Source organism: Saccopteryx leptura, chromosome 4 (genome assembly GCF_036850995.1).
Source record: "Saccopteryx leptura isolate mSacLep1 chromosome 4, mSacLep1_pri_phased_curated, whole genome shotgun sequence".
In the NCBI taxonomy this organism is placed as follows: Eukaryota; Metazoa; Chordata; class Mammalia; order Chiroptera; family Emballonuridae; genus Saccopteryx; species Saccopteryx leptura.
Window position 1 is genome coordinate 112,341,307 of NC_089506.1, and position 576,716 is coordinate 112,918,022.

Genomic DNA, 576,716 nt, shown 5'->3' on the forward strand with positions numbered 1-576,716 from the left:
ATATCCTCCATTTGAGATGCAGAACTCATTAACTTACAGAGCTCAGAGATACAGGAATGAGAAACAAAACTCTCCTATGTGGTGATAAAAGGGGCTGATCCTGCTCCCACCCCTTGGTTCCTGGACTTCTGTATTTTTCCTACTGTGGTCAAAGCACTTTACACTGGTCACTGGTTCCAGATGTAATTGTTTCTTGTGCGGTGCTCTCTGCCCATGTGGGGCATTCCAGCTCCTTAGCTGTAACTTCTGCAGATAATTCTGTCCTTCTGTTAGGCCAGCAGCTTCTGGGTGATATGTCTGTGAGACCAGAGGGTGTTGGAGACTGCAAGCTAGCAAAGCCCTTGCAGTTTAAGGCTTAGCCAAAGGTTAAGCTCTTTCCCCACACCTCCATATTGGCTATGAAGCTGAGTGTTTGTACTGGTCCCATCCCCCTACCTCACTTGCTTGATTAAGTTGCTAGAGGCAATTTACATGCCCTTCCTCTCACCCTTTGTTTGTTCTGATGTTGGTTGATTTCAGTTATGCAAGGTGGAGAGTTTTCTGCACTTGGGAGAATTCTTAGGTTGCTTTGGAAATGTGACTTTGTATAGGAGACTTCCTTATTTGCATACAGCTCTGCACTATATAATAAAGCAAACCAAGGGCTTTGCTTTCGCTCTTGAAAGCTATCTTGATGTTGCAAAGAGACCTCCTGATCCCACCCTTTTCCTCTCTGAGTTTATTTCTTCATTCTGTAGCATTCTCACTCAGGACCTGGATAATTACTAGCTGTGCTGGTCCGTGGCAGGTGGTGCCCAAACGGGGACCTGAGAAAGAGAAACTAAACTAAAGGCAAATGACGGAACTCCCCAAGTGTGCACAGTGAGTACAGATTTTGGAGAAAGTATAGTTAGAAGTAATAAATTATGAGACAATTAGGCTCAAAAGTAAGGGATCTTTTTCTTTTGTACAAATGTTTTTATTTGAGGAGGAGCCATTGTCTGAGGAGTATCAGGGTGAGCTAGACATGGAGGGATGTAAATATGAGAAGACCTTGGAGTCTGAGGATGACTCGGGAGATAACGAGGCTGTCGCGGCTATGGTCACCTTAACCTTCGCGTCTCCACTGCCCTCTGCTCTTTCTTATGCTCAACCTTCTGCTTCTTCTTACTCTTATTGGGTTGCTCCCAGAGTCTCTAGCTCAGACCTTTGGAGATCCCCTCTCCAACAAGCTTTAGATCAGGCTCAAGATATAGGGGATTACATCAGAATATATGCTGATATTGGGCCTTCAAACATGCAACATCTGTCTATTGCTGCAGTGTTTCAGGTCTCCAGGAAAATACTTTGATAAATGGCAGAACAAGTGAACAAATCAAGAAAGGGAGGTCAGGGAAGTACTTCTACCAGTGGATATTGTTTTCAATACAGGGTCCAGAATATTTTGCTAGAAATTGCACTATTCTCTCTGGATATCAGTCTCAGCCTCCCCCAAGGAGCAGCCAGCTCCTAAAGCTCCTGACCTCTGCCCACACTGCAAGAGAGGAAAACATTGGGCGAACGAATGTAAATTTAAGTATACTGCCAAAGGGCAGGTGATTCAGGAAAACAGACAACGGGGGCCCTCCCTGGCCCCGCCCCATCAAACAATAGGGGAAATGTCAGTGTTTTCTCAGCAAATTCTAATTCCAGCAGGCCAAACATCACCCAGTTATCCTGAGCAATGGCAGAGCAGCTACTCCTGGTTTTCTCTGGCTACTTAGTCTCTCATTCAGCTAAAATCGAGTAGGGGAGAAATCTCAGCATAGTCAATCTGAACAGCCAGTTACAGCAACTATAGAATTTGAGAATGGATAGGAGACTTAGGTAAAGTTATACCTTTTCCTGTTACTGTCTGATTTTCTTGAATGTTTTAGCTACAATCTTCTGAACTATCATTTTATTTCTTTCCTATTCTTTGCCTGGAAATTTAGGCAGGGGACCCCTGGTGGATCTGACTACAAAATTTCCCATGCAGCTGCTGAGAGAAGACATTTTCTCAGGGAGGTTTTGTTTAGTTCCATCCTTCAGTCCCTCTGTCAGAAAATGCCCTGACTGGGATCAGGCAGGCATCTTTCGGTCTGGTTGTGCTCTGAAATCCCAGGTTTTTCTCTGGTTTGTCTAATTCTAGTTTCCGTTTAGTTTTGTTCTGATGTTGTCTAAAATGTGATTTCTTAAGGCCTGAATTAAGTTCTTGCATGCAAAAATTGAAAATGCCAGCTCTACTACTGAATAAAAAAATAAAATTGTTTCATCCCTACTTTTTTTTTAATTGGAAAAAAATTCCAGTTTTAAAATTGGAATTTTTAAGGAGCACTCATTTAAATTTAAATAGAATAGAATTTAGGTCCTAAAGACTTGCTAATTTAGTTTGTGTTTTATGTTTGTCTTCAGAGTTGGAAGCCAAATAGCAGCTCAGGTATTAGGATTAATCAGATTTATATGTTATACTTGTGTTTCTGTACTGTAAGTTATCTTGTTTGTGTGTAAAACTGTACTCAGGTCTGTGAAACAAAGGAATCAAGTGAAATTAAGCAGGGCCCTGATAAGTCATTTCAAGAGTTTGTCTCAAACTGCTTTAGGCAATTAGAAGAATAGTATAATAATGCTAATTCTGCTTGTCAGGCCACATCCTGAAAAAGGGGCCCTGAGGAAATTGAGGATTTGGCTCCTCTGATTTTGCCTGTTGAAATCAAAAGATGTGTGACTTTGTATCTGAGACTTCCTTATTTGCATACAGCATTGCACTATATAATAAAGCAGACCGAGGGCTTTGCTTTCGCTCTTGCAAGCTATCTTGGCATTGCAAAGAGACCTCCCAATCCCATCCTTTTTCTCCCTGAGTTTATTTCTTCATTCTGCAGCATTCTAACTCAGGACCTGGATAATTACTAGCCGTGCTGGTCTGTGGCAAGGGGGTCCCATGATGACGTGCCTGCTGCTGCATTTCCTGTGCTGTAAAGTGGGACTTTCGATGTTATGTGAAATGGTGTTATGTGGGCTTTGAGAGCGTGGATCAGATACTCTGGAGCCTTCAGATAGAAGTGCTGGCTGAGGCCTATGAGCAGGAAAGGCAAGCTCACTTCAAGATATTGTCAATTTTTTCAAGAGGAGTTACACCCCGTCCAGGTGGAAGGGGTCCCATATAATCATTTTCCCAACTAGTGGCTGGCTGGTCTCCTTGAGGGAAGATGCTTAGTGTTGGTTTGTTTTGTTGACAAGGTTTTTGTCAACAATGGCAGAAGCCAGACCAGCCTTGGGTTCAAGAACACCATGCTGTTGGGCTCATGCACAGCCTCCATCCCTGCTCTGTAGTGACCTCCATTCATGTGAGGGTCAGCACAATCAGTATATAAATATTTTAAAAGTTTCTCATTTTAAATTTCAAATATAACGAATCTTTATGAATATAACACAATCAAAATCTCATGGGGTCTTCCATAATATTTAAAAATCTAAAGGGGTCTTGAGACCAAAATGTTTGAGAAGCACTGTTTTAAACCAATCACTGTGTTCCTGGGTCATGTGCCTGCCTCTACCCATGGGCTGGGGGTGGGCATTGAAACTCTGTGGATTGTGAATGGGGACAGGTGGCTCACCAAAAGGAAATATAGGAGCAATAGTTAGCAAAAGGGAGATGCACTCGGTGCCCCAAAACAAACAAACAAACAAACAAACAAACAAACCACAAACCCAAGCAGTGGGTGGCTACTACATGGAGGATCTTGGTTTTATTTTTTTCGAACCCTTAAGGCATAGTACCATGTAGAGGAAATACAGTTTGTTCCGTGACTAAATACATGAGTGGGTGAAAGAATAAATGAATGAGTGAATGAATAAATAAATAAATGCTAAAAGTCTGGGAAATGATCCAGATAACTGTTGAGATTCATCTAACTCCCTGATGTTATACATGTCCCATGGAGTTACATTCTGAAGTCTGTATTTGTCTGTCTGTGTTTTTGAGTCTGTGTGTGTGTGTGTGTGTGAACATTAAGCAGATAGGGGGATTGTGATGATGACTTGGGAAGTGGCACTCTAGAAGATCCCAGAGTCAAAGGGGGGGTGTCACTGAGAAGGTCAGACCTGGGGCTAACATTAACAAGGAATCTAAACTGGGCTGGGAGTGGGGCAGTGGCAGCAGTGGCTCATTCACTGCCCAGCTCCCACCCCCATCCCCCATCCAGGTGCGGATGTAACCAATCAGAAAGCCAAAATACTGATGGGGAAAGCTGAGTAACTTGAAGCAGCTCTGAAAAAGAGGCCCATGTAAAAGTCAGTGTTGTATGTGATACTTAAGTTGACATCGCACCCTACCCTGTGAACCACTGGCTATTGGGCTTGGATTGACACCCATTCTAAGCTAGACTTATTTCCTCAGGAATAAAATGATCAATTATAAACGCTGCTAGTCAGTGTCTTCTGAAAACAATAAAAGGTTGAAATGAACAAGTGCTGTGGTCTGAATATGTTTCCCCCTAAATGTATATGTTGATGGTATTAAGAAGGGTGATTAGGTCATAAGGGTGGATCTCTGATAAGTGGAGTCGATGCCCTTATAAAAGAGACCCCACCGAGCTCTGTGCCCCTTCCGTTCTGTAAGTGCACCATGAGAAAGACTGGCTATGAACCAGGAAGGAAGCCCTCAGCAGAACATGACCGTGGTGGTGTCCTGATCTCAGACTTCCCAGCCTCTGGAACTGTGGGAAATAACTTTCTGTTGTTTATAAGCTAGAAAGAATGAAAGAAAGAACAAAAGAAAGAGAGAGAGAGAGAGAGAGAGAAAGAAAAAGGGAAGGAAAAAAAAAGAAAAAGAGAAAGAAAAAAGAGAAAAAGAAATGGCACGACCAGTCCATGGGACAGTGAGCTATGGTTATGCATTAGGAGCAATTGCCTCTGGTAGTGATTAGGGATGCTGTCTGTGTGTCTGCATATGAAAAAAACAGATTTAGGGACAAATTTACAGTGACTCAGAAGGGGGTTCAAGTAATAGAGCCCTTCTGGACTCGGGTGCATGATAGACAGCTATGGGGTGGGGGTGGGGGTGGATCAGTGACAGAAACACTTTTACCAAATAATTGCACTGTGCGTGCCCAGAGCTGGGAGACTGCTGAGCTGTCACAGCCGAGGCAAGATGGTTTAGATGAGTCTGCCGATCGCATCCCTGCCTCCACGCCACACCTCCCTGAGCAAGTAAGCACCGCACATGTGGATTCCCTCCCCCTGTGTAACAAGAAGGGCCAATGACTTACTGCTTTCCAAAGGCCTAAGACAGGAATGTGTGAAATTGGGGATTGCTGACAAATTGAGAGAAACCCAGCAATGTGTTCTGAAATCCTAGTAGGGATTTTGTCATCTACTAGAGCTAGGTGGCTCTGACAGGGATGGCTCACGGAGCCCAGGAGGAGGAGGCGTGGAGGGCCCGTGGCCTGGCTCCGAGGATGTCTGCAGTGCGAGTGGCCTCAGAGGACGAGAGCTCGATATCGGACTGTGCAGTGCAGCAAAGATGAGATTTCTAACCTTGATCTGCCCTCCAACAGGAAGTGTATACCACTTGAGACGATGAGAAAATATGTACAAATATACAGGTTCATAAAGTGAATGTCGCCTGGGAGACCAGCACCTTCATTAGAAGGATAACTGTCTAGAGGACAAGGTCCTTTAACTAGGATTGAGGCTGGAAATATAGGAATACCCTATATTCTCAAGTTACCTCTCATACCCTACCCCGAATAATACCTTTTCTTCAATATGATGGCTGGACACCTTTCTGTATGTGGGTATATATATTCTCTATTGAAAAAATAAAATTCAATTTATCTAAACTAAGTCAAATCAAGCAAAACAGTTCACTTATTTATCTCATCCCCTCCCCCTCCCTGTATCTGGCTACCACCAATCTACTTTCTGTAACTATGAACTGGAGTTTCTTTCTTCTCTTTCTTTCTTTATTTTAATTTTTATTTATTTATTTTTTGTGGCATCCTTGTCTGGTTTTTGTTTCAGGATAACGCTGGCTTCATATAATGTGTCTGGATGATTTCCCCTCTCTTTTGTTTTATGAAAGAGGTTGAGAAGGAATGCTATTCATTTTTTATTGAATGCTTGGTAAATTTCACCAGCAAAACCATCTGATCCTGCACTTTGGTTAATTGGGAGGTTCAGATAACTGTTTTAATCTTACTAGTACTTAGTCTGTTGAAATGTTCTATTTCATCATTATTCAGTCTTGGTAGTTTGTATGTTCCTAGGAATGTATCCATTTCCTAGGTGGTCCAATTTGTTAGTGTATAATTGTCTACAGTGTTCTTTTATGATCCTTTTATTTCTGTGTTATCAGTTGTAATATCTCCTTTTTCATTTCTGAGCTTTTTTATTTGAGTCCTCTCTCTCTTTTTCTTTTTCAATCTAACTAAAGGTTTGTCAATTTTTAAAAATCTTTTCAAAGAACCAGCCCTTATTTTCATTGGTTGTTTCCATTGTTTCACTGGGAAACAAAAAGTTATTTACAGTTACTGTCAGGGACCCTGACAATGTTGTGGGTTGGTATGTTACTGTATTTGTGGGCATTTTCCAGATAATACACAAATGTATATTCTGTCATTAAAATCTAGCTAAGGGAGTGCAGATCTAGGTAAGAAGATAACTAGAAATATAAGGCCGGATGTGGTAGATGCCAGATAGAAGGTCTAAAGGGTTCAGTGGTGGGAAGAAGTCTTTGTGGGCAATGTACCTCATTGCATGAATCCAAGAATATAGACTTCCTGACCCAGAGGGACTCTATACCAAAAGATATTTTTAAAGAAGACAGATTTGGTTACAGATTAAAGCAGGTGTCGCAAACCTATGGTTCATGAGCCAGATGTGGCTCTTTTGATGGCTGTATCTGGCTCGCAGACAAATCTTTAATAAAAAAAATAATAACATTAAAAATATAAAACATTCTCATGTATTACAATCCATTCATTTCCTACTGCTCATGTTCATGGTTGCGGGTGGCTGGAGCCAATCACAGCTGTCCTCTGGGACAACACCAAATTTTTATTGGATAATGTGGAACGTACACGGGTCATTGTATGGCTCTCACGGAATTACATTTTAAAATATGTGGCGTTCATGGCTCTCTCAGCCAAAAAAGTTTCCCGGCCCCTGGATTAAGGGATGAATGAAGAGGGGAAAGACTTGAGTTACGAAAATAAATTGGAAGATGACTGCAAAATACCAGATGGAAGGTAACGAGGGCCTGTCTTCGCTAGAGGTGACAGTGGAGTTGGAAATAAAGAATCAAAGGGAAGAATTGACAGAATCTGGTGGCTAATTGAATGTGAAGATCAAGAGAGAAGGAGTCATCAAAGATGGCTCCAAGCCTGTGAGAGAGAATAATGTTCTTGGCAAGAATAGATGCTAGTTTTGAAAATAATAAGCTTGAGCTGAGTTTAAGGTGATATTCCTAGAAGAACTTCTGGCAGTATTTGGTGGTAGAGTCTGGTGATAGTTCAGAGCTGGGTGGTGACTTGGGAGTCATCTGCATACAAGTTATATTGTAACCAAAACGTTATAGTGAAGGAGTTCCCCTAAGGAGAAGCTTTGAAGGGAACAATGACTAAGGAGAATATTTAAGGGGTATGCTTACAGCAAGTCTACAAAAGAAAGAAAGAACATCAGTGAATGAAGACAAAGAAGGTGCACTAAGAAACTGGGGAAGAGAATCAGGGCAGTATGTTATAGAAAGCCAAGGCAAGAGAGAGTTTCCAGGAAGATGGGTATTGTGAATTGCTACAAAAGAAAAGAGGTCTAAGAACACCCATGACTTTCTGGTTATAGATAGAAGATTTGCTATATTTCTTCACAGCTTTCTAAACTAGATTTTATTTTTTAGAATAGTGTTAGGTGCTCAGCAAAACTGAGCATGGAGTTCCCATACAACCCCTGCCCCACACCGGCACAGCCTGCCCACTATCAATAGCCCCTATCAGAGTGTTAGAATTGGTGAAGTTGCATGGACACATGATTATCATCCAAAATTTACAGTTTAATTAGGGTCCACTCCTGTTGCACATTTTATAGGTCTGATAAATGTCTAATGACATGTATCCACTATCAGAGTAGCATACAAAATGGTTATATTGCCCTAAAAATTCCTCTGTTCTCCCCTTACTCATCCCTCCCTTTCTCTTCACTCTAGCAGCCACTGATTTTTCACTGCCTCCAGTTTGGCCTTCTCCAGAGTGGTGTTGTTGGAATCACAGAGTATAAAGCCTTTTCAGATCGGCTTTTTTTTTTACTTAGTAATATGCATTTAAGTTCCCTTCATATCTTTTCATGACTTGAAAGCTTATTCCTTTTTTAACACTGAGTAATATTTTGTTGTCTGCTGTACCACGGTTTACTTATTCATTTACTGACAGACATCTGGGTGTCTTCTAAGTTAAGGTAATTATGAATAAAGGGGCTTTATAGGTATGTGTACAGATTTTATCTATCTATCTATCTATCTATCTATCTATCATCTATCTATCTATCATATCATCATCATCATCATCTATCATCTATATATCATGTGGCAAAATACACATAACATGAAATTTACTTTTTTAACCATTTTGAAATGTATAATTCAGTGGCATTAAGTACATTCATATCAATGTGCAAACATTACCACCATCCATTTTCAGAACTCTTTTCATCTAGAAAAACTGAAACTGTCTACCCATTAAACAAATTCCAGTGCCCTTTCTCCCAAGCTCTGACAACCACCAGTGTAATTTCTTTTATGATTTTGACTATTCTGAGTACCTCTTTATAAGTGGAATCATACAGTATTTTTGTGTGTGTGCCTGACTCGTAGCCCTTAGTATAACACTTTCAAAGGTAATCTAAGATGTGCTTGTCAGCCTTTTACACCTGAGGATTGGTGAAAATAGAAGAATTGTTTCAGGAGTCACTAAGGCAGAAATCACCCTGAGCATAAGCAAATTCTACTAAGATCATTGGGTCTATAATCTTCATACAACATCAGGGTGGTTACCTCTTTCAAAACTGGCACGGAATTTCTGGAGGACCAGTCCATGGACCAGAGATTGAAAACACTGAATATTGCAGGATTCCCCTCCTTCTTAAAAGGCTGAATAACATTCCATTGTTTGTATACACCAGACTTTGTTTATCCATTCATCCATCAATGCACACTTGGGTTGCACCCATATATATAAACTGTTGTCAATAATGCTTCTGTGGACATGTGTGTACATATATCTCTTTAATTCTTTTGGGTACGTACAAAGAAGAGGAATCATTGGGTCATATGGTGATTCCATGTGGACACATGTTTTCAGCTCATTTGGCTAAAGAATTGTGATTGTTTAGTTTTGTAAGAAACTGCCAAACTGTCTTCCAAAGTGGCATTTGGCATTTCTACCAGCAGTGAGTGAGAGTTCCTGTTGTTATACATCCTAATCAGCATTTGTATTGTCAGTGTTTTAAATTTTTGCCATTATAATAGGTGTGTAATAGTATTTTATTATTGCTTTAATTTGCAGTTCCCCAGTGGTATATGATATTGAGTGTCCTTTAACATTCTTACATGCCATCTGTATATTTTTTTGGTCAAGTGTCATTTCAGATCTTCTGTCCATTTTTAAATCAGGGTTTGTTTTTTTATTGTTGAGAGTTTTACATTTTGGATAAGTGTTTTATCAGATGTATCCTTTGCTAATATTTTCTCATAGTTGATAGCTTGTCTTCTTCAAGTATTTTAGGATTTTCCTATTTTAGCTATCTTTCTGTTTATAATTTCTACTTTAATTCTACTGTGGTCTGAAAACTGTCATTGTGTGATTTCTGTTGTTTTAAATGTCTTAAGCTTAAGGTACGTTTTATGGTCCAGAATGTGGTCTATCTGAGTGAGTGTTTCATGTGAACTTGAGAATAATGTGTGTTCTGTGGTTGTTGGATAAAACAGTTTATAAATGTCAATTATATCCAATTGATTGATGGTGTTGTTGAGTTCAACTATGTCCTTACTGATTTTCTGCCTGCTAGAGCTGTGTATTTCTGAGAAAGAGTTGTTGACATGCCCAACTATCATAGTGGATTAACCTGTTTTCCTTGCCACTCTCCTAGTCTTTTGCCTCACCTAGTTTGGCATTCTGTTGTTAGGAGCAGACACATTAAGGATTGTTATGTATTAGTGGAGTATTCATCTCTTTATTATTAGGTAATGCCCTTCTTCAACTCTGATAACCGTTTCAGCTGTGAATTCTGCACTGTCTGAAATTAATATAGTTACTCTAGCTTTGTTTTGATTAGTGCTAGCATGCTATGTTTTCCCCTTATTATTTACTTTTAATTTATATGAGTTTTTATATTTAAAGTGGATTTCTTGCAGACAATGTACAGTAGAGTCTTGTCTTTTAATCCATTCTGACAATCTCTGTTTTAACTGGGGCTTTTAGACCAGTGATACTTAAATATGAATTGTTGAATTAATAGTTACATATTTGCTACTGTTTTTTACTTGCTACATTTATTTTTTGTTCCTGTTTTTGTTTTTCACTCCTTGTATGCCTTTTGTGGTTTTAACTATTATGTATAATTCCATTTTCTCTCCTTTCTTAGCATTATCAAATATACTTTTTTTGTACTTCTTAAGGGGTTCCCTAAAGTTTGCAATACACATTTACTATTAATCCAAGTCTTCTTTTAAATAACATTCTGCTGCATCACATGTAGTGCAAGTTCCTCATAGCAAAATATCTGCATTTCCTATCTTCAGTCTTTTGTGGCACTGCTGATACTCATTTCATTTATATATAAGTTGTTATAATCATCAAATACCTTGCTGCTATTATTATTTTAAACAAACTTATTTTTTATATTGATTAAAAGTCAGAAAAAGAAAAGTTTTTATTTTCACTTATTTCTTCTCTAATTTTCTTTTTTTCTTTATGGAGATTCAAGCTTCTGGCCTATATAATTTTTATTCTCTCTGAAGTACTTTTTTCAAATATCTTGTAAGGGAGTTCTACTGGTAACAAATTCCCTTATTTTTTGTTTTTCTGAGAAAGTCTTCATTTTTTTCTTTTTTTTTTTTTTTTTTGTATTTTTCTTAAGTTGGAAACAGGGAGGCAGTCAGACAGACTCCCACATGCACCCGACTGGGATCCACCCGGCACGCCCATCTGGGGTGTCGCTCTGTTGCAACCAGAGCCATTCTAGCGCCTGAGGCAGAGGCCATGGAGCCATCCTCATGCCCGGGCCAACTTTGCTCCAATGGAGCCTTGGCTGCAGAAGGGGAAGAGAGAGACAGAGAGGAAGGAGAGAGGGAAGGGTGGAGAAGCAGATGGGTGCTTCTCCTGTGTGCCCTGGCCAGGAATCGAACCCAGGACTGCCGCACGCCAGGCCGACGCTCTACCACTGAGCCAACCGGCCAGGGCCAAGTCTTCATTTTGAAGAAGAATTTTGTATTTATGTTGATGGGTTCTTTCCTTGTCACTATTTAAAATAGTTTTTCATTCCCTTTTTTTCTGGCATGGTTTCTGAGGACACGACATATGCAATTCTTCTCTTTGCCCTTTGTACATAAGGTGTTTCTATTTCTTGGCTTCTATACCAATTATCTTTATTTTATTTTACTTTTTTTACAATACAAATATAGTATGTCTAGGTGTAGTTTGGAGAAATATATCCTGCTTAACATTGTTCCCTGAGATTTCTGGATCTGTGGTTTCATGCCTGACATTAATTTGGAGAAACTCTCAATCATCATTGCTTCAAATATCCTGTTCCTTTCTCTCTTTCTTTTCCTTCTAGTATTAACATTATGAGACCATTACAGCTTTTGTAGTTGTCCCTCAGTTCCTGAATATTCTGTTCCTTTATTCTTAGTCTTTGTTTTCTTTGCTCCTCAGTTTGAAAGTTTTTGTGAATGTATCTTCAAGCTCACAGAATCTTTCTTCACTGATGTCTAATCTACTAATGAGCTCATCAAAGACTTTCTTCATTTGTTACAGTTTTTGATCTCTAGCATTTCTCTTTGATTCTTACCTAGAATTTCCATCTCTGTGCTTACATTACCCATCTATTCTTGCATGTTGTATACCTTTTCTATTAGAGTCTTTAGCATATTAATCATATTTGTTTTAAATGCTTAGTCTGATAATTCCAACATTTATGTCATATCTGAGTCTGATTCTGATGCTTGCCCTGTTCTTTCATACTGTCATCTGGCTTTTAAGATGCCTTATATTGTTCAAAGCAGGACATGATATACTGGGTAAAAAGAACTTCTGTAAATAGGCCTTTAGTAATATGGTGGTGAAGTGTGGGAGAGGGGAAGCATTCTACAGTTTTGTAATTAGATCTCAGTCTTTAGAAATGCTTTTCAATTACTCCACCCTTACCCCCTACCCACACACATGCCTTTATGTGAGATAGAATAGTTAGAGGTCCTGGAGTTGGGTGTTTCTTTTCCTCAAAGTCAGTTAGGTTCCAATAAAACCCCAATAGGTTATGCTCTAGTACAGCGGTTCTCAACCTGTGGGTCGTGACCCTGGTGGGGGTCGAATGACCAAAACACAGGGGTCGCCTAAAGCCATTGGAAAATACATATTTATTATACAATACATTTTTAAATAAAATATGTATTTCCGATGGCTTTAGGCGACCCCTGTGTTTTGGTCATTCGACCCCCACTGGGGTTGTGAGCTATAGGTTGAGAACCGCTGCTCTAGTAAAATAGCTTTTTTTGATTGCAGTTCTTGTAAAGAACAAAATGCTTTAGGGTATTTATTTATTCTTTCTTTCTTTATTTCTTTTAAGTGAGAGGAGGGGAGATAGTGAGAGAGAGTACTGTATGTACCTGGACCAGGATCCACCAAGCAATCCTTGTCTGGGGCTGATGATTGAATCACCTAAGCTATTTTTAGCACCTGAGGTTAATTTACTCAGACCAAATGAGCTATCCTCAGTGCCCGGAGCCAATGCTGGTACTGGCTGTGGGAGAGGAAGAGAGAGAGAGGGGGAAGGGAAGGGGAAACAGATGGTTGCTTCTCTTTTGTGCGCTGACCAGGAATTGAACTCAGGACATCCATAGACTGTGCCAATGCTCAATCCACTGAGCCAACCAGCCAAGTCTAGTGTATTTCAAAATGGTTATTTTCTCCCTCCCCTCAAGGAGGCTTCAGGGGATTTTCCTCCAATATTTACTGTTAGAATCTTCAAGTTAATATAAATGTGAACCCAACCCCCTAAAACTGACTCCCTTTCCCTGGAGTTTATATCCCCTAGACTTGTCTCCTCTGAGCCTCCAGCCATGTGTCAATGACAGTTCAGGTTTTCCTACCCTAGTACTGGTTCCCATGGAGATTTCTCCTAGTAGGTTGCTGCTTCCAGTAAGTTATGGTTTTCTTTCTCTACCTCTCTCTTTCCAATTTGGGGACAATCATTTGTCTTGTAACTTCAGTTTTCTGACAGATCTATTAAAAATTGTTAATTTTCCATTTATTCAGCTTTTTCCCTGCTAAGATGGAGTGATGACTTGCATGCTCCTTGCATGCTGGACTGTGTTGATGAAAAGGGTTCTATGGAAAGCAACCTCACAGGGTGATCTGATCAAAAATTCCTAACTGGGGCAGCTCATAGTGGGTGGTCACACCCCAGGCTTGTAATTTAAGTAAAAGGTTTATCTGCCTTTAGAAAACCCTGTCCATTTTTCTTGTTCATATAGGTTAACACACCTTTGAAATGCCAGAGTAATCCATTTTCAGAACCCTCGGAGGCATAACCACCTTCAAGAGGGCACATAATCATGTTAACTGTCCTGCAATCCAATCCTCACCTTGCTTCCTCCCACCTTTATTTAATCTTTCTTAAATTTCTTCCCTAATTCCAAATGCATAACAGGAGCTGCAGACTGTCCTTGTCTGGGAAGCACTTTTCTCAGCCTATTGAGATCTTGCTTCCCCTGAAGCATATCTTCAGTTTGGCTCAAATGAATTTTATAAACATTCTTTAGCAGTTTGGACAATCTTACATTGACAGCTGGACATTAAAAGTCCTTAGTTCTCTTTATTACTTTTTAATACTTGGAGAATATTAACTAATAGTATCAGTTTTCAACCAACATAAGTTGCAACAAAAAAGTATGTAAAGTAACAACTTTGTGATAGTGAAGCACATAGAAACCAATGTGTTCCTGGAGGGGACTATGGATTTCCTGTCATTTGTCTGGTGGTGTTCTCTGCCAGGAGCCCTAGGACGAAGGCACAATGGAAAGAAAGGAACAGTGGAAGGAGGGTAAAACAAAGGTCTTAAGAAATACTGACAATAGGCCTGACCTGTGGTGGCGCAGTGGATAAAGCGTTGACCTGGAAATGCTGAGGTCACCGGTTCAAAACCCTGGGCCTGCCTGGTCAAGGCACATATGGGAGTTGATGCTTCCAGCTCCTCCCCCCTTCTCTTTCTCTATCTCTCTCTCTCTTCTCTAAAAATGAATAAATAAAAAAAAAATTAAAAAAACAAACAAACAACAAAAAATAGTGGTTTACCAGATGACCTGTTCAAAGTGAACTAGAAATAATAAAAGGAATTTCTTCAACAGCATTTTTTTTTTCATGGAAGCAGAATGGGTTATATAGGAACATTAAGAAGTTATTTTTCTGATACAGTTAACCTTGGGCAATATTTACGGTGCTCAAAGTGGGGCACTATTCTTTTAAAATTTAAGTATTTCGTATTTATCCATATGTTGCAAATATAAGGTCTACCGGAAAGTTCTGTCCGTTTTTGGAATAAAACAAAATACAAATTTTTCTTACCATCAATAAACTTTATTAAATAATATAATTGCCATTATTATTAATGATTTCTTGCCAGCATGAGGGCAATTTGTATATCACATTGTTGAAAAATGTTTTATCTTTTGATGCAAAAAATTGAACCAGTGCTTGTTTGATATCTTCTTAATTTTGAATTTTTTGCCCTTCAAAAAATTTTGTAAGGACAAAAACAAGTGATAGTCAGAGGGTGCTAAGTCTGGGGAATATGGTGGATGCAACAGACATGCTTCTGTAGCATTTCTTCCTTGTTGAAATTCTTAAAAATTACAGTGGCGTAAATGAACTTTATCAGTAGTCATGGGTACACTATGGCTTCACACGTAAGACTAACGTGAATCAACTTTGTTTTAGTTCATTTGCTACGTCAGTATGTATACCTTAAGTGATAAAAATAGAGAGGCACACATGTGCCAAATAAACATGTGCTTACGTGTCGAAACTTGTTGTGATAGAAACAGACAGAACTTCCGGTAGACCTTATATATATAATATGAAGTTCCTAGCATATTTTGATACATGGCCAATACTTAGTACCACCTTTGCTACAGGCAGATATGGGTTAAAGTAATTTCTCTAAGCCCCAATTCCCATATGTGTAAAATGGAATAATAATAATTATAATACCCTAACAGAGTATTGTGAGAATTACTGAGATAGTTGGTGTTAAGTATTTAACTTAGACCTAGCATAGAGTAAGCACTCAATAAAATGTTATATTAATAAAATGTTATATTAATAAAAAAGACCTGAAGTCTCAGGCCTTTCGTTCATCCTGCAGGACAGCGATACCTGCTTTATGTTTTGTGTGTGGCAGTATCTAGCCTCAAATCTAGTTTATTGTTGGTGTTCAGAAATGTTGGTTCCCTTTATTTTAGATATAGTCCATTAAACTATCTTATCCAACCATGTGTATCTAGTGCCAGAGAAGAGACCAAAATCTCTAGAATGTGCTAGACCTTGACAGAAATCAACTAACAAATTAAGGAGCATCGAATTGTAAAGAATGAAAGGAGTCTGTGAAACACATTAGACATATTTGAAAAGTATAGGCCAGTAATAGAATGGATTCCCAGCCCCTCCTTACAAATTAGCCACATATGGAAATCAAAAATTCCACTCTGATGAGCACATTTCCCTGCTTGCAAATGCCAGGACCCAAGTGAACAATGGGAAGACCTGCAGCATTACCATTGGCAGCAGGCAGCTTCATAATGAGTTTTGGAAGTTTGACCCCTTGCCAGCCTTTGATTCATTAATGTAATATTAAAAAAAAATTTACAGGTTATGTTGACTGTAGAGGAGGCCACATTTATGCAGAACTGAGTCAGCTACAAAGAAAATGAAACGTCAGTTTTCTCACAAGCACTGGAGCTTTTGAGGTTCTTGTTTGCGCTGATGCATCCCATAGTCCCCGCTGATGACTGTGCCTGCTGTTGCTATGGAACCGGAACTTTGAAGCTGCAGTGTCTGTAATAAGCTAGATGAGCTCACTTGTTAATGTGTTTTCTTCCTGTTTCACTTTTCAGCCTGGTAAGCTGAATTATTACAATCTGTGGCATTATTCCACAGTATAATTTCTATGTTGTATAACTGGTAAATAACTTGGTGATACTTTTGATTGAAGAGGGGTAAAAACTATAAAGAAAACATAAGGCTGTGCTTATATAAATGCAGACAAATAAACAAACAACCCCCCCCCATTCCATCTATTTCATAGACTCACCCAAAAACAAGTGGTTAAAAACCATTATGTTCCCTTAGCAATTTTTTCCTTTCATGCAAAGAACATACTTTATACTGAACTTTTCCTTTTTTTCATCTACTGCTTGTGGACCCAGGATATGTAACAGCAGGGAGATGAGGAAAACCTACTGAAAGCTGGTTCTGTTTAACAGAGAAATTCAAATTTGTTTTTAAAAAGAAAGAGCTATAATGTTTTATTCAGGTTCAGCAATGGCAACTTCATCGAAGTGAGAGCCTGCATTAAGGAAAGAAATTCGTGATTATAAACTCTTATATAAAGTTTGAAACAGCATCGAATTTGTCTATGGGGAGCTGTTTTTGTTTTTAACTTATATATACATCTGTCACTTACTCACCAAACAATGGCTGCTGCCATCTCTGTGAGCCAGTGAGAAAGGGAGGGGCGACCTGGTGCCCTCAAGGAGCACACTGTGCTCTCCTAAACCAGCTTTCCTGGAGTCCATCGCAGCGTGTTCAATATCTTATTGAAATTATTAATTCAACAAACACTTGTTAAATGTTTCTTCCATGTGGAGAGCCAGTCTGTATGGTCCCTGCCTACCCGGATGCTGTGAAGATTAAGTGGCTTCATGTAGATAGAATATTTAGCATCACACTTGCAGTGTATACTAGATGTTTAAGGAATGATTGACTTCATTCCCATTGAGAAATTGTCACTGGGGAAAGACAGATGGTGACCTCGTGGGAATGACCTTCAATAGGATAAACTGATGGAGAAGGATGTGGCTTTTACTATCTGCTGAAAGCCATATTCTGCCTCTCCTGCAGTCACCCCTGTTGACCTTCTGGTCTCCTTACTTTTGCTTACGTGTCTCTCTTTAGCTTCAGCTACTTTGTCCTCATCCCTCCCTCCCTCCCTCCCTCCCTCCCTCCCTCCCTCCCTTCCTTCTTTCTCCCTTCCTTCCTTCTTTCCTTCCTTCCTTCCTTCCTTCCTTCCTTCCTTCCTTCCTTCCTTCCTTCCTTCCTTCCTTCCTTCCTTCCTACCTCCCTTCCTTCCTTCCTCTCTTTTCCTTCCTCTCTTCCTCTCTCCTTCCTCCCTCCCTTCCTCCCTCCCTCCCTCCCTTCCTTCCTTCTTTCTCCCTTCCTTCCTTCTTTCCTTCCTTCCTTCCTTCCTTCCTTCCTTCCTTCCTTCCTTCCTTCCTTCCTTCCTTCCTCCCTCCCTCCCTCCCTCTCTCCTTCCCTCCCTCCCTCCCTTCCTTCCTTCCTTCCTTCCTTCCTTCCTTCCTTCCTTCCTTCCTTCCTTCCTTCCTTCCTTCCTTCCTTCCTTCCTCTCTCCCTCTCTCCTTCCTTTTTTCCTTTCTTCTTTGCTCCTTACTTCCCTCCCTTTCTTTCTTCCTTCCTTTCTTTCCTTCCTCCTTCCCTCCCTCCTTGCCTCCTCCCTCTCTCCCTCCCTCCCTCCCTCCCTCCCTTCATCCTTCTCTCCCTCCCTGTCTTCCTTCCTTCCTGGCTATTACTGTGATGATCCAGACACTCATCATGTAAGTGGGTTCAGTCTGCACACTGAGGGAGAAAGAATTTATAAAAGAAACATAAGAAAAACAAAGTCTGGCTTCAGCTTACTGAAAATAATTTTCTTGTTTTAATATCAGCAAATTAAATGACCATGGGCAAGCGTTTTGTTTGTTTGTTTTTTTAAATAATTCTGGGCTATATGGAACCCAATAAGTGAACTTAGCAGGGTTAGTTTGACTGACTTGAATCACTATCTAGTCTGTGTAATTAGGTGGTTCTTGGTTTGAAATCAGCATAAAATATGCATAAAACAAAGAAGTTGATTCAGTAGTTCATCTAAGATACAGTCATGTAATAGGGATGAGAAAGAAGTTTCATTAAGCCTAAAAGACACCAGGATATGAAAAAGTAAAAAAACAAAAAACAAATAAAAATAAAATCTCAGAATTGTATCTGTCAGTGAATTATTGAATTACATTGATAAACTGTTCATAAGAGCTGACAAGCATTTTTTTCTATTTCATGAATTTTCTTCCCCATCTATTAGAAAATATTTTTTATAATAGTATGTTACTAATAGAGGGTTCTAAATCATTACTAACCAGTAGTTACTTCCTGTGTTAAGAATAATGCCTTCACCCAGCAAGTAAGTTTGTTTTAGGGAAAGACAGAATATGTCTGTAAACAGGCAGCTGAATTAGATACAACTGAAAGATTTGTTTCTCAGATTTGCTCATTAAAATAGCATTTAGGGCAGAGGGACAATTTTTTCTTGGATCCTAATACTTGTTTAGGCCCACAGAGAGATGGAACAATGAAATACTCTCCTTCATCTATTTAACATATGCATGTATGTGTATGGCTGTCTCTGGTGTCAGTGAACCTAACCTGGAGTAGTCTTTCTAGTACAGTAATCTATTGAATGAATTTATTCAATATATTTTACCGGTTGCCTTTTGAACAACCTTGTCTCCAAGTTCTTGCACACATGCATGATTTAAATATCAGGAACATTTGCAAGACATTTGTGATAGACACTGCCTGGTTGTCTTGAGAAGAGATCACATCATTTTATTTTCCACCAAAACTAGAAGCACCAATTTTTGTACAGAAAAGCCAAAACTATTTGTTATTAAATCTTTTGGCTTTTGTCAGTCATATTCCTGGGAATTTACCTTTTCTTTTCTTTTTTTTCTTTTATTCCTGGGAATTTAATTTCATAATTTTGTAATTATAATCTAGGTTTAAATCTTTCTGTATATATGCAAATCATTTGTATTTCTTTTCCAGTGAACTATTGTTGTCATACCCCTTAAAAAAATATTTTTTCTTTCTAAATCTTGCCAATATCCTTAATGGAGCTACTTTAAAAATTGAACTATATGGGCCCTGGCCGGTTGGCTCAGCGGTAGAGCATCAGCCTGGCATGCGGGGGACCCAGGTTCGATTCCTGGCCAGGGCACATAGGAGAAGCGCCCATTTGCTTCTCCACCCCCCCCCCTTCCTCTCTGTCTCTCTCTTCCTCTCCCGCAGCCAAGGCTCCATTGGAGCAAAGATGGCCTGGGCGCTGGGGATGGCTCCTTGGCCTCTGCCCCAGGCGCTGGAGTGGCTCTGGTCGCAGCAGAGCAACGCCCCGAAGGGGCAGAGCGTCGCCCCCTGGTGGGCGTGCCGGGTGGATCCCGGTTGGGCGCATGCGGGAGTCTGTCTGTCTCTCCCCGTTTCCAGCTTCAGAAAAAAAAGAAAAGAAAAAAAGAAGGAAAAAAAAATTGAACTATATGAGGTCATTTTGCTATCACATTGTTTAAAGTCAGTTTTGAGGACCCTCCATACTGTTTTCTGTAGTGGTCACACCATTTTACATTAGGAGCATACCATTTTTATTTTTATTTTATTTTATTTTATTTTTTTCTGAAGTTGGAAACAGGGAGGCAGTCAGACAGACTCCCACATGCACCTGACCGGGATCCACCCAGTATGCCCACCAGGGGGCGATGTTCTGCCCATCTGGGGCATGGCTCTTTTGCAACCAGAGCCATTCTAGTGCCTGAGGTAGAGGCCATGGAGCCATCCTCAGTGCCCGGGCCAACTTTGCTCCAATGGAGCCTTGGCTGCAGGAGGGGAAGAGAGAGACAGAGAGGAAGGAGAGGGGGAGGGGTGTAGAAGCAGATGGGTGCTTCTCCTGGAACCTGGGACTTCTGCACACCAGGCCAATGCTCTACCACTGAGCCAACCGGCCAGGGCCTGGAGCATACCATTTTTAGAGGCAATCTGTTTTTGATATGAAAATGTAAGGCAAGCAGCATTTCTGCCCTGGAGAGAAGCCGTCACTGAACAGATTTTTTTTTTTTTTTTTTTTTTTGTGAGAGAGACAGAGAGAGAGATACAGAGAGAAGGACAGATAGGGACAGACAGATAGCAAGGGAGAGAGATGAGAAGCATCAATTCTTCCTCGTGGCACCTTAGTTGTTCATTGATCACTTTCTCATATGTGCCTTGACTGGGGGGCTCTAGCAGAGCAAGTGACCCTGGCTCAAGCCAGCAACCTTGGGCTTCAAGCCGGGGATCTTGGACTCAAGCCAGCAACCACGAGGTCATGTCTATGATCCCATGCTCGAGCCAACCACCCCACGCTCAAGCTGGTGAGCTGGTGCTCAAGCAGGGTGAGCCCATCCATGCTCAAGCTGGTGACCTGGGGGTTTCAAACCTGGGCCCTCTGCGTCTCAGGCCGACGTTCTATCTACTATACCACCACCTGGTCAGGCTGGACAGCTATTTTTGAACATAACAGTGACTTTTTCCTTGGTGGGCAGCACAGGGAAAAAGGAAGGGAACTTATAAACAACCCAGGGCTTCACTGATACAACAAGGCCTGTGTCTTAGTCCCTTTACTGTTTGCATTAGCCACTGTTTCCACCAACAGATTCTGCACTGGAGAGAAAGGGAGCTCCCTGGCACTTCCTGTGCTACACCACTAGACATTCTCTCTGGCAGTACAATCTCGTGGAGTAACTATTACATTTTCCTGCCTACCGTTCTGGGCTCTGTGTAAAAACAAGTTCACAGGCCCCAGAGTTAACATATTTTTCTTGATAAAAAGTGTCACGGCAATATTACATTCCATAGCAGTGAACGGAGTACTTTGCCACTTGTTGGAACAAGGCTCTGGGCATGGAAATGACGTGAAAAACTGAGCTGCATTATAACTTCTACTTTAAACACATTGTCCCCATTTTTGTCCACATGGGATGTAACACCATGGAAACAAGCTTTAGAGAAGAGATTTCTATTCAAATGTAACTCCTTCTCTTAAAATGGAACCATTTTTATCTCTTCTAAATGAAAATTCTCATCCCCCTCCCCATACACACACACACCTCAGAGTCTCATAAAAGAGTTATTGTACATGAGTAATTAGTTTCTTTATCTAAATTGATTTTGTAAAAATTGTGGGGTTTTTTTGCCTATGAAACAAAAGAAAATTTGATTCAGAAGATTAAAATAATAGTTTTTCCCACTTTAATTATAAAGAGTAAAAGTATGGAGCCTCACCTCAACAACGAACGTCTAGATTAGAATATAGGTTTGTACAGATGTTTACAGCAAGCTTGAGAGAGCATGTTTCACCTGCTCTAAACCACACAGAATGGAGTCGTCCAAGTACTGGGTGTGGCTGCCAACATGCTGCACTCCTGGGAGTCAGTGTGTGTAGAAGGTCAATGTCATTTAACTTCAGAACCAGGACCTTGTGAATGTCAAGAAGCATAGACTTGCCTGACCAGGCGGTGGCGCAGTGGATGGAGCTTCGGACTGGGATGCGGAGGACCCAGGTTCAAGACCCGGAGGTTGCCAGCTTGAGTGTGGGCTCATCTGGTTTGAGCAGAGCTCACCAGCTTGAGCCCAAGGTCGCTGGCTTGAGCAAGGGGTTACTCAGTCTGCTGAAGGTCCACAGTCAAGGCACACATGAGAAAGCAATCAATGAACAGCTAGGGTGTCGCAATGAAAAACTGATGATTGATGCTTCTCATCTCTCTCCATTTCTGTCTGTCCATTCCTGTCTGTCTGTCCCTATCTATCCCTCTCTCTGACTCTGTCTCTGTAAAAAAAAAAAAAAAAAAAAAGAAGCATAGACTTGAGCTATTTAAGTGACGCAAACGATAAACATTAAATGTTTGTGTGTGTGTATATTTGTGTGTGTTTATATTTGTGTTTAATTGCACTCAGAAGAATAAGAAAACACTTCTTCTCCATATGTTTGAATAAGTGGAATGATCAAGAAAAGTACGATCCACGTGTGTTCAAAGGCAAAGGAAACTGTTAGCTACTATGCATAGTAATAAGCACTAAAAATAGTTTTTTCATTGGTCCAATTACTTCTTGATCAGAGGATCTCTTCATAGTTTTTAATTATCTTGTTTCCTGTGATAGTTAATTTTATATGTTTACTTGGAGAGTGTTTTCAGATGAGAGTAACATTTAATTCAGTGAATTCTGAGTAGAGCTGATCGTCATCCATATTGTGGGTGGGCCTCACTCGATCAGTTGAAGGCCTGAGTAGACTGAAAGGACTGACCTCCCCAAGCAAGAGGAAATTCCCCCACCGACTGCCTTTGGATTTTATTTGCACCATCAGCTTTCTTGGGTCTCTAGACTGCCAGCACACACTACAGATTTTGGACTTGTCAGCCTCCATAATCAGATGAGCTGATTATTTTTTTTTAATAGTACATAATATTTTTATTTACTTAAAAATATGGTTAACGTGTATTTTTATTTTTCCTGTCTCTCTCTTTCTTTTTATTTTTATTGATTTTAATTTACTGTGTTTAAATAAATTCAAGTGTCCCACTGAATATATCTCCCTTCCATCCCCATGTTCCCCTTGACCTCCCCTTTGTCCCCTCCCCCAACACTTTCCCCCATTCCCTCCAAGATTTACTGTTCTGTTCTCTATAACACTGGGTTATGTGTATATAATTTCACCAATCTCTTTCCCTTCTCTGATCCCATCCTCTCATCCCCTTTCCCTTTGACCGCTTTCCTTCTGGTCCCTTTGATCCGCCTCTGTCTCTATTCTGTTCCTCAGTTCACATTGTTTATTGGATTCCTCAAATGAGTGAGGTCATATGACATTTTTCTTTCTCTGCCTATGCTACTATTAGCATAATAGTTTCTAGGTCCATCCATGTTGTCGCAAAAGGTAAGATTTCCATTTTTTTCTCAAGGCCGCGTTAGTATTCCATTATATATGTACCACTGCTTTTTAATCCACTCATCCACTGATGGACACTTGGGCTGTTACCCGATCTTGGCTATTGTAAAGACTGCTGCCATAAAACATGGGGGTGCATTTCTTCTTTTGAATCAGTGATTTGGTATTCTTAGGATATATTCCTAAAAGTGGGATGGCTGGGTCAAAAGGCACTTTCATTTTTTATTTTTTGAGGAATCTCCATACTGTTTTCCACAGTGGCAGCACCAGTCTGCATTCCCACCAGCAGTGCAGGAGGGTCCCTTTTTCTCCACACCCTCGCCAGTGTGTTCTTTTGTTAATGAGAGTCATTCTGACAGGTGTGAGGTGGTATCTCAATGTGGTTTTAATTTGCATTTCTCTAATGATTAATGATGTTTTTTCATATGCCTATTGGCCATCTGTATGTCCTCTTTGGAGAAGTGTCTATTCATTTCTTTTCCCCATTTTTTGATTGGATTGTTTACCTTCCTGGTGTTGAGTATTACAAGTTCCTTATAAATAATGGTTATTAACTCCTTATCAGATGTACTGTTGAATATGTTCTCCTATTGTGTGGTTTGACTTTTTATTTTGTTCATATTGTCTTTAGCTGTACAAAAGCTTTTTAGTTTGATATAGTCCCATTTGTTTATCCTGTCTTTTATTTCACTTGCCCATGGAGATAAATCCGCAAATATATTGCTACAAGAGATGTCGGAGAGCTTACTGCCTATGTTTGCTTGCAAGTTGATCATGGTTTCACGGCTTACATTTAAGTCTTTTATCCATTTTGAGTTTATTTTTGTGAATGGTGTAAGTTGGTAGTCCAGTTTCATTTTTTTGCAAGTACCTGTCCAATTTTTCCAACACCATTTGTTAAAGAAACTCTTTACTTCATTGTATGCTCTTACCTCATTTGTCAAATATCAATTGTTTATATAGGTGAGGGTTTATTTCTGGGTTCTCTGTTCTGTTCCATTGATCTAGATGCCTGTTCTTATGCCAGTACCAAGGTGTTTTGAGTACAATGGCCTTGTAGTATAACTTGATATCAGGAAGTGTGATATCACCCACTTTATTCTTCTTTTTCAAGATTGCTGAGGCTATTTGTGTTCTTTTTGGTTCCATATAAATTTTTGGAATATTTGTTCTATATCTTTGAAGTATGCCATTAGTATTTTAATAGGAATTGCATTGAACTTACAAATTGCTTTGGGCGATATAGACATTTTAATGATGTTTATTGTTCCTATCGATAAACACGGTATATGGTTCCACTTGTTTGTACCTTCCTTGATTTCTTTTATCAATGTTTCTTTAACATCCTTGGTTAAATTTACTCCTAGGTACTGCATTCTTTTTGTTGCAATAGTGAAGGGTATTGTTTTCTTAACTTCTCTTTCAGACAGCTCATTGTTGATGTATAAAAATGCCTCTGATTTCTAAATATTAATTTTATATCCTGCCACCTTGCCCAATTTATTTATGGTGTCTAGTAGTTCTTTGACTGAGACTTTAGGGTTTTCTATGTACAGCATCATATCATCAGCATATAATGATAGTTTTATTTCTTCTTTTGCAATTTGGATGCCTTTTATTTCTTCTTCTTTTTATTTATTTATTTTTTTTGTATTTTTCTGAAGCTGGAAACGGGGAGAGACAGTCAGACAGACTCCCGCATGCGCCCGACCGGGATCCACCCAGCACGCCCACCAGGGGTGACGCTCTGCCCACCAGGGGGCGATGCTCTGCCCTTCCGGGGGGTCGCTCTGCCGCGACCAGAGCCACTCTAGTGCCTGGGGCAGAGGCCAAGGAGCCATCCCCAGCACCTGGGCCATCTTTGCTCCAATGGAGCCTTGGCTGCGGGAGGGGAAGAGAGAGACAGAGAGGAAGGGGGGCGTGGAGAAGCAAATGGGCGCTTCTCCTATGTGCCCTGGCCGGGAATCGAACCCGAGTCCCCCGCATGCCAGGCCGACGCTCTACCGCTGAGCCAACCAGCCAGGGCCTTATTTTTTCTTTTTCTGTGATTGCTGTGGCTAGGACTTCCAGAACTATGTTGAATAATAGTGGTGAATGGGGTCACACCTGCCTTGTTCCTGATCTTAAGAGGATTGCTTTTAATTATTGCCCATTGATTATGATGTTGGCTGTGGATTTGTCATTGATGGCTTTTGTCATTTTGAGGTATGTTCTCTGTATTCCCACTTTGTTGACAGTTTTGATCATAAATGGGTGCTGGATTATATCAAATGCTTTTTCTGCATCTATTGATATTATCATGTGATTTTTCTCTTTCCTTTTGTTTATGTGATGAATCACATGATTGATTTGCAAATATTGTACCAGCCTTGCGTCCCCAGAATAAATCTCACTTGATCATGATGTATGATTTTTTCCATGCATTGTTGGATCTGGCTTGCTAATATTTTGTTGAGAATTTTAGCATCTAAATCCATCAGGGATATTGGCCTATAGTTTTCTTTCTTTGTAGTGTCTTTGCCTGGCTTTGGAATGAAGATTATACTCACCTCATAAAAGGAGCTTGGAAATCTTCTCTCCTGTTGAATTTTTGAAATAGCTTGAGAAGGGCAGGAGTTAGTTCTTCTTTGAATCTTTGGTAGAACTCGCCTGTGAAGCCATCTGGCCCAAGGCTTTTGTTTTTGGGGAGTGTTTTTATAATTGGTTCAATCTCTTTTGTTGTAATTGGTCTGTTTTGGTGTTCTGATTCTTCCAGATCAATTTTTGAAAGATTATATGTTCCAAGGAATTTGTCCTTTTCATTTAGATTGTCTAATTTTTTGGCATGCATTTCTTCATAGTATTTTCTTACAATATTTTGTATTACTGTTGTGTCAGTTGTTATTTCTCCACTCTCATTTCTAATTTTATTTATTTGAGTCCTCTCTCTCTCTCTCTCTCTCTCTCTCTCTTTGTGAGTCTGGTTAAAGGTTCATCAATCTTGTTTAACTTTTCAAAGAACCAGCTCTTGGTTTCATTGATCTTCTGTATTGCTTTTTTAGCCTCTATGTCATTTATTTCTGCTCTGATCTTTATTATTTCTTTCCTTCTACATCCTCTGGGCTTTACTTGCTGTTCTTTTTTAGTTCTTTTAGATCCATAATTAAGTCTTTTATTTGAGCTTTTTCTTGCTTTGTAAGGTATGTCTGTAATGCTATGAACTTCCATCTCAGGATGCTTTTGCTGTGTCCCATAAATTTTGAGTTGTTGTATGCTCATTTTTATTTGTTTCAAGGAAGTTTTTAATTTCTTCCTTGATCTCATTGTTAATACATTCATTATTTAATAACATGCTATTTAGTCTCCAAGTGGTTGAATGTTTTTTCGGTTTTTCTATTGTAGTTGATTTCTAGTTTCACGCCATTGTGATCAGAGAAGATGCTTGATATGATTTCAATCTTCTTAAATTTATTGAGACTTGTTTTGTGTCTTAACATGTGGTCTTTCCTAGAAAATGTACCATGAACACTTGCAAAGAATGTATATTCTGCTGCTTTAGGGTGAAAGGTTCTGAAGATATCTATTAAATCCAGTTGATCTAGTGCAGTGGTCGGCAAACTGCAGCTTGCAAACCACATGCTGCTCTTTGGACCCTTGAGTGTGGGTGCAAAGGCCAGCTTAGGAGTACCATATTTAAGTTAATAACAATGTACCTACCTATATAGTTTAAGTTTAAAAATTTTGGCTCTCAGAAGAAATTTCAATTGTTGTACTGTTGATATTTGGCTCTGTTAACTAATGAGTTTGTGAACCACTGATCTAGTGTATCCTTTAAGGCTGCTGTTTCTTTGTTAATTTTCTTTCTTGAGGATCTATCTATTGATGTTAGTGGGGTATTGAAATCCCCTACTATTATAGTATTGCTGTTGATCTCACCCTTTATGTCCATCAAAATGTGCTTTATATATTTAGATGCTCCTATATTAGGCACATAGATATTTATAATGGTTATCTCCTCCTGTTGGATTGCTCCTTTATCATTATGTAGTGACCTTATTTATCTCTTAGTATCGCCTTTGTTTTAAACTCTATTTTGTCATATATATGAATTGCTACCCCAGCTCTTCTTTTCATTTCCTTTTGCATGAAATATTATTTTCCATCCCTTCACTTTCAGTCTATGTGTATCTTTTGTTTTGAGATGGTTCTCGTGTAGACAGCATAAGTATGTGTCCTGTTTTCTTATCCACACTGCTACCCTATGTCTTTTGATTGGAACATTTAAGCCATTTATATTTAAGGTTATTATTGATATGTAGTTGTTTATTGCCATTTTATTCTTTAAATCTACATTCCTGTTTTTCTAGATTTTTTCTCCCTTTGTTCCATCTACAGCAGGCCCCTTAACATTTCTTGCAGCATTGGTTTGGTTGTAATAAATTCCTTGGTTTTCTTTTTTGGTCTGGGAAGCTTTTTATTTCTCCATCAATTTTAAGCAATAACTTTGCTGGATAAAGAAGTCTTTGTTGTAAGCTCTTGTTTTGCATTACTTTGAATATTTCTTGCCATTCCCTTCTGGCCTCAAGTTTTTATGTTGAAAAGTCAGATGTCATCCTTATGGGGGCTCCTTTGGAGGTGATTGACTACTTTTCTCTTACAGCTTTTAGTATTCTTTCTTTAGCTCTTAACTTTGGTATTTTAATTATGATGTGTCTTGGTGTAGGTCTCTTTGGGTTTCTCTTTAATGGGATTCTCTGTGCTTCTTTAACTTGGTGACTTTTTTCCTTCATCAATTTATGGAAGTTTTGAGCTATGATTTCTTCAATCAGGTTTTCTATCCCTTGTTCTTTCTTTTTTTTCCCAGGAACTTTTATGATGCAGTTGTTGTTTCTCTTCATGTTGTCACAGAGGTCTGTTAGAGTTTCCTCAGACTTTTTGATCCTCTTTTCTTTTTGCTGTTCTGCTTTCGTGCTTTCATTTACCTTGTCCTCTAAATTTCCTATTCGATCCTCTGCTTCATCCAGACTGCTTTTAATTTCTTCTAGTGTAGTCTTCATTTCTGATATTGTATTTGTCCTTTTTGGTCTGATTCTTTTTTATGATTTCTATGTCCTTTTTGATGCTTGCTATCTCTTTATTTAGATGCTCATTATGTCCATCCATTGTTGCTCTAAAATCCTTGAGCATCCCAACAATCATTATTTTAAACTCTGCATCTGGTATCTTGGTTATTTTCATTTCATTCAGTTCATTTTCTGGGGATTTCTCTTTTTAATTCATTTGGATTGCATTTCTATGTCTTCCCATTTTGTCTGTGTATAGACTGCTCCTTTGGGTGTGCTGTTTGTGTAGCTAGCTGAGTATAGGGTTGCTGTTGTCTGCAGTTGGGTTTTTTCTATATCTTTTTGGGTTGACCTCAGCTGTTATTTGTAAGCTGCTGTGGACTACTTGTCAGCTGCTACTGCTCTTTTTGCTATTTGTGTCTGTATTTTCTATTTCTTAGCTGGGTCAAGTGTGAGGAGCCCTTCTTTAAGATGCCACTCTAACTAGGGTTGTTAGGTCCTGAGCTGATGCTCTCTGTATCTGGCCGTTGAATGTACCAGCCTTGGATCTCCCTGACTGGAACCTGGTGCAGACCAGTGGGGGACAGTGCTTATAACTGGCCCTTAGCCATGTTCTTGGAGCTACAGTGATCCAGAATTTGTGGCTGCCTCTGCTGGGCCCAGATGCTGTTGTAAATATCAGTTGACTTTTATCTGCTCTTGGCTAGTGTGCGGCCTCTCTATTCCTGAGGTGTGGTCTGTCCGCCGGCCCACTGCCATGGCTGCTGCCTCCTCGGGCGCTCGGGTACTGGCACTGCTGGGTGCGCGGTCTCACAGGTTGCAGTGTGGGCTGCCCTGCGGGCCACAGTGCAGGCCACCTCACCAGGCACTGCCCCTGCCACCATGAGTGCCGCAGCTCCTGCCGCCACCACTGCTGGGCCTGCCCACTCTTCGGAAGGTACTCAGCAGCATGAGAGGGCTGTGTAGCCCAGATCTCAGCACTCAAAACCTGTGTCCCTGATGTACCCCTGCTTCTAAGGGACTCTTTGCTCTGACTAGAGTAGGAGAGCTTCTGGTGGGTAGGATAATTGCTTTCCTTTGCTGGTGTTGCTTCTCCCAGGAATACGGTCACTTTTGGTTTGGGTAGTGATCCGGTACATGGGTTAGGGTGGCTGTCCCCCACAGTCTCTCCCTGTGCCTCTGAGACTACACTCTCTTCTCACAACTCCAGTCCTCTTGGCACTATCAGCTTCCAGAGCTCCAGGTAAGTGGCTGTGAATGAGGTTTTTTGTGTGGTCCCTTTAAGACGGAGTCTGAGTCTGAGAGTTCTGTCTGAGTCTGAGAGTTCTGTCTTCCTCTCACAAACAGTAGCCCGGCTCTTCTTTCAGCTAAATACTGTCTGTGTGCCTCTTCTAGTCTCTGGGGCTATAGGCGGAACTCCGGTCCTGGGGCTGAGGACCCACAACTCTCTGGGCAACCCCACCATGAGAGACCCTCCAGGCCCCTGCTCGCTCCTGGGAGTGGGACAGCCCTTTCCACGTCTCTGGCCTTTCTACCAGTCTCAGTGTGGCTTCTTCGGTCAGACTTGGTTATAGATTCTTCTTAGTTTAGTCCAAAGTTGGTTTTTCAAGATGATTGTTCCCAAGTTAAGTTGTAATCCACTTTTGTTCTGGGAGATGGGAGTTGTAATGTTAGTCTACTTCATTGCCATCTTCTGAATCTCATGACCTGATTCTTTATAATCTCCCTTTCTGGCTCTCCCTCTCCCCTCTCTGGCTCTCCTATTGGTTCTGTGTCTGTAGAGAAGCCCAAATAATTCATATTATTTCTGATAATACATTACCTCTCTGTCACTGAGTGTCTACCCTGTATAAGGTGAACTCAGATCAGTATTTTATGCTTCTCTTTCTTTTCATGGGCAATTAAGATAAATTGTTCTATATAACTATAAAAACTGGTTGTAGAAATAAATAAGATTATATTAGTCAGGATCCTAGCAAGAAATACAATTTCACTCAAAAGAATGTAACAAAAAAAAGACTATTTAAAAAAGTGTAGACTGAGCGAAGGGAACTAATTGGTGTTAGTGAGGCCCTCAAAACAAAAAACAAAAAACAAAAAACATTGCCAGGAAGCAGTTACCACCCAACAGCGTGAAGGGACAGGAAAAGAAACCATGTTCCCAGAGACTGGTGCTGGAGTCCCAGAGACGGTACCTGTCAAAGGCTGTCATAAGAAAAAGATGGAGCTACAGTCAAACTAGGATGGAAGCAAGGAGCAGGAGAACGAGTACCCTGAACTTTCTCTCATTCTCCCTTCGATGTCCTGTCAGTGCTTCCAGCGTCTGAACCCAAGAAATGCCAGTGGCCAGGCCCTGCGAGATGCAGCCCAGGGAGGCCAGCCTCTGGGCACCCCAGCAGGGAACAGGACTGGGTCTGGGAGGCAAACAGAGCAGCTAGCACATTCTTCCTCTCTGATGGACCACCCAGCTTTGATGACTGTGAACCCACCGACTGGAACACTTGCTGCCCTGCCCACTTAGATTGGGCCAGATTCCACTCACCCCCCCACCCCCTCTGACCGTCTCTAAGCCCACACAAAGCAGATGAGTGGCCACATCGCTTGCTCAGGCTGCTCTTGGCCTGCCCCTGTTCTTGCAGGATGCTCTGCACACCCCAGGGCAGACTTCATCCTCCTCTGGCTCCTGGCCGGCCGCCAGCCACTTCCCACAGGCCTTAAAAACAAGGGGTGCCTCTTGTGACCACAGAGATGATGTGACCCATTGAAACTACTTTATCTGTCATTTTACTTCAAGTTGGTGACATACATAGCCACGTGGGAATAAAAGCCTATCCGAGATGATTTTTTGAAGGACACAAAAACTGACAAAAATAAATCAATTTTTTTTTCTAAAGTGTTTGGAGACAATGTATGAATGTAAGGTTCTATATCTTTCCATCCAGACAATATACTTCATTTTATTTGGCAGAATAACCTCCCAGCGTCGTTATAAAGTGTTTTAAAATGATTGATATCAGAATTACTTGGTAAGTCTGCAAGTTGGATTGCCTGAAAGCCTCCTTTAAGAGGGCAGGGCTGATCAAGGGGCAGGGAGAAGGCCCAGTATCAGCCTAGCCTGTGAGAGCTGGGCATCCTGGTGAGGCCAGTGTAGGTGCCAGCAGCCATGCCCAGGACCTGCAGTGCGAGCGCCTCTTACTTTTGCACCTTGGTGCCTCCCTGCCTCACCTTAGTCTGGCCCTGCTGGGACGTCCATTTCCTCCGGGGATGTCTCACCTGTCAGTGTGCACTTCCCTTATTCTTTCTGGAAAATCACTCTTTTATAGAGGTTTTTATAGGATTGCACTCACTGAGGTAAGAGGAAAGTTTATGAACCTAGAAAAGAATTTTCCGGAACAGCCATGGCTGGTAAGACTGGAAGGCACAGGCACAGGGTCTGTTGGCAGAGCATGGGAGAGGAGGTGCCAGAGGAGTTCCAAAGCTGAGACTGATCAAGAGAAAGAAGCATTTAACTGCAAACAAAGCCCTCAGCCAGCTAGCGTGAGTGTGTGCACAGTGAGGGGACATTGATTACTTAAAAAGATGCTCCACCCTTGAACTCTATCACTCAGCTATTCCTTTGGGCAGAAGCCTCTCCTTTTAAAAAGCAGGCACTTCTCTTTAAGTTGAAGGAGGGTGGGTGGTATATAGTTAAGGTGTCCACGCTGTCTTATAAATTAATTGTTGAGATCATTTCCATAAGGAAGGAGGTTGGAAATAATAAAGATACATCTTATAGTCTTCATAATATATATATATATTCCCCATCCCCTGAGGTGAGCACAAGATTCCAGAAGCTCCAGTCATCTGAAAAGAATATTTTTGGCCTTGTTTGCTGCTCTGCGGAGGACTTCATATGCAGAGCAAAAAGTAAGCAGCTGAAGAATCTTGAACAAAATTTTACTTAAATGCTGACTGCACCATTCAGTCCCCATGGTTATTCCCAGGCACATATGCCTCAGCTTGGGCTGCTACAATGACATACCATAGATTAGGTGCCTGAAACAACAGACATTATACAGTGTGTCCGTAAAGTCATGGTGCACTTTTGACCGGTCACAGGAAAGCAACAAAAGACGATAGAAATGTGAAATCTACACCAAATGAAAGGAAAACTCTCCCAGTTTCATACCTATTCAGTGCAGTTCGATGTGGGCTCATGCACAGATTTTTTTAGGGCTCCTTAGGTAGCTATCCCGTATAGCCTCTACAGACTCGTCACTGACTGATGGCCTACCAGAACGGGGTTTCTCCACCAAACTGCCGGTTTCCTTCAACTGCTTATCCCACCGAGTAATGTTATTCCTATGTGGTGGCACTTCGTTATAAACACACCGATATTCACGTTGCACTTTGGTCACGGATTCAAATTTAGCGAGCCACAGAACACACTGAACTTTCCTCTGTACTGTCCACATCTCGACTGGCATGGCCGTGGGCTGCTCTGCTGTATACACGGTATTATGTCATCATCTGCGCATGCGCACATGCTGCCACATCATCCTACAGAAACTGGGAGGGTTTTCCTTTTATTTGGTCCAGATTTCACATTTCTATCATCTTTTGTTGCTTTCTTGTGACCGGTCAAAATGCACCATGACTTTACGGACACACTGTATTTCTCACAGTTCTGGAGGCTAGAATGCCCAAGATCAAGATGCCTGTGAACTTGGTACCAGGTGAGGGGCCAACTTCATGGCTTGCAGATGGCATCCTTCCTGCTGTGCAGGCACATAGTGGAGAAAAACAGCTCTGTTTTCTTTCTCTTCCTATAAGGACACATCCCATCCTGGAAGCCCCAACTCCGTGAACTCATCTATTCCTAATTACCTCCCAAAGGCCTCGCCTCCAAATATCATCACATTGGGAGAAGGGCTTCAACATATGTATTTGGGGGAGCACAAACATTCAGTCCATAGTAACATGGTACAAGTAACATGCCATGAAGGTGCTTGAAAAAATCACTGTTAAAAGACTTGCTAAAACTTCAGCTTTTTAACTTCAGTTCAACTTTGGTCTATTACTCTAGTTCTGTAGATACAGGGGATCCTCGGATTATGACACAGTTCTGTTCCCACGGCAGTGACGTAACCCAAATTTTGGAGGAAGTTGAAACACACCCTAGCCTAAGTCACTTACCTATCCTAACACAGTTGTAAAATCATAATCTAGAACATAAAACACAGCTCTCTCACTCGTATGCTGCATTACTGCATATTCTTCTGCCACATGCAACCAAACCAGTTTGCCCACATAGTCCGTAAGTATGATGCTACTGGCATGAGCTGAAACACTCACGTCTCAATTATTTTTAAGTTTTAATGAGAGTGAGCATTATAAAGTCGAAATGTATGTCAAGACTGTTGTAACCCAATGACCCCTGAGTTGGCTGCACACTCATGGTGGTTGAATACAGAGTGGAGCAAATGAGTTTGCAGCCCTGACCCTTGGTAGTGCCGTGGATAAAGCCTCGGCCTGGAACTCTGAGGCCCCCAGTGTGAGACCCCGAGCTTGCCGGGTCAAAGCACCTACGTGAAGCAACTAGCTTCCTGCTCCTCTCCCACCCCCTTTCTCTCATTTTTAAAAAAGTAAGTTTACAGTTGTTCATATGGAAAACAATACACTAATTCAGAAAATAAGAGTAAACTCTGGGTTTCGTGTACTCATAACTGTAAACCTACTTTTGCCCGACCCTGTACACGATGTCTTATTTCACTTTTAAGAAAGAAGATATGTAGTCCTCATAGATGGTCCAGCAACAGATGGCCAAAGTTTACAAACCACTAAGAAAACATACTCAGCGTATTAAAACAAAGTTCACTGTTAATGTTGAACCATTTCATGTTTTGATTCATAGGGTAACAGTACTGTGATCTGGAAATAGAAAACATTTAACATCATTTAAAAAGCACAAGCACCTCATTTAGCTGTTTAGAGCAGTTTTTTTTCCTCTCTCTCTTTTTCTCATTTTGGGCATAAAAGCTTTAAGTAAAATACCTTTAAGGGAATGGTTGCATACAGAAATCTTGAAGAAGAATTTCAGATGTGAATGGCACCACACTCCGCGTTCACTGTGATGAGAATAAAATTATCTTTCTAATAATATCTTGTGGATAAAAATTTGTTAGGCAATATGGTATTAGTGAGAAATCTGGAAAAGAATTAAAATATAATTATTGCTTACTTGAAATCTGTTCAACCACTTATAAAAGAAAGTCTCTCAACTTCAATATGACCTCATTCTCCAAATATATAGGGAAAATTTACACTTGAGTGTCTACTAAATATACCTCAGTAGTGAGGTATACCTCACAGATGTTACTCACGATTAATCAGAATATCTCGGGAATTGTAGAAATAGGAAATCCTGGTAGAAAATAACTTATTGGCATGCAATCAGTTTGTTTATTTACATTTAATTGATTAAAGTAAATCTTTGAAAAACAATATTTTAAAAAATATCCCCTTTATTCTGAGCTTAAACCCATGCGAGCCTGCAACATCATGATCAGAAGTTCTGGGTGAGATTACTCTGCTGTGTCGCACAGGGGCCTGTGCACATGCCTAGAATCCTCTCTGCACACCGTCTCCCCCACTGCCACAATCGCAGAGCAGGGCTGCTGAGTCAAGTCAGGAGTCATGATTTGAAGGCAAGTGTTTGCTCGACAGAAAGGCCAGAAGGTCTTTACGAAAGAGGTGAAAGAGGCAGCCTTTCTGTGGACACTTTAGTCCTTCACGGAAGGCGGTTTCCAGAAATTAAATTATGATGATATCTACCTCAGTTGTTAAAGGGAGAAAGGAAGCACATTACATGTGTACTTTCTTAAACATGAAAGTCACTGTCAATATCTAGAAAAAGAAAATAAGGGGTCACCATAAGGTGACAGAAGAATGAAACAATGAAACAGGTAGGCTGAAATTATGCCATAAGGTACACATTCTTTCTTGAAATTTTAAAGATACTATAATTCCTGTGACATATATAACTTTCAGATCCCAAAACACTACACAAGACTTAAAATAGTGGACTGTGTCTCTCTTATTTTTTCTTCTCTTCTGATAATATCACTAAATATGTGCATCATCTTTGCTGATAAAAAAAACTTACAGTGATCTCAATTTTTGATTATTTGAACATATCCTAAGGGAATTATGCTAGTTAGGCCAGATGAAACGTTTCTCATATGAGAAACGTATGTTTGAATGACACGCAGCAATGACAATAATGATGTGCACCGAATGCTCAACATGTCGCAGACTTCCGTGCATCACTTACATTAACTAATTTAATTATAGAGAGGGAACAACAGCACAGAAAACTTCATTTTTATTTTTATCAAAGTAATGCATTTTTTAAAATTGAAGATACTAAATAGAATACGGTGAGAATAAAACGTTTATGGTTCAAAGCCTCACAGGTCACAAGAAGAGATAAGAGATCTATAACATCTAAATGTCACAAGGGATTAATATCTAGATTATACAGGAACTTCAGCAAATCAACAACAAAGCACTAGGAAAATGGGCAAAATATGGAAAAGGCAACTCAACAGAAGAGGAAAATCTTCAAACTAATCGACATATGAAGAGACATTCAAACATTAATAATAAGAGGAATGCAAATACAGTAAGGAAATAATCACATTTTACCCATTATCTAGATACTAATTAGAGAGCTGAATGGTTGGCTTAGGTGTGCTCTGCTGGTGGGAGGATAGACTGAGAAGTCATTTGGGAGGCAGTGACTCAGTCCAGCCAAGTGTATTTCCAAGGGTGTCAATTGCAGGTTTAGTGACAATAGGTTGTAGAGGCAATCTGATGTCTTCCATCGGGAGGAGATGGTTAAAAGGTATGGGTAAACACTCATGGAGGACTGTGCTTAAGTTAGAAGCAAAATATTCAGTTTCATATAGGAGCATGAATAACTCTTAAAGCTATAACACTGAGTGAGAAAAGTAAATTCTTTAATTAAAAAAATTTAAATTCTTTAAATTTTAAGGAAAAGCTTCATGATTCAACTTTGGTGATAATTTCTTGGGTATGACCTCTAAAACGCAGGCAATGAAAGAACATGGTAGATAAATTGGACCTTATCAAAATTAAAATCTTGTGTGTATCAAAAGACACCATCAAGGGAGTAAAGAGGCAATTTATGAAATGAGAGAAACCATTTATAAATCATATATCCTATGGGCTTAGTGCCCAGAATATATAAAGAATTCCCACAATTCAACGACAGAAACCAAATCCAATTTAAAAAGGCAAAGGGGCCCTGGCCGGTTGGCTCAGCGATAGAGCGTCGGCCTGGCGTGCAGGGGACCCGGGTTCGATTCCCGGCCAGGGCACATAGGAGAAGCGCCCATTTGCTTCTCCACCCCCCCCCCCTCCTTCTCTGTCTCTCTCTTCCCCTCCCGCAGCCAAGGCTCCATGGGAGCAAAGATGGTCCGGGCGCTGGGGATGTATCCTTGGCCTCTGCCCCAGGCGCTAGAGTGGCTCTGGTCGCGGCAGAACGACGCCCTGGAGGGGCAGAGCATCGCCCCCTGTTGGGCAGAGCGTCATCCCTGGTGGGCGTGCCGGGTGGATCCCGGTCGGGCGCATGCGGGAGTCTGTCTGACTGTCTCTCCCCGTTTCCAGCTTCAGAAAAAAAAAAAAAAAAAAAAAAGGCAAAGGACTTGAATGGACATTTTTCCAAAGAAGATATACAAATGCCTAATAAGCACATAAAAACACTCAGTGTCACTAATCATTAGGGAAATTCATATGAAATCACAGCAAGTTACCACATCATACCCATTAAGATGGTTATTATGAAAAGAAAACAAAAACTAAAAAAAAAAGCAAGTATTGGCAAAGATATGAAGAAGTGGAATATTGTGTATTGTTGGAGGGATGTAAAATGTTGGAACCATTGTGGAAAACAGTGGTAGTTCCTCAAAAACTTAAACATCGAATTACCATAGGATCCAGCAATCCCACCTCTAGGAATACACTCCAAAGGGGTGGAAGCAGGACCCTGAACAGATATTTGTATACCCATGTTCATAACAGCAATATTCATAACAGCCAAACAGTGGAAACAACCCAACATTCATCATCAGAGAAATGAGTAAACAGAATGAGGATGTGGTCTATACATACAAAGAATACTATTGATCCTTAAAAAGGAAGGAAATCCCGACACATGCTATAACCTGGGTGAACCTCAGAGATGTGATAAATAAAATAAGCCAATCACAAAATAACAAATATTGTATGATTTTACTTATAATTAGGCACCTAGAGTAGTCAAATTCATAAAGACAGAGAGTAGAATGGTAGATTCCACGGTTTGCGGGGGTGGGGGATGTTGTTGTTTAATGTGTACACAGTTTCAGCTTTGGATGATGAAAAGCACTGGAAATGGATGGTGGTGATAGTTGCAGAATGTGAATGTTCTAATGCAACTAAATTTTACACTTAAATGTGGTTAAAATGGCAAATCTCTATGTGTGCTATCCATTATTTAAAAAATAAAATTTAAAAGACACACACAAAAAGAAAAACTATGTGGTTCTGATAGGTTTAGAGTAGGGATGTGAGGCAGAACTTTTTTTGAAGGAGAAGGGAGATTATGTTATGTCTTTACTTACATGAAACAATCAAAACAGCATGTCAATATTATGCAAAGATTTGAATTAATTCATAAAAATTTTTGAGAGAAAATATATTTCTTCACAAACCAGTGAGTAGACATTTCAGGATGTCTGTACGACACACTAGAATGCTTGATGCGTGGGGATGGAGGGTGGATTGGCTACAAAGGGAATAAGCACATAGATGGAACAGGATGAGGGAAAATACTGGTGACCTCACAACTTCGTTTAGTTTAATGAAAATTTATTAAGGCCCTACTTTTTCCAGGCATTTTATTTGTATTTTCCCTATCTGATGGTATTATAATTTATGAACATGAGATAATAAGACAGGTTATTAGTTTTAGTTAAAGAACTGCATATGCCACAAGAACAGAGAGAAAAATAAAAAAATATATTGTGGGAAAAAGTATCTTCTAAGCTACTTTATCTTGCTTTTATAGTAAGATAAACAGACATGTAAGAAATGAGATTCTATCATCTTCAGTACTGCTTTTATCTCAAAAATGCCATCAAACCATTAGAAGCCAAGTAATAGAATTAAAAATAAACTGTAACATAAAATAATATGATAGATTTGAAGATTATATGTTATTTAAGTTACTTGTACATTAGTCTTTTACAAAAGAAGATACCTTCAGAGGTATGTTTAGCTATTTCTAAATCCTTAGTGACCACAGACTCAACATGTTATGATAAAAACTAATACTCAGCAACATCCAATAATTCATTAATACAACAAATATTTATTAAATTTCTACCATGTCCAGACACTGGTGTTCAGATACTATTTACACATCACTCTTAAATTTGTATTTCCAGACTTCTCTGAATTCCAAACCCATGATACAGCTGCCTTGACCTGACTGCTTGACCGTCTCCAAGGCACTGCAAAGCCAATGTGTCCAAAAATACCTTGTGATCCATCCCCAAGACCTGTCATTCTTCTTTCAGTTGTTTCTTTTTCCTTCAGAAAATGGCTACACCTTCTACCTGAGTGGCACATGCCAGACACTAAGTGATCATCCTTGATATCACTGTCACTTGTCTTATTCAGTCACTTCATCAAGTCCCGTTAACTTTATCTTTTAAATATTTCTCAAATCCATTGTCTTCCCTTCATCATCAGCCACCATCCTAGTCCAAGTTATTATTATCTCATATACCTTTTATTTTTTATTCTTTTTTTAAGTAAGAGGAGAAGAGATAGTAAGGCAGACTCCCACATGTACCCCAACCAGGATGCACCCCAACCAGGATGCATCCCAACCATGTACCCTGTAACCCCATCTGGATCCAGTGCTTGAGTACTGAGCTATTTTTAGCACCTGAGGCTGACACAATCAACCCAGCTATCCTCAGCACCTGGGGCCACACTGGAACCATTTGAGTCACTGGTTGCAGGAGGGAAAGAGAGAGAGAAGGGGGAGAAGGAGTGGTGAGAAGCAGATGGTCGCTTCTCATATGTGCCGTGACTGGGAATCTAACCCGGGACGTCCAGGCACTGGGTCGACACTCTATCATTCACTGAGCCACTGGCCAGGGCCTTGTCTCTTATTTCCTGACAGGACTCCTGACCTTAAATGTGCCCGGAGCCTTCTACCTCACTCTCTACATTGAAGTCAAATCTAGTCATGTCCTGCCCGACCAGGCAGTGGTGCAGTGCTTAAAGCATTGGACTGGGATGTGGAGGACCGAGGTTCAAAACCCCAAGGTCACCAGCCTGAGCACAGGCTTATCTGGTTTGAGCACACCTCACTAGCTTGAGCCCAAGGTCACTGGCTTGAGCAAGGGGTCACTTGGTCTGCTGTAGCCCCCTGGTCAAAGCATGTATGAGAAAGCAATCAATGATCAACTAAGGGGCCTCAACAAAGAGTTGAGGCTTCTCATCTCTCTCCTTTCCTATCTGTCCATCCCTATCTGTCCTTCTCTGTCTCTGTCACACAAAAAAATCTATTCATGTCTTTTTCTATTCCTCCCCCTTCCCTTAAGAATCTAAGTCTCTTTAATCAAAGAACGACATCATTAAGGTGGCCAGTGATGAACTCCTGGTATGCTCCTACCTATCTATCCTCATTCCAATCCTACCATCACCCCCACTCTCTTTGCTCTTTCATACTGGCCTTTGAGTCCCTCGTATTCACTGGCTTCCTCCTGCCACAGGTCCTTGTACATGCTGTTTTTGTAGAGTTTAAATCCTCTCTCTCTTTCTTTTTTTCTATTTTCTGCATAGCTCATCCATTCAGTCACAAATATTTATTGAGGACCTACTATATGCTAGGCACTGATTTAGGTGCTGGAGATTCAAAATGAAATAAACTCCCTGCCCTCTTGAAGATTTTATTTTGAGGAATTGAACTTAGGCTCTGGTGGGTTAACATTGACTTATTTCAACATTTCTTCTTCAAAGAAGTCTGAGCATCCCAAGTCAGTCAGGTCTTGTGACATGTTTTCCAGGCCCCATGCTCTGCTTCCTAGGACTCATTTCAGCTGGTGCCCATTATTTGTGGGTTGGTTCATCTGAATAATATCCACCTCACCCATTCGTCTGTAAGGTTTCTTTAGGACAAAGACATGCCAGTTGTTACCATCACAGTGCCCTCAAGCCTTGTCACACTGCCAAGTGCATAAAATATCTTTGATCTAGTACAGCGGTTCTCAACCTGTGAGTCACGACCCTGGCGGGGGTTGCAACTCACAGGTTGAGAACCGCTGATCTAGTAACTATGTATTGATTGAATAAAAGGTGAATAGAAAATAGTCGCTGTTCTAAGGCTAATCCAATGCAAAGGCAGATGAAAGCTCAAATAATACATCAGAGGAATAAGGCTAACCTGAAGTATGTACAAAAGCTGAAGGGACACAGAAGGTCCCTCTTTTCATTCTTTTATTTTAAGTGAGAAGACAAACACATTTACGCGTTCAAGATTAATGACCAGAAGAGAGGAGGGAAAAGGCACAGATGGAGGGGCAGTGTCCTAGAGAGGAGAGGGTGGGGTCCAGGGATCTGTGGCGGTGAAGGCGCGTGTGGTCCTGAGGGTTGGTGAATTCTGCTTGAGGGTCTTGATTTCTTTGTGGAATCATAAGCTGGGTCTGCTCTGTCCCAGTACCAGTAGCCACTTGTCACATATAACCACTAAGTTCTTTAAATATGGCCAGTCTGAAGAGTACAGAGTGTAAATACAAAATATACATACATTTTGAAGACTTGGTACAAAAAAAAGTAATAATTTTTATATTAATTACTTCTCTGCTAATTTCCTGTTAAAATGATGATGTAGTCAGTTCTCACTGTTTGTGGTAGTTATGTTGTATGAAGTTGCTGCTCTTGACACTGAATTGATGAACACTGCCCCATCGCTCCTAGAAATAGAGGCTTGGTTCCTGAACAAAGTATCAGTTCACAACATTTTTACCAACCGATCAATACATCATCTTATTTTGTGTGTGTTTCTATTTACAGACACCTTAGTTAATATACATTGTCCCATCAACATTGAACTCAGGGCCCACAGCACTATCACTCAGTCCTGAATGAAGATTGTCTAACACACGTATTTTCTCCATAAGGCACATCCTTGCTTTCTTGCTGTTAGGAACATTCAACAGCATTTCAGCGCTCTGCTTGGGAGTCATTTTAAACAGCAAAATTGCCAACAAAAAAGCGCTAAAGTACAAAAACTGTGGCAGTAAATAGACCACCCAAAGCCCACTCTTTCTGTCCCATATGAGATGAAACAGGAAGGTGGAGTGTGGCTCTGTTCACCTCAGCTGGGATGTATGTCAGGTGTCTCAAGTTTTCCACCCCTCTTCGCATGTCCACAAATGGCCATGAGAATGCTCCAGTATTGATTTTGGGGATACAAATACATTTTGGTGAGTAGGCAAATTTGCAAATGCAGAACCAGTAGATAATAAGTGCCCATGCTACCTTGGACATAAGGGGTTAAATAAAAGATATTATTAAAAGGAATATCACCTGGTTCTCTTTACTTTCTTAGTATGGCTGCGAGGAAGCTTGAAGTTACACACGTGGCTCACATTACATTCTGTTGGACAGCGTTGGGAACAACTATCTGTCAGGAGAAGGCATCAGAAATGGGTCAGAAAGTCATAAGAGAAAATGATGAGGGCCACACTGCCCTTGGCCCAAAATGCATGGGTCCCTGCAACACCTCATCTGCTTTGTAGCACCTTCCTTGACATTTGGTAAGGTCCTTCTGGCGCCTGGGCCCTGATGCTGTCTGGGTAGTGTCCCTGAGTCCTGGCCAGGATCCCATGATCCCGATCCCTGGGTCTCACTCTTAGGGCGATTCTAAAACCTAAATCTCATCCCCCACTGGTGGGATTGACCAGATGACCTAGCAGCTACAGTTCTGGCACCCATGGAGTTGTCCTGGACATTAGGAGAACAGCAGTCCTGGGTGAATCCCTGCTGCTGAGTGGCATGGCAATTCTGTCACAGATCATATGGGGTTGGGCCTCTAGGGTGGTGCTAACACACTGATATGAGGTGACTGTCACTCATGTCTGACCCAGGACTAAGAATTATCACATTCACTGATTACACAATAAGACAAGCATAACAAATAAGCATATCTTCTCTGCCTGTTGTTCTAAGTCTCCATCAATAAATCACTACGCCTCATGGGAGCCTGTGAATTTGATAATGCATTTGAAAATCAGACTGTTTATGGAGACAACACCCCCTCCCCATTTGTTGCCATTAGGGCTGTTTTGGGTGAGGGTTTGAAATGGCCAGATACACACTGAAGGGTTGCAGTCAGGTGAAGTTTAGGGACACAAAGCTGATGGTTCAAGCTGAATTCATGGAGCTTCAGAACACAGAGAAGAAAGTCAGAGGAAAAGTGTTTTCTTATCCTGCAAACTATCTTCTAAGCTTCAAACCCATCAGGAAAGATTAATAACTGAGTCGGAGTCTGGCTCCTCACCCTGGGCCAGCTCTCTCAGCTTGGCCCCGACTACCAGGGCACCTCCGGCTGTGAGGAGGAGGCTGGGGCTGAGGGACTGTACTCCTTGTCCAACTCTCGGGTGTGTTCCTAGCATTCAGGAGCTGTTCAATACCTAAAGCCCCTTTCCTGAAAAGGAATTCTGCAGCTGAAATCAAGTTCACAGGCTGTTGCCCTAGGTCATGTAAGGGAACCGCAGGCATCAGGTGGTAGGGACTTCCAGGGGTACTGGGCAGGAGGTGGTGGCGGAGTTGAGCTGAGGACACCAAGGCCTCTTCTGATGCAAGATGGCCTTGACTAAAAATGAACTTTGGATTAGGTGACTGACTCAAGTGTTTCTTGCATAGGTAAGCACTGTTGTCTAAAGTGTCCTGAAAACTTTCATTTCAACCATTAGATATTCTAGAGCAGATTATTTAGAGTTCCAAATTAGATCTTCACTGACATTCAGTCCTTGATCCCCCTCAATATTGCTAAAGGTATATCCTACAAACATGAGATGACCACATACAGAAGAGGCGTTAATCTTGGATTTGCTGAACAAAAAACAAAAATTAAAAGATGAGATTATCTGTTTTCTTGCATGGCTACTTTAAGACATAAGTCAATACCCTCTTCCAGTCTCCCCAAGTTTTCCCTCCTTTGGGACTTCACTTGGATCTAAGTTTCTGAAAATGTTGGGGACACAGAGTAATAGTCATCATGATTTTCATTTTTCCTTCTGTACTGGCAGAACACTGCTCTTATTAAAATGAGTTTGCAATGTATCTTTATCTCTGCAAGTGGCTTTCCAGAACAATAGATAGCCCGACTAGTGAGTTTAAGAAGTGCTAGACATTTTTTAAAAAGGTTTTTAAAATAACATTTATTTTTTAAATGTCAAGATGTACATATAATAGGAAACTGAAAGACACAGGGAAGCAAAGAACAAAGCCATCCATAACCACAGGCAGTTTACAGTCTGACGTGTCCTTCTCTGTGCTTTCCTTCTGTGTAATTAAGATTGACTTTAAAAAGTAAATTAATTCTCATCAGATTTAAAGAAATATTTCTCTTGTCTCATTAGATGCTATTATGTAACTTTTTGTACTACAGGAAAATTCTTTCTCTACTGCATGTAATTTTATATATATATATATATATATATATATATATATATCTTTACAAATGTCATTCTATACTTTTTATTAATTTTAATTTTTTGTGTTAACATGGATTCAAGTGTCCCACTCAGTATAACACCCTCAACCCCACCACCACCATTACATACCCCTTTGTCTCCCTCCCCCTAACTCCTTCCCCCCTTTCCTCTGGCACTTACTGTCTTGTTATCTGTATCTATATGATATATATATAAATATAGTTTCACCCCTTCACCTTCTCTAATCCCATCCCCTCATCCCCCTTCCCTCTGACAGCTGTCCCTCTGCTCCCTGTGACCCCGCCTCTGCTTCTATTCTGTTCCTCAGTTCACTTTGTTCATTAGATTCCACATTTATGTGAGATCATATAACATTTTTCTTTCTCTGCCTGGCTTATTTCACTTAGCATAATGCTCTCCAGTTCCATCCATGTGATTACAAAAGGAAAGACTTCCTTCTTTTTCATGGCTGTGTAGTATTCCATGGTGTGTATGTACCACTGCTTTTTCAAAAATATTTTTTTTACTTTAAAAAATTTTTTTTTTTATTTTTTATTTTTACAGGGACAGAGAGAGACAGTCAGAGAGAGGGATAGATAAGGACAGACAGACAGGAATGGAGAGAGATGAGAAGCATCAATCATCAGTTTTTTGTTGCGACACCTTAGTTGTTCATTGATTGCTTTCTTATATGTGCCTTGACCGCAGGCCTTCAGCAGACCGAGTAACCCCTTGCTCGAGCCAGTGACCTTGGGTCCAAGCTGGTGAGCTTTTGCTCAAACCAGATGAACCTGCGCTCAAGCTGGCAACCTCAGGGTCTTGAACCTGGGTCCTCCGCATCCCAATCCGATGCTCTATCTACTGCACCACTGCATGGTCAGGCTACCACTGCTTTTTAATCCACTAGGCCACTGACAGATACTTGAGCTGTTTCCAGATTTTGGCTATTGTAAACAATGCTGCAATAAACATGGGAGTGCATGTCTTCTTTTGAATTGGTGATTTGGTATTCTTAGGATATATTCTTTTTTTTTTTTTTAATAATTTTATTTTTTTAATGGGGTGACATCAATAAATCAGGATACATATATTCAAAGATAACAAGTCCAGGTTATCTTGTCGTTCAATTATGTTGCATACCCATCACCCAAAGTCAGATTGTCCTCTGTCACCTTCTAGCTAGTTTTCTTTGTGCCCCTCCCCCTCCCCCTTCCCCTCTCCCTCTCCCCCCTCCCCCCATAACCACCACACTCTTATCAATGTCTCTTAGTTTCACTTTTATGTCCCACCTACATATGAAATAATGCAGTTCCTGGTTTTTTTCTGATTTACTTATTTCACTTCATATAATGTTATCAAGATCCCACCATTTTGCTGTAAATGATCCGATGTCATCATTTCTTATGGCTGAGTAGTATTCCATAGTGTATATGTGCCACATCTTCTTTATCCAGTCATCTATTGATGGGCTTTTTGGTTGTTTCCATGTCCTGGCCACTGTGAACAATGCTGCAATGAACATGGGGCTGCATGTGTCTTTACGTATCAATGTTTCTGAGTTTTGGGGGTATATACCCAGTGGAGGGATTGCTGGGTCATAAGGTAGTTCTATTTTCAGTTTTTTCAGGAACCATCATATTTTCTTCCATAATGGTTGTACTACTTTACATTCCCACCAACAGTGTATGAGGGTTCCTTTTTCCTTAGGATATATTCTTAAAAGAGGGATAGCTGGGTCAAAAGGCAGTTCCACTTTTAACTTTTTGAGGAAACTCCATACTGTTTTCTACAGTGGCTGCACAAGTCTACATTCCCACCAACAGTGCAGGAGGGTTCCCTTTTCTCCACATCCTCACCTCACCAGCATTTACTCTGTATTGATTTGTTAATGAGCGCCATTCTGACAAGTGTGAGGTGGTATCTCATTGTGGTTTTAATTTGCATTTCTCTGATGATTAGTTACACTGAACATCTTTTCCCATCTATATGTTTTCTTTGGAGAAGTGTCCATTCTGTTCCTTTGCCTATTTTTTAATTGGATTATTTATCTTCCTGATGTTGAGTTTTAGAAGTTCTTTATAAATTTTGGTGATTAACCCCTTATGAGAAATATTCGAATTGCCCTGGCTGGTTGGCTCAGTGGTAGAGCATCAGCCTGGTGTGTGGAAGTCCCGGGTTTGATTACCGGCCAGGGCACACAAGAAAAGTGCCCATCTGCTTCTCCACCCTTCCCCTTCTCCTTTCTCTCTGTCTCTCTCTTGCCCTCCCGCAGCCAAGGCTCCATGAGCAAAAGTTGGCACAGGTTCTGAGAATGACTCCATGGCCTCTGCCTTAGGTGCTAGAATGGCTTCGGTTGCAACGGAGCAATGCCCCAGATGGGCAGAGCATCGCCCCCTGGTGGGCTTGCTGGGTGGATCCTGGACGGGTGCATGAGGGAGTGTATCTCTCTACCTCCCTGCTTCTCACTTCAGAAAAATACAAAAAATAAAAAAAAGGTATTGGCGAATATGTTCTCCCATTGTGTGGGTTTTTTTTCATTCTGTTACTGGAGTCTTTTATGTGCAAAAGCTTTTTATTTTGATATAGTCCCATTTGTTTATTTTGTCCTTTATTTCACTTGCCCGTGGAGATAAATCGGCAAAAATATTGCTAACAGAGATATCATAAGAGTTTATAGCCAATGTTTTCTTCCAAGATATTTATGGTTTCATGACTCCAATTTTCCCAACACCATTTATTAAAGAGACTATCTGTACTCCATTGTATGCTCTTACTTTCTTTCTACAATATCAATTAGCCATAAAGGTGTGGGTTTATTTCTGGGTTCTCTGTTCTGTTCCATTGATCTGTCTGCCAGTGCCAAGCTATTTTGATTACAATGGCTTTGTAATATAACTTGATATCAGGAAGTATGATACCTCTCACTTTATTCTTCATTTTCAAGATTGCTGAGGCTATTCGTGTTCTTTTTTGATTCGATAAAAATTTTTGGAATATTTATTGTATATCTTTGAGGATTGCCGTTGGTATTTTAATAGGAATTACATTGAATTTATAGATTGCTTTGGGTAGTATAGACATTTTAATGATTTTTATTCTTTCTATCCATAAACACGGTATATGCTTCCACTTGTTTGTATCGTCTTTGATTTTTTTTCAATGTCTTATAATTTCCTGTGTACAAATCTTTTACCTCCTTGGTTAAAATACTCCTAGGTACTTTATTCTTTTTGTTGCAATAATGAAGGGGATTGTTTCCTAAATTTTTCTTTCAGATAGTTTATGGTTGGTGTATAAAAATGCCACTGATTTCTGAGTATTGATTTGATATCCTGCCACCTTGACGAATTCATTTATGAAGTCTAGTAATATTTTGACTGAGACTTTAGGGTTTTCTATGTACAGTATCATGTTATGAGTAAATAATGATAGTTTTACTTCTTCTTCTTGTCTGATTACTGCGGCTAGGACTTCCAGAACTATGTTGAAAAAGAGTGGTGAAAGGGGGCACTCCTGCCTTGTTCCTGATCTTAAGGGGATTGCTTTTAATTTTTGCTCATTGAATATGATGTTGGCTGTGGTTTGTCATAGATGGCCTTTATTATGTAGAGGTATGTTCCATGTATTCCCACTTTGCTGAGAGTTTTGATCATAAATGGGTGCTGGGTTTTATCAAATGTTTTTTTTTTTCTGCATTTATTGATATAATCATGTGGTTCTTATCCTTCCTTTTGTTTATATGATGAACCACACTTATTGATTTGTGACTGTTGTACCAGTCTTGCCTCTCCAGAATGCCACTTGATCAGGATGTAGTATATAATCTTTTTCATGTATTTCTGCATCCGATTTGCTAATACTTTGTTGAGAATTTTAGGATCTATGTTCATCAGGGATATTGGCCTATAGTGTTCTTTCTTTGTAGTGTATTTATCATGTTTTGGAATGAGGACAATGCTTGCCTCAGAGAAAGAGTTTGGAAGTCTTTCCTTCTTCTGAATATTTTGAAAGAGTTTGAGAAGGATAGGTGTTAGTTCTTCTTTGAAAGTTTGGTAAAATTCACCTGTGAAGCCACCCAGTCTAGAACTTCTGTTTGCTGGGAGTTTTTTTGTTTGTTTTTTGTTTTGTTTTTGTTTTTTACACAAACAGAGAGAGGATAGACAGACAGGAATGGAGAGAGATGAGAAACATCAATCATCAATTTTTCATTGTGACACCTTAGTTGTTCATTGATTGCTTTCTCATATGTGCCTTTACCTTGGGCCTTCAGCAGACTGAGTAACCCCTGGCTCAAGCCAGCAACCTTGGATCCCACCCGTACTCAAGCTGACAACCTCGGGGTCTCGAACCTGGGTCCTCTGCATCCCAATCAATGCTCTATCCACTGCGTCACTGCCTTGTCAGACTGCTGGGAGTATTTTAACAACTGTTTTAATTTTATTTGTTGTAATCATTCTGTTTAGGTTTTCTGATTTTTCCAGATTGAGTTTTGAAAGATTGTATGTTTCTAGAAATTTATCCATTTTGCGTAGGTTGTCCATTTTTTTGGCATATAGATCTCCATAGTATTTTATTACAATCCTTTGTATTTCTGCTGTCAGTTGTTATTTCTCCACTTTCATTTCCAGTTTTATTTATTTGAGTTCTCTCTCCTTTGTTCGTGATGAGTCTCATTAAAAGTTTGTCAATCTTGTTTACCTCTTCAAAAAAACTGGTTCTTGGTTTCATTGATCTTTTGTTTTGTTTTTTGTATTTTTTTTAGCCTTTATGTCATTTATTTTCAGTCTGATCTTTATTATTTCCTTCCTTTTACTTCCTCTGGGCTTTATTTGTTGTTCTATTTCTAGTTCTTTTAGATGCCAGGTTAAGTTGTTTATTTGAGCTTTTTCTTGCTTTTTTAAATAAATTTTTAATAATTTTAATGGGATGACATCAATAAATCAGGGTACATATATTCAAAGAAAACATGTTCAGATTATCTTGCTTCTTAAGGTATTGCTGTAATGCTATGAACTTCCCTCTCAGGACTGCTTTTGCTGTGTCCCATTAATTTTGAGTTGTTTTATGTTCATTTTCATTTGTTTCAAGGAAATTTTTTATTTCTTGATCTTGTCGTTAACCCATTCATTATTTAATAACATGCTATTTAGCTTCCAAATGTTTGAATGCTTTTCAGTTTTTCTATTGTAGTTCATTTCCAGTTTCATGCCATTGTGATCAGAGAAGATGCTTGATATGATTTCAATCTTCTTAAATTTATAGAGGCTTGTTTTGTGTTCTAACATGTGGTCTATTCAAGAGAGAATGTACTATGAGCACTTGAAAAGAATGTGTATTCTGCTGCCTTGGGGTGAAAGATTCTGAAGATATCAATTAAATCCTGTTGATCTAGTACAGTGGTCAGCAAACTCATTAGTCAACAGAGCCAAATATCAACAGTACCACGATTGAATTTCTTTTGAGAGCCAAATTTTTTAAACTTAACTATATATAGGTAGGTACATTCCTTATCAAGGTAGTGCCCACATGTGGTATTTTGTGGAAGAGCCACACTCAAGGGGCCAAAGAGCCGCATGTGGCCCGCAAGCCGCAGTTTGCAGACCAGGGATCTAGTGTGTCACTTAAGTCTGCTGTTTCTTTGTTAATTTTCTGGCTGGAGGACCTGTCCAATGATGTTGGTGAGGTTTTAAAATACCCTATTATTACAGTATTGCTGTCGATCTCGCCCTTTACATCCATCAAAATCTGCTTTATATACTTAGGTGTTCCTATATTAGGTGCATAAATATTTACAGTGGTTATATCCTCCTGTTGGATTGCTCCCTTTATCATTATGTAATGATCTTCTTTATTACTTACTTTTTATCCCTTTGTTTTAAAGTCTATTTTGTCAGATATAAGTATTGCTACTCCACTTTTTTTTCATTTCCATTTGCATGAAATATTTTTTCCATCCCTACACTTTCAGTCTATGTATATCTTTTGTTCTGAGGTGGGTCTCTTGTAGACAACATAGGTATGGGTCCTGTTGTCTTATCCAGGCAGCTACCCTGTGTCTTTTGATTGGAGCATTTAATCCATTTACATTGATATGTACTTATTTCCATTTTATTCTTTAAATTTACAATCCTCTTTTCTTGATTTCTTTAATTTTCTTCTTATTTATTTATTTATTTATTTTTCTGAAGTAAGAAATGGGGAACAGACAGACCCTGCATGTGCCCGACCAGGATCTACCTGGCAAGCACACTATGGGGTGCTGCTCTGCCCATCTGGGGTGTTGCTCTGTTGCAACCAGAGCCATTTGAGTGCTTGAGGTGGAGGCCATGAGCCATCCTCAGTTTTTGGGCCAACTTTGCTGCAGTGGAGCCTTGGCTGCAGGAGGTGAAGAGAGAAACAGAGAGAAAGAAGAGGGTAAGGGTGGAGAAACTGATGAGCCCTTCTCCTGAGTGCTCTGGCCGGGACTTCCACATGCCAGGCTGATGATCCACTACTGAGCAAGCTAGCCAGGGCCTTCTTGATTTCTTTTTTTTCCTTTACACTTTTACAGCAAGCCCCTTAATATTTTTTGCAGTATGGTTTGGTTGTAATGAATTCCTTAAATTTTTTTGGTCTGGGAAACTTTTTATTTCTCCTTCAATTTTAAATGATAGCCCTCCTGGATAATGAAGTCTTGGTTGTAGGTTCTTGCTTTACATCACTTTGAATATTTCTTGCCAGTCCCTTCTGGCCTCAAGTGTTTCTGCTGAGAAGTCAGATGTCATCCTTTTGGGGGCTCCTCTGAAAGTAATTAACTGCCTTTCTCTAGCAGCTATTAATATTATTTCTTTGTCTCTTACCTTTGCCATTTTAATTATGATGTGTCTTGGTGTAGGCCTTCTTGAATTCCTCTTTAATGGAACTCTGTGTGCTTCTTGAACTTGTGTCACTTTTTCCTTCAACAATTTAGAGAAATTTTCAGCTGTGATTTCTTCAATCAAGTTTTCTATCCCTTGTTTTTTCTCTTCTCTTTCAGGAACCCCTATGATGTGGATATTGTTTCTCTTCATGTTGTCACAGAGGTCTCTTAGAGTTTCCTTAGTCTTTTTATGCCTTTTTTTGTTTTGCTGCTCTGCTTCTGTGCATATGTTTATCTTGTCTTATAAGTCACTGATTCAATCTTCTGCTTCATCTAGCCTGCTGTTGATTTTTTCTACTGCAGTCTTTATTTCTGATATTGTATATGTCATTTCTGACTAGTTATTTTTTGTGATTTCAATATTCTTTTTGATGCTTGCTATCTCTTTATTTAGGTGCTCATTATGAGCATCCATTGTTGCTCTAAGATCCTTGAGCATCCTAAAAATAATTATTTTAAACTCTGCATCTGGTAGCTTGATTATTTTCATTTCATTTAATTTTTTTTCTGGGAATTTCTCTTGTTGATTCACTTGGGTCGCTTTTCTTTGTCTGCCCATTTTGTCTGTGAATTAGGTAGCACTGCTTGACTTTGAAATTTTTATGGTGTATTTATGAGGAAGATGAGCTCTGTGGTATTGCCTTCCAGGCCACCTGTTTTCCTTGCTCTAGGAATGCTTCTTGAGGGTACTGTTTTCTTTCCTGTTGTATGTAAGTTTTGAATAAGTTGGTCCTTTCATGGGTATGGTTATTCCTTCAGTCTGGCTGGCTCTAAGGGTCAACCTTGATCATATGCATTACACACTGTGCAATGTCTGTCCTGTTTGGCATATTTATTCTCCACAGTGTCTTGTGGCTCCTGGACTCCTCCTTTGGACATACTGCTTGTGTAGCTAGCTGAGTCTAGAGTTGGTGCTGTCTGCCACGCACTACCAGTTGTGTTGGTTCTAGATCTTCTTGGGTTTGCCTCAGCTACTATTTGTAACCTGCTGTTGGCTACCTGTTTGCAGCTACCACTCTTTTCACAGTTTTTGTCTGTTTTCTGTGCTTGGGTAGTGTGGGATATGCCAACCTGTATATAAGGTTCAGCTTCTTCTTGCTTAGAGATGACAGCAGCTCCCGAAAAGCACCAAGATCTGTAAGATTTTCCTCCACTTTTCAGCTGCTCCATCTCCTCTTGCAGCTGCTTGGTCTTCCCACAGAGTCTTCAGTCTTGGTTTGGCTTCTTCTGTGATCCTTGGTTATAGACTCCTGTTCGTTTGGTCCAAAGTTGGTTTTTCAAGTTTATTGTTCTTAAATTAAGTTGTAATCCAATTTAGTACTGAGAAGTGGTAGTTGGAACATCTACCTACTTCATTGCCATCTTGGACTCACCTCTATACTTTTTTTTATATATAATTTTATTTTTTTAATGGGGTGACATCAATAAATCAGGATATATATATTCAAAGATCAACAAGTCCAGGTTATCTTGTCTTTCAATTATGTTGCATACCCATCACCCAAAGTCAGATTGTCCTCTGTCATCTTCTATCTAGTTTTCTTTGTGCCCCTCCCCCTCCCCTTTTCCCTCTGCCTTTCCCCCCTCCCCCCCCGTAACCACCACACTCTTATCAATGTCTCTTAGTTTCACTTTTATGTCCCATCTACGTATGGAATAATGCAGTTCCTGTTTTTTTCTGATTTACCTATTTCACTTCGTATAATGTTATCAAGATCCTACCATTTTGCTGTAAATGATCCAATGTCATCATTTCTTATGGCTGAGTAGTATTCCATAGTGTATATGTGCCACATCTTCTTTATCCAGTCATCTATTGATGGGCTTTTTGGTTGTTTCCATGTCCTGGCCACTGTGAACAATGCTGCAATGAACATGGGGCTGCATGTGTCTTTACGTATCAATGTTTCTGAGTTTTGGGGGTATATACCCAGTAGAGGGATTGCTGGGTCATAAGGTAGTTCTATTTCCAGTTTTTTGAGGAACCACCATACTTTCTTCCATAATGGTTGTACTTTACATTCCCACCAACAGTGTATGAGGGTTCCTTTTTCTCAACAGCCTCTCCAACATTTGCTATTACCTGTCTTGTTAATAATAGCTAATCTAACAGGTGTGAGGTGGTATCTCATTGCAGTTTTGATTTGCATTTCTCTAATAACTAAAGAAGATGAGCATCTTGTCATATATCTGTTGGCCATTTGTACTTCCTCCTGGGAGAAATGTCTGTTCATGTCCTCTTCCCATTTTTTTATTGGATTGTTTGTTTGTTTGTTGTTGAGTTTTATGAGTTCTTTGTATATTTTGGATATTAGGCCCTTATCTGAGCTGTTGTTTGAAAATATCATTTCCCATTTAGTTGGCTTTCTGTTTATTTTGTCATCAGTTTCTCTTGCTGAGCAAAAACTTCTTAGTCTGATGTAGTCCCATTCATTAATTTTTGCCTTCACTTCCCTTGCCTTTGGAGTCAAATTCATAAAATGCTCTTTAAAACCCAGGTCCATGAGTTGAGTACCTATGTCTTCTTCTATGTACTTAATTGTTTCAGGTCTTATGTTTAGATCTTTGATCCACTTTGAGTTAATTTTAGTACAGGGGGACAAACTGTAGTCCAGTTTCATTCTTTTGCATGTGGCTTTCCAGTTTTCCCAACATCATTTATTGAAGAGGCTTTCTTTTCTCCATTGTGTGTTGTTGGCCCCTTTATCAAAAATTATTTGACTATATATATGTGGTTTTATTTCTGGACTTTCTATTCTGTTCCATTGGTCTGAGTGTCTACTTTTCTGCCCATACCATGTTGTTTTGATTGTTGTTGCCCTATAATATAGTTTGAAGTCAGGTATTGTAATGCCCCCAGCTTCATTCTTTTTCTTTAGGATTGCTTTGGCTATTTGGGGTTTTTTATAGTTCCATATAAATCTGATGATTTTTTGCTCTATTTCTTTAAAAAATGTCATTGGAATTTTGATGGCAATTGCATTAAATTTGTATATTGCTTTGGGTAATATAGCCATCTTGATTATATTTATTCTTCCTAACCAAGAACAAGAAATATTCTTCCATCTCATTATATCTTTTTTTGATTTCTCTTAACAATGGTTTATAGTTTTCATTATATAAGTCCTTTACATTCTTTGTTATGTTTATTCCTAAGTATTTTATTTTTTTTTGTTCCAATTGTGAAGGGGATTATTCTTTTCAGTTCGTTCTCATTTGTTTCATTGTTGGCATATAGAAAGGCTATTGACTTCTGTATGTTAATTTTTTTTTTTTTTTTTTTTTACAGAGGCAGAGATAGACAGGGACAGACAGACAGGAATGGAGAGAGATGAGAAGCATCAATCATCAGTTTCTCGTTGCACGCTGTGACTTTTTAGTTGTTTATCGATTGCTTTCTCACATGTGCCTTGACCGCGGGCCTTCAGCAGACCGAGTAACCCCCTGCTGGAGCCAGCGACCCTGGGTCTAAGCTGGTGAGCTCTTTGCTCAAGCCAGATGAGCCCGCGCTCAAGCTGGCAACCTCGGGGTCTCGAACCTGGGTCCTTTCGCATCCCAGTCCGACGCTCTATCCACTGCGCCACCACCTGGTCAGGCTTTAAAATATTTTATTTATTGATTTTTTAGAGAGAGAGCAGTGAGAGAGAGACAGAGAGAGAGAGAAAGAGGAGGAGCAGGAAGCTTCGACTCCCATATGTGCCTTGACCGGGCAAGCCCAAGGTTTCGAACTGGCGACCTCAGTGTTCCAGGTCGACGCTTTATCCCACTGCGCCACCACAGGTCAAGCAACTGTATGTTCATTTTGTATCCTGCGACCTTACTGTATTGGCTTATTGTTTCTAGTAGTCTTTTTGTGGATTCTTTGGGGTTTTCGATGTATAGGATCATATCATCTGCAAAAAGTGATACCTTTACTTCTTCTTTTCCGATATGGATGCCTTTTATTTCTTTGTCTTGTCTGATTGCTCTGGCTAGAACCTCTAGTACCACATTAAATAAGAGTGGAGAGAGTGGACAACCCTGTCTTGTTCCTGATTTAAGGGGGAAAGCCTTCAGTTTAGTGCCATTTAATATGATGTTAGCTGATGGTTTATCATATATGGCCTTTATCATGTTGAGATATTTTCCTTCTATACCCATTTTGTTGAGAGTCTTAAACATAAAATTGTGTTGTATTTTATTGAAAGCCTTTTCTGCGTCTATTGATAAGATCATGTGGTTTTTGTTCTTTGTTTTGTTGATATGGTGTATTACGTTAACCGTTTTACGTATGTTGAACCATCCTTGAGATTCTGGGATGAATCCCACTTGATCATGATGTATTATTTTTTTAATATGTTGTTGTATTCGATTTGCTAGTATTTTGTTTAGTATTTTAGCATCTGTATTCATTAGAGATATTGGTCTGTAGTTTTCTTTTTTTGTGCCATCCTTGCCTGGTTTTGGAATGAGGGTTATGTTGGCCTCATAAAATGTGTTTGGAAGTATTGCTTCTTCTTCAATTTTTTGGAAGACTTTGAGTAGAATAGGAACCAAGTCTTCTTTGAATGTTTGATAAAATTCGCTGGTATAGCCGTCAGGGCCTGGACTTTTATTTTTGGGGAGGTTTTTAATGGTTTTTTCTATTTCTTCTCTACTGATAGGTCTGTTTAGGCTTTCTGCTTCTTCTTGACACAGTCTAGGAAGGTTGTATTGTTCTAGGAATTTATCCATTCCTTCTAGGTTGTAGAATTTAGTGGCATAAAGTTTTTCATAGTATTCTACAATAATTCTTTGTATATCTACAGTGTCCGTGGTGATTTCTCCTCTTTCGTTTTGGATTTTGTTTATATGAGTTCTTTCTCTTTTTTCCTTGGTAAGTCTTGCCAAGGGTTTGTCAATTTTGTTGATCTTTTCAAAGAACCAGCTCCTTGTTCTATTAATTTTTTCTATAGTTTTTCTGTTCTCTAATTCATTTATTTCTGCTCTGATTTTTATTATCTCCTTTCTTCGGCTGGTTTTGGGTTGTCTTTGTTCTTCTTTTTCTAGTTCCTTAAGGTGTGAAGTTAAGTGGTTCACTTGGGCTCTCTCTTGTTTGTTCATATATGCCTGAAGTGATATGAACTTCCCTCTTATCACTGCTTTTGCTGCATCCCATAGATTCTGATATGTCGTATTGTCATTTTCATTAGTCTGTATATATCTTTTGATCTCTGCACTTATTTCTTCTTTGACCCATTCATTTTTTAAAAGTATGTTGTTTAGTTTCCACATTTTTGTGGGATTTTTTTCCCTCCTTTTTGCAGTTGAATTCTAGTTTCAAGGCTTTATGATCAGAAAATATGCTTGGTACAACTTCGATTTTTCTGAATTTTCTGATGTTGTTTTTGTGGCCCAACACATGGTCAATTCTTGAGAATGATCCATGTACACTGGAGAAAAATGTATACTCAGTCACTTTGGGATGAAATGTTCTGTAGATGTCTATCATATCCAGGTGCTCTAGTGTTTTGTTTAAGGCCACTATATCTTTGTTGATTTTCTGTTTGGATGTCCGATCTAGAGCCGTCAGCGGTGTATTTAGGTCTCCAAGTATGATTGTATTTTTGTCAGTTTTTGTTTTAAGGTCAATAAGTTAGCTGTCTTATATATTTTGGTGCTCCTTGGTTTGGTGCATATATATTAAGAATTGTTTTGTCTTCTTGATTCAGTGTCCCCTTAGCCATTATGAAATGGCCATTTTTGTCTCTGAGTACTTTTGTTGTCTTATAGTCAGCATTATCAGATATGAGTATTGCTATGCCTGCTTTTTTTTTTGGATGTTATTTGCTTGGAGTATTGTTTTCCAGCCTTTCACTTTGAATTTGTTTTTATCCTTGTTACTTAGATGAGTTTCCTGTAGGCAGCATACAGTTGGATTTTCTTTTTTAATCCATTCTGCTACTCTGTGTCTTTTTATTGGTGAGTTTAATCCGTTTACATTTAGTGTAATTATTGACACTTGTGAGTTCCCTATTGCCATTTTATATCTTCTTTCTGTTAGTTTTGTGTCTTGTTTGATCCTTCTCTTTTGTTTTTCTATCTTTTGTTTTTATTTGGTTGTATTCCATACATCTTTCCTCTGTTGCTATCTTTTTTATCTCATGTGCTTCTGTGGTGGTTTTTTCAATGGTGGTTACCTTTAAGTAATGAAAAGGGTTCCTACCCTGTTCATTGTAGCACACTATTTTGTGAGTACTTTTGCACTCCATCGTCCTTTGCTACTGTTAATCTCCATCCTCTCCCCCCTTTCTTTTTGTTGTTGTCACAGTTTAAATTTGGTTTTATTGTGTTCTTCTTGGAGCTTTTACTTCTGGCTCTGTTTTTTTTTGTTCTTTGTATCTGATTGGAGAACCCCCTTTAGTAATTCCTGGAGTGGGGGTTTTCTCATGATAAATTCCCTCATCTTTTCTGTATCTGTGAATGTTTTTATTTCTCCTTCATATTTGAAGGATAGCTTTGATGGGTATAGTATTCGTGGCTGAAAGTTCCTCTCTTTCAGGACTTTAAATATTGGGGTCCACTCTCTTCTTGCTTGTAGAGTTTCTGCTGAGAAATCTGATGATAATCTAATGGGCCTTCCCTTATATGTTGTATTCTTCTTTTCCTTGCTGCCTTGAGAATTTTTTCTTTGCCATTGGTTTGTGCCAATTTCATTATGATGTGCATTGGAGTAGGTTTGTTGGGGTTAAGAAAACTCGGTGTTCTGTTTCCTTCATGAATTTGAGGCTTTAGTTCTTTCCACAGGCTTGGGAAGTTCTCATCTATTATTTGTTTGAGTATGTTCTCCATTCCATTTTCTCTCTCTTCTCCCTCTGATATACCTATTATTCTTATGTTATTCTTTCTGATGGAGTCAGATAATTCTTGTAGGGCTATCTCATTTTTTTAAATTTTTGAGTCTCTTTCTTCTTCTCTCTGTTGTGCCTCAAGTTGCTTTTCTTCTATTTCACTAATCCTCTCTTCTATCTGGCCTGTTCTATTAGCTAAGCTTGTTACCTCATTTTTCATCTCGTGAATTGAGTTTTTCATCTCTGTTTGAGTTGTTTTTAAAGTTTCAATTTCCTTGGACATATATTCTTTGTGTTCATTGAGTTGTTTTCTGAGCTCCCTAAATTGCCTTTCTGTGTTTTCTTGTATATCTCTGATTATTTTTAGAGTTTCTATCTTGAATTCTCTGTCATTTAGCTCCAAGGTTTCCAATATATTAAATTTTTTCTCCATAGATTTTTCCTCATCTATCTGTGTTAACTCTCTTTCTTTTGTATCCATGATATTCGATTTTCTCTTTCTTAATGGCATCTGAGGGTGGTTTTGTTGATAGTATTAATGAGATTTAATAAAGAATAAAAAGTTAAAAAAATAAAAAATCGAAAAAAGTTGTGTTTTTTTTAAAATTAATAATGAAAAAAGAAAAATAAAATAAAATAAAAATTTAAAAAAAAGGAAATTATTTCCCCCCTCCATTTTCCCTCCCCTCTCCTCTCCTCTCCCGTCTTTCTTGAGAAAATTTGTGGTGAACTGTGAATTATATTGTATTTAATAGAACAAACAATGCCTGTAATGGAGGGCCTGAATTTGGGAAAAGTAATAAAGGGGCAAGAAAAAAAAATAAAATAAAAAATGAAAAAAAGGGGGGGGTATGGACCCACAAAAAGCAAATAATGAAAAAATTTGGATCAAGAATAAAATGATTTGCGTTTAGGTGTTGGTTGACTAAGAGTTATGATGAGAGGAATAAGAGGGAAACAGGAAAATGGGGGGACAAATTAAAAAATTACTATTGTATTTAGTGGAACAAGAGCTTGATAAAATGGAGAGCCAGGGATGGGAGCACTGCTAGTGAGTTAAAAAGGTGAAGTAAAAACCCCCCAAAATGCCACAAACATAAGTTTGAGTCCCAGATAAGATAATTTGTTCGTTATTGAGGTTTGAATGAGAGGAGACGTAAAGGAGAAAGGAAGAAACTAATATAGAGGGAGAAAAGAAAGAGAGAGAGAGAAAAAAAAGAGGGAACCACTAAAAGAAGAAAAAAGAAAAAAGAGGAGAGAGAGAGAGAGAGTTAAGGGTTTTGGAGTGCAACACTCATAGAGAGAAAGGAAGAAGAAAGAAAAGATAATGGGAGATGTAACACTTATGGATAGTGTAGTTCAAGGAGAGGATAGAGTAAGACCAGTAGAAAGTTAAACGACCAAATTGGAGGATGAAAAAAAAAAATCAAGGATGAAGATAAGAGAAACAAACGAACAAATATAATAAAATGGGATAGGTTATAAAGTCTGTGGATTATTCTTGATTTTGAGAGGTTATCTTCTTGCTTTTTCTTTTCTCTCCCTCTTCCTGGTCGGTGACTCTGTACCCCGGGTTCTGCCCCTTTGGCATGCTCAGGTAGAGGTTTGCAGTTGATAAGTCTCTATGGCGATGTCATGTATTGTGCTTCAGTCTCGTTGGCAGTCCAGGCTCATTAGCATTTATAGGCTCTGACAGTGAGAGAGTCCGTGTTCCTGGAGCCTCTCTCCTAGTCTTTCCTTCCTCAATTAGTAGCCTGATAATCCAGCTATGGGGTTGGTGCTGCCTCTGCCTGGATAGTAAGAGGCTCAAAGAGCTGGCAACTCCCCACTCTATTCCCACTCAGTACAGGGCTTTGTGTAAGGCTCAGTCAGTCAGAGCTGCTAGCATAATCAGGCGGGGCTTCCGCCCACTCAAAGACCTCTGGCTCTGCCACTCTGTCTGGTAACATGGGCGGGCACCCACTCCCGGGGCGCTTGGAGTAAACTCTTGCTCACTATCTGCGCGCGCACACCAGGATGTCAGGCCGGAAGTCTCGCCCTCTGAGGGAAACCCCCCGCCCGCACTGAAAAGTTCCAGCGTTGGAATTGGCTCTTGCTCCATCCCCGTGTGCGGCTTTTTCAAGGTGCTGGGGCAGCGTGAGATTCCGCTTTTGGCCCACAGAAAGGCCCCTGACTCTGCCCCTCTCTGGGATAACACAGGCTCCCACTCCTGAGGTGCCGGCAGGAGTTTCTTGCCCACTCTTCGTGCGTGCAGACCAGGATGTCAGGCCGGAAGTCTCGCCCTCTGAGTGAAACCCCCCACCCACACTGAAAAATTCCAGCGTTGGAATTAGCTCTCGCTCCCTTCCCGTGCCTGGCTCCCTCAGGGCACTGGGGCGGCCCGAGATTCCGCTTTTTGGCCCACACAAAGGCCCCTGACTCTGCCCCTCTGTGGGATAATACGGGCAGGCACTGCCGAGGCACTCAGAGGAATCTCTCGCTCAATATCTGCACGCGCAGACCAGGATATCAGACCAGTCGCCTCACCCTCTGAGTGAAACCCCCGCCCGTATGGAAAAGTTCCAGTGTTGGAATTAGTTCTCGCTCCCTCCCCATGTGTGGCTCTCCCAGGGCGCTGGGGCAGCCCGGAGGCTTTCGGCCCACACAAAGGCCTCTGACTCTGCCTCTCTGTGGGGTAACAAGGGCGCCCACTCCCGGGGCTTTGGAAGGAATCTCTTGCCCACTATCTGCGCGCGCCGACCAGGAGATCCGCTTGTCTTTCTTTGTCTGGGTTTGGTGCGAGTGTTAGCTGTATTGCCCGGGTTGTCACAGGAACAGTTTTTCCTCTGCTTGGATCTCCGTGCCACAGCCTGGTTCGCCGTTTGTGCCACGGCCTTGATCTATTCACCCCCCTTTGCCCACCTTAGTTTCTATATTCTCAGTTTCCAGTGAAAGCCACCCTGTTTAGGTTAGTGAGGAAGGCGGAGCATTTCTTACTCCGTATTTCCTTCAGGGTTTGGTTATATATTTAGCCAATTTTTCGCTCGATCATACCTTTGGGTGTATTGCGAAACATCTGGAGGCTCCAAGGATAGGTTTTTCAGTTTCTGGTTGAAGATCTTGTTGAGTTTTGGGGGAGATTTATCGGTATCACTTCCTACCCCGCCATTACTCTGATGTCATCTTACCTCTATACTTTTTAAAAAAATTTATTTTAGAAAGAGAGAAAGGGAGATGAGCAGGAAGCATCAACTTTTATATGTGCCTTGACCAGGCAAGCCCAGGTTTTCGAACAGGCAACCTCAGCATTTCAGGTCGATGCTTTATCCACTGTGCCACCACAGGTCCAGCTGTCATTCTATACTTTTTAAAGTAAATTTACCATATTCTTTCTGACTTATTATTTAATAAATACATCACAACTTTGATTTCTTGGTGCTTATTTTTTAGGCAGACAAAACAAACATGACCCACATTCAGAGCATCTTTATTTTACAGTAACTTCAAAATGTGTCTTGACATTTTTTTTTCATGAACTCTATTATTGTACTAGCTTCTAGTAGCAATTTACATCCTCATGACTACTGCTTCAGTCAGCTCCTGATTATGAATGCACACAATACTGTTAGTTTTTCCCAAGCACTTCTCTATTTTCCCTTTGTAACATGGTTTGATGTCTTATTAAGTTTCTGGCCAGCTTTCTCTGTTTGGAAGATGCTTCATTATGCTGCCTGTGACCACTCTTAAAACTGCTCCTATGAGGTTTCGCTGAATTCCAAAGCTACTGGTACACATGGATGCCTTATACTTTTATTCTTCTGAAACAAACTTTCTTGTCTTTGTGAATCTTGAGTCTCACCAACCAATCTGCCAACCAGGAGTCAGTTTTGCTGTGTGCTCTTCACTCAAATTGAAGTAACAGTGGGATGAGATCAACCCTGTTCTCTGACTTCTGCTGAGGCTGTTCACAAGAGCAGCTTCCTGGCTATCTTAAAGACTTGATGCACATGGTTTTAATTAACAATTTTATTATAAAACTAATAATCTAGAAAATTTGGAAAATACTAAAAAACACCAAAAATTTAAAATTATACACACACACAAACACACACACACACACACACACACACACACACACAAACAAATATACTCACATATCAAACAGGGTGTTTTAGTTGAACCTACACTGAGTCCTTTAGGGTTTGACCATTTGGAAATTGACTAGACTGCTGACCCCTCCAAACCTGACTGTGTGTTTGCTATGCTTTGCAGCCTAGTTCTTTGGGGCGTCATTTCTGGGAGAGGGATTTTTGAATTGTGGTTGTGTTTCTGAGGGCCCAAGAGAGATAAAGACAAGGACAGTGGCAGTGGGGAGAGAGGCATGGTATCTCTTTTCATCTAGCACTCCAGATGGAGTTGCAGCTTATAGGGAGAGAGGATTGAGAATAGTGGGAGAGTGAGTTACTGTTATGGATTTTTGAGTTTAGAGACACAGAGTGTTTCTCTGAGACCTGGGTGACAACATGTTGGAGCTGGAGCTGGAGCCGGAGAGAGGGCCACTTTCCCTATTGCTGTGTTTCCTGGTACCCCAGGACAGTTCCAGAGACACAGCCCACCCTGGGAAGATGTTAGCACTCCCTGCTGGGCATTAATACCCTTTTGTGTGACCTTTCCAGCAGTGGAAAACATCTAGGAAGCAGGAGCAGGTGAACATGCTCATTGCCAGGTACTGACTGCACTTGAGACTCAGAAATGATAACACGTAAGTGTCTCTTTTGGGGAGACTTTTAACATTCTCTCCTTTCAAACAACACTAGGGGACTTTAAGAGTGGAGTCACAAGTTCTGGCTATTTTCATGATTGTGACCTCTAATCTCAGGGTCACCCAAGTTCAAAACATCTTCAAAGTTGTTCAGTTTCAAAGAAACTTTGCCACATAAACACTAGTGTGACGACATTTGTATTTGTAGGCTAGTGACATCTGGCACTGCCAATTACGCATGCTTTGTCTCTCATGTTCTCTATTAAAGTCAGACTATATCCTGTGTATACTATCTTCCATCCTGCTATTTTTCTCTCAATAGTGTAATTTCCCCATGCCATCAAGTACTTTTTTTTAAAAAAGGCTTAAGCTTATAAAGGGAAAAATAAGGAGACTGTCCTTGCCAGCAACCTCCCAGACATAAATACTCTGTATCACCAGTATGTAGTGTGTAGGGAAGGTAACATTGGAAGTGGAAAGAGCATGGATATCTTTATTTGAAAGTGATTGATGTTTGTAATCAATGAACAAACTGAGTCCCGATTTCATAAGCACTAGTGTAAGGAAAGCAAAAAGGGGAAGAAGTTTTGTCTTTGTCTTAAGAACCTTAAGTCTAGTTTGGAATATGACATTCAAACTTGTGAAAAATTAAATAATATAGAAGTTGAGTAGTAGCATTAGATATTTCAGAGGAAAGAGCAGGCTAATAAATGATGCAGACTGTCACGGGTCATGATATAATCATTCCTGGGGAGATTCTTTGCAAGCATGCCACCAGACTTCCCCTTTCTCTAACCTGGCACACACCACATATTGATACCAGTTTGTTTCTTTTCTTCCCTGTTATGACCCCTTCACTCACCCACCCCGTCACTCAACCCCTTGAGAATCAGGGTTTGGCCTGGGCCAAGGTCAGAGTGACTTCACACATGTAACAACATGTAACAACTCATTTTAAGCACTCCATAAAGTTTGTGGAAATAGAATTGAACATTTCACGTGCATCTGTGCACCCCACAGCACTTTACAGTCACGCATGATGACTGAATGGACGGGGAGCGACAAGCGCGGTGGGAAGAGAGGAGAGCATGAGCACTCAGGTTCAAAACGGGAGTCATTGTGTGCTGCTTGTATTTTTGGGGAAAAGTTAGTGAAGGATTGTTAGTCTTTAGCAAGTGCATAAATCTGACTGGCATATACTTCTCGCTTCATTAGATAACCTTATACAAGTGTGCCAGCCCTAGTTGTCCTAGACCTACCTTGAAATACTACCTTTTCTTTTTCGGTTTAATTTTTTATTTAATCATCAGTTCAATTTGTGTCATCAGTATAGTTCTTGAATGCTTTGAAGATGCTTTGAACTTGGGTGACCCTGAAATAGAGGTCACAATAATGAAAAGGGAAGAAGGCACAGGATGAACTTGTTTTGCAGAAGATGGTGACTGTCCCGTGTTAGTTAGCTAAGGCTGCAATAATGAGGACTGGTTTCTCACAAGAAAAGTGTCACCATCCCGTGCTTTCATGACCCCTTTGCTTTTCATTCCTCTCTCCTCTCTCACGGTGCATGTTTTGTTAGCACACGCTGGCTTGTATTTTTTATGTGTTCTGTCCAGGTCGCATCTTGCTTCCTCAGTCTGTGCTTTTTCTCATTTGTGAACTTCTTTTCTAGTCTCAAAGGTGCCTGAAGCACTGTAAGGGACTGCCTCAATGGGTGAGTATGGGAAACTGCTCTTAACTTGGCCCTCCCAGCAAAAAATTAAGAGAAAGAAGAAGCTCAGTGTGACTTGCTGGTCAAGTTCATATTTTGTTTTTTTTTCTTTTAAGGTGAAAGGAGGGGAGATAGAGAGACAGACTCCTGCATGTGAACCAACCGAGATCCATCTGGCAACCCCCATCTGAGGCCGATGCTTGAGTACTGTAAGGCCAGTAGCCACAGCCACCATCATAGCCGCCTGGCCCATGCAGGTTCGAACTAGATTCGGACAGACAGTAATGAAACAATGGAGCCAAGAACTGGTGGGCCATTAGCTTTAATCCTAGCTTGCACCTGGTGGGCAAGAAATACACACAGTGGAAAAACACTTCCCTTTCCATTCAGGGCTCCCAAAGCCTCTGATTCATCCGAGTTTCCTAGAATCAAAGTTTCTTCTTTGCCAGCTTTTTTTTTTTTTTTTTTTTTTTTCATTTTTCTGAAGCTGGAAACAGGGAGAGACAGTCAGACAGACTCCCGCATGCGCCCGACCGGGATCCACCCGGCACGCCCACCAGGAGCGAAGCTCTGCCCACCAGGGGGTGATGCTCTGCCCATCCTGGGCATCGCCATGTTGCGACCAGAGCCACTCTAGCGCCTGGGGCAGAGACCACAGAGCCATCCCCAGTGCCCGGGCCATCTTTGCTCCAATGGAGCCTTGGCTGTGGGAGGGGAAGAGAGAGACAGAGAGGAAAGCGCAGCGGAGGGGTGGAGAAGCAAATGGGCGCTTCTCCTGTGTGCCCTGGCCGGGAATCGAACCCGGGTCCTCCGCACGCTAGGCCGACACTCTACCGCTGAGCCAACCGGCCAGGGCTTCTTCGCCAGCTTTATTCACCTCTGTTCTCCATCTCCTTCTCTCTACACAAACTCTGCACAAATTGGCTTCTCCTTTAGCACTTCGCCATCTTGGCTGTTTCTCCTCTCCTCCACGTGGCCTTTCTCTGCTCTCCTCCCTTTCTCTGCTCTCCTCAGCATGGGCTCCTCTGCCCCATTTTATAGTATAGAAATCAAAACCTTTAATCTAATATACAAACAAGGAAGTCTCTGATACAAAGTCACTTATCTGAGGCATAATGAGATTCCTCATGAGAGTGCATCACCCCACACCATGCAATCAGTTAAGGGTATGGGGAAAAGCTGTCTTAAAACTAAGCCTTAGGCTATAACAATACTGCCTGCTTACAGCCTGTCCCCCATACCCAATGCAAACTATAAGCAAGCAAACATATATCATATTTACAAACTTCTTTGACCCACAAGTACCAAGCTATTTTTAGTGACTGAGGCTGATGCGTTGAGACCAACTGAGCTATCCTCAGCACCTGGGGATGTTCTAACCAATCAAGCCACTGGCTGTGAGGGGAAGAGGGAAAGAAAGGGAAAGGGAATGGGGGAAGAAGCAGATGGGCACTTCTTCTGTGTGCCTTGACTGGGAATCAAACCAGGACATTCACACACTGGGCCAATGCTCTGTCCACTGAACCATCGATCAGGGCCTGGCCAAGCTTTCTGAGGGGTGCTTTTGCAACTAAAGTGAGAAGTCAGCTAATGGAAGGCATTTCACTCCTTTACCTTGGACAACATGAGGAAAGGCTGTAGCTGACAACAGGACCAAGGACGATATGATCTAGTAATTGCTAGGAGCCCAAAGAGCGGGAGAGTCTGTTCAATGTAATGCTCTGAATTACCAGGAATCCATTCAGAAGGATACTACGCTAAGATTTATGAGAAATTCCTCATTTTTAGGAGGTTCAAAACAACAAATTTAAGTAGCCTTGGACCCTGTTGGGCAGATAAAATATATTATGCTCACTTTGTTAAAGATGGCGCTGCCCACATGGAGGCCGTCACCCAGGTGATATTAATGTGTGTTGTGGGCAGGCAGAATCCTTGTAGCCTGGGGCTTGGTTTTGGGATTAAGCCTTTCCCACCCTTTTTGATGTGGGGTGGTACAATTCCATCATATCTCTGATAAGTGACTTTGTATTAGAGACTTCCCTATTTTGTATATTGGATTAAAGCTTTTGATTTCTACACTATAAAATGGGGTAGAACGGGAGCTTGCTCTCTCAGTTCCTGAGATCAGCATTAGAGGAGAGCAGAGAAAAGCCACATGGGGGAGGCCAGGAAAAGCAGCCAAGATGGCGGAGTGTTGAGTGAGAAGCCAGTTTGTGCAGAGTTTGTGCAGGGAGAAGGAAGGAGATGGGGAATAGAGGTGAATAAGTCTGGTGAGCTAGAAACCTTTGATTCTAGGAAACTCAGATAAGTCAGTAGCTTTGTGAGCACTGAATGAGTGGGTTTTGGAGCCCAGTGTGTGTTTTTACTTGTCCACTGGGTGCAAGCTAGGATTAAAGATGATGGCCCACCAGTTTTTGGCTCCTTTGTATCATTACCGACTGTCCAAATCCAATGCTAACCTGCATGAGCCAGGCAGCTGTGAGGGTGGCCCTGGCTTTTGGTTTTACAGACCCCCACCCCCTTTATTTTATACTTTTTGAACAGAATTTTAAGGAAGGAAAGGCTGAGAATGCTCTACCCTCCAAGCTTCCTCTTAGAGCTGATGGACGACTTGGGCCTGGGGCAAAGCAGCTCAGGTAGACATGGTGGGTCCCAAAGCTGCTCTAAATTTCAGGGGGCTCTTCAGGGATTCCCAGGAACCTAACAGCTGACACACCAGCCCCTGACCCCCACCATGAACATGGCTGGCTCCCCTGGTGTGAGCTAGGTCAATGCCTAATGGTCCACTCAATACCTTCAGATCCTCTCCAACCACCACCCTGACTTCTCAGGAAACAGAACTCAGGCACCCTCACGGAGGGCCATGTTCCCCACACCCAGTGCAGAAGGAAAGGCCTTGTTCTATCAGCAGCTCACAGTACTCACTTTCACTTTATGATGTGCTATCTTTTTCATTCCACTAGGACTTTCTCTTACTTAATAGTTTTACACCATTCAGTGGCAGTTATCTTCATGTTGTAGGTATCTCCTTAAAAATTGGCTTCTCTCAAACAGTGACTGTGTACTCGCAGAAATACGGTGAGACTTTTAGTGATGTGGACCAGGGCACTTTGATTATGCTGGCAGAGACCTGTTCTGGTTTCCTGCATCACTCATTCCACAAATATTTAGGTGCCTACTATATGCCAGGTACCAGCAAGGGGCAGTGCATCAGCGCTGAGCAGTTCAAAGTCCCTGCTGTCATGGAACCTGTGGTCCAGGAATATGAGACAGCCAATACGCAAAGAAACAAACAAATACGTAATGATCATGTGTGGATGTTATAAAGAAAACCAAGAGAATGACAAGATGAGGGATGCTATTTTAGGCTGTGTGGTCAGGAAAGTGCTTTTCTGAGGTGACAGTTAAGTAGAGATTTGAGTGTAGTGAACAAAATTATCTGCGAACATTTACAGATTAACATTCTGGGCAGAGGCGTCAGCAAATGCAAATGAGCTGAGCCAGGGACAAGCCTGATCAGTTTAAGGAAAAGTTTAGTGGTCCTCAGGGCATGAATGAAGAACAGCAGGAGATAAAGTAGAAGAGACTGATGGGATCTAGATTATATGAGGCCTTGTATGTTATGCCAAAAATTCAGAGTTTTTCCGAGTGTGATGAGAAGCCACTGGGGGATACTGAACAGGAAAATGATTAACTCAACATTTTAAACAGATCACTCTGGCTACTGCTTGAGGAATCTGGGAGCAAGAATAGAAGTAAAGAGAAGGTGATTGCAGGAATTTGGGACATGAATAATGCTAAGTGGGATGAGGGTGATAGCAGGGAGTATGGTAACCACCACTCAGATTTGGAATAATTTGTGAAAGTAGAATTAATGGAGTTTGCTGATGAATTGGATAAGAGTTATGAGAGGGAGGTAGTCAAGAATGATTTCAAGGGTTTTGGTTTCAAATATATTTTTTCTCTTTTCAAAAAGGAGAGGAGCGCCCTGGCCGGTTGGCTCAGCGGTAGAGCATCGGCCTGGTGTGCGGGGGACCCGGGTTCGATTCCCGGCCAGGGCACATAGGAGAAGCGCCCATCTGCTTCTCCACCCCCACCCCCCTCCTTCCTCTCTGTCTCTCTCTTCCCCTCCCGCAGCCAAGGCTCCATTGGAGCAAAGATGGCCCGGGCGCTGGGGATGGCTCCTTGGCCTCTGCCCCAGGCGCTAGAGTGGCTCTGGTTGCAACATGGCGACGCCCAGGATGGGCAGAGCATCGCCCCCTGGTGGGCAGAGCGTCGCCCCTGGTGGGCGTGCCGGGTGGATCCCGGTCGGGCGCATGCGGGAGTCTGTCTGACTGTCTCTCCCCGTTTCCAGCTTCAGAAAAATACAAAAAATAAATAAATAAATAAATAAATAAATAAATAAATAAATAAATAAGGAGAGGAGCCTGACCTGTGGTGGCGCAGTGGATAAAGTGTCGACCTGGAAATGCTGAGGTCGCCAGTTCGAAACCCTGGGCTTACCTAGTCAAGGCACGTATGGGAGTTGATGCCTCCAGCTGGCCCTGTCTCTCTTTCCTCTCTCTCTCCTCTCTAAAATGAATAAATAAAAAAAAAAAAAAAAAGGGAGAGGAGTCCACTACGCTAAATGCTGCCAAAGACTGAGTACTGATAATTGTAAGGTATTTTTCCCCGCTGAGAAAGAAGGAAGGGGCATAGCCATGAAGTGTGGAACAGCAAAGGCTTTACTGAGTACAGAGCGCTTCCCAGCGCTTCCCAGATGATGTTCCCTGGTCCGGGAGACATGCCAGAGAAGTTGCGCAGATTAAATCATGTAGGAGATACTTAAAGGGTCCTAGGGTGGTCGAGTTAATATGACACGGAGAAATCTCACTGGCTGATGGACAGTCGCTCTTTTCCCAAGGACTCCTGGGAAGTTTCTTTGGGTGCGCATGGTTGTGGGCGGTTCTAGCCAAAGTTTCCGGGTCTGGTTTCTCACGTGACCTTTCCCCATTATCCACTGATCTTACAATAATTAACAGAGATTATTTATTATTTCTACATCAGTGATTTTAGTGAGTTGACTAAAAGCAAAATTGGAATGATTTCAGAGGGAATAGGTTGTGTTTTTAAAAGTTAGACTGGCAGGATATAGGAGAAACTCATGGTGCAAATGAAAGTCATTGGTAATCTTCTAATTCTTTCACTGGGTGATAGGTTTGTGGATTCATTAGATTAGTATGTGTTACACTTTACATATATAATTCATATAGTCTTTTCTATGGTTTACATATTACATTTAAAAATACTTTAAGAGAGAAGGGTATAACATGAGCTAAGAACAGCTCCTATTCTTTTCCTATTTCTGCTTTTCAAACCTTTCTATTCTCAAATATCTTACAGCCTGTCCCACAATATTGCACTCTCAGCATTTATCATCAATCTTCTCAAATACCATTCTGTAAGGGTAACAGGCAGGCATCTCCCTTTCTCCTACCCTGGAGAGCAGGGCTGTGTGTGGGTACTGCAGGGACCTATGTTGGGGAAGGGGAAACTGGAGGAATGGGTTTTATAAGAAGGACTGATCACCAACTTAATCGTATTGTAGTCACTACAGCACCTAAGTGGAGATGTAAACTGCTATTTATTTATTTATTCATTCCACCAATGTCTCCTGGGCACTTTGCAAGGCATGGGGGCACTGACTCTGCCCTTGAGAAGTTCGTTATAGATAAAAAGCTGCAGGAACACGGATCAGAGAGAGAAATGGACGTATGCTTCCTTTAAACCACAAGGACTGACTGCTGCTGCTGTGAGTCAGAGGATCTGGATGGCTCCTGGAGACAGAACTAAGGCCTCCCTGGTAGAAGGCGCAACAAAGTGGATTCTATGGAAGGATTAACAATTGATTTGTTGTATGTGTCCAGCAATGTTGCCGATTCTTCACCTGATAGTGATGTCCCTGTCATAAGAAATGTTTAGGCAGGGGACATGAAGGAATTAAGAAGATTTCTGCATGGGGTGGGGGGGGGGTTAGATTATATGACTTTTAAGCTTTCTCCAAGTCCAAGATTCTGATTTTGAGTAGGTTGGGGCCCCAAGCTGATATAGACATGTGATTAACAGTATGTTGCTCACTGTCAGCTGCAAACACAGGACTCATGGGATGCTTTTCAAAATACAATGGAGGCTGAGCTTCCAGGAACAGGAAACCACTCCCACTCCTGTTGCCACCCAGTGCTGGATGCTGGCGTCACCAAGAAGGACCCGTGCCTACAGGAAATAATAATTACTGAGACCTGGCTTCTTCTGTCCCCCTCCCTCCCTTCTTTTCGTTTTCCCTCCTCCTTCTCTGTGACTTGCCTCCACTCCTCAACCCCTGTTTTCTTTATTGACGTTACCTTCATAAGAATATGGATTCCATGTTTGGAATTCCCCTTCATATTATACCACATCTTTTCTGTGGGAGAAAGAAAGAATTAGAAAAAAAGAGTCAGGAAGAAGAAAAAAGGGCGATCAGTGACTGTTTCCTGTCTTTGATGGCCACTGCACCGCTAGCTCTGCAGAACTGAGTTCATCCTAATGGGATTAGTTAGCCCACAATTTTCTTCTTTCTCTCTCTTTATCTCCAGAGGTAAGGGATGGAGAAAAAGTGTTAATAAAGTGAAAACAAAAGAAAAAAATTTCTTTCTCCAATTCTGTGCCTCAGGTTTTTTTTTAAATCTAAACTTGTAACATAATTTATGTAATTTTCCTCTGTTGATAGACATTAGGGATATTCTTATTGTTCACTATTGCACATAGAGCCACACTGAGCATTTTTGTACATATAGCTCCATGTATTTGTTGCTACTATTGCTGTAGGATAGAGTCCTTGTGGAATTTCTGGATTATCAGGCTTGGGCATATGTATTTTTTATAGATAATGACAAATGACCTTCCTCCAAAGTTGTAAGATTTACATTTTCATGGGTAGTATATAAATGTACATTTTTCTTGTACTTTAAACACTAAATGTTAATTTCTTCCATTTTTAGGTGAAAACTGGTGTCATATATATATATGTGTGTGTGTATGTGTGTGTGTGTGTGTGTGTGTGTATATATTTGCTCTTTGTTTTATAGTTCCTGTTTGCTTATTTATTGGGTATATATATATATATTTTTCTTTTGTGACTTCCTTTTTATATTCTTGGATGATTTTTGCACTAAGTGAATTGTCTTTCTTTATTGCTTCATGGTGAGAAAGGCTTTCTTCACAAGATTACTATTCTCTTACAGTTTTTTTTAGTATTTTTATAGATTTTGATATTTAATTATGAATATTTTGTTAGTATAGAGTGCTTTGTAATCTAATGATTATTTTCCAAATAAACGGTCATTTCCCCAGTCTTTAAAAAACTCACTTTCCCCACATTTTAGCTTAAGTTACTCTGTTATCTATTTATCTATTACCTATTTCGCTCTCTCTCTATCCATTTATTTATCATCTATTTATCTATCCATCCAGAGCTGTTTTGTGCATTCTAGTATATTCTACTGCTTTTTCACTATTCTTATCCCAATAATATATTGCTTTGATGATATTAGTATAAATTCTTTCTGTATTCTTCCTTTAATAATTTTTAAACTATTTTTGCACAATTTACATGTTTTCTATCACAAATGATGTTGAAAATTTTTCATGTTTATACTATTTCTTATTTGTTATCATGATAATTCTTTGTGTTTGTGTACTTTACCAATGTAAGCACATCACCTTTGACATTGGTGCTTGAAATTTCCCAGTGGACATGTTGGCAGGCCCTGAAGGTGTAATGTGGAAGGACAGCGAGGAGGTCATGATCATGAGATTTGAATTTACTAATCACTCCTACAGATGAAAACAGGGACTAGTTGAGCTTTCAGAAAAAGGATGTCAGGAGATAGATGACAGGTAGATAGATAGATAGATGATAGATAGATAGATGATAGATAGATGATAGATAGATGATAGATAGATAGATAGATAGATAGATAGATAGATAGATAGATAGATGATAGATAGATAGATAGATGATAGATGGATAGATAGATAGATGATAGATAGATGATAGATAGATGATAGATAGATAGATAGATAAATGATAGATAGATGATAGATAGATAGATAGATAGATGATAGATAGATGATAGATAGATAGATAGATAAATGATAGATAGATGATAGATAGATAGATAGATAGATAGATAGATAGATGATAGATAGATAGATAGATAGATAGATAGATAGATAGATAGATAGCTAGCCAAGGACTAGGAAATGGATATAGTAAGAGGAAGAGGAGCTAAGCCAGAATCATAGTATTCACTGAAGCAAGCTATAAAAATCCAAATATCAAGCTTTTGTTGAAAAACAAAACAAAACAAAATAAAAAAACCCCACCAGGCTCTCTGCTTAGAGAGAGATGACCAACATAGTGTGGGTACAAAATCAATAATGTTGGGCTGAGAATTTTTATGCAACTCTACTGTCACTTGGTCAAGAGCTCAGACTGTACACCCAAATTGTATTAGTCTTAGAGAGGGATGCATTTTCTATCATTTTTCTATGTGGGTCATATATTCCAACTAATTAATAATTCACTTTCTGCTGCAAACTATGCCCCTGATGACTCAGGAGACCAATTTCAAGCTTGTGGCCAGGAGCAAAGTAGCTGTCTGTGAGAGTGGGCCAGATGGATGCTAATTGGGCCGTCTTAGATCTGAACTGTTGACCTTGGTTCTGAACAACAAAAGAACTGACCAGATTCACAGAAACAGCTTGGTTTTGTATTACATGAAAGTATAATTATTTTGTTATCTCAGTGACAAATAGGTGACAGAATTGTGTATTTTAAACAAAGGCATATAGGCAACCTAAAATAATGCATCAAATATTTGAGATAAATATAGTTTATATAGATAGTTACTTTAAAAGTTCATGCTGTGTAGCTTCAATCTTGCTGTTGTTCCATGATGTCTCAATCATCTTTTGCTGACTATTTAGGAAATTTGTGATAGTGATTCTACTTTTTTTCATACTCAACCAGCATGTTCACTGTCAGCAGTTGACTTAGACTGCTATTCTACTGGAGGACATAAACCATCAGTTTTAAGTTTCATGTCATTCACCTGACCCCCGTCAGCCTCTCACCTCAATATACAGGGGTACCTTGAGATACTAGCAGACCAACATACAAATTTTTTTAATATATGAGCTGCAACTCTGTCTGTATTTTTGTTCGAGATCCAAGTGAAATTCTTAGATATGAGTCGTGATTCAGGAAGCTGCTGCTAGTTGGCGCATTGGCACATGGGTCCAGTATCAGCAGCACAACACCAGCATCTCGTTCTTTCTCATGTGTTACCTGCAGAATCAAGTCAAATCTCGTGCTCTGTACTCGTTCTTGCATCACTTTTGCATTTTTTTAACTAACTTTTTTTGTGTGCTATCATGGGGCCGAAGAAAGTGAGTGTAAAGGACAGTGGTGAGAAGAAGAAGAGAATGATGTCAATAGAAGTAAAGCAAGAAATATTAGAAAAACATGAGTGTGGTGTATGAGTGATTGAATTGGCAAGGCTGTACAACCGCAATACATCTACAATTTGTACTATCCTTAAACAAAAGGATGTCATCAAAAGCACAAATCCAGTGAAAGGAACTACAATTCTGTCCCAATTAAGGACAAATATCTATGAAGAAATGGAGAAGCTTCTGCTGGCGTGGGTGAAAGAGAAAGAGCTGGCAGGAGATACAGTGACGGAGACTGTAATATGCGAAAAGGCATGTATTATTTACTGCAACTTGAAGAAGAAAGAACCATCAACCTCAAAAGAGGCAGCAGAAGATACGTTTAAGGCAAGTCACGGCTGGTTTGAAAATTTCAAGAAGAGATCTAGCATCCACTTGGTAGTGAGGCATGGTGAAGCTGCGAGTGCTGACGTTAAGGCAGCTGAGGAGTACATCGCACGTTTTGCTGTGCTTATTGCAAAAGAATGCTATATCCCCCAACAAGTGTTCAACTGTGATGAAACAAGATTGTTTTGGAAATAAATGCCCTGTAGGACTTCCATCACTGCAGAGCAGAAGAAGCTGCCGGGCCATAAACCCATGAAAGACCAGCTGACCCTGCATTGTGTGCAAATGCTAACGGTGACTGTAAAGTAAAGCCACTGCTAGTGTATCATTCTGAAAATCCTCGAGCCTTTAAGACTCACAAGATTCTTAAAGAAAAACTGCAGATTATGTTGTGTGCCAATGCTAGGGCATGGGTTACACGGCAGCTTTTTATTGAATGGGTAAGTCTCGTTTTTGGTCTTGCAGTGAAGAAATATCTTCAAGAAAATAAACTCCCGATAAAAGCATTACTAATCCTTGAAAATGCTCCAGCCCACCCACCTGGTGAAGATGACATTCTCGATGAGTTCAAATTCATGAAAGTCCTCTACCTCCCACCCAACACAACTTCAATCTTTGCAACCTATGGATCAGCAGGTCATTTCCAACTTTAAAAAGCTTTACACAAAGCACTTGTTCCACTGCTGCTTTGAGGTGACTGAGAATACAATTCTAACCCTTCGAGAGTTTTGGAAAGATCACTACAACATTGTGATATGTTCACACATTATTGACTTGGCATGGCAAGAGGTTACAAGAAGAACCTTGAACTTAGCATAGAAAAAGTTATGGCCTGATGTTGTTGCAGACAGGGACTTTGAAGGATTTGGACTAGAGACCGAGACTGAGGTAGAAGCGTTGGAGGAGATTGTGTCCCTCGGAAAGTCAGTGGGTCTGGAGGTAGATGAGGGTAATGTAAACAAGCTTATCCAGGAACATGAGGAGGAACTCTCAACTGAGGAGTTGAAGGAGCTACAAATGATGCAACATACTGAGCTTCTGCAAGAGATTAGTAGTGAGGAGGAGGTAATGTCATAGGAAGTGATTTCTTCAAGTGAAATTAAAGACATGCTGGCAATGTGGGAGAAGCTTTCAAGTTTCATTGAAAAGAAATACCTAGAAAAAGTTTCAACTGGTTGTGCTTCAGCACTTTTTAATGACACTTGTTTGTCACATTTTCCTAACATTTTAAAAGGCAGGCAAAAGCAAACCTCTTTGAATGGATTTTTATTCAAAAGTCCTGCAAGTGAAAATGCTGAAAGTGCAGCCAAAAAGGCAAAAACGGGTGATGATTAAATGAAAAATATGTAATGTTAAGCTTAGGTTAAGTTTAAAGTTAAGAAAGTGCATTTTTTTACAATTAAGTTTTTGTGGTTTCATTTTAAGTAAAGAAAGTGCAGCTTTAGTTTTGTTTAAAGTAAATAAAATATAGTTTTAGTTTACATTTAGTTTTAAGAAAGTGCAGTTTTAGTTTACGTGTCTACAGTGCCTGCATCCCTTCCTCCCTCCCTCCCTCCTCCACCATTCACCTCCATTAGCCACACTCGTCTGTCTCCAAGGTAAAATACAGTACTAAATAACACTGTTTTTTTATTTCGTATATTTTGTTATGCATTGGTAAAGTATACATGTGTGTTTCTTAATTAAAACCATGTCTTTTTTCATAATTTAGGATGGTTTGGGGATTTTTCACAGGGCTGGAACAGATTAAATCTATTTCAGTTATTTTAAATGGGAGAAATTTGTTTGATATATGAGTTGACTGACTTACGAGCTCAGTTACAGAATGAATTAAACTCATATCTTAAGGTACCACTGTATATTTGTCAACACTTCCATCTTTGCCTTCGTATCTCTGTAGGACCACCCAACTCTTTTTCTCCACTCAAGAAGATATAATCCTTTCTCACTTTGGACCAGAATTTATTGACGTGTACTTTCTTTAATTTTCATACAAGTTAAAAAGTCAAATAAGTTGGCAGGTTTTATTTAAAAAGCATCAATCTCATTATTTCATCCCCTTCATCATTTTAGCAGTTTTGCTTGTTATTTCACCTCAACATTTTAAAATAAAATACATGTACTTTTTTCTCTTAAATCACTTATACACTTGCCAAGTATAGTTATAATCATAATTTGTTCTTACATTTATATTATATATAAATATGCCAAGTTCATTCACAGCTGAGCCAAGTAGCATCTATGAGAAAATTTCTTTATACGACTTTTTCCCCTAAAAAATTGATTACCCTATTTTTTTTCTTTCTGGTTCTGATGCTTGGTTTCTCTCTAAAGACTGTTTTGTTTTTTCTTTTTAGTATGCTTTGTAATTTTTGTTGAAAGCTAGACATGATGTATCTGGTCAAAGAAACTGAGCTGAATAGGCCCTTCTTATGAGATTCTATGTTTATCTGGCTAGGGATTGTATTGTGTTTACTACTTGTTGTATCTGTGCGATCAGAAGCTAAAATTTCCTCCAGTGTTCCTATGTTGTGTCTCTTCTATTACCTTTGGTTTTTCCTAAAGACCTCTTCTTAAATAGGGCCTGAGGCTTGTTAGGGCTAAGCTAAAAGTTGTCTCCAGCAGCTGTCAGTGAAGATAACAAAAATAACTGACCCTAACAAAATCACAACAGTCTACCCCTCCAGCCAGTTTCAGTCAGGTTGTAAAAATAACTAACTAGACAGGGGTCATGGTAGTTTCTGTAAGTTCTAACCTGAGGCTGAAAGGAACCTTCCATCCTCCAGGGCACGAAGAAACATTCATGAGAACAACTGCCAGGCTAGACCGATGGACAAGCCTAACTACCTAAAGGCCAGTCGTTCCCCTACATAACCTCTCCCTTGCCTTTGCTTGGGGAGGTTGTCATCCTTAAGACAACACCTCCCACATCTCATAGAAACCTCAAATAAATACTCTTTTCCATCAAGTTTGATTCCCTGCACCTTTTTTTCTGGCTGTACCTAACAAGGCTTCTAGTTCTTTTGGCTACAATCCCTTCTGATTATACAGGCACCCTCTTGATGTGGTGGGAACTACAGAACGTTCTGTAGTCCTGTGATTGAGTCTATTAATGAGATTGAGTTGGGTACTTCTCTTTCTCCATGTCAAAGGCTAGAGGAAACTGGAGTTGGGTATTTCCTGTTCTGGTTAGTTAGGCTTTGGTAAAACCCTAGTCAGTCAGGCTCTGGTGTACGATAGTTTCCCTTGAGAAAACAGAGAGTTTGTTAAAGAGAACAGAGAGCTACAGGTGTCTTTCAGAACGCTTACTTTTCCTCTTCCACCATGAGGGAACTCTTCTCTCCTAACAGCGAGAATCTGGTGGTGCTCATGAAGGTAAAATCCACAAAAGTGTGGGGGTCCCTAAGGCTGGGCCCCTTCAGAGCTTTTAACTCTCAAGCTTGTCCACACTGAATCTCCAACACCCTGTCAGCCACAACTTCCAGCTATCTTATAGGGATTGGCTCCGGTCATGGGCTTCCGCACCTGGTAAGCTGTGAGTACATGTATTGCCCTGTCTTTCCAGTTTGGGGGGACAGCAGTTTGCTCTGCAAACTCACTTCTTGGATGTATCTAAGAAAGGTTGATTTTTCAGTTTGTTCCATTTTCTTGTGAAAATGAAGGTGATGACTTCCAAGCTTTTAACATGTTGAACCAGAATCCTGAAATCCTTTTCTTTGAATCTCTAGCTAGGTTTTCTTATTTACTCTTGAAGTCCTATAAAATCTCTCAGCAGAGCTGATTAGTATCTACTAGTTCCTGTGTGTGACTGCTTCCTGGAGACTGCCCCTGGAGGCCCTGCATCTTCCTGTCCCGCCCGCAGCATTTGGCCTCCAAACTGGCTGTATTCTGAGGTTTCCTTCTTCCATAATGACTTCCCTTTATAGTTCTTCTGTCTTCTTGCCTGTTTCATGAAATCTGTTTCCTCTTTTTTGTTGTTGTTTGTTTACTTCCTTATTTTAGTGAAGCACATATTTTTACAGCTTCAGAAATAACAGTACATGGAAAGCATCTTTTAAAAGATCTTTAACATCTGAACATGCCTATACTCCTATCACACTTAATTATTAGTTTGATGGATACAGTATTCTAGGTGGAAAATCATTTTCTCTCAGAATATTAAAGACATGGTTCCACTGATCTCCAGTTTTTAATGTTACTTTTGAGAAGCCCAGTGCCACTTTGGTTCCTGTATTTTTGTTTGTTTTGTTTTGTTATTTCCTTCTGGAAGCTTTAGGAACTTATCTTTATTTTTGGGATTCTGAAATTCCACAATAATGTGCCTTTCTTTGGGTCTTTTATGATAATTGTGTTACTTAGACCCATTTAACTGGAAGCTCATGCTCTTTAATATGAATTTTCTGTTTTTTCCATTTTCTCTCTTGATTGCCTATGAGCTGGATGTTTGATCTCCATAATTTTCCTTAACCTTTTTCTCGTATTTTCTAATGGCTTATATTTTATACTACTTTTTAATAGATTTTTTCCCAATAGATACCAATTTTTAAATAAAAAAATTATTTTTGTTACCATATTCTTAATTTCCAAGTGTTCTTTTCTGACTTTCTTTTGTTGCCATTTTTTATTCTCATCCTGGTCCTGCATCATAGATGCAATACCTTCTCTTAGTTGAAAATGTTAGTGACAGTTTTGTACTTTTTCAGAAGGGCATTGCCTTCATATAGCTGGTCCTCCTTGGCTGTTCCTTCATATTTAGGAACGAGTCACTGAACAGCCGTCTGGAAGGTTTATGTGCATAGGCGGGGCTTGTGTCCATGAGGCTTTATTGCCAAGTCCTGGAACTGGCTTGGGGAAAGGCTGGGGTCCGGCTGCTTGCTTTACAGAATACGATCTACTCTATTTTTAGTTCCATGCCTCATGCATTCTACTCTCCATATATGTTGTTTCCAAAACTGTAGCCTCTTTAGATCCATTTCTTCAGAAATAACACTTTCCCATGGAGCTAGGGGGTGGGTAGCACCAGACTTCACTAAGGGCAGAAAATCAGGATTGAACTGCCCCTGTTTGCAGGATTCCAGCCGCCTCGCTCCTTCCGTGGTATCTCAGATCATGAGCCTTCCTGGTGTGACGCCAGGTAGAGCATCTTGTCTCTCATGCATCTCCCCTCAGCTCACTCACTTAGCAGTCCTTCATCTTCATTCCCTTTCCATGTGCTAACCTCTCTCAATCTCATTCTCCTTGTTGTATTGGGGACAGTTTTGAAAGAAAGGGGAGTAGAGACATCTTGACTCCGGCAACACAATGCCCTGAATCCTTGATGTTATGCTCCCTGCTTCTAGACATGAGCCTTGTAAGGATGTTTAGTTGGTGTGTAAAGTAGTTGTAGGCTATGAAGGCAGTGTTCCTTAGGAGGACGTGGTGGGGAAGGGGGGTGCAGGATCCAAGTGCTCAGCTCCCTGCTCCACTCCCAGGAGATGAGACTGCCAGGCACAGTCAGCGTTCCTGGGCTGCAGAAGCCCCCAAAGCCCCGTCTAACATCCCCACAGTCCACTTCAGTTCCAGAGCGCTCAGCAGAGCTGAAGCTTTCCAGGAACCCATTTGCCACTGTCTTGAAGCCTTCAGGGAGCCCCCTTTAGTCACCTTTGTAGGAGTGTTTTGTCCACCACTCTGATGCCCTGGCTATGGTCCCATTTTCACCATTCTGCCATTTTAGCTGTGTGCTCTTTGTCCTTCTGGTGTTGGTACTGTCTACGTCAGGGGTCCCCAAACTTTTTACACGGGGGGCCAGTTCACTGTCCCTCAGACCGTTGGAGGGCCGGACTATAAAAAAAACCATGAACAAATCCCTATGCACACTGCACATATCTTATTTTAAAGTAAAAAAACAGAACGGAAACAAATATAATATTTAAAATAAAGAACAAGTAAATTTAAATCAACAAACTGACCAGTATTTCAATGGGAACTATGCTCCTCTCACTGACCACCAATGAAAGAGGTACCCCTTCCGAAAGTGCGGTGGGGGCCGGATTAATGGCCTCAGGGGGCCGTATGCAGCCCACGGGCCGTAGTTTGGGGACCCCTGGTCTATGTGTTAATGCAGTGGCTCCTTTAGATCACAGCTGGTGCTGTCCTATCTTGCTTCATCTTTTCTCCCAAACTCCCAATTCTCCTTTTCCTTAAACTTTTCACTACTGTGTACTCATATGTACAGAGATCCTCATCTTGAAAAATTTTCTCTGAACTGTGCTAACCCCTCAAGTGACCATCCTTTCTCATTCCTTCTGGCCGACTCCTCAGAAGACTATAGAATGTGGCCTGTATTTTCTCATCTCCCACTGGCTCTCATTAATGACTTATATGGTAATCTGGCTTAAACCTCTGTTAATGGTTTTAAAAATCTGTTTCCAATGTCACCAAGTGATCTAATTTCTAGGTCAGTTTTCTCTCCTCATCAAATTTGATCATCTTTCCTTTTGAAAATCTCCTTAGCTTGGAAAACACATTATTCTGAGGCTTCTGGAACAGCCCTTGGGTTTTCTGCTGTTGTTGTTTTCTCCTTTCCACCTGACCTACCCCCTTAGATGGCTTTGTTTCTTTTTGAATATCCTCATCTTACTTTACTGATACCAAAATTTCTGGTCCAAGCCTCCAATCTGCCTTCTGAGCTTCAAATATATATCTCCAATAATTTGCTAAATATTTTCACTTTTATTCTTGATGGACACTCCAAGTTCAACATAGTTAGCAATGAATTCATCTTTTATCAAAAACTCATTCTACTTCCTACAAGTTGGGTATATCCATGCTGCTACTATTTGTATTTTCAAGTACGCCCAAAATATTTCAACTATCACTTAGTCTTTCCTCTCACTTACCTCCCATGTTTAATCAGTCTTCTTTGCTTCTTTTACCTCACACCTTTCCCTTCTTTCTCTTGGTGTTTTTCACCCTGCTGGCTGTAAACCTCCCTGAGCTCATTATCCAGGTCATTGTAGTTGCTTTCAAAGCGATCTTCCCGGTTGTAGTGTCTCCCTTTCTACTTGCCTTACTGCCAAATCAATTGGTTGGTTGATTAATATTGTCCCTTTTGTAACATAAATTGAGACATCTTGCTGTTTGCCCTTGTAACTCCACTATTCAGCAATGTTCAGTGGCTCCTGAGCTGGGCTGGACTACAGAGGCCCTTACAGATTTAAAGTGCAACTCCTGGATTGTAAATCATTTTCATTTTTGTTTTGCAGACAAATAAGCAGAACAAGGGTACCAGTGGGTGGAAATGGACCCTTATTGCCTCTTTAGTTCTTCATGAGGGAGTTGATGTTTAGTGGCTTTGACAACTCCTTCAGGATGAGGGATTTGCTAGGTCAGAGAAGCTCGAAGCCTTACCATCACCATCTTTTTAATGAGTAATTGCAGGAAGGGTCTTTGATGTGCTATAATGATAAAACCTTAGTATTAGAGACTGTGTATGGTCTGGCCCCTGTCTTTTCAGTTCTCTATTTCCTGGCACAAATAGATTTAGTTATATCACAAATATGCTGCAAACACTTCTTCTATGTTTTCTTCCCTATTACCTTCGTTTCCAGGTTTCCTTGCAAGTTTTACCCTTTAAATCCCATATGTTATCACATCTCTGGGAAGCTTTCCCAGCCCACTGAAAACGAGATCTCCCCGCCCCCCGAATTCCTCTAACAGCTATCATGCATGCCATTTGCTAATGATCAGCATAATAAATCAAACAATTTATTTATTGTCACTTTTTTTAAATTCTGCTTCTCTAATCCAATATTGCCTTTAGCGCAGTGGTTGTTGTCTACGTTTTGAAGTCTTCAGTGCCGCATCGTGGCTTCGCTCATGGATGTTGCTCAGTGTTGGTGATATCAGTAACACCCCCACCCCTAGTGAAGTGGACTGGTGGCTGAGACGCCTGAGGTTGGTGGCGTGATCTGGCCCCTGGGGGTCGGAGAGCCTCCTTCTGTTGCCTTAGCCAGGGAGGGCTTCCGGGGTTCAGCAGCACGCAGAAGAACTGGTCAGAGGGGACTGATGAAGGAATCTGTCAGCTTGATAAACACCTTTCAGTTGTTGAAAATCATTACTGTGGCAAAATGTCAGGAAGTAAATTAAGAATTTCCCCTTCCTTTAATACACCAATAACATCACCTTCATATTCAAAGCACAAGTAATAAAAATCTTATCTGTGGGAGAACAAAGTATTGAGTGAAAGTGACATTTTAGATGTTCAAAAGTGGCTGTGGAGGTACGAACCAGAATAAAACAGAACAAATGAGAAGCAGTAGTAGCAGTTAGTCACACCCCAGGAATCCAGGGCATAATAACCATGAACAGAACCTTGATAAACATCCAATCCTGGAAAGAAAGGTGAATGATCATGCAATCCTTATCACTGGGCCTGGGAACACCTTTGCAGATGATGAGATCATTGATGTCTAACTTTGGGCATACATGTGCTTTATGCCCCTCCCTGTCTCAGAGATATGAACTTTAAATGTGAAGCATTTAGTCAACTTGGTCCTTCTTTTTAATCACTGTTCTAAAATAAGTAAATAGAATAACCTTAATATTTCTTTTTACTGATGGTTAAGTAAAAGTAGCAATAGATACAATCTTCTCCGAACAAACATACCATGCATCAATAAGTGAACACTTAGTCTAAGCTATTTTCCATAAGACACATGAAGCATTTCTAATAGAATCTTAACAAAGTACATCAGCAAACACTCCAATCTTCATCTCTAGAAAGGAAATGCAGTCCTCTATGCAGACATAGAATCCTTTAATTTAACTGGAGGAGAGCATGACTGTGCAGTTGGGTGGTGTAATTTTGAAAAATTGCTTAAGTGTCATTGTTTTTTATTTTATATTCATTGAAAAATATAAATGCCACATGTAGCAATAACAGTAAGTCTCATTACAGTCTGATAGAGAAAGATCTTACTATGAAAATATATGCTAGCTGCAGTTAGGAATGTTTAATAAAACATTGGAATCAATTTCTTGTACTTATGTTTTAAGGGAATTAATAAAAGTACTTCCATCTGTAACATTAAAAACTTTATTGATTTTAAATTTGGATGGAACAGCACAGACATGACCAATCACTGGACAAGAATGATACACCTTTGTGAGGATCTTCGTCGTTCAACACAGGTGCAGGTGTGTGGGGACTCGGGCACAGGGTACCGAAACCGGAGGTAAAGGTATTATTAGCAAGGTCTTACATTTGTCTGGGCTTTTCGTGTTTGAGTTGTCTGTGTGCACAGTTTTTTCTTTGGGGCTTTTTGTTTGTTTGTTTTGAGTTTGAGCTTCACAAAGACTTGTCCTTCTGTCCAAAGGGCCCTTTGGAAACTAGAAAGACGTCATGACTTATTTTATTGCAGAGGCCGTGGATGCTTGGGCTAAATCCCTCCTCCCTTTTCCCTTCACAGCTCAGGAAACATTTGTGGGATCAAGAGACCTTTGGCTCCAACACAACTGCGTGCACCACTTCACACACAAAGTTACCTGCTAAGCCAGAGCAGAAAGCTCAAGCATGTGCTTATCCATGGAAGCGGACGGATAGGATAGTAAAGTGAATGACGCTTACTCAACGTGGAAAAAACCTTGGTGTGTGTTTTTTCTTTCCTTCCCTTTTGTTTTTAGAAAAACAATTAACTGTCATTTGAAGCTCAGCAAGTAATTCCGCAAGATCTAATTAAAGCACAAGAACTGGTTTGAAATGGTTAAAAGATAACAGTAAGAGGGAGAGTCCCAAGTCAACAGTGCCTCCCTAGAAGGTTACCTGGACTGGGGCTTGAGGAAGGCCGCCCCGCCCTACGCAAGGAGGCGGCTCTCCCCTAAAGGCTCTAAGGAAAGTCCGCCTCCGTTCCCTGCAACATTCGAAGTTTGCCCACCTCGCCATCCCGATATGACTTCAAACAATTCCTAATCGGCTCTAGTCACGTCAGTCTAAAGCTTTTCTCGGCCTTGCAGGGGTAGAAAAGTGAAAGCAGGGGCCTCCGGGCCGGCGGACCCGCCAGGCTGGCGAAGGCTCCGCGCCGGACGCGGGGCAAGTTGGATGGCCTCCGTTTCCCCTGGACCGGCACCGGCACCGGCACCGCAGCCCCTTCCAGGGGAGCGCGCGCGGATGGGAAGAGAGGGCGGCGCGCACAGAACTTCTTTGGCCCAGGTGTCTCCGCAGCTCCCGGGTGAAGCGAGGAACAGGTGCCTTTCGTCCGACGTCAGGGAGGGGCGCCTGCTGGCCCTCGCCGGCTCTCGGGCCCCCTCCCCGGCCCCGCGCTCCCCGGCACCCTCGTGCCCCGCCGCAGGGCGGGGCGGGCGCGGCTCGCAGGTAATGATTGCCAGCCGGGTCCGGGGAGCGGGGGTGTGAGCGCCGGCGGGGGGCGGGCGGCGGGCGGCGGGCGGCGCGGGCATAAAGGGCGGCGCGGGCCCAGGGCCGCATCCCGCGCAGCATGCCAGCCCGCGCCCCGCCGCCGCCGCTGCTGCCGCTGCTGCTGCTGGCGGCCCTGGGCGCCCGCCGCCTGCGCGCCGATCCTGGCGACGGAGAGCAGACCTGGGCCCGCTTCGCGCGCCCTGAGGCCCCCGAGACCGCCGGCCTCCTCCACGACACCTTCCCCGACGGCTTCTTCTGGGCGGTGGGCACCGCCGCCTACCAGACGGAGGGCGGCTGGCGGCAGCACGGCAAGGGCGCGTCCATCTGGGACACGTTCACTCACCATCGACCCGCGGTCCCCGGCGACCCCGCGTTGGCCGGCCTGCCGTCGGGCGCCCCATCGCCCTCCCCACCCGCCACCGGGGACGTGGCCAGCGATAGCTACAACAACGTCTTCCGAGACACCGAGGGGCTGCGTGAGCTCGGGGTCACCCACTACCGCTTCTCCATCTCGTGGGCGCGGGTGCTCCCCAACGGCAGCGCGGGCGCCCCCAACCGCGAGGGGCTTCGCTACTACCGACGCCTGCTGGAGCGGCTGCGGGAGCTGGGCGTGCACCCCGTGGTCACCCTGTACCACTGGGACCTGCCCCAGCGCCTGCAGGACGCCTACGGCGGCTGGGCCAACCGCGCCTTGATCGACCACTTCAGGGATTACGCCGAGCTCTGCTTCCGCCACTTCGGCGGCCAGGTCAAGTACTGGATCACCATCGACAACCCCTACGTGGTGGCCTGGCACGGCTACGCCACCGGGCGCCTGGCTCCCGGCGTCCAGGGCGGCGCGCGGCTCGGGTACTTGGTGGCACACAACCTCCTCCTGGTGAGTTCGAGGGGCCAGGCGGAGGGCCACGCTGGGAGACCCCAGGGGGCAAGAGGGGTGCTTGACCCTCCGGGTCAGATGAAGGTCCATTTGAACACCTTTGTGAGCTCACCTAGGAATCACCCAGTAGGTGGGAGGTACTGAGCAATTTAGGCTTTCCATGGAGGGAGTGGAGTTGGGAATGGTATGAAAATCCCACAGTGGACACATGAGGGAATGTCCTTTGGAGCCCATTTGTCGGAAAGAAATTGGAATCTGGCTCTCCAGTGATAACAGGGAGCACTTGTGGATGTAGAGGAATCCTTACAGGCAAGGCTGGGAGGATTTCCTAGTAGTAGCAATGGGGAGAATGAGGAGGATGGATGAAAGACACAAGTGTGTCCGGAAGCTGCGCAGACAGTATTACTCTCTGCTAGAGTTTGTGGAGATGGCAGGAGTTCAATGTTAATCCAATAAATTTTGTGTTGCTGTGGCTCCGTTTACACTGCAGCAAATGCAAAGGTGTAAAAATCGCATATTCTGGAGAGCTGGGTTTAAATGTCTTTGGAAACTCTCTCTGTCCACCCTTATTTAATTGTCAGGGGGTGTGAAAACCCCTAAAACAATCTTAAACAAAGCTAGCCATAAAAATACACAGCTTCAGAGTGACTTAGCTTGTGCCCTCCAACAAGTGTATTTCTGTGGTCTCTCTCCAATTGGAAGGAGTGCTCCGGGACGAGCTCTTAATCTGACAAAAGTGATTTTAACACCTTTGTACCAAAAGCTGAATAAAGTTTGACAGTAGAAAGGTTGATATGCCATGACAAAGTCGTCTCCCAAATAATCCTTCCCCCTTTGCTCCTTTACTTAGTGTTCAATATTAGGTCCAACTGATCTGAGTGTTCATTTATAATGATGTCGGGTTTGGGTACACTTGTACAGTTTTGTATTGCAAGAGAATAGCTTATGTTCTGTACAAACATTGTAATAAAAGTGTTTAAATGTATAACTTTTGGTACTGTATTTTGGTGATTCGTGGGCCTACTGGAAGACCTATTTTTAAATTTAGAATTAAGCCACATATTTTGAACAAATTCAAGATGGACTACTTTTGCATACTTTTAATTGAAGCTGTAGATAATTGAGGCAGAACATGATGGGTTATTGAATTGATTTAATGCTCTGAGCTTCCAGGAATGTTGTAATAGTGGCTAAATAGATTGTATATTAGTTCCACAAAACTCTGCTACCACAGATCATAACAGAATGCTGGATTTGTTTGGGGAAAAAAGATTTTTAGTGATTTCATTTACATACCTCAGACAATGCTAATAAATGTTTTCAGTCTGGCCATCCTTTTAAGGAATTAAAATACTCTGAGTACCCTGTTTATGGCTGGTGATAGAAAACCATAAGAAGAACTGGTCCTTCTTTTGAGGAAGACATAAGCAAATTTTGGTCCTACCAGAAAAAAAAAAAGAGATTAATGGACTAGCTGGAGGACCAAATAGACCGTTTCTGCAAAATCACTACTTAGGTTTAAATCATACAGTTTTTATTTTTAGAGTGTGTATGATAAACGATGTACAGAGACATCGTCAGTTGCTGTGTTGGCAACTTACATGCTTATTATAGAACAGGAAGCTGGAATGGCAGGAGTTTACTGGTACTCTGGTGTCTTACATAGTTGGCATGCTTTTGACTCCTGTGCCTGCTCTCAGCCCTTTGATGAACTTTGCAGTTATATTTTTGATTCTTACATACATAAAAATAAACTTGCCAAACACTAACCATCCTTCCCAGAAATGCAGTGGACTTTGAATTCATAAGAAATTAGTGACAGGTGGACACTTGCTTTTGCTGATGCCGCAAACAAAGTTGCTGTAAAACATTAATTTTGCTTTTAGATGTCTTGGGTTTGGAATTTAGTCACTTCTTTTTGTACCTTGTGAAGTAAGTTGTCATTATCGGAGAATATCTTAAATTAACTTTTTCATGAGACAGCTTATTCTGTTTTTAATGTTCTTTCTTGGTGTAGTATTGGGAGGAGGGGGCTAGGGAAGTTTGGACCTTGAAAAGATAAGACACATTCTGCAGGTTTTCTTAACAGAGCATTTCACCTGGGGCTAGATGTTGCTGTCAGGGGTTGTGGGAGCTCCTCCCAGATTCATTTACATTTGGGGATCTGATGCTGTGAAGGCCAGCACCCCTCCCCTGCAGTTCTGTTCTGTGCTTCCACTCTTCTGAAAGTAGGCTGCGGAGACCCCTGGGGACATTGGAGCTTTGACACCCCCAGAGATTTAAGAATCATTGTCTGATGGCCTTGACAACAAGCAGGCCAAACAAACTACAGGGTGAATAATGGGGGCTTTGCTCAAAATGGAGGTCTCTGTGTTTCTTGTGGGTTCCAGATACTGGCATAAACTGAAAGAGAGAGAAGGAAGAGAGGGAGGAGGGAGGGAGGAAAGGAAAGGAAGGGGAAGGGGAAGGGGAAGAGGAAGGGGGAAGGGAAGGGAAGGAAAGGAAAGGAAAAGAAGAAAGAAGGAAGGAAGAAGGAAGGAAGGAAGGAAGGAAAAGAAAGAACTTAAAACTGAGAGAATTTCCCTGCAGAGCTTTGGGAGGCTGGGCTGCTTTGCTCATCTGAGTATTAACACAGACATAGAACACACCTTCTCTCTTTGACTTAAAGAGAGACTATGTGCCTTCAAGCTGCTGAAAGAGTTCTTGAAAACCCCTGAAACACTAGCATTGAGGCCGGTAGTTGGGAGTTCAACCCCAGTGGTACCTAAAGGCAGATTAAAGTCGGTTTAGTCCCCAGATGCAAAAGAAGATATTAGGCCCTTTAAAAAAAGGGAGAGACAGAAAATAAAAATACATGTTAATCCTATTTTTAAACAAATAAAAAATGTTATGTACTATTGTTAAAATTGCACGTATGAAACCAAACTTGGTATGATTAGAAAAAAGTGTAAAGTTGGGGTTTTGTGGGGCCCTTCAGAAGTCAGGTCCAGGGCTGGTGTGCCCGCCATTAAATCTGCCTCTGGTGGTACCTCTGAGATTTTGTGCTGCCCATGGGTTTCTGAGAGAACCAGGGTTGAATTGAAGATGTACTTGCCAGTGTTTGCACAGGGCACCCTTTTTCACTTAGGGAGATATTGCTTTGGGCATTGATGGATAGTGCCAACATGACTAGTGTCAAGCATTAGCATACACATTCACGTCCATGCTCCTGTCTCAGCTGCCTTTCTCCCTTCCTTGACACTCCTCCTCATCTTAGCTTCCAGAACCCCACACTCCGGCTTCTCCTCGCAGCTCACTGGTGATTCCTTCTCAGTCCCCTTTGCTCCGCCTCCTCAGCTTGCCTCTGAGTGCTGGCATGTGGAGCACTTCAGCCTGCAGCCTCTTCTCTAGATTCACTCCAAGTGAATTCTGTGAATACTCTCTGTATCCTGATGACTGCAAACTGAGTTTCCAGTAAGAGCTTCTTCCTGGAGCTCCTGACGTGGGTAGATGACAGCCCTTTCCACTGAGTTGTCTAATAGGCATGTCACATTGAACACATCCAAACGCAAACTCCTGTTTCCCCCATCTCCACTGTGGCAACTTTGTTCTTTCAGTAGGTTGAGCCCCAGACCTTAATTCCTCCCTTTCTCTCACACCTTATTTTCAATCCATCAATAGATCCGACATCTCCAACTACCTTCAAAATGCATCCAGAGTCCAATCACTTCTCTCCTTATGTAAAGCTACAGTCCAAGCACCCAGCAGATTCTGCCTGGATGATTGGAATAATTTCTTACCTGATGTCCTTGCCTCTGTCCTCACCCCTGTGGTGCATATTCTCGAGGATATTGCTATATGTGAACAAGATAAAGTCCCTTATTTATGAAAATCTCACTTTTTCTTCAAGAACCAGTTAGTTTGCTCCCTTCGGTCCCTCACCTGAATTCTATTTCTTTTATGGCATCCCACAATGCTGCTTTCTGATGCCTCCTGCCACATGGTTCCTTTTATTTAATCATTGGCTTCCTTATACCCCTCCATTTGCCCAGCAAGTCCGTAGACGAGGAAACCATGTTCATTTTGTTCTGAAATGTCATCTTTCCCTTGGTAGGTGCTCAGTAAACGACTTCTAGCTTTTTATTGGCCCAACTCTGCCTTTATAGATGATACTTCTAAGATTTACTCTCTTTGCCAACCCTTCTAGCTTCTTTGCAGTAGGAAGTACCAAATCCTAACCAGTTAGGAAGATCAGTAAATATAATGGGGCAGAAGTTGACATTTTTCAGTAACAATTTAAGGTTTATCATCAAAATTATGACTCCATTGCAAAAATTTCCTAACAATTTAAAAACTATCTTTAATCACTACAGAACATTATGAGGAAGTTTTCAGAATGGGTGGTAAGGGCAGTCTTTAGGAGCATGAATGGCTTTAGAAGCATGCTGGCTTTAGGAGCATGAATTGGAAGTGGTTTAACAAAACCACTTCTGATTGAATTTTCATTCCCCAAATAGTAGGAGAGGCAATTTATCTACTACATACATGCTCAAATTAGATATGCTATGTACTTTTGGGAAGCACTGTACCCATTTTTCTCTCATTAAAATGTATTTGGTACATGGCTGAAATAATCAACCAACTGGGTTGAAACAATGTATTTTTAGAATATTACTAAATTCAATTGTGTGTTTAATCAGAAATAGTTAAAATATCTCTCAAAGAGCTTGACTCACTCCTCTTTGAATACCTTATTGAACTCAGTATTTTTGAAGGTTACATATAGTCAAGTCCAAAAACAAAATTAAGAATAAGAAAATAACTAATAAAAGTATTTTAAAAATGTAGCAATGTTTAACAATCAATTATTTTGAGTTGAATAAAAGAGGAAAAATACAGACTACAAACCATTCAAATAATGTCAATGTGCATGTCTTAAGTACATTTGCAAACAATATAATTGCTCTAAGCCAGAATTTTATTATAATTAATTTGTACAAAAGTTGCCTTTATTTCAATGAATGCTATTTTTTAAGGTATAAAGAAAATTTTAGCTTTAGGAAGAGAATAGAGTACACAGTCTATTGGGAGGATAAGAAATAAAGAGTGTGTGAATAAAAATACATACTGTTAACTGAATCCTCCAAGATCACATCTTCTCAAGAAACTACAAAGTTATATTTGTAATGTCTACTTAAACAGATAAGCATGATCTACCTTTTATATGCTCTGTCTTGATATATTCTGGGTACAAAGTTAATCTGAAGGACTACTATACCTCTTTTCCCCTCTATCTAGGGATAAATTCTTATTTATCTTCCAAAGACTTGACACAAATCCTCCTATTTTATGATATAACAACAGGCAGAGGGGATCATGTACTCATCTGTGATTCTTTGATATCATAGGCTGTATATCATATTTACTTTTGAATTTTCAGTGCTTATCTCAGCCCTTGAAACAGAGGAAATACTCAACGCAATTTTTAATGAATGAGTAAGTGTAGATGTAAAATCTCTACTTGTTCAATATGCCCTCTTTTTCCTTCTTATAAATTGTAGTTACAGTCTGCTGTCTCACAGAGATATGTGAGGTGTGCGGCACATGGGCTCACAGACTTCACGCATTTCCTTTTCTGGACACTGACTGATGTGGACACCGTCTAAGATGACATTAGGCCTGTTGGCTGTCACCTCCCTGTGGACTTGGATTATTTTGTAGTCACCTAAAACATATCAGGTTTTGTAACCTTCCCCTATGTGAATGGCTGTAAGCCAGATGTCCCCTGTCATCTCCTTTGGTTGTTTACTTCTGAACTTTAATTAAATTTCATCTTTAATGTGCAAAGATAAGAGGAAGGTTCCCACAGTTGGTAGGTTAGTTTTAAAAGCTAGAAATAACCTAAATATATGAAGATAACCAGTTAAAGAAATAGTAGTACACATGTACAGTGGAGTAGTATTGGGCTACTAAAATGTTGATTAAAAAGTCACATATGAAAGAACCAGTTCTATTATGCTTCTTTCCTATTTCTGCTGTAGAGGTCAGTGTGAGTAAGCAGAGAGCCCTTCACTGTTCTTCGGCTGTGTTGGGCTCTCTGCCCCCTGTCCTTCCCTGACATGCCCAAGCCTCGGTTTGACATTCTTGCTTTCTGCTTCAATAAAATCTCATCCTACCCCCTCCTAGTGTGTTTATTGAAATGACTTGTTTCTCTTCCCGCAACAGCCCTCAGCTTTGAGTTGCCAGGAACCACGTTTGTCTTGTTTTCCACTTTATACACAGCCTTCCAGGGCCGGGAGAGGAAACGTGCATGTATTTGTCAGGTGGATGAAAGAGTGCGCGCCCCTCCCTCCTCCATGTACACACAGAGTGGGAGAAAGAGGGAAGTGTTAACAGTACACTCTCTCTGAACTGTGGGGTTAAAGGGGATTTGTTTGTTTGTTTCTGGTTATCTGGATTTCCAAGTTTTTTTCAAGTAAAATTTATTATTTTTGTGTTGGGAAATAGTAGCATTTCTGGTAAAGGTGGCAGATTATATTTACCCATTTAATTATTTTCTCTTTTGAAATATTATTAGACTTTGGTAAGGAAACTGTTAAAAAAAAAAGAGAGAGAAAGAGAGAAAAGGGGAGGAAAAGAAGAGAAAGGGGAGGGGACAAGAGACACAGAGATGGAGAGAGCAGACAGAGTTGCAGCAGCATTTTGGAAGTTGAGAAGCAGATGGACAAGTTATTGACTTAGCAGACCTAAGAAAGCTGACTGCTAGTTGGCAGTTTGAGAAGCCAGGAACAATCCTGGATTGCAGAATTGTTAACAGGTTCAGAGTGTAGAAAGATCAGACATTCCGGAACTGGAGGGAGAGTGTAACAGGAGAACTAGTTGAAAGATGTTTAAGAAATAAGATGTTTAAGAAACAACCAGATTTCTAGATCCCTTCCCCAAATCCTCACTGCTGAGCATCTGCCCCCTTTCTGGTCAGAGAGAAAACTAGAAGTTAATTTATTTGGAGAATACTAAATGGAAGGTGTCTGGGCTGAAGGACACTGGGTACGTTTGAGGACATGAGCACCATATTGAAAATAAGGATTAGGTCGCTATATGCCCCTGCAACCTGAGGACCTCCCCCCACCCCCAAGCTCAGACCCCTGGTTCTCAGAATGATGGCAGTGTGACTTTTGCTCTCTAGATAGGGATCAGAATAGTCTTCTCCAGGGAATCTGACGTGCTCTCGAGGAAAGACCTAAGATGCTGACCCTACAGGTTCCACAACAAACAGGTGGGACAGATCACTCCGTAGTGAAGCTGACAGTTAACATCCCACTCACATGCTCAGACCTTCCAGTCAGCTCTTTTCTTTCTCATTGTTAAATATGAGTAGACAATTGAGGATTGACAGACAACTGAGAAAAGTTTCCAACATGGAAGACCGAGAAATGGAAGGCATGGATTTCCACACTGAATACAAAGTACCAGGGAATCATTCCAGAACATCCCTGTTGTGTTATTGCAGGAGCCTTCCTCCTAGGGACTCAGCCCTGTCTTTGGCCACTTGCAACCTCTTTGGTTTATATATCTGGCAGCTGGCAGTATGGGGACTGAGCAAGTGATCATGTCTTTATTCTGCCATCCCTTCCTGTCTGTGGTAGCAGCCCACTGGACCATGCTACTGTAATGGTATTTGTGGCCTCTTGACTTCTGGCTTTAAGTGCCACTTAGGTTTTAACCCAGGAATGTGATGACCAATTGCAGACCCAGAGAGTCAGCTGTGCAGTGGCCTAAAGGCAACTAGTCCAGAAGGGGGCAGAAACCAGAAGTGGGAAACATGGGAGATAGATGTGACCTTGTAGAAGTTTGTGCTGAGCGACTGTTGGAAAGCGTGGGAAGAACTAGCCACAGGCACAAAGCAAACCGAGAAAATGAAAAAGCAATATGACTATTAACTTGAAAGAAAAAGAAATAATAAAATGCAGTCTTAATTACCCATTATAGTGCTTTGCTGTAAATAAGCCATGTTGACAGAATAATGTCAGTATTGAATATTAGTTATTCGAACTGAAACCTGCTGTGTAAGTAAAAATGGCTGTGTTGGAGAGCTACAGCCTCATGTACCATACAGGAAGTCAGTGGGCACTATTAAAGTATGAAAGTATGAAAATATGAAATTAAAAAAAGTCGTAGGGTCAGAGGTGAGGGTGGGAAGTGGGGGGAGTAGAGAATGGAACTGTGATTTTTGTTATAAGTTGCATAAAAATAAAACAAAAATACTTTAACATCACTGTAAAATTAATTTTGTAGGTGATAGCATGTATTTATAGCATTTTTAGCTTGTATAACTCTTTTTGAACCAAATTTTGGAGCATTTCCAAATTTCCAGGTTAATGCCTTGTGAGTATTCATCCTTTTGATGATAAAAATGTTAAGAAATAAAGGCTATGACTAACTGTGGGATATTGTAAATGACTTTATCACAAGTGGACACCTTTCACTAATCAGTGTTTCAAACATTTATCAGTGTTTGACACTTAATATGTAACTAGTAATTTTTTGTTTAATCAATAAATACTCTTAAATGCAGTCCTTTAAGCATCAGTTACTCAAGCAGCAATAGTACCATTTTTATATACCCTATCTCTCTTCTTCAGCTAAACAGTATCAGAGGAAGATCTGGCAATTGTCAAAATGACCATATATCTGTTGTATTCCCAGATAACCTGTGAAACATTATAAAAATTATTTGAGGCTAGCTTGGCACTTATTCTATAAATCCAGATTGCCTCCTCATTATTTCCTCTTCCTCAGTGCCAGTGCACTTAAAAAAAATTTTTACTAAATTTAATGGGTCGATATTGGTTAATAAAATTATATAGGTTTCAGGTGTATTATGTTGGGTTGTGTGTCTACCACCCAAAGCAAGTTTCTTTCAGTTACATTTGTCCCCCCATTACTCTCTTCCCCTCCTCACAACCCTTTCCCCCTTGTGCTCACCATCCTGTGGTCTGTGTCTATGAGGTTTTTATATTTTTGCTTAATCTACTTCACCATTTACACCCAGCCCCCTAAGCTTGCTCCCCTCTGATGGCTCTCAGCCTGTTTTCTGTATCTATGAGTCTGTTTCTATTTTGTTTATTTGTCTTGTTCATTAGATTTCACATATAAGTGAGATCATATGGTACTTGTCTTTCTCTGCCTGGCTTATTCACTTAGCCTACTACTCTCCAGGTCCATCCATGCTGTTACAAAAGGTAAGGTTTTTCTTCTTTTATTTATTTATTTATTTATTTTAATTTATTGTATTGACATGGTTTCAAGTGTCCCACTCAATATAACACCCTCTACACCCCACACAATGCCTTCCTATGCCCCATGCAAAGTCTCTTTCCACACCCACTCTCCCCATCCGCGTCCCCCTCTCCTCCATTGCCCCTTGCCCTCTGGCTGTTGCTATCTGTGGTCATATATATGTGTTATATATATATGACTTGGCTAATCCCTTCACCATTTTTGATTCATCCCCTCTCCCCCCTTCCCTCTGACAGCTGTCCATCTGTTCCCCATGACCCTGCCTCTGTTTCTGTTTTATTCTTCAGCTAATTGTGTTCATTAGATTCCACATATAAGTGAGATCATATGGTACTTGTCTTTCTCTGCCTGGCTTATTTCACTTAGTTTACTACTCTCCAGGTCCATCCATGCTGTCATACAAGATAAGATTTCCTTTTTTTTTCTTTTTGCCACTGCACAGTATTTTATTGTGTAAATGTACCACAGCTTTTTTACCTACTTGTCCACTGATGGACACTTGGGCTGTTTCCAGATTTTGGCTATTACAAACAACACTCCAATGAACATAGGGGTGCATATCTTTTGAATTAGTGTTTCGAGATTTTTAGAATATATTCCTAGAACTGGGATAGCTGGGTCATAAGGCAGTTTCATTTTTAATTTTTTGAGGAAACTATAGTGTTTTCCACAGTGGCTGCACAAGTCTGCATTCCCACCAGCAGTGCAGGAGGATTCCCTTTTCTCCACATCCTCTGAAACACTTGTTGTTTGTTGATTTGTTAAAGAAAGCCATTCTGAGGTATGAGGTGATGTCTCATTGTGGTTTTAATTTGTATCTCTCTGACAGTGAGTGACACTGAACATCTTTTCATATGCCTATTGGCCATCTGTGTGTCCTCTTTGGAAAAGTTTCTATTCCTATTCCTTGCGAGTTTTTTAAAATTTTTATTTATTTTATTTATTTATTTATTTATTTTTACAGAGATAGAGAGTCAGAGAGAGTGACAGATAGGGACAGATAGTCAGGAACGGAGAGATGAGGAGCATCAATCATCAGTTTTTCGTTGTGACATCTTAGTTGTTCATCGATTGCTTTCTCATATGTGCCTTGACCGCGGGCCTTCAGCAGACTGAGTAACCCCTTGCTCGAGCCAGCGACCTTGGGTCCAAGCTGGTGAGCTTTTGCTCAAACCAGATGAGCCCTCGCTCAAGTTGGCAACCTCAGGGTCTCGAACCTGGGTCCTCCGCATCCCAGTCCGATGCTCTATCCACTGCGCCACTTCCTGGTCGGGCAAATTTTTATTAATTTTAATTTATTGTGTTAACATGGATTCAAGTGTCCCACTCAATATAACTCCCTCATCCTCCACCCCCGTGTCCTCCATTATATACCCTTTGTCCCCCTCTCCCTAACTCCCTCCCCCCTTCCCTCTGGAATTTGCTGTCCTGTTATCTGTATCTCTGTGTTATGTATATATAATTTCGCTAATCCCTTCACCTTCTCTGATTTTGTACCCTCATTCCCTTCCCTCTGACAGCTGCTTCTCTGCTCCCTGTGACCCCGCCTCTGCCTCTATTCTGTTCCTCAGTTCACATTGTTCATTGCATTCCACATATAAGTGAGATCATATGATATTTGTCTTTCTCTGCCTGGCTTATTTCACTTAGCTTAATCAACTCCAAGTCCACCCATGCCATTGCAAAAGATAAGATTTCCTTCTTTTTCACAGCTGTGAGGTATTCCATTGTGTATATATACCACTGCTTTTTAATCTACTTGTCCACTGATGGATACTTGAGCTGTTTCCAGACCTTGGCTATTGTAAACAATGCTGCAATAAACATAGGGGTGCATTTCTTCTTTTAAATTGATGATTTTCTATTTTTAGGATATATTCCTAAAAGTGGGATAGCTGGGTCAAAGTTCCGTTTTTAATTTTTTGAGGAAATGCCACACTGTTTTTCACAGTGGCTGCACAAGTCTGCATCCCCATCAGCAGTCCAGGAGGCTTCCCTTTTCTCCACATCCTCACCAGCACTTATTGTATGTTGATTTGTTAATGAGCACCATTCTGACAGGAGTGGGGTGGTATCTCATTTTAGTTTTAATGTGCATTTCTCTGATGATTAATGATGTTGAACATCTTTATTATATGCGGCTTAAGTGTGTTTGTCGCCGATAGCTTATTGGTTGCTTGCGTAACTGTACTAGCCAATGGGGTGAAGTTGCCACAGCTGAACGCAAATTGAGCGGGTCAGGAGGAAGGTGAACATTTGTTTGCATTGGCAATCATCTGTCGGCTTTCTCAACAAAAAGAAACCACTGAGCAGAGAAAGACAAGGCTTGCTTCAGTCGCAGAGCAAATGCGTCTTTCTTGACAAAATGAGACTGATGAGCATAGAGAAACAAGGCTTGCCTCAGATGCAAGACAAAAAAGCCCATCTCAACAAAATGAGTCCCTTGAACAAAGGCAGGAGAGAAATGCAAAAAAATGACAGAGTAATGCTGACCGAAACGCAAAAAGGATTAAAACAGTTTCAAATGGAGAAACTTTAATTTTTGAGCATTCCTCAGGTGACATGAATATTAAATGTGAACACTGTCAGTCCTTAAACTTCAAGTTAGAAACTAATCGATTTGACCATGGCAAGAAAGGATTTTCTCAATGTTGCAAGTACGGAAACATTGTAGTTCCACTAATTGAGAATTATCCACCACTCTTGAATAAATTATTGACTAATCAGCATCCAAATAGCAAACAGTACATGGATAGCATTCGATCCATTAATAATTCGTTTGCTTTTGCGTCCATGAGAAACAAGCCAATTGACTTGCCTGGACCAGGACTTTATTGCTTTCGACTTCATGGTCAAGTTTACCATCAAACTGAAACTTTGCATCCTTCTGACGGAAAAAGAAAGTTTGCTCAATTATATATACTTGATTCCTCAGAAGCCAGTTCGACACGTTTAGAATGCAATAAAAGAGTTCCTGAGACCTTACTTAGTGAAATGGGGGAATTATTTCAAGACATTAACCCATTTGCTACTGCATATAAAATGATGCACAAAGTTGAAAAAAAGTTGGCCTCTAATACTTGCCTTTGCTATGACCATCAATAAGTTTCAGGGCCAAACGCTTAAGCGTGTTGGCATTTTTTTACCTGAGCCTGCATTTGGACACGGTCAACTTTATGTTGCCTGTTCAAGAGTTCGTGAAAGAACGGATGTAAAATTAAAAATAATTGATGGTCCTCTGCAAGGCGAGCTTAAAAATGATGGAAAGATCTACACAAGAAATGTTGTGTACAAAGAGATCTTTGACATGTGAATTAACATTTTATTATTTAAATCACCTTTATTTATTGAGCTAGCGGTGGCTCTTAAGAAATGTACCACCAGTGGTTTCCTTCATTGCACTCTACTTTAAGCAATTAAGCAAGTAGAAGGGGGAAACCCCGTGGGGCACTAAGCAAAGGGGCGTCCTCGCCGCCTGCCCCGGGTAATTCAGTTTGAATTAGCAGACACCTTTGCACAAATCATTTTAATTACAATTTATAATATCTAGAACAGCGGTCATTTCGTATGACCGCCGGGCTTTCTAGTTTTTCTATATGCCAATAGGCCATCTGTATGTCCTCTTTGTAAAAGTGTCTATTCAGTTTCTTTGCCCATTTTTAAATTGGATTGTTTACATTCCTGGTGTTGAGTTATAGAACTTCTTTATAAATTTTGGTTATTAACCCCTTATCAGACGTATTGGCAAATATGTTCTCCCATTGTGTAGGTAGCCTTTTTATATTGTTACTGGTGTCTTTTGCTGTGCAAAAGCTTTTTAGCTTGATATAGTCCTTTTTATTTGTTCATCCTGTCCTTTATTTCACTTGCCTGTGGAAATAAATCAGCAAAAATTTGCTAACAGATATTGTAGAGTTTACTGCCTATGTTTTCTTCCAAGATGTTTATGGTTACACGACTTAAATTTAAGTCTTTTATCCATTTTGAGTTTATGTTTGTGAATGGTGTATGTTGGTAGTCTAGTTTCATTTTTTTGCAAGTACCTGTCTGATTTTTCCAACACCATTTATTAAAGAGACTGTCTTTATTCCATTGCATACTCTTGCCTCCTCTGTCCAATATCAATTAACCATACAGGTGTGGATTTATTTCTGGGTTCTCTGTTCTTTTCCATTGATCTGTATGTCTGTTATTCTGCCAGTACCAAGCTGTTTTGGTTACAATGGCCTTGTAGTATAACTTGATATCGGAAAGTGTGATAACTCCCACTTTTTTCTTTATTTTCAAGATTGATGAGGCCATTTGTGTTCTTTTTTGGTTCCATATAAATTTTTGGAATGTTTGATTTATATCTTTGAAGTATGGCATTGGTATTTTAATAGAAATTACACTGAGTTTATAGATTGCTTTGAGTAATATAGACATTTCAATGATGTTTAGTCTTCCTATCCATGAACATGGTATATGCTTCCACTTGTTTCTATCTTTCTTGATTTCTTTTTTTTTTTTTTTTGTATTTTTCTGAAGTTGGAAACGAGGAGGCAGTCAGGCAGACTCCTGCATGCGCCCAACCAGGATCGACTCGGCATGCCCACCAGGAGGCGATGCTCTGTCCATCTGGGGACCTTGCTCCATTGCAACCAGAGCCATTCTAGTGCCTGAGGCAGAGGCCATAGAGCCATCCTCAGCACCCAGGGCCAACTTTGCTCCAATGGAGCCTCAGCTGCAGGAGGGGAAGAGAGAAACAGAGAGGAAAGAGAGGAGGAGGGGTGGAGAAGCAGATGGGTGCTTCTCGTGTGTGCCCTGGCTGGGAATTGAACCTGGGACTCCTGCATGCCAGGCCAATGCTCTACCACTGAGCCAACCGGCCAAGGCCTCTTGATTTCTTTTTTTAAATGTCTTATAATTTTTTGCATACAAGTCTTTTACCTCCTTGGTTAAATTTACTCCTAGGTACTTTATTTATTTATTTGTTGCAACAATGAAGGAGATTGTTTTCTTAATTTCTCTTTCAGACAGTTCATTATTGGTGTATAAAAATGCCACTGATTTCTGAATATTAATTTTAAATCCTGCCATCTTGCCAAATTCATTTATCAGGTCTAGTAGTATTTTGACTGAAACTTTAGGGTTTTCTATGTACAGGATTATGTCATCAGCAAATAATGATAGTTTTACTTCTTTTCCAATTTTTATGCCTTTTATTTATTCTTCTTGTCTGATTGCTGTGGCTAGGACTTCCAGAACTATGTTGAATAAGAGTGGTGAAAGTGGGCATCCCTCCCTTGTTTCTGATCTTAAGGGGATTGCTTTTAATTTTTGCCCATTGTGTATGATGTTGACTTTGGTTTGTCCTAAATGGCCTTTGTTATGTTGAGATACGTTCCCTGTATTTCTACTTTGCTGAGAGTTTTGAACATGAAGGGGTGCTGGATTTATCAAATGCTTTTTCTGCATTCATTGATATTTTCATGTACTTTTTATTCTTTGTTTTGTTTATGTGATGAATCACATTTATTGATTTGCGAATACTGTACTAGCCTTGCTTCTCTGGAATAAATCCTACTTAATCATAATGTGTGATCTTTTTGATGTAATGCTGGATCCGGTTTCCTAGCACTTTGCTGAGAATTTTAGCATCTATGTTCATCAGGGATATTCTTTGTAGTGTTTTTATCTGGTTTTGGAATAAGGATAATGCCTCATAAAAAGCTTGGAAAATCTTTCTTCCACTTTAATTTTTTGAAATAACTTGAGAAGGATAGGTGTTAGTTCTTCTTTGAATGTTTGGTAAAATTCCCCTGTGAAGCCATCCAGTCCAGAAATTCTGTTTGCTGTGAGTTTTTTGATAACTGTTGCAATTTCATTTGTTGTAATTGGTCTGTTTAGGTTTTCTGATTCTTCCAGATTGAGTTTTTAAAGATTGTATGTTTCTAGGAATTTATCCATTTCACCTAGGTTGTCCAATTTTTTGAAATATAGATCTTCATAGTAGTTTCTTACAATCCTTTGTATTTCTGCGATGTCAGTTGTTACTTCTCCACTTTCATTTCTAATTTTATTTATTTGAGTCTTCTCTCCTTTGTTCGAGATGAGTCTGGTTAAAAGTTAGTCAATCTTGTTTACCTTTTCAAAGAACCAGCTCTTGGTTTCATTGATCTTTTGTTTTTTGTTTTTTTTTTTACCCTGTATGCCATTTATTTCTACTCTGATCTTTATTATTTCCTTCTTTCTACTTCCTCTGGGCTTCATTTGTTTTTCTTTTTCTAGTAGTTTTAGATGCAGGGTTAAGTTTATTATTTGAGCTTTTTCTTGCTTCTTAAAGTATGTCTGTAATGCTATGAACTTCCCTTTCAGGACTGCTTTTGCTTTGCTGTGTCCCATAAATTTTGAGTTGTTTTTAATGTTCATTTTCTTTTTTTTCCTTTTTTTTTTTTTTTTTTACAGGGACAGAGAGAGAGAGAGAGTCAGAGAGAAGGATAGACAGAGACAGACAGAAAGGAATGGAGAGAGATGAGAAGCATCATCAGTTTTTCATTGAGACACCTTAGTTCATTGATTGCTCTCTCATATGTGCCCTGACCGCGGGCCCTCAGCAGACCTAGTAATCCCTTGCTTGAGCCAGCGACCTTGGGTCCAAGCTGATGAGCTTTTTGCTCAAGTCAGATGAGCCCGCACTCAAGCTGGCGACCTTGGGGTCTTGAACCTGAGTCCTCCGCATCCCAGTCTGATGCTCTATCCATTGCACCACCACCTGGTCAAGCTTATGTTTATTTTCATTTGTTTCAAGGAAATTTTTTATTTCTTGTTCTCGTTGTTAACACATTTGTTATTTAATAACATACTATTTAGCCTCCAAGTGTTTGAATGTTTTTCAGTTTTTCTGTTGTAGTTGATTTCTTGTTTCATGCCATTATGATCAGAGAAGATGCTTGATATTTCAGTCTTCTTAAATTTATTGAGACTTGTTTTGTGTTCTAACATGTGGTCTGTTCTAGAGAATGTACTATGAGCACTTGAAAAGAATGTATATTCTGCTGCCTTGGGGTGAAATTTTCTGAAGATATCAATTAAATCCAGTATATCTAGTGTTTCATTTAAGGCAGCTGTTTCTTTGTTAATTTTCTGGCTGGAGAATCTGTTTAATGATAGTGAGGTATTAAAATTCCCTACTATTACAGTATTGATGTCGATCTCGCCCTTTATGTCCATCAAATTCTGCCTTATATATTTAGGTGCTCCTATATTAGGTGCATAAATATTTACAATGGTTCTATCCTCTTGTTGGAGTCCTTCCTTTATCATTATGTAGTGACCTTCTTTATCCCTTACTATATAGCCTTTGTTTTAAAGTCTATTTTGTCAGATATAAATATTGCTACCTCAGCTGTTTTTCATTTCCATTTGTATGAAATACTTTTTTTCATCCTTTTACTTTCAGTTTATGTGTGTCTTTAGTTCTGAGGTGGGTCTCTTGTAGACAGCATATGTATGGGTCCTATTTTCTTATCCATGCAGCTACCCTATGTCTTTTGATTGGAACATTTAATCCATTTACTTATAAGGTTATTATTGATATGTAGTTTGTTTATTGCCATTTTATTCTTTAAATCTACAATCTTCATTTTGTCATTTGTTGTTTTTTTTTTCCTTAGCTCTTTCAACAGCTGGCCACTTAACATTTCTAGCAGTACTGGTTTGGTTATAATTAATTTTTTGAGGTTTTTTTTTTTTTTGGTCTGGGAAACTTTTTATTTCTCCTTCAATTTTAAATGATCACCTTGCTGGATAAAGTAGTCTTTGTTGTAGGTCTGGTCTTGCATCACTTTGAATATTTCTTGCCAATCCCCTCTGGCCTCAAGTGTTTCTGTTGAGAAGCTGGATGTCATCCTTATGGGGGCTCCTCTGTAGGTAATTAACAGCTTTTCTCTTGCAGCTCTTAGTATTCTTTCTTTGTCTCTTAACTTTGGCATTTTAATTATGATGTGTCTCGGTGTAGTCCTCTTTGAATTCCTCTTTAATGGAACTCTGTGTGCTTCTTGAACTTGTGTCACTTTTTCCTTCAACAATTTAGAGAAATTTTCAGCTGTGATTTCTTCAATCAAGTTTTCTATCCCTTGTTTGTTCTCTTCTCTTTCAGGAACCCCTATGATGTGGATATTGTTTCTCTTCCTGTTGTCACAGAGGTCTCTTAAGAGTTTCCTCAAACTTTTTGTGCCTCTCTTTGTGTTGCTGTTGTACTTCTGTGCTTCTGTTTGTCTTCTCTTCTGAATCGCTGATTTGATCTTCTGCTTCATCTAGTCAGCTGTTGATTCCTTCTAGTGCAGTCTTCATTTCTTATACTGTGTTTGTCATTTCTGACTGGTATTTTTTTTTCATGATTTCAGTGGGGGTTTTTTTATACTTGCTATCTATTGAGGTGCTCATTATGACCTTCCATTGTACTTTAAGACACCTAAGCATCCTAAAAATAATTATTTTAAACTCTGAATCTGTTAGTTTGTTTACTTCCATTTCATTTAGTTTTTTTTCTGGGGATTTTTCTTGTTAATTCATTTGGGTTGCGTTTCTTTGTCTGCCCACTTTGTCTGTGTATTAGGTAGTGCTGTCAGACTTTGAACTTTTTGTAGTGTCTTTATGAGGAAGATGGGCTCTGTGGTACTGCCTTCTAGGCCACCTGTTTTCCTTGCTCTAGGAATGCTTCATGAGGATACTATTTTCTCTCCTGTTGCATGTGAGTATTGAATGCAATTGGTCTTTTCATGGGTACTGTTATTCCTTCAGGCTGGCTGACCCTAGGGTCAACCTTGATCATGTGTATTACATACTGGGTAATGTCTGTCCTGTTGAGTGTATTTATTCTCCACAGTGTCTGGTGCTGCTAGACTCCTCCTTTGGGTTTGCTGCTTGTGTAGCTAGTGGAGTCTAGGGTTGGTGCTGACTGCCACCCACTACCAGTTGTGTTGATTCTAGATCTTCTTGGGTTGGCATCAGCTGTTGTTTGTAACCTGCTGTGGGCTACCTGTCTGGAGCTATTTCTCTTATTGCTGTTTGAGTCTATGTTTTCTGTGCCTGGGTAGTGTGGGAGGGGCCAATCTGTGTATAAGGATCAGCTTCCTCCTGCTTAGAGATGACAGCAGCGTAAAAGCCCCAAACTCCATAAGATTTACCTCCACTTTTCAGCTGCTCTACCTCCTCTTGCTGCTTCCTGGTCTTCCCACAGAGACTTCTATAGAAAGACTATAGTGTGGGCTCAGACTGGACTTACCCAACCAACACTTAACAGGTTGCACACTTGGTGAGTTAGGGCTGCTGAGTTTGGGAATATAATGTTAGTGATACCCCCTACTTTAGCAGTCTCTTGGTCAGGAGCTCAGTATAGGGAGTGTGGCCCCTATTCCAGAGCCTAATCCCTCAGCTACTGCTGCATACTCAAATTTTATTTGTCCCCTACAAGGTGATCAGCAGGTTCAGATTTAGTGGGGCCAACAGTTCTTACAGTTGGTGAGACCCTGGTCTCAAGGAGGAAAACTGAGAGAATCCTCTCCTGGGGATGGCTATGGCCCCCCAGAAAGTGGCTAAGCCCCCAACCAAATTCAACTATAGTTGGCTCACAGGGACCCACACATTAAATGTCTATGCTCTAAGTGTCTCTCCCTTAACCCTGTGGAATCTAGCCCAGCAGGGCAAGATATCCAGCACCTAGGCCTGCTGACTTTGAAGCTCTACCCTACCCAATGCACATGAGCCACTATGCTAGTGCTGATCACAGAGAGCTGAACTCGCCTCTGCTGGGCTGGTGTGAGGAACCCTTCCTTAGGATGCCCACTACCAGGGTTGTTAGGTCCTGAACTGATGCTCTCCACAGCTGGCCACTGAATATGTGAGCCCTAGGCCTCCCTGGCAGGAACCCAGCACACATCAGTGGCAAACATTGCTTATGACTGGCCCTCATCAACCTTCTTGGAGCTACAAGCAATCCAGAGTTTGTGGATGCCTCTGCTGGGCCCAGGTGCTCATGGAAATACCAAACTGCACACCTAGGCTGGCTTTTACCTACACTGGGCCTGGGGGAAGTTCCTCTCAAAAGGCCAAGGTTTTCTGAGTCCCGCCTCCTGCAGCCTCTGTCTGCTATTTGTTAGGCTCGGCCTCTGAAAAAATCTCTGGTAGAGACTAGAGCCAGTGGCAATTCAGAGATCTGAGCAGTGCTAAGTGTGGCTCCGCCCCTTGGTCCCAGGTGTCAGTTTATCTAGAGTCTCCCCCCCCCCCCCAGACCACAGTAGGGTGTGGCACCAGGAGTCTGGTGGGTGTGGCCTCTGACACCCAGAGTTGTGATCTGCCCACAGGACAGTTTCTACTGAGTCTCCTATGGGGTGGAAGCACTGGTCTTAGATTCAGAATGTGTTGGGGAAAGCTCTGGCCTCAAAACCAGAAAACTGAGTCACTGACGGACCTTTGTTTCCAGCCCTCTCAAAATGACCCAGTTTCCATGATTGAGACTGGAGAGAGTCCCGAAGGTGTAGCATTTCTTTTCCCCAGGCTGATGCTGCTCAGAGGGGACTGCTTCACCCAAGAAAGATGGTGACTGCAGTATTGGAGAATGACTCAGCACCGTGGTTCCAGTAGCCACCCCCCACCATGTCTCTCTCTGGATCTCCAATTTTACACTCTCCTCATACAACTCTATACCTCTCAGCTCTCCCTCCACTGGGGGCCTGGGTAAGTGGCTGTGAATGAGATTTTTTTGTGCTGGCCCTTTAAGACAGAGCCTGTGTCTCTGAGAGCTCAGTCTCTTGCAGACAGAAACTCTGGCTCTTTTCACTGCCAAATGCTGTGTGGGTGCCTCTTCTACGCTCTGGGGCTCTAGGCTGGGGCTTAGGACTCACACCTCTCAGGGAAACCCTCCTTGCAGTGAGAGTCCCTCTGGACCCTCAGCCATTGCTCACTCCTGGGAGCAGGGCAGCCCTTTCTTTATCTCCACCCTTCCTACTAGTCTCGGTGTGGCTTCCTCTGTGATCTTAGGTTATAGACTCCTCTTTGTTTAGTCCAAAGTTGGTTTTTCAAGATGATTGTTCTTAAGTTGTAATCCAGTCGGTCCTGGGAGGTGGCAGTTGGAACGTCCGCCTACTCCTCGCCATCTTGGAATTCCTCTCCTTGTGTATTCTTTAATTGGGTTGTCTTCTTGGTGTTCAGTTGTATAAGTTTGTTCTATATTTTGGGTATTATCCTCTTATCAGATGTGTCATGGATAAATATGTTCTTTCATTCAGTGGTGTAATGCTGGTGGCCGAGGCCAGGCAGGTTCACACTGGATTCAGGCAGATGGTGGAAAAACTGTGGAGCCAGAAAGGGTTGGACCATTCATTTGATGAAATCTCACAATGGCAGACAAGCACACGGGCTGAGGAAACCGCCTCTCAGGCAAACAAACAACAAAATGACCCCTCAGTGGTGGGCAAACAATCCGCGTATCCACAGTCCCCCCAAGCGTAAGCATCCTCAGCCTAATACAGGTCACACACACGTGGCCACACATGCTACATGCTCATGCGCTAATCAGGCAAAGGGCTTTGTGGCCAGTAAGCCAGTGAGCAAGCCTAACACAGCTGCTGTAAAAGTGGTTTGTCTTTTTATTTTATTAATGGTTTCCTTTGCTGTATAAAAACTTTTTAGTTTGTAGTACCATTTGTTTATTTTGAGGTAATTATGTATTCAAGGAAAAATAGGTGTCCAACATGAGGGGTATGGTAAGAAACGTTATTGTGCCCTATTTGGCTCTGTAATGAACAATATTTATATGAGAACTGTGATGAAATACTGGTTAATGATTTAAATAAGAACAGACATTTTAGAGAATATGGGAAAAAATTGTGGGGGGATATAAAAGAGATAACTTTTTATTATCATGATGAGTTATTCAATTTTGGAATAAACATTATTTAGGAATATAATGATAATTGCTAGAAAAACAACAAAAAAGTTAAAAGTAGTTGTCTGCAGGGAGCAAAAGTGGGAGTTTGAGGGCATGGGGAAGATGCTTATTGTTTTCCATGATAAGGCTTATTTGATTTTAAACTGCACAAATAAATTTATTTAATTAAAAGTAGTTTTTAAAAACTCATACCACTGACTAATGCTTTACAGTTTCTGAAGTGCTTTTGTTTATTGGGGGTAGGGGGCTGAGAGTCTCAGAGAGCTTAGCTGACTGTCCTCTGGCTGCCAAGGGCTTGAACTGGGGTGAGGACCGGTTTTCTGAAGCCGTGTTCCTAGTGCTCATCCCATACGGCGCGCTCCTTCAACACAGCACAGGTTTCATCTGGGGATGGTAGGAAGTGTGTAGACCGAGCGTAAGCTCCCTCCTGTCTACATATTAGCACTCAGAAGTGGAGGGGAATGTGAGTGCCAGCTTGTCACCAACATTTTTAAGTTTCAGTAACACCTAGAAACTCACCATTAGCAATTCTTTAAAAACCACTAACCCATGTATGTACACACCTGTTCCACTTACTCTTGCTATGTAATACTGCCAAACTTAGTGGCTTTAAATAACCATTTTATTTTGCTTACACATTGCAGGTCAGAATTCAGGACAGGCTCAGCTGGGGCAGTTTTCCTGCACACTTTAGTCATTTAAACTTGGGCTGGATGTCCAAGATGGCACATGCAATCTGATTGGCAGTTGTGTGGCTGTTGGCCAAATGATCTACTAATACAGTGGTCTCAGGCTTGTCAGACTTCTTATGTAGAAGCCAGCACCCTTGCAGAAGGCATCCCAAGGGGACCAGGAAAGATTGGTGGAGACCTTGGACTTTCCTCCATGTCATGCAATTTCACTTCTGCCAGAGCAGTCACAACCCGACTCGTGGAGGGACAACACAGACTCTGCTATAGGGGCAGTGGCAGTGTCACGTTGCAGGGGACCACTGGGGATGTGAGGTCTTTGGAAAATACATTTTGCCATGGCATCTGAGGCTTTGAAGCTCACAGTGGTTTGCCTGAAAAGCCTTTATCCCCCTCCCCAGGAACTCTACATCTTTCAGTATAGAAACTACTCTTTACATGAAGATTTCCCTCAACAAGAAAGAATCTTTATTTTTCCTCTGAATCCCCATTATTTTAAATGAGAGGAGGGCAGATAGAGAGACAGATTCCTCTTGCATGCACCTGACCGGGATCCACTTGGCAACCCCCGTCTGGGGCCGATGCTGAAATCAACTGAGCTATCCTCAGCACCTGGGGCAGATGCTCAGACCAACTGAGCTACTGGCTGCAAGAGGAGAAGAGGTAGAGAAGGAGGAGAGGTAGGGGGAGAGAAGCAGATGGTCACTTCTCATGTGTGCCCTGACTGGAGATCAACCCTAGCATGCCAGCACACTGGGCTAGTGCTCTATCCACTGAGCAAACTGGTCAGGGCTCCCACTGTGTTTTTGAAAAATCCTTTGTATGACAAAGGATTCCAATCTCGCACCATCGTTATCTGTGCTTCTGTCCACTATGCCCTGCATGAGAATTTGCCCATTGAGTAAATATTTGCTTAGTGAAATGATTACATGATAACTCATATAATAGTCATGAAACAGTGCATTTTAATTCAGACCTTTTATTTTCATTTTTCCTCTCAATCTTCATTTCTGAACAATCAAAGACACCAAACAATCTCTTATGAGGAGTTATAGCAGACGCCATACGTGGTTGTTTCCTTCTGTTTATTGCTCCTTTGTGAGAGAAATAAAGGAGATGGAAGAGTACGTAAAAACAAAGTCATTTACAATGGAATTAAAAGCTTCCTTTCCTTTTCCTTTTCCGTTTCTTCTCCTTTCCCTTTCCCTTCCCCTTCCCCTTCCTCTTCCCCTTCCCCTTCCCCTTCCCCTTCCCCTTCCCTCTTCCCCCTTCCCCTTCCCCTTCCTCCTTCCCCTTCCCCTTTCCCTTCCCCTTTCCCTTCCCTTCCCTTCTCCTTCTCCTTCCCCTTCCTCTTCCCCTTCCTCCTTCCCCTTCCCTTTCCCCCTTCCCCTTCCCTTTCCCCCTTCCCCTTTCCCTTCCCCTTTCCCTTCCCCCTTCCCCTTCCCCTTCCCCTTCCCCCTTCCCCTTCCCCCTTCCCCTTTCCCTTCCCCTTTCCCTTCCCTTCCCTTCTCCTTCTCCTTCCCCTTCCTCCTTCCCCTTTCCCTTCCCTTCCCTTCCCCTTCCCCTTCCCCTTCCCCTTCCCCTTCCCTCTTCCCCCTTCCCCTTCCCCTTCCTCCTTCCCCTTCCCCTTTCCCTTCCCCTTCCCCTTCCCCTTCCCCCTTCCCCTTCCCCCTTCCCCTTTCCCTTCCCCTTTCCCTTCCCTTCCCTTCTCCTTCTCCTTCCCCTTCCTCCTTCCCCTTCCCCTTCCCCTTCCTCCTTCCCCTTCCCTTTCCCCCTTCCCCTTTCCCTTCCCCTTCCCCTTCCCCTTCCCCCTTCCCCTTCCTCCTTCCCCTTCCCCTTCCCCTTCCCCTTTTCTCTTTCCCTTTCCCTTTCCCTTTTCTTTCCTCACAGAGGAGGATAGGTCCAGGTCCAGCAGCTCTTACACCTGTGTTTCCCAAGCAGGTGTTTAACACATTTGGCCTCAATTCTACAGCCCCTGTGGCTTTGCTCACTACCTTCCAGCTGTGGCTTGGGTCTTGCTGCGGGGCCTTAAGGCTTTTTTTTTTACTCTTTCTTCAGCCTGGATAGTTCTCCCCAGCTTGTCCCCAAGTCCCCAGAGCCAGCTCCCTTACCTCCTGTGAGCCCATGCTGAGAAGCTGAAGCACACTGTGAGCACCGCCCCATTGCACACTGTTTTGTCTAGCGGGCCAGCCTTGCAAGGAGTAGGGAGGACAACGTCCTGCTCAAGAAATCCTTCCTGGGGCCTGGAGGACACAGCAGTCTCCCAAATTAATGTGTACTACTGATGAAGTGTGTGAAGATGCATTTCTTGGGTTTGGTGTTTAGCTGTAAGAGCAATTAAAAAACAAAACTAAATAATAAAAAGCAAAAGCCCTCTGGCAAAGTAGTAGCTGTTGAAAAACGATCTTCAATTCTTCATGCGATCTGCAGATGGAAGTCAAGTCTTTGGATTTGGTAGTTCCCTGACCAGTGGTGGCGCAGTGGATAAAGTATTGACCTAAAACGCTGAGGTTTCCAGTTTAAAGCTCTGCGCTTGCCTGGTCAAGGCACATATGGGAGTTGATGCTTCTTGCTCCTCTGCCCCTTCTCTCTCTCTCTCCCTCTTTCTCACCTCTCTAAAATGAATAAAATCTTTAAAAAATAAAGAATTTGGTAGTTGCTCATACTGTAGGGCCAAGAGGCTTATGTGTGTTAATTAACTGCACTTTTATAAAGAATCCAACCAGTGTGTGTGTGTGTGTGTGTGTGTGTGTGTGTGTGTGTGTGTGTGTGAGAGAGGGGGGGGGGGATAATCTGTGGAAGTGACTTATGATCACAAAGGGAGACTGTTAGGAAAGTTCTCCTAGACTTGGAAATAGAGCAGCAAGGTTAGCGGTGTTCTGAGCTGAGCTATAGCCCACCCGCCCACGTCTCTGATTAGACTGCTCTGGGGGTGAAGGGCCAGTGGCAAAAGCCAGTGTGCCCTTGTTGGACTTGCTCTGGCTTTGTTAGTTAGGGCATTTTAACTTCTATAAAAGTATATATGAATAGAAATAATTTTTTGCCTAATAAGAACACATATGGATTTTGTCCATACATCCCTAGTGACACATCAAATGAAGATTCAAACCCCAACATATTTAATGAAGGGAAAATACAAATTCTTGTGAGTGCCATCAAAAAAAAAATACCTCTCCTTCCCCTTGGCACCCAGGTTTCCTTTATTTTGTCCTATTTTTTTCATGCTAACATGGAAGCTAACATGGAAGCTCCGTGAGGCAGAGGTTTTTGAATGATTGGTTCACTATTGCATTCCAAACTCTTAGAACTATGCCAGGCATGTAGTAGCTGTTTAATAAATACTTGTGGAATGAGAATAGCTCTTAAATCAGTGATTTTCTAACTCTTTGACCTTGACCCACAGTGAGAAAGGCATTTTACACATTGACACACGAACAATGGAAACCCAAGTCTCATGAAGCAATACGTCCTTTCCTCGCACATGCAGTGCACTCTGGTCTAATTAGCCCTGTTCAATTTCAGTTTGCAGCATGGCTGTGGCTATGCCTATAGCTTGATTTCACAACTGGGACTTGTCTTATGAAAAACTGACTTAAGACCATGTGGAAACTATTATTACAAGAAGGCAAATGGAACAGAGAAGGGGAACAGGGTGGGAAGATGACTTTCTACCACCAGCGACCCCATAAAACAAGTTTCATAGTCCTGTCATCTTATCCTGTCTGACAACATAGGAGCCCTCACACACTCGCATGTCACTTTTTCTTTAGCTGAAGACTGTCCTCTCCTGCGTGGGGAATTGAGTTATTTCAAAAGCAATGAGCTGTAATGAGCTTGACAACTGATAAATGATCTTAAAGTCTCTGAGTCAGTAGGTTTGGCATCTGCTGCTGATAATTCAAAGCAGAAGAATTAGGTGAGCAGGTGGAAGTGAAACATTTAGAAAGTGAAGGTGACTAGCACGGGAGAAGAACACTTTTCTCAAAGTCCTTGAGATTGGAGAGTAGCTGTTTCATAAGGGTACTATAGAATTACTTTGCTGATGGTAGGAATAGATGTTTACTGAAGAGATCCCAGCTGGTTTGTGAACCACGAGGTGCTCTGCTGACCTTGTGAATCCAGCCCTGGTCTCAGTCCTGTATCTTTTTGCTTTGCTTCCTCATCTAGCCTGTTGTCTTCCTACCTGTTCCTTCATGGTTCTCATTTTGTTGCTATTAGACAAACAGAATGAAAGCCAGGAACTAAAACTCATCTATGTCTCCAATAACGTTGTAATGGACTAGACAGATTCTGGTCACAGGCCAGATATTTTGTTCACAACTTAGCATCAGTAATTTGGAAAGATTCTTGTAGCAGTTTGATTTAATATTAAATAGAATGAGTTAGCTGATGTTGTTTAGTTCTGTATAGATAAATTATTGAGTCCAGAGACTTAATCTCTGATTTATTGATGTATTTACCCAAAGTGAATTATAAAGTAATTTTTACTTCCTTTGAAAAAGTTTCCTTTGAAAACAAGTGAATAAGGTCTTTTATGTACCATATTTCTCCATGTATAAGACACACCTCTTTTTGAAAAATTTGGGGTCTAAAAACTGGGTGTGTTTAATACAGAGTGTGTGGAAATGTGGCATTTCAAATGCCATAGATGGAACTGAGGACGAGGCAATATATGAAGACAGTGATTTGTCATCAGACACAGATGAGGACAAGCTAATGGATGGGAGTTTTGACCGTGATGAGTTGTATGAATTTTATGACGAATAAAATGAGTTCAACAACTTCTTGCAATACTTTTTTTTTTCAAATTTTGGGCCCCCAAATTAAGGTGCGTCTTATACATGGGGAACTATGGTACACCTACTTTGAAAAAAATCCAGATGGAATGATCATGAGTAATAAGATGACAATGTAATTTAAAAAATCTACTCTGGCCTTTATTTTGCCCTGTTGTAAAAGCATGCCTTTAACTGAGTGAATTCTTATAGACTCTCAAATGTGGTTATATGTATATTAAGGAATTCTACATTTGCAAAGTAGTCTTAACTATAGGTTAAGGAAGAAAAGGGCCACTGGAGAATTCACAGAATTGTAGACAATCTCTAGGGATGTTAGGAACTGGATTTGCCAATTGCCATTGCTGTCAAGAAGGGCAGTCTTTATCCCTCGTTACAGAAATACATGCATGCACAGGCCAGAGTGGCTTCTTCACACCCCATTGCCAAAGGGCTCGTCCCGTTAGCAACTCCAGACTCACTTTCTTCCACTCCAGACTTAGGAGAGTTTTAGGAGAGTTTTAGGAAAGAGGTCTCCCTAGCCTGGCTTGGGACATGCAGATGAAGTAGAGGAAGAGATACCAGTGTCCTTTTATTTTTACACCTTTCCTACCAGACCAATGAATAACACTAAAAATTTATTAGGTGCGGATTCATGTCCCATGTTTCTAGAACCTAGTATATTAGCAATTACATAGTAGATACTTAATACATCAGTTATCAAATTGAACACTTAAAAGTGATTAAAAGAGTAAATTTAATGCTGTGCATATTTTACCACTATTAAAAAGTAAAATAAACCCATTATCTAACTCTTGGTCCATTTTTCAAGATTAGCAGATGCCATAATTTCTTATGATTTCTAAAAGGAGATTTAATCTCAAACTTAGTTCTACAGGACAGAGTAAAAACCGATTTTTAGCAATCATATGCAGTAATCTGTTTTGCCTTAAAGATCTTATCAAATGTTTAAAATCAAAATTTTATGATATGGAGCAAACTAATATATTGGAGCTGTCAGGATATATATGTCTTTTTTGGTGAACATTGGGCATCAGTTTTTCTCTCCATGTTATATATGCAATAAATAATGCATATATCTAAGCCTGAAAAATTTTGTTCATTTTTATATTCCCAGCTCTTACGTATCTAACATAAGTAGTAGGTGTTCCCTAATTAGATTGTTTCAACTAATCTAAGAACCATGACTGATGCATAGTAGCTACTTAAACAGTATTTGCCAAAAAAAGCTCATATTGTTGAATGATCAGATTGTTTCTTTCTTTTTTATTATTTAGAAATTAAATTTAACTGGATGACGTTGATCAGTAAAAGTACACAGGTTTCAGATGAACCTCTCTATAGCATTTGAACTGTCAATTGCATTGTGTGCCCATCACCCAAAATCGAATCATTTTCATCACCATATATTTGTCCCTCTTGACTTCCTTCCCCTTCCCACTGGTAAACACTTTGCTTTGATCTAGCTCCATGTGTCTCAGGTTGTTTCAATTCAATGTTGTTGTCAACGGAGAGTGAGAAGTCTTGGTGAAGAGCTACTCACTTAGGAAGAACTGGGAAGAAGCATGGCATCTACTCTAATGCATGTGCAACGTGCAGTGAGATTGGGGTAACTAAATGTGTCTGGAGAGCCAGACCAGGCTGCACAGGGGCAATGAGAATTGAACTGAATTTGGAAGGAGTGAGAAGTTTTCTTTGACTCACTGGTGGAAATAACACTTAAAAGTAAGCAGGGTTGATTAAGGACTGCTTCTTGGAAGACACATGTCTAAAACAGAAGGCAGAGAGGGAAGTAGAGGAGAAATGAAAAGTACGTTATGTCAAGAGGCACAGGTCCAGCCCTGGCTGAGGGCTCATGAGAAACTGACCTGGCTGTAGCAGAGAACTGGGTTGGGAGTTACGAGATTTATACTGACATGGAATCTGAACTGGTCCTCTTGATAAATTTGTGGGAGGCTGTATGGCTTGGTGTTTGAGCTAAAAAATTCTACTTATTTAATTTGCTAAGAAGACCAAAGTGAAAGCGAGTAGGCTTGGCAGCTGCCTATTTCCATTTGACAAGGTGTTGAGAAGGTAGAGGCGAGGCCCGAGCAGGCGTTTGTGCCTGGGTGAGAGGCCAGCCCTAGGCAAGCTTTAAGGGAACTGCACACAGAGGGTACTGGTTGTGTTCATGGATAAAAGTTATAAATGGTTATTTGGGGGAAATTATGTGCTCTATTAGGTAATTATCTTGCATGAGGCTATTTGAAATTCTCTCTGAAGAAACTGCAATTTATAATCCACAAAACAGTGCTAGTAGACATAAGAGGAAAATTTAGTATTCAAACATGGAACATTAGGCTAGTTGGAATACTTGTTTGACAACATAGGGTAGCAGTGACTTTTAAGAAAGTCCTTAGATATGTAATCGTGATAGTGTTCTTGAACTTGAAAGAGGATGCCAAAAAGAAAGAAAAATAAACAACTTCTGGTTCTCTGAAATTTGTCTAGTACTGTGACCTTTCTCAAAATAGTGCACCTTTAGTTTAGAACTAAAACATGTGGGGCCTCCTCGTGGGTAAGTAGACATAAATGAGCTTTCTGAATTACTTTCTGTTTATGGGCTGTATTTCAGTTCTTTAATCGTTGGTCTCAATTTAATTAAGATTATTTGTAGGATCAAATTAATCTTTTAAGAATTATTCCACTTCAGTATTTTAGAAATCTAAAGAATAATAACAAAAAGTGACCCATTTAGTATTACTTCGGAAATTTATTTGAGTAATTAATACAGTGTGTGCCTTCTCCAACTTAAGAAAATTCTATACCCAGCTACAGACAAGACATCTTCATTAACTATCAAACCTGTGACCTAAATACATAGAATTTGATCCTTTCCTTCCCTAATCCCATACTTTTTGGTGTCCCTGTTGTCCTTGATTTTTTCCACCCTTCACAGGTCTGTCACCATGCAGTAGTTTTTTTACTTTATGTAAATGCAATCACGCAACCAAATGCAAACACTCTTTGTGTGTTGGTTCTTTTGCTCTACATAATATTTTAGAGGTTAATTCATTTTGTGATGTGAAACACTCATTTATTCCTTTTACCACTGAGTAGTATTGCAAGGTAGACACAGACCACAGAGTTGATACATAACTCCTGTTGATGGGCATTTGTGTTGTTTTCAGTTTTTTTTTTCTATATTGAATAAAGCTACAATAAGCATCATTGAACAAATCATTTTTATAAGTTTTTATCTTGATATTGTACACATTTGTGGAATTGCCATTTCTGTTGCTTGTGGAATTGCTGAATCATAAAAAAGGCTTATGTTTAATTACTAAGAAACAGCCAGATAGTTTCCCAAAGTGGTGGTACTATTTATACTCCCACAAGCAACATATGAAGTTCCAGTTGCTTTTCATCTATGTCATATTTTGTCACTAGTTTTTACCTATAGATATTCCAGTGAGTGATTGCTCATTTTGGTTTTAATTTTCATTTCCTTGATAATATTGATGTTGAGCATTGGTGTAGACGCTCTTGTAAAATGTGTTCAAAGCTTTTGTTCATAGTGGAGGAAGTGTTTCTTTTTTATTATTGATTGGTAAGATTGTTATATTTATTTTGAATAGATTTTTTTTTTGCCAGATATATGTATTTTTAGTATTTCTCTTCAGTGGTTTATCTTTCTATATTGTTAACTTTTGAAGAGTTAACAATTTTAATTTTGATAAAGTCCAACTTATCATTGTTCTTTTATGATTTGTACTTTCTGTGTTGGAAGTAGTCTTTTCTTACCATGATCAAAAGGCCAGGTTTTGTTCTACAAGTTTAATAGTTTTAGCTTTTACATTTGGATCTATGATCTGTTTCAAATGAATTTTTATTCAAGGTGTAAGGTTGGGCTCATTTTTCTCCGCCATACATTTTTCAAATGCAGGACCATTTACTGAAAAGGCTTTCCTTTTCCTTATTGAAAATCACTATGTCATGGATTTAGTTTTGAACTCTCTATTCTTTTTATAAATCTATTTTTGATCTAGCCTTATGCCAGTATCATACTATGTTGATCATTATAGCTTTATAGTAAGTCTTGAAATGCTTCAACTTTGTTCTTTCTTTTTCAAGGTATTTTAACTGTTCTATGTCCTTTGAATTGTCATATTCTTTTTAGAATCAACTTGCCATTTTTTACAAAAATTTTTTTCAGATATTGGATGGGATGGCATTGAATCTGTAGATCAATTGGGGGAGAATGAAAAGCTTAATAATATTGAGTCTTCCAATTCATAAAAAAATGATGTCTTTCTCCACTTATTTAGATCTTAGTAATGTTTTGTAGGTCTAATTGAAAGTGTCTTTCACATCTTTTGTTACTTTTGTCAAACTGTTTCTAGGTATTTTGTTGTTTGGGTGTTATTGGAAGTGGTATTGTACTTAAATTTTCTAAATGTTTATTATGCATATATAACAATACAATCGATTTTTTTCTATATTGATGTATTCTGTTAACTTGCTAAATTTATTTATTCTAATAGTTTATTTTTAGATCCTTTGAATTTCTACATAGATAATCATGTTTTCTATGAACAATAGAATTATTTATTTTCCTTTCCAATTAACATGCCTTTCGTTTCTTTGATTTGCCTACTAGGACCTCCAGTACAATGGAAATAAAAGATGTGAGAGTGGTTAAATTTACTTTTAAGTATTTTATTCTTTTTGAACCTATTATAAATTAAATTTATTTATTAATTTGTTTTTGCATTGTTCATTGCTATTGTATAGAAATACAATGGATTCTTGAATGTTGATACTGTAACCCTGCAATTTTTCTGAATGTGTTTATGAGCTCTGGTTTTTATGGATTCTTTAACAGCTTTTGTTTTTTTTGAACGTAGATCATGCCATCTGTGAGTAGAGAGTTTTACTTCCTTTCCAACTTGGATATCTTTTTTATTTCTTGCCTAATTGATCTAGCTGAATTTCAATGCATTATTGAAGAGTAATGGTGAGAGCAGCCCCTGTTTTTACCCTGACCTTAGGAGGAAAGCTTTCAGTCTTTTACTTCTGATGTTATCTATGTTAGCTTTGGGTTCTTCAAAAATGGCTTTATCATATTATAAAACGTCCCTTCTACCCATAAGTTGTTTTTTTGTTTTGTTTTGATTTTGTGGGTTTTTTGTTTTTTTTTAGTATTTTTGTTATGAAAGACTTCTGGATTCTGTCAAATGCTTTTTCTGCATTATTTGTGAGGACATTGTGCATTTTCTCTTTTTTATTCTATTAATGTGAGATAATTAAAACTATATTTATTGGTCTCTGCCCCTAGTTCCTGGCACAGAGCTCCTAAAGCCCTTCCTTGTAATTCCTTAAATGATAAAAACACTAAGGGTATCTTTTGTTCTAGTATTTGTCTTTGGCCCTGTTACTCACACAATGCCCTTAGAACCATTGTAAATACATGGCTCACAAAAATTAGGGGATCAGGGAATGTGCAGATACTCCAGTACTTTTGACCTTTTGTATAGTGCATTCTGACCAATGAAAGAAAAATTGGTTTTGCATATCATTTGCAAAATTGAACAACTTTCTTTGACTTGTCGTTTGCTTTTCTGATGTTCTTGTTAAATAAAAAAAATCAAATGCTTTTTTTTATTGCTTCATATTCGTTTTGAAATATCCTCTATTTTTGTGAGCAGTACAGTGTGTCCATAAAGTCATGGTGCACTTCTGACCGGTCACAGGAAAGCAACAAAAGACGATAGAAATGTGAAATCTGCACCAAATAAAAGGAAAACTCTCCCAGTTTCATGCCTATTCAGAGCAGTTCGATGTGGGCTCACACACAGATTTTTTAAGGCTCCTTAAGTAGCTATCCCATATAACCTCTACAGACTCGTCACTGACTAATAGCCTACCAGAACAGGGTTTCTTCACCAAACTGCCGGTTTCCTTCAACTGCTTATCCCACCGAGTAATGTTATTCCTATGTGGTGGTGTTTCATTATAAACACGCCAATATTCACATTGCACTTTGGTCATGGATTCGAATTTAGCAAGCCACAGAACACACTGAACTTTCCTCTGTACCGTCCACCTCTCGACTGGCATGGCCGTGGGCTGCTCCACTGTATACACGGTGTTACGTCATCATCTGCGCATGCGCACATGCTGCCACATCATCCTACAGAAACTGGGAGGGTTTTCCTTTTATTTGGTGCAGATTTCACATTTCTGTCGTCTTTTTTTGCTTTCCTGTGACCTGTCAAAAGTGCACTATGATTTTACGGACACACTGTATTAAGCTGCAGGAAAACTACAAGCATCTTTTTTTTCTAGTTAGGCAAGTCTGGGTGGGCTCCTGGATGGTGGTTGGTCACCATGAAGATGAGGCCATAATTAGGAGCTTGGAATTTTCAGCTCCACCCTGGATCCTCCAGAGAGAGAAGGGTTGAACATGAAGGTAATGATTGATCATAACTACATGAGGAAGCCTCCTTAATATTCCTAAGTAGGGGGTTTGGGGAGTTTCTAGGCTGGTGAACAAATCCACACTGGGAGGGTGACACACTCCAACTTCATGAGGACAGAAACTCCTGTGCTCAGAATCTTGTTCTATGTATCTCTTTATCTGACTGTTCATCTGTACCTTTATCATATCTTTTAATAAACTAGTAAATATTAGCAAATGTTTCCCTTAGTTCTGTGAACCACTTTAGTAAACCTGAGGAGGGGTCATGAAAACCTTTGCTATATAACCAGTTGGTCAGAAACACAGGTGATAATTGGGTTTGTGACTTGTATCTCAAGTGTGTGTGTGTGTGTGTCTGTGAGTGTGTATGTGTGTGTATGTAGGAGGAGTAGTCTTATGGGACTAAGCCCTTAACCTGTGAGATCTTATTCTATCTCTGGGTAGATAGCATCATAATTAAGTTAAATTGTAGGACACCTAGTTGTCACAAAGAATTGCTTGGTATGGGAAAACGTCCACACATTTGGTGACCTGTAATATCAGAAGTGAAGTCTTTCATGTAAATAGTAAAAGAGACTCATGGGAAAGAAATTCACAGTAGAGAAGAACTGTGCTTTTCTTTATCCCATAGGAAAAAAGGGAAGTTTTCCTTTTATCAACATATTGTGTTGATTGATTTTCACTTGTTGAACTATCTTTGCATTCTTGGGATAAATCATACTTGATTAAGGTGTGTAATCCTTTCAATATGCTGCTAGAATTGTTTTGCTAGTATTTTTTTTTTTTTTTTGTATTTTTCTGAAGCTGGAAACGGGGAGAGACAAACAGACTCCCGCATGTACCCGACCAGGATCCACCCGGCACGCCCACCAGGGGTCGACGCTCTGCCCACCAGGGGGCGATGCTCTGCCCCTCCGGGGCGTCGTTCTGTTGCGACCAGAGCCACTCTAGTGCCTGGGGCAGAGGCCAAGGAGCCATCCCCAGTGCCCGGGCCATCTTTGCTCCATTGGAGCCTCGGCTGCAGGAGGGGAAGAAAGAGACAGAGAGGAAGGAGAGGGGGAGGGGTGGAGAAGCAGATGGGCGCTTCTCCTGTGTGTCCTGGCCGGGAATCGAACCCGGGACTTCTGCATGCCAGGCCGAAGCTCTACCACTGAGCCAACTGGCCAGGGCCTGTTTTGCTAGTATTTTGTTGAGGATGTTTGTATCTTTTTTTTTCTTTTTCTTTTTTTAGTGAGAAAGAGACACAGAGAGAGAGAGACTGATAGAGACCAACAGGCAGGAAGGGAGAGAGATAAGAAGCATCAATTCTTTGTTATGACACCTTCATTATTATTATTATTATTATTATTATTATTATTATTATTTTACAGGGACAGAGAGAGAGTCATAGAGAGGGATAGATAGGGACAGACAGGAACAGAGAGAGTTGAGAAGCATCAATTATCAGTTTTTCGCTGTGACACCTTAGTTCATTAATTGCTTTCTCATATGTGCCTTCACCGCGGGCCTTCAGCAGACCAAGTAACCCCTTGCTCAAGCCGGCAACCTTGAGTCCAAGCTGGTGAGCTTTTTTGCTCAAGCCAGATGAGCCCGCCCTCAAGCTGGTGACCTCAGGGTCTCAAACTTGGGTCCTCTGCATCCCAGTCTGACACTCTATCCACTGCACCACCACCTGGTCAGGCGACACCTTCATTATTTATTGATTGCTTTCTCATATGTGCCTTGGCTCGCTCCAGCAGAGTGAGTGACCCCTTCCTCAAGCCAGTGAACTTTTGGTTCAAGCCAGTGACCTTGGGCTTCAAGCCATGTCTATGATCCCATGCTCAAGTCAGTGACCCTGCACTCCAGCTGGTGAGCCTGTGCTCAAACTGACAACCTTGGGGTTTCAAACCTGGGTCCTCTGTGTCCCAGTCCAATGCTCTTATTTACTGTGCCAACACCTGCTCAAGCTTGTGTCTATTTTTTAAGGGATATTGATCTATAGCTTGTTGTAAGTGTTGGTGTTAATTCTTTAAATGTTTGGTATAATTTATCATTAAGGCCTTGCACCCTCACTTTTTCTTAGTTGGAAGGTTTTTGATCTGCCTTAATCTCTTGAAATTTATTTTATGCTCCAGGATGTTGTTTATATTCATAAATCTTTTATGTACAACTTGAAAGTATTGTTTAGGATAGTGTTGACCTAAATGTCAATTAGGTCAATTTGGTTTATAGCATTGTTTACACAATTTATATACTTACTAATTTTTTGCTATTTTTTCAATCATTTATTAAGGGTGGGAGTTAAAATCTTCAACATGTCATCAATTTGTCTACTTTAAAAAAATTCTGTGAATTTTTGCTTTATGTATTTTAAAGTTCTGATATCATTGCATTTAGAATTATATCTTCTTGATGAATTGACCCTCTTGTCATTAAGAAATATCCACCTTTATCCCTGCTAACACTTCTTGTCTTGTAGTTTACTTTGTTGTTAACATACCCTTGCCAGGTTTTTTATGCTTACTACATGCCTGGTATATATCTCTTTCCATCTTTTTCCTTTCAGTCTAGCTAGGACTTTCTGTTTAAAGTGTATTCTTGTACACAGAATGTAGTTGTTGCTTACTGTTTAAAAATCTAGTTTGATAGTTGTCTGTCTTTTACTTGGAGCTTTCGTACATTTTTATTTGACATATCAACATAATTATTGTTGATATGATTAGGTTTATGTTTACCGTCTTATTTTCCCTTTTTAATTTTTAAATTTTTTTATTGATTTTAGAGAGAGAGGAAGGGAGGAAGAGAAAGAGAAACATTGATTTGTTTTTCCACTTATTTATGTATTCATTGATTGGTTCTTGTAAGTGTCCAGACTGAGGATTGAGCCCACAACCTTTGTATATTGAGATGATGCTCTAACCAACGTAGCTACCTGGCCAGGGCCTTGTTATTTGTTTTCTATTTGTTTGCCTTATCAGTTTTTGGGGATTTTTTTTTATGCATACTTTTTAGTGAATGAAATATTTTTTAATATTTCATTTTTATTATTCTACTGGCTTTTTAGATATAACTTTTAATATATTTTTATTGTTCCTTTAGAGATTACATTATTTATCTTATAGTTTATATAAAATTAATATGATCAATCCCATTCAATAAAATTTTTATTTTATATATTTTACTTTTCAGTTCTATAATTTTCATACATTTTTTATTGATTTTAATTTATTGTGTTTACATAGATTCTAGTGTTTCCCTGAATGCACCCCCCCTGTATTCCCCTAAACATCTGCCTTGCCCCCTCCCCGTAACGCCTTCCCCCCTCCCTTCAGGTTTATCCCATCTCCTTTCCCTCTGTCCTCTTTTGTTTCCATTTTTTGTTGTTATTCCCCCATTTGTTCACTTTTTATATCTACCTTTTCCTAAAAATCCTTGAACATATTTCTAAAAGCTACCTTAAAATCCTCCTAGGTCATCTTGGCTTTGCTGTTTCTATAGAATGCTTTTATTTTTAAATTAAGGTTTTCACTTTCTTTTTCAATGTCTAGTAATTTTTTATTATACCCTGGACAATATAAATGACACATGATAAGGGGTCTGTTTTATATTATATTCCTTTAAAGGGTATGGTATTTTATTCTTCCAAACAGTTAAGTTGCCAGAGGATGTTTTTAAAACATGCCAGACTTGAATCTAATCTTTGTTAGAGTTGACCTGTTTCAGGTTTGACCTTACTCCTCAGGTCTGACCTTTCTGGGTTTCAGTTGAGTATCGGAAGCACTCAGCCATGTTTCTCGCTGTGGCTATCCTAAGCTGCAGCGTTTCCCAGCCCTGCGTGCCCTTTGATGTTCAATGCTCAGCCCGGTGGCAGCTGCTCCTCATTAAGCCTCACAGAGTCTCATCTTGTGCATACTTTAGCCAAGGACTCTCAGGGAGTCCCCATGCAGAGTTCTGGGCCCTTCCTTTGCACAAATTTCTTCTCTTCGAGTTGTTGACCTGCTTCAGTAGCTCCTGGCTCTGATTTCTGCCTGCCCAGCTCCGCTGTACAGCTGGGTACTGAGTGAGCTCATTTCCCCGCCCTGACCTGGAACGTGAGCTATGGCAGAAGGCTGGGATGGACACAGCACTCACCTCCCGTGTTTCCCTTCACTATTTCTAAAAACCTTATTTGTGTCAAGCTTTGTGTGGACTCTTAAGAAGGATACAAATAAGTAAACAACAAGTAACTTACTATGTAACCAGAGAGAAAATCTGCTATGAAATTCAGAATATTTTACTTGACTTCCAAAATTGGTAATACTAGTTGGTTGATAAAGAAATACGAGATCCATTTTTCTCTAGATTTTTCAGAATTTATATGAAAAAATCTACATCAAGGCTGGGAAGCAAGTGTGAGTAGGATCTCATGTACCGGAGTGTCTTATACACCAAAATGTACCATTGGTACATTTTGAGGTGACAGACTATTATTCTTAGAGGTCTGTCATGCTAGATTCCTGACGATTTATTTTTTAAAGATGTCTGCCTGAAAGTTCTCTTGTAAGGTCTCAGAAATAAAACATAACCAGGGTCTCTTATGAGCAAGTAACTGCTCTGGCTCAGAAAAATGTTTGCTTTTGTCTCAGACTTTTTGATCTGGTTCTTTGGTTCTTAATGCCAGTGTTCATTTTTCCATATCTGTTTATTGGATTCTTACTCTGCCCAGACACTTTGCTGGAATCTGAGAATAGAAGGATAAAAGACCTAGTTAATGCTTTTGAAACAGCTAGACATTTAAATAAATGCAATATAATATGGTTAAGGTTTTTGATAGAGGACGGATGTGGAGACACATAGAATGGTGTTTAGAGGTAGGGAGAAGAAAGATGTCAGGGAAGACTTCCTGGAGATGGTGACCTCTGAGCTGAGTTTCCAAGAGGGTCAGGTTGGAGAGTCTGGAATAGGCAAAACATGAGAGAGCTGAACTTATAAAAGCCTGAGACCTAGGTTATCACAGAACTTTACACAGGGTTCACTGTGCCTAGGAGTTAGGATTTGAGGCAGAGAGTGTAGGGCAGGTGAGCGGACAGTTAGCAGGGCTTAATTATACCACAGCTTTCAAACAGCCATCATGGACAGTTCAAGCAAAGCCTGCCATTCAGCTCAGAGGAGTTGTTTTCCTGTTTTGAATTTGTTTTTCTTCTTACTTCTAAAGCAATACATATGTGTGGTAGGAAATAAAAAATTATGAACAAAATGAAGCAAATCATACCACCCACAATCTTGCTACAAAACATCTTTTTAACAAGTTACAAATCCTTCTAAATCTTTATGTACCTACCATAAAAATGCTATTAAAACTCTATATATTGCTTTGTAACCTGCTTTTTTGTTCAGTTAGTATTTTAGAAACATATTTTCATGTTAATAGACATTCATCTGTATTATTTAGAATATCTGAATAGTAGTATTTCTTTAGTTATACTGCAATGTATTAAATATACATATGATGGTATAAATGTAGTTGAATATTGGACATTTCAATTGGTTTCAGGATTTCGTTATTAGAAATAGAATTTAGATAAACATTCTTGCTCATACCCTAAATTATTTTCCTGAGTCTTTGTCAATAGCTTTATTAAATTTTAGTCTTAAGACAATGAGATTTTAAGATTACCATACCCAGAATGATTAGAAAGCAATGCAAAACCATATACAACCTCCCTCTGTTAATAAGCCTTACTTGTTGCGGTATCCCAAACAGTGACCTCCCTCGCTTTACCTCATAGCAATTGATTATTCAAACCTACCATCTGAAAACGAAGTAAGCTCCCTCCCGAGGAGGTGATAAGCAGAGTTTAGTTAAGTTTAACAGACCCTGGGGCTCTTCTGTGTGCTGGGGAGGGATGAGGGGGTGCCTTAGGGAGCTCAGCTCAGGCTGGGGAGGCAGGTCATCATCTGCAACAAGTGATGTAAGAAAAGTGTGCCTAAGGACTGGGAGGGTACGCAGAAGAAGGGCATGCAGCTCATTGTGCCCAGTTGAGAAAGGAGGCTGGGGTGGGCTGAGGCAACTTCCTGGAGAAGACGCCATGTGTGGAATGACCTCCAGTTTGGGCTGCTGTGAGAGCAGTGAAAGAACTGAACCATTGGGGGTTTGGAATGGGACAAGTGTTCAAGCTAAATGATATCAAGATGCTTTCTATATTAATTAGGGTTCTTCAGAGAAATAGACCAGTAGGATAAATATAGATATATAGAAAGAGATATTTTATGAAGGACTGGCTCATGTGTATGGAGAATAAGTCCCATGATACCCTGTCTACAAGTTAGAGGTTCAGGAAAAGCTGGTGGTATAGTTTCCATCCCCACCTGGAGGCCTATGACCAAAGGCTCAATCTAATATGCAAAGACAGCAGAAGATGGATGTCTTAGTTCAATCAAAGAGCAAGTTTATTCTTCCTTCATCTTTTTGTTCTATTATGGCCTTGATTGGATGATTTTCACACACATGGGTACAGCTGACCTTCTTCACTTGGTCTACCAATTCAAAAGCTGATCTCTTCCAGAACTGCCCTCACAGACGTACCAAGAAGTGATGTTGCCATGGTTTTATTAAATTAACATTTGTGAAATGGAGCACAGAGTGCTGTATGGTGAACCTCTGTTCAACAGGAAAACACAAGAGAAACTGACAGAGAAGTTTGTTATTCACTGGTTCTGGAGGAAGCACATGGAATGCCTCAAGGGGTCACATGGAGACATGAAGGCAAAACAGAGAGAGACAGACAGGACCTGGGACACATGCCTTTATTAGGGTCTGTGGGTGGAGTGCTTTGGAATTCCCAAACTAGGGCCAAAAGATGGGTTCTGGTAAGCCCCATGAGGATCTTATCTGAGGGCTCCTCAGATAAGGACTATCTGTACGCATAAGGCACACAGGTTGTGGGAGGCAGGGGGGACTGTCAGTCACAAGGGCTGTTGGGAAAGTCCATATCAGGAACTCACAACTGCTTATGACCCTGTAGGCTGCTATCTAGGGCATGTGCTTGTATGAGGGGCTAGTGTCAGCTTAAGGTTCCTGTAAGCTGCTTGGTCAAACAGTGAATTCTGAGGCAGCAATACCATGGAGTGGCTTAGTTAAACACTCAACAAATGTTGTATCAGTTGTCTGGGGTTCTCTTAACCCAGTCAAGTTGACACATAAAATGAACCCTCATGTCTTTCTTTTTTTTTTTTTTTTTTTTTTTTCATTTTTCTGAAGTTGGAAACAGGGAGAGACAGTTAGACAGACTCACGCATGCGCCCGACCGGGATCCACCCGGCACGCCCACCAGGGGCGACGCTCTGCCCACCAGGGGGCGATGCTCTGCCCATCCTGGGCGTCGCCATGTTGCGACCAGAGCCACTCTAGCACCTGGGGCAGAGGCCAAGGAGCCATCCCCAGCGCCTGGGCCATCTTTGCTCCAGTGGAGCCTTGGCTGCGGGAGGGGAAGAGAGAGACAGAGAGGAAAGCGTGGCGGAGGGGTGGAGAAGCAAATGGGCGCTTCTCCTGTGTGCCCTGGCCGGGAATCGAACCCGGGTCCTCCGCATGCTAGGAGGACGCTCTACCGCTGAGCCAACCGGCCAGGGCAACCCTCATACCTTTCAATGTTGCAGATTTGTACTTCTCTAAATAACAAACAACTTGAAATGACCTTTCACTTCCATCATGTTGTTTAATCTTCACAATGCCCTACAGGAGAATATATGCTATTCCTGTTTGTATAGAGAAGCTGCAGCTCACCCTGGTGATGGAGAGCGGACTCGGGATCCAAACCTCTCTCTGAATCCAAACCCCAGTTTGTATCACTACATCACATCATTGTTAGAGCTATGTTCTTTAGCATGGGGTGTTTCCTTGGCTGCAACTTCTTTTTTTTTAGTCTGCCCATCCTTTTGGGACAGAAGGGATAAACATTCATGGAGTCCTTACCAAATGCAACATTGTGTTAGATGTTTTTCTTAAATTATCTCCCTTAGTCCTCACTCAGGTTAGGAAGTTCGTGGCTACCCTTACTCTTCCTGACCCTCCTCCCTACCCATTACAGTGTTTGCTCTGTAGAGGTAATATGTTAGATTTAAGCATGACTGTCATAGGCCTGTAGTTGGCCTAAATTCGTCAAGTCCCCTGCTCTGGTGTCCTGAGTACGATCCTGAATGGTTCTGTTTCTTTTCTGTTTAACTATTAAAATGTCAGGCTGGGATTTCTTGTCCATCAGGAGAGGAGAGTCAGGGTGTCAGAGGACAGGAGGACAGAGAAGGGTGGGAGAGGTGACAAAATCAGCAGGATGTCACGATTAAGCCCCAGTTGTTGAATCACATGGGCAGATGTCACTATTCTTCAGATCAACAGTTTATCCTCCATTTCCTTCTAGGCATACAGGAAAAAAATACATTCAGTGAAATTAAACAGATATTTACTAACAAACTAAAAATGAAAGTTCAGTATAAACTCTTTCCTTCCATTGAAATGTTTGGCTGAACTCATGAGAATAGTGATGAGGCCGTTCTTGGCCATTTGAACTGAAATGAACCATGAGAAGAATATTTAGATAAAATGAGAGGGTATTAGGCGTATTAAGTGAAAGTGTACCTTCAGACCCAAGGAGTGAAATGAAAGTTGGCAGGACCACTTTGAAGAATATGAGTGAAGAGGAGTTAGAATGAGGTGTTTTGTTTTTTTTTTTTTTTAAAGACAGTATATTAGGGGAGTAAATGGCTGATAAACAGTGCTTGTATTTTTAGCAAAATAGAGTAAATTGTGGAATTCAAAAGTAAAGAGAATCATGATTCAAGTAAGGTAGAAAATACTCACTACTATTTTTTTTTTAATTAATTTGAGAGAGAGAGAGAGACAGACAGACAGAAACATCGATCTGTTTCTGTATGTGCCCTGACCAGGGATTGAACTGGCAACCTGTGCATGTTGGAATGATGCTAACCAACCGAGCTATCCAACCAGGGCGTTCTCACCATTCTTTTTTTAAAATTATTTTTATTTATTTATACATTTGAGAGAGAGAAAGAGAGAGAGAGAGAGAGAGAGAGAAGGGGGGAGGAGCAGGAAGCACCAAATCCCATATGTGCCTTGTGACCAGGCAAGCCCAGGGTTTTGAACCAGCGACTTCAGCGTTCCAGGACAACACTTGATACACTGTGCCACCACTGGTCAGGCTCACCATTCTTTATATAATCCCTCAATAGAGGATTGCATGAAGAAGATATGGTACATGTATACAATGGAATACTACTCAGCCATAAGAAATGATGACATATTGCCATTTACAACAACATGAATAGAACTTGACAACATTATACTGAGTGAAATAAGTAAATCAGAAAAAGCTAAGAACTACATGATTTTACACATAGGTAGGATATAAAAATGAGACCATGGACATAGACAAAAGTGAAGTGGTTCCCAGAGGGAGGGGGTGTGGGGGGAGGGCAGTAAGGAGGGACAAATGTATGGTGACAGAAAATGATCTGACTTTGGGTGATGGGTGCACAACACAATCAATATTCAAATACTGTAGAGATGTTTACCTGAAGCCTATGTATTCTTATTGACCAATGTCACCACATTAAATTTAGTTTCTAAATTAAAAATATATATTCTTTATCAATAAAAAGCAAACAAATGGAAATAAAGTTTCAGAAGTCAGTAAAATTTTATGGGAATATAAAGTTGATTTTATTAAAGCAAAGTCCAATTCTTGGCCTTAGGAAACTCCAAGCTGCATGCTGACTATGTACAGACATTGGATCTCCTCAAAGCTGTAATTAAGTGCTTTTGTTTTGTTTGTTTGTTTGTTTTTCTCTTTGCTGCTTTGCTTGTCTCTAGAACACTGCTTCCTGCAGGAAGTCAGCACTGTTCCAGAGTTCTGCAGGGCTGGCTAAGGTTAGAAATTGGAGTTGATCCTTTAACTTATTGCACTAATTCTTAGGGAAGAACAAAGATTGGAAGAACATGGTTAGAAGTTTAGCTCTGTGAGATAAATACAAAATATTAAATTGACTCCAACAATTTGAATCAACTTGAAAACTCCCAGTCTCAGGATAAAGAAATATAATCCTATTTTGAAATTCCTGGTGCGATCACAGATTTGGGATTGGTTCTTTTCACGAAGCCCATTAATTAAAAAAGTACATAATCCAAAGTCAATTAAGCATTACAATATTATAAGATTCTTATTTCATCACTTTTCTAAAGTATGAATGACACATTCAACATCAGAAGTTCACATTTTCCACTGGCTGCTGAAACAATGGGACTAATTCCAGTTGGAGGAGCACTCACTGTGGCCTGACCTGTCTCCGAAATAATTTATTGATTCCAGGTGACTTTTACACTGTAGTCATTAGGTTAGGTTTGATGAGAAACGGATACAACTAGGGTTGGGAATTTAAATATGTATTATATTTTTCCTGACAATCAGAAATCAGTTTACCTTGTTTTTGTTGTTGTTGTGTGTTTTTTAGGCTCATGCCCAAATCTGGCATCTCTACAACACTTCTTTCCGCCCAACTCAGGGAGGCCACGTATCCATTGCCCTAAGTTCCCATTGGATCAGTCCTCGGAGAATGACGGACCACAGCATCAAAGAATGTCAAAAATCTCTAGACTTTGTCCTGGGCTGGTTTGCCAAGCCCATATTTATTGATGGTGACTATCCTGACAGCGTGAAGAACAATCTTTCGTCTCTTCTCCCTGCTTTTACCGAGCCTGAGAAAAAGTTCATCAAAGGCACAGCTGACTTTTTTGCTCTTTCCTTTGGACCAACTTTGAGTTTTCAGCTATTGGATCCTCACATGAAGTTCCGCCAGTTAGAATCTCCCAGCCTGAGGCAGCTGCTTTCCTGGATTGACCTTGAATACAACCACCCTCAGATCTTCATTGTGGAAAACGGCTGGTTTGTCTCAGGGACCACCAAAAGAGATGATGCCAAATATATGTATTACCTCAAAAAATTTATAATGGAAACCTTAAAAGGTAGGATGGGGGATAAAATTCTCAATTTCTGCCAAAACTCACTGTTAAAACGATCTTTAAGATGATTTGCCATGAACTATGAGAAATTATAGCTTTTAATCGTAATGTAGAAATTCATTTTAGCAGTAATATGAATGTATTTACCTAACATCTTTCTTATTTGGGGCTTGGAGGAACTTAAATTATTTTTAAACCCATATTGTAAATAGAAACTGGGTTATAATGTATGAAATCACTTGACTTTCAGAATTACTACTCTAGATTTTTAGATTACATTAAGGATTAAGTAAATCCCATGGTATCTAGTGCTCCTAACATGATTTTGGGTTCTTATTTCTTTTTATTTAATTTTTAATTTATTGTGTTTACATAGATTCTAGTGTCCTCCCGAATACATCCTCCCCTCCCCCTTGTCCCATTCCCTGTAGTGCCCTCCCCCTTCCCTGCAGGATTTGCTTTTCTGCTCTCATCCCATCCTAACACCCTGTCATCCCCTTTCCCTCTGACAGCTTTACCTCTGGATCCTTTGATCCCGCCTCTACCTCTATTCTATTCCTCAGTTCATATTGTTCGTCAGATTCCTCAAATGAGTAAGGTCATAAGATATTTTTCTTTCTATGCCTGGCTTATTTCACTTAAAATAATAGTTTCCAGGTACATCCATGTTGTAGCAAAAAGTAATATTTCCTTATTTTTCATGGCCCATAGTATTCCATTGTGTATATGTACCACTGCTTTTTAATCCACTCATCCACTGACGGACACTTGGGCTGTTTCCAGATCCTGGCTATTGTAAACAATGCTGCCACAAACATAAGGGTACATTTCTCCTTTTGAATCATTGATGTGGTATTCTTAGGATATATTCCTAAAAGTGGGATGGCTGGGTCAAAAGGCAGTTTGTTTTTAATTTTTGGAGGAATCTCCATACGGTTTTCCACAGTGGCTGCACCAGTGTGCGTTCCCATCAGCAATGCAGGAGGGTTCCCTTTTCTCAACATCCTTGGCAGCATTTATTATGTGGTGTTTTCTTGATGAGCACCATTCTAACTAGTGTGAGGTGATATTTCATTGTGGCTTTAATTTGCATTTCTCTGATGATTAATGATGTTGAACATTTTTTCCTATGCCAATAGGCCATCTATATGTCTTCTTTGCAGAAGTGTCTATTCATTTCTTTTGCCTATTTTTTAATTGGATTGTTTACATTCCTGGTGTTGAGTGTAGAAGTTCTTTTAAATTTTGGTTATTAACCCCGTCTCAGACGTATTGTCAAATATGTTCTCCCATTGTGTGGTTTGCCTTTTTATTTTGTTCATATTATCTTTAGCTGTGCAAAAGCTTTTTAGTTTGATATATCAATAGTTTCATTTGTTTATCCTGTCCTTTATTTCCCTTGCCTGTGGAAATAAATCAGCAAACATATTGCTGTGAGTGATGTGGGAGAGCTTACTGCCTATGTTTTCTTCTAAAATGCTTATGGTTTCATGACGTACATTTAAGTCTTTTATCAATTTTGAGTTTATTTTTGTAAATGGTGTAAGGTGGTGGTCTAGTTTCATGTTTTTGCAGGTAGCTGTCCAATTTTCCCAACACCATTTGTTAAAGAGACTGTCTTTACTCCATTGTATGCTATTATCAACCTTGTCAAATATCAATGATCCATAAAGCTGTGGGTTTATTTCTGGGTTCTCTGTTCTGTTCCATTGATCTATATACCTGTTCTTATGCCACTACCAAGCTGTTTTGAATACAATGGCCTTGTAGTATATAACTTGACATCAGGAAGTGTGATACCACCCACTTTAATCTTCTTTCTCAAGATTGCTATTTGTGTTCTTTTTTGGTTCCATATGAATATTTGAATATTTGTTCTATATCTTTGAAGTATGTCATTGGTATTTTAATAGAAATTGCATTGAATTTCTAAATTGCTTTGGGTAATACGAACATTTTAATGATGTTTATTCTTCCTATCCACGAACACGGTATATGCTTCTACTTGTTTGTATCTTCTTTGATTTTTTTTATCAATGTATTATAATTTTCTGAGAACAACCGTTTAACCTCCTTGGTTAAATTTACTTCTAGGTACTTTATTGTTTTGTTGTTGCAATAGTGAAGGGAACTGTTTTCTTAATTTCTCTTTTAGACAGTTATGTTGGTGTATAAAAGTGCCTCTGATTTCTGAATATTAATTTTATATCCTGCCACCTTACTGAATTAATTTATCAGGCCCAGTAGTTTTTTGACTGAGACTTCAGGGTTTTCTATGTACAGTATCATATCATCAGCAAATAATGATAGTTTTACTTCTTCTTTTTCAGTTTGGATGCCTTTTATTTCTTCTTCTTGTCTGATTGCTGTGGCTAGGACTTCCAGAAATATGTTGAATAAGAGTGGTGAAAGGGGGCACCCCTGCCTTGTTCCTGATCTTAAGAGGATTGCTTTGAACTTTTGCCCATTGAGTATGATGTTTGCTGTGGATGATCTGTCATAGATGGCCTTAATCATGTTGAGGTGTGTTCCCTGTATTCCCACTTTGCTGAGAGTTTTGATCATAAATGGGTGCTGGATTTATCAAATGCTTTTTCTGCATCTATTGATAGTAATGTGTTTTTTCTCCGTCCTTTTGTTTATGCGATGAATCACATTGATTGATTTGTGAATATTGTACCAGCCTTGCCTTCCCAAAATAAATCACACTTGATCATGATGTATGATTTTTTTCATGTATTGCTGGATCTGGCTTGCTAATATTTTGTTGAGAATTTTAGCATCTAAATTCATCAGGGATATTGGCCTATAGTTTTCTTTCTTTGTGTTGTCTTTGCCTGGTTTTGGAATCAGAATTATGCTCACTTCATAAAAGAAGCTTGGAAGTTTTCCATCCTCTTGAATTTTTTGAAATAACTTGAGAAGGATAGGAGTTGGTTTTTCTTTAAATGTTGGTAGAATTCACCTATGAAGCCATCTGGCCCAGGGCTTTTGTTTGTTGGCAGTTTTTTGATAACTGTTCTGATCTCATTTGTTGTAATCTGTCTATTTAGGTTTTCTGATTCTCCCAGATTGATTTTTGAAACATTATGTTTTTCAAGGAATTTGTCCATTTCGCCTAGGTTGTCTAATTTTTTGGCATACAGTTATTCATAGTATTTTCTTACAATCCTTTGTATTTCTGCTGTGTTCGTTGTTACTTCTCCACTCTCATTTCTAATTTTATTTATTTGAGTCCTCTATCTTTTTTTCTTGGTGAGTCTGGCCAAGGGTTCACTGATCTTGTTTACCTTTTCAAAGAACCAGCTCCTAGTTTCATTGATCCTCTGTATTATTTTTTTAGTCTCTATGTCACTTATTTTTGCTCTGGTCTTTATTATTTCCTTCCCTCTACTTCCTCTGGGCTTTACTTGCTGTTCTTTTTCTAGTTATTTTAGTTGCAGGGTTAAGTTGTTTATTTGAGCTGTTTCTAGCTTCTTAAGGTATGCCTGTAATGCTATGAACTTCCCTCTCAAGACTGCTTTTGCTGTGTCCCACAGATTTTGAGTTGTTGTGTGCTCATTTTCATTTATTTCTAGGAAATATTTTATTTTTTCCTTGATCTCTTTATTGACCCATTCATTATTTAATAACATGCTGTTTAGTTTCTAAGTGTTTGAGTGTTTTTCAGTTTTTCTATTGTAGTTGATTTCTAGTTTCATACCATTGTGGTCAGAGAAGATGCTTGATATGATTTCAATCTTCTTAACTTTGTTGAGATTCATTTTATGCCCTAATATGTAGTCTATCCTACATAATGTACCATGTGCACTTGAAAAGAATGTATATTCTGCTACTTTAGGGTGAAAAGTTTTGAAGATATCTGTTAAATCCAGTTGATCTAGTGTGTCCCTTAATTCTGCTGTTTGTTAATTTTCTTTGTTGAAGATCTACGCAGTGATGTTAGTGCGGTATTGAGATCCCCTACTATTATAGTATGGCTGTTGATCAGACTTTATGTCCATCAAAGTCTGCTTTATATATTTAGGTGCTCCTATATTAGGTGCGTAGATATTTATAATGGTTATTTCTTCCTGTTGGATTGCTCCGTTTATCATTATGTAGTGACTTTATTTATCCCTTACTAAAGTCTTTGTTTTAAAGCCTATTTTGTCAGATACAAGTATTGCTACCCCAGCTTTTTTTTCCATTTCCATTTACATGAAATAATTTTTTCCATCCTTTTACTTTCAGTCTATGTATATCTTTTGTTTTGAGGTGGGTCTCTTGTAGACAGCATATGAATGGGTCCTGTTTTTTTATCCATTCAGCTACCCTATGTCTATTGATTGGAGCATTTAATCCATTTACATTTAAGGTTATTATTTATATGTAGTTGTTTATTGCCCTTTTTTTTTCATTAAATCTACAATCCTCTTTTACTAGATTTTCCCCCCCGCTTTGTTCCATCTACAGCAGACCCCTTAACATTTCTTGCGGCATTGGTTTGGTTGTGATGTATTCCTTGAGTTTTTTTGTTTGTTTGTTTGTTTTTTGTCTCGGAAGCTTTTTATTTCTCCTTCAATTTTAAATGATAGCCTTGCTGGATAAAGAAGTCTTGGTTGCTTGGTTGTAGGTCCTTGTTGTGCACTACTTTGAATATTTCTTGCCATTCTCTTCTGGCCTCAACTGTTTCTGTTGAAAAGTCGGATGTCATACTTATGGGGTTCCTTTGTAGGTAATTGACTGTTTTCCTCTTACAGCTTTTAGTATTCTTTCTTTATCTCTTAGCTTTGGTATTTTGATTATGATGTGTCTTGGGTTTTGTTTTTTTTTAATGGGGTTCTCTCTGCTTCTTGAACCTGTATGAATCTTTCCTTTATCAATTTAGGGAAATTTTCAGGTATTATTTCTTCAATCAGGTGCTCCATTTCTTGTTCTTTCTTTTCTCCTTCAGGAACCCCTATTATGTAGATATTATTTCTTTCATGTTGTCACAGAGCTCTCTTAGAGTTTCCTCAGACATTTTGATCCTCTTTTCTTTTTACTGTTCTGCTTTATGCTTTCATTTATTTTTTTCTCTAAGTCGCTGATTTGATCCTCTGCTTCATCCAACCTGCTTTTCATTCCTTCTAGTGTAGTCTTCATTTCTGATATTGTGTTTGTCATTTCTGTCTTTTTTTATGATTTCCATGTCCTTTTTGATGCTTACAATTTCTCTATTTAGGTGTTCATTAAGTCCATCTATTGTAACTCTAAAATCCTTAAGCATCCTAACAATCATTATTTTATACTCTGCATACGATAATTTGATTACTTCCATTTCATCCAGATCTTTTTGAGGATTTGTCTTGTTGATTCATATGACTGTTTCTCTGTCTTCCCATTGTTTCTGTGTGTGACTTGCAGGCTTGTTCTAGTTGTGGTCTCCTTACCTAGTAGAGCTGCTTTGAAGTCTTGATTTGTTTGTCTTCAGTTTACTTAACTCAGTGGTAGGCTTGTTTACTGATCTCAGCAGGGGGCTTATTTGAAACTATCCAAGAATGCAGTGGGTATGATCTCTGGGAATCTGAAGGCAGGTCATGCCAGCTGCTCTCTGGGGACAGGATGTGGTCTTGGCTTCAGCAGGGGGAGGTGCATCTCAGAGCTCCCTGGAGACCTGAGTTACTGCCCCTTCACCCACTTTCTGCTTTTGGCTGTGTCTTTTGTGCTGATTGGAGCTAGAGAGCTTTCTGGAGGTGGGTCACCTGAAACCATTTTAGACTTGTGCTGTGTGAAGGGATCAACCCCTCCCCCAGCTATGGCCACCTCCACACTGGATGAGTCAGCTTCTCAGGTCATCCCAGGCATTCCTCTGCCCGTCATCGTCTGTCTTGCTTTCCCCACTTTCCTCATGGAAAACAAGCCAGTTCTCTCAGCCCTCCTTGCCCCTAGGGTCCCAGGCAAGTGGCTGTGAGTGATCTTTTCTGCTCTGTCCCTTTAAGGCACCCCTGCCACTTACCACACACAGAACTTTGCTCTTCTCCCCTCTCAATGCTTTCTCTCTGTCTCCTCCAGTCCCTGGATTTCTAGGCTGGGTCTTTGATTCTGAAACTGAGGGCCCCTGTCTCTCAGGGTCTTTCTCCTTGTAATGAGAGCCCTTCTGGACTCTCAGCCTCAGCCTCCCTTTTCTCCTGGAAGCAGGGGAGTCCTCAACATGCCCCTGCACTCCCTACCAGGATTGGTGTGTATTCTTCTTTGCTCCTTGGTTTTTGAGACCTGTTCTTTTAGTCCAAAGTTGGTTTTTCATGATGACTTTTCCTAAATTAATTTGTAATCCAGTTTGGTGGTATGAGCTGGGAGTCTGTGTGTCTGCCTACTCTGCTGCCATCTTGGAATCTTCAGGTTCTTATTTCTTGTACTGAATGAAACATTTAACAAAAAAGGAATATCAGCATTTTCTGGAGAAAATAGTAAGTAGTTCATGGTTTTAAAAGCTTTCTTCATTTATTGCATCTAGTACAATGTTAGGTGCCTAGGATGAAAGGAGACTATCTTCCTGAAAAGCACCCACTAGAAATCTAAATAAAAACATATTGGAGATAAGCACATTTGTGAAGACATTTATTTATAGAGTTATCTGGGTCTGATTAAAACAAGAAGCACACTACATAATTTATTTCCTTAAGTAGTAAAAACCTCAAATGTCTTCAGTCATTAGGTGAGTGTCCAGTGAAGGGTCACTTTTCTCTTGCCCTCTCTCCCCTTTGCAGCTGTCAGGTTGGATGGGGTGAACATCATCGGGTACACAGCATGGTCCCTCATGGATGGCTTTGAGTGGCACAGAGGCTACAGTATCCGGCGTGGACTCTTTTACGTTGACTTTCTGAGTCAGGATAAGAAGTTGTTGCCAAAGTCGTCAGCTTTGTTCTACCAACAGCTAATAGAGAAAAACGGCTTCCCTCCTTCACCTGAAAATCAACCCCTACAAGGGACATTTCCCTGTGACTTTGCTTGGGGAACTGTTGACAACTACATTCAAGTAAGTCATCTGACAAAACCAATCAGCAGTCGCACCAAGCCCTGTCGCTAGTAAGTAGAGCTTCCTTATTAGGTTGTTGTGACTCCTAACACAGTTCTTCGGACCAAACACGGTTCCCTAGGGGCATAAATAGGAACACTACATCCTTCTCTCCAGAAACCTTCCTAGCTTCACTTTGCACTGTAAATCATTCCCAAAGGGGAACAAATGAAAAACATACAAATGTTTAACATCTGATAAGATAGAAATATCCTGTTAACACAGGAGTTTTCAAACCTTTTAAAGCAGGTGAGTTCTTCTATTAATGAAATGTGACACAGAAGTCCACATCATTTGAGAAGTCAGAGGAGCTGCTTGGTCTGAGACAGGTGCATTAGGCAGCTCCCTACTGGGACTTGACTGAGGATTCTCCAATCTTTCAGCAGTAGAGAGAGAATGAAAATTGTCACTTGAAATCATTTCGAGCACTAGTCATTGAGGTGATGAGGAAGTTCTTCAAGATGGTCATCCAGTATCTATTGAGCACTTATTATGTAGTTAGTTCTCAGTGTTATTTTTAATTTACTTATTGAAATTTAAAAATTTAAACGTTAATTTTCTTTAATTTTAAAGGAATCTGTTTTCTAGAGTATGTTCGAAGGGTAAGCACTGATTGGATGCTTAGTATGCACACAGTCCTGTGCTAGTTACTGAAGGTGCTTGGTTGAGGGGCGTGTGCAAGGAAATGAGTAAGATATGACCCCTGCTTTGAAAGGAGTCTTGGGAGAAAATGATGGATATGCAAATAATATAACAGAACAACAGAGCATGATGGTAAGTGAACAGTGTGGTGGTGGGGTTGTTGCTGAGCAGAGTCTGAAAATAGACCAAGTTCAGTATCGATGGATAAGCAATGGGATTTAGCATGTTGAGTGCTTCTAGCCAACTCATTGGTTCTACAGGGGAGGAATAATCACTCTCCCTCTACCCTTCTGAGTTCTTCACTGAGACTCCTGGAATAAAAGACAGATTAACAAGTTTAAACAAACAGAAGTTTATTAACAAGTATATCTCATATACACATAGGAGATACTCAGAGAAAAGTGGGTAACTCCTCAGGTGACTTAGAATTCAGGCTTAAATACCATGTTAATAGGGAAAGGGTTGATGGAATATAAGTCTCTTAAGGGACAGTAAATGATTTTTAGGAAACATTAAATGGGCCCTTATAAGAATAGATGGGAACTATGCTAGTTTGTGACAAAGTCTGTCTGGGTATATTGTTGATTTCCAGCCTCTTCTTTTGTGATGAGAGTCCATCTGTCCTGGTTGATGAAGCTTTGGGGAGGGGACTTCTGACACCGAGTTCCTTTGGAAACACCTGTCTTTAGGCAGATAAGGTGCGGACTGAGGCAGTCTCTTCCTGCATTTGCTCTTTCTCAAGGTCCTGCTGCTCAAAATAATCAGTACACCAAAGGGGCACATTTTGGGGTGGCATGTTCGGTTACCCTTCAGTTCAAAAATATTTGGAAGAATGTTTCGATCTGAAGATAGTCCTTCTAGATTAAATGGGCTGCTCTTTTCTTGTAAACGTCAAATTGCAGTCTTTTATTTATAAGAAAATGAAAAATATCAACACTACTTTCTTTGCTGATTTGTATTACTCATATCTTTTCAGACCTCCAGTTTTAGGGGTGGTCTCAGAGGCAAACCCTTTGCTGACATGTAAGGTGACAGCAAGTCCTCTCAGCTTCGCCCGCTTGGCGGGGCTTTCCTGCCTCCCCCCTCCCTCCCACTGCAGCCACAGCTATCTGCAGCCTCCCTGTCCTAAATTCTTTCCTGCAAGCGAGCTACACAGTGAAGTTCAAGTGGGATGAGAAGGGGCAGGTGTGGTGCTGGAGAGGGAGAAGGGGAAAGGGAGAAGGGAGGCAGGTAGACTCCCCAATCTCTCCTCCTTCTTCCCCTTTAATGGGGTTGGGGTGAGATGGTCCCTGGTCCTTGTTCTATCTCTCGACCTCCTGCCCCTAGCTCCCTGCTGGCCCTGCACCCCCGGTCATTGAGGGCCCATGCTCCTCCCTGATCTCTGATAGTAGCCTCAGCCTGGGCAGGGCATTCCCAGTCCTTTGTGAAAAGACATCTCCACCAGTATCTCTGTGCAGACAGTATGAACTGAGTGACATCGGAGGGAGCCCTTTCACTGCTCATTCCCCACCCATGGGCGTGTTTGCCTCCAGGACTGGGAAGGAGTGGAAGAGTCTTAAGACTATGTACTGTTTTCTCAAAAGAGAAGAGAAATGCTGGTCAGATGGAACAAGTATGGCAGTGAGGAGGAGGGGAAATGAGAGCACCCCTTGTTCAGAAGTACTTGTTTCAGAATTTGATCTAATGCCAGCCACTCCTCAGCCCTGGCCCTTGCCTCTCAGGTTGCACTCCTCTTGTGTCATCAGCTCGGGGTCCCTGCTCCTCCACCGAGCCGAGACCTGCACACCCAGCGCTCTGCTACGCAGAACCAGCCAAACACAAAATTAAGTCATCCTCAACCTCACAGTGGACTTAAACTTCTCTGGAAGCTCTTTTGTGGGGAAAGGCTGTAATTGCTATTTTTCCTGCTTTTCACCATGAGCTATGTATTATTTTGGTAGTGTCCTTCCCAAACTAGCTTCCTAATTGACAAAGTGAAAACAAGTTTTTGGTTAAGGCAGTTCTAAGGAATGTGAGCATATACTTTATTAGTGGTACTCTATACTTTTAATACATTATATTAAAGTCCTGAGAGGTGACTTCTAAACTATTAAAATTTATCTTTTTCCTCCTGCCTAGTTTTTCAAAATCCTAATATTAATGAGACATGTATTTTACTTGAAAATCTTTAAAAATCACATTTCATTAAGCACACTGCTTGTCTGAAGTCTGACTTTAGGCTTATTTACCTGGATTGTCATTATGTTTGAACCTAATTTTTCAGCTGACAGTGTTTTTCCACAACTACGGACTCTCAGTGGATTAAATAGAGACACTGCTACACACCGAGGACATAGGGCTCCTTCAACATTGGTCATGTTAGGAGAGAGCTTCTTCTGTAACATACTAAATACATATACTCTCCCTGTTCCTTCTGAAAGAATCAGTTTTATTATTACATTTTTTATTAAGAAATAAGTCAACTAATTAATGGAGGTTAGATAAAGTTTTGCCTAAATTCTATCATTTCTAAATGTTCTGTATTTTTAAGAAATAGATTTTCCTGTCCTGGCGGTTGGCTCAGTGGTAGAGCATCGGCCTGGCGTGCGGAAGTCCCAGGTTCGATTCCTGGCCAGGGCACACAGGAGAAGCACCCATCTGCTTCTCCACCCCTCCCCCTCTCCTTCCTCTCTGTCTCTCTCTTCCCCTCCCGCAGCCAAGGCTCCATTGGAGCAAAGATGGCCCGGGCGCTGGGGATGGCTCCATGGCCTCTGCCTCAGGCACTAGAGTGGCTCTGGTCACAACAGAGCAACGCCCCCTGGTGGGCGTGCCGGGTGGATCCCAGTTGGGCGCATGCGGGAGTCTGTCTGACTGCCTCCCCGTTTCCAGCTTCAGAAAAATCCAAAAAAAAAAGAAAGAAATAGATTTCCCCCCCAAAAAACTTATAGGTTAGTCTGTCATACTTGTTTTCAAATAAACTGAATAAAAACTGGTGTTTTGGAACAATTATGTAAGAAAAGACATAAATTTAGTCAACTCAGAGTTCTATAAAAATAATTCAAAAGTTCCTTCAAGCTATAAACACTTCAAAAGAGCATGCAAATGTTTTCTCCTGCAAAGCTGAGGAAACATTATTGGTGAGTGCATCACGGTGGAAAAATACTGCTGATGGCATTCCCACAGTACTGGGGGAAATGCATGGTGGGTGCTCCACAAGGGACAAGCCCCCAGAAAAAGCAATTTCCCTCTGAGACACTGGTTTTTATTACTTTCCTTTATGAACACAGCACTGACCCGTCCAGAGAAACAACAGCTCATTTGCAACAGGCCCGTAAAACTGTGAAGAAACCCCTATTAGAGTTTCAAAACTGGAGCTTGTCTGACCCTGGCTTTTCTACAGAGGGTCACAGCAAAGTAACCTTCTCTATAGAGATTATTCCCCAGGAGAGAAGGGGCGAGGCAACAGTCTGGGGTGCACTTTCAGTGTGCATCCCCTCCCCGGTTTCCACGTGGAGGGAGGATGTTGTCATTCTAAATTTACAATTTGTCCGCTTCCCTGAAAATCTGTCCTATTTTCATTTTGAAGATTTTTTAAAAGTTTATTGATTGAGTTTAGAGAGAGAGGAATAGGCAGTGAGAGAGAGGGAGATTGATAGAGAATCATCGATCTGTTCTTGTATGTGCCCTGGCCAAGGATCGAACTGGCAACCTATGTACATCAGGATGACGCACTTTGATGTCAGATGTTGAGAGCCACATTGGGCTGATCGTTACAGACAAACAGAAAAAAGACTTAAACACTGTTAAAAAATAAATCTCATACAGGTGGATGACAATATTGTTCCTATGTCCACATTCTTTGTCAGTTTCTACCATTAGTCTGGTTGAATTTGATAAACTTGGTCATCAACCCCAAAGCTAATAAAAGTCAACAGTTATGCTTATTTAGTAACTCCTCATCTGAGAGCAAATCTCAGTGTAGAATGTGATTTTAAGAAGCACAGTTTAATATATATATATATATTTTAGTTTTTTTAAAATTCATTTTAGAGAAAGGAGAGAGAGATGGGGGCGGGCAGCAGGAAGCATCAACTCCCATATGTGCTCTAACCAGGCAAGCTTGGGGTTTTGAACCTGTTACCTCACCATTCTAGGTGGACTTTTTATCCACTGCGCCACCACAGGTCAAGCCACAGTTTAATTTTAAATGCCATTTCATTTTTGACTCACCTTCAAGTTGTAAGCTTTATCTTTGCTATTTTAAAAAAATAAATTTTAAAGTCTCATCTCATTAGTGATTTCTTCTGCTCACAAAAATCAGGGGATCAGGGAACGTGCAGATACTCCAGTACTTCCAGCCTTTTGTACAGTGCATTTTCACCAATAAAATAAAAGTTGGTTTTGCATCTCATTTGCATAATTGAACAACTTTCTTTGAAAGGTCGTTTGCTTTTCTGATGTTCTTGTTTAATGAAAAAAAATAAAATGCTTTTTTATTATCGCTTCATATTCATTTTGAAATACTCCCTAATTTTTGTGAGCAGTATACAAGAAAAACGTCCAAAAAATACCCTGCTTGCTTCACACAGGCTAGAGATGTATGAGAATGAATCACTACTCATTGTCATCTAAAGTGAAGGGAGAAAAAGTCAGATTTTTAAAAAAATATTCAAGTAACAAAGAGAACTATGGGTAAAACAAATGTGTATAAAAGAAATGTGAGTGGGCTGTTTTCTTCTCCAGGAACTCACTATTGATGGAAAATTGTTTCATTTTTTCAGCTAGAAAAGTTACTGTTTTCTCTCATCTTGCTTTGCTAGTTTCTTTGAAAGACTTGCATTGAGCTACTTTTGTAGGTCTGTGCAGGAGAAGTCAAGAATTATGCTCTCCTCAGTGGTAGAGCGTCGGCCTAGCGTGCGGAGGACCCGGGTTCGATTCCCGGCCAGGGCACACAGGAGAAGCGCCCATTTGCTTCTCCACCCCTCCGCCGCGCCTTCCTCTCTGTCTCTCTCTTCCCCTCCCGCAGCCAAGGCTCCATTGGAGCAAAGATGGCCCGGGCGCTGGGGATGGCTCTGTGGCTTCTGCCTCAGGCGCTAGAGTGGCTCTGGTCGCAACATGGCGACGCCCAGGATGGGCAGAGCATTGCCCCCTGGTGGGCGTGCCGGGTGGATCCCGGTGGGGCGCATGCGGGAGTCTGTCTGTCTCTCCCTGTTTCCAGCTTCAGAAAAATGCAAAAAAAAAAAAAATAATAAAATTTAAAAAAAAAAGAATTATGCTCTCTGCTCCTCCTAGGTCGACACCACTCTGTCCCAGTTCACCGACCCCAATGTGTACCTGTGGGATGTCCACCACAGCAAGGGGCTTATTAAGGTGGATGGCCTTGTGGCCAAGAAGAGGACACCCTATTGCGTTGACTTAGCCGCCATCCGGCCCCAGATTGCCCTACTCCAGGAGATGCATGTGACGCATTTCCACTTCTCACTGAACTGGGCCCTGATCCTCCCACTGGGCAACCAGTCACAGGTCAACCACACGGTCCTGCACTACTACCGCTGCTTCGCCAGCGAGCTTGTGCGCGCCAACATCACCCCAGTGGTGGCCTTATGGCGACCTGCTGCCCGGCACCAAGGCCTGCCTGAGCCCCTGGCCAAGCATGGCGCATGGGAGAACCCCCACACTGCTCTGGCTTTTGCAGATTATGCCAGGCTGTGCTTTCAGGACCTCGGCCCCCACGTCAAGTTTTGGATCACGATGAGCGAGCCGTACACGCGCAACATGACCTATGTTGCAGGGCACAACCTGCTGAAGGCCCACGCCCTGGCCTGGCGCGCCTACGATGAGGAGTTCAGGCGCTCTCAGAAGGGCAAGATATCCATAGCCTTGCAGGCTGACTGGATCGAACCGGCCTGCCCTTTCTCCCCCGAGGACAAGGACGTGGCCGAGCGAGTTCTGGAATTTGACATTGGCTGGCTGGCTGAGCCCATTTTCGGCTCTGGGGATTACCCACGTGTGATGAGGAACTGGCTGAACCAGAGAAACAATTTCCTGCTCCCTTATTTCACAGAGGATGAAAAGAAGTTAATACGGGGCTCCTTCGACTTCTTGGCTTTAAGCCATTACACCACTATCCTTGTAGACTGGGAAAAAGAAGACCCACTGAAATATAACGACTACCTGGAAGTACAAGAAATGACAGACATCACATGGCTCAACTCCCCGAGTCAGGTGGCCGTGGTGCCCTGGGGCTTGCGCAAAGTCCTGAGCTGGCTGAAGTCCAAGTATGGAGACCTGCCCATGTATGTGATCTCCAATGGCATTGATGATGACCTGCAAGCGGGCCAGGACAAGCTGAGGATGCATTATATGCAGAATTATGTAAATGAAGCTCTGAAAGGTAAGGCCCCCTCTGAAAACTGTCCCTTGAAGGCGATGTTACGTAGGGCCTGATTCTCGTTAGACACTCTCCAGTACACGAACACAGGGTCACCTTCAGAGAGAAGCACTGTGCGTTTCTTGCCACATTGGAACAGCCGGAGTTAGTATTTTCCCTGGTGATAAGGCATTTAGCTGAAAGTGGCAGACTGCAAGTCCTTACCACCTTCTTTGGGCCTAGGAAAGCATGGGCTATCCTGTCCTCCACCCTCAGATGGACTCTCAGCAGTCTGACCTGCTTTCTGTACATGAAGATTAACCCAAGTACCACAAACCTCTTATATTAAATGTAGCTCAGTATTTGTGTTCATATTTGCCGAGTTGTCTTCCCATAAAAGAAGCTTTTTGTTTTCATTAATCCAATTCAGTCTGAAGTTTTATTAAGTGGTATTGAAATGCTGGCCCAAAGGCTGTGTGTACGAGTGTCATGGACGCAGTATTGTAACCATTGTCCTGTCCTTTTGGCTTTCCAGCTTACGTATTAGATGGGATCAACCTTTGTGGCTACTTTGCATATTCATTTAATGATCGCACAGCTCCGAAGTTTGGCCTCTACCGGTATGCTGCCAATCAGTTTGAGCCTAAAGCATCCATGAGACATTACAGGAAGATTATTGACAATAATGGCTTCCCGGGTGCTGAAGCTCCGGGGAGATTTTGTCCAGAAGAGTTCACCCTGTGCAACGAGTGCGGCTTTTTTCATACCCGAAAGACTTTACTAGCTTTCATCGCTTTTCTCCTCTTTGCTTTTATTGTTTTGCTTTCTCTTATTTTTTACTACTCTAGAAAAGGCAGGAAAAGTTATATATAGTCCTGAACATTTTCCTGTTCACATATTTTGGAATAATTGTGCACACACATTAGCTGTTGACCATTTGCACTTGTCAGTGTTGTGAAACTATAGATTTCACGTATCTGATTTCTACAAAACCTTTCTGTGGCATATGACAGAGGTTTTGAAATAAGCACAGGTGATTGTAAAACCTTGGATAATGTGAATAATGCCTAGATTTGTTTTTTTGGAGGTTGATAAAAAAAGCAGACAAGGGCCATCATTTCTACAACACATTCTGTAACAAAAGCACGAGCAATGCAAACCGTTCTATAACATTTTTCAGAAATTTAAAGACAAGATTAGGCTATTTTTTTTTAATCTGTACCCATTCCTAAATATAATGTTTACTTAAAGTAATAATTGCAAGTCTTGGAATACAAAGTTAACTCCCAAGTAACCATCCTGCAACTGCCACTATATGCCTAACGGTCTCTGCTGAACCTAGTTCCCCCTGAAGAAGAAGAGATGACAACGAGCTCTAGTCTGGAATGCTCCTTTTCAAAGCAATGTTTCTGTTGCTAGTGTTAATTTACATATCTGGTTAATGATATGCTTCACAGAGCAAATTAAAGAAGTATATTTTTATGTGACTTTCAAGGCGCTCTCTAAACCCTGGGTCCTTGAAGGGTTTGTCAAAGGCCTTCTCACAGGGGACTTTCATTGAATGCGGAAACAAAAGTGAACATGACTCATGAGATGTTGGGTGTTCAGGAAGCATAAACTGATTGTGAAATGCATTATCCACTGCAGTGGCGCTTGGAGGAGGGAAGGAGTACAAAGTACATGTTATGAGCAACATTATGATTAGTTTGATTATAAACCTTCCCGTTTTAGAACAGACCTTGAAATTAATGAGGTGACCTTTAATGAGAGAATAAGAACAAAATAATAACTCATACTATGAAGAATAACTTTACTTTCTGCTCTTTAGAATGTGCCATCATTTCTCTGAGTTGCATTTTAAAACCCTTAATAGGTTCAAAGTGTTTGGTCGGGAAACACTGGAAAATTGACTTTGTGATTGCTGAGGTCCAGTTTCTAGCTTTGCTGCTACTTCTACGGAACTAGCTTTGAACTAGTTTTGCTTTGAATTTTTATGCTAAAACATGCTACAAATATCCAGAAAGAATTATGTCTTATCTTCTAATGCCCCTTAAGTAAGTCTTGCTGATTTTTAGACAGGGAAATCTATTACACTGGAGTTGTAGATAATCTTAATGTTTGTTTTATGGGTCAGCCAACATTGTATCAGGTAAGATAAACCAATGTAGTATCAGGCAGAACTAATTTTGCTGATACAGTGTTACAATGGATAAGAAATACTGTTCTGTATTATGTATCATCTTTAGAGGTGGTATGATTTTTTTTTCAAGGAAAGATAAGCTTTTGGGTTAATCTGTTAAATATTAGACTTATTAAAATTGGAAACTAGAGAATCATAGTTTATTTTATGTATATATTTTTTCTGATTATGAGAGTAATATATTCATTGTAAAAAAATTTTAAAACACAGATACTATATGTAAAAAAATATTGCTTGTACTTTCACTACCCTGATAGTCACTATTAATATAATCTATGTGTTTTATTTTACATAGATTAAGACCATATTGGATATTCTTATGTATCTTTTTTAATTGTTATATATCATTAGTAATTTTTATTATATGCATTTCCTTTGTCATTTATCTTCAAAAACATACTATTTTTAATAGTCGTAGAGTAATTCTATATAAATTTATCACAACTTATTTAACCATTCCTATTTGTTGGACTAGTTTCTTGTTGTTAATTACTGTTAAATAATGTTATTTAAAAGTGATTTTCTTGCTACAGTAATTTCTTTGAGTGTATAGAGAAGTAATAATGTTCCTTGATAAAGAATTATAATATATCTGCTGACAACTTGGCCTTCTTTTATAACTGTATGACTGGCTGTTAGATAAATTTCTTAAGTAAATTTCTTTTGAGTTGTCTAAACCATGTAGAATATGAAGAAACAGGTGTGACAGCAAGAGAGAGCAAACTGCAAGGCAGGTGGCAGAGGGTGCCCCAGGCTAGCTCTGTGGTTGAGCTGAGAGATCATTTCAGACACTAAGAGAGCAAAATAAGGGAAGAGCTAAAAGGGACAAAACAGATGCCAAAGAATGGGGGAGAAACAATGTTTCAAAATTATTCGACTGCATGACAATGAGCATAGTGCTACCATTGAGTCCCCATAGACTTTTCGGGGAGGTTGGTGGCTCACCACCCACCGAAAGGAGAGAGGTTGCCTCTTGGATCAGACCTGGGCATACGCATTTTAAGGGGTCTCTCAGGGCGCCGCACTCCTTTTGATGCTCTACTCTCTGGAGTCCTGGGCTTTCACCGTGTCACATATGGGGTGGGCAAAAGTAGGGCTACAGTTGTGAGTGACATTCTTTTAATAAAGCTATTGTTGTAATAATCATAACCTCTGTGTCTTTTTCAATTCCAACAGCTATAAACCTACTTCTGACTACTGCATATATATACAAGTATATTTATAAATATGTATGTATATATATATTTAAATATAGAGACCATTCGCCTGGAACTCCTACATCTCTTAGTAGCTGTGGCGCCAAGTCTACAGGGGCGTTGAATGGTAAGCTGTGGTTCCCTGAGGCCTCCGGGTCACTTTCTGCCACTTTTGCATTTGCCCACATTCACAGTTCCTGCCCTTAAACCCAGGCAGGCCTCTAGCCCTATTCATTTTGCCTTGGTTTTGAAGGACTGGTATTCAAATTCATTAAGGACATTTTTTGTTTCATTTTTTAAAAATATTTGTCTTCCACAGACAACAGTAGAACCCACTAATGCATAGACTCTTTCCTTTATGTTATCTATAACTGCACTCTCCAATAGAGACAGAAGGCAAGCCACGTATTTCACATTGCCTAGTCATCATGTAAAAGAAAGAAAAACGCACAGAAGAAATAAAGCTTGAATTATATTGTATTTTTCTTACATATCCAAAATATGCAGTATAATTTCAACAGGCAATCAATATCAAAAAGGATTGAAACTTTGACATGCTTATTTGACATTAGGTCTTCGAAACCTGGTGTGTATTTTACAAGTACAGTACCTCTGGAGTTCAGCTGGAATTGGCTGAACTGGGAGTGTCCGGCGGCCACATGTGCCTATTGGCTACTGTATCGTTCATTGCAGGCTTGGAAAGAAAGCTTGGCTCTGCTAAGTCACTCAATAGCATAATTAAGATACCCCAAATATTTAGCAATTTAGAAGATTAAACTTTTTTTTAAGAATCTTCTAAGCTTTATACTCCATAGAAATAATTGGCAAATAACTTTACAATTAAGCTTAGCTATTGATTAAAACAAATATTTTAAAGGTATCTATGAGGACAGAAGTATTTTGTAATTCTGAATATTAATTCAGGTGGTGAGATTAAGCTGCCTCTCTTTTTATATAAACTCTTTTTTAAATTTAAAAAAGTTATTTATTTATTTTAGTGAGAAGAAAGAGAGAGAAGGGGGGAGGAGCAGGAAGCATCATATGTGCCTTGACCAGGTAAATCCAGGGGTTTGAACCAGCAACCTCAGCTTTCCAGGTCGATGTTTTATCCACTGCGCCACCACAGGTCAGGCTTACATAGACTCTTAACTCAGTCTTTTCTCTAATTCATATAGCCCCTTTCCAAATTGATAGAACAATTGCATCATTTTATAGCATCTTGATTCAACATTTAATATGAACAATGCTGCTCAAAAGTTCTGTCCTGGAAGAAAAATGTTAATTTGGATGATATGGACCAACCTTGACAGGAGGGCTTTGGTTCTGAGAGGAAAACAGAGGCCATGTCTTTCTTGTTTTATTTATATCTTTAGCCCAGTGTCTTTTAATAAATATTGTTCAATAAATGTCAATTAGTTGAATAAATGTAGGAATGAGTAATGGAGTAAATTAATGAACAGAATTAGTTCACTGACATCACCTTTGTCCAGCAACTAATTTAATAGGACAACTGTCAAGAATCAGAAACTGCTGTGTTAGATAGCACACACTTCAATCCTATGTTTTCAGAGGAAGGGGTGATACGTTTGTACGTGATAATCTTTGATAACCTGTTTTTTTAGGTAGCAAGGCAGTAAAACTGCTGTCCTAAGTTGTAACCTCTAGCCTAATCACTAAAGAAATTGTAACTTTTTCATTATTGACACTGTTCCTCAACTAGTGAAACTTTGTGTTTGCAAGATGTGTTATCAGGTACCGTTCTTTTTTTAAGTGAGATGTGGGGAGGCAGAGCCAGACTCCCACATGTGCCCCAACCGGGATCCACCCGGCAAGCCTGCTACCCGAAGGTGCTTTGTCCATCTGGAGTCGCTGCTCTTCTGCTCGGCAACCAAGCTATTTTAGCACCTGAGGCGAGGCCATGGGAGCCATCCTCAGCACCTGGAGCCAACTTGCTAGAACCATTCTAGCCATGCCTGTGGGAAGAGAAAAGAGAGAGGGAGAGAGAAGGCGGAGGGGAAGGGGGAGGAATGGAGAGGCAGATCGGTGCTTCTCTTACCTGCCCTGACCAGGAATTGAACCTGGGATTCCTCACATTGGGACAATGCTTTACCATGGGCCAGGGCAAGCTGGCTCTCTTTTTATATGGACTCTTAATTCAGTCTTTTCTCTAATTTAAATTGCCCCTTTCCAAATTGATAGAACAATTGAATTGTTCTATAACATCTAGATTCAACATAATATGAGCAGTGCTGCTCCAGAGTTCTCCTTGGAAGACTGTTAGTGTGGATGATACGGATCAACCTTGATGGGAGGCCTTGGTTCTAGAGGGAAAAGCAGGGGCCATGTCTTTTTTGTTTTATTTATTTCTTAATTTAACCCAGTGTCTTTTAATAAATATTGTTCAATAAATATTGATTAGTTGAGTAAATGAGGTAATGAGTGATGGAATAAATTAATGAACAGAATTAGCTCACTGACATCACCTGTGTCCAGCAGTGGATTTAATAGAGACTGTAGGGCCAGTGGCCGCCACCATGGCCGTGCAGATGCAGGTTCCCACTGGGTTCAGGCAGGTGGTAAAGTAACAGTGGAGCCAGAAAATAGTGGGTCATTGTGTTTATTAAAGTCTCGTAATGGCAAACAAGCAAACAGGCAGAAAAGACTGCTTCCCTCTCACTCAGCACTCCCAAAGCCCCGACTCGGGCTCTGGTTCCACACCCCAGACTCATTCTCTGAACTCACCCTCCAGATTCCTCTCAGCTCTCTCTCTCTCTCTCTCCCTCTGTATTCTCTCTGCACTCCTCTGCCCAGCAAAACAGGCTGGGGAAAAACCCTTCTCCAGCAAACAATACAAGCAATTGCCCCTCCCAAGCAGGAAGGCAACCCACAATTTGCATCTGCTGCCCTGAGGGCAAGCACCCTCAGCCTTCCATAGACTATACACACATGGTGCTGCCCCAATACAAGTGAGCAAACCTAAAAAAAACCCAAAAAACATTTGTTTATCCAATATTCCACTCCTTTTTCTTGCTTCACAATGTACACCACAGGTATCCCTATGTGAGGAATGAGGAACAAACAAACAAACTACAGCAACAGCACAAGTTATACAATTGCAACAATTACAAAGGCGCCCTTCACAATGTCTCCCTGAGCACTCTGCCCAAGGTGCAAACTGGAGGCCCATCTCTAGCCCCTACCCCATGGTAGGTAGGATGGCCTGTATAGTCCAGGGCTGTGTCCATGAAAACCGTCAAGTGTCCTTGGTGCATCTCTCCAGTTGGATTTGTGGAGGAGGGCCTCCACCGGAGCTGTGCACCCCCATCAGGGTCTCTCATACTGTCCAAAAGCGGCATGTTCATCCAACAAGGGAGCCAGTGTCCCCCTCTGGCTGTAGTCCAAGAGTCAGTCCATGATAGACAGACCAGTTGTCTATGCAAATCACCAAGGTAAAGGTCCATTACAGGCAACTGGGTTCACATAAGGCCTCAGGCCTCCCCCTTCATGCCTGTCATCATGGTAGCTCTGAAGATGCTGCCCCAAGGAGGAGCATGTGGCAACAGTGGCCAGGCTCTCACCCCTGATCCAGAGAGCATGATGCCGTCCGCCCCTATGTCCCACAATTACAGCAAGCCTACTGGGGGCTCAGTAGGCACTCTTTGCTGCTGGGTTTTTACCTTCTGGATGACCACTGGCCAAGCTCTGAGTGTGTAGACGGCAGCTTCAGCCAGAGCCTCCTCATCCTCAGAAGAGGAGCTGGAAACACCTGCTCCTGCCTGCTCAGAGCCACTCCGCTGGCACAGCTCCATCTTTAGCTCCAATGGCTGCTGGCTCTTGGCCTGAAGCTGGGCCCGCAGTTGTTCCTCTGTATGGTCAGTAGTCGCAACCGTTGTGGCCATGCACATGCAGGTTCCCATTAAATTAAGGCAGATGGTAAAGAGACAATGGAGCCAAAAAATGGTGGGCCATTCCTTTATTAAAGTCTCACACCAGCCGACAAGCAAACACACAGGGCTTCAAAGCCACGGACACATTCTCCGGTTCCACAACCAAGAGAATCTTCTCTGGTTTCTCCTAGAATCAAAGGCCTCACCAGTCTCAGTGGAGCTTGCAAAGCCCCTCAGCTCTGGTTCCCCATCTGCACACCTTCTCCCTTCTCTCTGCCAAACATGGCTTCTCCCTTTTCTTCTCCTTCTTCTCCCCTTTTTGAAACTTTCTAGCATGGACACCTCTCCTCCAGCAAACATTAACAAAACAATGGCCCTTCCCAAGCAGGAATGCAATCCTCAACTTGCAATGAACTGCCCTGCTCTGAGGGCAAGCATACACGTAGCTACCAGTGCCATATTTTAACCATAAAAGTGAGCAAACTCAACACAAATTTTACAAACTCATTTGCCCAACATCCTCCAACAACTGCCACTGCCAATGTTCAGCTTCCAGGGCAAACTGCAACCCATGCACCTGTAGATCGCTTCAGTTCCAGGTGCCATTCGGTGCTCAGCGGCTCTTGAACCTGGTTGGCCACCTTTTCCAGTGCTCACTCCAGTTCCAGGGTCTGCAGCTCTTTCTCTCGTGACCATTCCAGCTCCTGCCGTTACTGCTGCTTGGTTTGCAGACCTCGGGCAGCCTCTTGCACAGAGCACTCAGTTTCTTCTTACAGGGCTGTAAAAAATAGCCAGCCCACAGTCCCCAAAAGGAGTGCCATGGGGAATCCTACATTGGGGAGCAATGACTGGTCCTCTACCCCACGCCTCAAGGTTGTCGGAGGCTCCATTCTGATCTGATCCGAATTCTGCCAGCTGTACCGGATGGAAGGCCAGGGCCTGCCACCATCGTGGCCATGCAGATGCAGGTTCCCACTGGATTTGGGCAGATGGTAAAGGAACAGTGGAGCCAGAAAATGCTGGGCCATTAAGTTTATTAGAGTCTCGTAATGGCAGAGGAGCAAACAGGCAGGGAAGACCACTTTCCTCTCAGCGCTCCCAAAGCCCCGACTCAGTCTCTGCTTCCACACCCCAGACTCATTCTCCAAACTCACCCTCCAGATTCCTCTCAGCACACTCTCTCTCCCTCTGTATTCTCTCTGCACTCCTTTTCCCAGCAAAACAGGCTGGGGGAAAAAATCCCTTCTCCAGCAAACAGTAGCAAATAATGGCCCCTCTCAAGTAGGAAGGCAACTCCCGATTTGCAATCTGCCGCCCTGAGGGCAAGCGCCTGCAGCCTTCCTTAGACTACACACATGGCGCTGCCCCAATACCGTGGTAAGGTGCCAAAGAACTGTAAAACTTAGTGTTGGCAATGCCATTTTAAAGAGGAAAAGTCAGGCTTTGAGAGAATAAAGGTTATCTAAAGAACTTCCTTTCCCTTTCAATAAGAGACAATATTTACATATCCTACACTAATTTTAACTCTTCCTCCCTTCCTGGAGTCCTGAGAGTAGCATACCTCTAGACAGGGATGGGAGGTAGACACTAAAAGATTTAAGAATGTCTTTGATATGTAAAACGACATCACTATTGTGTTACCTTGTAAGTTTTAATATGTAGAAATGTTTTTTCTAGATCCTACAGACCAGTGGTCCCCAACCTTTTTTGGGCCATGGACCGGTTTAATGTCAGAAAATATTTTCACAGACCAGCCTTTAGGGTGGGACGGATAAATGTATCACGTGACTGAGACAAGCATTAAGAGTGAGTCTTACATGGATGTAACAGAGGGAATCTGGTCATTTTTTTAAAATAAAATATTGTTCAGACTTAAATATAAATAAAACAGAAATAATGTAAGTTATTTATTCTTTCTCTGCGGACTGATACCAAATGGCCCACGGACCGGTACTGGTCTGCGGCCCGGGGGTTTGGGACCACTGCTATAGACCAGGGGTAGTCAACCTTTTTATACCTACTGCCCACTTTTGTATCTCTGTTAGTAGTAAAATTTTCTAACCGCCCACTGGTTCCACAGTAATGGTGATTTATAAAGTAGGGAAGTAACTTTACTTTATAAAATTTATAAAGCAGAGTTATAGCAAGTTAAAGCATATAATAATAATTACTTACCAAGTACTTTATATTGGATTTTCGCTAAGTTTGGCAGAATAAATCTTTATAAAACAACTTACTATAGTTAAATCTATCTTTTTATTTATTCTTTGGTTGCTCTGCTACCACCCACCATGAAAGCTGGAATGCCCACTAGTGGGCGGTAGGGACCAGGTTGACTACCACTGCTATAGACAAATATTATAAGCTTGTTAATGATTGATTATTGTGTCATGCTCCCCCTCCTTTCCCCCCCAACCTGTATGTGATTAAGTGTATATAACTAGCCTCAGAGCTATATTCAGGGCTACATGATTTGGGTTAGCTATATCCTGTGTAAGTCATATGCAGCCTGCTTATTAATAAATCTCCTCCTAAAAATTCTTCTGTATTCTGCCTTGGTGTCTCTACGTAAACCCACGGAATTAAGGTATGCTACTTTACAACAATACAAGCAAGCAAACCTATAAAATACATTTGTTTACCCAACAGGGACCAACTGTCAATAATCAGAAAACACTCTGTTAGATAGCACAAAAGATGGATTAAGATTGGTTGAGGCCTTGGGCACAGAAGAAAATATTGGGCCTCTTAAAAAAAAGAGAGAGACAGGGAAAATAAAAATACATGTTAACCATATTTTTAAATAAATAAAAAAATATTATGTACTATTAATATTAAAATTGCACATATGAAACTAGATTTGGTGTCATTAGAAAAAAGTATAAAATTGGGGTTTTGCAGGGCCCTTCAGAAGTCAGGGCCCAGGGCGCATGCCTAGTGTGCCCGCCGTTAAATCTGCCTCTGGATAGCACACACCTCAATCCTGTGTATTTAGAGGAAGGAATTATCACTTGTATGTGATAACCTTTGATAACCTGTCTTTTTAGGTGGCAAGGCAGTAAAACTGCTGTCCTAAGTCGTAACCTCTAGCCTAATCACTGAGGAAATAATAACTTTTTTCTTCATTATTGACACTGTTCCTCAACTAGTGAAATTTTTTGTTCATCAGATGTGTTACCAGGTTCCATTTTTTATCTGCAGATCTCATCAGGGGACTCATTGTCTAGAAGGAATCCCTTTATATCATCTCTAAATACTTACAATTTCTTAGAACAGCTTTTTGCTCAGACTCTACATTTTTTCATTTTTGTAACCATTGTTGGAGTTTGGTTTGCTGTGGTGCACTTCCTGGAATATTTTTGTATCGTACATTTGTGGTAAGTACCCATTGTTTGAAATGTAAATAAATACTCAAATCATGGTTCTCACATGAGAAGGAGGTCAAGAAAAACCACAGGAAATCGTAAATCAAGGTGGAAATGCCACTAAATGACTGTGACAGAATGCCTAAAATATGGTGAATTCCTGTTCTACAACATGATGACTACACACCAGAGAAGATGTGGTAACTGAAAATTCAGGCCCCTTTTTTGACCCAATAGGTTAGAGAAGAAAAATATTCCAACCTTCATATCAATTGAGTCAGAAAAGTACAGGGAAAGAGTCAGCAAGACCTACATTCAAAAGGTCACCTAGCCTCAATTTCCTCATCTTTGAAATAGGAGTAACGTCTATCATAGCACAGTGCTGAAGGTAGCTAGCTATTCAATAAATAAAGCACCAACTCTAGAAATCTGTTTTCTAGACTAATTTCACTTATTCTTCATGTGTATGTGATTCTTTGTTAATCAGATATTCAGGGCTTAGTAACAATAAAACCAAGGACGGTTACAGTCAATATAATTCACTCAGAGCCCTTCCGGCATTCTATTTGTGACTCTGAATATACATCTTCGTAGAATGCTTGTGGGAAAACTAAACCAAAAGAGTCAATCCCCACAATCACTTAAAACTATTCAATTATTTTCTTGGATCTGAATTTTACAAGTGTTGAATCAATTGAATCCTGAAGTAATTTGGCGGAAGATGTATCTATATCAGTATGTAGAACCATCTGCTCTTTTGAAACAATCTAATAACACAGGGAGAACACTGAAATTTGGTATATTTGTTATTCAGTTGATAAATATTTGAAGGCCCATGAACTAAATTTTTATGTGACCCCAAATCTCCGGTAGAGCTGATTTGGGTTATAACCTTTCAGTATGCTTATTTTATGGTAAAACTAATTAATTTTAAATGATCTTATTTTATATAAATTATTTGCAACTGAAACATCACCCCTTAACAATTGCTTGAATAGACTGACAATTCTTTTTTGAATCTCAATTGATTAGCTTGTAAAATTCACTTTCTTTTCGATTAGACAAGCAATTGTTGTCTAATTATGGCCTTAAGCATAAATGTTGCCTAAGGCATTAGACTGCAAGTTCTATATTGCTTCATGGCCATGCTGTTTGATGTTAGACGTGAGGTTTATAACTATTTTTTTCTCTTTAAATTATGGGTATTGTGAAACTCTAGTAAGTAGCCCAAAGGCTTCAAATATAACTTTTTTTTGAGAGAGAGAGAAGGAGAGAGACAGACAGGCAGGGACCGACAGATGGGAACAGAGAATTGAGAAGCTGTAACAAATCATAGCTGTAACACCTTAGTTGTTCACTGATTGCTTCTCATACGTGCCTTGCCAGTGACTCAAGCCAGCAACCATGGGGTCATGTCTATGATCCCACGCTCAAGCCAGCAAACCTGCATTCAAGCTGGATGAGCCTACACTCAAACCAGCGACCTTGGGGTTTTGAACCTGGGTCCTCAGCATCCCAGGCCATTGCTTTATCTACTGTGCCACAGCCTGATCAGGCCCAAAATATAACATTTTAATCGACAGGGACAGTGCTAGTAGGTCACAGAACAATGAAACTGTGATATAACCAGAGAAAGATTGACAGGTCAGGTGAAAACCTTCCATTAGTAAAAATTAAGATGAAAAATGAACAACACTTAATCTCATATTGGTACCATTCTGACATGTCCTTAATTTATCTATGTCTGTCATGGACCTACCAATTCACCAAGAAAACACAGTGGGCTTTACCATCCATTGGTCTGACGACACTAGAGCTACAGGATCCTAGCCCTTTGGCGACATGGCTATAATGGCTCCCCAGAGAAGAGACAAGGCAGAAAGCATCGAAGGGGCTGCAGGATTGGGGGAGGCTATGCACAGAGCGGGGAACCTGGATCTGGGGGTCCTGGAATTCACTTTGAAAATGCACATGACCTGGCCTGTGCCCTTCGGGAGATAGCTGCAGCACCCAGTCTGGCAAGAGGCTTTCCCGAGTGATTCTGACAGAACATTCATTGAGAAAGTCAGGGTGACATGGAAAACTATCAACAAGGACAGATTCAACGGATGCAAGAAGATAAGATCGAAGGACAAAGGGGATGGAGCCAGAAATAAGAAGGTCAGAAAGCAAGAGCTTTCGGATTGTGCCAGGAGGGCTGTGTTGAAGGAGCAGCGGTGCCATTGTAGGTGATGGTGCTTACATGCCTTAGTCCAGGGCATTTACGAGGAGGCTGGGAGGGCTGAGAATGGTCTCAGGGCTTATGAGTATAGGCCCGGGGAGGAGGTGAGGGAAGCAAAGTACTGTATATGGAAACTGTAGGAGAGGCATTAAGGTGTGTTCAGAAAGTCAGAACATCCCTAAAATGAGGGATGAGAGCAGATCAATGGAGGTGGTCTGGGGAGCAAGGATCATGGTGGCTCCCGAGCACGGGGCAGAATTCTGGAAAGAATGAGCTCTTAAAAAGTGGAAGCGGCACTGAACCAGGCTGAAACCTTCTGCTTTCTAGTTCTCTCAAATTTACTTTGTATCCCGGAGCAAAACTATTGTTCTTGTCTGTAAAGAGGAGTTCCTCTCAAATCATCCACTTGTGCCCTCTGATCTGGTCATTCTCAACTTCGCTCAATGTTAGAATCACACCTACTACCTCCTTGCCTGATTGGCTAATCTCCTCCATTAGATTATAAAGTGCTCTAATTCAGGGACCTCATTTGTCTTGTAAGCCCCCAGAATATACACTAATTGCTCAATAAACATTTCTTTATATAAACAACTGCTTAATGAAAAGGGGTAGAAACATGTTCTTTTTTTTTTTTTTTTTTTTTTTTTTTTTTTTTTTTTTTGGCAAGAGGGAGACAGGAAGGGAGAGAGATGAGAAGTATCAACCTAGTTGTGTCACCTTAGTTGTTCATTGATTATGTACCTTGACTGGGGGGCTCCAGCTGAGCTGGTGACCCCTTGCTCACAAGCCAGCGACCTTTGAGCTCAAGCCAGCCACCCTGCGCTCAAGCTGGTGAGCCCGCGCTCAAGCCAGCAGTCTCGGTATTTCAAACCTGGAAATTCAATCTTCAGCATCCCAGGTTGAGGCTCTATCCACTGCACCGCCACCTGGTCAGGCACAGTTGGTTCTTTAAAAAGAGTTAACTGCTTTTTCCAGTTATTGAGGCTCAGTTGAACTCTTACCTGGAGTTTTGCCAGTTAGACTTCAACAATATTTATGATGATAATTGTTTATAGCGATTACCCCAGGGCTATACAAAATCTTGAACTGCTTTCTGAGTGATTTAAAAGTAGATCATCTTGAGGTGTTTGTTTCTGGTTAACGGATTCATTATATGTTTCATCATGGATTACTCAATTTAATAGAATTGAAATACAATAAAAATCATAATATCACGCTGAAAATGGATATTATTTGATGATTAGTTTATTCAGCAAATAATTCGCATACACTTAATATGGGCAAGTTAATAGAGTTATTAAGCAGGATATTCTACTCTAGTCAGTCTATGTGTATTTGAAATGTGTAATGCAACAATTATGCTAGAAGGTAGTTTGCTGTAATTGGCATACAGCATGACATTTAATCAATTTTTTTCAATAAACATTGAGCTCTTAAAATAGTATACAGTATTTGATAGAGCAATTACTAAAAAATTTACCGAAGAAGCAAAGTTCTACAAATCAAATCATTTCTGAATACTCCGTCAAAGGCATTGTAGAGAAGGCTGTCTGCCTAATCTACTGGTATCTTTGGTTTGTGCTTCTGATGAAGTGATAGTATGTCAACAGCTCTTTTCCCCACGTCTGCTCAGCCCGGGATTGATGCACTACCAGAGATGTCAGTGTGGACTAGGTGCTTTATATAGTGGTTCTCAAGCCTGTTTGTACCTTGGAATCACCTGAGGAGTTTAAAAAAACCATTTGTGCCTGATTGGCATCGTTGGTCTCATCTGCAGAGATTCTGGCTTAACTGTTCTGGGATGTTGTCCTGCATCTATTTCATTGCTCCATTGCCCACTGGATGGGCCTGCCAGCCTCTACCCGGTAGCCCTGGTCTCTGGGGTCCAGAAACATTTCTTCTTTTATTCTGAAGCCCAGAGGAGGCAGTGGTGTCCTGCTGTAGCTACTATCTGAGTTTCCTCACTATCCCCTGTTGGGTTCTCAACCGTCCCATCATCCCCCAACCCACGCTCTGTGTGTAACCTTCCCTCTGCTGTGAAATCTCATAGTTCCTCTTTTCCTCGCTCAGGCTGTCATCAGACCTTGACAGAGATACCTGGCAATGAAGACCCTGAGATGTGAACTAAGGATAGTGTAGGTTGTCCTTAGACAGCCAACCCCAATCCTGACGGCAGGGCAGACGGGGCTTGCCTGAGCGGAAATGGGGAGTGAGAAGGGCACAAGGCTGGCGACCATTTCCAGAGGCCGCCTCTTTAGCAGCAGAGACACCTGCATGCACATTCTATAACACAATCTCATGGGAGAATTTAACCCAGTGTTCTAACTTAATTTTTGATGATTAAACTTCTTTGTTATAGGTGACAGTTATGTTTTACAAAGTCCATCAGGGAAGAAATAAAGTTTTTATGATTTCTATCAGTTGGTTTGATTAACCCCAATTCTCCTTTTAGTTCATACTAGCAGAGCTGCAGAAACCTAAAGGTGAATTTCTTTTTAAATTTGGAATTGCTGTTGAGTTATTCTTCAAATTCATGACCAAACTTAAGGCAGGTGTAAAAAGCCTCATCCTGTTTTTTTTCAAAATCAACTTTGAAAATGCCTGTTCTTTGTCTTGTGTGTGTAAGAGGAGGTGCTCTGTTCTATGTTACTTAATGGTGTTGTTCCCTTGGAGCTCTGCTGACAGCAGCCATGTCAACAAGAGGAAGTAAGCAAGTAAAACCATGTGCACTGTTGGTTGTATTCGTGGACACTCAGGCCTGCTTTCAAGTAAGCACAAAGCTGATCATATGCAGATCCAGAGCCCTTTCCTCACCCTCACACACACACAGTTACACACACTCCACCCCCTCAGCTGCCCCTGCAGCAGCCTTCGCCCAAGTGTGCTTTCTGAGTGGCTTTACTGAATTGAATTCTGTTTCTGCTCCTTTATAAACCCTTCAGAAATTACTAGAGATCATCCTCTACCTTTTACTCAAAAAAAATTTAGCCAAAACTAGCATTTCTGTCTGCAGAGCGTCACTGCTATGAGCTGAGAGAGCGAACCCCATTATTGGAGACTTGCATAATAATAATGAACATTTGTCAAGCCCTATCTTTAGACATATGCTACCATCCTCATTTTACAGATGAGAAAACCAAAGCTTACCCAATCTCACAGTGGAGAGCAGAGTAAAGGCGGGACTTAAACAGGCAGACTGGCTCCAGGTGTGTGATCTGAATTGTGCTATGGATTGAATTTATGTCCGTCACCTTTTAAATGGCTGGATAATCCAAAGCTTCCCCGTGCCTGAGCTAATTTGTCCCAGGGAAATTAGGTGCCCAGAAGACCTAACCACTAACTTAAGTCCTTAGTGTCTATTTAGAGTTAGGTCCATATTCTTTTCCTAGAAAGATAGCCAACTGATTTACAAGGAGAGGAGAAACCATTATGCAGCTTAAAGAGCTGCATAAAACCAGCAGAGGAAGAGACTGTAAAGGCAGATTATTAGGCACACTGCTTACTAGATTGGCAATAAAAAGTGCACTAAACACTCCAATCCAAACCACTAATGGGTGGAAAACCAGAAATTACCACGCCATGCACCTGGGCGCCCAGGCGGGGCTGGCAGGTGGACAGGGCACAGATAGAGAAGGGTCCCAGACTTGGTCTCATGCTCCTCTGTAACTGTCTTGAAATTCTTAATATAATAATATTTTTGAAGTTGTGTTTTGTGATAATGCTGGTGGGCCAATGTAGCACACACATGGGTTAGCCAGGGGTATGCCGAGCAGCTGCCCATACAAGGACGGCTGTGGCCTCACACATGCATAGCAACTGGCCAGACCTCAGGACAGTACAGGCTTCCTGAGGGCATGGCCAGGAGGAAACCTGGGTCCAGGTGGTGGCAAACAACATTTTGTAAATTTACATTTCAAGTTGACTTTAGATTTATATGAAACTTGTGCGTACAGAGAGCTAAATCCTTCAAAAAATATTTTGTTACAATCATCAGTTGTAGATGTAACAAAATTTATATTTAGATATAATTTAAATTTATCCCAATATAATATCCCAACAATGTTGTCACAGTCTATAAAACACTCTTAATAGCTCCAGTAACACTTGTAGATGCAGAAAGGTCTTCTCAAAATTAAAAATTATCAAAAATTTTTTGTGAGGAGGGCGGCAAGATGACAGCGGAGTAGGTGGATGTTCTAACTCCTACCACCTAGAACCAAAGTGGATTACAACTTAATTTTGAGAACAATCATCTTGAAAAACCAACTTTGGACTAAACTAAGAGGATTTTATAACCAAGGGCCACTGAAGAAGACATACTGAGACTGGTAAGAAAGGTGGAGATGCAGAAAGGGCTGCCCAGGTCCCAGGAGCAAGCAGCGGCCCGGAGGGACTCTCATGGCAGGTGGGTTTCCTGGAGTGTTGTGGGTCCTCAGCCCTAGGACCAGAGTCCCATCCCAGAGCCCCAGAACCTAGAAAAGGCATACAGACAGTATTTAGCTGAGAAAGAAGCTGAGATACTGTTTGCGAGAAAGAGACAGAACTCTCAGACCTAGGCTCCATCTTAGAGGGACTGCGCAGAAAATCTCGTACACAGCCACTTTACGTGGGGCTCCAGGAGCAGGGAGCGCTGAGAGGACTGGAGTTGGCAGAGAGAGTGTAATCTCAAAGGCACAGGGAGAGACACTTTGAAGAACAGCCACCCTAACCCCTGGAGTGAGTCTCTCCCCAAATCTAAAGTGCCTACTTTTCCTGGGAGCAGCAACACTAGCAAAGAGTAGAAATTACCCCACCTATCAGAGGCTCTCCTGCTCCAGTCAGAGCAAATAGATGCTTAGAAGCAGGGAGCTTGTCAGGGAAACAGGTAGTGAATGAAGAGTTCTAAGCTACGCCCCACCCCCTCCACTGCTGGGCTCTCTCCAGAGGGCAGGTGGCAGCAGACATGATGGCAGTGGCCCAGGTGCCCTGAGCATGTGCATGCAAGCCCTCCCACAGTGGCAGAGGCCAGGGCGGTCACAGTGTCAGGGGCTGGGGTGGTCTGAGCACATGCACACAAGCCCGCCCATGGCAGCAGAAGCTGAGCGGCTACAGCGGCAGGCCAGTGGACAGACCACACATCAGGAACACAGAGGCCACACCCACTGGACTCCTGTGGCCATACCTTTCTGAGGGCTGAAAAGGAAGAAAAATAAAAGTCTGGATAGAATGACACCTGAGGCTAAGGGGCAAGCCAAATCCAATACTATACCTAATCTCTGAGCCCAACAAGTAGCCAGCAATAAGAGGAGGCAGAAAGCAGATCTCAGGGGAACTTGAAATTTTAAAGGAACTTCCCCCAGGTCAAGAGTAGATAAAAGCTACCCTAGCTGAGCAGCTGATATTTACAAAGGCACCTGGGCCCAGCAGAGGCAGCCACAAGATCTGGATAACCTGTAGCTCCAAAAAAGTTGACAGGAGCCAGTCATAGGCAGTGACCCCTTCTTATCTGCACCAGGCTCTGGCCAGGAAGGTTCAGGGTGTGCACACCCAGAGGCCAAATACAGAGAGCATCAGTTCAGGACCTAACAACCCTTGTTAGAGTAGTATCTTAAGAAAGGGCTCCACATACCTGACCCAGCTAAGACATAGAAAACACTGACACAAATAACAAAAATAACAGTAGCAGTATACAAGTACCCCACAGCGGATTACAAACAACAGCTGATGCCAACCCAAGAAGATCTAGAAACAACACAACTGAAAATTGGAGGCAGACAATACCAACCTTATACTCGGCTAGCTACACAAACAACACACCCAAAGGAGAAGTCTACACACAGACAAAATGGGAAAACAGAGAAATGAAATCCAAATGAATCAACAAAAGAAATCCCCAGAAAATAAACTGAATGAGATGGAAATAACCAAATTACAGGATGCAGAGTTTAAAATAATGATTATTAGGATGCTCAAAGATCTTAGAGCAACAATAGATGGACATAATAAGCACCTAAATAAAGAGATAGCAGGCATTAAAAAGGACATTGAAATTATAAAAAAGAACTAGTCAGAAATGACAAATACAATATCAGAAATGAAGACTACACTAGAAGGAATTAACAACAGGTTGGATGAAGCAGAGGACCAAATCAGAGAATTAAAGCATAATATAAATAAAAACATAGAAACAGAGCAGGAAAAAGAAAAGAGGCTCAAAAATCTGAGGAAACTCTAAGAGACCTCAGTGACAACATGAAGAGAAACAACATCCGCATCATAGGGTTTCCTGAAGGAGAGGAGAAAGAACAAGGGATAGAGAACATGATTGAAGAAATCATAGCTGAAAACTTCCATAAATTAATGAAGGAAAAAGTCACACAAGTTCAAGAAGCACAGAGAATCCCTTTAAAGAGGAACCCAAAGAGGCCTACACCAAGACACATCATAATTAAAATGCTAAAATTAATAGATAAAGAAAGAATACTAAAAGCTGCAAGAGAAAAGCAGTCAATTACCTACAGAGGAGCCCCCATAAGGATGACATCTGACTTCTCAACAGAAACACTAGAGGCCAGAAGAGATTCTCAAGAAATATTCAAAGTAATGCAAAACAAGAGCCTACAACCAAGACTTCTTTATCCAGCAAGGTTATCATTTAAAATTGAAGGAGAAATAAAAAGCTTCCTAGACAAAAAAAACCCTCTCAAGGAATTCATTACAACCAAAACAATGCTGCAAGAAATGCTAAGGCGATTGTTGTAAATAGAACAAAGGAGAAAAAAATCTAGAAAAGAAGAATATAGATTTAAAAAATAAAATGACAATAAACAACTACATATTAATAATAACCTTAAATATAAATGGATTAAATGCTCCAATAAAAAAAACATAGGGTAGCAGTGTGAATAAGAAAACAGGATCCACACATGTGCTGTCTACAAGAGACCCATTTCAAAACAAAAGAGATATACAGACTGAAAGTGAAAGGATGGAAACAAATATTTTATGAAAATGGAAATGAAAAAAAAGCTGGGGTAGCATACTTATATCTTATAAAACAGACTTTAAAACAAAGACTATAGTAAGGGATAAAGAAGGTCACTACATAATGATAAATGGAGCAATCCAACAGGAGGATATAACCATTATAAATATCCATGTGCCTAATATAAGAGCACCTAAATTTATAAAGCAGATTTTGATAGACATCAAGGCAGAGATCAATAGCAATACTATAATAGTAGGGGATTTTAATACTCCACTAACATCAATGGACAGATCCTCCAGACAGAAAATTAACAAAGAAATAGCAGCCTTAAAGGGCACACTAGATTAAATAGATTTAATAGATATCTTCAGAACATTTCACCCCAAGCAGCAGAATATACATTCTTTTCAAGTGCTCATGGTATATTCTCTAGGATAGACCACATGCTAGGACACAAAACGAGTTCAATAAATTTAAGAATATTGAAATCATATCAAGCGGCTTCTCTGATCACAGTGGCATAAAACTAGAAATCAAGTAAAATAGAAAAACTGAAAAGCATTCAAACACTTGGAGACTAAACAGCATGTTATTAAATAATGAATAAGTTAACAATGAGGTTAAAGAAGAAATCAAACATTTCCTAGAAACAAATGAAAAAGAGCATAACTCAAAATCTGTGGAACACAGCAAAAACAATCCTGAGAGGGAAGTTCATAGCATTACAGGCATACCTTGAGAAGTAAGAAAAAGCCCTAATAAACAACCTAACCCTACATCTAAAGAACTAGAAAAACAAAACAGTAAGTAAAGCCCAGAGGAAGTAGAAGGAAGGAAATAATAAAGAATTAGAAGAGCAGAATTAAAGAAATAGAAGCTAAAAATGATACAGAAGATCAATGAAACCAAAAGCTGGTTCTTTGAAAAGGTAAACAAGATTGAGGAACCTTTAACTAGACTCACCAAGAAAAACAGAGAGAGAACTCAAGTAAATAAAATTAGAAATGAGAGTGGAGAAGTAACAATGGACACAGCAGAAATACAAAGGATTGTAAGGAAACACTATGAAGAACTATATGCTAAAAAATTAGACAACCTAGGCCAAATGGACAAATTCCTCGAAACATATAATCTTTCAAAAATCAATCTGGAAGAATCAAAAAACCTAAATAGACCAATTACATCAAATGAGTTTACCAAATATTCAAAGAAGAACTAACTCCTATTTTTCTCAAGCTATTTCAAAAAATTCAAGAGAAGGGAAGACTTCCAAGTTCTTTTATTAGGTGAGTATAATCCTCATTCCAAAACCAGGCAAAGAACTACAAAGAGAGAAAACTATAGGCCAATATCCCTGATGAACTCAGGTGCTAAAATTCTCAACAAAATATTAGCAAACTGGATCCAGCAATACATTAAAAAAATCATACATCCTGATTAAATGGGATTTATTCTGGGGAAGCAAGGCTGGTACAATATTTGCAAAACAGTCAATGTGAATCATCACATGAACAAAAGGAAGGAGAAAAATCACATGATAATATCAATAGTTGCAGATAAAGCACTTGATAAAATCCAGCATCCATTTATGATCAAACTCTCAGCAAAGTGGGAATACAAGGATCATATCTTAAAATGATAAAAACCATCTATGACAAACCCACAGCCAACATCATACTCAAAGGGCAAAAATTAACAGCAATCCTCTTAAAATCAGGAATAAGGCAGGGGTGCCCCCTTTCACCACTCTTATTCAACATAGTTCTGGAAGTCCTAGCTACAGAAATCAGACAAGAAGAAGAAATAAAAGGCATCCAAATTGGAAAAGAAGAAGTAAAACTATCATTATTTGCTGATGACATTATATTGTACATAGAAAACCCTAAAGTCTCAGGCAAAAAACTATTGGACCTAATAAATGAATTCAGCAAGGTGGCAGAATATAAAATTAATGTTCAGAAATCAGTGTCATTTTTATAAACCAACAATGAACTCTCTGAAAAAGAAATTAAGGAAACAATCTCCTTGACTATTACAACAACAACAAAATAATGAAGTACCTAGGAGTAAATTTAACCAAGGAGGTAAAGGACTATAACTTGGAAAAATATAAAATGTTGATTAGAGAAATCAGGGAAGATACAAACAAGTGGAAGCATATACCACGTTCATGGATAGGAGGAATAGACATTATTAAAATGTCTATATTATCCAAAGCAATCTATAAATTCAATGCAATTCCTATTAAAATACCAAAGGCATACTTCAAAGATATAGAACAAATATTCAAAAAATTTATATGGAACCAAAAAAGAACACAAACAGTTTCAGCAATCTTAAAAAAGAAGAATAGAGTGGGTGGTATCACACTTCCTGATATCAAGTTATACTACAAGGCCATTGTACTCAAAACAGGCATATAGATCAATGGAACAGAACAGAGAATCCAGAAATAAACCCATGCCTTTATGGTCAATTGATACTTGACAAAGGAGGTAAAAGCATACAATGGAATAAAAACAGTCTCTTCAATAAATGGTGTTGGGACAATTGGACAAGTACTTGCAAGAAAATGAAACTAGACCACCAACTTACACCATACACAAATTAACTGAAAATGAATAAAAGATTTAAATGAAGTCATGAAACCATAATCATCTTGGAAGAAAACATAGGCAGTAAGCTCTCCGACATCTTCTGCAGCAATATATTTGCTGATTTATCTCCATAGGAAAGTGAAATAAAGGACAGGATGAACAGATGAGACTATATACAGCTAAAGATAATATGAACAAAATAAAAAGACAAACCACACGATGGGAGAACGTATTCAACAATACGTCTGATAAGGGGTTAATAACCAAAATTTATAAAGAATTTCTAAAACTCAACACCAGGAAAGTAAACAACCCAATCAAAAAATGGGTTAAAGTACTGAATAGACACTTCTCCAAAGAGAACATACAGGTGGCCAGTTAGCATATGAAAAAATGCTCAACATCACTAGTCATTAGAGAAATGCAAATTAAAACCACAATGAGATACCACCTCACACCTATCAGAATGGTGCTCATTAACAAAACAACACATAATAGATGCTGGTGAGGGTGTGGAGAATGCACTGCTGGTGGGAATGCAGACTGGTGCAGCCACTGTGAAAAACAGTATGGGGATTCCTCAAAAAATTAAAAAGGGAAATGCCTTTTGACCTAGCTATCCCATTCTTAGGATTATATCCTAAGAATACCAAAACCCTGATTCAAAAGAAGAAATGCACCCCCATGTTTATGGCAGCATTGTTTACAATAGCCAAGATCTGGAAACAGCCCAGATGTCCATCAGTGGACAAGTGGATTATAAAGCAGTGGTACATATACACAGTGGAATACTATGTGGTCATGAAAAAGCAGGAAATTTTTCCTTTTGCAATGACATGGATTGGCTTGGAGACTATTATTTTAAGTGAAATAAGCCAGGCAGAGAAAGAAAAATATCATATGAACTCACTCATATAAGGAATTTAATGAACAATGTGAACTAAGGAACGGGATAAAGGTAAAGGCGGGATCAAAAGGACAAGAAGGAAAGAGGTCACAGGGAAAGAGGATGAAAAAATGAGATCAGAGAAGGAAAAGAAGTTAGTAAAATTATATATACATAACATAGCATTATAGAGAGCAGGACAGCAATCCTGAAGGGAAGGGAGGAGGGCATTGGGGAGGAGGGGTAAAAAGGGGTATCAAGGGGAACATGAGGGTGGGGGCAGTGAGATATATTTGGTGGGACACTTGAATCTATGTAAGCACAATAAATTAAAATCAATAAAAAATTAAGAAAAGAATATAATACATAGTATATTAGTATAAGGGCTGATAAATAAATGATAATATGATTGACATAGAAAAGAAATTGTAATCTTGTACTTGCAAGAGCAACCAATGTTGCTTTATATTATTAAAAATAAAGATGCTAAGAATTTAGGTTTTAAAGATTTAAGGCCCTGGCCGGTTGGCTCAGTGGTAGAGCGTCAGCCTGGCGTGCAGAAGTCCCGGGTTCGATTCCCGGCCAGGGCACACAGGAGAAGCGCCCATCTGCTTTTCCACCCCTCCCCTCTTCTTCCTCTCTGTCTCTCTCTTCCCCTCCCGCAGCTGAGGCTCCATTGGAGCAAAGATGGCCCGGGAGCTGGGGATGGCTCCTTGGCCTCTGCCCCAGGCACTAGAGTGGCTCTGGTCGCAACAGAGAGACTCCCCGGAGGGGCAGAGCATCGCCCCCTGGTGGGCAGAGCGTCGCCCCCTGGTGGGCGTGCCGGGTGGATCCCGGTTGGGTGCATGTGGGAGTCTGTCTGACTGTCTCTCCCCATTTCCAGCTTCAGAAAAATACAAAAAAAAAAGAAAAAATTTAATACATTTTTATAGAAGTAAGTAAAAAAATCATATGATTAATCAATATAGTACATTCATAAAGTATTATCATTTATCACATTATATAAAATTATGACACCAAAATATTATTTAGCAAATTTTTGTATTTCAGTACCTTTTGTAGCATGTTTTCCTGTCTTTTAAGCAAGAAGTTGTCACTATTATTGGCACTGAGTCCTTCAAATTAGGTATCCAGCCCTTCTACCAGAAGAAGGAAATATGGGAGAAACAGGGAGGATAGGTTCTGTACCAAGAGCCCAAGGTTCTTTTTATCCTGGTAGAAATATAGAACTGAAGCAGAGAAAACGATCGCTCAGGACGGGGGTTAGGAGGAGTCCTGAGGCAGAGGGGCCAGGTGCTTCCCTCTGGAGTCTGGCCAGGGCAAGCTCGGGTTTAGGAGCAGTCATGTTTTCTCTCGGTTGCCAAAGCAGCACTTACGGTGTTGGAAGGCATTAGAGATGAGCACAATCTAATGAGAACAGATTGGTTTGTTTTCCTTAGTTACAACTCTTGTAAAGAGTGCTCTATATTCCACATCTGTTTTTATTTTTATCCCTTTCCCTTTTCTCTAGAATTAGAACTGGTTTATTAGAGAGAGGGAGCTTGCAGAAGAGCCTGCAACGCGGGGCTGGAGGTCTGGAAGTGAGTCCAGCTTTGCTTTTTACTGCAATGAGCGCTATACACACCACTCAAGTCAATAATTCTTTATTTCCTTTATGTGGTGATGAAGGATACGATGACAGCTGATACATTTTGGTGACACTGCTTTGATAGGGGCTAAGGAGTAGTAGTTTTACCTGCCATTGCTTCTCTGTCATTGGAGCAAATATCAACACAGGGTAAAAGAAAATAACATGTTTGGATGATTATGAAAGTGTTTTAACTTTGAAGACCTTCTGAAAGAGTCCTGGGGACCTCCAGGGCTCTGCAGAGCATACTTTGAGAACTACCGTTTCATGATATCTTTTGAAGAACTTTAACAGAGGGGGCCCAGGAGCGCAAGAGAGGAGGAGAAAAACAAGTAGAACACACAGGACAAGTTCTTAAAGGAAAAGATTAAAACTTGAACTAAAAATGCTAGTTAATTAATTGAAGGTGCACAGTGGTCACTGTTGAGACGGGCATCAGTAACCTGGACATTCACTGTAAGCAATATCTTCAAACAGAGCAAAAAGAAGCTTGAGGAGAAAAAAAAAGATTTCTAAAGGAAATATCTGGAAGAATTAACATGTGCTCCTATCATTTTCTTCATCATTGTCTTAAAGGGTTTAACAAATGCAGTAAGAAAAGACAGTAAAATAATTTTTATAAACATTGGAAAATAAAGAGCAAAACTTTTTTTTGTTGATTTTATTACATTCCTGAAAATCACAAGAAACTTACAAAAACAGTGCTTGAATAGATAAGATGGTTAGATATCAAAGTACATGTAAAAATAACAAAAATAAATTAAAATATAAAAATAAAAAAAATGTTGTTGCAATGAAATGTGAAGAAATACTGTGTGAAGAAAACTGTAAAGTCCTGAAAACAAAACTCAAACAAATGGAAAATTATACTAAATTCTTAAATGTATATTAGTTCTTAGATGTATAGAGTGAAAATATTTAAAATGTTAAAGGTCTTCAAATTCATTACATTTTTGTATATGGAATACTTATTTTTAATATTAACAATGATATATAATGCAATTCCAATTAGAATAATAACATTTTTAAATCATGTTAAAGCTGATTTGAAAAACAGTTCAGAATAAAATGTATAAAAAATGACTAAGGAGTGTAGATATTAAAGCATACTATAAAGCCACAATATTCAAATAAAAGGACATTGGTTTTTGAAGTAAATACACATGGTAGAGAAATTGAATGAAAAATCTAGATATAGATCCCAAAGTACACGTTATTTTAATTTATTAAGTTGATATTTCAAAGCAATTTGGGACGGAAGATGTCTGGCTCAACTGACTATCCATGTAGAAGAAAATAACAATACACACCTCTCCCTCAGTCTTCATACAAATAAACTTCAGATAACTGAAGATTTCAATGTAAAGAATTAAATATAAAAATAAATCAGAGATAAATAAATGAATTACTTAAAATTTGAAAGGAAATCTAGGAGCTTGTTTATATAACTTAAGGTTTGTGGAGACTGTTCTTAAACTAAGACAAAAAAGAAAAACTATAGAAGATTTAAAAAAGATTATTAAGAAATTATATTTGAAAATATATTTGTATCACAAGTGACAGATAAAAAGGTAATATCTTTAAAATACCAAGAGTTCTTGTTAATGGGCAACAGACAATAGAAAATAGGTACGAATGAATAACACTGGGGAACAAAATTTTTGTTGCATCCACAAAAACACTTGTTCTTACCTAATTCAAGTGTGCTGATCTCAAATGTTACATTAGTTTTTCTCTGTAAGCTACAGTTTTTTTGCAATTCAAGATTTTAGGTTTTCATCTTATTGTAAAATTTTCAACATTTAGTTTAACATTATAAAGTAGAATGTCTTCTTGGGCATCATCTTTGAGAAAATATAACTTATATAATGCAGTAAATATGCTAATACTCTAAAAGATATGATTGCATCAGAATTTGTCTACAATTTTGAAATAAAACATATTAAAACACGTCTTTAATCATAAAATTTGCACAAAACTTATTTAAATTCTATTCAGGCAAAAATTTGTGTTTGTAGCTCTTGCGTTTGTGTACTTGTTGAGGACAATCTCATTTGATGCTCCAGCAGTAGTCTGCTCATCACTAACAGCTCCAAGATTTTCGGGAAACTTATCAAGGTGACTGTTCAGGAAGTGAATCTTAATGCTCATGTTACATCCAATGTCGCAGAAAGCCAACAGCATCCTTTGAACCGGAAGTTCATAGTTTTCTGCTTTTTTGTTACCAAGGAAGTTCTTTGTAACTGCCACAAAAGACTGCCATGCTGCTTTCTCCTCCTTATTCATCTTCCTGGCAAATTCTTCATCACGTATGAGGATTCAAATTTGAGGTCCATCAAATATACCTGCTTTTATCTTCTCGAAAGACAAGGCAGGAAAAGCAGAAATAATATGCTGAAAGCATTCACTTTCTCTATTCAAAGCCTGAACAAACTGCTTCATTAAGCTAAGTTTGATGTGAAGCAGGGGAAAAATGATCCTGTCTTGATTAACTACAGGTTCATTCACAATATCTTGCATCCCTACTTCCAGAGCTTCACGTTTCCGCCACTCCTTCTGTGTCCAGTGTTTCTTCCAGGCTCAGCTGTCCCACAAACACAGAAAGCAAGGATATTTCATGAAACCTCTCTGTGGTCCTAGCAGGAAATATACTATTTTAAGATGCACACAAATGATCCAGTTATGCTCCTCATACTTCAGAAAGTTGAGGACAATTTTTATGTCATTCTTACTAAGTCATTCATTTCGGGTTGACTAAACTGCTGAGAGGTTAATGACTTCCTGGCATCAGAGAAGACCCTTCAGATTCTACAACCATTTCCTCATGCATCTTATCAAAATACACTTGATCACCATGTTCACTTCATTCTTAGAAGAAATAAAACCATTGAAAACTGGAACTGGGAGTGTCTCAGAGTGTGAGATAGGTCATATTGCTGAAGGAATATTAGGATATGCAATCATATGCTGTTTTTTCTTGCCGATGCCCTTTGTATGGATCAGACAGAAATAACAGTCACTGCTGTGGTCCTTAGGTTCATGCCAAACCATGGGAATACCAAAAGGCATTCCTTTGCATTTTCCTTTTGTCCAGTCATGAAGCATTTCCTCACAATTATGACACACAATCTGAGGAGCCCAATTCTTGTCTTGATCGCCAAGGGGAACTTGAAAATAGGCAATATATGCACGTGTCGCAAATGATGAAATATTGTGCCTTTGATGTTGAAGTGTATAACAGCCACATATATAACAGAAGGTGTCAGGACTATTCTTACATTTACGCCTACTCGAAGAAGCCATGATTCAATCTTAAAACAAAATAAGAGGGTGTTTTTATCAGATAATAATTTTTTACATTTAAAAACAACTACAATTATGTAAAAGTGATGTTTGTAAAACATTAATTACCTTGTGGTTATGTTCAATCCAAGTCGTTTGCCCTTTAACTCCAATTTAAAAACCAATGCATGCCATTAACTGTAACAAAAAGAATTTAAAATTGCATAAAAACTAGAACATGCAACAATAAACGGATTTCATATTTAGAATCAATGATGCAGAAATAAATAGAAACAGTTCTAAAACCTAATGCAATAGAAAATGAAAAAAAAATTGTTCCCCAGTGATAATTTACCCCAAATGGGGTGTAATGGCCCTCACCATGAATACTGAAAACTATCAGCATTCAAGGAAATGCAAATTAAAATAACAATAGAATATCCATTTATAACCAAGTAATTAAGAACAACACAATAGAATAACACTATCATTCTTTTTAGAGGTAAGTATGCAGAGAGAAAGGTGCTATCATAATTTACAAATGAAATGTGAATTGTTACAGTCATTTTTAAATTGCAGTATGGTAGTATTTTCTAAAAATTCACATATACTTTGATCTACCAGTCTCATTCCTGGAAAGCTATTCCAAAGAAATAAAAATAAATAATAGTATAATTTCATAAGAATATATATAAAGATATATATGTATCATGGTGTTTATTATGCATTATTTATACAGTTAAAATTCTGAAATATGTGAATCTCAATAAGGTTAAGTCAAGTTTTTAAATATAATTTAAAAATTTTTAGAAAATATTATGCACCATTAAAAACAATGAATTACAGTAAAACCAGTTGACTTGATTAGGATTGCTACAAAGTATTATGGAGTGAGAAAGTCTAGCTGCAGAAAGATATAACACTGACTTTCTGCAAATAATTCTAATAAACAATGGCAAAGTGTATCACTTGTATATAGTATATGTTTATGTATGTTTGCTTACAACACTAGGCTGTTAACACAGGATTCTTAGTGTAGTTTAGGAAGGAAGGAAGGAAGGAAGGAGGAAAGAAGGGGAGGAAAGAAGGAAGAGAAGACTGGAGGAATGGATGGATAACTAAATGATTGAAGGAGGGAGAAAGGGACGGATATGGACTTTTTAAAAAGCCAGCATGAGCCCTGCATGGATAATTCAGTTGGTTACAGCATTGACCCAATAAGTCAAGGTTGTTGATTTGATCCCAGGTCAGGGCACATACAAGAGATGAGCAATAAACCTGACCAGGTGGATAGAGCATCAGACTGGGATGCAAAGGACCCAGGTTTGAGGTACCAAGGTTGCAGGATTGAGGGCGGGCTCACCAGGTTGAGCGTGGGGTTGCTGGCTTGAGCATAGGATCATATACATCAGTGGTCCTGAACCTTTTTTGGGCCACAGACTGGTTTAATGTCAGAAAATATTTTCACAGACTGGCCTTTAGGGTGGGATGGATAAATGTATCACATGACTGAGACAAGCATCAAGAGTGAGTCTTAGACGGATGTAACAGAGGGAATCTGGTCATTTTTTAAAAATAAAACATCATTCAGAGGCCCTGGCCCGTTGGTTCAGTGGTAGAGCGTTGGCCTGGCGTACAGGAGTCCAGAGTTCGATTCCGGCCAGGGCACACAGGAGAAGCACCCATCTGCTTCTCCACCACTCCCCCTCTCCTTCCTCTCTGTCTCTCTCTTTCCCTCCTGCAGCTAGGGCTCCATTGGAGCAAAGTTTCCCCGGGCGCTGAGGATGGCTCTGTGACCTCTGCCTCAGGTGCTAGAATGGCTCTGATTGCGGCAGAGCGACGCCCCAGATGGGCAGAGCATCGCCCCCTGGTGGGCATACCGAGTGGATCCCGGTCGGGCGCATGCGGGAGTCTGACTGCCTCCCCATTTCCAACCTCAGAAAAATTAAAAAACAAAAACAAACAAACAAAAAATAAAACATCGTTCAGACTTAAATATAAATAAAACAGAAATAATGTAAGTTATTTATTCTTTCTCTACGGAATGGTACCAAATGGCCCACGGACCAGTACTGGTCCACGGCCCGGGGATTGGGGACCACTGATATACATGACCCCGTGGTTGCTGGCCTGAAGCCCAGGGTCACTGGCTTCAGCAAGGGGTCATTCTTTCTTTCGTAGCTACCTGGTCAAGGCACATATGAAAAAGCAATCAATGAACAATTAAGGAGCTGCAACAAAGAATTGTTGCCTCCCTTCCTGTCTGTCTGTCCCTCTCGCTGTCTCTCTCTCTGTCACACACACACACACACACACACACAACCAATGAATGCATAAATAAGTGGAGCAACAATCAATGCTTTTCTCTCTCTTTCTCCCTTCCTCTCTTTCTAGAAAAGTCAATGAATAATTAAAAATTTAAAAAGCTAACGCGATCCCCATTATGTTCTTTTTGTGGAATAATAAAAAATAAAAGAGTGCCGGCCTACCAGTAGGCAAGCTTTTAGCCACTTTTTCATAAGATGTGACTTTTTACCTTTTTGTTCCTATAGCTACAATTCTGTCAGCAATTATCTTCCACTTGGTGCCCTACGGGGAGCTCTTTTTGTCTTCCCAGCATATTAAATAAACACAGGCACTCCGTGTTCCTTTACCGCTCCACTGGTCGTTGTGGTCAGGCCACAGCGAAAGAGAGAACGTTGCACAGCCATTTTGCCATGCTTGACAGTTTAATGTAGCTGCTGATTGTTGTAACCAATCTAAAATATAAAAATTTTGATTAAACATAGAAATCTATAGAAGGGAACTTCTGAATCGCTACATTTCTCTTAATTCCCAGTCACAGCGCATTAGGAAGAGAAGCAGGAGGCTTCACATGATAACGCTTGACACAGAGAATGTCAATAAAACTGTGGGACAAATCGTCAGTCCCATCTACTCAGCTGGAAAAGAAAGAGTCAGCTGTAGGGGTTGTTCCTGACCCCCAGCTACTTCAAACACAGTCCTGCAGAATACTTACCCTCCCTACCTGATTTTCTTCTTGGGTTATTCCATCTTCTCCAGGGCCTCTCCTGCCTGATTTCCTTCACTTTGTCGTAGGGACTCTCTGAACACTTACCATCTCTCCTTATTGATAGGTCACATGATTAGTTTAAGCTCATTGTTAACATGAACTAACTTTTAAGGCAAACCTAGCTTTTCATGACTCTTTATTTAGAGCTTTGACTGGAAATTCAGCCCCCTCAAAGCTAAATGTGTGGAACAGAGCCAGCCCATACTGACTTGGGGTCAGCTTTTTTCTCGTCCTTCTTCCCGGCCCCTCCTCCCTCCATCCAGATATATTCTTCTCCACAATGAGTGCTGCATCTTTGTCTCCACCAATGCTCTGAGTAAACCTTGTATCCCCCACCGCTCCCAGTCCTGTCTAGCATAGTGGGCTTAGTATCCTGAGATGAACTTCTTTTCTTTTTTTTGGTATTAGAAATAGTAAAAAATTCACTGAATTACTTTGGTACTCACACTAATGTGAAGGGTGGAGATTTAAGATGGAATATTTGAGAACAAATCTTTCTAGCATATCCTCAAAAAAAAAAAAGCAGCCTTTGGGGAGTTTCAGGTTTCTCAGAAACCATTCTTCACGTGCTGCGAAGGATGTCTGTTCCTGCAGAGGTGGGCAATTATGGGAAAGGAATTTCCAGAAGAATGACCACATTAAACAATGACAGAGGCTCCCAGGTGAGTTTTGCCACTTTGTATGACACTATCCTTAATCTAAATTTCAGAGATGTTTAAATACCAATAAGAAGAACGGCTACCACAACTTGCCACCAGTTTACCCAACGAGGTTCTGAGCATCAGTCCTTTGAAAATGGCTGGATTTCTAGGCTGTGTTATAAAGTTCTTCATAACCCTCAGATGTTCACTCTTGAGGACTCTACCTTAATTTATGGGTTCTTGTTTTTGAGAGGGTCCAATATAGCTAGAAAGAGTACTTTTTTTTGTTTTGTTTTGTTTTTGCAGCTGAGACAGAGAGAGGGATAGATAGAGACAGGAAGGCTGAGAGATGAGAAGCATCAGTTCTTCATTGCGGCACCTTAGTTGTTCATTGATTGAGTTTTCATATGTACCTTGACTGAGGGCTGCAGCCAAGCCAGTGACCTCTTGCTGAAGCCAGCGACCTTGGGCTTCAAGCCAGCGACCATGGGGTCATGTCTATGATCCCATACTCAAGCTGGCAACATCGGGGTTTCGAACCTCTGCATCCCACTCCAATGCTCCATCCACTGTGCCACCCACTGGTCAGGTGGAAAGAGTAATTCTTTAGAACTATTTGTGGCCTGCAGAGGCAATGCCTGATGGCTCACAGGATAGTTGCTCAGTGGCTCAGGGAGGTGCAGGGTAGACAGGAATAGGGCTATGTTGGAGACTGCAAGCTGAAAGGGTCCTTGAGGTTTAGATTTTTGGGGAACTGAGGAGTGGGGGACTGGCAGTAAGTCTGCCCAACCCCCCACCTCACTTGCTTAAGTTGCTAAAGACTAAGTTTTTCTCCTCACCTCCATGCTATGCCGGGGTCCAGCCCCGGGGGGAAGGATCCAGGGGTCCCACAGGAAGAGACGGCGTCGGCACGAATCGAGTGAGAGAGCCGAATTCTTTTCTTTCTCTTTATTCTCCAGTTAGCATTTACTGCCAGGCATCTCTGCCAAAATGCTGGTCTAGCTTTCCTTTTATGCACACACACACTAAGTTACAATCACATGATATTCAGAATACATTGATCAATCATTGTTTTTGTATCACTATTCTCACATCTACAAATCAGGTGGTAAGTCATTCAAAGTACAGTTATACAGTACAATCACTTGAACAGCAAGAACAATGTTGGAACAGACTTCTAAAAAGTCAGTACTGAATAACAACTCTACCTTACCTATGATGCTATTGTCTAATCAAATTTTATTTTTTACTATATTCGTACACTAGTTAAGTTTTAACTTTACTTTTCTCAGAATGTTCCACCACCTGCAGGTCAGGTATGCAAGAAGAATGGAAAGTTTCTTTATTCTACTACATGAAAGGGCTAAGGAGGAAAAGTAAGGAGGAAAAGTGATGAATTAAGTGAAGGCTGAAAGGTGCTCTGTGTATAGCTACTGTTTCCTACCTATTCATAAGTCACAATCTATTCTTTCTACCATGATTAATAAAAAGAAGTTCTCCTATCAACTTAACCCTTTATGAGGAATATCATAGCCAGCCTCTTATGTCTATGAGCCCAGTTCAAGGGGCTTACAGGCTTTTCTGTGGAACTCACACCCTCTGTCTCATTTCCAAAGAACTTACTATGAATCTACAGGGAAAGCACGGTACTATTATCCCTGTGCCATAAATGATAGCACACACCCAGAAAAGGGGGGATATAAGGCCAGATTAATTCAAAAAGGTCAAAAGGGGGAAGTATCGTTGTGCCTCTCCTCTGCGGTGACTTTGTCAACCCGCAGCTGTTAGTCTTCACTGCGGTGACTTTATTAACCAGCAGCCATTGGTCTTCTTCTGCTGTGACTTTGTCAACCAGCAGTTGTGGATCTTCTTCTGCTGTGACCTTGTTAGCCAGCACTAGTGGATTGGCTCCCGACAATGCTAGCTGTGATGCTGGAGTGTTTCTACTCCTCCCATCTCCACTTGTCTGATTAAGTTGCAAGAGGCAATTTACATGCCCTTCCTCTCACCCTTTGTTTGTTCTGATGTTGCTTGATTTCAGTTATGCAGGGTGGGGGGGGGGGGATTCCTGTTTATGCCTCAGATGTGTGACTGTATCGGAGATTTCTTTATTTGCTTATGGCTCTGCACTGTATAATAAAGCAGACAGGGGGCTTTGCTTTTGCTCTGGCTTGCCATCAGCTTGCAGAGGCCTTCCGATCCCGTCTTTTTTTCTCTCTGAGTTTATTTCTTCATCCTGCACCATTCTCACTCAGGACCTGGACGGTTACTAGCTGTGCTGGTCAGTAGCAGGGGTGGAATCTCTAAACTTGAAGCCCCATCTGAGGCTTTTTTTCTCGTCCTTCTTCCCAGCCCCTCCTCCCTCCATCCAGATCTACTGGTCTGCTCTGAGGACTGAAACCAGCTTTCAACCCTGCAGGCACATCACCTCCTTAGGATCCTCCCTGTGTGGTAGCAACCTCACACTCAGAAGGTTGCTCAATGAGCGCAAAACAGAGGCCCCTGCTAACAGGGGGACCAGTCTCTGGAAACCCACTCCCCAGAGTCTCTTCTTCCCAGGCAGGCTTTGGATGACTTCCCTACCATTCTCCCACCTCTGACTTTCCTTCGTGGTGGTTCCAACCCTGACAGCTGTACCTCTGGGCAGAACATTCCTTCTGGCTCTATAGAATTAGCTTCCAGCCATTTTGAACTGGGAGCAGTTTTGTTGTTTTAAAGTGACTATCTTTTCCTGCTTGACCCCTGGGTATGCTTCTCAAAGGTTCTTCTCCTTGCATGCCTAAGTCTGACAGCTTCCTCAATATAGAACCTCTTCACCCCCAGCACTGGCCCGTGTTTCCACCTGGAAAGGAATACCTTTGACTTCCTTTTCTCCTGTTCCCCCATGGATTAGGAGGTCCCAAGGAAGTTATACTAATTTAGCACATTTCTGTTACTAACTCATAGGGTGGAATCCAACAGAGGAAGAGAGAACCCAGATGAGTACAAGGCTCAGCCCAAGGGGATTTCAGACGAGGGTCTAGGGAGCAAGCACAGAAATATACTCCTCGTCCCGCCCTCCTCAAGAATGAAAGCAAGCAAGAGTCTGGAACTGTTCGGCCAGCTTGGGACATAATTCAGTTCCTGTTTCCAGTCCCTGTGATTGGAAGCTGTAGATTTGAATAAGGACAGGAGGGTAGGCCAAGAGGAAGAACTAGAACTTGAATTATCTGAATTCTATTCCTCCATGTGATCACTTGAAACTCCTATATTTGCATAAAGTCTAAAAGAGTGAACCACATTAACACTGTGATAACTTCACAACCACAAAGATGGCTACATTCCAAAAGGTGGACAATAACCGGTGTTGACGAGAAAGTAGAGAAACTAGAATACTCAAGCAAGGTTCTTGGGAAGGTAAAATGGTGCAGCCACTTTGGAAATTAGCTTGGCACTTTCTTCAGAAGCTAAACAAAAATATACCACATGGCCCAGCCCTTCCACATCTAGGTAGCTATCCAAGAGAAATGAAAACTCACCCTCAGAATCACTGTTATTTCTACCACATTCTATTTATTTGCAAGTCACCAAATACAGCTCATATTCGTATTAAATAATTTGTGGATATATATATATATATTTTTTTTTTAATTTAATTTTTCTGAAGTGAGAATCTGGAGGAGGCAGACAGACAGACTCCCACATGCGCCCAACCAGGATCCACCGGCATGCCCATCAGGGGGCAGTGCTTGGCCCTTCTGGGGCATTGCTCTGCTGTAATCAGAGCCATTCTAGCGCCTGAGGTGGAGGCCATAGAACCATTCTCAGCACCCTGGCCTTTACTCCAATGGAGCCTTGGCTGCGGGAGGGGAAGAGAGAGAGAGAAAAAGGAGAGGGGGAAGGGTGGAGAAGCAAATGGGTGCTTCTCCTGTGTGCCCTGGCCGGGAATTGAACCTGGGACTTCCACACACCAGGCCAAGTCTCTACCGCTGAGCCAACTGGCCAGGGCCTGTGGACATATTTTAAAAATACCCTCTAAATCAGATTTTGTTTTGCATTTTTCAGAAAGAAGATGTTTATGGAAAGATAAGATGCTATATAAGAAAGGAGACATTTTGTTTTCTTTTTGTCTTCTATTGACATTATATCATCCATGTCAAGTAGAGACCTATCACTTCCTTCTCCTGTTCCTTGCACTAAATATGCCTTTTAAAAGTCATTATTTTATTATTATTGGTGTTGCTGTCCTCTATACTTTTTGGAAACTTCAATACATTCTAGGCTTCAGACTTCCTGATAATACTAAAAAAAGGTTTGGCCTATATTTTTAATCTGGTTTTTGTGTTTTGCCTTATTTCCAGGGGAAAAAAGGTATCATTATTGATGCCATTAGATCTTATTATTTACATGTTGGTCATCTTGCATCGATTCCTCCTACCAGGATCTGAAGGCTCCCTGTGCACAGGAACGACGCAGAAGGGAATCAGAAGACATCTTTATTAAGAGCTGTACAAATATGTGAGGCCTGGAGAGAAGGGAAAGGGTCCCTCTTGGCCTCTGAATCTAAATCCGAGGACTAGCATGTCCAGGCATGCTCAAGGGCAGAGTGGGGGAGCCATCTGTGTTTCAGGCTGGGAACCATCTGGCAATGCTGTGACCACACATGTCCAAGCAGGGTACAGACCTCAGTGAGCCACACCAGCATCGCCCCACCCCTAGTGAGTGCCACAAACGGCTGGGTAGCAGTTACCTGGTTGAAGGAGGGGACATTGTCACTCCTTAATGTGCCCCATTGCCTTTGTAGAACCTGGCCTCACCAGAGAGCTTGGGCAGCCTCACTGTCCTCAGTGTCTTCTTCATGACAGAGACTCTTTTAAGTTATATTCACAATGTCAGTCCTTAGAAGATCCACTCAGCCACCTGCTGCCCTGAGTCTTCTCACAGCCAGCATGACCTCCTGATGTCCACACTGATCGTCGATCTCATCATCTTGAGTCAGAGGGACCCTCTGTTTCAGTAAGGGAGGGGACAGAGCAAGGATCAGTTTATCTGGATGGCAGTCCTGGTTGGGTCATTTAATGAGTCACTTGCCCTTTCTTGAATTTCAATGTATTTTTTAAAAAAATTAGAAATAATAGTATCAATTTCCTTGGGCTGCTGCGAGGGTTGATAGATAAAATATATATTCACACCAATGTATGCTAGAATGTATGAAAATTCCCTGCACAGACCTCAGTGCACACATCTGTTGCTCCTGCCTTTTCAGTTTTTCCTTAACATGGAGTTTATCACATGAATGGTTGGGGACAACTGGAGGCAGGACAGCACACAACACGTGGGGCACCAATCAGGAACTTCCCCTGGAGCTTATACTTGTAGGTCTGAAGTTTTGGTTCACTATGGTTCCTCCTCATTGGGTTTCAAAATTCCACTTGTAGAATGTTCTGGCACATGGTTTTGCCTGCTTGCTTCTGGGTGTGATTTTCTTTTCTTTTCTTTTTCTCAGCAGGGTTGAAGGACCCTCCTTCTGGTCTTGACTCCTTTGTCATGGTTTGGCGGCCTAAGCTTTGTCTTAGGAATGACATCCATTGAGAGAGTCTCTTCTTGATTTCCATGGCTCACCATGCCACCTTGAGCGATGTATTTCCAATCTCCAGTGGAATGTGAGAATATGAGGAGCTGTCCGACACACTCCCAAATCCTTGGATGAAAGTTACAAAGCATTCTTCTGTCTTCTAGGAGAAAGTCTGTTTCCTTCTCATTCTTATTCAGTCCCAGAAGCGACGTGAGACTGTTGCTGTGTGCATCATTGTTTAAAATTCCTTCATTTCATGTCAAAGGAGCATGCTTGATGCCTGCTTTGCATAATAATCTGAGCCCTGACCATAACCCAGTCATCAGGACCCTGGGGGTACGGGGCTCTGTTAAACATGAATTCTGAGGCTTGCGCGGAAGGTAGGACAGCCACCCAGCTTTCTGAAAAGTGAGCAATGCAGCCAAACACCAGCTGCATTTGACTTGAGCTGCTAATCTCTGATTCCATGTTTCCACTGAGCTGACCGCTGACTTCCATGCTTTGTGCACACGCCGCTGGGTCTATACTGGAACCACAAACGGAGAGAAAACTAAGAAGAAATGTGTTCTCCTCCGCCATTTCCACGTTCCTTCTGAGCTGAACGCTGTGTTTCATGCCGCTCTGGAGCACGTGCTCTTGCGCCTGACGTCCAGAGGGCAGGGCAGTAGTTCCCACGCGTCCCAGAGACGGGTGCTGTAACCTCTACACCCCCTAGCCCCGCGGTGCTCCTTAGACAGCATGGTTAATTTTAGATGATTGTATAGCTTTATTTCTCCAAAACAATTTGAACTGTTCATCTTCGTGGAAGACAGTCCGCTCTCTACCCATGACTCAAATAGGATTGACAGGTATGTTTTCTTTATATTTTCCCCTATCGAAGAGGGAGCAACAGATAAACTGAAGGACCGACCAAGAGAAAAACAAATAAATACCCCCAAATTCGATCATTTTCCCCTCCCAGTGCCCCCGTTCTGCTCCTACTCACGTGATGTCTTCAACTCTTGTCCACTTGGAGTATGTGGGAATCTCGCCTCCTGTGTCCCACTAGCACTGAGGAAGGCAGGGTCCATGGGGGAAATAATGCCCAGATAGGGTTTTGAGGAATAAATAGGCCATCCCATGGCCAACGGGATGGAAAAACGGTCAATGCAGTCACAGAGATGCGAAACAGTGGTTTGGTATCACTGGAACATTGTGTGTGCCGTCAGAGAAAGCATGAATGGTACAACCCAAGTGAACTACTGCACATGCTTCCAGCACTGGTCATTCTCATGAGTTTCAGACCTGCATGTCCCACTGGCCACTGAGCATCGCCACCTGGGTAGTTCACAGCCATGCGAATGCTACATGATCAGAGCCCAAGTGATCACCCTTTTCATCCCGGTTCCCTCCCTGCCCTGCCCCCATCTGAAACCTGGTTTTCCTTCTTTAATTTAATTTTCTTATTTGTTTAATTAATTAATTTTTGTGTGTGAAAGAGGCAGGGAGATAGGAACATGGAGCTGCTCCCATGTGCGCCCTGGCGGGGAATCCACTGGCAACCTCCACGCTCTGAGATGGTGCTACAACTGACAGAACTATCTGCCCAGGGATTAATTCCTTTTTTCCTTTCAGAGAGACAGAGAGGGAGGGAGAGGGCAGGGATGGGGAAAGAAAGCATTCCTTATGTTCCACTCAGTCAAGCCCTCACTGGTTGCTTCCCATGTGTGCCCTGGCTGGGGATCGACCCACAATCTTGTTTCCAGATGATGCTTCAAACCAACTGAGCTAACTGACTGAGCTAACCATCCAGAGCCTGTTTTTATTTTTGCATTCTTGTTTTTTTCTCTTCTTCTTTCTTTTTGCCTACATTCATTAAAGGGTTCACCACATATACATTTTTTTAACCTAGAAAACTTCTATTCATCATCAGCTAATTCCTTTTCTCCTCCCTTTCCCAATCAGTGAATACATAAATTTTAAAAAACCAGCTGAGAACTATCTTTAAAAACCTCTCCCTTTCTTTCCTTATGCTTTTCACCTGGACTGTTACAACAGTCTTCTCAGCGGGTGGGTCCTCCTCCCACCACTGCCCCTCATCACACCAGTCCATCCTCAACTTGGCCACTGGCTCCATGTCTCAGCCATGTTGGAGTTGTGGGAGGAGACAAAACGGCAGCTCAGCTTATGCAAATTAGGAGCATCTTCCCTCAGTGAGTAAGTGGTCCAGGTTCAGAGCTCTCTTTCATCACCAAGGCCAGTGTACCTCCTGTGACAAGCCACAGACCTCATAATGAGAGAGGGAGCCTTTCCTGATGATTTGGACTTTGTCTTTGGGGGTCACACTCGTAACCTCCTCTTACTAGCAACATGATCAAGAATTGAAAGGAAAGGCAGGTTATCATGGGTTAGTATCAGCGTGGAAGGGCCGGTGGTACTATTCTATTTAGTTCTGTCCATGGAAAAACCAAAGAGGAAATACTGGCAAAGATAGGGGTTGTCTATGACCCTCTGCTCCTGCATGCATGGGCCTTTAATACCACAGTTCTCTTTTAGTCCATTTTAAATCTCTGCCGTCAGAATCTTTGCTTCTGGGCTCCCATTTGCTCATTAGATGAAGTCCAAATTCCCTGCTATGGCTTAAAAATTCCTGGCTTGTGATCATCCAGCTTTACTTCCTGCCCCGCACAGCCCTCCCCATGGCCCTGTGACCTCTTGCCTTAGCCACACCCAGCTGCCTTCTGAGGCCCAGCCTTCCGACACTGCAGGTTTTCTGTGAGCTGGTTCCTCTATCACTCCTCTGGTGTCTCTGGGAGTTACAGTGGCCTCTGGGCTTCCTAGATTTTACAGGAATCACCACTGGGTATGTTTATACATCATCCTCATCGCGAGTTCTGTATTTGCAAATTCACTAGAATTTATTTGTAACCCCAAGTTCAATGCTCACTGTATTTTCCTGGCCATTTTTGGATATGTGCAGAGTGGCACAAAATTAGAGTCACCGATGTCCATACACATTCCCAGCAGAGATCAGAGTGACTCTCCGTTTTCCTATTTCAGCTCTCATACTGTGAAGAAGTGTCCTTTTCACAGTATATTCAGTACTATCCTTTTAACTCCATTTTTGTGCTTTTGGTTGGTGATTTTGCTGTTTAAAGTGACCTCTAGGTGTAGAGCTGGAGTGCTGTGGAGGGTTCCTGAGTGCAAGAAGGGTTGGTGTGCCTCATAGAGGAAGTACGTGTGTTAGATACGCTTTGTTCAGGCGTGAGTTTTAGTGCTGTTGGCTATGAGTTTAATGTTAATGAGTTGACAGTTTGGTGCATCCCGAAAATGTGAGAGGAAATTCACCAATCTGTGAGCCTGTTCTGGAAAGTACTAAAGTAACATTGCAGTGAATGATGAAGCCATGGAAAAAAGAGAAAGCAGCTAAATTTGTGGATTCATAAAATGACAATGGATTTTAAAAAGTATAATAGAAAACACTGCTGTGAGACTTCAAAGAAATTTAAAGTCACATTATTCAAGATCAGGAAAATATGGAGCCTTTCTTGACTGTTGTGTAATTATAAAGAAATATTGAAGATAATTATTTGTAAAAAATGTACATTAGGTAAGGCATCTTCAAACATAAACACACATGAAACAAAGCTATACATTGATTGGCTGACAAACATGTGACTAGAGGCTTGTAGATACCTAACCCTGTACTGTATTTCTGTAAGGAGCAGTGGTTTAGTATTTGCTAACCAAGTGTTCACAGTGACTTTATAGAACAGAAAGAACTGCCTTGAATAATGAGAATCTACTTATGTTCCTCTTTCTGCTCCAACTGTGTCTTCATATCAGCACCTCTGTTGGCCAAGTGTTCCGCCAGATTCAACATTCAGTGACTGTTCTGCGTGAACAAATTTCTTATGCAGGAAATCCAGGTACAGAGAAACAGATTACTTGGGATATTGAGTCTCGGCTCTGTACATTGTGGGTGTGGGTGGGAAGCACCTAGGTGGCCCATTGAGTGGGATTGTTAGAATAGAAGTAAACACTGTCTTTAAAACAATGTACAATGGACACAGTCTGCCTAAGGCACATCAAAAGTCAAACTTCATGGCTTTGCAACATTAAAATGCTGTAGCTTCTGGTATTTATTTATTAACTCCTGTGTAGTCAACACGCATGATTTTCCTTTTGTCAGTCTTTTGTCCTCCTGGCTGGGGTCAAACATATCCTTTTACATTACATCCCTGAGAAAAAGCCATGGACTTGGTTTTTCTGTGGCCAAATGTCAGAAGTAGAACAGTTTCATACTAAGAATTTCATGAACTATGCTCAGAATCAACTTTTAAATTCATATCCAGGCTCCTAGGACAACATTTGTAGTCCATGGCTACTTAAATGACCTCCATGTTCTCCTCTCCGATGTCAAAGAGGACAAGTGGCAACTGAAATTCCTCTTTTGCCCGTGAAAGCACAACTTGCGAGGAATGGGAGAAAGTGTGTGGACGATGAGCCGAGAGCAGTGTGGACAGTTTCCGAGGGGCAGATGGTCTCTGTTCCTGATGTCCTTTCACTGCCTGCAGCTGGGATGGGGGAGCTCCTACCTGCTTAGCGAGGGGCTCCCTTTGTCATCGTTCAGAAGAGAGGCCTGAATGAGTGCAACGGAAGAAAGGGCACTGCGTCCGATGTGGCTACTCTGCACGTCTAGGGGTCATCAAGTCTCAATTTCTGGTCCACTCAATGGAAGGGAAATGTAGTTACAGTTCACTCTTTGATAAAAACACTATAACTTCCATATTTAAGAATAATAAAATGTAAAACAAATCCCTACCCATTATTTTAACATCTTAGACACTGGTTAAGGGACCCAGACTGTTAGTGAATGCCTGTTGCTAAATATTGGGGAAGAAACGGGATACAGTATAGAGGAGTCAAGCTTATAGACAGCTGTCTTAGAGAGATAGTTTTCTCATGAAGTAGGTTTCTACTTACAGGATGAAGCATGAAAATCAAGGTGTATTTTGTAGAAAATAGAAAATATTTAATGTACATAAATTTTTTTTGCCTTGGCAATTAGTTATTTACAATTGATGATTGATACCAACAATCAAGGTAAAAATATACATGAGGTATAAATATAATATTTAAATGCAATATCATATTTTATTTCCACTGGCAAAATAACAATGAATAAAATACTGACCAGCAAGCTTGATGCATCTTTCCCCTCCTTCTGTTTTCTGAAATGCACCTGTGTTGTTATGCAACAGTGATATAATTAGTATGTGAGTAAAAAATTTTAAACAGTCAGATAATTGGAAAAGAAGGGAGCAAGAAATACAATCATGTTTGTTTTCATTTAATTTTAAGTGTCTTCTAGGTCTCTGCTTCTCAGAGTATGTATGGTCTTTGGGCCAGCAGCCGAGGTATCCCTGAGGCCTATTAGAAATGCAGAATCTTGGGCCTGCCCAGACTGCCTGGATCAGAGTCTGCATTTGAACAAGATCTCCAGGCGATCTGTGTGCATGCTAAGGTGGGTGATACAGTATCATTTATCTTTGTGTGCCTAGCACAGTTTCCAAACATGTAGGGTCCCATCTCTGGAGTAGGACCCATATTAAAGCTACGTTAAACTTCACTGATCATCTTGTCTGTGCCCATTAGAGCCATCCAGCGTGCATGGTTAAACTTGAGATGTACAGCAGAAGTGCGTTTGTTGTGCTCACAGAGCACTGCCCGCATGAAAATTACGGCTTTGCCACCACCTTCTAAACAGGCAAGGAAATGAAAAATTCTAGGTCATAATTCAAATAGCATGATTTTCCTTGACCATACAGAACTCATAGATAGCATTTTTATTCCTCTCAATAAAATAATTGCACAATGCTGATAACAGAAAACATTACATAAATGAATATAATACCAAAAAAGGGAAAACATTTAAGTTTTTCTTTCTTTCCTTCTAACACCAGTTGCTAAATTATGATACCAATCTCTATTCAGAGATATATCTCGCTGAAACCAAACACAATACATTATCTTTCTCTCTATAGTTGTTGAGTTAAAATAAAAAACCCAACAATTTAAATCCATTAGCAATTGGTTAAGGAGAGTCCATTTGCTTAGTCTATATAATAATAAATAGGGTTGGGTCAAACGCACAGGTAGCTTGAATGACTAATGAAGGATATGGATTTAACAAACCTGTTTATATTTTCTAAAATTAATTGAACAACATAGTTTTGGTCTTAATGTTAGTTTAAAACACTGTCTTTCGGATTGCGAGACTTGAACAAATTATATCTTAAGAGAGTCATATATAATAAGATAAGAATTCCCTGAAGCTGTAATGGTCCAGGACTCTTACTTAGATGACCATCACCTACCTCCCTTTGCTTAGTGTCCAAGTTAAATTCAGTGCAATACAGTGGTAAGAAAATTCCAATTGCCTGTGACCAAATGTAGACCACTGGTCAAACAGATGACACTTACGAGCATTATGAAAGGCATCTATGAAAAGCTGATGAAACACAGAGGCTTCCATTGGCTGTGAACATGCGAAGGCTGTTCTGGTCAGCTCTAATCAGCAGGGAGCGAAGGGTCTGTTTCAGTCCCTCTTGCTGACGCTGGGGGTTCCTGGGCGTCTGATACTTCACTGGACCTGCACCTGGCGGGCATCCAGGGCCAACTGGGAAGCTAGCCTGTAAATTTGGTAGCGAGTTCTCACCTATTTCTCTGCTTTAAAAAGGAGTAAATATTCTTTTTCCTTGCCTTATCCAACACTTTTGATGTTTGAATTACAAAGACAACCTGACAACTCAGAAGAAAACGTTGAAGATCATTTTCCTTTGGCTAGCGGATCTTTGGTGGAACTTGAGGGCAGACTCGCAGAGGACACACTTGTTCAAAGGCCGTGTCAGCAGCAGCTTCTACTCGGTTTAAAGGACAAAGGGAGCTGGCGCAGCTTGAGAGAACCACGTGAGGAAGGAACTCACCGAGTCAGATGCATTTCAAAATAAGCATCATCTATAAAATTGGTAATTTACACATATGCAGTAAAGGGAGAGATATACACACTTATGTACATAGGCTGTACATACATTTATTTACAGTTAAGAATATGCTTCTTAGAAGCCTTTAAATAGCAAATTAGGCAATGCACAAGGAAAAAAATCCATTTAATTTTAAGTAACGTAGATAAATGCTTTTGATTTTTAAAAAAATATTATATTAGTAGGGACCTAGCCATCTCCAGGAAGGCTAGAAAGTTCTCAGAAATTCCTGCATCCTCCACATGCCGGCGGGCCAGTGTTTCCATTTTAAGCATCATACACATCAATCATCATCTCGCTCTCTGGCTTTCTCACGATCACACTCTCTCCTCCTTCGAGTCCTCTTCCCTGAGTTTAATGTCACACTGGGGAAAACTCAGATTTTAGTCTCCGGACCCTCAGCAATGAGGGGCTGAAATGAGTTTCTAATTCTGGCAACTTCGGCCGCACACAGATGTCCAAAGCCTTTATTGTACCATTCTGGGGAGTGACCTCTGTGGGGACAAAATAATGAGAAAGGCGTTGAAAAAGTCTGTTTTCACATCCCAGCACTCTGTCACGGCAGACAGGGCTGTCCCTGTGTCCTGGTCCTTGGTATACCTGCACACAACCTGGGGTGGCCTCCGCCAAGGTCCGAGACCCCAGGCAGTCAGCCTACCTTCTCAGTTCTCCCTGGGTGCTTTGAAAGAACACCATCTCCTCTGAGAAGATTCAGGCTGAACTCTAGAACTGACTGAGAAAACTCAGGGAGGAGGCTCCTGTGCGCTGAGCTCTGGGGTTGGTGTTGGCTCTGTGAGAGAAGTACAGACGTGCGCATGGGAACAGAGCCGAGGACAGAGCGGAAGGGCTTCAGGAAGGTGGCAGACTCCCAGGAAAGGTGGAGAAAAGGGAAACAGAGGGGGAGGCATGAGTACTCATCTATAAAGCATGTTAATGGCTGTGAGGGGGAAGGTGCAGTGAAATAAGAAACCAGGGTGGCAGCCAGGCCCCTGGCGGATGAATGTGCCGCTTGAGCTGAGGCTCTGAGACGGCGCTGCCTTCCGGGGAGTGCATACTTACTTCAGGTCCACCCGGCAGATGTGGGTCAGCCTCGACTTGCCGGAGCCACACGGTTCTATTAAGTACTGAGAATCCATTACTATGGCTCGTACACCCCCCATGAGCTGGGCGTCCTCGTGCTCCACAGAGAGGGAGACCAGGGTGCACATTCCTTTGGGCAAATCAGTCTTCCAGGTCCTGCAGTGAAACAACCCACACATCAGAGTTATAGCTAAATGAGAAAGACCTGAACACGGTGCTGGAGTTCACACATATTTTCCTGCTCAAATTCCACTCCCAGTTCCTGGGATTAAGCAAATGTTTTCCAAAAGTGTGGCACAGTGCTGTTCAAAGCTGGGTCTCAGCACCTGGACCCAGAGGCCAGAAATGGTCTTGCAGCATGCAGATTTGCCTTTGGAACCAAACAGCAGCTGCAGACGCCTTGCAGTTTTGGAATCGGGACCTGCTCATTCCATTCATCCAGCAAACAGCTACAGAGCGCAGAGAGGTGCCAGGCTCCAGGAAGCCATCAAGGACAGAGGCACACAGTCCAGGAGGGGAAGCAGAAATACAAAGAGAACTCTAAAACACAGTGGCCAGTGCAGTGACATGGATATGTACGGAGCACTCTGGAATCATGTGGAAGGAAAGGGAGGCGTACAGGGAAGGCTTTCTGGAGGAGATGATAATCATCTCAAGCTTTAAAGGATAAATGACCTGGTGATGCTTAGCTTGAAGAAAACTAGAAACATGTGGGTGGCTAACTGTCTGCAAACACTTGAGCGGCTCTTGTGTGGGAGAGGAAATGAATTCAGTTGATTAGTGTTCAGAAAGGAGCTGTCTCACAATGTGCATGTTCCAAAATGGAATGAGCTAGATGAGAAGGTAGCGAGTTATCCGGTACTGAATCTACTCAAGCAGAGAGGGGACAACCATCTAGAGTAAGACTGTTGATGGAAGTCAGGAGCCATGAGAGCATTTCTACAATTTATACCGTAGGATACAGGTTTTATTATTGTCATTCCAGTTGTTTACGTCACAAATCCTACTCCCCTACTTGGTCATCTCACCTCTACCTTTGTCTGTCCTACAACACCACAGAGAGAAACTATTATACATTCCCAAAAAGAACTTGGGAGTAAGCAAGCCTCTCCCAAATGCTTAACAACTTCTCCATGGGCGAGACCATGCTCTTTTCATGCGTGATAATATGATCAATAATAAAGCCGGAAAGATGCACAGGTCTGCCTAAGGAAAACGAAAGAAACCTGCAGCAGCTATCCCTGGGAGCTCCTAGGGAACTAGAGCAAAGGACAGTGTGGGATTCATCGTTACAGGGGACCTGCCAGGTGTGCGTGAGCCTAACCAGGGAGAAGCTCCCAAGACAGGAAGCACTTCAGGATGTCTCTTCCTCACCATACTTGTCGCTCTCTATCTCCTGGTATCACAAGCACCAGGAATTCCTGCTGCAGGACCCATATCTGGTTCAGTTTGTCTCCCTGTACTCTGAGCTCTCCCTCAGAGCACACATACATGGTCCATTCACTTCTCCTCATCTTGAATCAAATATCAATGCAGGGAGATTCTGCCCTGACCATTCTATTTAAAATCCCACCCCTGACTCTTCCTTTACTTCCTTATCCCCCTGGCATACCTAGCCTTATCCCTTTACTTATTATTTATTGACTCCGTTTCCCTAATGAAATAGAGCCTGAGAGTGGATTGGTCTGCAGTGTCCCCTGCAGTCTCTCCAAAGCCACCAACAGTGCCTCATGTGGGTGGTGACGGGATCATACGCTAAGAAATAGCAGTCTGGTAGGTAGGGGAAGGAAGGAAAGCCCATGCTCGAGTCTGGCCCTCAGCCTCCTCTAAGGGGAGGGAAGAGCGCATGATGGTATGGCTCCATCCCCATGGCTGCCATCCCAGAGGAACTACTGGATTTGCAGCTCGCAAGAGTGAAGGTGTGAGGTTTAACGTCCGCCAGGTGACTAATGTCCCAGAAACTGTGGTGATGAGCCACCCACATAACTGCCCACATTCTTCACCAGAATCCAAAGGTTGTGAATATAAACACATACTTTTAAGGATAAATGACCCTTAAAATTCAAGGTCTCAAGGACCAATTCCAAAGGCATAAATATCCTATGTGAAGAGCAACTTTTATTTTGCCATCGAGACTAGTTCCATAAAGAAGCTATTTTAAATAGACATTCGGGAATTTCACTAGTGATTCTTCTTACACCATTAATCCAAGAAAAGAGATGATGTTTGCCCAACAGTTATCAATACAAAATGATATGTTGATTTAAATATTTATTATTATTATTATTATTATTTTTAGTATCCTGAATCCCTCTTCTTTCTGACTCAGTACTGACTCACCAGCCCACGTGCACAGCTGTACTGTGCAAACTTCTTGTTACTGGTTGAGCATCCAATGACAAACCCAGACAGCAGGGGTCTGAACTCAACCTATAAATCTCTCAGAAGCAATGTTTCAGTGGCTGACACAGTCTTGCAGCCTGGTCAAGCCCTGGAATCTTACTAGCCATCCAGTGACTCAGCCTAGTTGGACTTCAGAGCTGGCTCCGGGTTTCCATGCCTGGTAGTGAGCCATGACATCTGAAGTTACACAAATGAACTCTGAGGTTACACACACTCCAGTCTTGAGAGCTATCGGAGCTAGAGTCTCACTTTCCCAGAGGGAGAAAGGCCAAAAAGCGGGGAAAAAGTCAACCTCAATTTGCAATGTTTGGCAGAAAGAACAACTGGACAAACAGCAGCTATTCTTGGGACTCTGTTCTGAGGAAATGAATAATATTTATGGCCTAATAAACCCATATGCTCCACAATGAAAGGGGCCATAATGAAGCCAGACAGAGCTGTAAACTGGGCAAAGGAGCGGAAAGTCGGGCAGAAATAGAGTCAAGTCGGGTTTTGCTACGGGAGACGAGGGCCAGCCTCATGTCCCCTGAGCAGGCGGCATTTAGGTGGTGGAGCTCTGGGATGCTTGAATCTGCAGCTCTTAGTCTGCTTTAGGAACAGAAGATGTTTAACTCCAGGGTTGGGCTTACCTAAGAACCACAAAGTCTCTGGAAGGATGGGGGGCCATGCTGTTCAACACATACTGATAGACTTCCGTCTGCTTGTCCAGGGTTTCCACGACCTTCCACTGCACAAAGTCCTCATCCCACAGGTGACGCTCCCTCAGCACGCGGTTCAGGACCACGGAAGGGGGCGCTTCCACCTCCACGGAAGCCTTCCACAGCTTCAGCGGGTTCCCGTCTCCCACCTTGGAAAAGACACCATCAACAGCCAAAGAGCTCAGCAGGCTCCAATAAAAACCTACCATGCTTCACTGGTGTTCAAAAACAATCACTGATTATATATATACCTTGAAAGACTGGTTCTGTGTGCCTCAGGTTACCATTTTATAATGGTAATCCTTGAGATTAAGGTAATAGGAATAATGGTTATAAAATAATCTTACTGTTTGCCAGGTGCCAGTCTAACCCATTTGATTTTTAAACAGTCCTCCCCAGACAGTGGTGTTAGTGTTATGTCCATTATGCAACTAGAAAACTGAGGCAAAGAGAGGCCTGTGACTTGCCCAATGTCACACAGCTAAGGGACAGGGACTGGAATGGGATCTAGCAGTCTGACCTCACAGTCTGCACCCTGGCTGTGTCCAACACGATTGCCTGGCAGTGTCTGGGAAGGGTCTTTGGCCTGTGTGCCAGGTCCTGTGGACAGTGGCCATTTTTAAAGCAAAACAAATCCCTGGTTGTCAGATGTGGCTTTTTGGGGGTCATTTTTCACAACCCTTGAGATTACCTTTTTGAAAGCAAGGTCTGTGCTGTCCGTGCTGGAGCATGTGACCCATCCTTTGAACTTGTCCCTGGCTTCCTTCTGTAGGCCCTGGATGAGCTGGTCTAGGTAAGTGTGGAAGGTGGCCCCACTCTCCTCCAGCTGGGCCCCCAGGTCTTCCAGAGTCGGAGCATGGATCTCAGCCTCCAAGTACGAACTACGAAACTGGGCGACCGTCTCATGTGGGACCTGAACCAGAGGATGCACAAAGGGCAGCACACCGAGTTACAGATGCTGATGCTCACAGAGAAACAAAGTCATTTAGTCAAAGGCCATGTGTATTGGAATGGGCACAGTGCCCCATGGCAAAAAACTGTTTTTCTAAGGCCAGTGGCAAGGCTGCTGATGGGAGGGTGGGGGGCGCTTCCTAAAGTCAGAAAACACAGATAAGTTTCTAAGGCTAAATTTATTACTCAAAACATTACAGTGACTGCCCATTCAGCCTTTCCGTTGCCCTTTAACTTCCCCTTTAATGTATTTTTATTCATTTTGGCAAAATGTGGGCTCAGAAAGCTTTAAAGCACATAGACTTAAGGGAAGCATCAAATGCAACTTAGAAAGAGCTTTACCTTTTTAGCACACTTCTCTCACTTACAAAAGCCAAATGTACACAGAGAGTATGGCAGCAGTCTAGTTCATGTCCTTCTTTCACATATTTGTAGCTATCTTCATAAGCTATTATTGATTCTTGGTTAACAGACACTGATAAATATTACACACACACACACACACACACACACACACACACACACACACACACACAGAGATTGAACCTAATCAAAGCCCAAGGTAAAATTTAAAAAAAGCATAATGGGCTGCCTTGCCTTGAACTTGGCAACTGAAGGTTACGTAACTGTTCTCATGAAACAGTTGCCTTTAACCATCAAGTGCCTTTAACTATCAAGACACTCAATTATATAGACAACTCCTCGCATTTCTTGGAGGCAAAGACCAGAGTAATAGAGGGTACTATTTTCATGATAAACTCAGGAACAAACAGATATAAGCCACAAGTGTGGCAACTGTTTCAAGCATCATCTAGTTCCAAGAACTATAAGGAAGGCAGTTCAAGCCTTTTGCTCACCTCGAAAAGTCTGTCACATTCCATGATCATGTGGGCAAGGCCCTGAGCGGCAGCCAGGTTCTCATTGAGGTCCTTTTGATCTGGCTTCCCGGTGGCATATTTCTTCTGTATGACTCTGTAAGTGAAGGGGACAGTCCTAAGCAGATCCCAGAACAGAAAGTTTTCTGCAATACAGCTTATCCCTTTGATTTTCTGTTCCTACCCAGGTGCCCTCCAGATCCCAGACTCCCTCATTTCCAGATAAAAACAATGACCACACATGTCAGATATTCTGAGTCAGGCTAAGAGCCTGACACTTCATAACAAAAACCTTGGAAGAATATAAAGACAGGAATAGCTGTTGCGGGAGAAATGAATCTATTTTTCTCAAGGTCAAACCATCTCACCGTAAGCTGTTGTGCATAGACCTTGAATCTAGCCTCTTTTTCTTAAAGACTGTAAAGTACTACTTCGTGTACTTTCCCCCCTTCCCACCGACACACACGAAACAAAACGAAATTCCTTGAGTTTTCTGGGTAACAACACACATCCTTCAATATGCTAATCTGACAATTCTGTGAATCATTGCGCACAAACTGGGTCATCTTAAAACATTTTGATCATAAATTAAGAGCTGACATATGCTCAAGTGGAAATCCAATGCAAGGTTTGTTTTCTTTAATGAATTGTGGGTTACTGCTGGTTTAGGGCTAGGCCGAGGACAACCCACCTGGGGGAGCTTTCTTTCTTCAGTAAATTCAGATGAAAGAGGGAGGGGGCCAGACACACAGCCAGGTTCATGGGCGTCATCTGGTTCTCTTCCACCAGGCTGACCACGTCGCTGAGGAAGCACAGGAGCAGCTGCAGCACCTCCCGGTTCTCGTCGGCCAGCAGCAGGGTGGCCGCCTGCGCTGCCTGCAGCTGCTGCTCCTTGGGGACATCTGTGGGAAGGCCGGTGCCAGGGCATCAGAGGGACAGCCACCGAGAGAGCCAGCCGGGGAGGGTGAGCAAGCGCCACCTTGCCTGCAGACACACTCGGAGGTGCTACTGTCACTGAGGACAAGTGCTGAGGAAGAAGTCACTGCTCCAGCCTCACAGCTGGTGGAGGCAGAGCAGGACTGGAACCCCGCCACAGGGCACAGACCCTGGTCTGAAACAAGGGGGGAGTCCTTGAACCCCGCCCCAGGGCACAGATCCTGGTCTGAAGCAAGGGGGAGTCCTTGAACCCCGCCACAGGGCACAGATCCTGGTCTGAAACAAGGGGGAGTCCTTGAACCCCGCCACAGGGCACAGATCCTGGTCTGAAACAAGGGGGAGTCCTTGAACCCCGCCACAGGGCACAGATCCTGGTCTGAAACAAGGGGGAGTCCTTGAACCCCGCCACAGGGCACAGATCCTGGTCTGAAACAAGGGGGAGTCCTTGCACAGTCCGCTCTGTGTCGCACGTCATACTCTGAGTGGCACACATCCCTTTACAACCGTTTTCCTGCTCTGATTGAAGTTGGCAGTAGGCCAGAGCACGGTCGGACTGGCTTTCCTCTCGCCCCCGTCCCACCAGACAGCTCATGAAGCGCCTTTCAGGATGCCGAGGGCTGGGAGGACGGCATGGAAACCTGTATTAGGGGACAGCAACCCCGTCTTTCCCACCCTGAGGGGAGCAGCCAGGGCGATGCCAAGCTTGGTACCAGTAACCATGAGTGGTAGGACTGACCTGCCTGCCTCTTGATCTGATGCTTAGAGGTAGTTTCCTTGAGGGTCAGCCTTGGCACATTTATCTCTCCCACAAGTCAGAGGAGGCACGTGGCTGTGTGCGGTGACTCAAGGCCATCTGTCCCATAGTCTTGAAGGTATGGGAACCAAGGCTGTGCTTAGGGAAGAGGAGCCCAACTCCCCAGAGCTATGGGGAGTGGGTGGTCCCCTGTGGGCTGGGCACCGTGTGGGGGGGATGTAAGCATTGGTCATACAGGCTTAAAAGAAAATGGGACTCCAACAGATGAAGCGAATGAGAGGAAAACAGCAAATGGGCGCTGCTGGGTGCTGCGTTTTGCTGTCCCCTGGCTGTGTTCTTCTTTTAGGCCTGACTCAGTGCCCTCGTTCTCTCATTCCGACACAGTGAAAATTCACTTTGGCTAACGTTGTTGACATTTTTTAAATCCCATGTTCCAGAACAGGGTTCTGCAGTAGGCTGTCTGTGCTGGAAGGGATTGGAGATGTGCCTGTGACCATCTGCGAGGTGTGGGAAGAAAACATTAGGATTTTCAATGGTGTTGATGTTTTCTGTCATGCTTTAAAAATACTGATAGGATGTGTTTTATAATGTGCCCAGTATATCACAGTATATCATTATATATTTATATTACTAAAGATAAATTAGTATAGATACTCAGATATATACTACTGGTAGGGGTGCATGATAAAAAAACAACAATCGGGAGCCTGCTGCTCTAGAGGGGCTGTGGTGTGACCTCTCCACCCTCGTACGTCCCAGGGCCAGGCACACTCCTGGCCCCAGCCTTCCAGCAAATCCACATTTCTGGGAAAGCATGACCATCGCCATGCATCCAGCATTCCGCAGCCCTCCCCTCATCCACCACGTCCCCAGAGTACTGGCGGAAGGTGGACTTGGGATTAGTAGAGAAGAGCCATTTTGTTCAAATTATAACAAAATCTTTTTCTTTTTTCTTGGCTGTACCGAAGCAGAAGCAGACACTGTTAATGACTTCTAGCGTGTCACAGATATTTACACATCCAGCTTGAGCTGCTGAACTGCTTTTAAATATGCTGTTTCAGGTAAGATGTCTAGTGTGTACATTGTTTAACTTCTGGTTGCCAGCCTTCTCTTTCATGCCAACATCTGTCATGGCTACATGTTGTTGCAACTTCCTTCTTACTGACTTGCTCCTTTATCCCTCAGAAAAGATCTCTGCCCATTAGTTTCTACTAAAAATACTAGGGAAGATCGACTGCTAATCCTTAAATGCTGCATTTGTTTCGGATCCTATCCTTTTTTTGACCTCCTGTTACACATGACACTCTTGGGGCTTCTGCACCTTTTCTGACTGTCAGGAGACAATTTTAGGTCTGCACTCTGAGTGCTGGTAATCTGTGACCATATGGGTGACAGGCAGCACCTCAACATCCGGGCAATTCTCAATTCCTCTCTCCTCCGTGCCCACCAGCCAGCAGCCCTGCCTCTTCCCTTCTCTATTCTCCCAGTCATCAAGCCTTAAAACTATAGGGCCATCTCTGACCCTCCAATCTCCTCCCTCCTGTAGACTAGTGGGTTGAAAACGCTAGTTAATACTTGATGAAAATCTAAGAAGTAACACAGCTAAAATTAGAACTGTCCTAGAGAACGGTTGGAAGAACTGCCCCTCCCTTCCCCAGCAGATATTTGGAAACCTGTGCCCTATCCATGTTCACGGTCAGATTTCCAGTCTCACTGCTGGAGGTCGCTCAAGTAACCCAGAGCCTCAGGCAAGGCTCCCTAACCCTCCATTCTCACCCGGTCCAATGCCTCTCCATCACCACTTCCAGATTCATGGGTCAGGAAAACAGCTCTAATGACATGCACCCTTATGGCCGACACAAGCTTGGCTGCCTACTCTGTCTTCCTTCCTCTCTAAGAAAACATACATTCTGGGTAACTGTGGACTGTAATGTGCTCTGAGAAGCCAGGCCCTTCCCTTAGATCCAGGGAATAACCGTCCTGGCCAAAACTAGAAATGGTGATCCTGCTCCTCTTTGCAGTAATTGATTCAGGGGAGAAGGTATAAACCATTTCTGGCCTGTGGGACCTTGATGAATGTTAGAAGCTTCTGTAAATTTATCTCTGATAAAAATGAAACATATGCCCAAGGGGAAACCCTCTGTCTTCTTCTTGCCTTTGAATGTGATTTTGGGAAGACATGATAACTAAGTCGTGGCAATCATACTGTGGCCTTAGGTGGCTCACCACGAGGTTCTGACTTTCAGCCCTGGCGTCACTGATTGTAGAACTAACTAGCTATGAAATTATTTAATTCCAGATTTCTTCTTATGTGCATTATATAATGCCTTTATTGTTTAAATAACTGTCAGATTTTTGGTTCTGTCTTTGTAACTGTAAGCCTCGTATCAACACCTCCGGTTCCCCAATGCTTAATGAATGAAGTACAAATTCTTTACCCTAGCATTCATTAATGCCTTCCTTGGTGTGTCCACCATCTAATTTTTCAGTGTCATCTGTACTGCACTGTACAGTTAGCATTCGTGCCAGCCAGACTGGTGCCCTGTCATCTCCGGCCACATGCTCACGCTATGCGCTTCACTGGGCGTGTGCTCCTCACATACCTCAGCCTCCAGTTGCCAGCTCTCCACCAGGTCCTTATTCCTCACCTCAGCCTCCTGGGGTCTCTCGGTAACCTTACTATGGAATGTCTCCAGTCCCGCTGCACTGCTGTTATTTAGGTCCCCTCAGCTGCGAGTGAGAGTAGGTCTTCCCCACCCAAGTGTTCTGCAGGGCTCAGCATGGTGCTCTGCACATAAGCAACGCTCAGTTAATGTTCTCTCAGCTCAGATAAAACCTGCTTTGATCTGGTTTCTTGCTGGTGACTCTGAAGAAAGGTCAAAGGCAGTGATTTCCTCCTGGGAATAATGTGGCCTTAACCCTAGATTAGTATCAACTGATATTTCCAAACCAGAAGGGAGGCTCAATTGAAAAGTACAGCTCAACCTCCTATGGCAACAACATCATGAACTCCCTGTGTTTGGGCTCTAGTGACATGTATCATTAATTTAACCTATTCACTTTGAGAAAATAATATTTATTTAGTGGATCACCACTTTATCCTGTTTTTACAAGTGGTACTTATTATAATCCTTTCTGCATTTACGATATTGTAGACTTCTTAAGCATATAGCAGGGAACGGCTTCACATTGGCTTGGTTCCATGTTGAGGTCTACTTCAGGCATATTTTGCTGAAAACTCAAAGTCCATGGGCTAAATTATTCTTTTTTTTTTTTTTTTGTATTTTTCTGAAGCTGGAAACGGGGAGAGACAATCAGACAGACTCCCGAATGCGCCCGACTGGGATCCACCCGGCACGCCCACCAGGAGCAACGCTCTGCCCACCAGGGGGCGATGCTATGCCCCTCCGGGGCATCGCTCTGCCGTGACCAGAGCCACTCTAGCGCCTGGGGCAGAGGCCAAGGAGCCATCCCCAGCGCCCGGGTCATCTTTGCTCCAATGGAGCCTTGGCTGAGGGAGGGGAAGAGAGAGACAGAGAGGAAGGAGGGGTGGGTGGAGAAGCAAATGGGCGCTTCTCCTATGTGCCCTGGCTGGGAATCGAACCCGGGTCCCCTGCACGCCAGGCCGATGCTCTACCACTGAGCCAACCGGCCAGGGCCGGGCTAAATTATTCTTTTCCTAAGAAAATGGGACTAGACAATCAAAATAATTTATCATTATAATTATCTAGAAGAATTGTCCTATCTAGAAGAATCCATGTTCATTACTAATATCCCCTTTTGTGATTAACTTTAGCAGGATATGCCTATTAATAAGAAACTTATATTTGTGATTATTTTAATTATAAAGGCTTGGTTGAGAATTATCAATTTAACATACTTTAAATATTTCAAGTGAAAATATAAATTAGTTCAGTTAAGTGTAAAGATGGATTTGGCTTGCTTACTTTTCACCACATAAAATACACTTATTTCTAGTCATTTTAACATTTTTTGGCTTTGAATGTCATCTATCCCAAGGAAATGCTTAATTTTAGAAAATTAAATGGTTTTTTAAAAAATACTTACACACACAATAAATTCTATTGTGTTCCTCTTTCATTTTAAACTTATTAAAAATACACTGAAGTTTAATTTTAGATCTTAGGCCAAACCCTGTTGAGAGGGAAGATTTTGACGTCTGAAAGGTATTTCAAATGCATAAAATACGTTTTGGAGATTGCCATCTCAAAATGTGAAAAAGTTATTTCTGGAGAGCATATAGAATGTTAACTTTCACATGCTTCTTAGGAATTCATGTACTGTATACTTAAAGCATGATCTCTAGAACTGTTTTCGGGTGCACACAGAACACTGGTCCACACTGTCTCCACTTACACTGATAGATGTGCAGAAAGGTCTCGCTGAGCTTGTTGGTGAAGAGCGGCTCAGGGAGGTCCCGGAAGAACTGCTTCACCATGTCCGCCACGTCGTATGCGGACTGGTCCTCGTAGTTGACGTTCTCAGGGAAGTTCTCGTTCATTTGACGCAAGGCATGGATTCTAGACTTCACGCCCGATTTTCGAAAAAGACCCACCTGAAACAAGTCACAGGGTGGTGTCAGCGAGGCCACCTTTGCCCCAGACAGCTCCTTCCTAAGGCAGCCACCTCGGGGTGATGCGAAGGTGTGGGGCCTGGCCTGCACGAGCAGCAGACGCCTCCAAACTAGTAAGGTGTAAATGACTAGTTTACCTGCTTTGGATAGCAGCTGAACACTGAGTCCTGTCCTATCAAATGAAGATAAGAATAATAATATCCCACCTCACAGGGCTATTGTGGAGACTAAATGAGAATATATGTGACTGTGCTTTGTAACCTGTAAATGTTATTTTATTCATTTATTCAACAAGTAATGATTAAATACCCACTATATACCTGGTGTACTTACAGCTCCAGGAGTCATTAGTGAGCAAACGAGAGCAAACTCCCTGCCCTCCGGTGCTGACACTTGGGTGGGGTTGTGAGAAAGGTTGCTCAGGGGAAGGTTTGGTGGATCCCGGATAAGCAACCATACCCAGTGTCCTTCTGGGGGAAAGGGTTATAGGGAGCACGCTCATGGAACAAAAGAATGCCGTAAGCACATCTTCTGATTTAAGAGTCTTATTTGCTTTTCCTTTTTTGGAATTCTTTAATACTCGCTCTGCATGCTTCTCAGGTAACACCTGGCACTCGTACTCCACCTGGTTAGCCAGTGTGTGCATAAGCTCTGGATCTGCTGAGGAGTCCTGGGTGGCTTTTCTCCAGTCTTCAGGATATTGCCTTATACGCCCTTCCTCCCTAAGGCTTAGACCAGGGGTCCCCAAACTTTTTACACAGGGGGCCAGTTCACTGTCCCTCAGACCGTTGGAGGGACGGACTATAAAAAAAAAACTATGAACAAATCCCTATGCACACTGCACATATCTTATTTTAAAGTAAAAAAACAAAACGGGAACAAATACAATATTTAAAATAAAGAACAAGTAAATTTAAATCAACAAACTGACCAGTATTTCAATGGGAACTATGCTCCTCTCACTGACCACCAATGAAAGAGGTGCCCCTTCTGGAAGTGTGGTAGGGGCCGGATAAATGGCCTCAGGGGGCCACATGCGGCCCGCGGCCGTAGTTTGAGGACCCCGGCTTAGACTCATGCCCCACATGAAGGAGACAATGGTCCTGATGGGTGAGGGTGGTGGAACAGAGCCCTGTGAGGAGGCAGGCCTGCAGGCTGTGCTCCAGGCCCTGAGGATGCTGCACACTCTGGACTGACCTCACCCTGAAGCACTGAGCTTCCCTGGGACACCAGGATTACACTGAATTCCTATGTTTGTTATTTCTAAATGCCTGAGTTGTTCAAAACTCAGTCCATCAACCCTCAATCTCCACTTTTCTCATTCCCAAGGACTTACAAGTTGGCCCGCTTTTGAAAGCAAGTTGGGAACTTTCCCAAGCAGTCAGACAGGTAAGCAGCGGCCCCTCCTCCCTAGACCTGGAGAAACCCTGCCAGGTCACCTCTCCACAGCTCTCTGCATGCCTGGCAGGCTCTGCTCAAGTTCAGGTGTCTGAGAAGAGCTCTCTCAGTTGCTACTATAAATGAAATGCAGCCCTAATTCTTTTAAATTGCAGGAACAGCAAGGGAGGAATTCCGAGCAATTAGAGAATACTGAGGTTTCTGTGTATGTCAGCTGAACGGATCGCAGGGGAAAATTATGCCCTGCAACTTTTTTTTTGTGGCAATAAAAACAGAATTGTTAGGAATATGTCTTTGTATTCCAAGACTTATCATGCTAAACCTGAATACCACCTGAATAGCTCAGGTTATTCAGGTATGTCACTTAAGTAATATTCACTTTTTTTGTTCTTTTTATCCTTAAACTTTGGCATGTTTAGAAAATGCCACACTTGCCCATACTTAGGTAACTCTCCAAGAAAAATCTAAAGAACCCTCTGGCAACTACTACACATTTCGTCAAAGTGCACCAGAAGAAAGCATGGGCTGTCAGAAGAAAACTTTAAGGTGTTAATTGAGTGCTTCTGAAGTGAGATGCAGACTGAATTTCCTTACACCTGAGCTCCTTGAATTCTGGAAATAGGCTCAGGGCTGGGCCGCACAGGAGTTCTCAGAATCTAAGTGCACAGAAAGTGAATTAATTCTTCAGGGTAACTCATACTTATCTTTATGTGAGTCAGTGTTTATTTATTCAGTCTGAGAATTCCTGCTTATTATTTTTTTTTACCAGCGGAGAAGTAATGATCGGGATCTATAAAAAGAATAAAGCAGACAAGTTGTGTAAAAATCACTGCACACGGCTCCCCTTTGTCTACTTCGTCTGGCGGGCTCGGTTTCTTGCACACTAGTGTACGTGTACACACACATCCCAGGGATGCTTTCTTTGCATTGCTCTGCTTCCAACTTTCTTTCTAGTTTCAGCAAATATTGTTATTTTAAACATTTTAGATGTGTTTGGAGCGCTGCAGCTGTGGGCTCAGAGCTGCTACTCTGACTTAGATCTCACAGGATGTCCAGAGAGTTGTCAGATATTTATTTGTTCTGCCTCAAATTCTGACAATAACCTTCCCGTCACACCCTCAACTTCTAAAGGACATGGGAAATATCTGTGGGCTCTCTAGATTTTTGTTGAAAGCACAGAAGGAAATTTCTTTCCTTAACCTAATAAAGAAAACATGTTCGGAAATCAGACCAGATTCCAGATGTCATAGCTGAGGATAGCAGAAGGGAAAAGTGGAAGAACTTCAAAATGACATTTCTTCAAAAATGTCTCTGAGCTGATAGAAGAACTAACCCCGGAACCACCCCATTTCCTGAGTTCTATGTGGGCTCACGAATTTCCTACCGTTTCAGCCATTCTGGATGGACCTGGGTGGCTTTGAGGAGTCCTGGGTGGCTTTTCTCCAGTCTTCAGGATATTGCCTTATACGCCCTTCCTCCCTAAGGCTTAGACTCATGCCCCATATGAAGGAGACAATGGTCCTGATGGGTGAGGGTGGTGGAGCAGAGCTCCACTTTTGTTACTTGCAGAGGAAAGCTCCCAGCACACGGTACAGAGAAGTTTCTCTTCATGGTGGAGAGGTCCTTAGACCAGAAAGAAGAGCTTCTCCTACCTCCCGCCTGGAACAACCCTGGTTTGGGGCAGGAGTGAGTGCCAATAACCATTTCTTCTTAGAGAAGTTTTCAGAGCAGTGATAAAAGTTGCGTTTTTGGCTAACATTTTTCCAAGTAAAAAAATAGAAAACCAAAGAAACAATCTTAACATCTGTTGGCTCTAAGAATACCCTGTCATCCCCAGTGAAGGAGGCTGCCCCAGCTCCCTCAGCTTCCTAAGAGGAAGACCCAAGGAGGGCACAATGTCTTTCGTTTGCTCTATGTCTGTCACTGGTAGACAGGTGACCATTTTGTTTAATGCTCTGCTGTCACTGTTTTGAAATTCTTAATTTATAAACAAGGAATTTCACACGGTCATGCTCCCACCTACCTCTTTAAATCCTCTCTAAAGAGGGGGAAATGGTGGTCAGCAATGCAAATTTATTTTATAAGCATCCCCCTTTCACCTGAGCTCTCATTTTAAAGATAAAAGGATGAGTGAGGAGTGCTTCTTTGGTCCAGTTTTTCATTCTTCTCCCTTTTGTCTTCTACCCAACAACTCGGCTATGGAAGAGTCGATGAGGAAAGGACACTAAACTAGTGCTATGTCCACTTCTTCCCTGTGACTCTTGCCTCTTCTTTCCCACTTCTTTTCTGATTCATTTGCTTTTGTTTGCTCTTGTTCACTCTGAAGTCTCTGGGACAGCCTTCCTCTTGACCATGGTTTCCTGGTTTTATTTCATTCTTCATTGTGTTTTTCCAGTGTTCCCTGGTTACCTTCCTGCTAGCACCTAGTTTTGCACAGGGACCAGGGGAGCAGGTGTTGTCCGCACTCTGTGATGATGAAGGGGAGACAGATACGGCGTTGATCCCTGTCAGTGTGGAGTGCTCCATGAGGTGCAACCGGCGGTGGTGAAAGTCCCTTTGACATTTCATACTTTTGACTAATGAGAGAGAGAGAGTGGACTTGCACATTTGGGCCACATTTAGAATCAGTAGTTATGTCCTTGAAATGAGTCTTTTCTACAAAAGTTTGCCAGCACTCTTCCAGATTTAAAAAGTAGTTATTGGCTTGATGTGGAGACTGGGAAGAGACAGTGAACAGGGACTGAGGGGTCTCAGTGCCTACCGTCCTCTCTATTCATGTCTTTTGCTTCAAATAGGAGTCTGGACCCAATAACAGTAGTGATACTGGTGCTCCATGTTATTCAGAATCTACAGGGGGTATGACGGTTCCCAGGTTACAGTAAAGACTATGTGGTGAGGAGAGCAGCGGCATTATAATTCATTCATGTATACCCAATCTTGCTCAAGGAAGAATTCAAGCTGACTTAACAGTGATTTGTAAAATACAATAAGATACAATAAAATTAAATAAAATAGATGAGAAAATTAGAACCAAAGGAAAATAGATAGAAAAGGGTCGCTGAAACTAGGGATGAGGTGGAGACACAGCATTCATGTCCCCAAACCACATACATTTCCTGCAGGCAAAGCATACCCTGGGTTCCAATCTTTCGAGCATCCTATATAGAGAAGAAAACATATAGAGACGAGTGTGTCTGCTATATTTAATGAAAATAAAACAGACCAGTTGTCCAAAAACAACATGAAGCTTTCAGGTGCTGGGGCCAGAGAAAAAATTCTTTCATCCTCACAAAGGACACTATAGGATGTAATGACCAGCATCATTGACAAAACCCTAGAGGTGAATTCATCAATGACTTGCGGAGGACCAATTCTCAAAGTGTCCCTCAATGCTGGACACGAGATCTCCCCAAAGTCCACTAGACACAAACAATTCCAACAGGTGGTCATGGAATGAGTGGTTAAAAACTTGGACTCTGAGTCAGGCAGATTTTCAAGCAATCTTGGCTCTATAATTGTCACCTGAGAGAGAATGCCACACAGGGTGCACGTGGAGTTCAATGGGCAATGAACACAGAACTCTTACTTTGATTCTTGAAACATGATGGGCATTCAAGAAAGGTGATTATTACTAAACTAATGGCACAGGTGGCCTGAATTTCCCCTAGACGTTCCTGAACAAAAGCTGTTTTCTCTTAATAGAGCTTTTGCTGATCAACATTAGTGTCCATTCATTAGAATGTCTGGAACAAAGTATTATCTGTTCTTGGTGAGATGCAGAGCCACAGATTCTAAGAGAATCAGCCAGGAGGGAGGATCAGTCTTATAGATCCTTATATTAGGAAGCTTAGAAAAGCAAATGCTTGAATAAAAGGCTACCCTCCATGAACCATAATCTTGGCTCTGTATTAACAAACCAACAAAAGTACAATTGAGATCGCAAAGTCCTCAGCCAAAGGGCACGGCTGCAATACTTTTAGAGTTGTAAAAAGAGATTACAGTGGACACTTCCAAGTATTGACCTGAAACCACCTCTCCCAAACATTGTCCTCAGTAAAACACCCATAGATCAGCAACTTTGATTAATAATATACTTTTGGTAAAATATGTAAAATTAAAAAAAATAAAATAAAAATTTAAAGCTCAAGCAACCAGATTCACTGATTTGCTCTGTTGGCACGTTCTTCACAAGTCGATGTTGGGGCGCTTGCCAAAGATGAGTACTGCAGTTTTAGACACGTAGTCTGTTGCCCTGTTCCTGAGAAATGACAGCCTAGTTGTTAAGGTCATTTCTCAAAACAAAATAGCCATCATCACCACAGTAGCAAAAACAGTAATCGCTCCTGCTCTCCATTATGCTGTCTAAATATGGAAACATATATATCTGTATATTCTCTATATTAGGAGTGGGAAGGGAGAAGGGGATCATGCATTTAGTTATTCAAAGCTGGCTCAAATGAAGAAGTTATTCCCATTCTGTTCCACTGAAAAAACTAGTATCTGATTCATCAAGATACCATCCTGATTTTAAGTGCAATCCACTGTTAGGGTTGACATAAGCACCAGTAGCCAGGTTCTTTGAGTTCTTGTAGTTTAGCTCCTATCTACGGAGCCCAAGGCTAAGGGTAAATAAAAAAAAATTGTGAATAATCTTAGGTTTCTTCACACGGTATTAAAGAGTTCAATGAACAAAAGCCATCATGGAATAGTTGCCTGAAAATACACCCACATGGTTACAGTTTATCAAGTGGTAACACACTTTTATTTTGGAAAGAATGTCTAAGAAACCAACCGGTATAAATTTGTAGAAACAAAGGCTTTGCCTAGTCAATTACAGGATGGGTTGCACTTTGGGCCCAATCATAGTCTACCTTTGTGGTGGTCTCCAAACAATCTTGGAGACAGAAAATGATTTCCAAATATAATGTTTAGCTTGAGATTTTTAATCAACACTGTAAGATGAGGGGATATTTGATTCGTCTGATAATGTTTCATATTTTACTTGCACATTTAAAAAAGTTGTAAATAAATTTATCTTTGCTTTAAGTTTTCCTGGTCATGGCATTGTTTCAAAAAAAAAAAGGAATTAATAAAGGAAAATACAAAAACAAGTTATTTTAAAAGACAGGGGTAAAAGGAATACTGTGAAATCAATGATAGCACTGGGACAATAATTAACAAGGAAATGCAGCGTATAGTTTCCGGGGCACACAAATTAGACATCACAGCTGCAAACTATTAACATTAACTTTCTGCAGTCACTCCGGGGAGTCGTTCAAGGTGCCAATGAGGAAACATCCTCAAACAGCGTGACAAAGATACAGCCTGGTCAAATTAAATACTGACCTATAAAGATCACAATGTCTTTTCTTTTTGGTGAAGCATGTCTTGTCTGACACTGGACAGACCTGACTGTGTCTGGCATTTCACAAACCCAAGCCTGTGTTTGGGATTTCCAACCATACCTGATCCAGGCAGCTGCTGCGTAGATATCTCAATGCTTGCTGGATACTCTGGGGCAGGGGCTGTCCCGTTCTCTGGACGTGAACTATGAGAGGAACGCCAAAGACAGTCTTGTCTTTGTAATCAGGAACTTTCATCCTCTTCATGAACTTTGGAACTGACCTAGAATTCACAGAAACCAGGTCATCAAGCCTCCTGGGGCCCACTGTGGGGAGAAACTGTGAAAGCAAGCAAGAAGTGGAAACCAAGCTTTTGTTGGAATACCCAAAAGGCAGAGGGAAATTCAACGTTTCTCTCTTAATTAGTCACAGTGCATGGAGGGACTATGTGCACCCCTTGCCTCTGTTAGAACTCTTACTGTTACACAGCATGATTCACATTAGCAGATGAATTTATGGCTCTGTTTTCAAGGCAAGTGTTTGATTTTCTAATTTAACTGTGACTTACAAACCACTCAAGCAATAAACACTTAAAAGTCCCCAACAAGACAAAATGAAGCACACTTACAACAACAATGAAGAATTAGTTCAGTTGGGTTAGGGGAGAAATGAGAAGAGAAGGTTAAAAGTATTTCTTGGCTATGATTTTCTAGAACCGACTGAACTTTTTAAAGGAAATTTTAATACACAAACAGATATCAATTTGATAATGCAACTTATAACTTCCTCAATTATTCTTTTTTTTAATAAAAGCATTGCGAATTCTTCTATATATATGATATATCTATAATGTATATACCATAGGATAGTTAGTAACTCATTTTATATTTTTTTCAAATGCATCAAATCGTCTAAAATCAGTCTACACTCAAGTTCCACGACATGCTTTGTCAATTCCTTATGACAAAGGTTTCACTGTGGTTTCTTGTTTTTATTCGTGCATGAAATAAAAGCAGAGAAGTACTTGAAGAATGAAATGCTCTCTGAATGACCAGTGCTCTAAGTATTGAGCTCTGCATTGGCCCGAAGGTACAAATAACAGATGTTTCTCCCTGCAAACTGCCAGAATTACTTTAAGGCAGGTTTACTTTTAATTCCTCTGTTCACAATTAATCACCCTTTACTTGTCTTTTATCTTTCTTGGAGCCTGACTGCACTGCCTGGACATTGGTAGGGCTCCAAATAAAGCCACGCTCCCTGCAGACTCCATCCCACCCTAGGAAGCAGCCTGGGAAGCAGACCGGAAGGCAGAACTCTGTGTACTTTCAGGAAGGCAGCGAGCGAAGGCAACAATCGGTCCAAAAGCAAATACTTTAAAAGCTTTTGCAACCTCAGGCTTAGCTCTAGCACCAACAACACCCTCCCGCGTGAATGTGTTACTCACCATGTCCAGCCGTGTTTGTTGGACATGGAGTGCCTCTCCATGATGGCCGTGAGGCGCAGCAGTGAGAAGCGCTGGAGCAGGTTCAGCTGGCCAGCTGTCTGGTTGCTGATGTGGGGCAACGCCGTGGATGGCGAGGGCTGGTGCGAGAGCTGGAAGCTGGTCCACCGGAGCCGCCTAGACCAGAGAGACCGTCAGAGAAGCAGTCACAAAGTGGATGTGTTATCCAGAAACACAGGACCTTACCTATTTTTTAGTAGCTAAACAAAGTGAGTTCTGCGCCAAGAAAATCACCAAGCAAATGGAAAAGAAGACACATGTACGGAACAGACCTAAGAAACTGATTATCCAAGTCTGATAAATCTGGAAAAGGGTTCATTATCTGTTTCATAAGGAGGTTTAAATAAGTTATACAATACATTTTATTTGTCCATTCCCGAATTCGTTCATAAAGTGTTGAAAGCAATTGAGACTCTGTGTGTGTGTGTGTGTGTGTGTGTGTGTGTGTGCGCGCGCGCGCGCGCGCGCGCGCGGGGGGGGGGGGGGGAGAGAGAGAGAGAGAGAGAGAGGGAGGGAGATGTCAACAGAGACAGACAGACAGAAAGGTTTCAGTGCTTGGGAACCCCAGCATAGTTTCCTATTGCCACCTCTCTCCACACTCTACTCTCTTCTGGGGATGAGATGGAGGCGGAAGGTGACAGGCATGGAGGGGGCACTCTTGAAGTGATGCCTTCATCACACGTCAGTGAGCCCCAGGCGGCATCACTGGCTCCAGTAGAAGCACACACATTATTACTCTTCCTACTAGTTAGGCCTGCCCAGGCCTATGCTTTTTGCGGTTCTTCTGAAACGGTTTTTGTACAACAGCTTTTATGTACGTTGTAATGGGCATTGTAAAGTCAAAATAAACTTAGGAAGTACATACACACCTTAGATTACAGAATTTTCTCACACAAATGAAAAACAGTTTAACAGTTGGGGCAGAGACATTTTACTGACTACTGTTGCAAGGTCATGGGAAGCACCTGTGTGCAGGCACTGGGCCTCCGTTACCAGTGATTAACTATGGTGCCTGATAGCACAGACCTTTACACATAGCTCAAAGATCTTTTTAATAATAAAATTTTTAAAAAATAAAACCAAGATTGAATTAGAGGGTAAACACTCAGAAAAATACACGTGAGGGGACATGGATTCAATTACCATGTTAACTGTACAGAGGACATACTTCTGTTCAAACGATTTCTGACCACATATATCACCTAGAACAATGTCAAGCATTTAGTAAGTGCTCTATAAATGTTTGTTAAATAAATAAATGGACCATAACTATCACAAAATGGATTAAAAATCATGTCACAAAATCATGTAACCAACCTGTTTGGCCTGGTCAGAGAGGCCCCCACTCCAGAATCCCTCCTTTCTCTGACTCCGGTGGCCTCTGACTCGTTCAGCGATGTGCCATCCCTTTCCCCGTCACTGGGGGTTGTCCGACCTTCGGACACAGAATTACCTTCGAAATCTAGGGAGATCTGGTTAGGAGATGGAAAGGGGCATAAGCCAGGCTTCCTAACCAAAGCATCCCGCACCTGCAGTTCAGGCAGGACGTTCTTTGACCAGTCATCCACCACCTCTTGCAGCCCATTGACGTGGTGCAGAATGTCATCTAAGTGAGGGAAGAGGTCGTCCTTTTCCAGGTCCAGAAGGTCTCCTGTGCTGGCATACAAATGGGAGCCGGGGACGTTGTCATAGATACTGATTCGACTTGCTCTGTGGCAGGAAGCCATGAGCCCAGGCTCCCTGGTGCCAGGACCCTGCTGCCTACCCAGGGAGATGCTACCTGTCCTCCAGTTCACCCCATTGCTGTTGTCTGTTGGTGAGAGGCTCTCGATAGACAGTGCCTTTGGGAACGTTCCTGGTTTGTGATCCTTGGGAACGTGCACTACCAAGTTCTCCTGGGAATGAAACTCATGTGTGTGGTTCTGGTCACCTGCCTCCTGCAGTACAGTACCGACCAGCACATCCAGGTCTTCTAAGTACATGCCCCCGCGCTTGTTGGCCTCCTGGCATTTCCGTTCCTTCAGGCCAGGCGTGCTCAGCCCGCTACTGCTGGTTTCCAGTGGACTGCCCTCAGCGCTCCACGTGCTGGAGCATGGCAGCCCCTGGGTGCAGGCGGCTGGGAGTGAACTCTGGACGTCTCCATTGGGTATCTGGATGCACTGCATGGCTTTGAAGGACTCCGGCTCCTGCTGCAGCACCGGCCCACTGATCACCAAGCCCCCTGTCCGGCCTGACCCCTTATGCCTGGTGTGCACTCCTTTCGTGCGGAGTGTTTCCATGCGTTTTAAAAATGACTTGGCCCTGGCCCTGCCAGGCTTCTCATTCTTGGGGTGTAAAGGGCAATTGAGACCGTCTCTGGGGGACTGCGGGAGGCTGCTGCTGACGCCCGTGGCATCCAGCACGCCCGGGCTGTCGGCACAGCGCCGGCTGGGGCCCTCGGGCAGCTCTCTGCTTGCGCCCTGGCCGCCCGTCTGGCCGCGGCCCTCGCTGCCCCCGCGGCCGTCACTGCCCCCGCTGCTCTCGCTGTGGAGGGAGCAGACCTCGGGCTCGCTCAGGTCTGTGAGGACGCTTTCACTGCTGGTCGTGTTCCTCATCCTGACGTCTCCCGATGACCCATTTCTGTCTCCCCCAGGAAACAGGGTGTGGAGGTCATCGACCCGAGACCACCGCCTGCTGGTTCTTTGGAAAGTCCATTTGTTACTGATACAGAGATCCTCCTCATCTGAGTCATCACCCTGGAAAACATCAAGGACAGCACGCATTGGCCAGTAGCTCAGATGAAACAGGAGACCTTGGGGCCAGAGGAGGTCCTCGCTCCTCTCCCTTCCCTCCGTTTCATGGGCATTCTCTGGGCTTGGGAGGAACCTTCACTCGGTCCTCCACTGTCATGCACTGTCCCACAGACCCTCTGTCTCCCTGGTGGCTAGAGCACCTCTTCCCAACCTGCCAAGCTTTATTCCTTGTAATTTCCACCAAGTTCCAGAATCATTCCTCTCTAAGAAGTCTTTTCTTGATTGATTATAAAGAAGGTGAAGTTATCATCTGACTAGACATAGACAGTCTAAATCTAAAACACCTGTGGTCTCCCTCTCACACGGAAACCTAATCCTGCCGTAAGACACTTACTTCTTTCCTGAGACATCTTAACTGAGCCCGTGACAATATTTCCAGCTTCCCACCTCCGAACCGCGAAGCCACTCTCTATGAGCTAATGTTCCTTACCTAGGTCTCTCCAACTTGATTCTTGTTGTCTATTTCCGGTACAAACTAATGACACAATTATCTACTGAACTCCTGTAGGTGGAATTCCAGAGATCACTGGTTGGGGAGAGTCCGCCCAGCTGCTCTGCTGGCCTGCCTTCTTGTTTTTAACCAATTCTGCATCCGTACGCCTTCGGCAGAACATGCGCCCAAGACTGCCTTGGTCCTCACTGCTTTGCCGTCTTACACTGCACTCTGTACACATTTATCTTACCTGTCTGGGCTCTGCCTGAGTTTGCATCCCCTGAGAGAGGAAAGTCTGGGTGTGTAGAGGCCAGAGAGGCCCTTGCTTATCTTTGTGAGTCCCTCCAGCTCAGTATAGACCTTGACCTAGAGCATCTAAATAATAATTTCCTTCCAAGATAAACGGAATCATCTGCTCCTTCCTCCTCCTCACCACGTGTATTACCAGGGCCCAACTGAGAGAGACTATCGTACCTTCTTCACCCCTATGCCCTTTTTGAGGCCTATGACACCTCTCTCTTTGGGTCTATTAACAGCCACAACCTGACAAGAATCCTTGACTCCGGTGTCTTCCCCATCTAAGCAGCTTTCTGTAGTGTAATCTGAAGGTGATCACAGAACCCCAGCTTAGAAGCCCTCAGCTTCCCTTAGCCTCCCTGATATCTTGAGTGCAGCATTCAAAGCCCATTTGCCCTGACTGCCAGGTACCTACTTTTCTTGCCTCATTTCAGTTGTTCCTCCCAGTTCCTCTCTGCTCCCTGGCCCACAACTATCCCCCAACACCCAGTTCTGTTACAGATTTAAGAGCCTAAAAGGAGGTACATGGTCTACTGCTGAGAATGTCCTGCTCTGGTCCCTGACGACTCTTGGGTGCTCAGTGTGCCTATGAAATCCTTCCCTTTGAAGCCTTCCCTGATTGCTCCAAACAACGACTACTTTCCCCCTGCATTTGGAGTAGCCCTCTGTTGTAGTAGTTACTCTACTGATAACTCAAGCTCATGTCACACACACCCATCCTCAGTCATAATAGGTAAGTAAGCTCATCAAGAACAGGGACTGTGTTTCTCTGCTTTATTCATACAGTGTGTCCGTAAAGTCATGGTGCGCTTTTGACCGGTCACAGGAAAGCAACAAAAGACGACAGAAATGTGAAATCTGCACCAAATAAAAGGAAAACCCTCCCAATTTCTGTAGGATGATGTGGCAGCATGTGCGCATGCACAGATGATGACGTAACACCGTGTATACAGCGGAGCAGCCCACGGCCTTGCCAGTCGAGATGTGGACGGTACAGAGGAAAGTTCAGTGTGTTCTGTGGCTCGCTAAATTCGAATCCGTGACCAAAGTGCAACATGAATATTGGCGCGTTTATAACGAAGTGTCACCACATAGGAATAACATTACTCAGTGGGATAAGCAGTTGAAGGAAACCGGCAGTTTGGTGGAGAAACCCGTTCTGGTAGGCCACCAGTCAGTGACGAGTCTGTAGAGGCTATACGGGATAGCTACCTAAGGAGCCCTAAAAAATCTGTGTGTGAGCCCACATTGAACTGCACTGAATAGGTATGAAACTGGGAGAGTTTTCCTTTTATTTGGTGCAGATTTCACATTTCTATCGTCTTTTGTTGCTTTCCTGTAACCGGTCAAAAGTGCACCATGACTTTACGGACACACTGTATTTAAATCCCTCCCAATGCCAAGCTCAAAGTACCTGCTCAATATTTTTGTTGTTGCTGCTGTTGTTAACTAACTTTATTTTATTTTACTTTGGCATTTAGGTCTAAGACCCAGTTCCAAGTGTGCGTGGTACCAGTTAGGAGCTTTTGTGACTGCATGTTAAGATGCTCACTCTCTCCAAAGTTTCTATCACTTATACAATGGGATTAAACATAGGCCCTGTGTGCCGCAGCAGGTTAGCTGAGGAGACTAAATGCAATAATGCATTGAGTAGTCCCTCACTGAGGAGTATCTGTTTATTTGTTATTCTCCAGTGTTGTTCAACTGCTTACCTATTGCCTATCTTAAGATAGACTGCTTATCTTTTTACAAGTCTAATAATATTCACCTTAACTCTCCGTAGCTTGGCAATTTATTTTATTTTAAAGGAAAAGTGAACAGATGCTCAGTCAATAAATGTTGGGATGTCCCCATTCTTGTTTATTTAGTGAAAAATCTAGATTCATCTGGGTTAGATTAAATGACAAATTTGAACATTCAAATATAAGGTAGAAAAAAAAATGCAAAGCCAAGGTATTAACGAAGTTTCCCACAGGTTTGGGGCCTCAGTGGAAAGTTAGTTTTGAGTTTTAAAAATAGTTATAGAGAGCTTTGGAAAAAAGAGTTTAAAATATTGTATAAATGGAAAAAAAGGCAAGACTCTAAGATGAAGACTCAAAATTATACTTTCTTTGTAGCCTTTTCTACTTCCCTTTTCCCTGTGATTGATATAATAAAACCCAATATCTGAGGGCCATTATGTACCAGGCATCGTGATAGGCTGAAGGTTGAGTTCTGGATTTTCATATCACATTTCAAGATAGTAGTGAGGGGAAGTTGATATTAAGTCAGCATTTTGAAAAAAGTCCTTTTAAGCAAATAGTTATTTTGAAAAGGCAAAAGAAGGGTATGCTTTTAACAAAATTATAGGTATCTTAAAATAGAAACTACAATATTTAGTGTTGGCTCTAACAAGCTCTCTCAAGCTAGTGCAAACTCTGTTTCGGGTGCTAGTAAACCGTATACTATATAGTTGGATAAGGACTTCTTTATTTTGGTTATGAAGAGATGCCAAGCTGGGCACTGAGAACTGGGAATGGAAAGCCTGCCCCTGTCTGCGAAGCTCTAAGAGCTTATTATACTAGCTTTGGGAAACAGGAAGGTACGTACAACCCAAAAAGGCATGTGAACAGTGGTGGACCGTCGGGGAAAAGACCAATGGTTCAGAAACTATTTTAGTATTTAGATTGTTTGAGCCAAAACAAATAAGCAAACCAAATCAATAATAAACAAAAACAAAATGAAAAACCCATTTTCCTTTAGCACCTTCTCCTTTATTATAGTATGTCCCGAAAGGTGCTGACATAATTCTGTATCTTTGTTTTCCTCTAGTACAGGATCTTCCAAACTATTCTAGTGATATACAATAAGAAATATCTTTTCTATCAAACTCAAGGCACATACAGATATTATACTAAACAACAAACAATTCCTACTATAATTATACTTGTTTGTACTACTGTGATATATTCTATTATAGTTAATATACAATATTATATCAGTTTCAAGTGTACAACATAGAGATTCTACCTGATACACTTTACAATCTGATCACCATGCTAAGTTTAGTAACCATCTGTTACTGTACCAAGTCAGTATGATATTTATTGCTGAACATTTTCCCTGTGCTGTGCATTACTTCCCCTGTCCTATTCATTTTCAGCAGGAAGTTTGTATTTCTCATCGCCCTTCACCTTTTCATCCACCCCTTCACCCCCGCCCCTCCTTGAATGGCAAACCATCAGTTAGTTCTCTGTATCTTTGAGTCTGCTTGCTCTGCTTGTTTTCTTTTTACAATTCCACATATAAGTGAAATCACATGGTATTTGTCTTTCTCCGTCTAATTTATTTCAGTTAGCTGTCCTCTGATATTTTACATTCTAATTTAGTCAGTTTTGCTTTTTAAACAAGTTGTGACCCACCAAATTCATTTGACAGTCCATCGATGGGCCATGACCCATACTGTGCTAGAGTTTAACTTTCATACCTCAGGGCCCCACAGACTTTCAGGCAGGTGTAGACTCCCCAATAACTATGGAAGTGTACTTATTGGTTAAGAGCTGATCAGATGTCATCAATTTGATCATTATTTTAAGCTAATAACAGTTTGATTATTTAGCAGTGAAAAATGGAAATACCTAGGAGTCAGATATATTTATGAGAAAAAGAAACAACAAACTAACTTTACTCTCCTAGCTTAATTATTTGGTAAACCATGAAAAACCTATAGACATCAACCGCCTGGATTCTGGCAAGGGAGCTGACAAAGGCTCTTCTGACATGGCTGTGCCCTAGAGGGCTAACGGTGCTGAATGCTGCAGAGTTCTGTTAGTTATGGGTTGAGTAACTCTACCAAAGAGTGTGATCACAAGACTGAACACAGCTAAGAAAAATTCTCTGGATGATGCCTCAGAGTGACGCCCATTTTAAGAATAACTTGAATGAGCCAGGAGAACTCATGTTTTTAAAATGTGAAGGTGACACAGGTAATTCACTAAGTGATCTTGAGCAAAGCACCCTTTTTTTTTTTTTTTTTTTTTTGTATTTTTCTGAAGCTGGAAACGGGGAGAGACAGTCAGACAGACTCCCGCATGCGCCCGACCGGGATCCACCCGGCACGCCCACCAGGGGGCGACGCTCTGCCCCTCCGGGGCGTCGCTCTGCCACGACCAGAGCCACTCTAGCGCCTGGGGCAGAGGCTAAGGAGCCATCCCCAGCGCCCGGGCCATCTTTGCTCCAATGGAGCCTTGGCTGCGGGAGGGGAAGAGAGAGACAGAGAGGAGGGAGGGGGAGGGGTGGAGAAGCAAATGGGCGCTTCTTCTATGTGCCCTGGCCGGGAATCGAACCCGGAACCCCCACATGCCAGGCTGATGCTCTACCGGTGAGCCAACCAGCCAGGGCCGGCACCCTTTTTAAAACTCAATTTTCTCAGCTCTAAAACAGAAATGATAATACACAGGTTGCATGGCCTGTCCATAGAACCAACTGAGATCATATGTGAAAATGCCATATAAACTTTAAAGAGCAAGATAAAAGTAACTATCTTTGATGAAGACCGGAGATACGGTGTGTAAAGAACTTAACAACACAGAAGGATGACCTGCTAATGAGATGACAGTTCATGAAGTAAAATATAAAGACCCCAACTTTAAAGATCAACTATAAAACATGCAGGATAGAACAGATGTGGTTAAACAGCAGTTACTATCCATGGCTTTGAGGAAGGAGACGAACCCATAAGCAGATTTAAGCCTAGTGTGAGTTAACTATGTAATAGAGCAACCAGACCAAGTCACCAACTTTAGAATGCATGACCAGAAGCATGGATCTCCAGACAAAGGCTGGAGCCCCACTGTGCTGTGCACTGGTCACATACCCCAGGGACAACAAGCTCTCATTCTAAGTGTCATATTTTTAGGGGCACATGGGAAGGGGTGCATGTTTTGAGAAGGGTAATCAGAATAGCCAAGGGTCTAAAACCTCCTGGGAAGAATGATTGAAAGAACTAAGAGTTTAGTTCAGAAATGAGGGACTTCAGAGCAGCATTACTCAAAGTTGGCTGCCAGTCCCCAAACTTACCAGCCTTCAGTGAGATAAGTACAGACTTTGAGAGTAAGTATTAAAATGTTTGCCACCATGTGGCAAGGCCATGCTATCCTGAACAGGGTAGAGTCCATTTAGGGTGTTGTGCACAGTAGGTCCACATTACAACATGCACATTTCAAGATCAGTTTAACTACCATAACTCACAGTGTGTAATGTACAGGATCCATTGTTTCACAGAAAGATAACTTCCAGAATTGGCTAGTAATGAGGATTAAAGATGGCTTTTGAAAGTACAACAACACTTATTTCATTAATGAAAAAGGTAAAAGGGAACATCCTAAGCTTTTTTAAATTACCTTCAAAGAAGTCATCTTCCATTAATGAGCTGAAGCCGAGTGGCTGGGTCTGCGTGTTTGGAAGCAGTAATGTGTCACCTGCAATGCTGCCGGGAGGAGCCTGAAACCAGAGGCAGGGGCACTGCTGGTGGGCTTGGGTTCCCAGCAGCGCCTCTTGGGTGGGTTTTACAAGTCTTTCATTGAGATTTGTGGCCAAGACTGAGAACACACTTCGTCCTAACTCTCCCAGGGACAAAGGAGGTAATCTTGAATCTTTAAAAGACAACTTTTCTCTTCTGCAAGGATAAAATCTTGTGGTGCTATCTTGTTGGAGGGGAGGTGTGATTTCATCTTCCCCATGCTTTCCAAGTGGTATTCAATTTAATTAAGTATGAATGAGGCTTCACCATCCTGATCTAGATTTTTCTTTTTCTTCCTTGGATCAGCCCACCAAACTCTTCAGACAAAATCAAATGAGAGGAAAATGCAAAGCAGAGCCATAAGATCTGTGAGTCATTCACCGTGAGAGATCTGGAGATAAATGCCCAGAAAGACATTAAGTGAATCGTAGACTTTAGTATGGATGGCAAGAAACACCCCTTTTCTAAAAACAACAATAAATAAAACTACATAAGCTATATATTTTGCCAAGGAAACACTTCCAGGTCTCTGGCCAAGCCTCACTCACTCACTTAGACTCCAAAATGTTTCTGAATATCTTTGAAAGGCAAGGAAGTGTTCAGATCCTTCCTCTGCTAATTTTGAGCAGCTTTGGGCAAGTTATGAAATTTCTGTCCTTATAATTTATGCACCTGTGATGTGGGGTCAATAATGAGGGCAGTGTCAGGCACACAATAGGCATGTGGGAATATTTGTTCTCCACACAAACCACTGAGCAAGCACATACAGTCCTTTCATAGGCCCAACCAAGAGCCCCAAAGGGAGAAGAAGAATGGTGGCCCAGATGGGCCATTCAGGGATGACACTCTGAAGAATTGTGCGTGTCTGGGGCTCTGAAGATTAGAGATGAGGGTTACATTTTTCTACTTTGGATTGGTTAAAATGGGGACGTGGCTAGGGAAAATGCTACAGTCTCAGTTTTCTTCCACCTACACTAATTCCTAAATGGGGTGAAGCTTCACGTGGCATTCAGTTCTCAGATTTCACTTTCTATTTTTGATCATCTGGCCTATTCCTTGCTTATATTTATTTATTTGTTTGTATTATTTTTGCAATAAAACAAAGGACTAGCCTATGCTTTGTGTATGGGGCAGATCACGGGGACATGTGCTACCACACAGGGTCTCCTGCATAGTTGCTGAGACCACAGCCTCAGATGCCGGTCATTCCTGAGATTCACGAGGGGGTAAAGACCACACATTGGAATTATTTATTTGAAAATTTGGGCTATGACTCCCCAGTTAACAATGTTCTATTCAAGTGCATGCATTGGTCAGTCCTATCGCTAAGCAGGGGCTATAAGGGTGGATGCCACTCTATCCAACACAAGGAATAAATTACAACTGTCAGAATACTGAAGCGACTAATTTACAGAGGAGCTTTTGTGAAGGCAACACAGAAGTAGTCTAACAAATGTTATTCGAGCCTTCTCGAATATGGGTTTGGAAAGGCTGGTGATAGGGTAAGAATATAATCACTCCATTTGATTGAAAACAAATCATGTAATTAGTTTTGGATGTTTTCTTTTATAATACACTGTAGCTACAGGTCTGTAGAGGTAGCCGAATGGACCAGCCACACTTTAGACACTCAGGTGTGGCTGTGTTCAGTTTAATAAGAAGCATGTGTTACAATCAAAACAAGATCTGACCCTCGTGCTTCAAACAGCATATATGCTACTCAAGGGCTCCATTCAGCCAGACAGCTGTTGGGACATTTATTCCCACATTTTTCATTTGTCTTTGGCCTGGACAAATTGCTCGTATTTTTTTCACATTTCTCTGGATATTGTTTCTTACCATTTTACCTCCTTAGCTTAAATCTTTGGTTTCTAGCTCAAACATAAATTGTTTTTAAGGTGAGGTCAACCAAAATTCATTCACTCCCCCACCCCCACGCGTCCCCCGGCCCCAGCCGTCTTTGGTACTATTTTAGAGCCAAAATTCAGGTTAAAGTTATTTTTAAAGATTAGGTTACTCAGGAGTAACTTAAAATCCACTGGGTTTAATGACTTCTCTGTAAGCACCAGGATAAAGACCACTTTCTTTTTTTGACTCAAAGATGTTTTCTGTACTTCTTCAAAATATACTGAGGCATGACTTGTTATGTGTTGGAGATGTGAAATGAAAAACACACCTAGTTAACAATCTGAACTCTGAATTTCCTAAAAGGATCAATTCAGTGAGAGAGAGATGGAGAGGTATCAGCACAGTGGTTAGCAGCCTTGGTTTTGGAGTTAGGACACGCCTGAGGTTGACACCCTGCTCTTAACACTAGTTAAGGAAAGATCATGGACAAATGGCCTAACCTGTTTCAGTTTTACTTTCTTTATCTAGGAAGTGGGAATACCTAAAGCAGTGAGTTAAATGAGGGGGTGTATGGTGATGCTGGAGAATGAATGCATCTGGAAATGTACTTGAAATAAAATGCTGTTGCAAAGAACGAAGCCAAAGACATCCGTCCTGGACTTCAGACTGTTCTGCATTCTTATCTGCTACTGCCTGTGGAGCATGTAACTCTAACATGGAGTGAATTCTTTGTACCTTGACAAACTTCTGAAAGATTGACCATAAGAAATTAAGACATTGTACATCATTATGCAAACCCTCTGATCAAACTCAAGCAAAATGAGAAATGAAACAAAATACCTCAGCCTGGGTTTATAATACACTTATTTAACCTTTAATGGTTATGATGAGATGGGACAGATGGAAAACAAATGTATATGGTCAGGCATTTCATAATTATGGTTAGGTGCATCATTGTTCTTTTCCATCTATAAATGCAAGCTTCTTCTGTTGGTCTTAGTAAGGTGTAGTAGACACCTACCTTTTTCCTTTGGAAGTTCACATCAAGTTTCATTGAGGCACACTTGTTCAACGTATTTAGTCGTCTAAAAAGAAAGAAAAATGTGATGATTGCTACCACTAATGAACCTAAATTTTCTCTCCAGTTTGCTAATTCTCATTCATTGCCAATGAAATTGAAAGTGCAGAAGCAATCAGTTATGTGTCCCTGAAGTACTGCATTCACAGACACTTCATTAGAGAGTTCCTGTCGGTTCTCTAGCTGTCTCCCCCATGTAGCCTACCAGCTCTATCCTTCCTTAATCCCAACCTGGTCCTTTCCCTGCTTCTCTTTCCACTGTTCTTGGAACCCGTACTCAGTCCTTTTAGCCATACTTTCACCACCCCCTCAATTTATTTGCCACCTTGGTCTTTTATTGTACTAGTCCCCAAATTTGCATCAACTCAACCATCTGTCTTCTCTTTTGCTCTTGGGCTGTTTGGTGTAAATGAAATAATAACTCACACTAAACTGCTAAATTATATGTAGTATAGACTGAATTGTGCTCCCCTCAAACTCATATGTTGAAGCTCTAACCTCTACTGTGACTGTTTTTGGAGTAATAATAAAGGTTAAATGAGGTCATAGGGTGGTACCTATGACCTAGTCTCATAATGGTTGCCCTGATGAGAAGAGACACTAGAGACTGCTTGCTCTTTCAGTTCACCATGTGAGGACACAACAAGAAGGTGGCTATCTGTAAGCCAGGAAGAGAGTCCTGATGAGGACCACGCTCTGCTGGATTCTCCAGCCTCCAAAACTGTGAGAAAATAAATGTTTACTGTTTAAGACACCCAGTCTGAGGTGTTTTGTTATGGTAGCCTATGCTGACTAATAAGTACATTTTGATTTTCATCCTCAACTGGGTTCCCGAAATTGCTACCCAGCATTCCTTTTATTTTTTACTCTGGTTGACTCCCAATCTCAGACCATGAAAAAAGATGCCAGTTTCTCAACAGATGACTTAGCCATGACTGCCCATGAGAAAATATAGCTTCATAGAAGCTATTGGACATAAATTCTTTTAATAATACCCTCCTTCCTCATTAAAAAAAAAAGGTGTTTCTATTCATTTTCAAAGCTAATCCTTTAACATTTTGTTTTTTAATATCAACTCCTACCACTTCATATGAAACTTTGATACCTCATTTAATCCCTCTCACTTCAGCAAACTCTTCTCACTGATCTTCTTTTCTTTAAGCTCACCCTGTTTTTAGCAAATTGACTAACCAATTAATTAGCTACCTAAATAATGATAATCAAAAAAATTATCAATTTTCCTTAATCCCACCTGCTACCCCATAGTATAGCAGTTATACTAACTCCCTTCCTTATACTACTCAGTTGGCTGAGAATAGTCTTAATTTTCATTCACTTCAACCCACTGCAATCTAATTTCATGAAATTTGCTTTGAACATGCCTTTATTATTTTATTTTATTTGGTTACTTTTCAAAAAAATCTTATAGTTATTGAATGCATATATTTTAAAGAGTCAAATATAATTACTCTTCATGTCATTTTCCACGTATCACTCTTTGGAGGCAACTCTTTTAACTGTTTCTTTTGGTGATTACCTCTAGCATCTGGCCAAGCAATTCTACTCTTAGTTATTTATCCAAGATAAAAATAAATCATACATCCAAAGACTTGTACTTGAATTTCATAGCACTGTTATTTATAAAATAGACAAAAGAGAAATAACCTAAATGCCCTAAGTTTGCAAATTTATATTAAAATTGTGGTATATCCACACAATGAAATAGTCAATAATACAAAGGTACTCAAACTATGGATATGTGGAACAACAAGAGAAATCTTAAAGGTGTCATGTGAAGTGAGAGAAACCAGACACAAAGAGTAGGTACATGTGCTGTGATTACATTGATAAAGAAATTTAGAAAAGCTAGAATTGTAGTGACATTAAACAGGATAGTGGTTAGCATGATTGTAGTAATGGTTATGTAACTACATTTGATAAAACTCATCAAATTGTATACTTTACATGGATGATTTTATATGAATGAAAATTATACTTCAATAAAGCTGAGTGGGAATGATGAAATAAAGATCTCCAAAACTCTGTTCCTCCGAAAAAGCAATAAGAATACTGGCAGAAAGGTCAACAAAATTGACAAACCCTTGGCAAGACTCACCAAGGAAAAAAGGCACAGGACTCAAATAAATAAAATCCAAAATGAAAGAGGAGAGATCACCACAGACATCATAGATATACAAAGAATTATTGTAGAATACTATGAAAAATTATATGCCACCAAATACAACAATCTAGAAGAAATGGATAAATTCCTAGAACAATACAACCTTCCTAGACTGAGCCATGAAGAAGCAGAAAGCCTAAACAGACCAATCAGCAGGGAGGAAATAGAAAAAACTATTAAAAACCTCCCCAAAAATAAAAGTCCAGGCCCAGACGGTTATACTAGTGAATTCTATCAAACATTCAAAGAAGACTTGGTTCCTATTCTACTCAAAGTCTTCCAAAAAATTGAAGAAGAAGCAATACTTCCGAACACATTTTATGAGGCCAACATAACCCTCATACCAAAACCTGGCAAGGATGGCACAAAGAAAGAAAACTACAGACCAATATCTCTAATGAATACAGATGCTAAAATTCTAAACAAAATACTGGCAAACCGAATACAACAACATATTAAAAAAATAATACATCATGATCAAGTGGGATTCATCCCAGAATCTCAAGGATGGTTCAACATACGCAAAACGGTTAACGTAATACACCATATCAACAAAACAAAGAACAAAAACCACATGATCTTATCAATAGATGCAGAAAAGGCTTTTGATAAAATACAACACAATTTTATGTTTAAGACTCTCAACAAAATGGGTATAGAAGGAAAATATCTCAACATGATAAAGGCCATATATGATAAACCATCAGCTAACATCATATTAAATGGCACTAAACTGAAGGCTTTCCCCCTTAAATCAGGAACAAGACAGGGTTGTCCACTCTCTCCACTCTTATTTAACGTGGTGCTAGAAGTTCTGGCCAGAGCAATCAGACAAGACAAAGAAATAAAAGGCATCCATATTGGAAAAGAAGAAGTAAAGGTATCACTTTTTGCTGATGATATGATCCTATACATCGAAAACCCGAAGGACTCCACAAAAAGATTATTAGAAACAATAAACCAATACAGTAAGGTCGCAGGATACAAAATTAACATACAGAAGTCCATAGCCTTTCTCTATGCCAACAATGAAATATTAGAAAACGAACTCAAAAAAATAATCCCCTTCACGATTGCAACAAAAAAAATAAAATACCTAGGAATAAACATAACAAAGAATGTAAAGGACCTATATAATGAAAATTACAAAGCATTGTTAAGGGAAATCGAAAAAGATACAATGAGATGGAAAAATATTCCTTGTTCTTGGATAGGAAGAATAAATATAATCAAAATGGCCATATTACCCAAAGCAATATACAAATTTAATGCAATTCCCATCAAAATTCCTATGAGATTTTTTAAAGAAATGGAACAAAAAATCATCAGATTTATATGGAACTATAAAAAACCCCGAATAGCCAAAACAATCCTAAAGAAAAAGAATGAAGCTGGGGGCATTACAATACCTGACTTTAAACTATATTATAGGGCCACAATAATCAAAACAGCATGGTATTGGCAGAAAAATAGACACTCAGACCAATGGAACAGAATAGAAAGCCCAGAAATAAAACCACATATATATGGTCAAATAATCTTTGATAAAGGGGCCAACAACACACGATGGAGAAAAGAAAGCCTCTTCAACAAATGGTGTTGGGAAAACTGGAAAGCCACATGCAAAAGAATGAAACTCGACTACAGCCTGTCCCCGTGTACTAAAATTAATTCAAAATGGATCAAAGACCTAAATATAAGACCTGAAACAATAAAGTACATAGAAGAAGACATAGGTACTAAACTCATGGACCTGGGTTTTAAAGAACATTTTATGAACTTGACTCCAATGGCAAGAGAAGTGAAGGCAAAGATAAATGAATGGGACTACATCAGAATAAAAAGTTTTTGCTCAGCAAGAGAAACTGATATAAAAATAAACAGACAGCCAACTAAATGGGAAATGATATTTTCAAACAACAGCTCAGATAAGGGCCTAATTTCCAAAATTTACAAAGAACTCATAAAACTCAACAACAAACAAACAAACAATCCAATAAAAAAATGGGAAGAAGACATGAATAGACACTTCTCCCAGGAAGAGATACAAATGGCCAACAGATATATGAAAAAATGCTCAGCTTCATTAGTTATTAGGGAAATGCAAATCAAAACTACAATGAGATACCACCTCACCCCTGTTAGATTAGCTATGATCAACAAGACGGGTAATAGCAAATGTTGGAGAGGCTGTGGAGAAAAAGGAACCCTCATTCACTGTTGGTGGGAATGTAAAGTAGTACAACCATTATGGAGGAAAGTATGGTGGTTCCTCAAAAAACTGCAAATAGAACTACCTTATGACCCAGCAATCCCTCTACTGGGTATATACCCCAAAACCTCAGAAACATTGATACGTGAAGACACATGTAGCCCCATGTTCATTGCAGCACTGTTCACAGTGGCCAAGACATGGAAACAACCAAAAAGCCCTTCAATAGAAGACTGGATAAAGAAGATGTGGCACATATACACTATGGAATACTACTCAGCCATAAGAAACGATGACATCAGATCATTTACAGCAAAATGGTGGGATCTTGATAACATTATAAGGAGTGAAATAAGTAAATCAGAAAAAAACAAGAACTACATGATTCCATACATTGGTGGAACATAAAAATGAGACTAAGAGACATGGACAAGAGTGTGGTGGTTACCAGGGGTGGGGGGAGGGAGGACAGGGGGAGAGTTAGGGGGAGGGGGAGGGGCACAGAGAACTAGATAGAGGGTGGCGAAGGACAATCTGACTTTGGGCGAGAGGTATGCAACATAATTTAATGACAAAATAACCTAGACATGTTTTCTTTGAATATATGTACCCTGATTTATTAATGTCATACCATTACCATTAATAAAAATTTATTTAAAAAAAAAAAAAAAAAAAAAAGAATACTGGCAGAAACTGTCAAAATAAGCTTTTTCTTAAAAACAAAAACAAAAAAAACCACCTTTACATTTTACTTGTTTTTCTTTTTAATTAGGATGACATCTTATATTCATCCTTTTTTTTTTTTTTTTGTATTTTTCTGAAGTTGGAAACGGGGAGGCAGTAGACAGACTCCCGCATGCACCCAACCAGGATCCACCTGGCATGCCCACCAGGGGGCGATGCTCTGCCCATCTGGGGCATCGCTCTGTTGCAACCAGAGCCATTCTAGCGCCTGAGGCAGAGGCCACAGAGCCATCCTCAGCACCCGGGCCAACTTTGCTCCAATGGAGCCTTGGCTGCGGGAGGGGAAGAGAGAGACAGAGAGGAAGGAGAGGGGGAGGGATGAAGAAGCAGATGGGTGCTTCTCCTGTGTGCCCTGGCCATGAATCAAACCCAGGACTCCTGCAGGCCAGGCCGACACTCTACCACTGAGCCAACCAGCCAGGGCCATATGCATCCTTTTTTTAATTTTTAAAATTTTATTTATTCATTTTAGGGAGAGGAGGGAGAGATACATGGAGGGAGAGAGAGAGAGAGAGACAGGGAGAAAGAGAAGGGGGGGGGAGCAGGAAGCATCAACTCCCATATGGGCCTTGACCAGGCAAGCCCAGGGTTTTGAACTGGCAACCTCAGCATTCCAGGTTGATGCTTTATCCACTGTGCCACCACAGGTCAGGCAACATTTTACTTTTCAATTACAGTTTATATTCAATATTCTTTTGTATTAGTTTCTGATTAACAGTATAGTGGTTAGATAATGATATACTTTACAAAGTGCTCCCCACAATATTTCAAGTACCACTTGGCACACACATAGTTATCACTATATTATTGACTATTCTTCTTTACATCCCCATGACTATTCTGTAACTACCAATTTGTACTTCTTAATCCTCTCACCTCTCTCACCCAGCCCTAACCTCCATCTCCTCTGGTAACCAGCCATCAGTCTGCTTTCTGTGTCCACAAGTCTATTTCAATTCTGTTTATTTGTTTTGTTCTTTAGATTCCACACTGCTGGTGGGAATGCACATTGGTGCAGCCACTATGGAAGACAGTCTGGAGGGTTCTTGAAAAATTGAAAATGGAACTGCCTCATGACTCAGTGATTCCACTTCTGGGTATATATCTGAAGACATCTACAACACTAATTTAAAAAAATAGATGCACCCCTATGTTCACTGCAGCATTATTTACAATAGCCAAAATTTGCAAGTAACCCAAGTGCTCACCAATCGATGAGTGGATAAAAAAACTGTGGTACATATATAAAGGGAATATTACTCAACTATATAAATGAATGAAATCTTACCATTTGTAACAGCATGGATGAATCTAGAGGATATTATACTAAGTGAAATAAGTCAGTCAGAGAAAGGCAAGTACCAAAATAAGCTTTTAAAGAGCTCTGAAAATTAGTAAAGGCCTGCAACAATCTAAAACCTGTTGGAATATGGTGAGTCTATATAAGAACAGTGAGCTTTGTGGCACTTAAACTTGTCCTATCCTCATGTTCCATTTCCCAGATCTGCAGGAGCTTTGAAAAACAACAGAATCACAATCACAGTAGCTGTGCATATCTACAGCCTAGCAGCCACTGTAGAGAGCAGAATGGGTTTGATACTCCCAAAGCTCCACTGTTAAAGAATTGTCATCATTTGACTTGTCTGCCAATTTCCTGAATGCCCCTAGTCACAGGGCCTGTCTTTACTCAACCTGATTTTGAGCTCATCACTGAGAATAGCTTATTCCCAAGGGGGTTGTCAAAATCAATCAAGAGCAATTATTTAATATCACAGCTGCCTAAGGTAGTCAAACAAGATGTGAACTAAAGGAATAAAAGAAATAGCTGCAGGAATGAGACGTCCACAAGGGACTTAGGAAAGTATTCAGAAATCTAAAAGTCCCACCACATATGAAGAACTGTGTACATACCCAGAAAAGACTTGAGAAGGTCCTAATGTAGCATCTCTGTCTGACCTTGTAGATCTGCATAAGCAGGAAGAAAAGGCTAAGGCAGAGCTATCAACTTCCTGCTGGAGTATTTAAACCATAGTCCAATATGCACAGAGCCCCATTGGCAAAGGCGGGAGACATACTGCTTCAAAGCATTTGTGGAAATCTTTGTCCAATAATTTGCTGACCACTAAGCTAACCAAGTAGAGACAATACATGATTCAGACTTTAGAGGATTAGTTGAGAAACATCAGGAAACAAACAGCAACAAGAAGCCTTGGGGATGGAGGATTTGATTTGAGAGTTGCCACATTATAATGTTTAAAATATCCAGGTGTAAAGAAAATATTCTAAAACAACAAACTGACTCTAAAGTTTACATGGAGAGGCAAAAGACCCACGATAGTCAACATAATATTGAAGCAGAAGAACAAAGTTAGAGGAGTTACGTTACCCAACATCAAGACTTTACTATAAAGCTACAGTAATCATGACCGTGTAATATTGGGAGAAGAACAGATAGACAGCTCAGTGAAACAAAAGAGAGAGCCTAGAAAGAGACTCACACAAATGGAGTTGTGACAAGGGAACAAAAAAATATAATACAAAGGAGAACAGTCTTTGAACAAACAGAGTCAAAACACCTGAACATCTCAATGCAAAAAACAAACAAACAGAATCCATCTAGACACATAGACCTTATACCCATCACAAAAATTAATTCACAAGGGATCATAAACCTTGTGGTAAAGATAAAATAATGAAACTTTCAGAAGACAACAGGAGAAAATCTAGGTAACCTTAGGTTTGGTGGTAACTTTTTAGATACAACATCAAAGGCACACTCTATAAAAGAAGTAATTGATAAACTGAACTTTACTACAATTACATCTTCTGCTCTGTGAAAGACATTTGTCAAGTATATGAAGAGACAACTCAGAGACTTGAAGAAAATATTTTTTAAAAATCTAATAAAGAAGCATTATCTAAAATGTACAAAGAACTCTTAAAACTCAACAATGAGAAACAAGCAACCCAATTAAAAATAGACAAAAGATCTGAACAGATCTCACCAAAGAAGACACACAGATGGCAAATAACATATAAAAAGATGCTCAACATCCTCTGTCATTAGAGAATTCCAAATTAAAAGAACAAGATACCACTATTCATTTATTAGCATGACAAAATTCCAAAACACTGAAAACAGCATAAGCTGGTGAGGATACGAAGCAACAGGAACTCTCATTCATTGCTGGTGGGAATACAAAATGGTACAGCCACTTTGGAAGACAGTTTGGCAGTTTCTTACTGCCAAACATACTCTTACTATGGGATTGTGCAACTGCACTCCTTGGTATTTACCCAAATGAGATGAAAACTTATGTCCACATAAAAACCTGCACAGGAATGTTAATAGCAGTTTTATTCATAATTGCAGAAACTTGGAAATAACCAAGATGTTCTTCAATAGGTGACTGAATAAATAAACTGTGGTACATTCAGACAATAGAATATTATTCTTTGCTAAAAATAGTGAGCCATCAGGCCATAAAAAAATATAGGGAAAACTTAAAACGCACATTGCTAAGTGAAAGAATCCAATATAAGGTTAGATAGAGTATAATTCCAACTATATGATATTCTGGAAGAGGCAAAACTACAGAGACATTAAAAAGATCTGTGGTTTCTAGGGGTTAGGAGGGAGGAAGGGTGAATAGTCAGAACACAGAGGATTTTTAGGGCAGTGGAACTACTTTGTATGATACTATAATAGTAGATACCTCTGCCAAAACCCGTAGAATGTACAAGGCCAAGAGTGAACCCTAATGTGAACTATGGACTTGAGTGATAATGATGTGCCAGTGTGTGTTCATCAGTAGATGGTAGGGGATGCTGTGCATGTGTAAGCCCAAATTTTTTAAGAACTTTCTGTATTTTCTGCTTGAATTTGCTGTGAACCTACAATGGTTCTAAAAATAAAGTCTATTTTTTTAGATGCATTCTTTGTTTGATTCATTTAAGAATTATTTGTATCTTGGACTTTGAAATTCCTGACGCAAAGTAATCTGCGTTTCCTTTTCTTTTAATATACTTGCTCATTTGTTATCAATCCCATCTACAAAATTATTCTCATTGACAACATTTTAGAAATCCTAGGTATGGTCCTGGCCTGTAGCTCAGTGGATAAGAGCATAGCATATAGATGTCCCAGGTTTGAACCTCAGGCAGTGTACACATGAGAAGTGACCATCTGCTTTTCTCCCTTTCCTTTTCTCCCTTCTTTCCCCCTTCCCCTCCTTCAGCCAGTGGCTTGACTGGTTCAAGCATGGCCCCTGATGCTGAGGATAGCTCAGTTAGTACAAACACATCAACCTCAGGCACTAAAAATAGCTTGGTCCTTGAGCACTGGCTCAAGACAGAGTAGCCACGTGGATCCCAGTTAGGGCACATGCAGGAGTCTGTCTCACTATCTCCTCTCCTCTCACTTAAAAATAAAGAAATCCTAGGGACAACTTCAAATACACTTATAATCATTTAACTCTTCCTTTCACAATGTGTACCTATATCAAATCATGCTGTATACTTTAAATATCTCACAATTTTTTTGTTTTGTTTTGTTACAGAGACAGAGAGAGAGTCAGAGAGAGAGAGAGATAGGGACAGACAGGAACAGAGGGAGATGAGAAGCATCAATCATCAGTTTTTCGTTGTGACACCTTAGTTGTTCATTGATTGCTTTCTTATATGTGTCTTGACCGTGGGGCTACAGCAGACCAAGTAACCCGTTGCTCAAGCCAGCAACCTTGGGTTCAAGCTGGTGAGCTTTTTGCTCAAACCAGATGAGCCCGCACTCAAGCTGGTGACCTCGGGGTCTTGAACCTGGGTCCTCTGCATCCCAGTCTGATGCTCTATCCACTGTGCCACCACCTGGTCAGGCTAAATATCTCACAATTTTATTTGTCAGTTATATCTGTTAAGCTGGGAGGGGGAAAAATAGTTGATTTGTTAAGATGGAAAAAAAAGACAAAGAGAAAAAATACTCCTTATAGTGGTCTGAAGCTAGGTAGATGTTCCCAGCATCGTGTAGCCTTGGCCTGGGATTTATCCTGCATCAGGTAATATAAACAATGGGCAGACTCTATAAGAATACACAATCGATGAAACACCTATCTTAGAGAGATGAAAAAGCCTCTGAGGACCAGCTGCCTCAGGTAAAAGAACATGTCACATAACAGAAGTATTTAAGATACTTGATCAAAACCACTGAGGAATTCTGCTGTAAGGGCAGCCAATCTACATTTAGGACGAACATTCAGCATCAGTATTTGTTTACCTCTAACATAATGATAGGTAATAAAAACCCTTGAGGTAATCTGAATTGGTCTAACACTGGCTGCCTGGAAGGCTATTCTTGCACAAACAATAATTTAGATTATAAAATTCAATTTATTTGTTGCAAGAGTATGTGTTCCATTGGATTAGAGCCTATTCTGAGGCAGGAACCATAATTTATTCTGTTAATGCACATAAGCCTAACAGGAAATTTTATACAAAATAGTCTCAGTAGGTTCTTTTTTAATGAAACATACGTGGCCTACATTTGTCTACATTTGTCCAATTAGTGCCTGACTTTAAGTAGTCACAATAGAACTTGTATAGTCAGAATAACAGCATTATTCTTCCATGGAACACGACAGGCTGAGAGCTGCATCTCATTTGCATTTCTAATGCCCAGCACAGGCACTGGCTCAGAGCAATCTACTCAGTCAGTGTTTGCTTAAGGAAACAGTAGAGGTTGGCAGACTCCAGGGATCATTTGGTCTATTTTATCTTCAGATGGGGAGAATAAGGCTCCTCGAGGAACACTTGCTAGGACTTCTTCTTGGCAGTGATTTCTCTGTCCTCACCTGCCAGAGAAGAATTTTAGAGGGGCCCGGAAAATGAGAGCATGTATGTCAGAGACCTTGCACAGGATAGTCAATAAATGACAAGTTTCTTTCCCCCCTCTCTTTTTTCCATGGAAAGAGAAAATCCATGGCACATGATGAAGACTGCATTCTGTGCTTTGAGCAAACCAGTTACATGTTAACATAAGTAAAACAGTTTGATCCTTCTAGAAGAAATGTTTACAATGCTACTGCTACCAGAACCTGTTGATTTCCACTGTTATCTTCATAATCCTTGAGAATGGCTAACACATTAGCAAAGGGGAAATAGTAAGAAGTCCCATTTTTTTTTTTTTTTTCAAAACCTCTTTTATTTTGTATAAGGAGACAGATGTGAGGGACTTGCAAGCTCACACAGGCTACCATTCTGGGAAAAGAAAAGGATAGCTTGTGTTTCCCTCTCTTTCTATGGAGGTCCAGTCTTCTCCTGGCTTTTCTAGCTTTATGTTTTCATGTAGAAGTCCCATTTTAAGAGTGAAGCCTGAGGTTCTAATGGGAAAGTCAATAAAAGAGAAGAAGCTGAGATTCTTCCATCCAACCGTGTGCACTAGGTGCCAGGGACAGGCTGGGCACTGGGAATGCTGAGGGGAACAAGATGTGGCCTCTGCTACTGAGGATTTCTCAGTCCAGTGTGCAGTATAAATAGGATTAATAAAGAAGGAGGAACTCACTTCTTGAGTGCAGAAAGACAAAGCCTCCCAGAGGAGGTAATATTTGAGCAGGGCTGTGGAAGACTAAGAAAAATTTGCTGCATAGGCTAGGAAAGACATAGGCAAAGCAAACAAGCGTTAAGTAGCAGGCTTTAGCCTGGGAATTGCTAGTGTGTGAGTGGGACTGCCTGGAGAGACAGACACAGACTAGATCCAAAAGGAAGCCGTTAAGGACAATCTGTGGGCAATGGGAAGCTATTGAAGGATATTAGACAGGAGACCTAGGATGTCAACGGAAGCTGAAGGTACTGTCCTAGAAGCCATAGGATGGGCATGATGAACAGGAGGGGGTAGTGCGTTAGTTGAAGCAAATGTTTAAGAGTAAGTAATAGAAAACTTATGCTATGCCTTTTTAGTGAGGGCAGTTTTACAGAAGCCCAAGTGAAGAGCTCAGAGAAGCCCATGGACTCTGAGAAATCGAAGACACACTGTGAGCGCAGAGGAGACAGATTTAGGATATTCTGATGAGAAAATGAATAAGATATGACCACACAATAATCCCTAACATGTAGAAGCAATAAAAGAATTGATCACCTGAAAGGTTATTTTATTACAGGTTCCAGTTCAATTGAACACACATTTATTGAATTCCTGCTTGGCACAAACCATGAAGCACCCAGGACTCATGACGTAGCATTGAATATGATGCAGCCCCTTATACTGAGTACTTAGAAACTGGTGGGAAGTCTTGGCATCCCCAGCTAACCCCACCCTGAGTGAGATGGTGGTCCTGGATGCAGCAGAGAGAGAACCCGAGGGAAGGGATGGCCAGGAGGCAGCACCAGAGTGCTGAGGAAGAGCAGGGAAGGGTGCACAGCTTGTGTGCGGGGCGGGCTGGGGATTGTGGGCAGGGTGGCCTGGGCCCTGTCTGAGTGGAGTTCCCCGCTTACCCTGCCACGAAGGCCGGGAAACACAGAAGGATCTGTCCTGCAGATGTATTGGAAAGGAACAGAGCCCTTCCTGTCCATCAATTTCAGATTAACATCTTACTTGTAAGCTGCCAAACTTCAGATTGCTCAGGAGGCCTCCCATGTTGATTTAATGGCCAGTTTCCTGTGGTATTTCTAATATCACAGCCAAGGGCACAAGAGGAATAACAAGCAGGAGTCTTGAGTTCATTTCTAATGCGCAATTCTGCTTAAAGTCACAGACTTCACTTCCACTCCGCTCATGTACCAAGGGCCCTATCTGTCTAGGGGTGTCCGGGCATGGCCCTAGAGAAGTTCAGAGACAAAGCCACTGAAGACTGGAAACCATTCTGCGCAGGGATCAACATCAGGCTGCCAGGGGGCAGCGCCTCCTCAGCAGGCGGAGCTCAGGGCCTGGGAAAGGTCTCCCCACTGCCCTGAGATTACAAAACAGATTCTGCAGAGCAGGGTGGGCAGTAACAGCAAACAGACAACTCTGGTATGCACTCAGTAAGGGTGGGGCCCTTCACAAACCACTGGCCAGCCAATGGGAGGGCTTTATGTAATCTGAGGAGAAGAAAGAATGTCATCAGACATTCACAAGCCTTTGTCATTGTGTCATTGCAGACCCAAGGCAGGCCACAACTCTGCTCTGTTGGACGTTTCACCTTGGCCATCCTTTTATCAAGGGCTGCTGCAAAATGCTGACTTCTCTTCCAGACTGTAAGCCCACAAACAACTGTGCCTGGATGTCAGCTGAAGTGAGGGAGAACAGAGATAAAGCATCGAAAGACCTGGCTATGCAAAGAAAATGAAGTGTGTGTATGCTGGTGGCAGGGACACATGTGCAACTGTGTGATCTGCATAAGGAAATAAACATTTTAATTGAGGTATAATTGGTATATAACATTGTATATGTTTAAGGTTTACAACAATGATTTATATATGTATTGTAAAGCCAGGAGCCGGGGCCAGGGCCACCATCAAAGCAGCCCGGACCATGCAGGTCCGCATTGGATTCGGACAGTCGGTAAAGAAACCATGGAGCCAAAAACTGGTGGGCCATAGCCTTGAATCCTAGCTTGCACCCGGCGGGCAAGTAAAAAATACACACTGGGCTCCAAAACCCAATCACATTCAGTGCTCACAAAGCTACTGATTTATCCGAGTTTCCTAGAATCAAAGGTTTCTAGCTCACCAGCCTTATTCTCCTCAGTTCCCCATCTCCTTCCTTATCCCAGATACAAACTACACAAACTGGCATCTCACTCAGCACTCCACCATCTTGGCTGCTTCTCCTGGCCTACTCCACGTGGCCTCCTTCTGCTGCTGGCTCTACTTTCTCTGCTCTCTCATGCTAATCTCAGGAACCAAGCATCAAGTCCCGTTCTGCCCCCATTTTATAGTGTAGCTTCACAACCTTTAATCCAATATACAAAATAGGGTAGTCTCTAATACAAAGTCACTTCTCTGAGGCATGATTGGATTGTACCGCCCTACAGCAAAAAGGGTGGGAAAGGCTTAATCCCAAAACCAAGCCCCAGGTTACAACGATCTCCAACACACATTAATATCACCTGGGCGACTGCCTCCTCGTGTTATCTTTAACAAAGTGAGCATAATACATTTTATCCGCCCAACATGTATCTATTGCAAAATTATTACCATAGTAAGTTTTAGTAAATTTCCATTGCCATATAGTTATAATTTTTCTCTTGTGATGAGAATTCTTAAATCTCTTTCTTAGCAACGTTCAAATGTACAAGACAGTATTGTTAACTATAGTTACCATGCTGTGAATTACATTTCCAGAAAATAATTTTAACAAGGTGTCAAAGAGGAGTGTTAGCTCCACTGGCAAATCAATAAAGGACAATGGCCACAGTGGTTCAAAAGTAAAAACAAAATGTCCAGGCTGTCTTGGACTTTAAAGTTGTACAACTTCAGAAAAATGTTAAATTCACGTATGCCTGTTTTGGGAAAGTCAGATGCGGTGTTTTTAACTTTTTAACTTTTCACAATTGTGTCTAATCCAGATAATCTAGTGAGAACAAGTCAAAGCAGAAACAAGGGTCACAACCAGAGATTCCTGAGAGAAGTTCAAAAACTGTAAGGAAAACAAAACCAGCCCAGAGGGTACGGTGCACTCCCTGCTCCCCAGCACTAGGGGGCTCCCTCCCCTGTATGCCCCTAGGTGTAGGTCCTCAGAGGTAGCCTCAGTCCTCTGCTCTTTCACTGCCTTGCTGTCTCTGCTGGCCCTGGGTGACTACACTTACTCCCAGGATCTTTATACTCTACTATGTGGATGACTTCACATCTTTTTTCTCCAGCTGAGGTCCCTGCTCAGCCCAGACCTGCACCCCCACCTGCACACCAAGGTCTCTACTTGGCAGGGGTCCCTCAGGAGCCTCAGCTCTGCCTGCCTTCCCCTCCTCAGACCCTGCCTGGGCTCCACGTGCCTCCCCCCAGCCTGGCTGGCTCAAGGAAGAACATCATCGTTACCCAGCTGCTCACACTAGGAGGGGGCTGGTCACCCTCACTTCTGAACAACAACAAGGACAACAATAGTAGCACCTGATACTCACAGGTTCTTTTGAAAATGAAATTAAAGCAATGTAAAGACCATATAATACTACTGAGCACATAGCAGACATTCACTGAATGTTAACCCTTTGTCATCTGTTATTTATCTGGTAATGCAAAAACACTTAAAAAATCTCTAATGTTTTTAAATAATGCAATACAAACATCTAAAATACATATATAGAAGTAAATAACATTAAAAATAATAAACTTCGCCTGACCAGGCGGTGGCACAGTGGATAGAGCGTTGGACTAGGATGCGGAGGACCCAGGTTAGAGACCCCAAGGTCGCCAGCTTGAGCACAGGCTCATCTGGTTTGAGCAAAGCTCATCAGCTTGGACCCAAGGTCACTGGCTTGAGCAAGGGGTTACTCAGTCTGCTGAAGGCCCATAGTCAAGGCACATATGAGAAAGCAATCAATGAACAACTAAGGTCTCGCAAAGAAAAACTAATGATTGATGCTTCTCATCTCTCTCCGTTCCTGTCTGTCCCTATCTATCCCTCTTTCTGACTCTGTCTCTGTAAAAAAATAATTAAAAAAATATATAAACTTCTTCTCCCCCCCTCAATCTACTGTCTTATTTTGTAGTTCCTTGTGTATTCTTCCTGGAAGTTTAGGAATATAAAAGTCATTTTGAGGAGCTGGTTGGAAACGGCATAAGAGGTCAATGTAAAAACATAAAGATACGTATATGTTTTCCGTACAAATTCATGTGTGTGTGTGTGTGTGTGTGTGTGTGTGTGTGTGTGTGTGTGTGTGTGTGTGTGTGTATGAGATGCTCTATCTCTGACTCAACCACGTCTGTACCTGATTGGCTTGGAGCTCATGGTGGGAAGATGGGATAGTGATAGATACTTTTTCTGCACATTAATTTAGTTTAAAAAATGCTAAAAGCTCTTAATAGCCCCATCAAACTTTATGTCTTCTCTAGGTAATTCTTTTTTTAAATTTATTCATTTTATTTAGACAATTCATTTTAATGGGGTGACATTGGTCAACTAGAGTACACAGACTTAGAGAAAACATCTCCAGATCATTTTGACATTCGATTATGTTGTATATCCATCACCCAAAGTCAAATGTCCTCCATCACCTTCTATTTGGTTTTCTTTGTGCCACTTCCTTCCCCCCTATGCTCTCTCTCTCCTCCCTTCCCCTCTCCATGGTAACCACTACACTCTTATCCATGTCCATAAGTCTCAATTTTGTGTCCCATCTATGTATGGAATCATACAGTTTTTAGTTTTTTTCTGATTTATTTATTTCACTCAGTATAATGTTATCAAGTTCCATCCATGTTGTTGTAAATGATCCGATGTCATCATTTCTTATGGCTGAGTAGTAGTCTATGGTATATATGTACCACATCTTCTTTATTCAATCTTCTACTGGAGGGCTTTTTGGTTGTTTCCATGTCTTGGCCACCGTGAACAATGCTGCAATGAACATGAGGCTGCATGTGTCTTTTCATACCAATGATTTTGAGTTTTGGGGGTATATTTCCAGTAGAGGGATTGCTGGGTCATATGGTTGTTCTAGTGTTAATTTTTTGAGGAACTACCATACTTTCTTCCATAATGGTTGTATTACTTTATATTCCCACCAACATGTGGATGAGGGTTCCTTTTTCTCCACAGCCTCTTCAACACTTGTTATCTATCTTGTTGATAATACATAATCTAACAGGTGTGAGGTGGTATCTCATCATAGTTTTGATTTGCATTTCTCTAATAGCTAGTGAAGATGAGCATTTTTTCATATAGCTATTGGCCATTTGTATTTCTTCCTGGGAGAAGTGACCATGTCCTCTTCCCATTTTTTTATTGGATTGTTTGCTTGTTTGTTGTTGCTGAGTTCTGTGAGTTCTTTGTATATTTTGGATATTATGCCCTTCTCTGAGTTGTTGTTTGAAAATATCTCCCATTTAGTTGGTTTTCTGTTTGTATTGTTGTCAGTTTCTTTTGCTGTGGATAAGTTTCTTAGTCTGATGTAGTCCCATTCATTTATCTTTGCTTTTACTTCCCTTGCCTTTGGAGTCAAATTCATAAAATGTTCTCTATGGTCAAGGTTCATGAGTTTAGTACCCATGTTTTATTCTATGTATTTTATTGTTTCAGATTTTATATTTAGGTCATTGATCCATTTAGAATTAATTTTTGTACAAGGAGACAAACCATAGTCGAGTTTCATTCTTTTCACCAGGCTTTCCAATTTTTACAGCACCATTTATTGAAGAGTATTTCTTTTCTCCATTGTGTGTTTTTGGCTCCTTTATCAAAGATGATTTGACCATATATATGTGGTTTTATTTCTGGGCTTTCTATTCTGTTCCATTGGTTTGAGTGTCTATTTTTTCTGACAATACCATGCTGTTCTGATTATCGTGGCTCTGTAGTATAATTTGAAGTCAAGTATTGTAATGCACCCAGATTAATTTTTTTTCCTTAGGATTACTTTGGTTATTCGTGTATTTTTTTTTTTTTTTTTGCTATTTATGTATTTTTATGGTTCCATATAAACTTGATGATTTTTTGTTCCATTTCTTTCTAAATAATATTGGAATTTTGATTGGAATTGCATTAAATTTGTATATTGCTTTGTGTAATTGTAATATAGTCATTTTAACTGTATTTGTTATTCCTATCCAAAACAAGGAATATTTTTCCATTTCATTGTGTCTTTTTTGATTTCCTTTAACAATGTTTTGTAGTTTTCATTATATAGGTCCTTTACATTCTTTGTTAAGTTTATTCCTAGGTATTTTTATTTATTTTTTGTTGCAACAGTAAAAGGGATTATTTTTTTGAGTTCATTTTCTGAAGTTTCATTGTTGGCATAAACAAAAGCAATAGACTTCTGTATGTTAATTTTGTATCCTGTGACCTTACTGTATTGTTTTATTGTTTCTAATAGTTTTTCTGTGGAGTCTTTGGGGTTTTCTATGTACAGGATCATGTCATCTGCAAAAAGTGAAACCTTTACTTCTTCTTTCCCAATATGAATGCCTTTTATTTCTTTCTCTAGTCTGATTGCTCTGGCTACAACTTCCAGCACTATGTTGAATAGGAGTGTAGAGAGTGGGCAACCTTGTATTATTCCTGATTTCAGAGGAAAAGTTTTCAGTTTTTTTCCATTTAATATGATGTTAGCTGATGGTTTGTCATAAATGACCTTTATTATGTTGAGATGTTTTCCTTCTATACCCATTTTGTTGAGTGTTTTAAACATAAAATGATGTATTTTATTGAACGCTTTCTCTGCATCTATTGATAGGATCATATGGTTTTTGTTATTTGTTTTGTTGATATGGTGTATTATGTTAACTGTTTTACGTATGTTGAACCATCCTTGTGATTCCGGGATGAATATCACTTGATCATGGTAAATTATTTTTTTAATGTATTGTTGTATTTGGTATGCTAGCATTTTGTTTAAGATTTTTGCATCTGTATTCATTAAGGTATTGGTCTTGTAGTTTTCTTTTTTGTGTGTTGTCCTTACCAGGCTTTGGTATTAGGGTTATGTTGGCCTCATAAAATGTTTTTGGAAGTATTACTTCTCCAATTTTTTGGAAGACTTTGAGTAAGATAGGAACCAAATCTTTGAATGTTTGATAGAATTCACTAATATAGTCGTCTGGCCCTGGACTTTCATCAGTATATTTTTGGGGAGGTTTTTGATAGTTGTTTCTATTTCCTCCCTGTTTATGGTCTGTTTAGGCTTTTTATTTCTTCATGATTCAGTCTAGAAAGATTATATTGTTCTAGGAATTTATCCATTTCTTCTAGATTGTTAAATCTGGTGGCATATAGTTTTTCATGGTATTCTACAATAATCCTTTGTAGACCTATGATATCTGTGTAATTTCTCCTCTTTCATTTTGGATTTTGTTTATATGAGTCCATTCTCTCTTTCTGTGTAATTTCTCCTCTTTCATTTTGGATTTTGTTTATATGAGTCTTGCCAAGGGTTTGTCAATTTTGTTGATCTTTTCAAAGAAACAGCTCCTTGTTTTATTGATTCTTTCTCTAGTTTTTCTGTTATCTATTTCATTTATTTCTGTTCTAATTTTTATTATTTCCTTTCTTCTGCTGGTTTTGGGTTGCCTTTGTTCTTCTTTTTCTAGTTCCTTAAGATGTGATGTTATTTACTTGGGCTCTCTCTTGTTTGTTCATATAAGCCTGTAACGATATGAACTTCCCTCTTATTACTGCTTTTGCTGCATCCCAGAGATTCTGATTTGTCATGTTGTCATTTTTGTTTGTATATATCTTTTGATCTCTGCTTTTATTTCTTCTTTGACCCAATTGTTTTTTAGAAATATGTTGTTTAATGTCCACATTTTTGTGGGTTTGTTTACTTCTTTTTTGAAGTTGAATTTGTTTCAAAGCTTTATGGTCAGAGAATATGCTTGGTATAATTTCAATCTTTCTGAATTTGTTGATGTTAGTTTTGTGTCCCAAGACATGGTCAATTCTTGAGAACGTTCCATGTACACTGGAGAAAAATATATACTCTGACGTTTTGGGATGAAATGTTCTGTAGATGTCTATCATATTTAATTGTTCTAGTGTTTCGTTTAAGGCCAATATTTCTTTATTGATTTTCTGTTTGGATGAACGATCTAGAGATGTCAGTGGTGTATTAAGGTCTCCAAGTATGCTTGTATTTTTGTTGGTTTTTATTTTTAGGTCAGTCAGTAGATGTCTTATATACTTTGGTGCTCCTTGGTTTGGTGCATATATATTAAGAAGTGTTATGCCTTCTTGATTCAATGTCCCCTTTATCGTTATGAAATGACCATCTTTGTCTCTCATTACCTTTGTTGTCTTATAGTCTGGATTGTTAGAAATGAGTATGGCTACACCTGCTTTTCTTTGGATATTATTTGCTTGGAGAATTGTTTTCCAGCCTTTCATTTTGAGTCTGTTTTTATCCTTGTAGCTTATATGTGTTTCTTGAAGGCAGTATACAGTTGGATTTTCTTTTTTGATCCACTCTGCTACTCTGTGTCCTTTTATTGGTGAGTTCAATTCATTTACATTCAATATAATTATTGACACTTGAGGGTTTCCTATTGCCATTTTATATAATGCTTTCTGATAGCTGTTTCTTGTTTGGTTCTTCTCTTTTCTTTTTCTGTCATTTGTTTTTGTTTGGTTGTATTCCATACTTCTTTCCTGTTTCTTTTTTTAAGCCATGTGTTTCAGTAGTGGTATTTTCAGGGGTGGTTACCATTAGGTAATAAAAAGGATATATATCATATTCATTGTAGTACATTATCTCATCAGTGCTTCTGCACTCCATCCTCCTTTGTTACTGCAAATTTTTGTCTTCTCCCTTTTTTGTTTTTGTTGTCAAAGATTATTCTTGTTTTTATTGTGATCTTGTTGGAGCTTTTACTTGTGATTTTGTTTTGTTTTTGTATCTGGTTGGATAACTCCCTTTAGTATTTCCTGAAGTGGGGGTTTTCTGGTAATAAATTCCCTCATCTTCTCTATATCTGTGAATGTTTTTATTTCCCCTTCAAATTTGAAGGAAAGCTTTGATGGATATAGTATTCTTGAAGTTCCTCTCTTCCAGTCTTTAAATATTGAGGTCCACTCTCTTCTGGCTTGCCAAGTTTCTGCTGAGAATTCTGATGATAGCCTAATGGGCCTTCCTTTATATGTTGTATTCTTCTTTTCCCTGGCTACCTTGAGGATTTTTTCTTTGTCATTGGTTTGTGATAATTTCATTACGATGTGCCTTGGAGTAGGTCTGTTTGGGTTAAGGTAACTTGGTGTTCTGTTTGCTTCTTGGATTTGAGGCTCTAATTCTTTCCACAGGCTTAGGAAATTCTCATCAATTATTTGAATATGTTCTCCATTCTTTTTTAACTCTTCTCCTTCTGATATACCTAACATTCTTATATTGCTCTTATATTGCTATTTCAAACAATTCTTGTAGGGCTTTCTCACTTCTTTAAATTCGTGAGTCTCTCCTCTTCTTTCTGTAGTATCTCTAGTTGCCTGTCTTCTATGTCACTAATTCTCTCTTCTACCTGGGCTGTTCTATTAGCTAAGCCTGTCCCCTCAGTTTTCAGTTCATGTATTGAGTTTTTCATCTCTGTTTGGTTACTTTTAACAGTTTCAATTTCCTTGATAAAGTATTCTTTTTGTTCATTAAATTGTTTTTTGAGCTCACTAAATTGCCTTTAGAGCTTTCTTGTATTTCAATATTTTTAAAACTTCAATTTTGAATTTCCTGTCATTTAAGTCCAAGATTTCCAATTAATGGAAATTTTTTTCTAGAGGTTTTTCATTATCGCTCTGAGCTATGTCTCTGTCTTTTGTATCCATGATATTTTATTTATTTTTTCTTAATGGCATTTGAGAGTAATATTGTTAATAACACTAATAAGGAATAATTAAGAAAATAAAAGTTGAAAAAATACAATGAAAAAAATGAAAATTTTATAATGATTAGTGGAACAATAACTACAGAGAACAAGGAGCAGGAACTGAGGAGAGATGACAAAAGAGAGAAAGATGAAGTAAAAAACAAGCAAAATGCCACAAAGAAAAATATGAGTCCAAAATATAATAATTTAATGATAAATGACAATCAGATGAGAGCAAATATAAAACAAAAAAAAGAAGAAAAAATAAATGAGAAGAAATGAGAAGGGAGAAAAAAGAGAAAGAAAGGACAAAAAACAAAATACAAAAAAAAGAGAAAGAAAAGGAAAAAAAACAGAAGTAAAGGTTTCTGAAATGAAACCCTCACAAAAAACAAGAATGAAAAATGCAACAACTATGGATAATGTAGTTCAAAAGAAAAATAATAAAAAAAAAAAAAAAAAAGAAAAGAAGTAAAAATGACAAAACACGTTAAAAAATGTAATCTTTTTCTCGTTTTGAGCTTCTTCCTTTTTTTTTGGCAGGTGGAGCTGTACTACGAGTCTGTGGGGCTTTGGGCAGAGGTCTGCTGGTGTGTTGCTGTGGCAATGATGTAGGCTGGGTCTCAGTCCTGTTGGCAGAAGGGGCTTCTTATGGCTTTGAAATCATATGGCTCTGGCAATGGCAGTCTCAGTTTTTCAGGTGCCTCTCCGCATGTTCCTCCCACTGACCAGCCTGGAGACTTAGCAGTGGGGTCCGCCTCACCTACTGTCCTCACAGCAAGGAAATCTATGCACAGCCAGGTCCCCCTGAAAGCCCGCTCAAAGCACAGTTCTGGTCAAGGTGGTGCCAACCAGAGCAATCAGCAAGAGCAGGCCGGGCAGGGTACAGACCAAAGACCAAGTGCTTTCTGTTACCCTCAGGCAAAATTCTATTGGCCAGCAGGCATATCTAGCATGCCTCAGCCCACAGTGGTTTTAATCTCCACGGGCCTTTCCCACTTGGCTGCTTGGTAGCCTGTGACAGGCCACATGTGTGTCCAGCTCCCGTGACTCCAGCAATGCATGCAGACGATTGTAGCCGTCGTTCAGGGGCCCAGCACAGGTAGTCTCAGGCCAAGGGTCTTGGCCTGAGTGCACCCAGCACTGGAGATCGTGGAGCTCAGAATGCCCAAAGACGCTGGTGCCCACACAGGTGCCTAGCGATGATAATCTTGGGCTAAGCACTTGCCCATGTGCGTGCCCCCGCTCACTCCCAGTGCTGGTGATGCTAGGTGGAGCTGCTAGCGCAGCGCTGGTGATCTTGGAGCTGGGAATGCACAAAGATGCTGGTGCTGGCGAACACCAGCACCCTATGCTGGTAATTATAGGTGGATCCCACCGCCAGTGTGCACGCCCACTGTCTGCAATCTCAGGCAGAGCCGGTGTGTTCTTTCTCTTGTTTGGGCGCTTACCCTACCTCAGCTCCTTCCCCACTATCTCATTCTCTCCTCTTCGCCGGGCTCCAAACAAAAGTGCCCCTACCCCAGATCAGTGAGGAAAGTGAAATGCCCCGTCCTCCGTATATATGCAGCCACTTTTTCACTCAATCATACCTTTATCTGGTGTGTGTAAATTTCGGGTGCTCCTAACATTTTTTTTTCCCCCTCTGTGTTTAGTTGTTAAATTTGTTGAAATTTCAAGGGGAGATATCAGGAGTATCCCTCCACTGCCATTTTTGCTACCATTTATCTGACGTCCAGATCATTGTCTGGGTAATTCTTACTGGCCTTTTAAGGTCATTTTTCCAGAAAGCCTTCTCTGAAACCCTTTTCCCTTAGCTACTGTGCGTCTGTAATATATAGTAGTTATATTATACCATTTGTCCAAACAGCTCAGAGCTTAGTCATTCCTCACCCCTGGAACCACTGGCACTTGGGGCCAGATGATTCTTTGTTGTGGGAGGCTGCCCTGTGTGCGTGACAGGAGGTGGAGCAGCATATTCTTGGCTGCTACCCAGTAAATGACAGTAACATCACCCCAGTTGTGATAAGCAAAAATGTGCTCAGATGTTGAGAGGTGGGCAAAACACTGCTTCCCCTCTGGGTCAAGAACCACAGTATTAGCCTGAGATCCCAGGGTGAAGATTCCATCTTGTTTGTCCTCAAGAGACAGCTGAGATGAAGTTAACTGAAGGAACAAATGACAACAAGACAGTGCTATTCTCCTGATAGTAAGTCAGTTCTACTCTCTTCATAAAAGAACAAAGTATGATTTAACTTCTGATTTTAATTATTTTTTAATGGAGTTCCATGACATATCAGATGCAAATGCAACCAGAATTCCTATCCTTGGGACTTACGCGTTAAATTCAGAAAATTATGAGGCAGCATAGACATCTTTCAAAGAATTACCTTCAGAGGAAGACATGAAAAGCACTCCAAACTGTATTTCACAGCAAGACCTAAACTGAACTCTCTTTGAGAACTCCGGACGCAGCCTGGCTGGCTTTGAATCCTAGCACTGTCATTTACAGGCTATAAGTGGGCAAATTATTTTAGATCTCCACATCTCAGTTTCTTCGTCTGTAAAATGGGAATGATGCTATAGTCTACCTTAAAGGATGACTATGAAAATTAAATGAGTAAATATTTGTAAAGTGCTTGGAATACTGTTTGCCACACCTAGAAAACCTTATAAAAGTTTTAAAAAATAAAATTACTGCTTACTGGCACTTGCATTGATTTACAAGCAGAGTTTTAAAGGTAGAATTGACCATGTTTATCATGTAAGCCCAAATATCCTTCTCCTATTGGTTTTTCCAAGGTCTCAGTCCAGGTCATTGTCACTCATTATTATAAGACATACCATATTATATAATACTATATATTTTTGGTGATAAATATTCTAAAAGAGAAGATATGTAAAATATTATCAATACTCATAAAACCTAACATTATTTAATGTTATTTAACATATTCAAATTAAATATGTACCTCTGTGTAAAAAGGTAAATTATAAATACAATTTTTGTCAGCACTGTCTCCATTTCCCTCCTCCACCCCACAAACAATCATTGTCATTAATTATCCTTTTAAATTTAAAGGGCAGATGCCTGACCAGGCATGGCACAGTGGATTGAGCATAGGCCTGGGATGCTGAGGACCCAGGTTTAAAACCCTGAGGTCGCTGGCTTGAGCCCAAAGTCACTGGCTTGAGCAAGGGGTCACTGGCTCTGTTGGAACCCCCCTGTCAAGGCACTTATGAGAAAGCAATCAAGAAACAACTAAAGTGCCTCAAGTATGAGTTGTTGCTTGTGATTTCTCTCCCTTCCTGTCTTGCTCTGTCTATCCCTCTTTCTTGCTCTCTCTTTCTCTCTCTAAAAGAAATATAAATAAATTAAAGGGCAATGACAGATGCATTAATCCTAATCAATTCCATATCTCCACAAAACAAAGTGAATACCTTCATTTTACACATGCTATATTAAGTAGTGTTTAACAAAAAACTTAAGTTATGTAGATGGTTTACTCGCTAACACTATATTAGAATTCAGAGATCATCTTGAGCATCAGGCCCTATGTTAGTGATCTGAGTGAATACTGAAAATCAAAATGCTAATAGAACATATAACTTCTCTTTAAAATTCTCATTCAGGACCTTTGATTTGCTGCAATTTGCCTTAAAGTTGATAAATTGCAAGTAATTGTGACACCTTGGCTATTGCTAGATTCAGATATAGTTACAATTTTTTTATTTCATATTTTTAAGTGAAAGGAGGGCAGATAGACTCCCCCATGTACCCTGCCTGCTTTATTATCCTCAGCGCCTGGGGCCCACACTCGAACCAATTGAGCCACTGGCTATGAGAGGGGAAGAGAGAGAGAAGGGAGAGAGGGAGACAGAGAGAAGCAGATGGTCATTTCTCATGTGGGCCCTGACCGGAAATGGAACCTGGGATGCCCACATGCTGGGCCAATGCTCTACCCACTTAGCAAACCGGCCAGGGCCTAGTTACAGTTTCAATGAGCTCATCTAGGAACTTGGGTTTGCAATTAGCTTTTCATTACTGACAGGGAAAAATATTTGCAATTAGAAGTTCAATCAAAAAACATCAAAACAGAATTGTAACTGTGGTTGTTAAAATATCAGGAATGTACTACTTTGATTGGCAGTAACAGATACTTACAGAACACACACTATGTGCCAGTGCTGCCTGAGTTATTAGAGGAGTGGTGAGATGTGCTCACCATCCTGGAGGTCCACACCTTCAGCAAAGACAGCAAACCTGTCTAGTTTCTGAGACCTGAAAATGAGAGCTACACATCCACAGATTCTGGGCCAGGCATGGGTCTTCCCTACTATCAACATCCTCAGTACAATATATATTTTCAACCCAAGCAAAAAGTTAGTACTGTTCAACAATTCTCCCAGTATAAATTGGGATCTAGGACAATGTCTGTCTACACAGGTGGGAAACTCCAGAGAACCAGAGGTGAATAAACTTGTGGCTAACATTTACAGGAGAACTTCAGCTCTCCGGACCTTCATTTCTCTTGTCTTCATTTGTCTACCTGCCAGAAGCCCTATTGCTATAGCTCTCTTTATGATTCTGCGTTAGCTCAGTATTTCAAATATGTGTAAGAAATGTATAGCCCACAAAGCTTTAAAAGGAAAAGATGAGGCCAACTCTATCCTGTGTCTGTAGTGCACAAGGAAGAAAATGAGTAAGTCACAACAGTTTACCGCTCCCCAGGAGTCAATCATTACAGACCCTGGGAGTGGGTGAGTCTCTGATTAACTGCTCATCAATCTCAGTCTTAAAAATGCTGTCATTCCCCTTCATTTGGAGGCCGTTCTTCTGCTTGCTTTCCACTATTTGCAAGGAGAGAAAACTGTGTCTTGGCAGAAATCATAATGAAGGGAATAAATACCCCACACCTTCTCCTTCTAGCCCAGCTACCTCCATCTCTTTCTCTGAACTCTGCTCATTTCCTTTGACCCATCCCACGTGACTACTCCTTTGGTTTGTTTTACCCACCGCTCCTAGGCCTGGAGAATCTCAGCTTGCATGCATCCAGCCAAGTGTTTTCCTTCATAATATTTTTGAAGACATAGCTGTCATAAGAATTCTTCCAGTTATAACAACCTCCTGCCACTCCAACCATGTTTACACAAGATGGGCCCTCCCTTATCAAGATCGCTGTGGTCCCTGGCATAGCCACACTTCTACATGGTTACTCAGCAGTGTCTTTGGGGTGGGTACGTCTGTAAAAATCCTGCTATGGGTCCCAGACTCCAAAGGAGAAGGCTTCCTCGTTTATCCAGCTGCCACTAGTATTATTAATTAGAACCTTATATCTCTAAATGACTTCACATTCATTTTACTGTCTCTTCTCCATAATAAGCCTAAAAGGAATTCTTTTAAAAAGAGTAGACTTTGATGGAAAAATCCAGAACTTAGCCACAGCCTTTCAGATGACATGCTGTGGTGCCTAGATAAGGATTTATCACCCATGTGTTTGAGATTCAAAGGTTGGCCCACTCAGTCATATACATCATTCTATGAACAGATCTACACAATCAGAGACAATGTTTGCCTCTGAAATCCTGATTTGAAAATATGAAATAGAGTTTTTATTCTTGGTTTACAATGTAACCCTTTATTTACACTTTAGAAATAAAATTTTTAGAAATCTATGACTAAGCTACTTGAGTAAGTTTAGAAAGATTGTAGGATACAAGGAAAATATGCAAAACTTTTTATATAGTAGTGATGAACAACTGGAAATTATAGTGATAAAAGCAATACTATTTAAAATACAAAATATGAAATTCTTAACTACTTTCAAATATATTATCCATATGCTGAAAACAAAAAGATAGGGTTAAAAAAAATCAAAGGAGACCTAAGTAAATATATAGATATTTACTGTGTATATGAACCAGAAGGCTTAATATTATTAGAATACCAATTTTCTTCAAACTGATTTATCAATTCAATAAAATCCAAATCAATACTCCAGTAGGATTTAATATATATATATATATATATATATATATATATATATATATATATATATATTTTGACAGCTGTTTCCAAAACATATATGGAAAGGCAGAGGAACTAGAATAGCTAAAACAATCCTGGGAAAAATAAAACAAAGTTGGAGGACTCACAACTCACACTGTTGAATTCTCAGACATACAAAAAGCTAAGTAATCAAGTATCATGTTGATGAAAGCAAAGAACATAGGTAAATGGGACAGAATAGAGAGTCTAGAAATAGATTTATAGACAGATATATGGTCAACTGACTTATAATACAGGAGTAAGGACAATTCAGTAAACAAAGTATAATCTTTCCAAAATGGTGCTCAATCAATGAGATCTTGATATGCATAAAGTAAATCTTGACTTATTCCTGTACCTTAGGAAAAAATGGACCATTGACTTAAATATAAAACATAAAACTGAAATTTCTAGAAGAAAACAAAGGAGAAAATAATTATGACCTTATGTTTGGCAAAGATTTCTTAGATATTAAATTAAAAATGTGAAAAAAGTTGATAAATTGGACATAAGAAAAATTAAAAACTTCTGTGAAAGACATTGTTAAGAGATTGAAAAGGCAAACTATGGACTGGCAGAAAACAATTATAAAACATATCTGACAAGTAATTTACATCTAGAATATATAAAGAACCCTTAAAACTCAATATAAAGAAACAAACATCCAAATTTTAAAAATGAGCAGAACAGCTGAACACATTGAAAAGAACATATTAAGGTCAATTTGGCCCATAATGAGCTTTGTGGCCTTGAACAATGACTCATCTCCTATAACTAATACTTATCTCTAACCCTGACTTCTCCAGGGCTTTTAATAGGAAACTTCAAATTCCTATAGAAACATACAACTTCTCATGCAGCATTTAATTGTTGGGAGCTATGGATTACATTGGCATCTTTTACTATTACCCAAATTATAATTGTTACTTATTTGTTCATGTCATCATTTCTTCAACTAGATTTCTTCAACTAGATTATAAATTCTTTGAGGGGAGGCAATTATTCATATATGCATCTTGGTCTTCTTCTAGCACCTGTCACCTAGCAAAGGCTTAATTAAATATTGCAGGTTGCCAATATAATTACGTGAGCTCACATATTCCAGTTTTCTGATATAATCACTTGACTTTGCAAAAAATGTAAGCAAATTTGACATACTCCTGGAGATTTTCAGGGCTTTCCTTGACCATCCCTGCTGCCTCTTCCCACCAACCCACCCTCAATCCCAATCCCTAGCTCTAGACTCAGCCTGTTTTACTTTTTTCATAGCATTAAAACACTTTCCGAAATAATCTCTTCTCCCTCTCTTTCTCTTTTTACTCACTCTCTTTCCCCTTGCAATCTGTTTTCTGAAGCCTCCTACTAACCATTTAAGCTCCATGAAACCAGGACTGATCACGATCACTGTAGTATGTACTTAGAACTTGGACCCAGGGCTGACACACAGTAGGCATCCAATAAATACTGGCTGAACCATTGAATCCACCCCTCAATATAGTGATGCCTTTTGAAGACAACTGAAAGAAACAAAAATACTTCACATGATTTACCTGTAGAGAGGTTCTACAAGGTCCTTTTCAAGAAAATCATGGTCATTCTTAACAGCCAAAATGTTGATGGGAAATTGGGAGTCTGAAAGATATAAAGAGAGAGACAAAGGGACTTATGTGCCTTGCTTTATCCGAACAGACACACATCTTCAGGTCAACATGTTTTTGTACACACAAATAATCTTAATAGCAGTTACACTTATTAATAGGGAGTATGCTGGTACTATTTCATATAGCAAGAAGTTTTATTTTTATTACAAAAAAAATGCTCTCAATGTACAAAAAAGGAATGAAATGTGAGAATAACCAAGTGTTTAACGTTGGACAAGACTGAATACTAATTGCCTGCATTTCTATAGCTCATCTTTACCAAGACATTTGCCTATATGAAGAAGAGCTTTCACACTTTCCCCATTCACCTAAGGCTTCTCACTTTTTTACCCTACCAGTTCATGAAATATTTAGTTTAGCAGGTGTTCTCTGTTGTTGATGTTGTTCCTTCAGTAAAGAAATTTTCAAATATACTGAAAGCTCAATAGCCCCCAATTTTTCTTTTGTAGCAAAATCTTGAATCACTAGAGTATAAGCAACATACTCAAATGACTGATTTTATCCAAAGAGAAATAGAAATTCCACCATCACAACTTTTCTCCAGTCTGTTTATGCCAGCTTTGGAGGTCAAGGGCAAATGTCAAGACACAGTGTTAATTTGAGGTACCTCACTGAGAGGTAAAAATCTGGAGCCCATTGTAATAGAGGCCATGATCAAATCTCACAGACAATGTCAGCTCATTATTGCCACCTGTCATTCTTTCTCTTCTTATTTTGTAATCTGCACTGCTTCCACCTTACCAATTATAATATAGCTAAGGGTTTTTAAATCTTAATGCGAGTTAGGAAACAGAAACAATTCCTCTTCTGGTGAAGAAAATAATGTCAGTGAATTCTAGGAGCCAGAATGAGGAGTGCCTTGTTTCGCTAGGGAGGGAGTGTGTGTCATAGTGATGAGGGACAGACACCAGGCCAGAAGGCTGCCCTGGCTTTCTGTCCTGGCCCTGCCACTACGCTCTGGGTGTAGAACTGGGGGCAAGGCACTTCCCCGGCTCGTTTCTTCATCTGTAAAATGGGGGTGATGATAATTATAATGTGAATATAATTCACAGTGTTGTGAATATGAAAGTGCTTTGAACAGTACCTGGCATATTAGAAGTTCAGCATAGTATTAGCTATTTATCCTTATGACATTTATTCAATGAATATGGCTTAAACACAATCTGACAGACACCTTTTAAGCATGGGGTGCCTTTACTTCTTAGCCATCGATGGTCACTTCACGTTTAAATCATGTAGTATTTTTAGTTTACAAAGAGAATTTGCATGTTATAGTAGAAAATATACCGTGATTTAAATTCTGACTCTTATATCTTAAACCCTGAAAAAGTCATTTAGCCTTTTTTGGACACTTTCATAATCGGTGAATTGTGAACAGTGGGTGGGAGTGAGGGTTGCTTAGACCAAAATGACATGACCCTTCCTGACCTAAAAGGTTCACAAGTCTACGAAGACTTTCCTCAGAGGTTCTAGACTTCAGAGCACACACAGAGATATACTCTCCCTTATCTTCACAGATAGCATGAGAATTAGAGTAACTGACTTTTTTGTTTTGTTTTTTAAAACACTTAAACAGAGCTTTTAGGTGACTGAATAATAGTCACTGTGAGAACAGGTTTATTTCATCGATTCTTTCTACCCTCCATACATTTAATGCAGTCAGGGAGGGGACTCGATGTTGTTTTCTACCGTTGCCATGAGCACCTTTAGGGATCAGCGTGCTCAGATCACCTTGAGTATGATCTGCTCACTGTTGGGGTCCTAAGGACTACCTAAGAAGTGGAAGCCTTTGTTGTAATTAAGGGATAAGTCTAAGTGAGTATGTTTATTAACCGTCAATTAAAACATCAGTGAAAGGAAGTATACTGGCAATGAAAGGACCTTATTTCAAATCCCACCCTCACAAAATCACATCTGAACACAATTATACATAGAATTGTTTGTAGAGAGTAAGCAGAACTGAAGATGAGTCTCAAGACAAGTAGTTGTGTTATTTCTAGAAAATTTATCAACTAATTGACTGCACTCTCAAGAAAACGGAGTAGTGGAGAAAAAAAAGGCAAAGAATGGAGAAGAAAGTGTGGAAGACCTGCCGGCAGCAGAACATGGCGGGGGGGGGGGGGGGGGGGGGTCGGCCCGCACACAGAGCTGGGGCAGGGAGGGCACGGTGGAAGGGAGTCCGGCCTGCACACAGAGCTGGGGCAGGGAGGGTGCGGAGGAAGGGAGTCGGGCCTGCACACAGAGCTGGGGCAGAGAGGGCACAGTGGAAGGGAGTCGGGCCTGCACACAGAGCTGGGGCAGAGAGGGTGCGGAGGAAGGGAGTCCGGCCTGCACACAGAGCTGGGGCAGGGAGGGCGCGGTGGAAGGGAGTCCGGCCTGCACACAGAGCTGGGGCAGAGGGCGCGGTGGAAGGGAGTCGGGCCTGCACACAGAGCTGGGGCAGAGAGGGTGCAGAGGAAGGGAGTCGGGCCTGCACACAGAGCTGGGGCAGGGAGGGCGCGGTGGAAGGGAGTCCGGCCTGCACACAGAGCTGGGGCAGAGGGCGCGGTGGAAGGGAGTCGGGCCTGCACACAGAGCTGGGGCAGGGAGGGGGCGGTGGAAGGGAGTCGGGCCTGCACACAGAGCTGTGGCAGGGAGGGGGCGGTGGAAGGGAGTCGGGCCTGCACACAGAGCTGGGGCAGGGAGGGCCCGGTGGGAAGGGAGTCGGGCCTGCACACAGAGCTGGGGCAGGGAGGGCCCGGTGGGAAGGGAGTCGGGCCTGCACACAGAGCTGGGGCAGGGAGGGCACGATGGAAGGGAGTCGAGTGGGCCTGCACACAGAGCTGGGGCAGGGAGGGCCCGGTGGGAAGGGAGTCGGGCCTGCACACAGAGCTGGGGCAGGGAGGGCAGGTGGAAGGGAGTCGGGCCTGCACACAGAGCTGGGGCAGGGAGGGCTCAGTGGAAGGAGTCCGGCCTGCACACAGAGCTGGGGCAGGGAGGGCTCAGTGGAAGGAGTCCGGCCTGCACACAGAGCTGGGGCAGGGAGGGCTCAGTGGAAGGAGTCCGGCCTGCACACAGAGCTGGGGCAGGGAGGGCTCAGTGGAAAGGAGTCAGGCCTGCACACAGAGCTGGGGCAGGGAGGGCGCGGTGGGAAGAGCACCGGCTGGGGAGGCCATACTCATTTCTCAACCGGCATCAGTGTGAGTCCTAGTCATTGCAAAGCCAGGGGAAAGAGATAGGGGGAAAATAAAAAAGGTAAGAATGAACTTAGAGGTCAAACACGGCACAGCATAAATGCAACTTATTCTCTTTATAAGGAGTAAAGGGAAGGCCAACCTACCCTCGTATAACTGAGCATACTGCGGGAACCCAGCAGCACGGAGCCAGTCACATGCTTCCTTTGCCTCAATTTCTGAAAAATACAAGAAGAGGAAACTGTGAGTCCAAAGGCCATACACTAAGCACTCTACCTTCTTAACCACGGAGAAAACGGTGAGCACTGTTCAAGTTATCAGAAAGTGACATTGTTCTCAGGTTAAGTGTGTTGAAGTGGGCCTGCCCAGAAACAGGTGTAAAAAACAGCAGGCATCGCCGAGCGACTTGTTACGTGTCCATTAAGATTATCTTCAATGCAAACATGTAAGTATTTGGATAATAACAAAACCACAGATTGCAGAACACAAGTGCCGAGTTTCAGGCAAGGAGAAACGTCTTTATTTATACATCAGGAAGCCAGGAAGAGGAGAAAATAGTTCCTTATGATTTTTTTAAAAATAATTATTTTAACTTTCAATGATAAGGCTAAGATTATTTATGAACATTCCTTTATTCTTTTACTTTTGGGATAATGGAAGAAAGAATACAACTGGCTAGTCCAGGAAAATGTATTTTCTTATGAAGAAAGGTATTACAAAAATTCAGTATATTATCATTTCTTTTTTTTTTTTTTTAATGTTTATTTTATTGATTTTAGAGAGAGGAAGGGAGAAAACGAGAGACAGGAACAGCGGTCTGCTCCTGTGTGTGCTCTGACCAGGGATTGAATCGGCAACCTCTGTGCTTCAGGATGATGCTCTAAACAACCAAGCTATTCGGCTATTCAGTCGGGGTATTTTGTTATCATTTCTTTAATCCCAATGCCTTTAATGGCTTTAATTCCCAATGTCTTATAACAAGATGTCCATTCGCCAAGCACATTGGAATGACTTCAAGCTGCTTAGCTAGAACTCAGACATGAGTTTGATGCAGCGGCTAGAACCTCTGAGGGCCAAACCCAAGAGGCCGATGTGTCCACTGGGTGACCATTTTTGGCGTGGACGTACCCAGGGCACATGGGACCACCTGCGTGGAGAAGCTGTGAGGGGAGACTAGAGGGGTCGACAGCATGCAAGCCAGGTCACTGCTTGCCCTCTGACTCCTGGGTCGTTTCCAAACTACAACAACTCTGTGAGATATGCACAAATACAAGGAAAATGAAGTTCATCTGTCAGACACCTCGTTTCTCCAAACAAGATTAAACAGCCTATTGTATCAGGCCCCTTCCTCTGCTGTTGGGAGGGAGCCTGGCCAGGCCTTGCATTCACATTTACTCTGATGTTTGGCTTTTCCCCACAGCCAGAGTGTAAAGGGGGCTAGGGGCCACTGCACAGAAATGATCTCCACTAACGCCTGCTGTGGGGCCAAGCCTGTATGTCTATTGTGAGAGCTCCAAGTCTGTGCAGCATGGTGCTTAATGGGACAGAGCTATCTGCTGTGTGTTAGAAAAACAAACCAACGGCCAGATTTTGCATAGGCAAAATCCTGTGTTCCTGTCCCACTGATCTGGTTGGACACGGACTAAGACTGCCATTCAATTTAGGGAAACAGCGCCCGTGGGTGGCTTCTGTCCCAGACTGCCTGCCTCTTTTGGCATCCCTTCTTCTACTATTATCCCAGTAACTGACAATTTCTAAATATTGAGTGTCTTCCCTGACATAATCGTTTCCAGTACAGACCTAATATGCACTCCTGCCTGCCACGGATGCGTCATTTGGAAATCCCCAAGGCAGCAAACTGGACAGAAAAGCTTTGGGAAGCATTTCTATCAGGGGTGTCTCTGAGACCCACAAGTACAGTTCAAGATCTTCACCTGAACTGTACTGAATTGGCTCACATGGGGTTTCCCTTCAGAAGAAACAAAAGGCAATTCCTGTATGGCCCAAAAGTTCTATTTTGAACTTATTCGAGAATACTTAACATGAGGGCTTTCCCTTGGAAAATCACACAAGTATTTCAGGGGCGGTAGGACATGTACATTCTGATGATAATGTGTGGAAAATGAGGGGACTGACTACTGAAAATGTTGCCTTTACAATTTACAAGCTTCACATTTGCTTTTTAGTTCAATGTAATACAACACAGTGGTTAATAATGAAGAAATGTCAACTTTCTAGACATGTTCTCCTTAATTATGAACCAGCAGGTCTTAGAGAAGCACGAGATACTGTATTTTATATTTGAACTACATGAACAGTCTGCCTTCTCCGATTTTATTGTTCCTTTCACCGTGAAGGCAGTGCAGCGGGACGACCGTGAAGAATACACGGAGGAGGCCTGGCAGGTGGGGGCGGGGCTCTATAACATGGTGTAAAGCCAGTGGCCATGGCCAGGGCCACCAACACAGCCGCCTGGCTCATGCAGGTTCACATTGGATTCGGACAGTTGGTAAAGAAACAACGGAGCCAAAAGCTGATGGGCCATACATAGTCTTTAATCCTAGCTTGCACCTGGCGGGCAAGCAAAAAACACACACTGGGCTCCAAAACCCACTCACATTCAGTGCTCACAAAGCTACTGACTTATCCGAGTTTCCTAGAATCAAAGGTTTCTAGCTCACCAGACTTATTCACCTCTGTTCCCCATCTCCTTCCTTCTCCCTGCACAAACTGGCTTCTCACTCAACACTCCGCCATCTTGGCTGCTTCTCCTGGCCTCCTCCACGTGGCCTTTCTCTGCTCTACTCTCTGCTCTCTCCTTTAATCTCAGGAACCAAGAGAGCAGGGGTCCCCAAACTACGGCCTGCGGGCCGCATGCGGCCCCCTGAGGCCATTTATCCGGCCCCCTTCGCACTTCCGGAAGGGGCACCTCTTTCATTGGTGGTCAGTGTGCATAGGGATTTGTTTATAGTTTTTTTTATAGTCCGGCCCTCCAACGGTCTGAGGGACAGTGAACTGGCCCCCTGTGTAAAAAGTTTGGGGACCCCTGCAAGAGAGCAAGCTCCCGTTCTGCCCCTATTTTATAGTGTAGAAATCCAAACCTTTAATCCAATATACAAAATAGGGAAGTCTCTAATACAGGGGTCCCCAAACTTTCTACACAGGGGGCCAGTTCACTGTCCCTCAGACCGTTGGAGGGCCGGACTATAAAAAAACTATGAACAAATCCCTAAGCACACTGCAAATATCTTATTTTAAAGTAAAAATACAAAACAGGAACAAATACAATATTTAAAATAAAGAACAGGTAAATTTAAATCAACAAACTGACCAGTATTTCAATGGGAACTATGGGCCTGCTTTTGGCTAATGAGATGGTCAGTGTCTGGTTCCATATTTGTCAATGCTAGCTGTAACAAGTGATATGACACGCTTCCGGAGCCCTGACGCGTGTGTCCCGCATCGCTGCGCTTTGTGGCGCCACCACATACAGCACACAGGATGCATCCTGTGCTCTCTCACTGACCACCAATGAAAGAGGTGCACCTTCCGGAAGTGCGGCGGGGCCGGATAAATGGCCTCAGGGGGCCTCATGTGGCCCGTGGGCCGTAGTTTGGGGACCCCTGCTCTAATACAAAGTCACTTATCTGGGGCATGATGGGATTGTACCATTCCACATCAAAAAGGGTGGGAAAGGCTTAATCCCAAAACCAAGCCCCAGGCTACAAGTATTCTGCCTGCCCACAGCCTGCCCCCAACACACATTAATATCTCTTGGGTGACGGCCTTCAAGGGGGCAGCGCCATCTTTAACAAAGTGAGCATAATATATTTTATCTGCCCAACACATGGACAGCTCAGAGGAGAGTGGCTAGTGAGCCTATAAAAAGGTGTAGCGCCCTCCAGCCTAGGAAAGGGGTTAGGGTGGGGGTGGCTCAGGCACTAGAGAAGGAAGGATCATGAGCTGGGGCAGTGGCGAGCAGCAGGTATCCTTCTAGAAAAACCTCTTTCTGAACCAGACACTCAGGCTGGGCAGTGGGACAGGGCTCAGGCTAGTCTGCCAGACTTCACTCAGAGGCTCTCTAAATCACTTTATTTTTTTTTTCTATAAGAGGAACAAAGATAATAAACTGAAATCCTACCCATACAGAAACATGAATAATCAAATCTCAACCAGAACCAAACTAAATCAAACCCTCACACACGCTGGTATTTTTTAAGTGGTAGGCACTTTGCTTTGTGATCTCAGAGTCAGATGACAACAAAAACTGCAACTAGTAAATAACAACTGAAAATAACACCCCAGCTGTGGCTCCTTACCCTTCACCCCTACACCCAACTCACTGTTCTATTTCTGAAATGTCTCTGAAACACATCCCCCTGCTCTAGCTGTAGGCCAAACACCTTGATATCTCAATTTAAGGACAAAATGAACTCTTGTTTACCATCCAGTGACAAAGCAATCAAACAAAAATAACCTGGCATAATTAACCATTACCGATTTTGACTTCGCCTATCAAGTTGAGGTGTGTGTGGGAGAAGCCTTCCAATAACACTGATTGCGCTCAGCCAAATAAAACCTGTCAGCCAAATGCTCATGTTTTCCCCGGGGCATGTTAGCCTTGCAGTGGCAAAAGTGATCGGAAAATGAGAAAGAAATCATTACTGCCAGAGTCATCATTTCACAAATATCTACCTGATAAGCCAGATGACATCTGAAGAAGATAGGAAAATCTCTTTTTTACTGTGTGCTTTTGCCACAGTATAACGTTATGTAATAGCTTTAAGGGCCATCACAATCAACATTTTCAGTTTTATTTGTTCTCCGTTTGCCACCCATACCTGCCCCTGTAGCTCCAGGGCTGACAGGAAAGGCATCAACCTGCTGCTAGTGCCCCGCAGAAACCTAAGTCTGGGGTGGAACCAGAGCTGTCCCAGGACAGACTGCTGCAGAGGTCAGCAGGACAGACTGCTGCAGAGGTCAGCAGGACAGACTGCTACAGAGGTCAGCAGGACAGACTGCTGCAGAGGTCCCAGGACAGACTGCTACAGAGGTCAGCAGGACAGACTGCTACAGAGGTCCCAGGACAGACTGCTGCAGAGGTCCCAGGACAGACTGCTACAGAGGTCAGCAGGACAGACTGCTGCAGAGGTCCCAGGACAGACTGCTGCAGAGGTCTGCAGGACAGACTGCTGCAGAGGTCAGCAGGACAGACTGCTACAGAGGTCAGCAGGACAGACTGCTGCAGAGGTCTGCAGGACAGACTGCTACAGAGGTCAGCAGGACAGACTGCTGCAGAGGTCAGCAGGACAGACTGCTGCAGAGGTCAGCAGGACAGACTGCTGCAGAGGTCCCAGGACAGACTGCTGCAGAGGTCAGCAGGACAGACTGCTACAGAGGTCAGCAGGACAGACTGCTACAGAGGTCAGCAGGACAGACTGCTGCAGAGGTCAGCAGGACAGATTGCTACAGAGGTCAGCAGGACAGACTGCTGCAGAGGTCAGCAGGACAGACTGCTGCAGAGGTCCCAGGACAGACTGCTGCAGAGGTCCCAGGACAGACTGCTGCAGAGGTCAGCAGGAGAGACTGCTACAGAGGTCCCAGGACAGACTGCTGCAGAGGTCTGCAGGACAGACTGCTGCAGAGGTCAGCAGGACAGACTGCTACAGAGGTCAGCAGGACAGACTGCTACAGAGGTCCCAGGACAGACTGCTACAGAGGTCAGCAGGACAGACTGCTGCAGAGGTCTGCAGGACAGACTGCTGCAGAGGTCAGCAGGACAGACTGCTACAGAGGTCAGCAGGACAGACTGCTACAGAGGTCCCAGGACAGACTGCTACAGAGGTCAGCAGGACAGACTGCTACAGAGGTCAGCAGGACAGACTGCTACAGAGGTCCCAGGACAGACTGCTACAGAGGTCAGCAGGAGAGACTGCTACAGAGGTCTGCAGGACAGACTGCTGCAGAGGTCCCAGGACAGACTGCTGCAGAGGTCAGCAGGACAGACTGCTACAGAGATCAGCAGGACAGTACTGGAGAAAATGCAATCTACTTAGTTTAGTATCACGATCGAATTTCAATAAAATGTTTGTAATTACTACATGTGAGAGCCTTTCCATTTCACTCTAGTGGGTATCTATTTTGCTTGCCCAGCATCCTCCCCATTTCTCCTTCAGATAACTGAACTCTCCTATGTGGTTCAGGTGGGGCTGCACCCCTCTTTGTGCCAACCACATTCCTCAGCTGTCATCACCACCCACACAGGGACGATGTGCTCCTTAAGAGCACCCCACTCCACTTCATCTAGGGCAGGGGTCCCCAAACTTCTTACACAGGGGGCCAGTTCACTGTCCCTCAGACCGTTGGAGGGCCGGACTATAAAAAAAAACTATGAACAAATCCCTATACACACTGCACATATCTTATTTTAAAGTAAAAAACAAAATGGGAACAAATATAATATTTAAAATAAAGAACAAGTAAATTTAAATCAACAAACTGACCAGTATTTCAGTGGGAACGATGCTCCTCTCACTGACCACCAATGAAAGAGGTGCCCCTTCCAGAAGTGCGCGGGGGCCGGATAAATGGCTTCAGGGGGCCACATGCGGCCCATGGGCCGTAGTTTGGAGACCCCTGATTAGGGAGACCAAAGAACTTTGGTGTCTTAAGTTTGGGGGCTAAAAATTAGCTGGTTGAAAAGGTGGATATCAAGTTTTTAAAATTGGTTGCTTGATCTATACAAAAACAAACAAACAAAAAAAGCTCTTCACTCAAGAAACCCAGAAAATGGTTTGGTTCTGAGCATATTCTTCTGCTACGTATTTGTGAATCTCATTTCAGGGGAAATTACTTGCTCTGCTTCAGTTTTACATACTGAACTTAAACCATGATATAATCTTTGTCCAGAGACAGACGCAGTGGAGGAGAGAGGCTGTCTCACTCACTGGCTGCCCAACAAAGGGCACATCGGTGAGCATGAGACCCAGATGAACCACAGCCTGTGACACTGGTCTTAACAAGTATTACCATGTTTCTTCATTACGCACGCTCAGGAGTGAAAACATAAAAATACAGAAAGGCACAATGAGAGAAAAAAGTCAACTCTTGTTCCATTACTAACACAGAATTCTCTGTGTTATTGGTCAAAATGGTTAATATGATAACATCTTTGGTTGGCTACTCTTTTTCACATCATAATACATTGATAATATTTCCCTGTATAAATAATATTGTTGGCAAGGATAGAACATTTCTTTTGTTTTGAGACTGATGTTTGTTTTTTAAATGCTTGATACTTGAACATGGCCAATCATATTTCATCATGGGGAGGTTGTACCATCAAAGCAAGAGAAAACAGTTCCACAGGACCACTCCAAGGAAGACTGACCATGAAGAAAGCTGGGAGTCCATGCAACTGGAAAGAGATTGACAAGCTGTTTCTTCAAAGAAACATCATTTAGTGATGTTTGGATACAGTCAGGTGGACACAGCTCCAAGGGCCTCCATCAAGTAAGTTCTGAGCTCAGCAATTCTCTACCCAGGTTTGCGGGCCTCGTCTTGTGTTACAGCCTCATTGACTTTTAAACAGGTGTTTCTGGAGTGCTCGGAACAGGGTGTTCTCCCTGCTAAGCATTCTAAATATATTTGGTTTACATTAATCTTGGCAGAGCAAATACTTTTTCCATAGCTAAACCGGAGAAATACCATTCTTTCTAAAATGACCAAAATTTTCAATGCGGGCCACTTAAATTTTATCATCAGAAAACTAGCCGGCAAGAAGGAACCTGGTTTACTGTGAATAGTTTGTAAAATTATTATATATGTGTGTTGTTCTTACAGATCTCCTTGAATTCCAGTGGACAACCTGGCTCCAACTTAAATAAGTCTTCTTAAATGCTCATGAAAAGTTCCCAAGAGAAGCAGGGAAGAAAAGGTCTTGTGGAGCTCCACGTGGTTTATAAAAGCAGGCTTCAGAACAGTGTTCTGTCTTTACATTTAAACTGGCTATCATGGTGGGCAACCTGTTTTTGAAAGATTATGGTGACTCAGCCACCACAAGGTGTCTGCAGTGGATGCAATTATCACTATTAAAGTCTATCACAGGTATTAACGTTTCAACAGGCTCACAGCAGCTGACTTAGGATGATTCCTATGGCTGAGTTAACTTTGTTATTCACATACTACTTAAGACCAATGACTCCTTTGTCTTCAGATGGAATTTCTCAAGTGAAGACCCTATGTATCAAGGGTGTATTTATCTGGCCATACACAAGGCTGGTTTTGTTACAATCAATGCCAGGGTATCTCTCCTGTCTATGGATATGAAAGATGAATATTATATTATATAAACCTACATACCACCACAGTCTTTCTCCAAGGAGGGCTTTATAACCTGAATCACAGGTGCAGGACGGAACATCAAGTTGGGCAGTACTAACAGACGTTGACTTAGGTCCCATGTCATGGCATCAGGCTACATCTCTTTGCACTCTTGGAATTACATAACTGGTTTACTGCAATGTAAAAAGGTCTGAATAAGTCTTAAAAATATACCAAGTATTGTTTTTTTCTAAGGTGCATAATAACATTTTCCATCTGTGGCATTTTAAGTTACTAACAGGAGTCAAAATACAGGTTATTTAGAAAAAATTTAAGATTGTTAACCACTGAAAATTCATCAGTGGAAAACTAATAAACACTATTTCAGCTCCCCATAACTTATGGCAACTTTTTCCTTGATATGTAGCAAAATATATTGCTATCTGCTGATAAATAACTATAGAAGAAAAAAATCTGGGAGATGTATATGCAGTGTATGTATCCCCATGACACTGATATACTCCATTTACACAGAGATTCATGACTGCGTTCATGTGCATTTCTCTGAAAAACATGAATCCCAGGCATGATGAGGCATACTGTTCCGTCACTGACTCTTCACACTAGTCTTGTTTCCCAGGACTTATAATATCTTCTGCAAGCTGGATTCATAGCAAATCTAGTCACTTAAAAATCATCTCTATTACTGTAAAAGAGGATCAAGTAAATCCTATGCCTAAGTATAGGTCTATTCCTAGTCACCCAAGGGTTGTTATAAATCACTCTTTTTCAGCGTGGTTGGGAAAATCTTATATATATAAAGGTGATGATGAGTGTTTATATATTTTAAAAGTGATTTTCCCAACCACATTTAAAACGTGATTAATGTGAAATTTATTATTTATATAAATTTTATATTAAGAAGTGTTTTATATATGTTATAATATATAAAACATATAACATAATTTATTTATTATTGATTTATTTTATTATTAAATTTCTAATAGTAACATAGATACACACAAACACACACTTTATTCCTTATATGTTCCCAGTGATTCCCTGCTCTTTCCAGTTGCCATGTCATGTGCAGTTCTCCTCCAACTGGGAAGCACATATGTCCCATCCCACTGATGTTCTGCTTGGCAAAATGCCCCACTTTGGCCAATGAAATGTGAGCAGAAGTAACGTAGGCTCGTTTCAAACCACACTTTGTAAGAGCCACCACCTAGTTCTGCCAGCTTTCCTGCTCTTAGGTTTTACCAGAAAGCCAGTTGTCTCAGACTGAGGCAATTTCTTCAGCCTGGGTCCCAGAACAATGGCACAGGGGGGAAAGTCACAGCAGAATAGCTGCTGACATGGGATGTGGGCAAGAAATAAAATTCTGTTGCTTTATGACACTACAACTTGGAGAACAATTTGAAACAGTGGCATAATCTGGCATAAACTAATTTCACATAGCTTGCAGCCATTCATTCCATAGATGAAGCACAAAGAAGGGACCAGGGACCTTGACTTCAACTTGAAACTGTTGCTGAATATCCATTAATGTGTCATAGAAATGAACACAGTAATTTTAAGTGATCATTTCTGCCTGAAGTTCTGCTTCCCTGTCTAGAGTGCACAGCCTATATGAATTTGAAAACTGTAAACAATCTTTTATGTTCCTCTCTCATATGCTCTGTACATGTGGGTGCACACATTCACAAACACACAAACACTTTATCTCTCACAAGACACACACACACCACACCACAGAAATTCAGTTGCAATTGAACAAGAATACTCTCAGTGATACTCTCATGCCCATATTCCTAATAATATAATATGATATATATATATATATATATGTATATACCTCCCCAATCAATCTATTTCAAAGAAAAAGAAAGAAAATATATGCTCTACCAGCCAAATAATTTCTGGCCAGACTGTTTTGATTCAAGTGTTCCACGAGGCAGAGCAGCTCTTTCCTCTCCTCTGTCATTTGGTACAGATCATTCCCACCAGGTGCTGTGGTATTTCTCAGGGAGGCGGCGTGCATATATAAGCTCATGAACATCCCCAGATTTTGAAGCTGTGGAGTCACTGCTAATGACTAAATCCCAATAGATTCTCTTTGAAGCTGTGGAGTCACTGCTAATGACTAAATCCCAATAGATTCTCCAGGTGGAGACCATTAAGCAACAAAAACGCAAGGTAGGGGAACAGTGAGTGATTCAGACTATTAGAAAGAGGGTCATAATCTACAGGCATTGACCAAAGGACCTCCATTTTGACCCACCAAGACAATGACGTCTTGAATAACTTTTCCTAGGATATGAATATGAGACTCTGGAAATTGTCTCTAACTCAGCTTCTCTTGGAAAGGTGGAGAGTACAAGTTCACGATAGCTGACTTGAACTGGGCTTCTCAGCAGAAGCTCTATCTTCCGCAGGTCAGCCAGACTGCCAGAATCAGAAGGGTGCTTGCTCATTCACTCTCTGTCATGTCAATGACTTCTTGCCTGAGGAACAGCAACTGCTTTAGACAAGTTCCACCACCACTAGATAGTCAGCTTTCTTGGCTTTGGACAGGACTCTTTTATCCTATATTGCTTTAAGACTTTTATTTTTTTTTATGTTAAAAGTAGGCATGTCTTTAAGGAATCAAACCCCTGCTCCACAGACTTCCATCCATACCTGAACATCTGTACTTGTAAAGGCTTATCTGTTATTTGGTTGTTTAGCCCGTCTCTTCTATAGCTCTGGGTACTCCAATTACACTGGGGGCTTTTGTCATAGCCAGGGGGAGATGTACCTTGGAGGCATCAAAAGAAGCACAGACTTTGTCTGCATAAAATAACTCCAAGGATCCCCTCCTAGTCTTTCCCTCCTTGTGGAACTGGCCTGTCACAAGGCCAAAGCGTGTCACAGCCAGAGCTTCCGACTTCCAACTGAAGGCTTGGCGTATTTAACTCCTCGGTATTTGTAATCCCTGGATTAATCAGAACTAGTGTTTGCTTAATTCCATCTCAAGAAAAGATGAGCACAGCTCAAGTATCATTTTCTTATCGGCCTATATATAAAAACTTGATAGCATGTGTTATGTGTGTGTGCTTTATGTTTAAATATTTACTGGGAGCAAATATGTACTGGAAATGTTTTAATGTGTCTTTACCAGTTTTCTGGATGCTTTCTATTTGTCTGCAGTGGCACTGCTTCTGTGAATGATCTTCTAGACATACATCAATCATCCCAGAAAATAAGAACCAGATCCAAGAAAATTAATTTTTTATTAGATTTCTAGCTATTGTTGCATTTTTCTCCACATCTTCAAGGCCAAAGACTGCTGAGCTTAGAGGTTAGCTTTCTAAATGTTGAGATTTTTATTTTGCAATCCATTAACAGAGAATGTCATGATATATCCCATTTAGAAAATGACTTACAATGAGTTCAGGTAGTTGAAATAACTTCACCTGTCTTCGTGTTGAAAGAGATTCAGCTCCCAAATGAAGAAGTGAGGAACTTAACTGGAATGCTGGCACCCTCTTTTTCACCAGACACAGTGATAGATTAGTGATTTATGTCATGCTATGATCTAACCACATGGTACACCAATATTAAAGTCAATTGAGACGTCCCATCAATTTGCCCCAACTGTAATCTAGTAGGTTTCAAAAAGTTATATAAACTATAAAAAAAAGTTTTAAAAGTTTAAAACACAAAAGTTTTAAAAATCTTTGAATAGTTCAATTTATATAGCAGTAACTTCTAATTTTAAAGAATTCTTTAGCCCTGGCCAGTTGGTTCAGCGGTAGAGCGTAGGCCCAGCGTGTGGAAGTTCCAGGTTTGATTCTCGGTCAGGGCACACAGGAAATGTGCCCATCTGCTTCTCCACCCCTCCCCTTCTCCTTTCTCTTTGTCTCTCTTTTCCCCTCCCACAGCAAAGGCTCCATTGGAGCAAAGTTGGCCCGGGCACTGAGGATGGCTCCATGGCTTCTGCCTCAGGCACTAGAATGTCTCTGGCTACAAAGGAGCAATGCCCCAGATGGCAGAGCATTGCCATACAGATGCCCTCCTGTGGGCATCCTGGGTGGATCCCAGTTGGGTGCATGAGGGAGTCTTTCTGCCTCCCTGCTTCTCACTTCAGAAAAATACAAAACAAAACAAAACTAAAAACCAAAAAAAAAAAAAGAATTCCTTAGATTGTCATACTTATTGTCAAAGATCTTAGATGGAACTCTTGAAAGTTTAAGTGTATGAACACAGTAGAAAATGTAGATGTGTGTGTCATGTAAACACATAGAGGCTTCTAAATGGAGGTACAGGTCATGCACCTGATACAATATGAATGTAATTACCTGACCAGCTTTGGGCATGTACCAATTTTCATTAATGTGGACTATATGAACACTTGCCCAAATATTGAATTTAGGTATTAAAAAAAATCACTTCCCCTATGAACATACTAGAATAAGAGATAAAAGTGACAAAAATTTCCTCTTACATGAAATCTAAATCTAAGATTTAAAACACCCACACATAGGCATACAAATCAAGGCAAAAGTATACCATTAAAAGGAAAGAACACAAACCAATTTAGCAAATTTAAAGGTGTTACAAAGCCTCCTCTGACTACTAAAGCACCAGGAAACTGGCACTATGGCAGGCTTTGGGTGATACTAGTTCCCCGATGACACTGACCTCTGTGTACCCATAGGCCGGCCCCTCTAAGAACCAACTCCAGGGCTGGCTGAGCACGAACAGCACTGGGCTTTAGCTGCATTGTAGGAAGGCGGCCAGATAGATGAGAAGACTCAGCTAAAAACACTACACTTATTTATCTTTTAAAATCAAATGAAAATAATTTAAATTTTCTGATACTATGAAGGGAGGGAGGAGGGAGGGAGGAAGGAAGACTAAAAGAAAGATGAAATTTTACTATAATTCTACCACCCAGCAATTAACATTTTGTTGGCATATAGTTTCTAATTCTTTTTTTTATGAAAATGTGTATGTATATGTAGGCTAAGTATACTATTTTACATAATCCTTAAATAAAATTGTAATGTGCTTTTTCACTTGACAATGCATTTTGAACCTCTTTTCATGCCAACCGAGACTCTTCTCAAACATTCTAGATGGCTGAATAACATTCCTATTACCATTGCCTTAAAAAAGCATCTTCTTTTTATCAATTCAGGCTGCCATAATCATGGGCTAAAAATAATAAATCCAGTTCTTTGGAGACTTTCATTCTAAATAAAGAATTTTTCCAGAACGTACATCCTGCTGAATGTAATTCAGGGAGAACTTCTGAGTTGACATTTCTCATGGTATTTTACATTTTGGATTAAGACACATCTCATATGGTTTTAATTTATATTCTCAGTAGACTTCAAAAAGGAAATTCCAAGTAGAGGTTTATTCATGCACCAGCACTATGTTTAAATGATGCTAGAGGGATGTCTTAAACTAACACAAGCCAGGAAGTTCAAAGTTAAGGTTAAATCCTGGACCATGTTCCCACCTCTTCCTCCTTAGTGTTTGGAAAGTGGAGATTTTATGTAGCTGTCCTGCTTGTCTTTGACCTTCTGCCTATGCATTCAGATGATTTCAAAGATGCACTTCAAAACTTTATGTAATAAACTGGTATTTTGTAAAGAGTGTTGCTGAAGTTTCAAGGTTTCTCTTAAAAAAATAAAAAAAAATAAGCTAGACCAAATAAAGAAAAAACCCCCATCTTGTTTTAATGAGTAGATGAACATTTGGAGTCTAGGTGACTCTCCTCAAACCCTTTAAATAATCAAAAGCCAAATGTGCCCTAAATTTCTAAACCTAGCAAATTCACCAAGAATGCATCTCTTTAAGAAAACAGTTTTATTTTTGTGCAGGGTTAATGTTATTGCTTTAAAAGGGAGTTTAACATGAAGATGCATTCTAATTTAATTTTGCTCTTAACTAATGGCATACCTATTATTTAAAAAAGCAACTCAAGTTTCTTCTCTTATTAAATATTGATACTTATTTATGCATTAACTTTTAAGAAAGAGTCCATATGTTTGGAAGATGTTCCTTTATTTGAAGGCATATGCAAGCTGACAGGACATGATCGGTAACACAGCATAAAGCTGATAGAAACAAGGACTGAGCTCCCATCCTGGCTTCACCCGTCGTTACCTTCATGGCCTTGGATAACTGAACTTCAGCATGTTTCAGTTTCCTTATCTATAAAACAAGAATAGACAGCAGTGTCTAGCTCAGTGTTGTTGTGAGGCTGAGATGAGTTCTTGCCTGTAAGTGATTAGAAGTATGAGCACCTGGAGCACGGTGTTTGCTTTGTTCACCACTGTGGAGTGGAGGGGAGGGGCTTACTGTTACTTCCCATAACAGGTACTGACGGTCTCGGGTTCCCTCCACGCAGCTCTCCATCAGCTGGCCTTCAGAAGTAGAAGGCATTTGTCTTATTGGTTTATTCAGCAGACATCCCTGGAGTGCCCGACATGTGAAAAGCCTGTTGATAAGCACTGGGGGAGGATGTGCGCAGCAGCCGTGAGCGCTGGGTCCTGTCCTGAAGGTCTCTAAGTCAACCGGGGAAGACACAGACCCAGCCACGCATCCTCTGGGGCAGGACAGAGGGGTCAGAGCTGAGGGGCATTTTGGAAAAGGTGACTAGGACAAGCTTAGAAGGTGAGATGAATTTGAGCCAGAAGACGGTTAACTGACTAGTTCTTCCTGTCACAATGCCTCTTCTGCCCACCCACTGATCCTGGGGCTGGCATTCCTGTGAACTTCGTTCCTTCCTAAGTGGATGCTTATGCCCCTCCATCTGTGCCTGCAGGAGCACCCTGGGGCCAGTGCCACCCATCCCCTTCACCCTGATTCTTCCTATGACACAAATCTCACAGGCAACTCATTTTTCACATTCTAGAAGATTCTGTTATACTCTTTCTGTTAACTAACGTATCGCACAGGTCATACTTCACACATTACAACGCTCCTTAACAAGATACAGTGAGAGTCAAAAATGAAACGTGACACTGTAGAAAATGGCAACAGGGCCTCCACAGGCCGATACTTTTAGGGTATGAACACCAGGTTGGGGAAGACAGTCTTGTGATATAGTTTCCAATGTGCTGCCGGTTAATAAGTAAAATATTAGCAATTGTGTGCATGATATGTGTGGATCTCAAGGGCAAATCTGTTTAAATATAACCAAATACATTAGAGCCTTGGGAAATAAACACGTAGGCTTCAGTAAGGGAAATGCCTTCAGAAGATTATTTTTCCACATTATGAGAAAACTGAACAAATAAACAAATTGTGAGCGAGGGATATGGGCTTCCTGCAGAGTAATGACTGGGAGAAGTTGAGGACCAATGTAGAGCCCAAGTTCATTGACCTCAAGAGGTCACGAGTCTCCCAGACAGACTTCCTTTCAGGTCACTCCCACTATTAAAAACATCCTAGGTGTACATTTGGGGGTCTGCTTTGTGAGAAGGCAACTGGGAAAGTAATTCAAATACTTCACAACATTTACATTTAAAAGGAAACAGATATTTTGCTCTTATGTTTAAAATTATTATAATTAATATTTTGTGACTGTTCAAATTAGACCTAATGCTGAATAGAAAATTTAGAAAGGGGTCCTCTCTGAATCTTTTACCCCCAAATAAGGAACAATGCGTGCATATTAACACACAGACACACATAAACAAAAATTAATTATGTGTCAAAAATGGAGATGAAGCCTGACTTGTTTAGGCTAAGGCAGGAACTAGTGGCTCTTAACCTGGCTTTTAAATAGAACTCAGAAGCCTGGAAACGCTTTGTATGCAAATATTGTTAAGTAGGTGCTTTATTTGTTGAGGCTACATGGCTTTTTATCAAACGCTCTGATTCACTTATTCTTCCTGTAAGGAGTCATATTTACCCCAAGGAGAAAGCTGCAGGCACCTGTTGGCTTCAAAGGGGGCCAGTTTTCACCTTCTTTGTTCCGTGATCAATCAATTTTTGATTTGAGAACTTGGAGATACAAATGATTTCTTTCTCTGGTCTATCCCCCCACCACACACAAACACAAATGTATACAAGTGAACATACACTCTGTAAACATATCATAGGCAAATCTGCAAGCATCCTTAAATAAATACATGAGATTTTGGATCCTTTTAAACTACAACTTTGCAGGGACACATCACTGCATTAGCAAACAGATTGCATCTTTGCACACACAGTTTTTAAACCCTGAGCAAATGAATGTTGACTGAAAGGGTGAATAACTATATTAAGGGGGAAATATCTATTGCTTTCAATATTTATAGGCCAATAAACACCTAAACCATTTTTTCCGATACTCGGGTCCCTCCAAGTTCCCAGGGCTGTTGTAAACATGAGGTCATATATTGTGAAAACCGTTTGCAAACTATACAGTTCTATATGGAAATAAGGTAACATCGTTCTTCTGGCTGTGGTTTCCATCTGAGACATGTCCTCTGAGCAGCACTGTCTTTGTAGATGATACCTGTGTCTTCCAAAGGGCAGAGCCTTTGCCGCTGCCCTGGCCCTGACGGGGAGAGTAATTTCAGTGGCTCTGATCCCCCTTTTCTTCCTCTGAATGGAATCCATGGGAAATCCAAGGGCACACATTACTATAAAATTTAGTCTTGAAAGATTAAGAGTGAGAAAAGATTTTCCTGTTTCTTACAAAGGAATCACTCTTCCTGACGGAACATACTCATCCTTTGAGAATAATCAGACACACCATAAAAAAGACAAACAAAAAAACCCATAGAACTTCAAATGTTTGGGCTGAAATCCTAAGTAAAAAACACACCTCACAGAGTTGTGAACACGCACACCTGCACACATACACACACAAACTGAAACAAAGTTTCACAAACAATGAGTATACTTTTTATATATACAATGCTACCTAACATTTTCTGTTCTGCTCTCTTCTTTTAAAATGTGCCAGGTATACCCATTGATTTCTTGACCCCACTTTAAAAAAACCCTGTCTTAGATAACTCTGTTATATTAGAAGCAGCTGATTAAATAAAGGATAAATTGATCATGGTTCTAAGAGTCTGAGAGCTAAGAGTTTTCCTAGGCTCCACTCCTCTGCTCTGCTCCCCGTAATCTCATAACACAAACTTAAGGCCTGCTGACTTTCTCTCCTAAATGTAGTTCTCAACCACCTTTACCCCTCCTCAATTCTCTCTGCATTGATTTAAATCCTCATCATGTCGCCAAGATTCCTTTTGTTGTTGTTTTTTTACAGAGACAGAGAAAGAGTCAGACAGAGGGATAGATAGGTACAGACAGACAGGAACGAAGAGAGATGAGAAGCATCAATCATTAGTTTTTCATTGCGGCTCCTTAGTTGTTCATTGATTGCTTTCTCATATGTGCCTTGACCGTGGGGCTACAGCAGACCAAGTAACCCCTTGCTCGAGCCAGCGACCTTGGGTCCAAGCTGGTGAGCTCCGCTCAAACCAGATGAGCCCGTGCTCAAACTGGCAACCTCGGGGTCTCGAACCTGGGTCCTTCTGCATCCCAGTCCGACGCTCTATCCACTGCACCACCACCTGGTCAGGCATGTCCCCAAGATTCTTGCAACAGACTCCTAATAGGTCTCCTGCTTTAAGTTCTAGCCTTCCTTACTTTTCTAAGATGCAAATATGATGATTCTTCCTAAGATTCCTTCCCGCCTCCCTGTCTCCTCCAGAGTGAAGCCTGTTATTGTGGCCCAGTGCCCTCCCTCAGCCAGCACTCTGGGCCCAGCACACGGCCGCCTGGCGCTCCCCAGTCCTGCGGAGCTGCTTCACAGCCCACACTTGTGCACGGGCTGCCTCCTCTTCTTCCTTGTCTATTACCTTCCTCTGCCTTCTTTTCTTCTCCTGATTTACACTCATCCATCTTCTATCAAGATTAAGGTAAGACAAGATATCAGCTCCTGAATCCCAGGTTAGCTTGCTCCTCTCCAGACTTCCCTACATTTACTGTAGTCCTTACGAGATTAGACTGCAATGTTCTGGTTACACATGTCTCCCCTTTAGACCACCAGTGCTTCAAGGGCAGAGGCTGCCTGGTTGAATTCCTGCTCCTGAAGAGCCTGGCAGAGCGCTTGAAGCTCAGTGCGTTGTATGCACGATGAGTTTTAGAGGAACCGGAAAGTTCTGTCCCAGTGTCTCCTAGGTACCTTTCCTGCACTGACATTGCTTCGTGTGAATCTCGACCAGAGTGGACTGCTGCTCCTTAGAGCTGTTCCAGCAAAGGACCTCCAGGCAATGTGTGTGCATTTTATTCAGGAATGCAACCAATATTCTGCAAGATAAGTTCAGAGAAAGAACTACAAATTGATCACTTACTCTCCTGCTTAAAATCCTTCCTGGCTCTCAAATCCCTCCAAAATAAAATCCTAACTTCTGGGCACAGTTTACAATTGTTGAGCTCAGCATGGGTCCCAGTATGTCCTTGGGGGTCTTAACTGCCCATGTGCCCAGAATAGTGAACAGAATAGTTAACAGAACTCTCTACTCAGTGTTAATCTTTTATTCCAGTGCTTAATCTTTTATTTGAAATTTCTAAATCTTTTATTTTTTCTATTTATTTATTTATTTATTTATTTATTTATTTATTTATTTATTTTGAGAGAGAGAGAGAGAGAGGCAGGGAGAGAAAGAGAGACAGGAATATCAAGCTGTTCCTTTATGTGCTCTGACCGGGGAATCAAACCTGCGACCTCCGGAGCACGCTGGAACAACGTTCCAACCAACCAAGCTATCCAGCCAGGGCATTAAATAACTCACAGTTCCCAAGATCAGCCACCACCTCCTCCACCCCATTGCCTGTGCCCTGTAGGTACTTTTTCTATATCTAGAATGACACTCTCCCATCTTATCTGAATAGCCAACTCTTGTTCCCCTCTCCCCTCTACTTCTGTAATTCTCAGTTCTAGGTCTGCTCTCTCTGAGTCCTTCCTAACTACCCCTCCCCTGACATGCTGGGCGTAGGCTTGCCCTCTCCCCTCGCAGGCTCTGTGTGCCTCTCCCGCGCTCGCACTTACCCTGGCACTGGAATTTTTGGTTTACTCGGCTTTTGCTTTCCGGGTTCCTTCCGAAAGCATTGTCTCTGCATATCCTGCACCAGCTCGGGTCTGCAGCACCCCAAAGGGGCTTGGTTAACATTTGTGTGGCAAACTGAGGAAGCTTCCAGCACAGAGACTCAAAAGAATTCAGAGTAAGGCACCCTCTCTCGTGTTTCTGGCCACTAACAGCGGGGAAGAGCTGCTCTGCTCCCCAGTGACCTGCAAGGCAATCAGCTAGGATTCCAAGCCTCCACACTTCCTCTCTTCATTGTTTTCTTTCACATTAAAAGGGAACGCCATGGAGTTGCCTCACAGCCTCAAAGTCGCAGGGAGAAAGAATTCCTTTTGGAACAGGAAGAACCTCAGCTTTTTAGTGAATCAAACCCTGAATATAACTAAATAGTGAACAGAACTCTCTACTCGGTGTTGCTTAATCTTTTATTTGAAATTTCCAAATCTTTTATTTTTATTTTATTTACTGACGTATTTATTTATTTTGAGAGGGAGAGAGAGAGAGAGAGAGAGGCAGGGAGAGAAAGAGAGACAGGAACATCAAACTGTTCCTTTATGTGCCCTGACCAGGGAATCAAACCGGCGACCTCCGGAGCACGCTGGAACAACGCTCCAACCAACCAAGCTATCCAGCCAGGGCTCAATCTTTATTGACTTTTAGAAAGACAGAGAAAAGAAGGAAGAGAGAGGGGAGCAGGAAGGGAAGCATACATTTGCTGTCCCGCTCAGTTTTGCATTCTTCGGTTGTTTCCCCTGTGTGCCCTGACTGGGATGGAACCAGCAAACTTGTCATTTCAGGACAACGTTCTTAACTGAAGGAGCTAACTGGACAGGGCCCCAGAATTTTTCTTACATGTCTTTTAATTCATAAATATAGCTTAAAATATTCCATAGTCATCTACAAAGTATCAAAGTGATGTTTCTAAAAGACTTCCTCCTTGGTACCAAAAGTACCCTCATGGAATCATGCAGGTACTGATGAAGCCATGTTTATGAACTCTTTTTAAATGTTATGCCTCTCTTCTGTCAAATGTGGTTTCTCCTTACAGTGTAAAGAGTATATTGTTAATTACATATTGTATAACTTCAGTTATTTCATAACACAATTATGGTATCAGCAAATTTAGAGTATTTGAAGTTAATAATCCCAAAACAACAAAAACTTCATACATCTTTGATTTACCAAATTCTAGGTTTTAAAATTGTCTTTGGCATAATGGTTTCTATTAAGAAAACCCAGAGAGCACTAAACTACCGATGAGTTCTCCCAGAAACCCCTGTGCAACTGCTGCAGGGTTTCCAAGCCTTCTCCCAAGGCTGCCTCCGTCAGCTCCTTGTTTCCCGTCACACTGTGAAAACAGATGGGAAACCAGTCACAGCAGGGCTTTGAGAAGCTTTCCTGGGATGGGGTGGGGGGTGGGGGGGAGTATCACACTAATGCTGATGTCATTGTCACTTAGGAAATTCCAGCCCTGATCACTCTCCCTTCTGGGTGACTTTTCTAATCTGGAATCCACTCTTCCAGACTTTCCTCACTACTCATTCCCAGTACCCCTGGGGAAACCATGAATCACTTCCTATCCATTAAACTTGTGGCTGAACTTCCCCTTTTGTAAGAGCACTTAAGCTGAAGGGTGTGATGAGAAGGACCAGGAGTAGGGGTGGTGCCTGGAAGGCAGGCAGAGGGGAGAGGAGGACCCCACTCCATCTGTGCTGGAGAGTGGGCCTCTGAACACTGCCAACTCTTGATTTTGTAGGAGACAATTGTTGCCAACGCAGTAGTAACCTGAGTTGTGCACTATTTAACCCTTTGAGTTGTGAGTTTTTTCATGCTCGCTGACCCCCGGGAATGAATTTTTTTTTTTTTCAAAAAATGAAATTAGGCGTCTGCCCCAGGCGCTAGAGTGGCTCTGGCGCAACAGAGCGACGCCCTGGAGGGGCAGAGCATCGCCCCTGGTGGGCATGCTGGGTGGATCCCGTCGGGAACATGCGGGAGTCTGTCTGTCTCTCCCCTTTTCCAGCTTCAGAAAAATACAAAAAAAAAAATAAATAAATAAAAAATTGAAATTAGTTCCAGTTCCAGTTTTATTAACTTAAAATCATGTTTGTTTGATAACAAATTTATGAAAACAAGAACATACATATATCTTTTTTTAACGTTGCCTTACACATTATTAAGATAAATCGACCATACTCTGGATGGTCAGGAGGCATGAGGATGTACATGAACGTTCGTACTACTCAAAGGGTTAATACCTGATTTACCCCCAAGGTCTTGACACAACTCTTCATCTTTCCACAGTTTATCTACAACTTCAGAAAAAATGAAGGGTAAAAGAAATTAAAAATAAATTCTTCAGTACAAATTTATCAAAAATCTGACTGGGCAAATCTGAGACCTCTTTGAAAACAGTGATTGGATGGTGTATGGCCAGTAGCTGCGGCCACCATCACAGCCGCCTGGCCCATGCAGGTTCAAATTTCATTCGGATGTAACAACGGAACCAAGAACTGGTGGGCCATTAGCTTTAATCCTAGCTTGTACCCGGTGGGCAAGAAATACACACAGTGGGAAAACACTTCCCTTTCCATTCAGGGCTCCCAAAGCCACTGATTCATTTGAGTATTCCTAGAATCAAAGGTTTCTACCTCACCAGCCTTATTCACCTCTGTTCCCCATCTCCTTTTCTCTGCACAAACTGGCTTCTCCTTCAGCACTCTACCATCTTGGCTGCTTCTCCTTGCAATGCTAATTGCAAGAACTGCGTGAGAGAGAGAGAGAGAGAGAGAGAGAGAGAGAGAGAGGGAGAGAGCGAGAGCGCGCGCCCTTGGTCTGCCCCATTTTATAGTGTAGAAATCAAAACCTTTAAGCTCCAAAGGAGAGTCAAGAGATGCCAAGTGAAATAAGGAAATCTCTGAGACAAAGTAACTTATCTGAGGCATAAATGGGATTCCTCATAAGAGTGCACCACCTCACATCATGCAACAGTCAAGGGTGTGGGAAAAAGCTTAGTTTCGGAAAGATCTTAGTATTAAAAGGGCAGGAAAGGCTTAGTCTTAAAACTAAGCTTTAGGCTATAATGACTTTGCTGGCTTATAGCCTAGCCTGTCTCCCACACCCAATGCAAACTATAAGCGAGCAAACATATACATCATACTTACAAACTTATTTGACTGACAGATGGGCTTCCATTTTAAGAAGGCTTGCACTCTTTTTTTGCTACTAATATTTATAAATTGGATGTAATACATGAGTCTTAGCTTTCCAGGTCAGTTTTTAATACTCCCTCCCCCCCTTTTCTTAAATTTAAGTGAGAAGAGGGGATACAGAAAAACAGACTCTGCATGTGTCCCAATTGGGATCCATCCAGCAACCCCCATCTGGGGCTGATACATTGCCCATCTGAGGTCGATGCTCACAACTGAGCTATTTTTAGAGCCTGAGGCGGAGGCTCCATGGCCATCCTCAAGGCCTGGGCCAACATACTTGAACCAATCGAGCCACGGCTGCAGGAAGGGAAGAGAAAGATAGAAAGGGCAGAGGGTGGGGAGGCGAAGCAGATGGGTGCTTCTCCTGTGTGCCCTGATTGAACCTGGGACTTCCATACACTGGGTCGATGCTCTACTACTGAGCAACCAGCCAGGGCCTAAAAGCCTTTTTTTATTATTATTAAGAATTTAAAAATAATATTATAGCAGAGATGGGCTTAGTATTTTACCAAATGTGGCTGGACTGTGATCTGCAGCCTCCCCTAAAAAGATGCCATGTGCAGGGTTCTGCGCAAAAGCACGTGGGTGAGCTGTTTTGGAATCTCCCCTTCCTCTACCCACCATGGATGCCCCGCTGTCTGGGGAACCTCGAAGCTGCAGGTTGAGGTGGGGGAGCTTCAGTTGGTCTGGATCTGCAGCAGAATGTCTTGTCCCCATGTGAGTACAACACAAACTTTTAGTTGGTTGAGATTATAATGCTGAGAGGACAAATCAGGACTTCTGCCTTCTTTTATGTGGAACCCCCAATGGCCACCGTATGCCTGCAGAAGAGTAGGTGTATGGCCAGTGTTTCTGGGACAATGAAATGTCTACCACGTCATAACAGTATGCACATGACAAATAAAAATGCACACAGAGGGTTAATGCCAAGAAAAGTTACTAGGGATGCTCACACACATACACTCATCTGTCTTCTAAATAGTATTTGAAAAGTCTTGACTCTTATGTACATTTTTGTTTTCATGAAAAGCATCCAACTTACAATATGCATCACATTAAGATAGATGATGAAACCGTTTTGGTTTTTGTTTTGTTTTTTTTAAGAATTCAATTCCTTTCCCCCAACCTACCCTGAAAATCAACCTGATTTCAGTTACGTGAGCAGGTTTCTTTAACTGCTCATCAGTTTTAGAGACTCAAATGCATTTTAAAAAGACTATATTTTTTGCTCTATAATACGCACTTTTTTTCCTCCAAAAGTGGAGGGGAAAATACTCGTGTGTTTTATGGAGCAAAAAATACAGTATTTTATTAAATATTTTAACACACCATTTGGTTCAGAATATTTTTTTCTTATTTTCCTCCTTAAAACCCTAGGTGTGTCTTATGGTCAGGTATGTCTTATGGAGTGAAAAATATGGTAGTTTGAGGTAATCCCTTTGGGGGACAAAACAACCTTCTCACTGTGCCAGGTACCTTGTGATCACCCACTAAGTTCACATTAACCTATGAATAAATATTTGCCTATAGTTCACTGTGGCTAATAAATGCCTAGTTGAGCTTTATTTTACCCCACACCTAGTTTATTTTATTATTTTTTTAAAGATTTTATTTATTCATCTTATAGAGGAGAGAGAGAGAGAGAGAGAGAGAAGGGGGGAGGAGCAGGAAGCATCAACTCCAATATGTGCCTTGACCGGGCAAGCCCAGGGTTTTGAACCGGCGACCTCAGCATTCTAGGTTGATGCTTTATCCACTGCGCCACCACAGGTCAGGCAACCTAGTTTATTTTAAAAACATTTTTTTTAATTTACTGAGATAGGCATGAAAGCAAAACTCCATACATTTTTAAGCCTGTGGCTCTTAGCACCACCACCACCACCACGACAGAACAAAAAGGGGCTATAGTTGGAATATTGAACCTATTTCTCAATGTGCCCAACATAAACTACATACTCTAAAAAAAAATTCAGGCATCCAAATCAAACAAACAGAAAACAATCTTAGTCCAATGTACTAATATACTCGTTTCAAAAAAAAGACTTTGGAATTTTGTAAACAATTTACAAGGTATATTTATTTTAATAAGTTATGACAAGTAAAATACTACATATATAATTTTCAACTCTTAAAGTGTATTTCACTTTGGGAAGCTTTGATGATTGTCTCACTGTGAATTATTAGTAATTTCTGAAGGCTTTTAACTGAATTTTACAAGAAGACAAAAACTTTTACAGAAAAAGTTGTTGCTCCAAAGAAGAGTCAAGAGATGCCAAATGAAACAAGAGGACAAAGTGACCAGCTAGCTTGTGACCTTGGGCACAATGCTCGAAACTCTCCACTCTGTCTTCTCTCCAATAAAATGAGATGCCTCCAAAATCCTATGCTTTGTAAGGGGCAATGTTAATGCTGACAATATCTGAAATCACTGGGACCAGTGCCACTTTGGAACAATGTCACAGGACTCCAGAAAGGATAACCCATACCTCTGTTCAGACTGCGTAAGCCTAGACAACAGCCACACCCCTGCTCAATGAATCCAGGAAAACCCCTATCAATGCTGTAGAATAACTCACGTCTGTTTAATGCTTTGTTGCTAGGACAGCATTGCTGGTGAGTTCTACTCAGTGAGTCTACAATCTTCACTCAACGTTAGGATGGTTAACTCTTTCACGGACTGGCATGAAACTTCTGGGGGACTGGCGGTTGAGAAATGGTTTATCTGATTTCAGATTGTGATGTCTGACACAGCAAGTGAAACATCCTGAGAAACCAGTCTCAGCTGCTGTGTCTGCCCGGGACATGACCCAAACTAGTTCCTTCTTTCCATTTTATTCTTCAGCGCAACATTTCTGATCTCTCTCTGTTTTGTAACCCAATTTTGATAAAGACAAGAACAAGAGACAGGATTTGGACTGTGGGAGGATGAATAAAGTGCATCTTTTTTAGGCAGTCAGTTATTATGAGACAATTATTAAAATGTCTGGGTAAATGACCTCACACTGCACTCAGCCTGCAAACCAGCTCAGTCTGGCTCTGAGTGCACATGGCCTTGGACTGCTTTCTCTGAAATCAAGTTCCAGGAATCAGCGACCTGAAGCTCCCTGTTCTGCAGCAGTTCCCACAGCATCTGAAGCCGCGTCACGGTGGCGTGGTGCAACGTGTTGGCAATAACTGAATAGTCATTACTGAAGAGGCAAAACAAAATTCTAGAGCATGAGAATGCTTTCATAATGTTGTAGTTTGACTGGAGATAAACATTTGCTATAATTGGACTATTTACTAAACAGGGAATAAAGCTACAGAGAGGATAAAACAGCATATTGATAACTTTGCTTCCATTATTCCTTAATATGCTAATCATATCATGCACACTTGTGGAATTTGTTTTCTTTGAAATAAATATTATCATTAGAATATTGCATTTTTCAATATGCATTTTCACAGATGTTCTCCCCAATATTAATTGTGTGAGGAAGGCTTATAAGGCTTACAGGATGCATTTGATTCTTGCTTTAATTCTCCTTTATGCTATTCAAATATTCTAACAGGAGGTATCTGCACTGTAATGGTTGATACCATATGCCAGGCACGATGCTAAATGCTTCATGCTTTTATGTGCAATAGCTCATTTAGTCTTCACAACAACCTCTAACAAGGTATTATACTAATATTATGCAGAAAGAAAGTTAGAGACACTAGATAAGGTGCCAAGGTCACACACTGGGGATGTTACCAGTAAAACCAAGGGCTTTGGCTCCAATTCTAGTCTTCATTCATAATTAAATGGGAATAAGGAGGTAAAAAACAACAAAGCTTTTCCAAATCCTTTTGAAAGAAGTAAGGGTATAACAAAACAAAATTCTGAGAAGCCCTAAAATAAATTACAGTGGGAGGGAAAATGAAAGAGACAGAGCAGTGGACTGGTATAGCTGGGGCCAGCTATAAGCAAGACAGCTTACATTCCTGAGCGTATGCTGGGGCTCCAACTCAACCAGCAGGCATCGACTAGCCTGGCCACTAGATGGTCCCGTACATTTGTGTGTACAGGAGCTTTCAGGACTGCCGCCAGCAACCAATCAAAAGTAGCAAATACTTCTTCCATACAGACGCTGTACCTATCACAGAACTGCCCCGCTTCACCTTCTCCCGCCCCCTTTATCGGTGGCCCATGTAAATTCTTTCAAGACAGCTTCCATCTGTCTTCACCCATCAACTTCAGGACGGTGGGTATGGTGCCCTCTCCATCTGCCCCAGGACCTGTCCTTTTTGGTCCAATACACCGTTCTTTTAAAAAGACCTTCAGCCATGGAAGTTAAACATTTTGTATAACAGGTATAAATTATAAATAAAAAAACAACCAAAGAAAGAAAAAAAATTACTTATATAATTTTCCTGTTTATTGATCCATACCCTAATCAGTCATTAAATATATGTGTCATCATGGCACCAGTTAATGTGAGGAGTAGAAACAGAGGTCACTAAAACTGATGGAATTGAGTGTGTTAGGGATAGGGAAGAGAAAAAGTTGAGTCATCAAGCAATATTGTTTCCCAGATATTTCCATATACTCCCTGTGGATGCTTCCAGGCAGAAGCACCAGGGTTCGGTCAGAGAGAAGGCTGCGGGAGCGTCAGCAGAGGCAGCGCCGTTAACTAGGAGGGACGCACAGCAGAAGAGGGTGATAGGGACACATCCAGAGGAGCGTGCGTTGGGACCTGTCCTGTGTGATCTCACATTCTCCTGTGTGCTCACAACCAGTGACAGTGTTGGGATTCAAACCCAGACCCTGTGAGCTCAAAGCCTTCCAATTCCCAGGACACCCAAAGGCTGCAGTGCAGCTGCCTGTGCTGTGCAGAGCTTGCAGCAACTATAATAAAAAAAGAAAAGAAAAAAAAAGGACTGTAATGTGGGTTGGGGGGGTGGGGGGGGCAAGGGAGAGAAAACACAGGGTTCCATAAAATAAATGCAGAGGTTTATTCAGCTATCTGTACTATTAATTAAATGTAGCTGTCTACCAGTCAAGGACTCTGCAGCTCCATGGTGATTATCAAGCCAGTCAGAATTTCAAAAGGTGCCGATAACTAAGTAGAATAGGATTATGTTTTTCCCTCTCAGAGCCCAAGCAAAAGAGAGCCTTTAAACCAAGATTTCCATGTTGTTGTTTTCTATCAGGAAGCAGTCCAGAATTATCCCAAAGACCTCAAGGATTGTTAGAGCATACAGTCACTTACACAGGGAAAGAGAAAGCCCCCCCTCCCCCGGTGGGAGTAAGGGCACAGAAGCAGGCTCTTCCTGGCCTTGCTAGCTCAACCTGCACTTCTGTTCAATGGCTGCACCTCAGCAGAACAGCCACAGGAATGGGGCACTGGGCACAGCCCAGCCGATAACTGGACAAATAAATACACAGAAGTTCGATGTCTTTTAAACTATGAATACTCTTCACTTTTAAAACCAGGTATTGCTTTAAAATTGCATGTTAAATAAATTTTTCTAAGTAAATCTTAATTTAAATGTGGCAGGTGATTATTATTTCATTTTGGAAAGTTTCTGCTATAAAACCCAGTTTACTAAGGAGACTAGCTCTTCTACTTTAAAAAATGTTTTTATTTTTTATGTTTTATTAATTTTAATTTATTGTGTTAACATGGATTCAAGTGTCTCACTGAATATAACACCCTTTTAAAAAATGTTTTGACCTAATCTTAAAATTTAAAATTTTTTTAAAAAGCTGATTCATATCTTGCAAATGTAGATTCTTTTATGGGTAAGTGTTGGGCAGATAAAATACATTATGCTCACTTTGTTAAAGATGGCGCTGCCCATGTGGAAGCCCGTTGCCCAGGTGATGGTATTGGTTGCCCTTCTTGCTTGGGATGGGCGTGATTATATTAATGTGTGTTGGGGGCGGGCTGTGGGCAGGCAGGATCCTTGTAGCCTGGGGCTTGGTTTTAGGACTAAGCCTTTGCCACCCTTTTTGATGTAGGGTGGTGCACTCTCATGAGGAATCCCATTATGCCTCAGATAATTGACTTTGTATCAGAGACTTCCTTGTTTGTATATTGGATTAAAAGTTTTGATTTCTACACTATAAAGTGGGGCAGACCCGGAGCTTGCTCTCTCTCAGTTCCTGAGATTAGTATTAGAGGAGAGAGCAGAGAAAGGAGAGCAGAGAAAGGCCACATGGAGGAGGCCAGGAGAAGCAGCGAAGATGGTGGAGTGCTGAAGGAGAAGCCAGTTTGTGCAGAGTTTGTGCAGGAAGAAGGAAGGAGATGGGAAACAGAGGTGAATAAGGCCAGTGAGCTAGAAACCTTTGATTCTAGGAAACTCGGATAAGCTTTGGGAGCACTGAATGAGTGGATTTTGGAGCCCAGTGTGTGTTTTTACTTGCCCGCCAGTTGCAAGCTAGGATTAAAGGTGATGGCCCACCAGTTCTTGACTCCGTTGTTTCATTACCGTCTGCTAAATCTAATGAGAACCTGCATGGGCCAGGCAGCTGTGGTGGCCGTGGCTACTGGCTTTACAGTAAGAATACATTAAATAGGTTAACCAGTACTTGTTTTAGGTTTGAAAGTACATTTATATATCACATTTTTACAGTATTTAGCACAGAATGGTATTGCTATAATATAAACCTGATATAATATTTATGTTTGTTAATAGAAAACCTGTTAAGTCAATAATGCTTTGTTAGTTTGGGGCAGAATATAGGACAAATCAGTATAGAATTAAGATGGAAAGAAAGATGGTTCTCAACTCCCAGATACAGGCTTGTAGAAAGTGAAAATGGATTTTTAGAAAAATGAGTAATGAATGATAAGCTGACTTTTTAGAAGAAAATTTATGTACGCTGTTAGTCATTTTTAAAAAAATGCCCATCGCTACCATGGAGACTTGGATACACATTTTTCTAGGGACACAGCCTCATCTTGTTTAAACATACACACATACCAATATGTTATGTGAACTGCAATCTTGTAGTGACTTCAAGGGAAAACTTGTTTTCATAAAAGAACTCATTATTTTCCCATGTTCCTTCACTTCTTGTGTAAGAACTCTTTTGAGATTCTAGTAAATTGTGTTTTATTTTCCTTTGTTCTTCCCTTCTTCCTGGAAGGGTACGTTATCTGGACGTAATCATGTTCAAGGAGAATAAAGCCTGACTAAGAAGATGATTTAAATCCCTCACCAACAATTAAAAGGCCTAACCCTGCCTCCACTTTGGATGCCGGGTCAACGCCTTTGTTTATTCTAATGTGCTATGTTCCCCATGGGAAGGAAGGTTATTTCAGTCAACTCCTCATTCATCTTCGCAGATGCAGCCTCTCTCTCTGTAATCCAGCTGACTGAAGTGGAAGATCTGTGGCTGGAGAGATACAAGGTGCCAATCCTTCGTTGACTTCATGAAGTCCTGCAGAACATGCTGCCTCCTAACTCGCTAAATCTTTACTTGTATTCACAGAATTATCAGTACGCCTGACTGGTGTTCCAGCCACTTGGAACTTGAAAATATTTTCCTAGTATGAGGGATGTCATAGCAACCAGATTTGTGGCCTGGATATAAACCAGGCATGATGATGCTACAGTTTAAGGCAGGAAACAGACATGGAGCACCCACACAGTAATAATGTAAAGACAGTCGTGAGAACTCAAAATAAATTCATTTTTTTTAGGACTAAGTTCTTTAGACACAAGAGTGGAAATTACTGAAGACCCTAAGAGAAGGCAGGCAGTAATTTAGATGGAAAAGATCTCACATGTTAAATCTATTTCTTATAAGTAACGCCACCTTGGACAAGTCAACCAATTTCTTTGAGCCTCTGTTTTCTCATCTGTAAGATGGAGATAATAATCCTGCCTCAAAGGGTGACTCTGAGTATGGAATGGGATGATATCTGTAGCGTGGTGAGCAGATGAAAAGCACAAAATAACTAACAGCCTTCATCATCGGGTTAAGGAGTGAAGCAGTGGGTGTTTACAGGACACAAGGACAATGGTCTCCAAAACAGGGCGCAGGTTATTCACTAGACACTTTTATTTTTCTTTATTTAAAATATTTTATTTTATTTTATTATATTTTATATTTTTAAGAAATAAATTGCTGCCTGATCAGGCAGTGGCGCAGTGGATAGAGCATTGGAGTGGGATGCAGAGGACCCAGGCTTGAAATCCCGAGGTTGCCGGCTTGAGCGCAGGCTCACCAGCTTGAGCATGTGGTCACTAGCTTGAGCGTGGGATCATAGACATGACCCCATGGTCACTGGCTTGAGCCCACAGATCACTGGCTTGTAGCCCAAGGTCGCTCGCTTGAGCCCAAGATCACTAGCTTGAGCTAGGGGTCACTCACTTGCTATAGCACCCCACCCCCCTTTCAAGGCACATATGAGAAAGCAATCAATGAACAACTAAGGTGCCACAATGAAGACTTGATGCTTCTCATCTCTCTCCCTTCCTCTCTGTCTGTCCCTATCTGTCCCTCTCTCTGTCTCTGTCTCAAAGAAAAAGAAAAGAAAAAAAGAAATTGCTGTGCAGTATTCAATATCAGGATTTGATACAAGGTGCCCTCACGCAGGCCGCCTGCCTGCTGGTGGCTCCTGCAGAGGGTAGGGGTTGTCCATCCAGATGCTGGAGTTGGTGTCACAAGCAAAGGGTCACGTTCAGCACTGCCACGTGTCCTGATGTGCTCTAGTGTACACATACCCAACTGAGAGGACATGTGGACCACCTTGCTTACCTTTAACCAAACTAACCCTCACAAAATGGAGAAGTGACTTAAGAAGATTCCTGCAGACAAATCATGAAGAGAAGGTAAAAGTGACAAAGCTGAAGTTTCCCTACCGCTAGTACTGACACTTTAACAGTCACATCTACAGGTAAGAACAATGAAAAAATATATTTAGACCAGACAAAAAGTCAACTGAAGCAATTGAAAATGTTCTGGAAGATAATCTGAAATAGGGATCTAGGTAATTGTTGATGAACTGTAACCTTTATAACTTGAGATAGTTAATGACAGTAGAACATGTATGTAACTTATAACATAAAGATAGCTATACTGGAAGTACTACTCAGAAAAGTGTGAGACCACTGTGCTGGGGGCAACAGCATAGGGCAGGCATATTGTAGGACCGTCTCCTGTAGCATGCTTCCCAGCCTTTCTCGCAACATGGAGCATGCTGCCTTTGTTTTACATGCTGGGATACACTACCGAACTATTAGACGCCCAAGGTGATCAGATGGGGCCTTTGTCTGCCCTAGTTCCTGCTTAGCCCAAGGGCTGAGGGAATTAGTATCTTCAGCAGACCTACAGCCCATTCAGAGCACACCCACATCCCATGAAAGGCACCTCAAAGGATATATTGGTTGAAAATTCAGTCCTACCAGCAGATTTAGTCAGGGCTAACTATTGAAGAATCCAGCTATTTGGTTCTAATTGAGTCATCTCTATAGAAAAGGGGAAAGAAAGGTTTTCTAAGAAGGGGACCTCTTAATGATCAGCCCAAGAAAATCTGTTTGTATCTCAAGTGGGTTTGTTGTGAGAAATCAAGTATATATGCTATCTCACACCCTCGAATCTGAAAAATAGGAACACATTTAATATATTTACAAATACTCAATTTCTTCTCTGTCGGTGAGCATATTCTGCCCCTGCATGGTCAGCACTTAGAACACTATTACCCACACAGTAACTACTAATCTATATTTGCCCCACCAAATAAACAAGCCATAGGTAAACCAACACACCATTCATCAATCCTTATTTTCACATCAACTAAGGTCCTCTTACTATTTCTCCCAGCATCTAGTCTAAAAGTTTGCCACTGATTTCCAATTCCCAGCCCTAACCCCATGCTCCCTACTAATCTTAGTAGACTTCCCCTCTTCCTTTGATGAGATCATCAAGACCGCCCTACCAAAACTGTCTTAACACCAAATATATCGTCTTTGACTTAATTCTTCTTAACCAAACCTATCAGATGCAGACAGATGCTCTCATTGAAATAGTTCCTCTCTCTCCTTCTCCTTCTGTCCAACACTGTCTCAGCTGACCAGTCATCTCTGGAGCCCCAGGCTCATTCTGCACCAGAGCCTCTGTCGTTCCTATCCCCTCTGATGTGCTCATACCTCACATTCACCATCCACAACCTTCTTTGTCATATCCTTCCTTCAAGTCTTCACTCAAGCCAGTTCTTCAAGAGGCCCTTCCTGGCCACCTCTTCATGAAATCCAACCCCTTTCACTCACGTTCACACCACCTTTCCTCGTCTGATTTCCTCTGTTCATCAATCAACAATACAATAAATTTCGTTTATTTATTTTGTTGCTCACTGACTTCCCCACAAGAACGTAAGTGACACGAAGGCAGAAAACTTTGCTTTTTGTTTGGCACACTGATGTATCTATATCTGTAGATCTATTGCTCTACTGCCTAAAATTGGGCCAGGTGCATAGTAGGTTTTCAATTAGTATTTGCTGAATGGAAGGAGGGAATAGGTGGATGGGTGAATTATTGCAGTATATCTTACAAAATGGTATCATTGCTTCCTCTTCAACCCATCTTTCTAACTAAAACATTCATCCTAAATTACAAGTTAAAAAACCACTACTCTCTGCTCACAGATTGTCAATAGCAATACATGATTCAGGAAATAACATCTAAAAGCCTTCAGAGATCCGGGCCCAATCTCCATTCTAGCCCCATTGCCCAGGAAGCTCTCTTTTCACACATCCTTAGGTCCGCTCATGCGCAAGGACCACACATTTGTCCTGAACGGGTTCAACACCTTAAAGTTGTCATGTTTTCTGACATATGTCCTTTTGCCTATCTTCACGCTACTTTACCTACTGAATGGATTGATGTTTCCAGGTTGTGCTCTAATGGCACACTGCCCATGAAGCTTTCCCAGTCTTCCAATTCGAACTGTGCTCCTGAAAACATGGCCTTCTCCCTCTAGTTAGGATTAAAGTCATTCTTTCTTAAACTGTGTTCACATATGCCCCCAAGATAGGGCTCTAACATACTCGAGAAGGCATTCGTCTTCTTTCACAGCTCCTTGTACATAGCAGACGATCAATAAAAGTTTGTCGAAATGAAATGTACAATGCCACTAGCTGTGTGTTCTGATATAAGAGAATTGTAGTAAGAGAGGCAATTAGATTCTTTGTAAAAGTAATAACACTAACACCAAATAAGTGAATGTCAGTGAGACAAAAAGAAAAAATAAAACCACAGCACAAGCAAATATGAAGTAAGAGACTTTCACAATAAACTCTAAAGATATGGGTATCTTATTTCTCTCTGCTGGAATACCTGGCACAGAGAGGTTGCTTAATTTGAAGTTTGATTCTCAGATAAAAATAAACTTTTTTATTTAAACTGAGGCTCACTATTGTTGTTTAACCATTGTGTGGTTTTATTCAAGTACTTGCAAGGCTCAAAGAATACCAGTCAGGATATGTCTGCATTACATAAGAGTTCTTTCCATGGAGTAATTTATGGTTAATTCAAGAAATTGTATCTTACGTGTTTGCTCTTTCTCCTCCCCGGGCTTGTCCCCGTAATGTACAGGGTCAGCCATTGGCCAGGCACAGTACAAATGGTCCAGTATGCGGGGTAATAAGCACATGTGGAAAGAACAGTTGTTCTCAGGAGATTGTTCTAAATCATTGTTTTCTTGCGGGGAATAGAGAACCCATAATTCCAAGAAGTTTTTATAGTATAATCTTCGCTGAGGCAGTAGCATGAGTTTAAATTCTAGAACCGTGAGCAACAAATTCAGACAGCACCCTCTAGCCCTTGGCTGACTGCAGAATAAACAAGTCTCCCATGTGGCCCCTCTGTGGGGTTGAAGGGTAACACCCCCCTTCCCTAAACTGCTCCCCCTCTGGTTTGCTGACATTACTCATGCTTTTACTCGACATCCATCAGGGCCCGAGCTGGCGGGGTTCGAGTCCCCCTGCAGCCAGCAGTTTGCTCTCTTGTACCTCCTGGTTCAGATAACCAGTGAAGCTCACCTCTAGCTACCTAACTGACCAATGTCCCCTGGTGCCGCCCACTCCTACTGCGGAAGGCACTGGCAAGGGGCAAGCTGCCACGCAGTTTGTGAAGGTGCTTCTCCTCGGGCATCCTTCACTTCACAAACAACAATGCCATGTCCAGGGGCTTTCCTGACTTGGATTTCTGTAGCGTAGACCCCGCAGGCCTCCACTGTCCTCTGTCCCTCCACCTCACCCTGACACGCACACACCGCACGCTGGCTGGGGTGCAGCCTGTTTGGGAATTTGTCTATTACTGGGTTTCTGTGACTCCTTCGCCATGTAAACAGTGAACTCTTTGAAGCAGGAGACTAGTCATTCATCAATTCTTTTGCAACATGCAGAACAGGACCGTTCAGAAAAGTCCTAAAAGGAGACACATGCTTCTCTGCTCTTGTATGACAAAGGTGGACAGGCCTGCTGAGGAACTGTCCCCTGTCCACAGGTCCTGTGCCCTGGCCTCTTTACTGGGACCGTCAGGGAGTGGCACTTGTTAGCGGGGATGCTTTTCAAGTATTTTTCCAAGAACTGAAAAGAGAAAGACTTGTTCTTTTTTTTTAATTGATTAATTTTAGAGAGACAGAGAGATAAAGGGAGAGAGAGAGCAAGATAAAGGGAAGCAGTCATTTGTTGTTCCACTTAGTTGTACAGTCATGGTCGCTTCCCATATATGCCCCACCTGGGGAACTAACCCACAGCCTGGCATTCCAGAGCAACACTAACCGACCCAAGTAATCATCCAGGGCCTAGAAACTTCCCTCTGTGAGCAAAGAGGTAAGTGACAGGTGGTATATCTCCATCGGCAAGATCCCAACACCATTTTTCAGTGAGGTGGTGACAGAGAACGAAGCTTATAACTCAGCTCAGTGTTCAATGGACTACACAACCCCTATTTGATAGATTATTTCCAGTATGCTTGTGGTTTATCCTGATAAAACTTGTAGACGTTGTTATGATAAAACGGCTTTAACTCTGCCAGTCATTCTATGTAAAAGGAGATTAAATAAAGGGATTACAAAAAGCCTCTACAATTTACATAGTTTTCTTCAGAGTCATTAAACAAGTAGACTCAAGTTCTCCCTTCACTGTTTTTTAACCTCAGTTCAAGAGAAAGTTAAACCAGTCCGATTTCCACATCTCGGTGACAGTTTGCCTGTTAATGAGAATGGGTAGGACAGGCCTCTTTGGCACCTCCCAGTGAGAACATTACTGCTGCTTCACAGAGCTTTCAAACTTTGGCTCAAAGGTTAGTTTATATTAAACATTTTCTAAATTAAAACAGGGATAGTAGTAGTAAATTAGAAACCTAGTAAGACCTTGCTAAACTTGATCTCTCCAGATATACTCCTGGTTCTACGTAAAGTATCTAAAAAGGGGGGCAGGCCTCAGGTCAATACAATTAGGACATAATTGATCATGTAATCTTTAGATTAAGCTCTCAATTCTAATATTAAAATAATGCTAGTCACTTGTCACTTTCATATTATTTATGACTAATATTACGTTAAATATCTTTGTTCATGAAGCTCTATCTGCATATTTTTAACTACTTCTTTAGGATAATTTCCAAGAAGGGGAATTACTACATCAGAGGGTCCTGATAAATACTGCAAAACTTCTCTTCAAAAACATGGTTAGATATTATTTTTATAACATATCTAGCCACAGTTATACCAAGGCTATCTCCAAATAGAGATGGCTGATTGACAGTTTAGTTAGCTAAGTATAGTTAGTAGGGCTCTGATAAGACTAGTAGGTTAACTGTTTATCTACTGGTGACTAAATGTTGGGCGGATAAAATGTATTATGCTCACTTTGTTATAGATGGCACTGCCCACGTGGAGGCCATTGCCCAGGTGATATTAATGTGTGTCTCTGTGGGCTGTGGGCAGGTAGGATCCTTGTAGCCTAGGGCTTGGTTTTAGGATTAAGCCTTTCCCACCCTTTTTGATGTGGGGTGGTACAATCCCATCATGCCTCAGATAAGTGACTTTGTATTAGAGACTTCCCTATTTTGTATATTGGATTAAAGGTTTGGATTTCTACACTATAAGATGGGGGCAGAATGGGAGCTTGCTCTCTTAGTTCCTGAGATTAGCATTAGACAGGAGAGAGCAGAGAGAAGAGCAGAGAAAGGCCATGTGGAGGAGGCCAGGAGAAGCAGCCAAGATGGCAGATTGTTGAGTGAGAAGCCAGTTTGTGCAGAGTTTGTGCAGGGAGAAGGAAGGAGATGGGGAACAGAGGTGAATACAGTCTGGTGAGCTAGAAACCTTTGATTCTAGGAAACTCGGATAAGTCAGTAGCTTTGTGAGCACTGAATGTGAGTGGGTTTTAGAGCCCAGTGTGTGTTTTTACTTGCCCGCTGGGTGCAAGCTAGGATTAAAGATGATGGCCCACCAGTTTTTGGCTCCGTTGTTTCTTCACCGACTGTCCGAATCCAATGCGAACCTGCATGGGCCAGGCGGCTGCTATGATGGTGGCCCTGGCCACTGGCTTTACACTACATATAGCTTAAGATCATCTATATGCTATTCGGTAATAATGGTCAAATTATTCCAGACATAGAAATGGAAAAAGTGTGTGATTATAGTATATCACAAACAAGATAATATTTTCAGAGAGATAGAGAAAGAATGAGTTGTTCATTCATTCAACAATCATTAGAACACCAGCCAGTTATTAGAAACAACGGTAGGCATCAGGGACTCAAAAACCATGTTGCCTTCCCTTTCTTCGTGGGGCCAACAGAGGGAGAAAGATAGGTAAATAAAGTAGAGCGAGATAAGAACTTTATTGGAAGTTTATACGAGGGAACCATGAACGAAGACGCTCCTGAACCCATGGAGGAAGGGTGTTGGGGAAGGCTAAGGACTAGTGCTGTCTAAGGTCACCCGGAGGATAACGAGGATGATGAAAAGTAGTACAGAGTAATTTAGTAGGTCCCAGGGAATGAAATAAGCAGAGCATGAAGGTGTGAAAACCCATGGAGAATTAGGGTCCAGTGGTGGGGACAGGAGGAGGAACATGACTGGCAACCTGGTTAGTTCTTCCCATGAAAGGCTTAGGGGTTCAAAAGAAGGAGAAACATAACTTTGGGAAGATTGGAAAAGAGATAAGAGAAGCCTTTGAATGATGGGCAGGATTTGTTAAGAAAGGGAAGAAAGGCCTATTCCAGAAGCAATTAGTGACTTTGAAGTTTTTAAAGCATTTTCACATATAGTTTGATGTCATCTGACCTCCACAACGACCTTACATGGTAAGATATACATTCCTATTCCTCTATTGCAGCAGAGGAACTACAAGTCAGTGGGGTTAGGTGACTTGCCAAGGGTCACACGGTTGAGTGAGGTGGGTCACAGGGCTGCCATGCTTCAAATTCAGTGAATGGTGCCCATAGGGATGGTTTTGTTTGGCGCATGGTGGTGCTGGGCAGCTCAGATGAGCAGGTCTGACTTTTGACTTGTGATGTCCTTTGCACCATACTTAAAATGAAGTGGTTTATAATAAAACACACTAATGGTCCTTAACTTTTACTTTTAATATTTTACACATCTTTATATCTTATATAAAGATAAGTGTGTGTGTGTGTGTATATATGTATATATATATATAATATGCATATATAAACTGTAAAAAAAATTAGGTATGTTAACTTTCACTATCATCCATTTTCCTTATATTAGAAATGTTTAAAATTAAATATATTTAACCCATACTAAATCAAGGCAGTATTGCATCAATTTGAATTCAACTTCTAAAATTTCAACCTGTTCGAGGGAATGATGCGAAAATATCAAAGGACAATTTCCCATAGAGAAACACTATTGGTGTAAGCACCTCCAGGAGTGCGCTACTGCCAGCAAAAGTGCTGTGATCGACTATGGGAATTTTTCAAACAACCTAGACTTTTTCAGCTTTTTTCAGTGTAGAATGCTTCTGACCAAGGAAATGAACACTTCTGTCCAAGGAAACGGGGCAACTTTATAAATAACATATACAGTGAGAGCTAATAACACCAGACACAAATATCTTACTAATATTTGAAATGTCCCTTAGATACAAAGAGATGGCTAGAAGTAATCACTATATTTATAAGCAGTGAAACGGATTCATTAAAAAGTTATCTTCCTCACGGTCATCAAGCTAGGCAACGTCAGAGTAGTGGCTGACACCCAAGGTTTCCGTTATCTTGGTCCTTACAATCAATTCAAAACGTCTTCATGAGGTCTGACATGGGTACTGTCAGAAATTGGTAAATACTCTTTTGCACATTAGAATAACAGGAGTAGAGGCTCTGCTGTCACATGTCAGCATATGTCAGCACACGTGAGTTTAGCTCACGCAGAATTTACTGGCTAGCCTATCTGATATTTTCACATACAGATACTACTTTACACGTCAAGCAAAACATGTTCCAGATTTTCACAAAGAATACCCCACGCACATCCCTACATGACTGCACGAGTTGCACAACCTCCGCAGAGAGCTCTGTCTATTGCTATTATCTTCTTCTCCAAATCTAGATTATAGGAAACAGGGCAAGCTTCTGAAACAACAGTAAAACACAAGGTACAACTTTCAGTTTCTGATTCCCTGAATAGAAAATACACAAATGTGGCACTCATAATAAATGTGTGGAAAGGGGCCCTGCAAGAACCATATGGTTGCCAGGAACAGCACAGTCTCATTCAAAGGTGCCAGACACTAATGAGACCAGAATGTCAGGAGAAGCAGAAATTGATCAATACTTCTCCCCTACTTGTAGTTGTCCCCACCTTCAGTTGTGGTGCTCGCTCTAAGTAAATGAAATCAATCAGCAAGGATTTCTGTAACATGCACGGAACAGTTGTCTCCTAGAGACTAACAGAAGATAAATGATTCCAGACCTTGGACCGTGGCCATTTTCCCACACATGCTACAAAGTTCTGACATCCATATTGGGCCACAACACAGAGTGCTTTCTGCTTTTGGGAATTCACAGCCATGGCTTCCACTTCTGGCTTGGATAGACAAGCTGCTAATACCAACACAACATAAGCCCCTTCTTGCCTGTGTAAGTTGTAAGAGTGTTGCCTTTTTCTGATAAAAGACTTCCTTGCTATTGTTCATATAAGCTTAGCTTTCCGAATCACTGCATTAGATCTCCTTGGAATTAGACAAGTCCCAGCCTAATAAACATACAACATATGACATCAAATGCAAATGATTTAGATGTAACATACAACAACAGACAGCACAAAATCCAACTTCGTTTTAAGACTAATATGCTAGAAAATGTACCAAACATAAACAGCAGGATCGGTAATCGTAGCTAGTGTTCTGGGGAAGGGTACAAGACTTTTTGAGAAAGATTAAACTAAAAGAAGTTCCAGAAGCTGTTTCCTTTAAAAATTATGTCAACAAAATAACATTATTTGGAAGGCATGAAGAAATCGAGGTTATATTCATAGCTATTTACCTAACAGGTCCCAAGGAAGAAATGTCCAATAGATAACATTTGCTGACAGTTTCTTAAATCTGAGAAATGGGCACTTTCCACTAAACTGCTTTTGAGGAAAGAAACAAATAATTTTGCCCAGTTCAAAAAATAAATAAATAAGTTTAATACCAATATCTATAGTCTAATTGAGATAAAAACCAATTCTGAAGTTAAATAAAAGTAAAATATATAGCAAATCCTACTGTAGCTGTCAAATGTTTTTAAAGTGAATGATCAAAATGAGAGGCACTGCTTTAAATTCTGAATCCAGTTCTTGCTAAAAGAATGTCCTTCTAAATAATCAAATACACCACAAGAAAAACTTCAGATATCAATATCAAAACACACACCGCAAAGAGAAAGTAATTGTTGTCTTACCCACAACCAGGATCTCTTTTTGTATGGAATACAAACTTTCTTTGTTTTAAAAAACGTCCTTAGGCTGTGCTGTACCTTTGAAACAAAACCACCACCCTCTTCTTCATTTCATTTTCTGCTGTCTTGAAAAACACTGCTCCTCAGAAACTGACAGATGGAGTATCTGTCCCTGAGTGCTTCCTGGTCGTTATCTGTGCCAGCAATATTTCCTCTGTGCTTAGCTGTTGGCTGTGGGACTGCTCCCCTCATTCTAGCCTCATCAATGGTGTGCCTGGTTTGAGGTTGGCTCTGGCCCCTCCTCTTGCCCTAAGAAGGAAAACAAAAACTCACAGCTGGCTTTGCTATAAATCCTCTAGTTTAAATCTGGTTCTGTGGCGATGGTGTAGATGAGAGGGAAAAGCTGCCAGTCTGTTACAGACTGGGAGGGGTGATCCTCTCCTGGGGTCCCTCAAACCAGTGCCAAGCATGTCTGTTATTTAACAAATCCCATTTTTAAGTCAGTCTGCAATTACACAGAATGGGAGGAAGGGCTTGAAACCAAGCTTGGGTTTTTCCGTGCCTAACATGACTCAAAAGATGTCCGTGACACACACACACACACACACACACACACACACCATGACTGCATAGTGTTTAACAGGTTAATATTGTGAAAATCAATTTTAAAGAGAAACTGAAAGGAGTAAATCCCCAAATAACACATTATAAAACTGGTACATTTGTAATTTTCTATCCTAAAACATGTCATCATTCATATTCAGATGACCCTGCATCTCCTAAACAATAGAAGTTGCTGGTATTTGAACCACGGACAATGAACCTAATGAATCAAGAGAACGCAGAGATGCCTACAGGTTGTAAGAAAGAAGCTTGCTCTACCGAGCAGAGTCAAACAAATGACCACATGGCACCAGTCTGCTCTGTAAATCAGTGGGACAAAAGGTATCTTTTTAAACTTACATATTCTGCATGGTCAACAGTAATCAAAGTCCTTTATCAAGCAGAAGTAGTGAACATTTAGAGCAAACAGCAGACATGAGTGTCACTAAAATAAGACAAAAGATTTGTTGACTGTACTAGGACTCAGAGCCAGAAGACCTAGATTCAAGTTGCTTCTTGGACAGTGTCCTTGAACCTGAAGGGCACAATGACAAGCTCTGCTGACATCACAGGTAATGCAAGATTAGATTAAGATGCAAAGTTCTGTGTTGTTATTGCTCAGCATTTGTATTGTTCTTTTCTACAAGAAAGAGAATATTAAATGGGTATCAAAATTTAATCTGGCGAAGGATGGCACCAAACTAAACCCCACAGGCTGTGATAAGGGGAGCTAAAGATGGAAGGGTTCTGGGACTAACATGCAGGTGTAAAGTGCAGGCTGAGGCCAGCAGGATCTCAGACTGTGCATAGGAGAACTTTCTGTGAGGAAATATGCGGTAAGCACAGGTCAGAGTGGTGTGGAGAGGTAAACGTGTGAGACTTGAGCTCTCTTCTGCCACAGTCCCACAACAGAATCCTGGAGCTGTCCTCTGCCACTGGTCTGCGCACCCAGTAAGGGCAGGGACAGACACAAATGGCATTGTTGAGTAAGTGAATGAGTAAGATATCAAACGAGATGAGAGTTACCTCACTCTACAGGATGGCTCATGGGTTATTGTGAGAAGCCTGAGCCTCAAAATTTAAAATCAGATACTTTGAGAGACTACCTGTGTGTCCTTCCTGTCTCCTCAAATGTGAGCTTGCGATTTGTAGGGAAAGAGGTTTTCTGGGTCGCTGAAAAGAGAGGAGATTTTGTTCAGGAACTCCCTGAGCTGATCCAGTTTCTACATTACCACCCACTCCTCCCTTCCCTACTTCCTCCCAAGAGAATGTCATGTTGCAGATAATGCGTGTGAGTCAAGAAACAGGGTGTTTGTAAACATCCCTTAATGAAAGTACATGGATTGTTAGGGTAGATTCTGTCTGTTAGGATGCAAGTTCTTGCTTGCTGTGGCCGGCAAGAAGTAGGTTTTCAAAGTCCAGGGAGCCCCTACTCCACCCAGGTTGTGTCAGGGCACTGTGGACTCGGGATTGAGGAAGGGGAGGTGACACGGGCTCCTGCTCCCGCCCCGCTGCCAGTGCATCTCCGGGTTCTTGACCAAGTACACTGGAAAGTTAGCCCACTCTTATCACAGCTTCAGGTGTCTGAGCTCTCCCCCTCAACGTGAAGTGTGATACCGATCTGGTGTAAGAGAATTCACCAACTGTGAAGATCTAATCTGAGAAATGCCTTTGACTCCTGTAACGTGCAAGGTATTCTACTAGACCAGTGGTTCTCAAAGTGTGTGCCAGGCACACTGGTGCGCCCTAGAAGGTTTCCAGGTGTGCCCTATGGTATTCCAGAGAAATATGTGCCTGTTGGGGACCAGAAAACCAACAGGGTTTTGGGAGTTTAGATTTTGGGGGGACAGAGGTGTGGGTAATTGCCTATAAACTGACAGTCTGCCCAACCCCCACCTCACTTGCCTGATTAGGTTGCTAAAGGTTGTTAAGCTGTGGTGCTGGATTGTTTACACTACCCGGATGTTCCCCGGAAAGACTGGAGGCAAGTTTCTTCTATCCTTTGTTTGGTATAAAGTTAAGATGATATGTATGATGGGGGTTTTGGATTGATGATTAAACATAAGGAATTGTCTCTTGAAGTCTTTTGGATTTCTATAAAAGAAGAAGAGTATGTGGCAGTATCTAAAAAAGCTTTGAACATTTTACTATAATTTTCAACATCCTATTTATGTAAATTAGGATTTTCTACCTTCAACACAATTAAGAGTAAAAAGAGAGGAATTCTTCAATGTATTGATGAGAAAATGAGAGTTTGCCTTTCAAATATATGCCCAAACATTGAAGAAATCACTAGGACACATCAGGCTCATGTTTCTCATAAACACAAGAATGAAAAAACAACACATTCGCACAGGGACCTGCTGAATTTACTAAATCTTACTAAGAATGTATCTATATATATAAAAAGATAATTTTTTGTTGTTTTTTTTATTTTTTAACCCCTCCTTTTTACAGATTCTAAAAAGCATAATTCAAAAATGTAACATAAAAATGTTTTTTAATGTCAAAATAAATTTAATTTTGTTTTATTTATTTTGTTTAATTACCACAAAAGCATGCTTGGACTTTATATTTTTTTCCTTACTATTTGACTTAATTTTTATAACATATTTCTCAGAAATTTGTATATAGTGCACCTACAATTATTTGTAGGATTTTTTTAAAGATTTTATTTATTCATTGTAGAGAGGGGAGAGAGAGAGAGAGAGAGAGAGAGAGAGAGAGAGAGAGAGAGAGAGAAGGGGGGAGGAGCAGAAAGCATCAACTCCCATATGTGCCTTGACCAGGCAAGCCCAGGGTTTTGAACCGGTAACCTCAGTGTTTCCAGGTTGACACTTTATCCACTGTGCCACCACAGGTCAGGCTATTTGTAGGCTTTTAAATGTGCCCCGACTTCAAAAAGCTTGAGAACCACTGTACTAGCCCCTCAGAGGCTGCACGCCTCCAGCTCTCCAGAGCCGGTTACAGTGGCTCAGTGGTTGCACACTAAAACAGAAGGTGACTAGCAGGAGACAGAAATGTGCAGTTGGAGTCAAGAGGGAAAGAGCATATCTACTGTGAGGAGGAGGAGTGGACCATCCGGTCAACATGACTAAGTGGTGCTATTAAAATTTGGGAAGGTCTTGCACAGGCAGGATGAGGGGGAAGACACTCAAAAGAGGACATTCCCGGAGTAAGGAATGAGCTCTACGATATAAAGACTGAAGCACGGCAAGCTTGGGAAGTAGTGAGCCATCTGCTGAAGCATGGGGAACACGTGGGGACCATAAGAGATGAGACTTCAGAGACAGGAGTGGAGGGAGCCACACTGTGGTGTGCATGGCCTTGAGCACTGGGAGTGGGGTGGGGAGTTAATATGAGTTCAACCAGCAATCACGAACCCTCGGGGCAGTTTGAGCACAGCTATAACACAGTCTGAGCAGTGAGATCTGAAACCATGCTTAGGATGGATTATAAAAAAGACAGGAGGCAGGCTGATCCACTTGTACCAGGCCATTGCAATCACTTAAGCAAGAGGTCATGAAGGCGTAGCCTTGGAGGAAGGGGATTAAAAAGGGAAGGGAGCTAGAGGCCACTGAATAGACATGGGAGTCAAGGGGGAGGAGTCAGATTTATTCCTACCTTGTGGAATTTTCCTGGAGATATCAGCTGACAGATGTAAAAACATAGGCAACTTTATTACTGCATTATTATAATAGCAAAAGATTGCAAACTATGTAAATGCCACCATTAGGGAACTTATAAATTGCGGTACAACCAAATAATGAAATACTATGTATGCAGCCATTTACAACATATACTGCTCACAAAAATAAGGGATATTTTATTGCTTCATATTCATTTTTGATATATCCCCTAATTTTTGTGAGAAGTATATATAGCTACAAGAAAGCTGTTGTACAATATTGGTGACAGGCACCAGATTGCTAGTGGTTAAGGAGTATATGTGTAGAAGACAAGTTATAGGCAAGGAGTAAATTTATGAAAGGGAAACAAAGAAAAGGAAATTGTGAGGAATGGAATGAGGACTCGGCAGTAACCTCAGCATTTGGATCCTGTTCTCAGATTGGCACCCATCTTCTCCAAAACCAGGACAACCGAGAAGTGGGCAGTGTACAGCTACCCAAGCGTATGTGGCAGGTTTGCCCTCATCTACCAACTCAAAGTTGCCAGAACCCTGCCTAACTCAGCCCTCCATGTTTTCGTGTTCAAAAGCCCAATGCCCACGTGCCTGGGCGAATCAGTACTCAAAAAGGAATACCATTCCATGGGACAAAAGTCCTTTTAAGGATTATATCAGTTGGCAAAGCAAATGGCACGGCATCTGAAGCTTCCCATTTTTATTGACCCCTGGGCATAAGAAGTCAGTTGAGTGTCACATGCAATATCGCAATATCCATGCTCAGGTATAAGTGCAGTGCAAATTCATACACCCGGAACAGCAATAATAACTAGGACTGATCTGCTGGTCCTCAGTCTTACATTCTTTAAACTGGAGACTGATATTTCAATCATCAGTCCCTTTCTTTTTAATCACAGGATGTGTCTTTAATGACCACATACAAGAAGTGAGCTCAGCCTCACAGAACGGATTCGAAACTGACAACAAACTCTGGGAGCCGACACGAGCCATATGTCCTCTGGGAGCCGACACGAGCCATATGTCCTCTGGGAGCCGACACAGCCATATGTCCTCTGAAAAGGCACCAGAGGAAGGATCCTAGAGACGACAGATAGGACTCCTTGAGGATTTTTTATATTCTTACAACGAGCAAGGCCCAACTATTATTAACTGTTTCTCATCAGAGGAAACACACTGAGGAAACAGGGCTCTGCACAGGACTGCTGCATACCAAGGGGAGAGCCGTTCAGACGTTAACACACGTGAACTATTTGCCTTGTGCCCAGAATCTGTTCAAGAGCAGGTTAGCAGCCATGCTACATGGGTGATGAGAGCAGTGTGGCTTCACGGATAAAAGTGTGTTCTCTCTCCCTTTTTTTCTTTAATATTTTTTATTGATTGATTTTAGAGAGAGAGGAAGGGGGGGGGAGACAGACAGTAACATCAATTTCTTCCTGTGCATGCCATGACCAGGAATTGAACTAGCAACCTCCGTGCTTCGGGGCAACCAATGGAGCAATCGAACCCAAATGTCTGGGTTCTACTCTTGACTCTGCCCATGCAAGCTGCATGAGCTTAGGACAATGAGATCGCTCATGGTTCACTGGATACTAACAGTACCCCTCTTGGGGATGTTGTAAAAATTAAGTAGGTTAATATATGTACAATGCTGGGAACATTCAGTACATGTTATTTATTGTTCCATAGTTCAAATTTTAAAATAGTGGTGATTACAACTACACCACTTAAAGGATTGATTTGATCAACCATAATTCAATAAACAATACTCTGCATAAATAACTAATTGCACTACTTATCTGAAATTTACTTTAAAACACGAGCATATATGATACCATGTTATGTGTATGGCACTTAGGTTAAGCTATAATCCAGGTGCTGCTAGCATGGAATCAAGCCTTCATAGTCGAAGATAGTCTAGCTGTGATTCCAAAGAGGGAGCTGAGATCTGTTCCTCTCCAGTAATTTCACATCCTGGGAAGTATGGTGGAATAGATGGATAAAGAAGTGACTATGCAAACTCCCAAATGAAAAAAATACTTGAATAGAATTCAAGCCATTCTCTTGCTGCAGGTGATAGACTGTCCCTCTAGCATGCACACAGGTATCTGGAGTATACCTGCTTCTTTCTACCCCATTTTAAGCAGAAAATAAATACCACCTTCTCCTGTTAAGTTACTCTGACAATGAAAATGTCACAATTTCAGATTCGGATACTGAGCTGCTTGGTGCACATGCACCCAGAGCATGAGCAAGCAGAGACAGGTGGTCATCTGCAGGGGTCCCATAGACAGGGACATGCAGGTGCAGATGTGTACACAGAGGGCTTAGTAACTTCACTGTCTCCAGTATCAGGGAACCCATTTTCAAGTTGCAACTCGTGGTTTTCAGGTTCTCAGGATGCTATATATGCCTCCAACACGATTTCAGTAGTGAACATAATAGGTAATACTGAAAACCAAACAAACCCACATTCTCTCTCATTGCGCTCTAAAAGCAAACTCTCCACAAATCCCTTTTCTAGTATTTACCATTCCTTAAAGTGTATAACAATCAACAATAAAATTTCTACTATATTTAATCCCCCCCTTTTTTTTTCTGGAGGAAAAAACATTACCTTTCATTATAAAATTAAAAATTTTCACTTTGCTTCCAGTAAGCGTTGTTGAAAATGGAAAGTTCTGTGAAGCCGTTGCTTTTAGATTGAGGCAACCCACTCCCTTATCTCTGAGATATTCCTATTATGAAGCAAATCGAGATGACTGGCATGGCTACTTGGATTAAGGACCTGAACATTTTTTATTTAAAAAGAGTACACAAGGAATGTCTGACACATGTTTGCAGCACAAGGGCCCTGAAATGAATCAGAACAAGGACAAGTCTATGTAGAATTCAAACGGTAAGACCTGTGGTGGCACAGTGGATAAAGCATCGACCTGGAATGCTGAGGTCACTGGTTTGAAACCCTGCACTTGCCTGGTCAAAGCACATACAGAAAACTACTATGAGTTGATGCTTCCAACTACTCCTCCTCTTTTTCTCTCTCTCTTTCTCTCTCTACTATCTCTAAAAGAGATAGTACTGTTCAACAAGTACTGTTCAGTCAATTAAAAAAAGAATTCAAATGATAAGAACTTGATTACACATCAGGTACAGCTTGGAAACGTCAGCACTGCCTTATCTATGAGGATGTCCCACTGTACATATAGGATTTCAATTTCAATAGTTGTAAAATTCCAAAATTTATGAACTTCTGGATTATATTATCTTAAAAAATAAAAAGGAGAAAAATGAGGAGGAAAAAAAATCTTGTCAGTAAGTCAACCATGCACTGGGAAGTCATATTGAAAATGGGGAGGGGAGAATCACGTGATACAAGAATAATGTGTTTTAAAACCTCTTTTCTGCAAAGTTGATGCTTTGCAGAGTTAGCCCATGGTTTCTGTAGCCAAGGGGTGGAAAATACTCTGGCTCTCTCTCTCTCTCTGTAGAGAAGGTATGTACAGTTCTGGCATTTGGTAGCTCCAGGCCAGAAAAAGGCAACGACCAGGAGGAAAATATAAACTACCCGCTGGGGTGACACTGATTTCATGTGTTGTGTTCATAACCATTCTGCAGGGACCAATCTGCCTCTCGGAAACTGGCCCACCTGTTCTTCAGGACTCTCTATCCCAATTCTATGTTTGTATTTTCCTTTCCTCCCTACTATCTACTAACCATTGACCTGTAAATATCAAATCTATGCTGCTTTAAATTTTCATTGCTGTTAATCTTTATTGCTGGGCAGAGAACTACTGCTTTAATTGTGATGCTAATGAACATCAACTATGAAGCTGCAATTTAGAAGAACAAAGCCCTTGATCAAGGACAAGCCAGGCTGACTTACTTTCTAAACCGGATTTCTTCCACTGTTTTGAAGATTATGCCACCTATGGTTGCCTAATCCAGTTCATATAAAGACTAGAGTTTTGACTTTTATTCAGGTTCACCATCAAAAATTGGATTGTGCAGTGAAATTTCTTTAGAAATCTAGTATCTCTTTTAAAGCTCCCTTTAAAAATTTCAGGGGAAAAAAGCCAGACCTAAAGTAGATTTTGAAACTACAATGATCACCATCTATTTATACCTCACAAACCAAAAGCACATTCCTCATTATTCAGTTCATATCTGACTTCTTCCTTCTACATGACTTAAGACCAACTTTAATACCAAACTTGGAGGCAGACTTATCTAAGATGGTATAAAGCCAGTAGCCATGGCCACCATCACAGCCGCCTGGCCCATGCAGGTTCGCATTGGATTCAGACAGACGGTAATGAAACAACAGAGCCACGAACTGGTGGGCCATTATCTTTAATCCTAGCTTGCACTGGGTGGGCAAGTAAAAACACACACTGGGCTCCAAAACCCACTCATTCAGTGCTTACAAAGCTACTGACTTATCCGAGTTTCCTAGAATCAAAGGTTTCTAGCTCACTATCCTTATTCACCTCTGTTCCCCATCTCCTTCTCTCTGCACAAACTCTGCACAAACTGCCTTCTCCTTCAGCACTCCACCATTTTGGCTGCCTCTCCTCTCCTCCACATGGCCTTACTCTGCTCTCCTACAGCATGGGTTCCTCCTAGAACGTAATCACTTTTATCCGGAACAACATGATCTCTCTTCCTCTTAGAACCTTTTTGCACTAAAGCCCTCCCCTAACACATATTAACATAATCACGCCCACCCCAAGCAATCACCTGGGCGACAGGCTTCCACATGGGCAGCGCCATCTTTAACAAAGTGAGCAGAATATATTTTATCTGCCCAACAGATGGTCAGGAATCCCAGACTGCTAAACTTGCTTCTCATTTTACTGTGAAAACACAGGTCGCCATGAGCTTTCCGGGCACTATAAGGAATTTACTAATGTATTTGACTTTTAAAATTGTTCGTCATACTTATTGACAAAAGACAAGCGGCACTGACCACAGATTAGCGACTCGATTGTAATATTCCCAGTAAGCTGAACACAGGAACGTCAGTACAGAGTGATAACTGATGACTTAGCCAGCTCCAACCTTCAGTGACTTCAGAATGTATTAAGAATTTTAGCTTTTAATAAATCCCAGATTTTCTTTTCTATCACTTTATACACACACACACACATACCCTTTCTCCTGGAATGGTAGCTAAACTAAGGCATTCATGGTACCTTACAATGTATATGTTTTTTAAACTAGGATAAACTTTTAAATCACCACACATATTTTAAGTTTCAAGGGGGCCTCTACTGTCAAGACATTCAGGTGCAATTGATCTCATACAAAAAGTGTGTACAACAATCAAGAAGGAGGCTGGTTACCAGGGAAACTAAACCTTGTTTAAATCCTTTAAAATCATTAGAGAACTATAGTTTTTCTCCAGATACTCAAACCATTGCTCCCTGGGAAGAATATATTCAGAGAACAAGAAAATTCTCCACCCAGCTTGGAAGTGAGTGCATCAGGGAATTCAGGAATAGAGTGAGTATTTTGGAAAGAAAAGGGGGGGGGGGTACCTAAAGCTGAGCTTGCTAGTCTCTACTTGGTGGAATCTTGATTTCACTTAAAGGACTCTTCCTTTAAAAGACCTCGTCCTTTTCTGCATACATAATTCTGCTTTCTCGCAGTCATGCTTTATTCTGGAAGCACGGCCTTTGTTCTTTCTAGCCCATCTTAACCCCATGCTAATATTAACCCAAGGCTGGCATTAGCTTTACTCCTGTAAAACCAATAGAGGTCCATCTTCTATGTCAACCATCGGCCAACTCTCCACGGAATGTCCTCTAGGTCAATCTTTTTCAACCACTGGACCATGGACCAGTGCCCTTCCGCCAGAAATTTCATGCCGGTCTGTGAAAGAGGTAACCACCCTGATGATGCAATTTCGTGTAGTCTGCAAAAGAGTTAACCACCCTGATGTAGAATCTGTGCACAACATCAAGGTGGTGAACGCTTTTGCAGACATCTGGTGGAAGAACACTGTTCTAGTAAGGTGACAAATTGTCCTCCTTTAGGGAGGACAGTCCTTCTTTTATAAGTTCCATCCTCCCTCGAAAAGTATCCTCCTACATGTCCTCTTTTTTGATATTGGAAGACTAACCTGTAAATTCTGTATTCGATCAATGCAGAGTTGACCCACTGTGTGTGATATGATGTATTTGTATCTGACATGACGATTCGTCAAGGATCAGCACAGTGCGGTGATACTGCGCTCTGCACGGGAGACCCTGAGAGAGCGCATGATATAACGAGCTCACAAATGGCTTTGTGTACTTCTTACTGAAGCATGACATGGCACATATGACATTGTAGACTCACGATTATTTCTTTCTCAGTGAATATTCAATCACAGACAGGTAAGCACAATTTACATTTTATTAATTCATTATCTATTTAATAATTTCCAAATACGTATAATTTTATTTACAAGAGTATATTCCCAAAATTTGAGTTTCAAAGTGGAAATCTAACTTCAAACCACATCTATTAATAACACATTTTGATTAAATAATTGCATAAAAGACTTTTTTTAAATTAGAAAATGATAAATACACCTGAATATCACTCCAAATTAGTGGTCTTGTTTGATACTTAGTTTTGTTAATTTAGCTTCCGGAAAATTCGCCTACCATGATTTAACATTTTCAGTTCCTAATGTGCTTGCATCGTTCGTGTAACTCTATATTTTATTTTTAATTTTAAAGTTCATTTAAGGGATGGAAAAAAAATGCCATTTCAATGATAAATTCAAAAAGGAATTTCCATTCCTCATATCAAAGAAAGATGCCATTGTTTTCTGCAATATTTGCTGTGGAGAATTTTGTATTGCAGTTGGGGGCAGAGCAGCGATAATGAAAAACTTGACCTCCAACAAACATAAGCAATCATTAGATGCATCAGCTTCCAGTTGTAAAGTAACAAGTTTTTTTAAAAACTTTGAATTTTCTGAAGATGTAAAAACCAGTTGGCTGCAATGGGGGGATCATTTGCATTTCATACCATAATTCACAAAGTTTTCGTAGTATGGATTGTATAACTAAATTATTGAAAAAGTTTCACAATGCAAAATTTTCATGTGCCAGGACAAAATGCAAGGTTATCTTGAAATCAGTATTTAAAAAATCCTGTGACAAAATACTTACAGAAGACTTGGAAACTACAGCATTTGTAATGATTTTATCTGATGCATCAAATCATAAAGAAATTAAATTGTATACAATAATAGTAAGATATTTTAAAGTTACCAAGGGCATTCAAGTAAAATTTTCAAATTTAGAATCCATTGAGGGCGAAACTTCTGAAATTTTTTCAAACCATCTATACAGAGTAATAAATGAATACAATTTGAAATCCAAAGTTGTTGCACTAACAGCTGATAATACAAATACAAATTCTGGTGGGTAAAGATGCAAAGAGGTGAATAATGTGTATGTAAAATAACAAGAGTTTTTCCAGAAGAAAATATTAAGAATAGGTTGTAATGCACATATTTTGTCAGATGCAATCAACACAGCCTCATGTGCCATGCCAATGGATGTAGAAGTAATAACTACAATTTATTTGTACTTTAATCATTTTAATGTTCATGTTGCTACTTTAAAACAATTTTGTGAAGAAGCAAATGTTGACTACAAAAAATTTTAGGATATTCAAAAGTTACATGGCTATAGAGCGTGTTCTACAATTATTTGAGCCTCTCCATTCATATTTTTTAAGTTTAGACAAATGTCCTAAAATCCTGGAATTGTTTTTCAATTATAAAATTATGAGATATTAATGTATTTTGTACATAATCAAGCATCTGTTTTTCACAAAATAATTCAAAAGATTAAAGGTGAACACATTTCAGCTACAGAAGTTAGTCTTATTTTGAATGACTTTATCCTTCAATATAAATCTCGTTTTGAAGAAAAATTTCTTCTTTTAATTATAAAAAGAAAATTGTCAGACTTAGAGCAATCAAATCTGGGCATGACAGAAAAGTTTATCAAAGAAGTGCAGAATTTTTACCAGACATGTTTTCAATATATCAAAGAATAGTCTGAAACAAACATCACAGAAAAGAACAGTTTTCAATGGTGTTTTTTTACTTCATTGGAAGTATATTGGACAGATATTGAATCTTGTCTTGAGTTTTTATCTAAAGAAATGCCAGCCCTGGCCGGTTGGCTCAGTGGTAGAGCATCGGCCTGGTGTGCAGAAGTCCCGGGTTTGATTCCCGGCCAGGGCACACAGGAGAAGCCACCCCTCCCCCTCTCCTTCCTCTCTGTCTCTCTCTTCCCCTCCCACAGCCAAGGCTCCATTGGAGCAAAGATGGCCCGGGCGCTGGGGATGGCTCTGTGGCCTCTGCCTCAGGCGCTAGAGTGGCTCTGGTCGCACCATAGCGACGCCCCGATGGGCAGAGCATCGCCCCCTGGTGGGCGTACCGGGTGGATCCCGGTCCGGCGCATGCGGGAGTCTGTCTGACTGTCTCTCCCCGTTTCCAGCTTCAGAAAAAATAAAAAATAAAAATAAAAATAAAAAAAAAAGAAATGCCAGACATCAAAATAGACAACAATTGTCTCTTTAAAGAAATTAGAAGACTGAATGTATTTTGAAATTCTGAAAAATTAATACAACGGAAAAATGAACAGGTCAAAATTGATAAAAGATGGATGGAAATATTCATCCACTTCAAAAATGAACATATTCCATGTGAAAATTTATTTATTCTTGTTCAATTTACATTGTGCTGCCCTGAAAATGCAGCAGTTGAAAGTTTTTTCAATTGCTAATGATTTTTGGACAAGTGAGAAATCGAGATTGAATGTTGATCCTCTAGCTGCAGCACTTGCCGTAAAATTCAATATGAAGGATATTTCTTGTTCAGATATTTCTGATGTAACAAGATGATACACTGACAAAAAATATTCATTCAATGGAAAAGTACTCATTTAGATAATATTATCTAAAAGTACTCATTTAAATAATATTATCTAAATAAGTACTTCTTCCTTACAACTATTATTAAAAATTAATAGGCATGTAAGCATAATTACAATATAAAATATTCCAAATGTTTCTATGCATTTATCATATTATAGTGTATTATTGTTGCAATGAATAAAATGTTTCTTTTATTTATAATATTGTTTTCCTCAATTTATTTTTGTCCTCTTTTCATTGTAAAAAAGTTGGTTACCTTAGTTCTAGGTAACCCTTAAGCATTCACTTTGTAAGATGTCATGTTTTTTCCTTATAGCAAACCTGATCAGAGTCAGTTCTGCTGACCATGGCATTGTCAGTTTGGAGCCATGATGCTTGGAAAGAATCATGGTCATCAGACTTGAGGTCAGTTCCATGACTTAGAGATGTGGCTGCTTCATGGGTTTGATATGACTGAAGTGCTATGGGAATGGAAGACTAAAGAAATAGAGAAATCCCACATTCTAGGTGTTTTCAAGGGAAGGTCGAATATTATTGCCCCAAAGGATTTGAATATAGCCATCCTAAAGTCATGGATAGACCAGAGAGCTTCTTGAGATGAAGACTATAGTTGGTAATATTTGACCACATGCCATCCATCAGAGCCCATGGGACTCGAGACTGAAAAGACAACTCCCATGCCCGCAGCTCACTGTTTTCAGTGACACGTGCAAATTGAGCTGTGCCACTCATCCTGAGTGACATACCACTCAGGATGCAACGGGCAGACTGGAGACCTCCCCACCCTCCTCACTTCAGAGCTTCCTACCTCCTGTTGCCATTGCTCGGCCTCTTTAAAACTGTTCAGTCTGTTCCTGCCAAATGCACCACTGGTCAGGCCGAGCAATGGGGAGAGCAAGGACCATTTACTTTCTGGACAATAACCCAGTATGATCACTGAGAAGGCACAATGACACTCATGCGGGGCAGTAGGCCACAGAGCCATACAAATCCAGGAGAAACCCGTCTCCTGGGCCTTCTCCACTCACCACTGTGCCGGGTGACTGGGCTGTCGCCAATGGCTCCTCCACAACAGGAAGATTAAGGGAAGCCTCCTAGCCAGTAAGAGAGTGCCACCCCTGCTGGGAAGAATGCCACAGAGCCAGAGATAAGAAACACCTCTGGTAAAAAATATTTTCAAAATTCAAGTTAACACTGATTTTTTTTTTTTCTGAAGCTGGAAACGGGGAGAGACAGTCAGACAGACTCCCGCAAGCGCCCGACCGGGATCCACCCGGCATGCCCACCAGGGGCGACACTCTGCCCACCAGGGGGCGATGCTCTGCCCCTCTGGGGCGTCGCTCTGCCGGGACCAGAGCCACTCTAGCGCCTGGGGCAGAGGCCAAGGAGCCATCCCCAGCGCCTGGGCCATCTTTGCTCCAATGGAGCCTTGGCTGCGGGACGGGAAGAGAGAGACAGAGAGGAAGGAGAGGGGGGTGGAGAAGCAAATGGGTGCTTCTCCTATGTGCCCTGGCCGGGAATCGAACCCGGGTCCCCCGCACGCCAGGCCGACGCTCTACCGCTGAGCTAACCGGCCAGGGCCACTGATTTTTTTTTTTTAATGCAGCTTTACTGGAAAATTACCAGCCCAGGAAATCTGCGGGGTCATAGCTAAATAAGGCACTACTCTGTCCATCAGGAAGTTCTCAGCCCAGCACGGCAGGTAAATCAAGGAAGTGGTCCTTTCCAAAGAGAAAGACAATAGATATAAACAGCCACTGAGTAGACTATATCACACCCACACACACACCCCCACACACACATATATACCATCTCATTTTTTCCTCATTTTACAGATGAGGAAACGGAGGCTCAGATTTAAGTGGTGCTGAAGCTACATAGAAGTCGCCATGTCTGTATTCAAATCTACATCTCACCCAACACCTCTAATTCCAAAGCCTATGCCAGTTCCTCCATTGTGAGGCCTGTTTCCCCTCACTTGTCTGACTCACAGCAAATGTCTGTGTTTTCTGCTCAATAAAAAATTGTAAGAAACGTGGCAGATACCTTACCGCAGCTTGGGTACCATAGAAATTCAAGATGGTGTTCTTGCAGCCTATCCGCTCATCTTTCATTTAGTTGTCTGTGAGGAGCAGGTAGCAAATTCTATATTCTTGAAATATGGCTTTGATATTTTGATATTAAAAAGACAGGTAATAAAAACTTAGAAGGTCACATTATTCTACGCTTGGTTTTGCTGAACAAATAGCATTCAAGAAACTCAGAGTACCTGTAAGATGACTCCTTGAAAGGGAAAACCTAAAGGTAACCCTGGAACTTGAGAGACTCTAAGAAGAAGAGCATTGGAAAAAACCCAGAGTGCCTTCCTCTCCAACTTTTACAACATAACAGGTGCGTACCTACCATGTCTACTACACACACAGTGCTGTGCGAGAGGCGAGGGGCTGAATATGGAAATAATGAAAAGAAACCTCAGAATCACTTCTCATGGATGGGGGAGCTGCTTACCATGAAGCACATCACAGTTTGAGGCTGGCCCGCAGAGTAGGAAGCAGGGAGAGGTTCCGTGTGAAGAGTCACAAGGTCCCAGACCGGAGATCAGTGGGCAGAGGAACCACTTTGAAAACATATTCCTTTAGCACCTCAGCAAAAAGTCACAGCCAGACCTCTCTCCCTACTTTGATTTTTTCCCTCCACAGTTAAGTTTCACGTTCTACCACAGTTTACACATTTATTTCATTGAACGTCCCTCCACCCTCTGAATAACACCTCCATGGGGAAGAGATCGTTTTCTGTTTTGTATACTGATTCATCTTCAGTGGCTAGAACTGTGCCTCAACAGGCACCAACCTGAGAACCAAATGAATGAACAAATCACGTAATTAGGGAACACATATGAAGACCATGTGGTGCAACATATGTACTGGCTAGCAAACTTTCAAAAATAAAAAGGGAGGGGATTTTCTCGGGGTCATGAAATCTACCCATCTGAAATTCAGGGATAAGATCTGAAAATATTATTTTAGTCTCTAGACCATGAGTACAAATTGGTTCTAGATGATGATTATTAGCTGGTTGTAGACCATGAGTATTGGCTATAAGGGTTAATTAAGATCCCCTATATAAATTAATGGATTTAATATTAAATGTCTTTCAAAAACAGATGACTATCCAGGTTCTAGTTCCAATAAGTCACACTATCATTAGTCTTTTTTTTAAGTATTTAATTTTTTTAAATTTAATTTTACTTATTTAATTATTTGTTTTCAGATATTATTTATTCATTTTAGAGAGAGGGGACAGAGAGAGAGAGAGAGAGAGAGAGGCAGAGAGAGAGAAGGGGGGAGGAGCAGAAAGCATCAACTCCCATATGTGCCTTACCAGGGAAGCCTGGGGTTTTGAACCGGTGACCTCAGCATTCCAGGTCGACACTTTACTCACTGTGCCACTGCAGGTCAGGCTCATTAGTCTTTTATGCAATTAACAACACAGGTAAAATAATAGCATTTTTATATTAACAAAAAATATGAGCCATCGATAAAGTGAACACAGTGTAAGTTCACTGTGGATATCAATGAAGTTAGATGGATTTACTAGTCTTCACACCCATTAAAATAGAGAACTTCCCCACCCCCATACCCACCCCCTTCCATTTAGGCTCTGGAAGAGTCTTCATAGCATGTAGACTATTGAATAAAAATACTCACCCATCAACCTTTTTTAAAAAAATTGTGGTAAAATACATATAACATAAAATTTATCATTTTAACCATTTTAAAGTGGCATTAGGTACATTCACAATATTGGGCAACCACCACCATCATCCATCTCCAGGACATTTTCACCCTATCAAACTGACACTCTGTCCCCATTAAACTCTAACTCCCTATCTACCCTTCACCTCAGCCCCTGGCAACCGCCAATCCACTGCCTCTAGGAGCTTCAGTGTCTTAAGTACTTCATATAAGTGAAATTCAAACAGTATTTGTCTTTTTGTGACTGGCTAATTTCACTGGGATTATTGTCTCCAACTTCATCCAACAAAGGCTGAATAATATTATTATCAACTTTTGTGATTAATCAAAACTGGAAACTGATCCTGGAGCAAAGATTCATTCATTCATCTTTGGCGTGCATCCTTACTATCCTGTAGCACACAACTTCCCTCCCCTCTGGATCAAGTCCATTCTGTCCCCTCGAAATTGAGCCCTTGTCCTGCTCCTCTGCTTGGCTAACCCAACTCCTCTTTGGAGCTCTGCCTCATGCTCAGCCAATTACTTCCCTTCTCCCTCTCACAGGTCTGGCTACAGAAATTGTAGATCCCAGGGCAAATGGAAATGCAGGTCCCATGCTTAAATATTACTAACAACTTCAGTGTCCAAGAGATATGTGTACACGCACATTCAGCGTTTTCACAGTGGCTGAAACCTAAATCAGTGGAAGCAACCTAAATGTCCACTGACGGTTGAATGGATACAGTGTGGTATCTGTATACCTACAGAGAATAGTTAAGTATCCAGCCTTAAAAAGGAAAGACATTCTGATACATGTCACAATATATATATGTTTGAAGATCTTATGCTGAGTGAAACAAGACAGTCACGAAAGGACAAGTACTGTGAGATTCCACTCATACGAGGTCCCTACAGTAGTCAAATTGATATGGACAGAAGGTGGAATAGGGGTTTCCAGGAGCTCAGGGGATGGAAGAAGGAGGAATTATTTAATGGACACAGAGCTTCAGTTTTACAAGAAGAGTTCTGGAGATGGGTGATGGTGACAGTTGAACAAAGTTAATACACTTAACATTAATGAACTGTACACTTAAAAGTGGTAAGATATCAAATGTTATATGTACCCAGCACAAAAAAAATATTATTAATCTCAACACAGCAATAGTAGCACATTAAACCAAACACCAGGCCCTACGAGCTTGGGACCCTGTCACAAAACTGCAGGGTTGCACACCCATGAAGCAACCTGTCTTTGATTACACTTCTGTAGAATTCCACATTATTTAGCTACATGTGGGGATGTAGTCCACTAACCTGTGAACCCCTGGAGTGCAAAGCTTTACTCATTTTTTTCTTGCATTATCTTACATGTGTTTGATGCTAGAAGGTACTCAATATATTTTTATTTAATTCCTGCTATAAATTACATTAATGGCCAATTGTGTGATTAAAAAAAACTTACAAGTATTTATAAGCTACAGAATATTTCCATAAGTACCTTCTTCTGTCTTTCCCCACACCACATTTAATGTTGATTTTCACTGGGTTTTAATTTTTCTTTGTTTTCACATTTCTCTATATTAAGAATAAAGAAGGAAGCCTGACCAGGAGGTGGCAAAGTGGATAGAGAGTCAGACTAGGATGCGGAGGGCCCAGGTTCAAGACCCCAAGGTTGCCAGCTTAAGTGTAGGTTCATCTGGTTTGAGCAAAGCTCACCAGCTTGAGCCCAAGGTCGCTGGCTTGAGCAAGGGGTCACTTGGTCTGCTGTAGCCCCACGGTCAGGGCACATATGATAAAGCAATGAACAACTCAAGTGCTGCAATGAAGAATTGATGCTTCTCATCTCTCTTCCTTCCTGTCTGTCTGTCTCTATCTATCCCTCTCTCTGACTCTCTCTCTGTGTCTGTCAAAGAAAAAGAAAAAAAGAATAAAGAAGGAAGAAGCTACCTGTATGTGCTATCCATGTATATAACTTATAAACAGCAAAGCCCTAAAAATTCTCAGCCATGTGAAATTTCTAGCAACCAGCAAAATTCCTCTTTGGTAATGAAGAATGCCCGAGTGGATGCATCAGTAATGTGAAGACTCGCTGCCTGAGTCTAACTGTTCTAATTCTTATTTGTTCACAGGTTGACTCTTCCCTAGACTGAATTAATTTTGTGTTGATCACTGGTCTGTGAAGTACTGATAAATTAAATGATTGGCAAATACAATGACTTTCAAAGGGAAAGAGGGGTTGGGAATCAACTTTCTACTTTGAAATTATTACAGAACTTCATTTCTGTAAACAGACTGCAGATTAATTTAGTTAAGATCTGATAAGTCAACTAAATATATCTCTGATAGACGTTATCCAACTTGTCCTAAATTACCCAGCAGTTATTGGCAATTCAGAGAGCCTGAAGAAAGATGTTAAAAGTGGCATCTGAGGACAACTATTCGGACAATGCCCTGTGAGGCTCACACATAGTTGTAACCTTGATTCTTCAAGGAGAGTGTTTTTACATTACTGTCACAAAACAAAAACTAAAAACAACCTGGACACATTTTAAAAGCTCATTTGTAACACATTTCTGCTGTACAGGACAAATATACTTAAAAGAAAATCAACGCGCTCTGGCTGGACAGCTTGGCTGGTTAGAGCATAGTCCCGAAGCGCAGAGGTTGCAGGTTTGATCCCCAGTCAGGGCACACACAAGAACAGCTCAAGGTTCTTCTCTCTCTCTCTCTCTCTCTCTCTCTCTCTCCCTTCATCTCTCACTAAAATCAATAAATAAATTTTAAAAACCCATTTAAAAAGTAATGCTACACATAGCAGTTAAAATGATGGGTTCTGGAGTCACACTGCATATATTCACATCCTACCTCTACCACTCCTGGCAGTGTGCCCTAAGCAAGCTACTTAGTATCTCTGTGCTTCAGTTTACACATCTGTAAAATGAGGATGCTAACAATATCTATGTCATGTGGTTGTTGTAGGAGTGAGTTTGCACATGCAAGCACTAAGAACAGGGTTTAGTATATATAAAATAGTCACTAGAGTTAACCATTACTTTTTCTAAGTTTAGGAACCTTTTAATTTTTTGAACCACTGGCTTAGTAAGTGGTAGTGACTTAGCTGACTCAAGAGGTCATAAACATTGATTTGATTGACTCAATCAGATCCTTAACCTGGGGAAACTAAACTGGGTGACCCAAAACACAGCTTAAGTCCATGGTAGAGAAAAAAGGTAACAGTTATATTTGATAATGTGTCAGAGGAGGAAGCAGAGGTAAATTGTTTGACTAGTTGACTGAAAGTAATGCACAACTTGTGGAGAAAAACAGGTAGGAAATGTCATGCAGCCATGACATGGAAATAACAGCTCTGCTCTTTCTAAGTCTTTATTTCAGTTCCCATGAAGCCTGGTTCTATCTTATTTCCTGGTCTTAGAATCCAGGAATAGCTCTATAATTTTATAATCAACTTTGTATTAGTTAGGTTAGGCTAAATTATGCTTCAGTAACAAATAGCCCCCAAATCTCAGCAGTTTAACAGAACAAAAATGAACTTCTCACTTCTCACTCCACCATGTGTGCACTAAGGGTATTCAGTGAGTCTTGGGTCATCCTAGTCCTCAGGGCCATTGGGGACTTCATCTCAACAATCACTACAGCAGCAGGAAGGGAACATGAAAGTTACACACTGGCTTTAAAGCTCTACCAAAAAGTGAACCTGTCACTTCTGTTCACATGTCACCAGCCAAAGCAAGTCATGTGGCCATGTTTAACATCAAAGATGGAATATAATCCCACCACATACCTAGAATTAAGGTTACATTAACATATTTTTAAATAGACCACATCCTCCCTTTATTGTTGGGACAGCTTATACAGGTCTCTGTTTCTTCAGAAAAAAACAATAACAACATTGATAAGAATATATATATATAAATATATATATATAAAAGAATATATATATATATAAAAGAATATATATATATATGTAAAACGTCACTGTTCCTGGTCATTCCTCTCAAAATTATGGTCTTCTGAAGTATGGTAGTTCCTCAAAAAATAAAGAATAGAACTACCATACGACCCAGCAATTTCTCTACTGGGTATCTACCCAAAAAACTCGAAAACACTGATACATGAAGACACATGCACTCCCATGTTTACCACAGCATTATTCACAGTGGCCAAGCCATGGAAACAACCAAAGTGTCCATGTCTTGAAAGAGGATTGGACAAAGAAGATGTGGTACATATATACAATGGAATACTCTTCAGCCATAAGAAATGATGTCATAGTGCCATTTACAGCAACATGGATGGACCTTGAGAACATTACACTAAGTGAAATAAGTAAATCAGAAAAAACTAAGAACTAGATGATGATCTTACACATAGGTGGGATATAAAACTGAGACTCATGGACATAGGTAAAAGTAACGTGGTTACCCAGGGCAGGGAGGGAGGAGGAAGGGAATTAAAGAAGGACAAATATGTGGGGACAGATAATGATTTCACATTGGGTGATGGGCACACAATGCAATCAACAGTTCAAATTCCATAGAGATGTTCACCTAAAACCTGTGTACTCTTATTGATCCGTGTCACCCCATTAAATTTAATTTCTAAAAAGAAAAAATTGTGATCATCCGCATATAAGCAGATCTCCTCGTCTTCTCCACTTTGTCAATATGTGGTTTATCCAAACTTTGATTCCCCATCTGAAAAGCCATTTAAGTCATCCCACTTTTTTCAAGAACAAATGCTAATAAAAGCTAAAAACCAGATATGACATATTTCGGGATAAATGATATTTCGTGTGTATACCCAAGGATTTGGCAGTAGGGATTAATAACCTTTTCTGGGATGGCAGTATGTTTAAAGTGATTATATATTTTTCTTTCCTTTTAGACAAAATATACATATATAATTTAATGTTTTCTTAATTATGGAGATCAACATTATAAATATTAGACTCAATATTGTGATGTCCTTGGTATAAAATAAAATATTAATTCACTTAATATATATACTAAGCAAATATAAATTAACCACTATATATAAACATATATTAAATATATATGTCAGATGCTGACAATGTGAGTGGTAAGCACAGCCCTTACCTCAGAGTGCTGTGCAGTCTTTGAGCCTAATTGGCTTCTTTTTTTTTTTTTCTCTTTGCTTCTTTTCCAAGTGAGAGGAGGGAAGGTAGAGAGACAGACTCCTGCATGCACCTTGACTGGGATCCACCCAGCAACCCTGTCTGGGGCTAAGGCTCTGCCCATCTGGGGTCATGCTCACAACCAAACTATTTTTAGCACCTGAGGCAGGGTCTCTATGGAACCATCCTCAGCACTCACGGCCAATGCACTTGAACCAATCGAGCCATGGCTGTGGGATGGGGGCAGAGAGAGAAGAGGGAGAGGGAGTGGTGGAGAAGCAACTGGTTGCTTCTCCTGTGTGCCTTGACTGAGAATTGAACCCGGACATTCACACTTGATGTTCTACCACTGTGACAACCAGCCAGGGCCCGGATTAACTTTTTATAATAATTATTATTATTTTATCTCCATTGCTATCAGCAAGTCAGCCATAACTTCTAGCTGCTGTCTCTGTATATCGGTAGTACCTGTCTTTCTTCTAATTTCTAGCACTTAATCCTCTTTATAAAGGCCTGGAAACTAAACTCATTAGACTTATTTGTAAGGTGAGAGTAAACAAGCCAAGTTGGAGGAATCTCAGGTGCTATCCCATGAAGTAAACCCATAGGCTTTGGTGCATGACCATTACACTACTTGGCTTATGGGCCCTTTCCCTACAGCTGACCCTGCCATGTATATGAAATTCGGGTAAGTGAGGTGTCACTGTATCACGGGCTCAGGGGTGCTAAATATGTAGCATTTTCATTTCCTCAAGCAGGATTGCCTTTGCTACATTTTTAATGTTTTATAAAACATTACCTGTGTTTTTCTCTAAATCTTTAATTTAGAATCCCTTCATATTAATAGCATATGTCTTCCTTCTAGCCTCATTTTGCCAAGATAATTTATATTTGCAAAATCTTTACATCTATAGTTTAATCTTATCTCTCCTTTTACCTTTCCATGACTGATGATAAATTTTGAAAGCCATACAACTGAAGTTATACACTTGCGTCAAATGTCTTATTCAAGTTTCCAACAATATATTCTTAGGGATTACCGTAATTTTACTTGTGCTCTTTCATTCCTTTAAAAATAAATCATTTTTTCAACTCAACTAATCACTCTAATTTGTTTACTTTTACCTATAAAAGTACAGAAGGTTCCAGTAAAAGGCTACTTGCTGCTTGGCTATTACCAAAAATAGGATTCTAGACAGCAGTTTTCAAAGTTAATGTTATTATTCAATTAAGAAAATTCAGTAAAAAAAAAAATAAACAATATGTATAAATGTAATATTCAGCCTAGTCCAGGCAATGTTTAGACAAAGAGTCTATTAATCGGACCCATACTATAAAACATACCTCAACCATCTCTTAAAATAGCAATTCTGAACCTTCTTTAGCTTTTCAAGAATCTTACTAAAGCTTTCCCCATTAATCATATGGATTATGTGCATATATTTTTTCCTTATAACTTCTGAAGCTTTAAAGAGACAAAAGATCACTAGATGAAGAACCCTAGCCCCAAAGAAAATTAAACGTGAATGAAGCAAACTTCATTCCTCTTTAATAGCCATAAGTGGCCCCTGAGGGTGACAGGTACTCTGTTATCCTCATCACAACCTGTGAGCTTGGTTCAAACCTTGAATGTAAAGTCTCAAGGTGTCCCATAGCAAACAGCTATTCATAAAGTCGTCTTCTCTGAAGTTTCATCCCCAGTCTTCCTCTCCTCGTTCAAGGTCTGTCTGGTAGTGATGGGCTCATAATAATCTCGCTGTCCTCATCTACAGCTCAAAATATGATCCCAGGTGGTTTGACTCCATACAGGTTTCAACATGGGCCAATTTGTTCCAGAACTACTTACTTCCATGGCTACATCCAGAAGGCAGTGGAAGAGTGAAGCTAGTCTAAGTCTTAGGGAGAAGAGACAGACATTATTGTGTATTTGGAGCCAGCATTCCACCCTACGAACAACTCTCTCACCAGTATAGTGGCTTGATATTCCTGTTCTTATTTAACACCAGAGCAAAGCATTTCATTTCAAATGCAAGGCAAGGTTGACAGTTCGAATCCCCTTAAACAGTTAATTCAGGGCCTTAAAATTACTTTAAGTTGAAAATGACTGTGGAGAGGGAGAAAGAAGGTGGGATGCTGGATGCAAACCAAGACAGTAAGGAGAACACGTGGCATACTTCCCAATCTCCCAGTTTTGCCCATGATGCGCACAAGGAACAGCTGTGAACTCAACAGTCTTTCCCAAAGGCCTGGCAGGAGCGGTGCTAGGGACTGCAGATAGAGTGATGATGAGGACACTGCAAACGCAACAGGGCACTAACCAAGGTCCAGCCCCAGAACAGACCTGCAGTAAGTGAATGTGAGATTGAACGTGAGACAGTGAAGCCGAACTGTGTGAAGGTGGTGGGAGGGAGGAGTCACTCTGGGTGAAGGGAACATAAAGGCAGGGCACCAAAGCATGAAGATTACGCGACATGCTCATGGAAAATCACAGAAGACTGGAGGGGATGCTGGTAGTGATGGGCTCATAATAATCTCGCTGTCCTCATCTACAGCTCAAAATATGATCCCAGGTGGTTTGACTCCATACAGGTTTCAACATGGGCCAATTTGTTCCAGAACTACTTACTTCCATGGCTACATCCAGAAGGCAGTGGAAGAGTGAAGCTCTTTGGAGAAGACTGGGGCTGCCTCTGGACATTATTTCACACGCTTTTCCTTGTAAATAGAAGCATATTATTTCCAACTCTTTTGAGATGAACCATTTAAATGATAAAGATTTCAAATTATTGATGAAAATTATTGATAAAAAGTATATTAAAGTACAGTTGATTGAAAGTTATGATGTGAAGTTAAAATTCAGATACTGTTATAAAATAGGGACTAAAATGGATGAATATTCAGTTTAGGTGACAACTTGATAATACACTATAGTTAAAGTCACCCTAGCATTTTATTTCACGATTGTTCTTATTTCCCATGCCTTCAAACATACTATTATACTATTAAAAATTTAATGAAGAACACATTTTTGAGTTCGCCAAATTCCTTTACGTCCCACACCAGTTCCTTACATTCAAATACAAGATTTCTGCAGTTCCACTACATGTCCACTAGAGGCCTGTGAAGAGCTCCCCCCCATCACATAATAGCCTCTCATTACCAAAAAGGCTGGAATTAACATAAATAAGAAATATTGACCAAATACCAGTAAGGCGAAGATTGAATTGATATGTCACCTGACCATAAAACACCAAAATTGTTGATAAACAAAATGCAACATTGTTTTAGAACTCTAGGACATTGAACTGTGAAACTTACAAAACTACTAATAAGCAACTGAAAAAGCAGTGTTAAAAGAGGAGGGGCTTTGAAGGCTTTGGAAACAACTCCAAAAGGCCACCGGGCTCTGGCGGGCTTTGATGAGGTGAGAGTGAACATCAAGCAGTGAGGCAGCCGTTACACAATCTGCCAGCAGCCTGTAGGTGTAGGGGCTTCTGAGCCCAGCCTGTAGGGGCTTTCATGGAAGTGCATACCCACTAAATATGAAAGGACTGTGACCCACGGAGGGAAGGTCCCTGGGTGGTTAAGTAAACAAAGTAGTAATTTAAGACAGATGGGCCCAAAAGGTACTTCCTAAATAGCTACTCCCAGAAGAAAACAGGGAAGACACAGGAGCAGAGACTGAAACAAACCCTCCAGTGGGGACTGAAATAACTCTCAGCTTCAGGGGAGAGAGAGAATGTGTGTGACTTAAGGAAAAACAGAAAACATATTCAGTATGCAAATCCGCTGCAAGATTGTGCGCACACAGAAAAAATTACTAGCACAGGTGAGCTGCCTTCCGATAGTTCCCCCTCCCATCTTGTCAAACTGAAAACAGGGCTCGCACCAAAACCATAAACAAAAAAACATTAGAATGCACATCAGCCACATCATGCCACACACAATGTCGACCTACAGAAATGGCCTGTTTTTCACTAGCTTTGGTTAATTAGCAATCAGAAAAGAGTTGTATGGGGTTTGAAGAAAGAACCCTTTGTTTGGAAAACCTGTGAAAATATTCCCTCAGCAGCTTGTAACTTTCCCTAAAGATCACCCTGGCCCTGAGGACAAACCCAGGTGCCAGAGGCCTCTGCGATCCCACACAGAGCTCACATTCAAACGCAGTTCTCTTTGTTGGCCCCTAGGAGTTCAGCCTTAATGGTTAACAATTTGCTGGTTCTCTTTTGGAGAGAGAGGCTGGGCGGTCCTTGGCTGCCGCCAGACGCGGGGCAGAGACGAGGCCCGGAGAGTCCCACAGCTGCTGCGGCTGCTCCAGCGGCTGCCGTCAAGGAGCAGTTGCCCTAGGCATTTCAAAGTCAGGCAGGAACATAGGAGGCTTTATGAATCCTGCAAGTGCACTTGCAGTTATTGTGAGCAGATGGTCGGTCCACACGGTGAAGGAGAGGTTTTGGAACTACTGTCCTTCAGTGAAGACCGTGGCAAATGGTAATTCACGGAGTCTAAGTGTCCCTGAATAAATCCTTCCGGGGGAAAGGGTTTGAAAAGAATGTAACATCATCTGCTGCTAGTGAGCTTACTGTCACACTTCTGACTTCTCAACCCCAATAATCACAACTAGGACAGGAGTAAACCATATGTGTGCATATTATTACCTCAGTTAAAACGGCAGCTGTTTCAAAAACCTCCAGGGAAAAGACAGCGGTGCTCATCCTGGCCTACTGGCTCCATGGAGACGCCTGTCGGAACACTGCCTCCCACACTGTTCCATCCAGACCTTACGTCAGGAAATCTCCATCTTAAACTGAGATACATGAACGGCGGAACAATGTGGAATGATTTTGAGAGCGGAGATTTCACAATCTCTTTTTGCAAGCTGTGGAGGAAACAGCTGTGTTAGGCTCACTCGCTCGTTTACCAGCTGCAAGCCCTTTGCCTGATTAGTGCGTGAGCACGTGGCAGCACCACGTGTGTGTGGCCTATGTAAGGCTATGGGTGCTTGCACTCGGGATTGGGGATTACCGATGTACGGATTGCCTGCCCGCCACTGTGAGGGGCCATTTTGCTGTTTGTTTGCCTGAGAGGTGTTTTCTCCTGCCTGTGTGCTTGTCTGCAGTTGTGAGACTTTATTAAATGGAATGGCCCAACCCTTTCTGGCTCTGCAGTTTTTCCTCAGTCTGCCCGAATCCAATGTGAAACTGCCTGGCCATGGCCTCAGCCATCAGCATTACACTATGGCATAGAAGGAAGAGAGAAAATAATTCTTAATATCTAATAGAGAGACTGAAACATTGGTTTTGAAGGAGATAACACTGAAGTTGGCCTTGTGTAGGGTGAGTCATCATTCCAGTTTTAAAACTAGGAGTCTTGGGCCCATGAGATCTTACCATTGGACACCCGAACTATAAAAGACAATTTATCTCAACAGTGAGACATGGCCTGACCAGGTGGTGGCGCAGTGGATAGAGCATCGGACTGGGATGCGGAGGATCCAGCTTTGAGACTCCGAGGTCACCAGCTTGAGCGCAGGCTCATCTGGTTTGAGCAAAAGTTCATCAGCTTGGACCCAAGGTCACTGGCTCGAGCAAGGGGTTACTCAGTCTGCTGAAGGCCCACAGTCAAGGCACATATGAGAAAGCAATCAATGAACAACTAAGGTGTCGCAACAAAAAACTGATAATTGATGCTTCTCATTTCTCTCCATTCCTGTCTGTCTGTCCCTATCTATCCCTCTCTCTGACTCTCTCTCTCTGTCCCTGGGGAAAAAAAAAAAAAGAGTGAGACATGACAAGGGACCAGCCCAACAGCAGTGGACTGGAAGTGGTAATGAGTGGGTGGGCCAGGCCCTGGAGTTGTATGCTCAGCAGTCATCGCCATTGATGAATGAGGCCTTGTGGAAGGGGTTAAAGATATTTGGGCAGGACAGCAGGCCCCAGCACATCTCCTTTGTGCCTAGCACATTGTGCAAGACAAAGAGATGGGGCTCAGGACTGGGCACACAGTGGTGGTGGTGTGGCTCTCTCCAGACTGGACTGTGGCCTGCAGTTTGCAGGCTGAGGACTCCCTCAATGCACACATGACCCTTTCGTGTCACTGCCCTGTAGGTGTAGGCCTTTGAGAGCCCTGCATTGTGAGCTGATGATGGAGGGGCAGATTCAGGGAGTTGATAGGTTGTATTCTGGTCCCCAAGCACCATCTTGAGTTGGAGGGAGCGTGATAGAAAACTTAGAGTGTGCACTCACATGTGTCACCGCTGGTGAGACTTTGATAAGGATTACACTAAATCTTTAAATTGTTTAGGGTAGTATAAACATTTTAACAATTACAAGACATAGTCCATGAACATGGGATGTTTTTCCATTTGTTCTTATCTTCCTTAATTTTGGTCAGCAATGTTTTGTAGTTTTTAGCATACAAGTCTTTTGCCTAAGTATTTAGTTTTGATACTATTGCAAATGAAATTGTTACTTAATTTCATATTTGGATTGTTCATTGTTAGTGTTCAGAAACAATTATCTGGGATTTTTGTGTATTGACTTTGTATCCTGTTACTTTGCTGAATTCATTTATTAGTTATACAGTTGGGGTTTTTTTGTTTTGTTTTGTTTTTTTGTGCATTCTTTAGGGATTTCTACATATAAGATCATGTCATCTGTTAACAAAGAAAATTTTACTTTCCAATTTAGATGCTTTGGTAGAGTTCTATTATTAACATTGTATTCAATGATGAATTTGTGTTCTGTCATTTTCATGAAGTTGTTGTAAGGACTTCATGAGACTGTGGGTGTGAAATTGTTTTACAAACTATTTTAGGAACATTAATTTCTACAATCAACTAAATGTCAAAATATGTCTCTATTTGTAATAAATAGTCTGTTATTTCTTAGTGCCAATAGGGGCTCATAAGGACAAAAAAACAAGAGGATAAAGAAATGAACCTACTTGGTGTTTAAAATCTAGCAAAGAAATACCTTGGACCCTCAGAGTTAGGGTAGCATAGTGAAACAAAGCTGCAGCCTCAACTCTGTATTAATGTTCAATTAAAGCAAAAGCTTTGGCGTACGATAAAACAGTTTGGTTCTGTCTCAGATACATTTTCTAGGTGATTTCAGTCTGAGTCTATTTAAAAATGGAAAAAATGAAATAAAATAATAGGGAATTAATAATTTCTTTATGGCTAAAACTATTTTTAAAGACACCTCTTCTTTATTAAATATTAGGTCTGACATATTTAAAGATTTAGCTGGTGTGTCCACCTGTTTCTCTGTTCTTGCAAGACTGCTCAGTGAAGAACAAAAATAACCCCAGTCTCTTTGAAACCGCTGGTTTCCAGAAGCATGGGCTCAGGCTCACACTACACCTCTCTCCACTGCAACTCTCCCTTCTGACTGATCTCGCTACAAGAACTCTTGTTTCCTCCCTACTGCTGTTTAGCTAACAGAGACAAGATGGTGTCATGCCCCCTATCATCCCTTCTCTGGCCCCCACACCTCCAGTGCCAAATGCCTCCTCTACTTCAACACGGTCGTCTTCAGTGGACACTCAACATATTTAGCTATTCCTCACTTGAATCACACTACGCTCCACCTCTATCCTCATAAGCATTCATTCAACAATTGTTCATTGAGCATTTATTATGTTCAAAAGCTCTCAAGTACAAAACCTATTAGAAACTTTGTGTGTGTGGTTGGAGGAGAGATAGGCATCAAAGTAAAGGCTTTCTCTCAAGTGAAGTAACAGATTCATGTAAGAGTATGAGCAATTCAAGAGCAATAAGGAAAGTAGCTTGTAAGGGCAAGGGTTGCTGGGGTAGGGAAATGGCTAGACTTGGGCCATCACTGAGGGCTTTTTATGCCACCTTGAAGAGTCTGGATATTAATCCCATGGGCCGTAGAGATTTTCAAGCAGGAAATTAAAGATGATTGTTTTATTTTTCCAAAAAGATATCTCTAGCAACAGTGTGGTGGATGAACCATAAAGAGGAGAGAGCCCTGCTGCTGGGCCAGTGGTGGCTAGGCCACAGGCTGTGGCAGCCCAGACTCAGGAAAAAATAAAAAGGAGGAGAGGGGAAAATCCAATACCCTCATGTCCTTCCTTTTTCCTACAACATCTTGTTTCTTGGAGATTTTCATATTATCAATTATAACTGGATTACAAATTCATCTGGACTAGGCTATGTGAATTACTTTGACCAATACACAAAGAACTACAGTGGCCTCATTTTCCTGACAAACCAAAGATCCTAACTGGGCACTTATTTGGATGGTAATACCCTTTTCTGGGAAAAAGGATAAAATGAGAGAGGAAAATAGGGATGGAGACAGTGAGGGAGGAGAGTTGATGACTCTTTGTGAATGAGCTGATATTGAGATGTCCAAGGGGCATTTAGGTAGAGAGAGATACCTAAAGTCCATGCCTGTCTGTTTGCCTTTGTGAGGTGAGTTGTGGGAAACAGGAAATACTTATATAATCACTTCCTGACAACTACCATGTAATTGGCACTTCACCAGGTGGGTTTATAAGCATTAGCCCTAATTCTCACAACAATCATGACAGGCAGGCATTACTCTCAAGAGATGAGAAAACTTAAACTTGAATAGGTTAATAATTTCTCCAACATCATATTACTAGGAAGCAGTAAAGTTGAATTCAAATCAAGGTCCGCTCAACTTCAAAGTTAGTCACACCTTCTCACCCCATCACAACTCTTCACCCTCTCACCACTCCACCCCAACACCCTTGGAGTAGACTCTTTCAAAGGGGGCTGCCATAATTCCTCCCATCCCAACATTTCCCTTTGCAATTTGACCTTGCTGCTCCTCTTATCAAGAACAGCCCTTGAATCCGGGCTTGATCATGTGAATTGTTTTCACCAACACACAAAGCCAAAGTGATGTGCAACTTGTGTGTGTGTGTGTGTGTGTGTGTGTGCACGCGCGTGCAAGCAACTTTCGAGCCTGAGACTGAAGAAGTCTTTCAGCTTCCATGCTCACCCTGTTAGAACTCTGAGGCAAGAAGCCCACTCAGACTAGCTTACTTGAGGATAAAAGACCACATAGAAAGAAGAGTCTAGCTGACATCCAAAACCAACTACCAGGCATGAGGGAGAGGCAATATTGGCCACCAGATTCCACCAGCTGCCAGACAGCTTCTGACACATAGCTGAACCTAGGAAAGACGAGCAGAAAAACCACCAGCTGAGCTCTGCACAAGCTGCCAGCGTACAAAATTGTGAGCCAATAAATGATTGTTGTTTTCAGTCATTAAGTTTGGAGTGGTTTATTACACAGCAATAGATAATGATACATCCCTACTGTATGAGCAGTAGTCGCGACCATCATGGCCATTCACTTTGCAGGTTCCCATTAGATTCGGGCAGATGGTAAGAAACAGTGGAGCCGCCCTGGCTGGTTGGCTCAGTGGTAGAGCATCGGCCTGGCGTGCAGGAGTCCAGGGTTCAATTCCTGGTCAGGGCACACAGGAGAAGCACCCATCTGCTTCTCCACCTCTCCCCCTCTCCTTCCTCTCTGTCTCTCTCTTCCCCTCCCGCAGCCAAGGCTCCATTGGAGCAAAGTTGGCCCGGGCACTGAGGATGGCTCTATGGCCTCTGCCTCAGGTGCTAGAATGGCTCTGGTCCCAACAGAGCAACGCCCCAGATGGGCAAAGCATCGCCCCCTGGTGGGTATGCCGTGTGGATCCCAGTCGGTGCATGCGGGAGGGAGTCTGCCTGACTGCCTCCCCGTTTCCAACTTCAGAAAAATACAAAAAAAAAAAACACAAAAAAACAGTGGAGCCAAAAAATAGTGGGCCATTCCTTTACTCTAGTTTTGCAACCGGCCAGCAAGTAAACACACAGCAGGAAAACACTTCCCTTTTCATTCAGGGCTCCCAAAGCTACTGACTCATCCGGTTCTTCCTAGAATCAAAGACCCCCACCAGGGCACCCAGCTAGCTCAGTCGGTAGAGCATGAGACTCTTAAAGACCCCCACCAGTCTCAGTCACCTCTGGTTCCCCATCTGCCAACATGGCTTTTTACTCTGCAAAACTGGCTTCTCTCTCCTTCCCTTCCATCTTGGCTTTTTCTTTCCTTCTTCTCCTTCTTCCTCCTTAAAATGGCTTCTCACTCCTTCTCTCCTGCTCCTTCCTTTTAAAACTTCTTTGGCACCAAAAACCTCTCCTCCAGCAACATTAGCATAATAAGGCCCTTCCCAAGCAGGACGGTAATTAGCAGTTTCATCTGGGCAGTGCCATTTTTAACAAAAGTGAGCAAACTCAAAAATCATATTTTACAAACTCATTTGCCCAACACCTACACTCAAACACATTAAAGCAAGGTGTCTCTGATGAGAGGGAGAAAAAAAATCTCCTATCACTAGTAGAAAGGAAGAAATTGCCACATTTCAGACACAGCTTCAAATTTTTCAAGTTATCTGAAACATCAGTTCCTTTTCCAAAGAAATTTCAGAAGACTACTAATACTGTATATTAATACTATATATTAATACTGTATAGTTAAGTTTCACTGTGAACTACATAGGTTATTGCAGGTCAGCAGGAAACTCATTTCCTGTTTACTCAGGAAATAGCCTCATTTACTGTTGTTCTAGAGGGAAATGTCCCTCATTTAAATAAATTCATTTAGAAACTCTTTTCGGTAAACTGAATATGATTTATCCTAAGACCTGACACGTTGCTTCATAAAAGCGGATCATAAAAAAGAGAGAAAACAGTGAGAGATCTAACAGAATTAATTCTCATCTGCATTTACATCCTTGCAGGAGTGTTTATGAAAGAACAAATATGCTGCAAATGCAAAAGAATGCAGATGGACTTCCAGAGCCTTTGGCTGCAGGAAGAGAATGACTTTCAGCCCTAATTGAATCACTCAGGCCATAGTCAGGGAGCATCCTAAGGTGATTATGTTCAGAATGGAGGCTTTCAGAATGTCATTTAGCAAAAGAAAACATGGGTGGACACCAGTAATAAATTAATGTCCTCCAGCTGCTCATTTTTTACTGAAATCTAATTGAAATATACAAATTGTATAATGCTCTCTCCTTAGGGGAAGGGAAAGGACTGAAATTCAGACGATTGGTTCTGAAACTTAGCCACTTAGAGAAGGTTTCTTCTTCAACAGAAAATATGTCACTGACCTAATCTCCCCTTAGCCAAGATTAGTGGGACTGTCATTTTCCTCCAGGGAAAGGCCTTTTGTCTCTGGGAAAAGAAAGTGGCAGAGACACATCTGTTCCTAAAATAGATTTCCTTTCTTATACTCATTTTTTAAGGAAATTTAAAGAGTTGATTAAATTAACTGGTAAGCTCATGAGGCCAGCTTCTACTTTTTAAATGCATACTCATGGTTCCTGTATCCCGCAGGAGAGAGATGCAGCCAAAGGACAACAATGGCGTTTTATTCATTGCACAAGTGGGGACGTTTGGAAAGCACTGGAATAGGGACATCACAAAGGACAAGCTCACGTTTGGCAATTTCTTAAAAACCTTAATTCCGTTTGTGTGTCTGGAAGGAGGCAATTGTACTGTATTCACAGCCATAAATGCTTTGTCTTCCTTCTGAAATAAAAGATGATAAGTCTCCAGGTTGCAATTGAAGACATGAGTGTCAAATGAACCAAAGGGAAGTGGCTCAAGATGAATAAGTCACTGTCTACTTTCACAAAAGAGAGATGTGCGGCAATCACTCAGTTAGGGGTGGGAAAAATGACATTTACCACTTTGCATACACCTAATGCTCTCAGAGACATGCATACAAATTCCTACTCAACAAGGGCTGAAAGGTGTTAGAGATGAGGAGCTTCTCATCACCAGGTCTTTCTGTCTGTATGTCAAGGAGCAGAACGGCATCTCCTAAAATGCCAATTTGTTTTAACAAACACACCTGTCTAGATTTTAGTTTCATATTTCAATCAGTTTTATAGCTCAGTCAACACCTTTTATTTTATTAATTTCTATTGACTAAAGATTTGTTACGCACTTTCTGTGAAAAATAACAGGCTAGGTAGACAGAATAGAGCATCCAAAGATAAATAAGATATTCTCAATCTTCACTCAGCTTATTAGACAAATCAGATAAAAATATTCATGACCAGTCTGATGGGTGGTGGCACAGTGGACAGAGTGTCTACCTAGGATGCTGAGGTCCCAGGTTCGAAACCCTGGCTTGATAGTGGAGTTGCTGGCTCACCAGTTTGAGTGTGGAGTTGCTGGCTTGAGCAAGGAGTAACTGGCTCAGCTGGAGCCCCTAAGTCACGGCACATATGAGAATCAATGAACAACTCAAGTGCTGCAACTACAAGCTGATGCTTCTCATCTCTTTCCCTTCCTCTCTCTCTCTCTCTCTCTCTAAAAAGAAAAAAAAGAAAGAAAATTTATAAAACAAATACAGATAAGGAGAGAGAGAGAAAACAAAACAATACGTGGTAGGATTTCAAAGACATGAAGGATTGTGTCTGTTGGCGAGAGAATTAAATTGCTTCATGGAAAAAAGGCCTTGAAGGATAAAGCTTCAATAGACAGTCGTGGAATGACAGGGGTGTGGCTAAGGTGATTATAGACTGATCCAATTTAAGGAATGGCTGGAAAAGGGCCCAGAGGAGAAAGTGCACTATGGCTGAGTTTGACTGGAGTCAGGGAGCCCGAAGGCAGAAAATGAGAAGGAGGGAAGCTCCACGTGAGGTGTGATTCACAGGCTCTGTTGCCATTGCCCCAAAGGCACGATCCTCCACACTGGCTGCGTGGTACCTCATCCCAGGTGCTGGACATGACAGCAACTCCACTTTGAGCCAGCCCAATCAGTGGGCCCAGACAGCCTAGGTTTTAATAGCTTCCTAGGTGATAACCTGCCAACAAAGCCCTGAGCCAAGTGATTCAGTTGGTTAGAGCATCGTCTGGATAAATCAAGGTTGTGAGTTTGATCCTGGTCAGGGCACATACAAGAAATCGTCAATTAATGTATAAATAATTGGAACAATAAATTGATGTTTCCTCTCTTTCCCTCTCTCAATAAGTAAAATAAAATAAATGTTAATATACCAACAAGGTCAGGGACCAGTGATGCAAAAAACTTTTCATTCAGGCAGTTTACATTATCTTCTGAGGGGTCTTTATATCACTGCACTTCAAGACCCACATAGGCAAATAAATAAATAAATAATATATATAATAAAAAGAGGGTAACATTTTAAACTTAGATTTCTACTGTAATCTTGAGTTTTCAATGAATCAAGCTATCATCAGAAAGAAGATAAAAAAAGAAAGGGAATGTAACAAAAGATTTTTTTTTTTTTCATTTTTCTGAAGCTGCAAACAGGGAGAGACAGTCAGACAGACTCCCGCATGCACCCGACCGGGATCCACCCGGCACGCCCACCAGGGGTGACGCTCTGCCCACCAGGGGCGACGCTCTGCCCACCAGGGGCGATGCTCTGCCCATCCTGGGCGTCGCCATGTTGCGACCAGAGCCACTCTAGCGCCTGGGGCAGAGGCCACAGAGCCATCCCCAGCGCCCGGGCCATCTTTGCTCCAATGGAGCCTCGGCTGCGGGAGGGGAAGAGAGAAACAGAGAGGAAAGCGCGGCGGAGGGGTGGAGAAGCAAATGGGCGCTTCTCCTGTGTGCCCTGGCCGGGAATCGAACCCGGGTCCTCCGCACGCTAGGCCAACGCTCTACTGCTGAGCCAACCGGCCAGGGCAACAAAAGATTTTTAATGACAAAGAAAATGTTTGATGATACTTAAAACTAGACACCTACAGCCTTGGCTGGGGAGCTCAGCTGGTTGGCCCAATATACCAAGGTTGTGGGTTCGATCCCCATCAAGACACATACAAGAAACAACCAATAAATGTATAAATAAGTGGAATGGCATATCAATCTTCCTCTCAAATCAATCAATAAATTAATTTTAAAAACTGGATACTTAGGACAATTCTGAGCATGTGAGAATGTGTTAGGGATTTGTTCACTTACACTCATACAAGACCCCTGATATTGGACTCTAGATCAAGAGTTACCTCCTGTGAAGTCAAGAGTAGCGGGGGAGGTGCAGAAGAGGGCCTCCGGCAGGAAGCAGAGCAGTCCCTACCCCACACCGGTCCCCCCAGTTCTCTATTCCTTTTCTTTACATTCTTCTGCCTCTCTTTTGTTTCTTTTTTCTTCCCTCCTTTCCCTCTCCTACTTCCTTTTCTCTTTTTTGTATTCCTTCCCTGTTTCTGCCCTCTCCTCACCTCACACTTTGTTCTTTCTTCTTCATCCATCTCCCCAATCATTTCATTTCTTTCTCACCAATACCCTCTCCTTCATGAGCCCAGAACACCTGAATTACACAACATGTTAAATTAGTTGTTATTTATTAGCTGTATTTACTCCTTAGTCTTATAAGGTAGCAGATGGAACATATAATCTAGTTCTCCTTAAAATAAAATTTAAATAAGCTTCTTTTCACTAATAAATGGGACAATAGTTTTCGATAAAGGAAAAAACGCAGAACAAAATTCCTTGTCCCCTTCTACATGTTGCTGATAAAGGAGAAGACGCGAGCACGTCATTTTGTAGGAAGCTATCACTAGGGAATGTGCTTCATGCCAATTCTGATGAGAACTATCTGATATTCTACATGGCATGAAAATGTCTGCTGGTTTTATAAATTAAATGAATTAAACAAATTGATAACAATATAATGCTATTCCCGAAATGATGGGAGAATTTAGGAGCAGGAAAATCAGTACATACCCAGAGATTACCACTGGTTACACATAGCTGTCAGTGATCTCAATCTCAACAAAACTCATCATCAACTGACAGCACCGTTGACTAAAGAGAAAACACAATACCATCTATACAAATTCTTGATCTTAAATTTTCATTTTGTCATTTTTTTCTGCATTTATGAGTTTCTTCTTTTTAAGTTATTTTATTTTATTTAAAAAAATTTTATTTACTGGCCCTGGCCAGTTGGCTCAGTGGTAGAACATTAGCCTCAGCCTAGTGTGTGGATGTCCCAGGTTCAATTTCCGATCAGGGCACACAGGAGAAGTGCCCATCTGCTTCTCTACTCCCCCCCCTCCTTTCTCTCTCTCTCTCTCTTTTGCCTGAAGCATGGCTCAATTGGAATGAGTTGGCCCCAGGCACTGAGGGTGGCTGTGGCTTCTGCCTCTGGTACTAACAAGAGCTAAGTTGCTGAGCAATAGAGCAACACCTCAGATGGAGTAAGCATTGCCCCCTAGTGGGCTTGCCGGGTGGATCCTGCTCAGGGCACATGCAGGAGTCTGTCTCAGCCTTACCCAATATATATATTGATTTCAGTGAGAGAGGTAGGGAGAGAGAAAGAGACAAACACAGAGCTGTTTCCGTATGTGCCCTGGCTGGAAATTGAACCAGCAACCTCTGCTCTTCGGGACAATATTCTAATCAGCCAAGCTATCGGCCAGGACTTTAATGGGGTTTGTAAAACTAAACAATCAATCAATGCCGATAGTTTCTGAGGATAAATTTCAAAAAGCATTCCTTCCAAGAATCCTTCTCCTTGACTCCCTATTTTCTTTCAATGATTTATTTTCTCAGGGTTTCTTAGCTACCTACAACATGCCAGGCACTCTGGCAGGACATTTACAGACACAAATTCTAATAGCTATGACAATTTTGCGATGCAAATATTTGTAGCAACAATTTACAAAGAAGGAACTCGAGGCTCCAGGATGTTAAGTAAACTGTCTGTATCACACTTAACATAAGCAGAGCTGGTACTCAATCCAAATGTTTAATTCCAATGCCACACTGCCTCTCTTCTCTGTTTCTTCTCAATGCCATCATAAACTAGTTATCTGTAATTTTATTATCATAGTGTCTTCACACATGCCCATTTTGTCTCCTTAATCAAACTGAAATAGTAAATATATATATTCTGGAAAATTGTATCCTAAACATCCTGAGCAGTAGCCATGTCTAGGTATTGTTGAGGAAATCGGCTACCTTAAGATACAGGTTATCTTATCCCATTAGTTCAGGCTGTAGGACCCCTGAGTGCTATCCAGTGACCAGTGTTACCCCTAAAACTGAAGAGCCCCATAGAGAGTTAAGAATGGGACATGGCATTACCGGCACCTCCTTCTAGGATCCATGCTGGTAGAGACAAGCCTAAGACTGCACCCTTTCTAAACCATTCCTATGTGTTGCTAAGGTTTCCAACATCACCTGAAAGCCTACAAAGTCATGTCTTTCTGATTCTGTGTTTATATAGCGATAAACATAAATAAAAGGCTTTGCAGTTATTCTTGCTTAACTTCAACCAAGGGTTTTGGCCCACTATTTCATCCTGTTGAAATTTTACAATTCTTAGTCTGCCAATGAATACACTAGCCATCCTCTCCAGGAAGCAAGCACCCCTTCTCCATGCGCCCTGCCCTCCAAATGCCCTCTAGTCTCTACTGGAAGACACTTCTGTTCTTGTCTGCTAGACTATCAGCTGCATGAGGACAGGGCCCTTGTCTTGTTCACTGCCAATTCCTGGCACTTAACACCGGGTCTGGCATGGTGTAGAAGCTCAACATGTTTAGAATAAATAAATGAATAGAAGGATGGAGAAAATGGGGACAGGCCTGGAAAAGAAAGGGAAGGGCAGGGAAGGGTAGGAAGACATCATACATAGAGGAAGGAGAGATGACAGGATAAGTTCAGAAAACAGCAAGATGCAGAGCTTGGGATCTGTGACACCGAAGTTACAAGTTGTTTCATGTCTCTGAGCCTCAGAGTTTTCTTTGCAAACTATCATATCGACCTTACAGGACTGAGCTGAGAATGGCAGGAGATGACGTATGGGCAATCATCTAGTGGGCAGGAGGTGGGGCCCACTGCAGGTTGACAGGCTGATGGGGTGTCCTTGTCTTCACTGTCAGTGTGAACAAACAAGATTATGGGCCTTCTCAAACCCTGGAGTATCCGGGCCTTGTCCTCATTGCACGGCCTCTTCCCAAGTGGACCACATCATTAAAATGGAAGAACTGTTCGAACAGTGCCACACGATAGGGTGATTCATCCACCCCAGCTGGGGGCGTCATGAGCAATCCTGTGCATTCAGTACAATATAAAGCCTGGATAACCACTAATTTGCAGAGGTTTTGGTCTCTGCGTTTATTTTTGTATGTCACAAGAGGAAGTGCAGGAGACCATTATGTCAGCAACATGACATAGGCTGGCAGACACATGTTTACACTTCCAAAAGTTTCTGTTTTCATCAAAAGTTATAACTGGCTATTTGTAGGAAATAGAGCCATACCTATCTATCGGATTATTTCTTCCCTTGATGGTAAACTACAATGAAATACATTTTTAATGTCAGATGGGTATTTTGAAAGCCTATTTTCTGCAAACACCCTATTTAGCTTGCTGAGGAATGCTACCACTCAAATGGAGTAACATCTCATCCTAAACACAATTCCAAAAGTAAATCTCCTTCTTTTCCAAAATAGACAAACCAGCTAAACACCACCTCTGCAGATTTGCCTAAATCACAAAAAGCAAAAAACAAAACAAAACAATGAGTTTCATGCATCCAGAAAGCCCTCAGATACAAAAACAATCACCTATTCAATAGTTATTTATACCATCCCTATATTAAATATTTCCCATATACTAAATGCCCCTCTAGTACTAAGAAAAGGAAACATCATCATCTTCTAATTCAGTTATTCTGGTTAAATATATGACTTAGCCAAGATTCTGAGCAGCTTTTACGTCTCAGAAGCAGCCCTTTCTCTGGAATCCCTGCCTTTAATCCCCTCTCCGCCGCCACCCCCCACCCCCAACGGCCTGTTTTTGACGAGAGGGCCATGAGAGCGCGGGCAGCACTGGCTGGGCCGCCGGAGGGACGCAGGAGGCCGCCCTGGCAGCAGCAACAGTTGTGCTAGACATTCCATTGAGAGCACGAGGTGGACGCACACCAGGCCTCAGTCATCTGTTCTTAACCACACTGAGTGACTAAGAAAGTCCTCACCCTACAGGTGGCATTTAGCTCCCTCCCTTCCGCGTATTTTACAAATGTACCGAACAGCCAGTTCTAGCTTTGTGTAGTTCTCACTTTATAAATCCCAGTGTTCAAAAATCTATCCACGTGTCTGAGAAGGCAGAGGCTGCCAGAAGAAAAGCAGTTTCGTCACTCTAAATAGTATCAACCCAGCGGGCATGTGTGTGTGGCCTGAATGACAGGTGCTTCGTCTGAAACCAAACAAATGAAGAGATCTCATCCAGAAAGAGAACACTCATTTAGACGTTTTTTAATAACTTTTCCCACGTCATACAATTTAGTGAGATTTTCCTGTGAAGTACTAGTACTTTCCCGATTAAACTGGATTCTGAGAAAGTCGCAGAAGTTTAGTCCTGCAGGCCTGTGGTATATTAGGGTTGTTAAGGACAGCAATGTGTTTCCTCTGCATGAGCCATTGGAGAGCTGTCTGGTGAGAGAAGAATGTCTGCCCCCCCCCCCACCCGTGCCTGCTCCACTGGCAACAGACGATGTGGCTCATCCCCTTCACATTTTCAGATTCCTTTAGGGACACATGAAAAGGTCACCATCAAGCAATTGTTCCATGACACCTAGATCATAGTATCATATGTTACAGCGAACACCCAAACAAAACCAACTCCCTGTGTTTATACCTACAGGGCACTGCATTTGTTCTCTGCCCACACACCATCACGGTCCTGCAGACAGCATGGCTTTTGTGGTCCTAAGGACATGCCTGGACGACCCGGGCTTCGTAAGAGACTTCTGAGACCCTGGTAGAAATACAGGTGCTACATTCTGCTATCAACCATGGTTTTATGGTTTTGTACTCACTATTCTTTTTTTTTTTTTAATTTTTTTTTTTTTAGAATATAGAGTTTTTTTTAGATTTTATTTATTCATTTTGAAGAGAGGCGAGAAAGAGACAGAGAGAGAGAAGGGGGTTGGAGCAGGAAGCATCAACTCCCATATGTGCCTTGACCAGGCAAGCCCAGGGTTTTGAACCGGCGACCTCAGCGTTCCAGGTCAACGCTTTTATCCACTGCGCCACCACAGGTCAGGCTTGTACTTACTATTCTTACTTTACTTTTCAACTTCCCTGCAATTAAGGATAGATCTTACACACAAATAATTTTTTAAAATATCTTAAGTCAAGGGAATGCATAAACATGGCTGATCACTTTCCAACTGTATTAGGCTAAAGGAGGCCTGTTTCCTCCAGGAAAAACAGAATTATTCCAATGAACATAGAGCACACAGGTTGAGCACTGAAGGAGTGCTATGCCCACAGCATGGGCTAGAACATACTGATGACCTTGCATACGACGTCTGGTATACCTGCAGTGCTGGTGGGTAGGAAGATGCCATGAGGGCGGGGTGGCCTTCTCAGACATTCTACTGACACTCAGCTCTGTGTGCTTTCTGTGGCCCCAGCTAGGATCTCCCTCAACAGAGGGGGTAAATTATACTGATTTATGTCAAATCTAGCTCTGATTTGTAACCAAAACCTGGAATTAGTCTTTCAAAAGAGTAAGAATCTAAAGATGATGCTTGGATTTTTAACTAGACTGATAGACATAAAGACTTCCCTCCAATGGAAACAAGTTCACCAAGTAATTAACAAAACATCAAGGGGCACTTTTCAACACGTCTGCCCCAGTACTTGAGGGAAACACACATCCTCTCCAGGTGGACTGCCAATCGGTGATCAATCTGTCAACTATATTAGTGTACAATTAAATATTTGTGAGATGATGAATGTGGAGTGTAGTGACCAACTGGTCTGCTTTGCCTGGGACTGTCCTAGTTTAGACGTTTAGTTCAATGTCCTGGAAACCCTTGGGGTCCAGATAAAGCTGGTTGGTCCCTGGCAGGTGGAACACTAGGCTAAGAAGGTAGCCAGCCACAAAACAGACTGAGGTCAGAGGCATAATACAAAATCAAGCCAGCTGCTAAGAGGTAACTGTAGACCTGACTGACATGCTAGACAGCTGAGCGGAATGAACTGTAGATGTCTCAGGACAGTAGGTTCTGAGAATGTTGAAGAGAGAAGTGGACATGACTTTTGGGTGCCTCTATGGACATGTAAGACATCGCTATGCTGTACTGTCATGATTTGTGTGTGTCATCTTTGTTCTTTCAGTCTCTTCTTTGGTGTCACCTATATGCAAGTGTTTGAAAGTGTGGTGAACACAGCAAGGTTGAAACCTTCACACAGATGTATACACTGATTGTGTATGATGCATATCTAGAAAGATCAAAGTACTGTAACTCTGTTCTTGGCTTACAATAAGGGATAGATAAGTCCTCAAGTGTTTAAAATTATTATTATTATTCAAGCTAAGGATTAAGACTTATCAAGTGTCCTAATCTCATAAGGAGAGTTACTCACAACTGGAACAAAATTCCTCCCCCCAGGCTTTCAGGCCCTTGGGCCATCAGTCACACTCCTGCTCACCCTCCCCACGTCTAAGAAGGTGCGTGGGAGGGAAGGCGCTCATGGAATAGTGAGCACTGCTGACAGTTTATTTCACCGAGACAAACCTTATCTTCTTTTCACAAAGGCCATGACTTTTGAAGCCACTGGAGACAGAAAAAAAATCAGACTGAGCCAGAATGAGCCCAAGGTTGCCTCTTCTTCACCAGTAAGAGAGAGTTGCTCCACTTTTGTCCTCTGCCACACTTCTTCCAGGGGAGGGAGGGGCTGCTGCCGGGCGTACAAACAAATGCTCCCTTGTAACTATGAAGAGAACAGACCAGGTTCTTGGTTCCACTCACCCCGAGTTGTAGAGATAGCACTGATTAGTGGACCTTCTGCTTTGTTCCCCCAACCTGACACTCATATGATGGTCTACAGGTAACATAAGACCCTTCATAATCACCAAAGAGTATATGGATTCAGGTCAGTTTCTTTTTAAATTTTTTTATTATTTTTTTTTCCTTAAGTGAGAAGTGGGAAGGTAGAGAGAAAGATTCCCGCATGCACCTTGACTGGGATCTACCCAGCAAGCCCCCCACCGGGTGATGCTCTACCGGTCTGGGGCTGTTGCTCTGTTGCTAGGCAACCGAACTATTTTTAGCACCTGAGGCAAGGCCATATGAAGCCATCCTCAGCATTAAGGGTCAACTCATTCCAACTGAGCCATGGCTGTGGGAAGGGAAGAGAGAGAGAAAGAGAGAAGGAGAAGGAGAAGAAAACGGAGAGGGAAAGGTAGAGGGGAAAGGGTGGAGAAACAAATGGTCACTTCTCCTATGTGGCCTGACCAGGAATCAAACCCAGGACATCCACATGCCAAGCCAATGCTCTACCACTGAGCCAACCAGCCAGGGCTATCAGGTCAATTTCTATATAAATAAAACAAATATATAGACATAAGTTTGACTAACTTCATCCAATTGCTTTCAAATTGTGTAAGTTACTGAACCACTCTACTAAAGGAATAGAGCTCAGCAAGAAAAAAAAGAATTTATTTTCAAAAAAATTTTTTAAACTTGGTTTCATGGAGTGTCAAGTTCTGAACGCACTGTGGGCCTGCTGCCAGCCCTGAGTGTAACCATTCCGACAAGCACAGCTGAAGAGAAGTGGGGCCTAAGAAACTATCCAGGTGGGTGATGTGCATTTCATCACCTGCGCCGCTGCTTGCTCAACCTCCTTGGGAAGGCTCCTCCTGGCCTGAGGCCTCAGAGGCCGCTCCTCCAGCCACACATTCAACAGGGATTTCACTCTGCCAACTTCCCAGATAACTGCTGGTCACGTGGCATTCTTCACCTCTTACATGGTTTACTCACATTCCTTCTAAACCCATGAGTACTAAAACAGTTAAAAAACTATCAAGTTCTCCATTCCAAGTCCAGATACAATACATTTGCTCTCCTTTCTTAAAAAAGCACACACACAAAACTTCTGTTTCCATGGAAATCATAGGTCTTTCCTTACTAGAACTTTGAACTGCTTTTGAACTTTGAACTGTTACCCCTTTTGCATTTATCAGGCTAGAATCGGTTCAAAATGATTGCAAAAACCTTCCCCAGTCAGGCTGAAATGTGACAAGCCCACTAGTAAATGTGATGGCAGGAACAAGTATGACGACATATAGTTTCAACAGGAGGATTTCAATAACGTATAATTTGTTTTTATATTAAAAGTTTTTATCTGAAAACATAGAGAAGTTTCTGTTTCTGAATGCTCACAATGTTTGCAGTGAAAATGAAGAGTAATTTGATTCTTGTACCAGTCCTAAAAATATTTTAAAGAAAAAAAATGATAGTACTTAAGTAGAGAGACTGATTGTAAAAATGACAAAGTTTCTTATCAAGAAGATGGGAAGGACAGATGAAGCTGTAACCAAAACAGGAAAAGGTTTCAGGTAGAAAAGTGATATAGTCAGATATTATGTGTGTTGCTGCTCCTTAGGCAATCTGAAATATGGCGCTGAAAGGAAGTGTGAGGTCTGACTTGCAGGTGTAGATTTAAGAAGCTTCCCATTGCAATTGGTAGTAAAAGCCATCAATGGGAGCTAAATCTTGAGAACACAAGGCTGGAGGTTGGTGAGGAATAAGAGTTGGTAGCAAAGACCAATCAGTTGAGAGAAGCAGGGAAATAAGGTGCGGAAAAGTCAAGGCAAGAATTTCAGTAAGTAAGGCAGAGGTTAGTACATTCAAGAGCCTTTTTCTCATTCAGTCTCCCATGGACTGAATGCTAATGGCCATGCTAAATAAGCACTGAGGACAGAGTGGATGCGACTGAGACAGCCACCTCAGAGCTTTGGAGCTCAAAGAACATTGGAGACGAACAAAGCTAATGAGAGGAGAAGGGGACAGACTGATTTGGAAAAACGTGTGAGGCCCTGGCTGGTTGGCTCAGTGGTAGAGCATTGCCCTGGTGTGTGGATGTCCTAGGTTCAATTCCTGGTCAGGGCACACAGAAGTGCCCATCTGCTTCTCCACCCTTCGCCCTCTTGTTTCTCTCTCTGTGTCACACTCTCTTTCTCTTCCCCTCCTGCAGCCAAGGCTCAATTGGAGCGAGTTGGCCCCAGGCACTGAGAATGGTTCCATGGCCTCTGCCTCAGGCGCTAGGAAGAACTAGGTTGCCGAGCAACAGAGAAATGCTTCAGATGGGTAGAGCATCATCCCCTGGTGGGCTCGCCAGGTGGATCCTGGTGGGGGTACATGCGGAATTCCATCTGCCTCCCCTCCTTTCAAATAAGAACAAAAAGAAAAACATGTTAATTTGTAAGCAATTTATAACAGTATAACCCATGAGCCCCAGAAATAATTTTACCCTTATATTTCATGGGTGGGGATTATTAAACTCCTAGTGAGAGTCGTCAATTATTAACAAGAAGGAGGTTAGTAATTATCATCTAAAGACTTTGCCAGCCTTTTCAGTTCCATACAAGAGGGCAACAGAGACAAGGCAGTGAAGCCAAACTGCAGTTTTAACATCTCTGGGAATTTGCATTTAACAAAAAAAGATCATCACTGTAAATATATTTTCCAATTTGTAACAGCTGAGACTCATAAATGGAGACTGTATGGCACAGAACAGCTGACAGATTACCAGCATGTGTTGGCAAGAACCCTCTGGCTATTAAAAGATAATTAAAACTTACTATAATCTTCCAGCTGCTTCATTTAGTAATTTTGTTTTATATAAATGTGATAAGGCTCTGATTCATTTGAAATGGACAGCTCCTCTTCCTCAGCTTCTTGGATTAAGCTGTTGAGTGATAGTCCCTCATATCTGCAAATCTTCCAGCTACAAAACTTACTCAAAGCTTCTTCTTCCTTGAGCATCAGTGGTTCCAGTTGCCTAGGAAAACTGGGTTTATCCTTTATCTGGTATAATTAAAGTAAGCAATAACCCACCCATATTATGTCACTGGAGTTAATAATGCTTTCATTACCATTTTCCTAAACTCTTAAAAAATAAAAACGGTGCTAGAGCAATGGTTCTGTGTGTTTATTTGAGGAAACACCAAAGAGAGCAAGTTTTAATTGGATTTCAATTAAATTAAAGATAATTTAATGATTGTGAAGACCAATAGCACAGGAACACATTATCAGAACGAATGCAATCTTCCCCGCTTAGAGACTAGGAAGAAAGAAAAAGAGCATGGGGGGGGGGGGGGGGAGGCAGGGAAGGACAGCCTATTTGGTATGCATTGTTTATACCCTCTGGCTGGAAGGCATAGGGATGGATTATATAGCGGATCTAATGCAAAGTACAGACTGTTTCTGAGAGTCATTCCTGTTGTTCTCAAATAAAGATTTTCAATTCAATTTTATGTATAGTTTTTCCACACAAGGACCAAACAGAGACATACACACTTTTACAGTCAGGCTGATTTTGAGAGGGACTCCATCCAGCAACTGGGAATTACATGTGCACGGTCTTTATGAAGCTTTGGTGAAGTAACGATCCAGGTCTCTACTTCCATAAAGAAAACAAGGTTTCTCCTTAATTTGCTGTTCCAAGAACAGACAAGGCTCTCATACACTGCAAGGGTACAGCATACAAGGTCTTGCTCCGACAAACATCCTCCTTTCCTGGCGTTGCTTGTGCATTTACTCCAGAAGTCAGCTGAGATAAAGCATCAGCTGGAACACTGAGGTCACCAGTTCAAAGCCCTGGGCTTGCCTGGTCAAGGCACATACAGGAAGCAACACCTATGAGTTGATGCTTCCCGCTTCTCCCCCCTTTCTCTCTCTTCTTTCTCTAAAAATCACTAAAAAAGAAATACACAGAAGTCAGTTGAAGCACCCCCTTACCTTGGAAGCCTTCCTGACGTATGTAGTGCAAACTTTGTGGCTCCCATTGTGTCCCACACTTACAGCCGCCACTGCACGTGCGCCCTGTCTGGTAATTACCTCTCCTATGCCCCCCCTCCCCAGCCCAACTACAGCAGAAGCCCCTGTAGGGCAGCGCCCTTGTTCTGTCTTGCCCAGTGCTTCGTAAATGCTGTATAAAAAAATGGGGAGAATGGACAAAAAAATCATGTTCTGAGGAACAAATTGGGTAAAATTTATATTATCCTCCTTTTCATAGAGACTGACAATATCCTCTTCCTGAGACTTTGGTAGAAATTAAAAATTAAGAGAAATATACTGATAAGGAGGATATTCAGGCAAGAATATTCACAAAAAAAAAGGAGCTCTGGCCCTGGCAGGTTGATTCAGCAGTAGAGAGTCGGCCTGGTGTGTGGAAGTCCCAGGTTCGATTTCCAGTCAGGGCACACAGGAGAAGTGACCATCTGCTTCTCCACCCTTTCCCTCATCTCTCTCTCTCTCTCTCTCTCTCTCTCTCTCTCTCTTCCTCTCCTGCAGCCATGGCTCTGGTTTGAGCAAAGTTGGCTCTAGGTACTGAAGATGGCTCTATGGCCTTGCTTCAAGTGCTAAAATAGCTCAGTTGCCAAGTAACAGAGCAGCGACCCAGACAGGTAGAGTATCAGCTGTTGGGGGCTTACTAGGTAGATCCTGCTTGGGGCGCATGCAGGAGTCTGTCTCTGCCTCCCCTCCTCTCAGATAATAATAATAATAATAATAATAATAATAATAATAAAGAGCTCTGGCCAGGTAGCTCAGTTGGTTAGAGTATTGTCCCCACACACCAAGGTTGCAGAGGTTCAATCCTCGGTCAGGACACATACAAGAATCAACAAATAAATGCATAAATGAGTGGAACAACACATTGATGTTTTTTTTCTCTCTCTCCTTTCCTCTCTCTCTCTCTCAAATCAATAATTTAAATATCACAGAAAAAGAAAGGACCTCTTCAAAACAGGTCTCTCATCAACGTCTCCACTACTAAGCATCACACTTGCTTTGGTGTCTGTCCCCATGACCTAATGTCATCTCGAACTTGGTGGAGGATACTTCCGTTGTCCTCATACTACTGTCCTTGATCACATCTATATAGTTGTCAGCCAAATGGAACATTGAAAGTGGTATGGACACATTTTCATTAAGCTTCAGGAGTCAAGGGCAAAGGCCTCTCTGTGTATGGTGGGGTCAGGCCCAAGAAATCACTAGAAGGTGACACCACTTTTGTTTGAGTTTACCATTACTGATATTCCAACAGAAAGCAAACTTAAGGGGATAATTCATCTCTCCCTCTGCAGGGCTTTCCTAAGCTTCTGAACCCCTATCTCATCATCATCAGCCCTTTAACCAAGGACAGATGCCACCCCAACTTCATCAAGACTGGCTTTACTCTGCTGAAGAACCTTCAATGGCTCTTAGCCTTAGAAACCAAGTCAATGATTTTCAATCTTTGGTATTAAGTAATATAGCTGTCCTGTAGACCTATAATAGTTTCCTGGTTTCCTTCCTATCTTTAAACAACAGTTTTCCATGGTAGTGTCACCAAAACACCAACGTGAGGTTTTGGCAAGTGATGTGTTACTAACAATACCACCACCACCCCATTTGCCAAGCACTTACATGAGGCCATTTCTGAACATCTACAATTCTTATAGCAATCTTTTGAGATAGGGTTTATTACCCCCAATTTCAATAAAGACAACCTGCCTGAGGTCAAACAGCTAGTCCTGGTGGAGCTTGAATTTTATTCCAAGTCTTTCTAACTCCCCAGTCAGTGGTCTCCACGATTAAATTACACACTGCTTTGCTTCCCACATAGCCAAACATACACCTGACTTTAAATATAAACTTGCCTACATTCAAGACCATCCCTTAGAATAGCAGATTTCACACTTGTTTGCAATGAAAGAGAAAGGGAAGGTTTCCCACTAACGTGCTGCAGACTACGCTCCTCATAGCCGCTCCCAGTAGGCGACCCAGGCCAGAGCTGGCTGCTCCAGTGGTGGGGACAGCTTCACTCCAGTTTCACACTTTATGGGGAGGTTATCAAATCTCAGGTCCGGAGCAGTGTAAACATCCGTTTTTGTCTGTTGCTACTGAACAAAGGTTAAAAGCTTTCTTCAAAGCATGGCAGACACCTTCTTGAGACCAAGCATGGATGCTGTCCGAGACCCAGGGTTACAGCCCCAGAAATGCTGATGCCCAGTGGAAACATTCAGATGCTCCCATTCATATATTGTGGACATAAGTTAATGCCTTGATGCCTTGACACGAGGACATTTTTCTATATACATTTGATAATCTAAATTTACTGGATCAATACATTTATTAAAGATTTCACAGGTATAGTTTTGAGGTTCTCTATTGCAGTGGTTTTTGATCTTTTTACACTTGTGGACCAATGAAAATAGAAGAATTATTTCGGGATCACTAAGGCAGAAATCACCCTGAGCATAAGCAAATTTGACTAAGATCATTGAGTCCATTATCTTCACACAACAGCATAACTCTTTCGCGGACTGGCACGAAATTTCTGGCAGACTGGTCCAGAGACCAGTGCTTCAAAAACACTGCTCTAGAGTATAATACCTTGGTAAACAAGATTTTCCCCCTTAAAATACAGGTACTTCCTGAATAAACAGAGAATTAAGAAATTCCAAGAAGTGTAATAACCTAAAGCAGAGAGAAGACTTCCTTCTCTGCACCCACAAGCTGAATTCTTCATATTCTGATTGAATACATGCCGGATGTGATTATTTAAATGCAGTCTGTCTGCCCAACAAGTCCCTGTAGGGCAGTAAGTATGATGCCTTTTTCGCTCCATTTACAGCCTCCAAAGAAGATGCTGGCACACAGTATGCACTCAAGAGACATTTGTAAAAGAAATGAACAAAGGGATGAATTCATCTGAATCTAAATATTCTTTCATCTAGATCAGTGGTTCTCAACCACGGGGAATGTTGCTCCCCCAGGGATGCTTGGTAATGTCTGAAGTCACTTTTGGTTATCACCTTGGGGAAGGGAGGACATTTCTGGGACCTAGAGAGTAGAAATCACAGATGCTATTTAACATCTGACAATGCACAGAAGAGCCCCCACCAAAAAAAAATTATCTGGCTTCAAAATGTCAATAGTGCTGAGGCTGTGAAACCCCGATTTAGACACAAATATGCACAAAAATTCCACCAGCAGATGAGAGATCTCAGAAATAAGCCAGATCTCACATTCAGAAGAATGCTATGGCACCAGCCATATCATTGACAGAAAATATCTCACGAGAAACATAAACCATTTTGAGATCACAGGTGGTAATTGTCATCTCATAGCTCATTTTTGTTTTCCCAGCATGAGCCGCAACTAGATGATGTCTTTGGACTTCCAGAAGTCAGCATTTGTATGCTGACCCATAGCCCAGAATAACCCAGAGAACAAGAGTGTCGCTCAATAACAACGACACGATTTTTTTATTGTGGGTCACAACTCATAATATGTACTTCAGCTAAAAGGGAAGGATACAAAACATTCAAGATGACTGGCAGGAGATAACTAAAAATGCTCCAGTACAAAAGCAGGTTAAACTGTCACAGGAAGTTTCTTTTCTTGAAAATGGAATGGCTCATGAATGCTTCATTCTTTCCGGAACAGTTAGAACACTGTCTGTGTGGCCTGCCCGAGCTCAGAAGGCAGGGCAGGCCTCCTCTCTCTGCTGCTGCTCGCCCTGAAAAGGATTTCCCTGGTGAACCTGGGCCAAAGGCAGTGAGAAGACAGGAGCGGATGGATGGTGCTTCACCTGAGTAAATGACAGGGACTGTATTTATCCTCCCAATTGGAAATCAAGAGAGACTGCCTCAAACTGGGAAGCAAAAGAGACTGAGCAGAGGTGGCCAAGGGTTTCACTGGGGGATCACATTAGCCTGACATTTTCACAATCATCAGTTACCCGAAGGCTCATTTGTCCAAAGCAGAAAGAAGCCGGCTCTTACACTGACAGGCAATGTGGAGTGATGAATGGGTGGATCAGAAAGGATGCCTCCAGCCAGACATTCTGCAGTAGGTGGCATCTGTCAGGTGTGGATAGGCAGCGGGGCCCCGCCCGCCTGGGGCCGCCTGTACCAGACGCTCCTCTCTGTGTTCTCTTTGGTCACCAGTTACCGGCAAGCACGGGCTGGCAGGAGGGGAGAGCCCGGCGCAGCTGCACTGTTCGGCATGCCTGTGGGATGGGGTGGGGGCTCTAAGGGGGCAATGAGTGTTTCTTTCCTGACAATCATCTGCACATGATTCAAACTTTCTAGGGTTTAGATTAATTTCCTGTTCAGCATGTCTGCAAGATGAGAAAACAATTATCTCCAAAATTACAAGTAATTAGCTGTTTGCTTGCCATTGTAAGATAAGATCTTAATGCTCTCTGACAGCGCGTGCGCGCGCGCGCGCACGCACACACACACACACACACACACACACCCTGTGCACCTTTTTCAAGTGTTATAATTTATAAATCTCAATCTGGAAGGTCAGAGCCCAATTTCCAGCCACACCTTAACCCACAGTCTCAACTATGCTGGTGTGAGCAAGGCACCTGTCCCCTGTAGGGCAGAGAAAATGTGCAAGGCTGCGGTCATGGAGACCCATGCTCAATACGATGGATGTGATACACTTTACACTGCCCAGGACATGAGAAAAGTGACAAAAAAACCCTTTTCTCAACAAGTCTCTCTGGGCAGGTGGCAGGGCTAGCTGAAGGCCTGACAGGAAATGAGAATATGAGAGTCAGGATCTCAAAACAGGTGTCTAAATTCTGGTGTCATCGCTTACTAGTTGTAAAATCCTAAGCAAGTTGTCTTGCTCCTCTGAGCCCCTGTGTCCTCACTTTAATGAGGAGGATTATAAAAACTCCTCGTCAAGTAGGGTTGCCACAGTGGCAGGATGGACATTATGGGCCAGAACATATTTGGGGAGAGGGTGGGCTGCCCCGTCCATTGTAGAATGTTTAAGAGCATCCCTGGCCTCTATCTATGCGGAGCTGGTAGCACCCACCCTCAATTTTGATCATCAAAAATACCTCCAGATACGCCAATAGTCCCCTGGAGGGTAAAACTGCCACTGCTTGAGAACCACTGCTGTAAAGGAACCCCATCTTCTTTAAGTTCTTAATAAAACAGCACCCAGAAACTTTAATCCTAACTGTAAGATTTCAGGGTAATAATAAAAATAATTAATTTAAAAAAAGATGGATGTGAGTTCTCATATCTGCAGAACAGGGTTTGGGGCAAAATTAAGAACTATGTGGCCTCCCTTGGAGACTCTTCTATAGTCCTAAATCTTGGAGGTGTTTGATTTTGTTTTAAATTTGGGTAGGGGATTTTGTTCGTCTTGGGCAAGGAGTAGTAGTGGGAGCACAGAGTTATGGGGCTTAAACAACATAATATATGTGCAAAATGGTGCTTGTGATGTTGATACAATCATAGCTGAAGAATTAGTGCAATGCAGTGTTACCTCAGAATGTCAGCAAGGCAGTCTGTTTGCACCCAGGCAGAACCACACAGTGCACCTGCTATAACCGATTCCAGCTACAGTCAAACGAACCAGTCGAGGGCCAGCCACATGGCAGCAAGAACAGCAGAAGCCCTAAAGTATCAAATATGTCAGACATATTTTGTTTCTGTTACGAAATAGGTCTGTAAAGTCTTGGAGCCTCTTTCCATCGGGTGGTGGGTCAGTGTCCCCTTCCCTTGAACCTGGGCAGATCATTATGACTATGTTGACCAAAAAAAAAAAAAAAAAAATGACTGTGCAACTTTCAAGGCTAGTCATAAAAAGGCATGTACTTATGACTTGCCCACCCCCAGATGGCAGTCTCCATGCTGTGAGGAAGCCTAAGTAGCCACATGGAGAGGACAAGGGTACAGACATTCCAGATGACAGCCACTGCTGATGTTCACCTACCAGTCAAAATCAACTGCCAGTGCTGGGAGTGAATGACGTTTGGATGACTCTAGGGCCGACATTGAGTCACCCCAGCCTTGAAGATTTTCCAGGTAAAGTTGCAGCCATCATGGAGCAGAGACAAGCCATCTTCTCTGCGTCTTTTCCAAATTCCTGATCTACAAGACCCAGGAACATAATAATGGTAGTTTAACGCCACTAAGTCTGGGGTGATCTGTTACACAAGCAACAGCAACCAAATGCTTCTCCATGAAGTTTCAATGTTTCTGCTCAAAGAATGTGTTGTTCACAGGAACTTGGGTCTGGTAAGATTAACTCATCACAAACAGCCAATAGGTCAGCTATTGGGCATGGTGAGAAACTCAAGGTCCCACTTTTTACCAATGCTATCTAGAAGCTTTTCTTAATACACAGAAGATGCAGAGAGCAGCCTAATCAGGAGGAAAGGGAAAGTTACATTTACATATAAATACCAGGCAAAAACATTAAATGTGAGTTTCAAAAACACACTGCCTTGAGCAACCATGAACCGGAGGAGCCAGTTATTAGGTCAAGAGCAGCCTACCTTACCGAATGACCTGGCATTGACACAGAGGTTAGAGGGTGACCTCTAGTTTTTGCTTGTTGGGAGAGACCATGGGAATAAGTGTAACCATGCAAGAAGAGAGCCTCTGTCTGACTCATCAAGATCTTTGTCCATCTTGATCTGTAGTGATAGCCATCTTGATAGAGAAAGATAAAAGGGGATCAGAGTTGAGGGAAAATGGTGGAAAAGTCACTTTCTAAACAGTAATCAAGAAACCAGAGTGTTTTGAGAAATTAGCAGAATGAGTGCAGGTGTGACAAAGAGCACAGTGGGTAATTCACTGCATTATGCACTTTATCTAAGCAAGGCAATTCTCCAACAGGGCTTCTTCCCCCTGGGGGCCAGTCCCCAGAGGCTCCCTGGTCATCTCATCTCACTGGGATTTAACCTACAGCTAGATTCCAAGCATGAACCACAATTCAAGCAGAGGCAAAAAGCTTTGTATTGATAGATCTTATAAAATACTATATAAGTATTATTCATTTAATGCCAGTGGGACACCTGCCTGAGGCAAATATGTGTAATTTCATACTTCATGAAATATTTAAACATCTTTAAATTACTTCTGGAAGAATTCACATATGAAATTCTCTTTCCTGATGAAATAATGACTGATCGATTAATAATTTGGAATAAACAAAAAGCACAGATGTCCTAGCTAGACATTTTTATTTTATTTTATTTTATTTATTCATTTTTTTAGAGAGGAGAGAGAGAGAGAGAGAGAGAAGGGGGGAGGAGCTGGAAGCATCAACTCCCATATGTGCCTGGACCAGGCAAGCCCAGGGTTTCGAACCGGCGACCTCAGCATTTCCAGGTCGACGCTTTATCCACTGCGCCACCACAGGTCAGGCCTAGCTAGACATTTGTTTGTTGGGTTTCTCTACAAATTAATATTGTGGTTTTAAACTATTGAAGTCAATTGGCCCAGTTAAACTAGCATTCTGGTTTATCCACATTTCTAAAATCAGGCAGTGAATTATATGTGTATTTGGGCATATCATACTCTTAGAAAAGCCTTTTTTTTTAATATGAAAGCATTCTAGCTAATGGGTAATGCCTAACACTTGAAAATTCAAATCCCTACCACACAAATTAAATTAATTTAAGATTAGTATTTAATTTTATTTATTCCTTATCAATAAAACTGATAAGGGAGGATGCCTAAAGCAGAAGCACATGTGTACAGTTACATCAGGTAATTTAATTACAATCTAGTGAAACCCTGTTGTAAGGTGATCTAGACTTGACTGAGAGTTACTGATAACACAAATTACTGAATAGGTGGTTCCAAGCAGAATAAAAATCTACAATAAGAGGTACAGTAAAATATTCACATTAGTGAATTCTTCTCATAGTAGTAGGGAAAAAGCATAAACAGGGAAATCAGTAATTGAAAACATTAAAATTCTATAAAGCACATAAGTATTTTGCCATTCTGAAAAGTTATAGAGCTAAATCCTGTATTTATCATTTCTTTATTGCCATAGTAAAAATATTTATCTGTCATGATATTTTTTAGGAGTAGCACTGTAACAACAGTAACAACAAATATAAGGGGAGGCTTTGATTTGTGGAAGAACAGAGTCAGATAGTCATGGGATCAATTCCTAGCTCTAGCAGTTATTTGGGTTTAACTTGAACAAGTTACTTTAACATCATTGTACCTCAACTTATTTACCTTTAAAATAGCAATATCAATGGCACCAACTATTGTGAGGGTTAAGTGAGATAATTATTAATCATGTTCCGATAGAGCCTAAAAAAAATACCTGCTCAATGATTACTACTGTCTCTCTGCATGCAATCTGACCACTTCAACCCCATGTTCATCCGGCCATCTTTCCACACTGCTGTTTTCTCTACTTACAGACTCTCTGTGGCTCCCCATTACCTAGCCTCACTGAAGTCTGGCCACAACTCAACCTTGTTGTCTACACTTCCTATAACACCCACATTTCACCAGATTTAAACTACATTCTGAGCTATTCAAATCATGCTTTTCAACACATTCTGTTGTTGTGCTTAAAATAACTCTGTCTGATTACTGCACAGTGGAAACACAACCGCTTTTCCGAGCTCAGGCCCAGCAGTCTTTGCTCCCTCCCTACTGTCCTGCAGACAATGCCTTCTTCTACTGAACGCCTCTGTTTTCATAGCCTGTCAGTCACTGGGCCATATATGTCCTTGAATGGTTGGTATTTGTGACAACGTACACACCTTACCTCACTTGATTTCAATCTCTTCGAGGGCAGTGACCCTATTCTACATTTTGTATCACACACCATACCAGCAAAGATGACTTTGAACAATATGTCTTGAAATATTGACTAGGCTAGGAAAAGTGGTATTCATTTCTAAAACGTAGCCTCCCTTATATATGTGTTACTGAAGCTGAGCTCACGCAGAATTCGCCAGCATCTTGGCGCCGAGGGAAAGCACAGTGCGAGGGCAGCGGGGTGTTGACAGAGGGAAGCTCTCTGCAGACGACGGTCCCCAAGCTGACTAGGACAAGAGGAGAGAGCAGAACCTCACTTTTCACCAGAGGAAGCGAGTCCCATGTTCTTGGGAAACTGGAGCCCAGTGATTCACATTCTGAGGAAGGCACATGGCAAGCTGATGGGGCAAAAGCTATAGAGTCCTAACCTCAGATTCCCCAGAAGTAAGGATCACTGGCCAGTAATACACAATGTTCCCGCCAAGGTCCGACAGCTGGAGCCACAGAACACCATAGCAACAAAAAACGACCAGCTCACGCTACAGCTAGACTCCTCCCATGCGACCCCTCTCCCTGAGCGACGCCTGTGCCCACACCTACCGCACCCAGGGCACCTGTTCTAAGTCCTTCCGTTGAATTAAGCTGTTTTAAAATGGAATTTATTGGGGAAACACTGTTTAGAATTTCATTTTAACACGTTGTTATATCCCAAGGACTTATGAGCCCCCAGCGCAGGGCAGGTTTTCAAGCAGTGATTTAGTGAATGAATATGTTCTTTCGTGCAGGACGGGAAGCAACGGCTGCACTTCACCTTCTGTAAGGCAGTGGAGTGGGTTCCAGCAAAGTTGAGGTTCAGTGTTTTCCATCTAGTAAAACCTAGTAAAAAACAGGTGACTTATAAAGGCTGTTTTTCAAGTGAAGTCAAGAAGATTCTAGGCTTTGCAGATACCTCATCCAGCTACTTGTGCTGTCTCTTTTGCTCGGTGCTTTAGAGCCGGCTGCAGATTTGAGGGAAGGGTGCAGGTGGCGTGATAGGCTTCCTCCGCACCTATATCACCACATCTAATGAGAGTAGTTAGTAGAATGTATTATTCACTCCCAACTGACTCCCCTGCCAAGGCAAATGTTTTAATGATGCTTCATCTGGGGAAGTTGGACTTGAAAGATTAAGAGTTAGATATGTTCCCATCAAATTCATGCCAGAGTTGTTAAAGCTTATACTCTGGATTTATGGGCGATGGTCTCATTAGTTAAGGACTAAAAATATTTTCTATTATACTCAGTGTGACAGCTGTCTGCTTTCAGAGGTAAATTCCATTTGATTAGGAAAATCCTTGTTTAAAATTGCATAATTTCTAAGCAGCCCTTGTCATACTTTTTCTCCCCTGAGGAAACTTCAGATATTCTCATTTCAGATGCACTGTAACTATGGCCCTTCATTGCTTCCACTTTATAAAGTTATCCAGACTTGGCTACTTTTTTCTCTTCCCCACAAGTACTTAGTCCACAATGTGATGGGCCATGGTGCTGATCTGTAGTGTTCTTTCTTCTAGATCAGCTTATACTGAGCCCTGAGTGAATCCTCGGTTCTGTGCTAAGTGCTTTGCACGTGTGACAACACTTCACTCCACAACATTATTACTTTTATTTCCACTTTAGATGAGACAACAGGCTTGCAGAGGTCAAAGAACTTGCTCAAGTTCACTCAACTAATCAGTGCTAGAACTAGGATTTGAACCCAGGTCCAGATAACAGCAAAGCCCATGCTTTTAAGCAACGGGCATTGCATGTATAAGCCACAAGTTTCAGAAAATGCACAGCCTCCCAGAGCCAAAGAAAAAAGTCTGAAAGATTCTTTCTCTGATAAATCAAGGGACTGAAAAGAAGGCTTCATAACTCCCATGTCAAAGTATTGACATTAATCACAAAACACGGTAATTTATTTAAACGGCTAATCACTGAGCAGAGCCAGCTATAAACAAGAAATGCATACTGCCAAGCCAAAGGTTACAGGGAACTCAGAGGATCCAGTACCTGTGGGGCCAGAGAGAATTTAGTCTCACTCTCACATGCAAGAAAGAAGTCAATAAAGTCTTAAGGTTCCATTTTTGTTGGAGTTAGAGGTTTCAGCAAGCCATTCCACGTGCTTGAATAGTTCTCCACTGAGCAAGTGCCTCTCCTCTTGACTCACGTTCCACTCTCAAATGCCACTTCATGCAAGATACCCAGGCTTTCCAAATAATAACCAAATATACAGAATGCTTAGCAGTGTTCAAAGATTTCCCACAAGTCCCGGCTTAGTAACTGTCCCTTTTCCTAGAATTCACCACCATCAGCACACTCAGACATTTAAAACAAAATATAAACCTGGTATCAAAACTATCCAAAAAAACATTAAACGTTTCAAAGGGATATGTTTGTAAAGTACGTGTTCCTTTCACCTTACTTCCCAGACCAAACTGTGCCAGACATCAATGCAGAAAAGGAACGGGCACATTTCCCTTCATCAGATAACCAGGGCAATGTGACATTGGCCCTGCTGTCCTCTCCAGTCCATACACTCTGCCATGACCACAGTGAGTTCTTGCAAGCTCCCAGCAAGACGGCCACACCAGGCTATCCAGTCTGAGGGAGTAACCACCCACACTCCCTGTTAGCCTTAAGCAGAAAGCCCAATTTATAATGGAAATTAGTAACTCTAAAAGCTATGACCTATGACACCCTTGAATCTGTGTCTTTCACTTCAAAAGGATTAATTCTGCTCATCATTATGAGAAACTATTCATGAAGGGTGAAACAATATTTATTAACTGAGTAGAAATACAAAGTCAAATTCCTGACACCTCAGAATGGAAGAAAAATGGAAGGGAAACCAAGAGTTTGAAATGGCCCTAACTAAAAATAGAGGTTCGGCCCTGGCCGGTTGGCTCAGTGGTAGAGCATCGGCCTGGCGTGTAGAAGTCCCAGGTTCGATTCCCGGCCAGGGCACACAGGAGAAGCGCCCATCTGCTTCTCCACCCCTCCCCCTCTCCTTCCTCTCTGTCTCGGGCGCATGCGGGAGTCTGTCTGACTGTCTCTCCCCGTTTCCAGCTTCAGAAAAATACAAAAAACAAAAAAAGAAAGAAAGAAAAATAGAGGTTCACTCACAGCACATCAAATATACAAAAATAAAATATAAAATAAAGTTGAAAATTAGTAGACTTTGTCCATTTGGAAACCAATTAAAAACAAAAGAGCGGTTCATTATTCCCATATCCTCGAGGAGTGATATAAATTATTATCCAAGGAAGATAAGCAAATAGGGTGATGTTTTCCGTCCAGCTGAGGACTGGAGTGCCATGCAGGGCTGTGTACAGCTGTGTACAGCTCCTGCGGCTGGGCCAGCCCAGATGCCAGCCCAGATACCCCAGCATGGACACCAGCATTGCCTAGCCGTGCCAGAATTCAGCCTCCCACTTTATAGCAATTTTACTTTTATTTTATAATAGTAAAAGCTGATATTATTCACATTTGGTAACAGTGACCTCAAACCCAGACCTCCTGACTTGTAGTTCTGGAAACACCACTATTCTATTGTATTTAAGACTTATGTGTTTCTTTGTTCTCAAGGGTCATTTTCTCCATGGAGTTTTACAGCTACATGTAATTCGTGTGTCAGATACCTTATCCACAGGGCAGGCAGCACTCTGCCCTCTGGGTTGTCTCTTTGGAAACCCAACTATTTATAAAAATCTCAAATTGCATGCAAGCAGACACCAAAAAAATTAACCTTTCCCCCTTAAAACTGCCTTCAATGAGCACTCACACAAGCACAGTCAGTTCATCAGCCCCTTTATGTAAATAGCAGTCATGCAGCAAGGGAGGAGGTCTGTTTATTATTTTTGATCCTGTTTGGCTTCTGGCAGGATTTCACAAACAGCAGAAGTTGGCAGAACATCGGTATTTTCTCCTGACTGGCTACTGTTGTCTGGCTACAAGTGCGAGTACAAATGGGCCTCTTCTGGTCTGCAGGCCACAGCCGTGACTGAGGCGAACATCGCAAAATCAGGAAGGAAAACAACTACTCATCTAGGACTTCTCTCTGGAAATGGAGACCCTGGTTTAACACATGCTTGCCTTCTGCTCTCTCAAGATTCAGAGTCCAGAGAACAACACAGGTGTGAGCTACTGTCCACCTCACTTCTTGTCCCACTCCTGTCTGTAAGGACTACTGTGACAGCCCTGTGAGCCACTGAGCTCCACGGGCCCAAAGAGCGCCAGGAATTTGGCAGAGGGCAAGCATCCACCCCCAGCACTTTCTGGGAAGAAAGGCAGCACGAGAAGAAGGGAAAAGAGTTTGGGGGTAAGGAAGCCTCCCCTTTCCACAGTTACGCCTGTTCTGCTAGATTCCTTGCTGAGGGCCACAGCGCTGCAGCCTTGCCATTGACTTTGGACAGAGAGTCTTTGATAAACAGCAGCTGGTCCTCAAGAGGGCAGAGGGAGGGTGATGAGTATATGGGATGTCACATGGATGTGCTGCTTGCTTTAGACACAAAACAAGTTCTCCAACAACCTGAGGGGCTGGTGGGGAAGGGAGAAACAATCATGTTCAAACTATGCAACGAACAGCCTGCCTTGGTTCCAGGTTGAGCTGCCTACCTGTATTATCAGGGAGATGGGGTTGCAGCGTGCCAAACAACACGGGCTCCAGAATCCCACAGCCCTGAATCCAAAGCCCAGTCCCGCCATCGACGTGCTGTGATGCTTGGGGAAAGTTACTCAACTCCTCGAGCCTTTGTTTAGTCATCTGCAAAATGGGCATCATCAGTGTTGGGCTTGACTGTGTTTATTTTCTAGATGAGTAAACTTAACTCCAGGACTCTGTGAAAGTTAAATATATATTGCTGAAAACACTCCCTGGTACATAATAGGAAGCCTTCAAAAAGTGTTTACACTTTGTAAATTTTTTAAATGTCTCAAAAGCAAAAATTTATGGTACAGAATTTATAAAAAGGTCAAACTGCCCATCCCCAATCCCAAATATTCTATCTAAGTGCATATGAATGTGAATAAACTGTTGGCAACCTGCCTCCATGACAAACCCAGCTTTCACTTTTCTTTTCACTTGGGTGAGCCGTGGAAAGGTGGAAAGGTTCTCCCTGAGCCCGGAGGCATGGCTCCCCTGCACCTCTGGGCACAGCTGCACAGACCCAAGCAGCCGGAAGAAGGCATGACTGATAGTTAATGAGCTGAGGAACGTGTCTCAACTCCACGTCATTCCTGCATTATGGAACAAAGCAATAAACTTCACAGAATAGGAGCTTGCAGTGTTCAGAGCCAGCCCTGCCAGACTCACCAGAGATGGGAGGGGCAAGAGTGACAGGAGCAATCTCAGATGAAACACACAGAAACCTGACAGTTTTGTCAGAAATTCTGTTCTAAAACGAGGTGAGGAAGTAATTTTACTCTTAATGGCAGGAGAAAGCAAAAATATTGGACTCTGAAACCATCGCTGTTCTACTGATTAGTTAATGTTTTACAACTACATGGCTCACTGCTAAGTTTCCTTTTACTATCAACTGAGTGTAAACTTATCTGTTAGGGCCCACTCAGGTCAGTATACTTTTCCATAGAACAGAACCAAGGAAAATGTTTACAAAAAAATGACTCGGGAAAATGAGATAAGAAACATTTCAAAAGTAGGACAATTTGCATATGTATTTGTCAGGTCTCAGAAGGACAGATTATAAGATTGTAGGGGGATGAGGCTTCCTAAGGTGGCAACCTGACACATGTATTCAAGACCATGCACGAGGAATTGCTCCACAAATGATCATGCACACTATACCAGTGGGAGGCTTGCTATTGAAATAGCTTTTCAGGGTCCGCAGAAGGCCATTCACAGACATCAAATATTTTGTCCTATGAAACAAGGTTTGTACAAAGTTGAAGATCACGTTTCAGTGATGATGTATAAAGACTGTACTGACTGATGTTTCTGTTCTTTGTGAGGAACCTCCTACATGGACAGACACCTAAGATCATACACATTCCATGGGCAACACAGCAAAAGAATCCATGTGGACTGAATCTATTCAAATCAAAGAACAATTTTCAACAAATGTTAATGATCCTGTGGATATGCACTCTTTCCTAGTTGAGGAATTAACTAACAATTGTGAAGATTATCTCTCAATTAAAAGGAATAAAATCCTTAGAGGAAACAGGCAATGCAACTTTCTTAAATAATAATTTTGAGAAACAGAGTGTTTAGTTTTCAAATTGCCAAATGAGCGTTAAAAAGTTGACATTCTGCAACATTTCTTTTGTGTTAACTCCTCTAGACAAAGTCCACTGTACTAATGGAAAATGACTAAAAAATTAACAGAAACCACAAAGTCAACCTACCAGTTTATAAAATAATAACAATTTGAGAGGGAAATTCAGGTATTATAGAGATAAACTGATACACAGATATAGAACCGTCCATCACTGGCTGGTGAGGCTCATCTCAGGCCTTGCTCCCCGCCACCCCTCACTCACACACAGAACCTCCCTGACCTTTCACAGCAGTTTAATGGGGGCACAGACCTTGTTCTTCCAGCACCGCCACCTCCCTCAGCTTTGGAGTTCACCATCAAGTGATTCCATGGGCTAGGAACACTTACTGCCTCTTTTATTGCTACAGGGTGGGGACCTATACCCACCTTCTCAGGTCAGCTCAGGGCAACCAAAAAGTAACAGCTGTACATAGAAAACTAAAAACAAACAAATAACAAAAAATACTTCTTGTTTCAAATTTTATTTACTTTTTGAGGATCCAGAAAAATGTGCAGCATGCATGCCAGTCCTAGTAAAGGTGGTATAGAGTGCACAATTTACTCTTCATCTCATCATACAGTACAGTGCCCCCCACCCCTTGTATGTGGGAGATACCTTCTAAGACCCCCGGTGAGTCTCTGAAACGTGGTAGAGTACCAAACCTATGTGTGCAGCTGTCCCGGGTATCCAGGATTGGTTCCAGGACCCCTTGCACATACCAAAATCTGGGCATGCCTATGTCCCTATACAAAATAGCACAGTATTTGCATATAACCTAAGCACATCCTTCTATAAACTTTAACTCATCTCTTAATTAAATGCTATATAAATAGTTGGTATACTGTATTGTTTAGGGAATAATGACAAGAAAATAAAAGCCTGGCCTAACTACATAGTACACATCAGCAACAATATAACATACTTTTCCAAATATTTTTATTGTGATTGGTTGAGTCCACAGGATGTAGAACCTACAGATACAGGGGCCAACTTTACTGGGTATTTTTTTCCCTCTACATATATACCTATAATAAAGTTTAATTTATAAATCAGGCACGGTAACAGATGAACAACAATAACCAATAATAAAATAGAGCGAGGATAATAATACATTGTAATGAAGTTATATGAATATGGTATTTATTTTTCAAAATATCTTACTGTGCTATACTCATCTTTGAAAGGGAAGCAGTTGAAGGTTTCCCTTTGGCATATCCTGATTGCCAGTATTACTACTCTTGTACTTTGGGGCCATTAGTAAGTGAAATAAAGGTTACTTGAACATAAGCATTGGCAATACTGTCACAGTAGATTCAATAACCCAGAAGGCTACAAATGACTGTCGGGCAGGGAGCACCTATAGCATGGATGTGCTAGATGACAGGAGAATTCATATTCCCTCAGGCACTGAGCAGGATTACATGAGATTCCTGCAATTTGAAATTTGTGACGTTATTTCTGGAACTTTCCATTTAGTACTTTCAGACCACTGTTGACCACAGTTAACTGTAACTACAGAAAGTAAAACCACAGATAAGGGGGACTACTGTACCTTGAAAGGCCATATGCATACAAATGTTTGTTTAATATATTTTTTTCTTAAATTGAGCATATAATATGTGCAATGCACTGTGCTCTGTGATCAATTATATTCTTTCATTTAATCCTTGCATTAACTTTAAGATAATGGCTATTATTAGCTCCATTTTGCCAGTGGGGGCACTGAGGCTTAGAAATGCTAAATAATTTGGCCAAGGTGACTCTGCTAAGAAGATGTAGAGCGAAAGTTCAAATTCAATCTACACGATTCCAAAAGCTTTCAATTTTTCCAAACTGGAGGCATAGAAAGTTTGGAGTTTGGGTTAAATGGACAGAGACCCTGGGACCTTCTTGATCCCATGAGGCTATTGGTAAAAGAGAAGAAAGTATGTCTTGGAATTCAATCAACGTGTTATTTACCCCAAAGAACATGGGTTTCAACATCTTGTCAACAGAATAATCCCTGTTAGATAGTCATAGAAGGCAAGTAACAAAGTCCTATCTCTCTGTGCTAATGGTACCATTTCATGAGCTGTTCCCAGCAATCCCAATGGACTGGCCACCCTGGCCACTGATAATACTTAAAAGTTCAAATGTGGAATCACATCACACTCTGTGCTGGGACCAACAAAAGATAATGAACTCAGTCACTGAAGTTCTTCTGCAAGCAATCCTGCAAGACTGATTTCCCTTCCTTCTTGTCAAGTATTTCTCCCGCCTCCTTCTTCTAGTAAACCAGTTCTGTTCGCATAGACCTTCTCCTAAAAGCATCGAAAATTAAATGAAATTCCAATGGTAAGGATGGAAATGTTCAGGTAAGCTTTTTTTTTTCTTCTATCCAAAGAAATCAATGTAGAAGTGAAGGCGCTTTGATTACTGAGAACCTGTTATCTAAAACATATGCTTTTACATAGGCTCAAACAGTAAGAACTTAGAAACACACTGCATCCTCTCTTTTGAGAAATGTCTTGTGTCGTTCAAAGTATCTGGAGAGATTTAAATTTCTTTATTATAGACTCCAGACTTACTTGGGGGAAGGGAGAATGGTTGGAATACCATTATCATTGGAATTGTGAATATTTTTGTTTCTTATAGTCATTTGAAATATTATCAATGATTCTGGGGTAGAAAACATTCAGAGGAAAATATGGTTTTATGACTATCATACTTTTGTCCTTTATGTGATGTGGTGACTACAAATATATGTTAAAGGCTACTGTTCACTTTCAGAAACTGAACACTAATCCAAGGTTCTTGTCATCCATATGTGTGATTTTCAAAATCAGCCAGGAAGAGGAAGGAGTTAGCATGCGGGAACAGAACGCTTTCTTTAGCTCAGAATTATCTGGTGCATGCTAAATTCCTTTACAATCTCCATTCTCCCTACTCTATGACACTTCATCCTGTGTTTTATCAGTGTTGCAGGCACGACCATGCAACTCACTGGTATTTTAGTCAGCTCTGACTCTGTCAGACCTTCCAAATTGTCGGGATTCCTATGCCTTATGAGGAAAATCATTTGACAGTCTGTCCAGACATTTTGAATTCATTTCTATCAATTTCCTTTCCCAACAGTGTTAACGTGTTTTGTAACTCTGTTATTTTCTAACAACTCATTTAAATTTCTTTAGGTCCAAATTTTCTCAAAAGAAGAGAAGTCACGTCTTTTCATCAATAATGTATACGTTATTTATGGTAATGCATGTATCTACCCTGCCCTAGATGGCACCATTCTATAGTGATCGCCATGGTCCTGTGTGACTTCACAAGGATTTGCACTAGACAGTGTGCCTAATGCTTCATGCATGCTGTCATAGCTTTTTGAGATCTTGTGAATTTCTCTCAAAAAGCATCATTGATAATACATTATCTTTGCCAGAAGTAGGAAAAATACCTTACTATTGTACTTGCTACCTTCCTGGGCATTTATTAAGTTGCTTTTACAATGAAACCAAACAAAATTTGCTAATTAAAATGATGATTATCAGTTCACTTTACTTTGTCATACTGAGAGACTCTCTGTACCAAGGATATGTTTAGACCATGAAGTCAGAAATTGACTCTGAGCCACCTATAAATGCCTGTGCTCAGGGCAGGCATACCCCACATCGCTGAGAGCCAGTGGGAATTTGAGACACCTGAACCCTTTCCGGTTTCTTTCCCATGGGGCTGACACTCCATATCCTAGCAGTACTGGACTACCCTGAATGAGCTGCTATCATGGCAAATCCCTTCAGAATGCACCTAGGACTCCAGCTTCAGCACAGGTTACAGAGATGCAGGGCTAAAAAGCAGTAACTTCTTTCTGCTGGAGAGCAGTGCCATCTGAAGACTGGTTGTAATCTGTTACAATGATTAATTCTGCCCATACACCTAGCCCTGTATGACGTGTTGGGGAGAAAATGCTCCCATATACCACGTCCCAGGGAAGTCTATGCTGGTATGTTTGACCTTAGGGACACGGCAACTCTTTCCCTGACCACGCTTTTCTCTTCGCTTGGATTAGGACACTCAAGCTAAGTGTGCAGCCCACTTTTAATAATTATTCAGGCCTTATGTTTTATATATTTGTGTACTATCTCTTTCTAGTTATATATTATTAATGGACCTACATTTGTCTTTTCATCAGATTTACCTTTCTTACCTGGATTGTGTGTGTGTGAGTGTGTGTGTATATATATATATATATATATATATATATATATATATATATATATATATTCTTCTATAAACTACCTCAAATCCTTTAGGTATTGAGATAAAATGTAAATTAATATACAATGTCTCCACCCACAACAAAATCACATTCAGATCACCCCTAAGGAGACAGAATATTATTTTTTTACATGATCCTTATTTCATTCAAATATCTGCTGTACAATTTATGGTCGTGTTTTCCTATCTTCCTCTTGTACCTTCTCCCCTAGGCTCACACCATGTGCTCATAGCTAATAAAATTCAAAGACAAACAGCATCCCCATTAATGACCCACCTTCATTTAAACCCCAATTATCCCTGTCCTTTTATATGAGGCTTACCAAAACCCACAGCCATTCTCTCTCTTTCTAAATTTGCTCAGGTCATCAACTGACTGATATTATTCATATCCCCCCTGGTGATTTCTTTTTTCTAACTGTGCTTTTAAACCTGTCCATGACTAAGTTGCTAAGGAACGTGAGGAAACTTTCCTTTGAGAATTGACCAGTGTCCATAATTTACTAAGAATTAAAGCTCTGACTATAAATTGGTGGAGGTGGGGGACAGACATGAGAAAAGAAAATGAATTTCTATTCATTTAAACCAATGTGCCAAAATCCAAATCTGGCAACTGCCTGCATCTAGGGTGTGTATTTATAAAATCAGAGCTAATAAAAGCAGTGGGTTACAGCAAAATCCCCACCTTTTATGTGTATACAAGCACACTGCTCTTTGCTGATTCCCTCTTAGTACTTATTTCTTGACTGCTCACATTTTTACCATTTGATAATTTTTAAAAATGTTTCCAGCTTTTTTTTTAACTTAAGTCACTTAGTAGATTTTCCTATAACGTTGGTTAAACTTTTACGTCCAGACCCTCAGTCACCAGCACTGAACAGAAAGAGGCTGTGATTCACAAAATGTGAATTTCTGACAGTTGCCACTTCCCCCCCCCAAGATCTTGAGCAATACATGATGAACGCAGTATCCCCGTTTTCTGTGTTCCATCGTTCATCCTGCCAGCATAGTCACCTTCCATGTCTGAAAGGAGTGGGGTAAGAAAGTCCTGGGCATAGAGAAAGGTCAGTTTCCAAGGGACAAATGATTGTTTAATTTCAGCTGACACTGCCCTGTTGGTGGGGGGCTCATTCAGCAGGGATGAGCAATGCCACCACTTAGGTTGGGCAAATTCCCAAGATGCCACGTGGCCTAATGGAGTAATGAGAGAGGATACACCACTAGTGCCCAGTTCGGTTTCCTGGGAACATCAAAAGGGCAGTTTATTCCACTCTAGTCAACTTCAACACAGGAGCTATCATCTAAAAACAGCCTCAGATAAAAAGTCTATGAAAATGCAATTCTAACTTTTACTAGAATTTTACTACTGGTCTCAGTAGTGAAATTTTCTACATTCTACATTTCTATCAAAAGAGGTCTTTTTGTGAGGATGGGGTAAACATACAGACATTCTCTGATCCCCACTGCCCTCACAATAGTCCAGGCTTCACAATGACTCCATTTGACAATCCTGAGAAGCAAAGGTTCCTACGAGTTTCTTTACAGTTATAGGTTATATCAACATTTAAATAGTCCACAAGACTGGACATCCTAACACTCTTATTAAATAGATAATGAGAGTATTAAACAGGTATCAAAGAATGTCAAGGTAGATGTTGAAGGACATAGTAAACAAAACATAAATAAAAACTGTTTTTCTCTGAAAATAATACCTTAATTTTAGGTATTAAAATTAGGTATTCAGTATCACAGGATCCTATAATTTTAGTGATGACTTCACATTTATTTAATCCAAACCCTTTATTTTATGGAAGAGGGGGAGAAGATTGCCTGGAGAAGTTGTGACCTGCCCCAGATGGTACAATTAATTAGCGGCAGAGGTAGAGGTAAAATCTGATCTCCACGTCAGCATTTCCTTGACGGTTCAGAGAAATGATAAACCATTGATGTATTCCTCGTTAGAACGCTGCCCCTTTCTCCCAGCTTCTATGACTTTAGGTGAAAGTCTCCCTGCTTTGCACATAGGTGTTCAAGGAATTACAGACTCAACTACAGATGACTTGAGAACCAGAATAAAATCTAAGCAATCATAATCCAACCATTTCATTTTCTCACCAAAAAACAAAGGGCCACTGACGTTCCGAGACTTGCCACTGTGAAAGAATGAGGGAGTGTCTAAGTAGAGCCTGCATCCCTGTCTCTTTCCTTCCTGCTTCAGTGGACCTTCTGCCATCTGGTCCATACCGTGCTGTTTGATGCATTTAAATTATTTTTTTTTAAGTTTCAGTAGCCTGAATAATTCTTTTATAAAACACATAATCACATTTAAAGATCTGCTCAGATTTGGATGTAACAAATAGCATGTGGATGCATCTTTATACCACCTGGTGCTCAGATAGCCAATAAATCATAGCCATCAATGGCATCAGATCCTTATTCTCCTTTCCCGCAGCCTAACATGCTCATCCTCCACCTCCTCAGCGCCCTCCCTCTCATTCATTCCCAAGTGCCTGCCAGTGAGGGAAATAAGGACCATTATTATTTCCTTTCCCTCTCCCTACAACAATTTCCCCATTGATTCAACAAGACTGTAGGGCAGGGCTTACGGGTAGTATGATTTATGATAAACTTTCATTCTAAAAACAACACTCTTTTAAACATCTCTACTCTTTTTAACTGGACTTAAAACTCCAGAACTAAAGAGAAGTCTAGAGAAATGATGCCTGTAGATTTTTTGGAGCATATCCTAATGTGAGCAAGTTTAGATTCATCCTGGGTTTGGGCAACTAATTCTGATCCCATGCATCATCAAAGATTCCTTTATTTTTCCTCCTTGTTTTTTCCTTCCTATGAGTGTATCTGCTGTTGAATCATGTCCATGCCATTCAATGATTATCTCACTGTAATGAGGTCAGTGGGGAGCAACTTAACTCTTGTCTGCATTGCTCCCAGTAGACATGAGAGATTATAAGTAACAATGCCCCAAATTATATTAATAGACTGCTAAATCTTCCTTGAAAGATCTATAGCAAATAAATGCAAATGATTTTACTGACGTGACTGTCATTTCAAGATATCAATATGTGAACTACACCAAAAAAATGGTGTTATTAATTTAATGTGCACTTAATAAGCTTTAATTGAATGATTATAGGTTATTAGTAAAATGACTTGACATCATGCCCTACTGGGTACTAACAGTTCAAGTAAGGTGAAACATGCAGCATTTCGTTCCCACTAGAGAAATAAAATATGAATAGAAATTTCATAGTGAGTGACCAATTCTGAGTGGAAAAAAACCCCCCAAAACTGAAAAGTCTTTGGTATATCCTATCATCCAAAAACCAACCATCAATTTAATACTTTAACACCCATTATAAAAACTGAAAAAACAGTTTAGTGCATTATAGAGCACATGCTCTAGAGTTATAGTCAAATACCAGCTTCTCCTATGTAACCTTGGAGAAATTCCTTGAATTCTATATGCCTCTGCTTTCTCAGCTTTACAATGAGTATAGTAATAGTAGTCCTTAGCTACAAGGAATCTTTCCAGATAAAATAAACTGAAATATATACAAAGTTCTCAGAGCAGTGCTTGATGTATTATAAATTCTCAATCAGTGTTCTCTACTACTACAGTAAACCCAATACGATTGTTTGGCTTCTGCTTTCTCGGTGTTATATTATACAACTGTATGATATTAAAAATATCAAATAATACAAATAATGAGATTTTAATCACTGGAATTCTTTTATGCTTTCTTATGAGCTTACTTTGCACTTTTAATTTTTAAGGATTCATCAGCTTCAAATATTCCGTTGCCTGATATAAAAAGGTGAGTATGCTCAAATTTTCTAATTTGGCAACCAGGAAATACACATGTGGAGTGCACTTTTGGTGACCATGCGCATGTTCACAACTTTTTAAGTCCTCAACAAAAAAATCTTCATTCTAAAAAGAACATAGATAACTTTTAGTGGAATTAATTATTGGAAATATATTTAAAGAAACTGGCAAAACAATTTCAAACCATTTCTATGCTATGTTTCTAACACAATACACTTCATATGCATGCTGAGGAATATTTACAGAACATGGACTATCAATCGTTATTAAACATTTATCAAGCCCCTATGTCCATAATGATGATGGCATCCGGTAAAACACCATTGTCAGAAATCTCTAAAACAAAAAATGGAGCTGGTTTTTATTCTAAGCCTAAGGTATTTTTAAATCAAGCTACAGGGAAATAATAATTGTTTCTATTCAATCAAGACCTGCACACAGAGTTTATGGAATGACATAATATCCTTCCTGAAATCAGACCGGTATGTAGGACCAGTATCCTTCACACATAACCAGTTCCTGAACCTTTACAAACAAATCCGAATTTCCAAGGAAACAATCTCATCAAATGCTGCTCACTAGAATTCATATTGTTCCTTTTGGAAACATTACAATAAGATTTTCACGATTACAAACCCCTACTTCCCCTCTAAAATTCAATATACTCTTAACTAATTTTTAAGTGGAATTTCTTTGTATAATGACACTAGAAAATAATTTACTTGCTTTTCTCTCTTATTTGTTTGTTTGTTTTAGTCCAGGATGAGGGTGGTCACAAACTTACTGTGTATATATATAGGTATGTGGGTGTGTCTTTTAAATGGGCACCAGTTATGGACTTCTTAGGAATGGTCATCTGTCTAATTTCTAAGATTAGAAGCATGTTTTCAACTATCTTTGGAGGATGATGAGTTTTAGTGATGGTCAGGCTGCTGATTTTATTTTATTTTATTTTTTCCTGAGAATAAAAAGAAACATCCAGCAGCTTTGGTAATCAATATCTTCCCGCAGGAAGCTGGTGCTCCTATGCACAGGTCATAAGACTTGTTTTAAGGTTAGAGGACACATTTATTCTTTCCAAGCAAAAAACAGTATCAACAAATCAGTGGCAACTGGTGACATAAACATACTAAAAAGCAGAGAACAAGAATCTGGTTGTCAGCATTCTGCCCTTAAGACTGCAATTCTAACTTTTTCCTGTCACTCAGAGTGTTCCTAAGAATCTGAGCAGGGTAGAAGGGAGCCGTTCCCCTTCCCCTCCGCCCCTACTAATTAAACAAACATGTATCCAAGTTTCAAATGTGACAGAGTGTGAGGAACCTGCAGGAGAGTTCCTAAAACACACAAGCAAGTTAAGTTTTGGAACTGTATGCCTCACGGTCCTGCCGTGAAGTTTTTTCTGTACACTTCAATGAACTGTCACTGTTTGCTTAACACTGCAGAGAGTCAAGTAATTTCTAAAAGTTTATGTGCAACGTGGCAGAGAAATCCGCACGTTGCAAAGCGAAAACAATTAATTTACCAAACTGGGTCGGCATGAAATAGGCCCACCAGAAAATAAGAACGATTAGCAACAGCCTCCCACCGCCGGCAACTCACCTTGTTGGATTTTAGTCACTAGCTGATGGCGCGCTAGGATCCGGCTCATCCTGTAAGGAGAGCGTCTCGCCGTCTGATCAAATCTCAGGTACATCTCTTGGCCCTCAGGTGTCATGGCATTTAGATAGTAGCAGCCTGAAGCTGGGGTCCTGGGTCCCTGACCCAACATCCCGGCAGATGCTTCTTTGGCTACCTCAGTCTGCCCTGTGGTCCTTCCCGCCCGTCGCCAGCCCCAAAGAGCAAAAGGCACCAGAGCCCGGCGGAGCTCCACGGACCCAAGCGATTTTTTAAAAAAGAAAAAGGAGTGCCAAAAACCGCAGCTCAGAATTCCAACCCCCGGCGCTCACGTGACCTCGGGGAACCAATCAGAGGAAGCAAGGCGCAATGGGAACTTGACACAGTCAGCCCCCAGCCCCAACCGAGGAGCAGCGGGGCCGGTGGCTAGGATCCCCCACCCCGCGCCCGGCTGAAAGCAAAGGCGACTCCTTGCCATGCCTTTGAGCTGACTAAGCACCGAGAAAGAGCACTCGCTGAAAAAGTTGAAAGAGAAACGGTAGGAGGAGAAAAAAATCACCCTTAGGCGTAGGAAATCTTTCAGGCTGTTAAAAGTCTCAGAAAGCACATTCTTTGCTCCCAGGCAGCTGCAGCGTAAAAGATGGATGTGATAAGCCACCCCCGAGTGAAAAACTACTAAGGATAAGCCTAAGTATAAATCATCACCCTTCGTTACAAAGAAATGAAGCCAATACGGCTTTCCCAAGTGAAATTAAACTTTTTGTGCTTGAACGCCGAGTAAATAAACTGCTGACCGCGGACCCCCTGCAATAGGGAGCTGAGTGCTCTTACAGGTTAGAGTAGGATAGGCAAAGGGCATAAGCATGTCTTGTTAAATATCTATTCTTTCATCTTTCTACTTTCCCAAATTTTAATCACCAAGAAGAAAAATGCTCATGAAATATGCTACATTTAAGACTCTGCCAGAAATCATTGCAAAGATGCAGATTCATGCAAAGGTACTTGTCTGGCCCAGCTGCACAGGTACAATAACAGAAGTTAAGCTTTATGTGAAAAATGTCTCAAAAAAGACAGGAACGCAATGTTAAGAGAGTGATATTATTTTTGACTGTGGTGATGACAGCAGACCACACAGAGGGTGGGCTTTAAAAAAAATGGTGGAATTCTGACAGGCAGAGATGGAGGAGGGGTTTGCAAGAGGGCCTGTGCCCACATACAGAAGATCAGGAATCAGTTTGTGTTTAAGGAAAGTGCAAGTCATTCAATTTGGCCATATGTGAGGATACATATGGGAGTAGTTAGAATTTTTTCTCCAATTTTTCCTCTTTAATATTGTTTGATGTGAAAAGAAAAAAAAAAGTTCATAGAAAACACGTTATTGAATTCCAAGCCTGGGGCTGAATGAATCAAGTTCTTTGAAAAAGACGCATATGGCCAAATCATTCTTACATTTGGCTGACTCAAACTGAAATGTAGCTGGCCTAAGATTTATAGTCCTCATAATGAAAAAAAACTCCTCAATTAACAGTTTAGCATTAAGGACTTAAATTAGGAGCTCCATTCTTATCACTGTGGTTCTCTTTAGGTTGTCAGCTCAAACACCTTTTCCTGAGCAAGCTTTTGCTGGCCCAATTCTGAGAAGCAGTTTCTCTCTGGTAACTATCCCATGACGTGGTAGACAGGCTAGTGAAGTTCTCTAAGGTACAACAGAACCTACTCTCTCGTGGCAATCGTGAACCTCTTTCCATAACTAGGCAAGAGTAGGCAAATTTAGGTCTTCAAGTCAGCATCATAGTAGAAAAAGAAAAGAAGATCTCACTGGATCCTGCTGTTCCCTTTCCATTCTCATTTAGGATTTGATCAGAGTTTTCCTGTTCCAGGGCATCCTTTGAGGAAGGTCAAAGGGATCGAAGACACAGTGACTTGGGTGTGCCAAATGCATGGGCATTAAAGGTAGACAGGTTTAGCAATACATTGCAATATTAGGTGCCTGCAAGATGTTTGCCAAGCTCAGATTCAGTCCTGTTTACCATCTGATCGAGATGCCATCAGCCACGTTGTACACTTGCTTTTGTTTGATAGTCCAGGGTTAGGGACATTCCTGCCATATGCCAGTATTCAAGCCAGACACCTTGTAGTTACTACTTTTTCACTGGGAAAGAATGGAAGAAGAGTGCAGAGAGAAAGAAAAACAGAGCATGAAACTTGGAGACTTTGGCTGTGTTCTGGGAAGTCAAGCAAAGGGAAAGAAAAGGCAGGAAGTGAGGTGTAGTTTTATAGCTCTGAATGACAGAAAGAAAAATTGGCTATTCCCAATGCTGACCTTCTGGGTTATTATTGACGTGGTTGCACTTTATTATTTCTTTATTTATTTATTTTAGATGAGAGGAGGGGAAATAGTGAGCAGACTCCTGCATGCTCCCTAGCTGGGATCCACATGGCAACCCTATCTGGGGACGATGTGTGAGTACCGACCTATGTTTAGCAGCTGAGGCTTATGCACTTGGACCAGCGAAGCTATCCTTAGCACCTGAGCCAGCACTTGAATCAGCTGAGCCACTGGCTGTAGGAGGGGAAGAGGGAGGGAATAGAGAGAGGAAGGATAAAAAAGCAGATGGTTGCTTCTCCTGTGTGTCCTGACCAGGAATCGAACCCAGGACGTCCATATGCTGGGCTGACGCTCTATCCACTGAGCCACTGGCCAGGGCCAACTTGGTTGCATTTTAAAAATAAATACGTTTATTCTTCCTAAGAAGCACAGCAGTGCATCATTTGTTTAAAAGTCAGAATGCTTACCTTTTGCATAATAATGAATACATAAATACTATGAAAGTCCTGAGGTGTTTTGTTTGAAAACTTCAAGATCATAAATATGTAATCTTTGATAAATGTAAACAGACATTACAATGTGAAACATAGATTGCATAGAATATTGACAATGAAGAATAAGAATTGAATATAAATTTTTAGAAAGGAATTATTGTTTTCTGATTAAAAGACAATTCAGAATAAAGCCTATTTTTTCTAAAAATTAGCCTGAATTTTAACAGGGGGACCCAAGCAGGATTATATATCAACATCTTTGTCTTCCCTATGGCACATTCAGTTCAATTTTATGTTTCAAGTACTATCTATAAATCCATGCAATTGCTCATTGTGTTTTTGTCATTTTGCATGACTGAAATACAGTGCCACATATAAAGCAGATAAATAATATTACTTTCTCATTAGCATTATATTTTTATGGAACCTGAACCCTTTTAATGACTTCTTTTTTCCATCATTTGATTCTTGTGATAGAATTACCTCTGGGTGGGAAGTTCTGTTGTTTGCCATTAATGCAAGCAAACAAACTGCTGATAAGCTTCCCTGGGTTAATAATGTCCTCCATGTACCTCTCTGAGAGAATGCTTCCTCTCACTGGAGTGGAAGTCAGGTCCAAAGAAATCAGAGAGCGGGCAAGGGTACTGAGTCCCAAATGCACTTTCCAAGACTGAGGTTGGATGTCTTCCTTCCCAATTCCTTCAAACAGGAGGGAAATGGATGGCACCAGGGGTTAGTCACCACCTACTTTTCCTCTTTCCTAATTCCCTCATCAAGAGCAAACCGCACTTCAAGGACAGGATGAATGGATGACTCTTGGGAAGCAACAAGAGCAACAGAGAGAAGAAGGGGAGGGAGGGGCTAACAGTATGGAACACCTACTGTGTGCCAGGCCTTACGCTAGTCACATTTCATGTCTTTCAAAATGCCCACCCTCACCTCTGTAATGCTCCATTTTATAGAAGAGGAAACTAAGATTCCCAGAGGTGAAGCCATTTTTACCTCCATGTTAATTTGTCCCACTCTCACACATGAGGGACAGGAAAGGAGAAACTGGGAAACAGAGGGTGCTGGGGAAATTGGATAGAGGAGAAAATTTTGTCAGAATACACTAAAAATCATTTTAATTTTACATAAGTGGATATGATACTGGAATGTCTAAACAGAAATATAGGTATGACACTGTTGGTGGGAATGTAAAGTAGTACAACCATTATGGAAGAAAGTATGGTGGTTCCTCAAAAAACTGAAAATAGAACTACCTTATGACCCAGCAATCCCTCTACTGGGTATATACCCCAAAAACTCAGAAACATTGATACATAAAGACACATGCAGCCCCATGTTCATTGCAGCATTGTTCACAGTGGCCAAGACATGGAAACAACCAAAAAGCCCATCAATAGATGACTGGATAAAGAAGATGTGGCACATATACACTATGGAATACTACTCAGCCATAAGAAATGATGACATCGGATCATTTACAGCAAAATGGTGGGATCTTGATAACATTATACAAAGTGAAATAAGTAAATCAGAAAAAAACAGGAACTGCATTATTCCATACGTAGGTGGGACATAAAAGTGAGACTAAGAGACATTGATAAGAGTGTGGTGGTTATGGGGGGGGGGGAGGGGGGAGAGGGAGAGGGAAAGGGGGAGGGGGAGGGGCACAAAGAAAACTAGCTAGAAGGTGACAGAGGACAATCTGACTTTGGGTGATGGGTATGCAACATAATTGAACGACAAGGTAACCTGGACATGTTATCTTTGAATATATGTATCCTGATTTATTGATGTCGCCCCATTAAAAAAATAAAATTATTTTTTAAAAAAAGAAATATAGGTATGAGAGGGCTAAAATCTAGCCATCAAGAGACACAAAGCCAAGAGCCTTTAATTAATCAGGAAGAAGCAGTGTCCTCCTGAGGAGTAACCCCCAGCTGAGAACTGAAGGCCCGCCTAGTCCCGCCCCCAATCCCACTGTGAAGGAGCAGTTTGAGGACCTCCTAGTTTAATGACTTCTCTTTTGCAGGGTAGGCTGTCTGTTCTCTGCTTTCTGCTCACCCCACAGGCCAGCTCGACATACATCTTCTCCGGCCTTTTCCGTGGCATTTCTTCTCAATACAATCACTCCAAATACAGTCAAAACTCTGACATTTGACCTCTAAGCAAAACATTTGGTATTTAAGATTTTCAAGTCTTTTGATAGCTGATCCCAGATTAGTACTCAGTGGAGCCCTGAGTACACAAGGCAGAGTGCTAAGCATGCTTTTATGGAGCCAGGAATGGCTCACTGTGCGGTCACCTGTCTGCATCACCTTCTACTCCTTCACACACATTCCAGCCTCCTCGTCAGCCTGGTCCAAGCAATCCAAGGCAGCTCTGCCAAGTAGGAAAATGTTTGAAATACAAGTGGGAGGTGGAAAAAAGCAGAACTGATTTGGAGGGCTGCTTTTGAAATTCTTGAATGCAAAGGTTGTGGGTTAATGCCATAGCCTTCCTGTGGGCTCTGAACCTTATTTTGAGGATTTCCACCAAATTGATTTGCCACATATGTGCTCAACTCTGTGCCGATAAGCTTTTCCAATATGCATATATCACATGCCCAATGACCAATGCAGGCAAATCAAACATACTAACATTTTCAGCCAAGTTCAGGACCCTCTGTAAAAGGTTTCAGAGTGGATTCTCTTCTGATTCAACTTCCTCAGCCATGGACCGTGTCTCTCATTTTGAGTCCATTCCTGCTGCAAGGACTTCTGGGTGGTAATAGATTTTCTTTACTTTGTCTCTCACCCCTTACTTCCATCACTGTTGCAGACCACACAAGTGTGGCTGTGCCCTCATGCCATCCCCTGTGGGCCCAGCCATCAGTTCCAGTTCTCATGGCCAGCAATCTGATCTGACTTGTCCTGGGTTCACTGCCTATGCCCACCCATTCCAGGCAACCAAAGTTCTTTCACTTTCCTAAAGTGCCTCCAAGATCTAGAACTGTGTGATTCCCTATTCTTCCACTCTGTCAAAACCTATTGCCTTCAGAATATCTTAATGACTAATGCAAAACCTTTAATATTAACAGTCATATCAGTACCTGTAAATAGCTGTTAGACGGCAAAGTGTAATCAGATTAGTTTGTTACATGCCAATTTGAAACCCATTTGTTTATTGCATCTACAATGGGCACAAAATTTTTGCATCTTGAATTTGGAAAAGACATGAAATATCTTCTAATCCACTCACCTAATGTATACTCTGCCCACATATATGAAGCATATTATTTTACTGAAGACCATAGTTGTTTAAGAAAGTTCTCCTCTATAATTTTCATCCATTTGCTCTAATACTGACAACTGGAATGAGGACATATCTATTTCTTTTTCTATATGCCTGCCATTCAGATGTCTGTAGAAAACAAACATGTCCCTTGGAAGAATTTTTTTTAGGCTAAACATTCCTTTTTATCAAACTATATAACTCAGTAAGTTAACTGCTGTCTCTGGGATCTGCTCCGATATGCCAGTATCTCTTTCAAATATGGTTCCTTCCCTAAATGTAGAGCTGTAGACATGGCCAGCACAGTAGTGTGTGGTGCAGTGTGTGCATTTTTCTGTATTCAGGGCACTATGCTTTTGCTGACACAGTCTGAGATTATAGGGGGTTTAATTTTTTAAAATCTATATTTACTCAATCATTAATTCAACATTGACTAAATGCCTACACAGCACTGCAGTCACTATAGAAGCTACAAAGGAGTTGATACGGTCCTGCCCTCCAGGGCCGGTCTGCCGGGGAAGACCAGAAAGGAGCTCACCATTATACCCATAGTAAGTGCCGTGAGGGAGGTCATCTCTATTGCCTCGTACTATTTTATAGTCAGCTGCAGTGCTTAAGCCATGTGGTATTTAAATATCTTCATACATTCTACTGTTAAATGAGTGTTCTCTACCCTGTGCTTAACAAAAGATCTTCCAACTTAAAAGCAGGTCTTTCAACTTATTGGAATTATCGAGATATTTTCAATTCTTGATTTTCTCCTCCAGCTATTTAATTATGCCTTATTTTATGATATAGCTAACAAAATTAACTACATTATAAGTGTATAAAAAGACAGAGTTATGCCCTGGCCGGTTGCCTCAGCGATACAGTGTCAGCCGGTGTGTGGTAGTCCCAGGTTCGATTTCTGGCCAGGGCACACAAGAGAAGCACCCATCTGCTTCTCCACCCCTCCTCCTCTCCTTTCTCTCTACCTCTCTCTTCCCCTCCCACAGCCAAGGCTCCACTGGAGCAAAGTTGGCCCGAGTCCTGAGGATGGCTCCATGGGCTCTGCCTCAGGCACTAGAATGGCTCCGATTGCAGGAGAGCAACGCTCCAGAGGGGCCAAGCATCGACACCTGGTGGGTATGCTGGGTGGATCCTGGTCGAGCGCATGTGGGAGTCTGACTGCCTCCTGCTTCTAACTTTGAAAAAATATAAATAAAAAAACAACATACACACACACAAGGAAACCAACAACAAAAAAAGCAGACATAGTTAAGTGAGTTTGGGAAAATGTAAAGTAGGGTAGGAAAATAATAATCGCCCCACTCCCTCCACCTCCAGCTGAAATTAGGTCACAGAAATACAAACCACACAAAAAACCCTGTACATTTTTGGGAGGTGGTTGAAAATGCAGCTTTAGATTCCTAGGTGACAGAGCAAAAGGGCAATAAGATTGGTCACACAATGCCACATCTCTGTAAGATAAAAACAAAATGGTTATTCAAGATAAACACAGACTGCCAGGTACTGAGATGCCCAGGGAAAATTCCCCTGGGTCCAACTCCTTACAAGGAATCAGCATCCTCGATGACATTGGATGTGATAATAAACCTTAGTTCATGTTTTATTTTTTGCTCCTTTTTTTTTCATTGTACCCTTCAATGACAATAAGAGTATAATAATAAAGCATTGTTTAGGAAGAGTAATTTCTATGAGGACCTCTCAAAACATGGTAAATTACTCTTTAAACTATGATTTGAACCTATAAATTATGTTTATACCTTCCCTGTTTAAGATATTTCAAAAGTTTTCTACTGCTTACTTGGCACACAACATCTTCACACAATCTATTTCTTCTCACCATTCCCATGTCACCAGCCTCCTCCACTTGGCTACCTTGAAGTCTTCTTTCTACAAGGGCTACTCCTCAGCCTGACTGCTCTTCATGGAGTTTTTCCATCACAGGCTCCTTCACAGCTTTCAAGTATCCACTAAACTAATATCAGCCATCTCCACTCGCTTTGCTTAAGTGAAGCAGCGCCCCATTTGTTGTCTCTAGAGCACCTTCCGAAGTGTGTAATTACACACTTATTCTCTCACTGACTTATGTATTGCCCCTGTTCCCCAGTAGACTGTCATGTCTAGACCGTGTCTGCTTCATTCACATTCTATAGTCAGTGCTTACCACAAACTTAGCACAGAGAACAAAATCAATAGTGATTGGATGAATAAATGATTGAGTAAATAATTGAATAGATCATGATCTAAATTTTTCCAAGGATAAAATTAAGAACATCCAGCAGAATGAATGTAAATTTTTTTAGGCAGTCATCATAAATGTTATTGTTGCTGATACAACTTGCATTGGATAAGGATTGGAGGGCAGATAAATCAAGGTTTTTCTCTCTGGAAAGAGTCTTAAAATGTACCTATTTTATTCACTTCGTTGGTTAATGGCAAAAATATATGCTTTGCCCATTAAACAGAGGGCAGTTTAAGGTCCCTTGTGAAGTTAAGGAGACTTAGGGATAAGCAACACTTGCTCCAGAGAGAGGCTGAAAGGCATTAAAAAAATCAGTTATCTTCCTTAGCTTTGTGTCAGTCTCAAATTTTATCAGCATACCTGCTGTGCCTTCAATTAAAGTTGTTCTTCATGGGTCAGTTGTTTTTCATGGACCCATGCTACCTCTGAGTACTAACTGCTTCTTCGTGCTCACAAATATTTGTTATAATTTTTAAAGTAACTTTTCTGGAGGTTTTAATTATTATTTACTGTCTGATATGTTCTAGAAACTATATATTTTTTCTCTAATTGAAAATAAAGGTAATTGCTCATTTTGTGCCTGCCTTCCTTCCTTCCTTCTTTCCTCCCTTCCCTTCTCTTCCCTTCCCTCCCTTTTCTTTCTTTTCTTTTCTTGCTATTTTCCTTCCTTCCTTCCTTCCTTCCTTCCTTCCTTCCATCCCTTCTAAAAGAATGCTTAGATTACTAGAAGGCATCTTTCAGTCTCAAGTGTAATTTGTCTGCACTTAAAGATGTATCCTGGCCCTGGCCAGTTGGCTCAGTGATAGAACATCAGTCTGGGGTATGGATGTGCCAGGTTCAATTCGCGGTCAAGGCACACAGGAAAAGCTACCATCTGCTTCTCTCCCTCTTCCCCTCCTGCAGCCAGCGGCTCAATTGGCTTGAGCATTGGCCTTGAGCACTGAGGATAGCTCCATTGGTCCAAGCATATCAGCCTTAGCTGCTAAATATAGCTCAATTGATTTGAACATCAGCCCCAGATCAGGATTACCAGGTGGATCCTAGTCGGGCACATGCAGAAATCTGTCTCACTATCTTCCCTCCTCTCCCTTAAAAAAAAAAAAAAAAAAAAAAAAAAAAAAAAGATGTATTTTCACTTACATCAGGTTAGAATTATAACCTCCTTCCCCATCTTGAACAACAATGAATATATGATATTTTCTTAATGTTGACTCAAATCCTATGATGAATTCTTTGTGAAGTCCTTTATTGATTCTGCACATTATCTGTTGTGTGAATGTTTGAGATCGCCCCCAAAAGGCATGTCATTATTACGATGATAAGGATGGTAAGCCGCCCTGTTGCCCTGGAACCTTGTCTCTATTTTTCCATACAATTGCTTTCCATCTGGTGTCATGCAGCAGTTGAGCATTGAGTCAAGTTTGGAAATAACCATGGCCCACAAAGGGAAGAAGAATAAGGGTGTAGGGTTAATAATTGCTTTTCTTATACACAGGGTAGGGTAAAAGTAGGTTTAAAGGTGTCAGTACGCAAAACAGAAAGTTTATTCTTGTTTTATTATTTATTAATCATTGTATTATTTTCCATACAACTAATTAGAAACCTACTTTTGGTTCAACCTGTATTAAAAAACACATACATTTTCTTATATAATTTAGCTCAGTGCACTAAGAATATGATAGAGTGTTTTTCCTCCTTATTCCTAATGTAAGATCATCAATCTGTACTTTAAAGAGTGGGAAACAGTGCAAAGAGGAGCGATGACATTAGAACACATCCTGGAAAGAGAGAAGAACATGAAGAGAATTTGAGAAGGTAGCAAAATAACTCTCTAGTCCTTAGATCTCAGTATCAGTGGGAAGACAAATTTCAAGGCTTATGGGTGAGCAAAAAGAAGAGGTTCCCTTTGGAGCTGGGAGAAATGATTATTTAACCAAAGCTTTCGGGTGAAGTGAAACTATGATTTTTGCTGGCATCTTACTTTTCACAAAACCACCAATTTATGTTCCAGCTTCTTTCTTTCACCTTTGCTTAGTCGAATATTTCTAGTATCTACTTCATGCCAGGTGCAGGCACGGCACAAAGATGTCCCTCTTCGTAATAATGTGATTTATAACAGGGAAAGTTCAGGACAGTTATAACCAAAGCATGGCATTACAGAGATCACAACAGAGCAGTGCACAGGGTGCTTGTCAGGTAGCAGAACAGGAGTCGACTCATTCTGCACAGCAGAAGACTGGTGCTGAGCATGGAGAGATGAACACCTGATGAGAAGCAGGAGAGGACAACCTGTCCATGAAGAAAAACACACACAAATACTTTCCCATTAGTTATCCTTCTGTAACCAATATGAGGGCTTAGTATTTCAAATCACCTTGTTGTAGAGATATCTAGGGTTGTAAGACTCAACTTGAAGAAACGTCCTCCCCCAATGTTCCTCTTACGTCACTCTCTTTTTATCTGCACAAAAGCTCTAATTTGGGGAGACACCTCTGAGGGACTGCTATTTCCTGGAGGTAACCCTTCTGAAGAAGGGCTATGCTGAATGACGGAAAGGAACGAAGAGGACAAGCCGAACTCAGCAGTTACGGTCTTGAGGGGAGCTGGGTCTCTCAGGCAGGGGACACAGCAGCAGCACATGAACCAAGTCCTCATTTCACTCATGAAATGGTGCCCAGGCTTTGTGAAACAAGCCATCTTTTGTCTAATCACCTTTTCAGAATTGCCACAATTCTACTTCTAAAGACAAAGCAAGTTTCCAAACCAACACCTATAGTAGCTTCCCTGAAGTTTCCTTATCATGGTACTCCTTTGAATGAAGGGATGAAAAAGTGTATTATTTGGCTATTAGCCTCATTGCTGGGGGAGTTCTTTTCTGTTAGAGAATATATGTGTGCATATAAATATGTAGACACTGTCCTGAGATTTCTCATGTTATAATTTCTTCAGAGTTTGATTTTTATCAAAGTACGCAGTGGCCTCTGGCCAACCTCCAAGAGCACCTATCATAATCATACTGTGTCTTATGACACAGACCTGTTTCAACAGACCAAGTACAACATAGATGGCGGGGCGTGTTTACCTTCTCCTGCTGCCCCACCAAGATGACTCAATACTAATCAATCACAAAAGAATACTTACTAAGCACCAAAAATGTGTTTGCTGCATAGAGGGATAGAACATACCAAAAATTACTGTTAGTCTTTCCTAAACTTAAACTACTCTATTTCATTCTCTGACTTTGAGGTCCTCAAGGGCTGTCCTTGGCCTTGGCTTATTTTTCAGTATGGATTACTTTAGAAAATTTAGTCCTATGGTATTCTATTAATCAGTGTATTGTTGCAAATAAAAAATGTAGGGCACAAAATGATGTGTGGCAGATAGTACAATGACGATTTTTTAAAATAATTTTTTAAAAGATTAAAAGAAAACATACCCAAAAGATAATCATAACCATTTTTAGGACAGTAGAATTATGAGTGACGTCTTTTAAATTTTCATTTTTCAACTATTCTGCCATATGACTAACTGTATTGCTTAAATAATGAGGGGATCAAGCCTCGCCAATGGTTCACATGAGAAGGTATAAAGAAGGAGCCTCAGCCTCACCTTATTTCTGCCTGCCTCCGGGTCTCACAAATGGAAGACAGAGAAACAGAAATCTGTACAAAAATTATAGACACCATCCAGTACACTCCAACTTTCTTAGTGCCTAGCAGAGAAGTAGGCATAACCTCTGTGTTCAAAAGAAGAGAAAAAGAAAAGAAAAGAAAAAAAAAAACAAAGGCGTCCATTGATTCCTTTTTCAAAATGTCTCCCACGTCCATTCCTTCTGTGTTACTGCCTCCACCCCATAGGGACCAGACCTCTGCCTAGACAATTCTGACTGTCCAACTTGTGTCTCTGTGTCCAGTCATCTCACACATAGATCCCAAACACCACAGAACATCTAACTTGTCAGGCCACTTCCATGATACTACTCTCCTTTTGTAAAACACCAAAAGCACCCCAGCTCTACCATTTACTCTTTATTTAGGACAGGGAGTCTCTTCAAGTCTCCCTTTCCTCACCCACATGCTATATATAACCATATAGACATCAATTCTCTATATATAAGTAGACCAAGTATATGTGACACTCTTGTGTCAGCTGAATCAGAACTTAAACCCCAAATAAATCTAGTTGAAAAAGGATTTGGTATAACTTCTTGAATTCTGCCTTTTGGGGAAAGCTACAGAAAGTACTAAGAGCTGCAAACTGCAGAGACCCAACCTGTAGATTTAGAGAACTGTCTTTTTAGCTATTCTTAATTTTAAAACCTAGGATAGATAATATATCCTTAAAACCATTTTCTAAGAACTAATATTTACTTTAGTTTTAGACATACACATAAGCATATTAAAGTTCTAGCCTCCTAACAATGAGTAAAATTCATTTAATATAGCAGTGACACCAGGAAGTAGTGGACACTGTGGTCTATCTACTTTTTATTCAAATATTTCCTGAAAATTAACTCAGAAGTTCTATTTTCACTAGTTTGCTTCAAATTCTAATTTAAAAGGAAACAACTGAAGACATAATCCTTTTCTGAGAGTGGAGGGAAAGAAAGTGACTTTAAACTTAGAAAGCAAAATAAAACCAACAGCCCATACTTCCCCAAATCTGGACCTAAGTGGTCCATTGAGAGGTCCCCTGAGGTCAGAGCTGGGAAGTCACTCTATGGCTCTCTTGAATTTTTCCCAGAGGCAGCCCCTCCACACCATACTTTTATCATTGTGCTCTAGGTAATCATGGGAACGGGCCCAGGCATTGGGAATCACATTTATTAAATGATTAGTTTTTTTTTAACTCCTGTTGGATGCCAGGCAGTGAGTGCTTGTAGTGCAGGGCAGGCACCGATGAACAAAGCAGACACTGATCTGTCCTAATAAAGCTTATCTTCAACCCATTGGACATAATAGCCTTGGTGTACTAACTCAGCCACCAAAACTCTGGAACTGTCTGTAAAATTTGGTGCATATGTTCACTTTTCTAGAATGCAGGCTTTTAGATTTCATTCGATTTTCAAAGTTAATGTAATTATATGAAATATTTTTTAAAATATCTCTAAAGTGCAGTTCTAAAACACCTGTGGGTCTGGAGTCAAGTCAACTTGTATTCAAATTCAGACCTGCTACTTCATTAACTATGAAAGCTTGGACAAATGAAAATTAGTTCATGGTCTGCGCCTCATTTTTGTCCATAAAACTGAGATTAGGCCTCATAAAGCTCTTGTGACTATTCAGTTAGATTATGTATGTGAAGTGCCTGGCCCAATGTAAGATTAGGACCTCCTGCCCCCATCCTCATCTGACAGGTTCTGACCAAAGTTATGAGAGGTTTGAAACAAGTTTGAAGGGCAAAGACAGAACCGGTTGGCTTAGTGGCTAGGAGGTCTTTGCATCTAGAAGTGTTCCATTTTAGTGTGGTCAGCCTATCAGATATGTCACAGAGTTAGTGAGGAAGTCTCGCTCTAAACTAATAGTGTGTGATGCTGCGACATCTCTAAGCACTATATATACCAAACAGGTGGACACCTAGACTTTTCCTTGGAGAATATTTTATGATCCAGTGTACAGCTTTGTTCTTTGATTCCCTAAGTAGAGTAAGTGCTTATTTTAAGATCTATGATAATGTTTGGTATAATTCTCTTAGATAACTCCAAAAAGACAATACTCATGATGATCATGAATTCTCTTCCATTTGTTGGGCATTTTATATTTTTTAAAACAGTCCTTTAAAAGGGCCTACAAGACACTGTTTGGTTTTCCCCCAACTTTCTCTAGCAGCCTCAATAATCACCTCCTCTTTCTTGCCCTCTGTGTTCCAGAGATATTGATTTTCTTTCTGAGGCCTTTGAACATACAGTTTCCTCTTCTTGGGCTATGACGCCAACTCTCTCAGAGTGGCATAATCAACTACTGCTCCATACTTATTCCCTCAAGGATGCTGCCCTGTCTCCCTCGCTCCCTGTAGCACTGTGGGCATTTCCCTCATAGTCTGTCATACCTGAACTGTGATATTTGGGAGGGGGTGTGGATATCTGATTAATATCTGTCTAATTCCCCCTAGTTTGTACTTCCCATGAAGTCAGGGACCAGGTCTATTCCTGCTCATTATGTATGGCATGTAGCCCAGTGTCTGGCGCATGGGAGTGGATGATTAATTTTGGTAGAATGGAATGCTGGATGAAAGGTAGATAAGATGAATGATATTTTCACTCTGTGCATAAGAAAACAAAGTGCGTGGCATAAGAGGACCTGACTTCTCAGTGAAGATGAAGCGTGGGAACACAGTGCCCGGCTGTGACGTTGTCCCTGATTGCGCACACTGTGTCTTCTCTCTCTCTCTCCTTCTGCACCAGGCTCTGTTCTAATAAAGAGGTAAAGTATGCCTTTCCCTTCAGTATGTGAAAACTCAAAGCTGCTGACACATATTTAATGTCACTCCCCGTCAAGTTCTTCTGTAGGTTTCCACCTTGGGTCTCTTCTCCTTAGAAAACCTGGACGCACATATTTATCTTTAAACTGTCCTCAGAATTACCATTCTTCTTTCATACTTATGCTGACGAGAAGAAAGCATGCTCAGGAAACTCAGGGTAGAATTGAAGGAGGAAGGATTGATATGAACAACAAAGTGACAGTGAGCTGAGGGGAAGTCATTGTGCTGCCCAGATGATAATCAAGGTGAGAGAAAAGATTACACAAGTGCACCATAACCCAGACGAAGAGTGGAAGGGAAAAACAATGGCGCCAGCAACACCACTGCACAGTAACGACCTCCCATATGCTTGGCACTGTACTGAGAGGCTCTGTTAATTGAAGAACTGACTTGAATACTTAAATGGAAATAGATGCAGGATGTAAGCTTGCCCATGGTCATATCCACAGTCCTGAAGTAATGATAGCTCACATTGTTAACACTATGCATCCAGCGCCATTTTAAGTGCTTTATGTACATATCTCATTCAATTCTGTGTGTGTGGTGTGTGTGTGTGTGTGGTGTGTGTGGTGTGTGTGTGTGTGTGTGTGTGTGTGTGTGTGTGTGTGTTTGAGTGGGGGGACAAACAGACAGAAAGGGAGAGAGATGAGAAGCATAAACTCATAGCTGTGGCTCCTTAGTTGTTCATTGCCTGCTTCCTTATAAGTGCCTTGATGGGGAGGGGGGATGGGGAGCTTCACAGAGCTCCTTGCTCAAGCCAGTGACCTTAGGCTTCAAGCCAGCAACCTTTGGGCTCAAGCCAGTGATCGTGGAGTCATGTCTAGGATCCCACGCTCAAGCTGGTGAGCCTGCGCTCAAGCCAGCAACCTCAGGGTTTTGAACCTGGGTCCTCAGCATCCCAAGCCGAAGTTCTGAATATTTAATTCTTAAAACAACCCTATGAGGTAGTTATTTTTTTCCCACACTTCGAGCCTCCTCCATCCCTGTCTCCTGGCCCTTCAGCTCCAGTTTTGCACATATCTAACAGCCAGAGCAATCTTCTAAAGTACAGCTCTGTAAACATCAAGGGGTCCCCCACTGATAAAGGGATGAAACCCAAACCTTCAGTTTGCATTAAAGGCTTGTCATGGCTGACTCCCTTCTTATTGCCTAAAAAAAGCTGTGAAATTGTTCATATTTGGAAGGAAAGAGATTTCGCCCCTTACTTTTTGATCCCTGACTCAGGGGTCCCCTCCCTGGGAAGACTTTGCTGGCCTTCTTGCACACATGAGGGACCACTGTACTGGCATTTAACTACCACTATGTTCTTATACTTGTCAGGAGGAAATGAAAGGCAAAGAGTATACTGCAAGCCACAGAAATCCAGGGAAGAATAGTCTCTTTTTTTTTAGATGAGAAGAGGAGAGATAGTAAGGCAGACTCTTGCATGCACCCCGACTGGGATCTCTGTCTGGGGCCGATGCTCAAATCAACTGAACTATCCTCGGTGCCTGGGGCCAGTGCTTGAACCAATGGAGCAACTGGCTGCAAGATGAGAAGAGGGAGAGAAGGGGGAGAAGGCGGGGAAGAGAAGCAGAGATGGTCACTTCTCATGCGTGCCCTGACCAGGGATGGAGCCCCAGGACATCCACATGCTGGCTGATGCTCTATCCATTGAGCCACCAGCAGGGCCAGACCACTGGATATGTATGAGGCAGAGTGCTAAATTCTAAAAATGTATTGTTTTGTTATTATAAAAGCTCTATCAGTGCAGTTTGATAGAGAAGAGTCCAATATTTAATGAGTTCAAGCCATACCCCTCCATGACACTTTCTGGGATACACTCATTTTTCCCTTCTCTGAACTTGTAATGAGTTTGAAGTATACTAGAAGGTTGTGAGTTAAGAAGGTGTATCAGGAACGTAGAGGAAGCTTCTGAGCTGGACGAAAGGAAGTCAGAGAATTTACAATAGAGGCAACAGTGATAACGAGCACTGTGGGTCAGTTCTGCAAGAAGACATCTGACCAAATAGAAGAAGGCAGAGGCGAGAAACTGATGCCATGTCCACATTAACAAAGCACAGGCTAAGCCGAGAGGCCAACAGCAGGCCGAGAGGTGAGAGTTTCGGGAGAGAATAGTCATGTTCAGCCTTCCTTTCTTTCCAATACACTGAACAACAATCCTAAAAAGCACTGACAGGTAGTTTATGATAATCTGAAACTACTGTTCTGCATTTAGGATTTCCTATTCCTACTCAGGATATTTATCACAGTTTCTTTATAATTTGCAATGTGTTTTTTTTTTTCAGAGTATGCAAAGAATATCAGAAAAGACAACCAGCCATAAGGCAATATTAATATCCTAAACTGGGAATGGATAGAATAGAAAGAGTTCCTTTCTAGTCAAAGATTTCCTTCCAAGAGGGGGATTAAAGACAGGAACAATACATGCTTGTAAGCCCTGACCAGCCTATTCCTAATTTTAGTGTTTTTTTCTCCATAGAGCATCATATTTCTAGTAAGTGACAAGTATTATAAACGATCTACCTTGGGTTTCTTATCAGAACCTTTGGGGGGGGGATCCGCTGACATTACGCACCCCTAGGAGTGTATGAGGAGAAACCGTATGGGTTAGTACAGGTCGCTTATTTCCTAGTCTGCCGGCAGTTAGGAACCCAGCAGCACACTGAGTGGAGCCATCTCTGCTCTTTTCAAATGTAAATCTAGGTGGCAGCAGGCAGCTGTCGCTCACTTAGTTCTTGAAAGAGCCTGTTGCTGACACCCTCCTGGATGCTGTTGGTCCCACCAGGTATAAATCAGCTAACAAGAAGGTCACATGAAAGGAAATCACTATGGCATTGCAAATAAAAGATAGATTTTTAAGAATGGTTTCTTAGGATTACAACAGAATTTTTTTTTCTGTAAAGGAAAATTACACATCTCTAGGCTGTAACTCAGTACATCTGTGCAGGCTGAGAAACAGCAGACACTACGTCCCTTTCAGGCAACCTAGCTGGGCAGGTTGCTAAGACGCTGCCAAGTCTCTCATGATATTAAACTTGCATTGCTGGTTCTTCTTATTTAGCATTTATGAAGATTAATAAGCCAAATAAATGGGAGCATTCATAAAATGATATTAATATTCTGAACTTTTCAAAAACAAAATGTTTTCTTATTTCACCTTGAGTAAAATTTAATATACTAGATAATATTTTCAGCTTCTACACATTGTGTACAAAACTTCTAGAGGCCTCAGGATGTAGAAGCAAGCACATGAGATTCAGCAACGATCTGGGTTTTTAACACCAACCGAGTGACTTGATTAGCTGGACTCTTGGGCAGCCTACTGAACCTGCCTGAGTTTCTGTTTCCTCCTTTTGTAAAACAAAGATAGGAGATATCGACCATCATTTTGAGTATTAAATCATACAGTGGTTTTTTAAAATATATACATAAAAGCTATAATAATGTCTAACCAACCAAACATTTTTACTATGTATATTCTGGTTGCCTTTGCTTAGGTCTATAAAATCTGAAGTTCTATAGTTAAGTCTATGCATTTACTAAAAAAAGAAACAACTCATTTTGCCCTAAGGAGAGAATCCTGTGTTCTTTTTTCCTTTACTCCAAATGGTAACCATAGGTTCTAGATGTCACCTAGCTGGGGAAGAGAGCCTGTCCAGCTGAAATTCCCTTGTCGGGAGCATTTCCCCCAGTTCCTGTCTTGAGAAACTGCAGCATGCCCTAACTGCTCCTCTGCTGTCTTTCTGTCCCTTCCCCAATCCTCCCCATCCTTCCATTTCCCAAGATTCCATACTCAGCATTTATGCTTGACGCAGGATGCAGGTTAAGGTCAAGAGATGGCAGTGTTAAAAGAAGAAGAATGTGAGAGATCTGTCCAGTTCAATGTTTTGGGGATGTGTACTTTCTGGTATGTGTTATACTTCTGCTATGTGGACTTGTTCCTTTCAAATGAGTCGGTTTAGATGGCAATGCTCATTTGTTTGAGTAGGCATGTGGCAACATAGCTTTCCTCTGCAAATCAAAACAAACAAAAAGTCTGCTGGATAAGTACGTGAATACCTGTTATTGGACTCAGAGGCCAAATTTACTGTGGAACATCTCGTTCAGATCAAAGGAGTAACAAAATCTGTAATAATAAACAATAAAAATTCCATGAAAATTGATCTATTTGTCTGACCAGATTTATTAGAATTCTACTGGAAGTTTTTTTTCTTAGGTAATAACGTTTCTTAGTTCTTAGTAATTGCAGTAAGTTCCCAAACGTAGATCCTAGATAGCAGAATCAGAACTGTGATTCCAAACACGTAATTTCCTTACAACCTTCTAGTAAAATGTCAAACTTTGCTGTTGGATATTTTTAAAGCACTGTAAATTATTGGAGAACATGAACAAGACTGGATAAGTATCCAGTAAAATAAATATAATATAAAATGTTATTGCTAGGAAGACTTTTTAGAAAAATTTATCATAAGTGCATTGCCCTAAATATCTGCTTTTTAGAAAAACAGGGAATTTAGAATGAAGAATTTGCTAGCCCCGTGGAAAATTTCCTTATGATGTAATATGAATAAATACTTTATTAACTAAAAGTTTACATGAATTTAATAAGTAGAAGCAATCAACCACATTGGATATGTCCATTTTGATGTCCATTAAGCATCCTAATTTGGGGTCAGTAATCCAAGGCCCTTTGCTTCCAGTTTGCTATGGATGGCTTTATGTCAAATGTCTGTACTTGCTGCTGCTGCTGCTGCTTGCTAGAGTGTCCTTCCCTCCTTCCTCCCCATCGTTTTTGAGAACTTCTATTATTATTATTCTTAAAAATTCATCTGAGAGTCACCTATTCTGAAGAGCATTCTACAACCTGTTTTCCAAACTCCCACCTTCATCTAAGTTGCTGGCTTTCCATGATACTGCACAGAACGTTAAGAACATTTTCAGCAATCAGGTAGCTGAATTCTAACCCAGATCTGTCAGGGCACTTGAGATGCTGTCCTTCCCTAATACCAGCTTGCATTGCTACTTCATACCTAGTAATCAAGTTCTCGAGACCAGCAGGTGTGTCTTTTATGGTCATAGCACCTGGTAGTGTACTCGGCACAGAAGCCACACGACTGGGAGATGGTGTGGCAGACAAAGAGCTGGGGTTCTCCTACTCTAGGACCTACCCATGAGAGCCTAGTTCACATTGCTTATCTCTCTCTCCTGCCAAGTTTACCTCTTCTCAGAGGCCTTTACCGTGATCCTTACTGATAAGGACATGCTCCTTTCACTATTTTTTCAGCATTTATAAACTCAGTACAACATTAATTTGTCATTTTTGGTAAATTCTGTTATTTTTTTAAGTATCATCAAAGCTATATGTATTTTATGCATCAAGTTACAATTTTATTTAATTATAAAAAGGACACTTTGTTTTTTTTTCTCTCTCTTATTTTGTTATGACCTGTGAACAAAAGAAACTTCTGAATAAAATACGTGTTTGGCAGATACTATTAATTCACCTCTTCTTAATCACAGGGTGCAACTGCCTAACAAATGGTGTATCTCACTTTAAAATCAACTTCATTTACTAATTGTATATTACCACTCATACTTGTACCTAATACCTTCACCTGTATAACTTTTCAAGTCTGATCATAACAAACAAGAAAAATGGCATATATTTCTTCATTGTGTACACGATGTACAAATAAACAGCCCAGAGACTTAGTAACATGAGTCTGCAAAACAACGCAACTGGTAAAATCATGTCTTACAGGTGGAAGGGGCCCAACTTCTGTTGCGTATGCTGTTCTCCACATAGTTTGGCTGAGAAGTTAAACCACCAGAAGTACAATAGAAAACGTATCTTGGCCCTGGCTGGTTAACTCAGTCAGTTAAGAGCATTGTCCCAAAACAACAAGGTTGCGGGTTTGATTCCTGGTCAGGGTATACACAGAAAACAACCCAGAAATGCACGCCTGAATGGAAGAACAAATGAATGCTTCCCTTCCCCCACCCATCTCTCTCCCTTCCTCTCTCTGTCCTTCTAAAAATCAATAAAAATTAAGCCCTTGACAGATAGCTCAGTTGGCTGTAGCATGTCCCAGAGCACAAAGGTTGCTGGTTTGATTATACAGGAGCAGTTCTATGTTCCTGTCTCTCTCCCTCTCTGTACCTCTCTCTCAAAACAAACAACCAGAACAAAACCTTAAAACCATATCTCATATTTTCACTACCTAACAAACGAACCAGAAATTATATTTGCATTAGGAAAGGTATGTTTTCTTAAATAAAACTTGAACATTTGTATCTACTCACAAAAATGTTGACCATCTTAACATAGGAACAAATGCTAGAGTTTAAGAATGACCTTACAGCTGTTTCCCATACTGATGATGTAAAAGCTACAGAAACATGATTCAGCTCTTCAGAAATAGGGGCTGAAAAGCCTTCTATTTTGGTACACAAGAGTTGATCTACTTCCCTCTTTCTAAGCCAGGCGTTCTGGAAGTTAAAAAAGAAGACACAGCCGTATTATAAAACCTAAATCAATACATGCAAAGATAATGTAATATAGTTTGTATTTCTACTAATTTGAAGTCATATTCCAGTCTCTATAACATATACAAGGCCATAGTAGGTATTAAATTAGTTAAAATTGCCATGCCATTATGAACAAGCAGTAGTGTAATTTTCTTAGATACAAAAATACAAACACTTAAAAAAAAACCAGGGAAGAACTGTAACATAATAGAAAACTAAATTTGCAGTACTAATCTTTTTTCTTTCAGCCAGAAGGAAAGCCATAACCAGAGCCACCCTGGTACACAAACCGCAGGGTAGTGTGGTGTGGAGAGTGTCCCCCAGGGCGGGCAGCACTGTGTGGACGGTGCCCACCTGCTCACCTGCTCAGTCTCTGCTCCACCCATGCCAGTTGCTTTCCAATACCCAGTCTGACTTACATGTTTTCCTGATTTTGAGCTTTTCCTCACACTGTTCCCACTACCCTAAATGCTTTTTCTAACTCTCTCTTCTAAGGAATTTATACGACACTTCAGAACTTAGCTCAAATGCTATTCCTCAAGAAAGCATTCCCAATCTTCCTGATGCTGCCAGTCCCTTTGCCACACTCCTGTGGCATCGTTATTCACCTGCATAGCACTTTCCATACTGTGATTAAATAGTAAACGTGTGATGTGTGGTATAAGTCAACCCACGCCCCAGACTGCAAGTTTTACGAGATCTCTAGTTTTGTTGGCAACACTCACAATGCCTAGCAAAGTGCTTGTGGAAAAGGGCACTCAGTATATTAATACATATGCTTACAAATCAAAGCACTCCTATCTTCTGCTTTTCCATTTTCCCATACTTTAAACTTGATTCTCTGGCCTCAAATTAAATTAATGCAAGAGAAGAATGGGCTTTGGCAAAAATGTATGGCCAGAGATATACCTCACACTCATGAAGAGACCACTGGACTTCACAATGGCTCCCCTAAGAAATGCCCCCTGCTCCTTGGGCCAGGCTGACTTGTATTCTAACATTATTCCCTTTGGTCTGGCTTCACAGTCTCCACTAAAAAAATAATATAAAATAACAACAGGGTCTTCTTGCATTCTATTTGAGAATTTCATAAGTCTATTTCCATAGATGACAATTACGTTGACTTTGTAGAGTGAGTAAAATTTTTAAAAAGAAGTACAATAGAGTGACGTCACGGAAATGGCGCCGTGAGCAGCGTGTCCGACAGATCTCCCCAAAATCACAACAAATTTATCAACTAGAAACAGGAAAATTTATCTTCGGAGCAAACTGAAAGCAAAAGGACTGTTATCACTCGAATCTGAGAGACGAGGGTGTGGAGGAAGCTACCGCAGGGACGTTCATTCAAGCCGCTAGAAAGTGCGCCTGTGGTAAGTCATCCCGCACTCGGAAGCCGCCGCCGGCCGCCGCCGCCAGCCGCCGCCGGCCGCCGCCGCCAGCCGCCGTGAGCAGCGCCCGGGTCGGTTGCAGGGCGAGCGGCAAGCAGCCGCTGGCGCGCTCCCGGTCTGGTTGCAGACCGAGCATTGCAGACCGAGCACCGCTAACGTTCCCAGCGGCCCGCGCACGGGGAGCGGGAGAGGCCCCAGGGCGGTATTCCCTACTTGGGAGATTCTCTCCGTGGGCGGGGCACCTCACCCAGCCATTCAAGCTAACAATCAAGCGTTGGGGGAGGGGCGCGCGCAGGCAGCCTGAAATACCTTCGGGAGCACAGCTGCGACCCAATTACTAAAATTAACTTAACCCGTGAAATCTGCGCACCCTCGGTTCTAATTGATAAGATCTCTCTCAGTTCACCGACCCAAGACAAGAGGCGTGATATTTTTTGGTGCCTCTCGCTAAAGGGGCGGGGGCAACTTCTGATTGATAGAGCCTCCATATTCAGGGATAAACGCTAACAAGAAGGACTTGGCAGATAATAAGATCTATACCACACTAGTCGCAAGCAGAGACTAGTGCCTCTTCTTACCGGCCAAAACAGGCTACAAAGTGTGGAAAGCCTGGGTTGAGAGGTCCAACGGAATGCTAGGCGCTGAACAATCACCTTGACAACAATTGACTCCCACCCCCGCCTGATTACACTGGAGGCCCTGACTGTCAGAGCCCTTCCCAGAGCCTTGCACTGAGTGGGGATAGAGTGGGGATTTCCCAGCTCTTTGAGTCTCTTACTCCCCAGGCAGAAGCAGTGGCAGCCTTGTGGCTGGATTGCCAGGCTGCTGGTTCGGGAGGGGGGGACTGGGAGAGAGAATCCACGAAGGCGAACTCTCTCGTCGTTAGACCCTGCAGACGCCGGCAGGCCTTGACTACCAACAAGACTAAAGCCAATTGTGTGACATTGCCATAGAACCCCATCAACTGCAAGTCCCTGCCTGGGTGTGGCGCAGGGGCAGGGCCTGGGGTGCAGAGTCGCCGACCGGGAAGAGGGAGAGAGGAGAAGGAGGAAGAGGTTGACATCTCAAAATCAGGAAAAATCCACAGACTTTGCAGCTTGTTCCACTGTTGTTTTTTTTTTTTTTTTTTTTTTTGTTGTTGTTTGTTCCTTCTATCCTATTGCCTTTATTTCCTCCACCTCAGTCCTTCTATTCTCTGCCCATCTTATGCTTCCCTTTTCTTGAACTACACTACCCATAAGTGTTACATTTTATTTCTCTTCTTCATCCTCACCCTCCTTTGGGGTTATACTCCAGGACACTTAATTCTCACTCTCTCCTCTTTTGTTTTTTTTTGCCTTATTTTGTTTTTTTCTCTTCCTTTTTTATTTCTTCCTTCGTTTTTCTCTTTTTCTTATTTTTTCCTTTCTATTCGTTTTTTCTTTTCTCGTTTTACTTTCCTCCCATTTAATCCTCAATCACGAACAAATTAGTTAATTTGGGACTCAAGGTTTTTTTTTGGCTTTGTTTTTCTTTTTCGGTTTTGTTTTTGTTTTTTTCTGGTTGGTTTGTTTTTGTGGCATTTTGGGTCCTCCCAACCCAAGGTCTCCATTGTATTTGGTCTTTGCTCCACTTAATACAACGTATTTTTACTTATTATTTTTATTTTTTCTTCTTGATTATTCCTTTTTTTGTCCTTTTTTCTGGTTCCCTCTTGTCCCTCTCATTATATCTCTTGGTTGACCGTCACCCGCAGGCAGATCAACTTATGCTTGTCTAAGATTTTCTTCCTTTTTTTTTATTTTTTTTATTTTTTTATTTTTTTATTTATTTTTTTATTTTTTTGCCCCCTTGAACTCTTCACCGCAAACCAGGCCCTCCATTATAGGCACGATATTTCCCTGAGGAGGGGAGAGGAGGGAAGGAGAACAAAGAAAAAAAAAAGGGGGAAATAATAAATTATTACTGCTTTTTTTTGTGGGGTGTTTTACCCTTTGTTTTTTTTTTTTTGTTTGTTTTTTTGTTTTTGTTTTTGTTTTTGTTTTTGTTTTTTATTTTTTACTCTTTATTAATTCTAATTAGTGCTATCAACAAGACCACCCTCAGATGCCAATAAGAAAGAGGAAATCGAATATTATGGATACAAAAGAAAGAGAGGTAACACAAATAGATGTGGAAAAATCTATGGAGAAAAGACTTAACATATTGGAAGCCTTGGAGCTAAATGACAGAGAATTTAAAATAGAAATCTTAAAAATACTCAGAGATATACAAGAAAACACAGAAAGGCAATATAGGGAGATCAGAAAACAACTCAATGAACACAAAGAATATATTACCAAGGAAATTGAAACTATAAAAACAAATCAAACAGAAATGAAAAACTCAATTCACGAACTGAAAAACGAGGTAACAAGCTTAGCTAGCAGAACAACCCAGATTGAAGATAGGATTAGTGAAATAGAAGACAAACAACTTGAGGCACAACAGAGAGAAGAAGAAAGAGACTCAAAAATAATAAAAAACGAGAAAGCCCTACAGGAATTATCTGACTCCATCAGAAAGAATAACATAAGAATAATAGGTATATCAGAGGGAGAAGAGAAAGAAAATGGAATGGAGAATATACTCAAACAAATAATAGACGAGAACTTCCCAAGCCTGTGGAAAGAACTAAAGCCTCAAATTCAAGAAGCAAACAGAACACCGAGTTTTCTTAACCCCAACAAACCCACTCCAAGGCACATCATAATAAAGATGACACAAACCAATGACAAAGAAAAAATTCTCAAGGCAGCCAGGGAAAAGAAGAGTACAACATATAAAGGAAGGCCTATTAGATTATCATCAGATTTCTCAGCAGAAACTCTACAAGCAAGAAGAGAGTGGACCCCAATATTTAAAGCCCTGAAAGAGAGGAACTTTCAGCCAAGAATACTATACCCATCAAAGCTATCCTTCAAGTATGAAGGAGATATAAAAACATTCACAAATACAGAAAAGATGAGAGAATTTATCACGAGAAAGCCCCCACTCCAGGAAATACTAAAGGGGGTTTTCCAACCAGATTCAAAGAACAAAAGAAAACAACACCACAAGTAACAGCTCCACCAAGAACACAATAAAACCAAACTTAAACTGTGACAACAAAGGAAAAAAAAAAGGGGGGGAGAGAATGGAGATTAACAGTAGCAAAGGACGATGAAGTGCAGAAATACTTATAAGATAGGGTACTACAATGAATATGGTAGGTACCCTTTTCATTACTTAATGGTAACCACCCTAGAAAAAACCACCACAAAAACACATGACTTAAAAAAGGTAGCAACAGAGGAAAGAAGTATGGAACACAAACAAACAGAAACAAATGATAGAAAAACAAAAGAGAAGAATCAAACTAGATACAAAACTAACAGAAAGCAATTTATAAAATGGCAGTAGGGAACCCACAAGTGTCAATAATTACACTAAATGTAAATGGATTAAACTTACCAATAAAAAGACACAGAGTAGCAGAATGGATTAAAAAAGAAAATCCAACTATATGCTGCCTACAAGAAACACATCTAAGCAACAAGGATAAAAACAAATTCAAAGTGAAAGGCTGGAAAACAATACTCCAAGCAAACAACACCCAAAAAAAAGCAGGTGTAGCAATACTCATATCTGATAATGCTGACTACAAGACAGAAAAAGTACTCAGAGACAAAAATGGTCACTTCATAATGATTAAGGGGACACTGAATCAAGAAGACATAACAATCCTTAATATATATGCACCAAACCAAGGAGCACCAAAATATATAAGACAGCTACTTATTGACCTTAAAACAAAAACTAACAAAAATACAATCATACTTGGAGACCTCAATACTCCGCTGACGGCTCTAGATCGGTCATCCAAACAGAGAATCAATAAAGATATAGTGGCCTTGAACGAAATACTAGAACACCTGGATATGATAGACATCTACAGGACACTTCATCCCAAAGCGACAGAGTATACATTTTTCTCTAGTGTACACGGAACATTCTCAAGAATTGACCATATGTTGGGCCACAAAGACAATATCAGCAAATTTAGAAAAATTGAAGTTGTACCAAGCATATTTTCTGATCATAAAGCCTTGAAACTAGAATTCAACTGCAAAAAAGAGGGGGAAAAACCCACAAAAATGTGGAAACTAAACAACATACTTCTAAAAAATGAATGGGTCAAAGAAGAAATAAGCGCAGAGATCAAAAGATACACACAGACAAATGAAAATGAAAATACGACATATCAGAATCTCTGGGATGCAGCAAAAGCAGTAATAAGAGGAAAGTTCATATCACTTCAGGCCTATATGAACAAACAAGAGAGAGCCGAAGTAAACCACTTAACTTCACACCTTAAGGAACTAGAAAAAGAAGAACAAAGACAACCCAAAACCAGCCGAAGAAAGGAGATAATAAAAATCAGAGCAGAAATAAATGAAATAGAGAACAGAAAAACTATAGAAAAAATCAATAAAACAAGGAGCTGGTTCTTTGAAAAGGTCAACAAAATTGACAAACCCTTGGCAAGACTCACCAAGGAAAAAAGGCACAGGACTCAAATAAATAAAATCCAAAATGAAAGAGGAGAGATCACCACAGACATCATAGATATACAAAGAATTATTGTAGAATACTATGAAAAATTATATGCCACCAAATACAACAATCTAGAAGAAATGGATAAATTCCTAGAACAATACAACCTTCCTAGACTGAGTCATGAAGAAGCAGAAAGCCTAAACAGACCAATCAGCAGGGAGGAAATAGAAAAAACTATTAAAAACCTCCCCAAAAATAAAAGTCCAGGCCCAGACGGTTATACTAGTGAATTCTATCAAACATTCAAAGAAGACTTGGTTCCTATTCTACTCAAAGTCTTCCAAAAGATTGAAGAAGAAGCAATACTTCCGAACACATTTTATGAGGCCAACATAACCCTCATACCAAAACCTGGCAAGGATGGCACAAAGAAAGAAAACTACAGACCAATATCTCTAATGAATACAGATGCTAAAATTCTAAACAAAATACTGGCAAACCGAATACAACAACATATTAAAAAAATAATACATCATGATCAAGTGGGATTCATCCCAGAATCTCAAGGATGGTTCAACATACGCAAAACGGTTAACGTAATACACCATATCAACAAAACAAAGAACAAAAACCACATGATCTTATCAATAGATGCAGAAAAGGCTTTTGATAAAATACAACACAATTTTATGTTTAAGACTCTCAACAAAATGGGTATAGAAGGAAAATATCTCAACATGATAAAGGCCATATATGATAAACCAACAGCTAACATCATATTAAATGGCACTAAACTGAAGGCTTTCCCCCTTAAATCAGGAACAAGACAGGGTTGTCCACTCTCTCCACTCTTATTTAACGTGGTGCTAGAAGTTCTGGCCAGAGCAATCAGACAAGACAAAGAAATAAAAGGCATCCATATTGGAAAAGAAGAAGTAAAGGTATCACTTTTTGCTGATGATATGATCCTATACATCGAAAACCCGAAGGACTCCACAAAAAGATTATTAGAAACAATAAACCAATACAGTAAGGTCGCAGGATACAAAATTAACATACAGAAGTCCATAGCCTTTCTCTATGCCAACAATGAAATATTAGAAAACGAACTCAAAAAAATAATCCCCTTCACGATTGCAACAAAAAAAATAAAATACCTAGGAATAAACATAACAAAGAATGTAAAGGACCTATATAATGAAAATTACAAAGCATTGTTAAGGGAAATCGAAAAAGATACAATGAGATGGAAAAATATTCCTTGTTCTTGGATAGGAAGAATAAATATAATCAAAATGGCCATATTACCCAAAGCAATATACAAATTTAATGCAATTCCCATCAAAATTCCTATGAGATTTTTTAAAGAAATGGAACAAAAAATCATCAGATTTATATGGAACTATAAAAAACCCCGAATAGCCAAAACAATCCTAAGGAAAAAGAATGAAGCTGGGGGCATTACAATACCTGACTTTAAACTATATTATAGGGCCACAATAATCAAAACAGCATGGTATTGGCAGAAAAATAGACACTCAGACCAATGGAACAGAATAGAAAGCCCAGAAATAAAACCACATATATATGGTCAAATAATCTTTGATAAAGGGGCCAACAACACACAATGGAGAAAAGAAAGCCTCTTCAACAAATAGTGTTGGGAAAACTGGAAAGCCACATGCAAAAGAATGAAACTCGACTACAGCCTGTCCCCGTGTACTAAAATTAATTCAAAATGGATCAAAGACCTAAATATAAGACCTGAAACAATAAAGTACATAGAAGAAGACATAGGTACTAAACTCATGGACCTGGGTTTTAAAGAACATTTTATGAACTTGACTCCAATGGCAAGAGAAGTGAAGGCAAAGATAAATGAATGGGACTACATCAGAATAAAAAGTTTTTGCTCAGCAAGAGAAACTGATATAAAAATAAACAGACAGCCAACTAAATGGGAAATGATATTTTCAAACAACAGCTCAGATAAGGGCCTAATTTCCAAAATTTACAAAGAACTCATAAAACTCAACAACAAACAAACAAACAATCCAATAAAAAAATGGGAAGAAGACATGAATAGACACTTCTCCCAGGAAGAGATACAAATGGCCAACAGATATATGAAAAAATGCTCAGCTTCATTAGTTATTAGGGAAATGCAAATCAAAACTACAATGAGATACCACCTCACCCCTGTTAGATTAGCTATGATCAACAAGACGGGTAATAGCAAATGTTGGAAAGGCTGTGGAGAAAAAGGAACCCTCATTCACTGTTGGTGGGACTGTAAAGTAGTACAACCATTATGGAGGAAAGTATGGTGGTTCCTCAAAAAACTGCAAATAGAACTACCTTATGACCCAGCAATCCCTCTACTGGGTATATACCCCAAAACCTCAGAAACATTGATACGTGAAGACACATGTTGCCCCATGTTCATTGCAGCACTGTTCACAGTGGCCAAGACATGGAAACAACCAAAAAGCCCTTCAATAGAAGACTGGATAAAGAAGATGTGGCACATATACACTATGGAATACTACTCAGCCATAAGAAACGATGACATCAGATCATTTACAGCAAAATGGTGGGATCTTGATAACATTATAAGGAGTGAAATAAGTAAATCAGAAAAAAACAAGAACTACATGATTCCATACATTGGTGGAACATAAAAATGAGACTAAGAGACATGGACAAGAGTGTGGTGGTTACCAGGGGTGGGGGGAGGGAGGACAGGGGGAGAGTTAGGGGGAGGGGGAGGGGCACAGAGAACTAGATAGAGGGTGGCGAAGGACAATCTGACTTTGGGAGAGGGGTATGCAACATAATTTAATGACAAAATAACCTAGACATGTTTTCTTTGAATATATGTACCCTGATTTATTAATGTCATACCATTACCATTAATAAAAATTTATTTAAAAAAAAAAAAAAAAAAAAAAAGAAGTACAATATTCACAACAGCTGAAATAATTTTCTGCCAAAGCCTGTTTTAAATTCAAAGTGTACTTTCGGCCCTGGCTGGTTGGCTCAGTGGTAGAGCGTCAGCCTGGCGTGTGGAAGTCCCAGGTTCGATTCCGGCCAGGGCACACAGGAGAGGCGCCCATCTGCTTCTCCACCCCTCCCCCTCTCCTTCCTCTCTGTCTCTCTCTTCCCCTCCCGCAGCCAAGGCTCCATTGGAGCAAAGATAGCCTGGGCGCTGGGGATGGCTCCTTGGCCTCTGCCCCAGGCGCTAGAGTGGCTCTGGTCGAATAGAGCGACGCCCCAGATGGGCAGAGCATCGCCCCCTGGTGGGCGTGCCGGGTGGATCCCGGTCGGGGGCATGCAGGAGTCTGTCTGACTGCCTCCCCGTTTCCAGCTTCAGAAAAATACAAAAAAAAAAAAAAAGTGTACTTTCTTTGTATGTATAGGCAACTAAAGGTCTATAGATATGTGACATATGAATTTAGCACTCTAATATGCACAAATTTTTATATACTACTGATAATAATTACCATTGACTCTAAAGTAAGCAAATTCATATATTTTTTAAGTTAAGTCTGTTACTTTAGAATATTTTAAAACATTTGCTAAAGGAAAGGGGTTGAACGGAGCAAAGTCTCATCAAAATCCATCTGTTTGAATTCATTAGCTGCCCCCCCCCCCCACACACACACACATTCCTTGAGTCCTGCATAACAAAAACTCCTTAGGCCACGGGCAAAGGCTGGATACCTAACTTAGAAACTGGACTGGTTTTATCTAGAATTAAGAATTTCTAAATAGACTTTGTAAATGTGTATCTTTATGACTCAGGTATATCAAACACAAAGACAGAAGTTAACGTTGAATTAGAGAATTAGAGTTCGAGCTTCAAAGTCAAGGTCATCATCAAGACTGTTTTTCTATTTTTTAAAAAATCTTCTATAACTTGTTCACAAAAACATCTTGTAAATACTCATGTAGATTACTTAAAAAGAGGCGTATTTTGTGTTTCATTGCCTTCTTATCCCTCATCGACTGTATTGCTTTCTATTTTTCACTCAACGTTCATGGGCAGATACTATATTTGATTTTTGTAATTTGTATATTTTCAGGGGATTAAGATATTTGGATTATTGAAATTTTAAAAATATACTTCTACTTTTATCTTTTATAAAGGTTCTATATGTCTTTTAAGAACACTGAAGGCAGTAATAAATACTTGCAAATTGATCATACTATATTGATCTTCTATATCTATGTCAAGTTTATCCCTAAAACCTTCCCTTTGGAAAGCGTGTTCTGCTGCTCTAGTCATCGCAATACACAGGAGTCATTCCCACTGGCCCTGGTCTGTTTTGCTGCCAGTAATATTTTTCTTCCCTGTATGTCAAAGCATCTAGGGTATATCATATATATATTTTTTTCTTTTATCTCTTTTTAATAAATAAACTAAAAACATTCTGAACCTACATATCAAAACACTTTGTTGTCAGTATCATAGGCCACCTACTCTCTGTGAAAACATCATGGGCACAATTGTGCTTTTAGCACAACCTATACTGCTTCCCACTGATGCTGAGTAGTGAAAGTGCAACCGAACTCCTCTCTCAGGCTGCGTCCAGCCCTCAGATGGCTAACCCATCAGCCTTTCTTTGCTCCAGAAGAAACTAGGATGAGAGCCTTTCCCAGATCCCCTGCTTGCTGTCTTCAACCAACAGTTCTATCCACAGATACTGCCTGATCATTCCTTACATAAAAAAACAAAAAAAAAAAAAAAAAAAAAAAAAAATGGATAAAGACAAAGAAAATAAAATCTAGGTGTAACCTAGAATTTTGAATCCCTTTCTTCACAAAACCTTTTGATGTGATGTACTTTAAATTTTTTAAAAATTTAATACCTTTCTTATGCATATTCTATTATAGGTTGGATTAAACTTTCCAAATGTTACATGCCTAAAGAACAGAAAAAGAAGGGGGGGGGAAAGAGCCAAAGAAAGCATATACTGCTTCTTGAACTATTTGACACATAACATATAAACTTAGAAACTGATCATCAGTCCTCTAAAGTGTAACAGCCATGTTGGAAAAAGTGAAGTTGGAGGAGTATAATTCATGAACTCATGGAAAACCCAAAGGAGACATGTCCCCACCTTCTCCTCTTCTCAAAAACACAAGTGCTACATTTCAATGGGGTTAAATATAAAATATAAAAGTTTCCTTTCAGAACAACAGTGAAAATCACAGGATGTATAAAATCATTGTAAATAGGTAAAATTAATAAACAGGAAACCTCTGCGTCCCCACCTGGCATGACTGGCTGCTCCTTAGGCAGGGAGAATCCTGAAGAGATCTACTGGACCAGAGCTTCTGTGAGAACTCTCCTCTCCCACTCAGACACCACTTTGTACACTAAGGTTTTACAAAGAGGCCATCAGCGCGAGAGGCTAACTTTGAAATAAAATTTTATTTTGATGTATTTCACTAAAATAATGTAAAACAGACACAATTCTCTAAGAACTGAGCCCTGCTCTTACACTATTGTCTTTGGTTTTGTTCCTTTCCTCAGACATGTAGGGAAAGGAAAGGAAACCATAGTTATAGCATCAAAGCAGTGGGTCCCACCAATCAACAGCCTCACAACTGTCTGGAGACCATCTTCAAAATACAAGTTCCTCTGCTCTACTCATCCAACCTGGCTTTCTAACCAGTGGGTTCTAGGTTATGTATATCAAAAAAGCTCCCTACACAAATCTTTTGTACTGAAACTTGAGGATTAATTACGTGACTTTGTCTAAATGCTTTCACATAGGTTATCTTATTTAGTAATTTAAGAATATATCTCTCACTTCAGTTCCAGTAGTTTATTAACACTCAAGTGATGGTGTGTATAATTTAATTTGCATATTCATAGCTATGCTTCTCTCCCATCAAAGATGCTTACTGAGCACATGAGCCTTAAAAGGAGACAGCCCTGACCATGAGACATTGCTCAATTCCTAAGCTGCTATAAGCTTAGTTGTATCACACAAAAAGTGAATATAATACTGTGCATGCTAGTCCTATTTTAAGTAATAAATACAAAACTCGTGTGCCTGGTACAAGGTTAGTGGTCAGACTGTTGGAGTAGCAATTGTAATTTTTCCTTGAGAAGAGATGCCCCCTAATTGTGTATTTATCCACAAATACTGCTTCAATCTTAGAATGCTGTATTAAATATGTGATTATAAAGCAATGTTACCATTTAAAAATACCTGGAATAGTACATGTCTGTTATCCATTAAAAATTCTCTTGGAAGACTATATTTATTTAAAAAAAAATACTGGCTTGCTTGCTTGAAATATTTTCAAAATGCTCTTTTGAGTACACTTTAGTATGTAGTGATTCTCTTTGGGTGCTTTTTATAATCGACCTGTTATCTTTATCATCCACATGTTAGTTTTATAATTGTAGTAAGTAAATAAAATTTATAAATGGGAAAAACTGTCCTTTCAAGTACATATCAGTGGTGCCAGTTTTCTTTTCTTTTCTTTTGCATTTTGGGAATGGATTTGCTCTTTAAAATAGGTGTTTCATGGTCAACTATGATAAAAAGAAGGTTATTGTTTTCCTTTGGGAATTCAAAACTGACATCCAACCAAAAAAAGGAGTGTGACTCATTGTTTTACATAGTTTATACAATTCCCAAGAAGAGCTTCAAGCATTATTTGTGTAAGGGGGTGGGCCACTCATGACAATATCATTTAAATATATTTTAGTATATTTTTCAAAATTTGTCTTATTTTGGTTTAATTGTGCTTAAAATATCATACTTTGTTTGTTTGTTTATTTACTTATTTATTTATATTTTTCTGAAGTGAGAAGCAGGGAGGCAGAGACAGACTCCTGCATGCGCCTGACTGGGATTCATCCGGCAAACCGGCTAGGGGGCGATACTCTGCCCATCTGGGGCATTGCTCCTTTGCAACTGGAGCCATTTTATCATCTGAGACGGAAGCCATGGAGCCATCCTCAGAGACTGGGCCAACTTTGCTCCAGTAGAGCCATGGCTGCAGGAGGGGAATAGAGAGATAGAGAGAAAGGAGAGGGAGAAGGGTGGAGAAACAGATGGGCACCTCTCCTGTGTGCCCTAGCTGGGAATCAAACCCAGGACTTCCATACACCAGGCCAACGTTCTACCACTGAGCAGACTGGCCAGGGCACATGTTGTTTATTTTTAATATACTGTCTCTCCACAGGCTTTCTTGAATTAATATATTTAACTTAGTGAATAGAGATTATTTTCCTACTATAAAGATATCTATCTATGCCTTCTAGATGAAGCAGTAGCCAGGCATAATAATGCTAAAGAGTGTGATGTGGCATATAATTCCCTCCACAAATACACGCATATATAGAGGTTTGTGGGCTCCTGAGATCTGCTTCTAATCTTTGTTTCAGAATTCTCCCCAGCTTTGTGAACTGAAGCCAGAAATCATACACATTTTAAGGTCTAAATCTCACCTGACTGGGCGGTGGCGCAGTGGATAGAGCATTGGACTGGGATGCCGAGGACCCAGGTTCAAGACCCCGAGGTCACCAGCTTGAGCACGGGCTCATCTGGTTTGAGCAAAAAGCTCACCAGTGTGGACCTAGGGTCACTGGCTCAAGCAAGGGGTTACTCGGTCTACTGAAGGCCTGAAGTCAAGGCACATATGAGAAAGCAATCAATGAACAACTAAGGTGTTGCAACGTGCAATGAAAAGCTAATGATTGATGCTTCTCATCTCTCCATTTCTGTCTGTCTGTCCCTGTCTGTCCCTCTCTCTGTCTCTGTAAAAAATAAATAAATAAATAAATAAATAAATAAAATAAAGTTTAAATGTCATTATAAAAAGTGAATGTTAATCCTACTAACCATATAGGTCATTAGGGTGAAATAAATAATGCATGTAAAGTGCTTACTTAGCACAGTCTCTGACACACAGTATGGATTCAATCAATGTAGTTATTGTTGGTTTTGCTCGATCTTCATGGTAGGGAGCAATGGTTTCAACCAGAGTAAAATATTGTTTAATCTTATTGAAAGGTTGACTAAGAATGGGTAAGAGAAACAGGGTTAAGGGATAGATGGCAGTTTTTCTCTAACTATCTCAACAATCTCCCTAATTTAGCCCTCAATTCCCTTGAGGTCAGAAGTAACAGTATTAATATTTCTCACATTCTACATGGGGTACTTGGATCACAGTGAGATTTCTAAGGGTGCCAGTCACTTATCAGTGGAGGTAGAAATCAAATTCAGCATTGTTTCAGTTGGGTTCTCCAACAGTTCACTGCCTTTCATATGCAGATGATTTGTTATGCAATAATTTAATTTAATGCTTTTCATAAAGAATGCCACAGAGGGGCTGCTTCATGTGTGCTACTTTGTTGTTGCCCTGGTGACATTTGAAGAGCCCCCAGGCAATCACAGATATCTGAGGATTCCAAAGAGCAAGTCCATGTGAACAAAAGGGTAAGTGTTAGCATGCAGCTGTTCAGTGGAGGCTCTCAAGTTGTACACTATGAATTAGTACTTTTCTTCTGACTTTTTCCCTCCCCCTTGCCTCTAGTCAGAATAGAGATAAATATATCCAGCTTTCCATAAGGCTGAGTTTGTGCATAAACACAAAGTTCATCTATTTTTAGTAAAATATTTTAAAACCTTTTAAACCATTGACTTAAAACTATTTTGTTTGTATACTAAAATCAGAGAATTATGATATTTCTTACCAAAATTATAAGAAGCCATCAATACTTGTAAGTTGCTTGAAAGAAAGAATTTTATCATATTTATTCTTGTGTCCCCACCTGATAGGCAATCTTGTATAAATCGATAAATGCCTATGAATGAGTTAATACAACCTTGTATTTCAGATTGTTTTTCAAAGGAGTCCTGTTAAAGTAACTGTTGCCCAAAAGCTCTCTGAAAATTTAGTCAACGAATTATATTAGTTTTATTCACTTTAAATTTGTAAATTCAAGCAACCGCACCAATACTTGGAGTAAAGAATCCCCATAAAGCAAGGCTGAAAGTAGGAATTCACAGGATCTTCTGTATGTTCTGCTAATTTAATGAAAGCCATCTTGCCTGACCTGTGGTGGTGCAGTGGATAAAGCGTCAACCTGGAAATGCTGAGGTTGCCCGTTCAAAATCCTGGGCTTGCCTGGTCAAGGCACATATGGGAGTTGATGCTTCCAGCTCCTCCCCCCTTCTCTCTCTCTCTCTCTCTCTCTCTCTCCCCCTCCCCTATAATGAATAAATAAAAAATCTTAAAAAAAAAATAAAGGCAAAGATGGATGTAGCCAATACGAAAAAAAAAAACAAGCCATCTTTAAAAGTCACTCAAGCTCAAGTTTTTTGCAACATACAAGCAAGAGAAGAGGCTCTAATGGTTGTTCTTTAAAGGTGTAGACCCAGGTAACTTAGAAAACATGAATATAAAAATAAACAGGGGCTGTGATGATTATTTCACCCACACATGGAGAAAGGAAAATGGATTCATGTTATCACAGAGTCCTAGAGGAATAAAAGCATTTATGGACGGTCTGAGATAGCACCAGAGGACATGGAGAAGAACCTCAAGCTCATTGTCCAGTCTCTGCTCACCTCTCCAGCCTTTTCTTCACGTGCTCTCTCCTAATTGACTCAAGGTTTCAGCAACACCAATCATTCCCTGCACTGTTTCATGTCTCTCTGCTTCTTTGCACATGCTTGCTCTTCCCCCTTCTCAGAGTGTAAGTTCTCTCCTTTAAGGCCCAACTCAGGGGTTATATATTCTGTGAAGTTAGGCCAACTTCCTCACTCCATCCTCCACTCTCGCTCTACATCCTGTGTATTCTTCTGCCATTGCACTTTCCAAAGTCCTCGAGGATAAGACTTACTGTCTTTCTCATCTTTTTATTCTTAGTGCATGGCACAGCACAGTATCTGGAATATGATATTCATTAAATAAATGTTTTTGAATGGATGAATAAATCCACCTAATTCTTCCCACTTCTATAAAAAAGCTGAGGGCCAGAGGTTATTCTTTCCCTCTTTAAATTAAGCAATGGGCTCTTATGTGACCAGCAACTAAGTTTATTTTATTATTATTTTTTTAATAACTGAGACATGAACTAAATTTGGTACTTCACGGAGTCCTCTATAAAGTCTTTCTGCTTCCTTCCCGGCCAGGGCACATAGGAGAAGCGCCCATTTGCTTTTCCACCCTTCCCCCTCTCCTTCCTCTCTGTCTCTCTCTTCCCCTCCCGCAGCCAAGGCTCCATTGGAGCAAAGATGGCCTGGGCGCTGGGGATGGCTCCTTGGCCTCTGCCCCAGGCGCTAGAGTCGCTCTGGTCGCGGCAGAGCGACGCCCTGGAGGGGCAGAGCATCGCCCCCTGGTGGGCAGAGCGTCGCCCCTGGTGGGCGTGCCGGGTGGATCCCGGTCGGGCGCATGCGGGAGTCTGTCTGACTGTCTCTCCCCGTTTCCAGCTTCAGAAAAATACAAAAAAAAAAAAAAAAAAAAATGTCTTTCTGCTTCCTCTCTTGGCCTCTATTGTCTTTTCTTTCCAACTTTTCCATTGTACACCAGGTAACTATTCATAGGAAATCATACCCAAGATCATATTGGGGCTCCTTCCCAGACCATAAGGCTACAGAGGACCGGACTATATGCAACCCCTTTTCCTACCTCCTTTCTGCTCAACACCGTGCTCCCAGCCCCCAGCATACCTGACATGCCTCAAACATACCCACGTGCTCCTGCTCTAGAACACATCCACGCTCTGCTCCCTCCTCCTTGCCCAGATCTCTGAAGGTCTCTGCTCCAATGCCACTTCCCCAGACAGACCTCTGAACATCAAACCCAACACACCACTCCCTTTCGTTCTCCAGTCTCTTCTCACTGTTTTTTCATAACACTGAATCCCCAGTAGCTGAGACAGTGTTTGGCATAGTAAGTACTGAGTAAATATTTGTTGAATAGTTAAGTCAATGAGAACTTGAAGTCTTTGTGAGGAAAAAAAGTAATATAGTTTGGGAAAAAAATTTTAAAAACCTCTTTTTTTTTTCTCTAGCTCTGTAATTTAAAAAATAGTCAAAAGGGAATATTTTTGTCTTGCAGGCGTCCCCAAACTATGGCCCGCGGGCTGCATGCGGCCCCCTGAGACCATTTATCCGGCCCTCCCGCTGCACTTCCGCAATGGGCACCTCTTTTATCGGTGGTCAGTGAGAGGAGCACTGTATGTGGTGGCCCCCGAATGGTCTGAGGGACAGTGAACTGGCCCTCTGTGTAAAAAGTTTGGCTTAAAGGGATGAGAAATTAATATTTAAATTAAAACTGTACTTTCTCCTTTTTCTCCACCCTAACCTGTAATAACAACAGCAGTGTTAGTTTCCTTTAGCTATAAAATTGCATCTTGGAAGGAGGCAAGAGGACGAGAAAGGGTTATCTTGCTCAACTCCAAAAAGCTGACAGGTATGCCAGACACCTTAGGCTAGGATCATAATAGAGTAGGCAGGGTTTAGGGCCACCAGGCCTGAACTTGGCACCTAGGAGGGAGCAATCAAATTTCTTTAATTTTCTGAGACAGTGATTCGGGCTGTCAACAAACACTTATATCTCAAGGGATAAGCTTTGCTCTTGAAGGTAAGGTACCATTTTTCCCTCAAGATGTTTATCCCCTAAACTAATTTCAGATATGGACATTTTGCTTATGAATGATTGGCCAAGAATGAATTCACCTGTAATCCCAAAAGTCATTTAGTGTGACGTGGAGTTGGACTCTAATCTCAAATTTATCACTAATGAGATATGTGACCTGGAACAGGTTAATTGAATCTCTCTGAGGTTCAGTCAGCTCTTGTAAAATGAATGGTTTGAACAAAATAATCCATAAGGCTTCCATGCACTCTAACATTTCAACTTTGTTTGTTTTTGTTTTGTTTTATTTATTTTTTAGTTAAAAGAAAGAAGAGGATAGAATGTTGGCTGGAATTTCCTCATCATGTTAAAGAGCTTGAATAAATATCATGGCTCTATCAATGTCTTTTACCTTTTTGAAGCTTGCTAGGATATGATCCACAAATGAAGGGAAGGCATTCTTTTTTTTTTTATTATTTCTTCAAAAACTAGTGTATTTTACAATATGAATTATACAGAAGGTAAAAGGATTTTTTTAAAAAAATATAAGACAAAGTCTCTCTATTATAGTACAAAAGAAATCTTGCTGGTGAGACAGGCAGCAGCCTGGAGCATGAAACGCTCAGCAGAATGAGCAGGAAGTTGGGCACCCGAAGCCAGAGGAGGGCCCACGCTTTCCTAGCTGAGCTGGCCTTGGCCAAGTGTCTCCACATGTCTTTAAAATGGGGATGAGAACCATGACCTCAGCATCTTGCTGTGATGGTTCGCAGGATGACATATGGAAAAGCACTGATTCAGGAGCCTTGCACACAACAGACCCTCAAGGTGCTCCCTCCCCCTCCCCCACCGAAGGACACTCACATAGGGAAGAGGGAGATCCTTCCAAGGGGGGAACTCCCCCTTGCTGATGACAAATCATGAAGGATTTGAGCCAGTCCTTGCAAGTAAGTAGGATCTAGGTAGGCAGAGGGAGAGAAAGGCATGGAGTTTGAAATCACTACGAGAGTTTGGAGCCATTTCCAGCCACTGTGGAGAGGACAGTGCCAGGCAGGCTATAAGCAAATAACAATATCATTTGGGAAGCTTGTTAAAGACGCGGACTACAGACCCACCCCTTCTACACGCACAGAAACACAGTCATGTGCACTACCTCCCTAGGAATCATGTTGATTGAATGAATCTGGCGAGGAGTCCAAGGGCCTGTATTTTTAAAAGCTTTCCAGGTGGTTCAGGCCTGTGAGCCTTAGGTTTAGTTAACAGCAACTGACTGATCTTATAAAGCAGAGCTCACATTGGGCAGCAAGAAAGTGACAAGAGAGTGAGCACTGGAGTAAGAGCCTGGATTCAGACACCTCTCAGGCCTGGCCTGGGGACCTCGGGTAGTCAGGTCATTTTTCTCATCCTCCTCTATCTGGTTAATGTGGTAGAGGCCATAGCACTTCCTCTGCTAACCTTAAAGGACTTTTTTGAGAACCTATTGATTTTAAGCCACTTAATAGAAAAACACTTAATTGTAAAGTATTATACAGATATTCAGGATTATCACTAATCATCACCATTATCACCATGGCGACCCTGGAATGCTAGAATGACACCATCAGCTCCTATCTATTACACCATGTGGTAACCTTGAGGCAATATTGGTGGGTCCACATTATCACTCTGACACCATAAACCATCACCCCTTTCTAAGTGTTAGACTGAGATTACAACGGTCTTGGTCACAGTCACCAGGATCTCAAAAGTTTTACATGCCATGCAAAGTGTGCCACACTAACCAACTGACACAGCTGCAAGTAGTAGTTATGTGCCTTGAACAAGTCACTTCATCTGTCTAAGCCTTGGTTTCCTTATACATAAGGTGGGAGCCCCAGGTATAACATAGCAAGCAGCCAAGGGGGCCATGGAGGTTGAAATTCAGCCAAGGGTCTACTTACCCAGCAGCACTCCCATGGGGCTGTATTTTCTCAGGGGAGGAACCATTTTCTAATTGTCTTCTAGTTCATGAGCCTAGAGAGGAAGGTTTTTTCTAAATCAAAGCAGGCTTCTGTATGTGCTATCAGAAACTCTGGTAGTATTCTCCCTGAAGCTTGTCTATCAAATGAGAAAATGCATTAAGTCCTTACTTAGCACAATGCCTGGCATACAATTGATACCAATGCAGGAGAGCTGTTAATGTTATAATTATTATTAATTCATTCATTCAATAAGCATTCATTTTGTACCTTCTGTATTTCAACTATATGCCTGGGCCACTGGACTGTCCATAGTGAATAAGACATTATCCGTTCCTGCAGGAGATTATGACCTAAGGACAAATACAGACACATGAGGAAATCATTATATTTGAATATTGATACAGGAGATCATTTCTAGAGAGAGACCTAGAATTTGAATTTTCTGAATTTTGATAACTGTGCCATTAGGTTTAACTTACTCCTACAGATTTCCTACCTAGAAGGTAAAACTTGTTAAGTCTCTTTGATAAAGCTGTTTATATAATATATCTCATACTTCTTGTACATTCAGAGCTAAGTACACAGAACAAGCTTTCCAAGCCACTATCAGTTGTGTCCCTTTGGGGACCACCATCGGTGCCCACCTGGGTGCCAGGGCACTGCTGTCAGGCAGGTCTACTTTCTTACAATCAGCTGACAACTTATCTGTGATACCATTCAGAACTACACAAATATATACATTCTTGTTTGAAGTAGCTTAAAATCAAATAAAAGTTCATGTGCTCTTTTTATGTAATTGCCCAGAAATTATTTGCATTAAATAATGAACTTAACTTTTAAATAAAAATGCCATCTTTTACATTATTCAGTGGGGATATCTATGTATAACTTCCATTAGCGATGAGGGATTTAACCTATGTGATTTCTGGGACTAGACTGTGGACATATTTTGCATTCTTCACCGAGACAGATGGTCATGATGACAAGATAAAAATTTGGTAGATATGTGCTGGAAATCCTTGGTGATAGACGATAGGCTTTATTACTACTTCCCCTGATTTTCTTTTCTGAGTAAGTAGCCCTAGGCTAAAACTATGCAGGAAATAGTCTTAATAATTTTAATAGAAGTGGTTTAATAAATTAATTTATTATGGGTATTGCAAATACATTTTTAATTAAAAAACAGATTAAGTTCTCAAAGCAAGCCTTAGATCTGAAAATCTAGCCTACTAAGAGTTGTAATTTGTCCCAACCTTTTTTTTTTAAAGTAAAAAACTAAGAAAATATTTGCTTCAATATACCTAATAACTAAAATATCATTATATAACTCTGTAAAAATCAGTGGTAGTGTTGTTGCCATATTTCATAAAGATGCTGTCAGAATCAGTAAATAATAAAATAAAACAAACACACTTTCTGTCTTAGGAGATCACCTTCCCCAAGAGCAAGGGGTACAGAGCATGTGGATTATAGATTGTAGGTGCTTAAGAGAAAGCTTCAGTGTCTCTTTCTGTGACTTTACTCGTCACTTTTATCTTACTTACCTAACACCAAATCACCAGCGAAGGTGAACTTACAAATCAAGGCACAATTCTACAAGAAGCTAGATGCTGGGCCAGCTATATTGTTTTCCAGGCTCGGTATAAAATAAAAATGTAAGCCTTCTATTCAATAATTATTAAAAATATCAAGATAGTAAGAACAAAACATTAAACCAGGTGCAGGACCCTTTTGAGCCCTGCCTGAGTGTGGTCTAGGCTAGGGCTGTTGAGATTCAATGCGTGTTTGCAGGCCCTGGACTCCTAGCTTGTCCCCCTCCTGTTTCCTGCTCCAATTTCTGCAGACAGTTCCAACAACAGAAGGTACCAGTTATAAGTTACTGCCATTGGTAGAGGCCAGGCAACCAAAGTTGCATGGGGAATGACACTGGTAGGCATCCTAGGGTATACTTCAGGGCGTCTGCCTTCTCCCTGTCAGAATGTCCTGCAATATTCACACAAAGAGAACTAAAAGACTTAGGGCATTTAATTTCCTTTGGATACATGGTCTGATTTTATAGATGCATTGCTCTTTAAGCTAAATGGGACCAAAGGATTATCTAGTCTGAGTTCTTTCATTTTAATTAGATCTTCATCAAATTCCATTTAGGCCAAGGACATGGGAATCGATTTTTGGTTGTGTAACTCTAAAGTTGGTGATTTTGATGAACAAACCATAACTGCTGATCATTCAGAAAGACAAAATGTTAGTACTGTATAATGAACAAGTCACACTTTAACACTAATAGATTTACACAACTTGCTGCCAACCATGCTAACAACATCTGTAGCATTTGATTTTTTAATCCCAGTTAGAGCAAAGAGAGTGAGTTTAATGTCTCAGTAATTGGAGATCCCTGCATTTAATCCTCATAACAGCCCTATAAGTTAAGTACTATGCTTATCCTCCTTCTCTTAACAAGTTTCCATTGATTTGAGAGAGAGAGAGAGAGAGAGAGAGAGAGAGAGAGAGAGAGAAACAGGGAGAGAGAAAAGCATTAACTCATTTCACTTAGTTGTGTACTCATTAATTGCTCTTTCTACCTGCCCTGACCAGGGTTGAACCCGTGACCTCTGACATGCTGATTCAATGCTTTATCCACAGAGCTACCCAGCCAGGGCCTTATCCTCCTTTTTAAAAATCAGGAAACAGAAACATTGAGATGAATTCTCTTTCCCAAGAACCCACTGCTTTTGTGTGTAAGCAGGATTCAAACCCATGTAGTCTTGGCTCCAGAAGCTGCTCTTACCAACTAGATCATGACGCCATGTCTGTAATCTTCCATCACACCCAAACACCACTAACCGCACTCTCCTCTACATTGTTGTGTGAACCAAAAGTAAAATGATATGCATTTACTACACAGGGCAACCTATGCTCCTAGCACTGCAGCCATAGCTCTGGCAAATTTTATATCAACATTATGACTGAATTGATGCTAATTTCACAGATGTTAATCACCATTATAGAATTGTAACTGCATATATCTGATGTTCTCTCAAATAGCTTCAATCCCTTTTCCACCATTCTAGTGCTACTCCAAAGGATTAGAGTGTACTTTATCTTTTGTCATTATTACTTTGATTTAGACTTAAGAGCTAGAAATCAAACACAGCGAGGTTTCTCGTCTGTCTTCCCAGAAAGAATAAAATAAAACAATGGTTGAAATATGTAAAAGCTGGGGGTTTTTTTAGTTTATTTTTACTCAAACAATTGCTCCTCTTTTATATCTATTGCTTATGAAGTCTTATTTGGGAGGTCTAAAATAAATATGTAATTTATATACATATGACTGTGCTGGCAGTTCGTGGCTAAGAAAAGTGCAATCCATCATTGATTTAGGAGAGTTCTGTGATATATACAACTCAATGTCAGACAAGAGAGGAAAGCTCTGCCTGCCATCTCTGTGATGTCATTGTGACAAACCCTTGCATTGCCATACAGCAGTACATGAATATAACATATTGTTACACTTCCCAAATATACAATATCAAATATTTTTATTTTAGGATATTATTCCAATGATAAATATTAAATTTAATTAGAAAGCATTTTCAATGACCCTTCAAAGACCCTGAAATTGTTTCCACTTTGTCCAGTTGGAGAGAAGATAAGAAGTATATGATAAAGAATCCCAATTTAATGTCATTGCTAGTAGATATATTAATTTTCAGGAGGTTGCAGAAGCATTATATCTTTTGTTCATTTAATTTCCTATATAGGAAAGAAAAAGAAGTATTCAAAAAACATAGTATGCCATGATGGCATGTAGATAAAATATTCTCTGTTACACCAAACAACAGAACCATAGGATTCTGAAATTTTTACATGAGATAAAAATGTTACTAAGGAAGTATTCTGCCTTATTATGTAAGATGGCTTAACACAGCAGATTTGCAAAAACACTATTATGTAGTCATGGCACATTCTATAGTGTCCTTTTGCAATTTCTGGAAGCTTGCTCTATTTCTGATTAAATATATGAGGTAAGTGATTTGAGCAGCATAATAAAATTTGTGTGCTTTGCCAGGATAACATCACAGTACTGAATTTATGTCCTGCACTACAGTCCCAATGTGATTTGACAAGGACACTATTTCATGGCTCAATAAATACTTATTGACTAACTACAAACATGACAAAATGTTTGTCCTTTAACTTGACTGTTTTAGAGCTAAACATTCAAGGATTCTGGAGAAAAAAAAAGCCCAGGAATGTTGTAACACTTTCAAAACACTTTTGTTTTCATTTTGGAATATTACTAAACTTGCAAAGCGTCAGACTAGAAATACATTGTTGGATGAACCCTGAAAAACTACAAAATCTCAAAGCAAATTTTTCTTTACAAGTTATTTTGTTCAACATACATATAAAAACACAAAGGAGGAGTATATATCAATTTCATGGATATGTGCTCCATGTCTAAATGATCATTTCATGACTGGCAAAAATGGTATCAAATGGTCTTCTCAAGGAATTCTAGCCAACTCATGGTGCATGTGTCTCTCTTACTAAGTAACCAACCACCAGCAATGAAGAAATATCATCCTTTCTTTACTCTATTTCCAGGAGGCAATTGTGTTACTTCCAAGGGTTTGCCAACACATTGCAGATAAGTTAGGCAAAGTTTAAGTTAAACTTTTTACAAACAAAAAAATGTAAAATGTTATCTATTTTTCTCTGCATAATTTCCCTTCAATTTTATTATAGATAAACCATAACTTATAAATAGATACAATACTAAAAAATTCACAATGTAGAATTTTTCTTACAAGCTAAGCTTTTTTGGTTAGACTATTTCCAGATAGTAGGACAGCAGAGATGTTACCTTTCCAATATAAAACTCTTACCCTATTATAAGTGGGGCCAACAATTTATAGTAACCATAGAAGCATTCTTGCTAAGATCACTTTTATTTAATTAACTGTATTTTAATTTATATATATATATATATATGGCAATCTCAAGAAGTCTTTCCTTCCATCTTATTTAAATTTCTGTAAATTTTACTTAGTATTATAATTTCTAAATTAAAATATTTTATTAGTGAGACCTTTTTTTTTTATTAATCAACAGTTCTAAGACCAAATAAGTAATAAATCAGTCACAAAAAATTATTTGGGAACAAGACTACCACCGAGTTAAGAAAACTGAGAAGAAAACAAGCAAATGAAGACTTCAAAGTGCTGTACTAGAAAAGCCAAATCCAACAGTGGATTACAAACAACAGCTGATGCCAACCCAAGTAGACCTAGAAATAACACAACTGAAAGTTGGAGGTAGACAACACCAACCCAAGACTCAACCAGCTCTACAAACAACACACCCAAACACACAGGCATAATGAGAAAACAGAGAAGTGCAATCCAAATGAATCAACAAGAGAAACCTCCAGAAAATAAACTAAGTGATATGAAAATAACCAAACTACCGAATGCAGAGTTTAAAATAAGAATTATTAGAATGCTAAAAGATTTTAGAACAACAATGGATTTTCACAATGAGCACATAAATAGATTACAAGCATCAAAAAGGACATTAAAATAATAAAAAAAATTAGTCAGAAATGACAAATACAATATCAGAAATGAAGACCACAATGGAAGGAATTAAAAGCAGGTTGGATGAAGCTGAGGTTCAAATCAGTGAGTTAGAGGGCAAGATAAACAAAGGCACAGAAGCAGAGCAGCAAAAAGAAAAGAGGCTCAAAAAATCTGAGGAAACTCTAAGAGAGCTCTGTGACAACATGAAGAGAAATAACATCCTTATCATAGGGGTCCCTGAAGAAGAAGAGAAAAAACAAGGGATAGAAACTTTATTCAATCAAATCATAGCTGAAAACTTCCCTAAATTGATGCAGGAAAAAGGGATGCAAGTTCAAGAAGCACAGAGAATTCCATGAAAGAGAAACCCAAAGAAATCTACACCAAGACACATCATAATTAAAATACCAAAGCTAAGTGATAAAGAGAAAATATTAAAAGCTGCTAGAGAAAAAAAAGGCTATTACCTACAAAGGAGCCCCAATAATGATGACTTCAACTTCTCAACAGAAACACTTGAGGCCAGAAGGGAATGGCAAGAAATATTCAAAGTAATGCAGAACAAGAGCATACAACCAAGACCACTTTATCCAGTAAGGCTATTGTTTAAAGTTGAAGGAGAAATAAAAAGCTTCCCAGACAAAAAAACAAAACAAAACAAAAAAACCCAAGGAATTCATTACAACCAAACCAATGCTGCAAGAAATGTTAAGGGGCCTGTTGTAAACAGATCAAAGGGGGAAAAGAATATAGCAAAAGAAGAATACAGCTTTAAAGAATAAAATGGCAATAAACAACTACATATCAATAATAACCTTAAATGTAAATGAATTAAGAGATCCAATTAAAAGACATATGGTAGCTGCATGGATAAAAAAGCAGGACCCATACATATGCTGTCTACAAGAGACACACCTTAAAACAAAAGATGCACATAGACTAAAGGTAAAAGGATGGAAAAAAATATTTCATACAAATAGAAATGAAAAAAAGCTTGGGTAGCAATACTTATATCAGACAAAATGGACTTTAAAACAAAGACTATAGTAAGAGATAAAGAAGGCCACTACATAATGATAAAGGGAGCAATCCAACAGGAAGATATAACCATTATAAATATCTACGCACCTAATATAGAAGCACCTAAATATATAAAGCAGACTTCGATGGATTTAAAGGGCGAGATCAACAGCAATACCATAATAATAGAGGATTTCAATACCCCACTAACATCACTAGATAGATCCTCAAGAAAGAAAATTTACAAAGAAACAGCAGACTTAAAGAACACACTAGATCAACTTGATTTAATAGATATCTTCAGAACCTTTCACCTAAAGCAACAGAATATACATTCTTTTCAAGTGCTCATGGTACATTCTCTAGGATAGACCACATGTTAGGGCACAAAAGAGGTCTCAACAAATTTAAGAAGATTGGAATCATATCAAGCACTTTCTCTGATCACAATGGCATGAAACTAGAAATCAACCACAACAGAAAGACTAAAAAATTATCAGACACATGGAAACTAAATAGCATGTTATGAAATAACAAATGAATTAACAATGAGATTAAAGAAGAAATAAAAAAATACCTAGAATCGAATGATAATGAGCATACAATTCAAAATTTATGGGATACAGCAAAAGCAGTACTGAAAAGGAAGTTCATAGCATGACAGGAATACTTTAAGAAGCTAGAAAAAGCTCAAATAACTTAACCCTGCTTCTAAAAGAACTGGAAAAAAAAGAGCAAGTAAAGCCCAGAGCTAGAAAAAGGAAAGAAATAATAAAGATCAGAGTGGAAATAAATGACATAGAGGCTAAAGAAACAATACAGAGGATCAATGAAACCAAGAGCTGGTTCTTGGAAAGGGTAAACAAGATTGATTAAACCTTAATCAGACTCACCAAGAAATAAAGAGAGAGGACTCAAATAAATAAAATTAGAAATGAGAGTGGAGAAATAACTGGCATAAGAACAGGCATATAGATCAATGAAACAGAACTGAGAACCCAGAAATAAACTCACACCTTTATGGACAATTAATATTTGACAAAGGAGGTAAGAGCATACAATGGAGTAAAGACAGCCTCTTTAACAAATGGTGTTGTGTAAATTCTACAGCTACCTGCAAAAAAAAATGAAACTAGACCACCAACTTACACCACTCACAAAAATGAACTCAAAATGAATAAAAGACTTAAATATAAGTCGTAAAACTATAAGCATCTTAGAAGAAAACATAGGCAGTAATATATTTGCTGATTTATCTCCACAGGCAATTGAAATAAAAGACAGGATAAACAAATGGGACTATATCAAACTGAAAAGCTTTTGTACAGCTAAAGACAATATGAACAGAATAAAAAGACAAACTGCACAATGGGAGAACATATTCGACAATACGTCTGATAAGGGGTTAATAACCAAAATTTATAAAGAACTTGTAAAACTCAACACCAGGAAGACAAACAATCCAATCAAAAAATGGGCAAAAGAGATGAATAGACACTTCTCCAAAGAGGTCATACAGATGGCCAATAGACAGATAAAAAACTGTTCAACATCACTAATCATTAGAAAATTGCAAATTAAAACCACAATGAGATACCACCTCACACCAATCAGAATGGCGCTCATTAACAAAACAATGCACAATAGGTGCTGGTGAGGATGTAGAGAAAGGAGAACCCTCCTGCACTGCTGTTGGGAATGCAGACTGGTGCAGCCACTGTGGAAAACAGTATGGAGATTCCTCAAAAAATTAAAAATCGAACTGCCTTTTGACCCAGCCATCCCACTTTTAGGAATAAATCCCAAGAACACCATATCACTGATTCAAAAAAAGAAATGCATGTTTATGGCAGCATTGTTCACAATAGCGAAGATCTGGAAACAGGCCACGTATCTGTCAGTGGACAAGTGGATTAAAAAGCAGTGGTACATATACACCACTACGGGGCCATGAAAAAGAAGGAAATATTACCTTTTGCAACAGCATGGATGGACCTGGAAACTATTATGCTAAGTGAAATAAGCCAGGCAGAGAAAGAAAAATATCATATTACCTCACTCATTTGAGGAACCTAAGAACAATGAGAACTAAGGAATGAAATTGAGACAGAGGAGGGATCAAAGGGAACAGAGGAAAGGAGGACAGAGGGAAAGGGGATGATAGGATGGATAAACCTGAAGGGAAGGGGGGAGGGCAAAGTGAGGAGGGGGGAAAGAGAGATGTTGAGGGGAATAAGGGGGAGGGGGACACATTTGGGGCAACCCTAGATTCAATGTAAACACAATTAAATAAATAAATAAATAAATACCCAATATATGGGAGCAGGCAAAGGCAGAAAAAGCCCAAAGAGATCAGGCAAAATACCAGGCATTAGCAGCTGCCCTACAGGGCTCCAATGACACAAGTACTTCCTCAAAGGAGCCTTGTAAAACTCTACCAAGACCCTGCTTCAAGTGTGGAAAGGAAGGCATTAGGCAAAAGCCTGTCTGTTCCCTCAGCGCCTGCCAGGTCCTTGCCATCGCTATGAGAAAAAGGGACACTGGAAGGTGGACTGGCCCCTCTCTCCTCAAAGGGAGGGTTCAGTCTCTTCAACCCCTAACCCAGCTACTTCTGACTTAACTTTTCCCTGCCTGCTGGGACTTGCTACTGAAGACTGAAGGTGCCTAGGGCCTTTGGCCTATCCCACATCACCATTAAAGAGCCATGGGTAACCATCCAAGTGGTAGGTAAGCCGATCTCATATCTCATAGACACAGGGCCACTTAATCAGCTTTACCCGAATATTCAGGTCCTGCTTATCCTTCAGAGATCTCTGTCATGGGTGTTGATGGCCTTGTCTCTTCACTTGCCATGAATCCTCTGCCCTGTTTTATACATGGTGTCTCCTTTACTCACTCTTTTTTCCTCCCGCCCAGATGCCTTACACCTATTTTAAGTCAAGACCTACTTTCTAAATTTAGAACCTTGCTCTCCCTCCATCTCCCAAGCTCTAAGTCAGCCTTGTTGCTTTTCCTCAGCCAGGCAGACTCACCACGTCTAGTACAGACCTACCCTTACCTCCAGACAGAGGTGGATTAAGGTCTGTTGAAGACCTGGGCACAGACAAAAATATTGGGCCTCTTAAAAAAAGAGAAAGACAGAGACAGGGAAAATAAAAATATATGTTAACTATATTTTTAAATAAATAAAAAATATTATGTACTATTAATGTTAAAATTGCACATATGAAACCAAACAAACTTGGTTTCATTAGAAAAAAGTGTAAAGTTGGAGTTTTGCAGGTCCCTTCAGAAGTCAGGGCCCAGGGCATGTGCCCAATGTGCCTGCTGTTAAATCTGCCTCTGCCTCCAATCATAGTGAATCCCAAGGTGTGGGACACTTCCCAACCATCAATAGCTTCTCATCATACCACTGTCCAAATCAGACTCCAAACTTCATCTTGTTTCCCCAACCAGCCTCAATATTGCATATCCCTCAACTAAGGGCTTAAAACCCATAGTTGAAAAACTTTTAGGTCAAGGCCTTCTTTGACCCATTCATTCTCCTTATAATACCCTCATTTTATCCATCAGAAGCCAAACAGATTTGTCCAAGATCTCTGCATCATTAATGCAGCAGTGCTATCCATTCAACACATCATAACTAATCCTTATACTGTCCTGACTCAGGTCCCTCCAAAAAAAAAAAAAAAAAAAAAAAAGAAAAGAAAATTATTTATTAGAGCTTTCCTATTTTTCTGCCATAAGAAGGCTGAATTTCAGAACAGTGTTGCTATTTTTCTAATTCCCCAGAAATTTACCATGTGTAGAATACAGGGTGAGGCAAAAGTAGGTTTACAGTTGTTTGTATGGAAAGAATACAATAATGAACACATAATACTACAAGAATAAAGTCTGTTTCACCTACTCACAACTGTAAACCCACTTTTGCTGCACCCTGGACGGTTACCACCCAACTACTGTGCTGTAAGGAAAGGATATTCTGGGACTGGGTCCTCAGGTGCTCCTTTTTCTACTGTCTCTTCCCCATCCAGATGAATAACCCCAGATTTATAGCAGATTTTTGACTTTTCTCCCAAACCTATACTTGGAAATATAACCTTTTGCTTTAATCTTTGGATGTCCAATAGGCATCTGTGCCCTAATTTGGCCAGAGGAGAACACCTCATTCCTCAGCTGTCTTATTTAAAAAAAAAATTCATTTGCAAATACAACATGCAGATTTGCCAGGTGTCTCCTACTCAGCCTGTGGCACTACAAACCGAAGAGTCCTTGAGCCTCCCTCACCTGCAAGGATCAGTCTGGCAGCACGGTGGCCTCCACTTCAAAGACACATTCCAAATCCCTTTCTCGACATTTCCCCCACTGTCACCCTAGTCCATGCCACTGTCTCTCTCTCACCTGGACCACTCCAGTAATGCTTTACTTGGGTCCTGTCACTCCCCTACTTAAAATCTTTTGCTTCTTATTACACGTAGAGCCAAATCCAAACTTTCTACTCTGACAATAAGGCTCAATCTGATCTTAAAATTTGACCCTGCCCATACTTCTGACATCTCCTACCACCTACTCATACCACCTTTTTTTTTTATTATTCTCTAGACACATGGAACTTTTTCTTTTCTTTTTCTGTCCCTGTAAAATGACAAGCTCATTCCAACCTCACTTAAGCAAAAACTTTTCATAGGTACTTAGAATATGGCCTTGTGATAGACACACACTTCTTTCTGTGTGTTGTCATATGATAGTCAGTGGTTCACAGCCCGGACCTCCCACTGAAACATCTCCGGAACTTTCAAGAGCGCTGATCATCAGGCACCATCTGAACTGACTCAGAATCTCTGGGAAGCAGACAGGAAATCCCTATTTCTGAGAGGCTTCGGAAGGTTGTCCGTGCAGCGAAGGCTGAGAACCCTGATACATCATCTGATGTGCTCTCCTCTGATTTTAAATTTTTTTTTTTCTTTTTGTATTTTTCTGAAGCTGGAAACGGGGAGAGACAAGACAGACTTCCGCATTCGCCCCACCGGGATGCACCCGGCACGCCCACCAGGGGCGACGCTCTGCCCACCAGGGGGCGATGCTCTGCCCCTCCGGGGCATCACTCTGCCACGACCAGAGCCACTCTAGTGCCCTCTGCTCTAGGCCAAGCAGCCATCCCCAGCGCCCGGGCCATCTTTGCTCCAATGGAGCCTTGGCTGCGGGAGGGGAAGAGAGAGACAGAGAGGAAGGGGGGGAGGTGGAGAAGCAAATGGGCGCTTCTCCTATGTGCCCTGGCCGGGAATCGAACCCGGGTCCCCCACACGCCAGGCCGATGCTCTACCGCTGAGCCAACTGGCCAGGGCCTCCTTCTCTGATTTTAAATGTGTGTTTACTTGACTCAATTTTTTTTTGTTATTATTAATATACAGTCGTCCCTCCCCATATCACAGCTCACTTTTCATGGCTGCACTGAATTGCAGATTTTAAAAATGTATATATCTAATTTTGAATTGTGGATTCTTTGCTATATCATGGGACTTTGTGGTATATAGGTATTTTTATGCATTTATTATTTTAATTATTTTTGCGGTAAAATAAGCATTTTCTAGCCTAAAAAATAAAAACATATAAAAAATTAAAATATTAATTAAAACATACTAAAAGAATATTAAACCATCTTCATCATTCAAGTTGTATTATATTCACAGATGAGTACCCATATAGAATTTTATATGTTGTTAAAATTACATAGGTATAAGAATGTAGACAGTGTTTAAGAGCATAGCAAGTGTTTATAAGAGTGTGGGAAAGGTTAATAACAATGTGGGAAAAGTTTATAAGAGTGTGGGGAAGGTTTACAAAGCCTTAAAATATATATAAATAATAAAATAGATATAAGGTCGCTACTTTGCGGATTTTTGCCTATTGCAGGGGGTTCTGGAACCTAACCCCAACAATAGACGAGGGGCCGCTGTAAATCGCATTATCTCTTTTTAGGAAATGTTTATAAAACCAGCCCTGTCAGAGTAAGATGTCTATTCTTTATAGTAAAGTGATAATACGATGGAAAGGCATGGCTATAAAATACATAAAAAGGATCAGCTAGTATTATCCTATACTTTTTGATATTATGGAATACACTTAGGTTTTAATAAGAAAATTTTTATGGCCCATGTTCTATTCTTGATCTCACTCTGCATAAGGTCCAGATTTCATATTTACATCACATCACAGAATGCTACTGTGGACTTTGAGAATGAATGAACCTGTTTTAATAAGAACTCATTGAAATTTGGTGGAGTTTCCAGCAAACTCAAACTTTTCAATGTTTTACATTAGTTCAGCAATTTTCAACTGGTTACTGCAAAAAATTTTAAAACATGCAATACCCGACTAATTTAGTAACAGGCACCGACCTCTTTCCCTTAGATTACCACATTAAAAAAAAAGAGAGAGAGACAACAGTCAATGTAACAATAGCCGTCTGGTGTGAATGAATCAAAGGAGCAAAATTATACCTTTTTTTTTTTAATTTTGTCAGATCATCAAAAAATATTTTTGGTGTACCTCTGAATTTTAGTAATTAGTCTATGTGTGCCATGAGATGAAAAAGGTTGAAAATTGCTGAGTTAGTTTATTCCAGGCAGCAATATAACTTCCTGTGTCTAACAGAAATTATTTAAAATGAGACTATAAAAGAGATCAAAAGACTTAGACATCAATTAGTTCACAAGCTACCTAAATATTGTTATATGAGTATAAGGGAATCAAGCATATGGATTACATTTCCATTAAAATAGAGTCGGGTTTTAAAATAAAGGAGCAGAAAGCTTTAGAAAACTCATTTGGATTTTCTCAGACCCTAACATTTGAAAATAGTTCAGATTTCTTACAAACACCAAGAATTAAAGGGTATGCTTCTGCCTAGGGAATTTAACAATGCTATAAAAGCTAAGAATTACCTCCGGTGTGGTGGCTGATTAGGGATCTAGGGAAGCCAAAAGAAACTGTCAGTCACCTACCTTAAAGAAATCTGCATTTAGGCTTTAGGACAGGACCTCATTCTTGCAGGGCTTGGCTTCTTGTATCAATGGCAGTGGGCAGGGCATAGTGTACAGGGGCCCTGACAAGCTAGAAGTAGGGCTGTTTGTTCCAAGTCTCCATAAGCCCACACACTGCCCAGCTAAATAGGATGGCAAGGGGACAAGTTATTTTAGGTGGCAGGGTTATCTCTGTCACTCCAGGAGAAAAGAAAGGGCAGTTAACTCAGTTAACTTTGTACTTGATTTTTAAACTGCAGGTGACAGAGAACCTTAGAGAAAAAATTTGCGGTCCATAGGTCCCCATAAGGCCTACAGAGGAGGTAATGCAGTGTAGCAGCAAATGAGTACAGATGGCCTTTGATATCTGACAGTTTGGATTAGAATCTTGCTTTGAACACTAACTTTGTCATCTAGGGAATAAACAACCATTACCACCATTATTACAATGATCAATATTGAGATGATAGGTGGGAAAACTCTTGCTGACCCTTACTAGGATTAGAGTTTTGGGAAAATTAAGAAGTGTACATTGACACAATCTGCTGAAGATTTGGCAGTTACTACAGAATGGGAAAGCCCAAGAGCTCCCAGTATAGTTCTTCTTTAAACAATTAACTCCCTTTTATAATTTTGTAACAAAAACGAGCAAATTTGAGTATCACATAAATCTTATTCTTCCACTGATTTCATGCTTTGTGTCATTGTGACATGTGTTAAAAAATGCTTTTTGCAATTATGTATAATCCTCCCCTTCTTAAGCATGGTTCCCAAAGCACAGAAATCCACAGGCTACGTGTGTTTAAACAGTTCTACTTATTGTCTCTCTGTTTCTTTGACAAGATAGCCTTTCATGAAAAGAAGTAAAAATGCTGCCCTGGCCGGGTAGCTCAATTGGTTAGAGCTTCTTCCCAATATGTCAAGGTTGTGGGTTCGATCTCCCAGTCAGGGTACATACAAGACTCAACCAATGAATGCATAAATAAGTGGAACAACAAATCAATATCTCTCTCTCTCCCTCTTCCTGTCTCTCTAAAATCACTAAATAAAAAGTTTTAAGGAGAGAGAATTAAGAATTAGTTAGAATAATGATTACCTTCCTTGGGATGTAAAAAAAGCAAAAGGGCAATACCTTCCTAACCCTCAAACACGAGTTTGTTGTAAAGCACTTTGAACACAGTTCTAATGGCTAAGGATAATAAGCAGACAATTATAGGGAAATTAAAAAGCTCCAGCACAGCCTGACCGGGCGGTGGCGCAGTGGATAGAGCATTGGACTGGGATGCAGAGGACCCAGGTTCGAGACCCCGAGGTCGCCAGCTTGAGCACGGGCTCATCTGGTTTGAGCAAAAGCTCACCAGCTTGAGCCCAAGGTTGCTGGCTCGAGCAAGGGGTTACTCAGTCTGCTGAAGGCCTGTGGTCATGGCACATATGAGAAAGCAATCAATGAATAATTAAGGTGTTGCAATGCACAACGAAAAACTAATGATTGATGCTTCTCATCTCTCCGTCCCTGTCTATCCCTCTCTCTGACTCTCTGTCTCTGTAAAAAAAAAAAAAAAAAAAAAAAAAAAAAAAATTATTAAAAAAAAAAAAGCTCCAGCACAAAACTTTTATCTGCTAGAAGAAGATATTTTTAAGTCAATAGCCTCATATCATCTCTTAGCAGGGCTGAGCTTTCTGGGGGTAGAGTCATATAGTTGGTTATTTTGATATTGTGAACTGAACCACATAAAGAACACTTTTACAAATGAAGAATACTTTCACCTAGAATGGATGCCAACATTAATAACTTAAGTATTTCGATGTCTCGTGGCCAAGGTTCCATATTTTAGCTACCTTAGCAAGAAAACCCAAGAAAATCAATTTGCATCTAAAAGCTCCTTCATGGATTTGGCTTGGTTTTGTGGCAAGCATCCCAGCTCGCTTAGAGGAGCAGAAGTAAAGGCCTGCTTCACGGGGATTGTTTGGTCCCAGCTGAATGACCTGCTGGCATCTGCTGTTAGCAGAGTGGTAAGCAGATTATGGGTAAGCAGATATTAATATTCTGATTCAACATGTTAAAACCTCATACTGCTATTTCAAAAAATAATTGTACTACTCTGAGAAAACTCTTATACTTACCATTCTGAAGCCACTTTTTAACCTTAATCTCTATATATTCTAAAAATGATATATAAAAATGATCTTAAAATCTCTAACGGTTAGAGTCTAACCTATAGTTTATTTCTGGAATCAAAACATTTTCTCTCTACCATTTTCACTGAACTGCAATGTCTAAAATTCATGTGAATGAATGGCTTTCCTGAATAATCTTAGTGGTTTTAAGTCTGTACATTACACCCTCTTCCTTCCCAGATCTCCTTTTGAAAAAGACAGTGCTACAGTCATCTTTGACCTCAGCCTCTATAAAAACCGAGCAGTCTTGGCAGCCCTCCTGGAAAGACAGCTTGTTTCCTGAATATCCATCGATTTAACAAATCCAACAAACTTAAATAACAGGAGCCACGAAAGAGACATTTGCAGTCAGCATTCTGAAGTTACGAAGCACCAAAAGTTTACTAGGCCACACAAATTTCTCCAGCACCAGATGTAGATCATATAATTCCACACAATCACAGGGAAAGTTATCAATTGCCATGAACTGAGGTCTACAATGCCCAGACAGGTTTCCAAAAATCAACAGTTAAAACTACTGGGTTTTACCACAGCTTATTTCTGGGTCCAGACTGCAAATCTGTTTATTTCTTGGGTGCTTACTAAATGGGGCCACTGGGTTGGAGAGAAAATATGGAATGGATATCTTAACATTGACTACACTGAGTGTTAGAATCATCTGTAATCCTTACTTCTAACTGAACCAGTTAGGCTGATAAGGACCTAATGCTCAAGGAGATAGAGACTCTGGGCACCAACTGCCAGATGCTGTCCTGCTGATAGGAAGAGGGAGCTACACAGGTATAAGAGCAGAACATCTAGGCCCTGGCCAATTGGCTCAGTGGTAGAGCATCAGCTGGCATGTGTATGTACTGGGTTCCATATCCCATCAGGGCACACAGGAGAAGTGACCATCTGCTTCTCCACCCCTCCCTCTCTCCCTTCTCTCTCTCTCTCTCTCTCTCTCTCTCTCTCTCTCTCTTTCCCTCTCCTGCAGCCATGGCTCTACTGGAGCAAGTTGGCCCTGGGTGCTAATGATGGCTCCATGACCTACCCTGAGGTGCTAAAATAGCTCAGTTGTTCAGCAACCAAGCAACAACCCCAGGTGGGCAGAGCATCGCCCCATAGAGGGCTTGCTAGGTGGATCCCAGTCGGGGCGCATGTGGGAGTTTGTATCTCTGCCTCCCTGTTTCTCACTAAGAAAAAAAAAGAACATCTAGCAAAGTACATCTACTGTTCTACAATAAGGAAAAGGGGAGGAGCCCGGAGAAGGTAGCATCTCCCTTTTCACCCCTGGCATCTCTTCACCCTTTCCAGGGTCCATACCTTCTTCTTCTCTAAAACTATCTTCTACCCCCGCATACACCAACCAACTCAGGAGATACCTTGGAGAAACAGGAAGCAACAAGGTCCAGAGACTGCACTCTGGTCAGCTCAGGGGCCCTTCCAACCGCACTTCACCCAGCTCCTGGAACATCTCCCAGCAGCTAGCACTTGGGGAAAGTGGTCCTAAATCTCCCATTGCCAGTAACTCTTCTGTGGCCCACTTCCCCCTCTTGGGGCAGGTACCACGTGGTGACTAACAGGACTTCAAGTGCCCAGCAAGGGCTCTGAGAAGACTGAGCACTCACTGCATCTGGAGCCCTAAAAGGGGGTGGTCCCACGAAACATGAGCAGAAATGAGGCCGCAATGTGCAGGCCGGGAGGGGGGGGGGGCATTCTGACCTAATCAAGGGTTTTTAAGGTCTCCTTGGCTCCCAACAATCACCTCTTCTCTTCCTCTGATTCATGGACAATGGATTCCAAAGCAAGGCCCTCTTTTGCAACCTCACAGTGAGGAGAACCTGACCCACAGCGGGACAGGAGCTGTGGGCAGCTACTGCACCAACAAAGGTCCACCTGTCTTTCCCCAAATCTTACCCCCAAATGTCTGGGCTCCCAGAGTTTGTGATATGCTTCCTAGCCTTCCCTTGACTCTCCCCACACACACGCAGTGGACGTGTTCCACGTGGAAAAGGCAAAGTTGGGAGCCGGAGCCGGGCAGCCCTCGTGGTGGGCTTCTTGGGTTGCGTTCTCATTCATTCAACGGACTGGCCCGGACGGCGGCAGGGCAGGGCGGGATGAAGGGGCCCCTTTCGCAAGGGTCGTCGGGGCACCCTGGCCGACCCCCAGCCCGCGTGCAGCGCCCAGCCCGCTGTCCATGCGAGCGCGCAAGAGCCCACATCACCGAGTGCGCGGCGGCTGGGCGGCCAGGAGGGAGTGCGCGCAGCCCGCTCGGCCCCACCCGAGTTCTGAACCCTCGCGGGGCCCGAGCGGTGGCGGCGCGGTGGCCGGGCCAGCGTCCCGGGCCGTGCCCCCTCCCGCCCCGTGGGCCCCGCAGTGTTGGCGGCACCGACCTGCCAGCCGCCTCTCCCGGACGTTTCTCCACAGTAGGTCCCAGGCTCTGACGGTGGAGTCCCGCAGCTGCTCGCTGATGGACCGCCTGAGCTGCGTTTGGAAAGGTTTCCGTTTGCTGGTCATGTTAGATCCGTCTACATAACTCCCAGCGGGCTCGGGACCGCCACTCCCGCGTGGCGCGCGGTTCAGACTCCCGGCGACTGGAGACGCCGGACGCTGGACTCCGCCTCGGGTCCCGGACCCGCCGCCCGAGCGACATGGGTCCCCGGGGCGCGCTGGCCCGGGACGCGCGGCCACCCGAGCGCGCTGCGCTTACCCTCTGCGCCCCGTCGACTCCTCCACTCCTTCCCCACTTTCTGCCCTGGCGCGCGCCCCGCTCCCGCCCTTCCCTCCCTCTCCCCCTTCTCCGACCGCCGAGCGCCCCACTCCCTCCCCCGAGCTCGGTCTCCTTCCCTCCCTCGCCGAAACCTGACAGTTGGTCCTGCAGCCCATTTACGGGGTTAATACCCCCTTTGCAATTTCATTCAGGGATCGCAGTCAGCACCATAGTCCTCCCATTTCCTGATGGTTTCTATCTTTTGGCCTTAGAAACCTCCACCATCACAACCGTACAAAAACATTAAACCAGCCCAAGACTAGTGCCATCCTAACTCATCACGTTTAACCTGTAAAGCCACTCGAAATCTGCTCCTCAGTTTGGAGGGCTGTTCTGAAGTTTCATACTGGCGCTCTTGTATTATGTGTTAATTTTTCCTGGTCTCATTTATTAAGTAACTAACTTGGTGCAATCAACAATCAAACTCAGATGGCTTGGAGAGTCAAATACCGTGGTGTAGGCGTTCTGTGCGAGGGGAATAAATGCGTCCCACGGATGCTGGTAAAGCAGTTTGAAAAGTAGGCATATTGAGAAAGTTAAATATGAAAAAAAATAATTTTAATGTATTTTAGCCAATAACAGAAAGTGGGCCTATCATTAGAAATTAACTTACCCCTGTAAGGAAGAGAAAGGAAACATGCAGGCTCTTTAAGAAATCACTGAGGAGGTAGCTAGCCTGTCATCCCCCTGGGCATAGGTTAAGTCAGCACTAGCTCAGACCCTGCTGTTCTCAAGGTTTTGCTGCTAAAGTGTTCTGAGAACCTTAGGGAAAGTAATTATGACATTTGCCCTAACCTAACTCAACAATGTAATTACTTTACATATTAAATTTGGTGGGAGGAGCTGAGCTATTTCAAGAGAATTTCTGAATTATGTAAACAGTAAAATTGCTTAAATCTCATTTCTTTTCTAATGTACTTATACCAGTCTTCCAAGTAAGAACGAGAGTTTAGTTAGCTGTTTTGTCATGTTAGTATGTAGTTGTTTGTTACTTGGTTTTTTGAATTTGAGGTGCTCCATGTGAGGTTTGAAGATGAAAGGAAATTACCCAATCCTCCCCCTACTATATAAATTACTACTGACTTAAGGAGTAAAAACTGACAGCTGGCTACCTGAAGTATCCCCTCTACAGTTATATTTTTTTATTATCTTATTTTTTTTTATTGTTATTTGAACATTCAAAAATGCTCACTAGTGAAACACATTTCAGAATGAACTAGAAGGTAGTAACTGAGCTTTTTTGTGCCACCCTGGTAAACCTTTGAAATCGTCAGTTATGAAGCAATAAGTTGTGGATCAGAAATGGACTTGAAACTATGGCAGCCAGTTATAGACTAATCCAGATTGCTTTCTGGGCCCATGCCAAATACCCTTTTGATTACATCCTCTGTTCTGTCTGCATGTAGCTGGGGCAAACTGCTTTGCAGGGAGCAAGATTTGTGCTATCGTGAAGTGACTGTTATACAGTCTAACAACAAAATTCTTCCCATCTGCATTTCCAGGGAGGCTGTGTATTTAACTTTAAATTTACCTAAAAAAAGATCTTTAATTGTATCAAACTGATGGAATAGTTGTAACATTATATACACAGGACTAGAACAGTCTAGGAACTTTCAAGCTATTTCATTGATCAGTGAGCACTAAAGATCCTGGACCCCTACTATTTTCTATTTTAATACATATTTTATATTCAGGTGTCACAGGCTCCTTCTTTGAATGACTAACCGGAAGATAAACTGGCATTGCAAGTTGGTTTAGTTCTGGCTGTGAGAGGCTCTATGAATTTAGGGGCTGTCCAAGAGAAGTCAGATGAAAGACAGAGTGATCTGCTCAGAACAGGTGCTGCCTGAGCAGCTTATGCCAGATCTGGCTGCCAGTCTTTCTGGAGCAAATCTCACAGCTGTGCAGAGGCAGCCGCCACAGTTGTGAGTGTTTCAAGCTCAGTGGAAAACCAGAGGGTACTTGGAGTCTTTTACACAGGTCTTTAGACAGCATCCACTCCCATTTTCCACAAGCCCTGTTTCAAAGCCAAAGCCTAGGTAAGACCCCTCCCCTCGCCACTGTAGTCTTTACCTTGAGCAGATGACAACATTGCTGACTTAGGAGGAAAGAAATCAGGCAAATCCTGACTCCTGATACCTTCTTACCTTCCTTTTCATCATAGTGGAAGAAGCGTTTCTCTTCATTCTCATCCCTACAAGGACTTGGCTACATCAGTTATTTCCTTTCTCTTCTGTAGCCTCAACCCCTCTCTCTCTTATAGCTCAGCCCTCAAGTCTCACCTTTCTTTAAACAGAACCAAAACCAAAGCAAAGGCAACACTGTATCTCTTGGAAAAGAAGTCTTTCCCAATCAGCACTCCCTCACTATATCACAGAAACGTGTCTTGCCAAGGTCATCAATAATTGATCGCTAACTCTGATGGACGTTCCAGCTGTTTTCCTTTCTGGGGCATATAGATGATGCAACCATGGTGACCATTCCCTTCCTCCTGACCTGACCTAGTCCCCTGACTGTCGGGTTATGCCCTGCCCTGGCTCTCCTCCTCATACCACGCTCCACATGGCCTCAGTGCTTGTCTGCAGAGCTCCTATTCTAGCCCCTCAATGGTGGCATTCCCTGGGTTTCACTTTTCAGCACTCTGCCCCCCCCCCCCACACACACACTTTTCTCTCATAGTTCAGCAGCTCTGGGTGATTATATTTCTTCCTGTGGGTTCAACCCTCTCCTCTCAAGGCCCATCTTGGTACAAACAAGCACTTGCACTCTTTAAGAGTGTGGCTAGAGGCACAATCGAGTTTGACTGGCTATATTTCTGCCCCACAGCACTACCTACTTATAGGGTTGTGTTGTAGATTAAATGAAACAATGTACTTGGCACAAAGAAAGAATTCAGTCATTGCTCCCATCAATAATATTATTATCATTCCATCACTGTCCTATCCAAATCTCCCCTGAGTCCCTCCAAAGGGCCTTTGTTGACTCTCAGTTCTATTTCATGATTCCCCCATAGAATCCAGTTTAATTTTCTTGATAGAACTCATCACTTCTGCACATTTTTCTTACTCATTTGTTTGTTTGTTTGTGGTCTGTCTCCCAGGCCAACCTTGAGCACTGTGGGAGCTGAGGCCTTGTCTGTCTGATTCACCACTTTGGCTGCACCTAGAATAGTCCTTGACGGTCTTGCTCAATAAAAATTTGTAGAACAAATGAGTGATTGTGCCTTAATGTCATATATCATTTACCTTACTCATGGATACTCTAAAAATGTCACTCTATACCTACTCTCCCTTTTCTATTCTTACATTAGCCAGATGATGCTGCCACCCATCTAGTGTCCATGAGAGAAATCTAGAAGACATTCTAAACTTTAAAATTTTTTATATTCTTTCTATCTGTCTGTATCTCCATTCCCATAGTAACCAGCTTAGCTCAGGTTGTCTTCCTCCCTCCCTTGATTTCAGCCTACTGACTGCCCTGACCAGGCGGTGGCGCAGTGGATAGAGCGCCGGACTGGGATGCGGAAGACCCAGGTTCGAGACCCCGAGGTCGCCAGCTTGAGCACGGGCTCATCTGGTTTGAGCAAAGCTCACCAGCTTGGACCCAAGGTTGCTGGCTCGAGCATGGAGTCACTCAGTCTGCTGAAGGCCCACAGTCAAGGCACACATGAGAAAGCAATCAATGAACAACTAAGATGTCAGAACAAAAAACTGATGATTGAAGCTTCTCATCTCTCTCTGTTCCTGTTTGTCCCTATCTATCCCTCTCTCTGACTCTCTCTCTGTCTCTGTAAAAAAATAAAATAAAAAAGCTATTGGTTTCACTTCAATTCTATGTCCTTACTCATTCTCCTTACTTGAATATATGACTTTTCTTTTCCTTCACTTATCCTTTTCTAGTAAGACGTCACCTTCTCTTGAAAGCCTTGCACAAATTCCAGTGGCTGGACCGTTCCTCCTGCTGTGCTGTGGAGCACGTGGGCCTGCCTCCGAAGGAGCTCTGTCACCGGGCACTGTGGGCACTCTCTACTCCTCTCAGCCTTTCACCAGTCCTGAGTCTCTGCAGCTTGGGCTGGTGCTTTTATTTCTGAATCCCTTCTGGCTTTTCAGTGAGTAGAGCATAACAGGTCATTTACTGACTAAATACATATACTACAGTTGTGGATGGCTGGCTATCACTATAGTCTGCTCCTTAGTATAAATGTAAATTTTAATTATGCTTGTGGAATCATTAATTATCATTCTCTCCTCTTATATAAAGTTCAACTTTAAATAGAGAATACATAAAATTATAGATAGAAACATTAAATCACCTGTAATATTACCATGAAGAAGGAATTAATAACATTTGAAAACTTTCATTTTTTCTTTGCATATTTTTTAAAATGGAATAAATTTTATACCAAATTATTAAAACTTTTGACATTTAGCATTTGATTGTGAGCATTTCCCAAATTTATTAAGTTATCTTTTAAAATATAGTTTTTAATAACTATATAAAATTTTGTTGGATAAAACATGCTATAGTTTATTTTGAAACTTTCATAATTTTGGATATTTCATTCCAAATTTCTGAAATTACAGATAATACTATGATGAACATTTGGCAAATGGGAACAAATAATTCTTTTTCTTTTTCCCTCTCATAATGTTTCCCTCTCATAATGGCACCCCCAGCAATCACAGGCAGTGAGCAGGACTTAACATGCACCCACCTACACATAGAACACTAATGACTCTGTAACTCTATTAACTTTATATATATATATGTATATGTATATATACATATATATATATATACACACACTTTTTTTTTTCTTTAGTTTTTATTTTTATTGATTTCAGTGAGAGAGGAAGGGAGAGAGAGAGAAAGAGAGGGAGAGAGAGAGAGAGAGAGAAGGAGGGACAGGAACATTGAACTGTTCCTGTATATGCCCTGGTCAGGGATTGAAATGGCAACCTCTGTGCTTCGGGACGATGCTCTAATCAACCGGGCGATCTGGTCGGGGCATGCAATTCTATTAACTGCTTATATCTTCTGCTCTTCCTCTCATGTTCAGCTCAGTCTGTACCCTCACCCTATATACCAAGAATGGAGAAGAAGCACAGTCTATTGTCCATTTGTTGAGTATTTAGTTGTAGGGAGCCTTTGCTTAAGAAAGGAATCCAGTTTCTAACTGTACCAGGCCAGCAACCCTTTGCCAGGAGCCTCTGGTTGTGGTCCATCATTCTGTGTTGATTTTCATGTTTACCCTAGGAAACTGCCTCTCTTGTCGTGACCCATTTCATCTTACTGCATGACGGAAGGGTAAAGAGCTCCCTGGGACTCTTTCCAGGGGTGCTCCTTCTCCCAGACAGATGTGACCTAGCAACCATTCCTCCGGTGCCCCCTTAGGCTATGTTTCAGAGTCCTATTGTTGGAGATTCTGAAATAAAATCTCATGTTATGTATTTCTTCATAAAAAAATGTTGGCAAAAATTCTGGAGAATCTAGCTTTACCCTAGGCCACAGTCACCGATCTGTGCCTGTCACATCAGGTAGGACTTCGTGCCCCTGTACCCATGCTGTGAAGCTGGCAGTCTTGTATTGCTAAGAGTCTGGGTTGCTCTTTGGGTTTATGCTTTGTTAATTAAAATACTTTTCAGCTCCATGTCTTTTTGTGTTTAGTATTTTCCTGATATAGACTGCTAAATGCCTGGAAACTTCAGGTTTAGTGTCATATCATAATATTTCACTAACTTTACAAATACTGTAATTCTTTATTTTGTATTTTTCATGTATGTTTAGGGACCATTATTACCACATAGGAGACCCTGAGTACATCAAAAATCTCTTATCATACTCACAAGCTACAGGATTGAAGAAGTTTCTAGTTATTTCTATTTTGCTTCTTTACATCCACTTGTGGATCCTCTGTGGCATCCCTCAGACTGTTCCATAAAGGCTGAGTAAATTTAACTTACTATACAACCTTGCTGGTTACATTGATATGGGCAGGTTAACAAGTTAGGACTCCTCCACTTTTCTCTGACTGCCTGAACGTATAGAATGGATTGAGACCTAAGTACATTTTGGGAACATTGGATGTACTTCTGGTGTAGTCACTGAGCTCATTAAGGTCAATGACTACGTCATCTGAAGAGCAATAGAAGGCAACTTCTGGCTCCCCGAGACAGTAGAGTGCAGTGGTGAGGCAGAGAAAGACGGCACACAACTTAGTTTAACTTTTTTCAGGGTGAGTAGAACAAATGTTCTTTTCTGATTTGACAAGGAAACCAATGTTTAAGGAAGTTAAGTAGCTTCTCCCTATCCTGCTGCTTATCGATCCCAGAGCTGAGACCTGACTTCTGTTCTTATTCCTACCAAATTAAATTCATTGCTGTATCTTCTTTTATAATTTCTTTTTTTTAAGACTTTATTTATTCATTTTAGAGAGAAGAGAGAGAGAGAAAAAAAAAGGGGAAGGAGCAGGAAGCATCAACTCCCATATGTGCCTTGACCAGGGCAAGCCCAGAGTTTCAGATCGACAGTTTGTCCACTGCATCACCACAGGTCAGGCAATAGCTGTTTCTACCCATCTTTAGTGTCTTCTTGGCAAACCTTAGAATGTTTCTCTCCAACAGAAACAGTTCAAAAGTAGTTGAGTTTTTCAATGTCTTAAGTTTTTTTCCTGTTTGTGCTTTAGGCTAATACAAACAGGGTTATCATGTTTAAGGGTTGGGCAATGGAAATTACTTTCATCATTCAGTATGTATTTTTCTTCTATCTACTCACCTCAGTTGAATATTTTTTTCCTTCCATATGAGAAAATACTTAATTTTTTTACATCACTTCAGTTATGCCCTATTAGCTGTTCATTACTAATACTATAATTTGATATAATTTATTTTAAATAAACTATTTTGCAGGTATCATTTAAAATAAAAACTCCTAATATTAACTTAAAAAATTACAACTCCAAATCTATCTTTAAAGTCCTGGGAGATCATTTTAGTCTCAACTAATTTTATTGATATCTCTATTCCATTGAGTGACTAGGACCGGTGTTTTATATATTGTCACATTCTTTGTGCCTGGAATTATGTTTGGCACATGGTGATCTCAAAAAACGGTTGTTGACTTTGATTTTCTTAACTTTTGGCTTGTGCCTAACTACCACCTCTTACGAGGCCTCTCCTGTCCACCTGTTTCAGCCTGCCCCTCCTCCGCTCTGTTCCATCAGCAAGCCTCACTAGCTCGGACCAGAACGCATACCCACATGATATTTCATGTTGTTTATTTTTATTTATTGCCCCATTGGCCCTTCAAATTCCAGGAGATCAAGGAAGTGTCTTTCTTTCTGGCCTGATGCTCAGTCACCACGGCAGTGTCTGGTACAAAGTAAGCACTCAGTGAATGCGTGTGATGAGTGAATAGATAATGCATCACTTGCCAAGAAAGCCCATGCCGTCACAGGGAATTAAATGCCACCCAGTATTATCCTGTATCTGGAGAGTTTAGTTCCTTCAACTCACAACTGTAGGAATCTTTGTCTCCAACTCCACTTCACTCCCTCCCTCCCATGGACATACCCTGGGCAAGGTCAGCACCCATACAACTGTGTCACCAAAACCATTAGCAAAGCTGCTATGACGATCTTGTAGCCTTCCAGCATGCTTCATCTTGTCTCACAATCTTTGCTTTCATTTATCCTTTACTTAAACAGTCAATCTCCTTGGCCTCACGCCCTTCTTAGCCTTGGGTTAAGTGCTGTGAGATATTCCCAGCCGCTTTCTCATTAGACACACACACACACACACACACACATACACACACACAAGCACAGCAATTTTAGTTCCTAGTTATTACATGCTTGTCTGGCAGACCCCCCCGTCTCAATTTTTACTTGCAGACCACCACAGGCCTCACTGATACTGCAGAACTTCACAGACTGGCAGCATGGTGCTAAGGAGTAGCTGGCAACATTTTCACCATGTTTATAATGTTCTCCAAGTGGCTGTCTCCAAACTTCACTACTCTCCTCAAGGACCATGCACACATAAAAAAACCTTTTGTGGTAAATAAACATAATATAATAGTTATCATTTAAACTACTTGTAAGTATATACTTCAGTAGTATTGAATACATTCTCAACGTTGTATAAACATCATGACTATGTCTAATAGTTCTTTATCTCCACCAAAACACACTGTCGCCATAAACAAACTCCCCCTTCCCTCCTACTCCTGGTCTGGTTAGCCCTCTTCTGTTTTCTATCCCTCTGGGTTTGCTTATTCTGGGCACATCACAGAATCCGTGCATCCTCTTGTCCCTCTCACCCTCACATCAGTACTTCCGGTGCTTTACAAGGAGAGTAGAGAAACTGGCATCTCCTAGAGTGTGCTGCTGCTCTCCGCGCTTGCCCTTGTTCTTCCTGCCTGGGACACAGCACTACCTTTTTATAGAGAGAGTAATAGCGTCTGTCAGACTTCCACTGGATTGTGAGCCCCTGGAAGGTAGGAAGTGAGCTTTTCATTTCTGTGTCCCCAGGGTAGAACACAGTTCCCAGTACATGGTGAGTGCTCAATATATATTTACTGAATGAGTAAGGATTGAAAATAGGGGCTATCAACTGGGTAGAGAAGCTGGGTGTGCCTGCGTGTTATCACTCGACTATTGAAATATTTAGCATTAATCCATTAAAGAGGTTGATATTGGTACATATGCACATAATACATAAATAGTAAGTGGCAATTGATAAAAGAAACAGGAATGACATAAAATTTAATAATAATAATAATAAATTATAGGTGAATGTTATTTAATATTTTAGAATATTTAATTGGATAATAACTAGATTTGATTAAGTTAAAACATTACTTGGGGTTTTTTTCTCCCTCCGAAATCTGCATTTACCCTTGAGAAAAACTAATCTTGTCATAAATTAACTCCTTTACTCCACCCAAACCAGGGCTGGAGTCTAAAGATTTCTATTAAAACACAAAAGCAGAGTCATCAACATCTTAAATATACAATAAAAATGAAACAGTTCATCTTTACTATGTAAGAGTGTGTTATAAATTTAATATGTAAGCTAACAAAATGACTCTCTGACTAGAAATATAATATTGTAAAACAAAATTTAATAAGGTCTCATCTAGGGGAAAATACAACTTTCTTGTGGGCAAAGTGTGTATAGTTTTAAAGGATAATAGAATAATGGTCAAGGGAGACAAAAAGGAGAAAACTGTAGGGTGTGAATAAGAGCAGAAGGAAAGACATGAAAAGAAACCAGAAGGAACAGAGGACTTCAGCACAACACACCAAAGTGGTGAGGCAGGAGCAGAACCAACTAGACGTTAATCTAGAAAGAGGCAACTACAAGGGGTAAACACTCTGGAGTAAGAACCAGTTGACCACCTTCCACATTAGTGTGAGGCAATGGCAAAACAAATGGACTCAAGCTCACCTGAGCCTCAGGCAGGAAAGGACACCAGTTCCTTGGGGAGTGAGAAAGGAGGCATGAAAGGGATAGAGGGTCTGGGAGTAATAGACCAAAATCCATAGTGGACTCTGATAGAGAAATCAAGAGAGTAACAGGATTGGGAAGAGGAAGTGCTGGAAAGGGAGTCTTCATAGCTTTTGAGCGGGGCCAATAGCACTGAGCAGTATAAAACCAGTGTGGTGCACATCAACCGTATACAGCAAGTGTCCCCAAAGTTCATTTCTCTGTTACAAGGTTGACCTGTGCATTAGAATGGCCCCAGATGCCGGATGACAGTGGTCAGGGGTGAAGAGATGGGAACCCTTTCATGGAATTTAAGGTGGGGTGGCAAGGCTTGAGACTCCTCCCAATTTGACCGGAGGCTGTAGCAGTCAGAAGTCAACCAAAAGATTCTATAGCAAGTGAAAAGTCATGTATTTCATCAGAAGGGCTTAGTGGATGAATCGTGGGCTAACTAAATACAAAATACAATCCCGTAGCTTTCAATGCCTTAATAAATAAATCATGCTCTCTGTACTCCTCATGCATGAACCATAAAGTCACTGCAGGTCAGGGGTCTGATAGGGAAATGTTTTGTTCCGATTGTTTTTTCTCTACTCAGTGTACTTTTCTTCATATAATTATAAAGCATAATAATTTTCTCTTCAGACATTAATTATCCCTGTTCACAAATTCTTTGTTATATTTCTAATTTCTCTTCAATGGTTTCATTTTGTTTTATTGTTTCTACCTTCATGTTTTTAAATAACATGTTTATTAAGATATTATTAGAATACTATAAAATCCACCCATTGAATGTTTTATTGTAGGTGTTGGGCAGATAAAATATATTATGCTCACTTTGTTAAAGATGGTGCTGCCCACGTGGAAGCCTGTTGCCCAGGTGATAATATTAATTGCCCTTCTTGCTTGGGATGGGTGTGATTATATTAATGTGTGTTGGGGGCGGGCTGTGGGCAGACAAGATCCCTGTAGCCTGGGGCTTGGTTTTAGGACTAAGCCTTTCCCACCGTTTTTGATGTGGGGTGGTGTACTCTTATGAGGAATCCCATTATGCCTCAGATAATTGACTTTGTATCAGAGACTCCTTGTTTGTATATTGGATTAAAGGTTTTGACTTCTATACGATAAAGTGGAGCAGACAGGGAGCTTGCTCTCTCTCGGTTCCTGAGATTAGCATTAGAGAGCAGAGCAGAGAAAAGGCCACATGGAGGAGGACAGGAGAAGCAGCCAAGATAGTGGAGTGCTGAGTGAGAAGCCAGTTTGTACAGAGTTTGTGCAGGGAGAAGGAAGGAGATTGGGAACAGAGGTGAATAAGTCTGGTGAGCTAGAAACCTTTGATTCTAGGAAACTCGGATAAGTCAGTAGCTTTGTGAGCACTGAATGAGTGGGTTTTGGAGCCCAATGTGTATTTTTACTTGCCCACCGGGTACAAGCTAGGATTAAAGATAATGGCCCATCAGTTCTTGGCTCCATTGTTTCATTACCGTCTGTCCGAATCCAGTGCAAACCTGCATGGGCCAGGCGACTGTGATGGTGGCCGTGGCTACTGGCCTTACAGTAGGACACTGCCACAGGGGATATTAAATAAATACATATATTTCTGAGGCTGATAACAGGTATGTTTGTGCTTTGATTTATGGGACTTCCCTGAAATATAGCTGGACACAATGAATTCCTTAGAACAGATTATCTCCAAAACCTGTATTTCATTCTTTCAAAACAATATTTTTTAGAAATATACATTTTAATGTTTGTGCTCCTAACTTTAGTTCTCTTATTATTCCTAGTAAGGCTATAAATCCTAAACAGGCACCTGCTTTTGATCTTAGATTTTTATTTTCTCATTTATATTTCCTAAGCACATGCCCAACCAACTAACCAAGCTTTGCTTCCTTCTCCATCATTCATTTCTGCCACATGATGCTGAATTCTTTCACAGTTCATCCCACTTTTAAACACCTGCAATTTAACAACAAGGATAGCATTGTCTGGCTATTTTACTTAGCAATGAGTTGATTTACCTGTCAAGGTAAACTTCACTGTACATATTACTGGGTCTCTGGATTAATGCCTTATAAAATAGCACATTTGCACAGTTCTGTGTCTTTCATAAGCATTAAATACTGATTTCATTTGATAGGCCAGATATTATATCAACATTTAGTGAAAGGAGCTTATTGCTGCGGGTTCAGAGATGAACTATTATGAAAGCGAACCTTTTGGATTCAAGCTAAAAGTTTATTTTCTGTAAAGGATTTTTAGAGGTTATGACAGGAGTTATTTATGTCCTGTAAAAGAATGCTGTGTAAGTATCTAGAAGTCCAAGTTTGCTTTAAAAATACATTAAAACAACCATGTCGCTAAATGACTAAGGACAGCATGAACACTCTTTGCCCTTCTGTCACTATGTAGAAAATACATTGAGACAAAGGGAAATGCACAGTTTTCATCTGGTCAGAGATGCACTATGTCATAGTCCAAATGACTTAATTTTTGCCATTTTTCTTTTATAAAATGTATGTTAGATATAAAAAAAATAATGTCCCTGGGTCTTCTTCTAATTTATTTCTAATAAGATATATAAATGGGTAACAACTTCAAGCTCTGTTTTAAAACCTGAAGACAGGTCTCTGCCTTAAATAGTGAATCAATGCCATCTTCAAGCTGGTTTCAATTAAACTCAGTCTAAGATAATTTTGTTCTGGTCACTGGATTGCAGGGAAAAAAATTACAACTATCACTCCCCAAAGATGAGTAGCTCTTATAAGAAAAGGGAGAACAAAAAAAATTTAAACAGTAAAAACAACAATAAACTTCCTTCCAATACTAAAACCATTTTTTATGGTTTAATATACATTTGCTTAAATTTTGAGTTGTATTTTATTAAATTTACTATAACCTGTTCTATTTCTGCTTTCATCTTGGTGAGAAATGCATTCTGAGATAAGATGGCAGCTAGCCACATATCTAATTTGCCATCACCTTATTATAGAATGGAAGCCAATTAGAGATGATTTCGGGGAAATCTCAGTAGTAACTCACAGTATTTTTTTTTTTTGCCTATGTGAAATATTTTACTAGAATGTGATAAATATTTCAAATTAAACCTACATTTAAGAAAGTTTGCTATTTTATATGATTTAAGAATTTAGTTCTCTCTCACACTTTAGGTAGTCCTAACTAATGCATATCAATTTAAATCTATCACTTTTAGATATATGACTATTTGGAAAAACAGCCCACTTGCCCAGTAGCTATAAGAACTGTCCTTCCCTTTTCTGATAATAGGGTTTGCGATTTCCTTCCACTTCCTCCTTCTATCCCTGTGATTTGGTACAGTCTCTCTTCCTACTTCAAACACTTCTTATTTTAGGGGAGTAAACCCTATGAGTAACCCCTATCCCACTTCCTGAAGGCACCCCCCCCCACCACCACCAACTCCTCTCCTCAAAATGTCCTCAGCCGAGTGACATCTAGCCACACACCTCACCATCCTGGCCCAGCTCCTATAATATAGAAAAGCTCAATGAAATTGCATTTCTACAAAATGCAGATAAATGTTATGCCCACCCTTTTAATACTCAAATATTATAACTGGCATTCATACACTCAACAAATATTAGGCACACCAAATTGGGCACACAGCAACTATCTTTCCTGTGGCCTTTTGCACGTAAAGAAAAGTACTGAAGGTTTGGAGGGAACAACTTTAACCATTTCCTCTTTACTATTATTAGCAGGAAAACAACAACAAAACTTTTGAAAAATCTCAAGTTTAGTAAACATTGATTTGACCTTTACTATGTCCTAGGCTCTGTGCTTGGTGCTGGAGAGGGTTAAACAAGTACAGATGTCCTGGTGCCATGACGGGTCTTAAACAAGAGTGTGGACAAGGAAAGCTTTGGGAATGAGAATGAGCTCGTGTCCCGGACAGAAATGAGGTGAAGGCAGCCAGCCAACCCCAGTGCCCATAGAGGGGGTATGAGGAGCCAGCCCAACATTTGGTATGTTTTGCTGGGGCTCAGATGGCAGGACTTCCCAGCCTCCAACTAGAGAGCCTTCAGGGATGCCCTCCTAATATTTCCGGTCAGAGATCCCATCACAACCTGCCCCTTCCCATTTACCACACACGTCTTCTCCTGGAATCTCTGCCCAAGACCATGGGAGCCACTAGGAGCTGGGAGACCAGTGCCCTCCAGACTTGGGAAGTAAGTAAGGCTTCCAGATTTAACAACAAAATGCAAGGTGCCCAATTCAATTTGCATTTTAGATAAACAACAAATACTATTTTACTAGTAGTGTATCACAGTCAATATTTGTATTTGTATTGTTCTGTATTTTATTTGGCAAGCCTAGAAGTGTGATCATATCTTTATTTCTGTTTGGCTTCCAAGATATCAATTCAGAAGTGCTTTCCCCCACTAAAGATCCTCAGCCTCTTGAGCACTGAGACACCTAACAGGTGCCTCTCTTGTTTTCTTTTTTGTGCTGATGCGGATGGAACCCTACCTACTCCTTACCCTTCACAGCCAAACTGAATTTGATCTTTTGCAGGGAAAATGCTTATTTCTCTTACTGAGATTTTTCTCCCTTTAAATACCTTGAAAACTGCCCTTTTATTTTCATGTTAGTGCATTTGATGTTAATTACCATATATATATATATCGCACACTCCATAAAGAATTGCATGAATTAAAGAAACTTTTCTAATGCATACTTATCTGTCCAGAGCAAAGGGTCTGGAAACAGGTACAGCAGCAGTTCAAGGCAAACAAATCAACTTGAGACCATTTTTATTGGGAACATATTTTTCATCAAATCAACTGCTCCTTGTTTTAGGGTTGTAAACCAAGGAGTATCTGAAAGTTCAGTTTCTCTTTACTTAAAAATGGGCCCATGCTCATATACATAGACATGCAGTATATATATATTATGTAAAGTTTATTTTGTAGGCATTGGAAAAATAAACTCCCTTGTTTTGGGAGCCGCTTATTATTAATAGAATAGAGAGAGTCCTGGGGCTTGACACACAGTTGTCCTTCAGTAAATATTAAGTAATTCAAGAAATACTGATTGATTTATAATCTTTTAATTTCTCCAGAGATTCTGATTTTATATCCAAAAGAAATTATCATAATAACTCAGAATTCAAGAAATGCTTATAAGCTTCAGAATGAAGTGCAAAAGCATGATCTTTACCCAAGATCATGACCTCTATCTTCTCCAGTTTATTCTATCACTTGCTAGAACAAATTATAGGTTTTCTGTGTCTCTGCTTTTTCATCTGTAAAATGGGTATAATAATGTTCTCTACTTCATAAGACTGTTATGAAGATTAAATAAAGTCACACTTTTTATAAACAAATAGAACAAAGGCCGGCAAATTTAAATGCCAATTACTATGAACCTTTATATTAATTTATAATTGATTACAAATAACTATGTTTACTACTTTGAGCCTCTGAGAGAAGGAAATTACTTTTGGTTTTACGAGCCCCTTTTGCTAAATTTTTATCTTATTCTTAGCTGGGTTTGGGGAATAGGGAACAGTGTATTGCTTAGCACAATTAATTTCAGGAGGATGACAGGAAACTACTGTTCAGCAGAAAATCTGCTAATATTACTTCAGCTGAATTTTAATTTCACCAAACCTTTCTGATCTTTAGCTGGATTTGGATAGTAGGAAACAATGGGTTTCACACTACAATTAGTTTTAGAAGGACAACAAATTGATATACAGTAAAAACCTGCTAGTAGCATTTTTATCATGTCCTAAGATTTATTTCAGTGTAGTAATAACTTAACAAATTTCCTGGAGTTTCTGTGGCATTCATATACAGAACAAAATTATTCTTTTTGAATATTGCTCTGTTATAATCTGGTATATATATTTTTAACTATAATGATGACAAATTCAAAGAAATTATCCTTTCATCCTAAATCTGTCTCACAATTTAGGATCGACTCACTCCATCTCTAAATAAGTGGTCTAAAATGTTTGAAGGGAAGTCTTGAACTGGCTCCTCTTCAATAGGAGGAAGGATTTTCTTATTTGTCAGTTCTTTTCTTTTTCATTGTCATTGTTTCTACCACATTAGCAAAGAGAAATCTTGTAAAGCTAAGTAAATCTTGTCTATTTTCATTCTCCCTAGCATCTGAAAGTATACAATAAAAAAATCAGTTTTTTTTTTTCTTTCCATACTGCTTTGGTTGAACATCTGTTGAATGCTATGTCCTTTCTGAAAAACTTAGAAAAGTGTACCCTTGAGTCTGTGTATACAGATATCAACTGTTATGGATTTCAGACTGATGTTATTAAGGACTTTACACTAGATAACATTTTGTTACCCAGTCAAAAATGTTTGTGTTTAGCATGCTTCCATCATTAGGAAGATTCGAATAATGAAAATTTCAATATTTAATAAAGGAACAACTTATGGTTTCCATCATTACAAGAATTAATTAACACAGTGCTTATCAAAAGGATTAACTGAAGAAAGATGCACAGTCATGAAAAGGACACTGAACTTCCCGCTGCCCTAGTCTCACCGTGCTGTTGCCATCAGAGCTACATGTTAGTCATTCCCTTCAGCTCAAAGCTTTCATTTGTTTTCTCATTTGTGAATTTGGAAAAACAGCAGATATCCTCTGAAGTCTCTTTTCTAAAACTTTATGATTTCAGTTATCAATTTAATACCCAGCATATGAAATCCTTCTTTTCAGTTTAAGCCAGGGGTCCCCAAAATTTTTACACATGGGGCCAGTTCACTGTTCCTCAGACCGTTGGAGGGCTGGACTATAAAAAAACTATGAACAAATTCCTATGCACATTGCACATATCTTATTTTAAAGTAAAAAAACAAAAAGGGAACAAATACAATATTTAAAATAAAGAACAAGTAAATTTAAATAAACTAACTGACCAGTATTTCAATGAGAACTATGGGCCTGCTTTTGGCTAATGAGATGGTCAATGTCGGTTTCATATTTGTCACTGCTAGCCATGACAGGTGATATCCGGAGCCGTGATGCCTGTGTCCCATGTCACCAAAAGTAGTACTGTACGTGAGCGACGCTGTGCTTTGCGGTGCTGCCACATACAGTACTTCAGGAGCACAGGATGCATCCACATCCTCTGCTCCTCTCACTGACCACCAATGAAAGAGGTGCCCCTTCCGGAAGTGCGGTGGGGCCGGATAAATGGCCTCAGGGAACCTCATGTGGCCCACAGGCCATTGTTTGGGGACCCCTGGTTTAAGCTATTTATACAATACCATATTGCTTTTTTCTGAGAACTGAAAATGGGAAAAGGTAATAACAAAGCTTTTTTATTTTTAAATTTCAACTATTGATCTCAAAAGGTATATTCCTGTCAAAAGAAACCTTTGGTTAACTGGGTCCAAATTTGTAATCAGAGTCTAGCAGCCATTATTTACACAGGGTGTCTCACTCATGGTGCATTTCGGAAAAAAGCCACACATTGGGCTGCCAAGCCTCTTGCACTGTATTTCTGCCTTCTGAGCCAAAGTGATAAAGGAATACCTGGAATCATATTTTGACCAATGAGCTGAATCCTGTGCTGTCCAATCAGAACAGCATTTGAGCATTACTGACCAATCAGAGCAGCTCCATAACAACCAATTAGAACATGCAGTTTAGAACATGCTATTCTGACCAATCAGCACAGTGCTATTTGAACTTATAAAACTGCAAATTTGGATTCTTTATTTGGATAAAAATGAACCAATCAGAGACTAGGGCACTTTATATAAGTGAACCTCCCCTTAGTCTGGGGGTAGTGCACTTTTTATTTCCTCTGGAAGTTTGTTTCCCAGGTTTGCAATCTCTTCACCTGAATAACTCTCCCTTTATTGCACCTCAGATTGGGGACTCTTGTTGGCACTGGATTGGTGGCAGCAACCTTTTGTTGACACAACCAAGGTTCAAAAAGATCTTATCTTTGAAACACCTGCCACATATTGGATTTATTATACAGCCAACCAGAATCATACAGGTATACAGAGTCCCTGCTTTAACTCTCTATTGCAGCGTGTTCTGTTAGCCTTTTTTAATGTAAACAACAAGATAAAACATCTCAAAACACAGGTTAGTGGATGAGTCTACAATAGCTGGGAAAGAAAAGTTTAAAGTATTAAATGTAAGCAGTCAGGGGGAAATATGTAATCTTTATATATCTGAAAGAGCACAAAAAGTTTATTTCAAATGATCGTTCATCATAAAGTAAGGGTTAAGTAAATAAAGTAAGTACAGTTATAATGAAAGGATAAGTATGACCCTGATTAACTACTCACATATACCCTTTAAATACACACACACAGGTGCATGAATGGACCATTATTAGCTCTCATTAATGTTAATCCAATGAAGATGCTGTCATTGAACTACAGTACTCAGTAGTGATGTTTGCACCAAAAATACTAAGTGCTTTACTCATGCTTTTGAAGTTGTTCATAATTTAGAATAAAAATGATCCCAGGAAGGCAGTCTCTTATTCCTTCTAAATGACTTTCCCTTGCCTGACCTTTTATTATAAAATATCAACTAACCCTTTGTTTGAATGCTGTGCTAAGTACTCAAAGGAGTTTTATGTAATCCTTTCAAATGCAAACCAGAAAACCAGATTTCCATCAAGCTGTTTCTCAGAGGGCACAGGATCACAGCAGTACACAACCAATGTGACTATGTAGCCTAAAGATAATCTGTGGTAAAAAGTTCTTGCGCTAAAAATAAATAACAGAACAGAAAGCCCAGAATGTAGGAAAATAAAAGAATCAGAATTATTAATAGAGCTATTATTAGTAGCTATTTTGGCCTATAAAAAGTTCAAACACTAAAGAATTTACTATCCCTTTCTTTGTACCATCCTATAAACATTCATTTGTAGTGAATGAGCTTTTCATATCATCTGAATGAAGTAAGAGCAGGAGTTATGCTTCAGGGTACATTCTGAATTTTTTTAAACATCCTTACTTTCCTGGAAATTTCACTTTACAGTTACTTTCTATTTCCCATCTGTCAATGGTCATGTGATAGCCCTAGCTAAACATAGGAATTAGAACTTTCTTCTGATTGTTCCACAAATAATTTTTCTCATCTCTTATCATATCACAGCAATTAATTTTCAAAGCCTCCTTATGGTAGAATCAAAATTCTAAATCTAAGGTCAATGATGGGGAGTTTTTAGTACATGGTTTACAGAAAGAAGCTTCTTTTATATACCCTAAAGCCTGAAAATGTTCACAATGTGAAGTCATATGGTCTCACTAGATTTGTCCCAAATAATTTTAAAACAAAGTTAGTTTACACTTGGTTTTTAGCATATATTCAAACACAGTGATAAATCATTACACATCATTTAAAACTCAATTAAATTAAAATTTAATATTGATCAGACACCATTTGCAGGCACTGTAGTAGGGATATAAGTTCCTGTGTCAAAGGACACTATCAATAAGAGTAAAAAGGCTATCTGCAAATTGGGAAAAATATTTGTAAACTATGTATCTGACAAGGGGTTAATATCCAGAATACATAAAAAAAGAACTCCTACAATTCAACAACAAGAAAGCAAACAACCTGAATATAAAAATAAGCAAAGGACTTGAATAAACATTTCTCCAAAGATATGCAAATGACCAACAGCACATAAAAAGATGCTCAACATTACCAATCATTAAAGAAATGCAAATCAAAACCACTGTGAGACACCATCTCATAACCACTTTATTAAAATGCATATTATAAAAAACAAAAAAATACCAAGTGTTGGCAAGAATGTGAAGAAATTAGAATCCTTGTGCACTGCAGGTAGTATAAAATAGCACGGCTACTATGAAAAACAGTAAAGAGATTCCTCAAAAATTAAGAATAGAATTACCACATGACTCAGCAATTTTACTTCTGGGCATACACCCAAAAAAATTGAAAGCAGGGACCCATATTTATGCAGACTTATGTATAACAGCTGACAGGTGGAAGCAACTCAACTCTCCATCTATGGATAACTAGATAAAGAAAATGTAATATATACATATAATGGAATATCATTTCACCATTAAAAAGGTGGAAATTCTGGCACATGCTATAAAACACATAAACCTTGAAGACATTATGCAGAATGAAATAAGCCAGACAAGAGGACAGATACATGATTCCACTTATATGAGGTACCTGGAATAGTCCAATCCAGAGACAGAAAGTAGAATAGTGGTTGACAGGATTTGGGGAAATAATGGAATGAGAAAATGATGTGTAATGAGTACAAGTTTCAGTGTAGGACAGTAAGGAACGTTCTGAAGATAGATAGTAGTGGTTGCACAACAATGTGAATGTACTTAAATGCCACAGAACTGTACAATTAAAATGGCAAAAATTGTAAATTTTGTTATAAATACAAATTATACAATTAAAAAATAAAATAGTTCTTGCCCATATTGAGCTTACACTATAGTGAGGAAATTTTATGTGTGTGTGTATAATTTTATATATATGTATATTATAAAAAATAACATAATAACAAGTGAAATAATAATAACAGTAGAAATTAAATACTATGGTGATCAAAGATTTCAATAAAAATAGTTTTTTCAGGAAAGGTTTTATGGAGTATATAGTGGTTGAATTTTACCTTAGGACAATTAATATAATTTTAATGAGTTGAGAAGGCAGGGGCAGGTATCCTTTAAAAAGAGTACAACATAAAAAAAGCATGAAAGAAAAAACCTTGAGGTATGATTTTAGAATTGTGATTCCTCCCAGTTATGTTAATGTGTAGAGCTGTTCTTGTCAAATTGTATGCAAAACATTTGGACATCTTGCTAAACATAGATTTTAATTCCATAGTTCCAATGATAGGGTACAAAATTCTTCATTTCTACAGAAGACCTATATCTTGGCAGCTGACATGCAGGGGAACATAAGAGAAGGAGAAGTAAAAGTTTGTATATTATTAAAGTAAGCATACAGCCAGGTTTTCCCAAGACATTCCCAAGTTACGCCTGTCATCACATAGTAATGATTAATATTGACCTGTTCCACACTAAGAATGTCCCAGTTTGGGTGATACACAATGTAATCACCCAAATTTTAAGCACCGGTGACTAACAGATTATAGAGGAGAGTTAAGCTGGTTTACAGTGGGTATAAATGGGGTGATATTTATTCATTAATTTAGTCAATATTTACCAAAATTTAACCATGTGCTAGGAATTGTTCTAAATGCTAAGGACATCTAAGTTTAAGTAAAAATGATGACAACCAAAACACTTGTCCTCATGGAGTTTATGGTCTAGTAGAGACTTGCATTGCCGAAGTGTGGGAGGAGGAGATAAAAAGGGAGCAAGTGGAAGGTGCTAGCAAACTTATAGCCAGGGGCAGGCAGTGTGAAACATGTTTCAAGAATGAGATCCAAATTTGAAAAGGAAGGTAGATGTAGGTTTAGATATAGATATAGATCTTTATGAGGCATAAAACTTTGAGGTTGGGTGAAATGCCTTCCTGAAAGTAGGCCTAAAGAGAAGGAAAATATCATATGTGGAGACTACACTTCAGGGAGGATTCAAGGCACCCGCAGGGAAGCAGTTAGAGAAGTAAAAGGTAAAAGGACCAAGGTATGATAAAAGCCAGGAAAGCAGAAAGGTCCAGGACCCTGCCAGTGACAAAATCAAGTGTTGCTGAGAGGTCAAAGAGATGAGGTCTGACACAGCTGACCAAGTGGGGAAAGGAAAGGTCAGCTTTGGGAAGCCGTGCACTCTACCTTGGGCTGCATATGAGAAAGAAGCTTGAAACTCTTAAGGAGGCCAACTTATTCTTAGACAATGATTTGCTGTCATAATTTATGTACTTTTAATTGCTATTTTTAATCGTTAATTTAAAGCAATCTTTACGTAGTTTCTGTCCCTAGACTTTTGAAACCAAATAAAGCAAAAGCTCTAGCATATCATTTTTCATCCATAGCTAGTATATAATTTGTTTCCAAAAGATTATTCTAAGAATGGGTTAAAATGGCACTTATGTGCTTTAAAAAGCTCAAGTAGCAAATAAGCCAGCATTACCCTAATTCCAAAAACTAGACAAAGATATTATAAAAAAATAAAATTATAGCTAATATACCTGATGAACACAGATGTAAAAATACTCAACTAAATATTAGCAAACTGAATTCAGTTATACCTAAAAAAATCTTACACCACAATCAAGCGGGATTTATTCCTGGGATGCATGGTTGATTCAATTTCACAAATCAATTAATGTGATACACTATATCAGTGGTTCTCAAACTTTTTGAAGTCAGGACACATTTAAAATCCTACAAATAATTGTAGGTGCACTATATTCAAATTTCTGAGAAATATGTTATAATAATTAAGTCAAATATTAAAGAAAAAATATAAAATCCAAGCATATTTTTATGGTAATTAAACAAAATAAATATGACAAAATTAAATTTGTTCTGACATTAAAAAATATTTTTGTTACATTTTTTTAGTTACACTTTTTAGAATTCATAAAAAAGGGGGTTAAAAAATAAAAAAACAACAATAAAGTTATCTTTTATATATATATATATTCTTAGTAAGATTTTGTAAATTTGGCAGGTCCTGGCGTGAATGTGTTAAGTTTTTTCATTCTTGTGTTTATGAGAAACATGAGCCTGATGCGTCCTAGCAATTTCTTCAATGTTTGGGCATATATCTGAAAGGCAAACTCTCATTTCCTTGTCAATACATTGAAGAATTACTCTCTTTTTACTCTTAATTGTGTTGAGGATAGAAAGTCCTAATCCACCTAAATAGGATGTTGAAAATTGTAGTAAAATGTTCAAAGCTTTTTAAAATATTGCCACATATTCTTCTTTTATAGAAATCCAAAAGGCTTCAAGAGACAATTCCTTATGTTTAATCATCAATCCAAAACCCCCACCATACATATCATCTTAACTTTACACCAAACAAAGGATAGAAGAAACTTGCCTCCAGTCTTTCCGGGGAACATCCGGGTAGTGTAAACAATCCAGCACCACAGCTTAATAGCTTTTTGCAACCAAATCAGGCAAGTGAGATGGGAGGTTGGGCAAACTATCAGCTTATAGCCAATTGCCCATATCTCTGTCCCTGAAAAATCTAAACTCCAAAAATCCTTTTGGTTTTTTGTTCCTCAAAAGGCACATATTTCTCTGGAATACCATAGGGCACATCTGGAAATTTTCTAGGGCATACACTATGAGAGCCACAGCACTACATAAAATGAAGGAGGAAAAAAAACATTTGATCATACCAATAGATTCAAAAAAGCATTTTATAAAATCCAGCATCCATTTATGATGACAACTCTCATCTAAGTGGGAATAGAGGGAACATATCTCAACATAATAAAGGCCATATATGACAAACCCACAGCTAACACCATACTCATTAAGGAAAAGCTAAAAGTATTTCCCTTAAATTCAGGAACAGGATAAGGATGTCCACTTTAATTACTTTTATTTGACATGGTATTAGAAGTCATAGCCACAGCAATAAGACAAGAAAAAGAAATAAAAGGCATCCAAATTGAAGGGAAAAGGTAAAACTATCATTACTTACAGATGACATAATACTATATATAGAAAACTCTAAGGATCTCACTGAAGAAAAACCACTAGACTGATAAATGAATTCAGTAAAGTAGCAAGATACAAAAAAATAAAAATCCAGAAATCAGTTGCATTTTTGTACACCAATAACGAACTATCAGAAAAGGTAACTAAGAAAATAATAGTATTTTAAATTGCATTAAAAAATACCTAAGAAAATTAATTTAACCAAGGAGCTAAAAGACCAGTACTCAGAAAATTATAAAACACTGAAGAAAGAAATTGAAGAAGATACAAATAAATGGAAGCACATACCATTTCCATGGATAAGAAGAATTAACATCATTAAAATGTTCACACTACCCAAAGCAATCTACAGATTCAGAGCAATCACTGTCAAAATACCAATGGCATTTTCCACTGAACTAAAATAAATAATTCTAAATTTTATATGAAATCACCAAAGACCCTAAATAGTCAAGGCAATGTTGAGAAGGAAGAACAAGGTTGGAAATATGAAACTATACTATGAGGCTATAGTAATTGAAACACCATGATACTGGCATAAAAACAAACACATAGATAGCCCAGAACTAAACCCTCACCTCTATGGCCAAAAAATATATAACAAAGGAGACAAAAATATGCAATGAGGTAAAAACAATGTGGAAGTTTCTCAAAAAACGAAAAATAAAACTACCATAAAATCCAGCAAGCTGGGTATTTATTCAAAGAAACTCAAAACGCTAATTCAAGAAGATATATGCATCCCTGTTCATTGCAATATTATTTACAATAGCGAGAATATGGAAACTTCCTAAGAGTCCATCTATAGATGATTGGACAAAGAAGAGGTGGTACACAGAAACAATTGAATATTACTGGGCAAGAAAAAGAATGAAATCTTACCATTTGTGACAACATAGGTGTGCTAAGTGAAATAATTCAGAAGGACAAATAACATGATTTCACTTATATGTGGAAGCTAAAATAAATAAGATAAAGAACAACAACAACAAAAGAAATAGAAACAAATCCATAAATACAGAAAATAAGCTGATAGCTACCCAATGGAAGGGCTATTGTGAGGCTCGGTGTAAAAAGTGAAGGTATTAGGAAGTACAAATTGGCAATTACAAAATAGTCACAGGGTTGTAAAGTACAGCTTAGAAAATATAGTTAATAATATTATAGTAACTATGTATTATACCAGGTACGTACTCAACTTCTCAGGGGGATCACTTCATAAGTTATATCTAACCACTGTACTGCACACCTAAAACTGATATAATATTAAATGTCAACTATAATTGAAATACAAAATTTTTGAAGAATTGCAAGACAACTAGTGTTGTAATAAGATTATTAATATTTGTACTGAAAATAGAAAAATCAAGCTTCTCATTATAGAAAATTGAATCAGTAATGTAGAAGACATTTTGGGAATGCTACTCAAGGATATAGAAGAAAAATAAAAAAGTCAAATGATGGAAAAGAAGGTGGTATATAGTGAGAAGAAAGAAAGAACAAAGAGATAATTAAGGATTATAGGAATTCTCAAGCAGCAAGCTAGAACAATTGGAACATTAGAGTAATAAATTTCAGATATGACAGAAAAATGATTAGCATAATGGAAAATAATGTGTAATGGTAATAATAAAGAATTCTTGTGGAAAAAAATTAAAAATAAAGTAACAAGAGCTATGTTCTAGTAAAAACATTTATTTTACTTTATGTCCTCTTTCTGAAATGGGGGGACATTTGGAAAGAAAGATTGAAGGAAGAAGTATATGTATGAACTTAAGAGGTATATGTGTGAAAAATATAGACCTTTCTTAGATTAAAATGAATTTATCCAGAATCGTCAGTAATAAAACTGTTATTATGACAGTTAATTCATGTAGTTCTGCATGACAATAGACAAATGTTTTCTCAGCTTCCTGGGACTAAGTGAAATCTTAACAGAGCATTTAAATCATTCCCGCATGATACACTTCTGCCCTCTACACACACACACACACACACACACACACATACACACACGCACATGTGCGCAAGTGCGGCCATAAACACTACTTTCAGAGGGTGAGAACGGGTCCTATTTGTAATACTTTTAGGGGAGATAAGCTTGGATGTCCTTGGATAAGCTCTATCAGAATTGGATATCCTACACTTAGAGCGGGAGGTATGTGATTACCTGCTGTGATTATAATGTGTTTTTTTTGTTTGTTTTTCCCTTGCCCTGAAGCCAGTGTGTAGGGCTGGGGCGGGTTTTTTTTCACCTAGCAGAGGAATATATAAATTACTTGAATGGATAAGTTCAGAAATAAAATATGTAAAAACTAAATGAAGAAAGTCCTATTGTAAAACCAGTCACAATAGACAAACAATTATGGTAGGAATGTTTGGTGCCTTGTTAGAGGCTCAACGGCCCCTTCTACAGCCCTGGAACAATACTGATGTTGGTCATTGTTTGTCCAGTGAAGCGCTGAAGCAAAGCTTTATTTTACTAGGGCTATGGGTCCCTGGAAAGACCCCAGACTTTCCTTGGCTACCAGACTTAGAATTCATGGAGTATGTTGACCAGTGATGTACAAAGGGAAGTGAATGTTAAACTTAAAATTGGGCCAACAAGCATGCATGGGTTAGCATGGCATTCCAAACCCTCCGTACCCTAGAGCAGACTCCCAGGGTTAGCCCCACAACCAGCCTGAACCTCAACTGTTACCACATGGTGAGCCCCTGTCCCCAGTGCATTTCACACCTTTGCTATTCTTCAGGCCCTTTCCCCTTCTTGACACTTGCCTAAATCTTACCTTCCAAGACACACCAGAAGCTCCACCTCTTCTATTATACCTTTATTCCCTAATGGGATTCTCAGGAATACTTCTATTCTCTAAAAACCCACGGTTTATTTTTTATTTTTTTTTTGTATTTTTCTGAAGCTGGAAACAGGGAGGCAGTCAGACAGACTCTCGCATGCGCCTGACCGGGATCCACCCGGCACACCCACCAGTGGGCGATGCTTTGCCCACCAGGGGGCGATGCTCTGCCCCTCCGGGGTGTCGCTCTGTTGCAACCAGAGCTAGTGGTTGAGGCAGAGGCCACAGAGCCATCCCCAGCGCCCAGGCCATCTTTGCTCCAATGGAGCCTTGGCTGCAGGAGGGGAAGAAAGAGACAGAGAGGAAGGAGAGGGGGAGGGATGGAGAAGCAGATGGGCGCTTCCCCTGTGTGCCCTGGCCAGGATTCGAACCCAGGACTTCTGCACGCCAGGCCGACGCTCTACCACTGAGCCAACTGGTCAGGGCCTAAAAACCCATGTTTTTTATTAGAAACATGCATCTGTCACTTAGTGCATGCTCTGCCAATTGTCATTTATCTGCATCATCACCCAGCTGCACTATAAAACCAGACCTGGTTTTCCAGAGCTCTTAGGAGAATCAAATAAGATGACATATATTTTAAAGCACCTTGTAAAATAGTTCAAATTAAAAATATGCCCTATCATAGTTTTTCACTGACATGTGAAGAATTTTTTTCATATAACAATGCTTACAAGGTGGGAAGTCAGGTCACTTTGCAATCAAGTTGTGACTAAACAGATTAAAGTCATTACAGGATGCAAATGCAAATTATACTCTCATATTTGCTTAGGTAATTCCTTCATTCACATAACCCTCACCTCTGATTTCAAATTTAATAGAACTTAGAAGTCTAGAAGTTTTCACTTTGTATATTACAACATTTGATTACCTGTTCTCTGGAAAGGCATGAGAAAGACACTCTTTATAATTAAAATAAGTATTAATAGTATAGATGTAGAAATAGATATAAATATAGATAAAGATTTAACAACAGCCCAAGAGTATGGACAACATCAACATCTTGTTTTTATAGGTAACAAGGTGAAGGAAAAAGTGGTTCAGTAACCTGAGGTCACACAGTGAAGAAGAGCTAGCATAGAAACCAGGCATTTTGATCCTAGAGTTCATACATTTTGTGTGACAGTTTTTACATCAGCAGGGATAGTAGCAAGTAGTTGATCTAGATTCAATTCCACTTAGTTTAAGTGCCATTTATTGGGCAACACTAAGTTCCAGGATCTATGCTAAGAGCTAAGAATGGGAAATGCATATGTGCTGAAAGACAATGTTGTCATATAACTCATGGAAACACATAACTCTAATAAAACTTTCTGATAAGTGCCATAATAAGTATATGTAAGACAGACAAGTTGTTCTGCTCAACAGATAGAAGTTTTATACTTTGACTTACTTGTTTTACTTTATATGTGGTGAATACCCTTATCATACATACATGTGCATGCACAAATTCAAGTTCATTCAGTCAGCACAGACATTTCCTTTGTGTGCTAAATGTCCTGTTAGAAAGACTGTGTACAACCCTGAGCACTGTCTCTGCTTCAAAGCAAGCATGCAGAAAGCAGAAGGCAGGAGAGGGTCAGAGAAACAGATAAATGAGAATATAATGAAGTAAGTGCTGTAACAGAAGGAAGAACAAAGTTCCAGAGAAAATATTTAAACTATACTGCTCACAAAAATTAGGGGATATTTCAAAATAAATATGAAGTAATAAAAAAGAAGCATTTGATTTTTTTATTAAACAAGAACATTAGAAAAGCAACCAACAAGTCAAAGAAAGTTGTTTTATTATGCAAATGAGATGCAAAACCAACTTTTATTTCATTGGTGAAAATGCACTATACAAAAGGCTGAAAGTACTGGAGTATCTACACGTTCCCTGATCCCCTATTTTTTGTGAGCAGTGTAGATCTTGACATATATACATGCTATTGACAAGCAAAAGTGGAGGCAAGAGCAAAGGGAAGTAGAGAGTGAGGGCCACAAGCTTTCCAAGAAGAGCAGGACATACCAGATACAGGCTGGCTGGAGAAAGGGAGGCATGTTCAGAGTGAGGGAGAAGAAATGCAGTGTGGCCAGAGCGTAAAGTACACAAACAGGTGTGCAAAAGATGGAAGAAAGAAAAAAAAAGATGGAAGAAAGAATTGGACTGATTTCAAACAAAGAATACTTTTATAGGCTCAGCTCAGAACTGTAGACATGATTACAAAGGCAATGAAGTAGCAACAAGTTCTAGAACCAAAAATAGTAATGGCTTTTTTCTAATTTTAGATCACCTATATGAGTATATAAGACTATTAGGCTTTGAGGATATATATTTCATGGAGGAAAAAAAGTGTTATCTGAAAAAATGTTTAGGAGATGCCAAATACCATATTATAAGAGTTTTACAATATACATTAATATAAAAATATTAAATACTTTGACCAGTTGGGCAGTAAGAAAGCCTGTTTAACTTAGTTAAACTTAATCTTGAACTTTAAAATTTTTCCCCTCCCACAGAATGCCTATTAAACACATCACAGTTGATTTATGTTAATACTCAACAGTGTAACCCAAGAACGATTGTATAGATATGGCTTATACATTGTTTCTTCAAAAAAGCATTCAGGAGAGAACATTCATAGAATTTTAGAAATTATAATTCTTCAATTACATGACATTAAAGGTCTCTTTTAAATTCCAAATCTTATCTGTATTATTATTGTGGAATATAAGACACATTTCTTAAAATGGTTCTACATAATGATACCTCAAAAATCAAAATACCATCCCATAATTTCCTACAGTTTCCTTTTCTTTCAGTTTCCTCTAGAGAGAGTCTGACATGTTTATGGCCACAGAGAATGGCAGTGGTTGCATCAAACTCCATAAGTGTGTATCTCTTCCCAGCCCCAGTGCCAATGCCTAGGCCAGATTCTGTGTGGCAGAATCATAAATGTAGCCTATGGCACCAAGTCGGATGGAATAGAAAACTCTTAGTGGGATGATCTGAACTTCTGGGTTCTCTTGGGTAATTGCAGATCATTTACCCTGCATTTTATTTTTATTTCTTCTGAGAAAATTATGCCTCAAGTTAAAATAACCCAGTTACATAAATTGTGCCCATGCTCCCTGGTGCCCCGGGTTTTCACAGAGCCATCTCCTCCCCCTCACAACAGTCTTTTTCTTCATGCCCCTTCTTCCCCACAGGTAACTCCTACCCAGGACTCCGATGAAATGTCACTTCTGCCACCAAACCCTGACTGAACGTGTTACCGCTGCCAACTCCTGGGATACCATTTATGTTTCCGTACTTAGCTCTAATTTGAAGTTTTCTATGTGTTTATTTGTTTACTGTTGGTTCTTTCCATAGAACGTCAACTCCATGATGGCTGGAGCTCTGTTTCTGTTTGGTGTTGTAGTGCAGCCTCTAGCACACAGATGTTAAAGTGACATGGATTAAAGAACACTAAAAACTCAGAATTTAAGAGTTTTTAAAACTGCAAGTCTTCACAAATTGACTACAGCTTAGACTTCATTTCTAAAATTTAAGCCATTTTATATTTGAAATTATAGAAAAATGGTATTCCATTGATAAGTTTATTGATATCATAGCTTTATTTTCCTAATTATAATAAATATTGGTGATTAGTATTACTATTAGAATTGGTGAACAACTTATATTTACTTGCCTTTAATGTTACTCCATGATGTCTAGCTTTTAGGTATTACTATGTAATACAATTCTTTGTATGTGTGTGAGAGAGAGAGAGAGAGAAAGAGAAAGAGGGAGAGGGACAGAAAGGGAGAGAGGCAGGAGAAAGATGAGAAGCATCAACTCACAGTTGCTTCACTTTAGTTGTTCATTGATTGCTTCTCATACATGCCTTGACCAGAGGCGGGGGTTCCAGCTGAGCCATTGACCCCTTGCTCAAGCCAGCAACCTTGGGCCTAAGCCAATGACCATGGGATCGTGTCAATGATCCCACACTCAAGGCAGCAACCCCATGTTCAAGTCAGATGAGCCCATGCTCAAGCTGGATAAACCCATGCTCAAGCCAACCACCTCAGGATTTCAAACCTGGGACTTCAGCATCCCAGGTAAAAGCTCTATCCATTGCACCACCACTGGTCACGCAATACAATTCTTCACATTGGTATTTATTCATTTCAAATACTTTTAGCCTCATGTCTTCTATTCACTACCACTTAATCACTACAAATTATTTATTCCCTTAATCTGCTCTGTAAATCACTCTCCCCTATTCCTTTTATTATTCTTGTGGATTGTTTCAAACTTTGTGACTGTGGAATGTTAAATCAAAGAGACTGCTCTGTGTGTTTAGAACCCATGGATCTGGGTTGGTCTGATGAGTGACATCTAGTTGGATCTTCTATTATAAGTATGAAAAAAAACCCACTTTCAACCTACATTTAGATTCTGTCAGAGCACACTTAGTATTTCTCTCACATTTCCTTTGGTTGTTCCACAGTAATGCCACAAGGATAAAAGTTTCCTTTGAAACTGAGCTCTAGCAGAGCACCATACACAGAAAGGTACCAATGAGAATGGAACATGGTCAGTGTTTCATTTGTGAAACAAAACTGCATAGCCTCCTCCTACTCATCCCCTGACCTGCTCACCTGGTGCCTTTCTTTTGTGAGTTATTTTTCCTACCAGACTTCTTCCAATGGGAGGGGCATACAGTTTGCAAAGCTAAATGTATACAGTAGGCAGCACATTTAAGGGTGCAGTACACACCACTAGATGATTAATTTCAACCGACAGACCAAGACAGCACAGAGACTGGAACTTAAACTTTGCAGTTCTATTTAGTGTGTCACCCACAAGACAGATTGCCCTGGGACAGCAACCTGGCTGGCTAGCCCAGACCCAAAGCAAAGATGATAAAGGTCTTAAATACAGTATTCTGTGTGGTGCAATCCAATCACAGACCATCTTCAGATGAAAGGAAGAGTGAGATTACCTTCACAGAGAAACATTTTGACTCTGACAACCGTGTAATTACAATTAGATGGCCCTTCCTCCAGATTTAATCCTTGCTGTTTACCACTTAGTGATGATCACTTAGCCATGAATCAAGAACACGGACTTTAAATCACATCACATAAAACCATTCAGCATGGCTTGATAAACACTGACCAATCAATACCTTAATGCTTCTTAAGTATGCTGAATTTATTGGTCCAAGGAAGCAAGTGCTTTTGAATCAAATGATTTAATATTAATAAGCTGAAAAGAACTTAAAAAATCCACCACTAAACACAAGAGTAAATAAACCTGTAAGTACAGTAGTACAATAGTGATTTAGCACAAAAATAGATGTTAGAATAATTTGATTTGTAAAATAAGCTCTTAAAATACAAAATATTGAACCTGTCTAGAGGGTTTTTCAACCACACTATTGTCTACAGAAAAGTGGTTCTTAAATTCTTTAACCCTTCCCCCCCCTGTGGCACCTATGTCCTGTCTTCTCCTTAATACTCCAATCACCTCTACCGTAGCACAGAGCAGGGGGAGCCAAAATGATAGAGAGAAAAAGCCTCAAAAATATGTATACATATATCCCTCTTTCCAAGTTGTATCTGGTTTGATAATGATTCCAGGTTCTCTGGTGCCCAAGTGCCTAAATGCCTGGAAATCTTGCAGTTTACTTTGGAAAAAAAGGAATATGGAAAGCAGGAAAAGCATACAGGTCTTGGATATATCTATAGAGTAGCAAATTAGGAAAGATTTGGAGAAGGAAAAATAAAAAAGGCTAATGCTTATTTGGTACAGTTGCCCTGAGTTGGGAGTCCAAGAGTAACACTGTTCAGAAAACTAGGAGAGCAGAAGCCAGAGGCAGGGGCAGCTGTGAGGAGGAGTGGGTCCAACTGGAATGGTCAAAATGGCGAGTAGAATTTGACCCGGTGAAAAGCAGAGATAGGGGTAAACTAGAATGGGGGTGTAATGTCAGTGGCCGAGGCCTGGCAAGTTCACATTGGATTCCGGCAGATGATAGAGAAACTGTGGAGCCAGAAAGTGCTGGGCCATACCCGTTTATTGAAGGCTCACAAAGACAGGCGAGCAAATCAACAAAAGGGAAAGCTAATAAACAAAGGAAAATCTGCTATTCACAGTAAGGGCCAGGGAGCAAGGAAAACTGCACCTCACGGTGGCAGGAGAGGCATCTGGAAGAATCAGCCCAGAGGAAGCACCCATAGCCTTACATAGACTATACACATGTACCCCTGCCGCATTCTCACGCACTAATCAAGTAAAGTGCTTGCAGCTGGTAAACCCGGGAGCAAGCCTAGCACAGCTGCCCCACAGGAGGGCTGGAGATATTTTTAGCCTAATTTATGGTCAATGTGTTTTGACTCAAATTGGGTAATAAGACTGCATTTGCAATTATTTCCTGGCTTGTATTATTTATTCACTCATTCATCTATTATGCATTCAACTGTTATATTTTCATCTGCTGAGTTCAACAGCATGCAAGCAGAAAGCAGCTTCCCTTCCTTTCCTAACATTTGGCCTTTGAATCCTTTCTGTCAACCACTTCTTCCTCACTTTTTTCGGTGCCATCTAAAGTGCCGTGTGATTATTTGGTAGATCAAATCAGTAGATCACACAACTGATTAAAAGTGATCTGGCCACCTGGACATATGAACAATCTCATTTTTGTAATTGAAACATTCAGTCCATCAGTATTATAAAAAGCATCCAATTCTGTCCGTGATGAAAGCTTTTCTGTGTTCAGCCTTGCTCTCCAGCCTTCCCATCACCGTCCCAGCCCAACTCTCATTAGATCACCCTGGTTTCCTCAGGTACTGCCTTAGGTGGGGAAGGGCTTGGGGTCCAGAAAAGAATAGGTTTTCTATGCAGAGCTAGCTGGGAAGATGAGACCATTTCAGAGTCCTCTGGAAGCGCAGGTGCCCAATTCCAATTTTTTTTCCTGTGACAACATGCTGGATTTATTCTCAGGAGAAGAGGCCTCCTTCTCATCAATGGCAGGGAAGTCCCTCCCATGTCTCCCTCTTTTTGTCCTACCATTGGGGCTGGAATTAGGCACCAACTGGGCCTTCAAAAGTCAAGAGAATAGACCTGGAAATGCTGAGGTCGCCAGTTCGAAACCCTGGGCTTGCCTGGTCAAGGCACATATGGGAGTTGATGCTTCCAGCTCCTCCCCCCTTCTCTCTCTCTGTCTCTCTCTCCTCTCTAAAATGAATAACTAAAAAAAAGTCAAGAGAATATAGGTCAAATTGTGTCATCTCCTCATGCACTGGGGTGGCAGGGACCCACTATTTGACTGAAGTGAGAAGTATACACGACATATAGATCACTCTGCCAATCAGAGGGCTGCCTTCCTTACTCCTCAATTTCAACCCTCTTTAAATTTTGAGGTGGGTGATAGGCTGAGAACAGGATGGGATTTTTTCCTACTTTCTCTGTTGCAGGCCTTCTGGTATCTTGGTTTGTAAAAAGGGACAAGGAGTGGAGGGAATTTGGCCCTAATGTTTTGATCTCAACACTAGTGAATTTCAGCTGAAATGGTTCTGCTAACCGTGGGGAAGCACCTAGTTTTGTTGTGGAATGTGTTCCAGGAGCTGGAGATACAAAACGAAAAGACATGGTCAGTGGTCTCAAGGAGCTCAGAGTGGGAGATCTGCCCTCTTCTCCACACTCGATGTTCAAGTGGCCTTTGCTCTGTAAACACGAGAGCCGGCTGTGGGCTACCAGGCCGGGAGTGGGAAATGCACAAATAGGGGGAGTCTGAGAGGCTAGAGTTAAATGGTGTGGTTTCTATAAGACTGGGACTATGACGTAAAGTTTCTTATCCCCGACTAGGAGAGATGCCAAAACCAGGAGGTGAGCAGGGCCAATGGGAATTGGAAGCCCAGGGTCCAAGAAGCCTCAAAGGAACTGAGTTGCAGAACAATAGAACATGAAAACAAATATCGAGACTGGAGTTCCAAGATCTAAAGGAAAATTGAGCAAAAATACCTGGTTTTAGAGTAGATGGGCAGACATCAAGAGCAATTGGCTAAAAGACCCCTACCTGTGGCTTGCCCTAACTTCACAGCAGAGGACTATTTCCAGAGTGAGCTGGCAGAGCTTGGGAGCTGGTCTACCCACGAGGCTGAGCCTTGCCGGAGGAGCTCTGGGCAGCCTGGAGGAGCTCTTCGGCCTGTGCGCACTTGGCCTGCAGAGATGGGGCACAAACTGAGCGCCCCCAAGAGGGAAAGCTGCGGAAAATGCAGAAGCTCCAATCCTACTGGTAGGATTGCAACTATCCCCCGGGTTAGTTTATTTAGATTGTGCCTTATCTTCTGAGCTTAGATAAGTCACACTTTTCTAGAACCTCATTGTAATATTTTCTCTAAACTCTTAGAGGAGTTTGGAAATGACTAACGGCTCTGCGCTGTCAGTTCACCACTGTAGACACACCCCGTCCTTTGGCTTGCTGAAGCAGAAGGACCTAAACAGTCTATTTTGTTCTCTTCCCTGAGCCTGGCAGCTGTGCCGGTGTTACTCATGCTGGCAGGCTGAGACCTACCACAGCCCCTGAGACCAATCCTCAGATCAATAAAGCCTTACTGAAGACATTTAGCATTCTGTCAGTCTTGCTGTTAGTAACTGGTGTCCCAAGCTTCCAGTCCTTGCTAACTTTTCACCTTTTGTTTCCTGCATCAGTCCACCAGAGGGGAGAGATTCTGCTAAGATAATATGTGCTATATAAGGTACATGTAACTGGTATATAAGAAAAAATGACCCCACTGGTTAAACAGTCCTGGGATAAAAAGGGGTCCTTTTCCCTTCACCTGAGAGGGCTACAGGAAGGTCAGTGGAGGACGGCTGAGGAGCTCTCTGGTAAAGGAGACAGGAAGGTGAGCTGAGCCCAGGAGGCATGGATTGCTTTTTCTCCATCACCTACTATCCTTAGCTCTTTATTTCCTTGTTATATTTTAATATAATAGATTTGCAAATTTTTTACCCATTGTTAAACAGAGAACAAGAAGAGCAAACACTCCTTTCACCTGAGAAATTAATCATTCTTTGACATTTAAATCATATGCTTACATTTAATTTCTTATAGGTATAAAATAAATTAAAATTTTATTTCCATTAAATTTATATTATAGGGTATAATGATCAGGTCAATTGCAATTAAAATCAATTTACTATATTAATTTCTTTTTACTTATCTTTACTAAAAATTAAATCCTTATATCTTTTTATCCTTTAAAATAATCTGGCATTAATACTTAAGAAGCAAGAATGTTCTTTTGACTTTGATCTCAATAGCCTCACAAGTCGGGAAATAATTCAAAAGAAATTTTAAAGTTATACTATTAATGAACTGACTTATTTTCTTGTCTTATTAAAAAATATCAGTTGAAGAAAGAGAAACAAGAGTGATGTACTCTTTCTTTGTACAAGGATTGAATAAAGGAATGAAAGTCAATTTCAGCAGCAGATATTTCATACCATGAATGGAGCCTAGGAAATCTAGAACGGAAGGAAAGATGTTGGGGGAGCTAAAAAAGGCAAACAGAAAAATCAGTAGAAAGCATGTCTTAGTGCTTATTTTATGAAAATGTGTTATAAATGCTTATTAACAAATACAAAGGAAAAAGAGGACACAGTCCCCACGCTTGATAGTTTTGTAAAAGCTAAAAGAGTTGAGCTTAAATTCATTTACAAAATTTGAGCCAAAGAGCATCTCCAGCGTTTTCACAGGAGTGACCAACAGGAGCACGTCACTGCAGAAGTCCACATGCCGCCCGGAAGAGCTGTGCCCCCTTTCCTAGATATGTGTACATAGAGTGTTTGCAGGTGTACTTTCAAAGGCTAGCCCCTACTTCCATATTCCTTTCCCTGGTTGCACTGATTTTTGTCATCCAGCACTTGAATTCTCTTACTCACTCAGCAGGTCTCTTTTATTTCTTTCTTTTTTCTTTTTCTTCTTTTTAGTGAATTTATTGGGGTGACACCGGAAGGACAGACACCTGTGTGATGATTGCTGGGGACGGAGGGGGAGATGAAGGCGGGCAGAGCGGGGACAGATGGTGGTGGCAGCAGCCTAGACCTGGGGTGGTGATCGTGCAGTGCACACACCGAGGGCGTGCTGTGGGACTGAGCACCTGAAGCCTGTGCAATGTTGTGAGAGCTGTCTCTTTTCCAGTTTGTGTGTGTGTCACAGAAAAATAAAAGTGTACTCCTCTCAGTGACTAGAAAACAGCAGAATCTGGTTTAAAGTAAAAATATAGTAAGAAAACTTCATCAATTATTGTTAAGAAAATTCACAAAGACTGTACCATTTTTTTATTTTAAAGCAAGTCACTATATTTTAAGAAATAGAAAACAATTTAGGTAAACTTTAGCATTGCTACTGCTTTCTCTGTGTGAGGAAAATCAGAGAAAACAACAGTCACAACTGGCAAAGCAAGAACACAGCTATAAATCCCTCAAAATAAGCAGGTCGGGTGTCACCAGTTCAGTCTTTCAACATCACTGTATTTACAAAAATCTTGACTGATTGAAATGTGTGCAATTTGTAGTTGAATCGGATTCCAAGTTTTGTTTTGTTTTGTAAGCAGACATAACTCTGGGTCAGTGTTGCAAGAGCAGTGTCCCTCAGGAAGATAAGCACGCAGAGCACACGCAGGACTGACACGCAGGCCAAGCATACCATACATTTCTTCACCACAAAATTTGAAAATATTTCTTTAAAATACCTTAATGTATCTAGGAAAGCTTATTATGGACGTAACAGCATCAGTTACAGATGCCTCTAAGCTGGACTTTATAAATGATGGAGCTGGGAGTGTTTTGATAAAGATGCCCAGGATAGCTAGAAAAATCAGCAGGAAGCAGAGATCACATGTTGTCAGTTTGGGATCAGTGTTAACTCATCACATACACCATCACCAACATCTCTATTCTGAGTGGGGCTATAAGTTGCAGGAACCCCTTAGTGGGACTGCCAGCAGCCTTTCAGGGTACCATCTACCCAGGATGTGGAAGAGAATTTTTTTTGTCTGTGTGTGTGGCAGAGACAGAGAGAGTCAGAGATAGGGACAGATAGGAACAGACAGGAAGGGAGAGAGATGAGAAACATTAATTCTTCGTTGAGGCTCCTTAGTTGTTCATTGATTGATTTCTCATATGTGCCTTGACCAGGGGGCTATAGCAGACCGAGTGACCCCTTGCTCGAGCCAGCGACCTTGGGATCAAGCTGGTGAGCCTTGCTCAAAACAGATGAGCCTGTGCTCAAGCTGGCAACCTCGGGGTCTTGAACCTGGGTCCTGCGCATCCCAGTCCGACGCTCTATCTACTGCGCCATCCCCTGGTCAGGTGTGGGTTAGAATCTTTAATACTCATATGAGCCTGATCAGGCGGTGGCGCAGTGGATAGAGCGTCGGACTGGGATGTAGAAGGATCCAGGTTCGAGACCCCAAGGTTGCCAGCTTGAGCACGGGCTCATCTGGTTTGAGCAAAAGGCTCACTGGCTTGGACCCAAGGTTGCTGGCTCCAGCAAGGGGTTGCTCGGTCTGCTGAAGGCCCACAGTCAAGGCACATATGAGAAAGCAATCAATGAACAACTAAGAAGTCGCAATGCGCAATGAGAAACTAATGATTGATGCTTCTCATCTCTCTCCATTCCTGTCTGTCTGTCCCTGTCTATCTCTGCCTCTGTAAAAAAACAACAACAAAACAAAAAACAAAAGAAAAACAAAAAAAATCTCATATGATACTCTAAAAAGAACTCAGCCAACTGTACAATGATGATTTTCTGAGCAATCTTCACAGTATAATATCCTAGAATATCACTGCTTTAACGGGCCTTAGCAATACCGTTGCCCTAGACAGTTTGGCAGGGTGGGCCAGCTCTGGCATAAAGTCAACAGGTACCATATGAATTTGATACTGCTGTGGGAATTCTTGACAAAACTTCCTGTTATCCAGGTGGAGGAAACAACAGAGAAGTAGAATTGTGTAGGACTATATAGACATCGCTATTGATTACTAGTTGAATTCACATTTATTAGTCAGAATATTAAAATACATAAAAAGCCTCTAAACATCTTGTGATCTGCCTTGCATCTCCACCTTGTTGTTTTCCCTGCAACCTAGTTGCATCTGACAATGTGCATTCTTAGCTCGGAGTTCACACCCAGCAACCCCACACCAAGCAGGAGTGTGGACAGGAAACCCTTACACAAAGTGAAGAGACTCAGACCATAGTTGAATGTGAAGGGTCACAATATCATCACATTCGGTCTGATGTGGTGGAGTGAATGCAGTCATTGAGCTTTGCATTTATTAAGCCACGTCATTGTATTCTGCCTAATTAACAAGATAAATCAAGTCTTGGTATCACCTAATCTTCACTGGCAGGAACACTTTCATGAGTATGGATTGGGAGTCTAATCGTATAAGTCTCTCATGGGCCACCTTTTATCTAACTTCCATTTAAATTTTACTGGCATGAAAAATACAGGTTAGAGTCCTGAGTAAACAAAATGCAGAAATCGTGCTTTGTTTAGTTATTCCAAAGCCCTTTGTCTCTGACGTGTAAGGTACAATATGGCAAAGGCTCTTGGCAGATGCCTAAGAGCTTTTATAACTGATGTTGAGATCAGCCAGAACAAAGCCCCATTTGTTGAGCTCTGGCTTCAGATGTTGGCCTGGCTTTTCAAAGGTCAACCATAAGTGTTTGCTCTTGGATACGGATAAGAGTTTTTTGTTTGTTTGTTTATTTTTTAATTGATTTGCCAATGCTTAAACAAGACACTACTGCATATTACGAAAATTTTACTTACCAAAAACAAGACATAAATGTAAAACACAATAGCAGCATATGGCTGAAAAGAGAGGCAAGGCTAAGGAGCAGGAATATGTGCTAAAACCCAGACTTGACAAGCACTTAGAGATGAATAAATGAATTGATCAGCATTTTTAGAGAGACAGCCAGGTGTCCTCCAATAGCAGAGGCAGCAAGGTAGAGTGGGTTGTCCACAGGCGGCTCTGCCTTTTGGGTGCTTGAACAAGTTGTTCGTAGTCTCTAAACCTCAGTTTTCTTTTATAAAGTGGAACTATCTACCTGCCTTGAGTATCCATCTGCCTCTTGTTTAGAAGGTCAAGTGACTTTGTGTTCTGAAAGTGCTTTGTCAACTTTGAAGTTCTACACAAATGAGAATACTAGTAAAATAATACTATAATCATGATCAGAGTAACAGCTAGCATTTAATTCTCACTCTGTGCCAGAGAATTAACCTGAGGATTTTACACAAATTACTTCATTGGGCTGCATGCTCTTATGTCCCTCCCCATTTTATGGAATAGGAAACTGAAGATGGTGCAGGTTGAATAACTGGATGAAGGCCTATATGGCATTCGCATCTTTGCTTTAACTTCCACACTGAACTACCTTCCATACTGTAAGCCTGGTGGGTACCAGCTGAATTCATGTAGGGATGATGTCTGTGTTTTTCCATATTATTTTAAAGTGATTTTTCTTTTTTAGTGTTTTATTGATTAATCCAACCTCTGACTCAACATCACTTCATACATGTTTCCTATAGCTATCATAGTCATAAAGGTATAAGGAAATAACAAAATATAAAATTAAGATTATTATTTTAGAGTAATGGAACTTACATATAGAGGGAAGTCTATAAAACATTTTTAAAAGAAATATGAAAACTAGTGCAAAACTATAGAGGCTAAATTGTATATAATTAAATCCTCAATGAATAGAGAAAATAATTCTTACAATCATATGACCTAGTAGTGCCTAAATATTTATGATGAGCTACCCAATGTCTAAAGTTCTTTTCTTTTACTATGAAAAACCTAATCTCTGGAATAGCAGTCCTATGAGTTGGTATCCAGACCTATGAGAATTCCAGAAATGCACTGTGTAATACAGCAGTCACTAGCTACATGCAGTTGTTCATATTGAAATTAATTGAAATGAAAATTTAAAAATTCACTTTTTCCATCACATTATGTGTCAAACACTCAATTACCATATATGGCTAGTGGCTATGATGTTGGACAATGCAAATAAGTTCTTATCATTGCATTAATTTCTTTTGGGCACCACTGTTCAAGAACATAAAATCAGTAGGTGTTCTCTCTCTCTCTGTCTGGTGCGGTATAGGGGTCTTCTCAGTTTATATGTGCAATCACAGCAGTGGATTTTTAGGGATATTTGGGGTGGAAACTCTTGAAAGAGGTGGGGCTAATTATTGATCAATAAGACAGAAGATTGGGGCACCAAATTTTGAGAATTTTTTTAACCCAACTCTTTCATGATGTCTAGTATAAAGCACAGTACTTGGTAATGACATATTCACTGGTGCTTTGCATTTGCACAGAGGTGAGAAAGCGGGCAAACAGCTTTGGCCAAAGCAGCCCCCTGTTCAGAGAGGGCTTTTTAAACAGAGGAAATGTCTGAGCAAAGGCATAGAATCTGGGAAGGCCTCTGACCTGTTTGTGGCATAAAGTAATTTCAGAGTGGTAGAATCCCAAGGGAAGACAAAAGCAGAAAATGGGGTGGAAGGTTAAAACTAGGGTCAAGTTGTAATGAGCCCTGTATTCTCTAAAATGTTTTAATATGATCTGGTAGGCAGCTGGGAGCCTTCAGAAGTTTCCAAACTATGCAGTGATATGATGGGCATAGCTTCATTTTTCCAAAAAGTAATTATTGCAGAGATGAGGAGGATATCTTAGGTTACAGGCTGAGAAGCAACTCCTAGATATTCCCTTGATAGTGTTACTGTGCCCTAATCATCAATTAGAATACCTCATAGTAGCCCTAGCCAGTTGGCTCAGTGGTAGAGTGTCAGCCTGGCGTGCAGGAGTCCTGGGTTCGATTCCCAGCCTGGGCACACAGGAGAAGCGCCCATCTGCTTCTCCACCCCTCCCCCTCTCCTTCCTCTCTGTCTCTCTCTTCCCCTCCTGCAGCCAAGGCTCCATTGGAGCAAGATTGGCCCTGGCGCTGGGATGGCTCTATGGCCTCTACCTCAGGCGCTAGAATGGCTCTGGTTGCAACAGAGTAATGCCCCAGATGGGCAGAGCATCGCCCCCTGGTGGGTATGCTGGGTGGATCCCAGTCGGGTGCATGCGGGAGTCTGTCTGATTGCCTCCCTGTTTCCAACTTCAGAAAAATACAAAAAAAAAAAAAAAAAAATACCTCATAGTTCAAAATGAGAATGCCTTCAAAGATATTTATTAATTTTGCAACATTAATCAATCATGACACTAAAGGACAAATTAGTATTCTGTTAAATGTGTACTAATATAATGGATTAACATAACCTGAAATAAATAAAATTGATTGAAAAAGCAGCTTAAATCTGTTCTTGGTCAATGTATTTTTAATATTTATAATGCCATTAATTGGCTTTATAAGATTATGAATAAAAGAGTTTAAATAGTGGACTCTTATCAGCCTAGAAATAAAATGGGAAGATGGATGAAATAGGAAAGATAAGAAAAGATGAAGAATGAGCCTGGGTACCCTCACGGTGCCAGTGTATGGTTCATTTTGGAAAAAAATTTGGTAAACTGAGTGATGGATTCTCCCCTTGATTTTCCACATTCTGCTAATTTATTCTGAGGTAATTATGCTGGAAACTCTTCTCCCAGATCAAATCTTAGTCTGAACCTGTGCTTTACGGATTGTGAACCACCATGTCCAACCTCGATATGTTCCAGTCCCATCACTAGCGAGAGTAAACCATCATTTTTCAGAATAAAATATTGCAAGTTCTGGCTCAATAAGGAAGGAGATACTTATATTCAGGCTTAAAACATTTACTATGAAGTATATAAGAGCATCAAAGATGTCAGTCTACATTTTCCCAAAGGTTTGATGAACCACCTTTCCAAAGACGAGAGAAGGAGCAGCCTCTAGGGCAGTGGTCCTCAACCTTTTTTGGGCCACGAACCAGTTTAATGTCAGAAAATATTTTCAGGGACCAGCCTTTAAGGTGGGACGGATAAATGTATCACGTGACTGAGACAAGCGTCAAGAGTGAGTCTTAGACAGATATAACAGAGGGAATCTGGTCATTTTTAAAAAATAAAACATCGTTCAGACTTAAATATAAATAAAACAAATAATTTAAGTTATTTATTCTTTCTCTGCTACCAAATGGCCCTCGGACCGGTACCGGTCCGTGGCCCCGGGGGTTGGGGACCACTGCTTTAGGGAACCTCTAATGCTTCCCTTCACGACTCTTCACTCATCTCATGGGTCTCAGTGAGGACAAGCCTGATCCTGTGAGGCTCCCCTGAAAGGTATCCCCAGGCTCGATCTCTGCTTCCAAAAAGTGCACACAAAAAAGAAACATTTTATGCTTCAGCACTAGTTCTGTTATTCTCTCCAAGTTTAGGTATGCAATTAATTTTAACTTTATCTACATGCAACCTAAGGCCTAATTATTTGCAATAACTATCTTAATAACTGTAGAAAAATAAACAGAAAAAGGGGGACAGCTGTTGCCACCACGCTGACATAACTGGTACTGGATTTGTAATATCCCTTATCAGATGAATCATTGGCAAATATGTTCTCCCATTCTGGGGTTGTCTTTTCTTTCTTTTTTTTTTTTTTTTTTTTTGCTTTGCAAAATCTTTTTAGTTTGATGTAATCTCATTTGTTTATTTTTTTCTTTTGTTTCTATTGATTGAGGAAATATATCAGAAAAAAGTATTGCTACAAGAAATGTTAGTTTTTTATTGCCTATGTTTTCTTTTAGGATTTTTATGGTTTTGAGATTTACATTTGAGTCTATAATCCATTTTGAGTTTATTGTGTTTAGTGTAATAAGATGGTTTAGTTTAGTTTTGGTTGTTTTTTTTTTTTGCATATATCTGTCCAATTTTCCCACATCATTTATTGAATGAACTGTCTTTATTTACCCTATTGTATCTTCTTGCCTCCTTTGCTAAACATTAATTGACCATATAAGTGTGGGTGTATTCCTGGGCTCTCTATTCTCTGTTCTTTTCATCTATATGTCTGTTTTTATGCCAGTACCTTGCTGTTTTGATGACTATGGCCTTGATTCCTCCAACTTCGTTCTTTTTTCTCAAGATTGCTAACTATTAAGGGTCTTTTGTGGTTCCATATAAATTTTTGGAATATTTGTTCTAGTTCTGTGAAATACACCATTAGTATCTTGATAGGAATTGCATCTATGGATTGCTTTGTATAATACGGGCATTTTAGTGATGTTAATTCTTCTTATCCATGAATACAGTATATGATTCCACTTATTTTTATCTTCTTTAATTTCTTTTTTCAGTATCTTGTAATTTTCCAAGTACAGATCTTTTACATCCTTGGTTAAATTTATTCCTAAGTGTATTTTTTTTAAATGCGATTGTGAATGAGATTGTTTTCTTAGTTTCCCTTTCTGATAGTTCATTATTGGTATATAAAAATGCAACTGATTTCTGGATATTTATTTTGTATCCTGCTATTCTACTGAATTCATTTATCAATTTTAGTAGGGAGTTTTTTTGTGTAATTTTTTAGGGTTTATTTGATTATCTTTGATAGCATTTGATGCCCACTGATGGCTCTTATGTTCTTATATTATCCCTATTAAATTTCATCTTGTTGGTTTGAGGTCAATTACTTCATTAAGATATTTGTGAGCTGACCACTGCCATGGCCAATCAGTTGCAGATTATCCAGAAGCTGCTGCAGGCCCCCAAGAAGGTGTCTGAGGCCTGAAAGAAAAGGAACGGAGGTCGAGGCAGGCCACAGAAGAGGCTCAGGCTGAAAGTGAACAGTACTGCCTACAGAGGAAGAAGGAGGTCAAAGTCAAGGGAGCTATGGCTCTGGGATCTCAAGACAGTTGCAGCACTGAAGTAGAGAAGAGCACCCAGAAGAAGATGGCTATCCTCCAGACCTACTTCTGGCAGAGCAGGGGTGAAGTTCTGGATAACCTCAACTTTTCATCCTTTTATCTCATATTTCTGAGAAATTTAATGGGAAGACATTTTTTCCTATGTCCTTTAGCTCAAGCATTCTATATAACTATACATAAGTTCTACTGGAAAGTTCTGTCCATTTTTGGAATGAAAACAAAATACAAATTTTTCTTACCATCAATAAACTTTATTAAATGATATAATTGCCATTATTATTAATGATTTCTTGCCAGCATGAGGGCAATTAGTATATCCCATTTTTGAAAAATGTTTTATTTTTTGATGTGAAAAATTGAACCAGTGCTTGTTTGATATGTTCTTAATTTTTGAATTTTTTGCCCTTCAAAAAATTTTGTAAGGACAAAAACAAGTGATAGTCGGAGGGTGCTAAGTCCGGGGAATATGGTAGATGTGACAGACATGCTTCTGTAGAATTTCTTTTTTGTTGAAATTCGTAAAAATTACAGTGGTGTAAATGAACTTTATCAGTAGCCACGGGTACACTATCACTTCACACATAAGACTAACGTGAATCAACTTTGTTTTAGTTAATTTGCTATGTCAGATTAAGTGATAAAAATAGGCACACATGCGCCAAATAAACATGTGCTTACGTGTCGAAACTTGTGATAGAAATGGACAGAACTTTCCAGTAGACCTTATACATTTATATGGCCTTTTCCTTTCTTATGTGTAGTAAAAAAAAATAAATTTTTTTTAAAGAAAGAGATTAAATTTTTTTTTCCCCCTAAGCTTTCTTGAAGGTCAGAAGCTTTATCTTAAAAAAGACGGTAAATAGTTATTTGTAACCTGTGTAAAGCAGCAACCAGTCTTAAAACAGTCCTTTCTGGCTAAGGGTTAGACAATATATATTAGTATAATTGTTTGGGTTGCTTCTAGTATCCCTTAATCAAAATTACTAGATGATAGAATTCAAGAACTGGTTTCATGTTATTACTTGGTATACTGATAATCAATTAAAAGTAAAGAGCATTTGTCATGCAAAAATAATATTTTTGAATCATGATTTCATTGTCTTATATACCTATTATCTTTCCGACTGTTGTATCATCCAAAAATTGGTGAATAGTTGTGACTTACTGACACTGTAAGTTAAACTATTAAATTGTAATATCAAATGACAAAAGTTTTTGGTCAATCAAAATCTGTAATAGGACTGATAGTACAAAGAAGTTCATGTTTTCATAAATAAATATTAGAGAATTTTAATAATCATAAATTATATGTAACTAGAAGATGGATAGTATCCTTATAATTAAATTGTACATCTTCTCTTACAACATTTTGCACAGAAGGTGTTTATAATCACTACGACCAGGATAGCAATAACACCAGAAAAATGTAGAAAACAGTGTTTAAAACAAGTGATCTTTTGTAGTTTCCTTTAGAATCAAGCTATATAGGTCTTCTGCTCTGAAAATATTAGGGTAGGGTGCATAGCATAAAACTTTCAGTTCTTAGAACAGTAATTGCTACCTACTAAATAAAATAACTTTTAAAATCATTATAATTAAATTCCTTTAAATGATGATTTTGGTGGTTTGCTTCATTATGTATTGTAAATAGTTCAAGAGAAAAAAAACAGTTTGCTTAAATTCTTTTGTAATAATGAAAAATTTTGTTTGTTTAAACTTAGGAATGGTTGTGTGAGAATTATAGGTTTTTAAAACTGATGGTTTTAAGGATAATTCGGGTAAAAGCCAAGAGAATGTGTGACAATTAAGCAATTCTAAAAATTCTTTTTCATTACGGGCATCCAGGCTTATATTAAAAATAATTTTGACACTACATACTTAAGAGGATTTATCTTTCATTAACTCATAGATTTCATGGATTGTTTTGAACAGAAATTCAATAGTCCAGAAATAAATATTTTGTGATAAATTGTGTCATTAATGAGAGGTTGAACCGAGGTACAACTCCAGCTGTGTGCCTCAATAGGACACCATTACATAACACTACTGTTATATAAATAGCCATCTTGCTTAAGGTCATTGTCCCTCAATAAATCTTCAGTCTAATTGAGTATCAAGCTATAGGATACAGACTATTATTTTCTACTCTACACTTTCAGAACTCATGAATAGAATAAATATATTATAAAAGGAAGCAAGATACCCATTAACCCCCCCTCCTTTTTTTTCTATATGGATAAGGAAATCATACCAGCTCAGGGGTTCAATTTTCTATATAAATTCTGCTTATAACTTTTATCCTTTTTCTTTCTTGTTATTAATAGGAACATTTTATGACATGTTTCTCTTTATACCTCTTGAGTCATAAGCAACTTTCATCTTTTTTTTTTTTTTTTTTTTTTTTAATTTTTTTTTTTTTTTTTTAATATAATTTTATTTTTTTAATGGGGTGACATCAATAAATCAGGATACATATATTCAAAGATAACAAGTCCAGGTTATCTTGTCGTTCAATTATGTTGCATACCCACCACCCAAAGTCAGATTGTCCTCTGTCACCTTCTATCTTGTTTTCTTTGTGCCCCTCCCCACCCCCTATCCCTTTCCCATTCCCCCCTCCCCCCCCGTAACCACCACACTCTTATAAATGTCTCTTAGTTTCACTATTATGTCCCACCTACGTATGGAATAATACAGTTCCTGTTTTTTTCTGATTTACTTATTTCGCTTCGTATCATGTTATCAAGATCCCACCATTTTGCTGTAAATGTTCCGATGTCATCATTTCTTATGGCTGAGTAGTATTCCATAGTGTATATGTGCCACATCTTCTTTATCCAGTCATCTATTGATGGGCTTTTTGGTTGTTTCCATGTCCTGGCCACTGTGAACAATGCTGCAATAAACATGGGGCTGCATGTGTCTTTACGTATCAATGTTTCTGAGTTTTTGGGATATATACCCAGTAGAGGGATTGCTGGGTCATAAGGTAGTTCTATTTTCAGTTTTTTGAGGAACCACCATACTTTCTTCCATAATGGTTGTACTACTTTACATTCCCACCAACAGTGTATGAGGGTTCCTTTTTCTCCACAGCCTCTCCAACATTTGCTGTTACCTGACTTGCTAATAACAGCTAATCGAACAGGTGTGAGGTGGTATCTCATTGCCGTTTTGATTTGCATTTCTCTAATAGCTAAAGAAGATGAGCATCTTTTTATATATCTGTTGGCCATTTGTATTTCTTCCTGGGAGAAGTGTCTATTCATATCCTCTTCCCATTTTTTTATTGGATTGTTTGTTTGTTTGTTGTTGAGTTTTATGAGTTCTTTGTATATTTTGGATATTAGGCCCTTATCTGAGCTGTCGTTTGAAAAAATCATTTCCCATTTAGTTGGCTTTCTGTTTATTTTGTTATCAGTTTCTCTTGCTGAGCAAAAACTTCTTAGTCTGATGTAGTCCCATTCATTAATTTTTGCCTTCACTTCTCTTGCCATTGGAGTCAAATTCATAAAATGCTCTTTAAAACCCAGGTCCCTGAGTTGAGTACCTATGTCTTCTTCTATGTACTTAATTGTTTCAGGTCTTATGTTTAGATCTTTGATCCATTTTGAGTTAATTTTTGTACAGGGGGAGAGACTGTAGTCCAGTTTCATTCTTTTGCATGTGGCTTTCCAGTTTTCCCAGCACCATTTATTGAAGAGGCTTTCTTTTCTCCATTGTGTGTTGTTGGCCCCTTTATCAAAAATTATTTGACTATATATATGTGGTTTTATTTCTGGACTTTCTATTCTGTTCCATTGGTCTGAGTGTCTATTTTTCTGCCAATACCATGCTGTTTTGATTGTCGTGGCCCTATAATAGAGTTTGAAGTCAGGTATTGAAATGCCCCCAGCCTCATTCTTTTTCTTTAGGATTGCTTTGGCTATTCGGGGTTTTTTATAGTTCCATATAAATCTGATGATTTTTTGCTCTATTTCTTTAAAAAATGTCATTGGAAGTTTGATGGGAATTGCATTAAATTTGTATATTGCTTTGGGTAATATAGCCATCTTGATTATATTTATTCTTCCTAGCCAAGAACAAGGTATATTCTTCCATCTCATTATATCTTTTTCGATTTCCCTTAACAATGGTTTATAGTTTTCATTATATAAGTCCTTTACATTCTTTGTTATGTTTATTCCTAAGTATTTTATTTTTTTTGTTGCAATCGTGAAGGGGATTGTTCTTTTGAGTTCCTTCTCAGTTGTTTCATTGTTGGCATATAGAAAGGCTATTGACTTCTGTATGTTAATTTTGTATCCTGCGACCTTACTGTATTGGCTTATTGTTTCTAGTAGTCTTTTTGTGGATTCTTTGGGGTTTTCGATGTATAGTATCATATCATCTGCAAAAAGTGATACCTTTACTTCTTCTTTTCCGATATGGATGCCTTTTATTTCTTTGTCTTGTCTGATTGCTCTGGCTAGAACCTCTAGTACCACATTAAATAAGAGTGGAGAGAGTGGACAACCCTGTCTTGTTCCTGATTTAAGGGGGAAAGCCTTCAGCTTAGTGCCATTTAATATGATGTTAGCTGATGGTTTATCATATATGGCCTTTATCATGTTGAGATATTTTCCTTCTATACCCATTTTGTTGAGAGTCTTAAACATAAAATTGTGTTGTATTTTATCAAAAGCCTTTTCTGCGTCTATTGATAAGATCATGTGGTTTTTGTTCTTTGTTTTGTTGATATGGTGTATTACATTAACCGTTTTACGTATGTTGAACCATCCTTGAGATTCTGGGATGAATCCCACTTGATCATGATGTATTATTTTTTTAATATGTTGTTGTATTCGATTTGCTAGTATTTTGTTTAGTATTTTAGCATCTGTATTCATTAGAGATATTGGTCTGTAGTTTTCTTTTTTTGTGCCATCCTTGCCTGGTTTTGGTATGAGGGTTATGTTGGCTTCGTAAAATGTGTTTGGAAGTATTGCTTCTTCTTCAATTTTTTGGAAGACTTTGAGTAGAATAGGAACCAAGTCTTCTTTGAATGTTTGATAAAATTCGCTGGTATAGCCGTCTGGGCCTGGACTTTTATTTTTGGGGAGGTTTTTAATGGTTTTTTCTATTTCTTCTCTACTGATAGGTCTGTTTAGGCTTTCTGCTTCTTCTTGACTCAGTCTAGGAAGGTTGTATTTTTCTAGGAATATATCCATTTCTTCTAGGTTGTTGAATTTAGTGGCATAAAGTTTTTCATAGTATTCTACAATAATTCTTTGTATATCTACGGTGTCCGTGGTGATTTCTCCTCTTTCATTTTGGATTTTGTTTATATGAGTTCTTTCTCTTTTTTCCTTGGTAAGTCTTGCCAAGGGTTTGTCAATTTTGTTGATCTTTTCAAAGAACCAGCTCCTTGTTCTATTAATTTTTTCTATAGTTTTTCTGTTCTCTAATTCATTTATCTCTGCTCTGATTTTTATTATCTCCTTTCTTCGGCTGGTTTTGGGTTGTCTTTGTTCTTCTTTTTCTAGTTCCTTAAGGTGGGAAGTTAAGTGGTTCACTTGGGCTCTCTCTTGTTTGTTCATATATGCCTGAAGTGATATGAACTTCCCTCTTATCACTGCTTTTGCTGCATCCCATAGATTCTGATATGTCGTATTGTCATTTTCATTAGTCTGTATATATCTTTTGATCTCTGCACTTATTTCTTCTTTGACCCATTCATTTTTTAAAAGTATGTTGTTTAGTTTCCACATTTTTGTGGGATTTTTTTCCTCTTTTTTGCAGTTGAATTCTAGTTTCAAGGCTTTATGATCAGAAAATATGCTTGGTACAACTTCAATTTTTCTGAATTTGCTGATGTTGTTTTTGTGGCCCAACATATGGTCAATTCTTGAGAATGATCCATGTACACTGGAGAAAAATGTATACTCAGTCACTTTGGGATGAAATGTCCTGTAGATGTCTATCATATCCAGGTGCTCTAGTGTTTTGTTTAAGGCCACTATGTCTTTGTTGATTCTCTGTTTGGATGACCGATCTAGAGCCGTCAGCGGTGTATTGAGGTCTCCAAGTATGATTGTGTTTTTGTCAGTTTTTGTTTTAAGATCAATAAGTAGCTGTCTTATATATTTTGGTGCTCCTTGGTTTGGTGCATATATATTAAGAATTGTTATGTCTTCTTGATTCAGTGTCCCCTTAGCCATTATGAAATGGCCATTTTTGTCTCTGAGTACTTTTCCTGCCTTGTAGTCAGCATTATCCGATATGAGTATTGCTACACCTGCTTTTTTTTGGATGTTATTTGCTTGGAGTATTGTTTTCCAGCCTTTCACTTTGAATTTGTTTTTATCCTTGTTACTTAGATGAGTTTCCTGTAGGCAGCATACAGTTGGATTTTCTTTTTTAATCCATTCTGCTACTCTGTGCCTTTTTATTGGTGAGTTTAATCCGTTTACATTTAGTGTAATTATTGATACTTGTGGGTTCCCTATTGCCATTTTATATCTTGCTTTCTGTTAGTTTTGTGTCTTGTTTGATCCTTCTCTTTTGTTTTTCTATCTTTTGTTTTTATTTGGTTGTATTCCATACATCTTTCCACTGTTGCTATCTTTTTTATCTCATGTGCTTCTGTGGTGGTTTTTTCAATGGTGGTTACCTTTGAATAATGAAAAGGGTCCCTACCCTGTTCATTGTAGCGAACTATTTTGTGAGTACTTTTGCACTCCATCGTCCTTTGCTACTGTTAATCTCCATCTTCTCCCCCTCTTTCTTTTTGTTGTTGTCACAGTTTAAATTTGGTTTTATTGTGTTCTTCTTGGAGCTTTTACTTGTGGCTCTGTTTTTTTTTGTTCTTTGTATCTGATTGGAGAACCCCCTTTAGTGATTCCTGGAGTGGGGGTTTTCTGATGATAAATTCCCTCATCTTTTCTGTATCTGTGAATGTTTTTATTTCTCCTTCATATTTGAAGGATAGCTTTGATGGGTATAGTATTCGTGGCTGAAAGTTCCTCTCTTTCAGGACTTTAAATATTGGGGTCCATTCTCTTCTAGCTTGTAGAGTTTCTGCTGAGAAATCTGATGATAATCTAATGGGCCTTCCTTTATATGTTGTATTCTTCTTTTCCCTGGCTGCCTTGAGAATTTTTTCTTTGCTGTTGGTTTGTGTCAATTTCATTATGATATGCCTTGGAGTAGGTTTGTTGGGGTTAAGAAAACTTGGAGTTCTGTTTGCTTCTTGAACTTGAGGCTTTAGTTCTTTCCACAGGCTTGGGAAGTTCTCATCTATTATTTGTTTGAGTATGTTCTCCATTCCATTTTCTCTCTCTTCTCCCTCTGATATACCTATTATTCTTATGTTATTCTTTTTGATGGAGTCAGATAATTCTTGTAGGGCTATCTCATTTTTTTTAATTTTTGAGTCTCTTTCTTCTTCTCTCTGTTGTGCCTCAAGTTGCTTGTCTTCTATTTCACTAATCCTCTCTTCTATCTGACCTGTTCTATTAGCTAAGCTTGTTACTTCGTTTTTCAGCTCGTGAATTGAGTTTTTCATCTCTGTTTGATTTGTTTTTATAGTTTCAATTTCCTTGGACATATATTCTTTGTGTTCACTGAGTTGTTTTCTGAGCTCCCTAAATTGCCTTTCTGTGTTTTCTTGTATATCTCGGAGGATTTTTAGGATTTCTATCTTGAATTCTCTGTCATTTAGCTCCAAGGTTTCCAATATATTAAATTTTTTCTCCATAGATTTTTCCTCATCTAGCTGTGTTACCTCTCTTTCTTTTGTATCCATGATATTCAATTTTCTCTTCCTTAATGGCATCTGAGGGTGGTTTTGTTGATAGTATTAATGAGATTTAATAAAGAATAAAAAGTTTAAAAAAAAATAATAAAAAAAATCGAAAAAAGTTGTTTTTTTTTTTAAAAAATTAAGAATGAAATAAAGAAAAATAAAATAAAATAAAAATTAAAAAAAAAAAAAAGGAAATTATTCCCCCCCTCCTTTTTTCCTCTCCTCTCCTCTCCCCTCTTTCTTGTTAAAATCTTGTGGTGGACTGTGAATTATAACAAACAATGCCTGTGATGGAGGGCCTGAATTGGGGAAAAGTAATAAAGGGGAAAACAAAACAAAACAAAACAAAAAAAAAAAAAAAAAAAAGAAAAAAGAAGAAAAAAAAAAAAAAGAGCGTATGGACCCACAAAAAGCAAATAAGGAAAAAATTTGGGTCAAGAATAAAATGATTTGCTTTTAGGTGTTGGTTGTCTAAGAGTTATGATGAGAGGATTAAGAGGAAAACGGAAAAATGGGGGGACAAATTAAAAAATTACTATTGTATTTAGTGGAACAAGAACTAGATAATATGGAGAGCCAGGGATGGGAGCACTGCTAGTGAGTTAAAAAGGTGAAGTAAAAACCCCCCAGAATGCCACAAACATAAGTTTGAGTCCCAGATAATTTGTTTGTTATTGAGGTTTGAGTGAGAGGAGATGTAAAGGAGAAAGGAAGAAACTAATATAGAGGGAGAAAAGAAAGAGAGAGAGAGAGAAAAAAAAGAGGGAACCACTAAAAGAAGAAAAAAGAAAGGGGAGAGAGAGAGAGAGTTAAGGGTTTTGGAGTGCAACCCTCATAGAGAGAAAGGAAGAGAAGAGAAAAGATAATGGGAGATGTAACACTTATGGGTAGTGTAGTTCAAGGAGAGGAGAGAGTAAGACCGGTAGAGAGTTAATCGGCCAAATTGGAGGAGGAAAAAAAAAGTATCAAGAATGAAGATAAGAGAAACAAACGAACAAATATAATAAAATGGGATAGGTTATAAAGTCTGCAGATTATTCTTGATTTTGAGAGGTTATCTTCTTGCTTTTTCTTTTCTCTCCCTCTTCCTGGTCGGTGACTCTGTACCCCGGGTTTTGCCCCTTTGCCACGCTCAGGTGGAGGTTTGCAGTTGATAAGTCTCTATGGCAATGTCATGTATTGTGCTTTAGTCTCGTTGGCAGTCTAGGCTATTAGCATTTATAGGCTCCGACAGTGAGAGAGTCCGTGTTCCTAGAGCCTTTCTCCTAGTCTTTCCTTCCTCAATTAGTAGCCTGATAATCCAGCTATGGGGTTGCTGCTGCCTCTGCCTGGATAGTAAGAGGCTCAAAGAGCTGGCAACTCCCCACTCTATTTCCACTCAGCACAGGGCTCTGGGTAAGGCTCAGTCAGTCAGAGCTGCTAGCATAATCAGGCGGGCTTTCCGGCCATTCAAAGACCTCTGGCTCTGCCACTCTGTCCGGTAACACAAGCGGGCGCCCACTTCCGGGGCGCTTGGAGGAAACTCTCACTCACTGGCTGCGCGCGCAGACCAGGATATCCGGCCAGCAGTCTCACGCTCTGAGTGAAACCCCCAACCGCAGGGAAAAGTTGCAGCGTTGGAATTGAGTCTCGCTCCGTCCCCGTGCGCGGCTTTTGCAAGGCGCTGGGGCGGCCCGAGATTCCGCTTTCGGCCCACACAAAGGCCCCTGACTCTGCTCCTCTATGCGATAACACGAGCGCGCACTGCCGGGGCACTCGGAGGAATCGCTCACTCCTTATCTGCGCGCGCAAACCAGGATATGAAACACCCTCCGGCATGGAAAATCTCCACCGTTGGAATTAGTTCTCACTCCCTCCCATGCGTGGCTTTCCCAGGGCGCTGGGGCTGCCCAGAGACTCTGCCCTCGGCCCACAGAAAGGCCTCTGACCCTGTCTCTCCGTGAGGCAACACGGGCACTGACTCCCGGGGCCTAGGAAGAAATCTCTCGCCCACTAACTGTGCACCAGCCAGGAGACCGGGTAAAAATGGCCGCGCCGCTTGTCTTTCTTTGTTTGGGTTTGGCGCGAGTATTAGCTTGTATTGCCCGGGTTGCCACAGGATCAGATTTTCCTCGGCTTGGATCTCCGTGCCACAGCCTGGTTCGGCCGTTTGTTTCGCGGCCTGGATGTATTCACCCCCTTTGCCCGCCTCAGTTTCTATATTCACAGTTACCAGAGAAAGCCGCCCTGTTTAGGTTAGTGAGGAAGGCGGAGCATTTCTTACTCCCTATTTCCTTCGGGGTTTGGTTATATATTTAGCCAATTTTTCACTCAATCATACCTTTGGGTGTATTGCGAAGCATCTGGAAGCTCCAAGTATAGGTTTTTCTGTTTCTGGTTGAAGATCTTGTTGAGTTTTGGGGGAGATTTATCGGTATCGCTTCCTACCCCGCCATTACTCTGACGTCCGCTTTCTGTAGTTCAACTTTCATCTTTAATGAATTTGATAGCTAGTGTTTTGGATGAGCAAAGGAATAACACACAGAGGAGGCTGACGGTCACTGGTTCTGCATAGCTGAGACGGATACCAATGAGATATGTTTTATCATGGATACTGGTAAAGATTTCTCAATGGCTCCTGGAATACAGATGAAGGAAGTACAGTACTACAAAGAACATCTTATTTGATAAATAGCAGATTCAAAGAGAACGAAAAGGGAACTGTAGAGCAGCTGACATAAATTGTTTCTCAGCTGTGTTATTTCCTTTGAAAGTCTTTTTTTTTTTTTTTTAAATGCAGGAGTCCGAAGAGGATGAGTTTTCCCATGGACAAGGAAGATCAAAGTATAATGCTCTTCTGTTATATGGGAGAGAGAGAGGGAGATTGACTAATAGGAGAAATGAGGGCCTTAAACAGAAAGGGTACAATGCTGTTATACAGAAATGAGTATTACTGATGTTTAGAATGCATGGGTGGTGACATGAACTAGCTAGTGATCCAGAGAGAGAATCTAAGATATGTCCCTTAAGCTATCAAAAGGCATGACTAAGAACAAGTCACTAAACAATAAAGTAAGATCCAGGGCTAGAAGAACAACAAATGTGAGCACTGAGTTAGAACTGAAAACTTTGTGAAATGACAAGCTATGTGTGTTATGTTCCTCTCTCACTTGTCAGAAACGTGAGAAGAAAATGCTCACCCTGCTGAGGGGAGGAGGGTGTCAGAATCACTTCTGGGGCTTTTTCAAGCTACATCTGCTTCAGAGAAATTCTGAAAACTCCCCATCTCCCCCATCTCTAGTGCACACAATCCTACCTCTTAAGAATTAATAGTACAGATTGGTAGCTATGAAATGGTCACAGAGAGGTAGATTATTGCATGGCAAATATAGTCAATAAAACATGATAGCAATGTATGGGACCAGGTGGGTGCTTGAACCATTGGAGGGACAACTCTATAAAGTACATGATTTACTGATCACTTTTCTGTACATTTGAAACTAACACACATTTGAAACTAACTACAATAATATTGATTGTAAATTTAAAAAATAATTTAATTAATTAAAAAATAATTAATGCTCATACAAGCCACTGTTACTGATCAGTGGGTTACCATATCCCTTGGGAAAGAGTGGACTGAGAACCACTGCTCAATGAGTTTATTTCTCTCCAGCCTCCACATGCTCATCATGTTACCAAGAGGGCTCACAGCTCAGTCAGAAGGAGAGTGGGCGGTGAGTATGCAGAAGACAGCTCCTTCTTCTCATCAATCCACATGCATGGGTAAGCACATGAGTGACCTGCTTGAAAAAGCCAACAAGTGTGTGTTGTGCTTACACTGCTCAGAATAGCACCCTGAGAACTTTGGGAGAGATGCAGAGGACAAGGAAGACACAATCTTTGCTCTGAGAATTGTCAAGGTCTCTGTCATTTCCACAGTTTTGCACTTACGGTCCTCTTTGTAATTCATATATTAACAGGCTGACCTGGGCCTAACTCAGTGGATTTAGAAAATTAATATAAGTATTGTTAAGTCATGATGACAGCCTTTTAGTCCTTTAGTTCTGTGTGTATAACAAATATATGTTGATTTAATGATAGCTACAAAGATGTCAGTATAGCCTACTTCAGCTAGGTAAATAAATAATAGATAACATCTCAAAAGAACTTCTAATTATTTTTTCACCATGATTGTACTTACATTACGATCTCAGATGTCTTGATTACAAACTCAATACAGAACAGTTCAGAGACAAATTTTCTTCCAAATCTTACATTTTATCTGACTAAAAAAAAAATAATAATGGCTAACATATATTGTACACTGATATGCTCTCTATTCAGGGAAGTAGGCTTATTAATTTTTGTGCATGTTATTTAAGGCTCATAAAAGTCCTATAAATGGACACTGCTATTATCTTTGTTTATACAGATGAGAAAACTGAGCTTTAAGAAGGTTAAATAATTTGCCCATCTAACACTAGTAAAAGGGAAAACCCAAATCCATAAAACAACAAAATCCATACTACTAACTACTATTCTATATTTCTTTGTTTACCAATACATAACAAATTTAAAATACTATTTAAGGTTGCCTGACCAGACAGTGGTGCAGTAGACAGAGCCAGGTTCGAAGCCCTGAGGTTGCCAGCTTGAGCGCGGGCTCATCTGGTTTGAGCAAGGCTCACCAGATTGAGCCCAAGGTCGCTGGCTTGAGCAAGGGGTCACTCACTTTGCTGTAGCCCCCAGTCAATGTTGTTTTTTATAAATGCAGACGCAAAGAAAAAGTCAGAGACAGATGAAAAAAAGCAGAGAACTGAAACTTGTAAGGCAGAATCAGCCTTGAACATTGTCCACTCTGAGTATTTATTGGTTAACATACAGTGGGGGTGCACCAGTCTAACTATGTTATTTTTCTTTTCTAAATATCGACTGTAATCTTTAAATCATGCACTTCTCCATTTTCCCTGGAACATTAAGTGAAGGACGGGAGAAATGCTTTAGGTAGCCCCAACCATAAAGAAGACATCTATCTGTTTCTTGTGGCCTGCCTTCAAGATTCCTGTGTGTCTGCATGCAGAACAACACAGGCCAATGTCTTGATATTTTTAAGACTCCTTCAGCTTCTCACGCCCTCCAATATCTCCTGCTCCGAGTTTATGTCAGTGTACAACTAAAATTCCTTCAGGTCAAGGCACATATGAGAAAGCAATCAATGAACAACTAAGGTGCTGCAATGAAGAATTGATGCTTCTCATCTCTCTCTCTTCCTGTCTGTCTGTCCCCCTCTCTGTCTCTGTCACACACACATACACACAATAGTATTTAAGGTTAACAAAGACTTTCTGTGACTGTGATTTAATATATATAAATATGTTTGACAATTGACATAACCTATAAACATATTTTGCTTAAAAACAGTTATTTTAGATATTATGGTTGTTTTTCTAACCAAGCAACATAAGTCTTGCTCTTTGAAATCCATATAGCCAGTTCTCATTACTCACGGGAGTTATGTCTTATCAAGTTGATGTTAACACTGGATTAGTGAAAACTGATTCATTTCACCTGGGGGAAATATAGGGGGAGGTTCCTGCTAACCTCTGGTTGTCACAACATTTTTGTCAAACAAATAATGTAATCTTTATGTGTATGTTTTTCTGCTTAAAGACACCTTATTTAATCTATGTTGTCGATTCATTAATCTGAACTTGTCCCCAACAGCACTTTAACCCATACCTAAATGAGCTTATCTAATTTACATATTGTCTCCACTAGGCACATCACTAGACTGCATTCAACAGTGTGTTTGGATGCCATTTTAACCAGTAAAGCACCAAGTAAAGCACAAAAATATGAAAATGTAGCACTAAACAAACCATGAAAAGCTCATTTGTTTGCAGTATGAGGAATGAAATAAGAAAGTAGAGCATTACCTTGTTCAACCTGAGCAGGTAGCCCTGCCCTGTGCATGGCCACGAAGGCCCACAAAGTGCCCTGAATATCAATCAACTTTGGAGTTACATACAAATTGTAGTGAGTAGGTAAATTTGCAAATAATGGAACTGTAAATAATGAGGATTGACTGTGTATATAAATCACTTGACGGAAATCAAGGCAGTTAGGCTGAGTGAAGGCAATGTTGTTCTATCTTATTCTTTGAGATTCTTAAATATTTATTGATTTCTAGAGAGAAGAGTGGGGGAGAGGGATAAAAGGGGGAGAAGCAGGAAGCATCAATTCATAGTAGTTGTATGTGCCTTGACCAGGCAAACCCAGGGCTTTGAACGGGTGACCTCAGGGCTCCAGGTTGACCTTTTATCCACTGCTTTGAAACGGCACTCAGAATATGGATTCCCACTATAATTTCAGCCCATTTAAACCATTCTCTTACAACACACATAATGGAATAATTTCTCACTAATGACACGATATCTTTGAATCAGTATCTTCTAACTCACTGAGCAGTGGGGTGTTCTCCACCATGGAATGTTCCCCACCACGTAGATCTCCTTCAAGTCCACTGATAAGACCTGTTACCATGCTCCTTCTATGTCCAAGCCACGTCATGGTTCTTATTTCCCCACCATGGAAAAGCCCAAGACCTTGGTCATGCAGTCTGTGGCTAAATGTAACTCAGGTCAGGGAGAATGCTTGAAGCATCATGAGGTTAGGACAGCAACAGAAATGAATGCATGCCTGTGTTTTTTCCACTTTTGTTTTTGTTTTGTCACTTCTTCCTATTGTGAGAGTATTTTTCTGAACAGTAATGGTTAGAAAAAAGCTTAACCATAATGTGAAAAATACTATATAAAAGTGTTATTTCAAATGGAAATTACTCTTTTTGTCATGGGAGATATTTTTGAAAGCGTACAGAATACACACATCCCCCGGGGGTCTTTCACATCCTTATCTCTGGGTTTAAATGACACTTGTTATTTTCCCCATTAGTGCTCAAGTAGCAGCCAACAGCTTCTTAGGAGGGCTTGCATCTAGAGGCTGGAACATTGTCTTAATTGCCTGGTGGCAGGTGGCAATTCTTCTTGCAGAACAAAGTCACCCGAGGAAAATCTATTGTTAGAATACCATTAAAACTACAATAAAGTTAACGCTCCTTGATCTTACCCTATTCTCAAAGAATCTGCATCATTATTCTTTACGTTTATTTTTAAATGTTTAATTGTGGCAAATTATATATGTGTAATTTTTCATCTTAACCAATTACACATTATATATGTGTAATTTTTCATCTTAACCAGTTCAGTACTGTTAAATGTGTTCATATTGTTGTCTAACTAATATGGTAAGCAGAGAGATAAAGGGTTGGTATGACATAAACCAGTGTCAGATTATTAATCTCCAGGAAATAGGCTTAATTGTTAAATTTGAAGAGAGCATAATATCAACTTTGTTGCAAGGGTATTTATTATCATACCTTTATCTTGGAAGATTTTAGTTACTTGAAAATAAAACAGTAAGTAGAAGTAACATAAGTATCCATCAACAGATCAACGGATAAACAAAATGTGGTACACACATTCAGCCTTAAAAACGAGAAATACACATGCTACAACACGGATGAACCTTAAGGACATTATGTTAAGTAAAAGAATCCAGACATGAAAAGGACAAATACTATATGATTCCTCTCATTTGAAGGATTGAGAGTAGTCAAATCCATAGGTACAAAAAGTAGCTTGGTGGTCGGCAGGAGCAGGCAGGGCAGGGAAAAGGGGAGTTGTCGCTTAATGGGTACGGAGCTTAGAGCTTGAAGTGTGGTGCCAGAGTCTGTGTTCTTCACCACTAGGCTATGAGTGAAGGAATAAAGAAAACGGCCCTTAAATTACAAAATGAGAAGAAAGAGATTGCAGGTTTTCTCCTTTGCATAATGCATCATAATATTATTGCTCAGTGGCAAATTGTCCTGTGATTTATAGATTTTGCAGAGCAGAGAATGGAATAAGTAGATTTTTCTACTGCCCTTTCTCTTTTGTTGGCAGAGAAAAGCCCTGGCACATGAAGTTACAGTTTTCTCCACGGCAGGTTTTCTGTTCAGCTTTTTGTCATGGACACTGGAAGTTAGCATAATGTTAGCATAGGCAGCTAGGAGTTAAAGAAAGAGAAGGGAGCTAGACTGGCTGGGCCTGATTGAGTCTGGGAATTATATTTAACTGGGTTTAAGACTGGAAGTTACAGCTTCAGACAATGCAGGAGAGAGCCAAATTCCACCAAGGGCATTAACACCCTTCGATCTGCAGAGTAGAGAGGAAGGACCAGTTTATCAATCTTAGGCGGGGTGGCAGGGGGAGACAACCAGCATGGTAGCCAAGATAATGGGGAGGAGAAATAAACAATAAAGGTGGAATTCCTCTGCTGGGCACATGTGCAGTAGGAGCCAAAATGGCTACATAAAGGGGAAGTATCTAGCCTGGGGAGAAGACCAGCTTGGGTGGGGGAAGACCCAGCACAAGCTTGTGAAGGATCAGGAAATAGATTGGTTAGTTTGAAAGAAAACTCTCTCTCCCTAGCCCAAGGTAATACAGTCAAAACTTAAAAAAGGCGCATCAGGGTAGCATGCATCCCATTCATTAGCCTGTTAGTGCATGTTCTATCTCCATAGCAGCCACCACATGGCTACAAGCGTGGGTCCATTGCAGCCGTTGGGGCTGGCAGCTGTGTAGGCCCAAGCTTGGGCAAGCTCCATAGTGTGGGCCTGGTTGCAGCAGTGTGGGTGCCAGCTAGAGCACAGTGGGAAGAGGCTAAGCTAGCTGGATGGGGACAGAGAGTGAGCTAGAGTAAGCCTTGGCAGGACTGAACTGAACCATGACAGCCTTGGATGCCCTGCCAATGCCGGGTGATGGCACAATATCACTGAACCTGGCCCTTCTCCTGGGCTTAGTGAAGACAAGGCTGGACTTATTCCACATTGGGGTGGAGTTGAGCTGCCTGGTTGTGGATGACACTGGGCACCTGGGGACAGTCCTTTGTGTATTTTCCAGCTCCAATAAATCTTACCATTACACCTCATCTTCCCGTGGATGGGTCCCTGGAATGTTTTTCTTGTGACTCTGTGGAAAAACCCTATTTCCACTGGCAAAGTAATACCTGCCTTACTAAACAGAATCAAATTTGTTTCAGAGCATGGCAGGCCAGGACATACTAACATCTTTCTGGGAAGAAGATTTAGTCATTTATATTTACCAGTCTTCACTGGAAGTGCAAATACCTTACCAAGAAAAGAATACATTTCAGAATTTCAACTTTCCTTTATGTTATACACAGATATCAACTATTGGAGCCACAGCTTATTCCAGCAAGTTCTCCTTACAGTTTAATTTTTCCCATTTTTCTAATTTTAGTGTTCTTTTCCTTTTCTCTTCCCTGTCTGTGTCCTTCACTGTGTAGTGTATATTTGATATACCATCTCAGAGTTTCTCTAATGTGCTACCTTGGTTGAACTTGAAAAACACTGAGGTGATTACTAATTTATTGCTGTCTTCTGCTAAGTGCTTAATGCAAGCTTAATAAAAATCAATAACTGTGTTCCTCTTCAATGCAGGAATATGCTTCTGATGTATGATGAGAGTGGATACTTGTCAGGTCATTTATTGAAAATCTTCTAAGATAATCCACCATCTCTATTTAATGGTGTCATGGAAGATGTTAATGGTCATAGAAATGGGCGTAGAAGCAGGGAGCAGATGGAGAAGAGCAGGTACTATATACCCTCTTCTTCAAAAGCCTCACTGTGAGCAAAGAGGCTAGTAGGGTGGAAAGGAGGCATCTTGCCTTACACGAATAATATCTCAAGGGATTTAGATGTTAAATGCATTTCTAAGCAAAAGGCCAAGGATGTAAACTTCTGCAGCCATCAGTCTTTATCTCCCACCCCCAAAATCACTGGCAACGAAGAAGCACTTAACATTGACTTCACAATCTGTGGGACTCACTTAGAATGTTTGACTCCCTGCCCCCTCTATATTGGAAGAAAGCCTTCCCCTACAAAAGGGGACCCTTTGTGAGGCTTGGTGAAACCGTGTGCCTGCACCGAAAGAACTAGACTCTTTCAACAAAATAGTTTCAAATTTCTCTTTCCAGCTCTCCTCCTAAACAGTGTGGCATAATGGAGTCACAGACTGCCTGAGCTCATCGTTTTCTAGTTCACCCAGCACACATCAGTCATCTGGCAGGGAGCTGCTGCAGTCTGTGCTCCGCGTGAGACTGCAGGAGGTGGTATCTCCCCGCCCCAACTCAAGACATCAGCACAACATTGTGTTATCAGCAAAAGGAAGAATTTAATTTGGTTTACAACTTCTAGAAATCCGACAATCTTTCCTAGCCATGCTTCCCCAAGTCTAGCTGTTCTGAATTATCGATGCCTAGTAAACACCTGGTGCTTAACAAGGTTTTTATGGAGAGAAGCTTTTTGCCTTGCTGCTTCTACCACTCCATTACCTATGACTTCTGTATCATGGCAACATCTCTTGACTCAAAATACTGGAATTCTTCAAACTAACAGGGCATAACAAGATTGATTATGTCATTTATTTTATGAAAAATAATTTGCGTTAATAAACAATCATAGCTTTTTAAATTAAATTTAGAAAGTCCCCTAACAGAGTAAGCTCCTGTCAGTGGAAATAAGCACCCTCCCCTAGACGAGAAGGCATAAAGGTGACAGATGGCAGGAAGAGGCTCTTTGCACCCTCTGTTATCCCTTTTCCTATTTCCTTTCTTATTTAACTGCTTCACTTCAGAGTCTATGTTATGAACTGAGATTTCAGCTTACTGTCCACTCCCTAGAACACTTACTCTTCGCCCCAGTGCATTTCCACTGGTGACTTTCACTTTGACTGGCCCAAGGACCTGGTGTCCTGGCAGGTGGCTCTGCTGGCATGCATTTCAGCAGTGACAAGGCTGACTGGTATTCTGAAAAAACACAAGGGAGGTTGAAAGAGTCTCCTACTCAGAGTCAAGGTAAGAGAGTACTAATTTCAGGAAGCATAGACAGATATGGTAGGTTTTTTGGGAAAGAAAATGCTTTAAAGTAACAAAGCACTATCTTTACAAGAGTCACATGAACAATTGTCGTTTTTTATCATTCTTTTCATTCTTTAAGGCAGGAGGCAGTGGAGAGCCTCATCAGTGGTTTGGAACTCTTTGGTTCAAATTTGCATCTTGCATTGTTTTAGGTGACGTAGAAAGCCATTGGCAAATGGCTGAGGCAATTCAATGGGTCTTGTGTTACTGAGGGCAGTACCTGTGTGGTCAGCTTCACTTCAGGCTCTCTTCAGGTTTCACTAGAACTATAGGTACATGCAGCCATCCTTTGATTATTGGCAAAACTTTGTCAGCCAAGTGATAACTACCCTTCATGCTATTTATAGGTACGGAGCCTCATAAGAGGTTATCTAAGGACTCTGAAGATCTTTAGGGAAAATCGTCAATGGAAATGGGTAACAATGAGAATAGTAATAGAGGCTAAGGATCAGCAGACCTGTTTATTCTGCTGGGCTCCCAGTGGGTAAGTGAGCTTTACCACTGGGTCTTGAGGAAATGACTTCATTACAAGGCTTAATTCTGAATTTCCAAGTATGTGCTCTATTTCAAGAAGGATCGTCTCTTTTGAGGTGCACTGACTCACTTTCACTGAAAAAAGAAGTCAGCAGAAATCCGCATTAAACCCAACATGCAAGTGCTTCTCCTAAATAAATGGAGGGTAGCTGAGCCAGAGCCCGGGACCAGGATGCAGGAGGGAGGGCCGCTTCAGTCCAGCTCCGCCACTGACCACTGACGTGATGGTGACTGAGCAAGTCAGCCAGCCCAGGTTTCAGTTTCCTCGTTTATAGGGTGAAAACATTGAATGAATTAACTTTAACCTTTTTCCAGTTCTAATATTCTCTGAATCTAAATGCTAATGATTATTAACAAAACTAATTATTTTCCTGAGCCTTTCTGTCAATCACATATTTTTCTCCAAGATGGAAATAGAGAAAGGCACATTAGCAGTCCTTGTTTGCTGACATTACTGTTTGGTTTCCTACAAATGCTTTTATACCCTAATATATTTAATAGTTTTATTTACTATAGTTAGAATTTCTAATATATTATAATATTCATAGGCAAACATTACACTAAGAATGTGCTTATATGAATCCAAAACCACCAGTTTATTGAGTAAAAGAAGTGTTACGGCACTATATAAAATAAAACAAGTTTGTGATTTTTCTTGCATTTTTATCCACTTATGTTGAATCTTAGAGAAATAACACTGAGTGTTGTAATAAAATTAGATTCATATTAGGAAACAATATTCTGGCATTCTCTTTTAATAGATTAAACAGTTTACCAGGTCCCTCTTGATAATGCAGGGCTCTCTCTATATACAGATTTATGGCAACAAATTTGAAAATATTTAGGAAATGAATGATTTCTTAAGAAAATCTAAGTTGCCAAATGACTCAAAACAAAAAAAGAAAAATTAAACATACCAATTGTTATAAAAGAGAATGAAAACTTGAATAAATATTTCCCAAGTTCTGGTTAATTATATAACTAGATTACTCCAATAGTATTTAAGGTATTTATGATCATAAAATAAATTAGAAATAACCTTAATTTATTTTTTGAAATTAGAGTAACTTTGTATAAAGATAGCACTATACATAGAAAATTGCAATTAATACCAATTATAAATATAAGTGCAAAAATCTAAAACTAAATATTATCAAATATCCCAAAATATGTTAAAATAATATGTTAAAGGAAAAATGGGAATTATATAAGAAATGAAAAATGAGTTAATTATTTTATAAACTAGGTGTGAAGAACACCTTTCTAACTTTGACCAAAAGTCCACATGCAATAAGATTGGTAAATGCAACTCAAACAAAAGAACATTTGCATGGCAAAAACTCTGTAAGCAAAGACAAAAACACTAAGAGAAAATGACACACTAAGAGAAAATATTGTCAATATATATTACAGATAAAAGGCTGATATTCCTAATACATAGAAAACTTTCACAAACTTGAGAATAGAACAGACCAAAACTTGATTTAAAAATGGGGAAAGAACATGAACAACAATTCAGGCACACACAAAATACCAAAGAGCCATTGTACATTGGCAAGATGCTCATCTTCACTCATAATAAGAGAAATATATCACTTTTAACTTACTAGAATGGCAAAATTATGGGCCTGATCATCTATGCAGTTGGTGAGGTTGTGGGAAATAAGCACTTCCAAATATTGCTAGTGTGGATGCAAAATGGATACAAGCCTCTTGACCAAGTAATCCCACTCGTACACATCTACCTGTCAAATACACTTGCAGTACAAAACAACAACAACAAAACAAACAAACAAACGTGCAAGAGTGTATATTTCAGCATTATTTGTATTTGGAAAATGTTCAAAACTACCTAAGGTCCTAAAAATAGGAGATAGGTTAGTTAAAATATGGCCTATAGACACAATGGAGTGATATGTAGCTTTTAAAAAAAGCAGAGGAGAAGGAAGAAGAAGCAGAAAGAATAATAATGATAATCAAGAAGAAGGAGGAGGAGGAGGAGGAGGAGGAGGAGGAGGAGGAGGAGGAGGAGAAATCTCCTGATACTTAAAAGGAATACTCTCCAGAATATATTAAGTGGTAGGGAAAAAAATGAAAAAGGGCTTAAATAGAATGCTAACTTTGTATAAAAAAGAAGAGGAAGGAAGAAAGTATACATATATTTGCTTAGTTTAGCAGAAACAAACAGAGGATGAGTTAACCAGTGAAAGTGCAAACAATAAAACAAATGTGGCAAAGTGTTTAAAAAATAATATATGTTAAAATTGCTAAGTTCAGGTGACAATTATACAGGTAAATCTGGTCAAAGTGTATATGGAAGTTTTTTGAACTATTTTTGCAAATTTTCTATAAATAGAAAATTATTTTTTAAAAAGAACAATGTTATTAATATTAACATAATAGTAACTAGAATGGATTAAGACCAGTGAAGTTAATCCTAAGTGTGCAGGGATGGTTTAAATTAGAAAACAAAAGTTCTAAAAAATTATAAAACTAATATCTAAAGAGAAAAAGAAGTTAATACATTGATAGATATGAAAGGCCACTTGATAAAATGAGAATATATAGTTATTAAATAAAAAGTCTAAATAAAATACAAAAATATCATTAAAATTTGATGAAGGCTATTAAAAGTTAACAGGACATTTATTCTAAAAAAGTAAATGTATTTAAACTATTTCAGCTGAATCATAATGTATTCAATGATTTCTGCTATCAGACTATGCAGTAAGATGGAAAAATAAAATAATTTATATAAATATGAAGGGGAATAAAACTAGCTATTTTCCCCCAAAATGCTGTGGGCTATACTTGCATGTAATAGAGAAAGATTATAGTTTTAATAAACCAAACTGACTGAAGATTTTGGATTTAATTGAACCAAACCAGGCTCTACTCAGAGCAAGTAGTTACTGGATAATAAAGAATAGATATTCAGAGAAAACATTTTCAAAGTATACAAATAAGGCTTTTGATTACTATAATAATAGGACTGATAGAAGAAATAATAAACATTTATTTCTATATTAAAATCTGTATAGCAAAAATTACCATGAGCAAGGTCAATACTTTGGGGAAATAATTTATAAAGTAGATGGCAGGTCTATAACCTCAAAAAATTTTTACAAATTGTTGGAGGGGAAAAGACAAATGACTCAGGGTCATAACTGTTGCTTATACAGATATGGGGAAAAGGGTTTTAAAATATATTGGTGGTAGAAATGTGAACGAATAAAGTGTTATAACAATAGCTATTATAATTTAAAATACCTGTGACTTTTGGTCTCACAATCCCACTCTTTAAAATTTATGCCTTAGAAATAAATGCACTAGCATGTTAGGATATAGGTACAAATATAAATATTGCAGTATTTTTTTAGTGGTAATATTCACTAATAGGGGAACAGCTGAATAAATTGTGGCACATTCACAATAAGGAATATTGTACAGAACATAAAAAATAAATATATATAACTGCTTCCTGGAAAGTGAAGTAAGACATACATACATTTCCTAGTTCCTTCAGCCAAGTACAACTGAAAACTGGACATTACACATAAAACAAATAGAAGAAGCCTCTGAGAAGAAGCCTCTGAACAATAGAAGAGAGAAAGCAGACTAATTAGGGATCTCAGGTGGTGATTTCTCTTCCTTGCCCTTCCCTTCTGTTTTCCTTTTCCTTTCCCCTTCTTTTTTTGCTTCCCTTTTTCTTTCTCTTTTCCCTTCCCTTCCCTTCCCTTCCCTTCCCTTCCCTTTCCTTCCCATTCTTCCCCTCCCCTCCCCTTCCCTTCCTTTCCTTTCCTTTTTACTTACTTTTGGATTTTTTTCATTTTGCTTTATATATCTGACGGCTTGCTGGAGAAGCTAAATGCCCAAGGAAAGTTTTCTGTATCTAGTCAAAGGAATATGATAGAGAAAGCCTAGTAATACAGAAAAAATTTTAAAATAATCATTCTATTACAGCAAACACCACAGGAAAAAAAAACAACAACCATGCCTCCTCCTCTTCCTCATAAATCAGCGAAGACTAAGTGGACTGCCAAGATTTCTACCCTAATCAGAGACAGAGACATTCATTATATGAATATAAAATAATAAATTCACCAAAAAGACACAGTATATTTTAAAAGTACGTACCTCCAGAGCTGCAAAACATGTGAAGCAAACTCATAGAATTAACAAAGGAGAAAAAAAAATCCACAATCATAGTTGGAGATTAAACACCTTTCTCTCAACAACTGATAAAGCAATAAAACAAAAGAAACAGAACAGATATAGAATAACTCAATAATGTCATAAACTAATAGACATTTTGACATAAACTAATAGACTAATTGACATTTGTAGAACATTCCATCCAACAACAGAAAACACATTTTTTACAAGTTCTCATGAGATATATACCAAAATAGATCTTATCCTCCATCACAAACAAACCTCAACAAAATTTTTAAAAATTGAAATAATACGGAATTTGTTCTCTGACCACAATGAAATCAAACTAGAAATAATTAGCAGACAACTAACTTTTAAAAAGTCTCCAAATATTTGAAAACGAATAACTCCCTAGGAAGACTCAAGGGAAGAGAAAAAAACAATAAATTGAATGAAAAATGAAAATTTAGCATATCAAAATTTTGAGGATGCAAATAAAGCTATTAGGAAAATTTATAGCATTAAATGTATGTTAGAAAAAAAAGAAAAATCTCAAATTATTTAAGATCCCATGTCTAGAATCTAGAAAAAAGTTGAGTTTTGAGAACTTTTTATGTATTCTAATTACTAGTCTTTTGTCAGAGATGTGGTTTGGAAAATATTTTATGACAGTCAGTAGCTAGTTTTTTCATCCTACCACATAAGCATCACAGGGAAAAATGTTAATTTTTATGATGCTTATAAATTTTAATAATCCTTTCAAAGAACCAACATTTTGATTTATTGATTTTCTTTATTGTTTTTATTTTGTTTTATTGGTTGCTGCTTTTATTTTTATTCCCTTCCTTCTCCTTGCTTAGGATTTAGTTTGCTCAATTTTTTTCTAAATTCTGGACAGTATTTACAACAGCCAAGATTTGGAAGCACCCCAACTGTTCATCAGTAGATGAGTGGATAAAAAAGCTGTGGTATACTTAACCAGTGGAATACTACCCAGCAATAAAAAAAGAAGGAAATCTTAACTTTTGTGACAGCATGGACGGACCGGAAGAGCATTTTGCTAAATGAAATAAGCCAGTCAGAGAAAAACAAATATCATATGATTTCATTCATATATGGTACCTAGTGAACAAAATTAATTAACAAGCAAAATAGAGGAAGACTCATAGTAGAGAGTAGGCTAACAGCTTTTGGGGGGTGTGGGGAGGCTATGTGAGGAGGGTAGAGGGAGTGAGCAAAAAAGAACAACAAAAAAACATGGACAAAAGTGTGGTGGTTGCCAGGAGTGGGGGTTGCAGGGAGCTGGAGGAAGTTATAGGGGATAAATAGTGGTGGACAGAGACTTGACTTGGGGGGCCAAACACACAATACAGTGTACAGAAGACATGTTGTCAAATTGTGCACCTAAAACCTGTGTAATTTTGTTAGCAATGTCAGCCCAATAAATTCAATTTTTAAAAATACAGACAACAGGTGTTGGTGAAGATGTGGAGTAATTGGAATCGTTGTAGATTGTTGGTGGGAATTTAAACTGGTGCAGCCAGTTTGAGAAATAGTTTGGCAGTTCCTCCAAAAGCTTAACACAGAATTACCATCTAACCTGGAATTCCAAGTTTGTAACCAAGAGAATGAAAATATATGTTCACACAAAAATAGGTAATGAATATTTATAACAACCATAATAGCCAAGAAGTAGAAAATTCAAATGTCCATATACTAATGACTAGATTATTAAATGTAATATAGTCATACAATAGAACAGTATTCAGAAATAAATAAAAATGAAGTACTGATACATGCTACAACATGGATGAACCTTGAAAGCACTATGTTGAGAGAAAACCAGGCACAAAAAAACAACTACAATATGATCCCATTTACTGTACGTAAAATGTCCAGAACAGGCACAGCCACAGAGACAGAAAGCAGATTAGCGGTGCCAGGACCAGGGGATAGAATTGAGGAGGAAATAAGAAGTGACTGATAATGGGGGTCAGATTTCTTTTTGGAGTAAAGAGAATGTTCTCAGATTGACTGGTGATGATTGCACAATTCTGTGAATATACTAAAAACCATTGAATGGTATACATTAAATGGGTGAATTGTATGACACATAAGTTATATTCAATAAATATATATATTTTTAAATCTTTGGTATGTTAAAAAATAAATCACAAACTCTAGAGAGCCACCTACTAGGCTAGAATCTGTGCTCTACCGCTTACCAGTTATGAAGCCCTGGTTGATTTCTCTATACGTATTGTAATTTCTTCCTCTAAACAAATGACTATTTCCAACTAAGATCTCAGGAAAACTTTACACAGAGGTGGAATTTGGGCTGGTCTCAAAGTCAGTGTAGGTTAGGAGATGAAGACCTTCTTAAAAGGAGGATAAAGGAACTGACACTTCTGGAGTACCTACTGTGTGCCAGGATGTGTGCTAAGCATTCTGTGTACATCATTGCAGTTTATTCTGCCTGCTTTGTACTTATAAAAAACATTGACTTTGAAAATAAAGTGATTAAATAACTAAGTAAGAGCTTAATTGCAGGCGCAGAGTCTCCTGCACCTGGCCTGGGCGACACCTGTGAGAAGTGAAGTGTAGGTGGCCAGGGGCTGGGGGTTCGGGCCGTGAGCTGCTTTGGAACTTTGATGGTCTGACTAATTTTCTGGATTTCATCCAGTGGGTGATAGGGAACATGGAATTGCTTATCAAAAAAAAAAAGGCCGTACGCAGTGGAAATGTGGTTTTACAAGTAAAAAATAAATTCATGTTGTGTGTTATAACACAGCTCGATTGAACCTTTCAGAAATCTTGCAATGTTACCCAAAATAGCAAGTCTGACAAGCTTGCCTTTGTGGATTTCCAGAAGAGAAATCAGTTTGCTTTCACAATTGAAAGAGGACTTTTAAAGATGAATTGAAATGCTTTCTGAGTTCTGAGCATTTGTTAATTTAAACTATTGATTGTTATCAAATGACAGACTGATTTAAATACTTTTATTTTGATCAGTTATTATAATTGCTTGTAAAGAGAGAGAGGAAGGCAGAGAGAGAAATATCAATGTGTTGTTCCACTTATTTATGCACTCACTGATTGATTCTTGTATGTGCCCTGACCAGGGATCAAAGCTGTCACCTTGGTGTATTGGGATGCAACTGAGCTACCCGGCCAGGGCCAATGACAGATTGATTTTGATGTGAGTTTTTGGAGCTAAGAATAGATAATAGAAGCCTTTATATCTCATTAAAACTCTAAAAGATAAACAAAAAAATGTGGTTTCCCTTTATACAAGAGCTCAGTGAAAAGGAAAACCATATATGTAATTTAAAATGGAATAGGAGTTATGCAGTGTATATTCATTTATTGTGGGTTTTTGTTTTGTTTTGATGAGTAGTGTAGATGAAGCCCAGCCTATGGCTTCTACTTGGAAAAAGATTATTTCAAAGCCACAAACTAGAGTGTCCAGCAAGCATTTAAAGTGTCTAGGGACTGTCAGAACTGGGGCACAAAGGTTGGCACCACACCATTAAAACCAGGTAGAAAATGTGCACTCAGTCCCATTCCAAGCAGTACCCTATGGTCAAGTCATACTGCTGGATTAGTGCATGTGTATGGAAAGTCTCAAACACAGGGTGTTCTTTCTAAGACAGTGGTTTTCAATGGAGATCTGCACCTCCTAGAAGAGAGAATGGGGTGAAAACGAACGGAGTATATTTCTGTTTCCTGAAATGATTTTGAACTTCTGCTAGAATTTAGTGACTATCTGAGAATGATGGAATAAGCCTGCACAGTGAAGAATTCTCCTGAATTCTACATGATTTTTAAGTCTCCTGCCACATAAGCTATTATCTGAGTTTCTCGGAGACTAGACCTTAATTCATTTTACATACAAACAGAATCATGTGTTTTACATGATTTGAAAACACACTGAATTTTCAAGCCTTATACTACCATGTAAATTGTGGGAAGACTAGTTTAGCATATTTTTATTTAGCCATTATTTTAAAATCTTAAATATGACCATTGGAGTTTACAGCATTTATTTTTTAGTTACTTAGATTTTTCAATACTGTTCCCAAACAGTAATTGTACAATATCTCTATGGATTTTTGTAGTAGAGCTTCTTTGTATAATCTTTCCTCAAATTTTTGTTGCCCATGGAAGGAAATGATCTCTAATATATTTTTAAATATAATATGAGACCAACTGTACTCACTGACATGTGATGGAATGTCAAGAAAGGAAATTGGAAACCACAATGAGATATCACCTCACACCAGTCAGAATGGCGCTCATCAACAAAACAACACAGAATAAGTGCTGGCGAGGATGTGGAGAAAAGGGAACCCTCCTGCACTGCTGGTGGGAATGCAGACTGGTGCAGCCTCTGTGGAAAACAGTATGGAGATTCCTCAGAAAACTGAAAATCGAACTGCCTTTTGACCCAGCTATCCCACTTTTAGGAATATACCCCAAGGACACCATAGAATGGCTCCAAAAGGAGAAATGCACCCCCATGTTTGTGGCAGCATTGTTCACAATAGCGAAGATCTGGAAACAGCCCAAGTGTCCGTCAGAGGATGAGTGGATTAAAAAGCTTTGGTACATATATACTATGGAGTACTACTCAGCCATAAGAAATGATGACATCGGATCATTTACAATAACATGGATGGACCTTGATAACATTATACGGAGTGAAATAAGTAAATCAGAAAAAAAACTAAGAACTATATGAATCCATACATAGAAGGGACATAAAAATGAGACTCAGAGACACGAACAAGAATGTGATGGCAACAGGGGTGGGGGGTGGGGGCTGGGGGGAGGGGGATGGGGTGAAGAAGGAGAGAGGGGTTAGGGGAGGGGAGGGGCACAAAGAAAACCAGATAGAAGGTGACAGAAGACAATTTAACTTTGGGGGAGGGGTATACAGCACAATCAAATGTCAAAATAATCTAGAGATGTTTTCTCTCAACATATGTACCCTGATTTATCAATGTCACTGCATTAAATTTAATAAATAAATTAAAAAAAAAAAAGAAAGGAAATTGGTTTTTGGTTTCTACACTGTCCCATGGTGCAGCAGAGAAAATTAATTACTGTGATAATATACATAAATGAAGTCCAGCACATTAATGATAAATTAAACTTTCTCATTTTTTACCATATATACAGTTGACAATTTTCCCTGACATCTAATTTCTACTTTTTAAAAACTTTTAAAAAATATTTATTAATTTTTAATTTATTGTGTTTACATGGATTCAAGTTTTCCATTAAATATAACTTCCTCACCCCCCACCCTTGTATCCCTTTTTATACCCCGTTTGCCCCCTCCCCCTAACTCCCTCCTCTTTTCCCTCTAGGATTTGCTGTCCTGTTACCTATATCTCTGTGTTATGTATATATAGTTTCACAAATCCCTTTACTTTCTCTGATCCCACCTCCTCATTCTCTTTCCCTTTATCTGCTGTCCCACTGGTCCCTGTGACCTTGCCTCTCTATTACATTCCTCGGTTCACTTTCTTCATTAGATTCCACATACAGGTATATGTGAGATCATATGATACTTTTCTTTCTCTGCCTGCCTTATTTCACTTAGCATAACATTCTCCAAGTCTATCCGTGATGTCACAGATCAGATTTCCTTCTTTTTCATAGCTGCATAGTATTCCATCATGTATATGTACCACTGCGTTTTAAATCCACTCGTCCACTGACAGACACTTGGGATGTTTCCAGATCTTGGCTATTGTAAACAATGCTGCAATAAATATGGGGGTCCAATATTTTCTTTTGAATCAGTGATTTGATATTCTTAGGATATATTCCTAAAAGTGGGATAGCTGGGTCAAAAGGCAGTTCCATTTTTAATTTTTTGAGGAAACCCTATACAGTTCTCCACAGTGGCTGCACCAGTCTGCATTCCCACCAGCAATGCAGGAGGGTTCCCTTTTCTCCACACCCTTGCCAGCACTTATTGTATGTTGATTTGTTAATGTATGCCATTCTGACAGATGTGAGGTGGTATCTCATTGTGGTTTTAATTTGCATTTCTCTGGTGATTTAGTGATTTTGAACATTTTTTCATATGCCTATTGGCCATTTGTTTATCTTCTTTGGAGAAGTGTCTATTCAGATCTTTTGCCTATTTTTAAATTGGATTGTTTACCTTCCTTGTGTTAAGTTTTAGAAGTTCTTTATAAATTTTGGTAATTAATCCCTTATCAGTCGTATTAGGAAATATGTTCTCCCATTGTGTAGGTAACCTTTTTATTTTGTTACTGGTGTCCTTTTCAGTGCAAAAGCTTTTTAGTTTGATATAGTCTCATTTGTTCATCCTGTCCTTTATTTCACTAGCCCGTGGAAATAAATCAGCATAAATATTCCTATGAGAGATTTCAGAAAAATTACAGCCTATATTTTCTTTCAAGATGTTTATGGTTTCATGAATTACATTTAAGTCTTTTTTTTTAATTCATTTTGAGTTTATTTTTGTGAATGGTGTAAGTTGGTGATCTAGCTTCATTTTTTCACATGTACCTGTCCAGTTTTCCCAAAACCATTTATTGAAGAGGCTGTCTTTACTCCATTGTATGCTATTACTTCCTTTGTCAAATATCAATTGTCCATAAAGGTATGGGTTTACTTCTGGGTTCTCTGTTCTGTTCCATTGATCTATATGCCTGTTCTTCAGCCAGTACCAAGCTGTTTTGAGTACAATGGCCTTATAGTATAACTTGATATCAGAAAGTGTGACACCTCCTGTAAGGTATTTTTCCCCACCGAGAAGGAAGGAAGAGGGCCGGAACCGCAAATTGTGGAATAAGTAAACGGCTTTATTGAGTACGGAGCGCACATCCCGCCCGGCAAGGTTCCCTGGCCCCGAGGAAAGAAACATGGAGGCTAGGGAAGTTGCCAAGATTAAACTGCGTGGCAGATATTTAAAGGGTCCCTCTAGGAAAGTGGAGTTACTATGACGTGGTAAAATTTCACTGGCTGGCAGACGATCGCTTCTTTCCAAATGGTTCCTGGGAAGCTTCCTTTGGTGGGCTTGATTGTGGGCGGTCCTAGCCAAAGTGGGCGGGCCTGAGTTCCTACGTGACCATGACTCTATCCACCGACCTTACATTCTGACCTTTTGTGTTAAATAGAAAAAGGGGCGCCGTTTATTCGTTTGGCTACTTCCTGCTGAATAGGGGCATCGTGGGGAGGGGGAGATCAGAAAATGGTGGATTGGAGGAGTGTCAGGAGGAATATCTGTGTGGCTGTGACTGGAGAAACTTCACAGATGCGGTCCTGTAAGGATTTAAAAAAAGAGAGGAGTAATAGGGGAATTTGCAGGGTCCAGCCTTTTGGTGAGCTGGAGATGGATGGAGTCCAGTGGTTCCGACTGCCAGTGGTCCTATAAGGAGGCAAGTTTGAGGCAGAACTGCATGTCAGGAGTGGTGTAAAAAGGGGAAAGGAAGAGGGTCCCATCCATTCCCATAACCGAAACCTGTGAGGGAACTAGAGGTCCAGAGTGTGAAGGTAAAAACAGAGAAGGCAGCCCCCGTGTCCACATGAAATGAGGTGGACTGACTTACCCACTTGTTGCAGAACCCTGGGTTCTCCAAGTCCAGGCCATGTCCTAGGAGTTTGAGCGATGCATCCACCTGGCTGGATTGGCCTTCCATTTAGGCAGCTTGTCCTCCACGTAGAGGCGCTGAGGAAAAAACCTGTTGCCCAAAGAGGCAATCTCTCTGCCAGTGACTGGGCTGCTTGCAGTCAGGGCAGGGCTCAGTGGGCAACCGCAGGCAGGGGCCCTGCCGGGTCAGTGGTCCTGCTTGCCACACTTAAAGCAAGCTGCTGGTGGCTCTGCTGGTCTCAGGGTTGCCACAAGAGTCAGGGTTTGGAGCGTTACCTTCTGCTGCATGGGGGCCTGGCGAACAGGCCTGTTTCTACTAGTTGGGACCGTTAAAAACTTTAAATGCCATGTTCACAGGTTCTGGATAGGGGTTTGGGGGTTTGGGAATAAGGGGGGGGGGGCTTGTGCAGAGCCCGGCACCCAGATCCTGCAGGAAAAACGCTGGAGCCAAAGGCAGGACAGGGCAGGAACTTCCTGTAAGAAAGGAAGGGGTTGGACGTCCTGAAAACCAGTGTAAGAGCCAATGCCAGGCTGAGAAAGGCCTGACGGAGGCGGGACTAGAGAACACAGTGAAGGGAGGTGCCCCTGGCCAGCAGGGGAGGCGAAAAAGATGGTAGTAGATGGCAAATAAGAAACAGGTTTTTGCGAAGGGAGAGGAGGAGGCTCTCAGAGGAAAGAGAGGTCCGCAGAGGGACCAGAGAAAAGTCCCGAGAGAGGGAGAAAGAGAGAGAAAGAGTGAGGGAGAGAGGCGCCCCCGGGGGGCCAGACAGGAGGGAAAGAGAGTTTGGAGTCTGCAGAGAAGGAAAGATTAGGAATAGAGGTTTTAGGTAAGGTTTCTCTGGCCAGAAAAAGGCCTGCGCGGTGTGGAACAGGCAGCACAGATGTTAAGGACAGGTGCGTAAATAATTACAAGCCGTGAATGTAAGAGATCTCCAATCAGTTCCCAGCTTTTTTGGCGATAGTTAAATTGGTGAGGGTGTTAACACCGAAAGTCCCTTCAGGAGGCTAATTGAGTGGGTTCTGTGGCCTGGCCACAGCGGAGAAGAGGAACAGTTTCTTCTTCCTTAGGGAGGGAAATTCCTGTGCCCCAACAGCCGCACTCAGTTCTCGGAGTGGTCAGACCTGAGCATTAGCGTCCTAAAAACTCAATGTCCAGCCACGGATGAAAGTGGATGTGCTTGGGGAGGTCTCCACAAGCACACGCTCACTCTGGACTGACGGACGGAAAAGACTTCCCTGATGTAGCTATGGTTTCAGACAGGGAGTCTCAGAGGAAAGAACTGAGAGGAAAGCTGGAGGCAGGGGACTTACTGCACCGTGCGCCGAAGTGGGTTGGCGATCGGAGATCCTGGTTCTTTCTCCTGGTTCTTTCTCGGAAGGGATAAGAAAGGAGCAGTCCTTGCAAATTTCTAACTCCTTCTGGGTTTTCGGCACCAAAAATGTAAGGTATTTTTCCCTGCCGAGAAGGAAGGAAGAGGGCCGGAACCGCAAAGTGTGGAATAAGTAAACGGCTTTATTGAGTACGGAGCGCACATCCTGCCTGGCAAGGTTCCCTGGCCCCGAGGAAAGAAACATGGAGGCTAGGGAAGTTGCCAAGATTAAACCGCGTGGCAGATATTTAAAGGGTCCCTCTAGGGAAGTGGAGCTACTATGACGTGGTAAAATTTCACTGGCTGGCAGACGATCGCTTCTTTCCAAATGGTTCCTGGGAAGCTTCCTTTGGTGGGCTTGATTGTGGGTGGTCCTAGCCAAAGTGGGCAGGTCTGAGTTCCTACGTGACCATGCCTCTATCCACCGACCTTACACCTCCCACATTATTCTTCATTTTCAAGAGTTCTGAGGCTATTCGTGTTGTTGTTGTTTTTTTGTTTGTTTCATATAAATTTTTGGAATATTTATTCTATATCTTTGAAGTATACCATTGGTATTTTAATAGGAATTGCATTAAATTTATAGATTGCTTTGGGTAATATAGACATTTTAATAATGTTTATTCTTCCTATCCATGAACATAGTAAATGCTTCCACTTGTTTGTATCTTCCTTGATTTCTTTTATCAATGTTTTATAATTTTCTGAGTACAAGTTCTTTACTTCCTTGGTTAAATTTACTTCTAGGTATTTTATTTTTTTGGTGCAATAGTGAAGGAGATTTCTTCCTTAATCTCTCTTGCAGACAGTTTATTTTTGGTGTATAAAAATACCTCTGATTTATGAATATTATTTTTGTATCCTGCCACCTTGCCAAATTCATTTATCGGGTCTAGTAGTTTTTTGACTGAGACTTTAGGGTTTTCTATGTACAGTATCATGTCATCAGCAAATAATGACAGTTTTACTTCTTTTCCAATTTGGATGCCTTTTATTTCTTCTTCTTGTCTGATTGCTGTGGCTAGGACTTCCAGAACTATATTGAATAAAAGTGGTGAAAAGGGGCACCCCTGCCTTGTTCCTGATCTTAAGAGGATTGCTTTTAATTTTTGCTCACTGAGTATGATGTTGGCTGTGGGTTTGTCATAGATGGCCTTTATCATGTTGATGTTTGTTCCCTGTATTCCCACTTTGCTGACAGTTTTGATCAAAAATGGGTGCTGAATTTTATCAAATGCTTTTTCTGCATTTATTGATATTATCATGTGATTTCTTATACTTCCTTTTGTTTATATAATAAATTACATTGATTGATTTGTGAATATTGTACCAACCTTACTTTCCTGGATAACTCCCACTTGATCATGATGTATGATTTTTTCAATGTATTGTTGGATACGGTTTGCTAATATTTTGTTGAGAATTTTAGCATCTAAGTTCATCAGGGATATTAGCTATAGTTTTCTTTCTTTGTAGTGTCTTTACCTGGTTTTGGAATGAGCTTGTCTCATAAAAGGAGCTTGGAAGTCTTCACTCCTCTTGAATTTTTTGAAATAGCTTGAGAAGGATAGGTGTTAGTTCTTTTTTAATATATTTGGTAAATTCACCTGTGAAGCTATCTGGTTCAGGACTTTTGTTTGCTGGGAGTATTTTGATAACTGTTTCAATTTTGTTTGTTGTAATCGGTCTATTTAGGTTTTCTGACTTTTCCAGATTGAGTTTTGGGAAATTATATATTTCTAGGAATTTATCCATTTCACCTAGATTATTCAATTTTGGGGGCATACATATCCTCATAGTATTTTCTTACAATCCTTTGTATTTCTGTGGTGTCAGTTGTTATTTCCCCACTTTCATTTCTAATTTTATTTATTTGAGTCCTCTCTCTTTTTTTCTTGATGAGTCTGGTTAAAGGTTCATTAATCTTGTTTACCTTTTCAAAAAACAGCTCTTGGTTTCATTGATCTTCTGTTTGTTTTGTTTTTTTAGCCTCTATGTCATTTATTTCTGCTCTGATCTTTATTATTTCCTTCCTTCTATTACCTCTGGGCTTTATTTGTTGTTGTTTTTTTCTAGTTCTTTTAGATCCAGGGTTAAGATGTTTACTTGAGTTTTTTCTGGCTTCTTAAGGTATGCCTGTAATGCTGTGAGCTTCTTTCTCAGGACTGCTTTGGCTGTGTCCCATAAATTTTGAGTTTTTGTATGTTCACTTTCATTTCTTTCAAGGAAATTTTTTATTTCTTCTTTGATCTCGTTGTTAACCCATTTATTATTTAATAACATGCTGTTTAGCCTCAAATTGTTTCAATGTTTTTCAGTTTTTAAATTGAGTTGATTTTTAGTTTTATGCTATTGTGATCAGAGAAGACACTTGATATGATTTCAATCTTCTTAAATTTATTGAAACTTATTTTGTGTCCTAACATATGATCTATCCTAGAGAATGTACCATGAGCACTTGAAAAGAATGTATATTCTGCTGCTTTGGGGTAAAAGGTTCTGAAGATATTTATTAAATCCAGTTGATCTAGTGTGCCATATAAGGACTCTGTTTCTTTGTTAATTTTCCATCTGGAGGATATATCTCTTGATGTTAGTGGGGTATTAAAATCCAGAACTATATATTATAGTATTGCTGTTGATCTCACCCTCAATGTCCATCAAAATCTTCTTTATATATTTAGGTGCTCCTTTATTAGGCACATAAATATTTACAATGGTTATATCCTTCGGTTGGATTGCTCCCTTCATTATTATGTAGTAACCTTCTTTATCCCATAGTATAGCCTTTGTTTTAAAGTCTATTTTGGTGCTCGCTTTGGCAGCACATATACTAAAATTGGAACAATACAGAGAAGATTAGCATTGCCCCTGCACAAAGATGACACTAAAATTTGTGAATTGTCCCATATTTTTATACCACCTCACACCTGTTAAATTAGCTATTATCAACAAGACAGGTAATAACAAATGTTGGAGAGGCTGTGGAGAAAAAGGAACCCTCATCCACTGTTGGTGGGAATGTAAAGTAGTACAACTATTATAAGAAGAAAGTATGGTGGTTCCTCAAAAAATTAAAAATAGAGCTACCATATGACCCAACAATCCCTCTACTGGGTATATAACCCCAAAACTCAAAAACATTGCTACATAAAGACACATGTAGCCCCATGTTCATTGCAGCATTGTTCACAGTGGCCAAGACATGGAAACAACCGAAAAGCCCTTCAATAGATGACTGGATAAAGAAGATGTGGTACATATATACTATGGAATACTACTCAGCCATAAGAAATGATGGCATCGGATCATTTACAACAACATGGATGGACCTTGATAACATTATACTGAGTAAAATAAGTAAATCAGAAAAAACTAAGAACTATATGATTCCATACATAGGTGGGAAATAAAAATGAGACTCAGAGATATAGACAAGAGTGTGGGGGTTATGGGGTGAGGGGGAGGAGAGAAAGGGGGTTGGGAGAGGGGAGGGGCACACAAAAAATCAGAAGGTGATAGAAGACAATTGGACTTTGGGTGATGGGAATGCAACATAATCAAATGTCAAAATAACCTGGAGATGTTTTCTCTGAACATATGCACCCTAATTTATCAATGTCACCTTATTAATATTAATTTTAATAAATAAATAAATAAAAAATGTCTATTTTGTCAGATATAAATATTGCTACCCAGCTTTTCTTTCATTGCCATTTGCATTAAATACTTTTTTCTATCCCTTCACTTTTAGTCTATGTGTATCTTCTTTTCTGAGGTGGCTCTCTTGTAGACAGCATATGTATGGGTCCTGTTTTCTTATCCACACAGCTACCCTATGTCTTTTGTTTGGAGCATTTAATTCATTTATATTTAAGGTTATTATTGATATGTAGTTGTTTATTGCCATTTTATTCTTTAAATCTACAATTCTCTTTTTCTTGAATTTTTTTTTTTTTTGCTCTTTTTAGAGCAGGCTTCTTAACATTTCTTGCAGTACCGGTTTGGTTGTATTGAATTCCTTGAGTTCTTTTTTTTTTTTTTTTTGTCTGGGAAGTTTTTTATTTCTTTTTCCATTTTAAACGATAGCCTTGCTGGATAAAGGAGTCTTGGTTATAGATTCTTGCTTTACATCACTTTGAATATTTCTTGCCATTCCCTTCTGGCCTCAAGTGTTTCTGTTTAGAAGGTGGATGTTATCCTTATGGGGGATCCTTTGTAAGTGACTGACTGCTTTTTTCTTGCAGCTTTTAGTATTCTTTCTTTGTCTCTTAACTTTGACACTTTAATTATAATGTATCTTGCTGTAGGCCTTCTTCGGTTCTTCTTTAATGAAACTCTCGGTGCTTCTTGAAGTTGTGTGACTTTTTCCTTCATCAATTTAGAAAAATTTTTAGTTATGATTTCTTCAAACAGTTTTTCTATTCCTTGATCGTTTTCTTCTCCTTCAGGAACCCCTATGATGTAAATGTTGTTTCTCTTCGTGTTGTCACAGAGTTTCTTAGTTTCCTCAGATTTTTTTTCTTTTTGCTGCTCTGCTTCTTTTGTTTATCTTGTCTTCTAAGTTGCTCATTCGATCCTCTGCTTCATCCAGCCTGCTATTAATTCCTTCTAGTGCAGTCTTCATTTCTCATATTGTATTTGTCATTTCTGACTAGTTATTTTTTATGATTTCAATGTCATTTTTGATGCTTGATATCTCTTTATTTAGGTGCTCATTATGTCCATCCATTGTTGCTCTAAGATACTTGAGCATCCTAACAAACATTATTTTAAACTCTGCATCTGGTAGTTTGGTTACTCATATCTCGTTCAGTCCTTTTTTCTGGGGATTTCTCTTGTTGATTCATTTGGGTCACATTTCTCTGTCTGCCCATTAGTACCCTGTGTATTAGGTACTACTGTCTGACTTTGAAATTTTTGTGTAGTCTTTATAAAGAAGATGTGCTTGTTGGTATTGTCCTGCAGGCCTCTTGTTTTCCTTGTTCTAAGAATGCTTCTTGAGGGCACTATTTTCCCTCTTGTTGTATGTAAATATTAGATGCAGTTGGTCCTTTTGTGGATACAATTAACCCTTCAGGCTGGCTGGCTCTAAGGGTAAATCTTGATTATATGTATTACACACTGTGCAATGTCTGTCCCGTTGGGTGTATTTATTCTCTACAGAGTGTATTGCCTACTAGACTCCAACTTTGGGTGTGCTGCTTATGTAGGTAGTTGAGTCTAGGGTTGGTGCTGTCTGCCACCCACCACCAGTAGTTTTGACTCTACTTCTTTTTGGGTTGGTGTCAGCTGTTGTTTGTAATCCACTGTTTGCTACCAGTCTGCAGCTACTGTACTTTTTGCTGCTTTATGTATGCATTATCTCTGTCTGGGTACTGTGGGAGGGGCCCACTTTTGAATAAGGATCAGCTTCCTTTTGCTTGGAGATGACAACAGCTCCATAAAAGCCCCAAGCTCTGTAAGATTTGTCTCCCCTTTTCAGCTTCTCCCCCTCCTCTTGCAGCAAGACTCCCACAGTCTTCTGTAGTAAGACTGTAGTGAGGGCTCAGATTGGCCTCATCTAGCAAACCCTCTACAGGTTGCACACTTGGTGGGCTAGGTCAGCTGAGGTTGTGAATAAATTGTCTGTGGACTCCCCATTTCAAGAGTCTCTTGGTCAGGAGTTCAGTACAGGGAATGTGGCCCCTACTTCAGAGCTTAATCCCTCCACTGCTGGATATTCAATTTTTATTTCTACCCAACAAGGTGAGCAGCAGGTTCAAGCCAAGTGTGGCCAACAGTTCCCTCTACAGAAGTTCTTTCAGCTGTTGAGACCCTGGTCTCAGGGAGGGCTACTGAGAGAGTCCTCTCCTGGGGCTAACTATGCCCCTCCTAAAGGTGACTAAGCCCCTCAACCAGATCCAACAATAGATTCATAGGAACCCACACTTTAAATGTCCATGCTCCAAGCCTTTCTCCCTTTTCCCTGTGGAATCTAGCCAAGCAGGGCAGGAAATTCAGCACCCAGGTTGGCTGACTGTGAAGCTCCACCCTATCCAATGCACATAAGCCACTGTGCTGGTGCTGATCACAGAGAGTGGAATTTCCCTCAGCTGAACCTGGTGTGAAGAACCTTTCCTTAGGATACCACTCTAGCGAGGGTTGTTAAGTCCTGAAGTGATGCTTTATGTAGCTGGACCCTGGATGTGCCAGCCCTGGGCTTCCCAAGCAGGGACCCAGCACAGACCAGTAGGAGACACTATCTGTGACTGGCCCTCAGCAACAGAGCTACAAGCAATTCAAAGTTTGTGGCTGCCTCTGCTGGGCCCAGGTGTACATGGAAATACCAAGCTGCATTCCTAGGCTGACTTTTACCCTCTCTAGTCCTAAGGGAAAGTTCACTGAAATGGCCAAGTTTCCCTGAGTCTCACCTACTGCAGCCTGTCTTCTGGCTGCTTGTTGGGCTCAGCCACAGAAAAAACTTCTTCTAGAGCAGACGTAGTCAACCTTTTTATATCTACTGCCCACTTTTGTATCTCTGTTAGTAGAAAAATTTTCTAACCGCCCACAGGTTTTATAGTAATAGTGATTTATAAAGTAGGGAAGTAACTTTACTTAATAAAATTTATAAAGCAGAGTTACAGCAAGTTAAAGCATATAATAATAATTACTTACTAAGTACTTTATGTCATATTTTCACTAAGTTTGGCAGAATAAATCTTTATAAAACAACTACTATAGTTAATTTTATCTTTTTATTTATATGTTGGTTGCTTCACTACTGCCCACCATGAAAGCTGAAACGCCCACTAGTGGGAGGTAGGGAGGGTTGACTACCACTGTTTGAGCCTGTGGCAATTCAGCAATTAGGAAGGGTGGTGGGTGTGGCTCTGCTCATTGGCCCCAGGTGTCAGTCTGTCCAGACTTTTTTTACATACCTCAGTAAGGTGTGGCCCCAGGAGTCTGGTGGGTGTGGCCTCTGAGACCCAGAGGTGTGATCTGCCCGCCCACCCTTTCAACTGAGTCTCTTATGGAGTGGAAGCACCAGTCATGTCATAGACTTGGAAGAGTGTGTGTGTGTGGGGGGAGCACAGGTCTCAACACCAGAAAACTGAGTTACTGATGCGCCCCTGCTTCCTTGCCTCTCAGACGACTTGTCTCCATTGCTGGGGTAGGAGAGACTCCCAAGGGTGGAGAAGCTGCATTTCCCCAGGCTGATGCCACTCAGAGGGGATGCTCCACCCAAGAAAGATGGCAAATGCAGTACTGGAGAACAATTCAGCACGGGGGTTCGGATGGCCGTCCCCCTCAGTGTTTCTTCCTGGGCCTCCAACTTTAAACTCTCCTCCCACAACTTCAATCCTTTCAGCTCTCCCGTGCCAGAGCCCGGGTAAGTGGCTGTGAATGAGGTTTTCTGTGTGGGCCCTTTAAAACGGAGTCTGAATCCGATAGGTGTGTCTCTTTCTCATGGACAGAAACCTAGCTCTTCTCACAGCTAAATGCTGTCTGGGCGCCTCTTCTAGGTTCTGGGGCTCTAGGCTGGGGCTCCAGGCCAGGGACTGAGAACCCACACCTCTCTGGGAAACCCACCCTTCCCTGAGGGTCCCTCTGAACCCTCAGCCACTTCTCTCTCCTAGGAGCATCTCAGCCCTTTTCTACCAGTCTCGGTGTGACTTCTTCAGTGATCGTTGGGTATGGACTCCTCTTAGTTTAGTCCAAAGTTGGTTTTTCAAGATGATTGTTCTTAAATTAAGTTGTAATCCAATTTGGTCCTGGGAGGTAGCAGTTGGAACGTCTGTCTACTCCATCACCATCTCTCTTTCCCCAGCATTGCAATTTTTAAGCCCTAATTTTTACTTTAATTCAGGTTTTCTTCAGCCTTTTATCTCACACAAGATTATCTCTTTATACTCATCTCAAACCTAACTTTATTCTAGATAATTCCACCTTTACCTCCATTCCTTAATTTTCTTATAATTTCGGTCTAATAACTTCTCGTATTCTTATTTTCTTCAAATCCTTTAATTTTCCCACCCAGTCCTGCAACCCCTGTCCCCTCTAGTAACTATCCATCTCTTCTCCATGTCTATGACTGTTTCTGTTTAGTTTATTTTGTTCTTTTAGTTCCCATATAAGTCAAACCATGTGGCATTTTTTAAAAGGGCGGTTTTCAGATAAGGTCTATTAATTTCAAAGTAACGATATTGAACAACAAAACAAATTGACCAGTATTTTTGGCTAAAGAACTTATTGATTATATCAAAGAAAGATTCTTTAACAAGATAATGTTCTTTCCCTTTTGCTAATTAGCTACAAGTATTGTAACTGCTCTCTGCTTTTCTGATTGTTGGTCATGATCTCATCTTTTCAAGGTGTCTTATCCTCTAGAAAAGGGGTCCCCATACTTTTTACACAGGGGGCCAGTTCACTGTCCCTCAGACTGTTGGAGGTCTGGACTATAAAAAAAACTATGAACAAATCCCTATGCACACTGCACATATCTTATTTTTTTTTTTTTCTTTTTTTTTTTTTTTTTTTTCCATTTTTCTGAAGCTGGAAACAGGGAGAGACAGTCAGACAGACTCCCGCATGCGCCCGACCGGGATACACCCGGCACGCCCACCAGGGGCGACGCTCTGCCCACCAGGGGGCGATGCTCTGCCCATCCTGGGCGTTGCCATGTTGCGACCAGAGCCACTCTAGCGCCTGGGGCAAAGGCCACAGAGCCATCCCCAGCGCCCGGGCCATCTTTGCTCCAATGGAGCCTTGGCTGCGGGAGGGGAAGAGAGAGACAGTGAGGAAAGCGCGGCGGAGGGGTGGAGAAGCAAATGGGCGCTTCTCCTGTGTGCCCTGGCCGGGAATCGAACCCGGGTCCTCCGCACGCTAGGCCGACGCTCTACCGCTGAGCCAACCGGCCAGGGCCACATATCTTATTTTAAAGTAAAAAAACAAAACGGGAACAAATACAATATTTAAAATAAAGAACAGGTAAATTTAAATCAACAAACTGACCAGTATTTCAATGGGAACTATGCTCCTCTCACTGACCACCAATGAAAGAGGTGCCTCTTCTGGAAGTGCAGCAGGGGCCAGATAAATGGCCTCAGGGGGCTGCATGCGGCCCGCGGGCCATAGTTTGGGGACCCCTGCTCTAGAAGGACCAGCCTCATTTCCCAAAAAGCTACAAAAGGGAGAAACCAGGGACTATTTTGTCTTTTATCAGTTAGAGCGTGCCAGGTCTCTAGCTTCCCACAAAGGCCCTCTAAAAGCAACACCAGCATCTGTTAAGGTCAAATCTCTTGCTCTACTTTACTTTTGGTCTCCAGAATGCATTCTTTTGTTAAATATTACTATTTATAAGAGGACTATTAAATTAAGGTTCATTAATCATATTTGCAAAAATAATGTTTCTTGATTTTCAGGAGCCTGTCTGTGTCTCTCACATATTTACATACTAAAGTACAGGAAATAGAAATATATTTTTAAAAATGTCTGTGTGTTCTGAGCCCTCTCTGTATTGTTTATTCTCTTTCCCACAAACTGTGAGCTCCTAGAGGAAGCCACAGTCTTTTACCTCCTTGCGTTCCTTGTAATGAAACATATTGCCTACTCAACCCATTTGTGAAGACCTAAAACATGGCAGTTGGGGTTTATGGAAGGACAAGGTGTAGCAACTAGCAACCCTCCGACTTGTCTCCTTAGGAAGTATTTGTTTAGTGAAAAGTATATGGTCTTGAAAACCAAATAGAACCAGCTTCAAATTCAAACCCCGACACTCACTGAGCAATTTACTCTCCTTGATCCTTACCTTTTGATATTTATTGCGACACCTTAGCTGTTCACTGATTGCTTTCTCATATGTGCCTTGACCACGGGCCTTCAGCAGACCGAGTAACACCTTGCGCAAGCCAGCGACCTTGGGTCCAAGCTGGTGAGCTTTTTGCTCAAGCTGGCAACCTTGGGGGTCTCGAACCTGGGTCCTCCGCATCCCAGCCCGACATTCTATCCACTGCGCCACTGCTTGGTCAGGCATTGATATTTATTAAATGAGCACAATACCCTCAATATTATGGGGTTGTTTTCAGGGCTAAACAAATGAGTGTTTATAAAGAATGCATCATAATGCTTGCCTGGCACTTAGTAAGTACTGATCTCCTATCTTCCTCTAATATCACAAACTAACTTTCTTCAAACTGGGCACTCAGCAATTTGCCAAGAGGGTCACAAAGCCCCTGGATCAACACCATGGTCATCCTGCTGGACTTTTCTGAATGACATGAATATATTACTGTAAAGCAATTGTTCAGTTCCTGGCTGGGTAGGTCAGTTGGTTAAAGTGTCAAACCGATACACCAAGGTTGTAGGTTTTGATACTGGGTCAGGACATACAAGAATCAACCAATAAATGCATACGTAAGTAGAATAACAAATTGATGTTTCTCTCTATCTTTTTCTCTATCTCTCTCCCTTGCCCCCCTCTAAAATCAATATACAAATATTGATCGACTTACAACCTATGCAACTTATGACCATTCGACTTTACAACCACAATCGCTAGCCATGACTGCTCTGCGTCTGGCAGCACAAGCGTTGCCCAGCTGGGTGTACGACAGTGCGGACCAGCTTCTGGCAGCACTACCATCTCCGAGTGCACCATTTCAACTGCTAGACTCAGTACAGCAATTTGTGTTTTGTGTCTTGGATATTTTTCATTAAACCCCTCCCAAGATGCCTACCAAGAGGAAATTGTCTTTGCAAATATTAAACCAGTTGTATTGGTAATGCAGTGTTTTACTTAAACCTGACAGATGTAAAAATAAAAAAACAAAATGGTGTAGAGATGATACAAATGGCATAAAATGAACAAAGAAAATTATGATATATAACAATAATGAAAGAAAATTATGATAAAATATGACTTAAAGATTTTTATAACATCATTTTACAGTACTGTACATATAGCCTACTCAACTTATGACCAAATCATGTTACGACCGGTCTGTCAGAACCAATCATGGTCGTAAGTCAAGCACTAGCTGTATAAAATTTTTAAAAAAAATTATTCAGAGATTCATTTAATCCACAAATGGTTTTGAGCACCTTCATGTAGCAGTGGTTACAGAAAGCAAGGAATAAAAAAATGATCAAGATATGGACCTTCTAGTTTCATGGAAAGAAAGAAAGAAGGGAGGGAGGGAGAGAGGGAGGAATAAGGAAGGAAGGAAGGAAGGAAGGAAGGAAGGAAGGAAGGAAGGAAGGAAGGAAGGAAGGAAGGGTAAGTGACAAATTCTGACAAGTGCAGTGGAAATGAAGAGAGGACAAAGATAGAAACTAGTGGGGGAGAGGAGTCAACCTCTTTAGATTATAGTGGGCAGAGAACCCTTTTAAAAGCAGGTGGTAATTCAGCTGAATGATGAGGAGATAGCCTTGCCAAGAGTCAGGGATTAGAATTTGAAGCAGAGGGAATAGTAATGTAAAGGTCACCTAAATTCTTCAAGTAAAAGAAATTTTATATTTGCTGGTTTAGCAATTTTTCTGACTCCCTGCTATCCAGAACTCTTAGGTGGATGTTTGGGAAGCAGTGCCCTGGAGAAGACCTTGAACACTGGCTGCAAGAGGTATGAATGATGCATTAAAATCACTTTCCTTTCTCCATCTGTTTTCAAGTTAACAGCTGGCAAGGGCTATAACTAAATGTACACAATAAATCGCTATATCCCAAATATGGAGAGAAAGAATATATTTTAACTAAGTTTATATAACTCTTAAGCTTTATGTGGCACTTGCACTTCAAGATAGAGGTTCACACTAATTAAAATAAAATAAAACCAGGGTTCCTCTCAGCACACTCTGATGCTTTCCCTGTACCTCATGTGGGCATATTTCCACAGGGTGGTAATTGTCTCTCTCTTATATAGCCACAGGAAATCAGAATATAGTACATTTCACTAAATATTCTCACACTTACTGAAAAGTTCTAGATACACTGAAGAAATCTTAAGAGAAAGAATTTAAGTTAGGTGAGTTTTTTGAAGGAGAAATAAATTTATTATATTTGTCTTTGTGTCGCTAATAAATTGCACAGTGCTAAGGACATAGTAGATGTTCAACTAACACTTGATGAATTAAAATAGTTAAAATTTTCAGTTGAGATAAGCGAGGGTACCACAAATCTCTCAGGCTTGGATATTTGTTTACAATTAAACTCCAGTAAAAAGAAGAATATGCACATTCCATAGTATATGCTATTGGTCATAATCACTAGATTTGTCCATATATATAATTTCCCACTTATATTATATCTCTAACTCTTGCAAATTCTGTCTGTGGCAGATTCTTCATATTCTTGAAAGTGGGACTAATAAAATGCCATAGTGTAATGAAGTCGAGAAGACAAAAATAATTACAGCACTCAGAGGAAGGATGAATATTTGTGGCCATGAAGCCTCTTTTGAAATTATTCTTAGAGAAGCTGACCCTACTCCTTTAGAGAAATTACTGAGAGGAAAGAAAAGTGATTTCTTCATATATGATTTTATCTTACAAATTGTTCTCTAAATGGAAGAGAAATTTAGACAATCTTGAAGGAAAGGTATGTTGTGTGCAAATGACACTATATTAGTGCAGAATTCGAATATTCTTAGTAATGTGTAAAGCTGAAATTTGGCTTTCATCTCCTATTCACAGACTTGAAGAAATAAGAAACATATATAATGAGAAACTAAATTTAAAGACAGATTAGTTCAACCATAGCTATTTGGGTTAATTTTTTTCATGTATGTGTATGTTTATGAACACTTATATTAACTTTTCAAAAATGAAGTATTTTGCATTATTTTGTTTTAATTTTTTTCTTAAGTGAGAAGCAGGGAATCAGAGAGACAGATTCCCACATGCACCCTGACTGGAATCCACATGGTAAACCCCCTATGGGGGACTATGGGGGACGATCCTCTGCTCATCTGGGGCTGCTGCTCAGCAACTGAGCTATTTTAGTGCCTGAGATGAGGCCATGGAGCCATCCTCAGTACCAAGAGCCAACTTGCTCCAACCAAGCCATGGCTGTGGGAGGGGAAGAGAGAGATAGAGATAAAGAGAGAGAAGGGAGAGGGGGAGGGGTAGAAAAGCAGATGGTCGCTTTTCCTGTGTGCCTTGACCTGGAATCAAACTTGGGACATCCACACACCCAGCCAATGCTCTACCATTGAGCCAACTGGCCAGGGCCAGAAATGAAGATTTCAGTCCATCAGAGAAGCCATATTATAACATATGTCATTCAGTTCTATTTTGACTTTTTACCTAACCAAGACCACAGCATGACATGTAAAAACCCAGAGATTTATTCCATTATTAACACAGTAGTTATTTCTTCTGTAACTAGGCTGAGATCCTTTGGTCCAGGTGGACAGTTTAAACTATTAAGAAGAAAGTTTGGTTATTTAGTCACATTGCCTCTTAATTTACCAATGAAGGCAATAACAATGACTTAAACTGGACTCTATACTCAAAATGTGGACCAGGCAGTTTTATTACCATGAAAGAATCACCAGAAATCATCTTATAAGAGCAAAGAGTGAAGTTAGGTCACAGTCACATCTTTTTGTATGTCATGTTATACCTTACATCTGTCTATATTGAGTGTCCTCTTCAGTCTGACTGCCAGATTACATCTTTGGCAAGATATACAGATAGAAGTTCTTGGACACTCCAACCAAGAAGCAACAGTAGGGTGACAAATTAAAAACAAAGAGAACCAACTTTACATTTTACAAACAATAGGAAGGACTGACCATTTGACACTTAAGTTGTAAGAGTGATTCAGTTTGAAAGATGAGATTTAAAAATAAGAGGATGAGTATAATCAAAAAAAAAAAAAAAAACCCTAAAACTATGGAGTATTTTATATTTGCATGGAAATTCAAATTAGTCTTCAAAAATTCTCCTCTGATTTACATGCACAGAAAAATTGTTCTCAGTCATCCTTCACAAATATTCCAATACTTTTCACTCCCAGAATACTTTCCATAAATATTTCATGAAAACGGATTTGATTCTTTTTCTAGTTTTTTTTTAATAAATAAATTTTTATTTTAATGCGGTGACATCAATAAATCAGGGTACATATATTCAAAGAAAACATGTGCAGGTTATCTTGTCATTCCATTCTGTTGCATACCCATAACCCAAAGTCAGATTGTCCTCTGTCACCTTCTATCTAGTTTTCTTTGTGCCCTTCTCCCACCCCTCCCCCTTTCCCTCCTTCGCTCCCCCCGCCCCCCATAACCACCACACTCTTGTCCATGTCTCTTAGTCTCATTTTTATGTCCCACCAATGTATGGAATCCTGTAGTTTTTGTTTTTTTCTGATTTATTTATTTCACTCCGTATAATGTTATCAGGATCCCACCATTTTGCTGTAAGTGATCCGATGTCATCATTTCTTATGGCTGAATAGTATACCATGGTGTATATGTGCCACATCTTCTTTATCCAGTCTTCTATTTTTTTTTTACAGTGATTAAAGCTTTTAAGCAAACTCTTGGCCAATACAGCAAGAATCCATAAAAGAGTAGTGTCCTTAACATGTTCACCAAGTCCAAGTTGACCCCAACACCATGCCAAATCCCTGAAAAATGCAACCCAACCACTGTTCAGTCTGTTATGAGCTGTCACAAGGAGCAGGAGTCCAGGAAAAGTTCACATCCAAGAAAAGTCCGCATGGCACTGGAATTGTTAAAATTCTATACTTTGCAGCTCACGTCCAAGTCCTAATGACAGCTGCTTCTAGCTGGTAATGATTCAGGTAGACTGGAAAAGCCATCTGCAACATTTGTGGAGATGGAGCTTCTGTTTTCCTCTGCCTGGAGAGATGAGGCCAGGATGCTTTTCCCTGGAGCTCTGCGACTGTGGCATGGTAAAGAGAACCTTGGGATACACTAAGCTGGGTGGCAAAGGTAGATTCATAATAGAATTTGGCAAAAGGGGGAAAGAGAGCTATAAATTAGGAGTAGGTCCCAGCCTGAAATATGAGTGGGACATTGAGGTAGGAGGAATAAAGGAAACACTATATATTAAACAAAGCAACAGCAGAAAATAGGACTATCAACACCCACAACAGAGATCTTCGAGGGAAAAATAAAAAACCTGACTATTCAGGTAAGACATAGTTAAGTGGCCCTTGTGCAAATGAGATCAGTTTACCTGCTTCTTGGAAGAAATACCCTAGGCTCGTCCAAAGTGTTGTAGATGGGGCCGATGGCTGTGGGCACCTTCAGCCTTCAGTGGCAAACCCCAGCTTTCTGGACAAGGTTATGTCATAGGTGGCTGGAGCAGGGCTGGAAGAGACTGAACCCTTCCTTAGAGGAGTGAGGGAGAAGCCTACCTTCCAGTGTCCCTGTTTCCTCACAGCAGAGGCATGTAAGCCTGGCAGGCTTTAGCTCAATGACCTTCCTTTCCACTATTGGCATCCTATGAGACCCCTTTGGGGTGTTGGAGCCTTTAAGGGTGTATCCTAAAAGCTGGTAGTTCCCCTGATCTCTATTGGGCTCTTTCTGCCTCTTGTTATCTTAGGGACCATGCTCAGAAGATCTCACTGAGGGGTTTGAGGATCCCCATTTGCCTACATAAATCTATTTCATAAATCTGGAGCTATTTGGAAAAAGGCAAAACAGTGTTATTAGCTGGATCAAATAAAGAAGGTAGTAGTTTGCAGGAGAAAAAAGATTTGGCATCTCCTGTTCATCAGCATTCTTTAAAATTTTTTTAAAGTAAAAAGCATGATATGGGGCCCGGGCCGATTGGCTCAGAGGTAGAGCGTCGGCCTGGCGTGTGGGGGACCCGGGTTTGATTCCCGGCCAGGGCACATAAGAGAAGCGCCCATTTGCTTCTCCACCCCCCCTTCCTCTCTGTCTCTCTCTCTTCCCCTCCCGCAGCCAAGGCTCCATTGGAGCAAAGATGGCCCGGGTGCTGGGGATGGCTCCTTGGCCTCTGCCCCAGGCGCTAGAGTGGCTCTGGTCACCACAGAGCAATGCCCCGGAGGGGCAGAGCATCGCCCCCTGGTGGGCAGAGCGTCGCCCCTGGTGGGCGTGCCGGGTGGATCCCGGTCGGGCTCATGTGGGAGTCTGTCTGACTGTCTCTCCCCATTTCCAGCTTCAGAATTAAGAAAAATAAAAAATTAAAAAATTAAAAAATTAAAAAGCATGATATGGTAGACCCATAGAAGTTCCAGGATCTGACTCTCCCCTTTTAAATTTTTTAAATTGACCTTAAAATATTTGCTGGGTACACTTTAATAATACCTTGACTTTAAAGATTATAAGAATGACAAAATACAGTAAATGCTTTTGCTCCATATACAGGAGCATTGTCAGTTTAACCAGTTTAGGATATCCAATAACAGAACAGTGCATACAGACAATGAGCTATATCATGCTTAGCAGCCTCTTCTGTTCTGACAGAGGTTACTATAAATCCAGAATATGTATCCACTGTAACGTGGACATAGTACTGTTTGCCAAATGAAGGTATATGAGTAACATTCATTTGCCAAAGTTGTCCTGGTAGGGGTCCTTGAGGGTTAACTCCAAATGAAGGGGCAGATTGTAGTATAGGACCCCTTGGACAGGATTTCCCAATCTGCCATGCTGCTTCCTGAGAAAGTTGAAACTGTTTACACAGGGCTGCAGCGTTCTGGTGATGAATATTATGAGACTGAATTGCTCGATCTGTCATGATTGCTTGAAATAATTTTCTTTTGGGTAGCTTGGTTAACAAGGGCATTTCTAGGCCCTGGCCGGTTGGCTCAGTGGTAGAGCATTGGCCTGGTGTGCAGGACTCCTGGGTTCAATTCCTGGCCAGGGCACACAGGAGAAATGCCCATCTGCTTCTTCACCCCTCCCCCTCTCCTTCCTCTTTGTCTCTCTCTTCCCCTCCCGCAGCCAAGGCTCCATTGGAGCAAAGTTGGCCCTGGTGCTGAGGATGGCTCTGCAGCCTCTGCCTCAGGTGCTAGAATGGCTCTGGTTGCAACATAGCAACACCCCAGATGCGCAGAGCATCCCTCCCTGGTAGGCGTGCCAGGTGGATCCTGGTCGGGCGCGTGCAGGGAGTCTGCCTGACTGCCTCCCCATTTCCAACTTCAGAAAAATATTTTTTAAAAAAGGGCATTCCCTTGTGCCAAAGCTCCAGGGAGTATGGATTGAGCTCGAGTATGTCCTATAAAACATGTAGCTCTATGATGACATACAAGTCTTTGAAGAAGGAGGAAGTGCTGAAATAGTTCATCAGCATTTGACCCTAAGACAGCAGTCTTTATAGTGGAAACACCATAAGTAAATATTTGCTGTCTGTATATAGATTAAAGGGGGAATATGGCAAATGCTGGAAAGCCATGATCATGGCATATAATTCTAGACTTTGAGCTAATTTTAAGTTGACAGTTTCAGTATAAAGTTGTCCATTGATTTGCAAGAGCGATTTGCCATTTAGTGGAAGTTTCCCACAGCCATTGTTGTTGATCCTTTGAAAAAAGGAACAATAATAATTTTGAGGCTCAAAACCTATAAGCTGTAAGGGTCACCTATGCCCCTTGATCATCCAGGAGGCAACAAGATCAAAATATGGAAGTGCATTCCATGGGCTATTAGTTGGTTCAATGTGTCCAAGCTGTAGCTGCTCTTGTACCAATTGAGCAGCTGCCCTAAGTTTCTCCTGAGAAAGGGGCCATTGGTCAACCCATACAGGATTATCTGATTTCCAAGTAATTGGGTCTGCACAATGCATTATTGAGGTAGCAGGAGCTACCAAGGCCCCTATGTTAAATTTTGATATCCTAATCCACACCCTCTGGTATTGGGTGCCACTTCTATGGGGGTGAGAATTCCTTGCTGTTCTTTCCCTAGTCCTTTGGTGGCCCAAAATCCCTGATCAAGCATCTGAGTACTGACTAAACCATTAGGACTGACAAGCAACACTCCCATATTTTTCAAAACATCTCTACCCCACAAATTAACTGGCCATCCAGGGAGCACAGAAGGCTTAAAAAATCCAGAATAGCCTTCTTAATCTTACCAATGTAGAAAACTAGAACTTTGTTGAGGGGATTAACTCTGCCCTATACCTTGTAATTCTGTGGCTGCTGCATGAGTGGGCCAGGAAGGAGGCCGATGTAGCTCAGCAATAACAGATACATCAGCTCAGCTCCAGTATCTAAAAGTCCTTTAAATTTATGCTTATGTATTGTTAGTTCCATTTCAGGGCGTTCCTGACCTATTTTTTTTTTAATCCAATTGGCAAAATCAGAGGAGTCAAATCACCAATTTGCTTGGGGCCCCTTTTGCAGGAAGTGGCCTGAGAAGCAGAATTAGCATCCTGATACTATTCTTCCAACTGCCTGAATTAGCCGTGAGATATATTCTTTTTTTTTTTTTTTTTGATTAATTTTGATGGGGTTACATTGATAAAATTGTCTTCCGTCACCTTCTAACTGGCTTTCTTTATGCCCCTTCTCTCCCCCAACCCCCTCCCTCTCCTCCCCCCCACCCTGTAACCCCAACACTGTTGTCCATGTCTTTGAGTCTCATTTTTATGTCCCACCTATGTATGGAATCATATAGTTCTTAGTTTTCTCTGATTTACTTATTTCGCTCAGTATAATGTTATCAAGGTCCACCCATGTTGTTGTAAAAGATCTGATGTCATCATTTCTTATGGCTGAGTAGTATTCCATAGTACATATATACCAAAGCTTTTTAATCCACTCGTCCTCTGATGGACACTTAGGCTGTTTCCAGATCTTTGCTATTGTGAACAATGCTGCCATAAACATGGGGGTGCATTTCTTCTTTTCAAACAGTGCTATGGTGTTCTTGGGGTATATTCCTAACAGTGGTATAGCTGTGTCAAAAGGCAGTTCGATTTTTAATTTCTTGAGGAATCTCCATACTGTTTTCCACAGTGGTTGCACCAGTCTGCATTCCCACCAGCAGTGCAGGAGGGTTCCCTTTTCTCTACATCCTAGCCAAGCACTTATTCTGTGTTGTTTTGTTGATGAGCGCCATTCTGATTGGTGTAAGGTGATATCTCATTGTGGTTTTAATTTGCATTTCTCTAATGATTAATGATGTTGAGCATTTTTTCATATGCCTATTGGCCATCTGTATGTCCTCTTTGGAGAAGTTTCTATTCATTTCTTTCACCCATTTTGGATTTATTGTTTGTCTTCCTGGTGTTGAGATTTACAAGTTCTTTATAAATTTTGGTTATTAACCCCTTATCAGACGTATTGTCAAATATATTCTCCCATTGTGTAGTTTGTCTTTTTATTCTGTTCTTATTGTCTTTAGCTGTGCAGAAGCTTTTTAGTTTAATGAAGTCCTATTTGTTTATCCTGTCTTTTATTTCACTTGCCTATGGAGACAAATCAGCAAATATATTGCTGCGAGAGATGTCAGAGAGCTTACTCCCTATGTTTTCTTCTAAGGTGCTTATGGTTTGGCAACTTACATTTAAGTCTTTTATCCATTTTGAGTTTATTTTTGTGAATGGTGTAAGTTGGTGGTCTAGTTTCATTTATTTGCTGTCCAGGTAGCTGTCCAATTTTCCCCACACCATTTGTTGAAGAGGCTGTCTTTACTCCAATGTATGCTCTCACCTACTTTGTCAAATATCAGTTGTCCATAAAAGTGTGGGTTTATTTCTGGGTTCTCAGTTCTGTTCCATTGATCTATATGCCTGTTCTTATGCCAGAACCAGGCTGTTTTGTGTACAATGGCCTTGTAGTATAACCTCATATCTGGAAGTGTGATAGCTCCTGCTTTATTCTTCCTTTTCAAGATTGCTGAGGCTATTTGTGTTCCCTTTTGGTTCCATATAAATTTTTGGAATATGTGTTCAATATCTTTGAAGTAAGTCATTGGTATTTTAATTGGTATTGCATTGAATTTATAAATTGCTTTGGGTAATATAGACATTTTAATGATGTTTATTCTTCCTAACCATGAGCATGGAATATGCCTCCACTTGTTTGTATCTTCCCTGATTTCTTTTATCAATGTTTTATAATTTTCTGAGTACAAGTCTTTAATCCCCCTGATTAAATTTATTCCTAGGTAAAACTATTTTTTTGGTTGCAATGGTAAAGGGGATTGACTCCTTAATTTCTCTTTCTGGCAGTTCATTGTTAGTGTATAAAAATGCCTCTGTTTTCTAAGTATTGATTTTATATCCTGCCAACTTGCTGAATTCATTTATCAGGTCTAGTAGTTTTTTGACTGCGACTTTAGGGTTTTCTATATACAATATCATATCATCTGCAAATAATGATAGTTTTACTTCTTCTTTTCCAATTTGGATGCCTTTTATTTCTTTTTTCTTGTCTGATTGCTGTGGCTAGGACTTCCAGAACTATGTTGAATAAGAGTGGTGAAAGGGGGGCACCCCTACCTTGTTCCTGATTTAAGGGGATTGCTTTTAATTTTTGCCCATTGAGTATGATATTGGCTGTAGGTTTTTAGATGGCCTTTATCATGTTGAGGTATGTTCCCTGTATTCCCACTTTGCTGAGAGTTTTGATCATGAATGGGTGCTGGATTTTATCAAATGCTTTTTCTGCATCTATTGAAATTAGCATGTGGTTTTTTTTCTTTCCTTTTGTTTATGTGATGAATCATATTGATTTATTTGCAAATATTGTACCAGCCTTGCCTTCCAAGAATAAATCCCACTTGATCATGGTGTATGATTTTTTTCATATATTACTGGATCCGGTTTGCTAATATTTTGTTGAGGATCTTTGCATCTAAATTCATCAAGGATATTGGCCTATAATTTTCTTTTTTTGTGTCGTCTTTGCCTGGTTTTGAAATCAGAATTATGCTCGCCTCATAAAAGGAGCTTAGAAGTCTTCCTTCCTCTTGAATTTTTTGAAATAGCTTGAGAAGGGTAGGAGTTAGTTCTTCTTTGAATATTTGATAGAATTCACTTGTGAAGCCATCAGGCCCTGGACTTTTCTTTTTTGGGAGTTTATTGATAACTATTTCAATCTCATTTGTTGTACTTGGTCTGTTTAGGTTTTCTGATTCTTCCAGATTAATTTTTGGAAGATTATATGTTTCAAGGAACTTGTCCATTTCATCTAGGTTGTCTAGTTTTTTAGCATACAGTTCTTCATAATATTTTCTTACAAAATTTTGTATTTCTGTTGTGTCAGTTGTTATTTCTCCACTCTCATTTCTAATTTTATTTATTTGAGTCCTCTCTCTTTTTTTCTTGGTGAGTCTGGTTAAAGGTTCATCGATCTTGTTTACCTTTTCAAAGAACCAGCACCTGGTTTCATTGATCCTCTGTATTGTTTTTTAGCCTCTATGTCATTTATTTCTGCTCTAATCTTTATTATTTCCTTCCTTCTACTAGCTCTGGGCTTTACTTGCTGTTCTTTTTCTGGTTCTTTTAGATGTAGGGTCAAGTTGTTTATTTGAGCTTTTTCTAGCTTCTTGAGGTATGCCTGTAATGCTATAAACTTCCCTCTCAGGACTGCTTTTGCTGTGTCCCATAAATTTTGAGTTGATGTATGCTCATTATTGTTTGTTTCTAGAAATTTTTTCATTTCTTCTTTAATCTCATTTTTTACCCATTTTTTTTAATAACATGCTATTTAGTTTTCAAGTGTTTGAGTGTTTTTCAGTTTTTTTGTTGTGGTTGATTTCTAGTTTAATGCCATTGTGATCAGAGAAAGTGCTTGATATGATATCAATCTTCTTAAATTTGTTGAGACCGCTTTTGTGCCTAACATGTGGTCTATTTTAGAGAATTTACCATGAGCACTTGAAAAGAATGTATATTCTGCTGTTTTAGTGTGAAAGGTTCTGAAGATATTTATTAAATCCAGTTGATCTAATATGTCCTTTAAGTCTGCTGTTTCTTTGTTAATTTTCTTTCTTGAGTATCTATCTAATGATATTAATGGGGTATTGAAATCCCCTACTATTATAGTATCGCTGTTGATCTCACCCTTTAAGTCCATCAAAGTCTGCTTTATATATTTAGGTGCTCCTATATTTAGGTGCTCCTATCCTATGTGTAGATATTTATAAAGGTTATATCTTTCTTTTGGATTGCTCCCTTTATCATTATGTAGTGACCTTCTTGATGTCTAAGTATAGTCTTTGTTTTAAAGTCCATTTTGTCTGATATAAGTATTGCTACCTCAGCTTTTTTTTCATTTCCATTTGCATGAAATACTTTTCTTCATCCCTTTTATCTTCAGTCTATGTGCATCTTTTTTTTTTAAGGTGTGTCTCTTGTAGACAGCATATGTATGAGTCCTGTTTTCTTATCTATGCAGCTACCCTATGTCTTTTTTTTGTATTTTTCCGAAGCTGGAAACGGGGAGAGACAGTCAGACAGACTCCTGCATGCGCCCGACCGGGATCCACCCAGCACGCCCACCATGGGCGACGCTCTGCCCACCAGGGGGTGATGCTCTGCCCCTCCGGGGCGTCACTCTGCTGCGACCAGAGCTACTCTAGTGCCTGGGGCAGAGGCCAAGGAGCCATCCCCAGCACCCGGGCCATCTTTGCTCCAATGGAGCCTTGGCTGCGGGAGGGGAAGAGAGAGACAGAGAGGAAGGAGGGGAGGTGGAGAAGCAAATGGGCGCTTCTCCTATGTGCCCTGGCCGGGAATCGAACCTGGGTCCCCCGAACGCCAGGCCGACGCTCTACCGCTGAGCCAACCGGCCAGGGCCTACCCTATGTCTTTTGATTGGATCATTTAATCCATTTACATTTAAGGTTATTATTGATATGTAATTGTTTATTGCCATTTTATTCTTTAAAACTGTATTTCTCTTTTGTTATATTCTTTTTCTCCTTTGATCTGTTTACAACAGGTTCCTTAGCATTTTTTGCAGCCTTGGTTTGGTTGTAGTGAATTCCTTGAGGGTTTTTTTTGTCTGTAAAGCGTTTTATTTCTCCTTCAATTTTAAATGATAGCCTTGCTGGATAAAGTAGTCTTGGTTGTAGGCTCTTGTTCTGCATTACTTTGAATATTTCTTGCCATTCCCTTCTGGCCTCAAATGTTTCTGTTGAGAAGTCAGAAGTCATCCTTATGGGGGCTCCTTTGTAGGTGATAGTCTTTTTTTCTCTAGCAGCTTTTAATATTTTCTCTTTATCACTTAGCTTTGGTATTTTAATTACGATGTGTCTTGGTGTAGATTTCTTTGAGTTTCTCCTTAATGGAGTTCTCTGTGCTTCCTGAACATGTGAGAGTTTTTCCTGCATTAATTTAGGGAAGTTTTCAGCTATGATATGCTTGAACAAAGTCTCTATCCCTTGTTCTTTCTCTTCTTCTTCAGGAACTCCTATGATGCGGATGTTATTTCTCTTCATGTTGTCACAGAGGTCTCTAAGAGTTTCCTAAGACTTTTTGAGTCTCTTTTCTTTTTTCTGCTCTGCTTCCATGCCTTTATTTATCTTGTTCTCTAACTCACTGATTCGATTCTCCGCTTCATCCATCCTGCTTTACATCCTTCCATTGTGGTCTTCATTTCTGATATTGTATTTGTCATTTCTGACTGATTCTTTTTTATTATTTCAATGTCCTTTTTTATATTTGCTATCTCTTTATTTAGGTTTTCGTAATGACCATCTATTGTTGTTCTAATATGTTTGAGAATCCTAACAATCATTATTTTAAACTCTACATCTGGTAATTTGGTTATATCTGATTCATTTAGGTCCTTTTCTGGGGATTTCTCTTGGTTCATCTGTGTAGCATTTCTCTGCCTTCCCATTTTCTCTGTGTAAAGGAAGGTCTTGGCCTCTGGAGTCCACTGGGTATGGCCTCTGTTCCCTAGGTATGGATTGTCTGCAGGCCTGCCACCCCCTCTTTTGTTGCTCCCTAGGGCTTTTGGATTTGGGCATTGCCAATGCCTGCCCACTGGGGCTGTTGCTGTGGTTTCCACCTCTCCTTCACTGGAGTGGTTGTGCTCACATGCTCGGGTGCATAAGCCTTGGTGGCTTTGGCCTTTGCCCCGCCCCCGTGTGTGGCGTTATGCTCGACCCTGAGTTCAGTGTCAGCACCTTAGCTCAGCTGCGTGTCTCTGCCTGTTTCCGGGCTTTTGCCCCACCCTTGCAGGAGAAGCCAGCTCGTGGAAGGGCTGCTAGCCTTGGCTCCACTGCCCATGCTCAGCTCAGTAGCAGAACTTCGCCTGTTCTGGGCTTTTGGCTCCACCCTCGTGGGAGGAGCCGGTTCCCAAGTCAGGCCACAAGCCTTGGTTCCACGGGCATGGCAAGACTGTGCTCCTGCACTCTTGCTCAAGGGCTGGTCTCCACCCCTTCCAAGGTTCCCGCCCTTCTCCCGCAGGCTGGATTACAGGCTGCTGGCAGCTGGGCTTGACCGCTTTTGCACGCCTACTCCTCCCCAGCCAGGCAAGACTGAGCTCACTCGTGAACCTAGTGGTGGCCAGCAAGGTTCCACCCCTGCTGACAGAACCACCCCTCTGTGTCCCGCCACTGCCCACCCTCCGGGGTGCCCTCAGCCTTGTGCGTGTGGGTGCTGCAGCTCAGACCCTAACACTCACTACTGTAGCCTCAAAAGCTCCCTCCTTCTAAGCGACTCTGCTCTGAGTGCCGAGGGAGAGTTTGTTTGGCTGCTCTCCTGTTTCCCTTTGCTGGTATTACTGTTTCCAGGGGAAATATTCACTTCAGATTTGGGGAATGACTTGACCCAAGGGTTAGAGTGGTTGTTTCCCAAACTGTTTCTCCCTGTGCCTCCTAGATTATACTCTCTTCCTGCTACTCTGGTATTCTCCTCTCTCCCCGTCCTCTGGAGCCCCGGGTGAGTGGTTGTGAGAGAGGTGTTCTGTGCGGTCCCTTTAAGAAGAATCTTGGGTCTGGGAAATCAGACTCTTTCTCACAAACAGTATCCTGTCTTGTTTACAGCTAAATACTGTCCTTTCGCCTCTTCTGGGCTCTGGGGCTGCAGGCTGGGGCTTTGTTCCTGGGACTCAGGACCCTCCCCTCTCTGCTAAACTCACTTCTCGCCACACGAGTCTCTCCCAGCTGCCATTCGCTCTGGGGAGCTGGGCAGCCCTCTCCACATTTCTGCTTTTCCTACCAGTCTCAGTGTGGCTTCTTCAGTGTTCCTTGGTTGAAGAGTCCTCTTAGTTTAGTCCAAAGTTGGTTTTTCCAGATGACGTTCTTAAAATTCTCTTTTTCTAGTTTTTGCTAGTCTGTTTGCCCTCTCAATTTTGTCTGTTAAAATGAAACACTAGCTAGCAGAGCAGATTGGCTGCTGACAATTCAGTCTCTGGGCAGCTGAACCTCTGGTGCATAATAACTGAATATTTATAAATCAGTTCCACATCCAATTTGGTACTTTATACCACATTGGAGCCACCAAAGCTGAACTCCTCATTGGAGTTTTGTCAGAAAAGTACTTGTCATTTCTGGCCAGGAGGTACTATAGTTGTTTTTTGTTTACTCTCTTGACTATAGCTTTTATACAATGAAAAATATCCTTTAACTATAACAAGTTGGATATGCTTATGATTAAAAATAATAACATTCGAGTTTTCAAATCTCCAGAGAAACACGTTGTTTTAAAACCTTCATATGCTGTTCATTTATGTACCTCCCTCATTTGGTCATTTCTGGACTGAAGCACCTTCTTTGCTGATGCAAATGCAGTATCAACTTTTTGAATTCAGGTTGGAATATCAGCAAGAAAAGTGAAGAATAAAAGGCCAAGGTAGGAATGGCCAAAATCAGCCCTTAAACTATAAAACTATTTTACAATTAGACCTGTTTTGCAAAAGAAAAAAGAATGCTATGAAATTCAATATACATAACCATTTATGTCTTAATATTAAAATAAAAATTTACAAAAGATATGTAAAATTGTGTCTCAGAAAGAAGGCACTCAGAAAAAAGCAAAAATAAAAACAAACAAAGAAAACAAAAACCCATCTTGCCTGAGCAGAATCAAATGATGATCTAAATTTACTACCTCTGTAGAGATGTTTTATCTGAACATATGTACCCTGATTTATCAATGTCACCCCATTAAAATTAATAATAATAAAAAAATTTACTACCTCTGGCTCCTCCTTCCTCACCTCCCACTGTTCTGCCCCAGTATAAATTGGGAGCTCCCAGCAGTATGTTGAGCTTTCACCAGCAACCCTCTGAGATCATCAGAAATAAACAGTGTCCCAGCAGAAGCAGTCAGAAGAGGTGCGCATGGGCCTGCCCGCAGGCGCGGAAGCTGCAGCAGCTGCTGTGGGGGTTCGAGCTTACGAGCAATCCCTCCCGCAGTGTTAGCCCACCCTCCGGTGGTGGCTGGGGCCAGGGCAACCTTGGAGGCAGTACGGGCAGGCAGGTGAGGGCCCGCCAGGGACAGCAGAAGCTACAGCGGCCACAGACACAGGCTGGCACTGGCAGCGCCCAAACTCAAATTCCCAAGGCAGCAAAAGCAGCGGTGAGGGCTGACGGACAGACCACACTTTGGGAGCACAGAGGCCACATCCACTGGACCCCTGTTACCACACCCTTTTGAGTGCTGAAAAAGAAGAAAAAAAAATAAAATGAAATTAATAAAAAGTTTGGATAAAAAGACATCTGAAGCTAAGGGGCAATCCATACCTAATACCGTACCTAATCCATAACATACCGTGGCTTAGTGGTAGAGCATCGACCCAGCATGTGGAAGTCCCAATAAGGTAAATGTTTACTAGACATCTACATTTAGACATTTAAGAACTTCAAACTCTGTGTACATAAAGCTCAATATTATTTATCTCCTGACACTCGCACCCATTCCCAAACTGGTCTTTCTGTGTTTCCACTAAGATGCAAATCTTAGTGAATGGCATCACCATTTCTAAAGAGTGTTTGTATCCCCCCCCCAACCCCATCCCAAATTGTATGTTTAATCCTAATCCTTAATGTGATGATATTTGAAAGCAGGGCGGGGGTGTAATTAGGTTTGGTTAATGTCATGGGAATGAGACCTCCTTGTGGGATTGGTGCCCTTATAAGAGTATGAGAGCTCAGGGCCCTCGTTCTCTGCCATGTGAGGACACAGAAAGAAGATAGTCATCTGTGAACCAGGAAACAGGCTATCAATAGAGACTGAATCTGCTGATGCCTTGATCTGGGGCTCCAAAGCTCCAGGCTGTAAAAAATAAATATTTGGAAATCCAAGAGGGTTTTAGAGTAGGTAGAAGCTTCAAACACCTCCTCCCCGTGCCAAACTGGAGTTACAGCTAAATTTTAGAGCAATGAACTTGAATGACCAACTGAAAAGCAGTTCAACAAGAGTATTATGTCCAAGAATTTAAAGAAGAAGCTACACAGAGACTGGTAAGAAGGGCAGGGCAGACATACAGAGAGGGCTGATCCCCAGCACCCAGGTGTGGTGGGTGAGAAGCCAGAGGTATATGTCAGGGGTAGAAGGTCCCCCTGAGGAGTGTGCAGTCTAACCCCACTCTGGGACCCCCAAAACAGAAGAAAGACCAGGGCCAGAAATAGGAGCCTGCATAGAATCTGGCAGAGAAAATCAGTAGAGACACTGTCTGCTGGAAAGAAGAATCTGAGAATCTTAGGTACTCTCCTAAAGGCCCAACAACACACAGGAGTTCACTCTTGGGCATTGACCCAGGGCTCTGGTAGAGGCAAGGTGACTCGGGGCATGGGAAGTCCATAAAGAGAAGATCTGGGTGGTGGGGCTCTGGAGAAAGATCTGGAGGATCAGCTATTGAGGTCCCAGTCTTGAGTCACCATCCCATAACACCCTCAGGCACCAATTTCCAGGGTCAGGAACTCCTTATAGCACCAGCTGGGGAAAGCACACTAACTCTGTTCTCCAAATACTGGCAACACCACACTGCCAAGCTCAAGACAGCAGAAAGGACTGTTGGCTGCATCCAACAGGGACCTGAGGTGCACTCTTGGTGGAGAAATTATAGGCAGACTCTCAGATGGTCACTGATCTGCATAGGTTTGGAACAGGGACCAATCTTTCTTCCCACCCATAGGTTAGGCAGATGCCACCTCCCGTGGAAGACTTTCTTGTCAAGGTCTCTGGCGGTGAGACTGCAGACCTAAGGGGAGGCATGCATCTCTCCTCCTTAAGGACCTACACCACCTTATTGGAGGGCTACCTTGATCTGCATTCCAAAGTCTCACTGACCCTGTCCTGTTGAGCTCTGCAGAGGGAAGGGGGCATAGACCAGAGCTTGGACCTTTGGTGTGACCCCCCCAGAGCCTCACATGAGGATCTCTGGCAACACAGCTGCAGAGGTAGGGGAAGTTGTGCAGCTCACTTCCCCCCTGAGGGACAGCACCTCCTCCCCATGGAGGGCTGCCTTGATATCCTCCTCCATATCCTGCTGGCACCACCCTGATGGGCTCAGTTCCATGAGGAAAAGGCAGTTCTTCTAAGAGCTGAAACATAGAGTGCATCCCCCACAGAGGCCCCAGTCTGGGGTTTGAGCAGGCATGTCTGCTGAGCTAAGAGGAGGAGTAAAATTCTCCCCTCCTGTGGTCCAGTCAGTGCCACCCCCAATAGAAGGCTTCCTTGATCTGTTTGCTCAAGTCCCAGTGGCTACCTTCTGCTGAGTTGGTACCTGCTGTTGGGACAGCTGGCTGTACCCAACCTGAACGTGTGGGGCACTCCTTCTGAGAAAGTTAGTGTTGGAGACTGTAGCAGAGACTGAGTGGTATGGCTCTGGGGTAGGGGCCACATTCCCCCCATTGAGAGCATGATCATTCTGCCCCAAGTAGGGAACTCACTAGCTCTGTCTTCCTGACCCAAGCTTCAGCCTTGTGTAAGTAGAGTGTGGCCAGGTTGGGCTCACTCTACAGCCCCCTTTTTAAATAAAACTCTGGAAGAAGTCCAGGAAACCAGGTTGGGGCAGTGCAGAGTAACCATCAGTGAATGCCAATCTCAGGGAGCCTTTTATTTTATGGACCTTCTTCCCACTCAGATCTTCAGGAAGCCAATCCTGGTATAGAACCTGGCCCCTCCCACACACATCCAGGCCCAGTAGTTGCAGCCACAAACAGTGAATAGTGTAATAGCTCTAGATGGGTAGCCCAAGACTGGTTATACACAATGTCTAAATCGACCAGCAATGGAGCCCTATCCAAGGAGCACAAAACCAACACAATCAATTGTGGGCTTCAAACCACCTCAAAGCTCAACTTAACTAGCCAAACAAATGACACAGTCAAAGGGGCACTCCAGCAGATACCAGACCCTGTCAGAACAACTTTGCCTTAGGGAGCAGCCCCTGAACAACAACTGAGATATAACAAATAAGGTCTCTCCATATAGTCAACTAGCCTGAGTTAACTCTACCCACAAATGGGCCAATGTCATTTAAGACTCCACTATAACAGGAGAGAGCACTTAACCCACATAAAAATTAAATCTGGAGCACCTAGCTCAGGTGATAGCAGGAGTTTTTTAATATACTACTGACATTATTAGATAGATCTTTTAGACAAAAGAAAAAAATCAACAAAGCAAAACCAACCTTAAATGACACACTGGATCAGATAGATTTAATTAATATTTACAAAACATTTCATCCCAAACAGTAGACTATACATTCTTTCCAGGTGCACATGAAACATTCACAATAATAGACCACATGTTAGGTACAAAATAAGTCTTAACAAATTCAAAAAGATTAAAATCATTATCAAGTATTTTTTCTGATTACAATGGTATGAAACTAGAAATCAACTACAATAAAAAAACTGAAAAACATTTGAACACATGGAAGCTGAATAACATGTTATTAAACAATGAATGGACTAATCATGAGATCAAGGAAGAAATCAAAAGTTACCTAAAAACAAATAAAAATGAGCACATAACAACTCAAAATCTATGGGGCACAGAAAAAGCAGCCCCCAAGGGGAAATTCATAGCATTACAGGACTACCTAAGTCAAGAAAAATCTCAAATAAACAATTTAACCTCATACCTACAGAACTAGAAAAAGAACAATAAACAAAGCCCAGGGGAAGTAGAAGGAAAGAAATAATAAAGTGCCATAGAAACCAAAAAACAATACAAAAGATCAATGAAAACAAGAACTGGTTCTTTGAAAAGCAACCAAGTACCCATCAGTACATGAGTGGATAAAAGGTTGTGGTATGTTTACATAATGAAATACAACTTGGCTATAAAAAAGAAGAAATCTTACCTTTTGTGACAACATGGGTGGACCTGGAGATTATTAGGCTAAGTGAAATAAGCCAGCCAGAGAAAGACAAGTACCATATGATCTCACTTATATGTAAATTCTAATAAATGAATAAACTGATGATGAACAAAATAGGAACAGAGGCATGGACACATGGAACAGACTGACAGCTGTCAGAAGGGAGGCAGGTTGTGGAACTGGATGAAAGAATATAAAGGGATTGAGCAAAGAACATACATATATAGAGATATTATATATAACATATAGACAAAGACAACAGTGTGGTGATGGCTAGAGGGAAAGGAGGGTAGGTGGAGGCACAGGAAGTGGGCAGAATGGAGATGGAAAGAGACTTTGCCTCGGCTAGGGCAATGCACATACATTGCAGTGTGTAGATGATGTTTTATTAAGTTAAACACTTGAAACCTGTACCCCAATAAATTCAGTAAAGCCAAAATAAGACCACAGTAAAAGAAAAAAAGAAATACATATTTGTTGTTTAAGCCACCAATATATGATATTTTTTCTAAAACAGACCAAGCTGACTAAAACAACCATCCACCTGGTTGCTCAAATCAGAACATCCTTGACTTTCCCCTGTCATTCTAGCTAAATTTTATTAATATCTACTCCCTAATTTTGCTTGAATCCATCCACTTCTCATTTGTACTTCTACCTCCTGGGCAATAATCAGGTCACTTAGATCAGTGGTCCCCAACCTTTTTTGGGCCATGGACCGGTTTAATGTCAGAAAATATTTTCAGGGACCGGCCTTTAGGGTGGGAAGAAAAAATGTATCAAGTGACCGAGACAAGCGTCAAGAGTGAGCCTTAGACGATGTAACAGAGGGAATCTGGTCATTTTTTAAAAATAAAACATCGTTCAGACTTAAATATAAATAAAACGAAAATAATGTAAGTTATTTATTCTTTCTCTGCGGACCGGTACCAAATGGCCCACAGACCGGCATCAATCCACAACCCCGGGGGTTGGGGACCACTGACTTAGAAAGATTGCAAGAACTTCCTAGCTTCTCGCCTGATTCTAGTCTCATTCCCTTTCAATCTATTCACACCCAGTATGTCTTTGTAAGTACAATTTGATCATATCACTCTTCTCCTTGAAACTGTTCAAAGTTTTCCCATTTTCCTAAGAATAAGTACAGTTTAGAGGTTAAGATGATATGTGTAGCAATCAGAAAGATAGGTACTAGTTGCTCAACATTAAGAAAGATCCCAAATTTCTCTGAGCTTCGTTTCCTCTGTCAAATGGCATCGCTTTGAAGAGTAATAGTATTCAATCATTCATTTGATGTGCTGAGCAGCAAGTGTGACATACAAGAGACAAACAGTAAATGTTTGTTGATTACATTCCAGGAAATTCTGAAAAACAGAAGCATGCATTTTACTAATTTTGTAAAGCATCGAGTAGATAATAGTCTACCAAAGTCAGGGATGGAAGAAGCAAAACGTTAAGGCAGCTAAAGTTTTGTCCTTGATATCACAGTTCCTTCCCACGTGATTTTTTATTCTTTCTCTCTTGCTCTTTTCTATGTCTCTGTTCATACCTGGGGTAAAAGTAGATCCACAGAAGAGTTGGTGACTGACAATAAGAAGAGACGCTCTTCCCAGGGATATTCACATTTTTTTTTTTTTTACAGAGACAGAGAGTGAGTTAGAGAGAGGGATAGACAGACAGGAATGGAGAGAGATGAGAAGCATCAATCATTAGTTTTTCATTGGCGTTGCAACACCTTAGTTGTTCATTGATTGCTTTCTCATATGTGCCTTGACCACGGGCCTTCAGCAGATCCAGTAACCCCTTGCTCGAGCCAGTGACCTTTGGATTCAAGCTGGTGGGCTTTTGCTCAAACCAGATGAGCCCGCGCTCAAGCTGGCGACCTCGGGGTCTCGAACCTGGGTCCTCGGCATCCCAGTCCGATGCTCTATCCACTGTGCCACCGCCTGGTCAGGCGGGATATTCACATTTTTTAAAGAGAACCATCTGGCAACAAATACCAAGTAGTGAGCCTCTGATGGTAAAATTTCAGACATGGTGACACAGAAGAAAAAAACTCTCTCTACATTTCCCAAATACTATCAAGTGGGTGATTACTTATTGCTCTAGAGAGAACTCAACCCAGCTGAAGTAGTGTATCATATTTAAACAGTTCTGACATTGGGTGGAAGCAAATTTATTTAATGACTATTTGGTTTGGAATAGCAAACAGAACAAAATTAAGAAATAAAATGTTTTCCTACCCTGAACATAATAAAATATTAAGAATTATTTTCTCAATATCATAATAATATTTTAACAGTCATACAACATAAAAATAACCCAGTAGAATTCTTCAAATTCAGCTGTTTGAAAATTTCCCTTGACAGAAGAAATAAATAATCTGACAGAAGAAAGTCAGATTAGTTGACTCCAAAATAAATCAATGCAACCAGGAATTCCCAGATAAAACAGAGTATTTGACAAAATTATGGTTGAGTATTATTTAATTTTAAATATAGAATGCTATTTACACAGAGTGTGAATGTAATATAAGTTGACCCTTGAACAATGCAGGAATTGGGGGTGCTGACCCCCACACAGTCAAAAATCTCCATATAACTTTGACTCTTCCAAAATTTAACTACCCTGGGGATTGGTTCCAGGAACCCCACAGCTACCAACACCCACAAATACTCAAGTTTCCCACATAAAATGTCCATAGATCAATGGATACGGTTGGTTCTCCGCATCTTTGGACTCCCAACCACAAGTCAAAATCAGTGCAGGTACTTATTGAAAAGTATCCAATATAAGTGGACCCACACTGTTCAAACCTACATTGTTCAAGTGTCAATTTATAAATGCATATAAAGATATAAATGTTAATATTAAGTGTCATTGTGAAAAAATGTAAATGCCTAAAAGCAATAAGTTAGTTTTTGAAAAAATAAAAAAAAAATCTTAAAAATATTACTAAAGTTAAAAAATATTGGAGATACTTGAAAAGAAACCCTAATGATTGTAACCATTTTAAATAGTACATGAATGGTTAGAAGCAAAAGCAGAGAGAAACTAATTTTTCAGGAAAATTGATGAAGCAAAAAATAAATATGCAATATATATTTTCTAGAATATGTCAGTTCTAAAACATTCATAAATGTGTTGGTGGGTATATTTTTCCTTACAGTTATACAGAAATATTTTAACATAATAATTTTCATCGTTGGAGGCAGGAGAAATGGGGAGTTACTGTTTCATGGGTACAGAATTTCAGCTTTGTAAAATAAAAAGTTCTGGAGGTGGAGTTGATGACGATTGCACTACAATGTAAATGGGCTCACACCATTAACTGTACATGTAAATGGTTAAGATAATAAAATTTATGACATGTATTTTTCCACAACTGAAAAAAAAGGAACTCACAAAATCATCAAATGCACACATTCTATTGCAACTTTATATGTGTTAACTTTCCACTACCTCAGCTCCAACCTCCTCTGTTTGAAAATCCAAATGATAGAGCAGAAATTTTTTGACCCCAGAAATATAACATATTAATAGAATATTTCTAAGATCCAAAATGTGACACAGGCAAATAATAAAAGAACTGCTCCTAAATTGGTGATAATTATTTATACCCCACTAAAGTCACCATGAGATTATAATCCACCTCACACACATAAAGAAGAGAGGGTGCGCTTTGGAGCAGAATGTGAAATAATATCATTCATTGATGCCAGTATAGTTTGTTTAATGTCTCTAGATACCAATGGGTTAGTTCTCTAAATAGTTTATTCAATAAATACTCGTAGAGTGCTTAACCAATATATAGAAATATATATTTCTAGCACTATGTTGTGCTTGATCCTTTCTCTCTGTTGTATAGATGGCTGTGGGCAGGCAAATCATCTGAAGTGGAAATTTAGGAACTCTAGAACTGTTAGAATTATCTCATGGGTAAATTGTAATAAATACTTTTGAAGTATCTTTAAGAGTCACTTGCCTCATTTGGTGAGATCTCCCAAGAAGTGTTAAATGTTTAATACCTCTACAAGTCACAGTAATTATAAATCCATGTTCACATAAACAGTCTAAGAATAACAACATGGTGGGAATTGGTTTTATGATAGAGCTGGGTATAAATGGAATTGCTTTTTGGAATAAATGTGTCCAGATGTTTATTTTATGACACATAGACATGCACATTAGATAAACAAAACAACACTAGAAAACCATAAAGACATCCAGATAATTTTTTATTTAGAGGCCATGGCCCTTGGGGCATGTGATGATCAATTATGTCAATAAATACATTAATAACTACTGTCCCAGTGAAACCAGAAAGCTGTTTCAACACCTGCTGCTCTTGAAACACAAAGGGCCCGTTTGTTCCTAATGCCCCATAGTAAACCTTTAAAACCAAAGCAGCAGATAAAATCCCAAAGTAAATAAACTCCTAGGTAAACATATAAGCCATTTTAGTATTAGCTTTTACTTTGTTCAGAATACACCTGTTGGTTTTAAATACAATGAATGCTATTCAGTGGTGACCCTGATTTAAACATTACAGTATAATGTCTAAGAAACAATGCACAGGTAACATTAATCACCAGAGTACCAGAAAGGGGGACAAATATAAGAGATGTGATTATGACACACTGGTTTTGGCCCAAATAATTTAAGATTGAATGGTGTTTTGTTTTGTTTTAGCGACAGAGACAGAGAGAGAGGGACAGACAGACAGGAACAGGAGAAAGATGAGAAGCATCAATTCTTCATTGTAGCACCTTAGTTGTTCATTGATTGCTTTCTCATATGTGCCTTGATGGGGGGGGGGGGGGAGGCTACAGTAGAGCAAGCAACTCCTTGCTCAAGTCAGTGACCTTGGGCTCAAGCCAGTAACCTTGGGCTTCAAGCCAGTGACCTTTGGGCTCAAGCCAATGATCATGGGGTCATGTCTATGATCCCACGCTTTAGCCAGCAACCTTGGGTTTTGAACCTGGGTCCTCTGTGTCCCAGTATGATGCTCTGTCTACTGCACCACTGCCTGGTTAAGCAAGATTGACTGGCTTTTATTTAAGGGAATTTATATTTCAAAAACTGTTTTTAAATCCCTTTCATGTTAGTTAGAAAATAAACCATGTACGAACAATATGTAAAAATTAAAAAAAGAGGCCCTGGCCGGTTGGCTCAGTGGTAGAGCGTCAGCCTGGTGTGCAGAGGTCCCGGGTTCGATTCCCGGCCAGGGCACATAGGAGAGGCGCCCATCTGCCTCTCCACCCCTCCCCCTCTCCTTCCTCTCTGTCTCTCTCTTCCCCTCCCGCAGCCGAGGCTCCATTGGAGCAAAGATGGCCCGGGCGCTGGGGATGGCTCCTTGGCCTCTGCCCCAGGCGCTAGAGTGGCTCTGGTCGCGGCACAGCGATGCCCCGGAGGGGCAGAGCATTGCCCCCTGGTGGGCAGAGCGTCGCCCCTGGTGGGCATGCCAGGTGGATCCCAGTCAGGCGCATGTGGGAATCTGTCTGACTGTCTCTCCCCGTTTCCAGCTTCAGAAAAATACAAAAAAAAATTAAAAAAAGAAACACGTAAAAACATTATAATCTGCAATTCCAAGTCTCCTCCAGGAGCCTGGCTAAAAAGAGAAGTTCAACCACACTATCATTTTCTCAAGTAATAAAATCAAAATATAAAATTCCTTCTTTCTGTGCTAATTTTTACTATTGACTTTAAATTTGAATTCAAAATATTCTAAGCATGACCTTGCAAGATGTTTCCAAAAATTTTCATTTCTGAAGAATTCTATGTAATGGTTCTCACTTCTTTGTCAACATCATTTCTTTGACTCAGGTTGAGAAAAGACAGTTGGTGGGAGTGTGTAGAGAAATAGAGGATAACAGATTTCTTCACAAATAGCTATACTATGAAAGCCAAAGAAAAAGTTGCTAAAAAGGATAGAGAAATACATTAATATAATTTAAAAATTTGCTCTTTATTTTCCTCCTCCCTGATATCTATTACAGCTGAGATATAGAAAGCCATGCTTATTTTCAGTGCTATATAAAAATATCATTACATTTCAATGTAAGAGTCAAATGAAACATCTACTTTGGCAGAATTAAAAATATTTTCATTTATCCTATGTTGTGTAAATCTTTCTACTTCCAAATTTAAATGTTGGTATATGAATGTGTTAGTATTCATATATTTGAATAGAAGTAGTAATATGTAATTTCAGACCAATCTTAATGGAAAAAAAATAGTTTTTATTAGTTCAGTGAGTCTAAAATGATGTTATTTAATAAATCATAGCATTTTAATAAGCATTCTTGACATCTGGTGCTAATAAAAATGATTTCACATTTTATAGTTAATATTTAAAGAAGGAAAAGAAATGACTGTAGTTTTGTTATTTATCACAGACCACAGATGGTATAGATCACATTTGGGTGGCTTTATTTCCTTCTTGATTAGTTTATATGAGGAGGCCACTGGTTTTCTCGCTTTCTGTGTACGTTTTATATAAGATTTGGACCAAGTCCCAGAAATGAATAAATGAAGGAAGAAAGGAATGCATCAAACAAAAATAAAGTTTCTTAATAACACAACTAATTATAGAATTTTCCTGGATCTGGTATGGTTAATAAAATTCATTCTAAAACAATGATCCAAGGAATTTTGCATCTGGGTAAATATTTGAAATAAGTTTTCCAGAACTGTGAATAAACCATAGGACCTAAGGATTTCCACCTTTTGCACAACCACATTCTTTCTAGGCAAAGTTGAGCAATCCTCTGGTTCTAAGGCGGGTTTTCCATGAGCCTGTATGGAAGCGACAGCTGGTCACGATGCTGCTGAGACAGCCAGACAGGCCTGGCAGCCTCCAGACACTCTCCTGCTCTCTAAATCATGAACCCAAAATAGGAGTCTTATTGTCCTGCTTGCTCAGACTTCCTGAATTCCTCCTTTTAGCCCCAGTGCTAAGTGTTCTGCTCCAACATGGGCATTGAGTTTGGGTTGGTCCTACACTAGGATTGGATCCAACATACCAGAGACTGACCCTTTTCTCTAGAAAATGTCACTACTTATCTAGAAGCATTATGCAATTATATAAAACATATATCATAGAATTTTTCTTCACATTTTTAAAGAAAATTGACAATTTATTGACAACAGACATATTTTCTAGATAGTGATAAACAAAAGCTCTAAATGCAAAGCCAATGTATTAATATTTAAGAAATGGGAAAATTCAACTGTGAATCAGCTCAAAGATTTTTTTCCCTTAAACCTTGAGAATTTTTTAATAATCATAGTTTTGGGTTTCACAATTTAAGCATGGATTTCCTAGCCAACTAACAATATCACTGGTCCAGTAAGTAATACTTCCAATATCTTAGCCTGCTAACTAGCTTTTTACAAGAGGCTTGACCCACCCTAAAATAATCTGGTAGGTAAGTAATAGAAGACTCAAGATTTGACAATCTGGAAAGAGAGTAAGACATATATGTATATACACACATAACAACTAGAAAACAACTCAGTGCAGAATTTATTACAATACAGAATTAACTGACTTAGAAAATAAGTGCAATGAACATTTAAGAATGCCTTAAAATTAGTGGTGAAAAAAAACATTCACTACATTTGGGCATGCTCTTGAAAATCCAGCCGCATTCGAATGGAGCTGAGTTATCTACTCTGCATGAGGTCACAATTCAGAGCAGAAGACAGCCCCATAACAAAAAGCCTAAAATCCTATGGAACATGTATCAGAACAATGGTTGCATGGAGAAAGGAGTAGTGGACCTCGTGAAGAGACTTAGAGGAGCTTTCTATAAAGAGTAATAATTAAGATGAATATTAAAGGATGAACTCACTTGGGAATATGAGAAGCAAAGGAGAATTTCAGGGAGCAGGAACAGCATGTAGAAAGGAAAGGGGGCAGAGGAGAACATGAGAGTTTGGGAAAATGCAAGTGTTTTGGTATTACTGTAAACCAGTATAGGAAGAGTGTAAAGTGATGGGGTTAGAAAAACAGGAATGGGATAGATAATAAAGGGGTTTGTACATTATACTAAGGAGTTGAGAATGACTTCTGCAAATGACAAGGACTCCAAAACTGTAGGTTTTATAATGATAAATCTGGAAGCAACATGAGGTATGAACTGAAAGGACGGAGAGATTGGACACAAGTCGGGACTGTTGAAGTAGGCCATGTGAACTGTGGACAACCGGACTAGACTCTGTGTGAGGAAGAGGCATTTATGAGTCACTTAGGATGGGATTAGTTCAAAGCAGTGTTCAGAGAGACAGAGGGAGGAGAGAGAAGTGTCTTGAATGGTTTTCAGGTTTGGAATAGGACTCTAATGAGTTCTACTTTTAGAGGCATTGAGTTTGAAGCAACTGTGTAACCTCCAGTTGGGACTATAGTAATAAGAAGCTGGAGTTGAAGAAGGTGGTCTGGGCTGAATCAATATGCAATACTTAGTGGAAATTCTGGCCCTGTAAGAAGATGAGCTTGTTCAGGAAAGTGTGATTACACTGAGAATATGAAAGAGAAAGGCAAAAGTCTGGGGCACAATACTATTTTTTGAGGCTGAAGGAAATGACTGAAAAAAAGCAGCCAGAGAAGAGAAGTAATATAGTGAATGACCACTAAATAAATAAATAAACCATGAGGAGTAAGTTAATACAAAGGGCTAAAAAGTGGAAAACTTTTAAGATACTAAAAATTAATAGTTATGAAGTAACCTTGGCTAGAGCCAGGAAATAGAAATTTGAAAAGGATAAATTAAGGAATAACTGGAAAATAAAGTAAATCTAATCTCAAGAAACTTGACCTAGAGAGGTTGAAGTAGGCAAATGTGTTAGCCTTAGGAAGCAATTGATGGATTGATGGAAGGCTTTTGCAAATTAGAAGATATTTCAAAACATTTAGGGCCTTAAGGCAGAAACTTATTGACAACTGCAGTTGTAGTTACAAGGGAGCAGGGTCCCTAATTAGGGAGCAAGAATGAACCCAGGAGCTCAAGACCTGGTGGGGAGAAGACAAGAAGGGTATGGGCCCTGACAGCTTGGTTGAATTGGATAAGATAAGCTGACAGAGTTCAGGCAAGAAATGGTGAAAGAAAGAAAGTTGGGTGCGTACATGCCCTAGCCAGGTAGCTCAGTTGGTTCAAGTGTTGTTCCAATACGCCAAGGTTGTGGTTTCGATCCCAGGTCAGGGCACATACAAGAATCAATCAATGAATGCATAAATAAGTGGAACAACAAATGAATCTCTCTCTCTCAAATCAATAAATTAAAAAAGAAGAAAAAAATTGGTGGCATAAACATTTGAGGGCCTCTTGCTTCTTTGAGGGTAAAAGGTCTTTCCTTCAGGGTGAAGGAAGGCCAGAGCAGGAAAGAGGGCAAAGGAGAAATCTGTCTGCCACCTGAAAAGCAACAGTGTTTTCCTCTTCTGTGCTTTGACCATAGTCTCACACTCAAATATATTTATATTTTATATAACAATAAAACTATTCTCTAGTTATTCCCACACTTGTCTTCTCTCCTCAAACCAATGATGAGCTCTGGAAAATTAAGACCTGCCACTCTCTCATTTCTTTTTTTTTTTTTTTTTTTTTTTTTTTAACATAGTAAGTTTTTCAGAAACAGACATTCTTTTTTTTTTATTTTTTATTTTTATTTATTCATTTTAGAGAGGAGAGAGAGACGGGGGGAGGAGCTGGAAGCATCAACTCCCATATGTGCCTTGACCAGGCAAGCCCAGGGTTTTGAACCGGCGACCTCAGCATTTCTAGGTCGACGCTTTATCCACTGCGCCACCACAGGTTAGGCCTCTCTCATTTCTTATAAGTCATTAGGGTGTATTAGAAAAAATTGGGGTTGTGAGTTAGACACATTGGATTTGAGTCCAACTCTTATTAGTTAGATGGATTTAGGCAACTTTTCCGGCTTGTCTGAGACTTAGTTTTCTTATAGGTAAAAGGGAGATAGTAATATAGATCTCATAAGAATGGAAAGATTAAATTTAAAAATCTTGGACTCTCTCTTATCTGGGACCAGACTGAGCACATAATGTGCCTACTCTATGCATTCTAAATCAGTGAATAACCTGGAACACTTTTGTATATCTACATGAAAATATTTATCTCTTCAACAACTCTGTTCAGTTTCATCTCTAATTTTAAAAATATAATACATCTCCACTATTAAAGAAGGTATGGAAAAATAAGCCATTCTATCACATTCCAATTTGGTACTTTGATAATCACACTTTTAGGTATGCATAAGTAAGAAATCAAAATTGAGAGTTTGGTTTGGCTGCTAGCACATGGCTGGCCTCCTTGGGCAACATCCCCCTGAGTTTGACTGCTTCATAGGCCTATTTGCCTTGGCCTTCAGGCTTGTTTTCATAAACCAGTACTGCCAGATTTTAAGATTATACAAAATTATAGTGGCATATTTTATGTAATGCTTCTTATAAGAATAGTTTTGGTTAAAAAAAAAAAAAAGCTTCCTAAGCCTGATGACTTAGGCCCTGCCTTGTTCGGCTGAATATAAGCCAATAGGGAAGAATTGGATTACCAAATTCTGGACACACAGTCCTGGAAAATGTCAGGAGTTGAATGGTCTGCTCCTCTGTCTGGCCCCAGCTGAAGTAACTTCCTGAGTGAATCATAAGTGCTTTAAAAACTAAAAATGACACTTAAGAACATGTTTTCTTGTGAGTATAGAAGAAACACTGGTGGTGTTGGCTTTTTCCAAGAACCTTTTTTATTTTGAATTTTGAAAGCCACAGAAAAGTCAACAGTTCAACAAAATGCAAAGAAAAAATAATAACAATATAACTATCACTACTTTTATCTGTGGTAATAGAAGACTGAAACTTTAAAACTATTACCTACCAAAATATAAATTAACATCATCTTTGGATGATGTTACACTTGTATAAACAACTTTGCTGCGTTCTACCATTTAAAAAAACTAAGAAAGCATTCCCTAAAAATGAAGACTGGTAGAGGGATGGTGGCTCAGAGCAGACTGGAGTCATAGAGAGAGAGACTGGGTTGTGTGGCTCCCGGGAGAGGGCTGGAGGAACAGTCTTTATGTTGAGTCCCTCTCCCACACCACTAACAGCCACCATCTTTCCTGGATGAAGCACTCCACACATAAGGTGTCATCAGCCTGGGAGAAAGCCCCACCCCACTCTCATGACCTCCTGTGGTCCTACCCTGCCAAATTCATGACCTGTGGAAGAATGAGCTAAATGTAGCCACCCAGAACCCATGTTGCAGTCTTTCTAGGAAGGCTTTCCAAAATATCTGGGCAAACTCAGGGGTGTCAGAGATGCACAGGGAGAGACTGAGCTGAGCTGGTTTGGGCTGAGGGCCATTTTTTCCACACAAGCCTGACTATTACTACCACCCCATGGAATCAGCTTGGGGAGATACACTAACATCACCCTCCAAACATCCAGTGGACCTGCCCCCACCAAACATGAGCTCTGTAGAGGAATCAGCTAGCTGTGGCAAGCCTGGACCCATGGGGCAGGCTTTCTGGAAGGCTTTCAAGGAAGCCCAGGCAGATTCAGAAGGTATTAGAGACATATATACAGAAGATTGAGTTATGTGGCTCTAGAGCAAGACCTACTTTCTCCTGCGTGCCTAGAACAGCGTCATGGTTCCTGTGCAGAGCCTTCTCTCTTCCTGGCCAAATTTAAATCTGTTTTAACCTGATAAATTCTACTGGCCACATGCTAACAACACCCTGAGACTTCCCCCCAACAACTGCAAAGGTCCACAGGACCCAGGTAGGTGGCAGTTGGCTTTGGTGTATCCTGAGACTTTTGCTGAGTGGCTTTAGACCTAGCATTGGTTCCAAGTTATCAACTTAAACACCTCAAGTCCCTTCCTGGTGACTCACTAAGAATCTGCTTTATATAACTCACATACTACCAGGGGCTCTTTCAATGACTGAGCCTTACAAGCAGCAGCCAGTGAAGGCAGATCTTGGGGTGTCTTAAATATTTTGCTGACCTACCTCAGGCTTGGTATTCATGAATGCTGGCTTCAGCAGGCAGACTGGCTCCTCCCACTAGCACTCAGGTGCAGAATAAACAGTCACTAAACATGGATTATTTTTTTAGCTTTTAATTGGTAGCCTAGGGCTGATTACAGGCAATGTTTGACATGGACCTGCAACAGGGTCCCTCATGAGAGGCCCCAGAACAAATGTATTGGGTGGTTGCCTTCAGACACATCAGACAATAAATCAATTACTTCCACAAATGGCATACCCATAGGGCGGTCTCAACAGGCAATGTAGACTCTGCTAAGTCAAATTCTGATTCAGGGGATCAGTCCTCACACAGCAATTCATACATTGTAGTTAAGGTCAAGCCTCACAGTCAGATAGCCTGAGCGTCAGCTCCATCCACAGACAGGTCAAGAGCAGCCAAGACTCAAATACAACAAAAGGCCTCACATAAACCACACAAGGTACATCCCTGGAGCACCTCGCTCAGATCAGAAAAACTATGCCACTGCACCCTACTGAACAACTACTATATAAGGCCACCATACCAAGACTGAAAGACATAGCAGATCTACCTAACACAGAGAAACAAATATAAAGGCAGCCAAAATGAGAAGACAACAAAACATGCCCCCCATTGAAAAACAGGAGAAATTCCAAGAAAAAAGAACTAAATGAAATGGAGGCAAGCAATCTATTAAACACAAAGTTCAAAACAATGTTTTCAAGGCTACTCAAAGAACATAGTAATCGGGAGATGTTGTGGGGAACATGGGGGAGGGGTGGATGCATTTGGGGGGGACACTAGAATCTATGTAAACACATTAAAATAAAAAAACCCAAAAGATTAAAGAATTTTAAAAATAGAAACTATTTTCATTTAGAAAGAGAAAAAGAAAAAAAGAACATAGTAATCAGTGAGAAGGAAGAAAGAAGGGAAGGAAGGAAGGAAGGAAGGAAGGAAGGAAGGAAGGAAGGAAGGAAGGAAGGAAGGAAGGAAGGGGGGGAGGGAGGGAGGGAAGGAGGAAAGAAAAATGTATAATAAAATGGCAATAAGTATGTACCTATCAATAATCCTTTTAAATATAAATGGATTAAATGCTCCAATAAAAAGACACAGGGTAGTTGAATGCATAAGAAAATAAGGCCCCCTATATATACTGTCTACAAGAGACCAACCTCAGAACAAAAAACACACAGACTGAATGTAAAGGGATAAAAAATGATATTTCATGCAAATGGAAATTTAAAATAAGCTGGAGTAGCAATAATTATATCAGATAAAATAGACTTTAAAAAGGACATTGCATAAAGTGATCAATTCAACAAGAGGATATAACATTTGTAAACATTTTTGCAACCAATATAGGAGTACCTAAATAAATAAAGCAAATTTTGATGGACATAAAAACAGAGAGTGACAGTAATACAGTCATAGTAGGAGACTTAAACATTCCACTGATGTTCCATACAAAAAATCAACATGGAAACAGCAGCTTTAAATGGCACATTAGACCATTTTTTATTTAACTGAGCATTTCACCCCAAAGTAGCATAACATACATTCTTTTCAAATGCGCATGAAACATTTTCCAGACTAGACCACATGTTAACCCACAAAATAAGTCTCAATAAATTAAAGATTGAAATCATATCGAGCATCTTCTTCTACCACAATAGTATAACATTAGACATCATTTACAAGAAAAAATCTGAGTAATACAAATGAGTTGGCAATGAGATCAGGGAAGAAATCAAAAAGTACCTGAGACAAATGAAAATGATAACACAACAACCCCAAATCCATGGAACTCAGCAAAAGCAGTGCTACAAGGGAAATTCATAGCAACGCAGGCCTACCTCAAAAAAAAAAAAAAAAGGAAAATCTCAAATGAATAATCTTACCTTACACCTAAAGGAACTAAAAAGAGAACAAGAACATGGCTTGATAGCTCTCTTTATTATTACTTTTTAAGTACTGGACAATATTTCTTTGTCTGGACATATCACAGTTTATTTATCTATTAGCCTATTTGCCCTATCTACTAAAGAACATATTGGTTACTTCTAAGTTTTGGCAATTATGAATAAACATTTGTGTGATAAAATTTTAAACATTTGTGTGATAAAATTTCAACTCCTTTGAATAAATACTAAGGAGCATGATTGCTGGATTGCATGGCAAGAGTATATTTAGTATTGCAAGAAACTTCCAAACCTCCTTCGACAGTAGCTGTACTATTTTGCATTCCAACCAACAATAAATTGAGAGTTCCTGGAATGTATTTGCTGTTGTCAGTATTCCAGATTTTACTCATTATAATAGGTGTGTAGTGGTATTTCATTGTTGTTTTAATTTGCATTTCCCTGTTGACATATGATGTGGAGCATTTCTCGTTACTTGCCAACTGTTTATTTTTCTTGCTTTTTCTTTTCCCCCACTCTTTTTTTCCTTCTGTGTTTTATTGTAAATAGTTTTTATGTCTTCATTTTCACTCACTGATCATTTCTTCTGTGGTATCTCAACTGCTATTAGTCTCATGCAGTACCTTTTTTTACCTCATTCATTTCCAGAAGTTCATTTTGGAAAATTTTTTTGTATCTTTTATGTCTTATGACTTAACATGCTCAATCTTTCATCTAGCTTCTTGAACATATACAATGTGGTTATAATAGATGTTTTAATTCTATCATCTGTGACATTTCTGAGTCTGTTTTAAAATTTTTGTATTCTTATAAATATTCTTTAGCTTTGTTCTAGGACACAGTTAGATTAGTTGGAAATGATTTAATCATCCCAAAGCTTGCTTTCAAGCTTTGTTATGTGAGATCAGAGCAATTTCAATTCTAGGAGTAATTGTTTCCACACTTAACCAAAGTCCTGTAAATTACAAGGTTTCTTTCATTATGGCTGAAGAGATAACAAGTTATTGTCAGCCCTGGATAAACTCTGAGATTGTTGCCACTGATCTTTTCTGGTGATTGTTTCCCTTGCCTTGGGTAGATTTTTCACCTACATGTGCTAATTAGAACTCAGCTGAAGATTTGAGGGTAGGGAAATCTATAGCCCCCCTACCCAGAGCCCTCTCTATATATGAAGTTGTTCCTTCAGCACTCTGCCTTTCATTCTAGTTACCCTGGCCTCCTTACAGCTCCAACATTGTCTCCTCAAGTCAGGGAGACCATCAGACTCTGCCTGAGTTACCCTTATTTGTATCACAGCCTAGAAATTTTTCTCATGCGGTAAACTGGGGCAATTATAAGGCTCACCTTTTTTTTTTTTTTTTTTCATTTTTCTGAAGCTGGAAACAGGGAGAGACAGTCAGACAGACTCCCGCATGCGCCCGACCGGGATCCACCCGGCACGCCCACCATGGGGCGGCGCTCTGCCCACCAGGGGGCGATGCTCTGCCCATCCTGGGCGTCGCCATATTGCGACCAGAGCCACTCTAGCGCCTGGGGCAGAGGCCAAGGAGCCATCCCCAGCGCCCGGGCCATCTTTGCTCCAATGGAGCCTTGGCTGCGGGAGGGGAAGAGAGAGACAGAGAGGAAAGTGCGGCAGAGGGGTGGAGAAGCAAATGGGCGCTTCTCCTGTGTGCCCTGGCCGGGAATCGAACCCGGGTCCTCCGCACGCTAGGCTGACGCTCTACCGCTGAGCCAACCGGCCAGGGCTAAGGCTCACCTTTTTTATTTTTAAAAAATTATTGATAGCTATAGGTAGAATCATAATGTTGTGGTTATTTTTAAAAACTCTTTATTGTTTAAAGATATAAAGTACTAAAATATTTACTGCTACACTGATACAATGACAGGAAAGAAGTTGCTTCAAGATAATATAGGTAAGGGAAATGTGGGTGTGAGTACAGATAAAACAAGATTCTTCAAAGTTGATAACTGTGGAGGCTAAATAATGGGTACATGAAGGTTTGTTGTTACTCTTCTTCCTAATTTTTATCTGCTTAAAATTTTCATAATGAAAAAGTAAAAAACATTCATCAGTTGAAAATATTATAGTATTTCTTTTTCTCCTTGATTTTCATTCCACAGCCTATTATAATTGTATCCCAATGTAAACAGAGATTTTAAAAAATACAGTTTACTGATCACATACTCATATTCTGTAATAAAAATAAGTATACAAATGTAGATTATTAATTTTTTATTATTTAAATTTTATTTAGAAAATTAAATTTAATGGGGTGACATTGATCAAAAGTACATAGGTTTCAGGTAAACATTTCTATAGCATTTGAACTTTGACTGCTTTGTGTGCCCATCAGATCTTTAATTTTTAAAATGTTCCTGTAATATGATTCTAAATGTTAAAAGTTTTGTCTAAATATTTATATATAACTATTGATAATATGCAATTGACTAAAATTTAAAGTAAGCATAAATATTGATACATAATTATAAAAGATAAATGTAAATATTATACAAATGCACATTTTAATGTGATGACTAAAGAAAGTTTATGCAGACTTGTAAAGAAAAGATTCATATTTTTAACTTTCTTTGTTTCACACACCAGACAAATATGTAACACGAACAGAATCCAGTTTAAAGTCATGCCATAATCTAACAAATAAAAGTTTCAGACAAAAATTCTCAGACTAGTTTGCATTTTTAAAAATTATTACAAAAATAAATAAATAAAATTATTATTATTCTTTTTTTATTATTAAGCAGATGGGAAAGGAGTAGAAAATTACATGGGAAGGGAGAGAATGATAACCTTAAGCTGACCAAAGGGTAAACATTGATTTAAGGAGACCCTTGACCACCATTCTGCTTAGGGTCTGGATTTATATTAGATAAAACCATCCTAACACATTTCCGCATTTCTGTATAGAACTGCCCCTGAGAGCTCCTCCCTGGAAGGAAAGTCACAGGATTCTGAAGTCAGTCAAGGTTGTAAAGTCCATGGGAATTAATTGGAGGATGGATCACTTCTCACTAATGATTGAGAATCAACAAAAACTACCTCAGAATCTTTAATAATAATAATAATAATAATATAATTTTGGAATGAACTTTAACTGTGAATGAAACTCTGGAACAGCCGTGGATTTCTTAATTGTATGTCCAGGCAAAGTGACCTCAGAAGACAATTAAAATTAAAACATGACAGACATGTTAAGTGTCAGGGCTAAGTATATAAATAAGTGAGCAGTGGGGGATTGGAGGCAGGAACCAATCGAGGATGAGGAAGAGGAGAGGGAGGGGGAGGAGGAGAAGAGGGAAGGAAAAGAGAAGAAGAAGGAGAAGAAAATTAGGACTTGAAAGTAATTTATAATCAATTATGGCCACATCTCAGGATGTTTAAAAATTACCGTATTTCCACATGTATAAAACACACCTTAATTTTGGGGCCCGAAATTTGAAAAAAAAATGTATTACATAAAGTTACTAAACTCAAGTTTTATTCATCATAAAATTCATACAACTCCTCATCACTGTCAAAACTCTTATTCATTAGCTTGTGTCTGATGATGAATCACTGTCTTCATATATTGCCTCGTCCTCAGTTCCATCTATAGCATTTGAAATGGCACACTTCTTTTTTTATATATATTTAAGGGAAATAAACCTTTTTTATTATGGGAAATTTCAAACATATGTAAAAGTAGAGAACAATGTAATGAATTCCCATTTACCCACCACCCAGCTTCAACACTTGTCAACATTTTGCCATTAAAAAAAATTTTTTTAGAGTATTTTAGAAAATGGGAGATTTGTTTGTTAACATAAATTAGGATCATATCATATGTTGGTTTGTAACCTATTAGAACTCAAAATATATTGGGCAAATTTTCATGTTAGTAGATTCAGCTATAACTTGACCTCATTTCTTTTATTATTAATTCATTGTGTTTACATAGATTCTAATGTCACCCATGTTCCCTAGTACATCCCCCCCATCTCCCTCCCCATACCGCCTTCCTCCCTTCCCTCCAGGGTTTGCTTTCTGCTCTTGTCCCATCCTATCACCCTGTCATCCCCTTTCCCTCTGTCCACTCTCCTTCTGGATCCTTTGATCCCGCCTCTGTCTCTATTCCGCTCCTCAGTTCATATTGCTCGTCGGATTCCTCATATGAGTGAGGTCATACGGTATTTTTCTTTCTCAGCCTGACTTATTTCACTTAACATAATAGTTTCCAGTTCCATCCATGTTGGTGCAAAAAATAATATTTCTTTCTTTTTCATGGCCCCATAGTATTCCATTGTGCATATGTACCACAGCTTTTTAATCCGATCATCAACTGACAAACACTTGGGCTGTTTCCAGGTCTTGGCTATTGTAAACAATGCTGCCATAAACATGGGGGTGCATGAAATGGCACACTTGTTAAATGACTTGACAAACTATCTCAATTTTGATATTATCCCAGGATCTTTTCATCCAGGTTAAAAAAAAAAAAAAAGTTGGTTTCTTTACTCTTCATGCTTTGTCAAATTGTCCCCAGAAGGCTTTATCCATTGGTTTCATTCATCTCTCATGGCAGCTTTGAAGGGTTTGTTAATGCTGACGTCAAATGGTTGGAGCTGGGATGTCAAGGCTTCAGGTATGATGGCAAGTTTTGGGTTTTGCTCTGTAGCAATCATCCTTGTGTTTTTTATTATGTGTGCCCCGAACTGATCAAGCAGCAATAGGACAGGTTTGCATAAGAGCTCATTTGGTCTCTTTCTCCAAACTTCTCAAATCAGATCTTCATCCCATCCTGATCCATCCAACCCTTGTTATGAACATGGACAATCACTCCTCAAGGAATGTCTTCTTTTGGCATTGTTTTGCATTTGAAAATAGGCATAGGAGGCAGCTTGGTTCCATTGCCACAACAAACTAGAACTGTATAATGGCTCATTTCATGTCCACTTGTCTTCACAGTTAAAGTTTTCAACCCTTTCTTACCAACAGTTCTGTTATTTGGAACATCAAATTGAAAGGGGACTTCGTCCATACCTGCAATCTTTCCAATTCAAACCCATGTGTCTTTGGACATTGAATGACAAAACGATGAAAGTCAAAAACCTTCTGTTTGAGGGAAGACAAGATGGCGATGGAGTAGGCAGATGTACCAACTTCCACCTCCCAGAACCAAAGTGGATTACAAACTAATTTTAAGAACCATCATCTGGAAAAAACAACTTTGGACTAAACTAAGAGGACTCTTCAACCAAGGAACACTGAAGAAGCCACACTGAGACTGGTAGGAAAAGCAGAAACGCAGAGAGGGCTGCCCAGCTCCTGGGAGTGAACGGCAGCCAGGAGAGATTCACGTGGCTAGAAGTGATTTAGCAGAGAGGGGAGGGTCCTGAGTCCTAGGAAGAAAGCCCCAGCCTGCAGCCCCAGAGCCTAGAAGAGGTGTATGGACAGTATTTAGCTGGAAACAAGACACAATACTGTTTGTGAGAAAGAGACAGATTTCTCAGACCCAGGACTCTTCTTAAAGGGACCACGCAGAAAACCTCTCTCACAACCACTCAACAGGTGCTCTGGAGGATGAGGAGAGAGGAGAGGACTGGAGTAGCAGGAAGAGAGTGTAATCTAGGAGGCACAGGAAGAAATATTTTGAGAGACAGTCATCCTAACCTCTGAGACAAGTCACTCCCCAAATCTGAAGTGAATATTTCCCCTGGAAACAGCAATATCAGCAAAGGGAAGCAGGACACCAACCAAACAAGCTCTCCCGCGGCACTCAGAGCAGAGTCGCTTAGAAGGTGGGAGCTTTCGAGACTACAGTAGTGAGTGTTAGGGTCTGAGCTGCAGTACCCCCACCCACATGGCTCAGGGCTTGCCCGAGGGCGGGCAGCAGTGGGACACGGAAGCGCGGTTCTGTCAGCAAGGGTGGAAGCTGGATGGCCACCACTGAGGCCCAGGTATGAGCTCAGTGTTGCCCGGCTGGGGAGGAGGGGACATGCAAAAGTTGTCAAGCCCAGGTTCAGGCTGCCTGCAATCCAGCATGTGAGAGAAGGGCAGGAGCCCCGGAAGGGGAAGACCCCGCCCTTGAGCAAGGGTGCAGGAGTGCAGCCTTGCCCTGCAGGCAGAACTGAGGCTTGTGGCCTGGCTTGGGTGCTGGATCCTCCCATGGGGGTGGAGGCAAAAGCCCAGAACAAGCGGAGTCCCACTACAGAGCATGGGCATGCAGTCCCACCTGGCCTGTGGAGCCAAGGCTTGCAGCCGTACCACAAGTGGGCTCCTCCTGCAAGGGTAGGGCAAAAGCCCAGAATCAGGCAGAGACCTGCAGCTGAACAAAGGCCACACCCAGTGGACTCCAGTGGCAAAAACCTTTTACACAGACAAAATGAGAAGGCAGAGAAATGCAACACAAATGAATCAAGAGAAATCCCCAGAAAAGGACGTGAATGAGTCAGATATAACCAAATTACCAGATGCAGAGTTTAAAATAACGATTGTTAGGATGCTCAAAGATATTAGAACAACAATGGATGGTCATTACAAACACCTAAATAAAGAGATAGCAAATATAAAAAAGGACATTGAAATAATAAAAAAGAATCAGTCAGAAATGACAAATACAATATCAAAAATGAAGAACACAATGGAAGAAATTAAAAGCAGAATGGATGAAGTTGAGAATTGAATCAGCGAGTCAGAGGACAAGATAAATAAAGGCATTGAAGCAGAGCAGAAAAAAGAAAAGAGACTCAAAAAGTCAGAGGAAACTCTAAGAGAGCTCTGTGACAACATGAAGAGAAATAACATTCGCATCATAGGGGTTCCTGAAGAAGAGAAAGAACAATGGATAGAGACTTTGTTCAAAAATATCATAGCTGAAAACTTCCCTCAATTAAGGCAGGAAACTCACAAGTTCAAGAAGCACAGAGAACTCTATTAAGGAGAAACCCAAAGAAATTTACACCAAGACACATCATAATTAAAATACCAAAGCTAAGTGATAAAGAGAAAATATTAAAAGCTGCTAGAGAAAAAAAGACTATCACCTACAAAGGAGCCCCCATAAGGATGACTTCTGACTTCTCAACAGAAACACTTGAGGCCAGAAGGGAATGGCAAGAAGTATTCAAAGTAATGCAGAACAAGAGCCTACAACCAAGACTACTTTATTCAGCAAGGATATCGTTTAAAATTGAAGGAGAAATAAAAAGCTTTCCAGACAAAAAAAAAACTTAAGGAATTCACTACAACCAAACCAAGGCTGCAAGAAAAGCTAAGAGTCCTGTTGTAAACAGATCAAAGGAGAAAAAGAATATAACAAAAGAGGAATACAGTTTTAAAGAATAAAATGGCAATAAACAATTACATATCAATAATAACCTTAAATGTAAATGGATTAAATGATCCAAACAAAAGACATAGGGTAGCTGCATGGATAAGAAAACAGGACCCATACATATGCTGTCTACAAGAGACACACCTTAAAAAAAAAAGATGCACATAGACTGAAGATAAAAGGATGGAAAAAATATTTCACACAAATGAAAATGAAAAAAGCAATACTTATATCAGACAAAATTGACTTTAAAATAAAGACTATAGTAAGAGATAAAGAAGGCCACTACATAATGATAAAGGGAGCAATCCAACAGGAAGATATAGCCGTTATAAACATCTACGCACCTAATATATAGGAGCACCTAAATATATAAAGCAGACTTTGATGGATTTAAATGGCGAGATCAACAGCAATACTATAAAAGTAGGGGATTTCAATACCCCACTAACATCACTAGATAGATCCTCAAGAAAGAAAATTAACAAAGAAACAGCAGACTTAAAGGACACACTAGATCAACTCGATTTAATAGAAATCTTCAGAACATTTCATGCTAAAGCAGCAGAATATACATTCTTTTCATTGTTCATGGCACATTCTCTAGCATAGACCACATGTTAGGGCACAAAAGCGGTCTCAACAAATTTAAGAAGATTGAAATCATTTCGAGCACTTTCTTTGATCACAATGGCATAAAAGTAGAAATCAACCACAACAGAAAAAGTGAAAAATACTCAAACACTTGGAAACTAAATAGCATGTTATTAAATAACGAATGGGTTAACGAGATCAAAGAAGAAATTAAAAAATTCCTAGAAATGAATGATAACGAGCATACATCAACTCAAAATTTATGGGACACAGCAAAAGCAGTCCTGAGAGGGAACTTCAGAGCATTATAGGCATACCTCAAGAAGCTAGAAAAAGCTCAAATAAACAACTTGACCGTACATCTAAAAGAACTAGAAAAAGAACAGCAAGTAAAGCCCAGAGCTAGTAGAAGGAAGGAAATAATAAAGATCAGAGCAGAAATAAATGACATAGAGGCTAAAGAAACAATACAGAGGATCAATGAAATTAGGAGCTGGATCTTTGAAAAGGTAAACAAGATCGATGAACCTTTAACCAGTCTCACCAAGAAAAAAAGAGAGAGGACTCAAATAAAATTAGAAATGAGAGTGGAGAAATAACAACTGACACAACAGAAATACAAAATATTGTAAAAAAAATACTATGAAGAACTATATGCCAAAAAACTAGATGAAATGGACAAATTCCTTGAAACATATAATCATCCAAAAATTAATCTGGAAAAATCAGAAAACCTAAACAGACTGATTACAACAAATGAGATTGAAACAGTTATCAAAAAACTTCCAAAAAAGAAAAGTCCTGGACCAGATGGCTTCACAAGTGAATTCTACCAAATATTCAAAGAAGAACAAACTCCTATCCTGCTCAAGCTATTTCAAAAAATTGAAGAGGAAGGAGGACTTCCAAGCTCCTTTTATGAGGCAAGTATAATTCTGATTTCAAAACCAGGCAAAGACAACACAAAGAAAGATATTATAGGCCAATATCCCTGTTGAATTCAGATGCTAAAATCCTCAACAAAATATTAGCAAACCGAATCAAGCAATATATGAAAAAAATCATACACCATGATTAAGTGGGATTTATTCTAGGGAGGCAAGGCTGGTACAATATTCGCAAATCAATCAATCAATGTGATTCATCACATAAACAAAAGGAAGTTGAAAAACCACATGATAATTTGAACAGATGCAGAAAAAGCATTTGATAAAATTCAGCACCCATTCATTATCAAATCTCTCAGCAAAGTGGGAATACAGGGAACATACCTCAACATGATAAAGGCCATCTATGACAAACCCAGAGCCAACATCATACTCAATGGGCAGAAATTAAAAGCAATCCCTTTAAGATCAGAAACAAGGCAGGGGTGCCCCCTTTCACCACTCTTATTCAACATAGTTCTGGAAGTCCTAGACACAGCAATTAGACAAGAAAAAGAAATAAAAGGCATCCAAATTGGAAAAGAAGAAGTAAAACTATCATTATTTGCAGATGATATTATATTGTATATAGAAAACCCTAATGTCACAGTCAAAAAACTACTAGACCTGATAAATGAATTCAGCAAGGTGGCAGGATATAAAATTAATACTCAAAAATCAGAGGCAGTTTTATACACTAACAATGAACTGTCAGAAAGAGAAATTAAGGAAGGAATCCCCTTTACCATTGTAACCAAAAAAATCAAGTACCTAGAAATAAATTTAACCAGGGAGATTAAAGACTTGTAGTTGGAAAATTATAAAACATTGATAAAAAGAAATCAGGGAAGATACAAACAAGTGGAAGTATATACCGTGCTCATGGGTAGGAAGAATAAACATCATTAAAATGTCTATATTACCCAAAGCAATTATTAATTCAATGCAAAATCAATTAAAATACCAATGACTTACTTCAAAGATATAGAACACATATTCCAAAAATTTATATGGAACCAAAAGAGAACACGATGGCCTCAGCAATTTTTAAAAGGAAGAATAAAGTGGGAGGTATCACACTTCCGGATATCAAGTTATATTATAAGGCCATTGTACTCAAAATAGCTTGGTACTGTCATAAGAACAGGCATATAGATCAATGGAACAAAACTGAGAACCCAGAAATAAACTCACACTTTTATGGACAACTGATATTTGACAAAGGAGGTAAGAGCATACAATGTAGTAAAGACAGCCTCTTCAATAAATGGTGTGGGGAAAATTGGACAGCTACCTGGAAAAAAATAAAACTAGATCACCAACGTACACCATTCACAAAAATAAATTCAAAATGGATAAAAGACTTAAATGTAAGCTGTAGAACCATAAGCATCTTAGAAGAAAACATAGGCAGTAAGCTCTCTGACATCTCTCACAGCAATATATTTGCTGATTTGTCTCCACAGGCAAGTGAAATAAAAGACAGGATAAACAAATGGGACTATATCAAACTAAAAAGCTTCTGCACAGCTAAAGAGAATAAGAACAGAATAAAAAGACAAACTACACAATGGGAGAATACATTTGACAATACGTCTGATAAGGAGTTAATAACCAAAATTTATAAAGACCTTGTAAAACTCAATACCAGGAAGACAAAAAATCCAATCAAAAAATGGGTGAAAGAAATGAATAGACACTTCTCCAAAGAGGACATACAGATGGCCAATAGGCATATGAAAAAATGCTCAACATCACTAATCATTAGAGAAATGCAAATTAAAACCACAATGAGATATCACCTCACCAGTTAGAATGGCGCTCATCAACAAAACAACACAGAATAAGTGCTGGCGAGGATGTGGAGAAAAGGGAACCCTCCTGCACTGCTGGTGGGAATGCAGACTGCTGCAACCACTGTGGAAAACAGTATGGAGATTCCTCAAGAAATTAAAAATCGAACTGCCTTTTGACCCAGCTATACCACTTTTAGGAATATACCCCAAGAACACCATAGCACTGTTTGAAAAGAAGAAATGCACCCTCATGTTTATGTCAGCATTGTTCACAATAGCGAAGATATGGAAACAGCCCATTGTCCGTCAGTGGACGAGTGGATTAAAAAGCTTTGGAACATATATGCTATGGAATACTACTCAGCCATAAGAAATGATGACATCGGATCATTTACAACAACATGGATGGACCTTGATAACATTATACTGAGCGAAATAAGTAAATCAGGAAAAACTAAGAACTATATGATTCCATACATAGGTGGGACATAAAAATGAGTCTCAGAGATATGGACAAGAATGTGGGGGTTTCGAGGTGGGGGGAGGAGAGGGAGGGGGTTGGGGAAGGGAAGGGGCACAAAGAAAACCAGTTAGAAGGTGACGGAAGACAATTGGACTTTGGGTGATTAGAATGTAGCATAATCAAATGTCAAAATAACCTAGAGATGTTTTCTCTGAACATATGTACCCTGATTTATCAATGTCACCCCATTAAAATTAATTTTAAAAAAGAATAAAAAACAAACAAAAACCTTCTGCTCATAGCTTTCAGGCATCTTTTGGGCAAATCTGGTGCATGTACACATGCTTAGTCTTTTTTGTTTCATGAACCTGAAGCACCAATTGTGTCCTCCTTTGAAATAAAAAACTTCTTTTTCATCAGCAATTCTTTTTTCTTCATGCTCAACCATCTTTGTGAACACAGAAATTCCAATTGCCCTTTGTTGTTCAATCCATATCTTCAATTCCCTCTCTAAATTGGGCCATTTTGCTGACTTGCCTCTCATGGGCTTCATCTGACATGGTATTTTCAGTAGGGTTTCTTCTTACTGTAGCCAGTCTCAAATTGATTTCTCAGTTGGAGGAGGACCAAACTTACGTTCAGCAGCACAATTTCCATTCACTTTTGCAAACTTGATCACTTTTAACTTGAACTCAACACTGTATGAAGATCTTTTCTGAGCCATTTCTGGGCAGATTGTGGCAAAATGTAACCTACTGTAATATATCAGAAACAAGTGTGAAACAATAAACACAAAAAAAACAACTGCAGAAAAACGGGATTGCAAGTTAAAAAATCTACAACCACGGTATAAGACGCACCCAGTTTATAGACCAGAAATTTTTCAAAAAATAGTGTGTCTTATTCATGAGGAGATATGGTACTACAAATTGTGGTTATAGGTAAAGTATAAAGTTTTTCTTAGGAAAATAAAGTAAACGAAGACATTTACCTAAATAAAAGTCATTTTTAGTGTTATAGAGTTACATAAAGTATAAAAATTATTATTTCAAAAAGATTTCAATATAGCAAGTTCAGCAGTTCACATAAAGTTAGGATGCAGTCATGTCCAAGTGTGAGGGTGGGAGTCAGGAAAGAAAAGTCAAGAAATAAAGCTTATATAGCCTCATAGATAATACTTAAAATCTAAATTTAAGATCAATTTCAATGTCTTAGTTTATACCTCAAATCAGTTTAAGGAGACACTTTCCTACAACCGTGGCTTTCTTTTTATCACTCATAACCTTTAAGACTACTGGTTTAGGCCCTGACCAGTTGGCTCAGTGGTAGAGCATCGGCTCAGCATGTGGAAGTCTTGAGTTCTGTTCCTGGCCAGGGCACACAGGAGAAGTTCCCATCTGCTTCTCCACCCTTCACCCTCTTCTTTCTCTCTATCTCTCTCTTTCTCTCCCACAGCCAAAGCTCCCCTGGAGCAAAGTTGGCCCAGACGCTGAGGATGGCTCCATGGCCTCTGCCTCAGGTGCTAGAATGGCTCCAGTTGCAAAGGAGCAATGGCCCAGATGGGCAGAGCATCACCCCTTGGTGGGCATGCCGGGTGGATCCTGGTTGGGCACATTTGGGAGTCTGTCTCTGTGTTCCTGCTTCTCACTTCAGAAAAATACAAAATACAAAAAAAAAAAAAGACAACTGGTTTATATCTGAGACAAGTAGAAGTAAACCACTTTGAAATAGAAAGTAGAAAATGGAAGATTCACATACTGAAAAACTGATATCTATTATTTAAAATGAATTATGAGAGATTTATAAATTAAACATGAATATTTTCTCTAAAACTTTTAATTGGTAAGTTATAAATGTAATTAATGGAAATGTATTCAGATTGCCTTAAATTACATGAATGTCCAAAATAAGCAGATGACTAATAATTTTGTTGTTTAGTTCTTCTGAAAGTCAGACATTTTTAATTAGCAAAGTGAATTGGTCCATGATGTTACAAGATGCTTTCAAGGGAGACCAGTGTTGAAAACAAAGCATTTGTATTAAAAATATTTCTGACTTTCAAATAAAGCACCAGGAAATTAAAAGCTTGTATACATACCAGTAATATTTATCCCTAAAATATGAAAAATAATGCTTTGTTTGCATAAATTCATTAGAAGAGAAGTAAGAATTAATATTTTGAAAGGAGAGCAACATAGATTATAAGGTAAATTAGTCCTGGAAAATTTATTTCATCATATTAAGTGGAATGTAGAAAGGCTAAGTGTCACTACTTTTGTGCAAGAGAGTTCAATGGCCCAGAATTCCCATTATTCACTTCAAATGATATCAGTGAGGAAACGGATATGCAATCACTTTGAATTGTAAGGATTAAAATTGTTTTAATTGTCTATACAAATATAAGGGACTATTGGTATTATTAATAGTTGAATTATCATACAGCCTTTCCATTTCAAATTACTGCAAGGACAAAGAAGGTCCATGCAGATATGGGAGAAGAAAACAAAGGTTACAACAGGCTACCAGAAGATGAATTAATTATCAGCTATATTTTGGTGAATTTTGAATATACTGTCATGTAGAATGCACAAAGTGTGACTTCAGAGTGCTGCTGATGGAAATCAGTCACTCAGACCTTTGACTGCACTGCTTATAAACCAGGGGTCCCCAAACTACAGCCCGCGGGCCGCATGCAGCCCCCTGAGGCCATTTATCCGTACTCTGCTGCACTTCCGGAAGGGGCACCTCTTTCACTGGTGGCCAGTGAGAGGAGCACAGTTCCCACTGAAGTACTAGTCAGTTTGTTGATTTATATTTACTTGTTCTTTATTTTAAATATTGTATTTGTTCCCATTTTGTTTTTTTATTTTAAAATAAGATATGTGCAGTGTGCATAGGGATTTGTTCAATTTTTTTTTTTTTTTTTTTTTGTATCTTTCTGAAGCTGGAAACGGGGAGAGACAGTCAGACAGACTCCCGCATGCGCCCGACCAGGATCCACCCGGCTCGCCCACCAGGGGGTGACGCTCTGCCCACCAGGGGGCGATGCTCTGCCCCTCCAGGGCATCGCTCTGTCGTTACCAGAGCCACTCTAGCGCCTGGGGCAGAGGCCAAGGATCCATCCCCAGCGCCCGGGCCGTCTTTGCTCCAATGGAGCCTCGGCTGCAGGAGGGGAAGAGAGAGACAGAGAGGAAGGAAAGGGGGAGGGGTGGAGAAGCAGATGGGCGCTTCTCCTGTATGCCCTGGCCGGGAATCGAACCCGGGACTTCTGCATGCCAGGCCGACGCTCTACCACTGAGCCAACCAGCCAGGGCCATAGTTTTTTTTTATACTCCGGCCCTCCAACTGTCTGCGGGACAGTGAACTGGCCCCCTGTGTAAAAAATTTGGGGACCCTTGTTATAAACCATGGTCAAAGTGTTCCTAGATGACTTCATCCCCATTTTAAGATCAGTCCAGACCTACAGCAGCCATAGGGAAAGGAAAAGATCAGTGTACTTTCTTGAGATTAGGACCCAGATACTTCAAAAATGACCTCAGGGGGCCACTAATAGAAGGTAAATGGACTTTGCAGTATAAATCCAGTTGCCAGGCAACAAATGTAAAAGTGCTAAGGTGGGAACAGGGGGACCAGCAGCTGCTTGCTTCGTTGGAGGCTTAAAATCCTTTCCTTTCTATGTAATAATATTGTTTCCATCGTTCCTCATCAACCTTTGTTTCCAGGAATATAATTTGCATGGTTTATGTTTTCTTCAGTTCTGTTTCCTGCTACATTTCTTCACCTCATCACAGTTACTCCACACCCCCCACTACCTCCTCTTCCTGCAGAACATAGACTCCTACATTTTAATACTGTCTGCTTCTTGTCTGCCAGAAAGAAAAGGAATCCATTCATAACAGCACCTCCACAGCAACTAAGTTCAGTTTTGACCTTGGAAAGATTTCCTCCATTTACATAGGTAGTGTTACCTACTCTGTCACACCATTGAAAACCTGGCTTTTGCTTTGGGGAAACCAGTTATCCAAACAAAAGCATTTTATAAACTTATCACTAGCCTGAAGTAACCATTCATTATTAAAACAATAACATTTTTTTTATATATAATTTTTTTTTAATTTTTATTTTATTTATTCATTTTAGAGAGGAGAGAGAGAGAGAGAGACAGGGGGGAGGAGCTGGAAGCATCAACTCCCATATGTTCCTTGACCAGGCAAGCCCAGGGTTTCGAACTGGCAACCTCAGCATTTCCAGGTTGACGCTTTATCCACTGCACCACCACAGGTCAGGCAAAACAATGACCTTTTAACAAAGGATAGTGTCAGACTTTGTCACACTGTTTTTCCACTGACAAGCTCTGTCACTGAGCAACTTAACCTCCTTAAACATGGTTATTTCATCCATAAAACGTCCCTCCCTCCATCCAGGATGTGGTGGGCATCAAATGAAAGGATCCATGGAAGCTCTTAGCACTGTTCTAGCACAAAGTAAAGAAAATCTTAGCAGCTGCTGTTGAGGCTTTTGCCCTGAAAATAGTTTTCATTTTTATGTTATTATCATTCTATGTATAATAAATATGCTTTCTCAATATCCTTGGTCTCTATTTATTTAGTCTCATTTCTACAAATATCATTATATATAATTCAAATGTTAAACACCTATAAAGTTACTTTGGTTACATGGCTTAAAGATGAAAGGAGAAATTAACATTTTAAATAGAACATAAAAAGGAAAGAAAAGAGTCATATTTTAGAACATGGACAGGATATAAATGCTCTAAAAGAGAGAGGGAGAAATTCCCAAGACCCTGGATTAGGAGAGTAAGTTCCTTGTGAGACGTTTCATGAGATCATTAGAAAGCTTTTAATTTGGGCACCATCATAACCCTTCCTTACTCAGAATAGTTAACCTTGATCTGTTGCAGTGTTCTCACTCTCTTTTATGTAATAAAAGACCTTCTTTGCAATTAATCACACAATCATTTTCCTCAACTTTTTCTCTTTTAGTAATCATAACAAACTGCTCAAAGTTCTCACTTGCTACAGTGTTATTTATCTGAGACTCCTTAACCTTTTGTAATCTAGCTTCTGGCCCCATCATTCTACTGAAAATATTCTCTCTGTGACCTATCAACCATCTCCTCCTACTTGCCAAATTCAAAGATCTCTTCTCAGTGACTGTTTCAAGGTGTCTACCTTTTTCTTCCCTTTAGCCATACCTTTCCCTTGGATTCTATGATACTACCCTCTCCTGATTCTTTTACTGCCTTTCTGGGCACTCTTTTCTCCTCTACTTTCTGTTCCTCTGTCCTCCTCTTAAATGTAGGCATTCCTTAGGGTTCTATTCTTAGTCTTTCTCTTTCTCATTACTTCTTCCTATAACTACAGTCATCTCTGCCAAATCTCTATGTTCATCACCACAGTTCCAGTGAGGCATCTTAGATATCTACTGCTTCATTAGAGATCCACTAGGCTTCAATCTCAAGGGTTCCTCCACATATAAATGTTCTTCCTTTGTCCTTTTTTTTAAATGAATGCCACCTCTGTTGACCCTAGCCTTCCTATGTAGACATCTCAGTATTGTTTTTGATTTGTATTTATGTCCCAACCTCAAATAAATTCAGCCACCAAACCCAATTACTTCTATGTCTATAAAATTACATAATCAATATCTGGTTCTTTCCTCCTCAAAGAATTTTAAAGGATCCCCATTTCTCTAGAGAATAGAACGAAAATTCTTTAGAATAAAATTAAAAGGTTACCAGTATTTGGCAGTCATCTTTCTTTTGAACTTTAATCCTCATTATCTTTCTTCTTGATTTCTTTGCTTTTTCTACTACCAGCCATTTCCTGATAACATCAAACACTCTCAAGCTTTTAAATCTTTGTTCATAAGGTTGTCTCAACCTGAAATACCTTTTTCTTCTTTCCATCTACTAAAACCCTACCTGTCTTTTAAGTTCAAATATCATCTTCTCTCCGTAGCCTTCTTTGATACTAGCTCACAGAATTAATCACTCTTTATGCTATGATCATATAGGACTTTGTGTTAACACTGATTTAAAACATTTAGGTCATGTTTCCTTAAAATATTCTCCACCTGTATTTTAGATTCATACTCAAGTCCTTCAGATTTTAAACATCTCAAGTTGAAGGCATCCTCTCTGACTAGACACAGTCTTCATACTGTGCTCTGAGTCAGAGAGAATACTTCCATCATCTCATCTTCTCATCTTGGATTGTTCCATCTGCCAATATCTCACCTTATCTAATTGATTATGGCTTATATATATCTTTCAAATATATTTACATACCCTTTTTATGTTAGTTTTGTTCCTCTGATCAATTATTGATCAACTGATTAGAATTGCTAATAAAAAAATCAAGTCTCAATTTAGAAAACTAAACATCAATTTATATAATCCCCATGTAGTCAATGAACCTTGAAACTTCCATAAGGTAACTCACTATAATTAAATTTTTTGGAAATGTTATCAAAAGTTATCTCTTGATAAAGCAAACTAATAATTAATTTAGTGGTTTAGTATTCAGATATTCATATAATTATATGTAATGGAAGCTAAGAAGATATATTATTGTTCATTTTCTTCCTGTGACCAATTTCTAATAAATAATTTAGGGAAATTAAATGTTACTTTTATGTGTCTTGACTCCATCCAATCAATTAAGACAAAAATAGGATAAATATATGAAAACAGTTGATATCTGAAAATAGTTTACTTATTTAAAATTCCCTTTACATTCTGTTTTTAAAATAATTAAGAATTTAGCTCAGAGTTCAAAATAATGGACTTATTCTGCTTCTTCTAGGACCAAAAATGAATGTGCTAATTTTATTAATCTGAACAACAGTGTCTTTACATTTAAAAAATTCAAGAAACAGCCTTGGGTCATGGAATTAATCACTTCAACTTATTTTTCTTTTTTTCATCTCTGCCAACTTCACTAGTTTTCATTATTTGCATGAGTAATCTCAGAGAATTATCAGACTGAAAATGTGACCTATGATATTTTTCTCTTTAGGCTATGAAAATAATTTTCAAAGTCATTCTCAAAATTACAGCAATGCTAAGAAAAATAAAACAAATCTATAACTTTGAGATTAATAAGAAACTGCAGTAAACAAAAAATGAATGTGATATAACAATATTGCTCATTTAAGCATATTCTTTTAAATTTTCAAATAATGTTTAAATGAAAGATAATTGTATCTCTCATGTAAATTATAATTTGACTTTAATTGCAATCGACTTGAATGGCAATAGTTTGCAAACTTATTTTAAAAGTTTGTGTGCTATTTTTGTTTTGTTAAAGAATTCCACATGTTCATTTTGCTCTGGGGAAGTCATTTTATGTCATGCATTGAAAGATGCTAGTAGGTATTAAATATGCCACATGGCCATTGCCATGCTATGGCATACTGAAGAATTTACCAATGACAGATGGGCTGCCTGTTTAGAGTAAAATATTAAAATAAAAGTTCTAAGCTGAGCCCCACTGGTGAAAAGGGAACAGACCTTGGAAACATGCCAGATATAAAATGGAAAAACATTTCTTCATTGTATTACTGTGGGAGAAGGTTGAGTTAGCCTAGGAGATATTAGTGATTTGGTTGCCTAATTGCTGAGAAGTCTGAAACAATTTATTAGGAGAAGCCAATACTCTAACCTGGAAAAATTACAGGGTTTTTGTTTGTTTGCTTGGTTGGTTTTGTTTGCTTTGCTTTTTAAAATCCAATGAAAAGATTTTCAAAAGTTCCAAAGAGTGTTAATTAAGTATATGGTATATGTAATCAGTGATTGGTGAATTGTAGTTTGATGCTAAAGTTGTACCTTGGAAGCTTAAGGGAAAATCTGACCTGAGCAAAGAACTTAGCCCCACTCTGTTGTAGACTTCTAAGGTAAATAAAGGATCACTGTTTAAAAGCAACTTCTCATAGAAAAATGACTTTATTTGTACATTGTACAAATAAAAAACTTGTACAAATAAATTTTTACATGTACAAATAAAAATCTTGGTTTGTACATTGTAACTCCAATATATAAATTACAAAAATGGAAATTTGGAGTCCAACCCATTTTGTCTTTGCATTATGACCCACCCAATGCAATAAGGAGCCCTAGAATTCCTATGAATAAAGTTGGAGAATCATTGCACTAGAAGATTTTGGGGGGGGGGGAACCTAAAAGCAAAAACATGATAGAAGTTGAGTGAAAAAATAATAAAAGTTGAATAGTATACTATAGTTATCATGTACTGAGTGTCTATTTATCTATTATATAGAATAATATCTATCTACAGAACAGATATCTAATATCTGTTCTATCTAGGTTGTTTACAGAGTTTATCTCATTAATGCTGAGTTAAGTATCATTTGCCCCTTTTAAATGAGAAAGCTGAGGCTCACACAGTTTAATTTGCCCGAAGTCACTCAAATATTAAATGCATCCTTTGCACTTTTGACTCCACCAAACTACTTCAGAAACAGCCCTCCAAAGGAACCGGCATTTCTTCCTGAAAGAAAAACAACATGTTTACCTCATGTTCTTTTCTTCAATGGGAATTTCCCCAACCCCCTTCCTTTGGTTTCTCCAATGATTCCCTAACACGCCTTATCCAGCTTTATGAAGTTAATGCTATCCCTATCTCACCCTCCCTCCTCCTGCCCCCACCACGTGGCCATTAACTAGCCAATCAGGAAAGAGTAAGATTGTATGGTCAACATCCCAGCCAATGGGACAAGACCCAGCCTAGCGCCCACATTAGGAACAAAAACAGAATACAGCGCCCTGCCCAGGTGCTAGCTATCAGGCTTTTACTAATGACCCACACCCTTCTGTAGAAGTTATTAAAAATTGCCTTGCCAAGGTATTTTGTCTCCATGAGTCTTGTTTAATTGAAACTATAACATTACTGCATACATTTTCTGGTGTATTTTTCTATTAAACAAGGTTTTGTTATTCTGAGGGATATAGGTATTTACAGGCAGTTCCTATCTCCAAGAGATATTAATCTTGAGTGTGTGCGTTGGTGTGGGATCCCTAAAAATTTCACCATGATTATCTGACCTTTATGAACCCTAAGCTCATTATTTCAAGAAAAACCTCTTTGTGGAACGAACTCTTAAGTACTGACACAAAACCCCTTACAAAGCAGAGCCATTGTCTGGGCCTGATTCCCCACATTCAACACCATGTATCAAAACCCAGGAACCCACACAACCCAAAGAGTTTACCCAAATGCAAACTGTGACCTTTGTTAAGAATAGTATATTAATATTGGTTCATCAATTGTAATAAATGTAACACACTAAGGCAAATTGCTAGTAACAGGGGAAACTGTGGGTGGGCATGGGGGTGAAGAGTATTTTGGAACACCCTATGCTTTTGCTCAATTTTTCTATAACCTAGAGTTGTTCTAAAATTAAGGTTTACTCACTTTTTAAAAAGTAAGTCAAAACATTCCAAATCTGGGATTTACTCAGCAATTAACCCTTAGCCTCCAAAACATATAGTTTCCATCACATTCACAGAAACCAGCCAGTATCTGGCTGCATTGCAGGTCAAAGAATGGGATTTAGTGGAAGAGGCTATGAGCATTATAATTAGCAGATTGGTGCCAAACGAATGGCCTCCCCATGAGACTCTGAATGACTTGGTGTAAGTTCTTCAGCAGAGTGGTAAACCCAAAAAGATGAAACTATGTTGCGGATGCTGTGTCTTCAGGACATAAGGCTACCAGAGTTAGCAGCTCACATCAAAGATTTCTGCACAGCTGGGGAAGAAAGAAGTTCAGTTCCTTCAGGAGCACTAGTCCTTATGTTACTGGAAAGAAGCCCTGGCCCTTCAGGTCTGCCTCAGGCTAGCCAGTAGTGTGTGGGTTCTTGACTTCATGCAGGAAAGATTTCACAAAACGAGTCCAGATAATTTTGAGAGTAAGTTGATTAAAGCTGGGGACAGTGAAATAAGGAAGGGCTAGAATAGAAGAAGCAACAGGAGAGCTTAGGCTGGGCTGCTTTGGTTCTCTAAAAATGGGAAGAAATGGGCCAGGCTGGGCTGCTCTGGAAAGCACTGGGAAGTCAGAGAAAAGGGGAACTTGGAGATAGGTTCAGGGATTAGCCTGAGATGAGCTGCTGCTGGCCACTATTCCCTTGGTTGCAAGTCTCTAGGGTCCCTTAAAGTTTAGTAGAAGCACATCTGGGGAAGAAGAGGGGGAGAGGGAAGAGAAAGGTGCCAGACTGCTCCCAGAAGGGAGAGCTTGCTCTGGGTCTTTGTTTTGAGTGTGTTTAACGGCTGGGGATTTAAGAGAGGTCTTAGGGGAAATCCCAATAGAACATGCATCAGCTTTTCCAGGTGTGCCCTGTCAGGGTCGTGGTCTCTACTGATTGGTCAGCGTCAGGGCAGGAGACATTAGTCATTGCAGCTGATCCTGGCATCGCCCACCTGGTTTTGCTATTTTCTGGGCCTGGAGCTGAAATACAACTGAGGTCTAGATGTCATCTCTAGGGAGCTGACCTTCTGTATCTGACTGTAAATTGATCAGCCAGTTTGTTCAGCTATCTGTCTCAGTTTCCCCATTCTACTTGACAAGGAATTGTCTTGCTTCCTACTATCTCACTTAGTGTAGAATCACAGCAGACATTCCCTTCCCATATTGACTAAAAGGTCACTTTCTCAGGGCAGTATTCACTAACCACCCAATCTAGAATGCAAACTCTCCACTCCCACTAACTCCTATCCTCTGTCTTGCTCTTCCTTTTCTTCCCCCAATGCACTTATTGCCATTCAGCATACCATTTATTTCACTTAATTTTGTTTGTTGTTTTCTTAGCCCTTTAGAGTTCGTGGTAGAAGGGCAGGGGTTTTGTTTTTACTGTTTTATCCCCAGCTCCTCAAATGGTACCTATCATTTAGTATGCCTTCCATACATATGTGTCAAATTGATTAAATGAACTAATCTTTTGAAGAAAAGAGTCAGGTGTGCCAGGAGAGAAGGAAGGTGTGCCAGGAGCCCAGGTGCTGGGGAACTAAGCAATGACAGCTCTGATAAAGGCATGCATCAGACTATATGAAAAGGACTTATAAATAGAACCATTAGATTTTAAGGCCCTCCTGTTCTAACTCCCTTGTTCCTTTAGCTGGAAATAGGATAGTGGTCAACAGGATTGGCCAATAGGATTATAATCCTGGTAAAACTGGATGGAAGCTTGAGCAAAATAACTTTTTAATTGAAATGAAGGCCTTGGCTTTTTTTCCTTATAGTTAGCAAAATAAGGGTGATCAGTTAACCACTTAGGAAAACTACCAAACAGGGAGCTTATATGATATACTCTATATAAAACTTACCATTTCAAGGTTTTTTCTTCTGCTGTACTAAAAAAAGAAATAACTGTCTCAAACCACTTAAACACAGTAAAAAACATAAAAACAAACACCCCCCCCAAATTGTAAGGAATCTACATACGATTCCCACGACAAATCTTCCAAAATCAACAGTGTGGTGGAAATGAATGTTATCAAAGCTCACTAGCTATACATTCCCATGACATGACTCAGTGACTCTCCATTTCCTGCCTTCACTTCCTCTAACTATAGACCTCACTGTGAGCTTGGCTTTCATGTGCAGCAATGCCAGATATTTCTAGCTTAGCTCCTGCAGGCTGTTTAGAGAATATACAGCACATGGGAATAAAATCAGAAGTCAATTTGTTTCCCAATTTCATCCAATCTTGTAATTGTACCCATCAATCAAAAAAAAAAAAATCAGAACTCTATCACATCAGTTTTATTTGATATCACTTAAAACTTTGGAAAGAAGTAGTTGTGTTTTCCATTAGAGAACTGTTATGGAAATGCTAACTTAAACAATATGAGCTCCTCTGGCCCTGGCCGGTTGGCTCAGTGGTAGAGCATCAGCCTGGTGTGCAGGAGTCCCAGGTTCAATTCCCAGCCAGGGCACACATGAGAAGCGCCCATCTGCTTCTCCACCCCTCCCCCTCTCCTTCCTCTCTGTCTCTCTCTTCCCCTCACGCAGCCAAGGCTCCACTGGAGCAAAGTTGGCCCGGGCGCTGAGGATGGCTCCATGGCCTCTGCCTCAGGTGCTAGAATGGCTCTGGTCGCAACAGAGCAGTGCCCCAGATGGGCAGAGCATCGCCCCCTGGTGGGCATGCTGGGTGGATCCCAGTCAGGTGCATGTGGGAGTCTGTCTGACTGCCTCCCCGTTTCCAACTTCAGAAAAATACAAAAAAAAAACAAACAAAAAATGAAAAAAAACCCACAATATGAGCTCCTCTATAGTTGGTACTAGCCCTGAAAGATAAATTGTAAACATGTACAAGGGAGGCATGACCTGCTTTAAAGGACTGAAAAAGTTCAATACTTACTTCATGTGGATCACTTACTTTCTTACTAGTTTTGAGTAAAATATTTAAGTATTGGTCTCTCAGTTTTCCCATCTTCTAAACAGGATAGAAATACTCGCTCTGTACACATCACTGTTGAATAAAGCTGGTGGGCAGCAAGAGGAGATAGGTTATGGACAGTTTTTGCTTTATTCTCTGTCCTCCACCTTTCTTCTATAATGGATGATTTAAATCAGTTTTCATCTTGGACTATCTTTCCATTTAACATTTTTATTGTGTATTTATTTGTTTTTATTGTTTATTTCAAACAAAGATAAATGTAAAGTAAGAAATGACAATAGTGGCCCTGGCCGGTTGGCTCAGCGGTAGAGCGTCAGCCTGGCGTGCGGGGGACCCGGGTTCAATTCCCGGCCAGGGCACATAGGAGAAGCGCCCATTTGCTTCTCCACCCCCCCCCCTCCTTCTTCTCTGTCTCTCTTCCCCTCCTGCAGCCAAGGCTCCATTGGAGCAAAGATGGCCCGGGCGCTGGGGATGGCTCTTTGGCCTCTGCCCCAGGCGCTAGAGTGGGTCTGGTGGCGGCAGAGCGACGCCCCGGAGGGGCAGAGCATCGCCCCCTGGTGGGTAGAGCTTCGCCCCTGGTGGGCGTGCAGGGTGGATCCCAGTCGGCACATGCGGGAGTCTGTCTGACTGTCTCTCCCCATTTCCAGCTTCAGAAAAATACAAAAAAAAAAAAAAGAAAAAAAGAAAAAAAATGACAATAGCATAGTAAGTGTACTTCCATCTAAAACAATGCTTCCTTATTATTGACTAATATTATAATAACAATAAGTTATTTAGAATAATTAGTTTCCAAAGTATCTTCATGGTAGAAACTTCCTTTTAGTGTCATTCTAATATGCAAATCTCTCCCTGACACATCATCCTACCTGATTATGCAATATCCCTTCTTTTTATACACAATATTAATATTATTATTCAAATATTTATTCACATCAGACACATGTCATATTAATTCCTTTAGATAGAATCACCTGTATGGTTTTGTTAATACTCAAATGGGCTCCCATGTTTAACTCTTTTTGTGTAATACCTGAGACAGTGGTACACACAGAAGAATAGTTTTAAATTCTTTTTTTTAAGTGAGAGGAGGGGAGATAGTGAGACAGACTCCCACACACACCCTGACCAGGATCCACCAGGCAACCCCCATCTGGGGCTGATGTTCAAATCAAACGAGCTATTTTTTTAGTGCCTGAGGCTAACACGCTCAGACCAACTGAGCTATCCTCAGTGCCTAGGGCTGACGCTAGAACCAATAGAGCCATTGGCTGCAAGAAGGGAAGAGAGAGAGAAGGGGGAGAGAAGAAGATGGTCTTCTCTTGTGTGCCCTGACCGGGAATCAAACCCAGGATGTTCATATATTAAGCTGATATCCTATCCACTAAGCAAACCAGCCAGGGCTGGTGCTTTTAAATTCCACAGTGCTGCTGTTGATAATACGGTTTGTGCATATTCAGTGCTGTTTTTAAATAAGGAAGAAATGTGACATTTTTGTCTTAATAGCAAATGGCAAATTTAAACTCTATTATATTTTTTATTTTTTAAATTCTACACAGTCCCATTTCTGGATAAATCTTGGCTATGTGATATGGCTGTTTTGTTTCTAATATCTTACAAGTATCATTTTTCTCAACTAAACCCCAGATATATAAGAAACAGATGTTTCCTAAGAGAAATCTGTTAGGGATTATTTTCACACCAGATTTTCTTTGTGGTTATTCTTTTATGGCAAGAAAAAGAGACCTAGGCTTTCCTTACAAATTTTTAGAAGAATATATATATATAAACATGCTTGGCTTAATTAGAACAACCTCAAATGTGTCCCATCATATTCCAAGACCTTTACATTTTTTAAATTACTAAACCAATTTCTGTCTTGGAAAAGCTGATATAGTGTACCTCTTCGTGCTAAATGTATGTTGCTGATGTCATGCACTGAACAGTCAGATGTAACCAACATATAGTCTACTTCCTTTCTGTAAAGACTAAATGTGCAGTGTCTCCCTGAATGAAGTCAGTTACCTTGGGGACTAAATTAGTCTCAAGTTCTCTCTACCAGCAACCCAACCTGATATTTTGTTTCCACTATCAGCCAACAGAGTTGAAGCTATCATTCCTCAATGAGAATTCTACCCTCAACCAAAGTCTGAGCTTAGGTTTTACTGTCTGTTACCTCAGGGAATCTCCATCTTGATAAAGGAGTGAAAATGGTTAACCAAGATCATAAAAATATTCAGCAAACAGGTGGGAATAGTAGTTTGTTGGCTACATCACAGCTAAACCACTAAGTCACTTTACATTGATCAATTTCTTTATCTCATCTTTTTAACATGAAAACTTTTCAAGTTCATTTGGTAACCAGTTAGTTAAATTATTTATTTTATGTACTATCTGCTATAAAGGCCACCATCAGTCTTTCCCCCTCTATTTATAGCTAATTACCATGGTTTCCCATAGACCAATCGACAAGTGTGTGGGCTACTGTTGGGTCTCCATTATAAGTCAGTGAGTCCCATTCACTATGGAGAGGTTGTGCGTGGTGAAGATGGAGTGTGAGGATTGCCTGGAGTATAACATTTGAAACTAAAATAATAAATGATTTGGTGATAATGTGGTTATTTTTGTGGTTCAAGTATGTTACTGTAGTAGCGTGGGAGTTGATAAATACAGACATACCAAGCTCTGAAATATGAAATGATGAGTCCTTTCACCATGTGCATCAATAATAATCAACTTTTTACTAATATAAGTTATGAAAATAGTGTTCAATAAAAAAGCTGCGCTACAACAGAAAATTTCAGTAAAACCAACTAGAAAGCAACTGATATGTCCATGTATCTGAACTAAAGTTTTAAAAGCATCTAGTTCTTTGCAAACAGAAAAAAATAACATATTTACTCTAGAACCTTAAGCCAACATAAAATATTTTCAAGCACAGCTTGACAACGTATATGATTCAATTATCAAAAATTGGAATTTTCCTCTGCTAAGTTTGTACTGGGAGTGAAATGTTACCCAGTGTTAATGAAAGGGTTACAGTGGAAATGATACAGATGAAGGTTAAATTGGTGAACGTTCAAATTTCTCTAATAATTTCCATTAAAGATTCTTAGAGTCCTTTATTTCAGAATATTGTTGTGTGTAATGAATATGACATTTTCAAATATTTTTATTCTTGTAATGGTCAAGAGATAAGGTAATAAACAAGACCTCTACTATTATAATCAGAAAAAGATAAGATTGGCTTTAGGTATGAAAGATAATAAGATTAAATAAATCTAAATGCTGTCTATTAAAGGAATTCAAATAATACACATAAAACAATAATTTCAAATAACCTCCTTGCAAGATGAAAGACAAATAATTTTTGTATTACATAAAAAGTGCTGAAAATTACAGAGAAAGACAATGAGAAATTAAAAGTAAAGATTACAGGCCCTGGCCGGTTGGCTCAGTGGTGGAGAAGTGCAGAAGTCCCGGGTTCGATTCCCGACCAGGGCACACAGGAGAAGCGCCCATCTGCTTCTCCACCCCTCCCCCTCTCCTTCCTCTCAGTCTCTCGCTTCCCTTCCCGCAGCCAAGGCTCCATTGGAGCAGGGATGGCCCGGGTGCTGGGGATGGCTCCTTGGCCTCTGCCTCAGGTGCTAGAGTGGCTCTGGTCGCAACAGAGCGATGCCCCGGAGGGGCAGAGCGTCGCCCCTGGTGGGTGTGCCGGGTGGATCCCGGTCGGGCGCATGCAGGAGTCTGTCTGACTGTCTCTCCCCGTTTCCAGCTTCAGAAAAATACAAAAAAAAAAAAAAAAAAAAAAAGTAAAGATTACATATAACTATGATTCAAGTGTTATAAAATGGTATATAGGACATTAAGATGCCTCCTTCATATTGCATATTTTCATTGAAAGAAGTAGTATTCTCAAATTCTTTCTACCACAAATAAACTATTTAAAGTACATTGCAGTTCATATTCTATCACATTAATGAACCTCAGATATTATTTAATCTGATACTCTTACTTTTATGGATGACAAAAGTGAAACTGAGAGAAGTTAAGTGATTTTAGTAAGTTCACAAATATTTAGCATAAAAGTAAGGACAAGAACCCAGGCTTCCTGAAAAGTTGGACAGTCATATTTTCAAACCAAATTATCAGTTTATTCTAACTTACATTACTAATGTTTAAAAATAATTATGTAATATTTAAGAGTAAAAATAAAGCTAAGAGTTAGAAAATCACCTGAGAAGGGAAATAAAATGGACAATTTTCTATAATTCTGCATAGTTATATATAAATTTTCCATGCATTTGGTGTCCAATTCATATTATTTAGCTATGTGCCTTTTTAACTATTAGCCCTAACAGCATCTGTAAAGAATATTTTAGAGATCATCAATGAAAAATTTCCTTACTGCTTAATAAATCCATTCTAGGTTTTTTTGGCTCATTCTTTCTTCCTTTTCTTTTCTTTTTTATTTTAATTTTTCCATTGATTTTAAAGAAAGAGGACTGGAGAGGGGTGGAGAAAAAGGGAGAGAGAGAGAGAGAGAGAGCATCATTGACTCATTATTCCACTAAGTTGTTCCACCTAGCTGTGCACTCATTGGCTGCTTCTCCTGTGTGGTTGGACCAGGCATCTTACGACCTCTGCATGCAGGAAGGAGGCCCCATTTACCAAGGCACCCAGCCAGAACCTTGGCTTATTATTTCTTGAGACACATCAATTTAGTACCTGATGAAATTCTTTCGGTCTCAGACTGTGATGGCTTGTTCTAACAATTTGTTTATATATTTGGCAGTAAAAGGAATCAAGGGCTGCCAAGTGTTAATAAAGTAGAACCAACCACAGCAAGGATTCTATCATGATGGCAGCATCATTCATGAAGTTAAACAGTGAGATAGAAAATTCTAGTCAGAAAACTAATTTCTAACTTAATAATATGGAGATACTGATTTTCTTTCTGTTAAGTTTGTACAGTGAAGACAACAAACTTGTTTAATGGGTTATTGAATAATGCTTTAATATGAATGTTATAATGATAGGATGCTGGCTATTTTAGGAAAACAGTAGTAACAATTGGAGAAAATTTTAAGATATTAAAAAAAATACAACATTAAACCCCCCCCCATTTCCCTCTTCTACCTGTCCTAATTCCATGAGAAATTTTTCTTTTCTCCTCCTAAAAATAAATTGCATCAGAGAGATGACAGCAATAATTATTTCTATTTGAGATATTGCTAAGACAGTCCTACTTCTGAATCTTTCAATTATAGCCTGCATCTTGGTCAGCTTCAAGAAACCCTGCTCCCCAAATTTGGCTCATGGCAGTTGGGGCAATCAGTTAGGACTAAATGGAGAAAGACTAACACTCCCATTCTAACTGTGTAAAAGTACAATCAATACTTGTTGCTCTTGCAAGTATGCACTGGGAAGTAAATGAATGGAAAGAAGGAAATGAATATTGAGTGTTCCTACTTGGCAAGTAGAACATTAAGTTTCACAATTATGGTACATTTTATCATTACAACAGGGGCCTGATTTTCTATGAATGAGAAAACTGAGGCTTAGGGTGGTTAAAAATCCAATATTAGTTGCAAATGGTATGTCTAGAATTCAAACTAGGGTTTCTCTATTTCTAAAAATCAATTCAGTAGGTCATTAAAAAAGTATTAAGGCCCTGGCAGGTTGGCTCAGTGGTAGAGCGTCGGCCTGGTGTGCAAGAGTCCCGGGTTCGATTCCCGGCCAGAGCACATAGGAGAAGTGCCCATCTGCTTCTCCACCCCTCCCCCTCTCTTTTCTTTCTGTCTCTCTCTTCCCCTGCCGCAGCCTGGGCCCCATTGGAGCAAAGTTGGCCAGGGCACTGGGGGTGGCTCCATGGCCTCTGCCTCAGGCACTAGAATGGCTCTGGTTGCAACACAGCAATGCCCCAGATGGGCAGAGTATCGCCCCCTGGTGGGCATGCCAGGTGGATCCCTGTCGGGCACATGCGAGAGTCTATCTGACTGCCTCCCCTTTTCCAACTTCACACATAATTAACTCACAAATGTTTTTTAAAGAAAGATATAGGAATTTCATAGAAAAGAAATTTCATATAATAGTAAGACAAAGTTAAATATTAAAACCAGAAATAAAAGTATTTAGGGTTTTACATAGATATAAGAATACCAAAACATTAATATTATCTTTAAAAATTATTCTTAATCAACAAAAGATTTTAAATAAAAGCAATTTTTTTTTATTTTGTCTGGTGAACAAGTTGGCCAAGGATAAATATTTCCTTACTTAACTACTTGTTAAGTTAAACTAACTTTCTCTCCCAGTTCTCAAAGGATATTCAGAAAAGAATATTCTAAGTCTAGGTTGACATGTACTGTCCTAACAAAAAAAGTGACAGATAAAAATCAGGGGACTAGCCAGAAATAGTAGGTCAAGCTCATGAGTCCTTTTATGGTGGATCTCAATTAAAAGTCTTTATTTAAATTTTTACAAAAAGAACTGTGGTTCTCAAAGTGTGATATGCAGATCCCTGGTTTGGGGGTGGGGGTTCTGAGAGTTTTCAGGATGTTGGTGAGCTCAAAATTATTTTCTTTATAATAATAATATGTTATTTGCCTTATTCACTATGTTAATACTTGTGCTGATAGTGCAAAAACAGCATGAGTAAAACCATTGGTACTTTAGCACAAGTGATCCCAGACTACACCTATGACACACTGTACACTTCAATGCCATGCACTAGCAGGACAAAAAAGGAAGTTCAAGTTTCACTTAAGAATGTCATGATAAAGCCTGACCAGGTGGTGGCGCAGTGGATAGAACATCGGACTGGGATGCGGAAGGACCCAGGTTTGAGACCCCGAGGTCGCCAGCTTGAGCGCGGGCTCATCTGGCTTGAGCAAAAAAGCTCACTAGCTTGGACCCAAGGTTGCTGGCTCCAGCAAGGGGTTACTCGGTCTGCTGAAGGCCCGCAGTCAAGGCACATATGAGAAAGCAATCAATGAACAACTAAGAAGTCGCAACGCGCAATGAAAAACTAATGATTGATGCTTCTCATCTCTCTCCGTTCCTGTCTGTCTGTCCCTGTCTATCTCTGCCTCTGTAAAAAATAAATAAATAATTAAAAAAAAGAATGTCATGATAAAGAAATAAAATTATTTTATTAAATCTCAACCATGAGTATACATCTTTTCAATATTTTGTATGACAACATAGGAAGTAAGCATAAAGTATTCTATTGCATAGGGATGTATGACAGCTGGCTTAAGCAAAAGTGTGACTGAGATGCAAGCTCAAGCTTTTTCCATAGAGGACCATTTTTACTTGAATGAACAACTGACAGACTATACTTATTCAGATGTAGGTTTTTGAAAGACTTCTTATCTAAAATTAACAATGTGAGACTATCATTTAATAAAAAAGTGATAATAGTTTTTGCTAATGATAAAATTCAAGCTTTCAAGAGAGAATTAGAATTTTGAAAACTTTGTATCTACTACTATGAGCTTGACAGCTTCCAAACAGTTACTTTACTAAGAATTATGTGATGTAAATGAATATAATTTTTGAAATATATTATATAATGAAATGTGTCAACATTTTGAAAATCTGCACAACCAACATTTTCCAAATAATCAAGGCATGATGTTACAAAAGTATGCATGTGTAAAAAAGATACATTCAAAGTGCAAATTTGACCAATGAATTTTAATGTGACAGAATATGAAATGATCATTGATATAGTTTCAGTTTCTAGAAACCATAGAAATTACTACTTATTGTATCTTGTACTGTAAAAATATATATATAATTGTCTAAAAAGGCAATTATTAAAGTACTCCTCCTTTTTCTGAAGTTATAACTGTATAAAGCTAGATTTTTTCATATAGTTTCACCAAAATGATGTGACAATAAACTGAGGCAGATTCAGATATAAAAATCTAATTCTCTTCTATGAAGTCAGCATTAAAGAGATTTACACAAATGTGAAAAAAGTAGCAAAGCAG

The 576,716-nt window shown here is 40.4% G+C and overlaps 2 protein-coding genes, 1 long non-coding RNA gene and 1 other non-coding gene across 12 annotated transcripts; 3 read left to right on the forward strand and 1 right to left on the reverse strand.

Moving 5' to 3' along the window:
* The first annotated feature begins 673 nt into the window (after positions 1–673).
* On the forward strand, positions 674–84,347 carry LOC136402947 (uncharacterized). Its single transcript, XR_010751057.1, has 3 exons — positions 674–861; positions 83,220–83,292; positions 83,565–84,347. It is a non-coding gene; the product is annotated as an uncharacterized lncRNA (long non-coding RNA).
* Positions 84,348–84,536: 189 nt separating this feature from the next.
* Positions 84,537–146,010, forward strand: KL (klotho). Its single transcript, XM_066381021.1, has 5 exons — positions 84,537–85,385; positions 129,024–129,534; positions 136,263–136,531; positions 142,484–143,585; positions 144,097–146,010. The coding sequence occupies exons 1-5, from the start codon at positions 84,588–84,590 to the stop codon at positions 144,432–144,434; spliced, it is 3,018 nt and encodes a 1,005-aa protein (XP_066237118.1). The 5' UTR covers positions 84,537–84,587; the 3' UTR covers positions 144,435–146,010.
* Positions 146,011–186,049: 40,039 nt separating this feature from the next.
* STARD13 (StAR related lipid transfer domain containing 13) lies at positions 186,050–424,651 on the reverse strand. 9 transcript variants are annotated; one of them, XM_066381014.1, is made up of 16 exons: positions 424,296–424,430; positions 406,386–406,468; positions 261,412–261,566; positions 253,197–253,268; positions 249,767–249,848; positions 220,506–220,569; positions 209,932–211,349; positions 208,558–208,731; positions 207,237–207,396; positions 200,157–200,355; positions 194,781–194,991; positions 194,072–194,186; positions 192,955–193,176; positions 192,195–192,412; positions 189,142–189,318; positions 186,050–188,576 (listed from the first exon to the last, which is right to left on the reverse strand). In XM_066381014.1, exons 3-16 carry the CDS (start codon positions 261,515–261,517, stop codon positions 188,459–188,461), a joined length of 3,336 nt encoding a protein of 1,111 aa, XP_066237111.1. In that variant the 5' UTR covers positions 261,518–261,566; positions 406,386–406,468; positions 424,296–424,430; the 3' UTR covers positions 186,050–188,458. The 9 variants fall into 9 exon arrangements, with proteins under 9 accessions (XP_066237111.1, XP_066237114.1, XP_066237112.1 ...); XM_066381017.1 differs by lacking the exon at positions 261,412–261,566; XM_066381015.1 differs by lacking the exons at positions 406,386–406,468; positions 424,296–424,430 and adding an exon at positions 365,227–365,336.
* A 79,174-nt stretch (positions 424,652–503,825) lies between these two features.
* Positions 503,826–503,932, forward strand: LOC136404601 (U6 spliceosomal RNA). Its single transcript, XR_010751323.1, has one exon. It is a non-coding gene; the product is annotated as a U6 spliceosomal RNA (small nuclear RNA).
* Positions 503,933–576,716: the final 72,784 nt, after the last annotated feature.

What these genes read in the sequence shown, in the direction of transcription:
- KL (XM_066381021.1), top strand. Translation starts at nt 84,588, where the DNA reads ATGCCAGCCCGCGCCCCGCCGCCGCCGCTGCTGCCGCTGCTGCTGCTG. An exon ending in TGGCACACAACCTCCTCCTG is followed by an intron (nt 85,386 to 129,023) that starts GTGAGTTCGAGG and finishes TGTGTTTTTTAG; the next exon opens with GCTCATGCCCAAATCTGGCA. An exon ending in TGTAAATGAAGCTCTGAAAG is followed by an intron (nt 143,586 to 144,096) that starts GTAAGGCCCCCT and finishes TTGGCTTTCCAG; the next exon opens with CTTACGTATTAGATGGGATC.
- STARD13 (XM_066381011.1), bottom strand. Translation starts at nt 365,395, where the DNA reads ATGTTGGGTCAGGGACCCAGGACCCCAGCTTCAGGCTGCTACTATCTA. An exon ending in GTATGCTCAGTTATACGAGG is followed by an intron (nt 249,849 to 253,196) that starts GTAGGTTGGCCT and finishes TATATCTTTCAG; the next exon opens with ACTCCCAATTTCCCATCAAC. An exon ending in AGAGACTTTGTGGTTCTTAG is followed by an intron (nt 189,319 to 192,194) that starts GTAAGCCCAACC and finishes GTTTCACTGCAG; the next exon opens with GACCTGGAAGACTGATTTGC.